General features: G+C 45.1%; 1 protein-coding gene and 6 long non-coding RNA genes across 29 annotated transcripts; 6 read left to right on the plus strand and 1 right to left on the minus strand.

Annotated features, from left to right (window-relative positions):
• The first annotated feature begins 162,236 nt into the window (after positions 1-162,236).
• Positions 162,237-176,002, plus strand: LOC308184872. 2 transcript variants are annotated; one of them, XR_013942980.1, is made up of 2 exons: positions 162,237-169,203; positions 173,405-176,002. It is a non-coding gene; the product is annotated as an uncharacterized lncRNA (long non-coding RNA). The 2 variants fall into 2 exon arrangements; XR_013942981.1 differs by lacking the exon at positions 162,237-169,203 and adding an exon at positions 169,210-169,973.
• A 21,406-nt stretch (positions 176,003-197,408) lies between these two features.
• LOC308184728 (transcription factor RFX3-like) lies at positions 197,409-446,029 on the minus strand. 19 transcript variants are annotated; one of them, XM_080572126.1, is made up of 19 exons: positions 442,706-442,957; positions 374,289-374,503; positions 341,219-341,316; positions 330,234-330,443; positions 329,679-329,833; positions 287,403-287,658; positions 275,117-275,191; positions 268,210-268,391; positions 267,316-267,435; positions 253,504-253,625; positions 244,070-244,182; positions 243,157-243,272; positions 242,177-242,331; positions 222,578-222,675; positions 222,180-222,329; positions 208,903-209,111; positions 206,541-206,694; positions 202,886-202,928; positions 197,409-202,120 (listed from the first exon to the last, which is right to left on the minus strand). In XM_080572126.1, exons 4-19 carry the CDS (start codon positions 330,234-330,236, stop codon positions 201,891-201,893), a joined length of 2,181 nt encoding a protein of 726 aa, XP_080428252.1. In that variant the 5' UTR covers positions 330,237-330,443; positions 341,219-341,316; positions 374,289-374,503; positions 442,706-442,957; the 3' UTR covers positions 197,409-201,890. The 19 variants fall into 19 exon arrangements, with proteins under 19 accessions (XP_080428252.1, XP_080428255.1, XP_080428253.1 ...); XM_080572129.1 differs by lacking the exon at positions 330,234-330,443 and adding an exon at positions 330,637-334,286; XM_080572127.1 differs by lacking the exon at positions 374,289-374,503.
• LOC308184869 lies at positions 275,801-287,658 on the plus strand. Of its 2 annotated transcripts, XR_013942977.1 has the most exons (3): positions 275,801-280,541; positions 281,359-282,908; positions 287,125-287,658. It is a non-coding gene; the product is annotated as an uncharacterized lncRNA (long non-coding RNA). The 2 variants fall into 2 exon arrangements; XR_013942976.1 differs by having other exon boundaries at positions 275,801-282,908.
• LOC308184860 lies at positions 293,245-310,131 on the plus strand. 2 transcript variants are annotated; one of them, XR_013942964.1, is made up of 5 exons: positions 293,245-295,934; positions 305,255-305,367; positions 306,165-306,280; positions 306,910-306,993; positions 307,121-310,131. It is a non-coding gene; the product is annotated as an uncharacterized lncRNA (long non-coding RNA). The 2 variants fall into 2 exon arrangements; XR_013942965.1 differs by lacking the exon at positions 306,910-306,993 and having other exon boundaries at positions 293,264-295,934.
• LOC308184895 lies at positions 379,500-392,464 on the plus strand. 2 transcript variants are annotated; one of them, XR_013943013.1, is made up of 2 exons: positions 379,500-382,723; positions 386,566-392,464. It is a non-coding gene; the product is annotated as an uncharacterized lncRNA (long non-coding RNA). The 2 variants fall into 2 exon arrangements; XR_013943014.1 differs by having other exon boundaries at positions 386,868-392,464.
• On the plus strand, positions 411,761-418,160 carry LOC308184916. Its single transcript, XR_013943035.1, has 2 exons — positions 411,761-412,771; positions 417,763-418,160. It is a non-coding gene; the product is annotated as an uncharacterized lncRNA (long non-coding RNA).
• LOC308184870 lies at positions 419,688-426,020 on the plus strand. Its single transcript, XR_013942978.1, has 2 exons — positions 419,688-423,917; positions 424,754-426,020. It is a non-coding gene; the product is annotated as an uncharacterized lncRNA (long non-coding RNA).
• Positions 446,030-576,716: the final 130,687 nt, after the last annotated feature.

The following is a 576,716-nucleotide window of genomic DNA, read 5'->3' on the forward strand; positions in this document are numbered from 1 at the left end:
ACCACCAGCCTTGCAGGATTTCAATTAGCTTTTTTACTTTTATTAACAAGCATATAATATCATTTGGCAAAACACTGAATACAAGCATCACTATCATAAAATCAAAACATTAAGCAATAATCCCAAAAGACTTCTACAAGAAGGGCCAGAGGGTAGACCTGGGGAACTATAGCCCTGTTAGTTTGACCTCAGTGCCAGGGAAGCTCATGGAGCAGATTATCTTGAGTGTCATCACGCGGCACTTGCAGGGCAACCAGGCGATCAGGCCCAGTCAGCATGGGTTTATGAAAGGCAGGTCCTGCTTGACGAACCTGATCTCCTTTTATGACAAATTGACACGCTTAGTGGATGAGGGAAAGGCTGTGGATGTGGTCCACCTTGAGTTCAGTAAGGCTTTTGACACCGTTTCCCACAACATTCTCCTGAAGAAACTGGCTGCTCATGGCTTGGACTGGTGTACGCTTTGTTGGGTTAAAAACTGGCTGGATGGCCAGGCCCAGAGAGTTGTGGTGAATGGAGCCAAATCCAGTTGGAGGTCGGTTACTAGTGGAGTCCCCCAGGGCTCAGTACTAGGGCCAGTTCTCTTCAATATCTTTATCGATGATCTGGATGAGGGGATCGAGTGCACCCTCAGTAAGTTTGCAGATGACACCAAGTTAGGTGCATGTGTCGATCTGCTCAAGGGCAGGAAGGCTCTGCAGGAGGATCTGGATAGGCTGGACCGATGGGCTGAGGCCAACTGTATGAAGTTCAACAAGGCCAAGTGCCGGGTCCTGCATCTGGGGCGTAACAACCCCAAGCAGCGCTACAGGCTGGGAGATGAGTGGTTGGAAAGCTGCCTGGCAGAGAAGGACCTGGGAGTACTGGTTGATAGTCGGCTGAATATGAGCCAGCAGTGTGCTCAGGTGGCCAAGAAGGCCAACAGCATCCTGGCTTGTATCAGAAGCAGTGTGGCCAGCAGGTCTAGGGAAGTGATTGTCCCCCTGTACTCGGCTCTGGTGAGGCCACACCTCGAGTATTGTGTTCATTTTTGGGCCCCTCGCTACAGGAAGGACATGGAGGTGCTTGAGAGAGTCCAGAGAAGGGCGACGAAGCTGGTGAGGGGTCTGGAGAACAAGTCTTACGAGGAGCGGCTGAGGGAGCTGGGGTTGTTTAGCCTGGAGAAGAGGAGGCTCAGGGGAGACCTCATCGCTCTCTATAGGTACCTTAAAGGAGGCTGTAGCGAGGTGGGGGTTGGTCTATTCTCCCACGTGCCTGGTGACAGGACGAGGGGGAATGGGCTAAAGTTGTGCCAGGGGAGGTTTAGGTTGGATGTTAGGAAGAACTTCTTTACTGAAAGGGTTGTTAGGCATTGGAATGGACTGCCCAGGGAGGTGGTTGAGTCGCCATCCCTGGAGGTCTTTAAAAGACGTTTAGATGTAGCCCTTAGTGATATGGTTTAGTGGAGGACTTGTTAGTGTTAGGTCAGAGGTTGGACTAGATGATCTTGGAGGTCTCTTCCAACCTAGACGATTCTGTGATTCTGTGATTCTGTGACTTCTTCAGACCCAAACTATACACCAACAGTACAAAAATGACAGAGGAAACAGTATAAAAAGTAAACTCTCAAGTGAAACCAAGTAAAAAATATGGTCTTACGCTGTGATAGTTTTAGTATTTCTATTATGCCTCATATTGAGGATAAAGATTTAGTGATTGCACTAGCTTATTGTACTTTAACCTTAATTTAATACTTTTGCAGAAAGAACAAACTCTTTTTGTCCAATTAAATTACTTAGATAAAAACTCTATTAAACCAATGCTTTAAGTTAAATGTTACAGAAACATCAATCCATCCTTCAAAAATTAGGACTCCATCTTGCATACACACATTTAAGCAATTCCACTGCCTTCAGTGGAATCATCCAGGTTAGTAATAAAGTTACCCGTGTAAGAATTTGCAGAATTGGATTTTTAACCTCTGTCCTGTAATCTGACCTCAGCAGATCATGGCAGCTTCAAAAGGTTTCCAAGAAGCCTTGAGGATCCGCTCAAGTGGCTGAATGAGCAGAAGTGGAGTTTTAGATTTGTATATAGGCATGTCAAACTCTGTTGTAGAAATATAACTGTTGGCTTTCCACAAAAGGCGGGTACCTAGAGTGTCTGTACCTGATTACAGATTTTGAGGAAAGCAGACATTAAATTATTTTTCTATGCTAATGTTATGCACCGTAATGCTCTCTCTGCACCTTTAAAAGAGACAGAAGTCAATACCTCTCAGTTGTAGCTAAGTGAATCTTATGCAATGATTCCAGTGTGTATGACATTTTTTCTTGTTATTAACTATTAACTTCTGGCAGAAGAACTAAAGCATACATTGTATTAATATCTCTGGGTGAAATGTCCAAACTGAATCAATTACCATAGGAAATACGTAAACTAGATTTCTCTATACAATTCAGCCTTATGTACTAAATACATTTAAGTACTGCTGAGAAAACACATTTATTAAGTTTAATGTGTTGATGTACAGACTAGTTGGCTCTTTCCTATTATACTTAACTACGATTCATATAATTGGAAAATAGGCTAGCTGTATAGTCACTTCTACCATCCAGTAGGAACAACAACAACAAAAAAGTGAATCTCTTAAGACTAATTATACTGTTATAACAATAGAGCCAGAAAAGCTTTCAAAGGTTCATAGCCTATTGAAAAAAAATAGTACCATCGTAGCTGTAGTATTATTTTGGCAGTTGCATGTTATCAGAGGTTACAAGTGCTGTGTACATTATTGCGCAACCAGTAAAAATAAATATTCCCATTTTAGATGATACACAAAGATACCAAACATAACAATGGCAAAATACAGTTTTAGATAGGCTGCATCTTTTGCAGATTACTTCCACAATTCTTGCTAGATAATTCATTTTAAAATATTGCTGATGGGTAGTTCTTGCACTTACACATTTTACAACCAAAATTCCAAACTTTGTTCTTAAACACAAAACGACAAAAGCCACAAATGAAAATCCAAAGCAAAAACCGACTGAATATATATATGAAAATTACCTCCTACATTCCTTTTCAGTTTAGGAGTAGATGCTAAATTTACAATTTAAACACATGCCTTATAAATGCATGTTTCTGACCCACTAGACAAAAGAATAATCAATGCTCTTTAGCCATACATCGCAAAGACATACAAATAAAAGGCATTCAAACTTCATATAAAAAGAATCTGTAAAACCTTTTTTGTTCTTATATGCAAATAAAGCGGGACCTTTGAAACCAAAAATACTCAGATGACAAAATAAAACAGAATGCTTAATATAATAAATAATTTTTATAAAGTTAACTTTTTCAAGTTCACAAATCTTATTTAAATACAATATTATATATATTTCTGTGAATTACTTATTTTTAATGAAAACTATATCTACAGAAGCTCTGAACCTGGGATAATTCAGTGTCATTGCTGCTGAGGATAATGATATAAGATACCTTTTATCTCAATTATTTACCAGCATAAATGGATGTAAAAATTACTTCACAGTAATGCTATCTTCATTAAGATCAAAATAAATTAATCATGACCTCAGCGAGTTTCAAGAAATATCTATACTGAACCCAACTTTAAGATTTTAAAGTTTAAAAAGTCAGTATTGTTTTACCCAATATAATTTTGACATTAAACCAACTGTTTCTTAAGCTTCAAAGAAATAAAACTGAATTTTGACCCCAAGGCTTGCCTCTGACTTTAATTGACAGTTGTAGTGTAGTCTTTCTATAAAGCTAGAAAGCAAACAAATTGTGTAGACACCATCCCATCCCTCCCCATGGGAAATAAGTTTTTGGAATGAATATATTGTGACATGATGAGAAAAAATAGGGCTGTGAGGTGTGGGTTGTTTGTTTGTTTTATTTTGTGTGTTGTTTTTTTTTTTAACATTGCTGAGGTTTTATCAGATTAAACACAGATAGAATTACGAGTAATCACCAGATATAAGTGTTAACACTGGCTACAGATGCATACCTATATAAACAGATTTAAATATATTGATATAGCACCATAACAAATTCAAGTGATTCCAAATGTAGTTACATATTCTGTACTATAGACTGTTAGAGCAAGAGTTAGAACTGAATGGCTGAGTGCTTTCTGAAATTACATTTGTAACTGCTAACCTCTTTCAGTTGTAGAACTAACACTAAAATCTCAATAAACTTCAACAACACTGCATCAACATCTGATCTTGCAATAAGTTTCCATGGTGTACATATACTGAGGTAGACCAATCACAAATGTATTTATTAAACCCTTAGATTGCACCTGAAGAATTAGGCATTTACATGGTCTATGGGTTTGAGCTCCATCAGGTACATTTAGGGTACATGGAGGATGGGTATTTAGAACCATATTTGCACTCTCTGGGGGCTTCAACAACTGGAACCAGACCCTGATTTACACTGGGAAGTATACAATGATAGTGACATGAACAGCTCCAGAAAGGCCTATTATGTCAACTTGCATGCACATCCATGTCACCTGCATCCACTGTTCTGTGGAAAAACTACCAAAAATATAGATTAATTAGATCTCACTTGTCCTCTTCTGCCACTTCTATTAATGCTAAAATGAGCTAAAAGCTAAGTAAGCAAGTACAGAAATAATACAGCAAAACTGGACCAAACTTCTAATTCCATCACGCACATTCTCTAAACTTTGACGTAAAGAAGTCCTGTCTAACCCAGGTGTTCAAAATTAGTGGTCTCACATCATCGTTTGCAGAGATGGCAGTGTTCCACTGGCCTTACTGTGTCTTTCTTGACCACCCCCATAGTTCAGTAGACTTTTTTTTCTTCTTTGCATTTCTTTCAACTTCCTTACCATTCACATATGGGTACTGAAATGAAAACAAGGGCCCCATTCCCAAAGAAAAACAAGCAAACTTAACACTTCACTCTAGCAACAGCAAAACAAGGAAAGAACTGAAAAGCCCAATTAAGAAAAGCGTGGAAGATGCACAGAACAACATGATGTTTGAAAAATTCAGGAAGAGACAATAGGATTTAGAATACTTGAATAAGCCTCTTGTGGGATCAACCTCCCATTATCAAGTAACATTAAGCAATGCTTTCTTGCAAAGTAGGGGAACACATCTGGAAGAAACAGGACAGTGCTAACTGGCATACTGATTTTCTGAGTCATTGACATTTTATGAAAGAATAAAGTGTTTGATATAACTGCCATTTTCAGCTGACAGGAAAACTCATCCAAGAGTTAAAAATTATTGGCAGCCACCAGCTGCCAATAATACTACTTATCTTCTTTTCAGTGACTTAAGACCCCATGTCAAACACACACACCCATGCTATATATAATGCTATGCAGCATAAAGCTTGCAGAAATCACTTTCAACTACTACCACAATTTTATGAAGCTGACTATTTTAAAAAGCCTTTCAAGCAGTGTAATCAATACTCTGCTAAGTACTACTGAAGGTGGATTCTCTAAGGTGCATGCACATCTGTACATAGACACACATACACATATTGTATCTCTCAGGGATTGACACAATCAAAATTATCAAATAAGGTCAGAAGGTACCCCTGTAATCTAATCTGACCTCAAAGATAACTATCAGTTGCGCTTAAAATAGTTATGGTTTCATATAGAAAACAAGGAAAGAAATACAGAACTGGTTTGCAGTTAACTGAAGAATTTTTATCTAGTGAATTGGAAGCTTCTGCAGCGTCAATAAAAGGTGCCTAACAACCATAGTTTTTACAGCTATGAAAAAGCAAATACTCCCTAAAGTACAATTTGATTTTTGCAATCTCTGATTACATGACATATTTGTTTTAAAACAATTTCACAAGTTCAGTACTTCTGAGTATTTTTTACAATCAGACCTAATGTATTCCATGGCAAAAATATTAAGGCTTATTAAAAAAAAAAAGATTAAAAAAAAAGTCAAGTGAACTCATTTCTATTAAACCCAAATCAACACAAATGTGGGGATATTAAAACATTACTGAAATACAAAATAAAGATCAAACATTGCATAAAACTAATGAACTAATTGGATCTCCAGGCTTTTTGGAAGTTTATAATGCAGCATAATAAATATTACCAGTCACTGTATCATTAATTCAATGATACACTATGATTCACTACATTCAATGTTCTATAGAATGGCTTGATTAAAGGTGACAAAACTGGACATATTATATAAAACAAGAACAACTCAGAAAGACATACTGAAATAAGTTGTAAAGTTTCAAGAAAAAAAAAACAAGCAAATGTAGTAATTTGGTGTTAAAAGCAACATTTTAAATCATTCCCACAACATTCTAACTTATTTTTGTATGGCTACAAATAGATGAATCAGGCTGAGCTCCATGGAACTGTGAAGTGTTTTCACTACCTGTAAACTCAGAGCTGGTAGAGTACTGTTGAGTTGTGATTTATTTCATTTTGTACAAAAATATATATATAATTGTCCAAAAATCCATGCAGCAAATCACTAGAAATATTCAGAAGGACAGTCTGCTATAAAAGCACTACAGACTTCCAAAATGATTCTGTTGGTTCACAACACATAAGAGTTAAATGCTGCACTAAGGTGTCAGATGATAGTCTCTGCAAAAAAAAAAACTGTCCAGAAGGACAATAAAGATCTCTTACAGCAATTCCATTTTGGGTCTGTAATGTAGCAGTAGAGGTGCTTTCTGCAAGACAGAATCATCAGACAGGTTAAGGGGTAAAATGAAAATGAATTAATCTGCTTTGTAAATAAAACATCTATTTCATAAATTAAAGCTTAGAGGGACTATCAGAGCAGCTATATTCCAAAATGCAACCAAAATATCCCACCTATTGAGCCTCCCCCAAAGAATCCTTCTATTTTTGTTTGCAATCTGTTCCCAGCAGGGGCCAACTGCAGATCCTTGGGGAAAGGCATAAGGATGGCAAATAAATAACAATAGCCTCCAGAATGCTCCCCAATTACAAACAATTCAGGACTTTCCTAAACCAGATGTGGGGCCTTGTATTAATAATCCTCAGCCAATAATTCTTCTGAGAATTTACCAATTGCTTTTTAAAAGCTATGTAAACGTCTAACACCCACATCATCCTGCAGTACAGAGTTCTATAGTGTAAGTATACACAACATAAAGAACTGTCATAAAAGCCTCTTCTGTACAAATTTCTGTGAATTGGCTCTATAGGTACATATGTGTGTGGATGGAGCAATAGTTACCAGAAAAGAGCAGGCCAAAGAAGAAAAACCCATGCTGAGAAGATAATATGTGAAAGTCTCCCAAGGACTGATAAGCTCCTAAAACTAGCAATCCTGTTGAATCCACAAGAACTGATAAACTCAGAACACCAAAGGTCTGCTGAATGTCATGGCCATGAGCACACACTGGCATCAATAATAGGTTGCATACTTGGACGACATTCCAGACAGTGGTGGCTACTATAAGCAGATGAAAACTAAGAGGATTATATACCATAGAATAATAGAATGGTTTGGGTTGGAAAGGACCTTAAAGACCATCTATTTTCAACCCCCCCCTGCCATGGGCAGGGACAACTACCACTAGATCAGGTTGCTCAAAGTCCCATACAACCTGACCTTGAACACCTCCAAGGATGGGGCCACAACTTCTCTGGGCAACCTGTTCCAGTGCCTCGCCACCCTCATAGTAAAGAATTTCTTCATTATATGTAATCTAAATCTACCATTTTTTAGTTTAAAACTTTTACCCCTTCTCCTATCACTACATAACCTGGTAAAAATTCCCTCATCTTTTCTGTAGGCCTTCTTTAAGTGCTGAAAGGCTGCTATAAGGTCTCTCCAGAGCCTTCTCTTCTCTAGGCTATAAGCCCAACTCTCTCAACCTACTTTCTGAGGGCGCACTCAATCCCACTGTCCATTTCACCAACAAAAATGCTACATAACACCAGTCCTAAAAAAGACCACTGAGGGACAACACTAGTCACTGGTCTCTACCTGGACAATGAGCTGCTGACTGCAACTCTCTGAGTGTGACCATACAGCCTACTCACTGGCGAGGCAGAATGAGAAGCAGTATGTAAGCACTGCTCAGCAAAAACTAAAACATCAGTGTGTTATCAGCACTACTGTCATTACAAATCCATAACATAGCACCATACCAGCCACTATGAAGAAAATTAACTCTATCCCTGTGGGAGTATTGCCATGGGGGTCGACAAGCTCCATGGCTGGTGATAACATCGGACTCCTGATGATGAAGCCATGAGGAATGTAAACAAGTTAGAAGGAACAAAGAAGGGTGATTCAGGAGACACCTTGCTGTCTCAAACTGCTTATTCTCAAATGTTAAGACATGGAAGTTGCTAAATATTTGCTGTTGTCGGGCAAATATTTAACCAATGAATAGTTAGTGGAAAATTACTGCTGGTAGAGCTAATGGTATAAGAAGGGAGCCTGTCCTCAATAAAGTAGTTGAAGTTATCGATCCTAAAAGAAACCCTGGTGTCTGTGTGGTCATTACGCCACATGTCCCAACCAAAGACCAGATCAATATCTATTCCTTATTCTATACCATTTACATCATGATCACGTCTCACACTTTCCTATATATCTTCATTAATCACCACCACCCTTCCTGTTCTTTGATATATACACACAGATATCATTCTCTTAGGCTATGGACCATCCCTCTAAAGTGTCTGTTGAGTTCATTTAGTCCACGACTTTGGGCCCCATCTGTCATAATGCTCCATCAGGGCAGGAGGGATGGTGTACGGTGTTCAATTGCTGCAAGTTGAAGGCAGCTCAATTTGCATCACCACAGCCAATTCCTTATCCACCAAGTGGTCCATCCATCAAATCCATGTCTCTCCAATTTTAAGACAAGGATATAGTGCAGGACACTGTCAAATCCTTTGCACAAGTCCAGGTAGATGATGTCAGTTGCTCTTCCCCTATCCACCAATGCTATAACCCTGTTGTAGAAGGCCACCAAATTTGTCAGGCATGATTTGCCCTTAGCGAAGCCATGCTGGCTGCCACCAATCACGCCCTTATTTTCCATGTGCCTTAGCATAGTTTGCAGGAAGATCTGCTCCGTGATCTTGCTGGGCACAGAGGTGAGACTGACCAACCTGTAGTTCCCTGGGTGTTTCTTTTTTCCCTTTTTAAAAATAGGGGTTATGTTTCCCCTTTTCCAGTTACTGGGAACTTCACCGGACTTCCATGACTTCTCAAATATGATGGATAATGGCTGGTCTGGAGTTTATTGGACTGTGTGGATTCGACGGCCTGGCATATCAGACGCACAGAAGTATAAGGATTTAGGAGACACCTGTGCCCAGTGTAGTGTAGTGCCATGTCCTGGTTTCAGCTAGGATAGAGTTAATTTTCTTCCTAGTAGCTAGTAGGGTGCTGTGTTTGGGATTTAGGATGAGAAGAATGTTGATAACATGCTGATGCTTTAATTGTTGCAGAGCAGTGCTTACACTAAGTCAAGGACTTTTCAGCTTCTCACTCTGTCCTGCCAGCGGGCAGGATGGGGGTGCAGCAGGAGTTGGGAGGGGACAGAACCAGGACAGCTGACCCAAACTGGCCAAAGGGGTATTCCATACCATCTGACGTCATGCTGAACAATTAATATGGGGGGGCTGGCCAGGGTGGGGGGGCCGGCTGCTCGGGGATAGGCTGGGCATCGGTCAGCGGGTGGTGAGCAATTGCATTGTGCATCACTTGTTTCGTACACATTAGTGGTAGTAGTACTATTATCATCATTATTATTATTTTCCTTTCTTTTCTGTCCCATTAAACTGTCTTTATCTCAACCCACAAGCTTTCATGTTTGGTTTTGATTCTCTCCCCCATCCCAGAAAGGGAGGTGGGAGGGTGAGCGAACGGCTGTGTGGTGCTTAGCTGCCGGCCGGGTTAAACCACAACAGTCCTTTTGGCGCCCAACGTGGGGCACGAAGAGTTGAGATAACGACAGATGTGACCAGAGTGTGTTAAACCAAAATTGGTATAAGTATTAGACCTGCTTAATCATTGTGAGTCACAATATTGATTGCTTTGATCTAAGGTCTGCTGTGCATGTTTTCCAAATTGACTTATATAGCATATTACTTACTGTATGCGTTCCCTGTCGTGCTGCTTATCCTTTCCAGGGGCTGGTTTAAGATTATTATTTTACTGTATGGTGTAACACTGGCTTATGATATGATAAAATTGCTGGTCATGAGACTAATCTGGTATTTGTACTCAGCACTGTCATCGACTCTGTGCTTTGGAAACCATATCTCGGAAACTATTAACAATTACACCTATTACCTTTTTTCTTCAGGGAGCCAATCTGTGGAGGGGACAGGGGGAGATATTTTTTCCTACTTGTTCACTCTCCCTTTCTCCTTCACCACCCTCTTATCCTCCGGGCTAGTTATGATAGTTCTTCAAGATGTTGAATATCCTTGGGATGTTCAGGCCAGCATGTTCTTATTGTTATGTCTCCTGAATGCGCTTCAGAGTTTAAGGTTAAACAAGTACTTAGGAAGGCCATCCAAAGATCTGTCCTGAGGCAGGATAGCTGTGAGTGGCAGGGAGTGTGGGAGGATATGGGCAGGCATCTAGAGCAGTGGGCACCTCCAGTGTCTTGGAAATTCACCCCTGAACAACTGCAAAATCCTAAAAAACTGGTAGAATGCTTGAAAAAGGGGCGTCATCACTCTGGCAATTCCAGAGACACAAATCACTGCAATGTGCTGGGGTCTGGCCTACACCTATCGAGCTGCAATCGATGCTACTATAACCCTAGCGACAGACCCTGCGGCCACTCCAAGTCCTGTGACAGGCCCAACGGCCACTCCAACCCCTGCAGCCACTCCAAGCCCTATAACAGGCCCAGCGGCCACTCCAAGCCCAGCAGCCACTACAACCCCTGTGATGGGCCCAGCAGTTGTTCCAAACCCTGTTACGGGCCCAGCGGCCACTCCAACCCCTGTGACGGGCCCTGCGGCTGTTCCAACCCCTGTGACTGGCCCTGTGGCTGGGTCAATTAAACAGACGGTAGCAGTGCAAGTTGCCCCTGTAACCAAGATGAAACAATGGATGAGAAAGTCAGGTCGTTTAGAATGTGGAGGAACTCCTACTCAGACTGGAGAGGAAGAAGACAATGAGATAGGCCACTTTGCAGAGGCTGGGCGATCACATTGTGAGAAACTAAGTTGTGTTTTTGCAGTAGAGAACTAATTTTCTGTATTCAAAAGTAGCTGTGTAGTCATAACAAGGAGAAATGCTAAGTAGATAAGTGGACAGTAGAAGGCCTCACTGTTCCTAAATAAGGTAGAAGCTTGAGAAAAACAGGATGAGCAGTGTGAGAACAGTAAAACAAAGGTCACAAGTTCTTCCAGAATATGTGGATGATCTTTTATTTTCAGGACAGGAGAAAACAGTTGTGAAGGAAGCCACTAACAAGCTATTCAACTTTCTGGGAAAACAGGGCTTTAAAGTATTGGAAAATAAATTGCAATATGTAGAAAGAGAAATCAAGTATTTAGGGCATCTAGTGTCTGAGGGAGAACAAAGGATAAATTCAGAGGGGATTCAGGGAATTGTTGAGCTACCCTTACCCAAAACTAATAAGAACTAAAAAGTTTTAATAGAAAGAGGTTTTTAAGGAATTAGGAGTCACAAAGTGCAAAGGAAAATAGATACTCCCTGAGGGGAGAGAAATGCTGAATAAAGTGCTAATGAGGCAAATATTAACTGTTTTGCATCAAGAGGGTCATTGGGGAATTCAAGCAAGGTGTGATGCTGTCCTATGGAAATATGTATGCGTAGGAATATATATATATATATATATATATACTCTGCCTGAACAAGTATGCAGGAGTTGTGTAGTATGTCAAAAGGTAAATAGGAAAACTATCTGCAGTCAGACCAAAGAGGGGCGAGAACCAGGAATTCAAAGCTTCCAAAATGTACAGGTAGATTTTACAGAACTCCTTAGAGTAGGTAGATTTAAGTACTTATTAGTCTTGGTCGATCATTTGTCAGGGTGGGTGGAAGCTTTCCCTTCAGTATCTGCTACTGTGAACACAGTAACTAAAGTAATTGTAGAACAAATAACTCCCGAGTATGGAATTGTTGAAAATATTGACTCTGATCAAGGAAATCACTTCATGTCAGAAATATTGCAAGGGCTAATGTGGACTCTAGGAATCAAGTGGAAATTTCACACTCCTTGGCATCCTTCCTCTTCTGGAAGGGTGGAGCGGATCAGACAGTAAAGAAGCAATTGACTAAGTTCTGGAAACTTTGCTTCCCCAAAGTGCTTACCTTTGGCACTTCTGTGAATTCAAACTGCACCAAGAAAAGATGTGGGAGTTTCACCATATGAAATATTATTTGGATTGCTGTACATGGACAAAGGGAATGAATTACCTCAGTTTGAGACAAAAGATGCTTTTCTTAAGAACTATATACTCGGGCTGTCGTCCTCTTTGTCATCTCCCAGGATCTGTGGACAGTTAGCTCAAACCCCACCCTTGGAAGCCCTGATCCATCCATTCCGAGAAGGAGATTGGGATCTGATGCGAACATGGAGAGAACTGAAACTGCAACCTGAGTGGGACGGACTGTTCCAAGTGCTCCTGACTACTGAGACGACAGGAAGAACGGCTGAGAAAGGGTGGACTCATACCTGGATAAAAGCATCAGTTAATCCTGATACCTGAGAGACTGCATTAACAAAGACTTTTAAGGTTAAAACTGTTAAAACTATCTATTGTAAACCTTTAACTTCTCCTTAGAAGAATTCTTAATGAATTAATGAGTAAAAGGTATTGGATTACACAGAATTGGAGTGTTTCCAGGGAACACTCCCTGGAAGTGGGAGAAGGGGGGGTATTTAATCCCCACCAGAAGAACCCTTATTAGTTTGTGATTTTTATTTTTTTTTCTTTATTATTATTTTTAATTATTATAGGGGTGTATATATATATATATAAATGATGTATTTTAAGTTTATCTTAGTAATTCCTTTTCTCAATGGATTAGTGATAGGATGGAGGGAAAAATCAGCATTTCCAATTAATCCAGAACATCTCTCGAGTTCTGTCTCGAAATAATTGTTGGATTTGCACCCAGATGCCTAGAAAGACTGAAAAGGCCTTGTCCTTGATCGCTATTTCCAGCAGCAACTGTGTCTGGATTCTCTAGATTTCTAAAAATGACAGATCATACTCAGTCCCAGGAAGGAATAGATTTTGAAGTTGAGCTCCCTATACGTAATCCTGGCTACAATATACTGTGTTATCAAAGGTGCCTTTTAAACAACATTGATAGAAACTCAGGGGGCAATAGTACTGACCCGGGGTGTGGAAATATCCATGAAGTAGGGAATAATCCATACTGTACCGAATATGGTAGCCACGGGAATGCTAGTGTACATTATGCACACCATATACAACATGAGAATCCTGTAACCGGATGGCCTGTCCCAAATGGCAAGGGGTGGTACTGGCTATGTGGCCAGGAAGGTGTTGCCCCTAGGATGGAAGGGAGCTTGCACCCTGGGGGGAATAATTCCAAATGTAACTATTACTGAAGACCCACAAAGCCAAAGCCCCCTTGAGACCACACGCAGAATTAAGCAGACTCCAGATAATCCTCTAGTAAAATTCTCTAGCATTTCACAGTTTTGCAAGGCGGTTTTTACTTTCGTTAGGGGTGAGTGAAAAAGCTATTGTAAATATCTCAGCTATAATTGAAGAACTAGCAAATAACACTCTGGATGCAAGAAAAAAGGAGATAAGTTTGCAAAAATAGTACTCCTGAATCGAATGGTATTAGACTTATTAATAACCTCACAAGGAGGAGCGTGCACTGTAATTAATGCTAGTTGCTGTATATATGTAGATCAAATGGCACAAATTTGACTGATCTCAAAAATATTTGGGAAAAAAAAACCCACAAACAAACAAGATCCTAAATAGAGTAGCTCAAGATGACACTTCCTGGGGATTTAGAAACGTTTGGGAGAAACTAACTTCCTGGTTACCTGAATAGAATTGGCTCAAACAACTATTTGCTGGCATTGTAATAATAATGGCATTGTATATCTGTCATCCCCCGTGACGTCCGAAGAAGAATATTGTGCCTTAATTTTGGAAAAACTCAAGAGTGCAGTACGTGAAGAGGTGCAAAAACAACAATAGGAGTAAGAAAAGAAGAGGAGGGAGTTATGAGAAACTAAGTTGTGTTTTTGCAGTAGAGAACTAATTTTCTGTGTTCAAAGGTAGCTGTGTAGTCATAACAAGGAGAAATGCTAAGTAGATAAGTGGACAGTAGAAGGCCTCACTGTTCCAAAATAAGGTAGAAGACTGAGAAAAACAATGTGAGAACAGTAAAAGAAAGGTCACAAGTTCTCAGAACATAAGAAAGGAGAAAAAAAAAGGGAAAAAGGAGAAATTAAAGGCGTGAAGAAAAAAATATGTTCATATATGGTATAGAGGAGCGTTGAGTAGCTTGTGAACCTGTAGTACTCAGACAATGAGGAAACGGGAGGAGATCAGGTGTCGGGTAATAGGGAATAAAAGGTTATGATATGTTTACTAAAATGCACTCCTAATTGGCAGGACGCCCGCCATTGCAATCACGAATAAAATAGCTTCACAGAAGATCCTGTCTGAAGAAAATGGAGATTTTTCTCACAGCATGAACGGGAAGATGAAGAGGAAGATACCATAAAAGCATCAAAAACTACCCAAGGCCTATCCCAGTGTGAGCTACAAGATATGCGAAAAGATTTTGGTCGTCATCCAGGTGAGCACCTTGTCACCTGGCTGCTCTGGTGCTGTGACAGCAGAGCCAAAGTCTGGAATTTGAGGACAGGGAAGCCAGGCAGCTGGGACCCGTTGCTAGGGATGCAGGCATTGACAAAGCAATTGGAGATGGAGCACAAATCTGCACCCTCTGGAGGCATCTCCTGTCAGCTGTGGAGGAAAGGTATCCCTTCAAGGAAGATCTTGTATGTCAACCAGGCAAATGGACCACCATGGAGAAGGGAATCCAGTACCTGAGGGAATTAGCCGTACGGGAGGTGAATTATGATGACCTAGGCAATGAACAGCTATTCAAAGATCCGGATGAAGTCAAGTGTACATGATCCATGTGGCAGAAGTTTGTATGGAGTGCACCATCATCATATGCCAGCTCATTGGCACTAATGACCTGGAAAGACTATGAGGAACCCACAGTGGATGAATTCACTAAACAACTCCGGCAGTACAAAGAAAGTCTCTCCTATTCACAACGGGCATGCATCTCAGCTGTGGAAAAACTTTCTCTAGAGGTCGACCAATTCAAAGAGAATACTTTGGAGAAACTTTCTGAAGTTTCCAACCAGCATAGAGAGAGAATTCATCTTCCTCCCCACCTGTACAAACCAGTGTCTCAGCTATTAGGGGTAAACGTTCATCTATGCAAGGAAGACAATATGGTGGGCACACACACCGCGCCACCCTGTGGTTTTACCTACGTGACCATGGAGAGGACATGAGAAAATGGGATGGAAAATCTACTGCGACCCTAGAGGCACGGGTACGTGAGTTGCAAGGAAAAACAATTGGAAAAAGGGGATTCTCTGAGAAACTTGCTGCTCCAATTTCCAGGGGGCGGTCCTTTAAACACAGAAATGAAGATTCTGACCAGGACTAGAGGGGCCTTACCTCCAGCCAGGGGGAGAAAAGGGACAATCGAGTTTATTGGACTGTGTGGATTCCATGGCCTGGCACGTCAGACGCACAGAAGTATAAGGCTTTAGTAGACACCGGTGCACAATGTACTTTAATGCCATCAAGCTATAAAGGGCCAGAACCCATCTGTATTTCTGGAGTGACAGGGGGATCCCAGCAGTTAACTGTATTGGAGGCTGAAGTGAGTCTAACCGGTAATGAGTGGCAAAAGCACCATATTGTGACTGGCCCGGATGCTCCGTGCATCCTTGGCATAGACTTAGATCTTAGAAGAGGATATTTCAAGGACCCAGAAGTGTTCCGGTGGGATTTTGGCATATAGCTGCCTTAGAGACAGAGGACATTAAACAGTTGTCTACCTTGCCCGGTCTCTCAGAGGACCCTTCTGTTGTGGGGTTGCTGAGGGTTGAAGAACAGCAGGTGCCAATCGCTACCACAACTTTGCACCAGCAGCAATATCGCACAAACCGAGACTCCCTGATTCCCATCCATAAGCTAATTCAACAACTGGAGAGCCAAGGTGTCCTGGTTCCAGTTAGGACAGAGTTAAGTAGCTCATAGTAGCTGGTAGGGTGCTATGTTTTGGATTAGGATGAGAAGAGCGCTGATAACATGCTGATGTTTTAATTGTTGCAGAGCAGTGTTTACACCAGGCCAAGGACTTTTCAGCTTCTCGCTCTGTCCTGCCAGCGAGCAGGCTGGGGGTGCAGCAGGAGCTGGGAGGGGACAGACCCAGGACAGCTGACCCAAACTGGCCAAAGGGGTATTCCATACCATCTGACGTCATGCTAAACAATATATAGGGGTGGCTGGCCGGGGTGGGGGGGCCGGCTGCTCGGGAATAGGCTGGGCATCGGTCAGTGGGTGGTGAGCAATTGCATTGTGCATCACTTGTTTTCTTACACATTATTATTGTTAATACTATTATCATTATCACTATTATTATTATTATTGTTATTATTATATTCCTTATATTCCTTATATTCCTGTCTTAATAAACTGTCTTTATCTCAACTCACCGGCTTCACTTTCCCGTTTCTCTCCCCCATCCCAGAGAGGGAGGGGGGAGGGTGAGCGAACGGCTGTGTGGTGTTTAGCTGCCAGCTGGGTTAAACCACAACACAAGGAGTGATCAGCAAGACTCATTCACCCTTTAATAGTCCCATATGTCCAGTGCGAAAATCTAATGGCAAGTGGAGACTAACAGTGGACTATCGTGGCCTGAATGAAGTCACGCCACTGCTGAGCGCTGCAGTGCAGGACATGCTATAATTCCAATATGAACTGGAATCAAAGACAGACAAGTGGTATGCTACAACTGATATTGCTAATGCATTTTTCTCCATCCCTTTAGCAGCAGAGTGCAGGCCACAGTTTGCTTTTACTTGGAGGGGTGTCCAATACACCTGGAATCGGCTGCCCCAGGGGTGGGAACACAGCCCTACCATTTGCCATGGACTGATCCAGTCTGCGCTGGAGCAGGGGGAAGCTCCTGAACACCTGCAGTATGTCGATGACATCACTGTGTGGGGTGACACTGCAGAAGAAGTTTTCGAGAAAGGGAAGAAAATAGTCCAAATCCTTCTCAAGGCTGGTTTTGCCATAAAACAGAATAAAGTCAAAGGACCTGCACGAGAGATCCAGTTTTTAGGAACAAAATGGCAAGATGGGCATCGTCAAATCCCAATGGATGCGATCAACAAAATAACAGCTATGTCTCCACCAACTAGCAAAAAAGAAACACGAGCTTTCTTAGGTGTTGTGGGGTTTTGGAGAATGCACATCCCAAATTACAGTCTGATTGTACACCTGCTCTACCAAGTAACCCCTAAGAAGAAAGATTTCAAATGGGGCCCTGAGCAACGACAATCCTTTGAACAAATTAAACGGGGGATAGTTCATGCAGTAGCCTTTGGGCTATATACCATAACATAAATGGTATTGAATAAGGGGTGGATATTGTCCTGGTTTCAGCTAGGACAAAGTTAATTTTCCCTCATAGTAGCTGGTATGGTGCTGTGTTTTAGACTTAGGATGAGGATAATGTTGATAACACACTGATGTTTTAATTGCTGCAGAGCAGTGCTTACACCAAGCCAAGGACTTTTCAGCTTCTCGCTCTGTCCTGCCAGCGGGCAGGATGGGGGTGCAGCAAGAGCTGGGAGGGGACAGACCCAGGACAGCTGACCCAAACTGGCCAAAGGGGTATTCCATACCATCTGACGTCATGCTGAACAATTAATATGGGGGGGCTGGCCGGGGTGGGGAGACCAGCTGCTCGAGGATAGGCTGGGCATCGGTCAGCGGGTGGTGAGCAATTGCATTGTGCATCACTTGTTTTGTACACGCTATTATTAGTAATACTATTATCATTATTATTATTTTCCTTTTTTTTTTCTGTCCTAATAAACTGTCTTTATCTCAACCCACAGGCTTCATTTTTCTGATACTATCCCCCATCCCAAAGAGGGAGGGGGGGAGGGTGAGTGAATGGCTGTGTGGTGCTTAGCTGTCAACTGGTTTAAACCACAACAGCTGGGAACTTCACCGGACTGCCATGACTTCTCAAATATGATCGATAGTAGCTTACCAACTTCATCCACCAGTTACTTCAGGACCCTTGGATTCATCTCATCAGGTCACCCCTCCCCTGTCCTTCCTTTTTTCCACATTTTATTGCTGAGTGTGACATCATATGGTATGGAATATCCCTTTGGATGGTTTAGGTCAGCTGCCCTGCTGATGCCCCCTCCCCACCTCTTGCCCACCCCCAGCCTGCTGGCTCTTGGGGTTGTTAGGGGGAGTCCTGATGCTTTGCCACTATTGCTCAGATGTAGACAGAACACTGGTGTGATACCAGTGCTGTTCTAGCTACAAGTGCGGAGCACAGCATTGTATGGGCTGCTGCAGGGAAAGTTAACTCTATCCCAGCCAGACCCAGTATAGCGGTATAGTTTCTCCTCAAGGGGAGTAGGAGGTCTCTGAATCTGATGACCAAATAACACACGCTGTGGCTAAACCAGAGGGCCAACCACTGATGGTACCAGTCGCCCCCACAGTCAAGACAAAGCAATGGAAGTGGAAGTCAGCTTGTTTAGTAAGAGAAGAAGCTCCTAGGAAGTTTGAGGAGGGAGAAGTGGAAGAAGGAGGCAGCTCTAAAGCAGAGCCATCACAAAGACAGCAGGAAGAAGAGACAGAAATCATAAATGAGTCAGAAACCACACGATCCCTATCCCTGAGTGAGTTGGGAGATATACGAAGGGATTTCAGCTGTCATCCAGGTGAGCACATTCTCACCTGGCTGCTTCAATGCTGGGACACTGGGGCCGGTGGCCAGGAACTAGAAGGCAAGGAATCCAAGTAGCTGGGATCCCTCTCTAGAGAAAGGGTCGCTGACGGAGAAATTGGGAGAGAGGCACAGGTTCTCTGCCTCTGGAGGCGACTCCTGTCAGGCATGAAAGAAAGGTATCCCTACAAGGAAGATATTGTATATCAACTAGGCAAGCAGACCACCATGGAGAAAGGTCTCCAGCAACTAAGGGAATTAGCTGTGCTGAAGATGGTTTATAGTGATTTGGACAATGACCAGACACCCAAAGATACCAATGAAGTCCAGCGCACATCATCCATGTGGCTGAAGTTTGTACGGAGTGTATTATCATCACACACCAGCATTCTGGCAGAGATGAATTGGAGAGATGGGCTGGGACCAACAGTGGATGTTGGATCCAGCCAGCTTCAGCAATATGAAGAAAATATCTCTGCCCCACTACAGGTCTGTATCTCGGCTATGGAGAAATTGTCCCAACAGGTCCACCACCTTGAAGAACATATATCTTCCTCCTTACCCAGATGGAGCAGTATCTGAGCCATTAAGAGTCAGCATTTTCCTGCTCGAGAGAGAGTACCTGGGATGCACAGCACATGGCACCCTGTGGTTTTATCTGTGTGACCACAGGGAACACATGGGGAAGCGAGATGGTGAACCAACCTCAACCCTAGCAGCTCGGGTACATGAACTGCAAGGAACTGCAGTCACTTGATGAGGTGATTGGCTCCGGGGGCAGACGTATTCTGCAGTGGAGCGGGGGATTGCAGTGTGCAGGGGGTTTTCTGCTTCGAGGCCACTCGAGGCAGCCGAGGGAGCCACCAGGACACAGCAGCCCTCACGAGGGCGGCTGATGAGGCTTGGGTGGAGCCAGGAGCGCCCATCCTCTGTTGTACAAAGGCAGCCCCTGGGGAGAGTGAGTGACCAGAGCAAGCAAACAGGGCGTGGCATGTCAGTAAGGACATGGCACGGCAGTGCACACAAACAGTGCGAGCAGGGAGGGTGGAGGATCCCTCCCCACTCAGGAGAGCAGCTCACCTATCGACTGCCTCCCTGACGGCATACCTAGCCATGGTCTCCACCAGGCACAAAGCACTCACCAAAAAGGCTGTGGCAACCCAGACCGACTGCTTGCCCCAAAATGTGGCTGTTCATGTACCCAGATACAGGGAATGCCTGAGCCTGTTGCTACCAATGGAGTGTGGCAGAGATACTGCCTGTGTGAGGTGAAAGCAGGTGGAGGATCTGATAAGCTTGTTGGCAGAGCTCAAGGAGGAGGTGGAGGGATTAAGGACTATCAGGGAGTGTGAGCAGGAGATAGACTAGTGGAACAAATCCCTGCCATGCCTGAGAGAAAGGCACTTGGGCGATACACCCCAAATAGTGGTGGACCCCCTTCCCCGTCACTGTCATGCAGAGGGAGGGGACCTAAGAGATGGGGAGGAATGGAAATAGGTCCCTGCTTGGTGTCACAGACAAGCCCCTTCCCTACCTGCCTCGCCTTCCCAGGTACCCTTACACAATAGGTTTAAGGCTCTGGAGCCTGAGGGACAGGTTGGTGAGGATGTGGGGGTGTTAGTGTTGGGGAGAATCGAATGGATGTTTTATTAATGTCTCTTAGGTGATGGGTCATACAGTATAATTAAGCATTGCCAAATGTACTTACATTATCAATTAATTTATGTATACTGGGAAGTTTAGGGAGTATATTATCAAATAATCTATGTATACTGGGAAACTTAGGGAGTATACTGAACAGTCAAATGAATCTTTGAAGGGGAACCCTGGGAGGGAACAGGTACAACCTGACCTTGGATAAGGGCCTGGAAGTGCTGAAATGAGTTGAAGCAGAACCAAGGAGCGGAGGGAGCATGCGTCGAGTGAGAAAGGTGAAAAGTTTAGCAGAGAGGAAGACTCCTTACTTCATCTGGACGACCACCTGGACGACCACCAGAGAGCACCACGCATGTGCAAATGGGAGGAGAGCTAATTAGAATGGAATGCGAGGCTGATGTTGCAACCTGTAATGAATATGTATGCCTTACGTAATGTTGAATGTATAAATAATGGCTGGGAAGTAACGGGACTTGAAGCCAGATTTGGGCACCTGCCCCGGCTTCCAGCGCTGAATAAAGCACCATCATATAATCACTTGGTGGTTATGTGGTTGCTACGCTAACATTTTGGCGACCCAGATGGGATGGCGTGGGCACTGCTGAGGCGGATCGTGTCTCGGTTTCGCTCCAGCCGGCACCGAGGGATTCTCGGGGAGCAGTCGACCACGACCGACCTCCGCTGCTCACGACGTACCACTGGAGCGGTAAGCAAAGGTGCTTTCAACTTTGGGTATTCGGTACCGATTTGGTTGGGAAAGCCTGCCGGTCAGACGCGGCGAAAGCCACGCTCGGTTGGGCAGGGAGCTCCCGGGGTAAGCCTAGGCGCCGTCCGTTAGACAGAGCGAAAGCTCTGCAGGTTCGGCATTGGTGGTTTGGTATTGGTAATTGTATTGGTTTGTGCTGAAGGGTCAGCACCTGGTATTATTGGTATGTGGTAAGCACGCTGCTGCTCCGGCAGCTTCTGGGAGAGCGTGCTGCTGCTCCGGCAGCTTTTGGGTTTGTATCATAAGCTCAAAATGAAAAAGATTAAAGGAATTCTGGGAAAAGATGTACCTATCCCGCGAACATCCCCACTGGGGTGTTTGCTAGCACATTGGAAAGAGGGAGGTTTTGGTCAAGAAATGCGGAAAGGAAAGCTGATTGATTATTGTAATATTTGGTGGCCACAGTATAAACTAGAGGACCAAGAAACTTGGCCTGAGAATGGAACATTGCAATATAATACAATTTTACAATTAATGCTATTTTGCAAGCGGGAAGGAAAATATGATGAACTGCCATATGTGGAATTATTCTTTTATTTGCGCCGAAAGCCTGAATGGCAGCATGCTTGTGGAATAATGGTGCTTGAAGTTTCAACTGAGGAACGTTGTTGTGCATGTACTAAGGAGGGACGCTGTATACAGCATCAGGCAATAGAGAATAATAAGTATTATGGGAAATGAATAATGGAAATATTGATTTGGAAGTTGCGCCGTCGGCTCCGCCGGAAGAGCCAGGACAGGGAGGGAAAAGGGAGAATGAAGATAGCAGTAGTGATGGAGAATCCCTGACTTTAGTCTCCCCTGTGTCACATAGGACTCGGCAACAGCGAAGGGCAGGAGAAACTATAAATGAACAGAGAGGGAAAATAATCGCTCCCCTCAGGCAAGGAGTGGGGACAGAAGGACCGGTATATGTTAAGGTGCCTTTTTCAGCTGGGGACTTAATGATATGGAAACAAGCAGCCGGCACCTACAGGGAAAACCCAGATAAAGTAGCCAGGGTAATGAAAATGATAATTAAAACCCAAAATCCCAATTGGGATGATCTCCAGGTGATCCTGGATACTTTGATGGACTCGACAGAAAAAGACATGGTATTGCGGGCAGCCAGAGAGAGAGCCCGAGAAGATATACGAAATGGATTAGTGCTTGGAAATCTAGATCAAAACTTCCCCACTGAGGATCCCCAATGGGATTATAACACAGGGGATGGAATAAGGAGGCTGAAGAGATATCAAGATTGGGTACAAGTCGGGGTACAGAATGCCATGCCCCGGACCATAAATTGGTCAAAATTGTATAATGTCAGGCAAGAAAAAGCGGAATCACCTTCCGCCTTTTTAGAGAGATTGAAAGAAACTGCTAAGAAATATACAGATTTAGACGTAGAGACTGAGCAAGCTAAAGCTCAATTGGCACTCATTTTCCTGGGACAAGCCCAAGAGGATATTAGGAAGAAATTGCAAAAGTTGGAAGGTGCAGATTTGAGAAATTTGGATAGGCTGTTGGAAATAGCCTGGAAAGTGTATAATAACAGAGAAAAGGAAACGACAAAAAGGCAACAACAGAACTTATTAGCAGTAATTCAAGGGAGAGAACATGCAGGATTAAGGGGCAGGGGAAGAGGAAATATTAATGGTCGAGGTAGAGGAACAGGGAGAGGCTACCCGAGCTCAGGGGGAAACCGGCTGGGTCTTAACCAATGTGCCCATTGTAAGGGGGAGGGTCATTGGAAAAACGAATGCCCTCTCCGTGGACAGCTGATCGTTGGTGGGGGAAATTCGTTCCGAAACCAAGAAGCAGCCAAGGCGATGGTTCTGGGGGAATATAGTAGCTGACTAGGAGATCCGGTAGCAGAAACTAAAGAGCCCTTAGTAAAAATTCAAACAGGAAATAAGGAAGTAAAATTTTTAATTGATACAGGGGCCACATATTCAGTACTCAATAGATTAAGTGGTAAGATAGGGGAAAGGAAAACTACTATTGTAGGTGCCACCGGGAAGGAGGAAATACGGCCGTTCTTACAACCCCTTGATTTACGGTTTGGAGGTAAAGAAATTACGCATGAATTTTTATATGTACCAGAATGCCCTATTCCTCTTTTGGGGCGGGATTTGTTAACTAAACTAAACGCTACCATAACGTTTGAAGATGGAGAATTGATTATGAGAATCCCGGAATCAAAAGTGGGACAAATATTAATGATTAAAGAGAAGGCTGTTCCTCATATACCAAAAGAGGTAGAAAATGCAGTAATGCCTACGATTTGGGAAATGGACGTGCCCGGAAAATCAAAAGTAGCCCAGCCAGTAAAAATTGAACTTAAGGAAGGGGCCCGACCGGTACAGATTAAACAGTACCCATTGAAGCTAGAAGCTAGGCTAGGAATAGTAAAGATTATAGATAAATTTCTTAGCTACCACATTCTGGAGGAATGCAAATCCGAATATAATACCCCAGTTTTCCCAGTAAAGAAACCTAATGGGGAATACAGGCTAGTGCAGGACCTTAGGGCAATAAACGAAATAACAAAAGATATTCACCCAGTGGTGGCTAATCCTTATACATTGTTAACATCTGTAAAAGAGAAATATAAGTGGTTTACGGTAATTGATTTAAAAGATGCCTTCTTCTGCATACCCATTGACAAGGATAGTAGAAAACTCTTTGCTTTTGAATGGGAAAATCCACGGAACGGACGAAAGATGCAACTGACCTGGACAAGATTGCCTCAAGGATTCAAGAATAGCCCGACCCTCTTCGGCGGTCAACTAGCTAAAGAAATAGAAGATTGGATTAACCAAGGACAGATTCAGGTACCAAAGGATCGATACCTGCTGTTACAATATGCGGACGATATATTAATAGCTACCGAAGGAGAGTCAGAATGTATTCAGGTAACTATTGATATTTTGAATCAATTGGGACTAAATGGGTACAAGGTTTCTAAACAAAAGGCACAAATCGCGTGCACAACAGTAATTTATTTGGGATGTGAAATTTCTCAAGGACAAAGAAAATTGGGAGTTAACCGAATACAAGCTATTTGTGAAATCCCCGAGCCGCGAAATTTGCATGAACTACGGGCTTTCCTAGGTATGTCCGGGTGGTGCAGACTGTGGGTAATGGACTATGGACTCATAGCAAAGCCCCTCTATGAAACCCAAAAGGCCTGTACATTTACCTGGGGAAAGCCACAACAAGAGGCCTTTAAGAAATTAAAGGAAGCCCTGATAAAGGCGCCTGCCTTGGGCTTGCCGGACTTATCAAAGGACTTCCAGCTGTTTGTGCATGAGAGACAACGATTGGCATTAGGAGTACTGACCCAGCGACTTGGGAGCTGGAAAAGACCTGTGGGGTATTTTTCTAAACAACTGGATGCGGTAAGCGCCGGATGGCCCTCGTGTTTAAGGGCCGTGGCAGCCACAGTCCTTTTAATACAGGAAGCCAGGAAGCTCACATTAGGGAAACGAATTGAGGTGTTCGTGCCACATATGGTGACTACGGTATTGGAGCAAAAGGGGGGCCATTGGCTATCGCCCAGCCGAATGATGAAATATCAAGCTATACTAACTGAGCAAGATGATGTAATCTTAAGAACTACTAACTTATTGAACCCAGCAGTGTTTCTAGGAACAACTACGGAGGAAGGAGACCTCAGTCATGATTGCGTGGAGATCATCGAACATACCTATGCCAGCAGAACAGACTTAAAGGATCAGCCTCTGGGGAGACCGGATTGGGAACTTTTCACGGATGGAAGCAGCTTTGTGGAAAATGGGACTCGTTACGCAGGATACGCGGTAACTACATCAAAGGTAGTGATTGAGGCAAATTCCCTACCTCCGGGAACTTCAGCCCAACGAGCAGAAATAGTTGCCCTGACACGAGCCCTGGAACTAAGCGAGGGTAAGAACGTGAATATTTGGACAGATTCAAAATATGCATTCGGGGTAGTTCATGTACATGGGGCATTATGGAAAGAAAGGGGAATGCTATCCTCACAAGGGACTAATATAAAATACCAGGAAGAAATATTGAAATTAATAACAGCTGTACAGAAACCCCAACAGGTGGCCATAATGCATTGTAAAGCCCATCAAGGAGGGGTGTCAGAGATTGCAGAAGGTAACAGACTGGCAGATTTGACGGCCCGGAAGGTTGCGCGTGAAGTATGGAAAGTAATGGCTCTAATTCCATCAAAGGTAGGCCTCTCTTGTTTTAAATTACCTAAAGACCCAAAGTATTCAGCAGAAGACGAGAGACTTGCAAATTTGATGAAGGCCCAGAAGAATCCTGACGGATGGTATGTGACTACGACAGGACAACTCATAGTGCCTCCTATAGTAATGCGAGAAAACTTACAAATAAAACATAATGAATGTCACTGGGGTGCAGGAGCAATGGTGACCTATTTGAAACAAGGTGTCATCTCAGTACACATGTTAACAATGGCAAAGTCAGTAACGTCAAAGTGCGAGCTTTGTTTAAAGAATAATCCGGTAGCAAGGAAACATGCTGAGATGGGAAGAACTAGGGCTGGGATAGAGCCTGGAGATTACTGGCAAATAGACTTTGTGGAACTGCCTAAAGCAAGAGGTTATAAATACCTATTGGTAGGGGTTGATACTTTTTCAGGATGGCCGGAGGCCCTTCCCTGTCGCACCAACCAAGCAAAGGAAACGGTAAAATGGTTACTACAGGAAATAATCCCTAGATTTGGTGTACCATTGGGTATTTCTTCAGACAGGGGACCACATTTCATTGCCAATGTGGTTAAGGAGGTTAGTAGGTTACTGGGAGTTCCCTGGAACTTGCATACCCCATGGAGGCCTCAATCTAGTGGTCAGGTAGAGAGGATGAACCAAACTTTAAAAGGACGATTAAGCAAAATTTGTCAGGAAGCTAAGATACAGTGGCCACAGGCCTTACCAATAGCTTTGCTAAGAATTAGAATAAAGCCAGGAAGTGGGATGTCAGTAAGTCCCTATGAAATCATGTATGGAAAACCTTATGAGTCTCCTGAACTGAACCTGAATATACATGTTACTGGTAAACAGGTTGGCAAAGGTAACCAAGAAGGGGTTCAAAGATTTAAACTTACAATTACAGGCTACAACCAAAAAGACCCTGCAAAACAGAATGGCTCTGGACATGCTTGTGTTAAAAGAGCATGGGGTGTGTGGATATTTGAAAGTCAGAATTTATCGTTGCTGTGTACATATTCCAAACGTAACTGCAGATGTAGAAAATGACATATCCCAACTAGTTCGTGTGGAACATAAGCTAGAGGAAGAAAAGCAAGAAGCTGAGCAAAATTGGTTGGGAGCAACTTTTGAGGGACTAGGCCTTCATCTGGAAGGATGGCTCAAGTCACTCCTACAAAGCATTGTGCTGCTGCTAATTGTATTCGCTGCAATGGGAGTAATGTTCTCGTGTGTGAAAGGAGAAATAGTTAGGAGTAGTGCATGGAATCGCCGAATAATGAGAGTCCTTACTGGGAATCACCCAGAACACCCTATCCCACTTACTCCACCCCCATCCTATAGTACTAGCGTTAACAAGCAGGCATAGAGGAATCAATAAGATAGTAGACTAACGAAGATGCGTTAAGATTATACTTACTAATCTGTCCTGGTTCCAGTTAGGACAGAGTTAATTTTCCCTCATAGTAGCTGGTAGGGTGCTATGTTTTGGATTAGGATGAGAAGAGCGCTGATAACATGCTGATGTTTTAATTGTTGCAGAGCAGTGTTTACACCAGGCCAAGGACTTTTCGGCTTCTCGCTCTGTCCCGCCAGCGAGCAGGCTGGGGGTGCAGCAGGAGCTGGGAGGGGACAGACCCAGGACAGCTGACCCAAACTGGCCAAAGGGGTATTCCATACCATCTGACGTCATGCTAAACAATATATAGGGGTGGCTGGCCGGGGTGGGGGGCCGGCTGCTGCTCGGGGATAGGCTGGGCATCGGTCAGCAGGTGGTGAGCAATTGCATTGTGCATCACTTGTTTTCTTACACATTATTATTATTAATACTATTATCATTATCACTATTATTATTATTATTGTTATTATTATATTCCTGTCTTAATAAACTGTCTTTATCTCAACTCACCGGCTTCACTTTCCCGTTTCTCTCCCCCATCCCAGAGAGGGAGGGGGGAGGGTGAGCGAACGGCTGTGTGGTGTTTAGCTGCCAGCCGGGTTAAACCACAACATAATCTCTATATCAAGTTATACTTACTAACCTCTACTAACCTGATTCAACCTAACAGTAATGAAAATACTTGCTCTTGGTATGAGTGAAGTATTTTCAAAGGGGGGGAAATGTTAGTGTTGGGGAGAATCGAATGGATGTTTTATTAATGTCTCTTAGGTGATGGGTCATACAGTATAATTAAGCATTGCCAAATGTACTTACATTATCAATTAATTTATGTATACTGGGAAGTTTAGGGAGTATATTATCAAATAATCTATGTATACTGGGAAACTTAGGGAGTATACTGAACAGTCAAATGAATCTTTGAAGGGGAACCCTGGGAGGGAACAGGTACAACCTGACCTTGGATAAGGGCCTGGAAGTGCTGAAATGAGTTGAAGCAGAACCAAGGAGCGGAGGGAGCATGCGTCGAGTGAGAAAGGTGAAAAGTTTAGCAGAGAGGAAGACTCCTTACTTCATCTGGACGACCACCTGGACGACCACCAGAGAGCACCACGCATGTGCAAATGGGAGGAGAGCTAATTAGAATGGAATGCGAGGCTGATGTTGCAACCTGTAATGAATATGTATGCCTTACGTAATGTTGAATGTATAAATAATGGCTGGGAAGTAACGGGACTTGAAGCCAGATTTGGGCACCTGCCCCGGCTTCCAGCGCTGAATAAAGCACCTTCATATAATCACTTGGTGGTTATGTGGTTGCTACGCTAACAGGGGAAGGTCCACCCAGGAGGTTGTCTAGGGCAAGGAAGGTCGCTCCACACCTCAAGACTACCTCCACTAAGAAGGAAAGAAGGGTAATTGTCATAGGCGACTCCCTTCTGAGGGGAACAGAGAGCCCAATATGTAAGGACCCTATACATAGGGAAATCTGCTGCCTACCTCGGGCCTGGGTCAGGGACATCACCAGGAAACTTCCTGGCCTGGTTCACCCCTCCAGTTATTATCCCTTAGTGATAATTCAGGCCGGCAGTGAAAAAATCACTGAGAGAAGCCTGAGGGCTATCAAAAGGGACTTCAGGGGATTGGGGTGGTTAGCAGATGCAGTAGGAGTACAGTTGGTGTTTTCCTCTATCCCTTCAGTGGCAGGGAAGGATACTGACAGGACCCAGAAAGCCCAGCTGATAAATACATAGCTGAGAGGCTGGTGCCATTGCAGGATTTATTTATATATATATTTTTTGATTATGGGGAGGATTACTAGGCACCTGGGACTGATGACTGCTGATGGGTCCCACCTGTCTCAAAGGGGGAAAGGGATTCTAGCCCAGGAGCTGGCAGGGCTCATTGAGAGGGTTTTAACTAATTATGAAGGAGGATGGGGATGAAATGAGGCTTGTTAGAGATGAGCCTGGGAGTGCAATACTAGGGTTGGGGGTGAGGGCAATGGCGCAACTGAAGTACATCTACACCAATGCATGCAGCATGGGCAACAAACAGGAGGAGGTGGAAGCCACTATGGGGCAGGCAAACTATGACCTAGTTGCCATCACTGAAATGTGGTGGGACCACTCCCACGACTGGAATGCTGCAATGGATGGCTATAAGCACTTCAGAAGCGATAGGCAACAAAGGAGGGGCAGTGGCGTGGCTGTCTATATTAAAGAGTGTTTTCATGTTGTTGAGCTCAGGGTTGGGACTGATAAGGTTGAGTCCCTGTGGATGAGGATCAGGGGGATGGCCAACAAGGCACACATCCTGGTGGGGGTCTGTTATAAACCGCTAACCCAGGATGAAGAGACAGATAAGGCTTTCTACAAGCACTTGGCAGAAGTCACACAATTGCCAGTACTTGCTCTCATGGGGGACTTGAACTTCCTGGACGTATGTGGGAAATACAAAACATCCCCGAGGAAGCATTCTAGGAGGTTACTGGAGTGTGTGGAAGATAGCTCCCTGACTCAGCTGTTTCTTGCATCTAGCAGGGGGGATGCCCCACTAGACCTACTGTTCATGAACAGAGAAGGACTGGTGGGAGATGTGGTGGTCAGGAGCTGTCTTGGGCAGAGTGACCACGAAATGGTAGAGTTATCTCTTCTTGGTGAACTCAGGAGGGGGGTCAGTAAAACTGCTACCTTGGACTTCCAGAGGGCAGACTTTGAATTGTTCAGAACACTGGTAGGGAGGGTCCCTTGGGAGTCAGTCCTGAAGGGCAGAGGGGTCCCAGAAGGCTGGATGCTCCTCAGGAAGGAAGTCGTAAAGGTGCAGGAGCAGATGATGAGCCGTTAGATGAGCCGGCAGGGAAGAAGACTGGTGTGGCTGAACAGGGAACTTTTGCTGAGTGTCTGGAAGAAAAAGGGAGTTTATGTCCAGTGGAAGAAGGGACAGGGAACTCGAGGAGAGCACACGGAAGTTGTCAGCATAGGCCGAGAGAAAATCAGGAAGGCCAAAGCCCAGTACGAGCTTAACCTGGCCACTATGGTTAAGGATAAGAAAAAAATATTTTTATAAGTATATTAACAGCAAGAGGAGGACCAAGGAGAATCTCCATCCTTTACTGGATGCAGGGGGGAACATGACTACTGAGGATAGGGAAAAGGCTGAGGTTCTCAATGCCTTCTTTACATCTGTCTTTACTAGTCAGACCACTTATCCTCGGGGTACTCAGCCTCCCAACCTGGAAGTCTGGGACGGGGAGCAGAAAAAACACCCCACAGTTCAGGTGGAAACAATTAGAGATCTTCTGCTCCACCTGGGTTGTCACAAGTCCATGGGGCAAGATGGGATCCACCCGAGGGTGCTGAGGGAACTGGCGGATGTGATTGCTGGGTCACTTTCCATCATCTATCAGAGGTGAGGCTTTTAGTTCCCTGGGTGTTCCTTTTTTACCTTTTTAAAGATAGGGGTTATGTTATCTATTCCGTATTCTATACCGGATATATGTGATACTTTTCCAGGCTTTGGGCATCTATTACTGGCACTGGCATCAAACTGGTAGGAGCTGGATGGATTGAGGTTCCCCTACACCAGCAACTTTAGTTTAAAGCCCTCTTCACTAGCTTGGCAAGCCTATGACCGAAGATGCTCTTCCCCTTCTCTGACAGATGGATGCCATCAGCCCCAAGTAGACCAGGTTTCTCAAAGCAAGTCCCATGGTCTAAGTAGCTAAACCCTTGGTTGTCACACCAGTCCTGCAACCATCTGTTAATTTGCCAGCTTTGACTGGCTCTTTCAATCTTCTCCCCTTTGACCAGCAGGACTGATGATAAAACTACCTGCACTCCTGAGTCCTTTACTACTGCTCCCAGGGCTCTGTAATCCCTCTTGACACTCCTCAGACCGCTCCTGGCTGCATCACTGGTGCCCATGTGAAAAAGCAGCAGCGGATAATTGTCCTTAGGCTGTACAAGGCTTGGCAGTCTCTTGGTAACATCCCGGATACGAGCCCCTGGTAAGCAGCAGCCTTACTTCAAGAGCAGATTGGGTCAACAGATGGGTGCCTCTGTACCTCTCAGAAGAGAATCTCCTACTAGAATCATAGAATCATTAAGGTTGGAAAAGACCTCCAAGATCATCTGGTCCAACCCCTACCACCAGTATCACCCACTAAACCATGTCCTTAAGCACCACATCCAACCTTTCCTTAAACACCCCAAGGGACGATGTAGTGGGTTTACGAGGCAAGGTTTTGGTAGCAGGGGGCCATAGGGGTGGCTTCTGTGAGAAGAATCTAGAAGCTGCCCCATGTTTGGTAAGGGCCCCACTGCTGACCAGAGCTGAGCCAATAAGTGATGTTGTTTTGCGCCTCTATGAGAGCATATTTAAGACAGGGGAAAAAAAAGCAACAAACAAACAGCTGCTGGGGAACAGCAGCAGAGAAAGGAATGAGAAACAGCTTTGCAGGCACCAAGGTCAGTGAAGGAAGGGGAGAGGGGGGAGAGGCGCTCCAGGTGCTGGAGCAGAAGTCCCCTGTGGCCTGTGGTGAGGACCATGGTGAAGCAGGTTGTCCCCCTGCAGCCCATGGTGTGCCACGGTGGAGCAGGGTTCCACACTGCAGCCTGTGGAGGAGACCACAGTGGATCAGGTGGACCTGCACTGATGGAGGCTGCGGCCTGTGTAGGACCCCCGCCGGAGCAGATTCCGGGCCAAACCTGTAGCCCGTGGAGAGGAGCCCACACAAGAGCAGGTGACCTGGCAGGAGCTGCTGCCCATGGGGGACCCAGGATGGAGCAGTGTGCTCTTGAGGGATGGACCCCATGGTACGGACCCATATCTGGAGCAGTTCTTGAAGAGCTGCTGCCTGTGTGAAGCCCACGCAGGATCAGTTTGTATCAGACCTCCCTGGTCCTGCTGGCTACACTATTCCTGATACAAGCCAGGATGCCGGTGGCCTTCTTGGGCACCTGGGCATACTGCCAGCTCATGTTCAGGTGACCAACACCCCCAGATCCCTTTCCTCTGCACAGCTTTCCAGCCACTCTGCCCCAAGCCTGTAGCGCTGCATGGGGTTGTTGTGGCCGAAGTGCAGGACCTGGCACTTGGCCATGTTGAACCTCATCCCATTTTTAACCTCTGCCCATTTATCCAACGTGTCCAGGTCCCTTTGCAGGGCCCTTCCAACCCTCCAGCAGATCAACTCTTCCCCCCAGCTTGGTGTCGTCTGCAAACTTACTGAGGGTGCACTCTATTCCCTCATCCAAATCAATAAAGATATTAAAGAGGGTGGGCCGCAACAAGGCCCACTAAGGGCTTGTTGAAGCACCAGATATGAGAGACTGAATGTTGGGATCACTGAGGCTGGAGGAAAAAGCTGTATGGGATCTCATCAATGTATATATACTCCTGATTAGGAATGAATGGGGTAAGCAGGGAGTAAAGAAGATGGAGCTAGACTCTCAGAGGTATCTAGTGACATGACAAACAGCAGCATACAGAAGTTGAGATACAGCATATTCCATTTAAACATCAGAGTAAACTTCTTTGCTATGAGAATGGTCAAATAACGAAACAGCTTACCCAGAAGTGTTGTGGAGTCTCTATCCTTGGAGATATTCAAAATCCAACTAGATGTGGCCCTGGAGAACCTGCTGTAGTTGAGCCTACTCTGAGCAGTGCAGGGCAAGGGGGAGGAGGAGATGGACATTCACACAACTAGCTGATTTCCAGAGTTTTCATCTAACCTCAACAGTTTTGTAATTGTGTGAAATATTTTGATAAGTGTCCTTCTAACACCACAGGTACATCAAAACATCCTTCTGCAAAAGGGGCAGGTGTTCCTGGTGCACCAAGAATCAGGTTCTTAACTCAAAACTGCACTATTACCAAAAGTCAAAACTATGAAATGCTAGAGTACACTAACAACTGTTTATCTTAAACTTTTCAGCTTACTATATTATTCAGCCAAGTTTGACCAAGTGGGAAGGTTACATAATTAGTTAGCTATCAGATAAGGAGGAAGTCAGACAACTACTCAAACCTCGTTATGCAAACCTATACGTTTTTGTAGATGTCTGGGAGAAGCAGATTGCTTGCAAAGAGCAAAAAAAGGAAATTGTTTCTGTCAGTTGCCATTGCAACTGTAATAATTTAAAAATTAAGTGCAGGAAGTTTGGTTCACTGCAATGGTACAGAACAACGTAATAAATTAAGCAAAATATTTTCTAGATGAGACTACTCTGGGCAGAAGCACATGAAAAGCATTTGCATATACTGAACAGTTAGTTTTCAATCCAAACATACTATTCTTGGAAAATTTCTGTGCGACTATACTGAGGTACACAAAGATCAATCGTAGATGATTTAGAGATTTTTAGCGATAATTCATTTTTCGCTTGTCATGCGTTGTTAGAATCTTCAGAGGCAAACTGCTAACCAGGCAGAGTCATAAGGGAAGTGCAAACTCAGCTATTAAGTGTTCCAGACTGCTTAAAGAACTAACACTATGCAACAAACACTACTATCACCCATTACCTTTTCTTAGTTGGACTACTTGTTACACGGGGGGCAGATCGGGCTGTCTTTCTCAGCTCCACCCTCCCTGCAATGGGTCTTTCCTTTTCAGTCTGCAGAGAGGGGTGAAGCAGTTCTGTAAGGGTACCTCAGGCTTTGGGGGAAGGCCGCCCCCCCGTGAGTGTCAGTGAGGGAGTTTGGGGCTGTTTGGCTGTGGGCTGTTGGTCCCCTGCAGACTGTCCTAGGATCCAGTTAACTCTGTTTTGTGTGAAAGAGATAAAATATGTACTTTGAGGAAAGGGCAAGATGACGCAGGCCTTGGAGATGTCTAAAGGATGATGAACTGAAGAACTGCTAATCAGGAAGACCATTATGTTGCCATTCTTGAGGGAAATAGGTCGCCAATCAATGTAATGTGAATAGTTCCCTGAAAAACAAAGATCAGGAGTATTCTAATATAATCTATCTGTGAACTATCCTCATTATAATAGTAAAAATCATGCCCCTAGGGTGGAAGACCCTGGCCCAACAAGGGACCCTTCCTCTCTGAGGATGCACAGAATGATTATGTCATGTCAGCAGTATGCTAATTATGTAACCAATCAGAGGCTAGAGGATTGTAAAAACATGTAAATGTATTGATAAGTGATTGTATAAAGAGTGGCACGGAAAATCCTTAGGTGTGCCAGCTTAGTGGTAATCCACCTGGTATCCAGACTTGCACAATTCTGAAATAAACAGTATCTTGACCTAGTGTGTGGATTGTCTCATTGCACACCAGGTAACAAATCTGAACTTCTTATCAGACAACAACGTGGCCCTCCATGGGCTGCATGGGGACAACCTGCTTCAGGTTCATCGTCTTCTCCTAGGGCTTGTGGGGAATCTTTGCTCTAGTGCCTGGAGCACCTCCTCCCCCTCCTTCTTCACTGACCTTGGTGTCTGCAGTGTTGTTCCTCTCACATTTTCCTCACCCATCTCACCAAGGTGCTGCTGTGCAGTGTTTTTTTATCCTTTCTTAAATATGCTCTCACAGAGGTACATCCAGCATCACTCATTGGCTCAGCTTTGGCCAGCGGTGGGTCCCTTTTGGAGTCAGCTGGAACTGGCTCAGTCTGACACGGGGCCAGCTTCTGGCCTCTTTTCACAGAGGCCACCCCTGCAGCGCCCCCCCCCCCTCCAAAAAAAAAAAGTTCCATGTCAAACCAATACAGTATACCCCCCTCCCTTAACTTATTAATCTGTCTTTATCTGGATTCCTGAGTTTTCTTGCTTTTACTCTTCTTATTCTCTTCCCTGTCCCTTTGATGGGGAATAAGTGAGTGACTGTGCGGGTGTTTAGTTGCTGGTCGGGGTCAACCCACAACAAAGGATTATCCCAAACAGCAGAAGTATAGGCTACCATAGAAGTTATTAAAAGGCAAACCCTCTAAACAGAACCCATTAAATCTCTTTATGTACACTGATTATGTTAATAGAGTAAAATAGTAGACTAATGACTAGGTGAAAGGGGGATGGAAAGCAGAGAATGGAAGACCAGAATGGAAGAAAAGCAGAGGTTCGTTTTACAAGCTCAGAGAGACAGTGGGAAAAATATATAAGCATGTTAAAGCACATGAGAAGACTGAAAACAATACTGAGAAACTGTTTAATGATCAAATAGATCAGTCAACAATTGCCACAGTTTAAACCAGGAAACAGGTAATGATAAGAGGAAATGGATAGCAGTGTTTCTTAAAGAAAACAAATCATCTTAGATTGTCATAATAAGTTACATGAAGGAGTACAAGGCACTCTAAAAAGAGTTCAAGGAATTTATACTTGGCCACAAATGAAGCAAGAAATTGAGCACATAATTAAAAATTGTATGAGATATGCAATGATACAAAAGTAAACTAGTAAAACTAAGGTGCCACCTCTATTGCATCAGAAAAGCATTGGATCCTAGCAAATACTTCAAATGGATTATACAGATAAGTTTCCATGAACTAAAGGAGGATATAAGTATTTCCTTGTCATCATAGATATATTATCAGGATGGGTTGAAGTTTTTTCCACTAAAAGGAACACAGCCACTGTAACTGTAAAAAATCTGTTTAAGGAAATTATGTGTAGGTATGGAACACCAGCAGACAGAGGATCAGAAAACAAAAGGACTTTTGTAAATGAAAGAACTCAAGCCTGAATGAGTGACCGGGGGATTAAACAAAGACTGCATATATCCTACCACCCACAATCATCCAGAATGGTAGAAAGAATGAATCAGACTATAAAAAAATAGTCTAACGAAAATTGTAGGACAATATCCAAAACAACGGGCTGGAAAAATACCCTTTATATTAGCAGCTTTAAGGAATGGTGACAGATTAAGTAGTGGTTTAAAACTGTACCATATAACATTTGCACAGCCCATACCTTGGTGACCCCTAGGGCTCCTGAAAAGAGATCAATGGGAAAAAGTGAAAACATTACAACAGGATGAAGAAGAAATCAAGTCTCACTTGGAAGTAATACAAGAAAAATATGGAAAATGAGAAAGGAAGAATTGAATTCATGTATATCCTATAGAAAAGGGGACCAAGTGATGTATTTGAAACTGGATAAAAAGGAACATGCTTTAGAGCTGAAATAGAAGGGGTCCAATTATATAATAGATAGGATGAGTCCTGTAACATATCAAATAGATGAAGGCAATGGCAAATATGTCAGGACTCTCAGGGCACTAATAGGCCTTAATGGACCTGAACAACATCACCTGGGGGCCTCCCCTCATCTGTCCATCTCAGACTTGAGCCTTCACTTCTTGTCTGAGCTGTGTTGTGGGAGTATTGATCTCCACAGCTGTTGCTGATCACATGCCCTCATAGATCCTGACCTGTGGCCTAACTTTCTGGCTTGATCTTGGACCTGACCTGTTTTGGACGTTACTTATATCTAATAATCAGAACTTAACCACTAAACCTAGCATTTCTGTAAGAGCAAAAGAAGAAAGAGAATGGTAGAAGTCTATACATGAATGTAATGAATGTGAACAGCTCTGTGTAATTCCCCCTTGCTATTTCTCCTTCTCCCCCCCAACTGTTTAGTCGCCTTTGTCCCAAGGATCCAAAGCCCAGCTCTGATACTACACAGCTGCCTAGCCTGGGGACACATTTCTGAGAAAATCACTAAGTTATGAGAGAGACTGCAAGAAGATAAGAAGGGCAAAATTAGAGCAAGGCTAGCTGAGAACTTTGGATCAGATCAAGCCACTAATATCAACAGTGAAAGCTAGATGAAACTGGTTTGATCATTACAATCATGTTCACTTTTTCAGTAGTGACCAGGAATATCACTATTTGTGTACCAGGGCTACATTATGTGACAATTATATTAGGATACCTAACAAGATATTGTAAAATGTGCATGTATAATAGAATTGGGAAAGATCTACTGTAAATGTAATCTTACTCATGATAAAAGAGAACATATTGGCTAACTAAACAATTATATGAGGAATGAGAAACATTTCAACATTACCAATATGTTATGGGGAGATATCGGGGAAAACAGTTTAAGGGATAAGGCTAAAGGAAATATTTGTATATCTCTTAAGACCCCCCCATTGTATGATTAATCACATTTGAATGTAGTTTTATTAATTGTGATAGTCATAAAATACTATAGAATCAAAATGTTTATGCTTATAATTATTATACAGTTAATGAAACATTCTGTGATTATGTAAACTATGAATGAAAATTGACAATACTGTTTAACTTAGGTATGAACGTGGAGAGTTGTGTCATAAAGGACTGTTTGAACACCTACTTAGAAGCCACTGGCATGTCAGTATGACCCTCTGCTTCTGAATACACAGCTGGAGTTGGTCTCCCTGCTGGTTTTCCAACTGGGTAACTACGAACGTGTGAGGGAATAAATGAGTTATCTGCTATTAATAATAGTTTGATTCTATTAATAACAGCTTTATAAATTCTGTTATTAATGAATATTGGTTGTGATCTTTGTTTCCCCCGACTCAATCCCCCATCAGGGTAAATAGAATTTACAACAAAATTGCTTCTCTTTGTTCATTCTAAACTTCATACCTACTAGTTTCACTTGCCACCCTTCATCTCTTTCACAGAATAAGACAGTTTATAGTTGTTCCTTTTTCCATGCCACTCACGACTGTACATAATACAGGTAAATAGTGGATTTATACAGAGGCACAGCAGTGCTCTTGTTTAACTCTCTATTCTTTTTCTAATAATTTCTAACATTTCTTCTGTGTTTTTCTTGGACCATTACTGAGCCAATATCTTTGTCTAACCCCAAAGCCTGATTACTGTTTGATGTCAGTCAATTCAGAGCCCACCATTTTTATGTATAAAGTTCAGATACATGTTTTGCCCAGCATGCATCTCTATATTTACCCTTACTGAACTTCAGGAGCCATTTTATCACCTGGTCATCCAGTACTATAAAGGTCTCCTGCAACCTTTCATCACTAACATTTATCTTTACTGTCTTGAATAACTTTATTGGTGCCAGTGTCACCTCACTATTTCACCTCTTTTCCAGGTCATTCACGAATATGTCATAACTGACCTAAGTCTCATATCCTCTATTTCCTAATCTGAAATCAATTATTTCCTCATACATGGATAAAAATTGCCTACCTATTCTCAGTCATCCCTTCTATTTATGCATCCAAAAATATTAGGAAGCTTGTGTTGCATATTCATTATGAACACTAACCCCTCTTCAAAGTTCAAACTCATGAGGTATGAACCTCAAGAAGTTCAACTAGGCCAAGTACAAGGTCCTGCACCTGTGTTGGGGCAATCCCAAGCATAAATACAGGATGGGCAGAGAATGGACTGAGAGCAGCCATGAGGAGAAGTACCAGGGGGTGTTGGTTGATGAGAAGCTCAACGTGAGCCAGCACATTGCTAACCATATTCTGGGCTGCATCAAAAATAGTGTGGACAGCAGGTTGAGGGAGGTTATTCTCCCCCTCTACTCTGATCTTGTGAGACCCCACCCAGAGTACTGCATTCAGCTCTGGAGCCCCCAACATAAGAAGGACATGGGCCTGTTGGAGCATGTCCAGAGGAGGGCCATGAGGATGCTCAGAGGGCTGGAACACCTCTCCTACAAAGACAGGCTGAGAGATTTGGGGTTCTTCAGCCTAGAGAAGAGAAGGCTCCAGGGAGACCTCATAGAAGCCTTCCAGTACCTAAAGGGGACCTACAAGAAAGCTGGGGAGGGACTCTTTATCAGGGAGTGTAGTGATAGGACAAGGGGGAATGACTTTAAACTACAAGAGGGTAGATTTAGATTAGATATTAGGATGAAAGTCTTTACTCTGAGGGAGGTGAGGCACTGGAACAGGTTGCCCACAGAAGCTGCAGATTCCCCATTCCTGGAAGTGGTTGGATGGGGCTTTGAGCAACCTTGTCTAGTAGGTGTCCCTGCCCATGGCAGGGGGGTTAGAACTAGATGATTTTTAAGGTCCCTTCCAACCCAAACTATTCTATGAACCTATTATTCTATATAGGTTCTCTCCCAAACCACACACACTTCTGGGTGTGACTTGTAGCCTAGATATTCAACCTGACATTTCATGATACTTAAACCCATTTTATTTGTGTGGGTATAAATCACATGAATGCACAGTATGAATCCTCATGAATATGTATGTATGAATATGAATGCACAGTATGAATCCAGTATAAATCCCTCAGTATGAATGCCCCATCATTGCTATTCAGTTCTGTTTCATTGTGCAGGGTTTTGGTTTTATTTTGTTTAAAGATACTAACATCGGTAACGCAGAGACCCACCCAACTGCCTTCCCCAGCCTACTAAATGTTGATACAAGTCTCCTGAACTTAAAGCGGGGAGTAAATTTAATTCATCCTCATCCTTTAATGAGTATATTCAGCCTCTCTGTACCAAACTACAGAGTACAAATATACTAAATATTTGTCTCTTCTGCACTGTAACCAGTTTCACAACCTACACAAATATTAGTTGTATATGATTTACGTGGCTGAGAAAAATGCCCTTCTCAATGGCTTCAGCCTCCTTTACCTTATAATTTTTTAATTACTATCAACTTGACATCTGCCATTAACTTCCCCTTTTCCTTAGTGGCATATTTTAAAATTTTCCTCCTTTTTCTCTTTCAAACCAAGAAAAATACCTACTTTTAAAGGTAGTTTATTAGACATTTTTAAAAATATGTTTTAACCATTTTGAGATTATTGCAATATAGACCTGTGTGATATGTTTTATTAACTTTGTTCTTTAGTCAGCTAACAATTTATATGGAACATGAAAATTTTGCTGAAAAGCAGTTGTGTCATACCTTAAACCGCCATCTAGTAACAACTACAAACTTGAGTGTGTGGTCCTTGCCAAGAATCTCTTCATTGCATAATATATCCAGCTGACAAAAAAAGAAGAAATAATTAATTCACTGATACACAGAACATGGCCTTGAAACAATACACTTCATACAAGGCCCAATAAAAAGATCAAAGAAACAGAACTCAATTCTCATGTAAAGACAGCTTTGTCCTTTGACATGCTATGAAAACTGCTTACACAGTGCCCAGGAAGTGACTTTCTACTTTGAAGATATATTTTTAAAAAGGCTATTCCCCCTTACACATCAGTGGGGTTTTTGTTTGTTTGTTTTACGGAGACTTTATAGTTGTTTTTACTTTTCTATGTCAGCTTTGAAAGATCTTGATATTGGAAACAGCGAGGGTATGGATACATGAGCAAATGTGAGATCATGTGACCAGCCATCAGCTGAATTTCAATAGATGATCATGCACATGATCTTATCTTACTTGAACTGCAAGGTGACATACTGAAAGGGTAAGTCACCATGAAAGTGACATATGCTAATGGCACTTTACCACAACCTGAGAAAGCTAAGAATGTGCATGCAGTCCATTAACATGGCTTAGCTGACAGACTCAAATCAGGATTTGTCTATAGCATTCAACCAAGTGTCCACATACTTATAGCTTTCCTCCTCAAAACATATTTTTCACTGGACATACCAATACACTGTTTCCACAAAAATGCTGTGTGCCCTTTAAGGGGGAAAGACTCCTGAAACTCAAATACATGAGCATTCTTGCATTTCAATAAGAGCCAGGTAGGTTGTAAAAATAGAGATTGCTGCAGTGGAATAGTAAGCTTAAACACAAAAGCAATGGTGTAATTGGTAAGAAAGCAATCCAGGTTTCTGAAAAGTACTGGAGGCTAACACAGATGCTAGATGGGCCAACCAGGGGTGACATGCAGCTGGATCTACTACTCACCAAAAAGGAAGAACTTTCTGGGGACATGATAATCAATGGCAGTCTTGGCTGTAGCAACTATGAAATAGTGAAATTCAAGATTCTGAAGGGAGTGAGGAAATCAAGTAGCAGAGTGTAGATCCCAGGCTTCAGGAGAGCAGATTTTTGCTTTTCAGGGAGCTGGTGGGTGGGATCCCATGGGAGACAGCTCTGAAGTGCAAAGAAGCTCAAGAGAAGACAGGTCTTTAAAGACAACCTCCTCCAACCACAAGAAATGTTCATCCCAATACTCAGCAAAATGAGTAGATGTGTCAGGAGATCAGTTTGACTCAACAGGAAGCTCATGACTGAACTCCAATGCAAAAAGAACATATACAGGAGGTGGAAATGAGAACAGGCTACATAGGAGGAATATAGAAACATTGCCTGGATATACAGAGATGGTTTGGGGAAAGCTCATCTGGAATTGAAACTGGCAAGGGACATTAAACGCAACAAGAACTTCTACTGCTATGCTACCAATAAAAGAATAAACAAGGAAAAAGTGGGCCCATTGCTGCATGGGCTAGACAATTTAGTGACAGTGTACTCAGTTCCTTCTTTGCCTTGGTTTTCACCAACAAGGTCTCCCATGTCTTTGTGCCTAGAGACAGGTTTCAAGGAGGAGAGGAACTACCAGTAGTAGAGGAGGACTGAGCCAGGGATCTGTTGAGAAATCTCAACCCACAGTAGTCCAGATGGGATGCATCCAAGGGTTCCGCAAGAGTTGGCTGATGTAATTGCAAGGCCACACTATCATCACTGAAAGGTCATGGAGATCAGGGAAGGTATCCAATGACTTGAGAAATGTTGCACCCATCTTTAAAAATGGCATTAAGGACTAGGGAACTAGAGACCAGTCAGCCTCACTTTGGTGATCTCTGAGAGAGTCATCTTGGAAGCCATTTCTGGGCACATAAAGGTGAAGGTGCTGGCTATTTCCAATCACCAAGGGAAAAATCATGCTTGACCAACCTGATTGTCTTCTTTAATGAAATAACTAGATCCATGGATCAGTAGAGAACGGTGGATGTTGTCCACCTTGATAGAAGCAAGGCTTTCAGCGCCATCTTGCACAGCATCCTTGGATCCAAATTGGGACATGATCTGGATGGGTGGACTTCCTGATAGGTGAAAAAATGGGTGGATTGTTGGGCTCAGAGGGCAGTGGTTAATGGGTTGTACTCTACACAGAGAACAGTGACATGCAGAGTATTGCAGGGGTCTATCCTGGGACCTGTCCTGTTGAATGTCTTTATCAGTGATCTGGAAGAGGAGACAGAATCCATCTCATCAAGCTTGTGGATGACACCATACTGGGGGAGAGCAGCTGACAACTGAGGAAGCTGCTGCCGTTCAGGGAGACCTAAACAGACTAGAGGGATGTGCTGACAAGAACCTCATGAAAATCAACAAGAACACTAGCAAAGTCATGAGATGGTACAAGCTGGGCAGCAGCTCTGCTGAAAATGACCTGGGGGTTCTGGCTGACAGCAAGCTGAACATGAGTCAGCAGTATGTTCTTGCAGTGATGAAGACTAACAGCATCCTGGGCTGTATCAACAGAAGCCGAGCCAGCAGATTGAGGGAGGTGATTATTCCCCTTTACTCAGCACTTATTAGACCACATATGGAATGTTGCATCCAGTTTTGGCCCCTCCAGTACAAGAAAAATGTTGATAAACTTTAGCAAGTTCAGCGGAGGGCCACCAAGATGGTCAGGGTGCTTGAACACAGGTCCTATGAGGAGAGGTTGAGGGAACTGGGCTTGTTTAGCTTGGAAAAGAGAAAGCTTAAAGGGAACCTAGTTACAGACTTCCAAAAGAGAAGCCTATAGAGAAGATAGAGCTAGGGTCTTTGCTGAGGTACATGGTGGGAGAATGAGAGACAATGGTCATCAATGGAAAAAAAAGTTCTGACTGGATATAAGAAAAAAAATCAATACGAGGATAATTAATCACCAGAACAAGTTGTCCAAAGAGGTCATGGCATCACCATCTTTAGAAGTTTTCAAGACTGAGAGATGGAAGTTTGAGAGCCAAACTGAATGGAAGGGACTATGACTAATACCAACAAAGGGAGGAACAGAGGCTGAGTTTTCACATGCCTGCCATTATGTGTTCTAGTTTTAGACCCTGAAATGGCAGAACTTGCAGAGGATAGAAATGCCTCTTTCTTCCCTTACCAAGATTTCTTTGAGGAACAGTCTGATTATGTACTTCCTGCAGGGAAAAGGTTGTCCTGGTTTTGGCTAGAACAGAGTTAATTTTCCTCCTAGTAGCTGGTAGGGTGCTATGTTTTGGATTAGGATGAGAAGAGCGCTGATAACATGCTGATGTTTTAATTGTTGCAGAGCAGTGCTTACACCAGGCCAAGGACTTTTCGGCTTCTCGCTCTGTCCTGCCAGCGAGCAGGCTGGGGGTGCAGCAGGAGCTGGGAGGGGACAGACCCAGGACAGCTGACCCAAACTGGCCAAAGGGGTATTCCATACCATCTGACGTCATGCTACACAATATATAGGGGTGGCTGGCCGGGGTGGGGGGCTGGCTGCTCGGGGATAGGCTGGGCATCGGTCAGCAGGTGGTGAGCAATTGCATTGTGCATCACTTGTTCCGTATACATTATTAGTAGTAGTACTATTATAATTATAATTATTATTATTATTATTTTCCTGTCTTAATAAACTGTCTTTATCTCAACTCACAGGCTTCACTTTCCTGTTTCTCTCCCCCATCCCAGAGAGGGAGGGGGGAGGGTGAGCGAACGGCTGTGTGGTGCTTAGCTGCCAGCCAGGTTAAATCACAACAATTAACTCTATCCTAACTGAAACCAGGACAAGGTAAAATAGTTATCTACTGCCCTTCTGCTCAGAGTAGGCAACACTCAGAGCAGAAAAGCAGATGAAAGTATATATGCTGCTTTCCATTAAATCAGTCTTTCAGTAGTCCCCAAGTGTTATCATCTATTCTCTGCACTGAGTGAAAATTCTCAGGTGAAGCAGCGTTTCCCTTCATTTAAGGCCACCAAAGCATCTTGCAGAACACAGGTGGAAACACATAACCAAGCCATTTGGTACATTTTAAAACTGGTCATGGAACAACACATGGAGCTGCACTGCCAACTCTGTATAAAGCCAACAATCAGTAAGAGCTACATTTTCATTGTATTGGGGGAGAGGAATAAAAGGGAAGATGACCAGCATTCCTAAATTAAAGGGTGTGTGTGTGTGAAAAAAACTATTTCTCTGCATTAAGCTCATCAATTTAAATAGCCATTTTCTGTTCCTTTATATCAGGAAATACAGTATGCTTTTGTTTTTTGAAAATCTAATTAGAAAGAAATACACTGTTTTGAAAATAATCCATAAGATTTTCATTTACAAAATCATGTTTAAACATTAAAACATTAAAATAATTACCTCATTAAAAGAAGAAAGGTTAAGTTTTTTAGCAATGAACTTCTTTAGATGCAAGACTGTTGCTTGGGCTGAGCAGCGGATCCATTTTCGTTTCAATCCACGTAATTTGCTGCTATTGCATTCCAAGCAGATGCTCACCTTTGGGGAAAAGCAAACAGTCAGGGCTGGTTGACAGGATTTTCAGCAATCCCCATTAAGCATTGCACATCCAGCCTTCATGAGTCCAACAAAAAGGTGAAAATGTAGAATAACAGTATTGTTTAAACTGAAAAGCATGCAGTCTCACTAAAGAAAAGGTTGTCTAGTATTTTGTCAGCTTATTATTAAGCACCATTCAACTCAAAATCACAGAATCACAGAATAGCCGAGGTTGGAAGGGACCTCTGAAGATCATCTAGTCCAACTCCCCTGCCAAGCAGGATCATTTAGAGAATACTGCGCAGGATAGCATCAAGGTGGGTTTTGAATATTTCCAGAGAAGACGACTCCACAACCTCTCTGGGGAACCAGTTCCAGTTCTCTGTCACCCTCACAGTAAAGAAGTGCCTCCTCATATTCAGCCAGAACCTCCTGTGCTTCAGTTTGTGGCCATTGCCTCTCGTCCTCTCACTGGGCACAACTGAAAAGAGACCGGCTCCATCCTCTCGACACCCTCCCCTCAGCTATTTATACACGTTGATGAGGTCTCCCCTCAGTCTTCTCTTTTCAAGGCTAAACAGGTGCAGTTCTTTCAGCCTGTCCTCGTATGGCAGGTGCTCCAGTCCTCTAATCATCTTCGTAGCCCTCCCCTGGACTCACTCCAGTAGTTCCATATTCCTCTTGTACTGGGGAGCCCAGAATTGGACACAGTACTCCAGGTGTGGCCTCACCAGGGCTGAGTAGAGGGGGAGAATCACCTTCCTTGATCTCCTGGCAACACTCTTCCAAATGCAGCCCAGGATACCATTGGCCTTCTTGGCCACAAGGGCACATTGCTGGCTCATGGTCAGCCTGCTGTCCACCAGGACTCCCAGGTCTCTCTCTGCAGAGCTGCTCTCCAGCAGGTCACCCCCCAGCCTGTACTGGTGCTTGGGGTTATTCCTCCCTAGGTGCAGGACCCTGCACTTGCCCTTGTTGAACTTCATGAGGTTCCTCTCGGCCCAACCCTCCAGCCTGTCGAGGTCCCTCTGAATGGCAGCACAGCCCTCTGGGGTATCAGCCACTCCTCCCAGCTTTGTCATCAGCAAACTTGCTGAGGGTGCACTCCGTTCCATCGTCCAGGTTGTTGATGAGTTGAACAAGACTGGACCCAGTACTGACCCCTGGGGGACACCGCTAGCTACAGGCCTCCAACTAGATTCTGCACCACTAAGCACAACCCTTTGAGCTCTGTCGTCCAGCCAATTGCCAATCCACCTCACCGTCCACTCATCTAGGCTGCATTTCCTGAGCTTGTCTATGAGGATGTTGTGGGAGACAGTGTCAAAAGCCTTGCTGAAATCAAGGTAGACCACATCCACCGCTCTCCCCTCATCTACCCAACCAGTCATCTCATCATAGAAGGATATCAGATTGGTCAAACATGACTTCCCCTTGGTGAATCCATGATGACTATTCCTGATCACCTTCTTTTCCTCCACATGCTTGGAGATGCCATCCAGGATGAGCTGTTCCATCACCTTTCCAGGGATGGACGTGAGGCTGACTGGCCTGTAGTTGTTGCCTGGGTCCTCCTTCTTACTCTTTTTGAAGACTGGCATGACATTGGCTCTCTTCCAGTCCTCAGGCACCTCTCCTATTCTCCACACCATATTCTGGCCTAGCAGTAACATTGGCCAGCTCCCTCAGCATCTGTGGGTGCATTCCATCAGGGCCCATGGATTTGTGGATGTCAAGTTTGCTTAGCTGATCTCTGAACTGATCCTCTTCGACCAAGTTAAAGTCCTCCTTTCTCCAGACTTCCTCTCTTGTCTCCAGGGTCTGAGATTCCTGAGGGCTGAAGCAAAAAAGGCATTCAGCAACTCTGCCTTCTCCATATTGTTTTTCACCAAGGCACCCGCCCCATTCAGCAGAGGGCCAACATTTTCCCCAGTCTTCCTTTTTCTACTGATGTATTTGAAGAAGCCCTTCCTGTTGTCCTTGACATCCCTTGCCAGATTTAATTCCAAATGGGCTGTGGCCTTCCTTGTTGTATCCCTGCATACTCTGACAGTGTCCCTATATTCCTCCCAAGTAGTCTGTCCCTTTTTCCACATGCCGTAAACTTCCTTCTTCTGTATGAGCTTTGCCAGGAGCTCCCTGCTCATCCATGCAGGTCTCCTGCCTCCTTTGCTTGCCTTCTTGCTCATAGGGATGCACTGATCTTGAGCTTGGAGGAAGTGATACTTGAATACCAACCAGCTGTCTTGGATCCCCTTTCCTTCCAGGTCCCTAACCCATGGAATTCTTCCAAGCAGATACCTGAAGAGGACAAAACGGATCTGGACAAAAGTTCAAGGCAGAACTTGAGGGCTGCCTTGTTCCAGAGCTTTACTCCAACTGAAAAGGTTACAAGTAGTTCAGAAAGAGACTAGGTCAAAGCCAAAGTGAGAGATCTAATATGAAAACCTATAATAATAAGATAAAATGAAGTGTTAAAAGGGTTGTTGAAGGTGTGGCATGTAGTATTTGACAGAGATGTCTGCAGTTGAATAAGCAGGGAATGAGGATGTATTCCAGGGTTGAGGCAGAGACCTCAAAATCACGGGTGTGAGCCCTCTGGGGCAGAGGGATCATGATGAGCCCGAGAGAGTTGTCATGGAAACAGCAAAGCAGCTAATTCTTAAAACAGCCTGAGTTCATGTGTGAGCTCAGATTGCCAATGGGACCACCGCTCAGGGAACTGAACTGCAGACGACTGCGTTCCTCTGACCAACCCCCACTGAGATCCTAATCAGGCCGGAAATTGTGAACAGTTATGTAAATACCAAAATCTGGTTAAATTGGGAATTAAGAATCTGTTCTAACAAGGTACAAAAGAAACCCCTATGGAATTTTTGGACCAACTTTGAAATGCAATGAATATATATATATATATATATATACACCAATTTGGACCTGGTTTCAGAAGACAAACAGAGGCAATTGGCTAGCCTCTTTCTCGGGCAATCGGCTCCTGATATCAGAAAGAAATTACAGAAATTGGAGGGACAAGACTTGGGAGACCCAGAAAGGTTACTGAATGCAGCGTGGAAAGTATTTAGGAATAGGGAAGACACGAAGGACAGAAGTTATCTAAGGTGATAGCCACGGCAAACTGGCTGCACTACAGCAGAAAGAGAGAAGGAGGGGGGCAAAGGGGGAATTGAGAAAGGTAAAGAAAGGACTTTAGGAGGGTGTAGAGGAATATTAGGACAGAACCAGTGTGCATACTGCAAGAAGGAAGGACACTGAAGAGAAAAAAAATAAATAAAAGAAAAAAAATGATTGCCTTTGCGACTGAAAGCCAGAAACTCTTTGCCTTTGAATGGGAAAATCCCAATAGAGGATGAAAAACTCAGCTTACTTGGACTGTGTTACCACAGGGGTTCAAGAATAGCCCCACCATATTGGGGAAACAACTAGCCTGTGATCTTGAAGCTTGGAAAACCCCTTCAGGAAAAGGGGACACTGCTGCAATATGTAGATGACCTGTTGATAGCTACCGAATAAGAAAAGGAATGTGTAGAATGGACTATTAGTTTCAGAGTTTATTGCATCAAGACCATGTACATGGTATACTCCAGCCGACCAGACTTAAAGGAAACACCCCTAGAAGATGCGGAGGATTGGTATATAGATGGCAGCAGCTTCGTCCGCCAGGGAGTTCGCCTCACAGGATATGCGGTAACAAACATCAGCCCAAAAGGCTGAAATCATCGCCTTGGTAAGAGCTCTTGAGCTGGCAAAAGGGAAAAGAATTAACATCTGGACAGATTCGAAGTATGCCTTTGGTGTGGTGCATGCACACGGGGCAATTTGGAAGGAGAGAGGACTCTTATCATCCTCAATTAAACATGCAGAAGAGATACTGAAGTTACTCCAAGCGGTATGCCTGCCTATTAAAGTTGCCATTATGTGCTGTAAAGGACATCAAACAGGGGATACTGATATTGGAAGGGGAAATAGATTGGCTGATGCAGAAGCCAAAGGGACAGCAGAACGGGCATCTGAGAGTCAAATTTTGGCACTAGTACCAGGAACAGAAAAACAGGCATTAACAAAAGCCTTAGAAGATGAAGTAGAATATTCTCAGATCGATAAGCAATTAATTGAAGATGTAAATGGAAAGTGTTAACTACAGGTTTAACACAAATAAATGATGGGAGAATCGCGATACCATATTATATTAGATGGTAATTGGAGAACATAATAAAGCATGCTGGGGAGCTGAAATATTACAACAGTTTTTAAGTAGAAAGACACCATTGTCAGACAGGCATTGAAACATTACGTCATATGTCTTAAAAATAACCCACAGACAGGAATCAAACCCCAAATGGGAACAATAGGGAAGGGAAATGTTCCTAGGAAACAGTGGCAAATTGTTTTTTTCAAACTCCCAAGAAAAGGGGTGTTTAGATGCCTATTGGTACTAACAGACACCTTTTCCAGATGGCCAGGAGCATTCCCATGTCAGAACTGACCCAACAAGTCAGCAAAGTTCTGGGGATTGATTGACAACTTTGTAGGCCACAGGCAAATTTCCAAGTGGAAAAATGAATCACTTGATAAAAATTTGAATCATTTGATTTGATTTGATTTGATTGCCAAAATCTGTCAAGAAACCAATATGTATTGGTAAAACTAAGCCCCTTTGAGATATTGTGTGGCAGGCCTTACTAAATGCCATACAAAGGAGAAGATCTAACACAAGTAGGAAACCAATATTTGCAACAACATATTATAGTTTTGTGCAAGCAACTAGAACAAATCAATATGAACATTTTAGGCACTAGACCTTTTATTAGCCTCCCAAGGGGGAGTATGCACTTTAATAAATAATAGTTGCTGTATGTATGTAAATGAGTGCGGGAACAAAAATGTTGTTTTTGCACAGCATTACATTGTTTAAAGGGAAGGAATGTGGTATTGAGATATGCTTGCAGTGATAAGAAAGCATAACAGATGGCCTTGTAAAATGCAGACAAGCAGAATCCTTAGAGCAATTAGGCGGAAATCATGGTGTAAGAAACATTACCATCTCAAAGAGTAAAAAAGTCAAAAGAAATTTGACTTATAACAGGCCGGCAGCTGAAAGCTGTGTATTGCCTGTGAAGCACCGGATAGATTGTGGACCTGGATTACCCAGTCAATGGGGAAACAGGGGAGGGTCCTGGTCGTGGAGAAAAAAAAAGTATATAAACAGTGTTATGGAACTAGCAGACATGCTCCTGCTTGCAGGACACCCACCATTGTGATCGTGAATAAAATTGCTACTTCACTGAGATCCTCGCCTGAGCCTATGTTATTGGCTACAGAGTGTTTCTCACATGAAGCAGGACGAATTGAGACTGATCCCAAAAATATTTGGGAAAAGACCAAGATCTTACATAAGGTAGTTCAAGATGACACCTTGTGGGTTCGAGAATTATGGAACAAACTGACCTCTTGGTCACCCAACTTTTCTTGGCTTAAGCAATTGTTTATAGGAATATTGATCTTGCTTTTACTAGTATTCTTAACCTGTGTATTAGTACAGTGTGCATTTTGGTGCTGTATGAAAGGATCATGAAACCTGGAAATGTAACTGAATCAAGCAACAAGTAGAAACTGGTAAGAATTTTATGCAAAAATTTTGAATCAAGAAGAAGTGTTATAAGAAAAAGAAATTGTTTAGGATAAAGAAAAGCGGGGACTTGAGAAAGGGAACAAGATAAAGGATGTTGATTCCTAGGTCTTAGCTAGCACAATTGTATGTTAACGACCCAAAGATAAGGGAATAAAAGACTGTATGCATAGATAATGGAACCTGCAAGAACTGGCTTGACTGCTGAAGTCTGTCAAAGACAGGAAAGGCCAGAAGATAAGCAGGGAGGAAGACTTCTGGCCTTCAACAAAAGACCACCAGAGTACGCCTGAAGACCACCCAAGGACTCCAGTATGCATATGAATAGAGGCAGGAACCTACATTAAAGATTCTTCGGAGACCTGATGAATATACAAGACTTATAAGAAATGAAATGAATATGTATTTGTCCCACTAATATAACCACACTGCCAGTAACCGCTGGTGTGCAAGTTAGGTGGAGCTATCCCCCTTATGCCCGGCATGTGTGCGCAGCGCCGAATAAACATACCTGCTTTATAGCTATTCTGAGGTTATGGAGTCTGATTTCTGCAAGTCACTAGAACGGCATTGGTATCACACCAATGTTTTGTCTATTGCTGAGCAATGCTAGCACAGAATCAAGGCTCCTTCCCCCCCTCCCCCCCTCTTCTTCTGAGGAAGGGGAGTGAGAGAGCAGTTGTGGTGGAGTTTAGCTGTCCAGCAAGGTAAAACCACAGTACTACAGTACAAACCATCCCATGGTCTCTGACTGAGTTAGCAAAGATGCAGGAAAAGTATACTAGGCACCTAGAGGAATCCAAAACACAATACATGTGGTGAGTCTCCCTCAAGGGCGGCAACCAAATTCTACTGAGCGAGGAACAGGCAGGAGGCTATTGGGGTCCTGGAGTGTTTTTAAGCACTCTACCAGATGATCATAATTACTCACTGACTACACAAGCTGCCTATTGGGCTGGTGGCATAGACCCACAAGAAAAAGGAGATCCCCTTGTTTTTAAGACCTCAGGGTTCTCTGATTTGGCTGCGTCTGTGCAAAAAGCAGCCTGCATGCAAGTGATGTATGAGAGGGATGTGTTAAGGAGCTCCCCAATGCTAGCTCTTATCGATCCAGTAAGGTTAACTCCCCTTATCCGGGACCTCCCAGACAGCCTAAAGACATATGTAGCTAATGCTCAGGACCGCATACAAACTGCTTGCACCATGAATGCTGCCACAGCTGCCATGCAACCCCCAGCGGAGCAAGTCCATGTAAACACCTGGACTGGGTTTGTGCAAGTGATAGTGAATTATGGGTGCCACATGGATTGGGTTGGATCGACCACCGGGAGACTGCCAGAACCCATCCCATGGGTTTGACAGGTCCACACCACTAAGCCTAAGCCAGGGTTCAAACCAAAGTTTGATAAGGAACATAATGACCTTTGGCAGAGCGCTTTGACAAACAGAGTACCATGACAGCTACCATATGGTAAATCCACCACTGACCTCCGAGCTCTGCTACAATTGTTGAGCCAAAGGATAGATTCATCAGGGAGAAGTCAACTGCCAGGAAATAAATCAGTTCCTGCTAGATCCATGCCCTCAGCCCTGCAACAGAATCTAATTAATTTAGCAGACACTCCAACAAAAATATTGCATCCTCGGGGAGGGCAGTGAGCCACCCTGTCCGGTGGTTGTTAGCTATACAATGCCTCTTTGATAAACACTACAAACTTGTCATTTTTATCCTGACAAGACTGATATCAGTAATTACTAATGAAACAGCAGAGGATTAAATATAAAGCCCAGTCACCGTAAGGTAAAATTTACAGGGATTGATGGAGTCATAGTGGAATGCCTTACAGCAAAAAGCAATTCCAAAATACTGGAAGTCAAGCAGGTGGGGCAGAAGGCCGGCTTGGCTGACAAAGGATCTTCTTCTGGAGCTTAGGCACAAAATGAAAGTATATGGCTGCTGGAAGCTGGGTCAGGTAACGTGGAAGGACTACAGGGACACTGTTTGCCTTTGTAGGGAGAAAATTCATGCGGCCAAAGCCCTTTTATAGTTGAAGCTGGCCAGGACTGTGGGAGACAATAAAAAAGTGCTTTTTAACATATGTGAACAGAAAAAGGAGGACCAGAGAAAACATAGATCCGCTGCTTGATGGGGATGGTCACCTCACAGACAAGGACATAGGCAAAGCAGAGACATTTAATGCCTTCTTTGCCTCTGTCTTCAGCGCCGATGATGGGCTTTGGGACCCTAAGTGCCCTGAGCTGGAGGACCATGATGGTAGAAATGACAAACTCTCAACAGACACTGAACGTGTGCGGGATTTGCTGCTCCGCCTGATTCCATATAAGTCCATGGGTCTGGATGGGATTCATCCCAGGGTGCTCAGAGAGCTGGCTGGTGTCATCACGGGACCTCTCTCAATTATTTTTAAACGATCTTGGGAATCTGGAGAGGTCCCAGTTGACTGGAAGCTGGCAAATGTTGTGCGAATTTTCAAGAAGGGCGAGAAAGAAGACCCTGGTAACTACAGTCCTGTCAGTCTCAAGTCAGTGACTGGTAAAATTATGGAGAATACTGTCCTGGCAGTTACTGAAGCGCACCTGGGGGACAATGCAGTCATTGGTCCCAGCCAACATGGGTTCACGAGGGGTAGGTCCTGCCTAACAAATTTGATTTCCTTTTAGGATAAGATCACCCATCTAGTCGATCAAGGGAAGCCAGCTGATGTGACCTTTTTGGATTTCAGTAAAGCTTTCAACACAGTTTCCCATAGGATCCTACTGGACAAAATGTCCAGCATATACCTAGATAAAAACATCATACAATGGGTGAGCAATTGGCTGATGGGCAGGGCTCAAAGGGTTGTGGTAAATGGGACCGCATCAGGCTGGCGGCCAGTCACCAGCGGAGTCCCCCAATGCTCCATTTTAGGGCCAGTTCTTTTCAGTGTTTTCATAAACGATTTGGATGTAGGACTAGAAGGTGTTTTGAGCAAATTTGCTGATGATACTAAACTGGGAGGAGTTGTTGACTCTGCTGAGGGTGAAAAGGCCTTGCAGAGAGATCTGGACAGATTGGAGAGAATCACCAACACATTGGTTGATTGATTGGGCAATCACCAACCACATGAAGTTTAACAAAAGCAAGTGCCGGGTCCTGCACCTGGGACGGGGCAACCCTGGCTATACATACAGACTGGGCGACGAGACGCTGGAGAACAGCCCTGCAGAGAGGGATCTGGGGGTTGTGGTTGACAGCAAGTTGAATATGAGCCAGCAGTGTGTCCTGGCAGCCAGGAGGGCCAACCGTATCCTGGGATGCATCAAGCACGGCATTGCTAGTCGGTCAAGGGGAGTGATTGTCCCGCTCTACTCTGCGCTGGTGAGGCCTCACCTCGAGTACTGTGTGCAGTTCTGGGCACCACATTACAAAAAGGACGTGAAACTGTTGGAGAGTGTCCAGAGGAGGGCGACGAAGATGGTGAAGGGCCTAGAGGGCCATATGAGAGACATATGAGGAGCGGCTGAGGTCACTGGGCCTGGTCAGCCTGGAGAAGAGGAGGCTGAGGGGAGACCTCATCGCGATCTACAGCTTCCTCACAAGGGGGAGTGGAGGGGCAGGTGCTGATCTATTCTCTTTAATCACCAGTGATAGGACCCAAGGGAATGGTGTCAATCTGTGACGGGGAGGTTCAGGCTGGATATCAGGAAGAGGTTCTTCACGGAGAGGGTGGTCACACACTGGAACAGGCTCCCCAGGGAAGTAGTCACGGCACCAAGCCTGTCAGAGTTTAATAAGCGTTTGGACTGTGCTCTTAGTCATATGGTCTGAATTTTTGGGTAGACCTGTGTGGTGCCAGGAGTTGGACTCAATGATCCATATGGGTCCCTTCCAACTCGGGATATTCTATGATTCTATGAAAAATGACCTTGTGGCACCCAGGTGAAAAAAAAATTGACCTGCACTGAAGTATTGGTTGGTGCTGCTAATACCAGTATTTTAGGGTTTGATTTTTTGTGTGGCAGAACAATGGGTTAGTCTGGAGTTTTGTAGGATGAGGTGATGGGGAAATAGCATGGTTTGAAAAGGAACCTAATTTATAAATTTGTTAGAGATGTCTATATATCTACCTGCATCAAAAATTACCAATGTAAGGCAATACCCTCTGCCAGCAGCTGTGCATTTAGGCATTGATGGGGTGGTAACATTTGGAGAAAAGAAGCATCATTACTCGCAGTCATTCCCCTTAAAATTCTCCTGTCTGGCCACTGAAAAAGACAAATGGACCGTGGCATCTTACAATTGATTATAGGCGACTGAATGCTAATACTGCCCCTTTAACTTCAGCCGTACCAAATATTACAGAGATGGTAACAAATTCAGGGAGCATCACACCTGTGGATGGCAACTTTGGATGTTAAGGATATGCTTTTCATGATGCAGCTGTAATGGAAGAAACTCTGCCTTGGAATAGAAGTATTACCTATGTTTAATTGAGCATCTCTATAATCAGGTATCACTTATGCAGTAGAGGACAAAAAAACTTTGCTTAACATTTACCTAGGACACATTACCATATATGGATAAAAGGGTACTTCATCAGAAAAGACCACCAAGGACCCCCAAAGAAAAGAAGGCGTGCACAGAAGTGCCTGAAAAGAAGCCAAGAAGAATGGTGCAACACAATTATGCAACACATGTAGATTAGCATGAATATGTATTAGATTCATAGAGTATGCATGATTACAGTGTATAAATGTATTACGCTGGCATTAGGTGTGCTTGATTTTTGGAGAATCCACTGAGCATCCAGGCCTGAATAAAAGTAATATCTCTCCTGAGTGTATGAATTGGCTTATTGCATATCGAGTGAAAGAATCCACTTTTTTGGACAGCAGTTTTTGGTGACACAGATTGGACTGCCGTAAGGCCGTAAGGCCTTGCTTGGATCAACTTACTGGCTGCCAACGGGGAGACACTGCTCTCTGGACTCCAGTGTGCACTGAGCTTTTCAATGGGGCCTCTGCAAGTATTCTCCCTGAGCCACAGTGGGTAAGTGACACAGTGGTGCAACGCTTGCAGGAGATATTGCTTATCTTAGTTAATCGGTAATTGTATGCGCTTGAGAGTGTGTAGTGGGTTTACATGGCAAGGTATTGGTAGCAGGGGGCCATAGGGGTGGCTTCTGTGAGAAGAATCTAGAAGCTGCCCCATGTTAGGTAAGGGCCCCACTGCTGACCAGAGCTGAGCCAATAAGCGATGTTGTTTTGCACCTCTGTGAGAGCATATTTAAGACGGGGGAAAAAAAAACACTGTGCCACACAGCAGCTGGGAGAGTGAGAAGAGTGAGAAACAGCCTTGCAGGCGCCAAGGTCAGTGAAGAAGGAGGGGGAGAGGTGCTCCAGGCACCGGAGCAGAAGTCCCCTGAGGCCTGTGGTGAGGACCATGGTGAAGCAGGATGTCCCCCTGCAGCCCATGGAGTACCACGGTGGAGCAGGTGGACCTGCACCGACGGAGGCTGCGGCCTGTGGAAGACCCCTGCCGGAGCAGATTCCGGGCCGGACCTGTAGCCCGTGGAGAGGAGACCACACAGGAGCAGGTGACCTGGCAGGAGCTGCTGCCCATGGGGGATCCAGGTTGGAGCAGTTTGCCCCTGAGGGATGGACCCCGTGGTACGGACCCATATCTGGAGCAGTTCTTGAAGAGCTGCTGCCTGTGGGAAGCCCACGCCGGATCAGTTCAGCAAGGACTGCATCCCGTGGGAGGGACCCCACAGCACAGGGGACAAGAGTGACCGAGAAGGAGCGGCGGAGAAGAAGCACTATAGACTGACCATAACCCCCATTCCCCTGTTCCCCTGCGCCGCTCGGGGGGAGGAGGTGGAAGAGGGTGGATGGGGGGGAAGGTGCTTTTGGTTTCTTTCCTTTGTTTCTCACTTCTCTAGCTTGTTAGTAATAGGTAATAAATCTTACTATCTCCCTATGCTGAGTCGGTTTTGCCCGTCATGATAATTACTGTGCGATGTCCTCGTCCTTATCTCAACCCTTGAGCCCTTTGCATCATATTTTCTCCCCATTCCTCTTTGAGGAGGGGGAGTGAGAGAGCGGTTGTGGTGGAGCTCGGTCGCCCACCCAAGTAAAACCACCACACAGTGACAACTGGAATCTACGATATTCAGGTAAAGCACGCTCTGGTATATTTCGGTTAATCTGTAATCGTATGCACTCGACAGTTATGACTGGAGTATACGGTATCTGGATATATGCATAGGTATATTTTGGGAATAGGCATTCTGATGATATGAGATTTTGGTTAAAAAGATTCTTTTTGCATAAAGATATGGGCAAAAGGATCTACAGTAACCCCTTGCTCCCCTTTTGGTTGTGTTTTAAAACATTGGAAGTTGTTTCGAGGGGATCCCCTGATGAAAAGAAAAATGAATGAATATTGTAATAATTTGTGGCTGATGTACAAACTGGACAGCGAAGAAAAAATGGCCTGAAAATGGGACTTTGAATTATAATACTGTTTTGCAGCTGATGTTTTGTCGAAGATTAGATAAATGGGATGAGGTACCTTACGTGGATGTATTCTTTACTTTGAGGAGTGATCATGAGACTCGAAATAAATGTAGATTATTGACTTCAGATTCTAATGTAATGATGATGATGGATGATATGAAGAAGCCTTTGCAGTGTTGCTCCGCTTGTAACACAGGAAAGATATTTAAAGCTAGAGAATGAAGAGGAGGGTATCCAGATGCTAGTAGCTCCAGGGGGGAAAGTGTTATGATTGGAATGGAGGGTGGAGATCAGGGCAGCGAAACCTTTAGCCCGGTGGCAGGAAGAACTCAAGCACAACAGCATCCTGTGATCCAAGCCCCCCCCCCCCCCCCCCCCCCCGCCTTTACCAGGCAGTGGGCCCAGACAGATCACCAGTATATGTAAAAGTACCATTTACAACATCAGACATAACGAACTGGAGGGAATCTGCTGAGTCCTATCGAGATAATCCTGATAAGATGCTTTGATCCTTTAGGATGATTGTTGAAAATAATAATCCAGATTGGCAGGGTATTCAAGTATTGTTGAATAATTTATTCACTCCAGAAGAAAACAGAATGGTTATGGAAAAGGCAAGGGAAGAGAATGAGAGGCAGAAAGATAGAGATGGTCCCGGTCAATTTATGCCAACCCAGGAACCCAACTGGAACCTGAATATGAGTGCAGGGAGATTACTGATTAAGCAATGTCAACAGCTAATCTTGCATGGAATTAAGAACAGAATATCTCGACCAAAGAACCTTACCAAGTTTTACCAAGTGGTAAGTGGTAAGATGGAGGATCTGTCTGCTTTCTCTGAAAGATTGTGTGAGGTGACTAGAAAATGGACGGATCTGGATCCAGAGGATGAGGCTAATAGAATGACCTTTACTACTCTATTTGTGAGGCAATCAGCACCTGATATTAGAAGAAAGTTGCAGAAGGTAGATGGGATGTCAGGAATGACCATATCTGAAGTGAATGAGATTGCATAGAAATTATATAATAGGGAGGAGGCCGAAAAAAAGGAAAATGAAAAGGAAAAATTGAGGGTCAGAAAACAAAATGCAGCAATATTGGCAGCCACTTTTGCAAGGGCTCAAGCTCCATCTAGGGACTGGGATTTGAAGGAAAAACATGGACAGGGGAGAGGTAGAAGAATAGGGAAAGACTAGATGTGAGGACTTCCTTGGCAAAAGATCAGGATGCCTATTGTAAGGAGAAGGGACATTGGAAAAATGAATGTCCAAAAAGGCAGTCCAATTGGGTTCCCATTCCAACTACAACCCCAGTACCTGGAGAAATGACTGGAGTAGTGAAAGGGGACTCAGACTGATGGGGACAGGGGGTTGAGGAAATGACATCCACAGCTGACCCCTTGGTTGACATTAAGCTAGGGAACGATGTAGTTAAATTTCTAGTTGATATAGGAACAAGTTACTCCACGTTAAATAGCTGTAAATGACCTATGAGTAAATATTCTGCAATATTGGTGCGACGGGAAGGCAGGAGGTAAGACCTTTTTTCCAACCCATTACGTGCAGAACTGGCAACAAAATGTGCATGAATTTCTATATATGCCCCTACCATACCACACCCCTAATGGGAAGGGACCTGTTGAGACAGGCAGGTGGGAATGATGATATGATTGTGGTGAAAAGTGCCTTTTTCAATCACAGATTAAATAACTGGAAAATAGCTGCCAGAAGCTGCAGGGATGACTCGGATAGGGTGGCTAGTGCTTTTGAAACAATGAAATTTGGAGGAAGTTACTTAAGCTGCAGGGGGCAGATGCTAGAGATTTCACAAAATTGTTGGATGCGGCTTGGGTGGTTTATAGAAATAGGGAATTATTATTTTCCTGTCTTAATAAACTGTCTTTATCTCAACTCACAGGCTTTACTTTCCCGTTTCTCTCCCCCATCCCAGAGAGGGAGGGGGGAGGGGGAGCGAACGGCTGTGTGGTGTTTAGCTGCCAGCCGTGTTAAACCACAACAGTAGTCACTACTGTTGAGATGGTAGTGGAAGCTCAAACATTACCTCCCAGCACATCAGCCCAGAAGGTTGAATTAATTGCCCTCTCTTGAGCTTTGCAGTTAAGCAAAGGCAAACGCATAAACATTTGGACTGATTCAAAATATGCCTTCAGAGTAGTCCATGCGCATGGAGCCATTTGGAAAGAGAGAGCACTGCTATGCACAGTGGACAGAGATAAAGCATAAGGAAGAAATTTTGAGTTTACTTGAAAGTATACAAGTCCCTGTTGCTGTAGTTGATATGCATTGTAAACCTCACCTGTCGGGGCGAACCACCCAAGAAAGAGGAAATAAGCTGTCTAATTTAACTGTGAAACAGTCTGCAGAAAAAGGCAAGGAAAAAGAAGTATTAGCTATAGTGCCACAGAAACGAGTTTCTCTTCAAAAAAACATGGATCAAAAATAAGGAGGAGTACTCATCAATTATCCAGTGAATGCAATTGAAATGATGCAAATATGAGAAGCTACTTTAGAGAATCGGGCAGTTATTGATTACTTATTATTAAGACATAATCATGGTTGTGAAGAGTTCAAAGGAATGTGTTGTTTTAATCTCTCTGATAATTCACAGCTATTAGAGGAGAATATTCAACAGTTAGAGAAATTGGCTTTGGAAGTTTATGAAAGGGAAGGATGGGATCTCTCTTGGTTAACCTCGTGGCTCCCTAATCTAGGATGGCTTAAGCACTTATTTGTAATTATTTTGTTGACTGCTTTAATGAGTATAGTCGCTTGCTGCTTAATTCAATGTATACTTTTCTGTATCCCAAGAAAACGAAATAAATATGTTGAGACTTAAGGATGTTATATCACCTTAAGTCTCAAAAGGGGGGAGATAGTTCTAATTAGGCATGCACAGAAGAGCCTGAAAAGGAGCCAAGAAGAATGGCGCAGCACAATTACACAGCCTATATAGATTATCATGAATATTCATTAGATAGATAGAATATGCATGCATACAATGTATAAATGTAATGAAGAAGCTGGCATTGGGTGTGCTTGATTTGTGGAGAATCCACTGAGCACTCAGGCCTGAATAAAAGCAATATCTCTCCTGAGTATTTGAATTGGCTTATTGCACACAGGGTAAAAGGATCCACTTTTTCAGACAACACCCCTCCAGGGCCACGATAAGACCCAATTTGCATTTACTTGGAAAGGGATACGGTATACCTTTAATAGACTGCCTCAGGGATATTAACACTCCTCTACCATTGCTCATAATGCCTTGTCAAAGGTTTTAATATAAGTCCCCAGTCTGCCAGGTGTTACAGTATACCAATATGTCAGTGACATCTTGATAGGAGAAGAAAACTCGAAGGAAATCGGACATACCACGGAAGGTGTACGAGAAAAAATGTTAAATTTAGTATTAGAAATTCCTCTGTCCAAATATCAGGGACCCGCACAAGAGCTAAAGTTCCTGGAGATCTGGTGGATTAAAGGAGCTGCTTCTATTCCCCCAGACACCTTGGAGAAAATAGAGCATGGGCAAAATCCATCTAGCATGAAGGAGTTAGAGCAAGTCCTGGGAATTTTAGGTTATTATTGCTCATCCCTTATACAATTTGCTCAGAAAGGGAAAATCATGGGAATGGACTGAACAACACGAGAACACATTAGAATTATTAATAAAAGAACTGAGGCTATTCCAGCAGCTAGGTCCTTTACACCTAACCCTATGCGTGTAGAATGGGGATTCAGTGAGCATGGTTCCCATTGTAATTCTGGCAGAAGGGACCAGAAGCACCAGAGAGACCACTAGAGTTTAGCTCCCGCTCTTTGAATGACACCAAAATGACATATTCTGATTGTGAGAAACAAAGTTGTGTTTTTGCAGTAGAATGTGTTTTTGCAGTGGAAAATTCCACTAACCTTGCATATACAATCCCCTTGGGCAGCCTGTTCCAGTGTTCCACCACCCTCACTGTAAAAAAGTTTTGTCTCATATTTAAGCAGAACCTCCTATGTTCCAGCTTGCGCCCATTGCCCCTTGTCCTATCATTGGATGTCACCAAGAAGAGCCTGGCTCCATCCTCCTGACACTCACCCTTTACATACTGATAAACATTAATAAGGTCACCCCTCAGTCTCCTCCAAGCTAAAGAGACCCAGCTCCCTCAGCCTTTCCTCGTAAAGGAGATGCTCCACTCCCTTAATCATCCTTCTTGCTCTGTGCTGGACTCTCTCAAGCAGTTCCCTGTCCTTCTTGAACTGAGGGGCCCAGAACTGGATGCAATATTCTAGATGTGGTCTCACTAGGGCAGAGTAGAGGGGGAGGAGAACCTCTCTCCTCAGTAAGGGGAAGGTCCCACTGTCCCAAAATAAGGAGGATAGCTAAGAAAAACAGGACGAGCAGTGTGAAATCAGTAAAAACAAAAATCACGGGCCCTCTAGTCACAAGAGAAGAAGGAAAAACAAGAAAAAGGAGAAATTAATGGTTGGTCAAATTAAATTGTACATATATGGTATAGTAAAAAGTGTCGAGTAGTTTGTGAACCTGTAGTACTCAGCCAATGAGGAAACAGGGAAGGAATCAAGTGTCAGGTAATAGGGAATATAAGGTTATGATATACTTTTACTGTGTGCTTCTGCTTACAGGATGCCCACCACTGCAATTGCAAATAAAAATGCTACTTCACTGAGATCCTTGCCTGAGCCTATGTTATTGGCTACAGAGTGTTTCTCACAAGATCTTGAAAAAGGCTTGCTGTCCCTAGTGCGAGCAGTGAAAAGGGTGGAACAGAGAAGAAAAGGACAGGTGCTGCTGTCTTCTCTCTGGTAACCCGCAATAAGACCCAAGAGAACGGCTTGAAGCTGCGACAGGGGAGGTTCAGGCTGGATATCGGGAAAAAGTTCTTCACCAAGAGGGTGGTTGGGCACTGGAACAGGCTCCCCAGGGAAGTGGTCACGGCACCAAGCCTGACAGAGTTCAGGAAGCATTTGGACAATGCTCTCAGACACATGATCTGATTTTTTAAATATTTTTTGGGTGTTCCTTTGGGAACCCAGGAGTTGGACTCGATGATCCTTATGGGTCCCTCCTGTACTGGGTCTGGCTGGGATGTTAACTTTCCCTGCAGCAGCCCATACAGTGCTGTGCTCTCCACTTGTAGCTAGAACAGCAGTGGTATCACACCAGTGTTGTGTCTGCTGCTGAGCAATACTGGCACAGCATCAGGACTCTCTCTAACCCTCCTAGGGGGTGGGCAAAACAGTGAGCAAGAAACATCAGCCGGGCAGCTGACCTAAACCAACCAAAGGGATATTCCATACCCTATGATGTCACACTCAGCAATAAAAGGTGGAAAAAGGAAGAAGAGGGGAGGGGTGGGCTCTCGTTGCGAAAACGTCTATTCTCCCGAACACCGGCTACGTGCGTTGAGGCCCTGCTTCAAGGACGTGGTCAAGCATCGCTCATTTGTGGGAAGTAGAGAGTAATTTCTTTCCTCTGCACTTCCACATAGCCTTTACTTGTCTTGTTTTTGTTTTTTTTTTTCCCTTTCCCCCTCCCTTTTCCCTTTTCCCCTTTTTCCCTTTAGTTAAATTGTCTGATTAATAATAATCTTTCCTTAATAATTATTTTTCCCTTTAATTAAATCATCCTTATCTCAACCCGTGAGTTGGTCTTTCCTTTATTTCTTCCCCTCCTCATCTAAGGAGGGAGAGGGAGAGAGCGGTTGTGGTGTTCAGCTGCCTAGCACGGTAAAACCACTACAGTCCTTTTTGGCGCCCAACGTGGGGCTCGAAGGGTTGAGATAACAGTAGAATTGATTAAAACTCTTACAACTAACACACTTACTTGCTAGTCACCATGTTCAGTGTCCTGTTAATATTGGCATGTTTGATCATGTGTCATGCAATCCCTGTCATGTTCTCCTTTCTCCTCTATATCCGATCCGAGAATGTGCTACAATCTGTGTTCGTTTTTTTTAATCCACTGTGCTGCAAAGCACTGGCCTTGAGTTTAATCTGGCATTCAGGCTCTGCACTGCTATCATTTGGGTCTCATGGAAACTATCTTTTAGAGAATGTTCAGAATTACACTGCCTTCCTTTCCTCATCTGGAAGTCAGTTTATGAATAATATCAGGAATGGTACCTCCTCCTTCTTTCACAGTGGGCTAATTACAACAGTTTCTGAGTATTTTGAATATCCATGTGTAACCCATATATTGCTATTTCTAATTCTGAATAACGGGTTTCCTCTTCCCTCTAAGATTAGCCGATTGTTTAGAAAGCTTACCCGGAAATCTGTCCTGAAACAGTCTTGTGGCAGGTGGCAAGGTGTGTGGGAGGATATCGGCAGGTACCTGTCACGGGTGTCTCCTCCAACAGTTTTGAACTTCACCCCTGAACAAGTGCAAAATCCTAAAAACCTGATAGAATGTTTGAGAGTCGTATGCCCTGACCCTGACAATGCCGGAGAACGGCAGCTTGCAGCATTGTGCTGGGTCTTGGCTTACTCCTACCAAACACTGTTTAACATCATCCAGCACCTTGAAGAGAGGGAGGAAGTCTCTGAATCTGATGACCAGATAACACATTCTGTGACTGACCCGGAGGATCAACCAACTATGGTATCAGTCGCCCCCATAGTCAAGTCAAAACAATGGAAATGGAAGTCAGCTCGTTTAGTAAGGGAGGAAGCCTCTCCTAAGAAGGAGGGAGAAGGGGAAAAGGCAGGCACCTCTAAAGCAGAGCCATCACAAAAACAGCAGGAAGAAGAGATGGAAATCATAAAGGAATCAGAAACCACTCGATCCCTATCCCTGAGTTGCTAGAAATACAAAAGGATTATGGTCGACACCCAGGTGAACACATCCTCACCTGGCTGCTTTGATGCTGGGACACTGGGGCCAATAGCCAACAATTAGAAGGCAATGAAGCCAAGCAGCTGGGATCCCTCTCTAAAGAAAGGGTCATTGACAAAGTAATTGGGAGAGGGACACAGGTTCTCAGCCTCTGGAGGCGACTCCTGGCAGCTGTGAAAGAAAGGTATCCCCATAAGGAAGATATTGTATATCAAGTTGGCAAGTGGGCCACTATGGATGAAGGTCTCCAGCATCTGCGGGAATAAGCTGTGCTGGAGATGATTTACGGGGATTGGGACAATGCCCAGACACCTCAAGATCCCGATGAAGTCCAGTGCACAACATCCATGTGGCGTAAATTTGTGCGGAACGCACCATCATCACATGCCAGTACGGTGGCAATATTTAATTGGGATGAGGGAATGGGACCAACAGTGTATGCTGTATCCCGCATGCTTCAAAAATATGAAGACAACCTCTCTGCTCTGCTACGGGCCTGTGTCTCAGCTGTGGAGAAACTGTCCGAAAGACTTGACCACCTCGTAGAACGATCATATCCCTCCTCATCCAGACGGAGTGATATTTCAGCCACTAAGAATCAGTATTTTCCTGCTTGAGAGAGAGAATACCCAAGACGCACACCACGTGGCACCTTGTGGTTTTATCTGCGTGACCACGGGGAAGATATGAGGAAATGGGATGGTGTACCTACTTCAACCCTAGCTGCTCGGGTACGTGAACTGAAAGGAAATACAGCAGCAAGAAGAGGGGCTCCTAAGAAAAATGCTGCTCCAGTTTCTGTTGGGCAGTTCCCCAGAGGCAGTAGAAGAGCTGATGTTATTCTTGACCCCGATGAAGGGACCTCTGCTTCTCATTTGCAAGAATTAAGTGGCAGACACTCCAACCAGGACTAGAGGGGCCCTGCCTCTGGCCAGGTAGAGGAGAGGGATAACCGAATTTATTGGACTGTGTGGATCCGATGGCCTGGCGCATTGCAACCATAAGAAGACAAAGCTCTAGTGGACACTGGCGCACAATGTACCTTAATGCCATCAGGCTACCAAGGGACAGAACCCATCTGTATCTCTGGAGTGAGAGGGGGATCCCAACAATTAACTGTTTTGGAAGCTGAAGTGTGCCTAACTGGGAATGAGTGGCAAAAGCATCCCATTGTGACTGGCCCAGAGGCTCCAGGCATCCTTGGCATAGACTACCTCAAGAGAGGGTACTTCAAGGATCCAAAAGGGTACCGGTGGGCTTTTGGCATAGCTGCTCTGAGCACAGAGAAGAGCATCTGTCTACCCTGCCTGGCCTTTCAGAAGACCCTTCCGTTGTAGGATTGCTGAAGGTTGAAGAACAGCAGGTACCAGTCACTACCACAACGGTGCACTGACAGCAATATCGCACCAACCGAGACTCCCTGATTCCCATCCATGAGCTGGTTCATCGGCTGGAGAGTCAAGGAGTGATCAGCAAGACTCATTCACCCTTTAATAGTCCTATATGGCCAGTGCGAAAGTCTAATGGCGAGTGGAGGCTAACAGTGGACTATCGCGGCCTGAACGAAGTCACGCCACCACCGAGTGCTGCAGTGCCGGACATGCTAGAACTCCAGTACGAACTAGAATCAAAGGCAGCCAAGTGGTATGCCACAATTGATATTGCTAATGCATTTTTCTCCATCCATTTGGCAGCAGCATGTAGGCCATAGTTTGCTTTCACTTGGAGGGGCATTCAGTACACTTGGAATCGACTGCCCCAGGGGTGGAAACACAGCTCTACCACTTGCCACGGTCTGATCTAGTCTGCCCTGGAACAGGGGGAAGCCTCTGAACACCTTCAGTACATCGATGACGTCATTGTGTGGGGTGACACAGCAGAAGAAATTTTTGAGGAAGGGAAGAAAGTAATCCAAATTCTCCTGAAAGCTGGTTTTGCCATTAAACAGAGTAAGGTCAAGAGACTTGCACAGGAAATCCGGGTCTTGGGGGTAAAGTGGCAGGATGGGCGTTGCCACAATGGATGTGATCAACACAATAACAGCTATGTCTCTGCCAACGAGAAAAAAGCAAACACAAGCTTTCCTAGGCCTTGTGAGATTCTGGAGAATGCATGTTCCAGGCTATAGTCAGCTTGGGAGTCCTCTATATAGAGTGACTCGAAAGAGAAACTATTTCGAGTGGGGCCCCAAGTAACAACAGGCCTTTGAACAAATCAAACAAGAAATAGCTCATGCAGTAGCCCTTGGCCTTGTCTGTAATGGACCAGCTGTGCAAAGCATACTTTACACTGCAGCTGGGGAGCATGGCCTCACCTGGAGCCTCTGGCAGAAGACCCCAGAAGAAACTCGAGGTCAACCTCTGGGGTTCTGGAGCCGGGGCTATCGAGGATCAGAAGCCAATTACACCCCAACTGAAAAAGAGATACTCACGGCATATGAGGGTGTTCGAGCTGCTTCAGAAGTTGTGGGTACAGAAGCACAGCTCCTCTTGGCACCACGGCTACCTGTGTTACGTTGGATGTTCAAAGGGAAAATTCCCACTACACACCATGCAACTGATGCTATGTGGAGTAAGTGGATAGCGTTAATTACACAGCGGGCTCGAATGGGAAAACCTAATCGCCCAGGAATCCTGGAAGAGATCATGGACTGGCCGGAAGGCAGAGATTTCGGAGTGCCGACAGAAGAGGTAACCCGTGCTGAAGAGGCACCAGCATATAATGAGTTGCCAGAAGACAGAAAGCAGTATGTGTTGTTCACTGATGGATCCTGCCGTGTGGTAGGGAGCCATCGGAAATGGAAAGCTGCTGTGTGGAGTCCCACACGGCAAGTTGTGGAGGCCATGGAAGGGGAAGGCGAGTCGAGTCAGTATGCAGAAGTAAAAGCCATACAACTGGCCCTAGAGATTGCCAAAAGAGAAAAACGGCCAGTACTGTATCTCTACACTGATTCATGGATGGTGGCAAATGCTCTGTGGGGGTGGCTGCAGCAATGGAAACAGAGCAACTGGCAGCGCAGAGGTAAACCTATCTGGGCTGCTACCCTGTGGCAAGATATAGCTGCCCGGGTAGAAAACCTGGATGTAAAAGTAAGTCATGTAGATGCCCACGTGCCCAAGAGCCGCGCAACTGAAGAACACCAGAACAACGAAGAAGTGGATCGAGCTGCGAAAATTGAAGTGGCTCAGGTGGACCTGGACTGGGGACGTAAGGGTGATCAGTCTGTAGCTCGATGGGCCCATGAAACAGCAGGACATCTGGGGAGGGATGCCACATACAGATGGGCTCGTGATCGAGGGGTGGACCTAACCATTGAGGCCATCACACAGGTTACCCATGAGTGTGAGACCTGTGCTGCAATCAAGAGAGCCATGAAGGTAAAATCTCCCTGGAACAGGGGGAGGTGGCTAGGGTTTCAATATGGTGAGGCCTGGCAAATTGACTATATCGGACCACTCCCACAAACCCTCCAAGGCAAACGGTACATACTCACCATGGTAGAAGCAACTACTGGGTGGCTGGAAACACCCCGTAAACCATTCCACGGCCCGAAACACTATCTTGGGCCTAGAAAGGCAAGTGCTGTGGCGTCATGGTACACCAGAAAAAAAACGGGAAAGGTTAAGTGAAACAGGTGGAGGAAGTGTGCAAATAGGAGAGCTTAGGTCATGCTATTATCTGCACAACATGGTGCCAGCCATATCTACATAGACTCATACACTGCTTTCAAGGGAGCCACAGAGTGGATAGGCCACTGGGCAGCCAATGACTGGCAAGTAAATAGAGTCCCAGTCTGGCAAACTGACAGCTGGAAGCAATTGCTAGACATAAGAGAACAAAGGGTGCTGCACATTGGTTGGGTAAAAGGGCATGATTGGTCAGCTTCCACTACTGCCAATTTAACCAACAAGCGGATAGCTTTACACGACTATGGAAAATTGATGTCATGAGTGATGACCACTAATGGGAACGCTTACTCGAATGGTTGCATGTAAAATGAGGCCACACCGGACAAACCGACTTGTATCGAGAAGGCATAGGCCGAGGATGGCCTGTATCAGTGAAGTTGTGCAAACAAGTGGCCATTGCCTGTTCACAATATCTTTTGAGACTGAAAAAAAAAACATTTGAGTAAAGTGCCTCCCCTGCAAATCCAGGACAGGAAAACACTGTGGCACACCTGGCAGATCGACTCTGTAGGTCCACTGTGACCCTCAGGGGGTAAAAAATGCATATTGGTGGGGGTGGATGTCATCTCACGAATTACCATAGCCACAGCAGTTGCAGCTTCCACTGGAGAAAGTACAGTCCATAGCTTAAAGGAATGGTTTACTACAATCCCCCTTCCAGAGGAGATTCAGAGTGATAATGGATCAGTTTTTACAGCTGTAGTTATACAAGACTGGGCCAAGGAGGAGGTGATCTGGTGGGTATTCCATACTCCATTCTATCCCCAGGCCAATAGTATTGTTGAACGGACTAATGGGTTAGTCAAGCGATTTGCTAAAACCCATGAATCTGGATGGCATCTGCGACTGTCCAATGTCATCTATCAATTAAACAATAGATGGAGTGGAGATAGTTGTCCAAAGATGAAAGCTTTTTGTGCTTCTGCTACAATTTTGGTACCAAAGGCAGACGTAAAAATGAGGAAATACCCTACTGGATTTTATGCAGGTCAGCCTGTGCTGGTTAAAATGCCTCAGACTGAGACAGTGTTAATGGTATTAACAAACCCAAAGAACCTTTACACTTGGGAAGTGAAAGATAGTTCCAGGAAACTCCATCGAATCAGCACTAGATGATAGTACCCACCTTTTAACCTAAAATCTGCTGGTTGGATAACAACCGAGCACCTTTTCTTTTGTCTGTTCCCAGTTACTCTGAATGCTGTTTTCTACATCTGGGATCACGGACTCCCCTATACCAATCTAGAGCATTCCCAAGCAGAGTTGATTTTATTTGTTGGGTGTTTCTGGTTTTTGTCTTATCTGTAAACCAAAACTGTAATATCAGCCATCATTAGGGAAGGGGAAGGAGGAACCTTACCCACTGAAATTCGCAAAGTAATCTGGGACAATGCATCAGAGTTTGAAAACGAGTTTCAATCCTGGTGGCAATTAATCAACTTCACTTATCATTCAGAGTACAAAAAAAAATTGTTGGCTTTGTCTTTACTATATGCAATGCTTCAATATATACCATATACCAATTACTGTACTAGGATTAGAACCCAGAGTGTGTGCCCAACGAAACGTAAATAAATGGCAAACTGTTGATGTTAATACATGTGTTGTTCGAGAACAACAAGGTTTCATTTGTGAGAGTAACACACTTAAAGCTCAAGATACCTGTCTAGATACAGAACAGAATATCCACCACTTTGAAATACATCCCGATGAGATGCCTGAAACGGCAGTTCTATACATTGGGAAAGGGTGTGTATGTATGCAAACATTATGTAAATCCTTGTTAATAGATGATATTGTTTATAGTGTTACTAATCACTCTAATTGATGTTTGTAACTTTTCCATAATCGTAGGTTGTGATTTTAATTTCTCTGCACCCATAATTACTCATGAAGATTTGTCTTTTGACTATATGCTATATCGTGAACTGCAACCAGCACCTATTGGAATGAATTTGACTCTAGTCAAGCGACTCCTCCACCATCCTGACCTGGCAAGCCTCCTACAACAGGCACAGAGAACAGGACAAAAGACTCTTATCACAGTCCATCAATGACAGTGAAGAAATACATCAAGTGTTGGAGAGAGTTAGGAAGGATAGAGAGTATCAGTGGTGGGAAGTCCACGTATACCCTTAACACGATAAGGATTAAAATAAATACTAAATAAAAAAAGACTTTTCATTCTAATTATTGAAACATATTCAGTCCTGATGCATCAGAGTGGCATGAGAGTAGACCCTTTCAGAAAAAAGGCCCAAATGACTTGAAATCTAGTTGAGATGAAAACCAGCACAGAATTTAGCTGATAGTCCAGAAACTCAGAACTAGTTATAAACTATCAAACCTCAATTAAAATCTCAGAACCAAATTTCCCCACAGCTACCTAAAAAAAGACAAAGTTCAAGTTTACACAAAAGCATGGGAGAACACTGTATCTTGTCTCTGTCAGAGGGAAAAAAATAATAATTTAAAGTAGAACAGGACTGAAGCTGAAATACAAAATAAAACTAAGAAATGCCCTATATCAGAAGTAAGCCCACCTGTTCATCACTTCGATGATAGTCATTATCTTCTTTTTCTTCAGAAGTTTCTTTGTTTGAATTTTCATCTGTTTTAGTTTCACCTTCGAGAATAAAGCAGAGCATTACAATAATTAAATTAGACATCTCAGATGACAATTAATCCTGAAACAAAGTCAAGACTATAAGAGCAACTAGTTTTTGGTGGTTTTTGTTTGTTTGTTTGTTTGTTTTTCAAAGTAATTAGGTTTGTCAGACCATGATCAGCTTCTCTTCTAACCAGGAAAAAGGTTGGAAAGCAGCTTTATTCTTGGTAGCAGAAATGTGTGTGATGCATCTACCCTTCCTGGACATTAATCCAAAGCTTCCCAAAAAAAGCTTCTTGTCAATTCAAGACACCTTGCTATAAATTTATCAGGGATCATTCACTGTTGTGTACAACTGGTATGCTCTCCTGACAGTCATAAATTTCAGAATTCTTTTGCCCTAGAATAAATACACACACACCTTAATATAACCACCACACCATTTCTATCACAAAATTATACTTAACATCAGCAGTTTCTGAAATTAATGTCAGTACAGTTCAGTACTGGAATAAAAAATAACTTAATAAAAAATAACCCTGCCTCCAAGTCATGGCCATCTACTTAAGCAACATCAGCTGCCAATAGGCCCACACAGTCAAAATGGGAACAAGTATATAGTGCAGCCCTCAATATAACCAGCTCTGCTAGCAGCCCAGAAGCAGAGTATCATCATAGAGTTCCCACATAGATACTAATGAAGATCTTCACCAGGAACACATTACAGCCAGCTAAAAGAACATATTCTATAAACAAGTCTGATGCAAAACAACAATACTGGACTCAAATGGTGAGTTCAAAGATGGTGAGCACATATATAGTCCAATATACATGCACAAACAAGCATTGTACAATATTATACAACAATTACGTGTTAACAAATATTAGCTAGACACCTAGCTATGACAGATCCTTTCAGCAGTTTAATGGCAGTCTGTTTCCCACCCCCCCACCCCAAGACAGAATAAACATAAGACCATTTACCATTGCGATATGAATCTAGATGTTGCTTTGAAGAGCATATCTCCCCTTTGATGTCCCCTGGTACTTCCATACCCAGTTTGTGATAGAATTCCTTCTGCTTTTTCATTTCCGCTGTTTACAATTGTACATATTAGTTATGTAATAAAGTTATAGCCCAATATTTATGAAGGTATTCTAAAATGCTCCTCTGACCTGTAAAAGAAGCTTGTCAGGCAGAAAGTAGTATTAGCACTTTTTGCTACTTCTCTGCTCTTGCTGCCATAATCGCGTTACCCTAGATCTTATTCTTGAGATGCATAATATTACCAAATCATTTGCAGAGCTATTATTACACCATTATGCTATTATAAATAAAATAGATTTTAAATACTATACCATACTTTGTATTTCCCCCTTCAGTATTTCTGTCAAAACACTGGTTTTGAATTTTTATTTTTTTATTTCAATAAGGCCAAGTGCAAGGCGCTGCATCTCAGTTGGGGCAACTGCCAGTATCAGTACAGACTAGGGGATGAATGGATTGAGAGCAGCCCTGCAGAGAAGGAATTGGGGGTACTAGTGGATGAAAAATTGAATATAAGCCAGCAATGTGCACTTGCAGCTCAGAAAGTTAATCATATTCTGGGCTGTATCATAAGAAGTATGGCCAGCAGTTTGAGGGAGGTGATTCTCCCCCTCTACTCCGCTCTCTTGATACTCCACCTGGAGTACTGCATACAGGTCTGGGGCCCTCAGCACAAGAAAGACTTGGACCTGTTCTGTTAGAGTGGGTCCAGAGGAGGACCACGAAGATGATCAGAGGGCTGGAACACCTCTCTTATGAAGACAGGCTGAGAGAGTTGGGGTTGTTCAGTCTGGAGAAGAGAAGGCTCTGGGGAGACCTTCCAGTACCTAAAGGGGACCTACAGAAAAGCTGTGGAGGGACTCTATCAGGGAATGTAGCAATAGGACAAGGGGTAAAGGTTTTAAACTGAAAGAGTGTAGATTTAAATTAAATATTGGGAAGAAATTCTTTACTATGAAGATGATGAGGCACTGGAACAGGTTACCCAGAGAAGCTGTGGATGCCCCATCCCTGGAAGTGTTCAAGGCCAAGTTGGACAGGGCTTTGGGCAACCTGATCTAGTGGTTGGCATCCCTGCCCATGGCAGAGGGGTTGGAACTAGATGATCTTTAAAGGTCCTTTCCAACCCAAATCATTCTATGATTCTATGATTTCTGATTTTTCAGTATCTTGAAAACAATTTAAAAATAATCCCTTTACCTAAACTTGCTTATAAATGTCTGATATTGTCCTCATTTGACAGCTTGATTGGATTCTACTTAAATAAAAGTAGCAACACACCACTGAAAAATAATACTGAATAATTAATATAAAGCATTCCTTTAGTTCAACAGATGCATGGTCAAAATAGATTATGAGAGGACAAATGTTTTGCTAGCAAGTACCTTGGTATTTAAGTATGTTTTAGGAGAAGAAAACTTAACTGAAAATAAAAGTTATGCTAGATTAATATTCTGTCTCTTAGAACTCTGCAAACCTGGCAGAAAAGACATGAATACATACACAGTTTAATAAAGAAGAATGTATGCAATATATAGAATGCCAACATGAAAAAGTTGTAGTGCTATTTAGGTTTACAAAATGTTACTTTTCACTGAAGCAACACTAGTATTTTCATTACTGACTTTTTTCAGTAATGCTGCTAGTACAAGTCTAAAATTGAAAAAAGCACTGAAGTATAGAGAAGTAGTGCTAGAACTGGAACAAGTGCAGATGGTATTTTTCATCTTTCCATGAATACTTTCCTCACTTCCTCCTTTCATTAAATGAAAAGGAACTATGTGTAAATCTAACATTCAGTAAAAACAGGTCATACAGAAAACTTACCTTCTTGGAGGCCTGGCACAAGTTTGTAAACAATATCTTGCATTGTTCTATCATGACTAGCAGGGAAAAAAATGAAGGTTTAAATTAGCCATCTTGATTCAAAACATTTCTCTTTAAGAGATTCCATATTAAATTGACTCTACAAACCTCTGAAGTCTTGTAAGAAACATACTGATTTTGGATAACTGAAATGTCAAACAGGAGATGACAGTAACAGGAAAGGAATGCAGACAAGGTTCAGGCTAAGACAAGAACTGAAAAAAAATTAAACTGACAGAAGTTTAACAGAAATGCTAGGAAGGATGGTCTTTATATTGCAAAGGAAGGAATCCTGTAAGAAACATTTCTACCAGCATGTATATCAGTAACATACTCTCAAAATTCTTTGACAATTTTGACAAAAGTATGTTTAGCTTTTCTGTTTCTAGACACTAGACACTTGTCCTGGTTTCAGCTATGATACAGTTAATTTTCCTCCTAGTAGCTGGTATGGTGCTGTGTTTGGGATTTAGGATGAGAATAATGTTGATAGCACACTGATGTTTTAATTGTTGCAGAGCAGTGCTTACACTAAGCCAAGGACTTTTCAGCTTCTCGCTCTGTCCTGCCAGCGAGCAGGCTGGGGGTGCAGCAGGAGCTGGGAGGGGACAGACCCAGGACGGCTGACCCAAACTGGCCAAAGGGGTATTCCATACCATCTGATGTCATGCTGAGCAATTATATGGGGGGCTGGCCGGGGTGGGGGGACTGGCTGCTTGGGCATCAGTCAGTGGGTGGTGAGCAATTGCATTGTGCATCACTTGTTTTGTACACATTATTATTATTAGTACTATTATTATTATTATTTTCTGTCCTAATAAACTGTCTCTGTCTCAACCCACAGGCTTCATTTTTCTGATTCTCTGCCCCATCCAAGAGAGGGAGGGGGGAGGGTGAGCGAGTGGCTGTGTGGTGCTTGGCCGCCGGCTGGGTTAAACCACAACACTTTTCTGTTTCTAGAAATTAGACTGCTGCTTATCCCTTTTAATTAATCTCTCATGTTGCTAGGTTTTTAGTTATCCATACTGGGATTTTTAAAAAACATGAGGAAAGGAGACTATAGGGGAAAAAAGGAAGGGAGCAAAGAAAAAAAAGTGTTTGCTCTTAATCAAAATTTTACTCAAGAGCACCATCATGTAGCACAGAATTCCATCCAGCTAAAAAGGGTGTAACAAAAAGGACAGACTGATCCAACACATAAGACAGGAACTGGGAGAGCAGGACTAGTTAAGATTCTAAACTTCCATTCTCCAACTCACCTAGGTAGCACTCTGATGTTTTCAACCGAAGTGTTAATACAAGCTGCCCTTTTCTGGATTACTCTAAAACAAGTCATTGCCTGAAAGGACCGGAACATTACACTGACTTCCAAACTATAAATAAAATTCAATACAAGGTAAAATTTCAGCCTCAGCTGCTACCAGGGCATTAGCTCCAGAAGAGTTTACAGTACCAATCTCCAGCTTTGACTCTCAGGTTAGGATTTTTAAGTGTCATTTACAGTTTGCAGGTACATCTCCCAAAACATTTCAAAGTAAATGAATGATATTAGCCACCAGCATGAGAGAAAAGATAAGAATTTAACAGTATTCTTAGTCATGACTCCTGTGTTTGTTCAACGTATTCCCCAGATGGCTGGGTGTTATGGTTTAAACACCGGTAGGTAGCCAAGCACCATGCAGCCACTGTCTCACTCCTCCTCCTCAGCAGAACAGAGGGAGAAAATATGATGAAAAAAATCGTGGGTTGAGATAAGGACAGGGAGATTGCTCATCAGTTACCATCACGGGCAAAACAGACTCAGCATAGGGAGATTAGAGAAATTTTTTACCTATTACTAGCAAGCTAGAGAAGTAAGAAACAAAGAAAACAAACTGAAAACACCTTCCCCTCATCCACCCTCTTCCACCTCCTTCCCTCGAGCGGTGCAGGGGAACAGGGAAATGGGGGTTGCAGTCAGTCTTCTCCTTCGCCGCTCCTTCATGGTCAGTCTCTTCCCCTGATCCAATGTGGGGTCCCTCCCATGGGATGCAGTCCTTCCCGAACTGATCCTGCATGGGCTTCCCACAGGCAACAGCTCTTCAAGAACTGCTCCAAATATAGGTCCGTACCTCGGGGTCCATCCATCAGGAGCAAACTGCTCTAACATGGGCCCCCCATGGGCGGCAGCTCCTGCCAGATCACCTGCTCTTGTGTGGGCTCCTCTCCATGGGCTACAGGTCTGATCCAGAATCTGATCCTGTGGGAATTCTCCACAGGCTGCAGCCTCCTTCAGGTCAGATCCATCTGCTCCACCGTGGTCTCCTCCACAGGCTGCAGTATGGAAATCTGCTCCGCTGTGGTACACCATGGGCTGCAGGGGGACAATCTGCTCCACCATAGTCCTCTCCACAGGCCCCAGGGGAAATTCAGCTCTGGTGCCTGGAACACCTCCTCCCCCTCCTTCTTCACTGAACTTGGTGTCTGCAGGGCTGTTTCTCACTCCTCACTCTCCCAGCTGCTGTTGTGCAGCATTTTTTTCCCCTTTCTTAAATCTGCTCTCACAGAAGCACACCCAATATCGCTTATTGTCTTGGCTTTAGCAAGTGGTGGGTCCCTTTGGAGATGGCTGAAACTGGCTCTTATCTAACATGGAGCAGCTTCTGGATTCTTCTCACAGAGGCCACCCCTGCAGCCCCCTGCTACCAAAATCTTGCCACATAAACCCACTACACACTCCTTCATTGTCATGCTCTTCCCCTGTTCCAGCATGGGGTCCCTCCCATTGGATGCAGTCCTTCCTGAACTGATCCTACGTGGGCTTCCCACAGACTGCAGTTCTTCAAGAACTTCTCCAGCATGGGTCCGTACCATGGGGTGCAGTCCTTCAGGAACGGACTGCTCCAGCTGGGATACCCCAGGGGCCACAGTTCCTGCTAGACAACCTGCTCGTCCATGGGCTCCTCTCCACAGGCTGCAGTTGCACAGGCCCAAATTGCTCCTGCATGGACTGTCTATGGGCTGCATCTTCCTTCAGGCAATATCCACCTGCTCCAATGTGGGGTCCTCCATGGGCTGCAGTGTGGATATCTTCTGTGACATGGTACCCCATGGGCAGCAGGGGGACAACCTGCATCACCTTGTTCCAGCAATCTCAGCTCTGGTGCCTGGAGCACCTCTTCCCCTTCCGTCTTCACTGACCTCATTGTCTGCAGGATTGTTCCTCTCACAGCTGCTGTGCACTGTTTCTTAGCCTTTCTTAAATATGCTATCACAGAGGCACAACCAGCATTGCTCAGTGTCAGGTCCCTTTTTGAGCTGGCTGGAACGGGTTCTTATCTAACACAGGGCAGTTTCTGGTCTCTTCTCACAGAGGCCACCCCTGTAGCCCCCCCGCTACCAAAATCTTGCCATTTAAACATAATACAATGGGGATGAATTAGATCACAGATTTTTGTAACTACAACATAATACAAAGTTCCTCCCTATTAATTCTCTACTGAAAAAACACAGACTTCCAAAAGAGGTTGGACAAAGGCTATCTGTTTTCATCTTTAAGGGGCAGTGTTTTGTAACTGCCTCAGGAAAATACTTCCCCTAGGAGGACATCCTTATTTTTCGAAGCAATAGAGCAAAAAAAATAGAATAAAGAATGGGATCAATTTTTAAACAGACAATACTGTACATTCAGTGTCCATAAACAACTGTCAAATCCACTTCTAACTATTCAATTAGAGTTCAAGCTCTCAGGCCTCTCTTAGCATTGAAAACAGCCTTCTGAATCAATACACGGATGCATTCCTGTAGCTTTACAGAGGACAACCACACTGTGGTTTTCATGCCATTTTTTTCTTCTTGCCTACTGGCATGGATTTGTCATCACTGTTTTGTCGTACTTCAGAATACACTTTAGTATAGTCTCTATGTCATTCTCGAAAGGTATAAGGAAAATCTTATTTCAGACTCCTGAAGGGGACTTAGTTTTGAGCAATTCAGAAAGTTTTTATAGGACATCCAGAATTGTCAGTGAAAGTGGAGAGAATCAAATTAATTTTCTGCAACCACTCCTTCAAAAGCTGCGCTAGAACCAAGACAGGCACATTTAAAGCAGTGTCACAAACAAAAAGAAACTGCATGGAGGTAGACAAGTCTATTCAACATGCAGCAGCTATTATGAACACACTATCTCAATACATTTATATCAGTGGAAGTTGAAATGGTACAAATCTCTAGTGCAGATCCAGCCAAGTCAGGTGGTATAAACATTTGACCGATATCTTTGAAATATTTAATAACAAGATGATAATTTATAATAATAAAAATGATAATTTTTTAAAAATTAAAAATTGATATTTTATTATAATAATAATTTATTAAAATAATTTATTTTAAAATGATAATTTATAATAATAAAAATTTATAATAATAAAAATAAAAATATGATTATTTATAATAATAAAAATGATAAGAGGAAATCATTGAAGAAAAAGAAAGGTAACGTACAAATAAACGCAAAATACACTGAAAAAGAAGGAAATTAAGATATAACACCCCAATCATGTTAGGTCACACGGTAAGGGAGTTCCATGTGGGAATGAAAAGAAGTAGGCACAAACCTTACATTCAGAGATTGTTCCATTTAAGAGGTTGAAGCCACTAGTCTAACTTTTCTGCTGCCATATTTCTCATCTACACCTATGAACTAAACAGTTCTTTGAAAGACTAAATCAACAATAATGCTATGTATTTACGGTCTTTGAACATACCCTCTATGTCACTGAAAACCACTGTCCAACTGCTAGTCATTGTTCTAAAGATTTTGTAAAAGTGTAATTCAAGTATATGTTCCATATTTGTAACTTCTATGATCCAGGCATACAAAACTAAAAGTCACTAAAAGTGACTAAATCTCATTAAACTTCTCTCAGGAATTAAACAATAAAGTCTACTGTGTTTGTCTGATTTGCCTTAGAAGAATTGCAAATTCACAGAAGAATTCAATACCTTACCTCCTTTATATAAATCTTTTATCTTCTAATCAAACTTCTTTATATATATTTAAAATATTGATAAGCAAATTTAAAAAAATCTAAAGAGAAACTTTGCTGTATTTGAGAGGTCTATACAGTCCAGAAAGTAACTGGTTCTGCTTTACACTTTCATACTGCACACTTACCCGATATACTGTAATGGATGGCTCTGGTGTATAACTATCCTACATGTTGGACAGGTGTTGTTTTCCTCCAAATACTTCACCAAGCAGCTTCTACAGACTAATAACAAGAACATTAATAAACAGGAAAAAATAAAAGATGTAGTTCGAAGAAAAAGAAGCTTGCTATATACAGTTTAAGAACTACATGGTACTGTAATCATAAAGTTAATTTGTAATATCATTTTTGTATGTATAATCATTTAGCACAAAATTTCCACTATTTTTCATGAATATTTTCAATATAGAAAAATGATGCATTGTAATTTTAGTAAGAAATTATATATAGTTGGAGTCTTCCTAAGAAACATACTTAAATTTAGAACACAGTCCCATTCCAAAAGTTACAAGAACAGCATTTCAAAAAGGTCAACAGTATATTTATTTGCACTGTTCATCTTTTACAAAGGATGTTATGGACACTGCATGGTGACGGGAGCAGCCGTAAAGGTGACCTGGCTCCAATGGAAAAATACTAACAGAAAATGTCTGCTAAAATATTTGCTAAAACACTGACAGAAGAAAAGGCCTGTCAGCCTGAGAATTGCTAGCCTAGGAACTAGGTCTGGGAACTAACAGCATCCTTGAAAAGGCAAAGCTGGCCTCTTTGAAGTGCAGCTGTGTACCTAAGAATCAGAGACATCCTGAAGATACCATTGATAAGGGCAAAAACAAGAAAATGTAACAGCAACTTATCATCTGGAAAAGTGAAAACAGTCTGGAAAAAGGGGAAAACATCCTGAGAAAGTAGGAATCAGCAACTGCTTTTGGCTGTTTTAGCTGAAAGAACAGAAAAATAGTCTGGGAAAGTAAACTTTCCTAAACAAATTGGCCTTTCTCTGGGGACACCTAGCTGACTACAAAGTTTCTGACGTGGATCATTTTCAAAGCAAGACTCTGTCCATTATTTCCTTTTGTCCCACTCCTGAGCCACTTTTAATTGGCCCCAGTTCTGAGGTTGGTTTGACCCCACCTCCAGGACTGGTTTGATAGTGCTTGGTACCAGTAACATTTTGAATATATATGCATTTGTGTGTATATATATGCGCACATATATGTAACAAATCATAAGTATATTTGCAAATTTACTAGTGATAAGTTCATAGTAGCCTGTAATATTACTATATCATAGAATCATAGAATCATAGAATATCCTGAGTTGGAAGGGACCCTTAAGGATCATCAAGTCCAACTCTTGATACTGCACAGGTCTACCCAATAGTTCAGACCATGTGACTAAGTGCACAGTCCAATCTCTTCTTAAATTCAGACAGGCTCGGTGCAGTGACCACTTCCCTGGGGAGCCTGTTCCAGTGTGCAACCACCCTCTCTGTGAAGAACCCCCTCCTGAGGTCGAGCCTAAATTTCCCCTGCCTCAGCTTAACACCGTTCCCACGGGTCCTGTCACTGGTGTTAATGGAGAAAAGGTCTCCTGCCTCTCGACACCCCCTTACGAGGAAGTTGTAGACTGCGATGAGGTCTCCCCTCAGCCTCCTCTTCTCCAGGCTGAACAGGCCCAGTGACCTCAGCCGTTCCTCATATGTCTTCCCCTCCAGGCCTTTCACCATCTTCGTAGCCCTCCTCTGTACACTCTCCAACAGTTTCATGTCCTTTTTGTACTGTGGTGCCCAGAACTGCACACAGTACTCGAGGTGAGGCCGCACCAGCGCAGAGTAGAGCGGGACAATCACCTCCCTTGACCTACTAGCGATGCCGTGCTTGATGCACCCCAGGACACGGTTGGCCCTCCTGGCCGCCAGGGCACACTGCTGGCTCATATTCAACTTGCTGTCTACCACGACCCCCAGATCCCTCTCTTCTAGGCTGCTCTCTAGCGTCTCATCGCCCAGTCTGTATGTGCAGCCAGGGTTTCCCCGTCCCAGGTGCAGGACCCAGCACTTGCTCTTATTGAACTTCATGCGGTTGGTGATCGCCCAGCTCTCCAACCTATCCAGATCCCTCTGCAAGGCCTTTCCACCCTCATTCAAGTCCACAACTCCTCCAAGTTTGGTGTCGTCAGCAAACTTGCTCAAAATACCTTCTATTCCTACATCCAGATCGTTTATAAAAATATTGAAAAGTACCGGCCCTAAAATGGAGCCTTGAGGGACCCCACTGGTGACCGCCCGCCAGCCTGACGCAGCCCCATTTACCATAACCCTTTGGGCCCTGCCCGTTAGCCAATTGCTCACCCATCGTGTGATGTTTTTATTTAGCTGTATGGTGGACATTTTGTCCAGTAGAATCCTATGGGAAACCGTGTCAAAAGCCTTGCTGAAGTCCAGAAAAATTACATCAGCTGGTTTCCCTTGGTCCATCATACGGGTGATCTTATCATAAAAGGAAATCAGGTTAGTTAGGCAGGACCTGCCCTTCACAAACCTATGCTGGCTGGGACCAATGACTGCTTTGTCCCCCAGGTGAGCCTCAATAAGTTCGAGAACCATCTTCTCCATGATTTTACCAGGCACTGACGTGAGACTGACAGGCCTGTAATTGCTAGGGTCTTCTTTCTGACCCTTCTTGTAAATCGGCACAACATTTGCCAGCTTCCAGTCTACCGGGACCTCTCCAAATTCCCAGGATCGTTGAAAAATAATTGAGAGAGGTTCCGCGATGACGTCCGCCAGCTCTTTCAGCACCCGGGGATGAATCCCATCCGGACCCATGGACTTGTAGGGATCCAGGTGGAGTAGCAAATCCCGCACAGGTTCAGGGTTGGTTGGGAGTTTGTCATCCCCACCGTCCCGGTCCTCTAGCTCAGGGCACCCTGGGTCCCGAAGCCCATCATCGGCATTGAAGACAGAGGCAAAGAAGGCGTTAAGCGTCTCTGCTTTGCCTATGTCATTGTCTGTGAGGAGACCTTCCCTATCAAGGAGCGGCCCTATGTATTCTTTAGTTCTCCTTTTTCCATTCACATATCTGAAAAAGCCCTTTTTATTTTCTCTCACAGACACAGCCAGCTTCAACTCTAGGTGTGCTTTGGCCACACGAATTTTCTGCCTACAAACATGAACAGCATCCCTGTATTCTTTCCATGACACCTGGCCCTCCTTCCAGTAGCGAAACACTCTCTGTTTCCGCCTAATCTCCATTAGAATGTTCCTGGTCAGCCACGCCGGCCTCCTGCCCCGCCTGCCTGACTTGCGATATTTAGGAATTGCTTGATCTTGTGCTTCTAGGAGGCATCGTTTAAAGAATGACCAGCACTGGTGGACATCGAGGCCTTCAAGAGCAGTTTCCCAGGGGACCTTGCTGACTAGTTCCCTGAGCAGCCTGAAGTCCGCTTTCCCCATATCTAGGGATGAGGTTTTGGTGGCACTTTTCCTTCTGTCACCGTAAATTTTGAACTCAACCACTTCATGGTCGCTTTGACCAAGGCGGCCACCAATCACCACATCTCCCACCAGACCCTCTCTGTTTTCTAGCAACAGGTCTAGGAGGGCACCTTTCCTAGTTGGCTCCGTTAGCACCTGCACCAAGAAGTTATCATCTAGGTGCTTCATGAACCTCCTGGACTTGCTCGTGTCAGCCGTGTGGCACTCCCAGTTAACGTCTGGCAAGTTGAAGTCCCCCATAAGGACAAGGGGAGTTAATCTCGAGGCCTCTCTTAGTTCTGTAAAGAATAATTTATCGGCGCTATCGTCCTGGCCAGGCGGTCTGTAATAGACTCCCACAACGACATCCCCTTTATTCGTTCGTCCCTTGATCCTTACCCAGAGGCTCTCAACTTTGCCATCGCCGACCTGGAGTTCCACACAGTCCAGCCCCTGCTTCACATACATCGCCACCCCACCACCTCGCCTACCCTGCCTGTCCCTCCTGAAGAGCCTGTAACCATCTATCGCAACACCCCAGTCACAGGACTCATCCCACCAGGTTTCGCTTATGCCGATGATGTCGTAGTTGCAGGACTGGGCCAGGACTTCTAGCTCATCCATTTTATTCCTCATACTGCGTGCGTTCGTGTAGAAGCACTTCAGGTGCGTCTCCTTACACTCAGCACCTTGTGGATCTGCCCGAAGGACCTCACTGGCACCCAGCCCCTCTGATTCTAGCGTACCTTCCCTTGGGTCTTCACCGGCGTGCCTGGTTTTAGCCCCTTCCCCCTTCGACTCTAGTTTAAAGCCCTATCTATCAGCCCTGCCAACTCCTGACCAAAGATCCTTACCCCTCTCCGAGAGAGGCACATCCCATCAGGTGCCATCAGGCCCTGTGTAGCATAGACCTTCCCGTGATCAAAGAACCCAAAGTTCTGCCGGTCACACCAGTCTCGAAGCCACGAGTTTATGTGAACAGCACGCCTTTCAGCTTCGATCCCCCCTATCGGAAGGACAGAGGCAAACACAACCTGCGCCCCTGATCCTCTAAGTAGTCGCCCCAAATCCCTAAAGTCTCTTTTGATCGCCTTCGGACTTCTCGTTGCTACTTCATCGCTACCAGCCTGAAAGACCAGTAGCGGGTAGTAGTCAGTGGGCCGTACCAGGCGCTGGACTTTCTTGGCGAAGTCTCTCACCCGAGCCCCAGGGAGGCAACAGACTTCTCTGCGGGTTGGGTCCGGTCGGCATATCGGTCCCTCTGTCCCTTTCAGAAGGGAGCCCCCCATAACAATAGCCCTTCTTTCTTTTTTGAAGGATGATGTGGCAATGCGGTGTGTAGGTCGCCTTGTCTTAGGCGCCCCCTCCAGCTGGGACGGGTTTTTATCTACTTTGTCATCCGGATTGTCTTGTTCTAGTCCTTCATATCGATTATTTAAGGGTAGATGAGAAGGTGAGGTGGGCAGAGAGAGGGCTCGCCTACCACCCCGAATAGGCACCTGCCTCCATTCCTCCCCTTGATCTAGGTCTCCTCCCGCTGCCTGGCAGGAGGAGGGAACCTCCGTTTTCTGTATAACAGGAGATGCCTGTGCTGTGGCAGGCTCATGAGCCTGCCTCAGAGAGGGTAGAGTGCACCTCCACCAGTCAATTTCCATCTCCGATTCCCTGATGCTTCTGAGCCTGTTCACCTCCTCCCGGAGCACCGCTACCTGGCTGAGCAGTTCTTCAACCTGGGCACACCTCCCACAGGCATACCCACCACTGCTGTCGGAGACCGACAGAAGGCTGGGGCACACTCTGCAGCCCAGGACCTGGACGGCTGCGTGTTTCCCGGATCCCTCCGTCTGAGTAGCCACCGTGGTGACCGTGGCCGGAGATGCCGCACGAGATGCGGAGGCCACGGTTTTCTGCCTGGTTGATACCATGGTCAGGTTCTACGCAAGCAGGTTACAAGCACGGAAGGGAGAGGTAGCTGCAACAGAGCGACGATGGGTCCCCGCCCTTCCTGCCCGCGCTAACTGCCTCGCTAACTGCCGCGTCTCTCCCCCGCGTCACTCCCTGTTTGCCGGCCCTGGTCGCCGCGCTCCTGGTCGCTCGCGCTCCCTAAGGGCTGCCTTTGAACGGCCGGGGGGAGGAGCTGTCGCTGACGCTGCTGGCTCCGCCTACGCCTCGTCAGCCTCCCTCACGAGGGCTGCCGGTGCCTGGCGGCTCCCTCACGTAGGCTCGATGCCCGAAAAATAGCCCTGCCTGTCCCGATCCCGCGCTCCGCTGCAGCACGCGTCTGCCCCGGAGCCGGTCGCCTCGGCAAGTCAATATATATATATATATATATATATATATATATACTTGCTGCTATATTATTGATTGCTGCTACTATTAATTGCTACCATTGATTGCTGCTACTATTGATAATATATATACGTATACTTGCTTTCCTGGTAATAATTTTTAATAGCTTGATATATTCTTGCTTTATTAATCATAGGTATACTTGCTAGTGATGACTTGCGGCAATTTGCAATAAAATAGAGAAATTTAGGAAATAAAACGTCCTTGTGTATTACAGAAACCTGTGAACCCACTGTCATGGCCTCTGTACACCTGCAGGCCAGGTAACCCTTTACAACATGGCACATGCCATTAAGATACTTAGTCAATTTGCTGTGAATCATAGATACATGCAGAAGAAAGATGGGCTATGATAATAAATTTGTGGCAAAAGAATCATTTATTTTTCCTCAAGTCAGATGCTTTGAATCATTTTATTCAGATGAAATTTTACTTTTAACTTTTACAAAATAAAATACAATTAGACTTCAATCAGAAAATTAAATGAGGAAAGGTCTTTAATATGTAGGTTAAAACTGTTAAAACAGATAACATAGAGCAGCATGCTTTTGGAGCTAAGTCTATTCCCCACCATGTGTTTGATTAAAAAAAACACAATTCACTCATTTTAACCGGTAGTACTGTTTATCCACAAGTAATAATACATTACAGTAAAATGTGTTTTCCTGACCTGAAGTTATAAACAAACTCCAGCTTTAAAAAAAAAAAAGCTCAAGTTACCTAAGTTATATTGTTGTTTTGTTTTTTTCTATTAAAAAAGGTTAAACATCTTTTCCTTAAACAGCGATTCCTTTAATCTTAGGTAGCCTTACAACAATATAAGGCAAGAGAACTCTAGCTGTAGTGCCATCTCTCTCTCAGACAAAATTATGGTATAGAATCATAGAATCATAGAATATCCCAAGCTGGCAGGGACCCATAAGGCTCATCGAGCCCAACTCCTGGCACCACACTGATCCACACAAAAATTCAGACCATATGACTAAGAGCACAGTCCAAACGCTTCTTAAACTCCGGCAGACTTGGTGTTGTGACTACTTCCCTGGGGAGCCTGTTCCAGTGTGTGACCACCCTCTCCGTGAAGAACCTCTTCCTGATGTCCAGCCTGAACCTCCCCTGTCACAGCTTGACATCATTCCCTAGGGTCCTATCACTGGTCACTAAAGAGAATAGATTGGCGCCTGCCCCTCCACTCCCCCTCGTGAGGAAGCTGTAGATCGCGATGAGGTCTCCCCTCAGCCTCCTCTTTTCCAGGCTGAACAGGCCAAGTGACCTCAACCACTCCTCCTCCTCCTATGTCTTCCCCTCTAGGCCCTTCACCATCTTAGTAGCCCTTCTCTGGACACTCTCCATTGGACCAACCCTAGCAGCTTTACTCACTAAGCCCATATCTTGCACTGAAATCTACTCCAGTGGAATATTCTAGCAGATCCAGTTGCAAGGGTGAGGCCCAAACCTGTCTGAACCAAATAAACAAAAGAACCAAACTCATCTTGTAAAAAACACAATCACTTGCCATCAGCAGATCCTCCAGTTCAGAATAAGCAGATACCAACCCCTCCTAAACTCAGCTCAGCACACGTCAGCTCAGTTTGTCACAAAGTAAAAAGATACAAATGGGGAAACTCACTTTTCCAACAGCTGTTTTTGAAAAAGCTGTCCCCTACCCTTCCACTCATAACATGAGGCTATGTGTCCCCTCAGAATTAATACCATAAGTCTAAGGATGAAACCAAAAGCAATAAAACTTTCTGAAAACATAAATTCATAAGACATAATCCACAAGGAAAAGAAAAAAAAAAAAAGAAAAAAGAGGGCAGTAAAATCTCCTTGGCTTCTCAAGCAAGCCCTGTAGGTTTGCTCTAAAAATTTATTGCTATATACAAACCTGAGAAATGGCATGGCCTATGAAACATGCTTGCAGTGCATGTTTTAGGGTTGCAAATAAATAAATAAGTACATTTTAGAACAATGAAAAAGTGACCCTCTAGCAAGACCAAATTTAATACTTAACGGCAGCCTTACAGGATTTGGGACATAACAGAGCAACTCCTAGATTAGGATTCTAAATGCTTTACTCCAAACAGAACACTGAGGAACTTCAGATTTGGAGCACATGGAGAAGGGGCTCAAGAATGAGCTAAAAAAGAAAAGCAAATACATTAAAGCTGATGAACAGCATCTAGAAATCAAATGCAGTGGAAAAAGTGATCTCTGGCAAATCTGAAACGCCATATAATCTCTGTAGAGCATGCCACATTTCTTCTAGTATTCAACAGAAAAACTACATTCCTGAATATACATTGCTGTTGGTTATATATATGTTTTCAAGTTTCCTCTCCCTATTTGTCTCATGAGACAATATATATTGCTTTATTGAAAAATTGTAAGTGCATAGCAAAGCTTGCATTATTCTGACTGAAAAACAGTAAATTTTGAAACTTCAACTACAAACTGGTAAAACATCTAGTATATCAAGTACAAAAACAATTTTAGCTTATTCACAGAATTATAATCCTACTTACAAGTATGTAAGCATTCTGTTACAGTGGTGGCATCAATCAGGTATCCATTGCACAAATGACAGGTTATGTGGGCATTAATGTCCCAAAGCTTAATCTTTCTAGTCATCATCTTTGGTATCTGTAAAAAAAAAATAAATCACCCACACATTAGATAGTAACTCAGATGTACTGATGACGTAAAAGTAGTTTTGGAATGAATTATTAACTATAATTCACATTAATTATATGCTTATGCAGAGAGCTTCAGGTTCTTGTATACTCATGCACATATTTTGAAAGAGTACTAAACTTTTAAAGGCTGATAAAAATGAATGGTGAAATAATTGAAATCTACACTATTTTACATGTCAAGATTTCAGAATGGAAGACTCCTAGTGCATTACTAATACTGCTCTCCTACTTACCAAATGTGGTGGGTTAGTCTTGACTAACAGCCAAACTCCCACACAGCTGCTCATTCATTCCCCCTCCTCAACAGGATGGGTGGGGAAATAGGAAGAATGGGAACAAGAAAGCTTGTGGTTTGAATAAAGACAAGGAGATTGCTTACCAATTACCACTGCAGGCAAAACAGACTCAACTTGTGGAAACTTAACTTTATAGCCAACTAAAATAAAATTGTAATTACTAAGTCAGGTAGTGGGAAACAAGAAGACAAACATTAAAACAACACCTTTCCTCACCCCCCTTTCCTTTGTCTAACTTCACTCCTTCACTCCAGACTCTTCTACCCTCCTGAGCGGCACATGGAAAATGGAGTGGGGAGTTACAACCAGTAATGGTTTCTCTCTGCTGTTCCTTCTTCCTCATGCTTTTCCTCTACTCTGGTATGAGTTCTCCACAGGCAGCAGTTCCTTCAGGAATATCCATCTGTTCTGGCATGGGTTATCCACAAACTGCAGGGAATATCTGCTCCAGTGCCATGGAGCAAGCAACTCCTCCTCCTCCTCTGATTTTGGTGTTGCCTCCGTTTTCTTACTCTTTGTTCCCAACTCCTCTCTCTGTAGTGCTTTCTGCCCCTTCTTAAAGATATTTTCACAGAGGTGCCACAAACCTTGCTGATGGACTCATCTTTGACATGTGCTGGGTCTGTTGCAGAGATGGTTATGTCCAGCACATGGCAGTCCCTGACCTCTTCCCACAGAGGTCTAACCACACTAAGTTTTGGCCTCGAATCTCTATATGGTTAGAGCATGATTTTTAATTCATATCTGAAAAAGGGTGCTGAAAAGTAAAATTAAAGTAAAATTAAATATTTTTTTAAAAGTAAAGTAAAATTAAAATTTCTGAAAAGTTAAAAATCAAATTAAAGAAAAAATGACAAACTAAAACTTTTGTCCCACCAGTAGAGCTACACCATTTTATTAAAAAATGTGAAGTACAGAGCTTTTTTTCCCTCCCTTACAGATTAAAGGGTGCTACAACCACCATTAAGAGGAAGGCATTTCGAATTTAAAAATGAAATAGATTTTTAAAAATATTTTTTGACAACATTGCTTATCACTGGTACTGAAAACAGGCTACAAAATGCATGCTTTAATGAAACAAAGAAATGCTTTAAAATGCTGTTTCAGAAGAAGCAATGCCAGATATATTTGTAACTGTTTAGAAAGACAAGAAGAAACTTGCAGCAAAATGGTACATTATAAAGATGTAAGTTTGATTAGATTAGAGATACTAACCAACTGATGTGCTTCGCAAATTTTTTTTTGTTTTTAATCTGCAAAGTGAACATTGATTTAACATTCAAAGTACTATTAAGTTGCCTTTATCCTTTCTCTTTAAAGTAACATCTGAAATCAGAGGTTTTGAGCCAACCATGAGGTTATTCCCATTTGAGCTGTTTTGTTTAAAGAGGAAAAGAGAAAATAATTCTAAAAAAAACCACCCCACAAACTACTGAGACATATAAAGAAGAAATGAGAGGACTCAAATTACCACCTTAAATGAGACATTAAAATTAGGAACAACGATTAAAAACACTTCAGAAAAATGTATTTAGGAATTTATCAGGTTTATATCACATAAGAGGAAAGTGCACATTGCAAAATGAATTAAATAATCATCCATTAACTAATTTTTCATCCTAATTGTACTGGATCTACCTGGGATGGAGTTAACTTTCTTCATAGCAGCGTACATGGTGTATTGCATCTGTCACTAAAACAGTGTTGATAACAGACCAATGTTTTGGATACTGCTGAACAGTGCTTGCACAGCCTCAAAACTTTCTTCCCCTCCCCGCCTCCGTCTCACACACACACAGAGGGTAGGCTGGGGGTGAGCATGGGGTTGGGAGGGGAAACAGCTGGGATAGCTAACCCAAATTGACCAAAGGAATTCAAGTTTACGGGACTTGATGGCATGCATCCCAGCATCCTCAAGGAATTGGCTGATGCAGTTGCCAAGCCTCTCTCCATCAAATTTGAAAAGTCCTGCCAGTCAGGCGAAGTTCCTGGTGACTGGAAAAATGGAAACATCACTCCCATTTTTAGAAAGGGTAGAAAGGAGGACCCGGGGAACTACAGACAGGTGAGCCTCACCTTTGTGAGGATCACTTTCCACTTATGCTGCAGCCTCGAGGGTCTCTCCAGCCCATTGTTGACTGTGCAAACCTACTGAGCAGCTCAAGGCTTCCATGGAATTATCAGGGCTGATTAGATCCCTGATCCTCAGAGATCTTTGGAAGAATAGTGGTTGAGACTATGCAAATGCTGTGCTCTGCAGCAGCCAGGAACCATCTCCTTAGCCAGGCCAGCCTGGGATGAGTGGAGGTAGCCATCCAGATAGAGCTTCCTCTCAGGGCAGCTGGTGTCCAGGTGGAGGGCTGCAAAATCTACAGCCCACGCTCCTGGGCAAAGGAGGGTGAGAACTCCACCGGTGCAAGTTGTGCGCTGGTGGAGTCACTCGGGCAGCAGGTGCAAGAACTGCAGGAAGAAGTCAGCAGGTTATGCTGCATTAGGGAAGGGGAACAAGAAATGATGGAGTATTACTTGAGGCATTGCACAGAGAATTATTAGGGCCCTGTTACACTGACCTCTAAGGACTAGAAAACAAAGGAAGTCAAGACATAGATAGCACCTTGGAAAAGGAGGCGTCATGGTGTCTCATAACTTGTGGCAACAGGATGATGATTCCCCCTGTTTCCTCACAAGTACCAACCAGCAACAAATATGAAATTTTGGCAGTGGATAAAATCAAAGAGCGAGACTCACAGGGCGAAACAGCACCAGCTACACATGCTAAAAGTTTCAGAAGGAAATGGCAAGTGCTGGTAGTGGGTGACTCCCTACTGAGGGGCACCGAGGCGTCCATTTTCCAGCCTGATATGCAGTGAAGGGAAGTCTGCTGCTTGCCAGGAACCAAGGTCTGGGATGTTGCAGAGACACTGCCACAACTGGTAAAAAGTGCAGACTACTAATTCCTACTTCTTTTCCATATGGACACCAATGATATGGTACAGCATAGCCTGGGAAAGATCAAGCAGGACTTCAGGGTCCTGGGGGCACAAGTGAAGGGGATGGGGGCCCAGGTGGTCTTCTCCTCTGTCTTACCAGTCAGAGACAGGGGTTTGGGCAGAAGTCAGTGCATCATGGAGATTAACACCTGGCTACGTGGTGTCACAGAATTAGATTTTACACAACACTAATCTAGCAGCAATTAAGGATTTATTATATACCTTTATAGCAAACAGCAAAGTTAGATTACATGATTTTTAACAGCACTTAATCAGTATCTAAGCATTAGTTAATTAACACAATGATCTAAAGAACTTACTACAATAAAAACAGCCACTTAGTTAAAGATTCGAGAATGGCAAGGTTCACCTGAGAGTTACTGCAGGGTCCTGGTGTGTTTCCAAATCCAGTTGCATGCAATAGATAGAAGTAAATCTGACCAAGGATGTCAAAGGCAACAAGAAAAGCTTCTATAATTATGTCAGTGATAAAACTCGATGTGATTGACTCGCTGAGGCAATTGGCTCCAGGGCAGATGTGTTCTGCAGCGGAGCAGGGGATCTCGGCACGCAGGGGGTACTCCTACATCGAGGCCCCTTTGAGGCAGCCAAGGGAGGCTTGGGCTGAGCCAGGAGCAGTGGCAGGCCATTTAAATCGGGCGTAACCGCCATTTTACAGTCACTCACCAAGGCTCCGGGGCAGATGCGTCCTGCAGCAGAGCAGGGGATTGCAGCGTGCAGAGGGTTTCCTACGCTGAGGCCCCTTTGAGGCAGCCAAGGGAGCCATCAGGACCCAGCAGCCCTCGCGAGAGCAGCTGATGAGGCTTGGGTGGAGACAGGAGTGCCCCCCCCCCCCCCCCCCCCCCCCCCCCCCCCGCCCCTGATGTACAAAGGCAGCCCCTAGGGAATGCAGGCAAACAGGGCATGGTGTGCCAGTCAGGGTATGGCGTGGCAGCACGCGCAGTCAGGGTTCAAGGCGGGTCATTTTGTATTCTGGGAGAGGCAGAGGAAGGGCATTCTACTTTAACAGAAATGGTGTTCACCCACCGAGTCTGCCGGTCTGAGGCTGAAACACAGATGGGAGGGCTGCAACCTCCCCGGGCAGATGTCTACACCCAAACAGACCTCCCGAGTATCGAAAGAGCTGCCCTGATCCTCAGTTCCAGGGAACTCCAGTCTCTGGAAGTCCCCCTAGGCCCTGAAGGTAGAGATGGGTGTCATGGGTGCAAGTGTGTCCGGCTGGATGAGGTCTTCAAACAGGTGGTTCTGTTGCAAGAAGGAGCTTACCAGGCAACGTAGCATCCAGGAATCTGAGCGGGAGATTGACAAATGGTATTATGCACTGACACGGTCCGAGCAACAGCCCTGCCTTAAGCCCTGGCAAGGGGAAGGTAAACAACCTTGCAGCCCTGAACGAGCACATGTGAAGGACTCACAGGACAAGGGAGAGGGGACCCTTGTCTCTGATTGGAGCCAGAGGAGGAGTCTCCCCCTTGCCCCTGAAGTGCCCTTGCACAACAGAGTTGATGTCCTAGGGCAGGAGAGAGGAGACTCCAAGAGAACTAGTAAAGACCTCAGAAAGGCCAACCACGCAAAGTTGGCTCAGTCTCCCACCTGCATCAGAACCAGTGCCACAAAAAGGGGACGAAGGGCGTTCGTCATTGGAGACTCCTCTCTGAGAGGCACTGAGGCTCCCATTTGCCGTCCGGACAATCTCTCCAGAGAGGTTTGCTGCCTGCCTAGAGTCCATATTTCATAGAATCATAGAATATCCCGAGTTGGAAGGGACCCATAAGGACCATCAAGTCCAACTCCTGGCACCGCACAGGTCTGCCCAAAAGTTTAGACCACGTGACTAAGTGCACAGTCCAATCTCTTCTTAAATTCAGACAGGCTTGGTGCAGTGACTACTTCACTGGGGAGCCTGTTCCAGTGTGCGACCACCCTTTTGGTGAAGAACCTCTTCCTGATGTCTAGCCTAAACTTCCCGTGCCTCAGCTTAACACCGTTCCCACGGGTCCTGTCACTGGTGATAATGGAGAATAGGTCACCTGCCTCTCCGCTCCCCCTCGCGAGGAAGTTGTAGACTGCGATGAGGTCCCCCCTCAGCCTCCTCTTCTCCAGGCTGAACAGGCCCAGTGCCCTCAGCCGCTCCTCATATGTCTTCCCCTCTAGGCCCTTCACCATCTTCGTCGCCCTCCTCTGGACACTCTCCAGCAGTTTAATGTCCTTTTTGTACTGTGGTGCCCAGAACTGCACACAGTACTCGAGGTGAGGCCGCACCAGCGCAGAGTAGAGCGGGACAATCACTTCCCTTGACCGTATATTTGTGATATTATGACCGTAATATTTGTGATATTATGAAGAGGCTACCAAGTCTGGTGGGTCCCAAAGCCTACCACTCCTTTCTACTTTTTCACGTAGGATCAAATGATGCTGCAACAAGGAAACTCCAAAATACAAAAAGGATTTTATGTCCCTTGGAAAGATGTTGAAGGGATCGGGAATGCAAGTAGTGTTCTCCTCTGTCCTCAAGAGGACCCAGGAAGAAGGAGACGAATGGACCAAGTGATGGCATGCTGACACAGGATGGGGCGCAGCTGACCAAGTGGGGTAAGAGTGTTCTGAGCAGTAAGCTGGCTGGGCTTATCACAAGGGCTTTAAACTACATGTGGTGGGGGAAGAAGATGCACCTCTGAGTGAAGGAGGCATACCTGAGAACATTGTCACTCTAAGAAACAACAGGGAAATACTTGTGAACTGTCCCAAAGCAATAAGGAAGTGTTCTTCTGGAAAAGTGATGTGACCGATAGCCCAGCTGAAGTGCCTCTACACCAATGCACGCAGCATGGGGCATAAGCAGGAGGAGTTGGAAGCCATGGTGCAATTAGAAAACTATGATCTAATTGCTATCACGGAAACATGGTAGGACGGATCACATAACTGGAACGCTGGAATAGAGGGCTACAAGCTCTTCAGAAGAGAGAGACAGGGAAGGAGGGGAGGGGGTGTTGCCCTTACATTAGGGAAGGGATTGATTGTGAAGAGATGCTTCTGAGAAGCAGCCACAGACAGACTGAGAGCTTGTGAGTGAAAGTTAAGGACCACACCAATAAAAGACATCTTGTGGTCGGAGTCTACTACAGGCCGCCTGATCAAAGGGAGCCTGTGGATGAGGCCTTTGTGCTTTAACTACAAGAAGCGTCACGCTCACACGCTCTCATCCTGATGGGGGACTTCAACCACCTTGAGGTCTGCCGGGAAAGCTACACAGCAGGCTATAAGCAATCCAGGAGATTCCTACAGTGTGCTGAGGATAACATCCTGGTCCAGGTATTAGACAAACCAACCAGGGGAGAAGCATTACTTGACCTGGTGCTCACCAACATGGACGAGCTCATTAAAGAGGTCAAGATTGGAGGCAGTCTGGGCTGCAGTGAACACACCCTGGTTGAGTTTGTGATCTCGAGGAATATGGGCCTGATGAAGAGCAAAGTCAGGACCCTGAACTTCCAAAGAGCGAACTTCCAGAAGTTTAAAGACCTAGTGGATGAGATCCCCTGGAACACTGTCCTCAGAGACAGGGGAGCTGAGCAGAGCTGGCAACTCTTTAAGGATGTTTTCCTTGGAGCACAAGAACTCTCCATCCCCCTGTGTAAGAAAGCGGGCAGGGAGGGTAGACAACCGGGATGGCTGAGCAAAAACTTGCTGGTCAAACTGAGGCTTAAGAAGGAAATGCACAGGCAGTGGAAGCAGGGACATGTGGCCTGGGAAGAGTACAAGGATGTTGTCCAGATGTGCAGGGATGGGAAAGCTAAGGCACAGATGGAACTGAGCTTGCCAAGGGATGCAAAGAATAACAAGGGATTCTATAGGTACATTGCACAGAAAAGAAAGGCCAAGGAGAGTGTACCTCCTCTGATGGGTGAGAAGGGTGAACTGGTAACGACAGACATGGAGAAGGCTGAGATACTCAGCAACTTCTTTGCCTCCGTCTTCACTGACAGACAGGCTTCCCATGTCTCTCGTTTCCCTGAACCCATAGATTGGGGCTGGAGGAGCAAAGTCCCTCCCACTGTAAGCGAAGAGCAGGTTCGAGACCGCCTGATGCAACAAGTACAAGTCTGGGGCTTGATGATATGCATCCCAGCATCCTGAAGGAATTGGCTAACGTAGTTGCCAAGCCTCTCTCCATCATATTTGAAAAGTCCTGGCAGTCAGGCGAAGTCCCTGGTGACTGGAAAAAGGGAAACATCACTCCCATTTTTAGAAAGGGTAGAAAGGAGGACCCGGGGAACTACAGACCCGTGAGCCTCACCTCTGTGCCTGGAAAAGATCATGGAACAGATCCTCCTGGAAGCAATGTCAAGGCACATGCAAGACAAGGAGGCGATCCGAGACAGCCAGCATGGCTTCACCATCATGCAAATCATGCCTGACCAATCTGGTGGCCTTCTATGATGGAGTGACTGCATCAGTTGACAAGGGAAGACCGACTAATGTCATCTATCTGGACTTCTGTAAGGCCTTTGACACGGTCCCACCTGACATCCTGGTCTCCAAATTGGAGAGAGATGGATTTGAAGGGTGGACCATTCAGTGGATAAGGAGTCGTCTTGAAGGTCGCACCCAGAGAGTGGTGGTCAATGGCTCTATGTCCAGGTGGAGGCCAGTGATGAGCGGTGTCCCTCAAGGGTCTGTCCTGGTGCCAGTACTGTTTAATATCTTTATCAATAACATAGTGGGATCAAGTGCACCCTCAGCAAGTTTGCAGATGACACCAAGCTGAGTGGTGCAGTTGATACAACAGAAGGAGGGGATGCCATCCAAAGGGACCTGGACAAGCTTGAGAATTGGGCCCGTGTGAACCTAATCAACAGTTATCGTCTCGGGCAAAACAGACTCAGCATAAGGAGTATAAGGCATAAGCCCTACCATTTGCCATGGACTGATCCAGAATGTCCTGGAACAAGGGGAATCATAGAATCATTAAGGTTGGAAAAAACCTCCACAGAATCTGGGCCAGACCTGTAGCTTATGGAAAGCAGCTAGAGATAGGAAATAAATTACATTAATCTCCTTATGCTGAGTCTGTTTTGCCCGAGACGATAACTGTTGAGTCATCTCCCTGTCCTTATCTCAACCCTTGAGCCCTTTCCATCTCTAGCAGACTAGAACAGTGAGAAACTAAAAGCATACTAAAAACACCTTCCCCCCATCCACCCTCTTCTACGTCCTTCCCCCAAGTGGTGCAGGAGAACAGGGAAATGGAGGTTGCGATCAGTCCATACAACTTCATCTCCACCACTTCTTCGTGGTCAGTCTCTCTCAGTCTCCCATGCTCCAGCATGGGTCCCTCACGGGCAGCAGCTCCCGCCAGATCACCTGCTCCACCATGAGCTGCTTTCCATAAGCTACAGGCCAGGACTTGGGCTGCAAAGCTAGAGCACTTGCCAGTGAAGACCGATCAGCTTCATGGCCCCCCTCTGGACCCGTTCTAACAGGTCACAAGGGCAGAGTAGAGGGGCAAAATCACCTCCCTCGACCTGCTGGCCACGCCTCTTTTGATGCAGCCCAGGATGCAGTTCGCCTTCTGGGCTGCAAGCGCACACTGGTGGCTCATGTCAAGCTTTTCATCCACCAGAACCCCCAAGTCCTTCTCTGCAGGACTGCTCTCAATGAGTTCTGCTCCAAGTCCGTACTCATATCTGAAATTGCCCTGACCCAGGTGCAGCACCTTGCAGTTGGACTTGTTGAACCTCATTAGGTTCACACGGGCCCAATTCTCAAGCTTGTCCAGGTCCCTTTGGATGGCATCCCCTCCTTCTGTTGTATCAACTGCACCACTCAGCTTGGTGTCATCTGCAAACTTGCTGAGGGTGCACTTGATCCCACTATGTTATTGATAAAGATATTAAACAGTACTGGCACCAGGACAGACCCTTGAGGGACACCGCTCATCACTGGCCTCCACCTGGACATAGAGCCATTGACCACCACTCTCTGGGTGCGACCTTCAAGACGACTCCTTATCCACTGAATGGTCCACCCTTCAAATCCATCTCTCTCCAATTTGGAGACCAGGATGTCAGGTGGGACCGTGTCAAAGGCCTTACAGAAGTCCAGATAGATGACATTAGTCGGTCTTCCCTTGTCAACTGATGCAGTCACTCCATCATAGAAGGCCACCAGATTGGTCAGGCATGATTTGCATGATGGTGAAGCCATGCTGGCTGTCTCGGATCGCCTCCTTGTCTTGCATGTGCCTTGACATTGCTTCCAGGAGGATCTGTTCCATGATCTTTTCCAGGCACAGAGGTGAGGCTCACGGGTCTGTAGTTCCCCGGGTCCTCCTTTCTACCCTTTCTAAAAATGGGAGTGATGTTTCCCTTTTTCCAGTCACCAGGGACTTCGCCTGACTGCCAGGACTTTTCAAATATGATGGAGAGAGGCTTGGCAACTACGTTAGCCAATTCCTTCAGGATGCTGGGATGCATATCATCAAGCCCCAGACTTGTACTTGTTGCATCAGGCGGTCTCGAACCTGCTCTTCGCTTACAGTGGGAGGGACTTTGCTCCTCCAGCCCCAATCTATGGGTTCAGGGAAACGAGAGACATGGGAAGCCTGTCTGTCAGTGAAGACGGAGGCAAAGAAGTTGCTGAGTATCTCAGCCTTCTCCATGTCTGTCGTTACCAGTTCACCCTTCTCACCCATCAGAGGAGGTACACTCTCCTTGGCCTTTCTTTTCTGTGCAATGTACCTATAGAATCCCTTGTTATTCTTTGCATCCCTTGGCAAGCTCAGTTCCATCTGTGCCTTAGCTTTCCCATCCCTGCACATCTGGACAACATCCTTGTACTCTTCCCAGGCCACATGTCCCTGCTTCCACTGCCTGTGCATTTCCTTCTTAAGCCTCAGTTTGACCAGCAAGTTTTTGCTCAGCCATCCCGGTTGTCTACCCTCCCTGCCCGCTTTCTTACACAGGGGGATGGAGAGTTCTTGTGCTCCAAGGAAAACATCCTTAAAGAGTTGCCAGCTCTGCTCAGCTCCCCTGTCTCTGAGGACAGTGTTCCAGGGGATCTCATCCACTAGGTCTTTAAACTTCTGGAAGTTCGCTCTTTGGAAGTTCAGGGTCCTGACTTTGCTCTTCATCAGGCCCATATTCCTCGAGATCACAAACTCAACCAGGGTGTGTTCACTGCAGCCCAGACTGCCTCCAATCTTGACCTCTTTAATGAGCTCGTCCATGTTGGTGAGCACCAGGTCAAGTAATGCTTCTCCCCTGGTTGGTTTGTCTAATACCTGGACCAGGATGTTATCCTCAGCACACTGTAGGAATCTCCTGGATTGCTTATAGCCTGCTGTGTAGCTTTCCCGGCAGACCTCAAGGTGGTTGAAGTCCCCCATCAGGATGAGAGCGTGTGAGCGTGACGCTTCTTGTAGTTAAAGCACAAAGGCCTCATCCACAGGCTCCCTTTGATCAGGCGGCCTGTAGTAGACTCCGACCACAAGATGTCTTTTATTGGTGTGGTCCTTAACTTTCACTCACAAGCTCTCAGTCTGTCTGTGGCTGCTTCTCAGAAGCATCTCTTCACAATCAATCCCTTCCCTAATGTAAGGGCAACACCCCCTCCCCTCCTTCCCTGTCTCTCTCTTCTGAAGAGCTTGTAGCCCTCTATTCCAGCGTTCCAGTTATGTGATCCGTCCTACCATGTTTCCGTGATAGCAATTAGATCATAGTTTTCTAATTGCACCATGGCTTCCAACTCCTCCTGCTTATGCCCCATGCTGCGTGCATTGGTGTAGAGGCACTTCAGCTGGGCTATCGGTCACATCACTTTTCCAGAAGAACACTTCCTTATTGCTTTGGGACAGTTCACAAGTATTTCCCTGTTGTTTCTTAGAGTGACAATGTTCTCAGGTATGCCTCCTTCACTCAGAGGTGCATCTTCTTCCCCCACCACATGTAGTTTAAAGCCCTTGTGATAAGCCCAGCCAGCTTACTGCTCAGAACACTCTTACCCCACTTGGTCAGCTGCGCCCCATCCTGTGTCAGCATGCCATCACTTGGTCCATTCGTCTCCTTCTTCCTGGGTCCTCTTGAGGACAGAGGAGAACACTACTTGCATTCCCGATCCCTTCAACATCTTTCCAAGGGACATAAAATCCTTTTTGTATTTTGGAGTTTCCTTGTTGCAGCATCATTTGATCCTACGTGAAAAAGTAGAAAGGAGTGGTAGGCTTTGGGACCCACCAGACTTGGTAGCCTCTTCATAATATCACAAATATTACGGTCATAATATCACAAATATACGGTCAAGGGAAGTGATTGTCCCGCTCTACTCTGCGCTGGTGCGGCCTCACCTCGAGTACTGTGTGCAGTTCTGGGCACCACAGTACAAAAAGGACATTAAACTGCTGGAGAGTGTCCAGAGGAGGGCGACGAAGATGGTGAAGGGCCTAGAGGGGAAGACATATGAGGAGCGGCTGAGGGCACTGGGCCTGTTCAGCCTGGAGAAGAGGAGGCTGAGGGGGGACCTCATCGCAGTCTACAACTTCCTCGTGAGGGGGAGCGGAGAGGCAGGTGACCTATTCTCCATTATCACCAGTGACAGGACCCGTGGGAACGGTGTTAAGCTGAGGCACGGGAAGTTTAGGCTAGACATCAGGAAGAGGTTCTTCACCAAAAGGGTGGTCGCACACTGGAACAGGCTCCCCAGTGAAGTAGTCACTGCACCAAGCCTGTCTGAATTTAAGAAGAGATTGGACTGTGCACTTAGTCACGTGGTCTAAACTTTTGGGCAGACCTGTGCGGTGCCAGGAGTTGGACTTGATGGTCCTTATGGGTCCCTTCCAACTCGGGATATTCTATGATTCTATGAAATATGGACTCTAGGCAGGCAGCAAACCTCTCTGGAGAGATTGTCCGGACGGCAAATGGGAGCCTCAGTGCCTCTCAGAGAGGAGTCTCCAATGACGAACGCCCTTCGTCCCCTTTTTGTGGCACTGGTTCTGATGCAGGTGGGAGACTGAGCCAACTTTGCGTGGTTGGCCTTTCTGAGGTCTTTACTAGTTCTCTTGGAGTCTCCTCTCTCCTGCCCTAGGACATCAACTCTGTTGTGCAAGGGCACTTCAGGGGCAAGGGGGAGACTCCTCCTCTGGCTCCAATCAGAGACAAGGGTCCCCTCTCCCTTGTCCTGTGAGTCCTTCACATGTGCTCGTTCAGGGCTGCAAGGTTGTTTACCTTCCCCTTGCCAGGGCTTAAGGCAGGGCTGTTGCTCGGACCGTGTCAGTGCATAATACCATTTGTCAATCTCCCGCTCAGATTCCTGGATGCTACGTTGCCTGGTAAGCTCCTTCTTGCAACAGAACCACCTGTTTGAAGACCTCATCCAGCCGGACACACTTGCACCCATGACACCCATCTCTACCTTCAGGGCCTAGGGGGACTTCCAGAGACTGGAGTTCCCTGGAACTGAGGATCAGGGCAGCTCTTTCGATACTCGGGAGGTCTGTTTGGGTGTAGACATCTGCCCGGGGAGGTTGCAGCCCTCCCATCTGTGTTTCAGCCTCAGACCGGCAGACTCGGTGGGTGAACACCATTTCTGTTAAAGTAGAATGCCCTTCCTCTGCCTCTCCCAGAATACAAAATGACCCGCCTTGAACCCTGACTGCGCGTGCTGCCACGCCATACCCTGACTGGCACACCATGCCCTGTTTGCCTGCATTCCCTAGGGGCTGCCTTTGTACATCGGGGGGGGGGGGGGGCACTCCTGTCTCCACCCAAGCCTCATCAGCTGCTCTCGCGAGGGCTGCTGGGTCCTGATGGCTCCCTTGGCTGCCTCAAAGGGGCCTCAGCGTAGGAAACCCTCTGCACGCTGCAATCCCCTGCTCTGCTGCAGGACGCATCTGCCCCGGAGCCTTGGTGAGTGACTGTAAAATGGCGGTTACGCCCGATTTAAATGGCCTGCCACTGCTCCTGGCTCAGCCCAAGCCTCCCTTGGCTGCCTCAAAGGGGCCTCGATGTAGGAGTACCCCCTGCGTGCCGAGATCCCCTGCTCCGCTGCAGAACACATCTGCCCTGGAGCCAATTGCCTCAGCGAGTCAATCACATCGAGTTTTATCACTGACATAATTATAGAAGCTTTTCTTGTTGCCTTTGACATCCTTGGTCAGATTTACTTCTATCTATTGCATGCAACTGGATTTGGAAACACACCAGGACCCTGCAGTAACTCTCAGGTGAACCTTGCCATTCTCGAATCTTTAACTAAGTGGCTGTTTTTATTGTAGTAAGTTCTTTAGATCATTGTGTTAATTAACTAATGCTTAGATACTGATTAAGTGCTGTTAAAAATCATGTAATCTAACTTTGCTGTTTGCTATAAAGGTATATAATAAATCCTTAATTGCTGCTAGATTAGTGTTGTGTAAAATCTAATTCTGTGACACCACGTAGCCAGGTGTTAATCTCCATGATGCACTGACTTCTGCCCAAACCCCTGTCTCTGACTGGTAAGACAGAGGAGAAGACCACCTGGGCCCCCATCCCCTTCACTTGTGCCCCCAGGACCCTGAAGTCCTGCTTGATCTTTCCCAGGCTATGCTGTACCATATCATTGGTGTCCATATGGAAAAGAAGTAGGAATTAGTAGTCTGCACTTTTTACCAGTTGTGGCAGTGTCTCTGCAACATCCCAGACCTTGGTTCCTGGCAAGCAGCAGACTTCCCTTCACTGCATATCAGGCTGGAAAATGGACGCCTCGGTGCCCCTCAGTAGGGAGTCACCCACTACCAGCACTTGCCATTTCCTTCTGAAACTTTTAGCATGTGTAGCTGGTGCTGTTTCGCCCTGTGAGTCTCGCTCTTTGATTTTATCCACTGCCAAAATTTCATATTTGTTGCTGGTTGGTACTTGTGAGGAAACAGGGGGAATCATCATCCTGTTGCCACAAGTTATGAGACACCATGACGCCTCCTTTTCCAAGGTGCTATCTATGTCTTGACTTCCTTTGTTTTCTAGTCCTTAGAGGTCAGTGTAACAGGGCCCTAATAATTCTCTGTGCAATGCCTCAAGTAATACTCCATCATTTCTTGTTCCCCTTCCCTAATGCAGCATAACCTGCTGACTTCTTCCTGCAGTTCTTGCACCTGCTGCCCGAGTGACTCCACCAGCGCACAACTTGCACCGGTGGAGTTCTCACCCTCCTTTGCCCAGGAGCGTGGGCTGTAGATTTTGCAGCCCTCCACCTGGACACCAGCTGCCCTGAGAGGAAGCTCTATCTGGATGGCTACCTCCACTCATCCCAGGCTGGCCTGGCTAAGGAGATGGTTCCTGGCTGCTGCAGAGCACAGCATTTGCATAGTCTCAACCACTATTCTTCCAAAGATCTCTGAGGATCAGGGATCTAATCAGCCCTGATAATTCCATGGAAGCCTTGAGCTGCTCAGTAGGTTTGCACAGTCAACAATGGGCTGGAGAGACCCTCGAGGCTGCAGTGTAAGTCTGCTGGTGAGAGGAGATGGCAGCCCACCTAGTGGCAGAATGCACGTGCCCTGCCTCACAACTGCTGCACCACTTCCTGTTTGCACACCCTGGTCGCTGGCACTCCCTAAGGGTGGTTTCATGTGGCTTCCTGACATTTGAACTGGCCACGTCATCAGCCAGCACTGCCTAACTCTCACCTGCCCCTCTCACAGAACCGATCGCTTGCCAGTCATTTCCTCCATACACACAACCTGAGAGTGTCAGGACTCAGAAACCTTCTCAGAGATCCTCACAAGCCTCACGTTCCTCTCAGCAAGTGGCAACGGCTGCTGCTGCTGCAGTTTTACTGGTGATGGATAATGTTACAATACACTGAGGCTTGGAACAGTGTTGGTGCCTGATAGCCCAAGGGAGGAAGGGAGTAGGGGAAACTACAGAAGTCTTTGGAGTATACTCCCAAACTTAAAGAAAATCCACAGGAGGAGTGGGTGGAAGGGGGTAGGTATGTGTCAGATAAAGTATCGCCATTTATGCTGTACTTTCTCTACCAAGGTAATGTCGTATTAAAGTTATCAACCAGAAAGGTAAGCAGTATATTACAGACATCTTCAGTAAAGTTGTGTCACTGACAAGGCAGCTTTGAAGAAGCAGCTTTCATAGATTCCAGCACTGAAAACTTTTTATGGAGTAGACTCACAGAAACAGAAGAGAAGCAAAAGAGACCCCCCACACACAAGCTTTATCATTAGTATATATTCTAGTCAGGAATATTTTGGGCTACAAGGCATACCTCTTAAAACTGCATTTCTTTTCAGAGTCTGCCATCCAGAGACCTAAAAAAATAGAAAAATATTCTGAAAGATAACATCCCAAACTCCTTAGAATCCAAATACCACATGGAAATCTTAACTTAGTAAGCTCACTTAACACAACCTACATGTATTAACCCAAGACAGCTCAAAGGAAAAATAAACATTACTTTCTGATTAAAATTAAAAAAAAAAAAGGAAAGCCAGCCAAAATTTGAAGAAAAAAGGAACTTCAGGAAATACCCACGTAACATCCTTCTGTGAATGGACAAACTTACCACAGAAAAATAAAAAAGAGTAAAAATTCAAGCAGTCCTTGAATTTTTGTCCTCCTCACTCGGAGGAGTGTCCAGTACACCTGGAATCGACTGACCCGGGGTGGAAACACAGCCCTACCATTTGCCATGGACTGATCCAGAATGTCCTGGAACAAGGGGAATCATAGAATCATTAAGGTGGGAAAAAACCTCCAAGATTATCTGGCCCAACCATCCCCCTACCACCAATATCACCCACTAAACCATGTCCCTAAGCACCACGTCCAACATAACCTTAAACACACCCAGGGATGGTGACTCCACCACCTCCCTGGGCCACCCATTTCTGAAATAATTGCCTGAGGGAACTTGGAAATTAAGCTGATATTCACATTTTATAGAAAAGGTACAGCACTGAAGAAGCTTCCAGGGTGGAGTATAGCTGCACTACATAAAAGCTCCCTAGGCCTCCAACCTTAGACATTAATCACACCAGGGGAACTCAGTGTGCTGACTGTAAGAGGAACAGTACGGAGCGTGGAGGGGAGACAGTGTGGCTAGGCTCTGTCATAAGATGGGAACTTGATTGTTCTTGTGCACACCAAGACCGATAAGCTGCACATTTGCTGCCCTGAGCTAATGACCTGACATGTTTTTGACAAAATGCTGTACTTTAGTGAACTTTTTCACTATAATCTCATTATAATACCAAAACACACCTCCATCCCAAAAGCTTCCCGCCTCCAAGGTGCAACCACCCCTCACTGAGCATGCGCTCTGAATTTCTCGGAGCCTATACCTTTAAACGAAAGCAAGAAAACTTTTCACCAATCATAACCAAGATATGCATGGCTAGAGTCACTCAAGCTCCACCTAAAAGACAGAAAATAATATAAATTGGTTTAAGAGAGAGGGGATGTTAGGGAAGATATCATTCTGGCTTCTGGAATCAGTTGACAGGCTGAGCCTCTCTTCCTACGCATTGGGACACCTCTGGGTAAGATCTGAACACCTGATTATACCAAGTGCCTCCCCAGGAAACTTAGAAATCTCTATGAGTCGCTTTATACCTTTTGATGTGTTTATAGCTAGGCTGTATTACTTATACTTTTGGTATTTTTATGTGCTTCGCAGACAGTGAATGTATCGCCGGTAGTCCAAAGAACCTGTGTACCTGTTGCTTTAATAAATTGCACTAGATTGCATTGTTACTAGCCGTGATAGATCTCACTAAATGCAACCAAACTCTTTAAGTGTGGCCATGGTAGTTCATAGAATGCGACTAGAGTGAGAGTGTACTACGTTACTTATGATTCCATAATCGTGATAGTTCAGTATCCTCAGTGCGACCAGACTTATAACAGCTAATTGGGTATACCCTTAATGCAACAGGAAAATTGGCCTACTTGGCAGGGTTGTCATGGATAAACTGCTGCAAAAATACAAACATGCCCCTTCCCAGGCTGGGAAGAAGTGGCCTCAAAAATTTTGGAAAAATGAAAAAGTGGTAGAAAGCATTAAGCAGTGTCAGGCTGTACAAAAGACTGGAGTGATAAAAGGTAAAGGTGCAGTCTGTGCAGTATTAGGATCCTGTTTGTCTTGCGCTCAGCAAGAAGCTAAGGAAATTCCTGCTCCCAAACTAATCTCTGATGTGGAATATACAGCTTTAAAATCAGAAGTTGAGGTGTTGAAATCATCATTGACCTTTGAAAAGGAGACAGGAAAAACACTAGGAATCAGAGTTGCTAAACTTTTGAATGAGAATAATCATCTTAAACAGTTGCTGGAAAGGGTTAATCGTCTGTTAGATAAAATGCAACTTTCTGCTCCAGTTAAGCAGGTTCACAGATTAAGACGTAATGCAGACCCTGAAAGCTGGGATGCTGATATTTGGTATGACAGTAATGATGAGGTTAAAGGAACTGCCGATTCCAAACCCCAATTGATTTCCTTACGACCTTTGGTTAAAACTGAGACCACTGTTGATGATGAAGATGAAATCCACGCTACTGTGCGAACGATTCCATGGTCACCAGCAGAGCTGATAAAAATACAGGAGAAATTCTCAAGGCGGTCAGGAGAATTGGAAGTCAAGTATGTGTGGCAAGTTTCTCTTGAAGGAGGAGACCGAATTATGTTGAGTGAGGAAGAAGCAGGAGGCTATTGGAGACCAGGAGTATTTTTAACTACCACACCGGGAGAGCATAATTAGTCCTTAACCACAAGAGCTGCATACTGGGCAGGTGGTATAGATCCTCAAGAGAGAGGGGAACCACTGGAAATTAAAGCCACAAGCTATTCCGACCTGGCAGTAGCAGTACAGAAAGCAGCCTGTATACAGGCAATATATGAAAGAGATGAATTCAGGAAATCCCTGATGTTAGCTCCTATTGACCCAGCTTGATTAACCCCTCTTATCCGTGGCCTCCCTAATTGTCTTAAAATGTCTGTAGCAAATACCCAGGATCGCATACAAGTTGCTCGTAGGGATGGTGATCGTAGTCGTAGAAAAAATCTGCACTCCCCCATTCCCACTTGTAGTGATTTCGTAGAAAACACAGATAAGTAGGGACACCAAATGGGCTGGATTAGTTTGTCCAGTACTAAGCCCCCAGATCACTCCCGCAGTGTGTGCCAAATCTATACTCAAAAACCCAGATACCCCAAATTCAAAGAAAGGTTCAAACCTAATAAGGAACAGGGTGAGTTGTGGTGTAAGGCCCTAGATTTTGGTGTACCCCGACCAGTTTTGTGTGGCATCTCTACAGAGGATCTCTGTACATTAGTCCGATCTCTGGGTAAGAAAAATATCCCAGCTGAGGAGAATTGCCTAGCTGGAGAACCCCCAATCCACAAGGAAAGTGCACCTTCTGCATCAAGCCCGATTGACAAGGCAGAATCTCAGACAAAAAAAAAAAACTCCTGTTCCCCAGGAGGGCAGTAAGCCACACTGCTCAGTGGGTATTAGCAATTCAATGGCTCTCTGATGAATACACTGGCCCTACCAGTGCCCTTCCCCTTGGACCCCGCAAAATACTGGTAAACTTTCTCACTGACACCATAATCGCAATACTTCACTACACTGAACACGACTGGCCTTATAATGGCTAATTAGGTATACCCTTAACGCAACACCGTTCCAATGTCTCAGTACTTTTTCTGAGAAATGTCTCCTGATTTCCAACCTCAGCCTCCCCTGGCGCAACTTAAGGCCATTCCCTCTAGTCCTATCACTGGTTATCTGAGAGAAGAGGCCGACCCCCAGCTCCTCACAACTTCCTTTCAGGTAGTTGTAGAGAGCAATAAGGTCTCCCCTGAGCCTCCTCTTCTCCAGACTAAACAACCCTAGCTCCCTCAGCCGCTCCTCATAGGACTTGTGGTCCAGGCACTTCACCAGCTTCATAGCCCTTCTCTAGACATGATCCAGGGCCTCAATGTCTTCCTTGAAGTGAGGGCCCCAAAACTGAACACAGTACTCGAGATAATGATGAGATGTGGCTTCACCAGAGCAGAGCACAGGGGGGCAATCACCTCCCTGGTCCTGCTGGCTACACTATTCCTGATACAAGCCAGGATGCCATTGGCCTTCTTGGGCACCTGGGAACACTGCCGGCTCATGTTCAGGTGAGTGTCGACCAACACCCCCAGACCCTTTTCCTCTGCACAGCTTTCGAGCCACTCTGCCCCAAGCCTGTAGTGTTGCATGGGGTTGTTGTGGCCAAAGTGCAGGACCTGGCACTTGGCCATGTTGAACATCATCTCATTGGCCTCCACCCATGGATCCAACCTGTCCAGGTTCCTCTGCAGGGCCTTCCTACCCTCCGGCAGATCAACACTTCCCCCCAACTTGGTGTCATCTGCAGACTTACTGAGGGTGCACTCAATTCCCTCATCCAAGTCATCAATAAAGATATTAAAGAGGATGGGCTCCAACACTGACCCTGTGGAACACCACTTGTGACCGGTCGCTATGTGGATTTCACTCCATTCACCACCACTCTCTGGGCCTGGCTGTCCAGCCAGTTTTTAACCCAGCAAAGAGTGTACCTGTCCAAGTCTTGGGCTGCCAGCTTCTCCAGGAGAATACTGTGGGAGACGGTGTTAAAGGCCTTACTGAAGTCTGGGTAGACTACGTCAACAGCCTTTCCCTCATCCACCAGGCGGGTCACCTGGTCATAGGGAAATCTTCCCCAAAAGTCACACTGTAGGTGGTTAAGTGGTAAACTGGGAAGGTGTAGGTGTTAAACTGGAAAAACTCTGTCGGACCCCATAGGGAGAATCCGACAGAAATGCATCAGTTGTTAGAAACTATTACGATTTCTCATAACCCTAACTGGGCGGATATGCAAGCCCTGTTAAATACACTGTTGACTGTAGAAGAAAAGAGAATGGTTGTAGAAAAAGCTCAGGCAGAAACGAGGAACTTGTACCAGAGAGAGGATGTAGAAGAAGTACCTGTTAAGAAAGATCCTAAGTGGGACCCTGTCCTGGTTCCAGTTAGGACAGAGTTAATTTTCCTCCTAGTAGCTGGTAGGGTGCTATGTTTTGGATTAGGATGAGAAGAGCGCTAATAACATGCTGATGTTTTAATTGTTGCAGAGCAGTGCTTACACCAGGGCAAGGACTTTTCAACCCTACTATCAACCTAGCTCCAGCTCCTGCAGCCGCTCCAGCTCCTGCAGCCGCTCCAGTTCCAGCTCCTGCAGCTGCTTCAGCTCCAGCTCCTGCAGCCGCTCCAGTTCCAGCTCCTGTAGCCGCTCCAGCTCCTGTAGCCGCTCCAGCCCCTGCAGCCGCTCCAGTTCCAGCTCCTGCAGCCGCTCCAGCTCCAGCTCCTGCAGCTGCTCCAGCTCCGGCAGCCACTCCAGCTCCTGCAGCAGCTCCAGCTCCTGCAGCTGCTCCCACTCCTGTGGCTGGGTCAGAGAAACGAGCTGTAGCAGTGCAAGTTGACCCCGCAGAGGGTATTCCAACCCCTGTGGCAGACCCTGTGGCTGGGTCAGAGAAACAAGCTGTAGCAGTGCAAGTTGCCCCTGTAGACAAGGTGAAAAAATGGTATAGAGACTCAGGTCGTTTAGAACGCAGACAGTCTTCTGCGAAGTCTGGGTATAGAGAAGACGAGGCTGGGCCATCAAATGTGCAGGAGGATGAAGATGAGGATGAGGATGTCGAAAAATCAACAGTAACTACCCGGACTCTATACCAGCGTGAGCTACGAGATGTGCGAAAAGATTTTGGTCGCTGCATAGGTGAGCAGCTTGTCACCTGGCTGCTCCGGTGCTGGGACACCGGAGCCAATTGTGTGGAATTAGAGGGCACGGAAGCCAGGCGGCTGGGATCCCTTGCTAGAGACGCATGTATTGACAAAGCAATTGGAGATGGAGCACAATCTCGCAGCCTCTGGAGGCATCTCCTGTCAGCTGTGCAGGAAAGGTATCCCTTCAAGGAAGAACTTGTATGTCTACCAGGCAAATGGACCACCATGGAGAAGGGAATTCAGTACCTGAGGGAATTGGCCGTACGGGAAGTAATTTATAAGGACCTAGACGACGCACAAACATCCACAGATCCAGATGAAATCCATTGTACACGACCCATGTGGCGGAAGTTTGTACGGAGTGCACCATCATCATATGCCAGCTCATTGGCAATACTAACCTGGAAAGAGGATGAGGAACCCACAGTGGATGAAGTGGCTAAAATACTCCGGCAGTACGAAGGAAACCTCTCCTCTTCCCTACAGGCCTGTGTCTCGGCTGTGGAGAAACTCTCTGAAGAGGTCCACCAACTTAAAGAGAATTTATCTTCCCCTCCACCGGAACGAACCAGTGTCCACCAGCTAAAAGAGAATACTTTGGAGAAACTTTCTGAAAAGATCCACCAACTTGAAGAGAGATTATTTTCCTCCCCACCTGTACAAACCAGTGTCTCAGCTATTAGGGGTAAACGTTCATCTATGCAAGGAAGACAATATGGTGGGCACACATACCGCGCCACCCTGTGGTTTTATCTACGTGACCATGGAGAGGACATGAGAAAATGGGATGGAAAATCTACTGCGACCCTAGAGGCACGGGTACGTGAATTGCAAAAGAAGACAATCGGGAAAAAGGAGTTCTCTGAAAAGTTTGCTGCTCCAACTTCCAGCAGGCAGTCCTTTAAACACAGAAACGAAGATTCTGACCAGTACTAGAGGGTCCCTGCCTTCAGCCAGGGGGAGGAAAGGGACAATCGAGTTTATTGGACTGTGTGGATTCGATGGCCTGGCACGTCAGACGCACAGAAGTATAAGGCTTTAGTAGACACCGGTGCACAATGTACTTTAATGCCATCAAGCTATAAAGGGCCAGAGCCCATCTGTATTTATGGTGTGACGGGGGGATCCCAGCAGTTAACTGTATTGGAGGCTGAAGTGAGTCTAACTGGGAATGAGTGGCAAAAGCACCGTATTGTGACTGGCCAGGATGATCCTTGCATCCTTGGCATAGATTATCATAGGAGAGGATATTTCAAGGACCCAGAAGTGTTCCGGTGGGATTTTGGCATATAGCTGCCTTAGAGACAGAGGACATTAAACAGTTGTCTACCTTGCCCGGTCTCTCAGAGGACCCTTCTGTTGTGGGGTTGCTGAGGGTTGAAGAACAGCAGGTGCCAATCGCTACCACAACTTTGCACCAGCAGCAATATCGCACAAACCGAGACTCCCTGATTCCCATCCATAAGCTAATTCAACAACTGGAGAGCCAAGGTGTCCTGGTTCCAGTTAGGACAGAGTTAAGTAGCTCATAGTAGCTGGTAGGGTGCTATGTTTTGGATTAGGATGAGAAGAGCGCTGATAACATGCTGATGTTTTAATTGTTGCAGAGCAGTGTTTACACCAGGCCAAGGACTTTTCAGCTTCTCGCTCTGTCCTGCCAGCGAGCAGGCTGGGGGTGCAGCAGGAGCTGGGAGGGGACAGACCCAGGACAGCTGACCCAAACTGGCCAAAGGGGTATTCCATACCATCTGACGTCATGCTAAACAATATATAGGGGTGGCTGGCCGGGGTGGGGGGGCCGGCTGCTCGGGAATAGGCTGGGCATCGGTCAGTGGGTGGTGAGCAATTGCATTGTGCATCACTTGTTTTCTTACACATTATTATTGTTAATACTATTATCATTATCACTATTATTATTATTATTGTTATTATTATATTCCTTATATTCCTTATATTCCTGTCTTAATAAACTGTCTTTATCTCAACTCACCGGCTTCACTTTCCCGTTTCTCTCCCCCATCCCAGAGAGGGAGGGGGGAGGGTGAGCGAACGGCTGTGTGGTGTTTAGCTGCCAGCTGGGTTAAACCACAACACAAGGAGTGATCAGCAAGACTCATTCACCCTTTAATAGTCCCATATGTCCAGTGCGAAAATCTAATGGCAAGTGGAGACTAACAGTGGACTATCGTGGCCTGAATGAAGTCACGCCACTGCTGAGCGCTGCAGTGCAGGACATGCTATAATTCCAATATGAACTGGAATCAAAGACAGACAAGTGGTATGCTACAACTGATATTGCTAATGCATTTTTCTCCATCCCTTTAGCAGCAGAGTGCAGGCCACAGTTTGCTTTTACTTGGAGGGGTGTCCAATACACCTGGAATCGGCTGCCCCAGGGGTGGGAACACAGCCCTACCATTTGCCATGGACTGATCCAGTCTGCGCTGGAGCAGGGGGAAGCTCCTGAACACCTGCAGTATGTCGATGACATCACTGTGTGGGGTGACACTGCAGAAGAAGTTTTCGAGAAAGGGAAGAAAATAGTCCAAATCCTTCTCAAGGCTGGTTTTGCCATAAAACAGAATAAAGTCAAAGGACCTGCACGAGAGATCCAGTTTTTAGGAACAAAATGGCAAGATGGGCATCGTCAAATCCCAATGGATGCGATCAACAAAATAACAGCTATGTCTCCACCAACTAGCAAAAAAGAAACACGAGCTTTCTTAGGTGTTGTGGGGTTTTGGAGAATGCACATCCCAAATTACAGTCTGATTGTACACCTGCTCTACCAAGTAACCCCTAAGAAGAAAGATTTCAAATGGGGCCCTGAGCAACGACAATCCTTTGAACAAATTAAACGGGGGATAGTTCATGCAGTAGCCTTTGGGCTATATACCATAACATAAATGGTATTGAATAAGGGGTGGATATTGTCCTGGTTTCAGCTAGGACAAAGTTAATTTTCCCTCATAGTAGCTGGTATGGTGCTGTGTTTTAGACTTAGGATGAGGATAATGTTGATAACACACTGATGTTTTAATTGCTGCAGAGCAGTGCTTACACCAAGCCAAGGACTTTTCAGCTTCTCGCTCTATCCTGCCAGCGGGCAGGATGGGGGTGCAGCAAGAGCTGGGAGGGGACAGACCCAGGACAGCTGACCCAAACTGGCCAAAGGGGTATTCCATACCATCTGACGTCATGCTGAACAATTAATATGGGGGGGCTGGCCGGGGTGGGGAGACCAGCTGCTCGAGGATAGGCTGGGCATCGGTCAGCGGGTGGTGAGCAATTGCATTGTGCATCACTTGTTTTGTACACGCTATTATTAGTAATACTATTATCATTATTATTATTTTCCTTTTTTTTTTCTGTCCTAATAAACTGTCTTTATCTCAACCCACAGGCTTCATTTTTCTGATACTATCCCCCATCCCAAAGAGGGAGGGGGGGAGGGTGAGTGAATGGCTGTGTGGTGCTTAGCTGTCAACTGGTTTAAACCACAACAGCTGGGAACTTCACCGGACTGCCATGACTTCTCAAATATGATCGATAGTAGCTTACCAACTTCATCCACCAGTTACTTCAGGACCCTTGGATTCATCTCATCAGGTCACCCCTCCCCTGTCCTTCCTTTTTTCCACATTTTATTGCTGAGTGTGACATCATATGGTATGGAATATCCCTTTGGCTGGTTTAGGTCAGCTGCCCTGCTGATGCCCCCTCCCCACCTCTTGCCCACCCCCAGCCTGCTGGCTCTTGGGGTTGTTAGGGGGAGTCCTGATGCTTTGCCACTATTGCTCAGATGTAGACAGAACACTGGTGTGATACCAGTGCTGTTCTAGCTACAAGTGCGGAGCACAGCATTGTATGGGCTGCTGCAGGGAAAGTTAACTCTATCCCAGCCAGACCCAGTATAGCGGTATAGTTTCTCCTCAAGGGGAGTAGGAGGTCTCTGAATCTGATGACCAAATAACACACGCTGTGGCTAAACCAGAGGGCCAACCACTGATGGTACCAGTCGCCCCCACAGTCAAGACAAAGCAATGGAAGTGGAAGTCAGCTTGTTTAGTAAGAGAAGAAGCTCCTAGGAAGTTTGAGGAGGGAGAAGTGGAAGAAGGAGGCAGCTCTAAAGCAGAGCCATCACAAAGACAGCAGGAAGAAGAGACAGAAATCATAAATGAGTCAGAAACCACACGATCCCTATCCCTGAGTGAGTTGGGAGATATACGAAGGGATTTCAGCTGTCATCCAGGTGAGCACATTCTCACCTGGCTGCTTCGATGCTGGGACACTGGGGCCGGTGGCCAGGAACTAGAAGGCAAGGAATCCAAGTAGCTGGGATCCCTCTCTAGAGAAAGGGTCGCTGACGGAGAAATTGGGAGAGAGGCACAGGTTCTCTGCCTCTGGAGGCGACTCCTGTCAGGCATGAAAGAAAGGTATCCCTACAAGGAAGATATTGTATATCAACTAGGCAAGCAGACCACCATGGAGAAAGGTCTCCAGCAACTAAGGGAATTAGCTGTGCTGAAGATGGTTTATAGTGATTTGGACAATGACCAGACACCCAAAGATACCAATGAAGTCCAGCGCACATCATCCATGTGGCTGAAGTTTGTACGGAGTGTATTATCATCACACACCAGCATTCTGGCAGAGATGAATTGGAGAGATGGGCTGGGACCAACAGTGGATGTTGGATCCAGCCAGCTTCAGCAATATGAAGAAAATATCTCTGCCCCACTACAGGTCTGTATCTCGGCTATGGAGAAATTGTCCCAACAGGTCCACCACCTTGAAGAACATATATCTTCCTCCTTACCCAGATGGAGCAGTATCTGAGCCATTAAGAGTCAGCATTTTCCTGCTCGAGAGAGAGTACCTGGGATGCACAGCACATGGCACCCTGTGGTTTTATCTGTGTGACCACAGGGAACACATGGGGAAGCGAGATGGTGAACCAACCTCAACCCTAGCAGCTCGGGTACATGAACTGCAAGGAACTGCAGTCACTTGATGAGGTGATTGGCTCCGGGGGCAGACGTATTCTGCAGTGGAGCGGGGGATTGCAGTGTGCAGGGGGTTTTCTGCTTCGAGGCCACTCGAGGCAGCCGAGGGAGCCACCAGGACACAGCAGCCCTCACGAGGGCGGCTGATGAGGCTTGGGTGGAGCCAGGAGCGCCCATCCTCTGTTGTACAAAGGCAGCCCCTGGGGAGAGTGAGTGACCAGAGCAAGCAAACAGGGCGTGGCATGTCAGTAAGGACATGGCAAGAGCGCCCATCCTCTGTTGTACAAAGGCAGCCCCTGGGGAGAGTGAGTGACCAGAGCAAGCAAACAGGGCGTGGCATGTCAGTAAGGACATGGCACGGCAGTGCACACAAACAGTGCGAGCAGGGAGGGTGGAGGATCCCTCCCCACTCAGGAGAGCAGCTCACCTATCGACTGCCTCCCTGACGGCATACCTAGCCATGGTCTCCACCAGGCACAAAGCACTCACCAAAAAGGCTGTGGCAACCCAGACCGACTGCTTGCCCCAAAATGTGGCTGTTCATGTATCCAGATACAGGGAATGCCTGAGCCTTAGAAGAGAATATTTCAAGGACCCAAAAGGGTTCCGCTGGGCTTTTGGCATAGTTGCCTTGGAGACAGAGGACATTAAACAGTTGTCTACCTTGCCCGGTCTCTCAGAGGACCCTTCTGTTGTGGGGTTGCTGAGGGTCGAAGAACAGCAAGTGCCGATCGCTACCACAACGGTGCACCGGCGGCAATATCGCACAAACCGAGACTCCCTGATTCCCATCCATAAGCTAATTCGTCAACTGGAGAGCCAAGGAGTGATCAGCAAGACATTCACCTTTTAATAGTCCCCTATGGCCAGTGCGAAAGTCTAATGGTGAGTGGAGACTAACAGTGGACTATCGTGGCCTGAATGAAGTCACGCCACCACTGAGTGCTGCAGTGCCGGACATGCTATAATTCCAATATGAACTGGAATCAAAGGCAGCCAAGTGGTATGCCACAATTGATATCACTAATGCATTTTTTTCCATCCCTTCAGCAGCAGAGTGCAGTCCACAGTTTGCTTTTACTTGGAGGGGTGTCCAGTACACCTGGAATCGGCTGCCCCAGGGGTGGAAACATAGCCCTACCATTTGCCATGGACTGATCCACTCTGCGCTAGAGCAGGGGGAAGCTCCTGAACACCTGCAGTACATCGATGACATTATTGTGTGGAGTGGCACAGCACAGGAAGTTTTCGAGAAAGGGAAGAAAATAGTCCAAACCCTTCTGAAGGCCGGTTTTGCCATAAAACAGAATAAAGTTAAAGGACCTGCACGAGAGATCCAGTTTTTAGGAATAAAATGGCAAGATGGACGCCGTCAAATCCCAATGGACGTGATCAACAAAATAACAGCTATGTCTCCACCAACTAGCAAAAAAGAAACACAAATTTTCCTAGGTGTCGTGGGGTTTTGGAGAATGCATATTCCGAATTACAGTCTGATTGTAAACCCGCTCTACCAAGTAACCCGTAAGAAGAATGCTTTTGAATGGGGCCCTGAGCAACGACAAGCCTTTGAACAAATTAAGCAGGAAATAGTTCATGCAGTAGCCCTAGGGCCAGTCCGAACAGGACCAGATGTAAAGAATGTGCTCTACACCGCAGCCGGGGAGAATGGTCCCACCTGGAGCCTCTGGCAGAAAGAACCTGGGGAAACTCGAGGTCGACCCCTGGGGTTTTGGAGTCGGGGATACAGAGGATCTGAGGCCCGCTATACTCCAACGGAAAAGGTGATATTGGCAGCATATGAAGGAGTTCGATCTGCTTCGGAAGTGGTCGGTACTGAAGCGCAGCTCCTCCTGGCACCCCGACTGCCGGTACTAGGCTGGATGTTCAAAGGAAGGGTCCCCTCTACACATCATGCAGCTGATGCTACATGGAGCAAGTGGGTTGCACTGATTACTCAGCGGGCTCAAATAGGAAACCCCAGTCGCCCAGGAATCTTGGAAGTGATTATGGACTGGCCAGAAAGCAAATACTTTGGGATATCATCAGAGGAGGAGGTGGTCCATGCTGAAGAAGCCCCACTGTACAACAAGCTACCAGAAAATGAGAAGAAATATGCCTTGTTCACTGACGGGTCCTGTCGTATTGTGGGAAAGCATCGGAGATGGAAACCTGCTGTATGGAGTCCTACACGACGAGTTGCAGAAGCTGCTGAGGGAGAAGGTGAATCGAGTCAGTTTGCAGAAGTGAAAGCCATTCAGCTGGCTTTAGATATTGCTGAACGAGAAAAGTGGCCAGTTCTCTATCTCTATACTGATTCATGGATGGTAGCAAATGCCCTGTGGGGGTGGTTACAGCAATGGAAGCAGAACAACTGGCAGCACAGGGGCAAGCCCATCTGGGCTGCGGCATTGTGGCAACATATTGCTGCCCGGGTAGAGAACCTGGTTGTAAAGGTACGCCATGTAGATGCTCATGTGCCCAAGAATCGGGCTACTGAAGAACATCAAAACAACCAGCAGGTGGATCAGGCTGCTAAGATTGAAATGGCCCAGGTGGAGCTGGACTGGCAACATAAGGGTGAAATATTTATAGCCCGATGGGCCCATGACACCTCAGGCCATCAAGGTAGAGATGCAACATACAGATGGGCTCGTGATCGAGGGGTGGACCTGACCATGGACACTATAGCACAGGTTATTCATGATTGTGAAACATGTGCTGCAATCAAGCAAGCCAAGCGGTCAAAGCCTCTTTGGTATGGAGGACGATGGCTGAAATATAAATATGGGGAGGCCTGGCAGATTGATTACATCACACTCCCTCAAACCCGCAACAGCAAGCGCCACGTACTTACAATGGTGGAAGCAACCACCGGATGGCTGGAAACATATCCTGTGCCCCATGCCACCGCCCGGAACACTATCCTGGGCCTTGTAAAGCAAGTCCTATGGCGACATGGCACCCCAGAGAGAATTGAGTCAGACAACGGGACTCATTTCCGAAACAACCTTAAAGACACTTGGGCCAAAGAACATGGTATTGAGTGGGTGTATCACATCCCCTATCATGCACCAGCCTCTGGAAAAGTTGAACGATACAATGGACTGTTGAAGACTACACTGAAAGCAGTGGGTGCTGGGACATTCAAAAATTGGGATACACATTTGGCAAAGGCCACCTGGTTAGTCAATACTAGGGGATCTGCCAGCCGAGCTGGACCTGCCCAATCAAACCTGTTACGCACTGTAGAAGGGGATAAAGTTCCTGTAGTGCACGTAAGAAACATGCTGGGTAAAACAGTCTGGGCTACTCCTGCCTCAGGAAAAGGCAAACCCATTCATGGAATTGCTTTTGCTCAGGGACCTGGATGCACTTGGTGGGTAATGACAAAAGAATGGGGAGGTCCGGTGTGTACCTCAAGGGGATTTAATACTGGGTGAGAATAGCCCATGAGTTGAATTGTAGTATGTTAATTATTATATAATACTGTATGTCATCACTACCATGATTGCTATATATCATAGATGAAAATGGTGATTAATTAGAATGTATTGGAAAGAGTGTAACCTGAGCATGACATAAATGGTATGGAATAAGGGGTGGATATCTGTCCTGGTTCCAGTTAGGACAGAGTTAATTTTCCTCCTAGTAGCTGGTAGGGTGCTATGTTTTGGATTAGGATGAGAAGAGCTCTGATAACATGCTGATGTTTTAATTGTTGCAGAGCAGTGCTTACACCAGGCCAAGGACTTTTCAGCTTCTCGCTCTGTCCTGCCAGCGAGCAGGCTAGGGGTGCAGCAGGAGCTGGGAGGGGACAGACCCAGGACAGCTGACCCAAACTGGCCAAAGGGGTATTCCATACCATCTGACGTCATGCTAAACAATATATAGGGGTGGCTGGCCGGGGTGGGGGGCCGGCTGCTCGGGGATAGGCTGGGCATCGGTCAGCGGGTGGTGAGCAATTGCATTGTGCATCACTTGTTTTGTACACGCTATTATTAGTAATACTATTATAATTATCACTATTATTATTATTGTTATTATTATATTCCTGTCTTAATAAACTGTCTTTATCTCAACTCACAGGCTTCACTTTCCCGTTTCTCTCCCCCACCCCAGAGAGGGAGCGGGGAGGGTGAGCGAACGGCTGTGTGGTGTTTAGCTGCCAGCCGGGTTAAACCACAAGAGACCCAAATACTGGCAGGGGTCAGCGATCAATAGAACAATATCGGCAATTAATCCTATATGGGATTCAACACGGAGTACCAAAGACAAGAGACCTCTCTAAATTATATGAGGTCCGACAGGGCCAAGATAAGAATCCATCTGCTTTTTATGAACACCTCTGTAAAACAGCTAGAAAGTGGACAGATTTAGACCCAGATGAGCAGGTGAGTGATCGACTGTTTTCCATGCTGTTCATAGGGCAATCAGCTCCAGACATTAGGAAAAAGCTGCAAAAGATAGAGGAGGTGGATGGAAGAATGTCAATATCATAACTGATCGACAAAGCCTATAAGGTTTATAACAACCGGGAAGCAAAGAAAGATAAGGATAGGATGAAAGTACAGGCGTCACTGATAGCAGTGGCTATGTGAGAAGGAGGTAGGAGTAGGGGTGAACGAGAGGAATTTTCAGGGAGGCAAGGGCAAGAGAAGGCAAGGGAGGCACAGCAAAAAACTCACTTGGGCCCCAATCAGTGTGCTATCTGCAAGAAGGAGGGGCACTGGAGGAAAGACTGTCCACTGAGGAAGAAAAAGAAAACAGCAGACAGTGAAAAACAAGAGCAGGCTTTGATTACGCTAGAGGACTCAGACTGAAGGAGACTGGGGGATGAATTTCCGATTTCCCCAGCAGATCCCCTGATCCCCTGGTTCCAGTGAAGCTGGGGGGGGGAAATAATTGATTTTCTTTTAGATAGTGGAGCAACTCATTCAGTAATAATAGATTGCAAAAGACCCTTAAGATAAAAGTTCCAGTTATAGGAGCAACTGGGAAACGTACTTGAAGACCCTTTTTACAGCCTATGGATTGTGAGAGCAGAGGGAAGGTTTTGACACACCAGTTCTTATATATGCGTGAATGTCCTCTCCCTTTGTTGGAAAGAGATCTGCTGTGAAAACTGCATGCACAGGTAACCTTCTCCACAAACGGGATAACAGTTAAAATTCCATCTGAGAATGCATGGAAGGCACAAATTGGTTTACTGACAGAACCAAAGGCAGAGGAAAGGCTACAGATCCCTGAAGAGGTGTTGAATGCAGTGACTCCTTTCGTATGGGCAGGAAAACAGCCTGGGAGAGCGAAAAACTCACTTCCCATTCGTATTGAGCTTAAACCAGGAGCTGTACCGGTACGGGTGCCACAATATCCAATTAGCCTTACAGCAAGGAAGGGACTGGAGCATCCGATAAACAATTTCTTATTTTATGGACTAATCTGTGAATGCCAATCTATCTTCAACACCCCAATACTGCCAGTAAAAAAAAAGCAGTGAATACAGGTTTGTGCAAGATTTGTGAGCCATAAACAAAATAACCGAGGACATCCACCCTGTAGTGCCAAACCCGTATACCCTTCTAACAACACTATCTGAAAAAGATTCTTATTTCACAATACTGGATCTTAAAGATGCCTTCTTTTGTATACCTCTGGAGCCTGATAGCCAGACTATTTGCTTTTGAATGGGAAAGTCCCACAGCAGGGAAAAGGACTCAAATGTACTGGACACTACTACCACAAGGATTCAAGAATAGCCCCACATTATTCGGGACTGCCTTAGGGGCAGATTTAAACAATTGGCAAAGCAAGAATGAAGGAATCTTATTACAGTATGTTGATGACTTACTGCTAGGAGCCCCAACCAAAGAAAAATGTTTACAGTTAGCTTGTTCAATCACCTGGGAACAGCTGGATACCGGGTGTCCCAGAAAAAAGCCCAGATAGCCCATCAGAATGTACGGTACCTGGGCTTTGATGTTTCTCAGGGACAACGAGTACATGTGGAAGTGCAGAGGAAAGAAATTACTCTCTACTTCCCACAAATGAGCGATGCTTGACCATGTCCTTGAAGCAGGGTCTCAACGCATGTAGCCGGTGTTCGGGAGGAGGACAGACGCTTTCACGAGAGCCTACCCCTCCCCTCTTCCTCCTTTTTCCACCTTTTATTGCTGAGTGTGACATCATATGGTATGGAATATCCCTTTGGTTGGTTTAGGTCAGCTGCCCTGGTGATGTTCCTTTCTCATTTTTACCCACCCCCAGCCTGCTGACTCTGAGAGAGTTAGAGAGAGTCCTGATGATGTGGCAGCACTGTTCAGCAGCAGACACAATGCTGGTGTGATACCAGGGCTGTTTTAGCTACAAGTGCAGAGCACAGAACTCTATGGGCTGCTGCAGGGAAAGTCAACATCCCAGCCAGACCCAGTACAGAATTAGATCTGTTTAATAATTGCTAGTCACAATGTTGATTTTTTTGATCTCAGGTCTGATGGGCCTGTTTTCCGAACTGAGTTATATAGCACATTACTTACTGTATGTGTTCCCTGTCGTGCTGTTTATGCTTTCCAGGACCTGGTTTAAGATTATTACTTTACTGTATGGTGTAACACTGGCTAATGATATGATGAAATTATTGGTCATGAGACTAATCTGGTATTTGCACTCAGCATTGCCATCAACTCCATACTTTGGAAAACATATCTCAGAAACTATTAGTAATTACCCCTTTTACCTTTTTTTCTTCAGAGAGCCAGTCTATGGAGGGAACAGGGGGAGATGTTTTTTCCTACTTGTTCACTCTCCCTTTCTCCTTCACCTGCCCTGTTCTCCTCCAGGCTAGTTACAACAGCTCTTCAAGACTTTGAATATCCCTGGGATGTTCAGACCAGCATGTTCTTATTGTAATGCCTCCTCAATGCGCTTCAGGCTTTGTTTAAGGTTAAACAAGTACTTAGGAATGCCATCCAGAGATCTGTCCTGAGGCAGGACAGTTATGAGTGGCAGGGAGTGTGGGAGAATATGGACAGGCAACTAGAGCAGTGGGCACCTCCAGTGCTTTGGAAATTCACCCCTGAACAACTGCAAAACCCTAAAAAACTGGTAGAATGGTTGAAAAAGGTGTGTCACCACCCTGGCAATTCCAAAGAGACACAAATCACTGCAACGTGCTGGGGTCTGGCCTATGATTACTGAGCTGAAATCGATGCAGCTATAACCCTAGTGACAGACCCTGTGGCCACTCCAAGTCCTCTGACAGGCCCAATGGCCTCTCCAACCCCTGCAGCCACTCCAACACCTGTGACAGGCCCAGCAGCCGCTCTAACCCCTGTGATGGGCCCAGTGGTAATTCCAATCCCTGTGACAGGTGCAGCGGTCGTTCCAACCCCTGAGATGGGTGCAACAGTTGTTCCAACCCCTGTGACAGGCCCTGCGGTCATTTCAACCCCTGTGATGGGCCCTGCAGCTGTTCCAACTCATATGACAGGCCCCAAGGCAAGGTCAGAGAAACACACTGTACAAGTGCAAGTTGCCCCTGTATCCAAGATGAAACAATAGATGAGAAAGTCAGGTCAATTAGGAAGCAGAGGAACTCCTACTCAGACTGGAGAGAAAGAAGACAACGAGATCGTCTACTCTGCAGAGGCTGGGCCATCAGACGAACAGGAAGATGAAGAAGATGATATCATAAAAGCATCAATAACTACCCGAGGCCTATACCAGCGTGAGCTACAAGATGTGCGAAAAGATTTCGGTCATTGTCCAGGTGAGCACCTTGTCACCTGGCTGCTCTGGTGCTGGGACACCAGAGCCAATAGTCTGGAATTAGAGGGCAGGGAAGCCAGGCGGCTGGGATCCCTCACTAGGGAAGGGGGCATTGACAAAACAATTGGAAACGGAGCACAAAACTTCACCCTCTGGAGGCATCTCCTGTCAGCTGTGAAGGAAAGTTATCCCTTCAAGGGAAAACTTGTACGTCTACCAGGCAAGTGGAACACTATGGAGAAGGGAATCAAGTACCTGAGGGAATTAGCCGTACGGGAGGTGATTTATAGGGACCTAGACAAGAAAAAGCAATCCACAGATCCAGATGAAGTCAAGCGTACACTACCCATGTGGCGGAAGTTTGTACGGAGTGCACCATCATCATATGCCAGCTCATTGGCAGTAATGACCTGGAAAGACCATGAGGAACCCACAGTGAATGAACTGACTAAACAACTATGGCAGTACGAAAAAATTCTCTCCCCTTCCCTACAGGCTTGCCTCTCGGCTGTGGAAAAACGTTCTCAAGAGGTCCACCAACTTAGAGAGAATTTATCTTCTTCCCCACCTTTACAAACTAGTGTCTCAGCTATCAGGAGTAAGCATCCTTCCGTTTAAAGAAAGAAGATATAGTGGGTACACACCCTATGCCACCGTGTGGTTTTACCTATGTGACCATGGACAGGCCATGAGAAAATGAGATAGAAAAATCTACCTCGACCCTAGCGGCACAGGTACATGAGTTGAAAGGAAATACAATTGGAAAAAGGGGGGTTCTCTGAGAAACTTGCTGCTCCAATTTCCAGAGGGCAGTCCCCCAGAAACAGTAATGAATATTATGACCAGTATTAGACATGACCTGCCTCCAGCCAGGGGGAGGAAAGTGATATTGAGGTTTATTGGACTGTGTGGATTCGATGGCTCCTCCTTGGCAACTCAGACCCACAGAAGTATAAGGCTTTAGTAGACGCCTGTGCCCAGTTGTACTGGGTCTGGCTGGGATGTTAACTTTCCCTGCAGCAGCCCATACAGTGTTGTACTCTGCACTTTTAGCTAGAACAGCCCTGGTATCACACCAGCGTTGTGTCTACTGCTGAGCAGTGTTGGCACAGCATCCGGATTCCCTCTAACCCCCGCAGAGCCAACAGGCTGGGGGTAGGAAAGAGATGGGGAGGGGTCATCACCAGGGCAGCTGACCTAAACCAACTAAAGGGATATTCCATACCATATGATGTCACACTCAGCAACAAAAAGTGGGAAAAGGAAGGAGATGGGAGGGGAGGCCTCTCGTGAAAACGTCTGTCCTCCCGAACAACGGCTACATGCGTTGAGGCCCTGCTTCAAGGACGTGGTGAAGCATTGCTCATTTGTGGGAAGGAGAGAGCAATTTCTTTCCTCTGCACTTCTACACAGCCTTTGCTTGTTGTTTTTTTTCCCCCTTTTCCCCTTTCCCTTTTTTCCCTTTACTTGAATTGTTTGATTAATAACAATTTTTCCTTAATAATTATTTTTCCTTTAATTAAATTATCCTTATAAGTTAAGAAACAACTCAACCCGTGAGTCGTTTCTTTCCTTTTCTTCTTCCCCTCCTCTTCTGAGGAGGGGGAGTGAGAGAGCGGTTCTGTAGGAGTTCAGCTGCCTAGCAAGGTAAAACCACCACACAAGTGTACTGTAATCCCATCAAGCTATAAATGGCCAGAACCCACCTGTATTTATGGGGTGACATGGGGATCCCAGCAGCTAACTGTATTGGAGGCTGAAGTGAGTCTAACTGGGAATGAGTGGTAAAAACACCGTATTGTGACTGGCCAGGATGCTCTGTGAATCCTCGGCATAGACTACCTCAGAAAAGATATTTCAAGGACTCGAAAGGGTACCTGCTGGGCTTTCGGCATAGCTGCTGTAGAGACAGAGGACATTAAACAGTTGTCTACCTTGCCCAGTCTCTCGGAAGACCCTTCTGTTGTGGGGTTGCTGAGGGTTGAAGAACAGCAAGTGCCGATCGCTACCACAACGGTGCACCGGCGGCAATATCGCACAAACCGAGACTCCCTGATTCCCATCCATAAGCTAATTCAACAACTGGAGATCCAAGGAGTGATCAGCAAGACTCATTCACCTTTTAATAGTCCCCTATGGCCAGTGCGAAAGTCTAATGGTGAGTGGAGACTAACAGTGGACTATCGTGGCCTGAACGAAGTCACGCCACCACTGAGTGCTGCAGTGCCGGACATGCTATAATTCCAATATGAACTGGAATCAAAGGCAGCCAAGTGGTATGCCACAATTGATATCACTAATGCATTTTTTTCCATCCCTTTAGCAGCAGAGTACAGTCCACGGTTTGCTTTTACTTGGAGGGGTGTCCAGTACACCTGGAATCGGCTGCCCCAGGGGTGGGAACACAGCCCTACCATTTGCCATGGACTGATCCAGTCTGCGCTGGAGCAGGGGGAAGCTCCTGAACACCTGCAGTACATCGATGACATCATTGTGTGGGGTGACACAGCAAAGGAAGTTTTCGAGAAGGGGAAGAAAATGGTCCAAATCCTTCTGCAGGCCGGTTTTGCCATAAAACAAAATAAAGTTAAAGGACCTGCACGAGAGATCCAGTTTTTAGGAACAAAATGGCAAGATGGACATAGTCAAATCCCAATGGATACGATCAACAAAATAACAGCTATGTCTCCACCAACTAGCAAAAAAGAAACACGAGCTTTCTTAGGTGTTATGGGTTTTGGACAATGCACATTCCAAATTACAGTCTGATTGTAAACCCGCTCTACCAAGTAACCCCTAAGAAGAATGATTTCAAATGGGGCCCCAAGCAACAGCAACCCTTTGAACAAATTAAACGGGAGCTCTTGGGCCAGTCCGAGCAGGCAAGATGTAAAGAATGTGCTCTACAGTGCACACAGGGAGAATGCCCCCACTTGGAGCCTCTGGGGGAAAGAGGATGACCCATTGGATTTTGTAATCGGGGATACAGAGGATCTGAGGACTGCTACACTCCAGTCGAAAAGGAGATATTGGCAGCATATGAGGGAGTTTGATTTGCTTCGGAAGTGGTTGGTACTGAAGCACCCCGATTGCCAGTACTGGGCTGGATGTTCAAAGGAAGGGCCCCCTCTACACATCATGCAAATAAAGCTACATGGAGCAAGTGGGTTGCACTGATTACTCAGCGGGCTCGAATAGGAAACCCCAGTCGCCCAGGAATCTTGGAGGTGATTATGGACTGGCCAGAAAGCAAATATTTTGGGAAATCACCAGAGAAGGAGGTGGTCCATGCTGAAGAAGCCCCACTGTACAACAAGCTACCAGAAAATGAGAAGAAATATGCCCTGTTCACTGATGGGTCCTGTCGTATTGTGGGAAAGCATCGGAGATGGAAAGCTGCTGTATGGAGTCCTACACGACGAGTTGCAGAAGCTGCTGAGGGAGAAGGTGAATCGAGTCAGTTTGCAGAAGTGAAAGCCATTCAGCTGGCTTTAGATATTGCTGAACGAGAAAAGTGGCCAGTTCTCTATCTCTATACTGATTCATGGATGGTAGCAAATGCCCTGTGGGGGTGGTTACAGCAATGGAAGCAGAACAACTGGCAGCACAGGGGCAAGCCCATCTGGGCTGCGGCATTGTGGCAAGATATTGCTGCCCGGGTAGAGAACCTGGTTGTAAAGGTACGCCATGTAGATGCTCATGTGCCCAAGAATCGGGCTACTGAAGAACATCAAAACAACCAGCAGGTGGATCAGGCTGCTAAGATTGAAATGGCCCAGGTGGAGCTGGACTGGCAACATAAGGGTGAAATATTTATAGCCCGATGGGCCCATGACACCTCAGGCCATCAAGGTAGAGATGCAACATACAGATGGGCTCGTGATCGAGGGGTGGACCTGACCATGGACACTATAGCACAGGTTATTCATGACTGTGAAACATGTGCTGCAATCAAGCAAGCCAAACGGTCAAAGTCTCTTTGGTATGGAGGACGATGGCTGAAATATAAATATGGGGAGGCCTGGCAGATTGATTACATCACACTCCCTCAAACCCGCAACGGCAAGCGCCACGTACTTACAATGGTGGAAGCAACCACTGGATGGCTGGAAACATATCCTGTGCCCCATGCCACCGCCCGGAACACTCTCCTGGGCCTTGAAAAGCAAGTCCTATGGTGACATGGCACCCCAGAGAGAACTGAGTCAGACAATGGGACTCATTTCCGAAACAACCTTATAGACACTTGGGCCAAAGAACATGGTATTGAGTGGGTGTATCATATCCCCTCTCATACACCAGCCTTCGGGAAAGTTGAGCAATGCAATGGATTTTTAAAGACTACACTGAAGGCAATGGTTGCTGCAACATTCATAGACTGGGATACACATTTGGCAAAGGCCACCTGGTTAGTCAATACTAGGAGATCTGCCAACCGAGCTGGACCTGCCCAATCAAACCTGTTACGTACTGTAGAAGGGGACATAGTCCCTGTAGTGCACATGAGAAACATGCTAGGGAAGGCAGTCTGGGCTATTCCTGCCTCAGGAAAAGGCAAACCCATCCATAGGATTGCTGTTGCCCAGGGACCTGGATGCACTTGATGGGTAATGCAAAAGAATGGGGAGGTCCAGTGTGTACCTCAAGGGGATTTAATACTGGGTGAGAATAGCCCATGAGTTGAATTGTATTATGTTAATTATTATATAATACTGTATGTCATCACTACTATGATTGCTTATGTCATTGTCACAACATCACAGTAGCAAGTCTCCAGTCACCCGGGACCTCTCCAGATGACCGTGACCACTGATAGATGATGGAAACAGCTCAGCAATCACATCCAACTCCCTCAGCACCCTCAGGTGCATCCCATCAGTGCCCATAGATTTGTGGGTGTCTAGCTTGCCTAAATAACCTCTAACCCAATCCTCTTCATCCAGGGGAAAGTTTTCTTCTCTCCAGTTTTCCTCTCTTGTTTCCGGGCTCGGTAGTGCTTGGGGGCTAGCCTTAGCAGTGAAGACTGAAGCAAAGAAGGCATTCAGTAACTCTGCCTTCTCTGTATCTGCCGTCACCAAGGCACCCACCTCATTTAGCAGTGCACCCACATTTTCCTTAGTCTTCCTTTTGCTGCTGATGTATTTGAAGAAGCCCTTCTTGTTGTCCTTGATGTCTCTTGCTAAATTTAATTCTAACCGGGCCTTGGTCTTCCTCATTGCATCCCTGCATTCTCTGAAAATGGTCTGTCCCTTCTTCCACATCATGTATGCTTTATTCTTCTGTTTAAGTTTTCCCAAGAACTCCTTGCCCATCCACGCAGGTCTCCTGCCCCCCTTGTTAGATTTCTTTCTCATAGGGATGCACTGATCCTGAGCTTGGAGGAAGTGATGCTTGAATATTAGCCAACTCTCCTGGGCTCCCTTTCCCTCTAGGGCCCTAGCCCAGGAGATTCCTCCAATTAGGTCCCTGAAGAGGTCAAAGTTAGCTCTCTTGAAATCCAGGGTTGTGGTCTACTTTTTGCCCTGCTTCCTCCTCGCAGGATCTTCATTTCTAACATCTTGTGGTCACTGAAGCCGAGTCTGCCCTCAACTTTCACGTTTCCAGCTAGACCATCTCTGTTTATTAGTATCATGTCCAGCAGCATCCCTCTCCTTGTTGGCTCACCTACCACTTGCGTCAAGAATTTATCTGCAACATTCTGCAGTAACCTCCTGGACTGTTTGTTCCAAGCTGTATTGTCTTTCCAGCAAATATCAGGGTGGTTAAAGTCCCCCATAAGAACCAGGGCCTGTGAACGTGAGGCAACTTGCAGCTGCCTGTAGAAGGCCTCATCCACTTCCTCTTCCTGATCGGGTGGCCTGTAGTAAACACCCTCCACAATGTCACCCCTGTTGGCCTGCCCTTTAATCCTCACCCATAGGCTCTTGACTCGCACTTCGTCCACCCCTAGACAGAGCTCCATGCATTCCAGTTGCTCACTCACGTAAAGAGCAACTCCACCACCTCACCTTCCTGAGCTGTCCTTCCTAAAAAGCACAAAGCCATCCATGGCCACATTCCAGTCACGGGAGCTGTCTCACCATGTCTCAGTACTTGCGACGAGATCATAGCCCTACAACCGCATGCACACCTCCGGTTCCCCTTGTTTATTCCCCATGCTGTGTGCATTCACATAGAGGCATTTGAGTTGGTCTCCCAAAGCGTCTACCTTTCTGGATGGGGAGACAATAGCTCATCCATGTGGGCCTACAGTAACTCTCCTGTTAAGCTCTGTTGCCTCTCTAGACTCTGGGCATCCTTTGCCGGCTCTGGTGTTCAGCTGGCATGAGTGGGATGGCATGTCATCCCGTACCTTATCACCAGCATCCCTAATGATTTCCCCTTTCCCCATCAAATCTAGTTTAAAGCCTGATCAATGAGCCCCACCAGCTCATGATCAAGGACCCTCTTCCCCCTTTGGGAAAGATGAATCCCGTCCAATGCCAGCAAGCCTGGTGCCATGTAAGGGTTCCTGTTGTCAAAGAACCCAAAATTTTGGCGATGACACCAGCCACGGAGCCACATGTTAATGGATGCTATCCTTCTGTTCCTGTCGTTGTCAGTACTGGGGAGAATAGAGGAGAAGATGACTTGCGCACCCGAGTTCCTGATCATCCATCCCAGTTTCTTGAAGTCCCTTTTGATTGTTGTCAGGCTACACGTTGCCACTTCTCTTCCTAGATGTAGGACCAGCAATGGGTAATAGTCTGAGGGTTGAATCAAGCTGGGAAGTCTCCTGGTGACATCCTTAACCTGGGCCCCAGGAAGACAGCAGACTTCCCTTAGAGGGGGATCCCTTCTACATACTGGACCCTCTGTTCCCCCTATTGTGGAATCACCCACAACTAAAACCCACCTTTTCTTCCTCCTGCCAGTGGTCACGATACAGGGGGTTGGCCTTTCCGACCCTGGCAATATCTCTGGTGGAGAGGGATCATCACTTTCTCCATCCATCGATTACCTTTCAGCCTCCAGGGCCTCATACCTATTGCTCAGGGATACCTGAGAGGGTGAGATGGGTGAAGGCAGATTTCTCCTGCCATCTCAAGCCTGGTTTGTTTCCATTCATTCACATCTTTGCAGCTTACGCCTTGTATCTGCTGGGGGATGGATACCGCATTCCCTTCTTGTTGGAGAATTCCTGGTGCGTGTTCTTGTTCGACAGAGTCCAGAGCTTGGCACCACCAGTCTATCTCCGTCTCTGCATCTCAAATGCCCCTCAGTTTTTCCACCTCTTCTCATAGCTCAGCTACCATGCTGAGCACATCTTCCACCTGCTCACATCTCATGCAGTTGCTATCTCTGCAGCTGCCCAAAGGTGGTGTGAAGCTTTATCCTCTGCACAGCTTTCCAGCCACTCTGCCCCAAGCCTGGAGCATTTCATGGGATTGTTGTGACCAAATTGCAGGACCCAGCCCTTAGCTATGTTGAACCTCATCCCACTGGCCTCTGCAAATCAATCCAACTGTTCAAGAAACCTCCTGAACACCTGCAGTACATTGATTACATCATTGTGTGGGGCAATACAGCAGAAGAAGTTTTTGAGAAAGGGAACAAAATAATCCAAATTCTCCTGAAAGGTGGTTTTGCCATTAAACAGAGTAAGGTCAAGAGACCTGCACAGGAAATTCAATTCATGCGCTAAAATGGCAGGATGGATGTTACCACATCCCAAAGCATGTGATTAACAAAATAACTGCTATGTGTCCACGAATTAGCAAAAAGGAATCACAAGCTTTCCTAGGCCTTGTGAGATTCTGGAGAATGCATGTTCCAGGCTATAGTGAGCTTGTGAGTCCTCTATATCGAGTGACTCAAAAGAGGAACTATTTTGAGTGGGGTCCCGAGCAACAACAGGCCTTTGAACAAATCAAACAAGAAATAGCTCGTGCAGTAGCCCTTGGGCCTGTCGGTACCAGACCAGCTGTGCAAAACGTCCCGAGCACTGTCGGAACCCGGGCCCTGAGAAGCATGTCAAGAATGAGGGAAGTACCAAGCATAGGAAGCGGGGCTGGACAGGGCACTGCATCAAAACCAGCACCACAAAAAAAGGGCGGAGAGTCTTAGTGATTGGAGACTCCTTGTTGGGAGGCACTGAAGCTCCCGTTTGCTGCCCGGATAACCTCTCCAGAGAGGTGTTCTGTCTTCCTGGAGCACGTGTCGGAGACATTAGGAAAGCTTTGCCACAGCTCGTTAAACCGGAGGACTATTATCCTCTTGTCATTCAGGCTGGGTCCTGGGAAGCTGCAACAAGAAAAATGAGTAATATTAAAAAGGACTTTGCATCCCTGGGAAGGATGTTGAAGGGATCAGGGGTGCAGGTAGTGTTCTCATCTATCCTCCCGATGGGTGACCGGGACCCAGAAAGAAGGAGGAGAATGGGACAGGAAAATGACTGGCTGAGGGGATGGTGTCTGGACCAAGGCTTTGGGTATTTTGGTCTTGGGCAGGCCTTTGAGAAGCCGGGTATGTGGGCTGCTGACAGACTCCGGCTCAGCAAGTGGGGCACAATCATATTGGGGAGCAAGCTCTCTAGACTTACTACTAGAGCTTTAAACTACGTTTGACGGAGGAAGGGAGGGGATTTAGAAGTGACAGAGAAGGGCTGGGGGATGTTGTCACTGCTGTCACTGTTGAAGATAGTAGGGAAAAACCTCTGAGCTGTCCCATAGGATGATCTGAGGGCTCCTCAGAGAAGGTAATATTCCCGATACTCTGTCCGGAATCATCTTCTTGCATCCCTCTAGGGGTAACTGAGACTGCTGCTTCCCTAAAGTGCCTGTATACCAATGTGCGTAGCATGGGAAATAAACAGGATGAGCTGGAGAACTGTGTACGGTCACAGGGCCACGATCTCATTGCAATCACTGAAACTTGGTGGGACAGCTCACATGACTGGAACGCTGTCATGGAGGACTATGTCCTTTTTAGGAAAGACAGGCTGGGGAAGCGAGGGGGAGGAGTTGCCCTTTATGTGAGAGAGCAATTAGAGTGTACCCAGCTCCACCTGGGGGAGGGTGAAGAACCAGCAGAGAGCTTGTGGGTGAGAATTAAGGGGCGGGCTGGTATGGGGGACACTGTTGTGGGGGTGTACTACAGGTCACCAGATCAGGAGGAGGAGGTCAATGAGGCCTTCTACAAGCAGCTGGTAGTAGCCTCACGATCCCGGGCGCTGCTTCTCATTGGGGACTTCAATTATCCAGACATCTATTGCGTAAGCAACTCGGCCAGACATGCTCAGTCCAAACGGTTCCTACAATGTGTTGAAGATAATTTTCTGACACAGGTGGTGGAGGAGCCGATGAGGTGGGGGGTGCTTCTGGACCTTGTTCTTACCAACAGGGATAGGCTTGTTAGGGATGTGAAGGCTGGGGGCAGCTTGGGATGCAGCGACCATGAGATGGTGGAGTTCAAGATGGAACTTGATGGAAGACGTAAGGCAAAAAGTAGGATTGCTACCCTGGATTTTTGGAGAGCCAACTTCGACCTCTTCCGGGACCTACTTGGGGGTATCTCATGGGGTAGATTGCTAGAAGGCAAGGGTGCTTGTGAGAGCTGGGCAACATTTAAACAGCTCTTCTTCCAAGCTCAGGATCGGTGCATCCCTAAGAGTAGGAAATTGGGGAAGGGGGGCAGGAAACCTGCGTGGATGAGCAAGGAGCTCATCGACAAGATCAAAAGGAAGAGGAAGGTCTATGAAATATGGAAAAAGGGCCTGTCCCCTTGGGAGGAGTGTAGGAGTGTTGTCAGGGCCTGAAGGGATGCAACGAGGAAGGCTAAAGCCCACCTGGAGATGAAGCTTGCAAAGGAAATAATAGATAATAAGAAGTTTTTTTTTTTTTAAGTACGTAAACAGTAAAAGGAAGACTAGGGATAATGTGGATCCCCTGCTGAACGAGGGGGGTGTCCTGGTCACGGGGGACACTGAGAAGACGGAGATACTGAATGCCTTCTTTGCTTCGTTCTTTGTTTCAAAGACTTCCCCCTGGGACTCCTGGACACTGGAGGAATAAAGAGTCTGGGAAAGGAAGACCTCCCCTCTGGTTGAGGAGGGAGTGGTTCGGGAGCGTCTGAGTGGGATCAACGCACACAAATCCATGGGCCCCGATGGGATGCATCCACGTGTGCTGAGGGAGTTAGCAGAGGTGATCGCCAAACCGCTCTCTATCATCTTTGAAAGGCCTCGGAGAACAGGAGAGGTGCCTGAAGACTGGAGGATAGCCAATGTCACTCTGGTCTTCAAGAAGGGCAAGAAGGAGGATCTGGGAAACTACAGGCCAGTCAGTCTCACCTCTGTCCCTGGAAAGGTGATGGAACAGCTTGATCTGGATGCCATCTCCAAGCCATTGGAAGAGAAGAAGGTTATGAGGAGTAGTCAGCATGGATTCACCAAGGGGAATTCATGCTCGACCAACATCGTTGCCTTCTATGATGGCATCACCAGCTGGGTGGACAGGGGGAGAGCAGTGGATATCATCTACCTTGACTTCAGCAAGGCTTCTGATACTGTCAGCAGTGTGCCCTGGTGGCCAAGAAGGCCAATGGGATCCTGGTGTGCATTAAAAGGAGCATGGCCAGCAGGTCAAGGGAGGTGATCCTCCCCCTCTACTCTGCCCTGGTCAGGCCTCACCTGGAGTACTGTGTCCAGTTCTGGGCTCCCTGGTACAAAAAAGATAGGGATCTCCTGGAAAGAGTCCAGTGGAGGGCTACAAAGATGATACAGGGCCTGGAGCATCTTCCCTATGAGGAAAGGCTGAGAGACCTGGGTCTGTTCAGCCTTGAGAAGAGAAGACTGAGAGGGGATCTTACCAATATTTATAAATACCTTAAGTTTGGGAGACAGAGCGATATGACCAACCTCTTTTCAGTGGTCTGTGGGGACAGGACAAGGGGCAATGGTCAAAAAATGGATCACAGGAAGTCCCGCACCAACATGCGAAAGAACTTCTTCACGGTGAGGGTGACGGAGCACTGCAACAAGCTGCCCAGGGAGGTTGTGGAGTCTCCTCTGGAGATATTCAAGACTCGTCTGGATGCCTACCTGGGCAACCTGCTCTAGGGAACCCGCTTTAGCAGTGGGGTTGGACCCGATGACCTCTTGAGGTCCCTTCCAACCCCTACAATTCTGTGATTCTGTGAAAGCATTGTAGATGGACAACAATCCCCATTCCCCTTCACCACCAGGGGAATGTACTGGATCTGGCTGGGATGGAGGTAACTTTCCCTGCAGCAGCCCATATAGTGTTGTGCTGTGCACTTGTAACTGGAACAGCATTGGTATCACACCAGTGTTTTATCTATTGCTGAGCAATGGCTCAGGAGCAGTCTGTCCCCACGTGCCCAAAGACAAGCCGGCGCGGAAGAAGACCGGCCTGGCTGAACAGAGAGTTGTGGCTTGAGCTTAGGAGAAAGAAGAGGGTTTATAATCTTGGAAAAGAGGGCAGGCCACTCAGGAGGACTATAAGGATGTTGCAAGGCTGTGCAGGGACAAAATTAGAAAGGCCAAAGCTCATCTGGAGCTCAATCTGGCTACTGCTGTTAAAGATAACAAAAAACGTTTTTACAAATACATCAACATGAAAAGGAGGACTAAGGAGAATCTCCATCCTATACTGGATGCGGGGGGAAACAGTGACAAGAGATGAGGAAAAGGCTGTGGTGCTTAATGCCTTCTTTGCCTCAGTCTTTAGCGACAAAACCAGTTGTTCTCTGGATAGCCAGTACCTTGAGCTGGTGGAAGGGGATGGGGAGTAGGATGTGGCCCTCACTATCCACGAGGAAATGGTTGGCGACCTGCTACGGCACTTGGATGTACGCAAGTCGATGGGTCCGGTAGGGATCCACCCGAGGGTACTGAGAGAATTCGCTGAAGCGCTCACCAAGCCACTTTCCATCATTTATCAGCAGTCCTGGCTATCAGGGGAGGTCCCAGTCGACTGGCAGCTAGCAAACATGATGCCCATCTACAAGAAGGGCCAGAGGGTAGACCCAGGAAACTATAGCCCTGTTAGTTTGACCTCAGTGTCAGGGAAGCTCATGGAGCAGCTTATCTTGAGTGTCATCACACGGCGCTTACAGGGGAACCAGACAATCAGGCCCAGTCAGCATGGGTTTATGAAAGGCAGGTCCTGCTTGATGAACCTGATCTCCTTCTATGACAAAGTGATGCGCTTAGTGGATGAGGGAAAGGCTGTGGATGTGGTCTACCTTGACTTCAGTAAGGCTTTTGACACCATTTCCCAGAACATTCTCCTGAACAAACTGGCTGCTCATGGCTTGGACTGGTGTACGCTTCACTGGGTTAAAAACTGGCTGGATAGCCGAGCCCAAAGAGTAATGGTGAATGGAGTTAAATCCAGTTGGAGACCAGTCGCTAGTGGAGTCCCCCAGGGCTCAGTACTGGGGCCAGTCCTCTTCAATATCTTTATCGATGACCTGGATGAGGGCGTCCAGTGCACCCTCAGTAAGTTTGCAGATGACACCAAGTTAGGTGCATGTGTCGATCTGCTCGAGGGTAGGAAGGCTCTGCAGGAGGATCTGGATAGGCTGGACCGATGGGCTGAGGTCAACTGTATGAAGTTCAACAAGGCCAAGTGCCGGGTCCTGCACCTGGGGCACAACAACCCCAAGCAGCGCTACAGGCTGGGAGATGAGTGGTTGGAAAGCTGCCTGGCAGAGAAGGACCTGGGAGTATTGGTTGGTAGTCTGTTGAATATGAGCCAGCAGTGTGCTCAGGTGGCCAAGAAGGCCAACAGCATCCTGGCTTGTATCAGAAGCAGTGTGGCCAGCAGGTCTAGGGAAGTGATTGTCCCCCTGTACTGGGCTCTGGTGAGGCCACACCTCAAGTACTGTGTTCAGTTTTGGGCCCCTCACTACAAGAAGGACATGGAGGTGCTCGAGAGAGTCCAGAGAAGGGCAATGAAGCTGGTGAGGGGTCTGGAGAACAAGTCTTACAAGGAGCAGCTGAGGGAGCTGGGAATGTTCAGCCTGGAGAAGAGGAGGCTCAGGGGAGACCTCATCGCTCTCTATAGGTACCTTAAAGGAGGCTGTAGCGAGGTGGGGGTTGGTCTATTCTCCCACGTGCCCGGTGACAGGACAAGGGGGAATGGGCTAAAGTTGTGCCAGGGGAGGTTTAGGTTGGATATTAGGAAGAACTTCTTTACTGAAAGGGTTGTTAGGCATTGGAATGGGCTGCCCAGGGAAGTGGTTGAGTCACCATCCCTGACCTTTAAGAGACGTTCAGATGTAGCCCTTAGTGATATGGTTTAGTGGAGGACTTGTTAGTGTTAGGTCAGAGGTTGGACTGGGTGATCTTGGAGGTCTCTTCCAACCTAGACGATTCTGTGATTCTGTGTTTTTCTGGCCTCCCTTCAAACTTGACCGAGTACCTACCACATCACAAAGGGGTAGAGTTTGAACTGTTACTCGGCCTTTTACTAGTAATTTCAGAAAGGAAACAGTTTAGACCACAGGACATTCAAGAACATCAACATTCTTGTATGTGTTGCATTACCAAATACTGCTGAACTACTGATAAAGGCTGTTGTTTAGTATCTGTTTCAAGCTACATACCAGTCAGACCACTATCCCGATATAAAAGGATGAAGGGAGATATACACAAACAGGAATATTATACACTCACATTATTACAATTTTTTTTTTTTTTAAGTCAGCCCACATCACCTATTAAAAACAGTAGCTGAAAGGGTAAAACACTGCACACATGCAGTGTTTTTCCCAAAACATACATTCACTTTACAGACATATCTAGCTTAAAGTTTGCATGCATTTTTAATATATTTATGAAGTAGCTTCCTGGAGAGACCAAAATTTTGATCTAAAATTACTTTAGTCCAGAGAAGGATCATTATGCATGTGAAATTTGTAAGTTAGAATGAACACTGTGTTTAGATAGCATCTTTGTTTTTTTGTTTGTTTTTTTAAATGTCAATCTTCTTGTCCACAACCTTAATTTTAAGAAATATATGCAGACAGTTATGCAGGACTCCTGAAAAATACCAAAGCAAAACACTTTTAAAGGAACATTCCAGAGCACACATGGGTTATCAAACAGAATTTCTAGATCTAGGTTTCTCAGTCACCCATATTTGATATGCACAGGGGAAGGAAGAAAAAAAAAAAAGCTAAACTGATTTGAGACTAATCATACACAAAATTATGGAGTACACAACATTTCCCCAAACAAAATATACATGAACTAGTAAAGAGCATCTAAATATTATATAACTATAGTATTAAAATATTAAGTGTCCTGTAGTTTCTTCACAGGACACTCTGAAGTGGAATCAGCTACTTTTCGACAAGAGACCAATTGCCACATTATTCCATAGCACCACAACTCACTGGCAAACTCAACCTTTGTAGAAAATAACTAGAAACACTCGGGGCTGGGGGGGGGGATTTTTTAAATCTAATCTTTTAGATCTAATCTATAAATCTATAAAATCTAATCTTAATTTTTTTAATCTATAATTTTAAAATCTATAATTTTAAATCTAATCTATCTAACCTAAAGATCTAATCTTTTAAATCTACTTCAAGTCCTACTTCTCATAGAACTTGAAAGCTACACGCAGCATTGCAACCTCACATTTGCATAAATGAGGTCATTTAGCAAGGAATATGCCCACTCCATTCTGACTAGAGACAGATTTCTTCCCCTCCTCCCGAAAAAGACAGTGGGGTTTTAATCCATGCAAAGCCATTAACGAAGGAGCGGGAAAGGAGGAAAAGCGCTCTGAACATGACTCAGCTCCCATCTGAACTCTACCATCGCCTCTTTACAAACACAAAAGCATTCCTTATCACCCTGCTGAGGTACATGCCTAAGCCAATCCACAGCAATGCAAGGTCTCCATGCGAACTTGAGAACAAGAGCCTATTGGCAGGATGCAGAGGCACACTGACCATGCACACATAATGAAGGAAGTGCTCGCACTCCTCCGCAAGCCAGGAAGCTTAACAGTTACAAAAGGAAAGGGAGGGGTGAAAATTGAAAGGAGGGTGGGGGAAGAAGAAGGTATTCTTATGCACTGAAAAATGCCCTCTTATTAACGTACACAGAAGTGCACACATACAGTCACACACATAACTCCGACAGCCAACAGAAGACTCGCACGTCCTAGGGGAACGGGGTGGGGGGGGCGGGGGAGAGCGGCAGCAGGGGGAGGAGGTTAAGAACAAAAACCCACACTACCTATTAAAATACCATCGAACCCACCGAGACAAAAACGTACATTTTCTGCATCATAGAAAGTTCAAGCAGAGCCTTTCCCTCGTATGCCCTCACCCGACCCGGTGTCGTCCCCGTCCAGCACCGTAGGGCGGCAGACTAACCTGTCAGCAAACGGCAGCGACAGTGGCAGGAGAGGAGAGGAGAGGAGCAACGCTATATCCGGCTACTGGGAAAAATGGGAGGAGCAGGAATCTTTTATCTCCGGGTGTGATTCCCCCCTCCGTTTTCCTTCCAGTTCTGCTTTTATTTTTCCCTTCCCCCGCAGAAAGAGGAGGGGGAGGGGGAAGAAAAAACAAAACAAACAAAAAACCAAACCACTTTGTATTTCCTCCTCCGACCCCAACTCGGAGTTTAAAACAAAAGAAACGGAAATAGCCGAGCGCGGTTCGAATGAAGCCGAGTGAGTGTCATGCGTACAGCGCATGCGTACTATGTGTACACACGCGCAGGTCTACTTTTGTCTCCCTCGAGATACAGGGTTAGTTTCGCACTAGCCATTCCTCATATCCCACTCCATTATGCGTGTGAAAAGAGGGGTCCCGTTTTCTCATCCCCCCCCCTAAGCTCAGGGTGGAGGATACCTCTATTGCACTGTGCATTTCTCACTAGGGTGGCCCCTTAAGGACTCCCTGCCTGGTATCGCTCCCTCATGAATGCACAGGGTAGCATACCTGTATACTCTTTTTGTTAAGAGGGTTGTGATTGGGTGAGGGGTGAACGTACCCAGAAATAGCCCTTTTGCCATGCAGGCTTTTCCACTGCCTCATTTATCCTTACTGACACACGGGGATAGGCACCCCTGGCACTGCTCCTCCAAACCTGTGCCTTCTCCACATGCAAAGACAAGCACCCCAGAACAATTCTCCCCAAGCCTGCACCTTTCCACATACAGTGATACTCATTATTGTCACAAATCCATCCCCATAAACAGGGACAGACGTTCTCTCAATGCCCTTTTAACATATAGCCCTCGCATATAGGGAGGACAAACACTTGCAACATAAAAGATCTCCCTACCAAACTCACTGTTATAAATGACTGAGTCCCAAATAGGATTACAATCAGAGTTTACAATTTATTAAACGAATAGAGGCAAGCAAACAGCGCTGGGTGCGCCGGGAGTCTCTGCTCCACCAGGATGCACACCCGTTACGTAAGGCATCTAATTTTTTATACTCCTAGGCTAATACATATTTATTACTACTTCTAAAAGAGGCAAGGTTATTATAATTGGTTTCCCGAATCCGACGTCCTTCCAGGTGCACCTGCTTATCAGTCTCTGTTACTTTCTCGGGGGCTGCTCGGACAGGGAGGCTCATATTCTTCCTCCTTATCTAGTGGTCTCTTGGCCGGCTGTCAGAAGTTACTGCACATTCGTGCAAAGTCAGCAGTTTTTCTCCGAAGAAATCCCTTTGTTCTCTTCTCGCCTAAACCCAGGCCTCAATGTTAACCCTTCAAAACCCCTTAGTGGCACGAATTGCTGGACCATTTCTTACAATTCCTCCCTTTTTTTTTTTTTTTAATCATCAATTCGTGTCTCTCCTTCAACCTTTGTCAGTAACAATTGGATTTCATCAGTCAGTTCTCGGGGTGTCCACTTCTTAAGCATCATTATCGACACGTCACCTTTTCTCTCCACTGAAGTCATCACAAATTGGGTGCTATTTATTACTCGCCGTATCAACAACGTAAAGCAAGGTATCATACAAGGTATAAACAATAATGTCACTATACCACATAAAAATAAAAACAGCATCCTTTTAACCCATGGTTCACCAGGCAACCATGAAAAGAAATCCCAATCCATACCCTTCCAAGTTTGTACTGGGACGTGGGCTAACTTTCTAATTTCCTTTGTTATCTGCTTGACCACTTTTCCATTATCATCAATCTGTAGACAACAATTAGAATCGTTCAGTTTTCCACATACTCCCCCTTCTTCTGCTAGTAAATAGTCTAAGACCATTCTATGTTGGAATATAGCATTTCTCATTTGAGTGGATTGGTCAGCCAAAAGATCCAAGGCTGTCGCTGTTTGATTTGTTACAACCTCGAGGATAGCTTGCAACCTAATTATTCGGTTCAAATTATAAATAGGTTCTCGGGCTCCTGATATCAACTCATTCGGGTTCCAGGTGGCTGGCCCATAATGCTGTATGATTCTTTCAGGAGGCCATTCATCCTTTCCCCATTCTTGGGCACTACCCCCGGTTAAGGAAGTATCTATAGATCGTTTCACTCTGTTCAGGTCATCATATAATCTTATTCCTAAATGATCTCCTTGTGTTTGTGACAATAAAAAGAACAAGGGTCTTATGTACCCCACATAGCATATTCCCGACCAATTTTCAGGTAGCCTCTTGTAAGCATGTTTGCCACACACCCAATAATGTCCCTTTAGGGCCCATGTCCCATTTGGAAAAGGACCATTCCATCCCTTTTTAGCCCTTGGGGCGTGATAATACAGAGTGTCCTTGTTACCGAGTGGTCCTGTTACAATGTCTGCCCCGTTCGTACTCGTATATGCGCACTTCCAAGCTCCCGCATCGGGTTTCCACTTACAGTCACAATTCAGTTCTCCTTGGTGGCCAGTTATATTATAAGCTGACCAGAAATGCTTAAAGAACACTCGCCTCCCATTCTCATTCTGCCATCTCCAGCGATAGACCCGCACCACATGCTGTTCCTTAGTTGTGTTATCATGTTGACAGTCTAAGATTCGACTATCGAATTGTCCCCCCGCTTGGGCTCTTGCCACAGTTTTACATCCGGATCCAAAAAATTCTCTGTATGAGCATTTCAGCCAAGTCCCATTTCTCAGCTGAACATGTGTGGTGTTCCATTTCCCACTACGTGCTGTACAGTTTATAGGACTACATCCAGGATCGGTACAATCATATCCAGGAGACAGAGTCCAATTGCAAATGCTTTTTCCCACCGCCACTGTTCCTGTTCTGTTCAAGCAGTATACACCCCGAGCTGACGAGTGTAACTGCCATGGGCCTCCTTCCTCTTTCCAAAATTGCGTCCCATTATGAACTTCGCTCAGATTACTGACCCACCACTTGGGTTCAACTGGGCCTGCTACCCAGGGCCAACTTTCAGTTCCCCCCGGTCCTCCACAAATCCAGCAGTTACTAAGGTTAAAGGCCCTAGCCACTTCCTCCCCCAAAGTGAAAAAGTTATTCCTCCATTCTTGCCCATGGCCCAATTGCCCCTGTAAAAACAATACCAGAAAGTATAGCATTTCTTATCCTTTTTCGTCGTCCAATCTTGAGAGTGTGGGAAACGCCTTCAATCATGAGGTTGGGCCCGCTTTCAGAGCTTGTGTTACCATTCAGCCCTTCGGGGTGATCCAGCTCCTGGAAAAACTAATCACAATTTCATTATGGGTTTAAGAGATTCTCATGTTACTTTTCTCAGGACAACCTGATCTTAGCGCGGGAGAAGTCCGGTCGAGGCCCTCTCACTCGGCAGTCAATACCCATAGGGGTTGCCTCCCTCGGTAGACCATACACACCGCAGTGGAGGGTCCTACCCCGGTCTTGCCTTCTCCCTTTCCTCCCTTCAGACTTGTCCTCTTTATCCAGTGCCCTTAATTCATGCAGAACCTCATTGCTGGGATATCAGTTCCTCTTTAGTCTCAGTTTCAGTTCCCCAGGAGTGGACTCAACCCTCCAGGCTTCGGTAGTTATTGGTCCTTTTATTCTGGATGCGTGGGTCCAACCCCTTTCTGCTGTTCTCACAGCTGTTTCAGTAGTAAGTAAAACAAGGTACAGTCCCTCCCATCGGGGGTTCAATGATTCTTCTCTCCAGGTTTTTATTAAGACCTTGTCTCCTGGTTGTATCTTATGAATAGCAAATCCTAAAGGTGGTGTCTGAGTCATCATCCCAATTTCTCTTAGCTCCTGTAATCTCCTTCCAATGGTAATTATGTATTTCTGGATACTATGATCCTCAACTACATTGTTCCCTAGGGGCATCCCTTGAGAATAAGGCATACCATATAACATTTCATATGATGATAATCCAGTCTCACTGTGTGGTTTAGTTCTTATGTTTAAAAGTGCCAATGGTAAGCATTTCGTCCAGGGCAGCTGTGTCTCGATCATTAACTTAGCCAATTGTTGTTTTATTGTTTGATTCATCCTTTCTAGTTTCCCTGAGCTTTGTGGGTGCCACGGAGTGTGGTATTCCCACTGAATACCTTTCAAGGGGTACATCCTTCAAATCTTTGTGGCTGGCGTATGTTCAATTATTTGCACACAACTGTGTTCCAACGGTCCTTCTTCTGGAACAGTTCCTAGAAATACTGCTGGATATAACAGGTTAGTCGTTTTCAAGGTTATGTCATCTTGTTCAGTTAGTATTGCCTGATATTTCACCATCCAGCTGGGTGATAACCAGTGCCCCCCCCCCCCTTTGTTCCAAAACGGTTGTTACCATATGTGGTCCAAAAACTTCAATACGTTTTCCCATTTGAAGGCAAATAATTTTCTACTATCTTTATCAAGAGGTATGCAAAAGAAGGCATCCTTTAAATCTATCACGGTAAACCATTTATATTTCCCTTTCACAGATGTTAACAATGTGTAAGGATTAGCTACTACCGGGTGAATATCCTTTGTTATTTCATTTATTGCTCTAAGATCTTGTACAAATCTATACTCGCCATTCGGCTTCTTTACTGGAAAAATTGGAGTATTGTATTCCGATTTACATTCTTCCAGAATCTGATATTTGAGAAATTTGTCAATAATTTTCACCATTCCCGTGCCTAACTTCTATCTTAAGTGGATATTGTTTGATTCAAACAGGTTTGGCTCCTTCCTTTAATTCCACCTTTACCAGTTGTGCCAGTTTCGACTTCCCTGGTACATCTGTTTCCCGTACTGTTGCTATAACTGCATTTTCTACTTCTCTTGGAATATTAACAAAGGGTTTATCTTTGATCATTAGGATTTGGCCTACTTTGGACTCAGGTACCTTCATTATTAATTCTCCATCCTCAAAGGTTATTGTTGCATCTAATTTGGCTAATAGATCCCGTCCCAAGAGTGGCATCGGGCATTCTGGTACATACTGTAATGGGTAAGATGTATTTGTTCATTGTATAAAGAAATAAAAAAAAAAAAAAAAAAGAAAAGGGATAAGATGGTTATAAAATAGATAGTATTTTACACGAGGTTGGGACAGAGCTTCCTGATCATAATAGAACCTTGATATATGATGACAAAGTTGGGGAGGGGGGGGATTTGCTAACTATCTGTAAGGAATTTGGGAATCTGCGAGGGAGATAAGGTTGCACAATGTTGCCTCAATGAAGGGGAGGCTTATTAGGCAGATAACAAGAAGGGGGGGTGTTGGGTAAACATCCTTGAACAGGTACAAAGACTCTGTGAAATACCCCATCGCAAGACATCCTGTCTGCTACTTCACTCCCCCCACCCAAACATTAGCACAACGCGTGAGCACCAAAGAGAGGAAGCAGCCCCCCCCCCCTTTGGACTGCATAGCCGCAGCTGGTTCAACAAGCCCGGACAAGCTGGAACTCGGATACTATAAAACAGCACCCCCGGAGAAGGAAAATTGTGCGCCGCTGCGGAGTCGGAACTCCCCGGCCGCCCAGCGCTGTTTTGCTTCTGCTTGCTTAATTAATTAATTAATAAATTCTGTGATTAATAACATTTATTAACAGACCGACTTCGTATGCGAGTCTGTTCATAACAATTTGGTGCCGTGACTCGGATAGGCAATTTGATTGAGGACTCCCCTTTGGGGGTGGCGCCCCGCCGATTTTGGCGGCCCTCGAAGCAGGAAGTCTCATTCAGGCCTTCACCGACGAACGTCAAAAATTAAGCAGAAGCAAATAAAGCCGGCAAACCCTTAGCAATCTTTGTGCACGAAGACCGAACGAAGACCCACGGGGTGGGTAAGTATCGGCCGGTGATCCGTTCGGTAAGGGTGGGGAATCCCGGAGTACGGCTTCTGAGACGGCCAATCGCGGCCGAAGCGAGTGCGGACCCCTCGGTAGTGCGGTTCCCACATCCCGCGAGGGACTGGGCCACGAAAAGGGGGAAGTGTGTGTGTGTGTGAGTGAAGGTACTCCGGAAGATGGGACAGAAGAAAAGTAAGCCTTCTGGTCCCATGGGTGGGGGAAATAGCGGTAGGAATATTCCTCCTATTCCCCCGGATAGCCCGCTGGGGCTAATGATTAAGAATTGGAGTAATTCCCCTTCTAGGCGGGGAAAGGATAAAGTAAAAATGATTCATTATTGTGTAGGGATCTGGGGTAATAAGCCCATAAAGGGGGACAGTGTGTTTTGGCCCCTTTTCGGTTCCTTTGAGGATTGGATATGTCAGGCTCTAAATATTTATGTTAATTCAAAGGAACCATTTAGTTTAGAGGAAAGCGAATACGCACATTTATGGATAAATTTTGAAACTGGGACCCAGTTATACCCTCTAAAAGAAAAAGGAGGGAAGGGAAAGAAGAGAGATTTGGAAGTCCCAGTTGCGCCACCTCCCTACGTGCCCTCTTTGCCAACAGCACCCTCTGCTGCCGAATCTGAGGATTCGGATGACAGTGCCTCGGTCCAAGGGAGACGAGGGCCAGTAACTAGAAGCCAGACTCGTCGCGCTAAAGAAGGGTTGTACCCCTTGCGGGAGATTGCAATGGGGGGACCTCAACCAGGGATGGGATATGTAGCCGTCCCCATTAATTCAGGGGACGTTAGAGACTTTAAAAAGGAGATGAGAAGTCTCTTAGAAGACCCGTTAGGAGTAGCCGAACAGGTAGATCAGTTTTTAGGGCCAAACATTTATACTTGGGAAGAATTACAATCTATTTTGGGAATATTATTTACATCAGAAGAGAGAGGAATGATAAGGAGAGCAGGTATGCGAATTTGGGACCAGCAACATCAGCAAGGTCCTGCTGCTGATATTAAGTGGCCAATGCAGACACCTAACTGGAATAACCAGGATCCAATACACAGGGGCCACATGCAGGATCTAAGAACAATCATAATACAAGGAATCAGAGAATCTGTGCCCAGAGGACAGAATATAAATAAAGCATTCAGTGAACAACAGAAAAAGGATGAAACTCCAACAGAATGGTTGGAGAGGCTTCGTAAAAGTCTGCAATTATACAGTGGGTTAGACCCAGGTTCCCCGTTAGGGGAAGCATTACTTAAGACACAGTTTGTGGCTAAGTCTTGGATAGATATCAGAAAGAAATTGGAAAAAATAGAGGATTGGCAAGATAGAGGTCTGGACGAATTATTAAGGGAAGCACAAAAGGTGTATGTTCGTAGGGAAGATGAGAAGGAAAAGAAGCAAGTGCGAATGATGGTGGCAGCGGTGCAAGAAGGATCCAGAAGGGCTGGCAATGAACAAAGATGGAGGAATGAAGGGTTTACTAGAAGGAATAGGAAAGAGAAAAAGGGTGCCCAGGAAAGAAGAGATGTGACCTGTTTTTACTGTAATAAGAAGGGTCACATGAAAAGGGAGTGCCGACAGAGGAAAGAGGATGAGAAAATGTTTAGAAATGAATATGGGTGTCAGGGGCTCTATTTGCTGGGGACCCAAAGGAACAGTGAGCCCTTGATAAAGTTACGAGTGGGCCCCCAGTGCGAGGAAATCGAATTCCTCATAGACATGGGAGCTGAAAGATCAACTGTCCAGACATTACCTTTAGGATGTAGAACTTCAAAGGATAGAATACAGGTAATAGGAGCAAAAGGGGAGCCTTTTGGGGTCCCCGTTATAAAAGAGGTACCGATTGAATTGGGATCAAAAAAGGGTACGGGGCATCTGCTTCTTGTGCCAGAAGCCGAATATAACTTATTAGGTAGAGATTTGATAATAGAATTAGGCATAGGACTAGAGGTAGTAGAAAAGAAACTGGAAATAAAGCTGTGTCTTCTTCGGGTAGAGGATGAGAAAGAGATAGACCCCGAGGTTTGGTATACCTCGGAGAGCGTTGGAAGGTTAAACATTAAACCATTTAAGGTAACTATCAAAGAGCCAGAAGTACCAATCAGGATAAAACAATACCCCTTGTCTGAAGAGGGTAGAAAGGGTCTGAAGGAAGACATACAACGATTATTACAACAGGGGTTGTTAGAACCCTGTATGTCTCCTTTCAACACCCCTATATTACCAGTTAAAAGAAAGGATGGTAAATACCGATTGGTACATGATTTGAGAGAAATTAATAAGAGAACTATAACCAGATTCCCCGTGGTAGCAAACCCACATACCTTATTGAGCCAATTAAGCCCAGAGGACAAGTGGTACAGTGTAATAGATTTAAAGGATGCTTTCTGGGCCTGTCCTCTTGATGAGGACAGTAGGAATTATTTTGCCTTTGAATGGGAGGATCCCGACACTCACAGGAAACAGCAACTAAGGTGGACAGTGCTACCTCAGGGGTTTACAGAATCTCCAAACTTGTTTGGCCAGGCCCTGGAGCAAATTCTAGAGGATTACGATAGAATGCCAGGGACCAAAATGATCCAATATGTAGATGACTTATTAATAGCGGGGAAAGATGAGAAAATCGTACGACAGGCAAGTATAAACTTGCTGAATTTTTTGGGCTCACGGGGACTAAAGGTTTCAAAAGCAAAATTACAATTCGTGGAGGAAGAAGTAAAGTATTTAGGCCATTTATTAAGCAAAGGAACAAAGAAATTAGACCCTGAAAGAGTTAGAGGTATTTTAGAACTCAGGGCACCAAAGACGAAAAAACAAATCAGGCAGTTGCTAGGATTGACAGGGTACTGCAGACAGTGGATAGAGGATTACAGCAGGAAGGTAAAATTTTTATACAACAAATTGAGTAACGAGGGCCATCTTAAATGGACAAAAGAGGATGAGGAACGACTGATGCTCCTAAAAGAACTCGTGAATCCACCGGTTTTAAGCTTTCCCGAATTAAAGAAGCCCTTTTTTCCTGTTTGTTAATACTACAGAAGGAACTGCGTATGGAGTACTGGCACAAGAATGGGCAGGATGTAAAAAGCCTGTGGCCTATTTGTCAAAATTGCTAGATCCAGTCACTAGAGGCTGGCCAAACTGTTTACAAGCAATTGCAGCAGCGGCCTTATTGGTTGAGGAGGCACAAAAGATTACCTTTGGAGGAGAAATTAGAGTAATATCTCCCCACAACATTCGCGGAGTGTTGCAGCAAAAAGCAGACAAATGGATCACCGACGCAAGGCTGTTGAGATACGAGGGGATATTGATCTCTTCCCCAAGATTGACTCTAGAAACTGCGCCAGTACAAAACCCTGCGCAATTTCTCTACGGAGAAACAAATGGCCATCTAGAACATGATTGTCTCAGCAACATCGAAGAACATACGAGATTAAGACCGGACTTAGAAGATACCGAATTGACTCATGGGGAACAGATATATGTGGATGGATCCTCTAGGGTAATAGAAGGGAAAAGAAAATCGGGGTATGCCCTGATAAATGGGAAAACATTTAGAGTCATAGAATCAGGACCCCTCAGTCCGAGTTGGTCAGCTCAGGCTTGTGAATTATATGCAATGTTAAGGGCTTTGAAATTATTGAAAGATAGAAGCGGAACCATCTATACGGATTCAAAATATGTTTATGGGGTAATACACACCTTTGGAAAAATTTGGGAAGAGAGGGGACTTATAAACTCCCAGGGGAAAGGACTAGTTCATCAAGAATTGATTGTTAGGGTTTTACAAGCGATTAGGGAGCCAAAAGAGATAGCGGTGGTACATGTAAAAGGCCACCAGCGTGGACTGACCCCGCAAATAAGGGGAAACAATCTTGCTGATCAAGAGGCAAAGCGGGTAGCCCTCATGACTAACTATGTAATAACAAAAAGGGCGGATTGCCCAACTTGTGGAGAGGATTTAAAGAGGGAACCTTGTTATGGGTGTTGGAAGAATTGGGGGATGGATGGAGTAGAATGTAATTGTTCAAAGGAAGAGAGCCCTCCTTACAAAAATTGTTTCAAACATGGCTTGCAAATGTCTTTGATAGGAGGGACTTTCTTCTCCCCCTTGTTGTGTTTTACTGTGCAAGAAAAAGGGAAAATGATACAAATGGGAATTAAGGAAAATAAGGAAGGGAGATGGTTGCTACCTGATGGGAGAGAGGTATTGCCTAAATCAGTAGCTGTGAGGGTGCTACGGAGATACCATGATCAATCCCACTGGGGAGTACAGGCCCTAGTGGACCAATTTGCATACAAGTATATGTGTATTGGAATATATGATATAGCAAAGACAATAGTTAATGGATGCATAACTTGCCGAAGGGTAAATGCCAAAAACATAAGGAAAAGGATTATGGGAGGAAGGGAATTGGCCCATCGACCCTTCGCAAAAATTCAATTGGACTTTACGGAACTCCCCAGAGTAGGGAGATATAAATATTTGCTCGTGATAGTAGATCATTTGACTAACTTTGTCGAGGCATTCCCTACGGCAAGGGCAACGGCACAAACAGTAGTAAAAATTTTACTGGAGAACATAATCCCTCGATACGGAGTTATTGAAATGATAGATTCTGATAGAGGGCCTCACTTTGTGTCAAAGGTTATACAAGAAATTATGAGAAACTTAGGAATCAAGTGGGAATACCACACTCCTTGGCACCCTGAGAGCTCGGGAAAAGTAGAACGAATGAATGGGGAAATTAAGAAACAACTTACTAAATTGATGATAGAAACTAAAACCTCATGGATAAAATGCTTACCTCTTGCTTTGCTAAACCTGCGTACGAAACCCCGAACTGATCTGGGGTTGTCACCATTTGAAATGCTATATGGGATGCCCTATGACTTAGAGATACCCGTCGATCACCCCCACATTCAAGATGAGAGTTTGAAGTCTTATTTAGTACAGTTAGGGAACAGAAGGAGGGAATTGCACAAAAGGGGTCTGGTTATACAACGCCCTCCTCTGGATATGGCAATACACAATATACAGCCTGGGGACCAGGTCTTGATTAAAACTTGGAAAGAAACTGCATTGACCCCACGTTGGGAAGGTCCCTATATTGTTTTGCTAACTACAGAGACTGCTGTCCGGACTGCTGAACGGGGATGGACGCACGCCAGCCGAGTTAAAGGGCCAATACAGAACGACAGGTGGGAAGTGACTTCCGGCTCTGAGGACTTAAAGCTGACTCTGCGACGAACTCGGTAGGCATTACTGGGAAGGGGTGGAGGCTCCATGGTCCCTGAAGAATACTACTGCTGCCGAGAAGAATCATAACCCCGTAGGTGGTAGCACCCCATCTGACGGGCAAGGCAGAGTGGTAAAACAAGTGGGAATGGACCTTCACTACCCCCTGTGGTGCTTGGGGTTATTCGCGATGGTCATGCCACCCACCGCTGGTCAACACCACCCGCATCAGCCTTTCTTGTGGAGCTTGATAAGACTTTTCGATACTACGGTCGTACAGCAGATTGTTACGCCAGGGGCTCCCAGCTTTAAGACTGATCTCTGCAACCTCACAACAACTTTGGAGCTATGTAACAATCAGTCAGATTTCTACTTATGCCCAGCTTCTAACCCAGGGAAAAGCTACTGTAATTCCCCAGCACAGTATTACTGCGCTTATTGGGGTTGCGAAACTATAGCCACAGCATGGAATCCAGGCGGGGGAAAAGATACATATTTAACTGTCCCAATTTGGGCCTCAGGGTTGCAGTAATCGGAACACGGTTGAGGCAGTCTATCACCGTGGAACAGGGACCGTACAAAAAGGGAATTGCGCGTTTTTGTGGGTTAACGTAACTAATCCGATGGATCCGGGGTGGATCCTTGGAAGGACTTGGGGAATAAGGTATTATGAGAAAGGAGCTGATAGAGGGGAAATAATTTTAATAAATAAGGAAGAACCGCCTAAAACACCTCGAAAGGTAGGCCCCCTCTCACATTTGGAAAACAAAGGGACGTCTCGCCCCACGACAACTAAATTGACCCCCACGCGGCCTGGTAATAATAAAATGACGTCCATTCCCACTCCTACTCCCACTGCGATAGGAAGAAATAGGGATGATTCTTCCTTAAGTAGAATGTGGAAAATTATTGAAGCCAGCTATCAACTCCTTAATCAAACAAACCCGGAAATTACAAAAAAATGCTGGTTATGTGTCAGTGCCCAGCCTCCATATTACGAGGCAATAGGGGATATGGGTGCACTCGAATACTCGAATGAATCAAACCCCAGCAAATGTAACTGGGGGCAGGAAATCGGGATCACTCTAACACAGGTGACAGGGAAAGGTAGGTGTATAGGAACAGTCCCAAGAGGGAAAAGAGATTTATGCAGTATTACAGAAGATAGAAAACAACCCTCTAATTGGTTGATTCCGGCTAATAATACTCGATGGGTATGTTCGTCTTTAGGGGTAACTCCGTGTCTGTCTTTAAAATTGTTTAATTCGTCCCGCGACTTCTGTGTACAGGTAGTAATTATACCAAGAATTCTGTACCATTCTGAAGAGTATATATATACATGCAACACACAATACCACAATTTAATCTAAAAAGGAGGGAACCGGTAACAGCTGTTACTCTAGCCACTTTAATGATTTTAGGGGCCGCGGGAGCTGGAACGGGGATTGCATCCCTAGTTAAACAAAGTCAAGAATTTACCTCTTTACGAGTTGCTGTGGATGAGGACTTGGCTCGCATAGAGCAATCGATAACGGCCCTAGAAAAGTCAGTCAGGTCATTATCTGAAGTAGTGCTCCAAAATCGCAGAGGACTGGACTTGATATTCTTACAACAAGGAGGACTTTGCGCAGCCCTGCGAGAAGAGTGTTGCGTATATGCTGACCATACAGGAGTAGTAAGGGACACTATGACAAAACTCCGAGAAGGATTAGAGAAACGAAAAAGGGAACACGAAGCTCGCCAGAGTTGGTATGAATCTTGGTTTAATTACTCACCTTGGCTTACAACATTGTTATTTACTATTGCTGGACCATTATTGTTGCTAATATTTGTGTTGACTTTTGGCCCATGTATCTTTAACCGGGTAATTGCTATTGTAAAAAGTCGACCCGAGGCTGCACATTTGATGCTTATACGTGCTAAGTATGAAACTGTAGATCAGGAAGAAGATACTGAAACCTTGATGATGTGTAAAAAAGCTTTGGAAGAATTTAATGAACAAAATAAGTAGCCTAAAAGAAAAAGGAGGGATTGTAATGGGTAAGATGTATTTGTTCATTGTATAAAGAAATAAAAAAAAAAAAAAAAAAGAGAAAAGGGATAAGATGGTTATAAAATAGATAGTATTTTACACGAGGTTGGGACAGAGCTTCCCGATCATAATAGAACCTTGATATATGATGACAAAGTTGGGGAGGGGGGGGATTTGCTAACTATCTGTAAGGAATTTGGGAATCTGCGAGGGAGATAAGGTTGCACAATGTTGCCTCAATGAAGGGGAGGCTTATTAGGCAGATAACAAGAAGGGGGGGTGTTGGGTAAACATCCTTGAACAGGTACGAAGACTCTGTGAAATACCCCATCGCAAGACATCCTGTCTGCTACTTCACTCCCCCCACCCAAACATTAGCACAACGCGTGAGCACCAAAGAGAGGAAGCAGCCCCCCCCCCCCTTTGGACTGCATAGCCGCAGCTGGTTCAACAAGCCCGGACAAGCTGGAACTCGGATACTATAAAACAGCACCCCCGGAGAAGGAAAATTGTGCGCCGCTGCGGAGTCGGAACTCCCCGGCCGCCCAGCGCTGTTTTGCTTCTGCTTGCTTACTTAATTAATTAATAAATTCTGTGATTAATAACATTTATTAACAGACCGACTTCGTATGCGAGTCTGTTCATAACACTACTTGCCACAAAGTCTCTTTTGCTACTTTTGATGGTAGGTCTTGCTTCTCCTCTTCTGGTGGTTGTGCTACCTTCACACAAGTGTAGCGAATCCACGATTTGATCCCTTCCACCTTGACTGCAGTGTAGGTGTGGAGCAAGACAGTGTAGGGTCCTTTCCACTTTTCCTTTAGAGGCTCGTCTTTCCAGATTCGAATCAGTACCTGATGATCCAGGTCAGAATGGGTGTACCGGAACATCCAGTGGAATTGGTAATCGCCCGTACATATCTATGGAGAGAGGACAACACAGCAGACAAAGACATCAAATACTGTCTTACCCAACCCTCCCCCCTGACATGCATTTGACTCCCTTCTGTCACCAATTCATTTACTGGATGTGGTTTGCCATATAATAATTCAAATGGGCTAACTTTTTCTTTAGCTCTGGGGGCTATCCTAACTCTCATCAGAGCTATCGGTAGGGCTTCCAGCCACTTTAGCTGAGCTTCCTGGCAAATTTTAGTTAACTGTCTTTTTAGTATTTGATTCATTCTTTCTACCTGCCCACTCGATTATGGTCTCCAAGCAGTATGCAAATCCCACTTAATCTGTAATGCCCTCGATATTTCTTGAACTACTTGTGATATAAAATGAGGTCTGTTGTCTGAGGAAAGTCCCTCTGGTACTCCAAAGCATGGGGTTATTTCTTTCAATAAAGCCTTTATGACTTCCCTAGCTTTATTAGTTCAGCAGGGGAAGGCCGCTGGCCATCCAGTGAATGTGTCCACCAGTACTAGAAGATATCAGTATAGTACTAGTCTAGGCAATTCAGAAAAGTCCACTTGCCAATATTCTCCTGGCTTCATTCCTTTTCTTGTCTCCCCTGGTGGTGGTTTTGGCTGGATCTTAGGGTTGTTAGCATAGCATACAGGACATTTTCGCACTATTTGGTTTGCTACAGTTGTACAGTTATACAGTTTGCATCTTTGGTCCAATTGATAAATGCTTCAGGCTATCTACCATAGCATCAGCATCAAAGCGTGTTCCTTCATGTAAGTCTTTCATTAGTTTTTCAGTCATAGTCTCTGTTATTAGTATCTGTTCGTTGGAGGTCTCCCACCATCCATCCTTTTGCTTCGTACATTTTAGTTTTTCTGCTAACTGGATCTCTTTGACAGAATATTGTGGTGGATTAAGTGAAGTCTTTGCACAAGGGACTAACATGCCTTGTAGGTCTCCTGGTGCCCTTCTACCTGCTTCCTTGGCTGCTAAATCAGTTTTCCTGTTATTTTTTTGTTATTTCCTGTTATTATTCCCTATTATTATATCATGATCATCCTTTTGGTGGGCCTTACAGTGCATTCCTGCTACAGCTTTGGGCTGTTGCACTGCCTCCAACAACTGTAAAATTTCTGGACCATGCTTGACTGTTTCTCCAGATGTTGTCAATAATCCTCGCTCTTTCCAGATAGCTCCATGGGCATGCAAAACCCCAAAGGCATATTAACAATCTGTATACACATTCATCTGCTAATTCCAAGGCCCTAGTCAAAGCAATTAATTCAGCTTTCTGTGCTGAGGTGTTATAGAATCATAGAATATCCCGAGTTGGAAGGGACCCATAAGGATCATCAAGTCCAACTCCTGGCACCACACAGGTCTACCCAAAAATTCAGACCATATGACTAAGTGCACAGTCCAAAGGCTTCTTAAACTCTGACAGGCTTGGTGCAGGGACTACTTCCCTGGGGAGCCTGTTCCAGTGTGCGACAACCCCCTCATTGAAGAACTCTTCCTGATGTCCAGCCTGAACCTCCCCTGCCTCAGCTTGACACCATTCCCTCAGGTCCTATCACTGGTAACTAAAGATAATCGGCGCCTGCCCCTCCACTCCCCATCGCGAGGAAGTTGTAGACTGCAATGAGGTCTCCCCTCAGCCTCCTCTTTTCCAAGCTGAACAGGCCAAGTGACCTCAGCCACTCCTCATACATCTTCCCCTCTAGGCCATTCACCATCTTCGTCGCCCTTCTCTGGACACTCTCCAACAGTTTAATGTCCTTTTTGTACTGTGGTGCCCAGAACTGCACACAGTACTCGAGGTGAGGTTGCACCAGCGCAGAGTAGAGTGGGACAATCACTTCCCTCGACCGATTAGCGATGCCGTGCTTGATGCATCCCAGGATACGGTTGGCCCTCCTGGCTGCCAGGGCACACTGCTGGCTCATATTCAACTTGCTATCCACCACAACCCCCAGATCCCGCTCTGCGGGGCTGCTGTCCATCATCTCGTCACCCAGTCTGTACGTATAGCCAGGGTTGCCCCTTCCCATGTGCAGGACCTGGCACTTGCTCTTGTTAAACTTCATGTGGTTGGTGATCGCCCAGCTCTCCAATCTGTCCAGATCTCTCTGCAACGCCTTTCCACCCTCATCAGAGTCCACAACTCCTCCAAGTTTGGTGTCATTGGCAAATTTGCTCAAATCACCTTCTAGTCCTACATCCAAATCGTTTATAAAAACATTGAAGAGGACTGGCCTTAAAATGGAGCCTTGAGGGACCCCACTAGTGACCAGCTGCCAGCCAGATGTGGCCCCATTTACCACAACCCTTTGAGCCCTGCCCGTCAGCCAATTGCTCACCCATCGTATGATGGTTTTGTCTAGCTGTATGCTGGACATTTTGTCCAGTAGGATCCTATGGGAAACCATGTCAAAAGCTTTGCTGAAATCCAAAAAGATCACATCAGCTCATTTGCTTTGATCGACTAGATGGGTGATCTTATCATAAAAGGAAATCAAATTTGTTAGGCAGGACCTACCCCTCATGAACCCATGTTGGCTGGGACCAGTGACTGCATTGTCCCCTAGGTGTGCTTCAATAACTTCAAGGATCATCTTCTCCATAATTTTACCAGGCACTGACGTGAGACTGACAGGCCTGTAATTGCTGGGGTCTTCTTTCTTACCCTTCTTGAAAACTGGCACAACATTTGCCAGCTTCCAGTCTACTGGGACCTCTCCAGATTCCCAAGACCATTGAAAAATAATTGAGAGAGGTCCCGCGATGACGTCAGCCAGCTTTCTGAGCACCCTGGGATGAATCCCATCTGGACCCATGGACTTGTATGGATCCAGGTGGAGCAGCAAATCCCGCACACGTTCAGGGTCTGTAGGGAGTTTGTCATTCCCACCGTCATGGTCCTCCAGCTCAGGGCACCGGGGGTCCCGAAGCCCATCATCCGTGTTGTGATATGGTAGCGGTTTTGCTTCTACAGTGTCCCAAAGGGTCATGACTGCATATCCCACTTTACTCTGTCCCTTTTCCATGAAGTTGCTGCCATCTGTAAAATACTCAAGATCTACATTAGTGATCAGTTCATCTTTAAGGTCAGCTCGACTGGCATATGTGTGCTCAGTAATACTCACACAGTCATGATGGATTTCTCCTGCCTCCTCGGTTGGAAGGAGTGTAGCAGGGTTCAAGGTGCTGACTACAGACAGCTTTATGTCTCCTTGGTCTACTAATACAGCTTCATATTGAGCCATATGACTTGGAGATAGCCAGCAGTTTCCTTTGGCTTCCATCACAGCTAGGACTGCATGTGGCACAAATACTGTCAAAGGTTGTCCCAGAGTCAGTTTTCTTGCTTCCTGAACTAGGAGTGCAGTTGCTGCTACTGCTCTCAAACAAGATGGCCATCCTTTACTCGTTTCATCTAGGTATTTGGAAAAGTAGGCCATAGGATTCCTCCAGCTACCCAGCATTTGGTTTAACCCGCTCGGCAGCTAAACACCACACAACTGTTCGTTCACCCTCCCCCCCTCCCTCTCTGGGATGGGGGAGAGAAATGGGAAAGTAAAGCCTGTGAGTTGAGATAAAGACAGTTTATTAAGACAGGAAAAAAAATAATACTGATAATAGTACTACTACTAATAATGTGTACAAAACAAGTGATGCACAGTGCAATTGCTCACCACCCGCTGACCGATGCCCAGCCTATCCCCGAGCAGCTGGCCCCCCACCCCGGGCTAGCCGCCCCTATATATTGTCTAGCATGACATCAGATGGTATGGAATACCCCTTTGGCCAGTTTGGGTCAGCTGTCCTGGGTCTGTCCCCTCCCAGCTCCTGCTGCACCCCCAGCCTGCTCGCTGGCAGGACATTGTGAGAAGCTGAAAAGTCCTTGGCTTGGTGTAAGCACTGCTCTGCAACAATTAAAACATCAGCATGTTATCAGCACTCTTCTCACCCTAATCCAAAACATAGCACCCTACCAGCTACTAGGAGGAAAATTAACTCTATTCTAACTGAAACCAGGACAGGGTCATTACCCCGGCTGCCATCCCCCTTTGTTCATGAACAAACAATTGGAAGGGTTTTTCCATGTTTGTAAGCCCCAGGGCTGGTGCTGACATTAGAATCCTTTTTATATCATCAAATCATTTCCGTCAGTCAACAGTCCACTCCAACACATTTTCTGGCTCCTTTGTGGCTTCATACAATGGCTTTGGTATTAGTCCAAAATCTGAAATCCAGATTCAACAGAAGCCTGCCATCCCCAGGAATCCTTGCAATTGCTTTTTCGTTTTGGGGGCAGCAATTCAGCATATAGCTTCTTTTTGCTCTGGACCTAATGCTCGCTGTCCCTGAGAAACATCGAATCCCAGGTACTGTACTTTCTGATGGGCTATCTGGGCTTTTTTTCTGGGATACCTAGTATTCGGCCATTCACAGGTAATTTAACAAGCTGATAGTCAACTGTAAACATTTTTCTTTGCTTGAGGCTCCAAGCAGCAAGTCATCAATATACTGTAATAAGGTCCCTTCATTCTTGCTTTGCCAATTGTTTAAATCTGCCCCTAAGGCAGTCCTGAATAATGTGGGGCTATTCTTGAATCCTTGTGGTAGTAGAGTCCAGCACATTTGAGTCTTTTTCCTGCTGTGGGATTTTCCCATTCAAAAGCAAATATAGTCTGGTTCTCTGGTTATCAGGCTCCAGGGGTATACAAAAGAAGGCAGCTTTAAGATCCAATACTGTGAAGTAAGAATCTCTTTTGGATAGTGTTGTTAGAAGGGTATACAGGTTTGGCACTACAGGGTGGATGTCCTCGGTTATTTTGTTTATGGCTCACAAATCTTGCACAAACCTGTATTCACTGCTATTTTTGTTTATTATTATTACTGGCAGTATTGGGGTGTTGAAGATAGATTGGCATTCACAGATTAGTCCATAAAATAAGAAATTGTCTATCAGAGTCTCCAGCCCCTTCCTTGCTGTAAGGCTAATTGGATATTATGGCACTCATACAGGTACAGCTCCTGGTTTTAGCTCAATACGAATTGGAAGTGAGTTTTTCGCTCTCCCAGGCTGTTTTCCTGCCCATACGAAAGGAGTCACTGCATTCAACACCTCTTCAGGGATCTGTAGCCTTTCCTCTGCCTTTGGTTCTGACAGTAAACAAATTTGTGCCTTCCATGCATTCTCAGATGGAATTTTAACTGTTATCCCGTTTGTGGAGAAGGTTACCTGTGCATGCAGTTTTCACAGCAGATCTCTTTCCAACAAAGGGAGAGGACATTCAGGCATATATAAGAACTGGTGTGTCAAAACTTTCCCTCTGCTCTCACAATCCATAGGCTGTAAAAAGGGTCTTCAAGTACGTTTCCCAGTCACTCCTATAATTGGAACTTTTGTCTTACTTAAGGGTCTTTTGCAATCTATTATTACTGAATGAGTTGCTCCACTATCTAAAAGAAAAAACAATTATTTTCCCCCCCAGCTTCACTGGAACCAGGGGATCTGCTGGGGAAATCGGGAATTCACCCCCCGGTCTCCTTCAGTCTGAGTCCTCTAGCGTAATCAAAGCCTGCTCTCATTTCTCACTGTCTGCTGTTTTCTTTTTCTTCCTCGGCGGACAGTCTTTCTTCCAGTGCCCCTCCTTCTTGCAGATAGCACACTGATTGGGGCCCAAGTGATTTGTTCGCTGTGCCTTCCTTGCCTTCTCTTGCCCTTGCCTCCCTGAAAATTCCTCTCGTTCGCCCCCTACTCCTACCTCCTTCTCTCACAGCCGCTGCTATCAGTGACGCCTGTACTTTCATCCTATCCCTATCTTTCTTTGCTTCCCGGTTGTTATAAACCTTATAGGCTTTGTCGATCAGTTATGATATTGACATTCTTCCATCCACCTCCTCTATCTTTTGCAGCTTTTTCCTAATGTCTGGGGCTGATTGCCCTATGAACAGCATGGAAAACAGTCGATCATTCACCTGCTCATCTGGGTCTAAATCTGTCCACTTTCTGTCTGTTTTACAGAGGTGTTCATAAAAAGCAGATGGATTCTCATCCAGGCTCTCTCGGACCTCATATAATTTAGAGAGGTCTTTTGGTTTTGATACTCCGTGTTGAATCCCATATAGGATTAATTGCTGATATTGTTCTATTGATTGCTAACCCCTGCCAGTATTTGGGTCCCACTTAGGATCTTTCTCAACAGGTAACAGTCCTCTACGTCCTCCCTCGGGTACATCTTCTTTGTTTCTGCCTGATCTTTCTCTAAGACCATTCTCTTTTCCTCTGCAGTTAAAAAGGTATTTAATAGGGCTTGCATATCCTCCTAGTTAAGGTTAGGGGAAATCATAATAGTTTCTAACAGCTGATGCATTTCTGTCAGATTCTCCCTATAAGGTCCAACAGAGTGTTTCCAGTTTAACAAATCCGACGTTGCAAATGGAACATGAACAAAAAGAGAATCTCCTCCTGGTCCCACTGCCTGTCTTAACGGAGCCTGGATAACTGGCCCTACACTTTGTTGGGTTCAAAGTGTTATTGGGCTATAATTAGAATCACCCTGGGCCTCAGGAGTGGCCTTTGATGTTCCTGCAGAAACATCTGCAGGTCAAGCCTCAGGGGAGGACTCCGATGTTTCCATGGGAACCTCTGCAGTCCGAGTCCCAGGAGTGATCTCTGTCCCTGTAGGGACCTCTACTGTCCGAGCCGCAGGAATGATTCCTGATGTCCCTGCCAAAACGCCCACCAAAATACCCACCGCAGAAATACCCACAGACATGCCCGTAGAGATACTCAGAGCCTGAGCTTCAGGAGAAACCTCTGTCCGTGCAGAAACCTCGCAGAACCACCTGCAGTCTGAGCTTTGGGGAAGATTTCCAATGTCCTAGTAGAGACCTCAGAAATCCATCTCCCAAGGGAAGTCTCTGGTGTTCCCAGAGAAGTCCCAGAGATAGGCGAAGCCTCTAGTCCATACTACGGTGGTGGTTCTGAGGGTACCAAAAAACAAACTTCTTCTTGTTCTAGACTCGGATAGATTTTAGGGGGTTTATCATTTTCTTTTTTTCCCTTTCTTTTTGGCACAGAGCATAACATGATCTTCCCACAATCCACGCTCCGTCTGATTTTGCAAGTCCCGATACAGCAACATGAAAGCACTAACATACATTACTTCATCCCATTTTCCTTCCCACCAGCAAAATAACAGCAATTGCCATATGGTATCATACTTAAAGAATCCGTTTTCTGGCCATCGTTCTCCGCCATCTGATTTGTACTGAGTCCGCTCCTGATAACAATAGTGCATCATTTTATCCTTTATTAAATAATCACCACCAAATTTAGACCAATTTCTGAAGATGCATCCCAGGGGGTAGAAGGGTGTGGCGGTTCTGGACTGACTGCTTCCCATTTCCTCTAGCGGCTGCTCACACTCGGCTTTATGCCGGTAGCTCACAGGGCAGTTTCCCGTTCTTGCTAAATCACAGTGTCTACATGTGAGGCTGACAATCCACTCTCCAAATACCCATAGGAAGATAAAAATCGTACTCACCAGTCCAGTGACTTCCCCTTTGTTATGGTTTAACCCAGCCAGCAGCTAAGCACCACACAGCCGCTTGCTCACCATTCCCCCTCCCTCACTGGGATGGGGAGAGAGAATTAGAAAGAAATGAAAGCCTGTGGGTTGAAATAAAGACGGTTTATTAGGACAGAAAAGAAAGGAAAATAATAATAAGGATAATAAACATAATACAATTAAACTCATGGGCTATTCTCACCCAATATTAAATCCCCTTGAGGTACACACCGGACCTCCCCATTCTTTTGTCATTACCCACCAAGTGCATCCAGGTCCCTGAGCAAAAGCAATCCCATGAATGGGTTTGCCTTTTCCTGAGGCAGGAGTAGCCCAGACTGTTTTACCCAGCATGTTTCTTACGTGCACTACAGGAACTTTATCCCCTTCTACAGTGCGTAACAGGTTTGATTGGGCAGGTCCAGCTCGGTTGGCAGATCCCCTGGTATTGACTAACCAGGTGGCCTTTGCCAAATGCGTATCCCAATTTTTGAATGTCCCAGCACCCATTGCTTTCAGTGTAGTCTTCAACAGTCCATTGTATCGTTCAACTTTTCCAGAGGCTGGTGCATGATAGGGGATGTGATACACCCACTCAATACCATGTTCTTTGGCCCAAGTGTCTATAAGGTTGTTTCGGAAATGGGTCTCATTGTCTGACTCAATTCTTTCTGGGGTGCTATGTCACCATAGGACTTGCTTTTCAAGGCCCAGGATAGTGTTCCGGGCGGTGGCATGGGGCACAGGATACGTTTCCAGCCATCCGGTGGTTGCTTCCACCATTGTAAGTACGTGGCGCTTGCCGTTGCGGGTTTGAGGGAGTGTGATGTAATCAATCTGCCAGGCCTCTCCATATTTATATTTCAGCCATCGTCCTCCATACCAAAGAGGCTTTAACCGCTTGGGTTGCTTGATTGAAGCACGTTACACAATCATGAATAACCTTCAGAATGATTTACACTATTTTCATCCCTTTCTCATAAACTTCCTCTACTGTGTCACCCCACACAATGATGTCATCAACGTACTGCAGGTGTTCAGGAGCTTCCCCCTGCTCCAGCGCAGACTGCATCAGTCCATGGCAAATGGTAGGGCTGTGTTTCCACCCCTGGGGCAGCCGATTCCAGGTGTATTGGACACCCCTCCAAGGGAAAGCATACTGTGGCCTGCACTCTGCTGCTAGAGGGATGGAGAAAAATGCATTAGCGATATCAATTGTGGCATACCACTTGGCTGCCTTTGATTCCAGTTCATACTGGAGTTCTAGCATGTCCGGCACTGCAGCACTCAGTGGTGGCGTGACTTCGTTCAGGCCACGATAGTCCACTGTTAGTCTCCACTCACCATTAGACTTTTGCACTGGCCATATGGGACTATTAAAAGGTGAATGAGTCTTGCTGATCACTCCTTGGTTCTCTAGTAGACGACTTAGCTTATGGATGGGATTCAGGGAGTCTTGGTTGGTGTGATATTGCTGCCGGTGCACTGTTGTAGTAGTGATTGGCACCTGCTGTTCTTCTTTGGAAGCAGATCAAACCCCTTCATACGCTGCCAATATCTCCTTTTTGGTTGGGGTGTAGCGGGCCTTGGATCCTCTGTATCCCCGACTCCAAAACCCTAGGGGTCGACCTTGAGTTTCCCCAGGCTTTTTCTGCCAGAGTCTCTGTTGTGGTTTAACCCGGCAGACAGCTAAGCACCACACAGCCATTCGCGCATCCTCCCCGCTCCCTCTCTGGGATGGGGGAAAGAAAGAGAAAAATGATTTTTAACAATTAAAACATCAGTGTGTTATCAACATTATTTTTTAGGTCTTATTCACACACTCAGCGGTGGCGTGACTTCCTTCAGGCCACGATAGTCTCCACTCACCATTAGACTTTCGCACTGGCCATAGGGGACTATTAACAAGTGAGTCTTGCTGATCAATCCCTGGCTCTCCAGTTGACGCCTTAACTTATGGATGGGAATCAGGGAGTCTCGGTTGGTGCGATATTGCCGCCGGTGCACAGTTGTGGTAGCGATTGGCACCTGCTGTTCTTTGACCCTCAGCAACCCTACAATGGGAGTGTCCTCTGAGAGACCGGACAAGGTAGACAACTGTTTAATGTCCTCTGTCTCTAAGGCAGCTATGCCAAAAGCCCACTGGAACCCTTTTGGGTCCTTGAAATATCCTCTCCTGAGATAATCTACACCAAGGATGCACGGAGCATCCGGGCCAGTCACAATATGGTGCTTTTGCCACTCATTACCAGTTAAACTCCCTTCAGCCTCCAATACAGTTAACTGCTGGGATCCCCTTGTTGAGAGATGGAGTTAAGAGAATCTTAGTAGATGGGATGCTGATTAATGAATACATAGATTGTTGTATTGAACTAGTAGATGTTGCTGCAAACTACTGTGCAAATTAACCGAAGCAAGGAATTTGTATGCTGCTGTCACACAAGTAACCCGACAATGTGACCTCTGCCTCCAGACCAACCCCCACAATACCCCCAAACTGAAATTGGGCCAAATTGGGAAAGGCCATGGGCCTGGACAACAATGGCAGATTGACTTTTCTGAACTTCCAAGAAAAGGGGGCGGGTATCGATATTTGTTGGTATTAACGAATACCTTTTCAGGTTGGCCAGAGGCGGTACCCACTAGAACTGCCAAAGCCCGAGAAGTAACCAAGGTATTGCTACAAGAAATAATACCATGCTTCGGAGTTCCAGCCACCATGTTCTCAGACCGGGGACCACACTTTATTTCAAAAATAGTGCAGCAAATTAGTCGGCATTTGGGCATAGATTGGGAACTCCACACTCCATACCACCCTCAGTCAAGTGGCCAAGTGGAAAAAATGAACCATTTGACCAAACAACAAATAGTAAGGTTAGGGCAAGAAGCTACCTTGCCCTGGCCCCAAGCTCACCTGCTAGCATTGCTGCGGATTAGGACTAAGCCCCGAACTAAAGAAAAATTAAGTCCTTTTGAAAGGTTTTAAGGGAAATCATGCGAAAGAACTTCACGGTGAGGACATCAGGACAGATCTCTGGCTGGCCTTCCTAAGTAGTTGTTTAACCTTAAACAAAATCTAAAGCGCATTCAGGAGACATAACAATAAGAACATGCTGGTCTGAACATCCCAGGGATACTCAAAATCTTGAAGAACTGTCATAACTAGCCCAGAGGATAAGAGGGTGGTGAAGGAGAAACGGAGAACAAGTAGGAAAAAAATATCTCCCCCTGCCCCCTCCACAGATTGGCTCCCTGAAGAAAAAAGGTAATAGGTGTAATTGTTAATAGTTTCCGAGGTATGGTTTCCAAAGTATAGACTCGACGACAGTGCTGAATACAAATACCAGGTTAGTGTCATGACCAGCAATTTCATCATATCATAAGCCAGTGTTACACCGCACAGTAAAATAATGATTTAAACCAGCCTCCGGAAAGGATAAACAGCAGGACAGGGAGCACATACAGTAAGTAATGTGCTATATAACTCAATTTGGAAAACAGGTGTGAGAAAAATCTCAATAATTTTCTTCAGACAGGATCTTCTGTGAAGCTATTTTATTCGCGATTGCAATGGCAGGCATCCTGTCAATTACGAGCACATTTTAGTAAACAAATCATAACCTTTTATTCCCTATTACCCGACACCTGATCACCTCCCCTGTTTCCTCATTGCCTGATGTTGTGGTTTAACCCGGCTGGCAGCTGGACCGTGTGGAGCTTGCAGTTGGCAATGACAAAGTTGAGAGCCTCTGGGTAAGGATTAAGGGACAAACATATAAAGGGGATGTTGTCATGGGAGTCTATTACAGACCACCCTGCCAGGATGACGACACCAATGAATTATTCTTTGAGGAACTAAGAGATACCTCAAGATCAACTGCTCTTGTCCTTATGAGGGACTTCAACTTGCCAGACGTCAACTGGGAATATCACATGGCCGACACAAGCAGGTGCAGGAGATTCTTAAAGCACCTCGTTGATAACTTCTTGGTCCAGGTGCTAAGGGAGCTAACTAGGAAAGGTGCCCTCCTGGATCTGTTGCTGGAGAACAGAGAGGATTTTGTGGGGGATGTGGCAATTGGAGGCCGTCTCAGTCACAGTGACCATGAAGCGGTTGAGTTTAAAGTTTTTGGTGGCAGGAGGAAAACTGCCACCAAAACTTCAGCCCTGGATATGGGGAGAGCAGACCAGGCTGCTAAGGGAACTAGTTAGCAAGGTCCCCTGGGAAGCTGCTTTTGAAGGTGTCGGCGTCCATCAGTGCTGGTCAATCTTTAAGCACTGCCTCCTAAAAGCACAGGATCAGGCAATTCCAAAATATCGGAAGTCAAGTAGGTGGGGCAGAAGGCCGGCTTGGCTGACCAGGGTTCTTCTGGAGCTTAGGCATAAAAAGAAAGTGTATGGCTGCTGGAAGCAGGGTCAGGCAATGTGGAAGGACTACAGGGACGTTGTTTGCCTTTGTAGGGAGAAAATTACTGCGGCCAAAACCCAATTAGAGTTGAAGCTGGCCAGGTCTGTGGGAGACAATAAAAAGGGCTTTTTTAAATATGTGAACAGAAAAAGGAGGACCAGAGAAAACATAGCTCCACTACTTGATGGGGATGGTCACCTCACAAACAAGGACATAGGCAAAGCAGAGACGCTTAATGCCTTCTTCGCCTCTGTCTTCAACACTGATGATAGACTTTGGGACCTCAGGTGCTCTGAGATGGAGGACCGTGACAGTGGGAATGATAAACTCCCAGCCAACCCTGAATGTGTGTGGGATTTGCTGCTCCACCTGCATCCATACAAGTCCATGGGTCTGGATGGGATTCATCCCAGGGTTCTCAGAGAGCTGGCTGACGTCTAACCAGGTGCCGGGTCCTGCACCACGGAAGGGGCAACCCTGGCTATATGTACAGACTGGGCGAAGAGACTGTGGTGGTTTTACCATGCTGGGCAGCTGAACACCACAACCGCTCTCTCACTCCCCCTCCTTAGATGGAAGGGGAAGAAGTAAAGGAAAGAACAACTCATGGGTTGAGATAAGGATGATTTAATTAGAGGAAAAAAGAAATAATTATTAAGGAAAGATTATTATTAATTAAATGATTTAACTAAACAATTTAACTGAACAATTAACCATTTAACTAAAGGGAAAGGGGAAAAGGGAGGGGGAAAGGGAAAACTAAACAAAACAAGTAAAGGCTATGTGGAAGTGCAGAGGAAAGAAATTACTCTCTACTTCCCACAAATGAGCGATGCTTGACCACCTCCTTGAAGCAGGGCCTCAACGCACGTAGCCGGTGTTCGGGAGGAGGACAGACGTTTTCACAACGAGAGCCCACCCCTCCCCTCTTCCTCCTTTTTCCACCTTTTATTGCTGAGTGTGACATCATATGGTATGGAATATCCCTTTGGTTGGTTTAGGTCAGCTGCCCTGGTGATGTTTCTTTCTCACTTTTTTGCCCACCCCCTAGGAGGGTTAGAGAGAGTCCTGATGCTGTGCCAGCACTGCTCAGCAGCAGACACAACACTGGTGTGATACCACTGCTTTTTTAGCTACAAGTGCACAGCACAGCACTGTATGGGCTGCTGCAGGGAAAGTTAACATCCCGGCCAGACCAAGTACAGAGATGCTGGACAGCAGCACCACAGAGAGGGACCTGAGGGTTTTAGTTGAAAGCAAGGTGAATATGAGCCAGAAGTGTGTTCTAGCAGCCCAGTGGGCCAACCATATCCTGGGGTGCATCAAGCACGGCCTTGCTAGTCAGTCGAGGGAAGTACTGTAGACCTCATCACAGTCTACAGCTTCCTCAGAAAGGTGAGAGGAGGGCCAGGCGCCGATCTATTATTTCTGGTCACCAGCTATAGGACCTGAGGGAATATAGTCAAGCTGCAACAGAGGAGGTTCAGGTTGGATATCAGGAAAAGGTTCTTCACCGGGAGTGTGGTCGCTCACTGGAACAGGCTCCCCAGGGACATAGTCACAGCATGAAGCCTGTCGGAGTTGCTCTCAGTTGCCTGTTGGACTATGCTCTCAGCCATATGGTCTAAATTTTGTGTGTATACCTGTGTGGAGCCAGGAGTTAGACTCGATGACCCTTATGGGTCCCTTCCAACTTGGGATATTCAATGGCTAAGTACTCGTCCTGCACTTTGGTCAGAACAACCCCATGCAGCCCTCCAGGTTTGGGGCAGAGTGGCTGGAAAGCTGTGCAGAGGATAAGGACCTGGGGTGTTAGTCGATGCTCACCTGAACATGAGCCGGCAGTGTGCCCAGGTGGCCAAGAAGGCCAATGGCATCCTGGCTAGTATCAGGAATAGTGTAGCCAGCAGGACCAGGGAAGTGATTGTCCCCCTGTACTCAGCTCTGGTGAGGCCGCACCTTTTGTACTGTGTTCTGTTTTGGGCCCCTCACTACAAGAAAGACATCGAGGCCCTGGAGCGTGTCCAGAGAAGGGCTGTGAAGCTGGTGAAAGGTCTAGAGAACAAGTCTTATGAGGTGCGGCTGAGGGAGCTAGGGTTGTTTATACGGGAGAAGAGGAGGCTCAGGGGAGACCTTATTGCTCTCTACAGCTGCCTGAAAGAAAGTTGTGGGGAGCTGGGGGTCGGCCTCTTCTCGCAGATAACTAGCGATAGAACAAGAAGGAACAGCCTCAAGTTGCTCCAGGCTAGGTTCATATTGGAAATGAGGAGAAATTTCTTCTGAGGAAGAGTAGTCAGGCATTGGAATGGGTTGCCCAGGAAGGTGGTGGAGTCACCATCCCTGGGGGTGTTTAAGGAAAGGTTGGTCTTGGTGCTTAGGGACATGGTTTAGTGGGTGATATTGGTGGTAGGGGGATGGTTGGACCAGATGATCTTGGAGGTCTTTTCCAACCTTAATGATTCTATGATTCTATCATCCTATGATCTTGCCTGCACACACGTTTTTGTAGTGATAAAAGATAGCTTGATTCTAGGTCTGGAAAGAAGGAGTATACAGGTTCTCGAGAATTTCTCCCCACGCCCTTTTTTTTCAATTTGTTTTCAGTAGATTTGACTGCAGTCCCTTTAGATGAACTGTGAATTTCTCACAGATGCTCTTAAAGCTTTTGAAATACCAAGAATAAAAGACAAATTTTAAAATTAGCTTAAGTAGCTGTGAAAGTAAGGAATATAGTACTGTTGTGGTTTAACCCGGCTGGCAGCTAAACACCACACAGCCGTTCGCTCCCCCTCCCCCCTCCCTCTCTGGGATGGGGGAGAGAAACGGGAAAGTGAAGCCTGTGAGTTGAGATAAAGACAGTTTATTAAGACAGGAATATAATAATAACAACAATAATAATAGTGATAATGATAATAGTATTAATAATAATAATGTGTAAGAAACAAGTGATGCACAATGCAATTGCTCACCACCCGCTGACCGATGCCCAGCCTATCCCCGAGCAGCTGGCCCCCCACCCCGGCCAGCCACCCCTATATATTGTTTAGCATGACGTCAGATGGTATGGAATACCCCTTTGGCCAGTTTGGGTCAGCTGTCCTGGGTCTGTCCCCTCCCAGTTCCTGCTGCACCCCTAGCCTGCTCGCTGGCAGGACAGAGCAAGAAGCCGAAAAGTCCTTGGCTTAGTGTAAGCACTGTTCTGCAACAATTAAAACATCAGCATGTTATCAGCGCTCTTCTCATCCTAATCCAAAACATAGCACCCTACCAGCTACTATGAGGAAAAATTAACTCTGTCCTAACTGGAACCAGGACAGCTGAGTACTACAGGTTCACAGGCTACTCGATGCTCCTCTATACCATATATGTACATTTTTTTTCAACCGTTTAATTTCTCCTTTCTTATGTTTTGAGAACTTGTGATCTTTGTCTTACTGTTCCCACACTGCTCATCCTGTTTTTCTCGAGCTTCTACCTTATTTTGGAACAGTGAGGCCTTCTACTGTCCACTTATCTACTTAGCATTTCTCCTTGTTATGACTACACAACTACCTTGGAATACAGAAAATTAGTTCTCTACTGCAAAAACACAACTTAGTTTCTCACAGTTCCCCCCTCTTCTTTTCTTACTCCTACTGTTGTTTTTGCACCTCTTCACATACCGCACTCTTTAGTTTTTCCAACATTAAGGCGGAATATTCTTCTTCAGATGTCACGGGGGATGACAGATATACAATGCCATTATTATTATAATACCAACAAAAAGTTGTTTGAGCCAATTCTATTCAGGTAACCACAAAGTTAGTTTCTCCCAAATGTTTCTAAATCCCCAGGAAGTGTCATCTTGAGCTACTCTGTGTAGGATCTTTTTTTTTTTTCCCAAATATTTTTGAGATCAGTCAAATTCGTCCCATTTGATCTACATATATACAGCAACTAGTATTAATTACAGTGCACGCTCCTCCTTGTGAGGTTATTAATAAGTCTAATACCATTCAATTCTGCAGTACTATTTTTGCAAACATCTTTTTCTTGCATCTAGACTATTATTTTCTAGTTCTTCATTTATAGCTGAGATATTTACAATAGCTTTCCCTAATTCACTCATCCCTAACCAAGGTAAAAATCACCCTGAAAAACTGTGAAATGCTAGAGAATTTTACTAGAGGATTACCTGGAGTCTCCTTAATTCTGCATGTAGTCTCAAGGGACTTTGGCTTTGTGGGTCTTCAGTAATAGTTATATTTGGAATTATTGCCCCCCAGAGTGCAAGCTCCCTTCCATCCTAGGGGCAACACCTTCCTGGCCACATAGCCAGTACCACCCCTTGCCATTTGGGACAGGCCATCCGGTTACAGGATTCTCATGTTGTATCTGGTGTGCATTATATATATTAGCATTCCCATAGCTACCATATTCGGTACAGTATGGATTATTCCCTACTTCATGGATATTTCGACACCCAGGGTCAGTACTATTGCCCCCTGAGTTTCTATCGTTGTTTACAAAGCAGCTTTGATAACACAGTATATTGTAGCCAGGATTACGTATAGGGAGCTCAACTTCAAAATCTGTTCCTTCCCGGGACTGAGTATGATTCATCGTTTTTAGAAATACAGAGAATCTAGAACAGTTGCTGCTGGAAATAGCAATCAGGGACAAGGCCTTTTCAGTCTTTCTAGGCATCTGGGTGCAAATCCAACAATTATTTCGAGCTAGAACTCGAGAGATGTTCTGGATTAATTGGAAATGCTGATTTTTCCCTCCATCCTATCACTAATCCATTGAGAATAGGAATTACTAAGATAAAGTTAAAATACATCATTTCTATATATATATACACCTCTATAATAATTAAGAAATAATAATTAAGAAAAACAATAAAAATCACAAATTAATAAGGATTCTTCTGGTGGGGATTAAATACCCCCCCTTCTCCCACTTCCAGGGAGTGCTCCCTGGAAACACTCCAGTTCTGTGTAATTCAATCCCTTTTACTCATTAATTCATTAAGAATTCTTCTAAGGAGAAGTTAAAGCTTTACAATAGATAGTTTTAACAGTTTTAACCTTAAAAGTCTTTGTTAATGCAGTCTCTCAGGTATCAGGGTTAACCGATGCTTTTACCCAGGTATGAGTCCACCCTTCCTCAGCCATTCTTCCTGTCGTCTCAGTAGTCAGGAGCACTTGGAACAGTCCGTCCCACTCAGGTTGCAGTTTCAGTTCTCTCCATGTTCGCATCAAAACACAATCTCCTGCTCGGAGTGGATGGATCAGGGCTTCCAAGGCTGGGGTTTGAGCTAACTGTCCATGGGTCCTGAGAGATGACAGAGAGGACGACAGCCCGAGTATATAGTTCTTAAGAAAAGCATCTTTTGTCTCAAATTGAGGTAATTCATTCCCTTTGTCCAGGTACAGCAATCCAAATAATATTTCATATGGTGAAACTCCCACATCTTTTCTTGGTGCAGTTTGAATTCACAGAAGTGCCAAAGGTAAGCACTTCGTTTGGGGAAGCCGAGTTTCCAGAACTTAGTCAATTGCTTCTTTACTGTCTGAACCTCTCCACCCTTCCAGAAGGGGGAGGATGCCAAGGAGTGTGAAATTTCCACTTGATTCCTAGAGTCCACATTAGCCCTTGTAATATTTCTGACATAAAGTGATTTCCTTGATCAGAGTCAATATTTTCAACAATTCCATACTCGGGAGTTATTTGTTCTAGAATTACTTTAGTGACTATGTTCGCAGTAGCAGATACTGAAGGGAAAGCTTCCACCCACCCTGACAAATGATCGACCAAGACTAATAAGTATTTAAATCTACCTACTCCAAGGAGTTCTGTAAAATCTACCTGTACATTTTGGAAGCGTTGAATTCCTGGTTCTCGCCCCCCTTGGTCTGACTGCAGATAATTTTCCTGTTTACCTTTTGACATACTACACAACTCCTGCAAACTTGTTCAGCCAGATTATATATATATTCCTACACATATATATTTCCATAGCACAGCATCACACATTGGTTGAATTCCCCAATGACCCTCTTGATGCAAAACAGTTAATATTTGCCTCATCACTTTACTCAGCATTTCATCAGGGAGTATCTATTTTCCTTTGAACTTCGTGACTCCTAATTCCTTAAAACCCACTTTCTCTTAAAACTTTTTACTTCTTTTTAGTTTTGGGTAGGGGTAGCTCAACAATTCCCTGAATCCTCTCTGGATTTATTCTTCATTCCCCCTCAGACACTAGATGCCCTAAATACGTGACTTTTCTTTCTACATATTGCAATTTATTTTCCAGTACTTTCAAGCCCTGTTTTCCCAGAAAGTTGAATAGCTTGTTAGTGGCTTCCTTCACAGCTGCTTTCTCCTGTCCTGACAATAAAAGATCATCCACATATTGTAACAGTAACACCTCCTCCGGAGGTTGGAATTGCTCCAAAATTTGTTCTAGAACTTGCCCAAATAAATCGGTGGCCCTGTAAACCCTTGAGGTAAAATTGTCCATCTGTATTGTTGCTTCTGCTCCATTTCAGGGTCTTTCCAGTCAAAGGTGAATATATCTTTGCTCCCAGGGTCTGAGAGCACCCCATTAATAACACCGTTATTCCAGTCTAACAATTTACTATTTGAATGCCCAATTTCATCATGAAATCCTTTCCCAACAAGTTAGTCCCTGCCTTGGGTACATACAATAATTGCCCAGTGATCATTCTATCCCTAGTCTCAGCTTGGTATCCCCCAAAGTTGGCACTGTTATCCCAGTCCCTTCTACCCCCATCACATTTAGGGTTTCATTAGTTAATTTAATCCCTGATACTTTACAGGCCAGCAGTGATCTAGCTGCCCCAGTGTATTGGGTTCACATGGCAAGGTTCTGGTAGCAGGGGGGCTGCAGTGGCAGCCCCTGTGAGAAGAATCCAGCAGCTGCCCCGTGTTAGATAAGGGCAGTTTCAGCTGGCTCCAAAGGGGCCCACCCCTGCCCAGAGCCAAGCCGTGATCAATGCAGTTTGTGCCTCTGTGAGAGCACATCCAATAAAAGGAAAAGAAAAGTGCTGCGCAACAGCAGCTGGGAGAGTGAGGAGTGAGAAACCTCCCTGCAGACACCAAGGTCAGTGCAGATGAGGGGGAGGAGGCGCTCCAGGTGCTAGAGCTGAAGCCCCCATGTGGCCCAGAGAGAGGCCCCTGGTGGAGCAGGATGACTCCCCCTCCCTGCAGCCCATGGTGTCCCAAGGCAGAGCACATCTCCCCGCTGCAGCCCGCGGAGAGGAGCCCATTCAGGAGCAGGTGATTGGTGGGGGAGTGGACCCCAGGGGGTCACAAGCTGGACAAACCTGCTCTTGACGAATAGACCCCACGGCACAGACCCACACCTGGAGCAGCTCCCAAAGAGCCTGTTTTTTGCTGCCCGTGGAGAAACCCACACAGGACCAGTCCAGGAAGGTCGGCACCGTGCAGGACGGACCCCACAACAGAGCAGGGGGGAGAGTGACCATGAAGGAACGGTGGAAACGAAGCACCATGGACTGACGGCAGCCCCCACAGCCGGCCCCTCCGCGCCACTCAGGGCAGGGAAGAGGTGGAAGAGAGTGGACGGGGAAAGGTGCCCCCAGCTTGTTTCTCTGTTTCTCTCAGCTTCAACCCATCAGCAATAGGTAATACATTTTATTAATCTTCCTATGCTAAGTCTGTTTTGCCTGCAACGATAATTGTAGTGATCCCCAGTGTAAGGAATAGTCCAGCAATTCGTGCCACTAAGGGGTGTGAAGGGTTAACATTGAGGCCTGGGTTTAGGCGAGAAGAGAACAAAGGGATTTCTTCAGAGAAAAACTGCTGACTCTGCACGGACGTGCAGTAACTTCTGACAGCCGGCCAAGAGACCACTAGATAAGGAGGAAGAATATGAGCCTCCCCGTCCAAGCGGCCCCCGAGAAACTAACAGAGACTGATAAGCAGGCGCACCTGGGAGGACTTCGGATTCGGGAAACCAATTATAATAACCCTGCCTCTTCTAGAAGTAGTAATGAATATGTATTAGCCTAGGAGCATAAAAACCAGCCGCCTTACGTAACAGGTGTGCGTCCTGGTGGAGCAGAGACTCCCGGCACACCCAGCGCTGTTTGCTTGCCTCTATTCATTTAATAAATTGTAAACTTTGATTGTAATCCTATTTGGGACTCAGTCATTTATAACAATTGGGGGCTCGTCCGGGATGGTCTTGGTTCCTGAATTCTGACTTGATCTAGGAGGGGCGCCCCCACCATTTGGTGGCTCCTGTTCGAGTCAGGTCGGGGCTAATGCCATCTTGAACCTGAATAAGGGCAAGCAAAGATTTAGATTTTTTTATGAGCTCCCTTTGCCGGCTGCAGCACTATATTTTGCCCGTAATTCTGCGCGCGAAGATCCGAACGAAGACGACGGAGTCGTAAGTATTTAAGGTGTATACCGTTCGGTTGGGTGGGATTCGGTTGCCTGTGTGTGTGAGAGTGTGACTGAGACGGAACGTAGTTCCGAAGCGATTGTGGAGGTCTTCTAACCGCGGTTCCAATCTCCCGCGAGGGACTTGGCCGGTGAAGGACCGAAGCGATTCCTATAGGATTCGTGGGTGGGTGAGAGGTCCTAAACCCCCTGCAAGACACTCTCACTAAGGCAACCAAGGGCTGTAGGAATTGCCACAGTAAAATTCCTAGATGGGTCAGACAAAATTGAAGACCCGGGACCAGAGAAAAGGGAGCAAATTACCAGACATACCACCAGAAAGTCCATTAGGGATAATGATTAGAAATTGGAACGATAGGGGCCCCAGAAAAGGAAAAAGTAAATTAAAAATGATTCAGTATTGTATGACAGAATGGCCGAAGGAGCCTTTAAGACCACATGTCTTTTGGCCCGTTTTCGGATCCTTTGAAGACTGGGTTTGCCAGGCCTTAAATATACATGTTAACTCAAAGCAACCTTTTAGCCAGGAGGAAAGTGATTATGCAGGATTATGGATCAGGATCTCACATCCTTTTCCAGCCTCAATATTTACACTAAAAGCAGATGAGAAGTTTGACGAAGAAGAGAACAAAAAAATAAAAAATAAAAAAAAAAGGAAAAAGAAAAAGATGATGAATGGGAGTCATTGGATAACCTACCACCTCTATATCCTAACAATCCACCCCCGGTGGTGCATCTTGTAATCCTATTCTGTTCTTAAGTGTTTTGACTGTGTCAAGGAGGAAGGTGGGAGCATTATCTAAGTAACAGTTTAGAAGTTTGGGTATATTCGCGGTGGTGTTCGGTCAGTTTCCTAAGTATCGGGGGAGAAGGGGCTGACTGATTATCAAAGTGGTAGAACGGAGAGTCACTTCTTTGGTGGTTCGGGCCTGAGCCCTGGGAATTTGGTAAGAAGGGGGAGAGCGAATTTATTTAGGCCTCAATACCTTTTTAAACCCCCATCTTGACAGATACACAGGAGTGATTCCTTGTTTTGTGTAGGCTTACTAACAAAGTGCATGAGAAAAATTAGCATTTGGCTTGAAATTCGGTCTTATTGAAATGTAAATTTTGTGGAAAAGGTGTTATTGTTTGTCTAGAAGACAGAAGGCTGAGTGCTTCAGGTGTTTTTCCGAAGTCCTGCGGATTTATGATTGGAATGGGGCTCATTAATAATCTGAAATAGTAAAGTTTGTATGTGGAAAGAAGAGTTTAATCCCAGAGAATTGGGACATTTGGGAAGAAGATTAGGAAAAGATAGTAAAAACCTGCAATAAAAAGGTTTGCGTGGAAATTGAAACAAGGGACAGTAACTAATATAAATAAATAAAAGGGAATGGGAAATCAAGGAAAAGGGGAAAATCCAAAAAAAAAAAAAAGTCCTAAAAAAAAAAAAAAGCCTCCTTGGGTGCATATTGGCACATTGGAAGGATATTGTTAGAAATGGGGGCACAGAAAGCAAGAGGACTTCCACTAAGTATTGCAATCAATGGTGGCCACTATATAAACTAAATGGCCACTTTATGGATCAATCGACTATAACAGTGTCTTGCAATTAATGTTTTTGAGGAGAGAAGGAAAATAGGATGAAATGTTGTATAGTGATATGTTGTTTCAGCATGTTGGAGGGAAAAGGTTTGGAATTTAGTTGGCCCCTGACTGAGCCTTTGGTGTTGGCATTAGAAAAGTACGGGCTGGAGAAAGATAAAGGAAGTGTTAAAAGGATTGTTGGAGGTGTTAAAGGTTGTGTGGCATGTAGTATTTAACAGAGCTGTTTGAAGTTGAATGAGCAGGGAAAGAGGATGTAGGAATGTTAATAGTTCCGTCTCAACCCGAGGCTGAGATCTCTAAATCGCGGGTGTGAGCCCTCTGGGGCAGGGGGACCGTGATCGGTCCGAGAGAGTTGTCGTGGAAACAGAAAAGCAGCTAACTCTTGAAACAACCTGAGTTCCTGTGTGAGCTCAGGTTGCCAATGGGACCGCTCAGGGAACTTTCAACGATTGCATTCCCCTGACCGACCCCCTCACTGAGACCCTAATCACCCCGGAAATTATGTAAATACTAAAATCTGGGTAAATTGGCTATTGGGAATTGAGAATCTGTTCCAACAAGGTCCAAAAGAAACCCCTATGGAATTTATGGAATTTTTGAATTTCTGGACCAACTTTGAAATGCAATGAAAAAAAAAAATGGACCTGGCTTAAAAAAAAAAAAAAAAGAGAGAGAGAGAGAGGCAACTGGCTAGCCTCTTTCCAGGGCAATCAGCCCCTGATATCAGAAAGAAATTGTCTTAGGCTGCAGGACAAACTTACAACAGTCAGGAATGATGGGGACCTGGGGCATCTACCCTAGCAGGTCCACTAGTTGAAATAAAGCTAGGAAACGAAGACAGAGGCTTGAATTTTTTGTTGGTTATGGGAGCTTCTTTCTCTGTGTTAATTAGGCTGTAAATGTAATAGGAGCAACATATTCAGTGTTAAATAGTTTAAAAGGACGATTAGGAACTAAGACAACTACAATAATTGGAGCCACAGGGAAAGAGGAGGAATGGTCATTCTTACAACCCCTTGATTTGCGTTTTGGGGGTAAGGAACTAACCCATGAATTTTAGTATGTACCAGAATGCCCGATTCCACTCTTGGGACGGGATCTATTAGCCAAATTAGATGCAACAATAACCTTTGAGGATGGAGAATTAATAATGAAGGTACCTGAGTCCAAAGTAGGCCAAATCCTAATGATCAAAGATAAACCCTTTGTTAATATTCCAAGAGAAGTAGAAAATGCAGTTATAGCAACAGTACGGGAAACAGATGTACCAGGGAAGTCGAAACTGGCACAACTGGTAAAGGTGGAATTAAAGGAAGGAGCCAAACCTGTTTGAATCAAACAATATCCACTTAAGATAGAAGCTAGGCACGGGAATGGTGAAAATTATTGACAAATTTCTCAAATATCAGATTCTGGAAGAATGTAAATCGGAATACAATACTCCAGTTTTTCCAGTAAAGAAGCCGAATGGCGAGTATAGATTTGTACAAGATCTTAGAGCAAAAAATGAAATAACAAAGGATATTCACCCGGTAGTAGCTAATCCTTACACATTGTTAACATCTGTGAAAGGGAAATATAAATGGTTTACCGTGATAGATTTAAAGGATGCCTTCTTTTGCATACCTCTTGATAAAGATAGTAGAAAATTATTTGCCTTCAAATGGGAAAACATATTGAAGTTTTTGGACCACATATGGTAACAACCGTTTTGGAACAAAGGGGGGGGGGGGCACTGGTTATCACCCAGCCGGATGATGAAATATCAGACAATCCTAACTGAACAAGATGACATAACCTTGAAAACGACTAACCTGTTATATCCAGCAGTATTTCTAGGAACCGTTCCAGAAGAAGGACCGTTGGAACACAATTGTGTGGAAATAATCGAACATACGCCAGCCACAAAGATTTGAAGGATGTACCCCTTGAAAGGTATTCAGTGGGAATACCACACTCCGTGGCACCCACAGAGCTCAGGGAAAGTAGAAAGGATGAATCAAACAATAAAACAACAATTGGCTAAGTTAATGATCGAGACACAGCTGCCCTGGACGAAATGCTTACCATTGGCACTTTTAAACATAAGAACTAAACCACACAGTGAGACTGGATTATCATCATATGAAATGTTATATGGTATGCCTTATTCTCAAGGGATGCCCCTAGGGAACAATGCAGTTGAGGATCATAGTATCCAGAAATATATAATTACCATTGGAAGGAGATTACAGGAGATAAGAGAAATTGGGATGATGACTCAGACACCACCTTTAGGATTTGCTATTCATAAGATACAACCAGGAGACAAGGTCTTAATAAAAACCTGGAGAGAAGAATCATTGAACCCCCGATGGGAGGGACCGTACCTTGTTTTACTTACTACTGAAACAGCTGTGAGAACAGCAGAAAGGGGTTGGACCCACGCATCCAGAATAAAAGGACCAATAACTACCGAAGCCTGGAGGGTTGAGTCCACTCCTGGGGAACTGAAACTGAGACTAAAGAGGAACTGATATCCCAGCAATGAGGTTCTGCATGAATTAAGGGCACTGGATAAAGAGGACAAGGCTGAAGGGAGGAAAGGGAGAAGGCAAGACCGGGGTAGGACCCTCCACTGCGGCGTGTATGGTCTACCGAGGGAGGCAACCCCTATGGGTATTGACCGCCGAGTGAGAGTGCCTCGACCGGACTTCTCCCACACCAAGATCAGTTTGTCCTGAGAAAAATAACATGAGAACCTCTTAAACCCATAATGAAATTGTGATTAGTTTTTCCAGGAGCTGGATCACCCTGAAGGGCTGAATGGTAACACAAGCTCTGAAAGCGGGCCCAACCCCATGATTGAAGGCGCTTCCCACACTCTCAAGATTGGACGGCGAAAAAGGCTTATAATATGACAGGTCGCCAAAGAGAACTGAATTGTGACTGTAAGTGGAAACCCAACGTGGGAGCTTGGAAGCGTGCATATACGAGTACAAAGGGGCAGACATTGTAACAGGACCACTCGGTAACAAGGACACTCTGTATTATCACGCCCCAAAGGGTAAAGATGGATGGGATGGTCATTTTCCAAACGGGACGTGGGCCCTAAAGGGACATTATTGGGTGTGTGGCAAACATGCTTACAAGAGGCTACCCGGAAACTGGTCGGGAATATGCTATGTGGGGTACATAAGACCCTTGTTCTTTTTATTGTCACAAACACAAGGAAATCATTTAGGAATAAGACTATATGATGACCTGAACAGAGTAAAACGATCTTCCTTAACCGGGGATAGTGCCCAAAAATGGGGAAAGGATGAATGGCCTCCTGAAAGAATCATACAGCATTATGGGCCAGCTACCTGGAACCCGAATGAGTTGGTATCAGGAGCCCGAGAACCTATTTATAATTTGAACCGAATAATTAGGTCGCAAGCTATCCTCGAAGTTGTAACCAATCAAACAGCGACAACCTTGGATCTTCTGGCTGATCAATCCACTCAGATGAGGAATGCTATCTTTCAACATAGAATGGTCTTAGACTATTTACTAGCAGAAGAAGGGGGAGTGTGTGGAAAACTGAACGATTCTAATTGTTGTTTACAAATTGATGATAATGGAAAAGTGGTTAAGCAGATAACAAAAGAAATTAAAAAGCTAGCCCACGTCCCAGTACAAACTTGGAAGGGTATGGATTGGGATTTCTTTTCATGGTTGCCTGGTGGACCATGGGTTAAAAGAATGCTATTTTTATGTGGTGTAATGACATTATTGTTTATACCTTGTATGATACCTTGCTTTACGTTGTTGATACGGCGGATAATAAATAGCACCCAATTTGTGATGACTTTGGGAGAGAAAAGGTGATGTGTCGATAATGATGCTTAAGAAATGGACACCCCGAGAACTGACTGATGAAATCCAACTGCTACTAACAAAAGTTGAAGAAGAGACACGAATTGATGATATTAAAAAAAAAAAAAAAAAAAAAGGGAGGAATTGTAAGGAATAGTCCAGCAATTCGTGCCACTAAGGGGTGTGAAGGGTTAACATTGGGGCCTGGGTTTAGGCGAGAAGAGAACAAAGGGATTTCTTCAGAGAAAAACTGCTGACTCTGCACGGACGTGCAGTAACTTCTGACAGCCGGCCAAGAGACCACTAGATAAGGAGGAAGAATATGAGCCTCCCTGTCCGAGCGGCCCCCGAGAAACTAACAGAGACTGATAAGCAGGCGCACCTGGGAGGACTTCGGATTCGGGAAACCAATTATAATAACCCTGCCTCTTCTAGAAGTAGTAATGAATATGTATTAGCCTAGGAGCATAAAAACCAGCCGCCTTACGTAACAGGTGTGCGTCCTGGTGGAGCAGAGACTCCCGGCGCACCCAGCGCTGTTTGCTTGCCTCTATTCATTTAATAAATTGTAAACTTTGATTGTAATCCTATTTGGGACTCAGTCATTTATAACACCCAGTGAGGTACATTTTTTCATTTATCAGGGAACTAGCTTTCTGAGAAGCCCCGACTCCCCTATTCTGAATTTATAACAGCAATCTCTCCTCCTTCCACTCCAGATATTCCTGTTTGAAGTGGCTGGCCTAGCCACACTTAAAACATCTCAAAGCCTGTCCCTGCTAGGATTTAGGCTGCAACACAGGTAGCTTTCCTTGCCTGCTATTCCTCCGTCTCTCTTCCTCTCCTTTCCATCCTGGGCCCTCTATCTCCCCCTCTGCCTCACTACCCAGTACGCTGTGAATACCATTTGTTTCACTCTCTACTTTTCCTTCTCATCTCCCCTCCTGGCATACACCTTCATATTACCCACACTGTTCACTCCATCCTCCCACCTTCTGGAGCTTTTTCTGTGTATCTGGCCAGGCTTTAATCACAAAACGAACTTTCAAGAGCCCTTGGGCTACCGGGTCCTCAGGATTCATCCCCGAGTACTTTCTAATTCTGACCCTGAGTCTCTCATATGATTTCTATGTTGTGGGTTGTTATTATCGCAGTTAGATAAGCGGATATTTCTGCTATATTGGAATTACTGTTGATATGGGGGGGGCGGGGTTAGTTCTTTCCCATTCTTGCATAGCTCCCTCCTCTATTCCCCTCCTAAACATTCTTCTCCAGGGAATAACTTACTCAAGATTGACGTTTCCCCCCTGGAATACAAATTAGGCCTTAGAAACGGATTTGACTGTTCTGCTAGGCCCTCAATTAAAGACTTCATTTCCTTCTTAAAACTCCTAAACTCTCTGCTGGTAAGGGGGGGAGTGGCATCAGCCCCGCGGCACCCCTGCATGGCCCCGAGGCCCCACCGGACCCCCCCCCCCCCCCCCGCCTCCACTCCCGCTGCTCCACGGCACGACTTCTCCAGGAACAGTGTCAATTGCAGTCCCTGTCTCCCCTCCGGGAGCAGCTGCCGCTGCCTCCGGAGCAATATTAGGATTATAGGGAGCATAACTTGATTCCTCCTCCGAAAAAGGAGTCTTATTGTTTACATAGAAATTTCAAGCCTGAATTTTCATCAGACCCATATTTTGGCCAAAATACTGAAGTTCCTTTTATTGGCTTTTTAGGCCAGACAAGTACACAATACCTAACCATTTTTAATTATTTATTTATTTTTTTAAAATCTTTTTCCCTAGTTTTTGGGTTGTTTTTCCAAATCCTTATCATTCTCTCCAAAGGACTATCTTTAGGCACAATCCCGGGGTCTCCACCCCCACCCTGCTGACTCTTGGAACCCTTAATCCCCGTCTCTTCCTGACGTGCTGCTGTGGACTTTACCACCCACAGGGTACCACACGCCTTCACCTAGGATTAGGACAGAGGTGGGTGTACTGCTGAGCACCTCACCTCACCGTGCTCGGGGTACCGTACACCTAAGGGCCCAAACCCCCTGAGACTCTCTTTTGCTTGTCTATCTTTTGCTTCGTCCCTCTCTGGCCGAGGGGACTTGGTTCGTCCCCTCGCGGGACTACAGAACCTCGCAGATTGGGACTCCACACTTGCTTTGCACTAAAAGTGTGTCTCATTCACACTCCACACAAGAGTCTCCCCAAACCCAACCCGAGGCAATATACGGTAAAGTTTCCCTTGCCTTGGTCCGTGCACGGCTTCCCGGTCCGGGTTATCAGAAGTAATCCCTGTGTCTGTGCTGTGCCTGTGCTGTGTCTGTGCTGTGTCTGTGCTGGCCTTCCTTCTCCCCAATGCTTCGCGGAGCCTGTCTTCAGATTAACGGTCTCGGTCCTTTGCTGGCCATCCCAAGACAACCCACCACCATCGACGGGACCGCTGAAATCAGCGGGGTGCACCTTCCTGTCTGTGGTGGCAAGAACTCTTCGGTAGGCGACAAGATCCCGGACGAGCCCCCAAATTGTGAGAAAACTCTCAGTAATTTTCTTCCGACAGGATCTTCTGTGAAGCTATTTTATTCGCGATTGCAATGGCAGGCATCCTGCCAATAGGAGCGCATTATAGTAAACATATCATAACCTTTTATTCCCTGTTACCCGACACCTCATTACCTCCCCTGTTTCCTCATTGGCTGAGTACTACAGGTTCACAAGCTACTCAACGCTCCTCTATACCATATATGTGAACATTTTTTTTGATCGACCCTTTAATTTCTCCTTTTTCCTTTTTTTTTTCTCCTTTCTTATGTTTTGAGAACTTGTGATCTTTGTTTATTTACTGTTCACACACTGTTCATCCTGTTTTTCTCAAGCTTCTGTTTTGGAACAGTGAGGCCTTCTACTGTCCACTTATCTACTTAGCATTTCTCTTTGTTATGACTACACAACTACCTTTGAATACAGAAGGTTAGTTTTCTACCGCAAAAACACACTCTACTTCGAAAACACGTTCGACTGCAAAAACACAACTTAGTTTCTCACGCTTCCTGGCAGTGTTTTTTCTAATCAGCAACATAGCAAATCTGTAATAGCGGCTAACGGAAATAGTAAATAAATTAGTTTCTGTTTAAAATGTTTATTCAAAACACATAGCTCCTCTCACTGTAGAGAAAATCTGTAGCTTTTTACATGTAGCTCTTTTTCTACGTGAATTGTGTTCTAGGATTTTGCTTTTAGGCCTGTTGATAATATCAACATTGAAAACAGTTCTGTAATAAAGTTCCCTGTGCAGTTTTAATATTCTTAATAAAATTTAATATTCTTAATAAAATACCTTATTATTTATTTTTACCTTATTATTTATTTTTACCTTATTATTTATTTTTACCTTATTATTCATGTAAGCATCCTAGTAGACATTGACCATGCCTGACAACTAGGGCAAGGGACATCTCCATCTCCAGAATGGCAAGTGTGGATTGTTTGGTAACTGCAGGGAAAAAAAATGGCATCTTAATCAAAAAGGGTGTTTATCCCTGAACAGAAATAGCAAGGTACTATGATCCTTAATTTTATGTCCACCTTCTGCCTAAGTCTGCTGTGCCTAAGGTTCTGACACTGGCAATCTGTGAAACTCTTCTTCCTAAGGAACATCCTTGTGTCTATTTTGACATGTTGCCCTTTGACCTGGATTAACTGTCAGCCTTGGCTGAAGAGCAGGTGGTCAGTTGGTAGCATCTTGTCTTATCATCAATGATTCTTTTAAAGGGGAATTAATAAGAGCAGCTAGCTGTATCCATGGGTGTGTTTCAGGCTTGGCATTAGCATCGTGTGTACTCCATGCCTCCTCTTAAGCCTGCATGACTTCCTAATTGAACTGTAAATGCAAGTTTGAGTCTAGAAGGTGAGTTTTGGGGTGTGTTGGTTGTTTTTCTTTTTCTTGTTGGCGGTGGTGGGTTTTGTTTGTTTCAGTTTCGTTTGCATTTATGTCATTAGCTTTTGTCTGAAATGAAAGCTGAGGAATTCTGAGAGCTCTGATATAATGTGTTGCTACCAGTAATGTATTTATTGTCTGTCTTCCTAATCCATTATTGTTGGGCTCTGCTGCTTTTTTAGCTAACATTGCATTCACTGTGCTCATAACAATAGATCTTTTATTCCTGAGCATGTCCTTGGAAACATAAATAGAAAAATATACTAATATATCTCTGTTGAAAACTTTGTCTGAATATCAGAAGAGGTTGAATAGAGATGCACAGAGCAGAGAGAGCACAGAACTTCAGACTTGCAGTGCAGGCTCTGGCTTAGCTTGAAAAATGTCCTGCAAAGACAACGTTGGTCACAGTCTAGCAAGAATTTTTAATATCAATTGGAAGCGGTCAATCTAGTTGTGCCAAACATCGACGTTGCCACACTTACAAACTGAATCTGAGGCTGTTAGGCTGGTAGCTGAGTCTTTTGGCACAACCTTGAGGAAAGCAGGCAATGACTTTATTTTTCTTTCATATTTGGGAGTGATCTGAAGTATCCTTTCGGGCAGTACGTAATTCAGTTGTGAACACAGAACCTTTTTTATTATTTTGATACAGACCTCTGAGGCTCTTAAAGGAGGTACAAAACCAAGGACAGCATACATAAGTCAAGAGGGGGCATTGCATCTTTTGATGCTTAGATGAATTTTGAAAACACTGCTTATATGCTTGCTGGGCTTGAAAACATCTTTTCCTTTTAAAGCTCTGTGTCAGAAATGAACTCTTCAGTGTTTGAGAAATGTGAAGATGGCCTACATGCTCCTCGTTGTGAGATGGGGAGCCCAGGTAGATGGCAAGTGCAACTGTTTTTTTTGTGGGATGTTTCCAGCGCTGCTTATGTTCTGGAATAAGAAAGCAGAGCATAGGGAAAGGGAGAATATTGTTCTAAAGAAACACAGGAGTGGAAAAAGCCCAGATTTCCTTGGCTAAGCTACTGTAGTATAACTGAATGCAGTTTTCCTTTAATGTGGCTGGCTCATGATACAGAGCCTTTGTTCTAACTCCAGCCTGTGGGTTGTCACTTAATACGTGTTGACTGAATTCTGTAGGATCCCTTCCCTTTGAGCCAAAGTATATCTCTGAAAAGGTTATCTCTGTGTGGAAAACAAACACTTCGTAACGCTGAGATCTCCCACATAGCAAGAATGGCTAGACCTTGTTTTCCCCATATGTAACGGAGCCTTTGTGCAACAGTAAATACTGTATTAGTTACATTTTTCTTCTGAGTAACTGAGCTAACAATGTGTTTTAGGGTTTTGCACTGTATTAAGTTATTAAAAACTAATTTTGTGAGTAAGCAGCCATTGTTTTGGCTCGGTTTTACCTCAGAATAATCTATTTGAATGCATTTGTTTATACTGACATTTAAGTGTTGCATTTCAGCAGTGTTTTACAGTACAGCCAAAAAGTCCTATAACCTTTGAAGGAAGTAAAAGGCTATTGTAATTTAAAAATCCAGAGGCTTATGTTAAGCCCCAGGGGAAAAAAAAAATCTAGTGCTGCTCAGTTACAATATATTTTGTTTAATCTTAATGGGGCCTGAGTGCCAGTCAGGAACCATTTCTGCTTACTTATGTGTCATATCAAGTGCCTTAATTGTTTCTCTTTTTATCTCCTGGGGATAAAGCTTAGCAAAATATCTTCTGGTTTATTTTTATCACATATCTAGCAATTGGATTTGAATCTAGGTTTTAAAAGAAGCCTTGAATTTTCTTTCTTATATTCAGAGTGAGATGAATTAATACAACTTCTTTGTGGCTTTCAAAGGCAATAAGAAATCTGAGAGCTATTGTGTTCATTGCAGGATCAGTTTAATGGTTTGCTTTGACACTGTGAAGTTCCTCAAGATATTCTTGAAGGTATCGTGCAGTTGCCTTGCTTGTGTTCTTCAGAGGCCAAGTAAATTCCTCTTTTGCCTTTCATTAGCAAGAACAGAAGTAATTTTTGCTGGGGGAGGTGTTAATACCCTGGGGAGCAGCATCCTCTGCACACGAGGCTTTTGTCACCCCTTGACCTATTTGATGTCCGTAGCTGAAGTGCCATTTATTTTTAGGCACGGTACACTTAAGAAGCGACATCTTTGGGCTGGCTGATGCATGCTGCCCTCCGAGGTGACTGTTGTCCCCACCAGAGAGGTAACAGGCTACAGGGTGTGGGCAATGCCAAGATAAAACTGCTCCTGCCTCTCCACACATCTCTTCTGCCCTGAAAGGTTGTAATGACAGATGGAGCCCTAAGTCATGAACTAAAGAAACTCAATGGACATTTTAGACAGATGGCCCAAGGTTGCCAATGACACCAAGCTGTGTGGTGCACTTGACACACTGGAAGGAAGGGATGCCATCTAGAGGGACCTGGACAGGCTTGAGAGGTGGGCCTGTGCAAACCTCGTGAAGTTCAACAAGGCCAAGTGCACGGTCCTGTATCTGGGCTGGGGCAATCCCAAGCACAAATACAGGCTGGGCAGAGAATGGACTGAAAGCAGCCCTGAAGAGAAGGACCTGGGGGTGTTGGTGGATGAGAAGCTCAACATGAGCCGGCAGTGTGTGCTTGCAGCCCAGAAAGCCAATTGTATCCTGGGCTGCATCAAAAGAAGCGTGGCCAGCAGGTCGAGGGAGGTGATTCTCCCCCTCTACTCTGCTCTCGTAAGACCCCACCTGGAGTACCGTGTCCAGCTCTGGGGCCCCCAATATAAGAAGTACGTGGACCTGTTAAAATGAGTCCAGAGGAGGGCCACGAAGATGACCAAGGGGCTGGAGCACCTCTCCTATGAAGACAGGCTGAAGGAGTTGGGGTTGTTCAGCCTGGAGAAGAGAAGGCTCCGGGGAGACCTTATAGCGACATTCCTGTACCCAAGGGGAGGCCTACAGGAAAGCTGGGGAGGGACTCTTTGTCAGGGAGTGGAGTGATAGGACAAGGGGGAATGGCTCTAAACTAAAAAAGGGTAGATTTAGATTAGACATTAGGAAGAAGTTCTTTACTCTGAGGGTGGTGAGGCACTGGAAGAGGTTGCCCAGAGAGGTTGTGGATGCCCCATCCCTGGAAGAGTTCAAGGCCAGGTTGGATGGGGCTTTGTGCAACCTGGTCTAGTGGGTGGCATCCCTGCCCATGGCGGGGGGGGGGGGGTTGGAACTACATGATCTTTAAGGTCCCTTCCAATTCAAACCATTCTACGATTCTGTGATTCTTTCAGGCTTCCAGTACTTAAAGTGTGGCTACAAAGAAGACAGAGGCTCTGTCTTCAGGAGTCACATGGAAAGGAGAACGGACAAGAGGTACAAGTTGCACAAGGAGATCTTTCATCTTCATATAAGAAAGAAATTTTTTACAGTGAGATCAGTGACAGGAACAACCTCCCCAGGGACATGGTGGAGTCCCCAACACTGGAGGTTTTGAAGATGTGATGAGACATTGTGCTAGATAATCTCATCTAAGCATCCTTTTCCCACAGAAGTTTGGACCAGACGACCTTTCGAGGTCCCTTCCAACCTGGACTGTTCTATGTTTCTAAATTAAACACATTTAAAATAACTTGATATAGAATGTAAGTTACTTGATAATATCAACATTGTCATAAAAAATGACTGTTTGAGTAACCCATCTTATTCTGCTGTCTTAAAATACCTTGCATTTCCCTGAATTTCCACTATTTCTGCTGGATTGTGTGCTATGGGATCTATATTACAGCACTGTGGGGAGGTGGAATTAAACTTTTAAAACTAATACCAACAATAACAGGCTGAATCGCACATGTTCTTTCTGGTAACCCTGTTGCTGAAAAAGAAGCTAATAACATGACCAAATGCTGTTGGTTCTTGTTGTATTGGGTTTAAATGGCAAGGGCTTGGTAGCAGGGGGGCTGCAGGGGTGGCCTCTGTGAGAAGAGTCAAGAAGCTGCCCCATGTCTGATAAGAGCTAGTTTCAGACAGCTCCAAAAGGGAACCACCGCTGTCCAGAGCCAAGTCAATAAGTGATATTGTTTGCGCCTCTGTGAAAGCATATTTAAGAAAGGGAAAAAACGCTGTGCAAGAGCAGCTGGGAGAGCAAGGAGTGAGAAACAGCCCTGCAGACACCAAGGTCAGCAAGGAAGGAGGGGGAGGAGGTGCTCCAGGTGCCGGAGCAGAAGTTCCTCTGCAGCCTGTGGAGAGGACCATGGTGAAGCAGGTTGTTCCCCTGTGGCTTATGGTGAACCATGGTGGAGCAGATCCCCACACTGCAGTGCGTGGAGAAGCCCATGGTGGAGCAGGTGGATCTGATCTGAAGGAGGCTGCAGCCCATGGAGAGCCCCTGCTGGAGCAGGCTCCGGGCCAGACCTGTAGCCCGTAGAGAGGAGCCCACACAGGAGCAGGTGATCTGGCAGGAGCTGCTGTCCGTAGGGGACCCATGTTGGAGCAATTTGCTCCTGACGGATGGACCCCCCTGGTATGGACCCATATTTGGAGCAGTTCTTGAAAAGCTGCTCTTTGTGGGAAGCCCACACAGGATTAGATCGGGAAGGACTGGATCCTGTGGGAGGGACCCCATGTTGGAGCAGGGAAGAAAGTGACCGTGAAGGAGCAGCAGAGACTAAGTATTACAGACTGACCACAACCCCTACTCCCCTCTTCCACTGCACTGCTTGTGGGGGGACACCTAGAATAGGGTGGATGGGAGGAAGGTGTTTTTAGTTTGCTTTTACTTTCTCACTGTTCTAGTCTGCTAGTGACAGGCAATAAATTATTTTAGTCTCCATATGCTGAGTCTGTTTTGCCCATAATTGTGGAGTGATCTCCCTGTTCTTATCTCAACCCTTGAGCCCTTTGCATCATATTTTCTCCCCCTTTTTCTTTGAGGAGGGGGAGTGAGAGAGCAGTTGTGGTGGAGCTCAGCTGCCCAGCAGGGTAAAACCACAACACTTGTGAAACAAGATTTCTTTTACAGCTCCTTTTCTACCGGATGTGTGCTAGAACTAAACTCAGTCTAAACCAAAGTACCAGCTAGGCCAGGAAGTCCCAGTCTTCAAACCGGTTAGGAGGATTTTGTAAATATAAATCTGGCTCATTACTGAGTTAGAAAAATTTATAGTCTTGGCTGGTAGGATTCATTGCAGGAGGCAGTATTGTATTTGTACTAAACATTTGGACCTTGGTTGAAATAAGTTAGATAGACGCAGTCATGGACCATAATGCTGTCACAAGACAAGGAAGGTTGTTCTGGTATCCTACTGACAACACCAAAAAATCCCACAAATGTGACAGGACAAACAGGTTCTTTGGATATCAGATGATAAAATGGCAACAAATCACCAACTAAGTTTGATGGTTTTTATTATAACTACACACACTGATTACCAGTATAATTAACTCTGAGTGGAAAGTGAGCAATCTAAGCATATGGAGAAATGAAAGGGAAAAGCCACTTTCCATGTAGGTAAAGCACAATAACATTAATGATTAGTTTTACCCACCAATAAGCAACAGTCGGGAAAGTTGTCAGCCTCTCATGTTCTCCATCACAAAGTCACAGCTGTCTCCCTCACAGGGTAGAACCCCTGGACCAGCCAGCAAGAGCTACTCTGAGCTCGAGTTGGGGAGCTACTCTTATAGGGCTGTGACTTTTGGTCATCTGACCAATAGGATAATACAAGAGTGCCAGGTGTGTTTCTAGAAGGTTGCTGGTCCGTGAACAGCAAGCTATCGTTTGGTGAATAGTCAATCCATATCCCTGAGGAGGACATTGTCTAGACCATTGTTGTGGTTTAACCCGGCTGGCAGCTAAACACCACACAGCCGTTCGCTCACCCTCCCCCCTCCCTCTCTGGGATGGGGGAGAGAAACGGGAAAGTGAAGCCGGTGAGTTGAGATAAAGACAGTTTATTAAGACAGGAATATAATAATAACAATAATAATAATAATAGTGATAATGATAATAGTATTAATAATAATAATGTGTAAGAAACAAGTGATGCACAATGCAATTGCTCACCACCCGCTGACCGATGCCCAGCCTATCCCCGAGCAGCCGGCCTCCCCACCCCGGCCCCGGCCAGCCACCCCTATATATTGTTTAGCATGACGTCAGATGGTATGGAATACCCCTTTGGCCAGTTTGGGTCAGCTGTCCTGGGTCTGTCCCCTCCCAGCTCCTGCTGCACCCCCAGCCTGCTCGCTGGCAGGACAGAGCGAGAAGCCGAAAAGTCCTTGGCCTGGTGTAAGCACTGCTCTGCAACAATTAAAACATCAGCATGTTATCAGAGCTCTTCTCATCCTAATCCAAAACACAGCACCCTACCAGCTACTATGAGGAAAAATTAACTCTGTCCTAACTGGAACCAGGACAGATATCCAGCCCTTATTCCATACCATTTATGTCATGCTCAGGTTACACTCTTTCCAATACCTTGTAATTAATCACCATTTTCATCTATGATATATAGCAATCATGGTAGTGATGACATACAGTATTATATAATAATTAACATACTACAATTCAACTCATGGGCTATTCTCACCCAGTATCAAATCCCCTTGAGGTACACACCGGACCTCCCCATTCTTTTGCATTACCCACCAAGTGCATCCAGGTCCCTGAGCAAAAGCAATTCCACGAATGGGTTTGCCTTTTCCTGAGGCAGGAGTAGCCCAGACTGTTTTACCCAGCATGTTTCTTACGTGCACTACAGGAACTTTATCCCCTTCTACAGTGCGTAACAGGTTTGATTGGGCAGGTTCAGCTCGGTTGGCAGATCCCCTAGTATTGACTAACCAGGTGGCCTTTGCCAAATGTGTATCCCAATTTTTGAATGTCCCAGCACCCATTGCTTTCAGTGTAGTCTTCAACAGTCCATTGTATCGTTCAACTTTTCCAGAGGCTGGTGCATGATAGGGGATGTGATACACCCACTCAATACCATGTTCTTTGGCCCAAGTGTCTATAAGGTTGTTTCGGAAATGAGTCCTGTTGTCTGACTCAATTCTCTCTGGGGTGCCATGTCGCCATAGGACTTGCTTTTCAAGGCCCAGGATAGTGTTCCGGGCGGTGGCATGGGGCACAGGATATGTTTCCAGCCATCCGGTGGTTGCTTCCACCATTGTAAGTACGTGGCGCTTGCCGTTGCGGGTTTGAGGGAGTGTGATGTAATCAATCTGCCAGGCCTCTCCATATTTATATTTCAGCCATCGTCCTCCATACCAAAGAGGCTTTGACCGCTTGGCTTGCTTGATTGCAGCACATGTTTCACAATCATGAATAACCTGTGCTATAGTGTCCATGGTCAGGTCCACCCCTCGATCACGAGCCCATCTGTAGGTTGCATCTCTACCTTGATGGCCTGAGGTGTCATGGGCCCATCGGGCTATAAATAATTCACCTTTATGTTGCCAGTCCAGGTCCACCTGAGCCACTTCAATCTTAGCAGCCTGATCCACCTGCTGGTTGTTTTGATGTTCTTCAGTAGCCCGATTCTTGGGCACATGAGCATCTACATGGCGTACCTTTACAGCCAGGTTCTCTACCCGGGCAGCAATATCTTGCCACAATGCAGCAGCCCAGATGGGCTTGCCCCTGCGCTGCCAGTTGTTCTGCTTCCATTGCTGTAACCACCCCCACAGGGCATTTGCTACCATCCATGAATCAGTATAGAGATAGAGAACTGGCCACTTTTCTCGTTCAGCAATATCTAAAGACAGCTGAATGGCTTTCACTTCTGCAAACTGACTCGATTCACCTTCTCCCTCAGCAGCTTCTGCAACTCATCGTGTAGGACTCCATACAGCAGCTTTCCATCTCCGATGCTTTCCCACAATACGACAGGACCCATCAGTGAACAAGGCATATTTCTTCTCATTTTCTGGTAGCTTGTTGTACAGTGGGGCTTCTTCAGCACGGACCACCTCCTCCTCTGATGATATCCCAAAGTATTTGCCTTCTGGCCAGTCCATAATCACCTCCAAGATTCCTGGGCGACTGGGGTTTCCTATTCGAGCCCGCTGAGTAATCAGTGCAACCCACTTGCTCCATGTAGCATCAGTTGCATGATGTGTAGAGGGGACCCTTCCTTTGAACATCCAGCCTAGTACCGGCAGTCGGGGTGCCAGGAGGAGCTGTGCTTCAGTACTGACCACTTCCGAAGCAGATCGAACTCCTTCATATGCTGCCAATATCTCCTTTTCAGTTGGAGTATGGCAGGCCTCAGATCCTCTGTATCCCCGACTCCAAAACCCCAGGGGTCGACCTCGAGTTTCCCCAGGTTCTTTCTGCCAGAGGCTCCAGGTGGGACCATTCTCCCCGGCTGCGGTGTAGAGCACATTCTTTACATCTGGTCCTGTTCGGACTGGCCCGAGGGCTACTGCATGAACTATTTCCTGCTTAATTTGTTCAAAGGCTTGTCGTTGCTCAGGGCCCCATTCAAAAGCATTCTTCTTACGGGTTACTTGGTAGAGCGGGTTTACAATCAGACTGTAATTTGGAATATGCATTCTCCAAAACCCCACGACACCTAGGAAAGTTTGTGTTTCTTTTTTGCTAGTTGGTGGAGACATAGCTGTTATTTTGTTGATCACATCCATTGGGATTTGACGACGTCCATCTTGCCATTTTATTCCTAAAAACTGGATCTCTCGTGCAGGTCCTTTAACTTTATTCTGTTTTATGGCAAAACCGGCCTTCAGAAGGATTTGGACTATTTTCTTCCCTTTCTCGAAAACTTCTTCTGCAGTGTCACCCCACACAATGATGTCATTGATGTACTGCAGGTGTTCAGGAGCTTCCCCCTGCTCCAGCGCAGACTGGATCAGTCCATGGCAAATGGTAGGGCTGTGTTTCCACCCCTGGGGCAGCCGATTCCAAGTATATTGGACTCCCCTCCAAGTGAAAGCAAACTGTGGCCTGCACTGTGCTGCTAGAGGGATGGAGAAAAATGCATTAGCGATATCAATTGTGGCATACCACTTGGCTGCCTTTGATTCCAGTTCATACTGGAGTTCTAGCATGTCCGGCACTGCAGCACTCAGTGGTGGCGTGACTTCGTTCAGGCCACGATAGTCCACTGTTAGTCTCCACTCACCATTAGACTTTCGCACTGGCCATATGGGACTATTAAAAGGTGAATGAGTCTTGCTGATCACTCCTTGGCTCTCCAGTTGACGAATTAGCTTATGGATGGGACTCAGGGAGTCTCGGTTGGTGCGATATTGCCGCCGGTGCACAGTTGTGGTAGCGATCGGCACTTGCTGTTCTTCAACCCTCAGCAACCCCACAACAGAAGGGTCCTCTGAGAGACCAGGCAAGGTAGACAACTGTTTAATGTCCTCTGTCTCCAAGGCAGCTATGCCAAAAGCCCAGCGGAACCCTTTTGGGTCCTTGAAATATCCTCTTCTAAGATAGTCTATGCCAAGGATGCACGGAAAATCTGGGCCAGTCACAATACGGTGCTTTTGCCACTCATTACCGGTTAGACTCACTTCAGCCTCCAATACAGTTAACTGCTGGGATCCCCCCGTCACACCATAAATACAGATGGGCTCTGGCCCTTTATAGCTTGATGGCATTAGAGTACATTGTGCACCGGTGTCTACCAAAGCCTTATACTTCTGTGCGTCTGACGTGCCAGGCCATCGAATCCACACAGTCCAATAAACTCGATTGTCCCTTTCCTCCCCCTGGCTGGAGGCAGGGCCCCTCTAGTCCTGGTCAGAATCTTCGTTTCTGTGTTTAAAGGACTGCCTGCTGGAAGTTGGAGCAGCAAACTTTTCAGAGAAACCCTTTTTCCCAATTGTTTTCTTTTGCAATTCACGTACCCGTGCCTCTAGGGTCGCAGTAGATTTTCAATCCCATTTTCTCATGTCCTCTCCATGGTCACGTAGGTAAAGCCACAGGGTGGCGCGGTGTGTGTGCCCACCATATTGTCTTCCTTGCATAGATGAACGTTTACCCCTAATAGCTGAGACACTGCTTTGTACAGGTGGGGAGGAAAATAATCTTTCTTCAAGTTGGTGGATCTTTTCAGAAAGTTTCTCCAAAGTATTCTCTTTTAGCTGGTGGACACTGGTTCGTTCAGGTGGAGGGGAAGATAATCTTTCTTCAAGTTGGTGGATCTTTTCAGAAAGTTTCTCCAAAGCATTCTCTTTTAGCTGGTGGACACTGGTTCGTTCAGGTGGAGGGGAAGATAAATTCTCTTTAAGTTGGTGGACCTCTTCAGAGAGTTTCTCCACAGCCGAGACACAGGCCTGTAGGGAAGAGGAGAGGTTTCCTTCGTACTGCCGGAGTAATTTAGCCACTTCATTCACTGGGGGATTCTCCTCCTCTTTCCAGGTTAGTATTGCCAATGAGCTGGCATATGATGATGGTGCACTCCGTACAAACTTCCGCCACATGGGTTGTGTACAATGGACTTCATCTGTATCTGTGGATGTTTTGGATGTTTGTGCGTCATCTAGGTCCTTATAAATTACTTCCCGTACGGCCAATTCCCTCAGGTACTGAATTCCCTTCTCCATGGTGGTCCATTTGCCTGGTAGACATACAAGTTCTTCCTTGAAGGGATACCTTTCCTGCACAGCTGACAGGAGACGCCTCCAGAGGCTGCGAGATCGTGCTCCATCTCCAATTGCTTTGTCAATGCCTGCGTCCCTAGCAAGGGATCCCAGCCGCCTGGCTTCCTTGCCCTCTAATTCCACATAATTGGCTCCGGTGTCCCAGCACCGGAGCAGCCAGGTGACAAGCTGCTCACCTATACAGCGACCAAAATCTTTTCGCACATCTCGTAGCTCACGCTGGTGTAGGGTTCGGGTAGTTACTGTTGATTTTTCAACATCCTCATCCTCATCTTCATCCTCCTGCACCTTTGAAGGCCCAGCCTCGTCTTCACTATGCCCAGACCTAGCAGAAGACTGTCTGCGTTCTAAACGACCTGAGTCTCTATACCATTTTTTCACCTTGTCTACAGGGGCAACTTGCACTGCTACAGCTCGTTTCTCTGACCCAGACACAGGGTCTGCCAAAGGGTTGGAATACCCTCTGCGGGGTCAACTTGCACTGCTACAGCTCGTTTCTCTAACCCAGACACAGGGTCTGCCACAGGGGTTGGAATACCCTCTGCGGGGTCAACTTGCACTGCTACAGCTCGTTTCTCTGACCCAGACACAGGAGTGGGAGCAGCTGCAGGAGCTGGAGCTGCTGCAGGGGCTGGAGTGGCTGCGGGAGCTGGAGCTGGAGCTGGAGCAGCTGCAGGGGCTGGAGCGGCTGCAGGAGCTGGAGCTGGAGCGGCTGCAGGAGCTGGAGCGGCTGCAGGAGCTGGAGTGGCTGCAGGAGCTGGAACTGGAGCGGCTGCAGGAGCTGGAGTGGCTGCAGGAGCTGGAACTGGAGTGGCTGCAGGAGCTGGAGTGGCTGCAGGAGCTGTCGCTAGGTTGCTAGTAGCATCAATTGCAGCTCGATAGGCACAAGCCAGACCCCAGCACGCTACAGTGATTTGTGTCACTTTGGAACTGCCAGAGTCATGACACCTTTTTTTCAAGCATTCTGCCAGCTTTTTAGGATTTTGCAGTTGTTCAGGGGTGAATGTCCAAAACACTGGAGGTGACCACTGCTCTAGAAACCTGCCCATATCCTCCCACACTCCCTGCCACTCGCAACTATCCCGCCTCAAGACAGATCTCCGGATGAGATTCCTAAGTAGTTGTTTAACCCTCAACAAAACCTGAAGCGCATTCAGGAGACATAAAAACAAGAGCAGGCTGGTCTGAGTATCCCAAGGATATTCAACATCTTGGAGAACCACTGTAACTAGCTCGGGGGATAAGAGGGTGGTGAAGGAGAAAGGGAGAGTGAACAGGTAGGGAAACACGTCTTCCCCTGGCCCCTTCACAGATTGGCTCCCTGACGAAAACAGGCAATAGGTGTAATTGCTAATAGTTTCCGAGATATGGTTTCCAAAGTATAGAGTCGACGTCAGTGCTGAGTACAAATACCAGGTTAGAGTCGTGACCAGAAATCTCATCATTTCATAAGCCATTGTTACACCGCACAGTACCATAACAATCTTAAACCAGGGCCCAGAAAGGATAAACAGTGCAACAGGGAGCACATACAGAAAGTAACGCGCTATAAAACTCAATTTGGAAAACAGGCACAGCAGACTGGAGATTAAGGCAATCAACATCGTGACTAGGAACTATTAAGCAGGTCCAATACTTATACCAATTTTGGTTTAACACACTCAGGTCAAATCTGTCGATATCTCAACCCTTCGAGCCCCACGTTGGGCGCCAAAAGGACTGTTGTGGTTTAACCCGGCTGGCAGCTAAACACCACACAGCTGTTCGCTCACCCTCCCCCCTCCCTCTCTGGGATGGGGGAGAGAAACGGGAAAGTGAAGCCGGTGAGTTGAGATAAAGACAGTTTATTAAGACAGGAATATAATAATAACAATAATAATAATAATAGTGATAATGATAATAGTATTAATAATAATAATGTGTAAGAAACAAGTGATGCACAATGCAAATGCTCACCACCCGCTGACCGATGCCCAGCCTATCCCCGAGCAGCCGGCCTCCCCACCCCGACCAGCCACCCCTATATATTGTTTAGCATGACGTCAGATGGTATGGAATACCCCTTTGGCCAGTTTGGGTCAGCTGTCCTGGGTCTGTCCCCTCCCAGCTCCTGCTGCACCCCTAGCCTGCTCGCTGGCAGGACAGAGCGAGAAGCCGAAAAGTCCTTGGCCTGGTGTAAGCACTGCTCTGCAACAATTAAAACATCAGCATGTTATCAGAGCTCTTCTCATCCTAATCCAAAACACAGCACCCTACCAGCTACTATGAGGAAAAATTAACTCTGTCCTAACTGGAACCAGGACAACCATTCACAAGCAACTGAGTGGGTCAGCACAGCTATGTATCATCTGTGAATAGTCCATTGCTATCTTTAAGAACCACCATGCTATAATATCACAGATTTCTTTGTATAAGTTGGTCATGCAGACATGTTATGTAAACCGAGGCAATCAGCTCTGGGTCAGATGCGTTCTGCAGTGCAGCAGGAAATTGCTGCGTGCAGGGGGGTTCCCTGCATCGAGGCCGCTTGAGCAAGCTGACAAGAGCCGGCAGCCCTCACGAGAGCCGCTGTTGAGGCTTGGGCAGAGCCAAGCAACCAGGAGTGTGGTGAACAGAGTGTAGTGTGGCTGTTTACTCAGGGAGGGCACTGAAGTTTGGCCAGCTCACTCAGGGAGTAATGGTATCCACCTGACAGAAGGCCATGGTCTCACGGAGCTCGGCACCCACAACAACCAATGCAGTCTCCCAGACAGAGCTCAGGGGGAACATGCTGCCACCCAAGTAACAGGCTGTTGGGTGTGCCCTTCTCTTAGGCCACTACAGGATGGCAGTAGCAAGCACAGCTGTGAGAGGTGTGCTCAGGTTGAATAACTGCTTCACCTGGTGGCAGAGCTTTGGGAGGAGGTGGGCAGGCTGAGGAGCATCAGGGAGTCAGAGAAGGAGATTGACTGGTGGGGTAGTACTTTGCCATCCCTGACTCCTGTAGTGGGTTTATGTGGCAAGGTTTTGGTAGCAGGGGGTCATAGGGGTGGCTTTTGTGAGGAGGACCTAGAAGCTGCCCCATGTTTGGTAAGGGCCCCACTGCTGACCAGAGCTGAGCCCATAAGTGATGTTGTTTTGCGCCTCTGTGAGAGCATATTTAAGAAAGGGGGAAAAAAAAATGCTGCGCCACACAGCAGCTGGTAGAGTGAGAGGAGTGAGGAACAGCCTTGCAGGTGCCAAGGTCAGTGAAGAAGGAGGGGGAAAGGTGCTCCAGGCATCAGAGCAGAAGTCCCCTGCAGCCTGTGGTGAGGACCATGGTGAAGCAGGCTGTCCCCCTGCAGCCCATGGAGTACCACGGTGGAGCAGGGTTCCACACTGCAGCCTGTGGAGGAGACCATGGTGGAGCAGGTGGACCTGCACCGACGGAGACTGCGGCCTGTGGAAGACCCCTGCTGGAGCAGATTCTGGGTCGGACCTGTAGCCCGTGGAGGGGAGACCACGCAGGAGCAGGTGACCTGGCAGGAGCTGCTGCCCATGGGGGATCCAGGTTGGAGCAGTTTGCTCCTGAGGGATGGACCCCGTGGTACGGACCCATATCTGGAGCAGTTCTTGAAGAGCTGCTGCCTGTGGGCAGCCCACGCCGGATCAGTTCAGCAAGGACTGTATTCCGTGGGAGGGACCCCACAGCACAGGGGACAAGAGTGACCAAGAAGGAGCGGTGGCAAAGAAGCGCTATAGACTGACCGTAACCCCCATTCCCCCGTTTCCCTGCGCTGCTCGGGGGAGGAGGTGGAAGAGGGTGGATGGGGGGAAAGGTGCTTTTGGTTTCTTTCCTTTTTTTCTCACTTCTCTAGCTTGTTAGTAATAGGTAATAAATCTTACTATCTCCGTATGCTGAGTCGGTTTTGCCCGTCACGATAATTACTGCGCAATCTCCTCGTCCTTATCTCAACCCTTGAGCCCTTTTCATCGTATTTTCTCCCCATTCCTGTTTGAGGAGGGGGAGCGAGAGAGCGGTTATGGTGGAGCTCGGCCGCCCACCCGAGTAAAACCACTACGCACGGCATTGCTAGCCAGTTGAGAGAAGTTATTGTCCCATGCCACTCTGCGCTGGTGCGGCCTCACCTTGAGTACTGCATACAGTTTTGGGTGCCACAATATAAGAAGGACATAAAACCATTAGAGAGTGTCCAAAGGAGTTCTATGAAGATGGTGCAGAGTCTAGAGGGCAAGACGTATGAGGAGCAGGTGAAGTCACTTGGACTGAAGTCACAGCCTGGAGAAGAGGAGATTGAGGGGGACCTCATGGCACCAAGCCTGCTGGAGTTCTAGAAGCATTTGAATAATGCTCTCAGACACATGGTCTGATTTTTTGGGTGGTCCTTTGGGGACCCAGGAGTTGGACTCGATGATCCTTGTGGGTCCCTTCCAACTCAGGATATTCTATGATTCTATGCATTCTATTGTCTTATTGTTCCATGCCATACTTGAGGAAAGGATCATCTCACCACAAATGCTCATAAGCTGAACTTTCCAAACAAAATAAATTCAAGCTCTAGGAGGCAGCTTTGATCTATTTTTTCGAAGCTTTGTATGAAATACCTGTTTTGAGCCTAGTATTCCAAGCTCATTTTGATGTTCCAGCATTCTGTTACTTCGTGGGTCTTCCCCAGTTAAAGTAACTTTTTCCGTTTTTAGATGCAAAACACACTGGAAACTTATTAGAGATCCATGATAAACATGGCTCCGTCCAATACAGACTTTATTCTTTACTCTCTATTTCAGCGTTTGTCCTGGTTTCGGCTAGGATAGAGTTAGTTTTCCTCCTAGTAGCTGGTAGGGTGCTATGTTTTGGATTAGGATGAGAAGAGTGCTGATAACATGCTGCTGTTTTAATTATTGCAGAGCAGTGCTTACACCAAGCCAAGGACTTTTCAGCTTCTCACAATGTCCTGCCAGCGAGCAGGCTGGGGGTGCAGCAGGAGCTGGGAGGGGACAGACCCAGGACAGCCGACCCAAACTGGCCAAAGAGGTATTCCATACCATCTGATGTCATGCTGAACAATATATAGGGGTGGCTGGCCAGGGTGGGGGGGCCAGCTGCTCGGGGATAGGCTGGGCATCGGTCAGCGGGTGGTGAGCAATTGCATTGTGCATCACTTGTTTGTACACATTGTTATTAGTAGTACTGTTATCATTATTATTATTATTTTCCTTTCTTTCCTGTCCTAATAAACTGTCTTTATCTCAACCCACAGGCTTTCATTTCTTTCTAATTCTCTCCCCCATCCCAGAGAGGGAGGGGGGAGGGTGAGTGAACGCCTGTGTGGTGCTTAGCTGCCGGCCGGGTTAAACCACAACAGCGTTCATAATCTGAAAACAAGTTAATGCATCTAATGTTTTCACAATTTTACTAAAACAAAACTTGCAATAGTAGGCTTTGGTGATATTGTACATCTGAGAAACTCAATGTTAGTTTTTGACTCCTAATACTGCTTCATAAATATATACTGTCATTTAAAAGGCAGAAGTTGAAATCATTTTTCTTTTGAAATCAATAGTATTTACAGTCTAAAATATTTAATTATATTGAACCAAAACCAATTCAAATATTTGTAACAGGAAAACAGATTTATTTATATCAGAAGACAAGACAATTTTTTTTGAAAAACACAAGAAAACTAGCCTGAGTTCATCTGAAATATTCAGAAAAATCCTATTGATTTTAGTATGCTTCGGTCATTATTTTTTAAACAACACCCTAAAAGTTAATATATATTTTTATAATTATAAAAGTTTCCTAGTTCGTGTACAGTACACAATACAAATTGCGTACAAACTATTATTTCTCTCTTTCCAATTTTGAGAGAACATGAGATACTAAAAGATTTAGCATTTCTCACAAAAAAAATCACATAAGGGAATACATATTTGCAAAATCAAATACATTTTACAAAGACAACTATCAAATTATCCTGTAAAGATGTTTTCCTTAAATAATTAAAAACTATGTTCAACTAATTCCAAAACTGCAAAACAACATTACATTATATCACATGTACAGTCTACAAAAAAGTTGGTTTCTTCATTTACATAATGTATGCAGTAAATTGGAAAACAAAAGTTCAGTTTCTCCTAGTGTTATTACATTTTTGTGCTTGTGGGACTCAATAATGTAATCTGCCACTTACTAAGTGAAATTTAAATAATGGCACTTACAAAAAATACAGTAGAATATAAATGGTACCAAGTAAGTTTCCTAGAAGGTAAGAAAGTCCTGAGTGATGACAGAATTATTGATTGGCAAGCTCTAGAATTACCCTAATTACAGTTTACCATCTCAGGCACAATTTCCCAAGTGTTTGAAAGGCACTCAAAGTTTATTCAATAGCCTCATTGCTTATTACTGTAAATCCAAATTTCCTGTGAAGATGAGCAATTTTCTGTGAAGCTGAGCAATTTGCTTTGGTACCAAAAATGATATTTTAAATTGCTTTATTGGATTACTTTAATATGATATTTAATCTTTAAATACAAAACAATCATTTTAACAATGTATTTTGGAACCCTTTAGTATTCTTTGTGTAAAAAACAAACAACAAACCAAAACGTACCCAAACCCCCTCTTGTTGCAAGTCAAAAGATACTGGATTAGCTCCCTGGTAAACACTAGTCAAGGTGAGGTTGTACCTCCACAGTTTTAATTCTTTAAAAGTATTTATAATTTTGGAGTGCTGAAAACTCTTGCACCACATTCAAAGAAGAACTTAAGAGCATTTCCCTTATTTGGATTTAAGTGTGGGTCATTTTGATGTTCATAGTCTTGTTATGGACCTTCTTCTCTATGATGAATTTCAGCCCTAATTGATACCAGTAGATAGTTAACTCTGTTTTGTGTGAAAGAGATAAAATATGTTCTTTGAGGAAAGGGTAAGATGACCCAGGCCTTGGAGATGTCTAAAGGATGATTAACTGAGGAACTACTAATCAGGAAGACCATTCTGTTGACATTCTTGAGGGAAACATCCTGACTATGCCTTTGAATATGTCACCAATAAACGTAACATGAATAATTGGCTGAAAAACAAAGAATAGGAGTATTCTAACGTGAACTATCCTCATTACAATAGTAAAAATCATGCCCCTAGGCTGGGAGACACTTCCTCTCTGAGGACGGGCAGAATGATTCTGTCATGTCAGCAGTATGCTAATTATGTAACCAGTCGGAGGCTAGGGGATTGTACAAATATGTAAATGTATTGATAAGGGATTGTATTAAGAGTGGCATGGAAAGTCCTAAGATGTGCCAGCACAGTGGGAAACCACCTAGTACCCAGACTTGATCAGTTCTGAAATAAACAATATTTCAACCTAGTGTGTGGATGTGTTTATTGCACACCGGGTAAGGAATCCAAACTTTTTATTGGACAACATCATGATCAAATTTTTACCAAATATTTAGTTACTTTGAGCTTTCAGTCCCAACATTTTATTGCTGGACTGCTTTTTTTTTTTTTTTTTCCCCCCAAAGAAAACAGTCAGAATAAAACAAGAGAGTTTAAATGATCAAACTAAGGCATATTTTCCTCAAACAAAAACTAGGTAGTTACTTTGTAAGTAGCTTTTACTATTTCCTAATTAAAATTGGTAAATTAAACTCAGGTCTGCTGGCACATAAAATCACTAGCAGCAATGATCAAGGCAAACTGGTAATCATTCACAATAAATTACAAATAAAATGTTAAATTAAAACCCTTTGAGTACTGTATTTTAATTATGCATGAATTTGCATTAACTGACTAAAAGTTTATAACTTGCACTATACCGACGTAATTCCACTAAACGAGGTAATGAGGCTTTTTTTTTATTCCACTCAGCTAGGTTTGAATAAATACATCTGCACCTAGGATTGCTAATTTCTACTGCAAAGGATCAGTAAAAAAGCTCAGTAAGGTAGCATTTCTATACATAATTTCAGAAACTCTCTACTCACTTCTGAACTTGTTCCCTTGCTCTAGTGAGTACTACTTGCAATAAAAAAAAAAAAAAAGTTTTTCAACACAGCAGAAGGCAGGTCCAATTTCAAGGTGTTTTTTTTTTGTTTTGTTTTGTTTTGTTTTTTGTTTGTTTTTAATTCTGACATTCATCCAAACTGCTGCATCCCTGTAGAGGAAACTGAATATAGTACCTCTGTCTTTCTATTAGTCAATAGCACAGTGACCGAAAGTTAAAAGTAATATGAATACAACACTCTCCTTTTTGTATCTATCAGATAGACTGCAGAAAATTTGACTGCAAACATACCAACAGTTCTGTAAAATTTATTCTTTTAATTAAGCAGTTTTGTTTTTATTTCTAAAGATTTTCATCGACAGTATTAGAGTATTTTAATACTACCCTGAAGTGATTTTCAAAATAGTATACATATTTCTTTCTAAACCTCCATCTTGTAAAGGACTCTTAAAGTAGACAACTTATGTCTGTAGAGCTACATATTTGATTTCTTGAGATATTAATGCAATTATGAAAACAAAAGAGCAGAAGTAGTGTTTTGCACCAGACAGCACAAGTTGATAGCAGTGAATAATTTAGCCTATTGAGCCTTCTATAACAAAACCACTTCTGTCTAATATGCAAGTATTTAATTTAGAAAATAAAAAATATTTTCTGCAGCATGATCAGCTACTTAGATGTATAGAGTATTTTCAGTGATCTAATTAACCTATCTAAAAAATTTTGTTCTTATCCTTACAATACTCAAAGGGTTAATGCAAAGCATTACATTAAATTAATTTTCTAATGCTAAAACTAAGTATTTTGTTTATGCTTCTATTACATTTTTTTCTTTTAATCACCAAATTAGCAAATATACTAGAATACCATTCACTGACCTGTTTTTAAACCATAGACATGATATTTTCCTGTTCTACAGACAAGAATGCAATTTTCAGAAGTTTACACTGATCTCTCAAATTAATGTTTTAAACTCTGAAATCACTGTCATATGAATTACCAAAAATACCTACGTTATTAAAAAAGTTAAATTTTCACAATTTTTTTCATTACTATAAAAGGTTATTTTGTTTTGTAAATCCACTCTATAAATTACATTAAATTGCAATGTAGCTCTAGCTAATATACATGTTTTTCTAAACAATGCTGATGTCAGTTGGTGATAACCACAAATATATCAGATTAGGTCTTCTGTTGAAAATATTTTGAACCAAAACAGTATTTCATACATTTAAAAATGCTTTGGTTTAAATTGAAACGTTTTATAGACCCATGCATTCTTCAGTGACAGTACACCAGCACATTTTACACATTTGTGAGCTAAAGACAGAAACGCTGTACATCATGACTTTGTAAGTAAACAATTTAAAGAATATACTCCGTTTTTTAATGAAACATTAAAAGAGGGTGCACAAAGCATATTACACTATAATAATAAAATACAGAAATAGATAACTGAAAAGAGGGATTTTAAAAACTGGTTTATGATGGGAAATATGAAAATGTACCAACAACTTTTCATAAATATGAAACTTGTGAAAATTGGGCCCTGTGATTTAAAAAGTAATTTAACAACACCCATTCCCAACAGTATTCACTAAGTTATATGGGAGAAATGTCACTAAAATAATTATTTTGAATTCCACATCAAGATCAGGTAAAACCCCAAAATCATATGAGTTCTTATGATGTCTAACCTGCGGATACTTGCTACAGCTTTTTAGAGCTCTAAAAGAGTTAAGCAGACTTCATAGTTGATGTGGTAATTCAGCCACGTGCTGCATGCTACATAATTTGGATTGAGGTATCCATATCTCTGGTCTTAAATCATTAACAGTACCTATCTATTAAAAAATAGCAAAGGTGTGCAAATTGATTCATATGAGTACATTTGATTAAAATTTCAGTAAACATAAAAGCAAAGCAGAAAATTCTCAAACCTTTAAGTATACACATCAGCTTAAAGCAACTGAATTCCTTTAAATATTTGTTAAAGTGGGGATAATATTATTTCATTTGAGAGAATGGTCAACTGATAAACATAGAAATAAAAACTTCATTCAGTTATTTGAATCAGGGATAGTTCCATTTTTTTGATAATTGCTATTAGAATACATGAAATACATTATTTGTGTGAATATATTATTTTCTTTTTGCACTATATGAACAGTGAACAACTATTCAAAATGTCAGTCCGGAGATATTCAGGTCCAACCTCTTCTTAGCAATCTAGATTTACATACTTCTCTCACCAACAACAAATCCAACATTCTACCAATAAAGGACTATGATAAGTAAACATTTAAGTTTTGTCAATACAAAATTTGAAATACACATCATACTACAATACTATAGCATAAAAAACTTATGTTAAAAATGGAAAATGGTGAATAGTTCATTCTTTTTTACATATTAAAATCATATAATGAAAGGGAGTAAATATTTATCATGGGTTACTTTTAGGATTTTTGGTGAAGGGTGCTGATTTCTAAGGAAAAAATGACAGTGATATTTGGGGGAACAAAAACTATGAGGATTCAGTGCACAGATGAATTTAGAGATAAATGACCATAAACCTCATTTGAAATTTTCACGAAAAAAATAACATTTTCATGAAAAAAAAAACATTTAATGAAAAAAATTAACAGTTATTAAGAATAACAAAAAAATACTAATCTTAGCTTCAGTTCTGTTTAAGGCACCATGTAATAGCCGAGGTACAATGATCCCTGATGTACATTCTTAAATGGCAGTGGTCCATCTAGCCACCTATTCAAATTCTATGCAATTGGAAATAAGTACAAGTGAGGTGTGCTAGTTATAGTACTTTATTAAAGTTTTGTAAAAATTTAAATTTACTTTAAGAATCAGGAAATATATTTTGAAAAGAAAATTATGTGGGTTGCTACATTCCTTACATTCCATAAATTATCTTTTATGAGAGCAGCAGATTGAATTAGTAGGAAAATACTTGGAATAGAAGAAAGTCATCCAAATTGAATGTTTTCTTGTATGTCCAGTTCAGCATAAGTAGCATATACACTTAAAAAAAAATAAAAAATAAAGTCACTTCTTTTCAGGTTCAGTTTCTACAATACCACTCAACCACCAAAAGCATCTGTGCAGTGGTCCCAAATATAGAACCAGTAGTCTCCAAAACCAGAGGAACTGGCACGCAAATAAAATCTGGAGCTGTGGATTTTAAAGGAAGCTTGTATTGTTTACATGGTGATCAGATAATTTGGTATGCCTACAGTGTACACGTTACCGCATTTTTACAATTCTATCATTCTGCATTTGTAAATGCAGTGAAAACACTTCTTCCTTACAGAAAGAAAATGGTAAATCTTCCCAATCCTCCAGCATTATCATAATAATACCCCCTGAATGATTGCAATTTCATCAAAATAGTGTCTTCTAGTTCTGTTCAATGAAAAGCACCTTTTATGACAAATTTTATGCATAAGCAATCAAATGAGTATGCCTCCAGTAAAAATACAATAAAGTATTTATTTTGATATTTTACAGAAGTGCACCTAATTAAAAATCCATGTATATGAAATAATAATGACAATTAACATTAACATAATTTTTAAAACTATGAAAAAAATTAAGTTACTTTAATTATAAGAGGACAAAAGCATTAACATTCAAAGCTTGGCAAAAATCTTCCTTGACACTTGAAATGAGGAAAACTCATTGAGTATCCAATGTAAAATGATTTTGCTTACATTTTTTTTTAAATACCTGGCAACATACATACACCCATTTCTTTTCACAACTGTAATAAAAGGTAATGTTCAGCATAGCTAAAAATGTGATGTCAACTTTCAGACCGATTTTCTCCACGCCCCACATTTAGTCCAGCGTCAACAGGGCTAATGTAGTTGTGTGTAAGTGTGGTGCTTCAGTATTAGACTGCAGTATATGTATTTCCAGTAGCAGTGCATTGTCTGACAGTCTGAGTATTTGCAACAATGTGCTCATTATGAAGTGGGTTTAGGAGGTTCTGCTCTACTCCACTCTCAAGCGCTGGCTGCTGCACACAGCCCACCTGGTTCAGTTCTGTTTTCTCCCTCTTGTCTTGTGGCTCTCCATTTTCATCCATGTCTTCTATTTCACTTTCAACTTCACTGCCCTCATCTACACAAAAAAACAACCAAGAAAAAATAGCACAAAAGGGAAAAATCTAAATACAAGGGCCTTTATTTTGCAAATAACATGAAATACGAAAACACAGGGAAGTGTAGAAACCTGATAAAGTAGAAATTGAAAGCTTAAGATTTTACTGGGAAAAGTCAATAAATTCTACAGATAAATAGGTTAATGAACTCTCTCTAATGCTATCTCATTTTATAGATAAGGAAACTGAACTGAAGAGAGGTTGTGACTTGCCCCAAATCATACAACCAGTGTAAGAACTGAGAACAAACTAAGCCTACAGTTTACCAAGAGGACATAAACTCACGTCTTACTAGATTCTTCAGTAACAATTAGCAAGTTATTTGGCAAGTGCTTGGACCCAATTCTGCCATCTTCACTTATCAAAATCATCATTCACTACAAATGTAGGTATATGTGCATGCTCATCATATCTTAATTTTTCCAACTGTCCATCTCCTTCAGCTCTCTCACAAGGATATACAGCTAAATTCTGGGCGAAATTTTGAAAATTTCTTACGTAAATAATAAATATTAAAAAAATATTTTCTTGTTAAGAACCTTATCTACAGCATTCTAGTTATTATTATATACTGTTTATCATGTATAGCATATTGTACACATATAATAGTAATATACACATTAGATTCTGCTTTACTGTATTTTCAAAAAATAAGGACTTGTTTTCCTCCAAGACACACATTAGTTCTGTATAAAATTAAACATTTTAGAGAGTTGACTGCTTACCTTTATTCATATTTCCAGGGAATGTATCATTTAAATCACCAAACTGCAAAATAAACAATAAAAAGCATAGATGCAGTCCTACACAAACATGACCTTAGATTATCTACGATGAAGCCAATATTATGCTCCAATAGCTTGTGGCTAGTATGAAAATGCATGCATGTGGCTGCAGTCATGTCCATAGTATACCAGTTCATTTTCCATTCCATTCCAGGTGAATCATTTATTATATGTCCACATCTGTCCATTTTGTAACACTTTAAAAGTACAATTCCTTGGTGATAACTCCTGAGATAATGTGGATTCTTAAGCAACTCTCACAAAAGGGGATGTACCTCTGAGTGATGAAAGCAAACCTGGGAACATTGTCACTTTAGGAAACAACAGGGAAATACTTGTGAGCTGTTCCAAAGCAATTAGGAAGGGTTCCTCTGAAAAGGTGCTGCAACCGATAGCCCAGCTGAAGTGCCTCTACACCAATGCACAAAGCATGGGAAACAAGCAGGAGTTGGAAACAATGGTGCAATTAGAAAGTATGACCTGATTGCTATCATGGAAACGTGGTGGGATGGATCACATAACTGGAAAAAGTTCTTCAGAAGAGATAGACAGGGAAGGAGGGGTGGGGATGTTGCCCTCTATGTTACGGAAGGAATTGATTGTGAAGAGATGCCTCTGAGAAACAGCCACAGACAGGTTGAGAGCTTGTGGGTAAAAGTTAAGGACCAGACCAATAAAGGACAACTTGTGGTTGGGGTCTACTACAGGCCGCCTGATCAAGGGGAGCCAGTGGATGAGGCATTCTTGCTTCAACTACACGAAGCGTGTCACACTCACATACTCTCATCCTGATGGGGGGCTTCAACCACCCAGATGTCTGCTGGGAAAACTACACTGCAGGCTGTAAGCAATCCAGGAGATTACTAGAGTGTGTTGAGGATAACTTCCTGGTCCAGGTATTAGATAAACCAACCAGGGGAGAAGCATTACTGGACCTGGTGCTTAATAATGCAAACGAGCTCATTAAAGAGGTCAAGATTGGAGGCAGTCTGGGCTGCAGTGACCATGCCCTGGTTGAGTTTGTGATCTCGAGGAATATGGGCCTGGCAAAGAACAAGGTCAGCATCCTGAACTTCTGAAGGGCAAACTTAAAGCTATTTAAAGACCTAGTGGACAAAACTGGAACACTGTCCTTACGGACAAAGGAGATGAACGGAGTTGGCAACTCTTTAAGGATTTTTTCCTTAGAGCACAAGAACTCTTCATCCCCCTGTGTAAGGAAGTGAGTGGGGAGGGCAGGAAACCGGGGTGGCTGTGCAAAAATCTGAAGTGGAAGAAGGAAATGAACAGGCAGTGAAAGCAAGGACATGCGGCCTGGGAAGAGTACAGGGGTGCAGTCCGGATGTACAGGGATGGGATCAGGAAAGCCAAGGCACAGATGGAACTGAGCTTGGCAAGGGATGCAAAGAATAACAAGAAGGAATTCTATAGGTACATTGCTTCCCATATGGCTTCTCATATCTCTCGTTTCCCTGAAGCTGTAGATGAGGGCTGGGGAAGCAAAGTCCCACCCACTGTAAGTGAAGAGCAGGTTCGAGACTACCTGATGAAATTGAACAGGTACATGGCTATGGCTCCCGATGACTGCATCCAGGTTTGGGGTCCCCGGCACAAGAAGGATGTTCATTTGTTCGAGTGGGTCCAGAGGAGGGCCACAAAGATGATCAGAAGGATGGAGCACCTCTCCTATGAAGAAAAGCTGAGAGAGCTGTGGCTGTTCAGCCTACAGAAGAGACGGCTCTGGGGTGACCTCATTGCATCCTTTCAGTACTTAAAGGGGCTTATAAAAAAGATGGAGAGCGACTCTTTGCTCAGTCAGATGACAGGACAAGGGAGAATGGTTTTAAACTAAAAGATGGGAGATTTAGATGATATGTTCGGAGAAAATTCTTCACTCAGAGGGTAGTGAGGCACTGGAACAGGTTGCCCAGAGAGATTGTGGATGCCCCATCCCTGGAGGTGTTCAAGGCCAGGCTGGACAAGGCCCTGGGCAACCCGATCTAGTGGGTGGCATCCCTGCCCATGGCGGGGGGGGGGTTGGAACTAGATGATCTTTAAGGTCTCTTCCAACCCAAGCTGTTCTATGATTCTATGATATGAAAATTAAAGGTTAGGTGATCTACTGAAGAGAAGATGTCTGAGGTAAACTTCAGTTTGCAAATACCACGGACACATGTAAGACAATGGTTCTAAGTTGAGACCACTCACCCATCTGCTTGCTTACTTCCCCACCCCCCCCACTGTGGGATGGGAGAGAAAATAGGAAGAATGGGACTGAGAAAGCTCATGGGTGGAGATAAAAACAGGGAGACCACTTACTAATTACTGGAAAATAATTTATTACTGATTAAAATAAATATTTAATTACTGATTTGTGTAGTGGGAAACAAAAAAAAAATTACATGCTTAGGGAAAACATCTTTCCTCCCCATTTCCCCAGCTCAACTTCACTCCAAGCACTTCGCTTCTCCCTGTGTTCTTGCTGCATGTTACATTCAGTCCCTTCACTGAGGCAATAGCCGGTGCAGGGAGGGTTGTGGTCATTACATAGCAGTTTCTCTCTGACACGCCTTCCTTCTCATGTTTTTTCTTTGTTCCAGCATGGGTTCTCCACAAGCTGAAATCCTATCATGCAAATCTGCTTCAGCATGGGTTCTCCACAGGTTGAAGTTCCTTTGGGAATTCCTCCATCTGCTCTGAAGGTTCTCTATGGGCTGCAGGGAATATCTGCTCTGGGGTGGATCCTCCACAGGTTGCAGGGAATATTTGCTCCACCATGGAGCATCTCCTACTGCTCTGTTGTTTCTCACTCTTATTCCCTCCTCCTGTGCCTGTCCAGTTGATATTTACTGCCCTTTCTTAAATATGTTTTCACAGAGGCACCCCAAACTTTACTGATTGGATCAGCCTGTGATAGGTCCACTGCTGAGTGGACCTCCTGGACCTCAGTGTTTCCACTTCAGTGGAACCAGCTGTGTCCAGCCCAGGGCAGCCCTTTACCTCTTCTCAGAGGCCACTCCTGCAGCCCAATTCCAACCCCCACCCCCCCACTACCAGAACCTTGCCACAAAGAAACAATACACGTGAACAGTACCATTTAAGCAAAACTAACTTCTGCACATGAGCTACCCTTCTGAAGTTAGTACTCAGTTGTGTAAATATTTGTACTGGAATTAAGTGTGTGTAAATACATGTAAAAACATATCCTTAAAAACAAGTTTCCTATTAATCTCTTACTTTATTATTTTCATATAAACTATTTACTTTTCCAGAACTCAAGAATGTAGGTATCTACCTAGTAGCTTGATCTGCTTTTTTTTATGAACAAGCTCACTTGCAGAAAATTAGTGTTAGAAGTCATTGTGATTTTTAGTATTGTGAAAAAAAATCAGCCAAGGAAACATGGTTTAAGGTATATAACTTTAGGAACCCAAATTTGAAGATGCCAAATATATTTGAGATTCAATCTGCAACAGTTATATTAAGTTATATTACAAAATATCCCATAGTTCCACTTAAACATTAAAAAAAATGTAGATGCATATCCAAATCGATCACTAAATCCACCAATCCATTATCTTGTATGGTATCTTACCTCTCCCATAACTGCAATAGGTGTCTCTCCTGTTGCCTGAGCAACACGATGTTCTACTAAGTAAAACATGTACTCATCATAAAGCAAGCGGATCAGATGAAAAGAGCCAAAGCTAGCAGCACTGCGTAAGGTTAAATCTCGAATCACCATTGAGCTATTTAAATATGAAAAGAAATATTTATGAAATAAATATAACAATTCTTTCATAATTTATTAATATGCAGTGGAATATGCACTTCAAAAATACTATTTTTAAAATTAATGCTAACCACAAACATCTGATTTATGATGTCTTCAGAAAGACATGTCCAGGAAAGCCAATTATTTGCTTCTCCCCTTTCTCCGAAAGCATTGTTGGACACCACATTACACAACTAGAAGCTAAATTTTTAAAAAGACAGGAAGGGTTTTGTTTTGTTATATGCACAATTACCAATACGTGAGCACATGTAAAACCTGACCACAGTGGAAGAAAGTTCTTTGTTAAAATTTAAAAAAATACAACTGTATTAAGATTATTTATTTTTAAACTAAGTAGTCATTTAAAATATTATGCCTGGTGAGCTCATATTCCTAGTACTAAGGTGTTAATTGGTATTGCTTTTAAACTTGTAGAACATAAATAATGCAAAAATAAGTTTGTTTATATCTTAAAATAGACAAATACAGATTGTGGACAAAAACATCCATATGATACTTTCATAAAGTAGATGCTACAGTGTATCATTTTGGAATCAAAAAAAGCTAGCTTTACTATGATAACTGCTACAGTAGTAGCTGACATGGGATTTTTTTTTTAACGGGTTTTTAAACACTAAAAAAGATTTTGTCTTCCCTACATAATAAAAACCGAAATCATGGTATTTTAATTAATATTATTAAGGATATTGTCTTTAAAATTATATAGCTATTCAACGCAAAGTGTTTCATAGCATGTTTCTAACTCAGGATAAAATTCTGTCCTGGTTTCAGTTCGGATAGAGTTAATTTTCTTCCTAGTAGCTGGTAGGGTTCTATGTTTTGGATTAGGAGGAGAAGAGTGCTGATAACATGCTGATGTTTTAATTGTTGCAGAGCAGTGCTTACACTAAGCCAAGGACTTTCCAGCTTCTCGCTCTGTCCTGCCAGCGAGCCGGCTGGGGGTGCAGCAGGAGCTGGGAGGGGACAGACCCAGGACAGCTGACCCAAACTGGCCAAAGGGGTATTCCATACCATCTGACGTCATGCTAAACAATATATAGGGGTGGCTGGCCGGGGTGGGGGGGCCGGCTGCTCGGGGATAGGCTGGGCATCGGTCAGCGGGTGGTGAGCAATTGCACTGTGCATCACTTGTTTCGTACACATTATTAGTACTAGTACTATTATCATTATAATTATTATTATTATTATTATTTTCCTGTCTTAATAAACTGTCTTTATCTCAACTCACAGGCTTCACTTTCCCGTTTCTCTCCCCCATCCCAGAGAGGGAGGGGGGAGGGTGAGCGAACGGCTGTGTGGTGTTTAGCTGCCAGCCGGGTTAAACCACAACAGTCCTTTTTGGCGCCCAACGTGGGGCACGAAGGGTTGAGATATCGACAGATTTGACCTGAGTGTGTTAAACTGAAATTGGTATAAGTATTGGACCTGCTTAATAGTTGCTAGTCACAATGTTGATTGCTTTAATCTCCAGTCTGCTGTGCCTGTTTCCAAATTGAGTTTTATAGCGCGTTACTTTCTGTATGTGCTCCCTGTCATGCTGTTTATCCTTTCCGGGCCCTGGTTTAAGATTGTTATGGTACTGTGCGGTGTAACAATGGCTTATGATATGATGAAATTTCTGGTCATGACACTAACCTGGTATTTGTACTCAGCAATGTCATTGACTCCATACTTTGGAAACCATATCTCAGAAACTATCAACTATTACACCTATTGCCTTTTTTCGTCAGGGAGCCAATCTATGGAAGGGACAGGGGGAGACATTTTTTCCTACTTGTTCACTCCCCCTTTCTCCTTCACCGCCCTCTTATCGTCTGAGCTAGCTACCACAGTTCTTCAAGATTTTGAATATCCTTGGGATGCTCAGACCAGCATGTTCTTATTGTTATGTCTCCTGAATGCGCTTCAGATTTTGTGATTTCTAACCTCATTACATTTGCACAAGACTTAAAATAATATACAAGGATTATTTCATCCACTGCTGAGTTACATAGTCTCAAGTTTAATATTAACAACACTAATTTTCCTGGAAAAATGTAACAGCTTTTCAGACTATTGCCTGAAGTTTTTTTTTTTTTTTAATTTTGTCAACGTTATTACAGTATACATTTCAGAAAATAATAAAATAGTTAAAATAATTTAGAAGACTAGTAAAAGCTACCTGTAGAAAGACCATTTTAAAAGAAATTGTCGTGCTGCTTTAGGAAAGCTGGGTCTTCCTTCATATGGTTTCAATGCTTGCATCATTACATGATCAAGCCAGGCAGCCCACTGCTCCAGAGTGCTCTGCTGCTGTAGAATCATCTTGAAATCTGTTTCTAGTGTTTGAACTATACTGTCATCACACTGACACACCCAGGAAGCCTGCTCCTGTTACAACACATGGTAAACATGAAAACAAAAGACAAATTATTCTTAAAGACTGAACAATTAAATGAAAAGGATTATATACACTTCTTAGCCAAACTAATGAGTATTTTTATTTTCATGTCTTTCAACTTAGTTGAAAGAAAATAAGAGCAAGCAACCCGAAGTATGAAAATGGGCATCAAATAAAGCACACACAAAAGTACAACGGAAAAAATGCAAATACATTGCAATGGTTCATATTGGTTTTCATAGAAGAATTTTCAACTTCTTTCATTCATAGTTTTTCTAGTAAAAAATTCAGAAATTGTCAGGCTTGGGACTACAAGAATAAGTAGTGGAAAGGGCAGTCAAATGGAAGCTGAGAGAGTAAGAAACAAAGAGGAAACGAAACCAAAGTACCATGTTTTCTATTGCTTTGAAGCAGTTATTATTCGATCTTAAAATATTATTTTTTTTAGATTTTTAAGCACCTCACTTGAAAAGAGATTTGTTTATTAGGCAAAAAATGGGGTTGTTGTGTTTATCCATAGGCTGTAATACGTAGAATAGAATAGAATAGAATAGAATAGAATAGAATAGAATAGAATAGAATAGAATAGAATAGAATAGAATAGAATAGAATAGAATAGAATAGAATAGAATAGAATAGAATATTTCAGTTGGAAGGGACCTACAAAGACCATCTAGTCTAACTGCCCGACCTCTTCAGGGCTAACCAAAAGCTAAAGCGTATATGTGAGGGGATTGTCAAAATGCCTCTTGAACACCGACAGGCATGGGGCATCAACCACCTCTCTAGGAAGCCTGTTCCAGTGTTTGACCACTTTCACAGTAAAGCATTTTTTTCCTAATATCCAGTCTGAATATCCCCTGGCACAACTTTGTGCCATTCCTGCGTGTCCTGTCATCTGTCATCAGTTACCAGGGAGAAGAGACAGGCACCTCCCTCTCAATTTCCCCTCCTCAGGAACTTATACAGAGCAATGAGGTCACCTCTTAGCCTTCTTTTCTCCAGACTAGATAACCTAAGTGACCTCAGCCTTACTTAGCCCACATTACTTAATATGTAATACAAATAGCCTACAAATGGACAAACACAGCCCATGTACATTAATGAGCAATTCACAGTATTATCATGTAATGTGATTGTATTACATTTTTTAGTTTAAATAAGACCAATAAGACACTTCTGCTGGACCTGTAGCCCATGGAGAGGAACCCACGCAGGAGCAGCTGATCTGGTGGGAGCTGCCACCCATGGGGGACCCATGTTGGAGCAGTTTGCTCCTGAAGGATGGACCCTGTGGTACAGACCAATATTGGAGCAGTTCTTGAAGAGCTGTTGTCTGTGGGAAGCCCATATAGGATCAGTTTGGGAAGGACTGCATCCCATGGGAGGGATCCCACGTTGGAGCAGGTGTAGCGAATGACCATGAAGGAGCAATGGAGACAAAGAGCTATGGACTCACTGCAACCCCCATTCCCCGTTCCACTGAGCCGCTCGGGGGGAGGATCTAGAAGGATGGGGGGGGGGGGGGGGGAATGTTTTTAGTTTCCTTTTACTTTCTCACTTTTCTAGTCTGCTAGTGGTAGGCAATAAATTATATTAATCTCCCTATAAATATGTATTATCTATTATATATATATTATATATTATAGTCTGTTTTGCCTGTGAGCAGTTGTGATGGAATTCAGCTGCGTAGCAGGGAAAAACCACCACACTGGACCATGTCAATTAGTTGAACAACAGGAGAAAAAGCTGTTGTTTCTTCTAAGGAAAATCATAGAATCATTTAGGTTGGAAAAAACCTCTAAGATCATTGAGTCCAACCACTGGATAGCACTGCAAAGTCTACCTCTAAACCATGTCCCTAAGTACCACATCTACACGTCTTTTAAATACCTCCAGGGATGGTAACTCAACCACTTCCCTGGGCAAATTTTACCAATGCCTTACAACCCTTTCAATGAAGAAATTTTTCCTAATATCCAACCCAAACATCCCCTGGCACAACTTAAGGCCATTTCCTCTTGTCTTATCACTTGGTGCTTGGGAGAAGAGACCAATCCCCCACCTCACTATAGCCTCCTTAAAGGTAACTGTAGAGCACAATAAGGTCTCCCCTGAGCCTCCTCTTCTCCAGTATAAACAACCCTAGCTCCCTCAGCCGCTCCTCTTAAGACTTGTTCTCTAGACCTTTCACCAGCTTCACAGCCCTTCTCTGGACACGCTCCAGGGCCTCGATGCCTTTCTTGTAGTGAGGGGCCCAAAACAGAACACAGTACAAAAGGTGCAGCCTCACCAGAGCAGAGTACAGGGGGGCAATCACCTCCCTGGTCCTGCTGGCTACACTATTCCTGATACAAGCCAGGATGCCATTGGCCTTCTTGGCCACCTGGGCACACTGCCGGCTCATGTTCAGGTGAGCATCGACCAACACCCCCAGATTCTTTTCCTCTGCACAGCTTTCCAGCCACTCTGCCCCAAGCCTGTAGTGTTGCATGGGGTTGTTGTGGCCAAAGTGCAGGACCCTGCACTTAACCATGTTGAACCTCATCCCATTGGCCTCTGCCCATCGACCCAACCTGTCCAGGTCCCTCTGCAGGGCCTTCCTACCCTCTGGCAGATCAACACTCCCCCCCCCCCCCCCAACTTGGTGTCGTCTGCAAACTTACTGAGGGTGCACTCAATTCCTTCATCCAAATCATCAATAAAGATATTAAAGCGGATGGGCCCCAACACCGACCCCTGGGGAACACCACTCGTGACCGGTCGCCAGCTGGATTTCACTCCATTCACCACCACTCTCTGGTCCCGGCCATCCAGCCTGTTTTTAACCCAGCAAAGAGTGTACCTGTCCAAGCCATGGGCTTCCAGCTTCTCCAGGAGAGTATTGTGGGAGACCGTGTCAAAGGCTTTGATGAAGTCTAGGTAGACTACGTCAACAGCCTTTCCCTCATCCACCAGGCAGGTTACCTGGTCATAGAAGGAGATGAGGTTGGTCAGGCAGGACTTGCATTTCATAAACTCATGCTGACTGATCCCCAGGTTGTTCTGCACATGCTGTGTGATTGCATTCAAGATGACCTGTTCCATCACCTTTCCTGGCACCGAGGACAGGCCTGTAGTTCCCAGGGCCCTCCTTACGATCCTTCTTATAGACAGGTATCACATTAGCAAGTCTCCAGTCATCCAGTCATTCTCCATTTCATATTCCAGAAACCTTCTAGACTGTTTCCTCTCTGCTGTATTGTATTTCCATCAGACATCTGGTAAGTTGAAGTCCCCCACGAGAACAAGGACTATTGATTGCTAGACTTCTCCTAGCTGCTTATAGAATACTTCATCTGCCTCTTCAGCCTGTTTGGATGGTCTATAACAGACTCCCACCATGACATCGGCCTCATTGGCCTTCCCCCTGATTCTTACCCGTAAACACTCAACCCTACTGTCACCATCATTAAGCTCAAAGACTATCAGAACACTCCCTAGCATACAGGGCATGAGTCTTCTCACATTATTTCTGTTATTTCCCCATCCCGCAGGAGAGGGGAGTGAGCAAAAGGCAGGATGGGTGTTTGGCTGCTGGTCAGGGTCAACCCACCACAACCTTTCAACTATATTTGAAAGACTTCTGTCCTGGGCTGTCCTGATGGGGGTGAACCTGGTAAAAATCAAAATGGTGCTGAGGACCCCTCTGCAAGACTTCTTGTTGGAACTTTGTCACTGCCTATTTAATAAGCAATAATGGATAATAATTTGAGGGCTTCAGCAGGGTAGGAAGCTTTCTCTTCACATCTTTAACCCAGGGAGGCAGCAGACTTCCCTAAGAAGTCGGTCAAGTTGGCATATTGGGCCTTCTGTTTCCTTCAGAAGGGAGTCTCCTATGACAATGATCCGTCTTTTTTTCTTTGTGGAAGTAGTTTTGACGCAGGCTGTAGGCTGACTTAACTTTGGTAACACCTCCAAGATAGGTGAATGATTGTCCTCATTATTGTTCAGTTCCACTTGCAGAGCCTCATACCTATTACACAAGGGCACCTGGGAAGGTGGGATAGTCACTGAGGAGATGTACCTGCTGTGCCAGGCAGGAATCTGTCACCATTGCCCCTTATCCTTTAAGTCACTGTGTTCAGCCAGGTAAAGAGAGGTTAGGGAATCCTCCATATCATGCATCCTATCTGTCTGTCTCAGGAAAGGTAGGGAGTGATTCCAGTAGTCTATCTCCCCCTCACACTCCCTGATACTCTTCAATCTACTCACATCTTCCATGAGCTCTTTCACTAAGCAGAGGAATTCCTCTACCTGGGCACACCTCCCGCAGGTGTGCTCACCTTTGCCGTCCTGTACTGGTGTAAGAGTAGGGCACACCCCGCAGCCTGACGCTTGGGTAGCAGTGTGTTCCCACTGAGGGGAAGGAATTTGCAAGTAGCCTTGCGCTGTTTGACACGTCCCCGAACTAAAGATAATGAGGAAGTAAGTGGTAGAAACAAAAACTTGAGCAAGGTCGAGATAAATAACTTGGCTGCAGTGTTAAAGATGAGCTTTGCGCAGTGGCCAGTTGCTGGCTGGCTTGAGGCATGTCTGAGTGTCTCTGACCAATTGTATGACAGATTCAGGCATGTGAACAGCGTTTGGGGCTACGGGGAAAGTATATGTAGTGGAGAAAAATTGTAATAAACGTCTCCTGTTCAACAGCCATTGGGAGTCCGTGTCTTTCATCCCTTCAAATGGTGACCCCGACGTGATCGGGAAGAGAGCAACGCTGAGAGAAGCGTCCGGAGGGACCCCAGCCAAACGACTCAAGCTGGCAGCGGGACCGTGGCTTTCATAACGGGACATCACCTCAAGAAGCAGGTCAGCGGCTGGGGCATTAACTATGGGAGCTAATGTATCGGCCGATGAGGAGGTGATAGTTAAGTTATTGACTCAACTCCTGGTAAAAAGAGGAGTGAAATTTGACCTGCATAAAGTGAAACGATTGCTAAAGTTCTTATGAAAGAATGGGGCCCCGGCAATAGCTTCGGCGACATTTGATGTAAAAACTTGGGAAAACGCAGGGACAGCTATATGGGATGCTGCCTCGTGGGGAGATACAAGAGTTGCTGAGGTGATGACGACCTGGCGCTTAGTAACTGAGACATTGAGATCACGGCAAGCGGAAAAAAGGGCGCAGACAGTGACCGCTCAGGCTACGCAGGTGGGTGAAATAAAAAGCGGTGACTGCGTACCGCCAGAGAAAGTAAACCTGACAGACTTGGGAACAGAGGCGGAGACAATATCTCAGTGGCCGTCAGTGCCGCCATCGCCGCCGCCCACAAGGCCAGCGGCACTGCCCGCGGGGGATCCCTTTGACCCCCAAGATTGTTGGAAACAACTTCAGAGAGAAGCAGTAAAGGAAGGGGGGGGGGGGAGGGGGGCGCAGGGCTTGTTTTTCCAGTCCAAGTTTGGGATCGCGGGCAAAATGACTGGAACCTCTTCCAGTGGGATCTTATTAAAGAACTGCATAAGATGGTGACCACTTATGGGTTATTGGCCCGGTATACGCAGTCCCTGCTGGAGAATGTCATGACAGGACAGCTTTTAACCCCCTTTGACATACGACAAATATTAAAAATATCATCACAAAAAAAAAATTTAAATATTTTATATAAAAATATTAAATATTAATATAAAAATATTAAAATTAAAATAAAAGAATATCATCACAAAAATATTATGGGAACATAAATGGAGAGATTTGTGTGAACATGCAGTGCTCCAAAATTTAAAAGGCAGCTGGGGGATCCACTTCTCGGAGCCGGTATACCTCAACTGATGGGTACAGACTCGATAGGGGATCCACGCCTTCAGGCACATCTAGATCCAGACATCCTCCGGCTGACTGTGACCCTAGCTCTCCAGACAATGTTAAGAATTCCAGAGACTGGAAAGCCCGCACTGTCCTTTACAAAGGTCCAGCAAGGGGTGTCTGAACCGTACATGCAGTTTATAGATCGGCTTCGCGATGCACTAGATAAGCAGATTGACAATCAGGAAGCAAAAGATGCCTTGCTACAAAAGCTAGTGGTGGAAAATGCAAATACCAACTGTAAAAAGGTGCTACAGGCTCTGCCCGTGAATACAACACTAGTTCAGATGACAGAGGTGTGTAACCGAGTGGGTTCTATTGAACATCATACCGAATCGCTGGCATCTGCTTTTGCAACAGCACTAACCATCAGTCAGGACCCCAAGGGTCAGAAAAAATGTTATTGGTGTGGAGACCCAAGCCACCTAGTCTTCGCATGCCCCTGGCAGGGGCAAGGGGGCAACTCACCGGCAGTTCCGCCCGCTTTATGTCCCAGATGTGGGACGAGCCAGTGCCGCTCTCGATACAACGCGGAAGGACAGCCTTCGCTGCCGCGGCAGGGAAACGGGAAGAGGAGCGCGGGCTGGGGCCGCGCGACGACACAAGCATCCCCCTTCCCGGTCAAAGGAGGAACCTTCCACAAGGGAGGGCTCCAAATGTAATGCTGACGCAGGGTCCAGCGCCACCTGCAGCCCCGCTGCCACGGTTACCACCGTGGACACCCTCTCTGCCAGAACCAGAGGGAGTGCCGGAGTGGATGTCTCCACAGTACCAGACGCCACCTTGTGGGGTACTCACGTTCATAAAATTCCATTGAACGTCAAAGGGCCAATTGGGAATGGCTGTAGTGCATTGCTGCTAGGACGATCAAGTACAACTTTGACCGGATTGTTTGTTTTGCCGGGGATAATTGATGACGACTATAATGGACAAATCCAAGCTATGGCTTGGACACCATCTCCACCATTGTCAATGCCAAAGGGAACCAGAATTGCTAAATTGATTCTTTTCCGAGCAGTAGTACCAAGGGCTGTGGACGCTATCAGGGGAGCAGCAGGATTCGGGTCAACCGGATTCCCTGAGGTGTTTTGGGCCACTGACATAGCTCAGCATCGGCCAACGCTTACTGTTACCCTTTGGAATAACTCTGAGCACCCACCCTCCAGTCAATGCAAGATGCTGGTGGACACTGGAGCGGACATTACCATCATTGCCATTAAAGACTGGCCCTCTGCTTGGCCCATGACAACTCCCACAGGCAGATTGGTTGGAGTGGGAGGAATGTCAAACACCTTTCAGAGTGCCACGATGCTTACTATAAAAACCCAAGAAGGTACAACGTGCGCAGTATGCCCTTACATTGCTAATATCCCCATCAGCCTGATGGGGTGAAATGTGATGGGACGATGTAAGTTCACCATCTCCTCCTCTGAAAATGTTCGGTAGCGGCCACTGATGAGCGACTGACACTCCGTCTCACATGGAAAAGGGAATCACCGGTATGGGTGGATCAATGGCTGCTCACAAGAGATAAGGTCGTGGCGCTGCAGGAGTTGGTTCAAGAACAACTCCAACAAGGACATATTGTTCCGACAAACAGCCCATGGAATTTACCAATGTTTGTCATCAAGAAGAAGAGTGGGAAATGGAGATTACTGCATGATTTGCGACGAATCAACGCAGTGATCGAGGACATGGGCTTCTTGCAGCCAGGATTACCCTCACCTACAATGATACCCCGTAATTGGGACATCGTTGTTATGGACTTGAAAGATTGTTTTTTCACAATTCCTTTGCATCCTGACGACGCTCCTTGTTTTGCCTTCTCGGTACCAAAGATCAATAGGAAGGAGCCTATGGACCAATATCATTGGACTGTACTACCACAGGGCATGAAAAACTCCCCAACTATGTGTCAAACCTCTGTTGCAAAAGCTATCCAACCAGTATGCCAATGCTTCCCAGAGATATATATATATACCACTACATGGATGATATCCTACTAGCTGGACCATCTGGTGATAAGGTCCAAGAGGCACTGCCTGCCTTAAAACAAGTGTTACAGACAACAGGACTCCAAATTGCACCTGAAAAGGTGCAGACCCAAGCACCTTGGAAGTATCTGGGGTGGAAGATTTTACAGCAAACCATTCAACCACAGCAGATATCCAGTAATGCAGATGTTAAGATACTGAACGATGTACAGAAATTACTAGGGAATATAAACTGGATTAGAGTACAGTGTGGGATAGTCAATTCGATATTGGCGCCTCTATTTGAATTATTAAAGGGAGACACTGATATTAATGCCCCAAGGCAATGGAATGAGGAGGCTCATAAAGCATTGCAAATGGTTAACGAAAGAATCTCGGCACAGCAATGCCACCGCCATACTGAGAACCTCTCCCTTCAATTATATATTTGTAATCAAGAACAACCACCAGTGGCTATTATTGGGCAATGGGACCCCTCCTGTAAGGACCCCTTAGTGGTTCTGGAATGGGTCTTTTTACCCCATCAACCCTCAAAAACTATTGCAACGCGAGTGGAAATGTTCACCGTCCTAATAAAGAAAGGACGTGAGAGATTAGTTGAATTAGCGGGAGAAGAGCCCAATCTGATTATAATTCCCGTAGTAAAAGACTATTTCACCTGGTGCTTGCAGAATAGTTTAGAGCTCCAAATAGCGTTGACGGGATTCGACGGACAGGTTGATACCCACCATCCACCTCATAAAATGTTGTCCTTTTATAATAATATAAAAATTGAAGAGCGGCCGTTGTGCCAACGGCAACCAATGAATGGGCGGACAGTCTTTACAGATGGGGCCGGAAAACAGGCAAAGCTGTAGTAACTTGGGAAGAAGGTGGAAAGTGGCAACACCAAGTTGAGCGGATCCAAGGTTCCCCACAGATAGTTGAATTACATGCTATTATAATGGCTTTCAAGCGCTGGCCAACAGTACCTTTGAATATTGTATCGGACTCGCAATATGCTGTAGGTGTCGCTCAGCACATTGAGAGGGCACATTTGAGACATATCCCAAAGGAAAACTTGTTTCTAAAATTTAAGGAGCTGTTATTTTTGGTAGAGCAGCAAGTGTACCTGTATTGTATTATTCACATGCGGAGCCACACTATGTTACCCAGTATTTTTGCAGAGGGTAACGCACGCGCTGACCAGCTAACTAATATGACCCTGACTGCCCCGGTACCTAAGGTGCTGGAGCAAGCTCGGTTATCCCATGCCTTTTTCCATCAATCCGCCAAAGTCTTGGTGAAACAATTCGCTATATCGATCACTGATGCCAAATTGATTGTCCAAACATGTCCTGACTGTCAACAACATGTTTCGACCCCGTCTTTAATGGTAAACCATAGAGGTCTACGGTCCTTACACTTATGGCAGACCGACGTAACGCATATTCCAGAATTTGGTCGCTTGAAATATGTTCACGTATCGGTAGATACTTTCTCTCATGCTATTTGGGCGGCAGTTGCGGTGGGTGAAACTAGTCGCCATGTCCAGGCTCACTTCTGTGTTGCTTTCGTGGCGCTAGGCATCCCAAAGGAAATAAAAACCGACAGTGGCCCTGCCTACACTAGTCACTCCCTTCAAACCTTTTTTCGAACTTGGGGTATCCGACACATCACAGGCATTCCTCATTCCCCCACGGGTCAAGCCATTGTTGAGCGCACACATCGCACCTTGAAAACACTGCCAAATAAACAAAAAGGGGGAGACACCCAGGAAACAGCAGAGAACAGGTTGGGAAAGGCACTTTACGTAATGAATCACCTATCATTACCCTTTCCTCACAAAGAGGTACCGCCCATAGTAAAACATTACAAAAATATGAAATCCGTGCTGTCACAGGTGCCACAATCAGAGCAGGCTTTAGTAATGGTAAAAAAAATTAAATACAGGTCTTTGGGAGGGACCCCAGCCTCTAATAACTTGGGGTCGAGGGTATGCTTGTGGCTCCACAGGTCACGGACCAAGATGGGTACCAGCAAGGGGGGTAAGGCCATGGTTGGCCTCCTCCTCACATTCGCCGCTGTCATCGGTTATTGCAGGCCCTGGGTCTCCATCCAACTATGCTGCAACATCCAGGTCACCCTTGCCTACATGACAGGACAAGAAGCGATGTGCCTGTCCCTGGCTACTGCTAATGACCCGTTTACGACATGTCTGTTGGGGATCCCGGGAGATAACAATGATTGGACTGAAATAAGCAGCCAGACGGGCAGTGGAGAACAATTGGCAATAAAGAATGCGAGTGCCGCGGTAGACAACTAGGATGGGTGGACTGTCTACTTACCGCAAGCGCCCCTAGAGCCACAGGAATTAGATATCCTGGGAAGTGTAACAGCAACAGCATGTGTAAGGTTCAATTACACAGGCAAAAACGAAACCATGAAACAAATCGTCAACACCACACCTGCTCTTTATCGTAATGCATCTCTTTGGTGTAATTATACATCCAACAACAAATCACGTTCCACAAATGCCCCGTTGGCATTGCCCTCAGGATTTTTTTTTGATTTGTGGTGATCGGGCACGGCAGGGCATTCCATCTCATATAACGGGAGGTCCATGTACCATTGGACATCTCACCTTATTAACAGTCAATATACTGATGATTGTAAACATTACCAGAATTTACAAGAGGCGGAAACATAGCATAGAGGCCTATGCAGAAGGCTGCAATGATGAGCTTGATTTCTGGCAAGCTGACAAATCTATAATAGCATCATTCCTTGCACCAGGAGTCCCTCTGCTTGGCTGTGGGATCGACTGTGGAGCGGATGCCCCTAGGTGCACCCTGAGTATTTTCCTTGGAGGAGCCTCCACTCTCAGCTGCTCACCGCGGGAGTAGGCAAGGACCTCCTGAAGCCGCAGATAAACAGTATGTTTTACAGTACAGGAAGGGCCTGTAAGTTGTATGCGTGGCCGGGGCAGCTGGTAAATCGCACAGAGACGTCTGGCATGCAGCACAGTCCCCGTAAGGGAGGAGGATACCCTACAGGCTGACCGACAGAGTGGCCAAGGGGATTTGCTGACTGATAGAGCAGCTGCTAGTGATCCTGGGAGTAGATTGAGCAAATCCGAGGTTATCGCTGCATCCCAGTTTTGGGAGACAGGACGGACCTGCTAATGACTGTATAAGAAGCAGGAGAAGGGTAAGCAGGCCTCTCACAATTGTGACAAGGTTACCTGGGTAATATTTGCAGCTGCTGGAGGGATATTAATTGGAGTGTTAATAATTGCATGTCTTATTTGTGGATGTCTGGGTATCTCATGTTGAAAGCATTTGTGTAAGTGTATGTGTTTGAGACAAAGTATTGTTGTGAAGCGAGTTACTCCACGAGGAACACGGCCGGAGATGATACAAACAAGTTTGGTTATTGTTTTAAGTGATATATTCTTGTGGTATGAATGAGAAGTGCAAGGGGCCTCTTTGCGTGATTGCGTGATTGTGCTGTGTGAGTGAGACACAGCATTCCTGCGAAGCAACATCCCTAGCGCTTAGTGGCTTGTTGACTGATGTAGATTCTATTAGGCATGCTACTTTACAAAATCAAGCTGCTATTGATTTTTTGCTTCTAACACAAGGGCATGGTTGTGAAGAATTTGAAGGTATGCGTTGCATAAATCTTTCTGATAATCCTCAGACGGTTTACCGACAAATTAAGCAACTCAAGGAACTAACAGGGAAGTTAAAAACAAGCTCGTTAGGACTTGATATGTGGCTAAGCGACCTAGGTATCGTGGGTTGGTTAAGGGAATTAGTCAAGATGGCAATCGTAATTCTGCTTGTGATTTTCACTCTGTTCCTTATTGTACCTTGCTTATTGCAATGTCTGTTCTTTGATAGAAAAATCTATAAAAAGCGTTTGGTTGGCTGAAAATAAAAAAGGGGGAATTGAGGGGAAGGAATTTGCAAGTAGCCTTGCGCTGTTTGACACGTCCCTGAACTAAAGATAATGAGGAAGTAAGTGGTAAAAACAAAAACTTGAGCAAGGTTGAGATAAATAACTTGGCTGCAGTGTTAAAGATGAGCTTTGCGCAGTGGCCAGTTGCTGGCTGGCTTGAGGTGCGTGTCTGAGGGTCTCTGACCAATTGTATGATAGATTCAGGCGCGTGAACAGCGTTTGGGACTAGGGGGAAAGTATATGTAGTGGAGAAAAATTGTAATAAACGTCTCCTGTTCAAGAGCCATTGGGAGTCCGTGTCTTTCATCCCTTCATCCCACCAAAGCTCTGTCTGGGAAGCTGCGTCAGTTGTGGTGAGTGCAGAGCTTAGAGAGGCCGTGTGCTGGGTGGATACCATCACTCCCTGATGGAGCTGGCAAAGCTCCCGCACAAACTGCCATGCAAACTGTGGTGCCACACCACACCGTGGCTGACACACCACACCTTGATTGCCGCACTCCTGGTCACTCATGCTCCCTAGGGGTTGCCTTTGTACTTGTGGGGGGGTGGGGGTGGGGTGGCCACCGCTGCTCCTGGCCCTGCCCAAGCCTCGCCAGCTGCTCTTGTGAGGGCTGCCAGCTCCTGGCAGCTCTCTCCATTCCCATGGCTCTCTCCACTCCCTGGGGTTTCCTCGATGCAGGAACCCCACTGCATGGAGGAAGAAAGAGGTAAAAGGGAAACCTTTTTTTAAACCTAATGAAAAATAATAAGTTCATCTTTTACAGATTACTGGAAACTAGTACTAACCAGTTACTTAGGAAAGGTGGGAAATTTAAACACAAAGAATTGAAGAAAGTATATTAATGACATCGCCTTTGAAATAAAAATTAATTTAATGAAACAATCTCTACTAGAAATAGTGCTGCTCAATTAATATTTTTTTATGGAAGATCAGAAGCTATGCTATTGTCCAAGTTTTCATATTTATGCATCATTCATGATGTCCATTCTAAGAGCACATATACTCTATACTTTCATTTGCACCAAATGAAAATTGGCAGAATGTATGGTCTGAAAGCTAAGAAGTCTTCAGAGACAATGGAAACAGATAATGGCTCTGAGCTTCTATTTAAGGCTAAAGTGTAAGTTGGTAAGTTTCAACTGAATCACTGCATATACAAAAATCAGGAAAATGTTCTCACTTTGCTTTATTGATGGAATAATAAGAAATAGAAAAAACAAAAAAAAAATTGGGGGAAATACATTTTTTAAAAAGTCTGTTGTTTAAAGCCAGAGTTTACCTGGACATTGGCAAAATCAACACGGTTGAGATCACTGAGCATCTGGTTGATCTGAGAAGTGTTCTGAAGCACAGCCCGAGCTGCCTGAGCCAGGTGATTAAGAGATGTGTATCTTCGCAGAGTCTGGGCAAAGGCACTTACAGTGGCAACCTATGAAAAAAATCCATTTATCTCAGATCAGCTCTCAGATGTTGCAATTCACATATAATACAACGAATACAGTTTTTCCTATTCTTTTTTTTTTATGCGAAAGAAAATGATTTCAAATCCTGTGTTTTATGTTTGAAATTCAACTTAAATGACACTTAGCATAGAAGTTAAAATGTTGCTACTTTTAGATTTTAAATGACAGTGTACATTTGCATAAAGTAATGAAAAGTGCAGTAAGCTTTGTTTACCTTGGTTTCTATCATTCTCTGTGGAATATTGTTCATGGCACTGGAAAGCCAACCTTCAAGGCTTTTTGCAAAATTGCGAATGGCTTGGGTCAAGGCACCTAAACATTAAAGAACAAAAATACAGTGAAAAAGGTAGCAAGTTAACTCTCTTGAAACTGCTTGTATCCTCAGTATTTAAATATTCCATACTGAGATCTGCTGCATTTATTGGCTCAGAGACTTATCCAATCTAGGTTTGGATCCCTCCCAATACAAAGAAGGATGTTGATAAACTGGAGCAAGTTCAGCAGAGGGCCATCGACATGATCAGGTAGCTGGAGCACACCCCCTATGAGGAGAGGCTGAGAGAACTAGGCTTGTTCAGCCTGAGCGTGAGAAAGTTTTGTGGAGCCTAATAGCAGCCTTTCAATACCTACAAGGTCATCAAGAAGATGAAATAAGACTCTTCACAACGATACATGGCAGGAGGGGTGATACACACCAGGCATAAATTGAAACAAGAGAGGTACTGACTTGAAAGAAGAATTTTTTTCATGGTGAGGACAGTTAAGCAGTGCAACAGGTTGTCCAGAGAGTTTTGTGTAGTCTCTGTCCCTGGACATTTACAAGACCCAAATGGATAAAGTTCTGAGCAATCTGGTCTGAATTCAGCATTGACCATCTTTGAGCAGAAGGTTGGACTGGAGACCTCCTGAGGTCCCTTCCAACCTGAATTATTATTTAGGTTTTGATTTAACAAGCACAATTGACCATTTCAACTAAGACCCTTTCAAGAAATCTATAACTATTAGTGAAAATTGTTTTGGGCATTCCTACAGATATATTGGCAATTGCAACAATTGTTTCCTATCCACTGAAAACTTCTATCATGAATTTTCACCCTTCAATTTTGCCTAAATGCTTTTTCTTTCAAAGAGCAAAACCAGGTAGGAAACAGCAATTACTGAAATACTGCTGTTTCCTTAAGTAAGCACGAAGTACCCTGAACCATTGCCATTATGCTGTTTACCTCAGTTTTGAAGAACAAAATGCAATGTGCCGTGTTCAAAGATAGTATCAATAATCAATATATAAGAACGTGTTTAGCTAAAAGAAAGTAGGATTGTTCTTACTGCTGTGAAATCTTGGTGGAGAATGAATGTTGCTACAATAATGAAGAAGAAAAAACAAGACAAGGGAAATCACATATTATCTTTAAGTGATTTTTCACTGTATCTAAGAAGAAATAGTCCAAGTAAAGAGACTAAGGAGACTAAGGAGTAAAGAGACTAAGGAGCATCAGGGTGTGTGAGCAGGAGACTGACTGGTGGAGTAACTCCCTGGTGTGCCAGAGGGAAGGGCGCTGGGGGGATGCCCCCCAGAGTGAGGTGGAGCCCCTGCCCCGTTGCTATTGGGCAGAGGGAGGGGATCAAAAAGACGAGGAGGTTTAGAAGCAAGTCCCAGTTCAGGGTCGCAGGCAACCACCCTCCCTACCTACCTCGCTTCCCCAGGTGCCCCTCTGTAATAGGTTTGAGGCCCTGGATCTCGAAGGAGAGGTAGGTGAGGATGTGGTGGAAGGCCCGCCTATGAGGTCACATCAGAAGAGGCAGTCGACACCACGCCTCAAGACTGCCTCCGAAAAGAAAGAAGGGTAATTGTAGTAGAGAGGAACAGAGGGCCCAGGCGGAGGATTTCAGGTACAGTCTTACCAGTGATAAACAAAGGGGAAGGATCACTCCCCCCCCTTTTTTTTTTTTTTCCTGGAAGGACCAGTGGGTGGAAAGAAGAATGTATGGTGGCAGACACACAAATCTAAAAAAGAGACAAACTTCATTTTTCTGTCCAGCAGGACCCCCAGGTCCTTCTCTGCAAAGTTGCTTTATAGACAGTTAGCCTCCCAGCCTGTAGTGTTGCATGGGGTTATTTCATTGCAACTGCAAGACTTGGCATTTATCATTGTTAAACTTCATGAGGATCCCATCAGCTCATTTCTCCATCCTTTCCAGGTCCGTCTAACCTCCAGCATACTGAGCACTCTCCGCCAATAAGGTGTCATCTGCAAACTTCCTGAGAGTGCACTCTGATCCACCATCCAGGTCAATGATGAAGACCTTAAACAATACTGGTCCCAGTACTAATCCCTGAAGGACCCCATTAGTTACTGGAACCCAGCTGGACTTTGCAACACTGATCACAGAATTGTTTAGGTTGGAAGGGACCTCTTGAGATCATCTACTCCAACCCCTCTGCTCAAATCAGGGTCACCTAGAATAGGTTGCTCAGGGCCTCCATTAAGAAAGAAAAGATGGGTTATTGTCATAGGTGACAGCCTTCTGAGGGGAACAGACGGCCCAATGTGCCAACCAAACTCACCTCTTATAGAAGTTCGCTGCCTCTCTGGTGCCCGTGTTAAAAGTGTTACAAGAAAACTTCCTAGCCTGGTACAGCCCTCGGATTATTATCCATTATTGTTTTTTCATGTAGGCAGCAATGAAGTTGAGACAAGAAGTCCAAGGGCCATCAAAAGAGACTTCAGGGCCTGGGGATGATCGTTTAAGGGATCAGGAGCACAGGTAGTGTTTTCTTCTATCCTTCTAGTTGCAGGGAACGATACTAGAAGAAACATGCAGACCCACCTTATCAAAACCTGTCTCCAAGGCTGGTGTCACAGGCAGAATTTGTTTTTTTTTTTTGATCATGGGATGGTCTACACGACACCAGACCTGCTGGCATGTGATGGGATGCACCTTTCTCAAAAAGGGAAAAGGATTTTTACTCAAGAGTTAGCAGGGCTGATTGAAAGAGCTTTACACTAGAGTTGAAGGGTATAATGGATAAAAACAGGCTCGCTGGTGATAAGCTACGGGATGGCATGCCAGAATTTGAGGAACTGCATGCTAGCAAGATCCTTTAGTCTGCTCCACAAGGTGCTGGGTATGCTGAAGCACATTTGAAATGTCTCTACACTAATGCACACAGCATGAGGAACAAGCAAGAGGAGCTAGAAGCCTTGGCTCAGTCCCAGAGCTATGACATCATTGGCATAAGAGAAACCTGGTGGGAAGAGTCCTGTGACTGGTATGTTACGATGGATGGTTATAGGCTCTTCAGAAAGGATAGGCAGAACAGATGAGGCAGGGGGGTGGCACTGTATGTAATGCAGGGGCGGGACTATACAGAGCTTACAGTTGGCGATGATGAGGATGAGAGCCTCTAGGTAAGGATTAAAAACAAGCAAATAAAGTGGATGTTGCTGTGGGAGTATACTATAGACCACCTGGACAGGATGATGACACTGATGAATTATTCATTAAGGAACTGAGAACTACTTCTAGATCAGCTGTCCTTGTCCTTATGGGGGACTTCAATCTGCCAGATGTCAACTGGGAATATACTTGATACCAACAGGTCCAGGAGATTCCTAAAACACGTTGATGATAACTTCTTGGTACTGGTACTGAACGAGCCGACTAGGAAAGGAGCCCTCCTAGACTTGTTGCTTGTAAACAGGGAGGGTCTCGTGGGTGAAGTGGTGATTGGTGGCTGTCTTGGCCATAGTAAGCATGAAGAGGTCGAGTTGAAAATCTTTAGTCATAGGAGGAAAACTGCACCAAAACTTCAACCCTGGATATGGGGAGAGCAGACTTCACAGCGCTCGGGGAACTAGTTAGTAAGGTCCCCTGGGAAACTGCTTTTGAAGACATCGAGCTCCATCAGTACTGGTCAGTCTTTAAGCACTGCCTCCTAAAAGCACAGGAACAGGCAATTCCAAAATGTCGGAAGTCAAGCAGGTGGGGCAGAAGGTCATCTTGGCTGAGCAGGGATCTTCTTCTAGAACTTAGGTGGAAAAAGAAAGCGTATGGCCACCGGAAGTGAGGTCAGGCAACATGGGAGAACTACAGACATGCTGTTTGCCATTGTAGGGAGAAAATTTGTGTGGCCGAAGCTCAATTAGAGTTGAAGCTAGCCAGTGCTGTGGGGAGAATAATTTTTTTTTAAATACTGTTAACAGGAAAAGGAGGACCAGAGAAAACATCGTTCCGTTACTTGATGAGGATGGTCGCCTCACAAATAGGGACGTAGGCAAAGCAGAGACATTTAATGCCTTCTTCGTCTCTGTCTTCAATGCTGATGATGGGCCCTGGGACCCCAGTTACCCTGAGTTGGAGGACCGTGACTATGGGAACGATAAAATCCCAGCCAACCCTGAACCTGTGCGGGATTTACTGCTCCAGCTGGATGTATACAAGTCTCTGGGGCCCAATGGGATTCATCCCAGGGTACTCAAAGAGCTGGCTGATGTCATCGCAAAACCTCTCTCAATTATTTTTCAACAGTCTTGGGAATCTGGAGAGGCCCCAGTTGAATGGAAGCTGGCAAACGTTGTTCTGATTTTCAAGAAGGGCAAGAAAGAAGACCCTGGTAATTACAGGCCTGTCAGTCTCACTTCCGTACCTGGAAAATTATGGAGAAGATTATTCTGGGAGTTACTGAAAAAACAGGGCAACCCTGGCTATGCATACAAACTGGGGGATGAAAGGCTGGAGAACAGCCCCATAGAAAGAGATCTGGGGTTTCTGATTGATGGTGAGTTGAATATGAGTCAACAGTGTGCCCTGGCAGCCAAAAGGGCCAACCATATCCTGGGGTGCATCAAGCACAGCCTTGCTAGCCAGTTGAGAGAAGTGATTGTCCCATCCTACTCTGTGCTGGTGCGGCCTCACCTTGAGTACTGCATACAGTTTTGGGCGCCACAATATAAGAAGGACATAAAACCATTAGAGAGTGTCCAAAGGAGTTCTATGAAGATGGTGCAGAGTCTAGAGGGCAAGACGTATGAGGAGAGGCTGAGGTCACTTAGATTGTTCAGCCTGGAGAAGAGGAGACTGAGGGGAAAACTCATGGTGGTCTACAGCTTCTTCACAAGGGGGAGCGGAGGGGCAGGTGCTGATCTCTTCTCTCTGGTGACCAGGGATAGGACCTGAGGAAACGGCTTGAAGCTGTGTCAGGGCTGGTTGTATATTAGGAAAAGGTTCTTCACTGAGAGGGTAGTCGGGCATTGGAACAGGCTCCCCAGGGAAGTGGTCATGGCACTGAGCCTGCCAGAGTTCAAGAAGTGTTTGGATAATGCTCTCGGACATACTGTCTGATATTTGGGTGGTCCTTTGGGGACCCAGGGGTTGGACTCAATGATCCTTTTGGGTCCCTTCCAACTCAAGATATTCTATCATTCTATGATTATTCGCATCCTCCCTTCAGGTATTTATACACATTGATAAGATCCTCCCTGAGCCTTCTCTTCTCTAGGCTGAACAGTCCCAACTCTCTCAGACTCCCCTCATAGGATAGGTGCTCCAGTCCCTTAATCATCGTCATTAATCATCTTTGCTGGAGTCTTTCTGGTATGTCCATGCCTCTCTTGCACTGAGGAGCCCAGAACTGGATACAGGACTCCAGGTGTGGGCACACCAGCACTAAGTAGAGGGGAAGGATCACCTCCTGTGACTTGCTGGCAATACTTTGCCTAATGCAGCGCAGGATACCATTAGCCTTTTTAGTGTCAAGGGCACATTGCTGGTTCACATTCAACTTGGTGTCCAACAGGACTCCCTGGGCCTTTTCTTCCGAGCTGCCTTCCAGCTGGGTGACCCCCAGCGTGTACTGGTGCATGGGGTCATTCCTCCCCAGGTGCAGGACTTGGCACTTCTTGTCGAAGTGCATGAGTTCCTGTCAGCCCATTTCTCCAGCCTGTCCAGGTCCCTCTGGATGGCAGCATGATCCTCAGCCACTCTCATAGTGTTGTGTTGTCTGCAAAAATGCTGATGGTGCACTCTGTCCAATCGTCCAGATCATTAATGAAGAAGTTGAAACAGGATTGGACCCGGTGTGTACTCCTGGCCCTGGACTGGCCTCCAAATAGACTTCGTGTCACTCCGTGCTACTGTGACCTCCTCTTTGAGGATGGAGGACTGCTTAGGAAGCAGTATCCACCTGACCAAGTAGAGCAAAAGCATCTTTGCCAACAGGCTGGCCAACCTGGTAAGAACTTTATAATAGGAATGATGGGGGAGGGATGGCCATCAGTCAAGTGAGGAAGTCACAGAATGGGTAGGAAAGCAAAGAATGTTAGGTAAACAGGAGAGAACTCATAATCAACAAAATGAGGCTAAAAGGGGCCCACTTCCAGCATATGCACATAAGGAAATGTCAGGATAACAGCATTATGGAAAAGCTTTCATGCCCTTTTGGGGAAATAAGTACGAGTGGGTGCCTCTTTGAAGTGCCTATATAATAAAACTTGCAGCATGGGGCAAAACAGGAGGAATTAGAGGTCTGCGAGCAGTTGCAAGTCTATGATCTCAGGGATCAAAAATATTGTGCAGCACTGGAGTGTTGCAATGGATCGATTTAGGAAGCCTCTTTAGGAAGGACAAGCCAGGAAGACTCTTTGTGAGAGAGGAACTGGAAAGCATGGACCTTCTCCTCAGGACGGATGATGAGCAAGATGAGAGCTTAGGGGTTAGGGTTAGACAGCAGACGAATGTGGGTTATCTTGTGCGTGTCTGATACAGACTGCCTGATCAGAAAGAAGTCGATGAGTCCTTCTTCAGGTATCTGCAATAAGCCATGTGTTCGCAGCCTCTGGTTCTCAGGGGAGACTCGAACCACCCCAATATCCGCCAAAAGTCAAAGTACAGGGAATACTGTAAATAATGGGTTAAATATATACAGTTCGTTAAGGAAAATATCTTTTTTTTTTCTTTTTTTTTCTAGAAAAATACTATGTAAAACATATAATGTGATCTTTTTCACATTATCATATAACAGGATGACCTGTTTTAAAAATAAATATGGAAAGAAGCACCTCAGTGGCAACTTGATTTCAGAAAAAAAAAGTCTTGAGCAATGAAGAAAGAGGAACTATAGCTATAAATGAAGAGGAGTTCTAAATTCTAAAGAAATAGTATTCCCTCTTTTTAGCTAAACTATGTTGTTAGAGGACAGTAAAGTATAGAGCGATCATGAAATTCTGATGAATTCTGAAAACCTTTTGGTACTTTTTCCAATTATCCAGAAAAAAAAAAAAAAGAGGCCTGCCTATGATGGGGGATTTCTACAAAGTAATGCTTGCAAATATTTTCCTGAGTTGCTTCTTAAAACATAGCTCTCTGACATATGGTCTGATTTTTGGGTGGTCCTATGCAGACCCAGGATTTGGACTCGGTGATCCTGGTGGGTCCTTTCCAACTCAGGATATTCTCTGATTCTGGGTTTCATCTTGATATTAGAAAGGAATTTTTAACAGTGAGAACAATTAATCACTGAAACAGTCTCCCCAGGGATGTGGTAAATTCTCCATCACTGAAGTTTGTCAAGATGCAACTGGACAGTGTGATAGATCATAGAATCATAGAATAGATCATAGAATCATAGAATCATAGAATGGTCTGGGTTGGAAGGGACCTTAAAGATCATCTAATTCCACCCCCCCGCCGTGGGCAGGGACACCTCCCGCTAGACCAGGTTGCTCAAAGCCCCATCCAACCTGGCCTTGAACACTTCCAGGGATGTGGCATCCACAACTTCTCAGGGCAACCTCTTCCAGTGCCTCACCACCCTCACAGTAAAGAATTTCATCGTAGAATCATACAATATCCCGAGTTGGAAGGGACTCACAAGGATCATCGAGTCCAACTCCTGGGTCCCCAAAGGACCACCCAAAAAATCAGACCATGGGTCTGAGAGCATTGTCCAAACGCTTCTTGAACTCTGGCAGGCTCGGTGCCATGACCACTTCACTGGGGAGCCTGTTCCAGTGCCCAACCACCCTGTTGGTGAAAAACCTTTTCCCCGCATCCAGCCTGAACCACCCCTGTCACAGCTTCAAGCCGTTTCCTCAGGTCCTATCTCTGGTCACCAGTGAGAAGAGATCAGTGCCTGCCCTTCCGCTCCCCCTTGTGAGGAAGCTGTAGACCACCATGAGTTTTCCCCTCAGTCTCCTCTTCTCCAGGCTGAACAAACCAAGTGACTTCAGCCGCTCCTCATACATCTTCCCCTCCAGACCCTTGATCATTTTGTAGCCCTCCTTTGGACATTCTCTAACAGTTTTATATCTTTGCTATACTGTGGCGCCCAAAACTGCACACAGTACACAAGATGAGGCCACACCTGTGCAGAGCAGAGTGGGACAATCACTTCCCTTGACCAGCTAAGCCATTACTTCTTGTCCTATCTCTACAGTCCCTGATAAATATGATCTCATCTAGGATCCCTTTTCCCACAAAAAGGTTAGCACTGATGACCTTTGAGGTCCCTTCCAACCTGGACTGCTTTATAATTCTTTGCAATGCTGTTTAACTGCATCATACATTTCACTAATAATTTTTCCTGATAAACAGACCCAATTCCGAGACCATCTAAGGAACCGGAAGGTTCTCAAGTCCATGGGACCTGATGTGATGCATCCAGAGATCCTAAGGGAACTGGCGGATGTAGTTGCTAAGCCACTGTCGATCATATTTGAGAAGTTGTGGCAGTCCACTGACTAGGAGAGGGGAAACATAACCCCCACTTTTAAAAAGGGAGAAAAGGAAGACCTGTGGAACTACAGGCTGGTCAGTCTCACCTCTGTGCCTGGCAAGGTCATGGAACAGATCCTCCTGGAAACAATGCTAAGGCACATAGATTCATAGAATCATTAAGGTTGGAAAAGACCTCCAAGATCATCTGGTCCAACCATCCCCCTACCACCAATATCACCCACTAAACCATGTCCCTAAGCACCAAGTCCAGCCTTTCCTTAAACACCCCCACGGATGGTGACTCCACCACCTTCCTGGGCAACCCATTCCAATGCCTGACTACTCTTCCTCAGAAGAAATTTCTCCTCATTTCCAATATGAACCTCCCTTGGTGCAACCTGAGGCCATTCCCTCTTGTCCTATCACTAGTGTCCTGGTTCCAGTTAGGACAGAGTTAAGTAGCTCATAGTAGCTGGTAGGGTGCTATGTTTTGGATTAGGATGAGAAGAGCGCTGATAACATGCTGATGTTTTAATTGTTGCAGAGCAGTGCTTACACCAGGCCAAGGACTTTTCAGCTTCTCGCTCTGTCCTGCCAGCGAGCAGGCTGGGGGTGCAGCAGGAGCTGGGAGGGGACAGACCCAGGACAGCTGACCCAAACTGGCCAAAGGGGTATTCCATACCATCTGACGTCATGCTAAACAATATATAGGGGTGGCTGGCCGGGGTGGGGGGGCCGGCTGCTCGGGAATAGGCTGGGCATCGGTCAGCGGGTGGTGAGCAATTGCATTGTGCATCACGTGTTTTCTTACACATTGTTAATACTATTATCATTATCACTATTATTATTATTATTGTTATTATTATATTCCTGTCTTAATAAACTGTCTTTATCTCAACTCACCGGCTTCACTTTCCCGTTTCTCTCCCCCATCCCAGAGAGGGAGGGGGGAGGGTGAGCGAACGGCTGTGTGGTGTTTAGCTGCCAGCCGGGTTAAACCACAACAGTCCTTTTGGCGCCCAACGTGGGGCACGAAGGGTTGAGATATCGACAAATCTGACCAGAGTGTGTTAAACTAAAATTGGTATAAGTATTGGACCTGCTTAATAGTTGCTAGTCACGATGTTGATTGCCTTAATCTCCAGTCTGCTGTACCTGTATTCCAAATTGAGTTTTATGGTGCGTTACTTTCTGTATGTGCTCCCTGTTGCACTGTTTATCCTTTCCGGGCCCTGGTTTAAGATTGTTATGGTACTGTGCGGTGTAACAATGGCTTATGAAATGATGAAATATCTGGTCACGACTTTAACCTGGTATTTGTACTCAGCACTGACGTCGACTCTATACTTTGGAAACCATATCTCGGAAACTATTAGCAATTACACCTATTGCCTGTTTTCGTTAGGGAGCCAATCTGTGAAGGGGACAGGGGAAGACATGTTTCCCTACCTGTTCACTCTCCCTTTCTCCTTCACCACCACCCTCTTATCCCCTGAGCTAGTTACGGTGGTTCTCCGAGATGTTGAATATCCTTGGGATACTCAGACCAGCCTGCTCTTGTTGTTATGTCTCCTGAATGCGCTTCAGATTTTGTGAAGGGTTAAACAACTACTTAGGAATCTCATCCGGAGATCTGTCTTGAGGCGGGATAGTTGGGAGTGGCAGGGAGTGTGGGAGGATATGGGCAGGTTTCTAGAGCAGTGGTCACCTCCAGTGTTTTGGACATTCACCCCTGAACAACTGCAAAATCCTAAAAAGCTGGCAGAATGCTTGAAAAAAAGGTGTCATGACTCTGGCAGTTCCAAAGTGACACAAATCACTGTAGCGTGCTGGGGTCTGGCTTGTGCCTATCGAGCTGCAATTGATGCTACTATCAACCTAGCGACAGCTCCTGCAGCCGCTCCAGCTCCTGCAGCCGCTCCAGCTCCAGCTCCTGCAGCCGCTCCAGTTCCAGTTCCTGCAGCCGCTCCAGCTCCTGCAGCCGCTCCAGCTCCTGCAGCCGCTCCCGCTCCTGCAGCCGTTCCAGCTCCAGCTCCTGCAGCCGCTCCAGTTCCAGCACCTGCAGCCGCTCCAGCTCCTGCAGCCGCTCCAGCTCCTGCAGCCGCTCCCGCTCCTGCAGCCGTTCCAGCTCCAGCTCCTGCAGCCGCTCCAGTTCCAGCTCCTGCAGCCGCTCCAGCTCCTGCAGCCGCTCCAGCTCCTGCAGCCGCTCCAGTTCCAGCCCCTGCAGCCGCTCCAGCTCCAGCTCCAGCTCCTGCAGCTGCTCCAGCCCCTGCAGCTGCTCCAGCTCCAGCTCCTGCAGCCGCTCCAGCTCCAGCTCCTGCAGCTACTCCAGTTCCAGCTCCTGCAGCCGCTCCAGCTCCTGCAGCCGCTCCAGCTCCAGGTCCCGCAGCCGCTCCAGCTCCTGCAGCCGCTCCAGCCCCTGCAGCCGCTCCAGCTCCAGCTCCCGCAGCCACTCCAGCCCCTGCAGCAGCTCCAGCTCCTGCAGCTGCTCCCACTCCTGTGTCTGGGTCAGAGAAACGAGCTGTAGCAGTGCAAGTTGACCCCGCAGAGGGTATTCCAACCCCTGTGGCAGACCCTGTGTCTGGGTTAGAGAAACGAGCTGTAGCAGTGCAAGTTGACCCCGCAGAGGGTATTCCAACCCTTTGGCAGACCCTGTGTCTGGGTCAGAGAAACGAGCTGTAGCAGTGCAAGTTGACCCCGCAGAGGGTATTCCAACCCCTGTGGCAGACCCTGTGTCTGGATTAGAGAAACGAGCTGTAGCAGTGCAAGTTGCCCCTGTAGACAAGGTGAAGAAATGGTATAGAGGCTCAGGTCGTTTACAACGCAGACAGTCTTCTGCTAAGTCTGGGCATAGTGAAGACAAGGCTGGGCCATCAAAGGTGCAGGAGGATGAAGATGAGGATGAGGATGTCGAAAAATCAACAGTAACTACCCGGACTCTACACCAGCCATCAAAGGTGCAAGAAACTGAAGATGAGGATGAGGGTGTCGAAAAATCAACAGTAACTACCCAGACTCTATACCAGCGTGAGCTACGAGATGTGCGAAAAGATTTTGGTCGCTGTATAGGTGAGTAGCTTGTCACCTGGCTGCTCCGGTGCTGGGACACTGGAGCCAATTATGTGGAATTAGAGGGCAAGGAAGCCAGGCGGCTGGGATCCCTTGCTAGGGACGCAGGCATTGACAAAGCAATTGGAGATGGAGCACGACCTCGCAGCCTCTGGAGGCGTCTCCTGTCAGCTGTGCAGGAAAGGTATCCCTTCAAGGAAGAACTTGTATGTCTACCAGGCAAATGGACCACCATGGAGAAGGGAATTCAGTACCTGAGGGAATTGGCCGTACGGGAAGTAATTTATAAGGACCTAGACGACGCACAAACATCCGCAGATCCAGATGCAGTCCAGTGTATACCACCTATGTGGCGGAAGTTTGTACGGAGTGCACCATCATCATATGCCAGCTCATTGGCAATAATAGCCTGGAAAGCGGAGGAGAATCCCCCAGTGAATGAAGTGGCTCAGGTGGACCTGGACTGGCAACATAAAGGTGAATTATTTATAGCCCGATGGGCCCATGACACCTCAGGCCATCAAGGTAGAGATGCAACCTACAGATGGGCTCGTGATCGAGGGGTGGACCTGACCATGGACACTATAGCACAGGTTATTCATGACTGTGAAACATGTGCTGCAATCAAGCAAGCCAAACGGTCAAAACCTCTTTGGTATGGAGGACGATGGCTGAAATATAAATATGGAGAGGCCTGGCAGATTGATTACATCACACTCCCTCAAACCCGCAACGGCAAGCGCCACGTACTTACAATGGTGGAAGCAACCACCGGATGGCTGGAAACATATCCGGTGCCCCATGCCACCGCCCGGAACACTATCCTGGGCCTTGAAAAGCAAGTCCTATGGCGACATGGCACCCCAGAGAGAATTGAGTCAGACAACGGGACTCATTTCCGAAACAACCTTATAGACACTTGGGCCAAAGAACATGGTATTGAGTGGGTGTATCACATCCCCTATCATGCACCAGCCTCTGGAAAAGTTGAACGATACAATGGACTGTTGAAGACTACACTGAAAGCAATGGGTGCTGGGACATTCAAAAATTGGGATACACATTTGGCAAAGGCCACCTGGTTAGTCAATACCAGGGGATCTGCCAACCGAGCTGGACCTGCCCAATCAAACCTGTTACGCACTGTAGAAGGGGATAAAGTTCCTGTAGTGCACGTAAGAAACATGCTGGGTAAAACAGTCTGGGCTACTCCTGCCTCAGGAAAAGGCAAACCCATTCATGGGATTGCTTTTGCTCAGGGACCTGGATGCACTTGGTGGGTAATGCAAAAGAATGGGGAAGTCCGGTGTGTACCTCAAGGGGATTTGATACTGGGTGAGAATAGCCCATGAGTTGAATTGTAGTATGTTAATTATTATATAATACTGTATGTCATCACTACCATGATTGCTATATATCATAGATGAAAATGGTGATTAATTAGAATGTATTGGACAGAGTGTAACCTGAGCATGACATAAATGGTATGGAATAAGGGGTGGATATCTGTCCTGGTTCCAGTTAGGACAGAGTTAAGTAGCTCATAGTAGCTGGTAGGGTGCTATGTTTTGGATTAGGATGAGAAGAGCGCTGATAACATGCTGATGTTTTAATTGTTGCAGAGCAGTGTTTACACCAGGCCAAGGACTTTTCGGCTTCTCGCTCTGTCCTGCCAGAGAGCGGGCTGGGGGTGCAGCAGGAGCTGGGAGGGGACAGACCCAGGACAGCTGACCCAAACTGGCCAAAGGGGTATTCCATACCATCTGACGTCATGCTAAGCAATATATAGGGGTGGCTGGCCGGGGTGGGGGGGCCGGCTGCTCGGGAATAGGCTGGGCATCGGTCAGCGGGTGGTGAGCAATTGCATTGTGCATCACTTGTTTTCTTACACATTATTATTGTTAATACTATTATCATTATCACTATTATTATTATTATTGTTATTATTATATTCCTGTCTTAATAAACTGTCTTTATCTCAACTCACCGGCTTCACTTTCCCGTTTTTCTCCCCCATCCCAGAGAGGGAGGGGGGAGGGTGAGCGAACGGCTGTGTGGTGTTTAGCTGCCAGCCGGGTTAAACCACAACAACTAGTTATCTGCGAGAAGAGGCCGACCCCCAGCTCCCCACAACTTTCTTTCAGGTAGTTGTAGAGAGCGATAACGTCTCCCCTGAGCCTCCTCTTCTCCAGTATAAACAACCCTAGCTCCCTGTACTGGGTCGGGCTGGGATGTTAACTTTCCCTGCAGCAGCCCATACAGTGCTGTGCTCTGCACTCGTAGCTAGAACAGCAATGGTATCACACCAGTGTTGTGTCTGCTGCTGAGCAGTGCTGGCACAGCATCAGGACTCTCCCTAATTCCCCTAGGGGTGGGGAAAGATGTGAGAAAAGAAACATCACCAGGGCAGCTGACCTAAACCAACCAAAGGGATATTCCATACCATACGATGTCACACTCAGCAATAAAAGGTGGAAAAAGGAGGAAGAGGGGAGGGGTGGGCTCTCGTTGTGAAAACGTCTGTCCTCCTCCCGAACACCGGCTACGTGCGTTGAGACCCTGCTTCAAGGACATGGTCAAGCATCGCTCATTTGTGGGAAGTAGAGAGTAATTTCTTTCCTCTGCACTTCCACATAGCCTTTGCTTGTTTCACTTAGTTTTCCCTTTCCCCCTCCCTTTTCCCCTTTCCTTTTTCCCCTTTAGTTAAATTGTTAATTGTTTAGTTAAATTGTTTAGTTAATAATAATCTTTCCTTAATAATTATTTTTTTCCCTTTAATTAAATCATCCTTATCTCAACCCATGAGTTGTTCTTTCCTTTACTTCTTCCCCTCCTCATCTAAGGAGGGGGAGTGAGAGAGCGGTTGTGGTGTTCAGCTGCCCAGCACGGTAAAACCACCACGGTCCTTTTTGGCGCCCAACGTGGGGCTCGAAGGGTTGAGATAACAGTAGAATTGATTAAAACACTTCAAGGAGGTGGTCAAGCATCGCTCATTTGTGGGAAGTAGAGAGTAATTTCTTTCCTCTGCACTTCCACATAGCCTTTGCTTGTTTCGCTTAGTTTTCCCTTTCCCCCTCCCTTTTCCCCTTTCCTTTTTCCCCTTTAGTTAAATTGTTAATTGTTAATTGTTTAGTTAAATTGTTTAGTTAAATTGTTTAATTAATAATACTCTTTCCTTAATAATTATTTTTTTCCCTTTAATTAAATCATCCTTGTCTCAACCCGTGAGTTGTTCTTTCCTTTACTTCTTCCCCTCCTCATCTAAGGAGGGGGAATGAGAGAGCGGTTGTTTTTGACGGATTGGACCATTCGGTGGGTAAGGAATTGGCTGGATGGTCAACGACTCAGTGTCCAGGTGGAGATCAGTTGGAGGGAAGGGATGCCATCCAGAGGGACCTGGACAGGCTTGAGAGGTGGGCCTGTGCAAACCTCATGAAGTTCAACAAGGCCAAGTGCAAGGTACTGCATCTGGGCCGGGGCAATCCCAAGCACAAATACAGGCTGGGCAGAGAATGGACTGAAAGCAGCCCTGAAGAGAAGGACCTGGGGGTGTTGGTGGATGAGAAGCTCAACATGAGCCGGCAGTGTGTGCTTGCAGCCCAGAAAGCCAATTGTATCCTGGGCTGCATCAAAAGAAGCGTGGCCAGCAGGTCGAGGGAGGTGATTCTCCCCCTCTACTCTGCTCTCGTAAGACCCCACCTGGAGTACCGTGTCCAGCTCTGGGGCCCCCAATATAAGAAGTACGTGGACCTGTTAAAATGAGTCCAGAGGAGGGCCACGAAGATGACCAAGGGGCTGGAGCACCTCTCCTATGAAGACAGGCTGAAGGAGTTGGGGTTGTTCAGCCTGGAGAAGAGAAGGCTCCGGGGAGACCTTATAGCGACATTCCTGTACCCAAGGGGAGGCCTACAGGAAAGCTGGGGAGGGACTCTTTGTCAGGGAGTGGAGCGATAGGACAAGGGGGAATGGCTCTAAACTAAAAAAGGGTAGATTTAGATTAGACATTAGGAAGAAGTTCTTTACTCTGAGGGTGGTGAGGCACTGGAAGAGGTTGCCCAGAGAGGTTGTGGATGCCCCATCCCTGGAAGAGTTCAAGGCCAGGTTGGATGGGGCTTTGTGCAACCTGGTCTAGTGGGAGTTTCCCTGCCCAGGGCGGGGTGTGTGTGTGGGGGGGGGGCTGGAATTAGATGATCTTTAAGGTCCCTTCCGACCCAAATCATTTTGTGATTCTATGATTCATAATTTTTCATAACTGCATTACTATTACTTCTACTTATATTCTAATATACCTCTTGGAGTACATTTGCTTTTTCTTTTTTTTTCTTAAGCACCTCCCCTCAAAACCCCCAACAACAACAACAACAACAAAAAAACTGATTCAGCAAAATATTTAAGCATTGGGCTCTTAAAATACATTTAACTGCTTGTCTTTGAGTACTTGCTCAAAGTTCATCCCTACTAAATTAAGAATTGGCTGATATGATTTTGCTGAATTAGGACTTTTATACACATCTCTCTCTATAACTTGAATCTTTATTACAGAATCACATAATCACAGAAGGGTTGAGGTTTGAAGGGACCTCTGGAGATCATCTCGTTCAACCCCCCTGTTCAAGCAGGGCCACCTAGGGCAGCTTGCCCAGGACCATGTCTAGACGGCTTTTGAAGATCTTCAAGGAGGGAGACTCCACAACTTCTCTGGGCAACCTGTTCCGGTCATCCTCACAGTAAAGAAGTGTTTCCTAATGTTCAGACAGAACCTCCTTTGTTTCAGTTTGTGCTTATTGCTTCTTGATATTTCACTGGACAAAAGAGCCTGGTTCTGTCTTTATACCCTGAGATATTTTTTACGTATGAGACTTCTCCCGAGCCTTCTTTTCTCTGTGCTACACAGTCCCAACTCCCTCAGCCAACTAGACTTCATGCCACTGACCACCACCCTCTGGGCCTGGCAGTTCAGCCAGTTTTCAGTCCACCTCACTGTCTGCTCATCCAGCCCATACTTTTAACAGCTTCTCTATGAGGATCTACTGGAAGACAGAAGTCATTCTTTATAGAAAGCAATTATGTAATTTCTTTACTGTTTTTAGTGAAATGAGATACATATTTAATTTTGATGCTAGATAGAAGCTAGATAGAGTTTATATGACTTTTACTTTGCTATTTTTAACCAGTTAGTGGCACAAAGCATATGTTATGTTATTTTGATTCTAATCATGTTATGATATTTCAATTCTAATCACTAAATTCAGTGACCTGCAAGGGTGAGGTCTTCTACATTTTAATTTCTACTGCAAACATAAATAATCAAGAAGGTTTTAGTGTTGATACACAAGCAAGAGTCTGCAGTTATTACTTTTTTCTGCAAACTTACATATAAGCAATAAACGTAGATGTTTTATTTACTGTGCATCTTTTCTGTAGTTATTTCAGTCTTCATCATGTGGTAACACTAGCCTTTATTTCCTTGCTTGATAATACCTTCTACAAAGTAATGCTTGCAAATATTTTCCTGAGTTGCTTCTTACAACATTGCTAGCGGAGGCAGCCAACAGATGCAGCACTTTGCTCAGCAGGTTACACAGAAGGGGGCCAGAAACTTTGCAGAGAATTGCATCCATGTCCTAAGCAATGCTGTTAATGCATTGCAGGGCACCACCTCCAGCTGTTGGAGCAACTATCCCTACAATATCAGAGGCCTCAATCCAGACCAAACTCCCAAGGGAGGATGCAGCTCTCAGGGTACAAGGAGTGCCTGGGGTCTCTCACTGAGGCTGGGGCAGAGGGAGACAGTCTCCTTCCCTGCAGAAGGTGTGCAGCAGTACAGGATCTGTGCTGCCGAGGAGGTGCGGGAGGAGGTCAGCAGATTGTGTAGTGCCAGAGGTGATAAGAAAGAGATTGAACGGTTCATCTCCAAGACCCCGCAGCCTGAACCCCCAGCTGTATTGAAGGAGGATTGGGTGGTCTGTGCTTATTGAGTTAGAATCATAGAATCATTAAGGGGACTAACTACTATTAACTACTCTTTCTGAGAAGAAATTTCTCCTAATTTCCAACCTAAAGGGTTGGAAATGGCGAAGACTGGAAGCTTGTGACTTCTGACAACAGGAAGAAGGCTCCCGCTCCACCTGCATATCTCCAACTAAAGAACAGGTTTGGCACCTTCAGAGCAGATGAGGGTCTGGGAACTCTGTCCAGTGAAGCATCCAAGCTAACTAAGCCTGAGCCATGCAGCAGTACCAGAAGGAAGTGGCAAGTGATAACAACGGGAAACTCTGTGCTGTAGGGGATGGGGGACCACATGTGCTGACCTGACCTGCTGTGTTGAGAGGTTTACTATTTTCTGGGGGCTTGGATCTGGGATGTTGTAGAGATATTGCAGAGGTTTGTCCGGCCCTCGGACTATTACCCCTTATGAATCGTCACCGACAATACTGCCAGGGGAGACCTGGAGTCATAGCCAGTGTGACTACATGCACCTGGAGGCAATGGAACAAGGTCATGGGGGGCTCAGGCAATATCCTCCTTGATCCTTCCAGTGAGAAGGAAGGGTTTGAGGAGGAATGGGAGGATCCTGTGGGTCAACAGTTGGTTGCCCAGCTGGTGATGACAATAGGGATTTGTTTTTTATGACCGTGGGGATGTCTCTTTAAGAATCAAAGACTGCTAAAGAGATGGGATCCACCTGACCAAGTGGGGCAAAAGCATCTTTACCAGCAGGCTGGCCAACCTGGTGAGGAGAGCTTTAAACTAGAAATGACAAGGAAGGCCCACAATCAAATGAGGAAGTGGTGGAATGGGTTGACAAGGAACGGGTGCAGGGTGTTATGGAAAAGAGAGAGCTTGTAATCAGAAAAACAGGGCTGAAGGGGAGACACTCTGCTGGATGCAATTCTTACAAACAAGGAAGAACTGTGGTTGGAGCATCCTGGAAGGTTGTGAGCAGCCTGGGCTGCATTGACCGTGAGATGGTGGAGCTGAGAATCCTGAGAGGAGGGAGCAATGCAAATGGAGGATCACAACTCTAAATTTCAGGAGAGCAGACTTTGGCCTGTGCAGGGACCTGTTTGGAAGAATCCCACGGGGGAGAGTCCTGGAGAGCAGAGGAGGGTCCAGGGATATTCAAGAATCACCTCCTCCATGCTCAAGAATGGTCCATCCCAGTGAGCAGGAAATCGAGCAAAGGTGGCAGGAAGCCTGTGTGGATGAACAAGGAGCTCCTGACTAAACTCAAACATAAAAAGGAAGCATATGGGAGCCGGAAAAAGGGGCAAGCGACCCAGGAGGAATACAGAGACACTGTCTGAGAGTACAGAGATGGGGTTAGGAAAACCAAAGCCCACCTGGAGTTGAAACTGGCGAGGGATATGAAGGGCAACATTAAGAGCTTCTACGGGTACATCAGCAGCAAAATGAAGACCAGGGAAAATGTGGGCCTGCTGCTGAATGGAGCAGGGATCCTGAAGACCAAGGACATGGGAAAGGATGAGGTACTGAATGCCTTCTTCACCTCAGTCTTTACTGGTAAGGACTGCTTTCAGGAACCCCAGGACCCTGAGGCCAGAGGGAAAGTCTGGTCTGGGAAAGTTTTTTTATATGTAATGCTAAGGTCTACTGAAGTCAGTGGAAAGACTGTCTGACATTAGTGGACTCAGACTCAGGACCATAGTGCATTCTCATCTGTCAGGTAGACTAGTGCCAGTGTGTAAAGGAACCCATTTTTATCTTAAAATTAATAAAAACTTAGACTTTGCAGTGACAAAAGCATCTTTCATAGGGAAATATATTCCAAAAACTTCTGGAGAGTTCCCTAAATGCAGTGAAATATCCAGTCTCCTTTTCTTTAAATACAGTGCTTACATCAACTCCAGTACACCTTCCTACTCAACAGAATTAAGGAAAGATGACACATGCTACATTTATATCCTTCGAAATCATTCCCAAAAGTTTCACGTGATGCACAAAAACACCACCACATAAAACAAACCAAACCAAAATTCTTATGAGGTGTTATCTGTGTTTAACTTACTAGGAATAGGTCTAAGGACATCAGGAATGAGAATCTCCACCAAAGCCTGGTACATCACATGGTCACAATTACAAATCCATTTCAGAATAGACTCATTTTTGCACAGAGCAATCAGTTTTCCTTTTGGAAGTCGACTTTCTATTTCAGTCAGGTTGCTGGCGTGAATAAAAGTAACAAATTAATAAGTGAAAATGCATTTACATACAGATAAGTACAATGGACTTTGCTTATTTAATAAAAACTTTATAAAAGTCTCAGTTACATCCAATTGAACCTCTTTACCTTGTTCATATGAAACTGGGGAAAAATGGCCTCCAAAGTTCAGCTCCAGCCCATAAATTATGCAGAGGTAGCATAAAAATGGTCCTTGGAATTTAAAAGAACGGGACAGTATACTGTGTAAAGATACTTTGACTATAGTCATCCAAACAAAGGAAAAAATGGAAGATGTATACAGTCATTTCAAGGCTTTGATTTGACACCTGCTGTTATATTATGATGATAGAGTAAAGAGAGACATTTACTGGCCTTGGTTAGTAAATCATGAGATCTGGAAACATGAATAAAACAACTAGTTTTGGAAGAGTCAGGAAGCTAAGTGAGGTTTGTCTTGCTGACATCATTTAGAATAGAATAGAATAGTTTAGTTTCTTCTGATCAGGGGTATTTTTACTGTCAACGATGGCCTCATGTCTTTGTTCTTTTCCTTATCTTACTAACATCTACTTTTTCCTGTCCATTATTTTTTTTTTGGGGGGGGGGGGGGGGGGCGGCGGTGGCGGCGGCGGTGGCGGTGGTTTCAGTGTTCCAACCCCCCCCAGCCAACACTTGCTGAAATGTATCCTCTAACATCATCCACGTTTCCATCATCATGTTCTCCTAAAGTACCCTCTATTAAACAGGGCTGTTTATTAAATTATAAATAATAGTAAACAATATAATAATAAATTATTATTTATTTAAGAGAGACATATACTGACCTTGCTTCAATAATACCAGTGCCATCAGCTGGAGCAGAAGGAGAATAGCGCCAGAAAGTTTGCCACAATTTTTCTATCAGGCTAAACTGAAGATTCACAACAACATCCACTATTGCCTAAAACAATATAAAACAAGTGCAGATAGTCTTCTGCCATTTTTCTCCTCCAGCTCCTTCCAGTGGTATAGCTCTCCCCTCCCCTTAGTCATTTTTCAGAAAAAGTGATAAAAAATTAGATTTATAAATAAACAATGTATTTTAATAGCTTTTTAGCGATGAATTTTACTAGTGTGCACAGACTCAGATCAGTCCAAGTGAAAATAGAAAGAATTCTCCAGAAAAGAGCTTAAGGAAACATATCAGGTGACTTCACCTAAACAGAACTTTTAACACTATTAAAAACACGTAGGAAAATTGCTATTTCATTAATTTTTTTACTTCATTAAATTTTTTCAGGCACCTTCAACAATAATTTTAAGACATTATTTAATATGAAATGTTAACAACCTTAAACAACTTGTTTCTTTAAAACTTGAAGAAAATAGCGAGCTTGTTTTTAACATAAATGCTAGAAACAATAATTTAATCTGATTTCAACCCCTATAAACAAAAGCAAAGCTCTGCATATATCTAAAGTGTAATTTATCTAAAAATCTCCAAATATATGCATTATTATATTCCAGTCTCAGTATTCTATTACACATTTTTTTCTTTCCTGGTAAAGAGAAATTTCAGAGAAATCGTTTTTCCAATTTCATTTTTAATGAAATAAGCAAACTATTTGGTTAGCACATCAGATATCAATAGCCTGCCTGTAGTATGTTTTGTGTCAGTCATCCAGTTGTACTGATTCTCACTAGAAGACATGAATTTTCAATGAAGAATGATTTATGTGAATGCCTTTTTTCCCTTACCTCACAGTGCTCTCGATAAAGACTTTGCAATGATTTTATGTCTTCAAGAGCAGTACCATCTGGTAGAGAAGATATTTCAACTTCTCCAAACTCTGGAAGTATTCGAGATGTATCTGTTTCCATGACAACATAACAGAAGAAAACCATTGTGAATGGTGCCAACTACAGCTCAATTAGAAAAGATTTAAGAATGATGTAAATATATAAAGTCTAGAAGGTCATAATGCCCAAAGAGGAATGTCTTTCATATTTAATATATTTTAATGTTGCAAAAAAAAATTGTTAACAAACCAGCTAGCTATTTTTTTTTAAACAAAAGGAGATATTAAGTTATTCTTGGCAGGTAGCAGATTAAAATGATTTCACACATATATTGTATCTGTATATAAAAAAAAAGCTAAGATATCAAAGAATATGACAGGATAAAGCAGAATATAAGAGGTTAATACTATTAAATGTTTTTTTGTTTTTATCAGTTGAATAGTTTTTGTATTGTCATGAATGTAAGGGTTTCCTAGACTCAGCAGCATATATTTATTTGAAATTTACAAGACTTTCAACTATAGCCAACATGTACGTTTACTATTGCTCACAAATGTTTCTAAGAGATACACTAGTATGGGGCCAAGTGGGGGAATATATTGTCAACCAGGGAGAACGTGGAAGGAAAAATTCAAAAACGTGAACTATAGCCTAAGGTTCCCAATGATTTCAGTAACAGCAAGGCTAGGCCAAAGAATGTGGATCTTCAAAATATCAATGTATGAACTCAAAACTAAGTGTACAATTATTGCAATAAGATATTTAATAGGCTTTTTTACTTTAGCAAATTACTAAATTACCATTTGTTTCCACAGATGGGAAATCAATAAGATCAGTTACATCAACAAATGCAATATATATATAATATAATCCCATTTTATGTGCAGGTGGCAGAACACTGGAACAGGTTACACAGAGAGGTTGTGGAGTCTCTCTCCTTGAGGATATTCAAAAGCCTCCTAGACATGGGAAGGCTGGACACCCCACCCCCCCCACCCCCCCCCACCCCCCCCCCGCCCCACCATGGGCAGGGACACCTCCCACACTAGGCTAGGTTGCTCAAAGCCCCATCCAACCTGGCCTTGAACACTTCCAGGGATGTGGCATCCACAACTTCTCTGGGCAGCCTGTTCCAGTGCCTCACCACCCTCATAGTAAAGAATTTCATCCTTATATCTAATCTAAATCTACCCTTTTTTAGTTTAAAACCTGTTGTGGTTTAACCTGGCAGGCAGCTAAGCACCAAACAGCCATACACTCACTCCCCCCCCCCCTCCCCCCCCCCCCCCCCCCACTGGGATAGGGGAGAGAATTGAAAATAAAAATCACAAAACTTGTGGGTTGAGATAAAGACAGTTACATAGAACAGAAAAGGAAGAGAAAATAATCCTGAGACTACTACTACTACTACACATAAATGTATATACAACAGGTGATGCAAAATGTAATTGCTCACCACCTGCCGACCAATGCCCAGTAACTCCCCGAGCAGAGATCTCCCCCCCACCCAACCTTCCCAGTTTTTATCGTTCAGTATGACACCATATGGTATGGAATATCCCTTTTGGCCAGTTTGGGTCAGCTGTCCTGGCTCTGTCCCCACCCAGCTTCTTGTGCACCCCCAGCCTTCTCGCTGGCATAAGAAGCTGAAAAGCCCTTGCCTCTGTGTAAGCACTGCTCTTCAACAACTAAAACATCGGTGTGTTATCAACATTATTTTTCTCCTAAATCCAAAACATGGCACATACCAGTGGCTATGAAGAAAATGAATTCTATCCCAACCGAAACCAGGACAAGATCCACCCCTTATTCCATACCCTTTACATCATGCTCGGGTCCCACTTTCCAATGCATCCCAATTAATCACCACTTTTCTGTCTTTTGATATATGCACACACAGATATCATTCCCTTAGTATATGGGCCGTCACTCTAAAATGTCTATGGAGTTCGTTTAGTCCATGACTCCGGGTTCCATCTGTCATAACAATCCTTCAGGGCAAGAGAGATGGGGTGTGGTGTTGAATTGTTGCATGCTGAGGCCAGCTCTGGCTCCATCACCGCTGCGCTTGTCTGGTTCTATCACTGCTGCACTTCGCTCAGTTCCATCAAAATACATTCTTCATTAATCTGGGTGACTCTTACTGTAATACTGCTGATGGGACATATAGCAACCATAGTAGTGATTACATGCAGTATTATACAGCAATTAACATAATACAATTCAAATCGTGGGCTATTCTTTCTCAACATCAAATCCCCTTGAGGTACACACCGGACCTCCCCATCCTTCTGCATTACCCACCAAGTGCACCCAGGTCCATGAGCAAAAGCAATCCCACAGACAGGTTTGCCTTTGCTCGAGGCAGGAATAACCCAGACTGTCTTCCACAGCATGTTCTTTATGTGCACTACAGGGATTTTATCCCCTTCTACAGTACGTATGAGATTTGATTGGGCAGGTCCGGCTCAGTTGGCAGATCCTCTAGTGTTGACTAACCAGGTGGCCTTTGCTAAATGCGCATCCCAATGTTTGAATGTCTCAGCCCATTGCATCTTTTGATTTTCCCGGAGGCTGGTGCATGATAGGGGATGTGACATACCTATTCAGTGTCATGCTCTTTGGCCCAGGTATCTATAAGGTTGTTTCGGAAATAAGTCCCATTGTCTGACTCAATTCTTTCTGGGGTGCCATGATGCCATAGGACTTGCTTCTCAAGGCCCAGGATAGTGTTCTGGGTGGTGGCATGGGGCGCGGGATATGTTTCCAGCCATCCGGTGGTTGCTTCCACCACTGTAAGCACATGGTGCTTGCCTTGGCAGGTTTGTGGGAGTATGATATAATCAGTCTGCCAGGCCTCCCCGTATTTATATTTCAGCCATCATCTTCCATACCAGGGAGGCTTTAAACGCTTGGCTTGTCTGTTTGCAGCACATGTTTCGCATTCATAGATAACCTGTGCAATGGTGCCCATGGCCAGGTCCACCCATCGATCATGAGCCCATCTGTATGTTGCATCTCTGCCTTGATGGCCTGAGGTGTCATGGGCTCACCAAGCCATAAATAATTCACCCTTATGTTGCCAGTCCAGATCCACCTCAGCCATTTCAATCTTAGCAGCCTGATCCACCTGCTGGTTGTTTTGATGTTCTCCAGTGGCCTGACTCTCAGGTACATGAGCATCTACATAGAATACTTTTACAACTAGGTTTTCTACCCGGGCGGCAATTTCTTGCCACAGTGCAGCAGCCCGGATGGGCTTGCCCCTGCGCTGCCAGTTGCTCTGCTTCCATTGCTGTAACCACCCCCACAGGGCATTTGCTACCATCCATGAATCACTACAGAGATAGAGCACTGGCCACTTTTCCCATTCAGCAACTTCTAAAGCCAGCAGGATGGCCTTCACTTCTGCAAATTGGCTCGATTCACCTTCTCCTTCAGCAGTTTCCGCAACTTGTCATGTAGGACTCCATACAGCAGCCTTCCACTTCCAATGCTTTCCCACAATACGGCAGGACCCATCAGTGAAGAGGGCACATTGCTTCTCATTTTCTGGTATCTTGTTATACAGCGGGGCCTCTTCAGCACGTGTCACCTCCTCCTCTGGTGATATTCCAAAATCTTTGCCTTCTGGCCAGTCCGTGATCACTTCCAAAATTCCTGGGCGACTGGAGTTTCCTATTCGAGCTTCTTGTGTGATCAGTGCAACCTACTTCCTCCACGTAGCATCAGTTGAACATCCAGCCCAGCACCGGCAGTCGAGGTGCCAAGAGGAGCTATGCTTCAGTACCAGCCACTTCTGAAGCAGCTCGAACCCCTTCATATGCTGCCAATATCTCTTTTTCAGTTGGAGTATAGCAGGTCTCAGATCCTCTGTATCCCTGACTCCAAAACCCTGGGGGTTGACCTTGACTCTCCCCTGATGTTTTCTGCCAGAGGCTCCAGGTGGGGCCATTCTCCCCAGCTGTGGTGTAGAGCACATTTTTTACCTCGTCCTGCATGGACTGCCTAAGGGCTACTGCATGAACTATCTCCCATTTAATTAGTTCAAAGGCATATCATTGCTTAGGGCCCCATTTGATATCATTCTTCTTACGGGTCACTTGATAGAGTGGGCTTACAATCAGACTGTAATTTGGAATGTGCATTCTCCAAAAACCCACAATGCCTAAGAAAGCTTGTGTTTCTTTTTGCTAGTTAGTGGAGACATAAATGTTATTTCGTTGATCACATCCACTGGGATCTGACGATGACCATCTATCTTGCCATTTTATTCCTGAAAAATGTATCTCATGTGCGGGTCCTTTGACCTTACTTTGTTTTATGGCAAAACTGGCTTTCAGAAGGATTTGGACTATTTTCTTCCCTTTCTCAAAAACTTCTTCTGCTGTGTTGCCCCACACGAGGACGTCATCAATGTACTGCAGGCGTTCAGGAGCTTCCCCCTGTTCCAGTGCACACTGGATCAGTCCATGGCAAACGGTAGGGATGTGTTTCCACCCCAAGGCAGTTGATTCCACATGTACTGGATGCCCCTCCAAGTAAAAGCAAACTGTGGCCTCCACTCTGCTGCTAAAGGGATGGAGAAAAATGCATTAGCGATATCAGTTGTGGCGTACCACTTGGCTGCCTTTGATTCCAGTTTTATTGAAGTTCCAGCATGTCTGGCACTGCAGCACTCAGCAGTGGTGTGACTTCATTTAGGCCACAATAATCCACTGTTAGCCTCCACTCTCCAATAGACTTCTGCTCTGGCCATATGGGACTATGAAAGGGTAAGCGAGTTTTGGTGGTCACTCCTTGGCTCTCCAGTCAACGAATCAGCTTATGGATGGGAATCAGGGAGTCTCGGTTGGTGCGATGTTGCTGCTGGTACACCGTTGTGGTAACGGATTGGCACCTGTTTTTCTTTAACCCTGAGCAAGCCCTCAACAGAAGGGTCCTCTGAGAGACTGGGCAAGTTAGACACCTTTTTAATTTCTTCCGTCTCCAAGGCAACTATACCAAAAGCCCACCTGTACCCTTTTGGGTCCTCAAAGTACCCTCTCCTTAGGTGGTCTATGCCTAGGATGCACAGAGCCTCTGGGCCAGTCACAATGGGATGCTTTTGCCACTCATTCCCAGTTAGACTCACTTCGGCCTCCAATACAGTTAGCTGTTGGGATCCCCCTGTCACTCCAGAGATACAGATGAGTTCTGTCCCTTTATAGCTTGATGTCATTAGGGTATACTGTGCACCTGTGTCCCCTAGAGCCTTATACTTCTGTGGGTCTGACGTGCCAGGCCATCAAATCCACAGAGTCCAATAAAGTCCTTTTCCTCTACCTGTCTGGAGGCAGGGCCCCTCCAGTCCTGGTCATAGCATTCATTACTCTGTCTGGGGGACTGCTCACTGGAAACTGGATCAGTAGTTTTCCCAGAAGAACCCCCTTTTGCAATTCTTTTTCCTTACAACTCATGTGCCCGTGCCTCTATGGTCAAGGTAGATTTTCCATCCTGCTTCCTCATGTCCTCTCCATGGTCACGTAGGTAAAACCACAGGGTGGCACGGGGTGTGTACCCACTATATCCCATTTCTTGAGCAGAGGGACTCTCATTTCTAATAGCTGAGATACTGTTTCGTACATGTGGGGAGGAAGATATATTCTCTTTAAGTTGGTGGACCTCTTGGGAAAGTTTCTCCAAAGCATTCTTTGAGTTGATGAACTGCTTGAGAAAGTTTCTCCACAGCAGAGATGCAGTTCCATAGGGAAGAAGAGACTTTCTTCGTACTGCCAGTATTGTCCAGCCAATTCATTCACTGTGTGGTCCTTTCCATCTTTCCATGTCATTACTGCCAATGAGCTAGGGTACAACGATGGTGCACTCCATACAAATTTCCTCCACGTGGGTCGCGTGCACTGGACTTCATCTGGATCTTTGGATAGCTGTTCGTTGTCCAGGTCATCATAAATCACCTCCAGCACAAGTAATTCCCGCAGGTACTAGATACCTCTCTCCATAGTGTTCCACTTGCCTGGGTGACATATTACATCTTCCTTGAAGGGACACCTGTTCTTCGCGCCTGACTGGAGTCACTTACAGAGGCTGAGGACTTGTGCCCCCTTTCCAATCTCTTTATCAGTGCCCCCTTCCCTAGCGAGAGATCCCAGTTGCTCATCTTCTCTGTCCTCTAATTCCAGGCTACTGGCCCCATTATCTCAGCATCAGAGCAGCCAGGTGACAATGTGCTCAGTGGATGATGGATGAAATCTTTTTGCACATCTCACAGCTCACCCAGGAATAGGGATCAGGTGGTTAGTGCCACGTTTATGAGATCTGCCTCTTTCTCTTCCTGTTCCCGTGATGGCCCTGCTTCTGAATAGCCTGCCTCATCCTCTTCTTCCTCTGTCCCCTTCTTAGTAGGAGTTTCTTCCCTTGCTAAATGAGCTGACTTTCGCATCCTTTGTTTCGCCTTGTGTATAGGGGTGGCAGATACCAGCACGGGTTGGTTCTCTGGTTCAGCCACAGGACCTGTCACAGGGGTTGGAGTGGCCTGTTGCGAGGCTTGGAACAGATCCAGAGGCATATTCTTCCTCTTGAAGGTGCTGAATAGCATTGAAGAGTGTTTGATAGGCACAGGCAAAGACCCCAGCACAGTGCGGCAAGCTGTAAATCTCCGGCATTGCCAGGATATGAGCATACATTTTTAAAACATTCTATGAGTTTTTCAGGATTCTGTACTTGTTCAGGGGTGAATTCCAAAACCATTGGAAGTGGCAATCATGATAGATACCTGCCTATATCCTCCCACACACCTTGCCACCCATAACCATCCTGCCTCAGGGAAAATCTCTGGTTGGTATTTTTAAATAGATATACCATAACCATAGACAAAAGTTGAAACACGTAGGAAACATAGATCATGCTAGTTTCAACATCTCCAGAATATTCAAAGTTTTCCAAAGCTATTTTAACTTGTCTGGAGTAAAGGGTGTGCTTGTTAATAGCTTCCATAGTAAGGTTCCTGAAGTGCAAAAATGATGGCTATACTGAGTACAAATACCGTTTTACGTTCATTGTCGGTGTAATATGAGCACATACTATATACAAAGTGGCAAAACCTGGCTTTAGATATTGCTCACCATCTGCCGACCAATGCTCAGTCCCTCCCTGAGCAGAGGTCCCTCCCCCGCCCAACCTTCCCCATTTTTATTGTTCAGCATGATGTCATATGGCATGGAATATCCCTTTGTCCAGTTTGGGTCAGCTGTCCTGGCTCTGTCCCCACCCAGCTTCTTGTGCACCCCCAGCCTTCTCGCTGGCATAAGAAGCTGAAAAGCCCTTGCCTCTGTGTAAGCACTGCTCTTCAACAACTAAAACATCAGTGTGTTATCAACATTATTTTTCTCCTAAATCCAAAACATGGCACATACCAGCCACCGTGACGAAAATTAACTCTATCCTAGCTGAAACCAGAGCAAGACCATTATGCCTTGTCCTACCACTATACGCCTTTGTAAAAAGTCTCTCTCCATCTTTCTTATAGGCCCACTTTAAATATTGAAAGGCTGTAATAAGGTATCCCCGGAGCCTTCTCTTCTCTAGGCTAAACAACCCCAGGTCTCTCAGCCTGTCTTCATAGAAGAGGTGTTTCATCCCTCTGATCATTTTTGTAGCCCTCCTCTGGACCCACTCCAACAAGTCCATGTCTCTCTTGTGCTGGGGGCCTCAGAGCTGGATACAGTACTCCAGGTGGGGTCTCACAAGGGCAGAGGAGAGGGGGAGAATCCCCTCCCTCAACCTGCTGGCCACTCTTCTTTTTATGCAGCCAAGGATCCTGGGCAACCTGCTGTATGTGTCCCTGCTTGAGCAGTGGAGTTGGACCAGATAATCTCCAGAGCTCCCTTCCAACCTAAACCATTCTCTGTGATTTTGTGTGATTCTGTGTGAATTGGGAAGCCAGTGAAAATTACTAAGCTTTTAGGGTAGGATTTTCAGCCTGCATTTTTTTGTATAAAATGCTTCATGGAAATTGCATGGTAGATTTAAAATATATTGCAATGCTAATAGTCTTTTCACATTTTTCATTTTATGTCTGTATGATGCATATTAAATATTGCATGTCTTACAATATAGAATATTAAGCTCCTTTCAGTAACTTTTTTGTTCTGTTATCAGTGAGTGTTTTAAACAGGGCAACATAACTAAAAATAATTACTGTATTTGCATGACGATGTTCATGGCTGTATTGGGCTTATGTGGCAAGGTTTTGCCAGCAGGGGGCTGCAGGGTGGCCTCTGTGAGAAGAGACCAGGAGCTGCCCCCATGTTGAACACAGCCTGTTCCAGCTGGCTCCAAAAGGGACCCGCTGCAAGCCATACAGCAAAGCTGGTGGCACCTTTGTGAAAGCATAGTTAAGAAAGGTTTAAAAAAAAAAAAAAAAAAAAAAAAACAGAAAAACACTGCATGGCAGCTGTGTAAGAGAGGAGTGGAGTGAGAGAAACAACCCTGAAGACACCAATGTCAGTGAAGAAGAAGACGGAGGAGGTGCTCCAGGCGCTGAAGCAGAGGCTCCCCTGCAGCCCATGGAGAAGATCATGGTGAAACAGGCTGTCCTCTACAGCCCATGGAGGAACACATTGGAGCAGATATCCACCCTGCAGCCCGAGGAGGACCCCACACTGGAGCAGGTGGATATGGCCTGAAGGAGGCTGTAGCCTGTGGAGAGCCCATGCTGGAGCAGACCCCTGGCAGGAACTGCATCCTATGGATAAGAGCCCATGCAGGAGTAGGTTTTCTGGCAAGAACTGCAACCCATAGTGGACCCAGGCTAGAGCAGTCTGTTCCTGAATAACTGCGGCCCATGGGAAGGAACCATGTAGAAGCAGTTTGTGAAGGACTGCACCCCGTGGGAGGGACCTCTTGCTTGAGCAGGGGAAGAGTGTGAGGAGGAAGGAGCAGAAGAGATGAAGTGTTATGGACTGACCACAACCCCTATTCCCCCCCCCCCCCCCGCCCCGCCCCGCCCCGCCCCCGCACTGCTCAGGGGATGGAAGGCAGAAGAATCGGGAGTGAAGCTGAGCCTGGGAAGAATGGGGGGTAGGGGGAAGGTCGTTTTAGTTTTGGTTTTAGTTCTCACAATCATACTTTGTAATTAATTGGCAATAAATTAAATTAATCTTCCCCAAGCTGAGTCTGTTTTCCCCATGATGGCAGTTGGTAAGCAATCTCCCTGTCCTTTATCTTGACCCTCAAGCTTTTTCATTGCATTTTCTTCCACTGTTCTGCTGAGTAGGGGGAGTGAGAGAACAGCTTGATGGCACCTGGCGGCCAGACAAGGGTTAACCCGCCACAGTGGCGATAATGGATTTTATTTTATTTATACAACAGTATAACACATCTTTTCATACCTAAAAACTGTCGATGATGTTGACTTTGGGCAATTATAGTTTGTTCAGCAGATGTGCCTGTCTGTTGACCACTTCCTGTGAAGCCATCTGCAACTCCATCCACTTTTTGCACAGGCTTGTACCTACAAAAATATCAAATACAAAATTATCCGTTATGTTTACTTTTTCATGTGTGATATTACACTCTGTTCTGCCTTATTTCTCAGTCTCAAAATGCAGTTTTGCTAGTTTAGATACAAGTAAAAAATAACATCAGAAAAATTGTAGTAAGGAAAGCCAGAACATTGGCGATGCATTATAAAATTCATAAAGCTGATAGCACAGCACAACTACCAATTTCTAGTGGAATTTAGTTTAAAAACTAAGACCTAAAGCTCATTTATACTAAACAGAATCAAAATCTTTCCTTTTCCAAAGAACTTGCAGTCCCAGGAATCAAGTAGCTCAAAAATAAGTTTTCATCACCTTAAAAGGGGCCATACTACTCTTTGGAGACAAAGGAAATGAAATAATTTTTAAATGCAACAAACTTCTCATGAGCTCAGAAGGTCTGAGAAGACTACTCAGACTTAAACTCTTCATATGTTAACTCACAAAAGCTTTTATAAAGGATAAAAGGAACAAAAAGACTAGTAGGAATGCTGGCTTGGATGGTCAGATGCTAAGATCATCACACTGACAGGCTGAAGATCCAGCCTGCAATTCCCCACACATCTAAAAATTAATTCTGTCCCATTGCACTGTGCAGATTATAAAGCTTTGTACTAACTTTAGGATTGTCAACACATTCCACTCTGGAAACTCTCCTCTCAAGAAGCAGTTGAGTCAGCTCTGAGCATGTTCTCATTTTGATCTTACTAAACAGAGACTAGTAATGCTCCGTGTGACTACTTAGATTTTAGCTTATGAGAAAGCTCCCATAAGAATCAGGCATCCAAAATTCTGGGCATTCCTGACATTTTTAACTATACAATAACATAGGACGTGATATTATGACGGTGTGCTCCCCCCCCGCCCCATACTTCTCGTTGCCCAGAGAAGTAGTGGATGCCACATCCCTGGAGGTGTTCAAGACCAGGTTGGATGAGGCCCTAGGCAACCTGATCTAGTGGGTGGCATCCCTGCCCAAGACAGCAGGTTTGTAATTAGATGATCTTTAAGGTCCCTTCCAACCCAAAGCATTCTATGATTCTACGAGACTGAATGATTGTTGTGAGTATGCTTCACTGGTGGAGACCAGATAATGCTAAGTGAGGATGAAGCAAAGAGCTGTTGGTGTCCATGAGTTTTCTCAAATTCAGGACCTGACCCAGCAGAAAAGCCCCATTCTCTCACCAGCTGAGTAGCTTATTGGGCTGGGGGAATAGACAGACACCATGGAGCAGGGTGAACCTTCCACAGTCCCTATTAAATCTCTACGTGAGGTCTTTATAGCCATCACAAAAGCCGCTTGCATACAAGCCATGCACAAACGAGACCCATAATGTCCCACTACCTGCTACAGGAGATTTTGCAACGGTAAAGTCACTGATTAGAGAAGCCCTGGAAATTCTTAAACCATACTTAGTTGCAAAATGAGATGAGATCAAAAGAGACACAGAACATAATGCAACACAAGGTGACAATGTGCAGAATGTCCTTAAGCAACTCCCTACATGGGCAGAATTAATGCACTGCATTGTTAACCATGAAAAATGTGCTGGGAGGATGCACCAGCTGAAAAAAAAAAACAGAACTGAACACCTGCGGAAGAGATCATAAGGTGAGGAGACCTGTAAAAATGGGAACAGAAACTGAACTAAAGGAAAATAATTCTAGAAACCTACAAGTGCAATCTTGAGAACAGAGAACTGAGTTATGGAAAAAAGCATTAGCTCTACGCTTTCCCAGAACTGCAATGCAAGGTCAGCCTACTGCCATTATCTTGAGTGATCAAAGCATTCCACACAGGAGATACCAGCGAAAGGAGGTATCATATTCCAGAGAACCATAGAATCATTAAGGTTGGAAAAGACCTCCAAGATCATCTGGTCCAACCATCCCCCTACCACCAATATCACCCACTAAACCATGTCCCTCAACATCAAGTCCAGCCTTTCCTTAAACACCCCCAGGGACGGTGACTCCACCACCTTCCTGGGCAACCCATTCCAATGCCTGACTACTCTTCCTCAGAAGAAATTTCTCCTCATTTCCAATATGAACCTAGCCTGGAGCAACTTGAGGCTGTTCCTTCTTGTTCTATCGCTAGCTATCTGCGAGAAGAGGCTGACCCCCAGCTCCCCACAAGTTCCTTTCAGGTAGTTGTAGAGAGCGATAACGTCTCCCCTGAGCCTCCTCTTCTCCAGTATAAACAACTGTAGCTCCCTCAGCAGTGTGAGAAACAAAGTTGTGTTCTTTCAGTAGAGAATTACTTTTCTGTATTCCAGGGTAGTTGTGTAGTCATAATAAGGAGAAATGCTAAGTAGATAAATGGACAGTAGAAGGCCTCACTGTTCCAAAATAAGGTAGAAGCTTGAGAAAAACAGGATGAGCAGTGTGAGAACAGTAAAACAAAGATCACAAGTTCTCAAAACATAAGAAAGGAGAAATTAAAGGGTTGAAAAAAGGAAAAATTGTACATATATGGTATAGAGGAGCGTCGAGTAGCTTGTGAACCTGTAGTACTCAGCCAATGAGGAAACAGGGGAGGTGATCAGGCGTCGGGTAATAGGGAATAAAAGGTTATGATTTGTTTACTAAAATGTGCTCCTGATTGACAGGACACCCACCACTGCAATCGCGAATAAAATAGCTTCACAGAAGATCCTGTCTGAAGAAAATTATTTGAGATTTTTCTCACAGCTGCTCCTCATAAGACTTGTTCTCTAGACCTTTCACCAGCTTTGTTGCCTTTTTCTGGACACACTCCGGGGCCTCGATGTCTTTCTTGTAGTGAGGGGCCCAAAACAGAACACAGTACAAAAGGTGCAGCCTCACCAGAGCAGAGTACAGGGGGGCAATCACCTCCCTGGTCCTGCTGGCTACACTATTCCTGATACAAGCCAGGATGCCATTGGCCTTCTTGGCCACCTGGGCACACTGCCGGCTCATGTTCAGGTGAGCATCGACCAACACCCCAGGTCCTTATCCTCTGCACAGCTTTCCAGCCACTCTGCCCCAAGCCCGTAGTGCTGCATGGGGTTGTTCTGACCAAAGTGCAGGACCCAGTGCTCAGCCATGTTGAACCTCATCCCATTGGCCTCTGCCCATCGACCCATCCTGTCCAGGTCCCTCTGCAGGGCCTTCCTACTGTCCGGCAGATCAACACTCCCCCACCACAACTTGGTGTCATCCGCAAACTTACTGAGAGTGCACTCAATGAGGGTGCACACATGGAAAATAAGGAGGGGATTGGTGACAGTCAACATGGCTTCACTAAGGGCAGATTGTGCCTGACAAATCTGGTGGCCTTCTACGATGGGGTTACAGCCCAACTTCCCCCCCCAACTTGGTATCGTCTGCAAACTTACTGAGGGTGCACTCAATTCCTTCATCCAAATCATCAATAAAGATATTAAAGTGGATGGGCCCCAACACCGACCCCTGGGGAACACCACTCGTGACCGGTCGCCAGCTGGATTTCACTCCATTCACCACCACTCTCTGGTCCCGGCCGTCCAGCCAGTTTTTAACCCAGCAAAGAGTGTACCTGTCCAAGCCATGGGCTTCCAGCTTCTCCAGGAGAGTATTGTGGGAGACCGTGTCAAAGGCTTTGATGAAGTCTAGGTAGACTACGTCAACAGCCTTTCCCTCATCCACCAAGCAGGTTACCTGGTCATAGAAGGAGATGAGGTTGGTCAGGCAGGACTTGCATTTCATAAACTCATGCTGACTGATCCCCAGGTTGTTCTGCACATGCTGTGTGATTGCCTTCAAGATGACCTGTTCCATCACCTTTCCTGGCACCGAGGTCAGGCTGACAGGCCTGTAGTTCCCCGGCTCCTCCTTACAATCCTTCTTATAGATGGGTGTCACATTAGCAAGTCTCCAATCATCCGTGACCTCTCTGGATGACCATGACTGCTGATAGATGATGGAAAGCAGCTCGGCAATTACGTGCGCCAACTCCCTCAGCACCCTTGGGTGGATCCCATCTGGCCCCATGGAATGGTCACAGTCCAGGTGTTGCAGCTGGTCTCTAACTGCTTCCACCTGAACTGTGGGGGGTTTCTTCGGCTCCTCGTCCCTGACTTCCAGTTCGGGAAGCTGCGTACCCTGAGGATAAGTGGTCTGACTGTTAAAGACAGATGTAAAGAAGGCATTAAGAACCTCAGCTTTTTCCTTATCCTCAGTAGTCATGTTCCCCCCTGCATCCAGTAAAGGATGGAGATACTTCTTGGACCTCCTCTTACCATTACTATATTTGTGAAAACATTTTTTGTTATCCTTTACCATAGCGGCCAGGTTGCACTCGTGCTGGGTTTTAACCTTTCTGATTTTCTCTCTGCATATGCTGGCAACTTCTTTGTACTCTCCCTGACTTGTCTGTCCCTTCCTCCACCGGACATAAACTCTCTTTTTCTCCCAGACACTCAGCAAAAGTTCACTGTTCAGCCATGTCGGTCTTCTTCCCTGCCAGCTCATCTTACAGCATACGGGGACAGCCTGCTCCTATGTCTTTAAGACTTCCTTCTTGAGGAGCGTCCAGCCTTCCTGGACCCCTCTTCCCTTCAGGACTGACTCCCAAGGGACCCTCCTTACCAGCGACCTGAACAATTCAAAGTCTGCCCTCGGGAAGTCCAAGGAAGCAGCTTTACTGACCCCCCGTCCTGACTTCACCAAGAATAGAGAACGCTGCCATTTTGCAGTCACTCTGCCCGAGACAGCTCCTGACCACCACATCACCCACCAGTCCTTCTCTGTTCGTGAACAGCAGGTCTAGCGGGGCACTTCCCCCCTGGTAGGCTCACTAACCAGCTGAGTCAGGAAGCTATCTTCCACCCACTCCAGGAACCTCCTAGACTGCTTCCTCAGGGCTGTATTGTATTTCCAGCATATGTCTGGGAAGTTGAAGTCCCCCACAAGAACAAGCACTGGTGATTGCACGACTTCACCAGCTGCTTGTAGAATGCTTCATCCATCTCTTCATCCTGATTTGGCAGTCTATAACATAACAGACACCCACCAGGATGTCCGCCTTGTTGGCCATCCCCCTGATCCTTATCCATAGGGACTCGACCTTATCATTCCCAGCCCCAAGCTCAATATCGGAACACTCTCTAATACCTCTCTGAAGATCTTATAGACATCCATTGCAGCACTCCAGTCATGGGAGTCATCCCACCACGTTTCAGTGATGGCAACTAGGTCATAGTTTGCCTGCCACACAATGTCTTCCATTTTGACTCTGCTGGCACCAGTTCCCAGAAAGGGAGATAACCCTCTTCCTCCTCCCTAGGAAGGTATTGCAGGACATGAAGCAAAAAAAAATTAGCGAAGTCCGGATGGCAATTGGGCCTGCCTGTCTGGAAGTTGGAGGCTTATCAGTGGGTAAGTGTTGATGGCCCATACATTTTGATTCCAGCTGGTCCTCAAGGGCAATTTGTGAAGTTTTTAATTGATACAGGAGCACATATTTCAATACTAACACAAGATGCCAAGAAGCTGGGTGTGCAATCCAGACGGCAGAGTTAAGATTACCGGTGTGAACAGAATGGAGCAAACATTTTTTGCCAAACTGCCAAGGTCAATTTATGGCTCCTGTGTGAGAAGCACATGCTGGCTGCTCTCTTTGCAATTAAAGGCCATCATGAAAGTATTTCAGGTTTTGATGTTTTAAATGGACAAACTGATGAATGGCAGTATGTGGTCTTTTGACTCTAACCTCAATCCCAGCCCCAATAGAAATAGGGAGTCTATAGTGTATGTACTTTGCACAGCCCCTGCACTCCCTGATTCAAAAATTACTAATGTACCACAATATCTGATTTCTTCTGTGGCATGAAATGGAATTTCTGAAGTCATAGCTGATCTGGAAAAATGACAAGTTTTCTCTAGAACCCACTTTCTGTATAACTCATCTGTCTGGACAGTTCAGAAAACAGACAGGAGGTGGCGGTTAACAATTGATTATTGGTGCCTGAATGTTAATATGCCCCCCCCCAGCTGCTGTACCAAACATTGCAAACATAACAGCTATTTTGCAGGCAGCTGCATACCCATGGATGGTGACAGTAGATGTAAAAGCTCATGCAAAAGATAATCAGCTAGCCAGGAAGTGGAAGGGTAGATGAGCTAACTAAAATTAGAAAAATCACTCTAAATCCTGAGTGGCATCAGTTGGGAGAATGGCTACATCAAAACCTAGGTCATACCAGTAAGGAAGCACTTTACTTCTCTGCATAGAGTAAGTGCTGGCCCATAAACAGAAAAACTTGTCAAACTATTCTTACAGAATGTCCCCGGTGCAGATTGAAATTACAAGCAGATGATCCTGCTAAAGCACCACCTCCACATATGAATGAAGGGAAAACTTTATGGTCTACCTGGCAAATTGTTTATATTGGACCATTCCTGTGGGATATCGATACATCCTCACAGGAGTGGAAGTAGTCTCCGACTTGATTATGGCAATTAAATGTCGGAAGGTTGATTGCCAAAATGCACTGTTAAAGGATATAATTCCAAGATATGGAATCCCACAAGCAATCAAAACAGATAGGAAGACTCATTTGATATCATTGGGTGATAGGGAGACCTACACACTCCCTATCACCCACAAGCCTTGTGATGGGTGGAGTGAATGAATCGGACATTAAAAGAAAGAATAGCAAAAATATGCACCCGTACTGGATTAAAGCATCCATATGCCCTGAACTTAGCCCTATGGGATGTCCGGAATGCATCAAGGCAACCCCTAGGGCTAACACCAGCCAAAATTCTCTTTGGTAGACATTTAGCTATACCAGGAACCTTTATCCAAGCGAAGACCAGCCTGTTGGATGGAGATGAACAAGTAACTCAGTACATAATGTACTTACAAAAACAAATTGAGAGCAGTCATAAATATGCACAATGGTATCATCCGGTACCACCCAAATTACAGGTGCATGATATACAACTAGGGGATGAAGTGCTGATTAAAGTGTTTTCAAGGAAAACCAAGGAAGACTCCAAATGTGAAGGACCGTATATGGTATTATTGTGTTCTTATTTCATTGTTAAATTTTAGGTAAAGAGAATTGGATACACCATTCTCACATCAAATGAATAATGAGTAGCCAATCAACTGAGAGATAATAAAGCCTGGCCTGTGATCTGAAGAATCCTTACACTGGGAAGAAATGAACTGGGACATTTCACTATTTTTTGTACTATCAACCCTGATGACTACTATGGCATAGCTAAGTATAACAATGACAAAAGTTCCAGGTGATCTAGATAGTAGTCTGTACACATCCAACAACTCTGTAGGGAGAATGGTATACTTAGACTATACAGGGCCACAATGTGGCTGTCTGCATCCAGAAAAGAAAAAGGCAAGTTTCACCTTCTGTTGCAAGATGAATAGGAAAAAGACTTTAACTATGTCACAGGTAGGGGATGGCAACTCCCAATGTCCCAGTAGTGACAAATGTTGATGAATAGTGCATTTCAGTGGCTACACTACTACCACCTTTAGGAGAGCAATCAATGTGACATGAGGAAATTAGACCAATGACACTACCTACCTCTCAACCCACCACAATTAGCTTAACTCCAACCTCATCAGTAAAAGACGAATTGATCCCACAAATTTCTGAAATTGGGCCATATGTAATCAAAGACACAGGCCAACAAAAAGTGTTATTTAATCCATCATGGATACTTAAATGAGTAGAACCAATGATGCAAATTAATATTTCCACAATCAAGCCAATTTGTTCACCATTTCTAAGTACATCTTATGCAGGGTGGCTGGCATGGTAACATGGACAGACCTTTGCCTCTCCTGGCGGACAAGGACAGATATGACTGGTATCGTAGGAACAGGATTGGGAGTTTTGAATACAATAGATACAGAAATGCTCATAAATAAACTGAGCACAACAAAAAGTGATCTAAGCAAGTTAGAGCATCCATTGTGATATTCCCTATTAGCAGTAGGAACCAACCAGTGGTTAATATCTGTTGCCTCAGTGGGAAAGAATTAATGAAAGAGACCATGATTTGATTGTGGATACGCTTGGTACAACTCAGACCAATGTGTCACTACCTCTAGGTTGTATCCAAGGTCAACTATGGATGCAGACTGCCATAGCAGTAATTATAAGGGAAGGTGAGGAAGGCACTTTACCCACGGCAGTTCAAAAAGTTATTTGGGATAATGCAACCACATTTGAGAAAGAATTCCAGTCCTGGTGGTATTTAGTCAGTTTCACTTATGACCCTATCAACAATAAGGCTATGGCTTTTGTCTTAACAATATGCAATGCATCAGAATATACTATATATCCAATCGTTGCATTGGGCTTACATCATAATGGGACTATACCCATTAGAACATAGAGTATGAGCTTAATGAAATGGGGACAAATGGCAAACTGTTGATGTAGATGCATGCATTGTGCAGGAACAACAAGGATTTATTTGTGAGAACAACACCATCAAAGCCCAGGACATCTGTCTAAACACAGAACAAAATGTTTGTCACTTTGAAATACACCTTAATGAGACTCCTGTAACTGTGCTTATATATATTGGCAAGGGGTGTGTTTGTATGAGAACCCTCTGTGAATTTATATTCGTAGGGAGTATTGTTGTAAATACAAGTAATCATCCAAATATCTGTATTTGCAATTTTACTATGATTATGGGATGTGACTTTAATTACTCAGCTCCTGTTACGTCTCATCAATTGTTAAAATCAAATTACAAATTATATGAGAGTCTACTGCCTATTCCTATTGGAATGAACCTCACATTAGTGAAGAAGCTACTGCAACATGATGCTTTGCACAAATTATATATGAAGTAATGGACAGAAAACCTTTATTACCATCCATCATGATGGTTGGTAAATTCAGGCTCTGCATCACCTGAACCTGGTATGTAGAGCTGATTGAGTAACAGTGAGCAGCATTGTGTGGGGGCCTGGATAACACTGATGGGGAAGAGGGGATGTGTTGACCAAGGATGGCACCTGATCAGAGCCTACCCCAATAACAGAAGCCACCCTGGCTTGGGAAATAACAGAAGACATCCTGTCCTGAGAGATAACAGAAGCCATCCCGCCCTGCAATAAAGAACTGCCAATCTGAAGAAACATAATGTATATGTGTTGAGAACTGATTGGACTATAGCAGATGAAACAAAGATTGTATGCGTATAAGAAAATGGGAAATTTTGAGTGGGTTCCCTCCTCTGAGGCACCCAGCTCGAGCTGATATATGGGTACCATTACATTCTTTCTGTTTTAATTAAGAGTCGACTCTGAGTGAATTCTGGATACCTGGGAAGACCCATTCTACTACGGGAAACAACGTGATCCCCTAACAATTCAAATATTTACTGAGTCTCGATTTTTTGTATTATCTCAAAAATCCAATTAATGCACTTATACAATTTATTGGTAGTCTCTATTTTCATTAAAAAGAAAGCCTTATACTCTTTTGGCTTGCTGATAAACAAACTCTAAGGGTTTTAGAAAAAGAAGCCAAACTAAGCTCTAAAAATTTCAGGGAACTACAGGCTAGTCAGCCTCACCCCAATCCCTTGGAAGGTGATGGTGCAGCTAATCCTGGAAACCACTTCCAGGCACATGGATGAGAAAATCATCAGTAGTCAGCATGGATTCACAAAGGGGAAGCCATGCTTAACCAACTTGATAAGTTTCTATAATGAAATAAGTGGCCTGGTAGACAGGGAGAAAGCAGTGGACATTGTCTTACCTGAATTTAGGAAGGGATTCTAACAGAAAGGGATTCTATAGGTACATTGCTCAGAAAAGAAAGGCCAAGGAGAGTGTACCTCCTCTGATGGGTGAGAAGGATGAACTGATAACAACAGACATGGAGAAGGCTGAGGTACTCAACAACTTCTTCGCCTCAGCCTTCACTGCCAGTCAGGCTTCCCAAGGATTTCGTTTCCCTGAACCTGTAGATGGAGGCTGGGGGAGCAAGGTCCCACCCACTGTAAGCGAAGAGCAGGTTCGAGACCACCTGATGAAACTAAACAAGTACAAGTCTATGGGGCCTGATGACATGCATCCCAGGGTCCTGAGGGAACTGTCTGATGTAGTTGCCAAGCCTCTCTCCATCATATTTGATGGCTGGCAGTCAGGCAAAGTCCCTGGTGACTGGAAAAAGGGAAACATCACTCCCATTTTTAGAAAGGGTAGAAAGGAGACCTGGGGAACTACAGACCCGTGAGCCTCACCTCTGTTCCTGGAAAAGATCATGGAACAGATCCTCCTGGAAGCAATGTCAAGGCACATGCAAGACAAAGAGCTGATCCAAGACAGCCATCATGGCTTCACCAAGGGTAAATCATGCCTGACCAATCTGGTGGCTTTCTATGATGGAGTGACTACATCAGTTGACAAAGGAAGACCAACTGATGTCATCTGCCTGGACTTTTGTAAAGGCCTTTGACAGGGTCCCACATGACATCCTGGTCTCCAAATTGGAGAGAGATGGATTTGATGGGTGGATCATTCAGTGGATAAGGAGTTGGCTTGAAGGTCACACCCAGAGAGTGGTGGTCAATGGCTCTATGTCCAGGTGGAGGCTGGTGATGAGTGGCGTCCCTCAGGGGTCTTTCCTGGGACCCCTGGTACTGTTTAATATCTTCATCAATGACATAGACAGTGCAATGGAGTGCACCCTGAGCAAGTTTGCAGATGACACCAAGCTGAGTGGTGCAGTCAGTACAACAGAAGGAAGGGATGCCATCCAAAGGGACCTGGACAGGCTTGAGAAGTGGGCTTACATGAACCTAATGAGGTTCAAGAAGTCTAAGTGTAGGGTGTTGCACCTGGGCCAGGGCAATCCCAGACATGAGTACAGACTGGAAGAAGAACTCACTGAGAGCAGCCCTGCAGAGAAGGACTTGAGGGGTTCTGTTGGATGTAAAGCTCTACATGAGCCAGCAGTGTGTGATTGCAGCCCAGAAGGTCAACTGCATCCTGGGCTGCATCAAAAGAGGTGTGGCCAGCAGGTCAAGGGAAGTGACTGTCCCCCTCTACTCTGCCCTTGTGAGGCCCCACTTGATGTACTGCATCTGAGTCTGGAGCCCCCAGCACAAGAAGGATGTTGATCTGTTAGAACGGGTCCAGGTCCAAAGGAGGGCCACAAAGATGATCAGAGGGCTGGAGCATCTCTCCTATGAAGAAAGGCTGAGAGACCTGTGGCTGTTCAGCCTACTGAAGGCTCTGGGGTGACCTCATTGCATCCTTTCAGTACTTAAAGGGGCTTATAAAAAAGATGGAGAGCAACTCTTTGCTCAATCAGATACTGACAGGACAAGGGGGAATGGTTTTAAACTAAAAGAAGGGAGATTTAGATGAGAGGTTAGGAGGAAATTCTTCACTCAGAGGGTGGTGAGGCACTGGAACAGGTTGCCCAGAGAGGTTGTGGATGCCCCATCCCTGGAGGTGTTCAAGACCAGGTTAGATGAGGCCCTGAGCAACCTGATCTAGTGGGTGGTGTCCCTGCCTACGGCAGGGGGGTTGGAACTAGATGATCTTTGAGGTCCCTTCCAACCCAAGTCATTCTATGATTCTTTGATTCTATGACTTTAGGAAGAGCTTTGACACTGTCTCCCATGAAATCCTCACAGAGAAGCTGCTGATGTACGGGCTGGATGGGCAGACAGAGAGGGGAATTGAAAGCTGGTTGAACGACTGGGCCCAGAGGGTGGTGATCAGTGGCACAAAGTCTAGCTGAAAGCCAGTCACTAGCAGTATACCCTATGGGTCAACACTGGGTCCAGTCCAGTTCAACTTCATTAATGATTTGGATGATGGGGCAGAGTGCACCCTCAGCAAGTTTGCAGACAACACAAAACTGAGAAGAGTGGCTGATAGCCTTGGCTACCCCCCCCCTCCCCCCCTGCAGGACAGGTGTAGAAAAGGAGCAAGAAAGCTCGTGGGTCAAGATATATATAGGGAAATTGCTTACTAATTACCATTGTGGGAAAAAACAGACTCAACCTGGGGAAAATTAAGTTAATTTATCACCAAATAAAGTAAAAAAAAGTGAAATTATTAATTCAGGTAGCAGGAAACAAAAAGACAAATATTAACATACCCTTCTTCCCCATTTTCCCAGGCTGATCTTCATACCTTCATTCCAGACTCCTCTTTTCCCCACTTTGTTATTACTGCAGGTTACACATAGTCCCTTCAATAAGGCAATGAGCAGTGTAAGGAGGCAGGCAGGTAGCTGTCATGATCAGTACATAACAGTATCTCTCTTCTGCTCCTTCCTTCTCACACTTTTCCTGTGCTCCAGATTGGATTCTCCATGGGCTGCCGTTCCTTCATGAAAGAACAAACTGCTCCAGTGTGGTCTCTTCCACAGGCTGCTCTGTAAATACCTGCTCCGGTGCTATGGAGTACCTCCTTCTCCTCCTTTTTCTCTGACCTTGGTGTTTGTACTGCTTTCTCACACACTCCCCTCTCCCCCCCCCCCCCCCCCCCCACCTGTGTGGTGTATTTTTGCCCTGTCTTAAAAATGTTTTCACAGAAGTACCACCAAATTCGCTGACTGGCTCAGCTTTGGCCTGCAACGGGTCTGTTGGTGAGCCAGCTGAAACTAGCTGAGTGTGGCACAGAGAAGCCCATTAACCACTAGCAAATCCTTGCCCCACATACCCAATAACATGAATGTGACATATGTAGGAAAGTTGCATGACCTTCAAATCAAGAAAGAATGAAGAAAAGTGAGCTGTAGCATAAATTCAGTCTACACCATTTGTCAAGAAGTAAAGAACTAAAGGTGCCTACCCAATGAGATGGAATTGATGGAAGGGGGTTAAAATTGATAAAACTGAACAGAAAAAGCTGACATAACTGACAGCTGATTCAAAAGGACAGAAGATAAATAAAATTTTCCAAGAATTTTCCAGAAGGGAAAAGGAAACATTTGTGATTCTTAGATTCTCTTCACTCTGAATGTCTTCTTATAAGAGAATTATTGCACAGATGTTAAAATGATTTTTTTTAGTTCTTAAATAAGATTAGAAACATTAATAAAAACAGAAAATGAAGATTAATACTATAATTTGCTTTGTTAGGACTAAGTCCTTTAACTCACATGAAAACATGCTGGAGTTCTGAATAATGAAAGATAAATTTTATATAAGTTACAGATATACATCAAACTTCTCAAATATATACTAAGCATGTTTCATAACTATAGCAAAGTCTTAGTTCAGAAATACAGTTGTTGTTTTTTTAAATGCAATGCAGCTTAAGAAATCATGGTTTGCTATTTTTGCTTTTATTGTTTGGATGTGGCTCTTTTTCCCCCCTTCTCCAAACCCTAGCTTCTGAGGTCTAGTAAATACATGAGAATCTTGATTTTCATTAAAATAAATAACAAAATACATGGATGTTTCCAAAATGTTCAGAAGAACTGTATCATATTTTAATGTTAGTATCACTTTTTATGAGTTTTCAGGTATGTGCTCTCTCATGTCTGCTGGTATCAGACTCCAGTAATATCTGACAAACTGACAAACCTTTATTTTTCACAGAAGTTAAGCAGTTCATCTTTGCCACATAGATAAGGACAGGTAAGTCTTGAAGAACTAGAAATATGAAAAAAATACGTTCATCTAACACCGTACCTCTGTTTCTGCTGCATGGGTTGTTGTCTCATAGCCATATATTGCATATCCTCTTGTAACCGATTAAGGGGAGAATCTGGTTTGACACGAATCCCATAATAATGATATTTGGAATTTCCCCTTTATGAAAGAACAAAAATAGCATTTTTATGCTTATACAACATACTTTACATTTTGCCTTGAATGGAAAACAGTACATACAAGTTAGGCTTGACTTTCCTCTCACACTAGTATAAAACTTATATAACTACACCAGCTTCTGGAAATCATTTCACTTTAACTATATTTTCCAGCATTTGACCATTACATTTCATTTAAATAGAATAAAGAAAGTAAACCATATAAATGACTTATGCAGTCATGGGGAATAAAACAATTCTATAAATGGGGTATGCTTGTGAGTGAGTGAGGGTGTATGTATATTTCACTAGTCAACTTCAAACCTGATCAGCTGGAAAGCATGAATAGAATTGGGCTATCTGTATTCATGCTTATGTGAGCGCTGTTGGTGTCTACGTGGATGCTGGTAGAGACATTACTCTGTTAGCTTGTGTGGTTGACTGTGATGGTGTCATGTCTGCATTTGCATCTTTGGAACACATTCAGTCTCATGACTATCTGGACATCCAAATGGGAACAACAGAAGCTGCATCCATTGGACTGAGATAGGAGATATCTCCTGCGTCTTAAGAGTACACAGAATTTGGCAATACCAGACTGGGAAGTAGTAATCCCCTAGGTCCTGAAGTCCACTGGATTTGGCAACTCCTTTAACATAAGGTTTTAAACATTTTCTGTTTGCTTGTTTTTGTTTTTTTGTTTAATATACAAGCTTCATGTTCACAATTATTATTGATATTTTCTATTATACTTTAAGATTTCATTAATGCAAACCTGGTTCCCAGTCTTCTGGTCCGTAATCCCATGAAGATTGACCGTATGAGTTTCCCAAAGGAAGCAGCATTGACTGGATCTAACTTGTGCTCCTGACAATGACGTAAGTAATGACTGTAAAGGGTACTTCTGGGGAGGCTCACTCCTTCTGCAGTTTCATAGTTGTCTAAAAGCCATTGGAGCTATATCAAATATGAAAGATTGAACATATGTAAATTCAGTGTTACTCTACTAAAATAATCTTAACTGCACAAAACAAACCTTAGATATTTTTAAGATCACTCCAAAGGCATATTAAAGTGACTTTGTTCTTCAAGCTAATATAATCTCTTTAATTCTCTTTAAATGCTAGATATGCAATGATGCCTTAGTATCTTTTAGAATTACAAGGAAATAAAACTCACTGCACTTGTGACCTCAGATAGCTTCACTTCTAAAAATATTTCAGATTCAGTACCATACATTAACATTTTATAAAGTTATTTTTGCTTTGATGACAAATTGTTCTTGCTCCAAGGAAATAAAATAGTGTAATTTGTATAAATTGCAGAAAACAAACTGCTTGGATTAAACAGAGCAACTTAACACTTCTGTAGTTTTGGAATTTTATACTGCTTCTCTTCACCTGAAATTAACAAAAGACAAAAAAATAGTTTCTTCTTTGTATTTGGAAGAAAATAAACCCTACTCATTTAAATGAAGTACTATTAAATATAAGGTAAAAGCAATCTAGATAACACTAAAACCTGGTACATCTGTAAAATATTATGGGCCCAGTTCCTTTCTGTTGTAAGCTGTTTGGCTTTGACTTTGAAGAGGAACAGAATGAGTTTTTTTTTCCTCCATGTAATTAGTATCTAATAGTAAAACAGTATCTAATACATCATTGTAACTTAAACATAGTATACATTCAAAAATATAGAACAAATAGTAACTAACATACACACAAAACCCAAATAAAACAGTCACTTTAATGACATTGAATGGTAGAGGAGGATGACAGAACAAAATGGAAATATTTTTAGACTGTTCATATGTAAATTCTGTGGTTTCAGTTTTTTGCGATGCTAAAATTTTACATAGTGTACAACCCCCTCCCCCATGGTTTCATATCCTTGGAATTTCCCTTCAATTTCAGCTTGAGCAATTCCTAAATTTTGTTTTCTCCTTGCATTTACTTTGCGTATTTTCTTAATTATGTCAAAACAAATCAGCATGATCATCCAAATTTTACAGGTTCACAAATCTTACTAAAATTCTGGGCTTAGTTTGAGCATCCAAGCCATGGATTTGTTTTTGGCATTTGGAACAAAATTTTATTCCAGTGTGCTGGAGCCTCACACAAGCATATAATTCATTTCAATTCAGTCCACCAAAGCAATTAATATGACAAAAATATAAGTGTATGAACTACAGTAAAAGATATAGAATGTTTATGGGACATTCAGTATGTTACTCTGCAGGGTTATTTACTAATAGAGCACTGAAAAAATTCTGTTCCACTAATGTTTGGTATAATTTGTAATTTAAAGAACACAAATATCAATATTTTAATGTCCATTACTCATGAAATATGTTTCTACTGACCCTCCTTTATTGCAGAATTACTAAGATTTAGATTACAATGAATATATTGGATGTACAGTTCTGTTTTAGTCAGTTGTGGGCAATTTACCAAGCACAATAAATAAAAAATGCAAAAAATTTTTACTGTAGACCTTTGAAAGCCCATCTTTATGTTTACTTTCTTACAGAAAAGATCACCAGCACTCTCATGGTTAGGTTTCTAAACAAGAGCTCTATGCAAAGATACAGGAGAAGCAAGATTCAATTACCCGGACATTTGTTGGGAAAACAACACAGTGGTGCCCACGTTGTCTATCAGGTTCCTGGAGTGCACTGAGGGCTGCTTCCTGCTACAGCCATGCTGACTGGGAACAGCACATTGCTAGATTTACTGCTCGTAAACCGAGAAGACTTACTTGCCAACATAACTACCAATGGTAGTCTCAGATACAGAGATCATAATATTGTGGAGTTCAAGATCTAGCTGAGCACACTGAAGACCAGTAATAGGACAAGGACCCTGGATTTTGGAAGAGCCAGATTCAATATGCTCAGTCCATCTGCAAGGGATTCCATGGGAAGCGTCTGTCGAGAGCAAAGGAGCTTGCAAGTGCTGGGAGTTATTCAAGAACAACTTCTAGTAAGCACAAGAACAGTCCATTCCCTACAATGGGAAAGGAGGAAGGCAGAGACCACAAGAGACCACCCTGGCTTAACAATGAGCTTTTGGATGTGCTTAAAAGTAAAAAAGAAGCATACTGGCTATGGAAATCCTGTCAAATACCCATTGAGGATTACAAGAACCTTGCTAGGGCATGCAGAGAGGAGGCAGTCAGGAAGGTTAAGGCTCAGCTAGAACTGAACTTGGCTAAAGATGTCAAGAACAGCAAGAAAAGGTTCTTCAGATACATGAACATTAAGCAGAAGTACAGGGAAGATATAGTCCCATTGCTAAATGGGGCAGGGAAATTAGTTACTAATAATGCTGACAAGGCAGAAGTTCTCAATACATTCTCTACCTCTGTCTTTACTGGTGTAGCTGAACCCCAGATCACAGGATCAAGTTGCTACAACACCACATGTTTTGGCCCACCAGTAGTAGATGAAAGGCTGGTCTGTAGCCTCTTGCAAGGGCTCAACCCACAGAAATTTAGGGGCCCAGACAGAATCCACTCCAGGGTGTTAAGAGAAGTGGCTGACTATTGCAAGGCCACTGTCTAGAGGGATCAGGGTATAACCCTGATGACTGGAAGAGAGAAAGTGTCACACCCCTTGACAAGAAGGGCCCAAAAGAGACCCAAGGAAACTAGACACACATTAGTCTTACTTCAGTCCCTGGTAAAATAATGTGATGAGTCCTTCTCTTATAAATGAAATGAAGCAGGTGACTGGGGAAAAACCAACATGGATTTAACAAAGGCAAATCATGCCTGACTAAACTGATACCCTTCTACAACAAAGTAACACTTTCTGTTGACATGAGGAGAGCAATGGATATTGTTTACCTGGACTTCAGCAAAGTGTTTGATACCGTTTTCCCATAGTCTCCTCTTAGACAAACTGGCAAGATGGGTAGGAAATCAGCTAACAGGCCACAATCAGAGGGTAGTGATCAATGTGTTTTACTCAGGCTGGCAGCCTGTCACAAGTGGGGTCCCCCAAAGATTGATACAGGGCCCCATGCTGTTTAACATCTTATAAGTGATCTGGATTATGATATTGAAAGTGCCTTCACCAAGTTTGCTGATGACACTAAACTGGGTGGTGAGGTAGACACGTCAGAAGGGAGAGCCATCTTCTAGAGAGACATGGACAGGCTGGAAGAATGGACAAGCAAAAACATAACCAAATGGGATGACATAACCAAAGAGCCCAGTACAGGCTAGGATCTGTGTGGCTGGAGAGTAGCCTTGCTGAAAGGGACCAGAGGGTTCTGATGGACAACAAGCCAAACGTGAATCAGCAGTGTGCCACTGCAACAACAAAAGTAAATCCTGGGCTGCATCTGCAGGGACATTACTAGCATAGATGGAGATGTGATCATGCCTCTCTACTCAGCACTTGTCAGGCCTCGCCTGAAGTACTGTGTCCACTTCTGGTCTCCATAATTCAAAAAAGATGTCAATAGACTAGAGAGGGTCCAAAGAAGGACCATGAAGGTGATCAAAGGGTTGGAGAACCTGCCCTATGAGGAAAGACTGAAGGAGTTAGGTCTTTTAACCCTGGAGAAGAGAAGGCTCAGGGGGAACTAACCATAGGTTTCCAGTATTTAAAGGGCAGATACAAAGAAGATGGAGGCTCTCTCTTCACAAAGAGCCACATGGAGAGGACAAGGAGCAGTGGGTACAAGCTGCATCAAGAGAGGTTTCATCTTGATATAAGAATGATTGTTCTCAGTGAAAAAAAAATCTATCACTGAAACAGCCTCCCCAAGGATGTGGTAAATTCCCCATCACTACAGGATTTAAAGATCATAGAATGGCTTGGGTTGGAAGGAGCCTTAAAGATCATCTAGTTCCAAACCCCTTGCCATGGGCAGGGATGCCACCCACTAGATCAGGTTGGTTCCAGACCTGGACGCAATACTCCAAGTGGAACCTCACAAGGGCAGAGTAGAGGGGGACAATCCCCTCCCTCGACCTGCTGGCCACTCCCCTGTTGATGCAGCCCAGGATGCAGTTGGCCTTCTGGACTGCAATCACACACTGCTGGCTCATGTCGAGCTTTTCATCCAACAGAACCCCTCAAGTCCTTCTCTGCAGGGCTGCTCTCAGTGAGTTCTTCTTCCAGTCTGTACTCATGTCTGGGATTGCCCTGGCCCAGATGCAGCACCTTGCACTTAGACTTGTTGAACACCTCATTAGGTTCACGTGGGCCCACTTCTCAAGCCTGTCCAGGTCCCTTTGGATGGCATCCCTTCCTTCTGTTGTACTGACTGCACCACTCAGCTTGGTGTCATCTGCAAACTTGCTCAGGGTGCACTCCATTGCACTGTCTATGTCACTGATAAAGACATTAAACAGCACTGGTCTCAAGACAGACCCCTGAGGGACGCCACTCATCACCAGCCTCCACCTGGACATAGAGCCATTGACCACCACTCTCTGGGTGTGACCTTCAAGCCAACTCCTTATCCATTGAATGATCCACCCATCAAATCCATCTCTCTCCAATTTGGAGACCAGGATGTCATGTGGGACTGTGTTAAAGGCCCTACAGAATCCAGGCAGATGACATAGGTCAGTCTTCCCTTGTTGACTGATGCAGTCACTCCATCATAGAAGGCCACCAGATTGTGCCTGACCAATTTGCCCTTGTTGAATTCTAAAATTGGCACATCCAGACTTTGATTTCTGACTTGTTGCTTTATAATATTAATAACATTGGAATGGTATGAAATATTTTACACAGGATGAGTAAATTGACTTCAACTTCAGCAATTATAAAACATTGTTTTAACTAATTTGTAATCTAATCTCATGCAGAAAGAAATAAGTAAAGGAAATAAAAGAGGCAGAATGAAAAAAAAAATCATTAAAATAAACAGGTAGTAACTTAGGCAACAAAACTCCAGAGAGTCTAAGAGAGGTACAGTACAAAAAGCTAAAGCTTTGGACCAATATTTTCTAGCACTAAAGATTTTGTCACAAGTTAACATACCATGTGTAGCGTGAAAGGTAATACTAATTAATTATGAAAGAATTCTACTCTAATACATAAAAAACAGTTTTAAAATAAATATCAAATTAGAGCCATGTAAAACAAAATGAAGAGCAAGTTGAAGAAAAGACTAAAATCATACTGAGGTCTTTTTTTCACAGAATCAACAATAGATCCCTCTATTTGTCTTTCAGTAGTTTTGAAAATACCTCAAAACAGTTAAGGAAGAAGCATCAGGATAAGACTACCATTAGAGACACATGCAAATCTCATTATTAGGAAGATATTTTAACCAGTGCATGACAGAGTATATAGGAGGATACAGCTTTCTTATGTAGAGAAACTTGTCGTTTAATTTTTATCATTTTCAGTGTCAAGATTCTGGACTTCCTTGTCATATTCAAGAAAAACTTATCAATTCTTTATGTATCTAAGACAAATTTTTTGCAAAATGCCAGACATCTATCATCCATTTATGATATTAAATTAATCTTAGCATATTTCTAGGTTGTCTTAACATTGAAACGATTATTTTTTAAACATCTAAGATTATCTAAAAAGTCCTTCTTCACATTGTATAGAATTTAATTTCCCTCACCCAATTTTAGCATTTTCTAAGAAAATTAATTTCTCTTCCAAGAAATTTCATTGACTCCTGCTGCCTTTTTCTACTATGATGGGAAACTTTGGCAGAACAATTTTGTTTTTCACCTCCAGATTATCGCATTCTTAGAAAAGGATGGGGGGAGGGGTGTCAACAAATCAAAACAAGTGTATATATTCATTTTTGAATGATAGTCTCTACCTAATATGCTCATATATTCATGTCTCAATATTTGCATTTCTGTAGTAAAGGTAAACATATTTTTCAGATTCTTGTATATGTTAGTTAGTAAGGCTGAGAAGAAAAAAGGAAGTAGGTATAGAAACTTAGCACCATTAAAAATACAAACTTATTTATACCAACTAAAGAAAAAACATTCTGTTTGCATGAAATTTCATAAAAGACTAGCACTGTTTAAAAACAAATTGAAGATTAAACTTTGAGCCTCTCCTTTACCTAAAAGGTTATATTTAAAGGCTTTACCACTATATCTGTAGCCACCTTTTTATGCAAACATTTTTATCTTTCTCATGGAAAATTCCTACAGGATTTGCAAAGCCAGAACAAAGCAAGAGGAAGAAGAATAAAACATATTTCAGACTAACAGATTGTTTTCTTTTTTTAGCCCATCAAAACTTATAATAAACTTATTCAGAATGATGGAAGGATTAAAAAAGAAACCTAAAGAACATTATTTATTCAAAGTGTGCTCTGCTTCTTTCCCCCCTTTACCTGCTCCTAAATTATTATATAGGGCACACAAATTATAGAAAACTATTTTATTATAATGTCAAACACAAACCACTTTAAAATTAATTGAATATTACTTCTACATTTACATGCATAACAGGCAAATATGTTGTGTTAACATAATACAGAACCTGAAAAACAGATGCACTCAGGTTAACGTGTCATGACACTTAACCTGACAAAATATAGCAACAGAAGATGTAGATTACAAGCAACTAAAATGGAAAGATTAAAAGCAAAAAGTAGCAATAAATTAGGACAAACTTGACGTGGGCTAAGCATACAGAACAAACAAGAGTAGCTTACATGAAAGAAGAGACAACTTACATGGCTGTTCAGAAGAGAACTTCTGTGAGTCGAAAGACCATCAGACTTTTGCAGTGTCTCAATCGCCATTTCAATCTGATAATAAATGTCATTATAAAAAAGAACTAAAAACAAGATAGTAATAAAGGCTGATCAGAAAAAATCTGATAGATTGCCTTAAATTCAATAGAACTATCTAGTACAGTCCTGGCTAAGGGATACATTCTACTTAAAGGCCTCATCCTGAAGTTCCCATGAAGGCAGGCCTCCCCAGCGAAGTCAGGGAAGAAGTTTTCTTGCATACGTATTGCAGGATTCTACTTTCGAAGTCAATTTACCTTCCTCCCTGCTCAGGAAATGAGAAGTGGATTTACCAGTAAGCTACATTGCAAACAGAATCAAAAATAAAATAAAAAAAATCCCAAACAAAAAACTAAGGAAGGCCTCAACATTTCTTTCTTCGAGTATTTGAGAAAGACTTGTGCACAGTTTGAACCCAGGAATGTGAATTAGAAATAAAATTTCTGTTCTCTACAATTATAGGTTAGATCCCAACAGTTCAGTTTTTCTGCCATTAGGATGTTTTTCCTGCCGTTGGACAGGATATCACCCCTACAGCCTGTTAGAGCATTATTTGAATATCCACACCTCTTAAAGTACATGAAAATTGAAGGTTTACACAGACTGCAAGATCCACCCTTAAAAAAAAGAAGAAAAAAATAATCAGACGTGTTCAGAATAATTATTTTAAAAGAAAAAATATATACCACTAATTATACAGTAGTGTTACTCCTAATACAAATGCATAGGGACAACATATCTATGCCCATTCCCATTCTTTTCCCTAATTAATACATCTTTTGATTAATTCTACAATGACAGCATTAAAAATAAAACTACAATCTAACTGTAGTTTAGCTGCAGAGCTAGAATAGCAAAGACACTGAAAGTGATAGAGACAATGGGATGTACAGTAAAATGATGTTATTAGCTACATTAAATGGAAAAAACAAACAAACAAAAAACAGAAAATTAAAAGCAATGGAAAAACTATCTGTACATTTAAAACCACTTATTCTACCAGTAGACAGCTTTTAAAGAAGCCCCCTCTACCCTACTTTAATTCTTACAGTACTATTCAAAGAGTTTATGCTGGGAAAGTACACTACTAAAATTAAATCACTCTATATACAGCATAAACTGGAAAATATTTTAGATTTTTAGTGCATATATACGATTTCTTTCCTCCTTTTTATAAGCTAATGAAATAGTACTTTTACTGTAATAACTGTTAATGAAAAAGAAAGTCTCTTACAACTGTCTAATATTAGAAAAATAATCCTGTTTACAAAGGCATACGACTATCTGACTAGTATGTAAGAAAATATACTTCATTATTATAGAAATAATGTTTAAGTCCTGATTTTCTTCTTGCTTCTGTGGAAAATACTATTAGGTCAAACTATTCAATCAGACAGAAAAGGTCAAATTAAAAAAGGATACTATATGGTAAAAATTTAAAGGCTAAGATTTCATTATGCTAAGATCAACTAACTATATACTGCAACCACAGAGTCACCCATCTTAACATGATATTATAACACGATACATATTTTGAATCATAATTCTGAATCTTACTCCACTGTTTGAAAATATCTTCTTTACAGTAGTACTATAGGACTACAGTCCTGCCTCCTGCTGCTCGTTCCAGGTACTACACTACCCTCTCACTTCACTGAGACAAGTTTTTGTGGCCTGTTCAAAGAACCAATCCTTGAAAACTGTAAATTAAGAAGTACTATATTTATCTATCTACTTAAAAAGAAACACTTCCCTGTATTGGGTTAACATGGCAAGGGTTTGGTAGCAGGGGGACTGCAGGGGTGGCCTCTGTGAGAAGAGCCCAGAAGCTGCCTCATGTTAGATAACAGCCAACTTCAGCCAGCTCCAAAAGGGACCTGCCACTAGCCAGAGCTGAACCAATAAATACCTCTGGTTGTGCCTCTGTGAGAACATGTTTAAGAAAGGGTAAAAAATTTCCATGCAACAGTGGCTGGGAGAGGAGTGAGAAATGGCCTTGCAGGCACCACAGTCAGTGAAGAAGGAAGGGGAGAAGGTGCTCCAGGCACTAGAGCAGACGTTCCCCTATGGCCTGTGGAAAGGACCATGGTGGAGCAGGTTGTCCCCCTGCCACCCATGGCATGCCAAGGCAGAGTAGATTTCCACGCTGCAGCCCATGGAGAAGAGCCCACGGTGGAGCAGGTGGGTCTGGCCTGAAAGAGGCTGCAGTCTATGAAGAGCCTCTGCCAGAGGAGACTCCGGGCCAGATCTGCAGCCCGTGGAGAGGAGCCCACACAGGAGCAGGTGATCTGGCAGGAGCTGCCACCCATGGGGGACCCATGTTGGAGCAGTTTGCTCCTGAAGGATGTGAAGCCAGGGACAGAAGAATGGGGGATTGCTTAATCGCTTTAAAATAGATATTGCTGAGTGTCTTTGCTTACTACTGTGCAAATTAGCCGAAACAAGGAGTCTTGGGGCCCCTCACAGAAGATGTTTCCTGACAAAAATGGGGAACCTGTCTCAAAAACCAGCTGAGACCGACCTTGTGGTTTGGACAAGAGCCAAGGAGCAGCTGAGTCTGTACAAAGGCAGGGGGTCAACTAGTGGTGATGAAGAGGAGTTATCGGACTTCATCCCCACGACCCCCCGACGACCACCACCAGAAGGCACTGTGCAGACGCAGATGGGAGGAGTATATGGAAATGACTTCTTGGAGCTAATTTTAATACAAAGCGGGGATAGGTTATGAATACGTATAGGCGTATTGGGAAACTTCATGCATATGTAACTTTTTACCGCATATAACCAAAGCAAGTTGCTGTGTTAAGGTGCGCATGCCTTTGGGAGCTATCCTGCATGTGCCCGGCACTGAAATAAACCACATACCTACTTTATAACTTATTTGCTTTGAGTTATAGAGTTCTTCCATAAATCATTTTGGCAAGCCAGCTAGGAAGCTCTCTGCCTGCCACAGGAGTGGCCGCGCTGTGGACGTCCTAGCGTGCTCCTGGCACAGTTCCCTGGAGGAACACTGCTCCTTGGCTGCTCACTGTGGGGGCAGAAAACGACCTGCTGGACCGTGGACAAATGGTATGTGTAACAGTACAGGAAGGGCCTATAAATCATACGTGTGGCTGGGGTAGCTGGTAAATCGTGCAGAGATGTCTGGTGTGCACCATAGTCCCCGTAAGGGAGGAGGGTACCCTACAGGCTGACCGATAGAGTGGTCAAGGGGGATTTGCTGACCGATGGAACAGCCGCTAGCAATCTTGGGAGCAGATTGAGTAAATCCGAGGTTACTGCTGCATCCCAGTTTTGGGAGACAGGACGGACCTGCTAATGACTGTATAAGAAGCAGAAAGGTAAGCGGCTCTCTCACAATTGTGACAAGGTTATCTGGGTAATATTTGTGGGTATATCTCTGCGAGGGGAACGGCCGGAGGCGAACGAAGCGCATGACAGACCGAAAAGAAGTGCTGTTTTATGCAAGTGTTGATTGGTGGTGCCCAATATACAGGCCCAGCAGTGCATCTTGTAATCCTGTTTTTTGTACATAAATATTTTGAGTGTGACAAGGAGGAAGGTGGGAGCATTATCTAAGTAACAGTTTAGAAGTTTTGGTATATTCGCGGTGGTGTTTGGTCAGCTTCCCAAGTATCGGGGGGGGAGGGGTCGGACTGATTATCAAAGTGGTAGAACGGAGAGTCACTTCTTTGGTGGTTCGGGCTTGAGTCCTGGGAATTTGGTAAGAAGGGGGAGAGCGAATTTATTTAGGCCTCACTACCTTTTTAAACCTCCATATTGATGGATATGTAGGAGTGATTCCTTGTTTTGTGGGGGCTTATTAACAAAATGCGTGAGAAAAATTGGCATTCGGCTTGAAATTCAGTCCTGCTGAAATGTAAAGTTTGTGAAAAAGGTAGTATTGTTTGTCTGGAAGACGGAGGGCTGAGTGCTTCAGGTGTTTTCCCGAAGCCCTGTGGATTTATGATTGGAACGGGGCTCATTAATAATCTGAAATAGTAAAGTTTGTATGCAGAAAAAAGAGTTTAATCCCAGGGAACTGGGACGTTTGGGAAGAAGATTAGGAAAAGATAGTAAAAACCTGCAATAAAAAGGTTTGCGTGGAAATTGGAACAAGGGACAGTAACTAATAAGGAATAGTAATAAATAAATAAAAGGGAATGGGAAATCAAGGAAATGGGTAATATCCAAAACAAAGACGTCCAAAAGAAAGCCTCCTTGGGTGCATATTGGCACATTGGAAGGATATTGTTAGAAATGAGGGGCACAGAAAGCAAGAGGACTTTCATTAAGTATTGCAATGAATGGTGGCCACTATATGAGCTAAATGGCCACTTTATGGATCAATCGACTATAACAGTGTCTTGCAATTAATGTTGTTTTTGAGGAGAGAAGGGAAATAGGATGAAATGTTGTATACTGATAAGTTGTTTCAGCATCTTAGAGGGAAAAGGTATGGAATTAAGTTGGCCCCTGACTGAGCCTTTGGTGTTGGCATTAGAAAAGTACAGGCTGGAGAAAGATAAAGGAAGTGTTAAAAGGGTTGTTGAAGGTGTTAAAGGTGTGGCATGTAGTATTTGACAGAGCTGTTTGAAGTTGAATGAGCAGGGAAAGAGGATGTAGGAATGTTAGTAGTTCTGCCTCAACCTGAGGCTGAGATCTCAAAATCATGGGTGTGACCCCTCTGGCGCAGAAGGATCATGATGGGTCCCAGAGATGTCATGGAAACAGGAAAAGGCATTTTTATTTGCAGTGCTTTAAATTTAAATTGAGAAAAATGATTGGAATTCATCAATTTTTACACTTACCCAATTTGCCAAGGTCCTTCTTAGGAAGGGACTCGCTGTAAAAAATGGATGCAAAAATTTCTTTTGAACAAGGACAGTCAAGTTTGGTTCATGGTACTAGATTAAAAGGATGCCTTTTTCTGCCTGCCCGTGGCAACTGAAAGCCAGAAACTCTTTGCCTTTGAATGGGAAAATCCTAATAGAGGACGAAAAAAATCAGCTTACTTGGACTGTGTTACCACAGGGGTTCAAGAATAGCCCCACCATATTCAGGAAACAACTAGCCTGTGATCTTGAAGCTTGAAAGACCCCTTCGGGAAAAGGGGACACGGTTGCAATACACAAATGATAGCTACTGAAGAAGAAAAGGAATGGGTATAATGGACTTACTAAAGTTTTTCAGCACTAATTCTGTGAACCCAGCCTCTTTCCTTAGTCATGTTTGCATCAAGACCACGGACACGGTATACTCCAGCTGACCAGACTTAAAGGATACATCCCTAGAAGATGCGGAGGATTGGTATACAGATGGCAGCAGCTTCGTCCACCAGGGATTTTGCCTCACAGGATATGCGGTAACAAACATCAGCCCAAAAGGTGGAAATCGTCGCCTTGATAAGACCTTTTGAGCTGGCAAACATTTGGATAGATTTGAAATATGCCTTTGGTGTGGTGCATGCACACGGGGCAATTTGGAAGGAGAGAGGACTTTTATCTTCCTCAATTAAAGATGCAGAAGAGGCTGATAGCAATTATTTGGGAAGAAGGAAAAAGGAGGCCTAGACAGAAACAGCCCCGGCTAGGCAAGGATCAATGTGCCCTATGTAAGAAATTTGGGCGTTGGAAAAACGAATGCCCGGAATAGAAAAGAAATGGAAAAGGGAACCAGGGAAGGGAGGTGGTGTTTGCGCGTGCAAAAGATGACTGGGGAAGACCGGGGAAATCTACCCCAGCAGATCCACTGGTTATAAAAATGAAGGAGGGAAAGGAGGTGGAACTTATGGTAGATACAGGGGCAACTTATTCGGTTTTAAATAAAGCACTAGTACCTGTAGGAAATGATTATGTCATAGTAAAAGGAGCAACTGGCCAATCAGAAATGGCATACTTTCATAAACTTTTAAATTACAAACTTGGGAAACAGTGGGGCATTCATAAATTTTTATATATGCCCAATTCTCCGGAATCGCTCCTGGGAAGGGACCAATTGGAAAAATTACAAGCGACCATATCATTTAAAAATGGGGAGATTGTTCTGGAGGTAGATGACCAGAAGTATGTGAAGGTACTAAGCCTAATGATATCAACAAACCCTAAAACGAAAGAAGAGGTTAATGAAGGTATCTTGACTAACATGCTTAACACCAGAGCTAACTTGGTTTATCGTTTTAGATCTGAAGGATGCCTTCTTTTGCCTCCCTCTCCATGAAGCCAGACAGAAAATCTTTGCATTTGAGTGGGAAAGCCCTAAGAGTGGGCGCAAAACACAGCTCACATGGACAAGGTTGCCTCAGGGCTTTAAGAACTCACCCACCTTGTTCGGAGAACAACTTGCAAAGGACTTGGAGACCTGAGAAGCTCCACCAGGAGAAGGAAGGCTGTTGCAGTACGAAGATGACCTCCTAATAGCCACCCAGACAGAAGAAGCATGTGTGGCCTGGACAGTAAGCCTCCTAAACTTTCTGGGACTCCAGGGGTACAGGGTATCGAAGAAGAAGGCTCAGGTGGTAAAGCAGAAGGTGATCTACCTGGGTTATGAGGTTAGTGCCGGACAACAGACCTTGGGGCAAGATCGTAAAGAAGCGATATGTCAAACCCCGAAACCTGAGACAATAAAAGAACTGCGAACCTTTTTGGGAATGGCGGGGTGGTGCAGATTGTGGATCTATAATTATGGTCTGCTTGTAAAACTGCTGTATGTGCTCATTGCAAATGGGAACAGGGACCTCCAATGGACAAAGGAGGCCACGCGAGCCTTGGACCAACTAAAGAAGGCTCTCATGTCAGCTCCAGCTCTGGGACTTCCAGATGTGAATAAGCCATTCTTCCTCTTCTCCCATGACAAACAGGGGATTGCCCTGGGAATACTAGCACAGGACCTGGGCCCATATCTAAGGGCAGTTGCTTATTTTTCTAAGCAGCTGGATGCTGCTGCCAAGGGATGGCCGGGATGCCTCAGAGCCGTTGCAGCAGCGGTGCTAAATATCCAGGAAGCATGCAAGTTCACCTTGGGCCAGAAAATGACTGTGCTAATGTCTCACACAGTGTCTGCAGTGCTGGAAGTGAAAGGTGGTCACTGGCTTTCCCCACAAAGGTTCCTAGCAGGCTATCACGGTAGATGATGTAGAAATAGTGGTAATTAACATTGTCAACCCAGCTTCTTTCCTCAGCGGAAACCAAAGGGGAGCCAGTACACCACGACTGCATGGAGACCATCGACCTACTCCAGCCGTATGTGGAAATCTGGTTTACGGATGGGAGCAGCTACGTCATCAGCGGAAAACGACATGCTGGGTATGCAGTTACCACTTGCAAAGAGGTAATAGAATCTGGACCTTTGCCAACAGATACCTCTGCACAAAAAGCCGAGATAATTGCTCCGACCCGTGCCTTAGAAATAGCAAAAGGAAAGAAAATAAACATCTATATGGACTCAAGGTATGCATTTGGAGTTGTACATGCACATGGAGCCATCTGGAAAGAAAGAGGACTGTTGAACTCGCAAGGGAAAAACATCAAACATGCAAAAGAAATAATGTGATTATTGGAAGCAGTTCAGCTGCCTGAAAAGGTAGCAGTCATGCACATTAAGGCACACCAGAAGGTGAGCTCAGAATTGGAGGAAGGAAACGATCTGGCCAACAGAGAGGCAAAAGAAGCAGCAAAAGGTGAGGTAGCAACGGAGGGAGCCCTGATTCCAGACGGGCAGATTCCCCTTGAAGGTAAGCCAGTATATAACAAAAAGGACAGAAAATTAATTGAAAGTCAAAAGGGAGAGTACAACCAAGAGGGATGGGCTATTACCGAAAAAGGGAAAGGGAAATTAGTCATCCCCTCTAATTTGCTATGGTCACTAGTAAGGGAAGAACACCGGAAAACTCATTGGGGAATAAATCCCCTATATAACGATCTGATTGGGAAAATTACGGCTAGGAATTTGTATGCTACTGTCACACAAGTAACCCGACAACGTGACCTCTGCCTCCAGACCAACTCCCAAAATACCCCCAAACTGAAATTGGGCCAAATTGGGAAAGGCCATGGGCCTGGACAACAATGGCAGATTGACTTTTCTGAACTTCCAAGAAAAGGGGGGTATCAATATTTGTCGGTATTAACGAATACCTTTTCAGGTTGGCCAGAGGCAGTACCCACTAGAACTGCCAAAGCCCGAGAAGTAACCAAGGTATTGCTACAAGAAATAATACCGCGCTTCGGAGTTCCAGCCACCATATCCTCAGACCGGGGACCACACTTTATTTCAAAAATAGTGCAGCAAATTAGTCGGCATTTGGGCATAGATTGGGAACGCCACACTCCATACCACCCTCAATCAAGTGGCCAAGTGGAGAAAATGAACCATTTGACCAAACAACAAATTGTAAGGTTAGGGCAAGAAGCTACCTTGCCCTGGCCCCAAGCTCTCCCTAATGCTTGTCAGAAAAAACAGGACTAATGAATAGAAGCTCCTCCCTGGCTGACAAGCATAATCTGTTATTTGTAACTACATACAAGTTTTGAAAGTTTTGATATTAGAAAAAATTGATAATATTATTCTAATTTTATCAGAACAGTCCTTAGACATTCACATATGGTGAAAAATGTAAGGTGATATAAATTCTATTATTTAGAGGGCAGATAATTTTCTAATTAGTCTTCTTGCTGTAGTTGCCCCTCCTTTGATAGCAACTGTCAGTAACCCACCCAGACTCATCTTTCAATTAGGATACAACATGTAATATAGTTTCAAATAGCCAACCAACTGGGGCAAATTGCTCTTCCTACAATGTGACCACAATCTATTCTTGACCCATCCAGAACAAGATGGTCATTTTACAGAGTTGTTTGTCTAAGTGATACGTGGTAGAGAAGGTCTTCTAATTTAGGTACCATCTTGTTTTAGTGCTACTCTTTTCTTAAGAGGCAGGAAAGTAATTTAGTGGAACTAAATAGGCCATCTAAGCAATTGATGTAAAGAAGGGAGATAATAGTATACAACTAAACAACTTTCCTTCATATGTACTAACGAACACTTTTACTAGAATATTATCTGAAAATGCACAATTTCTAGGATTTTGTGCACAAAAATACTAATAGTTCTTGCTGTGGCTTAAAAAGGACAGCTTCGTTTGGGCTCAAAAATCCTGTTTTTATAAAAGTTTCAGAGAAGCTAATATGAATGGAATATTACAAGCAAAACCATCAGATTTAAGGCCCCTAATAAATCTTGAAATTTTGTTAAATTATTAAAAAAAAAAAAAGAAAAAGTGAAGATTAATTCTAGGACCTTTTCAATTTTATTTTTTTTAAATGTACAAAAAAAGAAATTACATAATTTAAAAAAAAAAGTGATTTTTAAGTTTCATTATCTAAAACCCAGTAACACAGACTTTAATCTGTTACCATTCCTTTAACCGAAGTAGAATTATTTGGAATACCTAAAATCTTATCAATATCATGACTAATTTACTAGTTACAAAAATTTAATCATTTGCTTAGTGAGGGTGAATAAAAAAAAATAATTAAATCCTCTGTTGTAAACAGTGAAACAGAAATAAATCTTGATATGGCAAAAGTGTCAGAGGTTATAATAAGCCCGTGCCTGGTTCATGTGTCTCCATGTGAAAATTATCCAAAATTAATTCAAAAGATTTGAATATATTTGCTGAGTATTACATTAGCAAGCCTGCCTGGTTACATATTATTTTGATCTCTTAAATTCTCTGTACAAGTATGAAAAATATTATGATGGTGCAGGCAGGATGAAGATTACAAGTGAAATGAGCTCTAGGTGTCTCGGGTACAATACAAAGTAAAACAGAAGTACTGTGTTGCTCTAGTTTGCCTGGTTTATTTATACGTTCTAGTAAATTTAAAACTGTGTGTTTGACATTACAGGTTAAGTTGAACCTTTTATATTTCACTTGACTCTCAATTGCACCAGTTCAACCCTATATATCAAGAGACTAAAATTATAATAATGAATGTCATTTTGTAGTTTCCCACTTAATATTTTATCAACAAGAAATGCAACAATGTATTTTAATTCCTCCTTTATGTTACTATACACTTGTCCTGGTTTCAGCCAGGATAATTTTCCTCCTAGTAGCTGGTAGGGTGCTATGTTTTGGATTTAGGATGAGAAGAATGTTGATAACACACTGATGTTTTAATTGTTGCAGAGCAGTGCTTACACTAAGCCAAGGACTTTTGAGCTTCTCGCTGTGTCCTGCCAGCGAGCAGGCTAGGGGTGCAGCAGGAGCTAGGAGGGGACAGACCCAGGACAGCTGACCCAAACTGGCCAAAGGGGTATTCCATACCATCTGACGTCATGCTAAACAATATATAGGGGTGGCTAGCCAGAGTGGGAGGACCAGCTCTTCGGGGATAGGCTGGGCATCGGTCAGCGGGTGGTGAGCAATTGCATTGTGCATCACTTGTTTTGTACACATTAGTAGTAGTAGCACTATCATCATCATCATCATCATCATCATCATTATTATTATTATTATTATTATTTTATTTTCTGTCTTAATAAACTGTCTCTGTCTCAACCCACAGGCTTCATTTTCCTGTTTCTCTCCCCCATCCCAGAGAGGGAGGGGGGAGGGTGAGCAAATGGCTGTGTGGTGCTTAGCTGCTGGCTGGGTTAAACCACAACAACACTATATATAATACCTTAAAAATGAGAGGAAAACTATTTTAATGGTAAAAACACAATTTTGGAATTCAAATTTAATTTTTATCTGCATTCTTTAAAAAATGATATAGCAAAATAAAAATAACTTAGAGCATCCTAATTAACAGTTTTTCTTGAACAGATGAAGCAAGAGCATAACAGTCAAAGATATGTAATTTAAATTTTGTTTGCATAACACATTATATTTAGAATGAGCACAGCACAAACTTTACTCATGTCTGAGGTAAAAGTTATCAACTACTCTGTTGAATTTCAGAGTATGTATTAGGATACGATTCCTTGTGAACATCAAAATATTTAATGTAGGAAAATTCACTTATAGCTTTTTATTTTGGCCAAAATTTCATTTTATTTCATTTGCAAAAATTGTTATGGAATTTTGATAACATTCAAATGTTTCTAGGATATCAAACTTCAGTCTACTGCTTTTCCTGGATTGACTGAAATTTTCTCATGTTTGCTGACTGCATGTCATCACATTTTTGTAAAGATTATAAAAACTGCAATAATAGAATAGGTGAGTTGGAAGGAACCTACAAAGATCAAGTCTAACTGCAATTACAAAATGATTACAATTGTAATGATTACTGATAACACTGGTTTCCAAAAGTAAAATTATTTAATTTTAGTAGAATTTTGATGAAAACAACCCTACTAAAAATTATTTTAAAATAAATGCTACTTAATTGTGCTATACCTCACTATCAGTCCCTTCATTTTTCAACTTGTTACATTTTTCATCTCATTACTGCAAGTTTCAGAAGTTCTCTTGCACATTATTTACAAATCTCTACAATCAGGTCAGAATGTCATCAAAGGTTTGGTAAGTGTTCCTTAAAGCTATCCAGCAAATCTAGAATAAGCATAAAACCATTTACTTCCCTGGAATTCCTTAAGGGAAAGAAACGTGTTTGTCTTCATGGTTAGGTTTTTATAGTATTAACTATCCTAATTGGAAAGATGCCTTCTGTTACATCCCTTAAGACATTTCCACAATGAGCTTCTGATCTTGAAATAGAACTGAGAACTACCTTAAATAAGTAATGACAGTGAACTAAGATAATATATTCTTAGTATTCTGAAAAAGTATCAAATAGCTTGAAATAAGATACAAACACAACAATAATATGGAGTCAAAAACATAACAAATGAAGTCAAACATCTCTATGAAGAGCTATTTTATTTAAAGTTTATATTAGGTATAAATTGTTTTAATAATATATTTTTTTCTTTTTCAGAAAGAAAAAGTGTCCAAAGAAGCTATTTCAGGCCCTAATCCTAGAAATTTTCAGTCTCATCCACAGTCTTATGCACACAAACATCTCCAATGCACTCACTTGACATTATTCACAAGCACAAAGATAAACTAAATGTAAATATTTGCAAGACAAAGCCATGTATCAAAGATTCTGCCAACATAATATACTTCTGTCTACAGAAACATGTCAGCAAGCAAGACCATCATAGTGACTAAGAAACTAGCCCCAAAGTTTTCACATAGTTCTGGAATACTTACTGTAGCTGGGGATGTCCGCGTTGTATGAGTCACTGAATGACCAGAATTTTCCATTGAACTGCCAATGAGATAGGTCCCTCCTGAGCTGCTAATGAGCTGTCCTCCTTCAATGCCCATCTGAATCCCGCCAGTGCCCACCATACTGTGAGAAGATACCACTGTCGTCCCCTGCGCAGAACTTCCTTGAGTATCAAAGTAATTTCCCCCAGTGTTTTGACTATACATTTGGGTTTCCGTGTAAGGATAAGTTGTTTGACTTGAGGAAAAGAAAAAGAACAAGAACAAAAATAGTGGTTATTTCTATTGTTTAAGTGAGGGCAACATTATTATTGTAGAAAAGAGCGTACAATTGCTATAACCAAACTTAACAATATTGGCATACAACCCTTGCCTCCACAGAAAATAGCATTTCAGTATGTCAAAATGCCAAGTAATTAACTTGGACTCGGAGTTAAACTATTCATTAAACTTAATGGAAGGTTTTTTCAGTCCTATCCAAAGAGGGGTGGAGAAAAGTATGACAAGAATTGAAGAGATGAGTGGGAGATCTCATCCAAGTATTAATATGCTATATAGCAATCTATAAAGCAAACTGTTGTAACTTTTTCCATACTGTAGTTAAAGCTGGATTTTTATTTAAGATGTCAATTATTATGTATACTGTGTATGTTACAAAACTGTAAACAAGACATACAAAAGTTAGCCAAGACTGTCCTATACACAAGAGTCCTATAAATGTTTTGCATTGATTTTAAATTCAGTTAAACTCTCTGGCTGAAGCTCGAAATTTTGAGCTCATTGGTATTTTAGGACATGCTGTTAATTCAGCAGGGTGAAGTTTTAAACTGGACACCAATATGTACAGTGTTATGATGAAAAACTAATAAAACCAAAAGGGACTTACAATTTGTGAAGGGATGAAGAAAGTCAAAAGAAGAAAACAGGAGTAATTTAAGTCAATTTTTTCCAACTATTAAGCATTTGGGCCTCATTAACCACTTAACCTTAAACTTTTCACTTTACTCATGAACCTTATGTCATTCTTCAATTTATAATGACATGCATCATTACCCATTAATGGTTTTTAATTTTTAACTAGCTATTGAACATAGCAAATATTGGGTCCTCTGTACTAACCTAGATTTTCAAACTGATATAGCTCAAAATAAACAAGTAAATAAAACTCGTTAGCTTTTCTAAAATTAAGACCCTAGATTTTTAAATAATTCAAACAGTTCAGCCAAGGTTTCATGATCAAGGAACTTTATACCATGATCTGTGTCACAATAACAGTCAAATGATAAAAATTATTTATTTACCCAACTGATGCTTTTGTCATTTAATCATAAAATCCTATAATTCTGCCTAAAATTAACTGCAACGACCATTTTGAAACCATAACAAAAATCAAGTCTGAACTTCTATGGTATTAACTATGGCCATCATGGATTCTCCCTTGTTCTTCAGAGACAGCAAAAAACTCTAAAATTGAATTTTAATGTCCTAAAAGCTTTTCAGGCTGTGTACTTGTCCTGGTTTCAGTTAGGACAGAGTTAATTTTTCCTCATAGTATCTGGTAGGGTGCGATGTTTTGGATTAGGATGAGAAGAGCGCTGATAACATGCTGATGTTTTAATTGTTGCAGAGCAGTGTTTACACCAGGCCAAGGACTTTTCAGCTTCTCGCTCTGTCCTGCCAGTGAGCAGGCTGGGGGTGCAGCAGGAGCTGGGAGGGGACAGACCCAGGACAGCTGACCCAAACTGGCCAAAGGGGTATTCCATACCATCTGACGTCATGCTAAACAATATATAGGGGTGGCTGGCCGGGGTGGGGGGGCCGGCTGCTCAGGGATAGGCTGGGCATCGGTCAGCAGGTGGTGAGCAATTGCATTGTGCATCACTTGTTTCTTACACATTATTATTATTAATACTATTATCATTATCACTATTATTATTATTGTTATTATTATATTCCTGTCTTAATAAACTGTCTTTATCTCAACTCACCGGCTTCACTTTCCCGTTTTTCTCCCCCATCCCAGAGAGGGAGGGGGGAGGGTGAGCGAACGGCTGTGTGGTGTTTAGCTGCCAGCCGGGTTAAACCACAACAGTACTATATTCCTTACTTTCACAGCTACTTAAGCTAATTTTAAAATTTGTCTTTTATTCTTGGTATTTCAAAAGCTTTAAGAGTATCTGTGAGAAATTCACAGTTCATCTAAAGGGACTGCAGTCAAGTCTACTGAAAACAAATTGAAAAAAAAGGGTGTGGGGAGAAATTCTCGAGAACCTGTATACTCCTTCTTTCCAGACCTAGAATCAAGCTATCTTTTATCACTACAAAAATGTGTGTGCAGGCAAGATCATAGGATGATAGAATCATAGAATCATTAAGGTTGGAAAAGACCTCCAAGATCATCTGGTCCAACCATCCCCCTACCACCAATATCACCCACTAAACCATGTCCCTAAGCACCAAGACCAACCTTTCCTTAAACACCCCCACGGATGGTGACTCCACCACCTTCCTGGGCAACCCATTCCAATGCCTGACTACTCTTCCTCAGAAGAAATTTCTCCTCATTTCCAATATGAACCTAGCCTGGAGCAACTTGAGGCTGTTCCTTCTTGTTCTATCGCTAGTTATCTGCGAGAAGAGGCCGACCCCCAGCTCCCCACAACTTTCTTTCAGGTAGTTGTAGAGAGCAATAAGGTCTCCCCTGAGCCTCCTCTTCTCCCGTATAAACAACCCTAGCTCCCTCAGCCGCACCTCATAAGACTTGTTCTCTAGACCTTTCACCAGCTTCACAGCCCTTCTCTGGACACGCTCCAGGGCCTCGATGTCTTTCTTGTAGTGAGGGGCCCAAAACAGAACACAGTACAAAAGGTGCGGCCTCACCAGAGCTGAGTACAGGGGGACAATCACTTCCCTGGTCCTGCTGGCTACACTATTCCTGATACTAGCCAGGATGCCATTGGCCTTCTTGGCCACCTGGGCACACTGCCGGCTCATGTTCAGGTGAGCATCGACCAACACCCCAGGTCCTTATCCTCTGCACAGCTTTCCAGCCACTCTGCCCCAAACCTGGAGGGCTGCATGGGGTTGTTCTGACCAAAGTGCAGGACGAGTACTTAGCCATTGAATATCCCAAGTTGGAAGGGACCCATAAGGGTCATCGAGTCTAACTCCTGGCTCCACACAGGTATACACACAAAATTTAGACCATATGGCTGAGAGCATAGTCCAACAGGCAACTGAGAGCAACTCCAACAGGCTTCATGCTGTGACTATGTCCCTGGGGAGCCTGTTCCAGTGAGCGACCACACTCCCAGTGAAGAACCTTTTCCTGATATCCAACCTGAACCTCCTCTGTTGCAGCTTGACTATATTCCCTCAGGTCCTATAGCTGGTGACCAGAAATAATAGATCGGCGCCTGGCCCTCCTCTCACCTTTCTGAGGAAGCTGTAGACTGTGATGAGGTCTACAGTACTTCCCTCGACTGACTAGCAAGGCCGTGCTTGATGCACCCCAGGATATGGTTGGCCCACTGGGCTGCTAGAACACACTTCTGGCTCATATTCACCTTGCTTTCAACTAAAACCCTCAGGTCCCTCTCTGTGGTGCTGCTGTCCAGCATCTCTGTACTTGGTCTGGCCGGGATGTTAACTTTCCCTGCAGCAGCCCATACAGTGCTGTGCTGTGCACTTGTAGCTAAAAAAGCAGTGGTATCACACCAGTGTTGTGTCTGCTGCTGAGCAGTGCTGGCACAGCATCAGGACTCTCTCTAACCCTCCTAGGGGGTGGGCAAAAAAGTGAGAAAGAAACATCACCAGGGCAGCTGACCTAAACCAACCAAAGGGATATTCCATACCATATGATGTCACACTCAGCAATAAAAGGTGGAAAAAGGAGGAAGAGGGGAGGGGTGGGCTCTCGTTGTGAAAACGTCTGTCCTCCTCCCGAACACCGGCTACGTGCGTTGAGGCCCTGCTTCAAGGAGGTGGTCAAGCATCGCTCATTTGTGGGAAGTAGAGAGTAATTTCTTTCCTCTGCACTTCCACATAGCCTTTACTTGTTTTGTTTAGTTTTCCCTTTCCCCCTCCCTTTTCCCCTTTCCCTTTAGTTAAATGGTTAATTGTTCAGTTAAATTGTTTAGTTAAATCGTTTAATTAATAATAATCTTTCCTTAATAATTATTTCTTTTTTCCTCTAATTAAATCATCCTTATCTCAACCCATGAGTTGTTCTTTCCTTTACTTCTTCCCCTTCCATCTAAGGAGGGGGAGCGGTTGTGGTGTTCAGCTGCCCAGCATGGTAAAACCACCACAGTCTCTTCGCCCAGTCTGTACATATAGCCAGGGTTGCCCCTTCCATGGTGCAGGACCCGGCACGAGGTTAGACGTCAGCCAGCTCTCTGAGAACCCTGGGATGAATCCCATCCAGACCCATGGACTTGTATGGATGCAGGTGGAGCAGCAAATCCCACACACGTTCAGGGTTGGCTGGGAGTTTATCATTCCCACTGTCACGGTCCTCCATCTCAGAGCACCTGAGGTCCCAAAGTCTATCATCAGTGTTGAAGACAGAGGCGAAGAAGGCATTAAGCGTCTCTGCTTTGCCTATGTCCTTGTTTGTGAGGTGACCATCCCCATCAAGTAGTGGAGCTATGTTTTCTCTGGTCCTCCTTTTTCTGTTCACATATTTAAAAAAGCCCTTTTTATTGTCTCCCACAGACCTGGCCAGCTTCAACTCTAATTGGGTTTTGGCCGCAGTAATTTTCTCCCTACAAAGGCAAACAACGTCCCTGTAGTCCTTCCACATTGCCTGACCCTGCTTCCAGCAGCCATACACTTTCTTTTTATGCCTAAGCTCCAGAAGAACCCTGGTCAGCCAAGCCGGCCTTCTGCCCCACCTACTTGACTTCCGATATTTTGGAATTGCCTGATCCTGTGCTTTTAGGAGGCAGTGCTTAAAGATTGACCAGCACTGATGGACGCCGACACCTTCAAAAGCAGCTTCCCAGGGGACCTTGCTAACTAGTTCCCTTAGCAGCCTGGTCTGCTCTCCCCATATCCAGGGCTGAAGTTTTGGTGGCAGTTTTCCTCCTGCCACCAAAAACTTTAAACTCAACCGCTTCATGGTCACTGTGACTGAGACGGCCTCCAATTGCCACATCCCCCACAAAATCCTCTCTGTTCTCCAGCAACAGATCCAGGAGGGCACCTTTCCTAGTTAGCTCCCTTAGCACTTGGACCAAGAAGTTATCAAAGAGGTGCTTTAAGAATCTCCTGCACCTGCTTGTGTCGGCCATGTGATATTCCCAGTTGACGTCTGGCAAGTTGAAGTCCCTCATAAGGACAAGAGCAGTTGATCTTGAGGTATCTCTTAGTTCCTCAAAGAATAATTCATTGGTGTCGTCATCCTGGCAGGGTGGTCTGTAATAGACTCCCATGACAACATCCCCTTTTTATATGTTTGTCCCTTAATCCTTACCCAGAGGCTCTCAACTTTGTCATTGCCAACTGCAAGCTCCACACGGTCCAGCCCCTCCTTTATGTACAGCACCACCCCACTGCCTCGCCTGCCCTGCCTGTCCCTCCTGAGGAGCCTGCAACCATCTACTGCAACACACCAGCCACAGGACTCATCCCACCGGGTTTCACTTACGCCGATGATATTGTAGCTCTGGGACTGGGCCAAGACTTCTAGGTCCTCTAGCTTATTCCTCATACTGCGTGCATTGGTGTAGAAACACTTCAAGTGCGCCTCATTGTACGCAGCACCTTGTGGAGCAGACCAAAGGAACTCACTAGCACACAGTCCCTTGTTTTGTCATGCCCTCCCATAGCTTATCACCAGCAGGCCTGGTTTTATCCCTTTCCCCCTTCAACTCTAGTTTAAAGCCCAATCAATCAGCCCTGCTAACTCCTGTGCAAAAATCCTTTCCCCCCTCTGAGAGAGGTATGTCCCATCTGGTGTCAGCAGGCCTGGTGTCACGTAGACCTTCCCGTGACCCAAAGTTCTGCCAGTGGCACCAGTCTTGGAGCCACATATTTATGAACTGAGTCTGCCTGTCAAGGCATGTTGAACATCATCCCATTGGCCTCTGCCCATTGATCCAACTTGTCCAGGTCCCTCTGCAGGGCCTTCCTACCCTCCGGCAGATCGACACTTGCCCCCCCCTTCCCCCTCGACTTGTTGTCATCTGCAAAGTTACTAAGGGTGCAGGGGTGATTTTCTCTCTGCATATGCTGGCAACTTCCTTGTACTCTCCCTGACTTGTGTCCTTTCTTCCACTGGACATAAACTCTCTTTTTCTCCCAGACACTCAGCAGAATTTCCCTGTTCAGCCATGTCGGTCTTCTTCCCTGCCGGCTCATCTTACAGCATACGGGGACAGCCTGCTCCTATGTCTTTAAGACTTCCTTCTTGAGGAGCGTCCAGCCTTCCTGGACCCCTCTTCCCTTCAGGACTGACTCCCAAGGGACCCTCCTTACCAGCGACCTGAACAATTCAAAGTCTGCCCTCGGGAAGTCCAAGGAAGCAGCTTTACTGACCCCCCGTCCTGACTTCACCAAGAATAGAGAACGCTGCCATTTTGCAGTCACTCTGCCCGAGACAGCTCCTGACCACCACATCACCCACCAGTCCTTCTCTGTTCGTGAACAGCAGGTCTAGCGGGGCACTTCCCCCCTGGTAGGCTCACTAACCAGCTGAGTCAGGAAGCTATCTTCCACCCACTCCAGGAACCTCCTAGACTGCTTCCTCAGGGCTGTATTGTATTTCCAGCATATGTCTGGGAAGTTGAAGTCCCCCACAAGAACAAGCACTGGTGATTGCACGACTTCACCAGCTGCTTGTAGAATGCTTCATCCATCTCTTCATCCTGATTTGGCAGTCTATAACATAACAGACACCCACCAGGATGTCCACCTTGTTGGCCATCCCCCTGATCCTTATCCATAGGGACTCAACCTTATCATTCCCAGCCCTGAGCTAAAAACATCTAAGATGGTTTGAAGAAATCTCCTTAGGAATACCTGATTTATTTTGTTAAGCTGAGGCATCAGTGAATGTCTCCAATGGATGACAAGTCAAACATCTGCTACCAGACATGGTGCTATATGTTTCTTAGAAACAGGTGATTTAATAAACAGCCTTATTTAATAGGGGGTACTTTAGGAGAACATGATGATGGAAGCATGGATGATGTTAGAGGAAATATTTCAACAAGCGTCTGCTGGCCTGATACTAGTGTACTGCTTAGAAACATTTGTAAGCAATAGTAAAAATACATGTTGGCTATAGTTGAAGAGATCTCTGCTCGGGGAGTATCTGGGCATTGGTTGGCAGGTGGTGAGCAATTACATTTAGTAGTAGTAGTAGCAGTAGTCTTAGGATGCGGGGGGGGGGGGGGGGGCGGGATGGGGGATTGGGGTTGCGGTCAGTCCATAACACTTCATCTCTTCTGCTCCTTCCTCCTCACACTCTTCCCCTGCTCAAGCAAGAGGTCCCTCCCACAGGGTGCAGTCCTTCACAAACTGCTACTACATGGTTCCTTCCAATGGGCCGCAGTTATCCAGGAACAGAATTTTGGATGCCTGATTCTTATGGGAGCTTTCTCATAAGCTAAAATCTAAGTAGTCACACGGAGCATTACTAGTCTCTGTTTAGTAAGATCAAAATGAGAACATGCTCAGAGCTGACTCAACTGCTTCTTGAGAGGAGAGTTTCCAGAGTGGAATGTGTTGACAATCCTAAAGTTAGTACAAAGCTTTATAATCTGCACAGTGCAATGGGACAGAATTAATTTTTAGATGTGTGGGGAATTGCAGGCTGGATCTTCAGCCTGTCAGTGTGATGATCTTAGCATCTGACCATCCAAGCCAGCATTCCTACTAGTCTTTTTGTTCCTTTTATCCTTTATAAAAGCTTTTGTGAGTTAACATATGAAGAGTTTAAGTCTGAGTAGTCTTCTCAGACCTTCTGAGCTCATGAGAAGTTTGTTGCATTTAAAAATTATTTCATTTCCTTTGTCTCCAAAGAGTAGTATGGCCCCTTTTAAGGTGATGAAAACTTATTTTTGAGCTACTTGATTCCTGGGACTGCAAGTTCTTTGGAAAAGGAAAGATTTTGATTCTGTTTAGTATAAATGAGCTTTAGGTCTTAGTTTTTAAACTAAATTCCACTAGAAATTGGTAGTTGTGCTGTGCTATCAGCTTTATGAATTTTATAATGCATCGCCAATGTTCTGGCTTTCCTTACTACAATTTTTCTGATGTTATTTTTTACTTGTATCTAAACTAGCAAAACTGCATTTTGAGACTGAGAAATAAGGCAGAACAGAGTGTAATATCACACATGAAAAAGTAAACATAACGGATAATTTTGTATTTGATATTTTTGTAGGTACAAGCCTGTGCAAAAAGTGGATGGAGTTGCAGATGGCTTCACAGGAAGTGGTCAACAGACAGGCACATCTGCTGAACAAACTATAATTGCCCAAAGTCAACATCATCGACAGTTTTTAGGTATGAAAAGATGTGTTATACTGTTGTATAAATAAAATAAAATCCATTATCGCCACTGTGGCGGGTTAACCCTTGTCTGGCCGCCAGGTGCCATCAAGCTGTTCTCTCACTCCCCCTACTCAGCAGAACAGTGGAAGAAAATGCAATGAAAAAGCTTGAGGGTCAAGATAAAGGACAGGGAGATTGCTTACCAACTGCCATCATGGGGAAAACAGACTCAGCTTGGGGAAGATTAATTTAATTTATTGCCAATTAATTACAAAGTATGATTGTGAGAACTAAAACCAAAACTAAAACGACCTTCCCCCTACCCCCCATTCTTCCCAGGCTCAGCTTCACTCCCGATTCTTCTGCCTTCCATCCCCTGAGCGGTGCGGGGGCGGGGCGGGGCGGGGCGGGGGGGGGGGGGGGAATAGGGGTTGTGGTCAGTCCATAACACTTCATCTCTTCTGCTCCTTCCTCCTCACACTCTTCCCCTGCTCAAGCAAGAGGTCCCTCCCACGGGGTGCAGTCCTTCACAAACTGCTTCTACATGGTTCCTTCCCATGGGCCGCAGTTATTCAGGAACAGACTGCTCTAGCCTGGGTCCACTATGGGTTGCAGTTCTTGCCAGAAAACCTACTCCTGCATGGGCTCTTATCCATAGGATGCAGTTCCTGCCAGGGGTCTGCTCCAGCATGGGCTCTCCACAGGCTACAGCCTCCTTCAGGCCATATCCACCTGCTCCAGTGTGGGGTCCTCCTCGGGCTGCAGGGTGGATATCTGCTCCAATGTGTTCCTCCATGGGCTGTAGAGGACAGCCTGTTTCACCATGATCTTCTCCATGGGCTGCAGGGGAGCCTCTGCTTCAGCGCCTGGAGCACCTCCTCCGTCTTCTTCTTCACTGACATTGGTGTCTTCAGGGTTGTTTCTCTCACTCCACTCCTCTCTTACACAGCTGCCATGCAGTGTTTTTCTCTTTTTTTTTTTTTTTTTTTTTTAAACCTTTCTTAACTATGCTTTCACAAAGGTGCCACCAGCTTTGCTGTATGGCTTGCAGCGGGTCCCTTTTGGAGCCAGCTGGAACAGGCTGTGTTCAACATGGGGGCAGCTCCTGGTCTCTTCTCACAGAGGCCACCCTGCAGCCCCCTGCTGGCAAAACCTTGCCACATAAGCCCAATACAGCCATGAACATCGTCATGCAAATACAGTAATTATTTTTAGTTATGTTGCCCTGTTTAAAACACTCACTGATAACAGAACAAAAAAGTTACTGAAAGGAGCTTAATATTCTATATTGTAAGACATGCAATATTTAATATGCATCATACAGACATAAAATGAAAAATGTGAAAAGACTATTAGCATTGCAATATATTTTAAATCTACCATGCAATTTCCATGAAGCATTTTATACAAAAAAATGCAGGCTGAAAATCCTACCCTAAAAGCTTAGTAATTTTCACTGGCTTCCCAATTCACACAGAATCACACAAAATCACAGAGAATGGTTTAGGTTGGAAGGGAGCTCTGGAGATTATCTGGTCCAACTCCACTGCTCAAGCAGGGACACATACAGCAGGTTGCCCAGGATCCTTGGCTGCATAAAAAGAAGAGTGGCCAGCAGGTTGAGGGAGGGGATTCTCCCCCTCTCCTCTGCCCTTGTGAGACCCCACCTGGAGTACTGTATCCAGCTCTGAGGCCCCCAGCACAAGAGAGACATGGACTTGTTGGAGTGGGTCCAGAGGAGGGCTACAAAAATGATCAGAGGGATGAAACACCTCTTCTATGAAGACAGGCTGAGAGACCTGGGGTTGTTTAGCCTAGAGAAGAGAAGGCTCCGGGGATACCTTATTACAGCCTTTCAATATTTAAAGTGGGCCTATAAGAAAGATGGAGAGAGACTTTTTACAAAGGCGTATAGTGGTAGGACAAGGCATAATGGTCTTGCTCTGGTTTCAGCTAGGATAGAGTTAATTTTCGTCACGGTGGCTGGTATGTGCCATGTTTTGGATTTAGGAGAAAAATAATGTTGATAACACACTGATGTTTTAGTTGTTGAAGAGCAGTGCTTACACAGAGGCAAGGGCTTTTCAGCTTCTTATGCCAGCGAGAAGGCTGGGGGTGCACAAGAAGCTGGGTGGGGACAGAGCCAGGACAGCTGACCCAAACTGGACAAAGGGATATTCCATGCCATATGACATCATGCTGAACAATAAAAATGGGGAAGGTTGGGCGGGGGAGGGACCTCTGCTCAGGGAGGGACTGAGCATTGGTCGGCAGATGGTGAGCAATATCTAAAGCCAGGTTTTGCCACTTTGTATATAGTATGTGCTCATATTACACCGACAATGAACGTAAAACGGTATTTGTACTCAGTATAGCCATCATTTTTGCACTTCAGGAACCTTACTATGGAAGCTATTAACAAGCACACCCTTTACTCCAGACAAGTTAAAATAGCTTTGGAAAACTTTGAATATTCTGGAGATGTTGAAACTAGCATGATCTATGTTTCCTACGTGTTTCAACTTTTGTCTATGGTTATGGTATATCTATTTAAAAATACCAACCAGAGATTTTCCCTGAGGCAGGATGGTTATGGGTGGCAAGGTGTGTGGGAGGATATAGGCAGGTATCTATCATGATTGCCACTTCCAATGGTTTTGGAATTCACCCCTGAACAAGTACAGAATCCTGAAAAACTCATAGAATGTTTTAAAAATGTATGCTCATATCCTGGCAATGCCGGAGATTTACAGCTTGCCGCACTGTGCTGGGGTCTTTGCCTGTGCCTATCAAACACTCTTCAATGCTATTCAGCACCTTCAAGAGGAAGAATATGCCTCTGGATCTGTTCCAAGCCTCGCAACAGGCCACTCCAACCCCTGTGACAGGTCCTGTGGCTGAACCAGAGAACCAACCCGTGCTGGTATCTGCCACCCCTATACACAAGGCGAAACAAAGGATGCGAAAGTCAGCTCATTTAGCAAGGGAAGAAACTCCTACTAAGAAGGGGACAGAGGAAGAAGAGGATGAGGCAGGCTATTCAGAAGCAGGGCCATCACGGGAACAGGAAGAGAAAGAGGCAGATCTCATAAACGTGGCACTAACCACCTGATCCCTATTCCTGGGTGAGCTGTGAGATGTGCAAAAAGATTTCATCCATCATCCACTGAGCACATTGTCACCTGGCTGCTCTGATGCTGAGATAATGGGGCCAGTAGCCTGGAATTAGAGGACAGAGAAGATGAGCAACTGGGATCTCTCGCTAGGGAAGGGGGCACTGATAAAGAGATTGGAAAGGGGGCACAAGTCCTCAGCCTCTGTAAGTGACTCCAGTCAGGCGCGAAGAACAGGTGTCCCTTCAAGGAAGATGTAATATGTCACCCAGGCAAGTGGAACACTATGGAGAGAGGTATCTAGTACCTGCGGGAATTACTTGTGCTGGAGGTGATTTATGATGACCTGGACAACGAACAGCTATCCAAAGATCCAGATGAAGTCCAGTGCACGCGACCCACGTGGAGGAAATTTGTATGGAGTGCACCATCGTTGTACCCTAGCTCATTGGCAGTAATGACATGGAAAGATGGAAAGGACCACACAGTGAATGAATTGGCTGGACAATACTGGCAGTACGAAGAAAGTCTCTTCTTCCCTATGGAACTGCATCTCTGCTGTGGAGAAACTTTCTCAAGCAGTTCATCAACTCAAAGAATGCTTTGGAGAAACTTTCCCAAGAGGTCCACCAACTTAAAGAGAATATATCTTCCTCCCCACATGTACGAAACAGTATCTCAGCTATTAGAAATGAGAGTCCCTCTGCTCAAGAAATGGGATATAGTGGGTACACACCCCGTGCCACCCTGTGGTTTTACCTACGTGACCATGGAGAGGACATGAGGAAGCAGGATGGAAAATCTACCTTGACCATAGAGGCACGGGCACATGAGTTGTAAGGAAAAAGAATTGCAAAAGGGGGTTCTTCTGGGAAAACTACTGATCCAGTTTCCAGTGAGCAGTCCCCCAGACAGAGTAATGAATGCTATGACCAGGACTGGAGGGGCCCTGCCTCCAGACAGGTAGAGGAAAAGGACTTTATTGGACTCTGTGGATTTGATGGCCTGGCACGTCAGACCCACAGAAGTATAAGGCTCTAGGGGACACAGGTGCACAGTATACCCTAATGACATCAAGCTATAAAGGGACAGAACTCATCTGTATCTCTGGAGTGACAGGGGGATCCCAACAGCTAACTGTATTGGAGGCCGAAGTGAGTCTAACTGGGAATGAGTGGCAAAAGCATCCCATTGTGACTGGCCCAGAGGCTCTGTGCATCCTAGGCATAGACCACCTAAGGAGAGGGTACTTTGAGGACCCAAAAGGGTACAGGTGGGCTTTTGGTATAGTTGCCTTGGAGACGGAAGAAATTAAAAAGGTGTCTAACTTGCCCAGTCTCTCAGAGGACCCTTCTGTTGAGGGCTTGCTCAGGGTTAAAGAAAAACAGGTGCCAATCCGTTACCACAACGGTGTACCAGCAGCAACATCGCACCAACCGAGACTCCCTGATTCCCATCCATAAGCTGATTCGTTGACTGGAGAGCCAAGGAGTGACCACCAAAACTCGCTTACCCTTTCATAGTCCCATATGGCCAGAGCAGAAGTCTATTGGAGAGTGGAGGCTAACAGTGGATTATTGTGGCCTAAATGAAGTCACACCACTGCTGAGTGCTGCAGTGCCAGACATGCTGGAACTTCAATAAAACTGGAATCAAAGGCAGTCAAGTGGTACGCCACAACTGATATCGCTAATGCATTTTTCTCCATCCCTTTAGCAGCAGAGTGGAGGCCACAGTTTGCTTTTACTTGGAGGGGCATCCAGTACATGTGGAATCAACTGCCTTGGGGTGGAAACACATCCCTACCGTTTGCCATGGACTGATCCAGTGTGCACTGGAACAGGGGGAAGCTCCTGAACGCCTGCAGTACATTGATGACGTCCTCGTGTGGGGCAACACAGCAGAAGAAGTTTTTGAGAAAGGGAAGAAAATAGTCCAAATCCTTCTGAAAGCCAGTTTTGCCATAAAACAAAGTAAGGTCAAAGGACCCGCACATGAGATACATTTTTCAGGAATAAAATGGCAAGATAGATGGTCATCGTCAGATCCCAGTGGATGTGATCAACGAAATAACATTTATGTCTCCACTAACTAGCAAAAAGAAACACAAGCTTTCTTAGGCATTGTGGGTTTTTGGAGAATGCACATTCCAAATTACAGTCTGATTGTAAGCCCACTCTATCAAGTGACCCGTAAGAAGAATGATATCAAATGGGGCCCTAAGCAATGATATGCCTTTGAACTAATTAAATGGGAGATAGTTCATGCAGTAGCCCTTAGGCAGTCCATGCAGGACGAGGTAAAAAATGTGCTCTACACCACAGCTGGGGAGAATGGCCCCACCTGGAGCCTCTGGCAGAAAACATCAGGGGAGAGTCAAGGTCAACCCCCAGGGTTTTGGAGTCAGGGATACAGAGGATCTGAGACCTGCTATACTCCAACTGAAAAAGAGATATTGGCAGCATATGAAGGGGTTCGAGCTGCTTCAGAAGTGGCTGGTACTGAAGCATAGCTCCTCTTGGCACCTCGACTGCCGGTGCTGGGCTGGATGTTCAACTGATGCTACGTGGAGGAAGTAGGTTGCACTGATCACACAAGAAGCTCGAATAGGAAACTCCAGTCGCCCAGGAATTTTGGAAGTGATCACGGACTGGCCAGAAGGCAAAGATTTTGGAATATCACCAGAGGAGGAGGTGACACGTGCTGAAGAGGCCCCGCTGTATAACAAGATACCAGAAAATGAGAAGCAATGTGCCCTCTTCACTGATGGGTCCTGCCGTATTGTGGGAAAGCATTGGAAGTGGAAGGCTGCTGTATGGAGTCCTACATGACAAGTTGCGGAAACTGCTGAAGGAGAAGGTGAATCGAGCCAATTTGCAGAAGTGAAGGCCATCCTGCTGGCTTTAGAAGTTGCTGAATGGGAAAAGTGGCCAGTGCTCTATCTCTGTAGTGATTCATGGATGGTAGCAAATGCCCTGTGGGGGTGGTTACAGCAATGGAAGCAGAGCAACTGGCAGCGCAGGGGCAAGCCCATCCGGGCTGCTGCACTGTGGCAAGAAATTGCCGCCCGGGTAGAAAACCTAGTTGTAAAAGTATTCTATGTAGATGCTCATGTACCTGAGAGTCAGGCCACTGGAGAACATCAAAACAACCAGCAGGTGGATCAGGCTGCTAAGATTGAAATGGCTGAGGTGGATCTGGACTGGCAACATAAGGGTGAATTATTTATGGCTTGGTGAGCCCATGACACCTCAGGCCATCAAGGCAGAGATGCAACATACAGATGGGCTCATGATCGATGGGTGGACCTGGCCATGGGCACCATTGCACAGGTTATCTATGAATGCGAAACATGTGCTGCAAACAGACAAGCCAAGCGTTTAAAGCCTCCCTGGTATGGAAGATGATGGCTGAAATATAAATACGGGGAGGCCTGGCAGACTGATTATATCATACTCCCACAAACCTGCCAAGGCAAGCACCATGTGCTTACAGTGGTGGAAGCAACCACCGGATGGCTGGAAACATATCCCGCGCCCCATGCCACCACCCAGAACACTATCCTGGGCCTTGAGAAGCAAGTCCTATGGCATCATGGCACCCCAGAAAGAATTGAGTCAGACAATGGGACTTATTTCCGAAACAACCTTATAGATACCTGGGCCAAAGAGCATGACACTGAATAGGTATGTCACATCCCCTATCATGCACCAGCCTCCGGGAAAATCAAAAGATGCAATGGGCTGAGACATTCAAACATTGGGATGCGCATTTAGCAAAGGCCACCTGGTTAGTCAACACTAGAGGATCTGCCAACTGAGCCGGACCTGCCCAATCAAATCTCATACGTACTGTAGAAGGGGATAAAATCCCTGTAGTGCACATAAAGAACATGCTGTGGAAGACAGTCTGGGTTATTCCTGCCTCGAGCAAAGGCAAACCTGTCTGTGGGATTGCTTTTGCTCATGGACCTGGGTGCACTTGGTGGGTAATGCAGAAGGATGGGGAGGTCCGGTGTGTACCTCAAGGGGATTTGATGTTGAGAAAGAATAGCCCACGATTTGAATTGTATTATGTTAATTGCTGTATAATACTGCATGTAATCACTACTATGGTTGCTATATGTCCCATCAGCAGTATTACAGTAAGAGTCACCCAGATTAATGAAGAATGTATTTTGATGGAACTGAGCGAAGTGCAGCAGTGATAGAACCAGACAAGCGCAGCGGTGATGGAGCCAGAGCTGGCCTCAGCATGCAACAATTCAACACCACACCCCATCTCTCTTGCCCTGAAGGATTGTTATGACAGATGGAACCCGGAGTCATGGACTAAACGAACTCCATAGACATTTTAGAGTGACGGCCCATATACTAAGGGAATGATATCTGTGTGTGCATATATCAAAAGACAGAAAAGTGGTGATTAATTGGGATGCATTGGAAAGTGGGACCCGAGCATGATGTAAAGGGTATGGAATAAGGGGTGGATCTTGTCCTGGTTTCGGTTGGGATAGAATTCATTTTCTTCATAGCCACTGGTATGTGCCATGTTTTGGATTTAGGAGAAAAATAATGTTGATAACACACCGATGTTTTAGTTGTTGAAGAGCAGTGCTTACACAGAGGCAAGGGCTTTTCAGCTTCTTATGCCAGCGAGAAGGCTGGGGGTGCACAAGAAGCTGGGTGGGGACAGAGCCAGGACAGCTGACCCAAACTGGCCAAAAGGGATATTCCATACCATATGGTGTCATACTGAACGATAAAAACTGGGAAGGTTGGGTGGGGGGGAGATCTCTGCTCGGGGAGTTACTGGGCATTGGTCGGCAGGTGGTGAGCAATTACATTTTGCATCACCTGTTGTATATACATTTATGTATAGTAGTAGTAGTAGTCTCAGGATTATTTTCTCTTCCTTTTCTGTTCTATGTAACTGTCTTTATCTCAACCCACAAGTTTTGTGATTTTTATTTTCAATTCTCTCCCCTATCCCAGTGGGGGGGGGGGGGGGGGGGAGGGGGGGGGGGGAGTGAGTGTATGGCTGTTTGGTGCTTAGCTGCCTGCCAGGTTAAACCACAACAGGTTTTAAACTAAAAAAGGGTAGATTTAGATTAGATATAAGGATGAAATTCTTTACTATGAGGGTGGTGAGGCACTGGAACAGGCTGCCCAGAGAAGTTGTGGATGCCACATCCCTGGAAGTGTTCAAGGCCAGGTTGGATGGGGCTTTGAGCAACCTAGCCTAGTGTGGGAGGTGTCCCTGCCCATGGTGGGGCGGGGGGGGGGTGGGGGGGGGTGGGGGGGGTGGGGTGTCCAGCCTTCCCATGTCTAGGAGGCTTTTGAATATCCTCAAGGAGAGAGACTCCACAACCTCTCTGTGTAACCTGTTCCAGTGTTCTGCCACCTGCACATAAAATGGGATTATATTATATATATATTGCATTTGTTGATGTAACTGATCTTATTGATTTCCCATCTGTGGAAACAAATGGTAATTTAGTAATTTGCTAAAGTAAAAAAGCCTATTAAATATCTTATTGCAATAATTGTACACTTAGTTTTGAGTTCATACATTGATATTTTGAAGATCCACATTCTTTGGCCTAGCCTTGCTGTTACTGAAATCATTGGGAACCTTAGGCTATAGTTCACGTTTTTGAATTTTTCCTTCCACGTTCTCCCTGGTTGACAATATATTCCCCCACTTGGCCCCATACTAGTGTATCTCTTAGAAACATTTGTGAGCAATAGTAAACGTACATGTTGGCTATAGTTGAAAGTCTTGTAAATTTCAAATAAATATATGCTGCTGAGTCTAGGAAACCCTTACATTCATGACAATACAAAAACTATTCAACTGATAAAAACAAAAAAACATTTAATAGTATTAACCTCTTATATTCTGCTTTATCCTGTCATATTCTTTGATATCTTAGCTTTTTTTTTATATACAGATACAATATATGTGTGAAATCATTTTAATCTGCTACCTGCCAAGAATAACTTAATATCTCCTTTTGTTTAAAAAAAAATAGCTAGCTGGTTTGTTAACAATTTTTTTTTGCAACATTAAAATATATTAAATATGAAAGACATTCCTCTTTGGGCATTATGACCTTCTAGACTTTATATATTTACATCATTCTTAAATCTTTTCTAATTGAGCTGTAGTTGGCACCATTCACAATGGTTTTCTTCTGTTATGTTGTCATGGAAACAGATACATCTCGAATACTTCCAGAGTTTGGAGAAGTTGAAATATCTTCTCTACCAGATGGTACTGCTCTTGAAGACATAAAATCATTGCAAAGTCTTTATCGAGAGCACTGTGAGGTAAGGGAAAAAAGGCATTCACATAAATCATTCTTCATTGAAAATTCATGTCTTCTAGTGAGAATCAGTACAACTGGATGACTGACACAAAACATACTACAGGCAGGCTATTGATATCTGATGTGCTAACCAAATAGTTTGCTTATTTCATTAAAAATGAAATTGGAAAAACGATTTCTCTGAAATTTCTCTTTACCAGGAAAGAAAAAAATGTGTAATAGAATACTGAGACTGGAATATAATAATGCATATATTTGGAGATTTTTAGATAAATTACACTTTAGATATATGCAGAGCTTTGCTTTTGTTTATAGGGGTTGAAATCAGATTAAATTATTGTTTCTAGCATTTATGTTAAAAACAAGCTCGCTATTTTCTTCAAGTTTTAAAGAAACAAGTTGTTTAAGGTTGTTAACATTTCATATTAAATAATGTCTTAAAATTATTGTTGAAGGTGCCTGAAAAAATTTAATGAAGTAAAAAAATTAATGAAATAGCAATTTTCCTACGTGTTTTTAATAGTGTTAAAAGTTCTGTTTAGGTGAAGTCACCTGATATGTTTCCTTAAGCTCTTTTCTGGAGAATTCTTTCTATTTTCACTTGGACTGATCTGAGTCTGTGCACACTAGTAAAATTCATCGCTAAAAAGCTATTAAAATACATTGTTTATTTATAAATCTAATTTTTTATCACTTTTTCTGAAAAATGACTAAGGGGAGGGGAGAGCTATACCACTGGAAGGAGCTGGAGGAGAAAAATGGCAGAAGACTATCTGCACTTGTTTTATATTGTTTTAGGCAATAGTGGATGTTGTTGTGAATCTTCAGTTTAGCCTGATAGAAAAATTGTGGCAAACTTTCTGGCGCTATTCTCCTTCTGCTCCAGCTGATGGCACTGGTATTATTGAAGCAAGGTCAGTATATGTCTCTCTTAAATAAATAATAATTTATTATTATATTGTTTACTATTATTTATAATTTAATAAACAGCCCTGTTTAATAGAGGGTACTTTAGGAGAACATGATGATGGAAACGTGGATGATGTTAGAGGATACATTTCAGCAAGTGTTGGCTGGGGGGGGTTGGAACACTGAAACCACCGCCACCGCCGCCGCCACCGCCGCCGCTGCCGCCGCCCCCCCCCCCCCCCCCCCCAAAAAAAAAAATAATGGACAGGAAAAAGTAGATGTTAGTAAGATAAGGAAAAGAACAAAGACATGAGGCCATCGTTGACAGTAAAAATACCCCTGATCAGAAGAAACTAAACTATTCTATTCTATTCTAAATGATGTCAGCAAGACAAACCTCACTTAGCTTCCTGACTCTTCCAAAACTAGTTGTTTTATTCATGTTTCCAGATCTCATGATTTACTAACCAAGGCCAGTAAATGTCTCTCTTTACTCTATCATCATAATATAACAGCAGGTGTCAAATCAAAGCCTTGAAATGACTGTATACATCTTCCATTTTTTCCTTTGTTTGGATGACTATAGTCAAAGTATCTTTACACAGTATACTGTCCCGTTCTTTTAAATTCCAAGGACCATTTTTATGCTACCTCTGCATAATTTATGGGCTGGAGCTGAACTTTGGAGGCCATTTTTCCCCAGTTTCATATGAACAAGGTAAAGAGGTTCAATTGGATGTAACTGAGACTTTTATAAAGTTTTTATTAAATAAGCAAAGTCCATTGTACTTATCTGTATGTAAATGCATTTTCACTTATTAATTTGTTACTTTTATTCACGCCAGCAACCTGACTGAAATAGAAAGTCGACTTCCAAAAGGAAAACTGATTGCTCTGTGCAAAAATGAGTCTATTCTGAAATGGATTTGTAATTGTGACCATGTGATGTACCAGGCTTTGGTGGAGATTCTCATTCCTGATGTCCTTAGACCTATTCCTAGTAAGTTAAACACAGATAACACCTCATAAGAATTTTGGTTTGGTTTGTTTTATGTGGTGGTGTTTTTGTGCATCACGTGAAACTTTTGGGAATGATTTCGAAGGATATAAATGTAGCATGTGTCATCTTTCCTTAATTCTGTTGAGTAGGAAGGTGTACTGGAGTTGATGTAAGCACTGTATTTAAAGAAAAGGAGACTGGATATTTCACTGCATTTAGGGAACTCTCCAGAAGTTTTTGGAATATATTTCCCTATGAAAGATGCTTTTGTCACTGCAAAGTCTAAGTTTTTATTAATTTTAAGATAAAAATGGGTTCCTTTACACACTGGCACTAGTCTACCTGACAGATGAGAATGCACTATGGTCCTGAGTCTGAGTCCACTAATGTCAGACAGTCTTTCCACTGACTTCAGTAGACCTTAGCATTACATATAAAAAAACTTTCCCAGACCAGACTTTCCCTCTGGCCTCAGGGTCCTGGGGTTCCTGAAAGCAGTCCTTACCAGTAAAGACTGAGGTGAAGAAGGCATTCAGTACCTCATCCTTTCCCATGTCCTTGGTCTTCAGGATCCCTGCTCCATTCAGCAGCAGGCCCACATTTTCCCTGGTCTTCATTTTGCTGCTGATGTACCCGTAGAAGCTCTTAATGTTGCCCTTCATATCCCTCGCCAGTTTCAACTCCAGGTGGGCTTTGGTTTTCCTAACCCCATCTCTGTACTCTCAGACAGTGTCTCTGTATTCCTCCTGGGTCGCTTGCCCCTTTTTCCGGCTCCCATATGCTTCCTTTTTATGTTTGAGTTTAGTCAGGAGCTCCTTGTTCATCCACACAGGCTTCCTGCCACCTTTGCTCGATTTCCTGCTCACTGGGATGGACCATTCTTGAGCATGGAGGAGGTGATTCTTGAATATCCCTGGACCCTCCTCTGCTCTCCAGGACTCTCCCCCGTGGGATTCTTCCAAACAGGTCCCTGCACAGGCCAAAGTCTGCTCTCCTGAAATTTAGAGTTGTGATCCTCCATTTGCATTGCTCCCTCCTCTCAGGATTCTCAGCTCCACCATCTCACGGTCAATGCAGCCCAGGCTGCTCACAACCTTCCAGGATGCTCCAACCACAGTTCTTCCTTGTTTGTAAGAATTGCATCCAGCAGAGTGTCTCCCCTTCAGCCCTGTTTTTCTGATTACAAGCTCTCTCTTTTCCATAACACCCTGCACCCGTTCCTTGTCAACCCATTCCACCACTTCCTCATTTGATTGTGGGCCTTCCTTGTCATTTCTAGTTTAAAGCTCTCCTCACCAGGTTGGCCAGCCTGCTGGTAAAGATGCTTTTGCCCCACTTGGTCAGGTGGATCCCATCTCTTTAGCAGTCTTTGATTCTTAAAGAGACATCCCCACGGTCATAAAAAACAAATCCCTATTGTCATCACCAGCTGGGCAACCAACTGTTGACCCACAGGATCCTCCCATTCCTCCTCAAACCCTTCCTTCTCACTGGAAGGATCAAGGAGGATATTGCCTGAGCCCCCCATGACCTTGTTCCATTGCCTCCAGGTGCATGTAGTCACACTGGCTATGACTCCAGGTCTCCCCTGGCAGTATTGTCGGTGACGATTCATAAGGGGTAATAGTCCGAGGGCCGGACAAACCTCTGCAATATCTCTACAACATCCCAGATCCAAGCCCCCAGAAAATAGTAAACCTCTCAACACAGCAGGTCAGGTCAGCACATGTGGTCCCCCATCCCCTACAGCACAGAGTTTCCCGTTGTTATCACTTGCCACTTCCTTCTGGTACTGCTGCATGGCTCAGGCTTAGTTAGCTTGGATGCTTCACTGGACAGAGTTCCCAGACCCTCATCTGCTCTGAAGGTGCCAAACCTGTTCTTTAGTTGGAGATATGCAGGTGGAGCGGGAGCCTTCTTCCTGTTGTCAGAAGTCACAAGCTTCCAGTCTTCGCCATTTCCAACCCTTTAGGTTGGAAATTAGGAGAAATTTCTTCTCAGAAAGAGTAGTTAATAGTAGTTAGTCCCCTTAATGATTCTATGATTCTAACTCAATAAGCACAGACCACCCAATCCTCCTTCAATACAGCTGGGGGTTCAGGCTGCGGGGTCTTGGAGATGAACCGTTCAATCTCTTTCTTATCACCTCTGGCACTACACAATCTGCTGACCTCCTCCCGCACCTCCTCGGCAGCACAGATCCTGTACTGCTGCACACCTTCTGCAGGGAAGGAGACTGTCTCCCTCTGCCCCAGCCTCAGTGAGAGACCCCAGGCACTCCTTGTACCCTGAGAGCTGCATCCTCCCTTGGGAGTTTGGTCTGGATTGAGGCCTCTGATATTGTAGGGATAGTTGCTCCAACAGCTGGAGGTGGTGCCCTGCAATGCATTAACAGCATTGCTTAGGACATGGATGCAATTCTCTGCAAAGTTTCTGGCCCCCTTCTGTGTAACCTGCTGAGCAAAGTGCTGCATCTGTTGGCTGCCTCCGCTAGCAATGTTGTAAGAAGCAACTCAGGAAAATATTTGCAAGCATTACTTTGTAGAAGGTATTATCAAGCAAGGAAATAAAGGCTAGTGTTACCACATGATGAAGACTGAAATAACTACAGAAAAGATGCACAGTAAATAAAACATCTACGTTTATTGCTTATATGTAAGTTTGCAGAAAAAAGTAATAACTGCAGACTCTTGCTTGTGTATCAACACTAAAACCTTCTTGATTATTTATGTTTGCAGTAGAAATTAAAATGTAGAAGACCTCACCCTTGCAGGTCACTGAATTTAGTGATTAGAATCGAAATATCATAACATGATTAGAATCAAAATAACATAACATATGCTTTGTGCCACTAACTGGTTAAAAATCCTCATTCTGTCACAGTGCTCAGTAGTTCATATGAATCAAGTTCAATGCATATTAGACCACTATGTTTAGAACCTATTTGTTTAAAACAAACATCTGCATAGCACTAGCTAATCTCCATCTTTCATCTGAAAAGCTAAGAAATAGCAAAGTAAAAGTCATATAAACTCTATCTAGCTTTTAAAATTTTTAAGCAAAGCTTAGAAAGTTAACTAGACTAAGCCTCCTAGAAGGCTTAACTATATCCAAGCATCAAAATTAAATATGTATCTCATTTCACTAAAAACAGTAAAGAAATTACATAATTGCTTTCTATAAAGAATGACTTCTGTCTTCCAGTAGATCCTCATAGAGAAGCTGTTAAAAGTATGGGCTGGATGAGCAGACAGTGAGGTGGACTGAAAACTGGCTGAACTGCCAGGCCCAGAGGGTGGTGGTCAGTGGCATGAAGTCTAGTTGGCTGAGGGAGTTGGGACTGTGTAGCACAGAGAAAAGAAGGCTCGGGAGAAGTCTCATACGTAAAAAATATCTCAGGGTATAAAGACAGAACCAGGCTCTTTTGTCCAGTGAAATATCAAGAAGCAATAAGCACAAACTGAAACAAAGGAGGTTCTGTCTGAACATTAGGAAACACTTCTTTACTGTGAGGATGACCGGAACAGGTTGCCCAGAGAAGTTGTGGAGTCTCCCTCCTTGAAGATCTTCAAAAGCCGCCTAGACATGGTCCTGGGCAAGCTGCCCTAGGTGGCCCTGCTTGAACAGGGGGGTTGAACGAGATGATCTCCAGAGGTCCCTTCAAACCTCAACCCTTCTGTGATTATGTGATTCTGTAATAAAGATTCAAGTTATAGAGAGAGATGTGTATAAAAGTCCTAATTCAGCAAAATCATATCAGCCAATTCTTAATTTAGTAGGGATGAACTTTGAGCAAGTACTCAAAGACAAGCAGTTAAATGTATTTTAAGAGCCCAATGCTTAAATATTTTGCTGAATCAGTTTTTTTGTTGTTGTTGTTGTTGTTGGGGGTTTTGAGGGGAGGTGCTTAAGAAAAAAAAAGAAAAAGCAAATGTACTCCAAGAGGTATATTAGAATATAAGTAGAAGTAATAGTAATGCAGTTATGAAAAATTATGAATCATAGAATCACAAAATGATTTGGGTCGGAAGGGACCTTAAAGATCATCTAATTCCAGCCCCCCCTCCCCCACACACACCCCGCCCTGGGCAGGGAAACTCCCACTAGACCAGGTTGCACAAAGCCCCATCCAACCTGGCCTTGAACTCTTCCAGGGATGGGGCATCCACAACCTCTCTGGGCAACCTCTTCCAGTGCCTCACCACCCTCAGAGTAAAGAACTTCTTCCTAATGTCTAATCTAAATCTACCCTTTTTTAGTTTAGAGCCATTCCCCCTTGTCCTATCACTCCACTCCCTGACAAAGAGTCCCTCCCCAGCTTTCCTGTAGGCCTCCCCTTGGGTACAGGAATGTCGCTATAAGGTCTCCCCGGAGCCTTCTCTTCTCCAGGCTGAACAACCCCAACTCCTTCAGCCTGTCTTCATAGGAGAGGTGCTCCAGCCCCTTGGTCATCTTCGTGGCCCTCCTCTGGACTCATTTTAACAGGTCCACGTACTTCTTATATTGGGGGCCCCAGAGCTGGACACGGTACTCCAGGTGGGGTCTTACGAGAGCAGAGTAGAGGGGGAGAATCACCTCCCTCGACCTGCTGGCCACGCTTCTTTTGATGCAGCCCAGGATACAATTGGCTTTCTGGGCTGCAAGCACACACTGCCGGCTCATGTTGAGCTTCTCATCCACCAACACCCCCAGGTCCTTCTCTTCAGGGCTGCTTTCAGTCCATTCTCTGCCCAGCCTGTATTTGTGCTTGGGATTGCCCCGGCCCAGATGCAGTACCTTGCACTTGGCCTTGTTGAACTTCATGAGGTTCGCACAGGCCCACCTCTCAAGCCTGTCCAGGTCCCTCTGGATGGCATCCCTTCCCTCCAACTGATCTCCACCTGGACACTGAGTCGTTGACCATCCAGCCAATTCCTTACCCACTGTCCTGGTGCCAGTTAGGACAGAGTTAATTTTCCTCCTAGTAGCTGGTAGGGTGGTATGTTTTGGATTAGGATGAGAAGAGCGCTGATAACATGCTGATGTTTTAATTGTTGCAGAGCAGTGCTTACACCAGGCCAAGGACTTTTCAGCTTCTCGCTCTGTCCTGCCAGCGAGCAGGCTAGGGGTGCATCAGGATCTGGGAGGGGACAGGCCCAGGACAGCTGACCCAAACTGGCCAAAGGGGTATTCCATACCATCTGACGTCATGCTAAACAATATATAGGGGTGGCTGGCCGGGGTGGGGGGGCCGGCTGCTCGGGGATAGGCTGGGCATCGGTCAGCGGGTGGTGAGCAATTGCATTGTGCATCACTTGTTTTCTTACACATTGTTAATACTATTATCATTATCACTATCATTATTATTATTGTTATTATTATATTCCTGTCTTAATAAACTGTCTTTATCTCAACTCACCGGCTTCACTTTCCCGTTTCTCTCCCCCATCCCAGAGAGGGAGGGGGGAGGGTGAGCGAACGGCTGTGTGGTGTTTAGCTGCCAGCCGGGTTAAACCACAACAGTCCTTTTGGCGCCCAACGTGGGGCTCGAAGGGTTGAGATATCGACAGATTTGACCTGAGTGTGTTAAACTAAAATTGGTATAAGTATTGGACCTGCTTAATAGTTGCTAGTCACCATGTTGATTGCCTTAATCTCCAGTCTGCTGTGCCTGTTTTCCAAATTGAGTTTTATAGCACGTTACTTTCTGTATGTGCTCCCTGTTGCACTGTTTATCCTTTCTGGGCCCTGGTTTAAGATTGTTATGGTACTGTGCGGTGTAACAATGGCTTATGAAATGATGAGATTTCTGGTCATGACTCTAACCTGGTATTTGTACTCAGCACTGACGTCGACTCTATACTTTGGAACCCATATCTCGGAAATTATTAGCAATTACACCTATTGCCTTTTTTCGTTAGGGAGCCAATCTGTGAAGGGGACAGGGGAAGACGTGTTTCCCTACCTGTTCACTCTCCCTTTCTCCTTCACCACCACCCTCTTATCCCCCGAGCTAGTTACGGTGGTTCTCCGAGATGTTGAATATCCTTGGGATACTCAGACCAGCCTGCTCTTGTTGTTATGTCTCCTGAATGCGCTTCAGGTTTTGTGGAGGGTTAAACAACTACTTAGGAATCTCATCCGGAGATCTGTCTTGAGGCGGGATAGTTGCGAGTGGCAGGGAGTGTGGGAGGATATGGGCAGGTTTCTAGAGCAGTGGTCACCTCCAGTGTTTTGGACATTCACCCCTGAACAACTGCAAAATCCTAAAAAGCTGGCAGAATGCTTGAAAAAAAGGTGTCATGACTCTGGCAGTTCCAAAGTGACACAAATCACTGTAGCGTGCTGGGGTCTGGCTTGTGCCTATCGAGCTGCAATTGATGCTACTAGCAACCTAGCAACAGCTCCTGCAGCCGCTCCAGTTCCAGCTCCTGCAGCTGCTCCAGCTCCTGCAGCCGCTCCAGTTCCAGATCCTGCAGCCGTTCCAGTTCCAGCTCCCGTAGCTGCTCCAGTTCCAGCTCCTGCAGCCGCTCCAGCTCCAGCTCCTGCAGCCGCTCCAGTTCCAGTTCCTGCAGCCACTCCAGTTCCAGCTCCTGCAGCCGCTCCAGCTCCTGCAGCTGCTCCAGCTCCAGCTCCCGCAGCCACTCCAGCCCCTGCAGCAGCTCCAGCTCCTGCAGCTGCTCCCACTCCTGTGGCTGGGTCAGAGAAACAAGCTGTAGCAGTGCAAGTTGACCCCGCAGAGGGTATTCCAACCCCTGTGGCAGACCCTGTGTCTGGGTTAGAGAAACGAGCTGTAGCAGTGCAAGTTGCCCCCGCAGAGGGTATTCCAACCCCTGTGGCAGACCCTGTGGCTGGGTCAGAGAAACGAGCTGTAGCAGTGCAAGTTGACCCTGTAGACAAGGTGAAAAAATGGTATAGAGACTCAGGTCGTTTAGAACGCAGACAGTCTTCTGCTAGGTCTGGGCATAGTGAAGACGAGGCTGGGCCATCAAAGGTGCAGGAGACTGAAGATGAGGATGGGGATGTCGAAAAATCAACAGTAACTACCCGGACTCTATACCAGCGTGAGCTACGAGATGTGCGAAAAGATTTTGGTTGCTGTATAGGTGAGCAGCTTGTCACCTGGCTGCTCCGGTGCTGGGACACCGTAGCCAATTGTGTGGAATTAGAAGACAAGGAAGCCAGGCGGCTGGGATCCCTTGCTAGGGACGCATGCATTGACAAAGCAATTGGAGATGGAGCACGATCTCGCAGCCTCTGGAGGCGTCTCCTGTCAGCTGTGCAGGAAAGGTATCCCTTCAAGGAAGAACTTGTATGTCTACCAGGCAAATGGACCACCATGGAGAAGGGAATTCAGTACCTGAGGGAATTGGCCGTACGGGAAGTAATTTATAAGGACCTAGACGACGCACAAACATCCACAGATCCAGATGAAGTCCAGTGTACACAACCCATGTGGCGGAAGTTTGTACGGAGTGCACCATCATCATATGCCAGCTCATTGGCAATAATAACCTGGAAAGAGGATGAGGAACCCACAGTGGATGAAGTGGCTAAACAACTCCGGCAGTATGAAGTAAATCTCTCCTCTTCCCTACAGGCCTGTGTCTCGGCTGTGGAGAAACTCTCTGAAGAGGTCCACCAATTTAAAGAGAATTTATCTTCCCCTCCACCTGAACGAACCAGTGTCCACCAGCTAAAAGAGAATACTTTGGAGAAACTTTCTGAAAAGATCCACCAACTTGAAGAGAGATTATTTTCCTCCCCACCTGTACAAACCAGTGTCTCAGCTATTAGGGGTAAACGTTCATCTATGCAAGGAAGACAATATGGTGGGCACACACACTGCGCCACCCTGTGGTTTTACCTACGTGACCATGGAGAGGACATGAGAAAATGGGATGGAAAATCTGCTGCGACCCTAGAGGCACGGGTACGTGAATTGCAAAAGAAAACAATTGGGAAAAAGGGGTTCTCTGAGAAGCTTGCTGCTCCAACTTCCAGCAGGCAGTCCTTTAAACACAGAAACGAAGATTCTGACCAGGACTAGAGGGGCCCTGCCTCCAGCCAGGGGGAGGAAAGGGACAATCGAGTTTATTGGACTGTGTGGATTCGATGGCCTGGCACGTCAGACGCACAGAAGTATAAGGCTTTAGTAGACACCGGTGCACAATGTACTCTAATGCCATCAAGCTATAAAGGGCCAGAGCCCATCTGTATTTATGGTGTGACGGGGGGATCCCAGCAGTTAACTGTATTGGAGGCTGAAGTGAGTCTAACCGGTAATGAGTGGCAAAAGCACCGTATTGTGACTGACCCCGATGCTCCATTGTCCTGGTTCCAGTTAGGACAGAATTAATTTTCCCTCATAGTAGCTGGTAGGGTGCTATGTTTTGGATTAGGATGAGAAGAGCGCTGATAACATGCTGATGTTTTAATTGTTGCAGAGCAGTGCTTACACCAGGCCAAGGACTTTTCGGCTTCTCGCTCTGTCCTGCCAGCGAGCAGGCTGGGGGTGCAGCAGGAGCTGGGAGGGGACAGAGCCAGGACAGCTGACCCAAACTGGCCAAAGGGGTATTCCATACCATCTGACGTCATGCTAAACAATATATAGGGGTGGCTGGCCGGGGTGGGGGGCCGGCTGCTCGGGAATAGGCTGGGCATCGGTCAGCGGGTGGTGAGCAATTGCATTGTGCATCACTTGTTTTCTTACACATTATTATTGTTAATACTATTATCATTATCACTATTATTATTATTATTGTTATTATTATATTCCTGTCTTAATAAACTGTCTTTATCTCAACTCACAGGCTTCACTTTCCCGTTTCTCTCCCCCATCCCAGAGAGGGAGGGGGGAGGGTGAGCGAATGGCTGTGTGGTGTTTAGCTGCCAGCCAGGTTAAACCACAACATCCATGCATCCTTGGCATAGACAACCTTAGAAGAGGATATTTCAAGGACCCAAAAGGGTTCCGCTGGGCTTTTGGCATAGCTGCCTTGGAGACAGAGGACATTAAACAGTTGTCTACCTTGCCCGGTCTCTCAGAGGACCCTTCTGTTGTGGGGTTGCTGAGGGTCGAAGAACAGCAAGTGCCGATCGCTACCACAACTGTGCACCGGCGGCAATATCGCACCAACCGAGACTCCCTGAGTCCCATCCATAAGCTAATTCGTCAACTGGAGAGCCAAGGAGTGATCAGCAAGACTCATTCACCTTTTAATAGTCCCATAAGGCCAGTGCGAAAGTCTAATGGTGAGTGGAGACTAACAGTGGACTATCGTGGCCTGAACGAAGTCACGCCACCACTGAGTGCTGCAGTGCCGGACATGCTAGAACTCCAGTATGAACTGGAATCAAAGGCAGCCAAGTGGTATGCCACAATTGATATCGCTAATGCATTTTTCTCCATCCCTCTAGCAGCACAGTGCAGGCCACAGTTTGCTTTCACTTGGAGGGGAGTCCAATATACTTGGAATCGGCTGCCCCAGGGGTGGAAACACAGCCCTACCATTTGCCATGGACTGATCCAGTCTGCTCTGGAGCAGGGGGAAGCTCCTGAACACCTGCAGTACATCGATGACATCATTGTGTGGGGTGACACTGCAGAGGAAGTTTTCGAGAAAGAGAAGAAAATAGTCCAAATCCTTCTGAAGGCCGGTTTTGCCATAAAACAAAATAAAGTTAAAGGACCTGCACGAGAGATCCAGTTTTTAGGAATAAAATGGCAAGATGGACGTCGTCAAATCCCAATGGATGTGATCAACAAAATAACAGCTATGTCTCCACCAACTAGCAAAAAAGAAACACAAACTTTCCTAGGTGTCGTGGGGTTTTGGAGAATGCATATTCCAAATTACAGTCTGATTGTAAACCCGCTCTACCAAGTAACCCATAAGAAGAATGCTTTTGAATGGGGCCCTGAGCAACGACAAGCCTTTGAACAAATTAAGCAGGAAATAGTTCATGCAGTAGCCCTCGGGCCAGTCCGAACAGGACCAGATGTAAAGAATGTGCTCTACACCGCAGCCGGGGAGAATGGTCCCACCTGGAGCCTCTGGCAGAAAGAACCTGGGGAAACTCGAGGTCGACCCCTGGGGTTTTGGAGTCGGGGATACAGAGGATCTGAGGCCCGCTATACTCCAACTGAAAAGGAGATATTGGCAGCATATGAAGGAGTTCGATCTGCTTCGGAAGTGGTCGGTACTGAAGCGCAGCTCCTCCTGGCACCCCGACTGCCGGTACTAGGCTGGATGTTCAAAGGAAGGGTCCTCTCTACACATCATGCAACTGATGCTACATGGAGCAAGTCAGTTGCACTGATTACTCAGCGGGCTCGAATAGGAAACTCCAGTCGCCCAGGAATCTTGGAAGTGATTCTGGACTGGCCAGAAGGCAAAGATTTTGGGATATCACCGGAGGAGGAGGTGGTCCGTGCTGAAGAAGCCCCGCTGTACAACAAGCTACCGGAAAATGAGAAGAAATATGCCTTGTTCACTGATGGGTCCTGTCGTATTGTGGGAAAGCATCGGAGATGGAAAGCTGCTGTATGGAGTCCTACACGACGAGTTGCAGAAGCTGCTGAGGGAGAAGGTGAATCGAGTCAGTTTGCAGAAGTGAAAGCCATTCGGCTGGCTTTAGATATTGCTGAACGAGAAAAGTGGCCAGTTCTCTGTCTCTGTACTGATTCATGGATGGTAGCAAATGCCCTGTGGGGGTGGTTACAGCAATGGAAGCAGAACAACTGGCAGCGCAGGGGCAAGCCCATCTGGGCTGCTGCATTGTGGCAAGATATTGCTGCCCGGGTAGAGAACCTGGTTGTAAAGGTACGCCATGTAGATGCTCATGTGCCCAAGAATCGGGCTTCTGAAGAACATCAAAACAAACAGCAGGTGGATCAGGCTGCTAAGATTGAAGTGGCTCAGGTGGACCTGGACTGGCAACATAAAGGTGAATTATTTATAGCCCGATGGGCCCATGACGCCTCAGGCCATCAAGGTAGAGATGCAACATACAGATGGGCTCGTGATCGAGGGGTGGACCTGACCATGGACACTATAGCACAGGTTATTCATGACTGTGAAACATGTGCTGCAATCAAGCAAGCCAAACGGTCAAAGCCTCTTTGGTATGGAGGACGATGGCTGAAATATAAATATGGAGAGGCCTGGCAGATTGATTACATCACACTCCCTCAAACCCGCAACGGCAAACGCCACGTACTTACAATGGTGGAAGCAACCACCGGATGGCTGGAAACATATCCTGTGCCCCATGCCACCGCCCGGAACACTATCCTGGGCCTTGAAAAACAAGTCCTATGGCGACATGGCACCCCAGAGAGAATTGAGTCAGACAACGGGACTCATTTCTGAAACAACTTCATAGACACTTGGGCCAAAGAACACGGTATTGAGTGGGTGTATCACATCCCCTATCATGCACCAGCATCTGGAAAAATTGAACGATACAATGGACTGTTGAAGACTACACTGAAAGCAATGGGTGCTGGGACATTCAAAAATTGGGATACACATTTGGCAAAGGCCACCTGGTTAGTCAATACTAGGGGATCTGCCAACCGAGCTGGACCTGCCCAATCAAACCTGTTACGCACTGTAGAAGAGGATAAAGTTCCTGTAGTGCACGTAAGAAACATGCTGGGTAAAACAGTCTGGGCTACTCCTGCCTCAGGAAAAGGCAAACCCATTCGTGGAATTGCTTTTGCTCAGGGACCTGGATGCACTTGGTGGGTAATGCAAAAGAATGGGGAGGTCCGGTGTGTACCTCAAGGGGATTTGATACTGGGTGAGAATAGCCCATGAGTTGAATTGTATTATGTTAATTATTATATAATACTGTATGTCATCACTACCATGATTGCTATATATCATAGATGAAAATGGTGATTAATTACAAGGTATTGGAAAGAGTGTAACCTGAGCATGACATAAATGGTATGGAATAAGGGCTGGATATCTGTCCGGGTTCCAGTTAGGACAGAGTTAATTTTTCCTCGTAGTAGCTGGTAGGGTGCTATGTTTTGGATTAGGATGAGAAGAGCGCTGATAACATGCTGATGTTTTAATTGTTGCAGAGCAGTGTTTACACCAGGCCAAGGACTTTTCGGCTTCTTGCTCTGTCCTGCCAGCGAGCAGGCTGGGGGTGCAGCAGGAGCTGGGAGGGGACAGAGCCAGGACAGCTGACCCAAACTGGCCAAAGGGGTATTCCATACCATCTGACGTCATGCTAAACAATATATAGGGGTGGCTGGCCGGGGTGGGGGGCCGGCTGCTCGGGGATAGGCTGGGCATCGGTCAGCGGGTGGTGAGCAATTGCATTGTGCATCACTTGTTTTCTTACACATTATTATTATTAATACTATTATCATTATCACTATTATTATTATTATTGTTATTATTATATTCCTGTCTTAATAAACTGTCTTTATCTCAACTCACCGGCTTCACTTTCCCGTTTCTCTCCCCCATCCCAGAGAGGGAGGGGGGAGGGTGAGCGAACGGCTGTGCTCCGTGCATCCTTGGCATAGACTATCTTAGAAGAGGATATTTCAAGGACCCAAAAGGGTTCCGCTGGGCTTTTGGCATAGCTGCCTTGGAGACAGAGGACATTAAACAGTTGTCTACCTTGCCTGGTCTCTCAGAGGACCCTTCTGTTGTGGGGTTGCTGAGGGTTGAAGAACAGCAAGTGCCGATCGCTACCACAACTGTGCACCGGCGGCAATATCGCACCAACCGAGACTCCCTGAGTCCCATCCATAAGCTAATTCGTCAACTGGAGAGCCAAGGAGTGATCAGCAAGACTCATTCACCTTTTAATAGTCCCATATGGCCAGTGCGAAAGTCTAATGGTGAGTGGAGACTAACAGTGGACTATCGTGGCCTGAACGAAGTCACGCCACCACTGAGTGCTGCAGTGCCGGACATGCTAGAACTCCAGTATGAACTGGAATCAAAGGCAGCCAAGTGGTATGCCACAATTGATATCGCTAATGCATTTTTCTCCATCCCTCTAGCAGCACAGTGCAGGCCACTGTTTGCTTTCACTTGGAGGGGAGTCCAATATACTTGGAATCGGCTGCCCCAGGGGTGGAAACACAGCCCTACCATTTGCCATGGACTGATCCAGTCTGCGCTGGAGCAGGGGGAAGCTCCTGAACACCTGCAGTACATCGATGACATCATTGTGTGGGGTGACACTGCAGAGGAAGTTTTCGAGAAAGGGAAGAAAATAGTCCAAATCCTTCTGAAGGCCGGTTTTGCCATAAAACAAAATAAAGTTAAAGGACCTGCACGAGAGATCCAGTTTTTAGGAATAAAATGGCAAGATGGACGTCGTCAAATCCCAATGGATGTGATCAACAAAATAACAGCTATGTCTCCACCAACTAGCAAAAAAGAAACACAAACTTTCCTAGGTGTCGTGGGGTTTTGGAGAATGCATATTCCAAATTACAGTCTGATTGTAAACCCGCTCGACCAAGTAACCCGTAAGAAGAATGCTTTTGAATGGGGCCCTGAGCAACGACAAGCCTTTGAACAAATTAAGCAGGAAATAGTTCATGCAGTAGCCCTCGGGCCAGTCCGAACAGGACCAGATGTAAAGAATGTGCTCTACACCGCAGCCGGGGAGAATGGTCCCACCTGGAGCCTCTGGCAGAAAGAACCTGGGGAAACTCGAGGTCGACCCCTGGGGTTTTGGAGTCGGGGATACAGAGGATCTGAGGCCCGCTACAATCCAACCAAAAAGGAGATATTGGCAGCATATGAGGGAGTTCAATCTGCTTCAGAAGTGGTCGGTACTGAAGCGCAGCTCATCCTGGCACCCTGACTGATGGTACTAGGCTGGATGTTCAAAGGAAGGGTCCCCTCTACACATCATGCAACTGATGCTACATGGAGCAAGTCAGTTGCAGTGATTACTCAGCGGGCTCGAATAGGAAACCCCAGTAGCCCAGGAATCTTGGAGGTGATTATGGACTGGCCAGAAGGCAAATACTTTGGGATATCATCAGAGGAGGAGGTGGTCGGTGCTGAAGAAGCCCCACTGTACAACAAGCTACCGGAAAATGAGAAGAAATATGCCTTGTTCACTGATGGGTCCTGTCGTATCGTGGGAAAGCATCGGAGATGGAAAGCTGCTGTATGGAGTCCTACACGACGAGTTGCAGAAGCTGCTGAGGGAGAAGGTGAATCGAGTCAGTTTGCAGAAGTGAAAGCCATTCAGCCGGCTTTAGATATTGCTGAACGAGAAAAGTGGCCAGTTGTCTATCTCTATACTGATTCATGGATGGTAGCAAATGCCCTGTGGGGGTGGTTACAGCAATGGAAGCAGAACAACTGGCAGCGCAGGGGCAAGCCCATCTGGGCTGCGGCATTGTGGCAAGATATTGCTGCCCGGGTAGAGAACCTGGTTGTAAAGGTACGCCATGTAGATGCTCATGTGCCCAAGAATCGGGCTTCTGAAGAACATCAAAACAAACAGCAGGTGGATCAGGCTGCTAAGATTGAAGTGGCTCAGGTGGACCTGGACTGGCAACATAAAGGTGAATTATTTATAGCCCGATGGGCCCATGACACCTCAGGCCATCAAGGTAGAGATGCAACATACAGATGGGCTCGTGATCGAGGGGTGGACCTGACCATGGACACTATAGCACAGGTTATTCATGACTGTGAAACATGTGCTGCAATCAAGCAAGCCAAACGGTCAAAACCTCTTTGGTATGGAGGACGATGGCTGAAATATAAATATGGAGAGGCCTGGCAGATTGATTACATCACACTCCCTCAAACCCGCAACGGCAAGCGCCATGTACTTACAATGGTGGAAGCAACCACTGGATGGCTGGAAACATATCCTGTGCCCCATGCCACCGCCCGGAACACTATCCTGGGCCTTGAAAAGCAAGTCCTATGGCGACATGGCACCCCAGAGAGAATTGAGTCAGACAACGGGACTCATTTCCGAAACAACCTTATAGACACTTGGGCCAAAGAACATGGTATTGAGTGGGTGTATCACATCCCCTATCATGCACCAGCCTCCAGGAAAATTGAACGATACAATGGACTGTTGAAGACTACACTGAAAGCAATGGGTGCTGGGACATTCAAAACATTAGGATACACATTTACCAAAAGCTGCCTGGTTAGTCAATACTAGGGGATCTGCCAACCGAGCTGAACCTGCCCAATCAAACCTGTTACGCACTGTAGAAGGGGATAAAGTTCCTGTAGTGCACGTAAGAAACATGCTGGGTAAAACAGTCTGGGCTACTCCTGCCTCAGGAAAAGGCAAACCCATTCGTGGAATTGCTTTTGCTCAGGGACCTGGATGCACTTGGTGGGTAATGCAAAAGAATGGGGAGGTCCGGTGTGTACCTCAAGGGGATTTGATACTGGGTGAGAATAGCCCATGAGTTGAATTGTAGTATGTTAATTATTATATAATACTGTATGTCATCACTACCATGATTGCTATATATCATAGATGAAAATGGTGATTAATTACAAGGTATTGGAAAGAGTGTAACCTGAGCATGACATAAATGGTATGGAATAAGGGCTGGATATCTGTCCTGGTTCCAGTTAGGACAGAGTTAATTTTTCCTCGTAGTAGCTGGTAGCGTGGTATGCTTTGGATTAGGATGAGAAGAGCGCTGATAACATGCTGATGTTTTAATTGTTGCAGAGCAGTGCTTACACCAGGCCAAGGACTTTTCGGCTTCTCGCTCTGTCCTGCCAGCGAGCAGGCTAGGGGTGCAGCAGGAGCTGGGAGGGGACAGACCCAGGACAGCTGACCCAAACTGGCCAAAGGGGTATTCCATACCATCTGACGTCATGCTAAACAATATATAGGGGTGGCTGGCCGGGGTGGGGGGGCCGGCTGCTCGGGGATAGGCTGGGCATCGGTCAGCGGGTGGTGAGCAATTGCATTGTGCATCACTTGTTTTCTTACACATTATTATTATTAATACTATTATCATTATCACTATTATTATTATTATTGTTATTATTATATTCCTGTCTTAATAAACTGTCTTTATCTCAACTCACCGGCTTCACTTTCCTGTTTCTCTCCCCCATCCCAGAGAGGGAGGGGGGAGGGTGAGCGAACGGCTGTGTGGTGTTTAGCTGCCAGCCGGGTTAAACCACAACAGGCATCCACAGCTTCTTTGGGCAATCTGTTCCAGCGCCTCACCACCCTCACAGTAGACTTTCCTCCTTATATCTAATCTAAACCTACCCTCTTTTAGTTTAAAGCCATTACTCCTTGTCCTATCACTACACTCTCTGACAAAATGTCGCTCCCCAGCTTTTCTGTATGCCCCATTTTGGTACAGGAAGACTGCTGTAAGGTTTTTGTGTTTTACATCATAAAACATACTGTACAATACCCGACAGTTTAGTCATCTTCAGTACCTTTAACCCCAATAGACAGGAAGTGTATATATCGGATTCCTGAGTCCCTGGCTGCTAGCCTAGTGAACCTTCCCTTATGTCAAATGCCATTTTGATACCAAAGAATGGTAATGCATTCTGTCAGAGGATCAGCTATATGCAGTAACAAGATGCTGTGGCAGTGCTTCGTTGCTGGAATTAAGAGGAGCTTTATTAATATCTTGCAAAGCTCTACTGAACGAACCAGATAGCAACTTTCAATATCTGGTAACAAACTTCCAAGGAAACAGCAAAAAGCATCTTATCAACCTCAGGTCAACAAACCAACCTTCAGCTCCCAATTGCAAACCTTCAAGTTATATGGCCTTTAAAGTAATTCCCCTTTCCCAATTTCTTCCCACTCCTACCAAAATGTGTGTTCCCTACACCACCCCCACCCCATATTATGTACTGGAAAATACTAGGCAACTTGAACAGGAGGTCACCAGCTACAGTAACTTATAGACAGCATCAGGAAAGGCATTTATAGCCTGTAAGTTATTTGCGTTTTTCCCCACTGTAGGATGTTGCACTGTAGTTTCCAATCTAGGACATAGCCCCAAGAGATCAGTTCCTTTTTCTTTATATCAGTGATTAGCCCTTGGGCTAATCAGTAGAGTAAATCCAGAAACACTTTTCTTATATATTTCCCCAGTAATTTGAACCTTACGGCTATTGTTTTATAGAAGACATACATTAAATGTTTAAGTTATAAACAATTTCATGGCTTTTTATGAAAGCACTTCAAAATTTATTTTTTTTTAAATGTTTATTTTCCACAAGGAAAAACAAGAAAATAAGTTGCTTTCCACATAGTTCTCATTAAAAAAAAAGTCTGTAAGGACAATCATCACCAAAACGTAGAGTACAAACATCCATAGAACATAATCAATAAAGCAAACATTTAATATTGCACTTTTTCCTCTAATTCTTAGATTTCACTTTTTTTCATCTTAATTCAGATCAAGTTTCTATATCAAATATTGGGCTATGAACCTGTTACGCCTCTGAACAAGTAACAAAATAGCTTAATAGTTTTTTTTTTTAAACTCTGATCACAGACTGTGATGCAGTGTCACTTACTAGAACATCAGTCAATTCCAATTCACATGCAATTTCCCATTAGAATGTAATAAGTCCTTCAACGCTAGGCATATTAGGAACTGTTCACTAGTCTGTTAAAACAAAGAAAAAAAGTTAAGCCACCTAACATTCTATGCCCTTTCTTGCTAACAATCTAATCAGCCTTTAAAATTTTGTCTGGTTGGAGAGGGTACAGGAAATGGAGATTCACAAGGTCAGACAAAGAGTATGTTACCCAACTTCCTTATTGCCCCTTATTCTCATTTATCAAAGCCCAAACCTTTGAACTGAATCACTGAAAAGGTGACTTTTTAATCACCCTGTTGTCATTCTTGACTCTTTCATATTTTCATAAAGGCCACTTATGGAAAAGCCCATTATGTCATATTTATTTGAAGCTTTAAGAACAAGGCAGAGCACAATACAGAAATACCAGCTTTCCCTTTCCCCCTCCCTTCTAAGCTGTTTTACTGCACAAGGAGAAGCATGATTGACTAATTTTTAAGTAGCCAGTATCAGAAGAATATCTTTTTGGCAATAGTTACATGATTTATGAAAAGATAACTTTTTACACATCTCTAGCATAAGTGCTGGCAAATATGTTATCACATGGAATGGCTTCATCATTTTTCATCTTCATCAAAGATTATCAAGGGGCTGGAGCACCTCTCCTACGAGGACAGGCTGAGGGAGTTGGGGTTGTTCAGCCTGGAGAAGCGAAGGCTCTGGGAAGCCCTCACTAGGGCCTTTCAGTACTTAAAGGGGTCCTATAAAAAGGATAGAGAGGGACTATTTACTCGGGTAGATAATGATAGGACAAGGGGGAATGGTTTTTAACTACAAGAGGGGAGATGTAGATCAGATGTTAGGAGGAAATTCTTGACTGTGAGGGTAGTGAGGCACTGAAACACGTTGCCCAGAGAAGTTGTGGATGCCCCATCCCTGGAGGCATTCAAGGCCAGGTTGGATGGGGCTTTGGCCAACCTGATCTAGTGGGTGGCATCCCTGCCTATGGCAGGTGGGGTTGGAACTACATGATCTTTAAGGTCCCTTCCAACCCAAACCATTCATTCGTGTTTGTAGGGAGAAAATTCGCGGGGCCAAAGCCCAACTAGAGTTGAAGCTGGCCATGTCTGTGGGAGACAATAAAAAAGGTTTTTTTTGATATGTGAACAGAAAAAGGAGAACCAAAGAAAACATAGGTCCGCTACTTGACGGGGAAGGTCTCCTCACAGACAGTGACATAGGCAAAGCAGAGACGTTTAATGCTTTCTTCACCTCTGTCTTCAATGCTGATGATGGGCTTCGGGACCCTGGGTGCCCTGAGCGGGAGGACCATGACGGTGGGAATGACAAACTCCCAACCAACCCTGAACGTGTGCGGGATTTGCTGCTCCACCTGGATCCATACAAGTCCATGGGTCCAGATGGGATTCATCCCAGGGTGCTCAGAAAGCTGGCTGACGTCATCGCGGGACCTCTCTCAATTATTTTTCAATGGTCTTGGGAATCTGGAGAGGTCCCAGTAGACTGGAAGCTGGCAAATGTTGTGCCAGTTTTCAAGAAGGGTAAGAAAGAAGACCCCAGCAATTACAGGCCTGTCAGTCTCACGTCAGTGCCTGGTAAAATTATGGAGAAGATGATCCTTGAAGTTATTGAAGCACACCTAGGGGACAATGCAGTCACTGGTCCCAGCCAACATGGGTTCACGAGGGGTAGGTCCTGCCTAACAAATTTGATTTCCTTTTATGATAAGATCACCCATCTAGTCGATCAAGGGAAACCAGCTGATGTGATCTTTTTGGATTTCAGCAAAGCTTTTGACACGGTTTCCCATAGGATCCTACTGGACAAAATGTCCAGCATACAGCTGAACAAAACCATCATACGATGAGTGAGCAATTGGTTGACGGGCAGGGCTCAAAGGGTTGTGGTAAATGGGGCCACATCTGGCTGGCGGCTGGTCACTAGTGGGGTCCCTCAAGGCTCCATTTTAAGGCCAGTCCTCTTCAATGTTTTTATAAATGATTTGGATGTAGGACTAGAAGGTGTTTTGAGCAAATTTGCCAACGACACCAAACTTGGAGGAGTTGTGGACTCGGCTGAGGGTGGAAAGGCCTTGCAGAGAGGTCTGGACAGACTGGAGCGCTGGGCGATCACCAACCGCATGAAGTTTAACAAAAGCAAGTGCCGGGTCTTGCACCTGGGACGGGGCAACCCTGGCTATACGTACAGACTGGGTGACGAGATGATGCACAGCAGCCCCACAGAGAAGGATCTGGGGGTTGTGGTTGACAGCAAGTTGAATATGAGCCAGCAGTGCGCCCCGGCAGCCAGGAGGGCCAACCGTATCCTGGGATGCATCAAGCACGGCATCGCTAATCGGTCGAGGGAAGTGATTATCCCGCTCTACTCTGCGCTGGTGCGGCCTCACCTCGAGTACTGCGTGCAGTTCTGGGCACCACAGTACAAAAAGGACATTAAACTGTTGGAGAGTGTCCAGAGGAGGGCGACGAAGATGGTGAAGGGCCTAGAGGGGAAGACATATGAGGAGCGGCTGAGGTCACTGGGCCTGTTCAGCCTGGAGAAGAGGAGGCTGAGGGGGGACCTCATTGCAGTCTACAACTTCCTCGCGAGGGGGAGCGGAGAGGCAGGTGACCTATTCACTGTAAACACCAGTGATAGGACCCGCGGGAATGGTGTTAAGCTGAGGCGGGGGAAGTTTAGGCTGGACATGAGGAAGAGGTTCTTCACCGAGAGGGTGGTTGCACACTGGAACAGGCTCCCCAGGGACGTAGTCACTGCACCAAGCCTGTCTGAATTTAAAAAGCAATTGGACTGTGCACTTAGTCACATGGTCTAAACTTTGGGCAGACCTGTGTGGTGCCAGGAGTTGGACTAGATGATCCTTATGGGTCCCTTCCAACTCGGGATATTCTATGATTCTATTCTATGATTTTATGATTTTATACTGTAAATTTTGAGCACATCCCTATCCAAAGTCCCTCCTCTCAAACAGGAGCAAAACAGCAACATAAAACAATAGAATCAGTCCAGCAGTGCAATGTAACAAAAATAGCATTCCAACAGTTTGGCAAGCAATAAGTTCACCTGAGATTAAGTGATCTTCAGGCAATCTGTAAGAAAATGTTGCTTTCCAACAGTAGTACAAAGGCAACAAGTTCTTAAAAGAAATCAAGAAGGTATGCATACAGTCTTGTCAAACTCTTATTTTCCTTCTGTTATCTCTTCCTCCACTCCCACATATCTGTTGCTCATCTACTACAGTGGGCTGCAAAACATACATCAAGGATTGACTTGATAGCATGTGATGTTTGTAAATAAATCTCCAATAGGATCCAAGCTGAAGAGGTGATACATGATCAGCCTACTAGGACAACTCTGACCAGGTGCATGCTCAGAAAAAGAATCAGTCAATTTGTCAGTCTTCATTGCCTTTTTTTTTTTTTTTGGTCAAAGCTTTCTTTTGCTCTGTTGTGCAGATCACAAACCAGTAAGGTGAGGTAATAACAGCAGTACATCATAAATGATAAAAAGCTGTAGTGACACTTAACCACATAACACAAGCAGTAATCCTGTGCAAATTTTCAAATGTTAAGAGGAAGCCATCCTTCTCTTACAAGATCGTTTAAGTGTTTTGACACACAACTGTAGGCTAGTAAGGCTGCTCCTAGTACGTGCTGATATTGATGGGGGGGGCATGCACAGCATGAAAGCACTCATGCATTCAAATATGTGGAGCAGTCCTATGATGCGCTGTAGGTGTCAAAGCATGACCATAGCTTGTTTTCATTTATTCATCATATAGGCAAGAATAATACATCTTATTCTGAAAGCACATCTCCACTATGACACCTTGATCTTCAACACAAGTTTGATTCAAAACCCAAGTCAAATCAGCTTTTTATGGGTTCCTTTAATGAGAGAGGCAAGATAGTCTTTCAGCTGTAGGCAGATCTGGATCAATCTAACCAAAAGGAAAAGAGGAGAGAAGGAAAAAAGAAACCACAACAATCCAGAGCGTTTTAGAATCAACTGCAAGAAATAAAATCAAAATTCACAAGATTAAGATAATATGGACTAGATGATCTTTCAAGGTCCCTTCCAATCCCCAACATTCTGTGATTCCCAGTCTAAAATTTACCAGGGGACAGTATTTCTGTGAATACTGTGTCCTATAACACTGCTTTTTCTTGAAAAAATAAAGGTGAAAAGCTTTGAAAGTTGTATCTCATTCCAGATTATTCAGTGATGCATTTTTAGCTCTGTAAAGGTCAAAAGCATTGAAGAACTCTGTATTTCAGCAAACTCCAGGTCAGAAATAAATGCCAATATGTTACTTTCATACATGAAGCTTCTGAAAGCTCTACATCCACAGTACTTAAACACACACTCAGGCTAAATATTTTAGTGCTTGCTATAAAATGTTAGGAAGCAGTAGAAGTGAAAGAGCTAAAAGCCTTATTTATTACAGAAATAAGAAACAAGTTACTGCTGAAATGGTAAACAACACTTTGAAAAATTCCAGAAAGTACTGACTAGAAAGAGTGCTGTCAAGGAAAGGTGGCTTCCCTATCCACAGCTCCAGAAAATAGCATAGAAGAACCAAGGCACTTTACAGAGCACCTTTTAAATGTAAGGTTGCAGAGGTCACATTTACAAAAAAGCGAGGGTTACCCATGCTGTAAAACAGGCATGGAAAAAAATCTTGATGTAATTCACATGCATCTTGCAAACCACCACCACCACCCGCCAAAAAAAAAAAAAGAAAAAACAGAACAGATTATTCTCTGTTCATCATTTAAATGGTTTCTCTTGATCTACAGAAGGAGAAACAGTTTTGCCAGATGTACCTACTTCTGAATATAAGGGTGGAGGCAGAAAATGGAACTCCTGGACATACGCAAATAAAGGTCCCTGAAGCACTCTCTCAAAATCATCACAAGAAGATATAGGTGCAAGGCTAGACCGTCTGTGTTCCTCTGTGACCACTTCTGCATAGCTAGGAGGTGCTGAAGGGAGACGTTCAAACAAGTTCTTGTGCATGTTAAAATATATAACGTGACATATGCTAAACTTTAAACCACCATCAGGTAGGTAACTTAAAAATTGTTTAAAAAGGGGAGATTAGGCTATTTCCTTTTATTCCAAGATAAGCTTATGTTCAAAAAACCAGAATGACCACTGTTTATTGTGGCTTAATCATCCCCTTAAAATTTAAAGCATACCAAAGACAATGTATTTCTGTAAAGGTAGTAATGACAGAACACTGCAGTCCTCTGGACTCCAGAAATCCGACTCTGGGATTTATACTTAATTTTTTATTATTATTATTTTTTATTTTTTAAAGATATATGAAAACAGAGGGAAGGAGATAATGCATAGTTCCTTCTTTAGCCATAAGAGATTTACCATAGAAAAGAATATTAACTTTTCACAAAGTCTTGGCTACTAAGTTTGGTGAGCAATCACAGAAACTTCTATTATTGGTTGCAATTCCTTATAACCAAGGATGTGATCAGGATACTGAAGGTGAAAGCAATGAAGCTGTGCTCAGATAAAGTGGCATCCTGCACTTTTACTTCTGCCAGCTTCCAAGGCATCTGATTTTCACTGCCTTTCCTAGAGAGAGAAAGGCAGGGAGGGAAGAAACTTTGTTCTTTTACACAGGACAAACAGGAGACAAGAAAACATCCACAACAGATTTTGTGTGGGCTTTATTATGAAAGGATGTAATTCAAGTCTGTTCACAAGATGGCAGTGATTAAATAAGAATAGACTAGCAAATTGACTGGGATTTGTATTGTTAAGTTACCTTCCGGTCTTTCAGGCAGTATCAGACTAAGCCAACTCATGTTCATGCTACCCTGGCTGCTCACACTTGATGTTCTGCTACCAAATGGATGCAGAGGAATGGTACCAATGACCAGTGGTAAGTTGTATTGGAAAGAGTGTAACCTGAGCATGACATAAATGGTATGGAATAAGGGGTGGATATCTGTCCTGGTTCCAGTTAGGACAGAATTAATTTTTCCTCATAGTAGCTGGTAGCGTGGTATGTTTTGGATTAGGATGAGAAGAGCGCTGATAACATGCTGATGTTTTAATTGTTGCAGAGCAGTGTTTACACCAGGCCAAGGACTTTTCAGCTTCTCGCTCTGTCCTGCCAGCGAGCAGGCTAGGGGTGCAGCAGGAGCTGGGAGGGGACAGACCCAGGACAGCTGACCCAAACTGGCCAAAGGGGTATTCCATACCATCTGACGTCATGCTAAACAATATATAGGGGTGGCTGGCCGGGGTGGGGGGGCCGGCTGCTCGGGGATAGGCTGGGCATCGGTCAGCGGGTGGTGAGCAATTGCATTGTGCATCACTTGTTTCTTACACATTATTATTATTAATACTATTATCATTATCACTATTATTATTATTGTTATTATTATATTCCTGTCTTAATAAACTGTCTTTATCTCAACTCACAGGCTTCACTTTCCCGTTTCTCTCCCCCATCCCAGAGAGGGAGGGGGGAGGGTGAGCGAACGGCTGTGTGGTGTTTAGCTGCCAGCCGGGTTAAACCACAACACCCACCGAATGGTCCATCCGTCAAATCCATGTCTCTCCATTTTAGAGATAAGGATATCATGTGGAATAGTGTCAAAATCACAGAATCACAGAATCACAGAAGCACAGAATGGTTGAGATTGGAAGGGACCTCCAGAGATCATCTAGTCCAACCCCCCTGCTCAGACAGGGTCACCTAGAGCATGTTACACAGGATTCCATCCAGGCAGGTTTTGAATATCTCCAAAGAAGGAGACTCCACAAACTCTCCGTGCAGCCTGTTCCAGTGCTCTGTCACCCGAACCATAAAGAAGTTCTTCCTCATATGGCAATGAAACCTCCTGTGGTTCAATTTATACCCGTTACCCCATGTCCAATCACTGGCCACCACTGAGAAGTGTTTGGCCCCATCCTCTTTACATTGTCCCCTCAAGTATTTGTAGAGGTTGATAACCCTCTCAATCTCCTCTTCTCTAGGCTAAACAGGCCCAGCTCACTTAGTCTTTCCTCATAGGACAGATGCTCCAATCCCTTAATCAACTTCGTGGCTCTATGCTGAACCCTCTCTAGAAGTTCTATGTCCCTCTTGTACTGGGGAGCCCAGAAGTGCACACAATATTACAGGTGTGGCCTCACCAGAACTGAGTAGAGGGGGAGGATTACCTCTCTTGACCTGCTGTCCACACTCCTCCTGATGCAGGCTAGGATCCCATTGGCCTTCTTGGCCACAAGGGCACATTGCTGGCTCATGGTTAACTTGTTGTCCACCATGATCCCCAGGTCCCTCTCCGCAGAGCTGCTCTCCAGCAGGTCAGCCCCCAACCTGTACAGGTGCCTGGGGTTGTTCCTCCCCAGGTGCAGGACCCTGAACTTGCCCTTGTTGAACCTCGGGAGGTTCCTCTCCATCCAACTCTCCAGCCTGTCCAGGTCCCTCTGAATGGCCGCACAGGCCTCTGGTGTGTCAGCCACTCTGCCAAGCTTTGTATTGTTCGCAAACTTGCTGAAGGTGCACTCTGTCCCTTCATCCAGGTCACTGATGAATAAGTTGAATAGCACTGGACCCAGTACCGACCCCTGGGGGGCACCACTAGCCACAGGCCTCCAACTAGACTCAGCACCGTTGAGCACAACCATCTGAGCTCTGCCATCCAGCCAGTTCTCAATCCAACCCACTGTCCACTCATGGATTCCACCCTTCCAGAGCTTGTCTATGAAGATGTTATGGGAGACAGTGTCAAAAGCCTTGCTGAAGTCAAGGTAGTTAACATCCCCTGCTCTCCCCTCGTCCATCCAGCCAGTAGAAGGCTATCAGGTTGGTTAAACATGACTTCCCCTTGATGAATCCATGCTGACTATTCCTGATCACCTTCTTTTCCTCCACGTGCTTAGAGATGGTCTCCAGGATGAGCTGCTCCATCACCTTTCCAAGGATGGAGGTGAGGTTGACTGGCCTGTACTTTCCTGGGTCTTCCTTCTTGCCCTTCTTGAAGACTGGAGTAATGCTGGCTTTCTTACAGTCCTCAGGCACCTCTCCTGTTCTCCAAGACCTTTCAAAATACTTTGCACAAGTCCAGGTAGATGATGTCAGTTGCTCTTCCCCTATCCACAAATGCTGTAACCCCGTTGTAGAAGGCCACCAGATTTGTCAGGCACAATCTGCCTTTAGTGAAGCCATGTTGACTGTCACCAATCCCCTCCTTATTTTCCATGTGTGCACCCTCATTGAGTGCACTCTCAGTAAGTTTGCGGATGACACCAGGTTGGGGGGGAGGGGGGAGTGTTGATCTGACGGACAGTAGGAAGGCCCTGCAGAGGGACCTGGACAGGATGGGTCGATGGGCAGAGGCCAATGGGATGAGGTTCAACATGGCTGAGCACTGAGTCCTGCACTTTGGTCAGAACAACCCCATGCAGCGCTACGGGCTTGGGGCAGAGTGGCTGGAAAGCTGTGCAGAGGATAAGGACCTGGGGTGTTGGTCGATGCTCACCTGAACATGAGCCGGCAGTGTGCTCAGGTGGCCAATGGCATCCTGGCTTGTATCAGGAATAGTGTAGCCAGCAGGACCAGGGAGGTGATTGCCCCCCTGTACTCTGCTCTGGTGAGGCTGCACCTTTTGTACTGTGTTCTGTTTTGGGCCCCTCACTACAAGAAAGGCATCGAGGCCCTGGAGCGTGTCCAGAGAAGGGCTGTGAAGCTGGTGAAAGGTCTAGAGAACAAGTCTTATGAGGTGCGGCTGAGGGAGCTAGGGTTGTTTATACGGGAGAAGAGGAGGCTCAGGGGAGACGTTATCGCTCTCTACAACTACCTGAAAGAAAGTTGTGGGGAGCTGGGGGTCGACCTCTTCTCGCAGATAACTAGTGATAGGACAAGAGGGAATGGCCTCAGGTTGCACCAAGGGAGGTTCATATTGGAAATGAGGAGAAATTTCTTCTGAGGAAGAGTAGTCAGGCATTGGAATGGGTTGCCCAGGAAGGTGGTGGAGTCACCATCCGTGGGGGTGTTTAAGGAAAGGCTGGACTTGGTGCTTAGGGACATGGTTTAGTGGGTGATATTGGTGGTAGGGGGATGGTTGGACCAGATGATCTTGGAGGTCTTTTCCAACCTTAATGATTCTATGAATCTATGTGCCTTAGCATTGTTTCCAGGAGGATCTGTTCCATGACCTTGCCAGGCACAGAGGTGAGACTGACCAGCCTGTAGTTCCACAGGTCTTCCTTTTCTCCCTTTTTAAAAGTGGGGGTTATGTTTCCCCTCTCCTAGTCAGTGGACTGCCACAACTTCTCAAATATGATCGACAGTGGCTTAGCAACTACATCCGCCAGTTCCCTTAGGATCTCTGGATGCATCACATCAGGTCCCATGGACTTGAGAACCTTCCGGTTCCTTAGATGGTCTCGGAATTGGGTCTGTTTATCAGGAAAAATTATTAGTGAAATGTATGATGCAGTTAAACAGCATTGCAAAGAATTATAAAGCAGTCCAGGTTGGAAGGGACCTCAAAGGTCATCAGTGCTAACCTTTTTGTGGGAAAAGGGATCCTAGATGAGATCATATTTATCAGGGACTGTAGAGATAGGACAAGAAGTAATGGCTTAGCTGGTCAAGGGAAGTGATTGTCCCACTCTGCTCTGCACAGGTGTGGCCTCATCTTGTGTACTGTGTGCAGTTTTGGGCGCCACAGTATAGCAAAGATATAAAACTGTTAGAGAATGTCCAAAGGAGGGCTACAAAATGATCAAGGGTCTGGAGGGGAAGATGTATGAGGAGCGGCTGAAGTCACTTGGTTTGTTCAGCCTGGAGAAGAGGAGACTGAGGGGAAAACTCATGGTGGTCTACAGCTTCCTCACAAGGGGGAGCGGAAGGGCAGGCACTGATCTCTTCTCACTGGTGACCAGAGATAGGACCTGAGGAAACGGCTTGAAGCTGTGACAGGGGTGGTTCAGGCTGGATGCGGGGAAAAGGTTTTTCACCAACAGGGTGGTTGGGCACTGGAACAGGCTCCCCAGTGAAGTGGTCATGGCACCGAGCCTGCCAGAGTTCAAGAAGCGTTTGGACAATGCTCTCAGACCCATGGTCTGATTTTTTGGGTGGTCCTTTGGGGACCCAGGAGTTGGACTCGATGATCCTTGTGAGTCCCTTCCAACTCGGGATATTGTATGATTCTACGATGAAATTCTTTACTGTGAGGGTGGTGAGGCACTGGAAGAGGTTGCCCTGAGAAGTTGTGGATGCCACATCCCTGGAAGTGTTCAAGGCCAGGTTGGATGGGGCTTTGAGCAACCTGGTCTAGCGGGAGGTGTCCCTGCCCACGGCGGGGGGGTGGAATTAGATGATCTTTAAGGTCCCTTCCAACCCAGACCATTCTATGATTCTATGATCTATCACACTGTCCAGTTGCATCTTGACAAACTTCAGTGATGGAGAATTTACCACATCCCTGGGGAGACTGTTTCAGTGATTAATTGTTCTCACTGTTAAAAATTCCTTTCTAATATCAAGATGAAACCCAGAATCAGAGAATATCCTGAGTTGGAAAGGACCCACCAGGATCACCGAGTCCAAATCCTGGGTCTGCATAGGACCACCCAAAAATCAGACCATATGTCAGAGAGCTATGTTTTAAGAAGCAACTCAGGAAAATATTTGCAAGCATTACTTTGTAGAAATCCCCCATCATAGGCAGGCCTCTTTTTTTTTTCTGGATAATTGGAAAAAGTACCAACTGCGGCTGGCCAAAAATGGGAAAATTTGTTTAATTTAGTAAAGACGTAAACTAATAATTCTATTTTTGTTTCACCTTTTTTTCCTTTTCCTGATTTTAAGTATTTTTATTTTGAAAAAAAAAATCCCCAAAATTTACTCTGTCACACAACTTCCTAGTAAATATTACCATAAAATAAATTAGCAATGAGGAAAAACTTTTTTTAAAAAAAGAATCTCTAAGTTTTTCTAAGTCAAAATGTTTGTGAAAACTTTTTAGTACCCCTATAATGAATAAAAAAATACTGTATAGGAAAAAAGCCACATTTCTTTGTTTAAAAACAATTCAAACACACTGTACTTGAGTCAGGAGTAAAGCTGATTATTATATGATGATTCTAGCATAAGACCCGAGCCACTGTGTATTACTGGCAATAGAATCTTTTCCCGGAGAATGGCCTTTTTATCTCTTCACAAGTGTCGGGATGGACAGTAACGAACTTGTTTAGGAGTTCATATCCCAGACAGAGAAGTTATGTTCAACATATTTTCACATTGTATTTCTTGCTTTCAGCAAATACAAGTACAGGAGAGTATACAAAATGCTCTGTGCATCCTTGGCATAGACATATCTCAGGAGAGGACATTTCAAGGACCCAAAAGGGTTCCGCTGGGCTTTTGGCATAGCTGCCTTAGAGACAGAGGACATTAAACAGTTGTCTACCTTGCCTGGTCTCTCAGAGGACCCTTCTGTTGTGGGGTTGCTGAGGGTCGAAGAACAGCAGGTGCCAATCGCTACCACAACTGTGCACCGGCGGCAATATCGCACCAACCGAGACTCCCTGATTCCCATCCATAAGCTAATTCGACAACTGGAGAGCCAAGGAGTGATCAGCAAGACTCATTCACCTTTTAATAGTCCCATACGGCCAGTGCGAAAGTCTAATGGTGAGTGGAGACTAACAGTGGACTATCGTGGCCTGAACGAAGTCACGCCACCACTGAGTGCTGCAGTGCTGGACATGCTAGAACTCCAGTATGAACTAGAATCAAAGGCAGCCAAGTGGTATGCCACAATTGATATCGCTAATGCATTTTTCTCCATCCCTCTAGCAGCAGAGTGCAGGCCACAGTTTGCTTTCACTTGGAGGGGTGTCCAATACACCTGGAATCGGCTGCCCCAGGGGTGGAAACATAGCCCTACCATTTGCCATGGACTGATCCAGTCTGCGCTGGAGCAGGGGGAAGCTCCTGAACACCTGCAGTACATCGATGACATCATTGTGTGGGGTGACACTGCAGAGGAATTTTCTGAGAAAGGGAAGAAAATAATCCAAATCCTTCTGAAGGCCAGTTTTGCCATAAAACAAAATAAAGTCAAAGGACCTGCACAGGAGATCCCGTTCTTAGGAATAAAATGGCAAGATGGACGTCGTCAAATCCCAATGGATGCGATCAACAAAATAACAGCTACGTCTCCACCAGTTAGGAAAAAAGAAACAAGCTTTCCTAGGTGTCATGGGTTTTTGGAGAATGCACATTCCAAATTACAGTCTGATTGTAAACCCGCTCTACCAAGTAACCCGTAAGAAGAATGATTTCGAATGGGGCCCCGAGCAATGACAATCCTTTGAACAAATTAAGCAGGAAATAGTTCATGCAGTAGCCCTCGGGCCAGTCCGAACAGGACCAGATGTAAAGAATGTGCTCTACACCGCAGCCGGGGAGAATGGTCCCACCTGGAGCTTCTGGCAGAACAAGCCTGGGGAAACTTGAGGTCAACCCCTGGGGTTTTGGAGTCGGGGATACAGAGGATCTGAGGCCCGCTACAATCCAACCAAAAAGGAGATATTGGCAGCATATGAGGGAGTTCAATCTGCTTCAGAAGTGGTCGGTACTGAAGCGCAGCTCATCCTGGCACCCTGACTGATGGTACTAGGCTGGATGTTCAAAGGAAGGGTCCCCTCTACACATCATGCAACTGATGCTACATGTAGGAAGTGGGTTGCACTGATTATTCAGTGGGCTCAAATAGGAAACCCCAGTCGCTCAGGAATTTTGGAAGTGATCACGGACTGGCCAGAAGGCAAAGATTTTGGAATATCACCAGAGGAGGAGGTGACACGTGCTGAAGAGGCCCTGCTACAAAACAAGATACCAGAAAGTGAGAAGAAATATGCCGTCTTCACTGGTGGGTCCTGCCGTATTGTGGGAAAGCATCGGAGGTGGAAGGCTGCTGTGTGGAGTCCTACACGATGAGTTGCAGGAGCTGATGAGGGAGAAGGTGAATCGAGTCAGTTTGCAGAAGTGAAGGCCATTCAGCCGGCTTTAGATATTGCTGAACGAGAAAAGTCGCCAGTTCTCTATCTCTATACTGATTCATGGATGGTAGCAAATGCCCTGTGGGGGTGGTTACAGCAATGGAAGCAGAACAACTGGCAGCGCAGGGGCAAACCCATCTGGGCTGCTGCATTGTGGCAAGATATTGCTGCCCGGGTAGAGAACCTGGTTGTAAAGGTATGCCACGTACATGCTCACATACCCAAGAACTGGGCCACGGAAAACATTAAAACAACCAGCAGGTGGATCAGGCTGCTAAGATTGAAGTGGCTCAGGTAGATCTGGACTGGCAACATGAGGGTGAATTATTTATGGCTTGGTGAGCCCATGACACCTCAGGCAATCAAGGCAGGGATGCAACATAGAGATGGGCTCGTGGACCCATTCTAATTCTAAAGGCAGGTGGACCTGACCATGGACACTATTGCACAGGTTATTCATGATTGTGAAACATGTGCTGCAATCAAGCAAGCCAAACAGTCAAAGCCTCTTTGGTATGGAGGACGATGGCTGAAATATAATATGGAGAGGCCTGGCAGACTGATTACATCACACTCCCTCAAACCCGCAACGGTAAGCGCCACGTGCTTACAATGCAGGAAGCAACCACCGGATGGCTGGAAACATATCCTGTGCCCTATTCCACCGCCTGGAACACTATCCTGGGCCTTGAGAAGCAAGTCCTATGGCATCATGGCACCCCAGAAAGAATTGAGTCAGACAATGGGACTCATTTCTGAAACAACTTCATAGACACTTGGGCCAAAGAACATGGTATTGAGTGGGTGTATCACATCCCCTATCATGCACCAGCCTCTGGAAAAGTTGAACGATACAATGGACTGTTGAAGACTACACTGAAAGCAGTGGGTGCTGGGACATTCAAATATTGGGATACACATTTGGCAAAGGCCACCTGGTTAGTCAATACTAGGGGATCTGCCAACTGAAACGGACTTGCCCAATCAAACCTGTTACGTACTGTAGAAAGGGTAAAGTCGCTATAGTACATGTAAGAAACATGCTGGGTAAGACAGTCTGGGTTACTCCTGCCTCAGGAAAAGGCAAACCCATTCGTGGAATTGCTTTTGCTCAGGGACCTGGATGCACTTGGTGGGTAATGAAAAGGAATGGGGAGGTCCGATGTGTACCTCAAGGGGATTTAATATTGGGTGAGAATAGCCCATGAGTTGAATTGTATTATGTTAATTATTATATAATACTGTACGTCATCACTACCATGATTGCTATATATCAGTGGCCTATTAATGGTATTACAGTAACAGGCACACAGATAATGATGAATGAATTTTGATAGAATTGTACAAGCACAGAGATGTGATGGAACGAGAACAGGCTTCAACATGTGACGATCCAATATCACACACCATCTCTTCTGCCCTGAAAGACTGCTGGGACAGATGGAGCCCAAAGTCAGTCATGGACTACACACACTCAGTGGACATTTTATATACATATATGAAAAGTGGTGATTAATTGTAATGTATTGGAAAGTGTGTAACCATGACATAAATGGTATGGAATAAGGGGTGGATATATTGTCCTGGTTTCAACTAGGATAGAGTTAATTTTCCTCCTAGTAGCTGGTAGGGTGCTATGTTTTGGATTAGGATGAGAAGAGCGCTGATAACATGCTGATGTTTTAATTGTTGCAGAGCAGTGTTTACACCAGGCCAAGGACTTTTCGGCTTCTTGCTCTGTCCTGCCAGCGAGCAGGCTGGGGGTGCAGCAGGAGCTGGGAGGGGACAGACCCAGGACAGCTGACCCAAACTGGCCAAAGGGGTATTCCATACCATCTGACGTCATGCTAAACAACATATAGGGGTGGCTAGCTGGGGTAGGGGGACTGGCTGCTCAGGGATAGGCTGGGCATCGGTCAGTGGGTGGTGAGCAATTGCACTGTGTATCACTTGTTTTGTACACATTATTAGTAGTAGTACTATTATCATTATCGTTATTATTTTCCTTTCTTTTCTGTCCTAATAAACTGTCTTTCTCTCAGCCCACGAGCTTTCAGATTTTTTTCTGATTCCCTCCCCTATCCCAGAGAGGGAGGGGGGAGGGTGAGCAAATAGCTGTGTGGTGCTTAGCTGCCAGCTAGGTTAAACCACAACAGTCAACTTGCTACCTTTTTCATTGTATTTTTGTTCTTTCATTTTTAGGTGCCTTGACCTAAGCCATTTGCAATTTTACAAAAAGCCTTATAAGTTGGCTTTCCAGTGCCATGAACAATATTGGAGACTGTCCAGAGAAGGGCTACAAAGATGGTGAAGGGCCTAGAGGGGAAGACATATGAGGAGTGGCTGAGGTCACTTGGTTTGTTCAGCCTCGAAAAGAGGAGGCTGAGGGGAGACCTCATCGCGGGCTACAACTTCCTCATGGGGGGGAGCGGAGGGGCAGGCACAGATCTATTCTCTCTGGTGACCAGCGATAGGACCCAAGGGAATGTAGTCAAGCTGTGACAAGGGAGGTTCAGGTTGGATATCAGGAAAAGGTTCTTCACCGAGAGGGTGGTCGCCCATTGGAACAGGCTCCCCAGGGAAGTAGTCACAGCACCAAGCCTGTCTGAGTTTAAGAAGCGTTTGGACTATGCTCTCAGTCATGTGGCCTGAATTTTTGGATAGACCTGTGTGGTGCCAGGAGTTGGACTTGATCATCCTTATGGGTCCCTTCCAACTCGGGATATAGTATTGTATTGTGTTCTGTTCTGTTCTGTTCTGTTCTATTCTATTCTATTCTATTCTATTCTATTCTATTCTATTCTATTCTATTCTATTCTATTCTATTCTATTCTATTCTATTCTATTCTATTCTATTCTATTCTATTCTATTCTTTTCTATTCTTTTCTATGCTATGCTATGCTATGCTATTCCATTCCATTCCATTCCATTCCATTCCATTCCATTCCATTCCATTCCATTCCACAGAGAATGATACAATCCAAGGTAAAGAAAGCTTACTACACTTTTCATTACTTTATGCAAATATACACTGAATGTCATTTAAGATCTACAAGTAGCAACATTTTTACTTCTATGCTATGTCACATTTAGGTTGAAGTTCAAACATGAAACACAGGACTGGAAATAATTTTCTTTCGCAAAAAAAAAAAGGAAAAACTAAATTTGTTCTATTACATGTGAATTGCAACATCTGAAGGCTCATAATTTGACTTTGCTACCTAAAATACAGTAGTCCATATGATGTCATTAAAAGAATGTGCATTTAAATTCATATTTTAGTAAAAATTATAAATTTGATCAATAACCAACTTACATAGCTCCATTTGTATAGACTGTGTCACTTCCCTCCACGTACTGAACCTGGGGTGGGTAGACATGCTGTACTGGTTGCACAGTCTGTACTTGCTGTACCTGTAAACGCAAACACCAGAAATATGGGTTAGTTTACCTTATAAAAAAGAGTGACTAGTGCTTCAGTGCATCTAATAGCTTCTAAACAATCCTGAGTCATGGGATATACCTGTTCTCACAATTCCTAAATAACACAGAATGCAGTATTGTGCTGCAATTCTGTAATACGGAAAGTGGAGTACTAACACTGGAGACACATGCCCTTGTCAGAACAGGTCCTAAAAAAATTCAGTGTAATCCTAGAAGAGTCTATTAAATTCTGTCCAAGAGCAATTTTTCCTACTTGTTCTTCTCCACTATTAACTCATATACTTCAAAAGGAAAATCTAAACTTCACTGTTAACCTAATTAATTAATTAATTAACCAGATTAATATGAAAACCTGAATTCTGAAGAAAACACAACACTTTGAATAAGACTTTTCAAGTGTGTGTATTCGGCTTACATGGCAAAGACTTGGTAGCAGGGGGCTGCAGGGATGGCCTCTGTGAGAAGAGCCCAGGAGCTGCCCCATGTTAGATAAGAGCCAGTTTCAGCCAGCTCCAAAAGGGACCTGCTGCTGGCCAGAGGTGAGACACGAACAACTCTGGTTGCGCCTCTGTGAGAGCAGATTTAAGAAAAGGAAAAAACAGCTGTGCAACAGCAGTTGGGAGAGAGGAGCAAAAAAAATGGGAGAGAAACAATGAGGCAGACACCAAGGTCAGTGAAGAAGGAGGGGGAGGAGGTGATCCAGGTTCAGAAGCAGAAGTTCCCCTATGGCCTGTGGAGAGGACCATGGTGAAGCAGGTTGTCCCCCTGCAGCCCATGGTGTACTATGGCGGAGCAGATCTACGCACTGCAGCCCATGGAGTAGCCGACAGTGGAGCAGGTGGATGTGGCCTGAAGGAGGCTGCCACCCATGGAGAGCCCCCACAGGAGCAGACTCAAGGCCAGACCTGCAGCCGGTGGAGAGGAGCCCATGGTGGAGCACGTGATCTGGCAGAGGCCACTGCTTGTGGGGGACCAGTTCAGGGCTCCCCAGTACAAGAGGAACATAGAGCTACTAGAGCTACTAGAGCTACATATAACTACTAGAGTGAGTTCAGAGGAGGGCTGCGAAGATGATTAGAGGACTGGAGCACCTCTCGTACGAGGACAGGCTGAAAGAACTGGGCCTGTTTAGCCTGGAAAAGAGAAGAATGAGGGGAGACCTCATCAATGTATATAAATATCTGAAGGGAGGGTGTCAAGAGGATGGAGCCAGTCTCTTTTCGGTGGTGCCTAGCAACAGGATGAGAGGCAAGGGGCACAAACTGAAGCACAGGTGGTTCTGGCTGAATATGAAGGGGCACTTCATTACTGTGAGGGTGACAGAGCACTAAATAGAATACAGCCTTCTGCTCCGGTTAAGCAGGTTCATGGATTGATGCATAGTGCAGACCCTGAAAGCTGGAATGGTGATTTTTTGGTTTGACAGTGATGATGATGTCAAAGAGATTGCTGATTCTGAACCTCAATCGATTTCCTTGAGACCTTTGGTTAAGACTGAGACTACTGTTGATGATGATGATGAAATCTGCACTACTGTGCAAACGATTCCATGGTCACCGGCAGAGTTGGTTAAAATACAGGAGAAGTTCTCAAGGCGGTCAGGGGAATCGGAAGAAGTTGAGTATGTGTGGTGAGTTTCTCTTGAAGGAGGAGATCAAATTATGTTGAGTGAGGAAGAGGCAGGAGGCTTTTGGGGACCTGGAGTATTTTTAACCACCACACCAGGAGACCCTAATTACTCTATAACAGCACGGGCTGCATACTGGGCAGGTGGTGTAGATCCCCAGGAGAGAGGGGAACCCCTGGAAATTAGAGCCACAAGCGATTCTGACCTGGCTGTAGCAGTACAGAAAGCAGCCTGCGTTCAGGCGATATATGAAAGAGATGAATTCGGGAAATCCCCGATGTTAGCTCCTATTGACCCAGCTCGATTAATCCCTCTCATCCGTGGACTCCCTGATTGTCTTAAAATGTTCATAGCAAATACCCAGGATCGCATACTAGCTGCTCATAGGGATGATGATAGTGGTTGTAGGCGAAATCCTAACTCCCCCATTCCCACCTGGAGTGAATTTGTACAAGACATAGATAAGTATGGATGCTGAATGGGCTGGATTAGTTCATCCAGTATTAAGTCCCAAGACGACGCTCAGCGAGTCCACCAAATCCACACTCAAAATCCCAGATACCCCAAATTCAAAAAGAGGTTCAAACCTAATAAGGAACAGGGTGAGTTGTGGTGTAAGGCCCTAGCTTTGGGTGGACCCCGACCATTCTTGTGTGGTGCCTCTATGGAGGACCTCCGTACATTAGTCCAATTTCTGGGTAAGAAAAATATTCCGGCTGGGGAGAATTGCCTAACTGGAAAACCCCCAACCCATAAGGAAACTGCAACTTCTGCACTGAGCCCAATTGAGGAGGCAGAAGCTCAGCAAAAAACCTCCTATCCCCGGGGAGGGCAGTGAGCCACCCTGCTCGGCAGGTATTAGCAATTCAATGGCTCTCTAATGAACACTCTGACCCTATCATTGCCATTCCCTTTGGACCCCGAAAGATATTGGTAAATTTTCTTATTGACACCGGGACCCAAATGTCCGTAATTACACACGAGACAGCACAAACCCTGAGCATAACACCTGGTCAATGCAGGGTTAAATTCACGGGAATCGATGGTGTGGAAAAACAATGCCCCACTGCAAGAATTTCACTCTGGCTGCCAGAGGAACAAAATTAGCCAGGGTCGAAGTATTAGTCAGTGCTGCATATACTATTTTAGGATTTGACATACTGCGTGGCCATATGTGGAAACTCCCTGATGGAACTGTGTGGAGTTTCACGACACATCAAAGGGATTCAGGCACAGTGAGACTGAGTCTGTTACAAACATCCATACCCTTACCCCCCGCTAAAATCACTGATGTTCGGCAATATTTGTTGCCAGCAGCAGCACTTATGGGGATTGACGGGGTGGTAACAGAATTGGAAGAAAGAGGCATTATTAAAAGGACTCATTCACCTTACAATTCATTGGTGTGGCCGGTAAAGAAACCAACCAGGAAATGGCATTTTACAGTGGACTACAGACAGTTAAATGCTAACACCACACCTTTGACTGCCACAGTTCCAAACATGGCAGAGATAGTGAAAGCCTTCTGTGCATCTAACAGTAGCAATGGTGCTAACTACTCCCAAATATCTCTACACATGGGAAATCAAAGATTGCTATTTCACCCTCTTTCTAACCCTGCCGGTTGAATACAACCGAGCATATTTTATTTTCTTTTGTGTTCACAGGAATCCTGAGTGAACTTCATGTGGACAGCTGGAGAATCGCAAACCAACAGTTTGGATTAATAATGCTATGCTTTACCCTGACCTTGATGCAATTACAGGCCTTAAAGGAAACTTAGCTACTGTGGTTATACACGGAGCTGAGGTGTTTCATCATGACATCTAACCATGCATTGTCACGGTATAGCGCAATCACTGGAACATCTCAAAACAAAAAGGACCTAAGTCTCTCTACTTTGGTTTTACATGGGAGTAAAATATTTTCAAAAGATGAATGGAGTTGGAATGATTCTCTAAGAATGGCTGAACTTCAAGCCACGTCTGGCCAGACAATACAAATGAGTTGCCGAATAACTAATGGATCTACTTACAATAGGCCGACTGAAATTAAGACAGTTTATGCTGATTCTACCAGACCACAAAATTATAGTACTGATTGTAACAAAATAACTGAACCAAATTTTGATTGCTGGTACAATTTTACTTTCACCAAATCTATAACTGTGTACTGTCTTTGGGGTTACAGAGCCACAGAATTACTATTCGAATTTATGATCAATACAGAAACATCTTCATCGACTGCAAAGGATAAGAAGCCTCTGCCCCCGCAGATATTTGAAAATGAACCAACTCAGCCTCCCATTGGTCTAACTTCTTTCATCTTCAACACAGGTCCTTACATAATTAAAAATGTGGGACAACAAGAAGTTCTTTTTAACCCTAGCTGGTCTCTAAAAAGGGTAGATGCAACTGGGTTATTGGGAACAGGATTAGGTATATTAAATAGCATTGATGCTGAGGTCCTAATGAGTAGAATAACTGCTACTACAGATGACCTAAGGAAACTGGAACGACCAATAAAATCATCCTTATTGGCCTTAGGAGCAAGTCAATGGCTTCTATCAGACATTTTACCCCACTGAAAACAAATTGAAGAAAACGATCATCAATTAATGCCCTTGGAAAAACTCAGGGCAATACCTCCCTTGCCTTGAGCTGCATCCAAGCGCAGTTATGGATACAATCTGTAGCAGCAGCTATTATTAGAGAGGGAGAAGGAGGAACTTTGCCCACTGAAATTCGAAAATTGATTTGGGATAATGCTTCCGAATTTGAAAAGGAGTTTCAAGCATGGTGGCAATTCGTCAACTTTACCTATTATGCAGAAAATGATAAAGTTGTTGCCTTTATACTTACCATAAGTAATGCCACCATATACAATGTATATCCAATCATTGCATTAGGACTCAGTCATAATGGAACTATACTTTATCCTAAGGAGCATAAAGTATGGGCCCATCAAAAGGGAGGAAAGTGGCAAACAATTGATGTGAATGCATGCATTGTGCGTGAACAAAAAGGCTTCATCTGTGAGAGTAACACACTCGAAGCCCAAGACATTTGTCTTGACACTGAACAAAATATTTGCCACTTTGAGATACATCCTAATGAAACCCTTGAAACTGTACTTGTATATATTGGGAAAGGCTGTGTTTGCATGAGAACCCATTGTGATTCTATAGCCATAGATAACACAATTGTAGATACCAGTAATCACACTAATGTTTGTGTTTGTAATTTTATGCTTTATACTGACAATTAGTTTGTACGTTAAACTCTGGATTATGGTGAAACGTTTAGCATCCCTACACAATGTACATACACTCGATAAATCTCGTCCCGAGAATGTATGTGATATCCCCAAAATATTCCAAATGTCGTGAAGCTTGAGTGACTATAGTCACGGGGTGGATGTGGTGCAATTGCCTAAAGTAACTAGGAAAATAAAACTAACATTCACATTTTAAAGAAAATGTACAGCACTGAAGAGGCTTTCAGGGTAGGGTGTAGCTGCATTACCTGAGCATTCCCTAGGCTTCCAACCTTAGATGCTATCACAGTGGGGAAACCTGGTGTTCTGGCTCTAAAGAACAGTACGGAGCGTAGAGTGGATATGGAATATCCCTTTGGTTGGTTTAGGTCAGCTGCCCTGGTGATGTTTCTTTTCTCACATCTTTACCCAACCCTAGGGGAGTTAGAGAGAGTCCTGATGCTGTGCCAGCACTGCTCAGCAGCAGACACAACATTGGTGTGATACCATTGCTGTTCTAGCTACGAGTGCAGAGCACAGCACTGTATGGGCTGCTGCAGGGAAAGTTAACATCCCAGCCTGACCCAGTACAGAGGGTGTCAAGAGGACGGAGCCAGTCTCTTTTCAGTGGTGCCTAGCAACAGGATGAGAGGCAAGGGGCACAAACTGAAGCACAGGTGGTTCTGGCTGAATATGAAGGGGCACTTCATTACTGTGAGGGTGACAGAGCACTGGAACAGGTTGCCCAGAGAGGTTGTGGAGTCTCCTTCTCTGGAGATATTCAAAACCTGCCTGGATGCCATCCTGCGCAATGTGCTCTGGATGATCTGGCTCAGCAGGGGGGTTGGACTAGATGATCTTCAGAGGTCCCTTCCAACCTCGGCCATTCTGTGATTCTGTGCACACCTACACCTGGGGAACACCACTCGCAACTGGTCACCAGCTGGATTTCACTCCATTCACCACCAATATTTGGGTCCGGCCATCCAGCCAGTTGTTAGCTATAGAATAGAATATAGAACCATAGAATATCCCGAGATGGAAGGGACCCACAAGGATCATCGAGTCCAACTACTGGCTCCACACTAGTCTACCCAAAAATTCAGTCGATATGACTGAGAGCATAGTCCAAACACTTCTTAAACTCCGACAGGCTTGGTGCCATGACTACGTCCCTGGGGAGCCTGTTCCAATGCGCTTCCCTCGACCAACTAGCAAAGCTGTGCTTGATGCACCCCAGGATACGGTTGGCCCTCCTGGCTGCCAGGGCACACTGCTGGCTCATATTCAACTTGCTGTCAACCACAACCCCCAGATCCCTCTCTGCGGGGCTGCTCTCCAGCATCTCTTCGCCCAGTCTGTTTGTATAGCCAGGGTTGCCCCGTTCCAGATGCAGGACCCGGCACTTGCTCTTGTTAAACTTCATGCGGTTGGTGATTGCCCAGCTCTCCAATCTGTCCAGATCTCTCTGCAAGGCCTTTCCACCCTCAACAGAGTCAGCAACTCTTCCCAGTTTAGTATCATCAGAAAATTTACTGAAAACACCGCCAGACTGATGTAGCCTCATTTACCATAACCCTTTGAGCCCTACCTGTCAGCCAATTGCTCACCCATCGTATGATGTTTATATCTAGTTGTATGCTGGACATTTTGTCCAGTAGGATCCTATGGGAAACTGTGTCAAAAGCTTTGCTGAAGTCCAGAAAGATCACATCAGCTGGTTTCCCTTGATCGACTAGATGGGTGATCTTATCATAAAAGGAAATCAAATTTGTTAAACAGGACCTACCCCTTGTGAACCCATTCTGGCTGTGACCTATGACTGCGCTGTCCCCCCGGTGTGCTTCAATAACTCCCAGGATAATCTTCTCCATAATTTTACCAGGCACTGACGTGAGACTGACAGGCCTGTAGTTGCCAGGGTCTTCTTTCTTGCCCTTCTTGAAAATTGGCACAACACTTGTCAGCTTCCAGTCAACTGGGACCTCTCCAGATTCCCAAGACTGTTGAAAAGTAATTGAGAGAGATCTTGCGATGACGTCAGTCAGCTCTTTGAATACCATGGGATGAATCCCATCCGGACCCATGGACTTGTATGGATCCAGGTGGAGTAGCAAATCCCGCACACGTTCAGGGTTGGCTGGGAGTTTATCATTCCCACCGTCACGGTCCTCCAACTCAGGGCACCCGGGGTCCCGAAGCCCGTTGAAAGTCGTTCACTGCCGTTGAAGACAGAGGCAAAGAAGGCATTAAACGTCTCTGCTTTGCCTATGTCCTTGTTTGTGAGGTGACCATCCCCATCAAGTAGCGGACCTATGTTTTCTCTGGTCCTCCTTTTTGTATTCACATATTTAACTGGCCCTAAAATGGAGCCCTGGGGGACCCCACTGGGGACCGGCTGCCAGCCTGATGTAACCCCATTTACCTTAACCCTTTGAGACCTACCCGTCAGCCAATTATTCACCCAACTTATTATGTTTTTATCTAGCCATATGCTGGACATTTTGTTCAGTAGGATAAAAACTAGTAAGGAGTTTAAGAGGAAAAAAAAAAAATTAAGAGAAAGTTATTTTATGAAATTTTTATTTTTTTAATTTAATACATTGTTTTTTAATTTTTTTAATTTAATAAATTAAATTTTAAAATTAACTTTAAGAGAATTAAAATTAATTCTCTTTAATTTTTTTAATAAATGATCTGGAGGAAGGACTTAAAGTTAATTTTAATTAACTGTAATTAAAAATAAAGAGAATTGTTGACACATCATATTGTTTTTACCAAGCTGTATGCTGGACATTTTGTCCAGAAGGATACTGTGAGAAACAGTATTGAAAGCTTTGCTGAAATCCAAAAAGATTACATCAACTGGCTTCCCTCAGCTAGGTGGGTGACCTTGTCATAAAAGGAAATTAAGTTAGATAAGTAGGACCTTCTCCCCCTGAACCCGTGTTGGCTGTGACCAATGACTGCATTGTCTTTCAGGTGTTTTTCAGTAACTCCCAGAATAATCTTCTCCATAATTTTCCAGGTACGGAAGTGAGACTGACAGGCCTGTAATTACCAGGGTCTTCTTTCTTGCCCTTGAAAATTGGAACAACGTTTGCCAGCTTCCATTCAACTGGGGCCTTTCCAGATTCCCAAGACTGTTGAAAAGTAATTGAGAAAGGTTTTGTGATGACATCAGCCAGCTCTTTGAGTACCCTGGGATGAATCCCATTGGGCCCCAGAGACTTGTATACATCCAGCTGGAACAGCAAATCCCACATAGGTTTGGGGTTTGCTGGGAATTTATTGTTCCCATAATCATGGTCCTGCAACTCAGGGCACCTGGGGTCCCAGGGCCATCATCAATGGTCAGGTCCACCCCTCGATCACGAGCACATCTGTATGTGGCATCCCTCCCCAGATGTCCTGATGTTTCACGGGCCCATTGAACTACAGACAGCTCACCCTTACATCCCCCGTCCAGGTCCACCTGAGCCACTTCAATTTTCGAAGCTCGATCCACCTCTTCATTGTTCTGATGTTCTTCAGTGGCACGACTCTTGGGCATGCGGGCATCTACATGACGTACCTTTACAGCCAGGTTTTCTATGCAGGCAGCAATATCTTACCACAGGGTAGCAGCCCAGATAGGTTTACCTCCGTGCTGCCAGTTGCTCTGTTTCCATTGCTGTAACCACCCACACAGGGCATTTGCCACCATCCATGAGTCAGCGTAGAGATACGGTACTGGCCACTTTTCTCTTTCAGCAATTTCTAGGGCCAGTTGTATGGATTTCACTTCTGCATACTTACTCGACTCATCTTCCCCTTCCATGGCCTCCACAACTCGTCGTGTGGGACTCCACACAGCAGCTTTCCATTTCTGATGGCTCCCTACCACGCGACAGGATCCGTCAGTGAGCAACACATACTGCTTTCTGTCTTCTGAGAACTCATTACATGGTGGTGCCTCTTTGGCATGAGTTACATCTTCGATCAATACTCCAAAATCTCTGCCTTCCGGCCAGTCCATGAGCTCTTCCAGGATTCCTGGGTGGTTGCGTTTCCCCATTTGAGCCCACTGCATAATTAAAGCTACCCACTTACTCCGCGTAGCATCAGTTGCATGGTGTTTAGTGGGGATTTTCCCTTTGAACATCCAATTTAACAGAGGTAGCCGTGGTGCCAAGAGGAGCTGTGCTTCTGTACCCACAACTTCTGAAGCAGCTCAAACCCCCCTCATATGCTGTTAATATCTCCTTTTCAGTTGGGGTGTATTTGGCTTCTGATCCTTGATAGCCCTGGCTCCAGAACCCCAGAGGTCGACCTCGAGTTTCTCCTGGGGTCTTCTGCCAGAGGCTCCAGGTGAGGCCATGTTCCCCAGCTGCAGTGTAAAGTATGTTTTGCACAGCTGGTCCTGTACAAACAGGCCCAAGGGCTACTGCACGAGCTATTTCTTGTTTGATTTCTTCAAAAGCCTGTTGTTGCTCAGGGCCCCACTCGAAATAGTTTCTCTTTTGAGTCACTCGATATAGAGGACTCCCAAGCTGACTATAACCTGGAACATGCATTCTCCAGAATGCCACAAGGCCTAGGAAAGCTTGTGTTTCCTTTTTGCTAGTTGGTGGAGACATAGCAGTTATTTTGTTGATCACATCCATTGAAATGTGGCGATATCCATCCTGCCATTTTACCCCCAAGAACTGGATTTCCTGTGCAGGTCCCTTGACCTTACTCTGTTTAATGGCAAAACCAGCTTTCAGGAGAATTTGGATTGTTTTATTCTCTTTCTCAATAACTTTTTCTGCTGTGTTGCCCCACACAATGATATCATTGATGTATTGCAGGTGTTCAGGAACTTCCCCCTGTTCCAGTGCAATCTGGATTAGTCCATGGCAAATGAGAAGCAGAGGTCCCTTCATCAGGGTCAAGACTAACATCAGCCATTCTACTGCCTCTGGGGAACTGCCCAACAGAAAACGGAGCAGCATTTTTCCTAGGAGACCCCCTTTTTGCTGCTGTGTTTCCTTGTAGTTCATGTACACAAGCGGCTAGGATTGAGGTAGGTTCACCATCCCACTTCCTCATATCTTCCCTGTGGTCACGCAGATAAGACCACAAGGTGCCACATGGTGTGTGTCCCTGCTACTCTCTCCCTCGAACAGGAAAATACCGATTCGTAATGGCTGAAATATTACTCCATGTGGGTGAGGAGGGAGATGATTGTTCTACGAGGTGGTGGAGCCTTTGGAACAGTTTCTCCATAGCCAAGATGCAGGCCCGTAGTGGAACAGAGAGATTGTCTTCATATTTTTGAAGCTGGCAGGACATAGTATACACTGTTGGTGCCATCCCCTCATCCCAATGAATTCCTGCCAGCGTACTGGCATGTGATGATGGTGCACTCCGCACAAATTTACGCCACATGGATGTTGTGCACTGGACTTCATCGGGATCTTGAGGTGTCTGGGCATTGTCCAAATCGCTATAAACCATCTCCAGCACAGCTAATTCCCGCAGATGCTGGAGACCTTTATCCATAGTGGCCCACTTGCCTACTTGATATACAATATCTTCCTTATGGGGATACCTTTCTTTCACAGCTGCCAGGAGTCGCCTCCAGAGGCTGAGAACCTGTGTCCCTCTCCCAATTACTTTGTCAATGACCCTTTCTCTAGAGAGGGATCCCAGCTGTTTGGCTTCATTGCCTTCTAATTGTTGGCTATTGGCCCCAGTGTCCCAGCATCAAAGCAGCCAGGTGAGGATGTGTTCACCTGGGTGTCGACTGTAATCCTTTCGTATTTCTCGCAACTCACTCAGGGATAGGGATCGAGTGGTTTCTGATTCCTTTATGATTTCCATCTCTTCTTCCTGCTGTTTTTGTGATGGCTCTGCTTTAGAGGTGCCTGCCTTTTCCCCTTCTCCCTCCTTCTTAGGAGAGGCTTCTTCCCTTACCAAACGAGCTGGCTTCCATTTCCATTGTTTTGACTTGACTATGGGGGCGACTGATACCATCCATAGTTGGTTGATCCTCCGGGTCAGTCACAGCATGTGTTATCTGGTCATCAGATTCAGAGACTTCCTCCCTCTCTTCAAGGTGCTGGATGATGTTAAACAGTGTTTGGTAGGAGTAAGCTAGAACCCAGCACAATGCTGCAAGCTGCCGTTCTCCGGCATTATCAGGGTCAGGGCATACGACTCTCAAACATTCTATCAGGTTTTTAGGATTTTGCACTTGTTCAGGGGTGAAGTTCAAAACTATTGGAGGAGGCACCCGTGACAGGTACCTGCCGATATCCTCCCACACACCTTGCCACCTGCCACAAGACTGTTTTGGGACAGATTCCCAGATAAGCTTTCTAAACAATCGGCTAATCTTAGAGGGAAGAGGAAACCCGTTATTCAGAATTAGAAATATCACAGTATCACAGTATCACAGATTTCTAGGTTGGAAGAGACCTCAAGATAATCGAGTCCAACCTCCGACCTAACACTAAGTACTCCACTAAACCATATCGCTAAGCTCTACATCTAAACGTCTTTTAAAGACCTCCAGGGATGGTGACTCCACCACCTCCCTGGGCAGCCCATTCCAATGCTTAATAACCCTTTCGGTAAAGAAGTACTTCCTAACATCCAACCTAAAACTCCCCTGTCGCAACTTTCGCCCATTCCCCCTCGTCCTGTCACCAGGCACGTAGGAGAACAGACCAACCCCCACCTCTCTACAGCCTCCTTTAAGGTAACTGTAGAGAGCGATAAGGTCGCCCCTGAGCCTCCTCTTCTCCAGGCTGAACAAGCCCAGCTCCCTCAGCCGCTCCTCGTAAGACTTGTTCTCCAGACCCCTCACCAGCTTGGTCGCCCTTCTCTGGACTCGCTCGAGCACGTCCATGTCCTTCCTGTAGCGAGGGGCCCAAAACTGAACACAGTACTCAAGGTGCGGCCTCACCAGAGCCGAGTACAGGGGCACAATCACTTCCCTAGACCTGCTGGCCACACTGCTTCTTATGCAGGCCAGGATGCTGTTGGTCTTCTTGGCCACCTGGGCACACTGCTGGCTCATATTCAGCTGACTATCAACCAATACTCCCAGGTCCCTCTCAGCCAGGCAGCTTTCCAGCCACTCATCTCCCAGCCTGTAGCTCTGCTTGGGGTTGTTGCGCCCCAGGTGCAGGACCCGGCACTTGGCCTTGTTGAACTTCATACAGTTGACCTCAGCCCATCGCTCCAGCCTATCCAGATCCTCCTGCAGAGCCTTCCTGCCCTCGAGCAGATCGACACACGCACTTAGCTTGGTGTCATCTGCAAACTTACTGAGGGTGCACTGGACGCCCTCATCCAGATCATCGATAAAGATATTAAAGAGGACCGGCCCCAGTACCGAGCCCTGGGGGACACCACTAGTGACCGGCCTCCAACCAGATTTGACTCCATTCACCACAACTCTTTGGGCCTGGCTATCCAGCCAGTTTCTAACCCAGCGAAGCAATATATGGGTTACACATGGATATTCAAAATACTCAGAAACTGCTGTAATTAGCCCACTGTGAAAGAAGGAGGAGGTACCATTCCTGATATTATTCATAAACTGACTTCCAGATGAGGAAAGGAAGGCAGTGTAATTCTGAATATTCTCTAAAAGAGACCAAAATTATAACAACGCAGGGTCTAAATGCCAGATTAAACTCAAGGCCGGTCTTGGCAGCACAGCGGATTTAAAAAAACGAACACAGATTGTAGCACAGTCTCGGATTGGATATAGAGGAGAAAGGAGAACATGACACGGATTGCATGACACATGATCAAACAAGCCACTATTAACAGGACACTGAACATGGTGACTGGCAAGTAAGTGTGTTAGTTGTAAGCGTTTTAATCAATTCTACTGTTATCTCAACCCTTCGAGCCCCACGTTGGGCGCCAAAAAGGACTGTGGTGGTTTTACCATGCTAGGCAGCTGAACACCACAACTGCTCTCTCCCTCCCCCTCCTTAGAAGAGGAGGGGAAGAAGTAAAGGAAAGAACAACTCACGGGTTGAGATAAGGATGATTTAATTAAAGGGAAAAAAATAATTATTAAGGAAAGATTATTATTAATTAAACAATTTAACTAAACAATTTAACTAAACAATTAACAATTTAACTAAAGGGGAAAAAGGAAAGGGGAAAAGGGAGGGGGAAAGGGAAAAAGAAACAAAACAAGTAAAGGCTATGTAGAAGTGCAGAGGAAAGAAATTACTCTCTACTTCCCACAAATGAGCGATGCTTGACCACATCCTTGAAGCAGGGCCTCAACGCACATAGCCGGTGTTCGGGAGGAGGACATACGTTTTCACGACAGCCCACCCCTCCCCTCTTCTTCCCTTTTCCACCTTTTATTGCTGAGTGTGACATCATATGGTATGGAATATCCCTTTGGTTGGTTTAGGTCAGCTGCCCTGGTGATATTCCTTTCTCACTTTTTTGCCCACCCCCTAGGGGGTTAGAGAGAGTCCTGATGCTGTGCCAGCACTGCTCAGCAGCAGACACAACACTGGTGTGATACCACTGCTGTTCTAGCTACAAGTGCAGAGCACAGCACTGTATGGACTGCTGCAGGGAAAGGGCACCATCATCAGTGCTGAAGACAGAGGTGAGGAAGGCATTAAATGTCTCTGCTTTGTATACACCCCTATTTGTGAGGTGACTGTTGTGGTTTAACCCGGCTGGTCAGCCAAGCCGGCCTCCTGCCCCACCTGCTTGACTTCCGATATTTTGGAATTGCCTGATCCTGTGCTTTTAGGAGGCAGTGCTTAAAGATTGACCAGCACTGATGGACGCCGACACCTTCAAAAGCAGCTTCCCAGGGGACCTTGCTAACTAGTTCCCTTAGCAGCCTGAAGTCTGCTCTCCCCATATCCAGGGCTGAAGTTTTGGTGGCAGTTTTCTTCCTGCCACCAAAAATTTTAAACTCAACCGCTTCATGGTCACTGTGACTGAGACGGCCTCCAATTGCCACATCCCCCACAAAATCCTCTCTGTTCTCCAGCAACAGATCCAGGAGGGCACCTTTCCTAGTTAGCTCCCTTAGCACTTGGACCAAGAAGTTATCAACGAGGTGCTTTAAGAATCTCCTGCACCTGCTTGTGTCGGCCATGTGATATTCCCAGTTGACGTCTGGCAAGTTGAAGTCCCTCATAAGGACAAGAGCAGTTGATCTTGAGGTATCTCTTAGTTCCTCAAAGAATAATTCATTGGTGTCGTCATCCTGGCAGGGTGGTCTGTAATAGACTCCCATGACAACATCCCCTTTTTATATGTTTGTCCCTTAATCCTTACCCAGAGGCTCTCAACTTTGTCATTGCCAACTGCAAGCTCCACACGGTCCAGCCCCTCCTTTATGTACAGCACCACCCCACTGCCTCGCCTGCCCTGCCTGTCCCTCCTGAGGAGCCTGCAACCATCTACTGCAACACACCAGCCACAGGACTCATCCCACCGGGTTTCACTTACGCCGATGATATTGTAGCTCTGGGACTGGGCCAAGACTTCTAGGTCCTCTAGCTTATTCCTCATACTGCGTGCATTGGTGTAGAAACACTTCAAGTGCGCCTCATTGTACGCAGCACCTTGTGGAGCAGACCAAAGGAACTCACTAGCACACAGTCCCTTGTTTTGTCATGCCCTCCCATAGCTTATCACCAGCAGGCCTAGTTTTATCCCTTTCCCCCTTCGACTCTAGTTTAAAGCCCTATCGATCAGTCCCGCTAACTCCTGTGCAAAAATCCTTTCCCCCCTCTGAGAGAGGTGCATCGCATCTGGTGTCAGCAGGCCTGGTATCACATATACCTTCCCGTGATCAAGAAACCAAAGTTCTGCCAGTGGCACCAGTCTCGGAGCCACATATTGATGAGCTGAGCCTGCCTGTCAATGTTGATCCCTGCTACCCGAAGGAGAGGCAAACACAACCTGTGCCCCTGATCCTTTAACCATTTGCCCCAAAGCCCTAAAGTCCCTCTTGATTGCCCTTGGACTTCTCCTTACTACCTCGTCATTACCAGCTTGAAAAACCAGTAACGGGTAGTAGTAAGAGGGAGGGCCATACCAGGCAAGTGACTTTTCTAGCAACGTCTCTTACCCAAGCCCCAGGGAGGCAGCAGACTTCCCTGTGGGCTGGGTCCGGATGGCAAATTGGGCCCTCTGTCCCTTTCAGAAGGGAGTCCCCTATGACAATAACCCTTCTTTCTTTCTTAATAGAAAATGTAGTGATGCAGGACGTAGGCTGCCTTGCCTTAGGCACCCCTTCCAACCAGGATGGGCTTTCGTCTACATCATCATTTGCTTGACTGTCAAGTTTTAGAGCCTCATACCTGTTGCATAAGCGTAGCCAGGAAGGTGAGGTAGGCAGGGAGAGGGCTCGCCTACCACCCTGAGCAGAAACCTGCTTCCATATTCCCCCTTGTCCTAGGTCCCCTCCTACTGCGTGGTGGGATAGGGGAACCTTTGTTTCAGGTGTGGTAGCTGGCTCATGAGTCTGTCTCAGGGAGGGTAGAGTATGCTTCCACCAGTCAATTTCCCTCTCTGACTACCTTATGCTCCTCAGCCTAATCACCTCCTCCCGAAGCTCTGCCAGCAGGCTGAGCAATTCTTCAACCTGGGCACACCTCCCACAGGCATACCCACTGCTGCTGCTATCAGACACTGACAGAAGACTTGGGCACACCCTGCAGCCCAAGACCTGGATGGCCGCGTATTTCCCCGAGACCTCTGTCTAGGTAGCCACATTGGTAGCTGTGGCTCAAGAGGCCGCAAGAGATGCAGAGGCCATGGCTTTCTGCCAGGTGGATACCATGGCTGGGCTCTTCGCGAGCAGGTTACAACCACCATTGGAAAACAGCGGTAAGAGTGTCCTCCCTGCATGAACTGCCATTCAAACTGGCGTGCCATGCCCTGACTGATGCGCCACACCCTGTTTGCCCATCCTGGTCACTCACACTCCCTAGGGGCTGCCTTTGTACAACAGGGGAGGGGGAGGGTTGTTGCTGGCTCCGCCCACGCCTCATCAGCCTCCCTTGTGAGGGCTGCTGGGTCCTGGCAGCTCCCTTGGCTGCCTCAAGTGGCCTCGATGCAGGAAAAAAGCCCTGCCCACCTCGATCCTCCACTCCGCTGCAGAGCTCGTCTGCCCCAGAGCTGATCGCCTTGAACCTGATCTTCTCCTACAGTGGGTGGTTCTTCATTCTTCCAGGCCCTGACTTTGCCTTTTGGGGCCTAGGCTATGTGGCTGGAGTTCTTGCCAGTGAAGACTGAGGCAAAAAATTCATTAACTACCTCAGCCTTCTCCTTATCCCAGGTGACCAGGTCTCCCGTTTCCTTCTGGATAGGGACCACAATTTCCCTAGTCTTTCTTTTATCAGCAATGTACCTATAGAAGCCCTTCTTGTTGCTCTTGATGTCCCTGGTCAAATTTAGTTCTCATAGGGCTTTGGCTTTCCTAACCTTTCCTGGCTGCTCCAACAACGTCTCTATATCCCTCCTGGGCTATCTGTCCTTGCTTCCACTCTCTGTAGGTCTCCTTTTTCTGCTTGAGTTTGTCCAGGAGCTCCTTGTTCATCCCTGTGGGCCTCCTGGCATTTTTGCTTGACTTCCTCTTTATTGGGATGCATTGCTCCTGAGCTTGGAGGAGGTGGTCCTTGAATATTAACCTGCTTTCTTGCGCCCTTCTTCCCTCCAGGGCTTTGTGCCATGGTACTCTACCAAGCAGATCCCTGAAGAGGGTATAGTCTGCTTTCCCAAAGCAGAGATAGCATCTCTGGATAGCATCTAGATAGCATCCAGGGTAGAGAGCTTGCTGTGATCCTTCCTCACTACCATCTGAATCTAAAACTGCACCATTTCATGGTCACTGCAGCTAAGGCTGTCCTTGAATTTCATATTCCCCACCAGCCCCTCCTTGTTGATGAGAATGCGGACCAGCATAGCATTTCTACTCATTGGCTCCTCTATCACTTGTATAAGGAAGTTATCATCAACACATTCTGGGAACCTCCTGGATTGCCTGTGCCCTGCTGTGCTGTCTGTCCCTCCAACAGATACCAGGGTGGTTGAAGTCCCTCATGAGGGCCAGGGCTTGTGAATGTGAGGCTGCTTTTATCTGTCTATAGAGGGCCTCATCTGCTTGGTCTTCCTGATCAGGTGGCCTATAGCAGACCCCCCCCATAATGTCCCCTGTCCCTGCCCTCCCTTTAATCCTGACCCATATATTCTCAGTCAGCTCCTCATCCATCCCCAGGCAGAACTCCATGCACTCCAGCTGCTCATTGACTTAGAGGGCGATGCCCCCTCCTCATCTCCCCTGCCTGTCCTTCCTAAAGAGTCTGTATCCTTCCATTCCAACACTCCAGTCCTGGGAGCCATTCTTCCACCATGTCTCTGTAATGCCAATGAGGTCATAGCCCTGCCGCTGTGCATACATCTCTAACTCCTCTTGTTTATTCCCCATGCTATGTCTTAGCATAGAGACATTTAAGTTGGGTCCCTGATGAAGCAGACTTACTGGCTGGAGTAGTTGGAATTCCTTCGTGGTGCTCTTCAGGTTCTCTTCTGATGATCTGTGACCCTCTTCCAGGTTCTGGGCATCTATCACTGACACTGGCATCAAACTGGGAGGAGCAGGATGGACTGAGGTTCCCCTCCCCCAGCAGCTCTAGTTTAAAACCTTCACCAACTCAGCAAGCCTATGATCAAAAGATGTTCTTCCCCTTCTCTGATAAGTAGACCCCATCAGCTCCCAGCAGACCAGGTTTCTCAAAGAGAGTCCCATGGTCTAAGCAGCTGAACCTCTGTCTGTGGCACCAGTCCTGCAACCATCTGTTGATTTGCTAGATTCAACTGGCCCTTTCAAACCCCTTCCCTTTGACCAGCAGGACTGATCAAAAAACTACTTGCGCTCCTGAGTCCTTTACTGCTGCCCCCAGGGCTCTGCAATCCCTCTTGACACTCCTCAGACTATTACTGGCTGCATCATTGATGCCCACGTTAAACAGTAGCAGCGGATATTAGTCCTTAGGCTGTACAAGGCCTGGCAATCTCCTGGTAACATCCCTGATACAAGCCCCCAGTAAGCAGCAGACTTCCCTCAAGGGAGGATCGGGTCAGCAGATGGGCTCCTCTGTACCTCTCAGAAGAGAGTCTCCTACTACTATCGTCTATCATCTTTTCTTAGTTGGACTAGTTGTTATGCGGGGAGAAGACCAGGTGTCTTACTCAGCTCCACCCTCTCTGCAATGGGTCTTTCCTTTTCAGTCTGCAAAGGGGTGAAGCGGTTCTGTAAGGGCACCTCAGTATTCGGGGGAAGACTCTTCCTCCTGCTGGTCCTTGTTGTTGCCAGCTTCCACTCTCCAGTGTTACTGGCCTCCCTCCCTTCTCTGAGTGTCAGTGGGGGAGTTTCAGGCTGTTTGGCCATGGGCTGTGGGTCCCCTGCAGACTGTGCTAGGATCCAGCTGTCTAACTCCTCCTCAGCCTCCCTGATGCTACTCAGCCTTCTCACTGCCTCCTGCAGCTCAGCCACCTGGTGCAGGAGGTCCTCCATCTGGGCACACCTTTTGCAGGCAGGTCTGCTACCTGTCCCTGCCCCTGCCCCAGGGGAAAGATCTAGGCATTTCCAGCAGTCAGAAATCTGCACTGTAGCCTCAGTAGCTGTCTGGGTGGAGGCATCAGCCACCGCTGGGGTAGATGATGCACACCACACCGCCAGAGCCACAGCCTTTGCCCTGAGACAAGTGTGCCCACCATTCTGCCTTGAGGATCAGGTAAGGTGCATGTCCTTGGCCTGTGGAGATCTGGGTGAGAGGTGTATTTGGCATCTCCTGCTCAGCCAGTGGAACACCCCTACCTCACAGGGCACCCTCCGGTCAGTCACCCTCTTCACAAACTGACACACCACACCTTGTTTGCCCAATCACCATGCTCCTAGCCGCCCTCGCTCCCTAGGGGCTACTTATGGGGGAGTGGGGGGTGGACGCAGTTACTGCTGGCCCCGCCCACGCCTTGACAGCCGCTCTCGCGTGAGCTCCCAACCCTCGGCAGGTCTCTGCGCTCCCCCGGGGCTTCCCCGTCTCAGGAAAAAACCCTTTACGCCGCCACCCCCCACTCCGCTGCGGAATGCACTCGTTCGGAGCTGATCGCCTCGGCAAGTAATTACTGGTGGCGGTTAGACTGCGTTTAAATCTGCCGCCGTTATTGCTGGCCACGCCCACTCCTCGTCAGCCTCTGACGATCCTTTTCCCTTGTTGTGAGGTTTTCACGGGGTCGTGCTGCCATCCAGAGGGCCCTGGACGGGCTGGAGAAATGGGCTGACAGGAACCTCATGCAGTTCGACAAGAAGTGCCAAGTCCTGCATCTGGAAGGAACGACCCCATGCATCAGTACATGCTGGGGGCCACCCAGCTGGAAAGCAGCTCGGCAGAAAAGGCCCTGGGGGTCCTGCTGGACAACAAGTTGAATTGGTGCTCACCAGCAATGCGCCCTTGCCACTAAAAAAGGCTGTCCTGGTTTCTGCTAGGATAGAGTTAATTTTCCTTCTAGTAGCTCGTATTGGTGCTGTCTTTTGGATTTAGGATGAGAATAATGTTGATATCACGCTGATGTTTTAATTGTTGCAGAGCAGTGCTTACACTAAGACAAGGACTTTTCAGCTTCTCACTTTGTCCTGCCAGTGGGCAGGCTGGGGGTTCAGCAGGAGCTGGGAGGGGACAGACCCAGGAGAGCTGACCCAAACTGGCCAAAGGGGTATTCCAAACCCCTATGATATGACATCATGCTGAACAATTAATATGTGTGTGTGGGGGGGGAATCACTGTTTGGGGACAGGCTGGGCATCGGTCAGCGGGTGCTAAGCAATTGCATTGTATATCACTTGCTTTGAACTTATTATTATCATCATCATAATTATTTCTCCTTTTATGGCCTATTAAACTGTCTTTACCTCAACCCATGAGCTTTTACTTTTTTTTTCCCGCCGATTCTCTCCTCCATCCCACTGGGAGCAGATGGGTGAGCGAACGGCTGTGTTGTGCTTAGATGCATGACGTGTTAAATCACAACAGCCCTTCTGGTGCCCAGTGTAGGGCATGAAGAGTTGAGATAACGACAGATCTGACAAAAGCATGTTAAAACAAAATTGTTATAAGTATTAAATAAGTTTAATAGTTACTAATCCCAATGTTGATTGTGATTTACTTGTTTTGTAAACATTATTATTATTGTTGTTATTATTATTTCTTTTCTGTCCTAAGCAACTGTCTTTATCTCAACCCACAATCTTTTACTTTTTTCTTTCTCTTCCCCATCCTACTGAGGGGGGGACGGTAAATGAACGGCTGTGTGATGTTTAGCTGTCCAGCTTAAACCACAATGGTAATGGTATCCTGGGCTGCATAAGGCAAAGTATTTCCAGCTGGTCACAGGAGGTGATCCTTCCCCTCTACTCAGTGCAGGTGTGCCCACACTTGGAATACTGTCTCCAGTTCTGGGTGCCTCAGTACCAGAGAGGCATGGACATACTGGAGAGAGTTCAGCAAAGATGATTAATGATGATGATTAAGGGACTGGAGCACCTATCCTACAAGGGGAGTCTGAGAGAGTTGGGACCATTCAGCCTGGAGAAGAGGAGGCCCAGGGGGTATCTCATCAATGTGTATAAATACCTGAAGGGAGGATGCAATGAATCATAGAATCTCCTGAGGTGGAAGGGACCCTCAAGGGTCATTGAGTCCAGCTCCTGGCTCCACACAGTACCACCCAAATATCAGACAGTATGTCTGAGAGCATTGTCCAAACACTTCTTGAACTCTGGCAGGCTCAGTGCCATGACCACTTCCCTGGGGAGCCTGTTCCAGTGCCTGACCACCCTCTCGGTGAAGAACCTTTTCCTAATATCCAACCTGAACCTCCCCTGACTCAGCTTCATGCTGTTCCCTCAGGTCCTATCACTGGTCACCAGAGAGAAGAGATCAGCACCCTCTGCTCCCTGAGTGGAGTGACTCCAGGGTCTGAGGAAGCTGCAGAACACCATGAGGTCTCCTCTCAGTCTCCTCTTCTCCAGGCTGAACAATCTAAGTGACCTCAGCCGCTCCTCATACGTCTTGCCCTCTAGACTCTGCACCATCTTCATAGAACTCCTTTGGACACTCTCTAATGGTTTTATGTCCTTCTTATATTGTGGCGCCCAAAACTGTATGCAGTACTCAAGGTGAGGCCGCACCAGCACAGAGTAGGATGGGACAATCACTTCTCTCAACTGGCTAGCAAGGCTGTGCTTGATGCACCCCAGGATATGGTTGGCCCTTTTGGCTGCCAGGGCACACTGTTGACTCATATTCAACTCACCATCAATCAGAAACCCCAGATCTCTTTCTATGGGGCTGTTCTCCAGCCTTTCATCCCCCAGTTTGTATGCATAGCCAGGGTTGCCCTGTTTTTTCAGTAACTCCCAGAATAATCTTCTCCATAATTTTCCATGTACGGAAGTGAGACTGACAGGCCTGTAATTACCAGGGTCTTCTTTCTTGCCCTTCTTGAAAATCAGAACAACGTTTGCCAGCTTCCATTCAACTGGGGCCTCTCCAGATTCCCAAGACTGTTGAAAAATAATTGAGAGAGGTTTTGCGATGACATCAGCCAGCTCTTTGAGTACCCTGGGATGAATCCCATTGGGCCCCAGAGACTTGTATACATCCAGCTGGAGCAGTAAATCCCGCACAGGTTCAGGGTTGGCTGGGATTTTATCGTTCCCATAGTCACGGTCCTCCAACTCAGGGTAACTGGGGTCCCAGGGCCCATCATCAGCATTGAAGACAGAGACGAAGAAGGCATTAAATGTCTCTGCTTTGCCTACGTCCCTATTTGTGAGGCGACCATCCTCATCAAGTAACGGAACGATGTTTTCTCTGGTCCTCCTTTTCCTGTTAACAGTATTTAAAAAAAAATTATTCTCCCCACAGCACTGGCTAGCTTCAACTCTAATTGAGCTTCGGCCACACAAATTTTCTCCCTACAATGGCAAACAGCATGTCTGTAGTTCTCCCATGTTGCCTGACCTCACTTCCGGTGGCCATACGCTTTCTTTTTCTACCTAAGTTCTAGAAGAAGATCCCTGCTCAGCCAAGATGACCTTCTGCCCCACCTGCTTGACTTCCGACATTTTGGAATTGCCTGTTCCTGTGCTTTTAGGAGGCAGTGCTTAAAGACTGACCAGTACTGATGGAGCTCGATGTCTTCAAAAGCAGTTTCCCAGGGGACCTTACTAACTAGTTCCCCGAGCGCTGTGAAGTCTGCTCTCCCCATATCCAGGGTTGAAGTTTTGGTGCAGTTTTCCTCCTATGACTAAAGATTTTCAACTCGACCTCTTCATGCTTACTATGGCCAAGACAGCCACCAATCACCACTTCACCCACGAGACCCTCCCTGTTTACAAGCAACAAGTCTAGGAGGGCTCCTTTCCTAGTCGGCTCGTTCAGTACCAGTACCAAGAAGTTATCATCAACGTGTTTTAGGAATCTCCTGGACCTGTTGGTATCAAGTATATTCCCAGTTGACATCTGGCAGATTGAAGTCCCCCATAAGGACAAGGGCAGCTGATCTAGAAGTAGTTCTCAGTTCCTTAATGAATAATTCATCAGTGTCATCATCCTGTCCAGGTGGTCTATAGTATACTCCCACAGCAACATCCACTTTATTTGCTTGTTTTTAATCCTTACCTAGAGGCTCTCATCCTCATCATCGCCAACTGTAAGCTCTGTATAGTCCCGCCCCTGCATTACATACAGTGCCACCCCCCTGCCTCATCTGTTCTGCCTATCCTTTCTGAAGAGCCTATAACCATCCATCGTAACATACCAGTCACAGGACTCTTCCCACCAGGTTTCTCTTATGCCAATGATGTCATAGCTCTGGGACTGAGCCAAGGCTTCTAGCTCCTCTTGCTTGTTCCTCATGCTGTGTGCATTAGTGTAGAGACATTTCAAATGTGCTTCAGCATACCCAGCACCTTGTGGAGCAGACTAAAGGATCTTGCTAGCATGCAGTTCCTCAAATTCTGGCATGCCATCCCGTAGCTTATCACCAGCGAGCCTGTTTTTATCCATTATACCCTTCAACTCTAGTGTAAAGCTCTTTCAATCAGCCCTGCTAACTCTTGAGTAAAAATCCTTTTCCCTTTTTGAGAAAGGTGCATCCCATCACATGCCAGCAGGTCTGGTGTCGTGTAGACCATCCCATGATCAAAAAAAAAAAACAAATTCTGCCTGTGACACCAGCCTTGGAGACAGGTTTTGATAAGGTGGGTCTGCATGTTTCTTCTAGTATCGTTCCCTGCAACTAGAAGGATAGAAGAAAACACTACCTGTGCTCCTGATCCCTTAAACGATCATCCCCAGGCCCTGAAGTCTCTTTTGATGGCCCTTGGACTTCTTGTCTCAACTTCATTGCTGCCTACATGAAAAAACAATAATGGATAATAATCCGAGGGCTGTACCAGGCTAGGAAGTTTTCTTGTAACACTTTTAACACGGGCTCCAGAGAGGCAGCAAACTTCTATAAGAGGTGAGTTTGGTTGGCACATTGGGCCGTCTGTTCCCCTCAGAAGGCTGTCACCTATGACAATAACCCATCTTTTCTTTCTTAATGGAGGCCCTGAGCAACCTATTCTAGGTGACCCTGATTTGAGCAGAGGGGTTGGAGTAGATGATCTCAAGAGGTCCCTTCCAACCTAAACAATTCTGTGATTCTGTGCAAAAATGAGGAATTCTCTAATTGCTTGTATGTGTAAGTCATCTTCAGTCTTTCTGAATACAGCAGTCACAGGACTCTTCCCTCCAAGTCTCACTTATGCCAGTGATGTCATAGTTCTGAGACTGAGCCAAAGCTTCTAGTTCCTCTTGCTTATTCTCAAGCTGCGTGCATTAGTGTAGAAACATTTTGAATGTGCTTCAACATACCCAGTACCTTGTGGAGTAGACTGAAGGATCTCACTAGTGTGCATTCCCTCAAATTTTGGCATGCATTTCCATAGCTTATCACCAGTGAGTCTGTTTTAATCCTTTAACACATTCAAATCTAATTTAAAGCTCTACTGATCAATCCTGCTAACACCTGCGCAAAAATCTGTTTCCCCCTCTGAGAATTCTTGAGCATGTCCTATGGTATAGACTATCACTTTGGTCAGTCTGGGCCAGCTGTCCTGGTTCTGTCCCCTCCTAGCTTCTTGTACACCCCCAGCCTATTTGCTGGCAAGGCAATATGAGAAGTAGAAACGTCCTTGACTTAGTGCAAGCACTGCTCAGTAACAACTAAAACATCAGTGTGTTTAAAACATTTATGTGTATAAATATCTGAAGGGAGGGTGTCAAGAGGATGGAGCCAGTCTCTTTTCAGTTGTGCCCAGCAACAGGATGAGAGGCAACAGGTAAAAACTGAAGCACAGGAAGTTCCGGCTGAATATGAGAGGGCATTTCTTTACTGTGAAGGTGACAGACCATACCAGCTACTATGAAGAACATTAATTCTATACCAGCTGAAACCAGGACAACAGTGATGCATTAGCACAGAGACTTACATGATTTAAGAAGTTATTCCCAATTTAAATTCTGTTGATTTTGAAACTGTGAAGCCAATTTATGTTGAAAAAAAAATCATCAGATATCACCCAAAGAACCTAAAACAGTGAAAGCTAAATTGCACATACTACAGGAAAATTCTTAGACAAAAGTCATAGTTTTTCACATTTCTTTCCTGTTTTTTCACCTTTTTTTCTCCTCAGTCTCTCCATGCACCACTCCCTCTAACAGTGGAGGGGCTTTATAGGTGACTAATCATGTCAAAGAAGTGTGTGCTGAGCTGGCTGCTTCAGAAGCCTGTTTGTCCCCATCTTGGATAGAGCCAGTTCCAGCCAGCTCCAAAAGGGACTCACTGCTGGCCAAAGCTGAGCCAATGAGCAAAGCTGGTTGCACCTCTGCGATGGCATAGTTGAGGGAGAGGAATAAGAAAAATGTGAGAGAAACAACTCTGCAGACACCAAGGTCAGTGAAGAAGGAGGAGGTGCTCCAGTTGCTGGAGCAGAGTCCCCTGCAGCCTGTGGAAAGGACCATGGTAGGGCAGGTTGTCCCCCTGCAGCCCATGGAGGACCACGTTGGAAGAGAGATCCATGCTGCAGCCCATGGAGGACCCCAGACCAAAGCAGGTGGATCTGGCCTGAAGGAAGCTGCATCCCATGGAGAGGATCCCATACAGGAGCAGGTTTTCTGGCAGTAACTGCAGCCCCTTGGGAACCCACACTGGAGCCATCCATTCCTGAAGGACTGTGGCCCGTAGAACAGACCCATGCTGGAGCAGTTCTTGAAGAAGTGCAGCCCCTGGGAAGGACCCATGCTGGATCAGTTTGCGAAGGACTGCATCCCATGGGAGAGACCCCTTGCTGGAGTAAGGGAAGAGAGTGAGGAGGAAGGAGCGGCAGACACAAAGCATTATGAATTGACCGCAACTCCCATTCCCCATCCCTCCTGCTCCACTCTGGGTGGGAGGAAGTAGATGAATCAGGAGTGAAGTTGAGCCTGGGAAGAAGTGCGGGGTGGAGGGATGGTGTTTTTATATATGTATATATTTGTTTTGTTTTGTTTTGTTTTTAGTTTCTCACTATCCTACTCTGTTATTAATGGGCAATAACTTAATCTTCCCCAAGTTGAATCTGTTTTGACCATGACAGTAATTGTTGAGTGACCTCCCTGTCTTTATCTTGACCAATGAGCTTTTCCATCTAATTTTCTTCCCCTGTCCTGCTGAGGAGGGGGAGTGAGAGAGTGGCTTGGTGGATACCTGGTGGCCATCCAAGGTTAACCCACCACAATGTGAATATTCAATAACTTGAATTAATATAAATTTATATGAGCTATTACACAGATTTCATAGTAATCCACTTTTAGAATTGTGCATATATATTTCTGGTGGTTTGCAAATATTCTAGTTCAAGAAATAAACCCTGAAAACTACGTCTTTTTATGTAGCTATTTTAGTTGCAGAAAAATAAAATTGATAAAAACAGGGGAAAAGAGTTTCTTTAGCAGCCTTGTACAAAATCAGTTCTTCACTACACCTATTGAAATGCATCCTTCTGTCTTGCTGTGATTTTTTATTTTCCCAAAATTAACAGGCACCTACCTGTTGCTGAACTGGTACCTGCTGTACTACCTGTGTTGGCACTGCTGCCTGGCCAGCCACAGATGTCTGTAAAGTCACAGTAGAACCTGTGTCTGACCCAGTCTCTGATGTCTGCATCGTGGTCTCTGAATAAAATTAAAATGTAAAATTAGAAGTTCAGCACAAATTTTTTTGCTTTTTGTCACTTATCCTTATTCAGATTTAAGAGAAGAATATTTACCCCAAACCAATCTGGGGATTAGCTAAAGATTGTTTCCTGTACTATTTCTTACATGAGTACATGGATATACTTCATTTAATTTATTTTCTTAAAATGCTTTTTGGCCTAAAATATTAGAAATTTCACATTATGTATTATTGCTTTGTCTAATCTAAGGTCTGCTTAGAGCTTGCAGCACATCAAGAAGAGAGAATACTATAAGCTTTGGACTTCAAGATTTTTTTTAAACAATTTACAGTCTGCTTTGTAACAGCAAATACATTTATATAGTTGCAAACAAGGTACATACAGAACTACTTACTGCTTTGAGTAAAATAACTTCTAGAAAAAAATGCATTCACAGACCTGATTCTTTTCTAACTACACTTGTATACATTAGGTGCAACTATTGTCAAATTTTGAAAGGAGACTCAAAACCTTATACCATATTAAGACAACACACTTTAAGCTGCCTATATGTACAAACATAATTCTAGAAGCTGCCCATATAAACATTTACTTCTTAATTAAGCATGCCTTCACACAAAGACTTGCAAAAATCAATGCATTAAACTGAACACTGGAGACATTTCGTATCAACTCATCACAGTTCTGAAGAACTAGAAGAATAATTTCTATAAAAATCACAATAAAAGTAAATTATAGTACCTCCAGTATTGTCAGCTTTCAGAAAGAACTACTATACACCAAATAAAGTGTACTGTAAGAGCACAATGGGTAAAATATGCAATACCAGAAATAAATTTCTGTTTATTTTCTTCCCTGAACCTGAAAATGAAGGTTCAAATCTTTATATACTGAAATAATTAGTTTCCTCTTACCTTACTTACACTCAAAATATCTTATTTAATAATGTAAATTTACAGAAACTTTTCTCACTTATTTATGTGGCTTCAGGAACAATTCAGAAAAATCAAAAAGTCCTCCCATCAGCTTGTAAATGACTATCCATCTTTCAAAGCTATTCTTCCTCTGGTTTATTGAGTTGCACTATAAGTTCCTTATCTTCAAATGCAAAGTTAAATCTCTACCAGGTGATAGAATGAAGGGCTGCAACCTGAAAAGAAGACCTTGAAAAGCATTGTAACAGACATAATGAAAAAGTGGCTCAAGTAAGCTTGCTTTAGCAGGAAGTGTTAATGTAATCATTGGAGTTATAAACAGGAAACAGAAACTGGAAAGTGATTTTACTCCTATTAAAATACTTAGGCACACACCAGAAATGTGCAAGATGGTGTGGCACTGACATTTTTAAGGAGTATTCAAAATCTGGATAGAGCACAGAAATGGTCAAAAAAGAACCCCAAATAAAATGCCTTATAAAGTATTTAGAGTACTGTATAAGATACACTTTTAGTGTATCAGAAAGAAGACTGAAGATGACTTATACATACAAGTAATTACAGAATTCCTCAATTTTTCATGGAATCAAAGAATTGTTAAGGTTGGAAGGGACCTCTTGAGATCATCTACTCCAACCTCTCTGCTCAAATCAGGGTACAGGTACTAAGAGAAACAAATAGGAAAGGTGCCCTCCTAGATCTCTTGCTTGTAAACAGGGAGGGTCACGTGGGTGAAGTGTTGATTGGTGGCTGTCTTAGCCACAGTGACCAGGAAGTAGTTGAATTTAAAGCCTTTAGTGACAAGAGAAAAAATGGCAGCAAAAATTCGACCCTTGATATGGAGAGAGCAGAAATGAGGCTTCTCAGGGAACTAATTAGTAAGTTCCCCTGGGAAACGGCTTTTGAAGACATCGAGTTCCATCGGTGCTGGTCACTTTTCCAAAATGTTGGAAATCAAGCAGGTGGGGCAGAAGGAAGCTTAGGTGGAAAAAGGACCTTAGCTGGTGAAGGGCCTGGAACACAAGTCCTATGAGGAACGGCTGAGGGAACTAGGGTTGTTTATACTGGAGAAGAGGAGGCTCAGGGGAGACCTTATTGCTCTCTACAACTACCTGAAAGAAAGTTGTGGGGAGCTGGGGGTCGGCCTCTTCACGAGCGATAGGACAAGAAGGAATGGCCTCAAGGTGCACCAGGGGAGGTTCATATTGGAAATGAGGAGAAATTTCTTCTCAGAAAGAGTAGTCAGGCATTGGAACAGGTTGCCCAGGGAAGTGGTAGACTCACCGTCCCTGGGGGTGTTTAAGGAAAGGCTGGAAAAGGTGCGTAGGGACATGGTTTAGTGGGTGATATTGGTGCTAGGGGGATGGTTGGACCAGATGATCTTGGAGGTCTTTTCCAACCTTAATGATTCTATGATTCTATGAAAAATAAAGTGTGTGGTCACCAGAAGCGAGGTCGTGTGACATGGGAGGAAAATAGAGATGCTGTTACCATTTTAGAGAGAAAATTTGGGTGGTGAAAGGTGAATTTTAGTTGAAGTTGGCCAGTACTGTGGGGGACAATAAAAAGGGCTTTTCTAAATATGTTAACAGCAAAAGGAGGACCAGAGAAAACATTGGTCCGTTACTTGATGAGGATGGTCCTGGTTTCAGCTAGGATAGAGTTAATTTTCCTCCTTGTAGCTGGTAGGGTGCTATGTTTTAGCATTTAGGATGAGAATAATAGTGATAACACTGATGTTTTAGTTGTTGCAGAGCAGTGCTTACACTAAGACAAGGACTTTTCAGCTTCTCGCTCTGTCCTGCCAGCGAGCAGGCTAGGGGTGCAGCAGGAGCTGGGAGGGGACAGACCCAGGACAGCTGACCCAAACTGGCCAAAGGGGTATTCCAAACCATATGACATCATGCTGAACAATTAATATGTGTGTGTGTGGGGAATCACTGTTTGGGGACAGGCTGGGCATCGGTCAGCAGGTGCTAAGCAATTGCATTGTATATCACTTGCTTTGAACATATTATTATTATTAATATTATCATCATTATTATTATTTCTCTTTCTTTTCTGTCCTAATAAACTGTCTTTATCTCAACCCACCAGCTTTTACTTTGTTTCCCGATTCTCTCCCCCATCCCACTCGTAGCAGGGGGGTGAACAAATGGCTGTCTGGTGCTTAGCTGCCAGCCGGGTTAAACCACAACAGTCACCTCACAAATAGGGGTGTATACAAAGCAGAGACATTTAATGCCTTCCTCACCTCTGTCTTCAGCACTGATGATGGTGCCCTTTCCCTGCAGCAGTCCATACAGTGCTGTGCTCTGCACTTGTAGCTAGAACAGCAGTGGTATCACACCAGTGTTGTGTCTGCTGCTGAGCAGTGCTGGCACAGCATCAGGACTCTCTCTAACCCCCTAGGGGGTGGGCAAAAAAGTGAGAAAGGAATATCACCAGGGCAGCTGACCTAAACCAACCAAAGGGATATTCCATACCATATGATGTCACACTCAGCAATAAAAGGTGGAAAAGGGAAGAAGAGGGGAGGGGTGGGCTGTCGTGAAAACGTATGTCCTCCTCCCGAACACCGGCTATGTGCGTTGAGGCCCTGCTTCAAGGATGTGGTCAAGCATCGCTCATTTGTGGGAAGTAGAGAGTAATTTCTTTCCTCTGCACTTCCACATAGCCTTTACTTGTTTTGTTTCTTTTTCCCTTTCCCCCTCCCTTTTCCCCTTTCCTTTTTCCCCTTTAGTTAAATTGTTAATTGTTTAGTTAAATTGTTTAGTTAAATTGTTTAATTAATAATAATCTTTCCTTAATAATTATTTTTTTCCCTTTAATTAAATCATCCTTATCTCAACCCGTGAGTTGTTCTTTCCTTTACTTCTTCCCCTCCTCTTCTAAGGAGGGGGAGGGAGAGAGCAGTTGTGGTGTTCAGCTGCCTAGCATGGTAAAACCACCACAGTCCTTTTTGGCGCCCAACGTGGGGCTCGAAGGGTTGAGATAACAGTAGAATTGATTAAAACGCTTACAACTAACACACTTACTTGCCAGTCACCATGTTCAGTGTCCTGTTAATAGTGGCTTGTTTGATCATGTGTCATGCAATCCGTGTCATGTTCTCCTTTCTCCTCTATATCCAATCCGAGACTGTGCTACAATCTGTGTTCGTTTTTTTAAATCCGCTGTGCTGCCAAGACCGGCCTTGAGTTTAATCTGGCATTTAGACCCTGCGTTGTTATAATTTTGGTCTCTTTTAGAGAATATTCAGAATTACACTGCCTTCCTTTCCTCATCTGGAAGTCAGTTTATGAATAATATCAGGAATGGTACCTCCTCCTTCTTTCACAGTGGGCTAATTACAGCAGTTTCTGAGTATTTTGAATATCCATGTGTAACCCATATATTGCTTCGCTGGGTTAGAAACTGGCTGGATAGCCAGGCCCAAAGAGTTGTGGTGAATGGAGTCAAATCTGGTTGGAGGCCGGTCACTAGTGGTGTCCCCCAGGGCTCGGTACTGGGGCCGGTCCTCTTTAATATCTTTATCGATGATCTGGATGAGGGCGTCCAGTGCACCCTCAGTAAGTTTGCAGATGACACCAAGCTAAGTGCGTGTGTCGATCTGCTCGAGGGCAGGAAGGCTCTGCAGGAGGATCTGGATAGGCTGGAGCGATGGGCTGAGGTCAACTGTATGAAGTTCAACAAGGCCAAGTGCCGGGTCCTGCACCTGGGGCGCAACAACCCCAAGCAGAGCTACAGGCTGGGAGATGAGTGGCTGGAAAGCTGCCTGGCTGAGAGGGACCTGGGAGTATTGGTTGATAGTCAGCTGAATATGAGCCAGCAGTGTGCCCAGGTGGCCAAGAAGACCAACAGCATCCTGGCCTGCATAAGAAGCAGTGTGGCCAGCAGGTCTAGGGAAGTGATTGTGCCCCTGTACTCGGCTCTGGTGAGGCCGCACCTTGAGTACTGTGTTCAGTTTTGGGCCCCTCGCTACAGGAAGGACATGGACGTGCTCGAGCGAGTCCAGAGAAGGGCGACCAAGCTGGTGAGGGGTCTGGAGAACAAGTCTTACGAGGAGCGGCTGAGGGAGCTGGGCTTGTTCAGCCTGGAGAAGAGGAGGCTCAGGGGCGACCTTATCGCTCTCTACAGTTACCTTAAAGGAGGCTGTAGAGAGGTGGGGGTTGGTCTGTTCTCCTACGTGCCTGGTGACAGGACGAGGGGGAATGGGCGAAAGTTGCGACAGGGGAGTTTTAGGTTGGATGTTAGGAAGTACTTCTTTACCGAAAGGGTTATTAAGCATTGGAATGGGCTGCCCAGGGAGGTGGTGGAGTCACCATCCCTGGAGGTCTTTAAAAGACGTTTAGATGTAGAGCTTAGCGATATGGTTTAGTGGAGTACTTAGTGTTAGGTCGGAGGTTGGACTCGATTATCTTGAGGTCTCTTCCAACCTAGAAATCTGTGATACTGTGATACTGTGATATTTCTAATTCTGAATAACGGGTTTCCTCTTCCCTCTAAGATTAGCCGATTGTTTAGAAAGCTTATCTGGGAATCTGTCCCAAAACAGTCTTGTGGCAGGTGGCAAGGTGTGTGGGAGGATATCGGCAGGTACCTGTCACGGGTGCCTCCTCCAATAGTTTTGAACTTCACCCCTGAACAAGTGCAAAATCCTAAAAACCTGATAGAATGTTTGAGAGTCGTATGCCCTGACCCTGATAATGCCGGAGAACGGCAGCTTGCAGCATTGTGCTGGGTTCTAGCTTACTCCTACCAAACACTGTTTAACATCATCCAGCACCTTGAAGAGAGGGAGGAAGTCTCTGAATCTGATGACCAGATAACACATGCTGTGACTGACCCGGAGGATCAACCAACTATGGATGGTATCAGTCGCCCCCATAGTCAAGTCAAAACAATGGAAATGGAAGCCAGCTCGTTTGGTAAGGGAAGAAGCCTCTCCTAAGAAGGAGGGAGAAGGGGAAAAGGCAGGCACCTCTAAAGCAGAGCCATCACAAAAACAGCAGGAAGAAGAGATGGAAATCATAAAGGAATCAGAAACCACTCGATCCCTATCCCTGAGTGAGTTGCGAGAAATACGAAAGGATTACAGTCGACACCCAGGTGAACACATCCTCACCTGGCTGCTTTGATGCTGGGACACTGGGGCCAATAGCCAACAATTAGAAGGCAATGAAGCCAAACAGCTGGGATCCCTCTCTAGAGAAAGGGTCATTGACAAAGTAATTGGGAGAGGGACACAGGTTCTCAGCCTCTGGAGGCGACTCCTGGCAGCTGTGAAAGAAAGGTATCCCCATAAGGAAGATATTGTATATCAAGTAGGCAAGTGGGCCACTATGGATAAAGGTCTCCAGCATCTGCGGGAATTAGCTGTGCTGGAGATGGTTTATAGCGATTTGGACAATGCCCAGACACCTCAAGATCCCGATGAAGTCCAGTGCACAACATCCATGTGGCGTAAATTTGTGCGGAGTGCACCATCATCACATGCCAGTACGCTGGCAGGAATTCATTGGGATGAGGGGATGGCACCAACAGTGTATACTATGTCCTGCCAGCTTCAAAAATATGAAGACAATCTCTCTGTTCCACTACGGGCCTGCATCTTGGCTATGGAGAAACTGTTCCAAAGGCTCCACCACCTCGTAGAACAATCATCTCCCTCCTCACCCACATGGAGTAATATTTCAGCCATTACGAATCGGTATTTTCCTGTTCGAGGGAGAGAGTAGCAGGGACACACACCATGTGGCACCTTGTGGTCTTATCTGCGTGACCACAGGGAAGATATGAGGAAGTGGGATGGTGAACCTACCTCAATCCTAGCCGCTTGTGTACATGAACTACAAGGAAACACAGCAGCAAAAAGGGGGTCTCCTAGGAAAAATGCTGCTCCGTTTTCTGTTGGGCAGTTCCCCAGAGGCAGTAGAATGGCTGATGTTAGTCTTGACCCTGATGAAGGGACCTCTGCTTCTCATTTGCCATGGACTAATCCAGATTGCACTGGAACAGGGGGAAGTTCCTGAACACCTGCAATACATCAATGATATCATTGTGTGGGGCAACACAGCAGAAAAAGTTATTGAGAAAGAGAATAAAACAATCCAAATTCTCCTGAAAGCTGGTTTTGCCATTAAACAGAGTAAGGTCAAGGGACCTGCACAGGAAATCCAGTTCTTGGGGGTAAAATGGCAGGATGGATATCGCCACATTTCAATGGATGTGATCAACAAAATAACTGCTATGTCTCCACCAACTAGCAAAAAGGAAACACAAGCTTTCCTAGGCCTTGTGGCATTCTGGAGAATGCATGTTCCAGGATATAGTCAGCTTGGGAGTCCTCTATATCGAGTGACTCAAAAGAGAAACTATTTCGAGTGGGGCCCTGAGCAACAACAGGCTTTTGAAGAAATCAAACAAGAAATAGCTCGTGCAGTAGCCCTTGGGCCTGTTTGTACAGGACCAGCTGTGCAAAACATACTTTACACTGCAGCTGGGGAACATGGCCTCACCTGGAGCCTCTGGCAGAAGACCCCAGGAGAAACTCGAGGTCGACCTCTGGGGTTCTGGAGCCAGGGCTATCAAGGATCAGAAGCCAAATACACCCCAACTGAAAAGGAGATATTAACAGCATATGAGGGGGGTTTGAGCTGCTTCAGAAGTTGTGGGTACAGAAGCACAGCTCCTCTTGGCACCACGGCTACCTCTGTTAAATTGGATGTTCAAAGGGAAAATCCCCACTAAACACCATGCAACTGATGCTACGCGGAGTAAGTGGGTAGCTTTAATTATGCAGTGGGCTCAAATGGGGAAACGCAACCACCCAGGAATCCTGGAAGAGCTCATGGACTGGCCGGAAGGCAGAGATTTTGGAGTATTGATCGAAGATGTAACTCATGCCAAAGAGGCACCACCATGTAATGAGTTCTCAGAAGACAGAAAGCAGTATGTGTTGCTCACTGACGGATCCTGTCGCGTGGTAGGGAGCCATCAGAAATGGAAAGCTGCTGTGTGGAGTCCCACACGACGAGTTGTGGAGGCCATGGAAGGGGAAGATGAGTCGAGTAAGTATGCAGAAGTGAAATCCATACAACTGGCCCTAGAAATTGCTGAAAGAGAAAAGTGGCCAGTACCGTATCTCTACGCTGACTCATGGATGGTGGCAAATGCCCTGTGTGGGTGGTTACAGCAATGGAAACAGAGCAACTGGCAGCACGGAGGTAAACCTATCTGGGCTGCTACCCTGTGGTAAGATATTGCTGCCTGCATAGAAAACCTGGCTGTAAAGGTACGTCATGTAGATGCCCGCATGCCCAAGAGTCGTGCCACTGAAGAACATCAGAACAATGAAGAGGTGGATCGAGCTTCGAAAATTGAAGTGGCTCAGGTGGACCTGGACGGGGGATGTAAGGGTGAGCTGTCTGTAGTTCAATGGGCCCATGAAACATCAGGACATCTGGGGAGGGATGCCACATACAGATGTGCTCGTGATCGAGGGGTGGACCTGACCATTGATGATGGCCCTGGGACCCCAGGTGCCCTGAGTTGCAGGACCATGATTATGGGAACAATAAATTCCCAGCAAACCCCAAACCTATGTGGGATTTGCTGTTCCAGCTGGATGTATACAAGTCTCTGGGGCCCAATGGGATTCATCCCAGGGTACTCAAAGAGCTGGCTGATGTCATCACAAAACCTCTCTCAATTACTTTTCAACAGTCTTGGGAATCTGGAAAGGCCCCAGTTGAATGGAAGCTGGCAAACGTTGTTCCAATTTTCAAGGGCAAGAAAGAAGACCCTGGTAATTACAGGCCTGTCAGTCTCACTTCCGTACCTGGAAAATTATGGAGAAGATTATTCTGGGAGTTACTGAAAAACACCTGAAAGACAATGCAGTCATTGGTCACAGCCAACACGGGTTCAGGGGGAGAAGGTCCTACTTATCTAACTTAATTTCCTTTTATGACAAGGTCACCCACCTAGCTGAGGGAAGCCAGTTGATGTAATCTTTTTGGATTTCAGCAAAGCTTTCAATACTGTTTCTCACAGTATCCTTCTGGACAAAATGTCCAGCATACAGCTTGGTAAAAACAATATGATGTGTCAACAATTCTCTTTATTTTTAATTACAGTTAATTAAAATTAACTTTAAGTCCTTCCTCCAGATCATTTATTAAAAAAAATAAAGAGAATTAATTTTAATTCTCTTAAAGTTAATTTTAAAATTTAATTTATTAAATTAAAAAAATTAAAAAACAATGTATTAAATTAAAAAAATAAAAATTTCATAAAATAACTTTCTCTTAAATTTTTTTTTTCCACTTAAACTCCTTACTAGTTTTTATCCTACTGAACAAAATGTCCAGCATATGGCTAGATAAAAACATAATAAGTTGGGTGAATAATTGGCTGACGGGTAGGTCTCAAAGGGTTAAGGTAAATGGGGTTACATCAGGCTGGCAGCCGGTCCCCAGTGGGGTCCCCCAGGGCTCCATTTTAGGGCCAGTTAAATATGTGAATACAAAAAGGAGGACCAGAGAAAACATAGGTCCGCTACTTGATGGGGATGGTCACCTCACAAACAAGGACATAGGCAAAGCAGAGACGTTTAATGCCTTCTTTGCCTCTGTCTTCAACGGCAGTGAACGACTTTCAACGGGCTTCGGGACCCCGGGTGCCCTGAGTTGGAGGACCGTGACGGTGGGAATGATAAACTCCCAGCCAACCCTGAACGTGTGCGGGATTTGCTACTCCACCTGGATCCATACAAGTCCATGGGTCCGGATGGGATTCATCCCATGGTATTCAAAGAGCTGACTGACGTCATCGCAAGATCTCTCTCAATTACTTTTCAACAGTCTTGGGAATCTGGAGAGGTCCCAGTAGACTGGAAGCTGGCAAATGTTGTGCCAATTTTCAAGAAGGGCAAGAAAGAAGACCCTGGCAACTACAGGCCTGTCAGTCTCACGTCAGTGCCTGGTAAAATTATGGAGAAGATTATCCTGGGAGTTATTGAAGCACACCGGGGGGACAGCGCAGTCATAGGTCACAGCCAGAATGGGTTCACAAGGGGTAGGTCCTGTTTAACAAATTTGATTTCCTTTTATGATAAGATCACCCATCTAGTCGATCAAGGGAAACCAGCTGATGTGATCTTTCTGGACTTCAGCAAAGCTTTTGACACAGTTTCCCATAGGATCCTACTGGACAAAATGTCCAGCATACAGCTAGATAAAAACATCATACGATGGGTGAGCAATTGGCTGACGGGTAGGGCTCAAAGGGTTATGGTAAATGAGGCTACATCAGTCTGGCGGTGTTTTCAGTAAATTTTCTGATGATACTAAACTGGGAAGAGTTGCTGACTCTGTTGAGGGTGGAAAGGCCTTGCAGAGAGATCTGGACAGATTGGAGAGCTGGGCAATCACCAACCACATGAAGTTTAACAAGAGCAAGTGCCGGGTCCTGCATCTGGAACGGGGCAACCCTGGCTATACATACAGACTGGGCGACGAGACGCTGGAGAGCAGCCCCGCAGAGAGGGATCTGGGGGTTGTGGTTGACAGCAAGCTGAATATGAGCCAGCAGTATGCCCTGGCAGCCAGGAGGGCCAACCGTATCCTGGGGTGCATCAAGCACGGCTTTGCTAGTTGGTCGAGGGAAGCGCATTGGAACAGGCTCCCCAGGGACGTAGTCACAGCACCAAGCCTGTCGGAGTTTAAGAAGTGTTTGGACTATGCTCTCAGTCATATCGACTGAATTTTTGGGTAGACTAGTGTGGAGCCAGTAGTTGGACTCGATGATCCTTGTGGGTCCCTTCCATCTCGGGATATTCTATGGTTCTATATTCTATTCTATAGTTAACAACTGGCTGGATGGCCGGACCCAAATATTGGTGGTGAATGGAGTGAAATCCAGCTGGTGACCAGTTGCGAGTGGTGTTCCCCAGGTGTCGGTGTGCACAGAATCACAGAATGGCCGAGGTTGGAAGGGACCTCTGAAGATCATCTAGTCCAAACCCCCTGCTGAGCCAGATCATTTAGCGGCTTTAGCGGATCATTTAGGGTCTTTAGCGGCAAAACCAGTTGTTCTCTGGATACCCAGTACCCTGAGCTGGTGGAAGGGGATGGGGAGCAGGATGTGGCCCTCACTATCCACAAGGAAATTGTTGGCGACCTGCTACAGCACTTGGATGTATGCAAGTCGATGGGGCCGGATGGGATCCACCCGAGGGTACTGAGAGAACTGGCGGAGGAGCTGGCCAAGCCGCTTTCCATCATTTATCGGCACTCCTGGCTATCAGGGGAGGTCCCAGTCGACTGGCGGCTAGCAAATGTGACGCCCATCTACAAGAAGGGCCGGAGGGTAGACCCGGGGAACTATAGGCCTGTTAGTTTGACCTCAGTGCCAGGGAAGCTCATGGAGCAGATTATCTTGAGTGTCATCATGCGGCACTTGCAGGGCAACCAGGCGATCAGGCCCAGTAAGCATGGGTTTATGAAGGGCAGGTCCTGCTTGACAAACCTGATCTCTTTCTATGACAAAGTGACACGCTTAGTGGATGTCAGAAAGTCTGTGGATGTGGTCTACCTTGATTTCAGTAAGGCTTTTGACACCGTTTCCCACAACATTCTCCTCAAAAAACTGGCTGCTCGTGGCTTGGACTGGTGTACGCTTCACTGGGTTAAAAACTGGCTGGATAGCCAGGCCCAAAGAGTTGTGGTGAATGGAGTCAAATCCAGTTGGAGGCCGGTCACTAGTGGAGTCCCCCAGGGCTCAGTACAGGGGCCAGTCCTCTTCAATATCTTTATCGATGATCTGGATGAGGGGATTGAGTGCACCCTCAGTAAGCTGGCAGACAACACCAAGTTAGGTGCATGTGTCGATCTGCTCGAGGGTAGGAAGGCTCTGCAGGAGGATCTGGATAGGCTGGACCAATGGGCTGACGTCAGCTGTATGAAGTTCAACAAGGCCAAGTGCCGGGTCCTGCATCTGGGGCGTAACAACCCCAAGCAGTGCTACAGGCTGGGAGATGAGTGGTTGGAAAGCTGCCTGGCAGAGAAGGACCTGGGAGTACTGGTTGATAGTCGGCTGAATATGAGCCAGCAGTGTGCTCACGTGGCCAAGAAGGCCAACAGCATCCTGGCTTGTATCAGAAGCAGTGTGGCCAGCAGGTCTAGGGAAGTGATTGTCCCCCTGTACTGGGCTCTGGTGAGGCCACACCTCGAGTACTGTGTTCATTTTTGGGCCCCTCACTATAAGAAGGACGTCGAGGTGCTCGAGAGAGTCCAGAGAAGGGCGACGAGGCTGGTGAGGGGTAGGGAGAACAAGTCTTACGAGGAGCGGCTGAGGGAGCTGGGACTGTTCATCCTGGAGAAGAGGAGGCTCAGGGGCGACCTTATCGCTCTCTACAGGTACCTTAAAGGACGCTGTAGCAAGGTGGGGGTTGGTCTATTCTCCCACGTGCCTGGTGACAGGACGAGGGGGAATGGGCTAAAGTTGCGCCAGGCGAGGTTTAGGTTGGATATTAGGAAGAACTTCTTTACTGAAAGGGTTGTTAGGCATTGGAATGGGATGCCCAGGGAAGTGGTTGAGTCACCATCCCTGGAGGTCTTTAAGAGACGTTCAGATGTTGAGCTTAGTGATATGGTTTAGTGGAGGACTTGTTAGCGTTAGCTCAGAGGTTGGACTGGGTGATCTTGGAGGTCTCTTCCAACCTAGACGATTCTGTGATCATCCAGAGCACATTGCGCAGGATGGCATCCAGGCAGGTTTTGAATATCTCCAGAGAAGGAGACTCCACAACCTCTCTGGGCAACTTGTTCCAGTGCTCTGTCACCCTCACAGTAATGAAGTGCCCCTTCATATTCAGCCAGAACCACCTGTGCTTCAGTTTGTGCCCCTTGCCTCTCATCCTGTTGCTAGGCACCACTGAAAAGAGACTGGCTCCATCCTCTTGACACCCTCCCTTCAGATATTTATATACATTGATGAGGTCTCCCCTCATTCTTCTCTTTTCCAGGCTAAACAGGCCCAGTTCTTTCAGCCTGTCCTCGTACGAGAGGTGCTCCAGTCCTCTAATCATCTTCGCAGCCCTCCTCTGAACTCACTCTAGTAGTTATATGTAGCTCTAGTAGCTCTATGTTCCTCTTGTACTGGGGAGCCCTGAACTGGTCCCCCACAAGCAGTGGCCTCTGCCAGATCACGTGCTCCACCATGGGCTCCTCTCCACCGGCTGCAGGTCTGGCCTTGAGTCTGCTCCTGTGGGGGCTCTCCATGGGTGGCAGCCTCCTTCAGGCCACATCCACCTGCTCCACTGTCGGCTACTCCATGGGCTGCAGTGCGTAGATCTGCTCCGCCATAGTACACCATGGGCTGCAGGGGGACAACCTGCTTCACCATGGTCCTCTCCACAGGCCATAGGGGAACTTCTGCTTCCGAACCTGGAGCACCTCCTCCCCCTCCTTCTTCACTGACCTTGGTGTCTGCCTCATTGTTTCTCTCCCATTTTTTTTGCTCCTCTCTCCCAACTGCTGTTGCACAGCTGTTTTTTCCTTTTCTTAAATCTGCTCTCACAGAGGCGCAACCAGAGTTGTTCGTGTCTCACCTCTGGCCAGCAGCAGGTCCCTTTTGGAGCTGGCTGAAACTGGCTCTTATCTAACATGGGGCAGCTCCTGGGCTCTTCTCACAGAGGCCATCCCTGCAGCCCCCTGCTACCAAGTCTTTGCCATGTAAGCCAAATACACACACTTGAAAAGTCTTATTCAAAGTGCTGTGTTTTCTTCAGAATTCAGATTTTCATATTAATTCTTCCTTAGGTTAACAATGAAGTTAAGATTTTCCTTTTGAAGTATATGAGTTAATAGTGGAGAAGAACAAGTAGGAAAAATTGCTCTTGGACAGAATTTAATAGACTCCTCTAGGATTACACTGAATTTTGTTAGGACCTATTCTGACAAGGGCATTGTGAGAAACTAAGTTGTGTTTTTGCAGTTGAACATGTTTTCAAAGTAAGTGTATTTTTGCAGTAGAACATGTTTTCGAAGTAGAGCGTGTTTTTGCAGTAGAAAACTAACCTTCTGTATTCCAAGGTAGTTGTGTAGTCATAACAAAGAGAAATGCTAAGTAGATAAGTGGACAGTAGAAGGCCTCACTGTTCCAAAATAAGGTAGAAGCTCGAGAAAAACAGGATGAGCAGTGTGAGAACAGTAAAAAAACCAAAGATTACAAGTTCTGTAAACATAAGAAAGGAGAAAAAAAAAAAAGGAAAAAGGAGAAATTAAAGGGTCGAACAAAAAAAATGTTCACATATATGGTATAGAGGAGCGTTGAGTAGCTTGTGAACCTGTAGTACTCAGCCAATGAGGAAACAGGGGAGGTAATGAGGTGTCGGGTAACAGGGAATAAAAGGTTATGATATGTTTACTATAAAGCGCTCCTATTGGCAGGACGCCCGCCATTGCAATCACAAATAAAATAGCTTCACAGAAGATCCTGTCTGAAGAAAATTATTGAGATTTTTCTCACAGCATGTGTCTCCAATGTTAGTAGGACTAACATTTTCCAGGAGTTGGACTCAATGATCCTTGAGGGTCCCTTCCAACTCGGGCTATTTTATAATTCTATGACCACCCAAAACCCTAATAATTTCATGGAAGCTCTGATGTGCTTATCTTCTGCTTTATACTGCCAGCTCTGTAAACACCACATGGGATGCATAGTACCAAGTATCAGTAAGTTTAACTAACCCAGAAAAAACACTTTGTTGCTCTAAAAATCAGAGGGCTAAAAGTAAAACGGAAAGTAAGTTGCTGTTTAAAACTCTCTCTCACCCATCCCCCAACCCAGAATGTGATAAACCCCATTTACCCTTCTATGATTATATCTTAGTCTTGGATATTGACCCTCTGGCCTTGAAGCTTTGTTTTCTTTTTGGAATAAAATAGCTTCACAGAAGATCCCGTCTGAAGAAAATTATTGAGATTTTTCTCACAATTTGGGGGCTCGTCCGGGATCTTGTTGCCTACCGAAGAGTTCTTGCCGCCACAGACAGGAAGGTGCACCCCGCTGATTTCAGCGGTCCCGTCGATGGTGGTGGGTTGTCTCGGGATGGCCGGCAAAGGACCGAGACTGTTAATCTGAAGACAGGCTCTGCGAAGCACTGGGGAGAAGGAAGGCCAGCACAGACACAGCACAGACACAGGGATAACTGCTGATAACCCGGACTGGGAAGTCCGTGCACGGACCGAGGTAAGGCAAACTTTACCGTATATTGCCCCGGGGTGGGTTTGGGGAGACTCTTGTGTGGAGTGTGAATGAGACGCACTTTTAGTGCAAAGCAAGTGTGGAGTCCCAGTCCATGAGATTCTGTAGTCCCGTGAGGGGACGAACCAAGTCCCCTTGGCCGGAGAAGGACGAAGCAAAAGACAGACGAGCGAAAGAGAGTCTCAGGGGTTTGGGCCCTTAGGTGTACGGTACCCCGAGCACGGTGAGGTGAAGTGCTCGGCAGTACAACCCACCTCTGTCCTAATCCTAGGTGAAGGCGTGTGGTACCCTGTGGGTGGTAAAGTCCACAGCAGCACGTCAGGAAGAGATGGGGATTAAGGGTTCCAAGAGTCAGCAGGGTGGGGGTGGAGACCCCGGGATTGTGCCTAAAGATAGCCCTTTGGAGAGAATGATAAGGATTTGGAAAAACAACCCAAAAACTAGGGAAAAAGATTTTAAAAAATAAATAAATATTTTAAAATGGTTAGGTATTGTGTAATTGTCTGGCCTAAAAAGCCAATAAAAGGAACTTCAGTATTTTGGCCAAAATACGGGTCTGATGAAAATTCAGGCTTGAAATTTATATGTAAACAATAAGGTTCAGTTTTTGGGAGGAGGAATCAAGTTATGCTTCCTATAATCCTAATATTGCTCCGGAGGCAGCGGCAGCTGCTCCATGAGGGAAGACAGGGACTACAATTGACACTGTCCCTGGAGAAGTTGCGCCGGGGAGGCGGGGCGGGTCCTGGTGGGGCCTCGGGGTCGTGCGGGGGCTGATGCCACTCCCCCCTTACCAGCAGAGAGGTTAGGAGTTTTAAGAAGGAAATGAAGTCTTTAATTGAGGGCCTAGCAGAACAGTCAAATCCGTTTCTAAGGCCTAATTTGTATTCCTGGGGGGGAAATGTCAATCTTGAGTATGTTATTCCCTGGAGAAGAATGTTTAGGAGGGGAATGATTCGGCAGGCAGCTATGCAAGAATGGGAAAGAACTAACACTCTCCCCCCCAAAACCGAGAGTAATTCCGATAGAGCGGAAATATCCGCTTATCTAACTGGGATAATAACAACCCACAACATAGAAACCATATGAGAGACTCAGGGTCAGAATTAGAAAGTACTCGGGGATGAATCCTGAGGACCCGGTAGCCCAAGGGCTCTTGAAAGTTCGTTTTGTGATTAAAACATATCTGGCCAGATACGCAGAAAAAGCTCCAGAAGGTGGGAGGGTGGAGTGAACAGTGTAGGTAGTATGAAGGTGTATGCCAGGAGGGGAGATGAGAAGGAAAAGTAGAGCGCGAAACAAATGGCAAAAATGAAACAAACACAGCGTACTGGGTAGTGAAGCAGAGGGCTGGAGATAGAGGGACTTCAGGGAGGAATCAGGCCCAGGATGGAAAGGAGAGGAAGAGAGATGAAGGAATGGCGGGCAAGGAAAGCTACCTGTGTTGTAGTCTAAATCCTAGCAGGGACAGGCTTTGAGAAGATGTTTTAAGTGTGGCCGGGCCAGCCACTTCAAATAGGAATATCCGGAGTGGAAGAAGGAGGAGAGATTGCTGTTATAAATTCAGAATAAGGGAGTTGGGACTTTTCAGAAAGCTAGTTCCCTGATAAATGAAAAAGTGTACCTCAAGGGCTCCTCAAGTGTACCTCAATGGGGATCACTCTACAATTATCGTTGCGGGCAAAACAGACTTAGCATAGGAAGATTAATAAAATTAATAAAAAATAATAACGTCAATAAAAAATTAATAAAATTTATTACCTATTGCTGATGAGCTGGAGCGGAGAGAAACAGAGAAACAAGCTGGGGGCACCTTTCCCCGTCCACTCTCTTCCACCTCTTCCCTGCCCTGAGTGGCGTGGGGCGGGGCCGGCAGCAGGGGCTGCAGTCGGCCCATGGTGCTTCGTTTCCACTGCTCCCTCACGGTCACCCTCTCCCCTGCTCTGGTGTGGGGTCCCTCTCGTGGGGTGCCAACCTTCCTGGGCTGGTCCTGTGTGGGTTTCTCCACAGGCAGCGAAAAACAGGCTCTTTGGGAGCTGCTCCAGGTGTGGGTCTGCGCTGTGGGATCTATGCATCAGTAGCGGGTTGGTCCGGCTTGTGACCCCCTGGGGGCCACCTCCCCCATCCCCCCCCCCAATCACCTGCTCCTGCATATGCTCCTCTCCACAGGCTGCAGCATGGAGACGTGCTCTGCTGTGGTACACCATGGGCTGTGGGGGTTCTGCCTTCCCCACCAGGGCCCTCTCTGTGGGCCGAGGGGGGGCTTCAGCTCCGGCACCTGGAGCACCTCTGCACTGCACTCCCCCTCCTCTGCACTGACTTTGATGTCTGCAGGGAGGTTTCTCACTCCTCACTCTCCCTGCTGCTGTTGTGCAGCAGTTTTTTTTTTTTTCCTTTTCTTGGATGTGCTCTCACAGACGCACAAACTGCATTGATCATGGCTTGGCTCTGGGCAGGGGTGGGCCCCTTTGGAGCCAGCTGAAACTGCCCTTATCTAACACGGGGCAGCTGCTGGATTCTTCTCACAGGGGCTACCACTGCAGCCCCCCTGCTACCAGAACCTTGCCATGTGAACCCAATACACTGGGGCAGCTAGGTCATTACTGGCCTGTGAAGTATCAGGGATTAAATTAACTAACGAAACCCTAAATGTGATGGGGGTAGAAGGGACTGGGATAACAGTGCTACTTTTTGGGGACACCAAGCTGAGACTAGGGATAGAATGATCACTGGGCAATTATTGTATGTACCCGAGGCAGGGACTAACTTGTTGGGAAAGGATTTCATGATGAAATTGGGCATTCAAATAGTAAATTGTTAGACTGGAATAACAGTGTTATTAAGTGAGTGCTCTCAGGCCCTGGGAGCAAAGATATATTCACCTTTGACTGGAAAGACCCTGAAATGGAGCAGAAGCAACAATACAGATGGACAATTTTACCTCAGGGGTTTACAGGGCCACCGATTTATTTGGGCAAGTTCTAGAACAAATTTTGGAGCAATTCCAACCTCCCTAGGAGGTGTTACTGTTACAATATGTGGATGATCTTTTATTGTCAGGACAGGAGAAAACAGTTGTGAAGGAAGCCACTAACAAGCTATTCAACTTTCTGGGAAAGCAGGGCTTGAAAGTACTGGAAAATAAATTGCAATATGTAGAAAGAGAAGTCAAGTATTTAGGGCATCTAGTGTCTGAGGGAGAACAAAGAATAAATCCAGAGAGGATTCAGGGAATTGTTGAGCTACCCCTACCCAAAACTAAAAAGAAGTAAAAAGTTTTTAAGACAAAGAGGTTTTTAAGGAATTAGGAGTCACAAAGTCCAAAGGAAAATAGATACTCCCTGAGGGGAGAGAAATGCTGAATAAAGTGATAATGAGGCAAATATTAACTGTTTTGCATCAAGAGGGTCATTGGGGAATTCAAGCAATGTGTGATGCTGTGCTATGGAAATATATATGTGTAGGAATATATATATAATCTGGCTGAACAAGTTTGCAGGAGTTGTGTAGTATGTCAAAAGGTAAACAGGAAAATTATCTGCAGTCAGACCAAGGGGGGCGAGAACCAGGAATTCAACGCTTCCAAAATGTACAGGTAGATTTTACAGAACTCCTTGGAGTAGGTAGATTTAAATACTTATTAGTCTTGGTCGATCATTTGTCAGGGTGGGTGGAAGCTTTCCCTTCAGTATCTGCTACTGCGAACATAGTCACTAAAGTAATTCTAGAACAAATAACTCCCGAGTATGGAATTGTTGAAAATATTGACTCTGATCAAGGAAGTCACTTTATGTCAGAAATATTACAAGGGCTAATGTGGACTCTAGGAATCAAGTGGAAATTTCACACTCCTTGGCATCCTCCCCCTTCTGGAAGGGTGGAGAGGTTCAGACAGTAAAGAAGCAATTGACTAAGTTCTGGAAACTCGGCTTCCCCAAACGAAGTGCTTACCTTTGGCACTTCTGTGAATTCAAACTGCACCAAGAAAAGATGTGGGAGTTTCACCATATGAAATATTATTTGGATTGCTGTACCTGGACAAAGGGAATGAATTACCTCAATTTGAGACAAAAGATGCTTTTCTTAAGAACTATATACTCGGGCTGTCGTCCTCTTTGTCATCTCTCAGGACCCATGGACAGTTAGCTCAAACCCCAGCCTTGGAAGCCCTGATCCATCCACTCCGAGCAGGAGATTGTGTTTTGATGCGAACATGGAGAGAACTGAAACTGCAACCTGAGTGGGACGGACTGTTCCAAGTGCTCCTGACTACTGAGACGACAGGAAGAATGGCTGAGGAAGGGTGGACTCATACCTGGGTAAAAGCATCGGTTAACCCTGATACCTGAGAGACTGCATTAACAAAGACTTTTAAGGTTAAAACTGTTAAAACTATCTATTGTAAAGCTTTAACTTCTCCTTAGAAGAATTCTTAATGAATTAATGAGTAAAAGGGATTGAATTACACAGAACTGGAGTGTTTCCAGGGAGCACTCCCTGGAAGTGGGAGAAGGGGGGGTATTTAATCCCCACCAGAAGAATCCTTATTATTTTGTGATTTTTATTGTTTTTCTTAATTATTAAAGGGGTGCATATATAAATGGAAATGATGTAGAGTCATAGAATCATAGAACCATAGAATATCCCGAGTTGGAAGGGACCCATAAGGATCATCAAGTCCAACTCCTGGCACCACACAGGTCTACCCAAAATTTTAGACCATATAACTAAGTGCACAGTCCAAACACCTCTTAAATTCAGACAGGCTTGGTGCAGTGACTGGGGAGCCTGTTCCAGTGTGCAACCAACCTCGCAGTGAAGAACCTCTTCCTGATGTCTAGCCTAAACCTCCCCTGCCTCAGCTTGACACTATTACCTTGGGTCCTATCACTGGTGATTAAGGAGAATAGGTCGGCACCTGCCCCTCCACTCCCGCTCACGAGGAAGCTGGAGACTGCGATGAGGTCTCCCCTCAGCCTCCTCTTTTTCAGCCTGAACGGGCCAAATGACCTCAGCCGCTCCTCATACGTCTTCCCCTCTAGGCCCTTCACCATCTTCGTCGCCCTCCTCTGGACACTCTCCAGCAGTTTAATGTCCTTTTTGTACTGTGGTGCCCAGAACTGCACACAGTACTCGAGGTGAGGCCGCACCAGCGCAGAGTAGAGCGGGACAATCACTTCCCTCGACCGACTAGCGATGCCGTGCTTGATGCACCCCAGGATACGGTTGGCCCTCCTGGCTGCCAGGGCACACTGCTGGCTCATATTCAACTTGCTGTCAACCACAACCCCCAGATCCCTCTCTGCGGGGCTGCTCTCCAGCGTCTCGTCGCCCAGTCTGTATGTATAGCCAGGGTTGCCCCGTCCCAGATGCAGGACCCGGCACTTGCTCTTGTTAAACTTCATGCGGTTGGTGATCGCCCAGCTCTCCAATCTGTCCAGATCTCTCTGCAAGGTCTTTCCACCCTCAGCCGAGTCTACAACTCCTCCAAGTTTGGTGTCGCTGGCAAATTTTAAGTTTATCTTAGTAATACCTATTCTCAATGGAGTAGTGATAGGATGGAGGGAAAAATTAGCATTTCCAATTAATCCAGAACATCTCTCGAGTTCTATCTCAAAATAATTGTTGGATTTGCACCCAGATGCCTAGAAAGACTGAAAAGGCCTTGCTATTTCCAGCAGCAACTGTGTCTGGATTCTCTAGATTTCTAAAAACGACAGATCATACTCAGTCCCGGGAAGGAACAGATTTTGAGGTTGAGCTCCCTATACATAATCCTGGCTACAATACACCGTGTTATCAAAGGTGACTTTTAAAAAACATTGATAGAAAACTCAGGGGGCAATATTACTGACCCTGGGTGTGGAAATATTATCCGTGAAGTAGGGAATAATCCATACTGTACCGAATATGGTAGCTATGGGAATGCTAATATACATAATGCACACCAGATACAAATGAGAATCCTGTAACCGGATGGCCTGTCCCGAATGGCAAGGGGTGGTACTGGCTATGTGGCAATAAAGCCAGGAAGGTGTTGCCCCTAGGATGGAAGGGAGCTTGTACCCTGGAGGCAATAATTCCAAATGTAACTATTGTTGAAGACACACAAAGCCAAAGCCCCCTTGAGACCACACGCAGAATTAAGCGGACTCCAGATAATCCTCTAGTAAAATTCTCTAGCATTTCACAGTTTTTCAAGGTGGTTTTTACCTCGGTTAGGGGTGAGTGAATTAGAAAAAGCTATTGTAAATATCTCAGCTATAACTGAAGAAATAGAAAATAACAGTCTGGATGCAAGAAAAAGGAGATAGCAAGTTTGCAAAAATAGTACTCTAGAATCGAATGGTATTAGATTTATTAATAACCTCATAAGGAGGAGCGTGCACTGTAATTATTACTAGTTGCTGTATATATGTAGATCAAATGGGACGAATTTTACTGATCTCAAAAATATTTGGGAAAAAAAAAACACAAACAAACAAGATCCTAAATAGAGTAGCTCATGATGACACTTCCTGGGGATTTAGAAACGTTTGGGAGAAACTAACTTCGTGGTTACCTGAATAGAATTGGCTCAAACAACTATTTGTTGGCATTGTAATAATACTGGCATTGTATATCTGTCATCCCCCGTGACATCCGAAGAAGAGTATTGCACCTTAATTTTGGATAAACTCAAGAGTGCGGTATGTGAAGAGGTGCAAAAACAACAGTAGGAGTAAGAAAAGAAGAGGGGGGGAATTGTGAGAAACTAAGTTGTGTTTTTGCAGTAGAGAATTACTTTTCTGTATTCAAAGGTAACTGTGTAGTCATAACAAGGAGAAATGCTAAGTAGATAAGTGGACAGTAGAAGGCCTCACTGTTCCAAAATAAGGTAGAAGCTCGAGAAAAACAGGATGAGCAGTGTGCGAACAGTAAAACAAAGATCACAAGTTTTCAAAACATAAGAAAGGGACTAAAAAAAGGAAAAAGGAGAAGTTAAAGGGCTGATCAAAAAAAGTGTTCATATATGGTATAGAGGAGCGTTGAGTAGCTTGTGAACCTGTAGTACTCAGCCAATGAGGAAACGGGAGGTAATCGGGTATCGGGTAATAGGGAATAAAAGGTTATGATATGTTTACTATAATGCGCTCCTAATTGGCAGGACGCCCGCCATTGCAATCACAAATAAAATAGCTTCACAGAAGATCCTGTCTGAAGAAAATTATTGAGATTTTTCTCACAGCATGTGTCTCCAATGTTAGTAGGACTAACATTTTCCAGGAGTTGGACTCAATGATCCTTGAGGGTCCCTTCCAACTCGGGCTATTTTATAATTCTATGACCAACCAAAACCCTAATAATTTCATGATCCATACAAGTCCATGGGTCCGGATGGGATTCATCCCAGGGTGCTTAAAGAGGTGGCTGATGTCATCGCGGGACCTCTCTCAATTATTTTTCAACGATCTTGGGAATCTGGAGAGGTCCCAGTAGATTGGAAGCTGGCAAATGTTGTGCCAATTTTCAAGAAGGGCAAGAAAGAAGACCCTGGCAACTACAGGCCTGTCAGTCTCACGTCAGTGCCTGGTAAAATTATGGAGAAGATTATCCTGGGAGTTATTGAAGCACACCGGGGGGACAGCGCAGTCATAGGTCACAGCCAACATGGGTTCACGAGGGGTAGTCCTGGTTAACAAATTTGATTTCCTTTTATGATAAGATCACCCATCTAGTCAATCAAGGGAAACCAGCTGATGTGATCTTTTTGGATTTCAGCAAAGCTTTTGACACGGTTTCCCATAGGATCCTACTGGACAAAATGTCCAGCATGCAGCTAGATAAAAACATCATACGATGGGTGAGCAATTGGCTGACGGGCAGGGCTCAAAGGGTTGTGGTAAATGGTGCTACATCAGGCTGGCGGATGGTCACTAGTGGGGTCCACCAGGGCTCCATTTTAGGGTCAGTCCTCTTCAATGTTTTTATAAATGATTTGGATGTAGGACTAGAAGGTGTTTTGAGCAAATTTGCCGACGACACCAAACTTGGAGGAGTTGTGGACTCGGCTGAGGGTGGAAAGGCGTTGCAGAGAGATCTGGACAGATTGGAGAGCTGGGCAATCACCAACCACATGAAGTTTAACAAAAGCAAGTGCCGGGTCCTGCATCTGGGACGGGGCATCCCTGGCTATACATACAGACTGGGCGACGAGACGCTGGAGAGCAGCCCCGCAGAGAGGGATCTGGGGGTTGTGGTTGACAGCAAGTTGAATATGAGCCAGCAGTGTGCCCTGGCAGCCAGGAGGGCCAACCGTATCCTGGGGTGCATCAAGCACGGCATCGCTAGTCAGTCGAGGGAAGTGATTGTCCCGCTCTACTCTGCGCTGGTGCGGCCTCACCTCGAGTACTGTGTGCAGTTCTGGGCACCACAGTACAAAAAGGACATTAAACTGCTGGAGAGTGTCCAGAGGAGGGCGACGAAGATGGTGAAGGGCCTAGAGGGGAAGACATATGAGGAGCGGCTGAGGTCACTGGGCCAGGTCAGCCTGGAGAAGAGGAGGCTGAGGGGGGAGCTCATCGCAGCCTACAATTTCCTTGGAAGGGGAAGTTGGGAGGCAGGCGCTGATCTCTTCTCCTTAATCACCAGTGATAGGACCCGTGGGAATGGGGTCAAGCTGTGATAGGGGAGGTTTAGGCTAGACATCAGGAAGAGGTTCTTCACCGAGAGGGTGGTCGCACACTGGAACAGGCTCCCCAGTGAAGTAGTCACTGCACCAAGCCTGTCAGAGTTTAAGAAGCGTTTGGACTGTGCACTTAGTTATATGGTCTCAAATTTTGGGTAGACCTGTGTGGTGCCAGGAGTTGGACTTGATGATCCTTATGGGTCCCTTCCAACTCGGGATATTCTATGATTCTATGATTCTGTTTTTATAAATACCTTCCCCTTGGTGAACCCATGCTGACTATTCCTGATCACCTTCTTATCCTGCACATGCTTGGAGATGACCTCCAGGATGAGCTGCTCCAACACCTTTCCAGGGATGGAGGTGAGGCTGACTGGCCTCTAGTTGCCCGGGTCCTCCTTCTTGCCCTTTTTGAAGACTGGCGTGACATAGCCTTTCTTCCAGTCCTCAGGCACCTCTCCTGTTCTGCACGACCTTTCAAAGATGATGGAGAGTGGCCTAGTAATATCGGCCAGCGCCCTCAGCACCTGTGGGTGCATTCCATCGGGTCCCATGGATTTGTGGTCCCAAAATGAGGGAGGGATATGGATAGAAGAATAAAGTTAAAATACACCAAATAATCTTCTTGTACTATCTTTAGGATTTGCCTTTCCATGGTGATACAATTCCATCCATTAAATAGAGGGATATAATCTCCAAAATTAAAAAAGCTGAATTGTACTAAAAATGTAATACATCACAGCAAATCTAGACCCCAGTGCTAAAAATAATGGTACAGTCAACCTGTTTTCACAATGAATTTTAAAATTTCTTTTATTGCACTCTTTGATAATGTTAAGGATCACCGTGAACTGAAGATAAAGACATAAACATCAGAGTTCCAAAACTTTTCTTGGAGATTGATCCACTCTGAAGGACTTCGGTCATAAATTCATTAGCCTTCATTTACTGACTTCATGACTAGAACATAGAATCATTCAGGTTGGAAAAGACCTCTAAGATCATCTAGCCCAACCTTTAACATAGTACTGACAAGTCCACCATACCATGCTACTAAGTTCTACATCTACACATTTCTTGAAGACCTCCAAGGATGCTGACTCAACCACTTCCCTGGGCTGCCTATTCCAGTGCCGTACAACCCCTTCAGTAAAGAAATTTCTCCTAATATCCAACCTAAACGTCCCCTGGCGCAACTTGAGGACATTTCCCCTTGTCTTATCACCTGGTGATACGTTCACTTGGTAACATGGTCAATTTAGCATGAACAAATTATTTTCTTCAAATGGAAGATTCCCAGCAAAACTCCAAACTCGTCCCCCATCACCGCTGTCACAATTGTTGGAGGCAGTAGAGATGATGGGAAAAAAGGCATATAAATCCTAGTCGCTTTCTTTTTAAATTGACCAACATATATACAAGAGAATGAACCAGAAAATAAAATTATATAAAGGTGTCATGGTTTTGGCTGGGATAGAGTTAATTTTCTCCGTATGATGCTGTTTTGGATTTTTGATGAAAATAGTGGTTATAACACACCGGTGTTTTTATTTGTTGCAGAGTAGTGCTTACACAGAGCCAAGGCCTTTTAAACTTCTCATGCTGCACTGCCAGCGAGGAGGCTAGGGGTGCAGAAGTTGAGAGGGGACACAGCTAGGACAGCTGACGCAGACTGACCAAAGGGATATTCCATACCATATGACGTCATGATCAGCAATAAAAGCTGGAGGAAAGGGGGGATGCTTGGAGTAATGGCATTTGTCTTCCCAAGAAACTGTTAGGTGTGATGAGCCCTGCTTTCCTGGAAATGGCTGAACATCTACCTGCCAATGTGAAGTAGTGACTGAATTCCTTGTTTTGTTTTGCTTGCATGTGCAGCTTTTCCTTTACCTATTAAACTGTCTTTATCTCAACTCACGAGTTCTCGCACTTTTACCTTTCCGATTCTCTCTCCCATCCCACCTGGAGAATGTGAGCGAGCAGTGGCTGTGTGGTACTTAGCTGTCTGAAGGAGTTAAACCACAACAAAAGGGTATTAACAAATTAAAACAAACAAACAAACAAAAAAACACATGCTTTCATATACTTAAAAACTGTAACCAAAGAATAGCTAAGAGGAATTATGTCCTGTTGTGGTTTAACCCGGTTGGCAGCTAAACACCACACAGCCGTTCGCTCACCCTCCCCCCTCCCTCTCTGGGATGGGGGAGAGAAACAGGAAAATGAAGACCGTGGGTTGAGATAAAGACAGTTTATTAAGACAGAAATAATAACAGTAATGATAATAATGCTACTACTAATAATGTGTACGAAACAAGTGATGCACAATGCAATTGCTCACCACCCGCTGACCGATGCCCAGCCTATCCCCGAGCAGCCGGCCCCCCCACCCCGGCCAGCCACCCCTATATATTGTTTAGCATGACGTCAGATGGTATGGAATACCCCTTTGGCCAGTTTGGGTCAGCTGTCCTGGGTCTGTCCCCTCCCAGCTCCTGCTGCACCCCTAGCCTGCCCGCTGGCAGGACAGAGCGAGAAGCTGGAAAGTCCTTGGCCTGGTGTAAGCACTGCTCTGCAACAATTAAAACATCAGCATGTTATCAGCGCTCTTCTCATCCTAATCCAAAACATACCACGCTACCAGCTACTAGGAGGAAACTTAACTCTGTCCTAACTGGAACCAGGACAGGTCCCTACAAATTTTGATTGAAAATTTAAAATACTAATTTTTATTTTGTCTCTGTTTGCTACAGAGTTAGCCAAAGAGAACTTAGAATGCTTGAATCCTTTGAAATTTCAACCCTTTGGAATCATTAATACTATTTCAGATGCAGGTATATGATGCACAGGTGGGAAAAAATACAGTGAAAGTCAAGAACTCCATTTTTAAAATTATCCCTTTTGGCACCCACTATGTCTTAACTCAGTCAAAGATTTTTGACTAAAGGTCTTTTACTAGAAGCATAGCTACCAAAATTCTCATTGACTCGTTTTCTTCAGCCACCTCATTATCAACACAGTCCAGAAACTTCACAGTGGGAGCACAGTGAATTGTTTCTATTGCTGTGCACATTCTGACACCAAATTCAAAGCTTTTTTCCATGACAAGTATACAAAAACTTCTAAAAAAAATTAAAAACTAGTACACAGAATTCCAAAAACAGAGAAAGGTAATTAAAATCTTGAGGCATCCACAGAGAAAATACAATAAAATAGTCATAAAAATAACAACTGGATAACTATTAAGCATACATTATATTAGTTTATATCTATAGATTTAAGTTCAAGTTAACTTGCAACAAATGAATATGAACAGTTTGGAGTCCAACTAAATTATATATTGAAATGGAACTTCGATGCTTTTGCAGGACATTATACTGATTCCAAAATAGATAACTGGAGATGCACACTCATGCTTTTTCTCCTCCTAAATAGATCGATTCCTGTTGGAAATTAATTAAACTAGATTTTGTTATTTTGATATGTATATCACAAGAATAACAATTAAGAATCATATCTTTTCCTCTTGCTGACCTTTATATGACAATTCAGGCAAAGAAGTAAGAGATGAGGTCAACAAATGCCTACAAAAACTTAATCAGCTATCTATTAAAGATATCACAATATTTAAAACATTAGGAATAGTTTAACTACAGTTCAGATCTGAAAATAGAAGGGAGTAGAAAACCACTGCAGAACATGGCAAATAAGAAGAAAGCAACAAGAAAAAAACAGTCTTTCATAATACAGGAAGAACCTACTGTAGAATTATTGCAGAATCACAGAATCTCCTGAGTTGGAAGGGACCCATGAGGATCATTGAGTCCAACTCCTGACTCCACACAGGGCAACCTAAGAGTTAAACCATATAACTAAGAGCACTGTCCAAATGCTTCCTGAACATCAACAGGCTTGAGGCCGTGACAACTTCCCTGGAGAGCCTGTTCCAGTGCCTGATCACCCTCTCAGTGAAGAACTTTTTCCTAATATCCAGTCTGAACTTCCCCTGATGCAGCTTTAAGCCAGTCCCTCACATCCTATCACCAGTCACCAAAGAGATCAACACCTCATTCTGTTCCCCATCAGGAGGAAGTTGTTGAAAGAAATGAGGTCACTACTCAGTCTCCTCTTGCTCTTTGTACTGCTCACTGAGAACTGGCACAGGTTGCCCAGAGAGGTTGTGGAGTCTCCCTTCTTGGAGATCTTCAAAAGCCATCTGGACATGGTCCTGGGCAACCTGCTCTAGGTGTCCCTGCTTGAGCAGGCGGATAGGACCAGAAGACCTCCAGAGGTCCCTTCCAACCTTAACTATTCTATGATTGTGTGATTTTTTTCTCTAAGCTGAACAAACCAAGTATTCTCAAACACTCCTCATAAGTCACGCCATCTAGTCCTTTCACTATCTTTGATGCCCTCCTTTGGACATATTCAAATATTTTATAAACTTCTTATATTAATATAATTAAAATAAGTAAGTCCACAAGGTGGCAAAAAGAGAAGAAAAAGCCAACAAATTTTCTTTAGTTGTATTAAGAAAAAAGGTCTAGCTTTAATAACATTTCACCTAGCAACATGACAAATTATCAGAAATAAAACTTGAAACACAGTAATTGTGTTTCAACACAACAATACAGGTTGACTGTACCATTATTTTTAGCACTGGGGTCTAGATTTGCTGTGATGTATTACATTTTTAGTACAATTCAGCTTTTTTAATTTTGGAGATTATATCCCTCTATTTAATGGATGGAATTGTATCACCATGGAAAGGCAAATCCTAAAGATAGTACAAGAAGATTATTTGGTGTATTTTAACTTTATTCTTCTATCCATATCCCTCCCTCATTTTGGGACCACAAATCCATGGGACCCGATGGAATGCACCCACAGGTGCTGAGGGCGCTGGCCGATATTACTAGGCCACTCTCCATCATCTTTGAAAGGTCGTGCAGAACAGGAGAGGTGCCTGAGGACTGGAAGAAAGGCTATGTCACGCCAGTCTTCAAAAAGGGCAAGAAGGAGGACCCGGGCAACTAGAGGCCAGTCAGCCTCACCTCCATCCCTGGAAAGGTGTTGGAGCAGCTCATCCTGGAGGTCATCTCCAAGCATGTGCAGGATAAGAAGGTGATCAGGAATAGTCAGCATGGGTTCACCAAGGGGAAGGTATTTATAAAAACAGAATCATAGAATCATAGAATATCCCGAGTTGGAAGGGACCCATAAGGATCATCAAGTCCAACTCCTGGCACCACACAGGTCTACCCAAAATTTGAGACCATATAACTAAGTGCACAGTCCAAACGCTTCTTAAACTCTGACAGGCTTGGTGCAGTGACTACTTCACTGGGGAGCCTGTTCCAGTGTGCGACCACCCTCTCGGTGAAGAACCTCTTCCTGATGTCTAGCCTAAACCTCCCCTATCACAGCTTGACCCCATTCCCACGGGTCCTATCACTGGTGATTAAGGAGAAGAGATCAGCGCCTGCCTCCCAACTTCCCCTTCCAAGGAAATTGTAGGCTGCGATGAGCTCCCCCCTCAGCCTCCTCTTCTCCAGGCTGACCTGGCCCAGTGACCTCAGCCGCTCCTCATATGTCTTCCCCTCTAGGCCCTTCACCATCTTCGTCGCCCTCCTCTGGACACTCTCCAGCAGTTTAATGTCCTTTTTGTACTGTGGTGCCCAGAACTGCACACAGTACTCGAGGTGAGGCCGCACCAGCGCAGAGTAGAGCGGGACAATCACTTCCCTCGACCGACTAGCGATGCCGTGCTTGATGCACCCCAGGATACGGTTGGCCCTCCTGGCTGCCAGGGCACACTGCTGGCTCATATTCAACTTGCTGTCAACCACAACCCCCAGATCCCTCTCTGCGGGGCTGCTCTCCAGCGTCTCGTCGCCCAGTCTGTATGTATAGCCAGGGATGCCCCGTCCCAGATGCAGGACCCGGCACTTGCTTTTGTTAAACTTCATGTGGTTGGTGATTGCCCAGCTCTCCAATCTGTCCAGATCTCTCTGCAACGCCTTTCCACCCTCAGCCGAGTCCACAACTCCTCCAAGTTTGGTGTCGTCGGCAAATTTGCTCAAAACACCTTCTAGTCCTACATCCAAATCATTTATAAAAACATTGAAGAGGACTGACCCTAAAATGGAGCCCTGGTGGACCCCACTAGTGACCATCCGCCAGCCTGATGTAGCACCATTTACCACAACCCTTTGAGCCCTGCCCGTCAGCCAATTGCTCACCCATCGTATGATGTTTTTATCTAGCTGCATGCTGGACATTTTGTCCAGTAGGATCCTATGGGAAACCGTGTCAAAAGCTTTGCTGAAATCCAAAAAGATCACATCAGCTGGTTTCCCTTGATTGACTAGATGGGTGATCTTATCATAAAAGGAAATCAAATTTGTTAACCAGGACTACCCCTCGTGAACCCATGTTGGCTGTGACCTATGACTGCGCTGTCCCCCCGGTGTGCTTCAATAACTCCCAGGATAATCTTCTCCATAATTTTACCAGGCACTGACGTGAGACTGACAGGCCTGTAGTTGCCAGGGTCTTCTTTCTTGCCCTTCTTGAAAATTGGCACAACATTTGCCAGCTTCCAATCTACTGGGACCTCTCCAGATTCCCAAGATCGTTGAAAAATAATTGAGAGAGGTCCCGCGATGACATCAGCCACCTCTTTAAGCACCCTGGGATGAATCCCATCCGGACCCATGGACTTGTATGGATCATGAAATTATTAGGGTTTTGGTTGGTCATAGAATTATAAAATAGCCCGAGTTGGAAGGGACCCTCAAGGATCATTGAGTCCAACTCCTGGAAAATGTTAGTCCTACTAACATTGGAGACACATGCTGTGAGAAAAATCTCAATAATTTTCTTCAGACAGGATCTTCTGTGAAGCTATTTTATTTGTGATTGCAATGGCGGGCGTCCTGCCAATTAGGAGCGCATTATAGTAAACATATCATAACCTTTTATTCCCTATTACCCGATACCCGATTACCTCCCGTTTCCTCATTGGCTGAGTACTACAGGTTCACAAGCTACTCAACGCTCCTCTATACCATATATGAACACTTTTTTTGATCAGCCCTTTAACTTCTCCTTTTTCCTTTTTTTAGTCCCTTTCTTATGTTTTGAAAACTTGTGATCTTTGTTTTACTGTTCGCACACTGCTCATCCTGTTTTTCTCGAGCTTCTACCTTATTTTGGAACAGTGAGGCCTTCTACTGTCCACTTATCTACTTAGCATTTCTCCTTGTTATGACTACACAGTTACCTTTGAATACAGAAAAGTAATTCTCTACTGCAAAAACACAACTTAGTTTCTCACAATTCCCCCCCTCTTCTTTTCTTACTCCTACTGTTGTTTTTGCACCTCTTCACATACCGCACTCTTGAGTTTATCCAAAATTAAGGTGCAATACTCTTCTTCGGATGTCACGGGGGATGACAGATATACAATGCCAGTATTATTACAATGCCAACAAATAGTTGTTTGAGCCAATTCTATTCAGGTAACCACGAAGTTAGTTTCTCCCAAACGTTTCTAAATCCCCAGGAAGTGTCATCATGAGCTACTCTATTTAGGATCTTGTTTGTTTGTGGTTTTTTTTTCCCAAATATTTTTGAGATCAGTAAAATTCGTCCCATTTGATCTACATATATACAGCAACTAGTAATAATTACAGTGCACGCTCCTCCTTATGAGGTTATTAATAAATCTAATACCATTCGATTCTAGAGTACTATTTTTGCAAACTTGCTATCTCCTTTTTCTTGCATCCAGACTGTTATTTTCTATTTCTTCAGTTATAGCTGAGATATTTACAATAGCTTTTTCTAATTCACTCACCCCTAACCGAGGTAAAAACCACCTTGAAAAACTGTGAAATGCTAGAGAATTTTACTAGAGGATTATCTGGAGTCCGCTTAATTCTGCGTGTGGTCTCAAGGGGGCTTTGGCTTTGTGTGTCTTCAACAATAGTTACATTTGGAATTATTGCCTCCAGGGTACAAGCTCCCTTCCATCCTAGGGGCAACACCTTCCTGGCTTTATTGCCACATAGCCAGTACCACCCCTTGCCATTCGGGACAGGCCATCCGGTTACAGGATTCTCATTTGTATCTGGTGTGCATTATGTATATTAGCATTCCCATAGCTACCATATTCGGTACAGTATGGATTATTCCCTACTTCACGGATAATATTTCCACACCCAGGGTCAGTAATATTGCCCCCTGAGTTTTCTATCAATGTTTTTTAAAAGTCACCTTTGATAACACGGTGTATTGTAGCCAGGATTATGTATAGGGAGCTCAACCTCAAAATCTGTTCCTTCCCGGGACTGAGTATGATCTGTCGTTTTTAGAAATCTAGAGAATCCAGACACAGTTGCTGCTGGAAATAGCAAGGCCTTTTCAGTCTTTCTAGGCATCTGGGTGCAAATCCAACAATTATTTTGAGATAGAACTCGAGAGATGTTCTGGATTAATTGGAAATGCTAATTTTTCCCTCCATCCTATCACTACTCCATTGAGAATAGGTATTACTAAGATAAACTTAAAATTTGCCAGCGACACCAAACTTGGAGGAGTTGTAGACTCGGCTGAGGGTGGAAAGACCTTGCAGAGAGATCTGGACAGATTGGAGAGCTGGGCGATCACCAACCGCATGAAGTTTAACAAGAGCAAGTGCCGGGTCCTGCATCTGGGACGGGGCAACCCTGGCTATACATACAGACTGGGCGACGAGACGCTGGAGAGCAGCCCCGCAGAGAGGGATCTGGGGGTTGTGGTTGACAGCAAGTTGAATATGAGCCAGCAGTGTGCCCTGGCAGCCAGGAGGGCCAACCGTATCCTGGGGTGCATCAAGCACGGCATCGCTAGTCGGTCGAGGGAAGTGATTGTCCCGCTCTACTCTGCGCTGGTGCGGCCTCACCTCGAGTACTGTGTGCAGTTCTGGGCACCACAGTACAAAAAGGACATTAAACTGCTGGAGAGTGTCCAGAGGAGGGCGACGAAGATGGTGAAGGGCCTAGAGGGGAAGACGTATGAGGAGCGGCTGAGGTCATTTGGCCCGTTCAGGCTGAAAAAGAGGAGGCTGAGGGGAGACCTCATCGCAGTCTCCAGCTTCCTCGTGAGCGGGAGTGGAGGGGCAGGTGCCGACCTATTCTCCTTAATCACCAGTGATAGGACCCAAGGTAATAGTGTCAAGCTGAGGCAGGGGAGGTTTAGGCTAGACATCAGGAAGAGGTTCTTCACTGCGAGGTTGGTTGCACACTGGAACAGGCTCCCCAGTCACTGCACCAAGCCTGTCTGAATTTAAGAGGTGTTTGGACTGTGCACTTAGTTATATGGTCTAAAATTTTGGGTAGACCTGTGTGGTGCCAGGAGTTGGACTTGATGATCCTTATGGGTCCCTTCCAACTCGGGATATTCTATGGTTCTATGATTCTATGACTCTACATCATTTCCATTTATATATGCACCCCTTTAATAATTAAGAAAAACAATAAAAATCACAAAATAATAAGGATTCTTCTGGTGGGGATTAAATACCCCCCCTTCTCCCACTTCCAGGGAGTGCTCCCTGGAAACACTCCAGTTCTGTGTAATTCAATCCCTTTTACTCATTAATTCATTAAGAATTCTTCTAAGGAGAAGTTAAAGCTTTACAATAGATAGTTTTAACAGTTTTAACCTTAAAAGTCTTTGTTAATGCAGTCTCTCAGGTATCAGGGTTAACCGATGCTTTTACCCAGGTATGAGTCCACCCTTCCTCAGCCATTCTTCCTGTCGTCTCAGTAGTCAGGAGCACTTGGAACAGTCCGTCCCACTCAGGTTGCAGTTTCAGTTCTCTCCATGTTCGCATCAAAACACAATCTCCTGCTCGGAGTGGATGGATCAGGGCTTCCAAGGCTGGGGTTTGAGCTAACTGTCCATGGGTCCTGAGAGATGACAAAGAGGACGACAGCCCGAGTATATAGTTCTTAAGAAAAGCATCTTTTGTCTCAAATTGAGGTAATTCATTCCCTTTGTCCAGGTACAGCAATCCAAATAATATTTCATATGGTGAAACTCCCACATCTTTTCTTGGTGCAGTTTGAATTCACAGAAGTGCCAAAGGTAAGCACTTCGTTTGGGGAAGCCGAGTTTCCAGAACTTAGTCAATTGCTTCTTTACTGTCTGAACCTCTCCACCCTTCCAGAAGGGGGAGGATGCCAAGGAGTGTGAAATTTCCACTTGATTCCTAGAGTCCACATTAGCCCTTGTAATATTTCTGACATAAAGTGACTTCCTTGATCAGAGTCAATATTTTCAACAATTCCATACTCGGGAGTTATTTGTTCTAGAATTACTTTAGTGACTATGTTCGCAGTAGCAGATACTGAAGGGAAAGCTTCCACCCACCCTGACAAATGATCGACCAAGACTAATAAGTATTTAAATCTACCTACTCCAAGGAGTTCTGTAAAATCTACCTGTACATTTTGGAAGCGTTGAATTCCTGGTTCTCGCCCCCCTTGGTCTGACTGCAGATAATTTTCCTGTTTACCTTTTGACATACTACACAACTCCTGCAAACTTGTTCAGCCAGATTATATATATATTCCTACACATATATATTTCCATAGCACAGCATCACACATTGCTTGAATTCCCCAATGACCCTCTTGATGCAAAACAGTTAATATTTGCCTCATTATCACTTTATTCAGCATTTCTCTCCCCTCAGGGAGTATCTATTTTCCTTTGGACTTTGTGACTCCTAATTCCTTAAAAACCTCTTTGTCTTAAAAACTTTTTACTTCTTTTTAGTTTTGGGTAGGGGTAGCTCAACAATTCCCTGAATCCTCTCTGGATTTATTCTTTGTTCTCCCTCAGACACTAGATGCCCTAAATACTTGACTTCTCTTTCTACATATTGCAATTTATTTTCCAGTACTTTCAAGCCCTGCTTTCCCAGAAAGTTGAATAGCTTGTTAGTGGCTTCCTTCACAACTGTTTTCTCCTGTCCTGACAATAAAAGATCATCCACATATTGTAACAGTAACACCTCCTAGGGAGGTTGGAATTGCTCCAAAATTTGTTCTAGAACTTGCCCAAATAAATCGGTGGCCCTGTAAACCCCTGAGGTAAAATTGTCCATCTGTATTGTTGCTTCTGCTCCATTTCAGGGTCTTTCCAGTCAAAGGTGAATATATCTTTGCTCCCAGGGCCTGAGAGCACTCACTTAATAACACTGTTATTCCAGTCTAACAATTTACTATTTGAATGCCCAATTTCATCATGAAATCCTTTCCCAACAAGTTAGTCCCTGCCTCGGGTACATACAATAATTGCCCAGTGATCATTCTATCCCTAGTCTCAGCTTGGTGTCCCCAAAAAGTAGCACTGTTATCCCAGTCCCTTCTACCCCCATCACATTTAGGGTTTCGTTAGTTAATTTAATCCCTGATACTTCACAGGCCAGTAATGACCTAGCTGCCCCAGTGTATTGGGTTCACATGGCAAGGTTCTGGTAGCAGGGGGGCTGCAGTGGTAGCCCCTGTGAGAAGAATCCAGCAGCTGCCCCGTGTTAGATAAGGGCAGTTTCAGCTGGCTCCAAAGGGGCCCACCCCTGCCCAGAGCCAAGCCATGATCAATGCAGTTTGTGCGTCTGTGAGAGCACATCCAAGAAAAGGAAAAAAAAAAAAACTGCTGCACAACAGCAGCAGGGAGAGTGAGGAGTGAGAAACCTCCCTGCAGACATCAAAGTCAGTGCAGAGGAGGGGGAGTGCAGTGCAGAGGTGCTCCAGGTGCCGGAGCTGAAGCCCCCCCTCGGCCCACAGAGAGGGCCCTGGTGGGGAAGGCAGAACCCCCACAGCCCATGGTGTACCACAGCAGAGCACGTCTCCATGCTGCAGCCTGTGGAGAGGAGCATATGCAGGAGCAGGTGATTGGGGGGGGGGATGGGGGAGGTGGCCCCCAGGGGGTCACAAGCCGGACCAACCCGCTACTGATGCATAGATCCCACAGCGCAGACCCACACCTGGAGCAGCTCCCAAAGAGCCTGTTTTTCGCTGCCTGTGGAGAAACCCACACAGGACCAGCCCAGGAAGGTTGGCACCCCACGAGAGGGACCCCACACCAGAGCAGGGGAGAGGGTGACCGTGAGGGAGCAGTGGAAACGAAGCACCATGGGCCGACTGCAGCCCCTGCTGCCGGCCCCGCCCCACGCCACTCAGGGCAGGGAAGAGGTGGAAGAGAGTGGACGGGGAAAGGTGCCCCCAGCTTGTTTCTCTGTTTCTCTCCGCTCCAGCTCATCAGCAATAGGTAATAAATTTTATTAATTTTTTATTGACGTTATTATTTTTTATTAATTTTATTAATCTTCCTATGCTAAGTCTGTTTTGCCCGCAACGATAATTGTAGAGTGATCCCCATTGAGGTACACTTGAGGAGCCCTTGAGGTACACTTTTTCATTTATCAGGGAACTAGCTTTCTGAAAAGTCCCAACTCCCTTATTCTGAATTTATAACAGCAATCTCTCCTCCTTCTTCCACTCCGGATATTCCTATTTGAAGTGGCTGGCCCGGCCACACTTAAAACATCTTCTCAAAGCCTGTCCCTGCTAGGATTTAGACTACAACACAGGTAGCTTTCCTTGCCCGCCATTCCTTCATCTCTCTTCCTCTCCTTTCCATCCTGGGCCTGATTCCTCCCTGAAGTCCCTCTATCTCCAGCCCTCTGCTTCACTACCCAGTACGCTGTGTTTGTTTCATTTTTGCCATTTGTTTCGCGCTCTACTTTTCCTTCTCATCTCCCCTCCTGGCATACACCTTCATACTACCTACACTGTTCACTCCACCCTCCCACCTTCTGGAGCTTTTTCTGCGTATCTGGCCAGATATGTTTTAATCACAAAACGAACTTTCAAGAGCCCTTGGGCTACCGGGTCCTCAGGATTCATCCCCGAGTACTTTCTAATTCTGACCCTGAGTCTCTCATATGGTTTCTATGTTGTGGGTTGTTATTATCCCAGTTAGATAAGCGGATATTTCCGCTCTATCGGAATTACTCTCGGTTTTGGGGGGGAGAGTGTTAGTTCTTTCCCATTCTTGCATAGCTGCCTGCCGAATCATTCCCCTCCTAAACATTCTTCTCCAGGGAATAACATACTCAAGATTGACATTTCCCCCCCAGGAATACAAATTAGGCCTTAGAAACGGATTTGACTGTTCTGCTAGGCCCTCAATTAAAGACTTCATTTCCTTCTTAAAACTCCTAACCTCTCTGCTGGTAAGGGGGGAGTGGCATCAGCCCCCGCACGACCCCGAGGCCCCACCAGGACCCGCCCCGCCTCCCCGGCGCAACTTCTCCAGGGACAGTGTCAATTGTAGTCCCTGTCTTCCCTCATGGAGCAGCTGCCGCTGCCTCCGGAGCAATATTAGGATTATAGGAAGCATAACTTGATTCCTCCTCCCAAAAACTGAACCTTATTGTTTACATATAAATTTCAAGCCTGAATTTTCATCAGACCCGTATTTTGGCCAAAATACTGAAGTTCCTTTTATTGGCTTTTTAGGCCAGACAATTACACAATACCTAACCATTTTAAAATATTTATTTATTTTTTAAAATCTTTTTCCCTAGTTTTTGGGTTGTTTTTCCAAATCCTTATCATTCTCTCCAAAGGGCTATCTTTAGGCACAATCCCGGGGTCTCCACCCCCACCCTGCTGACTCTTGGAACCCTTAATCCCCATCTCTTCCTGACGTGCTGCTGTGGACTTTACCACCCACAGGGTACCACACGCCTTCACCTAGGATTAGGACAGAGGTGGGTTGTACTGCCGAGCACTTCACCTCACCGTGCTCGGGGTACCGTACACCTAAGGGCCCAAACCCCTGAGACTCTCTTTCGCTCGTCTGTCTTTTGCTTCGTCCTTCTCCGGCCAAGGGGACTTGGTTCGTCCCCTCACGGGACTACAGAATCTCATGGACTGGGACTCCACACTTGCTTTGCACTAAAAGTGCGTCTCATTCACACTCCACACAAGAGTCTCCCCAAACCCACCCCGGGGCAATATACGGTAAAGTTTGCCTTACCTCGGTCCGTGCACGGACTTCCCAGTCCGGGTTATCAGCAGTTATCCCTGTGTCTGTGCTGTGTCTGTGCTGGCCTTCCTTCTCCCCAGTGCTTCGCAGAGCCTGTCTTCAGATTAACAGTCTCGGTCCTTTGCCGGCCATCCCGAGACAACCCACCACCATCGACGGGACCGCTGAAATCAGCGGGGTGCACCTTCCTGTCTGTGGCGGCAAGAACTCTTCGGTAGGCAACAAGATCCCGGACGAGCCCCCAAATTGTGAGAAAAATCTCAATAATTTTCTTCAGACGGGATCTTCTGTGAAGCTATTTTATTCCAAAAAGAAAACAAAGCTTCAAGGCCAGAGGGTCAATATCCAAGACTAAGATATAATCATAGAAGGGTAAATGGGGTTTATCACATTCTGGGTTGGGGGATGGGTGAGAGAGAGTTTTAAACAGCAACTTACTTTCCGTTTTACTTTTAGCCCTCTGATTTTTAGAGCAACAAAGTGTTTTTTCTGGGTTAGTTAAACTTACTGATACTTGGTACTATGCATCCCATGTGGTGTTTACAGAGCTGGCAGTATAAAGCAGAAGATAAGCACATCAGAGCTTCCATGAAATTATTAGGGTTTTGGGTGGTCATAGAATTATAAAATAGCCCGAGTTGGAAGGGACCCTCAAGGATCATTGAGTCCAACTCCTGGAAAATGTTAGTCCTACTAACATTGGAGACACATGCTGTGAGAAAAATCTCAATAATTTTCTTCAGACAGGATCTTCTGTGAAGCTATTTTATTTGTGATTGCAATGGCGGGCGTCCTGCCAATAGGAGCGCTTTATAGTAAACATATCATAACCTTTTATTCCCTGTTACCCGACACCTCATTACCTCCCCTGTTTCCTCATTGGCTGAGTACTACAGGTTCACAAGCTACTCAACGCTCCTCTATACCATATATGTGAACATTTTTTTTGTTCGACCCTTTAATTTCTCCTTTTTCCTTTTTTTTTTTTCTCCTTTCTTATGTTTACAGAACTTGTAATCTTTGGTTTTTTTACTGTTCTCACACTGCTCATCCTGTTTTTCTCGAGCTTCTACCTTATTTTGGAACAGTGAGGCCTTCTACTGTCCACTTATCTACTTAGCATTTCTCTTTGTTATGACTACACAACTACCTTGGAATACAGAAGGTTAGTTTTCTACTGCAAAAACACGCTCTACTTCGAAAACATGTTCTACTGCAAAAATACACTTACTTTGAAAACATGTTCAACTGCAAAAACACAACTTAGTTTCTCACAATGCCCTTGTCAGAATAGGTCCTAACAAAATTCAGTGTAATCCTAGAGGAGTCTATTAAATTCTGTCCAAGAGCAATTTTTCCTACTTGTTCTTCTCCACTATTAACTCATATACTTCAAAAGGAAAATCTTAACTTCATTGTTAACCTAAGGAAGAATTAATATGAAAATCTGAATTCTGAAGAAAACACAGCACTTTGAATAAGACTTTTCAAGTGTGTGTATTTGGCTTACATGGCAAAGACTTGGTAGCAGGGGGCTGCAGGGATGGCCTCTGTGAGAAGAGCCCAGGAGCTGCCCCATGTTAGATAAGAGCCAGTTTCAGCCAGCTCCAAAAGGGACCTGCTGCTGGCCAGAGGTGAGACACGAACAACTCTGGTTGCGCCTCTGTGAGAGCAGATTTAAGAAAAGGAAAAAACAGCTGTGCAACAGCAGTTGGGAGAGAGGAGCAAAAAAAATGGGAGAGAAACAATGAGGCAGACACCAAGGTCAGTGAAGAAGGAGGGGGAGGAGGTGCTCCAGGTTCGGAAGCAGAAGTTCCCCTATGGCCTGTGGAGAGGACCATGGTGAAGCAGGTTGTCCCCCTGCAGCCCATGGTGTACTATGGCGGAGCAGATCTACGCACTGCAGCCCATGGAGTAGCCGACAGTGGAGCAGGTGGATGTGGCCTGAAGGAGGCTGCCACCCATGGAGAGCCCCCACAGGAGCAGACTCAAGGCCAGACCTGCAGCCGGTGGAGAGGAGCCCATGGTGGAGCACGTGATCTGGCAGAGGCCACTGCTTGTGGGGGACCAGTTCAGGGCTCCCCAGTACAAGAGGAACATAGAGCTACATATAACTACTAGAGTGAGTTCAGAGGAGGGCTGCGAAGATGATTAGAGGACTGGAGCACCTCTCGTACGAGGACAGGCTGAAAGAACTGGGCCTGTTTAGCCTGGAAAAGAGAAGAATGAGGGGAGACCTCATCAATGTATATAAATATCTGAAGGGAGGGTGTCAAGAGGATGGAGCCAGTCTCTTTTCAGTGGTGCCTAGCAACAGGATGAGAGGCAAGGGGCACAAACTGAAGCACAGGTGGTTCTGGCTGAATATGAAGGGGCACTTCATTACTGTGAGGGTGACAGAGCACTGGAACAAGTTGCCCAGAGAGGTTGTGGAGTCTCCTTCTCTGGAGATATTCAAAACCTGCCTGGATGCCATCCTGCGCAATGTGCTCTGGATGATCACAGAATCGTCTAGGTTGGAAGAGACCTCCAAGATCACCCAGTCCAACCTCTGAGCTAACGCTAACAAGTCCTCCACTAAACCATATCACTAAGCTCAACATCTGAACGTCTCTTAAAGACCTCCAGGGATGGTGACTCAACCACTTCCCTGGGCATCCCATTCCAATGCCTAACAACCCTTTCAGTAAAGAAGTTCTTCCTAATATCCAACCTAAACCTCGCCTGGCGCAACTTTAGCCCATTCCCCCTCGTCCTGTCACCAGGCACGTGGGAGAATAGACCAACCCCCACCTCGCTACAGCCTCCTTTAAGGTACCTGTAGAGAGCGATAAGGTCGCCCCTGAGCCTCCTCTTCTCCAGGATGAACAGTCCCAGCTCCCTCAGCCGCTCCTCGTAAGACTTGTTCTCCCTACCCCTCACCAGCCTCGTCGCCCTTCTCTGGACTCTCTCGAGCACCTCGACGTCCTTCTTATAGTGAGGGGCCCAAAAATGAACACAGTACTCGAGGTGTGGCCTCACCAGAGCCCAGTACAGGGGGACAATCACTTCCCTAGACCTGCTGGCCACACTGCTTCTGATACAAGCCAGGATGCTGTTGGCCTTCTTGGCCACGTGAGCACACTGCTGGCTCATATTCAGCCGACTATCAACCAGTACTCCCAGGTCCTTCTCTGCCAGGCAGCTTTCCAACCACTCATCTCCCAGCCTGTAGCACTGCTTGGGGTTGTTACGCCCCAGATGCAGGACCCGGCACTTGGCCTTGTTGAACTTCATACAGCTGACGTCAGCCCATCGGTCCAGCCTATCCAGATCCTCCTGCAGAGCCTTCCTACCCTCGAGCAGATCGACACATGCACCTAACTTGGTGTTGTCTGCCAGCTTACTGAGGGTGCACTCAATCCCCTCATCCAGATCATCGATAAAGATATTGAAGAGGACTGGCCCCTGTACTGAGCCCTGGGGGACTCCACTAGTGACCGGCCTCCAACTGGATTTGACTCCATTCACCACAACTCTTTGGGCCTGGCTATCCAGCCAGTTTTTAACCCAGTGAAGCGTACACCAGTCCAAGCCACGAGCAGCCAGTTTTTTGAGGAGAATGTTGTGGGAAACGGTGTCAAAAGCCTTACTGAAATCAAGGTAGACCACATCCACAGACTTTCTGACATCCACTAAGCGTGTCACTTTGTCATAGAAAGAGATCAGGTTTGTCAAGCAGGACCTGCCCTTCATAAACCCATGCTTACTGGGCCTGATCGCCTGGTTGCCCTGCAAGTGCCGCATGATGACACTCAAGATAATCTGCTCCATGAGCTTCCCTGGCACTGAGGTCAAACTAACAGGCCTATAGTTCCCCGGGTCTACCCTCCGGCCCTTCTTGTAGATGGGCGTCACATTTGCTAGCCGCCAGTCGACTGGGACCTCCCCTGATAGCCAGGAGTGCCGATAAATGATGGAAAGCGGCTTGGCCAGCTCCTCCGCCAGTTCTCTCAGTACCCTCGGGTGGATCCCATCCGGCCCCATCGACTTGCATACATCCAAGTGCTGTAGCAGGTCGCCAACAATTTCCTTGTGGATAGTGAGGGCCACATCCTGCTCCCCATCCCCTTCCACCAGCTCAGGGTACTGGGTATCCAGAGAACAACTGGTTTTGCCGCTAAAGACCCTAAATGATCCGCTAAAGCCGCTAAATGATCTGGCTCAGCAGGGGGTTTGGACTAGATGATCTTCAGAGGTCCCTTCCAACCTCGGCCATTCTGTGATTCTGTGCACACCGACACCTGGGGAACACCACTCGCAACTGGTCACCAGCTGGATTTCACTCCATTCACCACCAATATTTGGGTCCGGCCATCCAGCCAGTTGTTAACTATAGAATAGAATATAGAACCATAGAATATCCCGAGATGGAAGGGACCCACAAGGATCATCGAGTCCAACTCCTGGCTCCACACTAGTCTACCCAAAGTTTTGCCGGTTGCACCAGTCCCGGAGCCACGTATTGATGTGATGAGTCTGCTTGTCAGCATCGATCCCCCCCTATCGGAAGGTCAGAGGCAAACACAACCTGTGCCCCTGATCCTTTAAGTAGTCGCCCCAAAGCCCGAAAGTCCCTTTTGATCGCAATTCATCCACTGTATCTCATTCTATATGGTTATAAACTTGTATAAACAGATGTATTCATATATTTAAAATAGAAAACATGCAATTTAAAATATTTCCTATGTTCTTTCGACAGTTACTATCTGAGTATTTAGCAAATAATTAAATTCATATTAATTTGTAGAAGTCCGTACTAATTTCCCTTTACCAATAAAAACAACCATTCCTAAACTCCACTAGTTTCTGTTTTTTTTAACAATGATACAAATGAATAACTTAGAAGTATTTTACTAATACCTAAAATCACTGGGATCTGTTTAACCAGAATTAAATAAGAAATGTATATATGTATGTGTATATATATATATATAAAAAACACTTATCATAGTACCTAAGAGTTACAACTATAGTAGAAGCACACAGAAAGAAAAGCTGAAATTTAAATAAGTAATCCCTAAATTATATATGATGTAAAAGCTCAAAAATAAGTCTTAAATTCTCTGAAACCCACCTTGATATCTATATCTTGAGTGTAGAAAAGGGACATAATAGGCTAACAGAGATATATTTTGCTCAAGAAAAGGCTGCTACGTCAAGCTTCCTTTCTCTTTGGTTTTAACATTATCTCCTGTGTAGAATATTTCATTAGCCTAGCAGTTTACAATTTCAAATATATGCCTACAGGAAACCTGTTGAATATCTCATACCTAATTACTGTCAAAGACAGAACAATATCTATACAATAAAATACCCATGCAAGACTTGAAGCCATATGAAAAATGCTTATTTAATTTGGATCATATCTCTCATTTTGGCTGGATGGTTGCAGTCAAAGAGCTGTGGTCAACAGCTTAATGTCTAAGTGGAGATCAGTAATGAGTAGTGTTCCTCAGGGACCAGTGTTGTTTAACATCTTTATCGGTGGCATGGAGAGTGGGATTCAGTGCACCGTCAGGAAGGCTGACAATGACACCAAGCTGTGTGGTGCAGCTGACAGTTGATAGCTGGAGGGAAGGGATGCCATCCAGAGGGACCTGGACAGGCTTGAGAGGTGGGCCTGTGCGAACCTCATGAAGTTCAACAAGGCCAAGTGCAAGGTCCTGCATCTGGGCCGGGGCAATCCCAAGCACAAATACAGGCTGGGTGGAGAATGGACTGAAAGCAGCCCTGAGGAGAAGGACCTGTGGATGTTGGTGGATGAGAAGCTCAACATGTCCTGGTTTCGGCTAGAACAGAGTTAATTTTCCTCCTAGTAACTGGTAGGGTGCTATGTTTTGGATTAGGATGAGAAGAGTGCTGATAACGTGCTGATGTTTTAATTGTTGCAGAGCAGTGCTTACACCAAGCCAAGGACTTTTCAGCTTCTCGCTCTGTCCTGCCAGCAGGCAGGCTGGGGGTGCAGCAGGAGCTGGGAGGGGACAGACCCAGGACAGCTGACCCAAACTGGCCAAAGGGGTATTCCATACCATCTGACGTCATGCTAAACAATATATAGGGGTGGCTAGCTGGGGTGGGGGGGCCGGCTGCTCGGGGATAGGCTGGGCATCGGTCAGCGGGTGGTGAGCAATTGCATTGTGCATCACTTGTTTTCTTACACATTATTAGTAGTAGCATTATTATCATTACTGTTATTATTTCTGTCTTAATAAACTGTCTTTAGCTCAACCCACAGGCTTTTATTTTCTTCTGATTCCCTCCCCCATCCCAGAGAGGTTGGAGTGGGGGAGGGTGAGCGAACGGCTGTGTGGTGCTTAGCTGCTGGCCGGGTTAAACCACAACAGTCCTTTTTGGCGCCCAGTGTGGGGCGTGAAGTGTTGAGATAACGACAGATCTGACCAGAGTGTGTTAAACCACAACTGGTATAAGTATTAGATCTGATTAATAGTTGCTAGTCACAATGTTGATTTTTTTGATCTCAGGTCTGCTGTGCCTATTTTCCAAATTGAGTAATATAGCACATAACTTTCTGTATGTGCTCCCTGTCCTGCTGTGATAAATTAGCGGGTGTTTGTTCATTGTCTTTAAAAGGAATTCAGAGGATCTGCTGAGAAGATAAGGTTTTGCAATTTACGACCTTGTTAAGGGGGAAGACTAAGCAAGTAGATAGTGGGGAGGGGGTGTTGGATAAACATCCTTGGTAAAACAAAGACTCTGTGAAATACTGTTTCCCGCTTCACTACCCTCCCCCTTGAACACGAGCACAACGCATGATCATTGAAAGAAAAACAACGACCCCCAACAACGAACTGCGCAGCTTCAGAAGGTCCAACAAGTCCTGACAAACCGAAACTTGGATGCTATAAAACGGCGACACTGAAAAGGGAAAGTTGCGTGCTGTGGTGGAGCGGAGACTCCCCAGCCGCCCAGCGCTGTTTTGCTTGTGCCTGCTTACTTAATTAATAAAATATTTCTGATAGACCAAGAAATTTGTATGGTCTCACTTATAACAAATTTGGTGCCGTGACTCGGATGAAGGCGGATTGACTGGGAATCCCTCTAGGGGAGGCGCCCCGCCGATTCTGGAGGCCCCGGGAACGGGAAATCCCGCTCGAGCCCTTCACCGACGAACCCAAAATTAGGCACAAGCAAATAAAACCGGTAACCCCAAGCAATCTTTGTGCACGAAGACCGAACGAAGACCCACGGGGTGGGTAAGTATAGGCCGGTGATCCGTTCGGTTGGGGTTGGTGATCCCGGAGTGCGTCTGTGTGAGACGTCCAATTGCGGACGAAGTGAGTGCGGACCCCTCAGTAGTGCGGTTCCCACATCCCGCGAGGGACTGGGCCACGACCAGGGGGAAGCGGCTGTGTGTGTGTGTGAAGGCACTCCGGAAGATGGGACAGAAGAAGAGTAAGCCTTCTGGTCCCATGGGTGGGGTAATGCCTAGTACTAGGTTGCCCCCTATTCCCCCAGATAGTCCACTGGGGTTAATGATTAAGAATTGGAGTGATTCCCCTTTTAGGCGGGGAAAGGATAAAGTAAAAATGATTCATTATTGTGTTGAAGTTTGGGGAGGTAGGCAAATTATTGGCCCATATTCGGGTCGTTTGAAGACTGGGTTTGCCAAGCCTTAAACATTTATGTAAGTGCAAAGGAACCTTTTTGTTTAGAGGAGAGCGAATATGCGAGCCTTTGGATTGGCTCAGAGAATCGAGTTAATCTGTACCCTCTGTACCCTTTAAAAGAAAAAGGAGGGGCAAAATTACAAATTGTGGAGCAAGAGATAAAGTACCTGGGTCACCAGTTAAGTAAGGGGACTAAGAAGTTAGACCCAGGCAGAATCAGTGGAATATTGGCTTTAGCATCCCCGCGAACTAAAAAGCAGGTACGGCAACTGTTAGGGTTGACCGGATACTGTAGACAATGGATAAGAAGATTATAGTGGAAAGGTTAAATTTTTATATAACAAGCTGAATAAGGATGGATTACTCAAATGGACAAAAGAAGATGAGGAACGACTGAACAAGTTAAAGGAGGAACTAGTACGCCCCCCCCAGTGTTAAGCTTACCAGATTTAAGGAGGCTGTTTTGTGGTTTTTTTTTGTGAACAGCGCAGAAGGCACAGCATATGGAGTGCTGGCCCAAGAATGGGCAGGGAGTAAAAAAAAAAAAAAAAAAAACCTGTGGCCTATTTGTCTAAATTATTGGATCCGGTTAGCCGGGGTTGGCCAAACTGTTTGCAGGTAGTGGTAGCTGCTGCCTTGTTAGCGGAAGAAGCACAGAAGATCACTTTTGGGGGGGAAATGAAAGTAATATCTCTACACAATATATGCGGGGTACTGCAACAGAAGGCAGAGAAATGGATCACTGACGCCAGATTATTAAAATATGAAGGAATTTTGATTTCCTCTCCAAAATTAACCTTAGGAACAACCTCCCTACAGAACCCTGCTCAATTTCTTTATGGGGAACCAAATGAGTCCTTAGGACATGATTGCCTCCGAAATATAGAAGAGCAAACGAAATTGAGACCTGATCTAGAGGAGGTGGAATTACCCATCGGTGAACAGATATATGTGGATGGTTCCTCGAGAGTAGTCGAGGGAAAGCAAAAATCAGGATACGCGTTAGTAAACGAGAAAACATTTGAGATAGTGGAATCTGGACCTTTGAGCCCTAGCTGGTCTGCCCAAGCTTGCGAGCTATATGCCATATTGCAGGCCCTAAAATTGTTGAAAAATAAAAGCGGTACAATATATACAGATTCAAAATATGCTTATGGGGTAGTACATACATTTGGTAAAATATGGAAAGAAAGGGGGCTCATCAATTCACAAGGAAAGGGTTTAATACATCAGGAATTGATTACCCAGGTTTTACAAGCTATCAGAGAGCCCAAAGAAATTGCCGTAGTACATATAAAAGGGCATCAAAAAGGCCTCACCCCTCAGGTTAGGGGTAATAATCTAGCAGATCAGGAGGCAAAAAGGGCGGCATTAATGAGTATAAGAATTAGAAGAACGAGGGAAGATTGCCCAGACTGTGGGAAATACTTAATACTTATACTTAATATATAATAATTAATATAATAATTAATAATATAATAATATATAATAATGCTTAATATAATACTTAATACTGTGGGAAAGGCTTAAAGGAATTTCCATGTTATGATTGCTGGAGTGAATGGGGAGTTGATGGGATTGAATGCAATTGTTCAGAGGAAGAAAGCCCGCCTTATAAAAACTGCTACAAGTGCGGGCCGACTAACTCCCTGTGGTCGAATGGACCCATTCCCCTCCCCTTACTCTGTTTCACTAATACAGAAGAAGACAAGATGACACAAATGGGGGTTCAAAAAAAAAAAAAACCGATAAAGGGAAATGGGTACTGCCTGATGGACGGGAAGTGTTACCAAAATCAGTAGCTATGAGGGTGCTACGGAGATTTCATGAACAGACGCACTGGGGTACTCAGGCGTTGGTGGATCAATTTGCCACATATTATATGTGTATAGGGATTTATAATATAGCAAAGAGGATCGTAAATGATTGCATAACTTGTCGGAGGGTAAATGCTCAACACATGAGAAAAAGGGTCCCGGGAGGAGGACGAGAATTGGCACATCGACCTTTTGCAAAGATTCAATTAGATTTTACTGAACTTCCAAAAACGGGGCGATATAGATACTTATTAGTTATTGTAGACCACCTCACAAACTTTGTTGAAGCATTCCCTACGGCAAGGGCCACAGCTCAAACCGTGGTAAAGATATTATTAGAAAGCATCATACCCAGATACGGGGTAATAGAAGCAATTGACTCTGATCGAGGCCCACACTTTGTGTCAAAGGTATCCCGAGACACGATGAAGGCTCTGGGAATTAAATGGGAATATCACACTCCCTGGCATCCTCAGAGTTCGGGAAAGGTAGAACGAATGAATGGTGAAATTAAAAGCAACTAACAAAGCTTATGATAGAGACTAAAACCTCCTGGGTGAAATGTTTACCGCTTGCACTATTGAATATCTGGACATAGCCCCGAGCCGATGTCGGAATCTCACCTTTTGAAAGGCTGTATGGTATGCCTTATGATTTAGAGATGCCATCTGATCACCCCCAGGTACAGGATATCCAATTAAAACCTTATTTAATACAGCTTATGAACCAACGGAGGGAGTTGCAAGCGAAAGGCTTGGTGGCTAGATATAGCAATCCATAGGATACAACCTGGAGATAGGGTTCTAATTAAGACATGGAAAGAAACGTCTTTAACACCACGGTGGGGAGGCCCCTATGTTGTTTTACTTATCACAGAGACGGCTATCCGGACGGCTGAGAAGGGGTGAACGCATGCCAGTCGCGTGAAAGGATCGATCCAGAAAAGCAAATGGGAAGCGGTGGAAGGCCCTGATGACTTAAAGCTCACGTTGAAACGAACTCGATAAGTATGGTCTAACTGTCTATGTATCGTAAAAAAAAAAAAGGAGGAAAGGGGACCCTGTTTGATCAGAAAAAGGTCGCGGTTACCTGAGAAACTCCCCTGAAGAACACTGCTGCTGCCAAGAAGAACTTGCACCTTGTAGTTCGCTGCAACCGAACTGACAAGCGAGGCAGAGAGTGAAACGGTGGGGAATTACGTGGCCAGGTAAAGAACTCTGGAAAATGGGCCCTAGCCATTTTTTTTTGCGATACATAGTAATGGGTACGATTGTTTACACTGTTCCTGGGTCTGCGCACCCTCACAAACCTTTTAAATGGAGCCTGATTAGATGGGAAGATCACCATGTTGTTCAGCAGATAACTACTGCTGGGGGACTGATAGGGAAGGCATCATCTATATAAAGAAGGAAGAGACTAAGAGTCCCCAACGGGTGGGACCAAATCAGGAACTGTCGGGGAGTGTTTTGAGGATTCAGCCTACACAAGCTTTTAGAATGCTAACTCCTAATAGCCCTAAACCACTGGAGGTTGCTAATAAATCAGTAAACCCGGAGTATGGGATTAGAAATGAAGGGGTGACCGGGAATAACATATGGAGAATCATGAATGCTAGTTATCAGTTGTTGAATCAACCAAATCCAGACGTGCCTAGACCTTGCTGGTTATGTCTTGATATAAGGCCCTCATATTACGACGCCATTGGGGATCTGGGAGAAACCACCCGTTCAAACGAAACCGATCCCCCACAATGCCATTGGGGAAGGGATGTAGGAATAACATTAACGGAAGTAACTGGGAATGGCAGGTGTGTAGGCACGGTCCCTAGTGAGAAGTTCCATCTATGCAATATTACAGAAAATGTTACACAATTAGACAAAGAAAAATGGTTAATACCAGCAGATAACACCAGATGGGTATGTTCGTCTCTGGGGGTAACTCCATGCTTATCTTTGAAATTGTTCAACTCGTCTCATGATTTTTGTGTACAGGTAGTAATTATACCTAGGATTCTTTACCATTCTGAGGAGTATATGTACATCCAACATGCTATGGCAAAAAAAAACACTTAAGGAAGAGAGAGCCTATTACGGCTGTCACTTTAGCCACTCTGATGATTCTGGGGGCTGCAGGAGCCGGAACTGAAATTACCTCTCTGGTAAAACAAAGCCAAGAATTTACCTCTCTACGCATTGCTGTAGATGAGGATTTGGCCCGTATCGAGCAATCTATATCAGCTTTAGAGAAATCTGTATGACAAAATCGTAGGGGATTAGATCTGATTTTTCTACAACAAGGAGGATTGTGTGCAGCCCTACGAGAGGAGTGTTGCGTATATGCAGATCATACTGGAGTAGTAAGGGATACAATGACTAAATTGAGAGAAGGGCTAGAAAAACGAAAAATAGAAAATGAAGCCCACCAGAATTGGTATGAATCCTGGTTTAATTACTCACTTTGGCTCACTACACTGCTATCAACTATAGCAGGACCTTTGTTGCTGCTCATATTAACACTAACTTTTGTACCATGTATATTCAATCGAATAATCGCGATTGTAAAAAAAACCGATTAGAGGCAGCTCACCTTATGCTTGTGCGTGCGAAATATGAATCTCTTGAACAGGAGGAGGATGACGCAGAAACTTTAATATTGAGCAAACAAGTGCTTCAAAAATTCATCAATGAACAAAATATGTTAGAAAAAGAAAAAGGAGGGATTGTGATAAATTAGCGGGTGTTTGTTCATTGTCTTTAAAAGGAATTCAGAGGATCTGCTGAGAAGATAAGGTTTTGCAATTTACGACCTTGTTAAGGGGGAAGACTAAGCAAGTAGATAGTGGGGAGGGGGTGTTGGATAAACATCCTTGGTAAAACAAAGACTCTGTGAAATACTGTTTCCCGCTTCACTACCCTCCCCCTTGAACACGAGCACAACGCATGATCATTGAAAGAAAAACAACGACCCCCAACAACGAACTGCGCAGCTTCAGAAGGTCCAACAAGTCCTGACAAACCGAAACTTGGATGCTATAAAACGGCGACACTGAAAAGGGAAAGTTGCGTGCTGTGGTGGAGCGGAGACTCCCCAGCCGCCCAGCGCTGTTTTGCTTGTGCCTGCTTACTTAATTAATAAAATATTTCTGATAGACCAAGAAATTTGTATGGTCTCACTTATAACAGAGAGATTTAGAAATCCCACCACCACCCCCACTCTATGTACCACCGCCTGCACCAACGGCCCCTGTCCCTAACGGACTTTGCGAGCCAATAATATCAGACTAATCAGAGGAATCAGAGTCAGATCATGAGATACAAGGGCCAATAACTAGAAGTAGGGCAAGAAATCAAAAGATTGATCTAGGAGGAGGATTGTATCCGTTGCGAGAAATAGCAATGGGAGGACCCCAGCCGGGGATGGGATATGTAGCAGTCCCCCTTAACTCAGGGGATGTTAGAGATTTTAAAAAAGAAATGGGAAGCCTGTTGGAGGACCCACTGGGGGTAGCAGATCGAGTAGATCAATTCCTGGGTCCCAATATATATACCTGGGAGGAATTACAGTCCATCCTGGGAATTCTCTTTACATTAGAGGAAAGAGGAATGATTAGGCGTGCTGGTATGCGAATTTGGGATCAGCAGCACCAGCAGGGGCCAGCTGCAGACGTAAAGTGGCCAATGCAGCAGCCCAATTGGAACAACCAAGACCCTATACACCAAGGGCATATGCAAGACTTAAGAACAATCATAATTCAGGGAATACGAGAATCTGTCCCTAGGGGACAGAACATAAAGCTTTCAATGAACAACAAAAAAAGGATGAAACCCCAACAGAATGGTTAGAAAGACTGCGAAAGAACTTGCAGTTATATAGTGGTCTGGATCCTGGAACCCCGGTCGGGGAGGCATTACTCAAAGCTCAGTTTGTAGCAAAATCATGGATAGATATTAGAAAAAAAATAGAGAAGATAGAAGGTTGGCAGGACAGAGGGTTAGATGAACTCCTGAGGGAAGCACAGAAGGTGTATGTTCGTAGAGAAAATGAAAAGGAACGGAAGCAAGTGCGTATGATGGTGGCAGCGGTACGGGAGGGACAGAGAGGAGTTGGGTTGAATCGGAGGTTTGGCCTCATGCATGGGAAATTCAGAAAGGAGAAAAAGAGTGGCCAGGGACAAAGAAATGTGACCTGTTTCTATTGCAACACAAAGGGTCACATGAAAAGAGAGTGCAGACAGAAGAAGGAAGATGAGAAGATGTTCAAAACTGAATAGGGGTGTCAGGGGCTCTATCTGCTGGGGATCCGAAATAAAAATGAGCCCTTGATAAAACTAAAAGTGGGTCCCCAGCGTGAGGAGGTGGAATTCCTCGTAGATACAAGGGCTGAAAGATCAACAGTTCAAACCTTACCCACTGGATGTAGGGCCTCTACAGAAAAAGTGCAGGTGATCGGAGCAAAGGGGGAGCCCTTTGGGGTCCCTGTTATAAAGGAAGTAACCATTGAATCTGATTCTAAAGAGGGTAAGGGATCTTTGCTCCTAGTACCGGAGGCCGAATATAATCTGTTAGATAGGGATTTAATAATAGAGTTAGGAATAGGGTTAGAAGTGATAGGTAAAAGGTTAGAAATTAAGTTGTGCCCGCTTCGAGTAGAAGACGAAGCGAATATTAATCCTGAAGTCTGGTGTAAGAAATGGTCCAGCAATTCGTGCCACTAAGGGGTTTTGAAGGGTTAACATTGAGGCCTGGGTTTAGGCGAGAAGAGAACAAAGGGATTTCTTCGGAGAAAAACTGCTGACTTTGCACGAATGTGCAGTAACTTCTGACAGCCGGCCAAGAGACCACTAGATAAGGAGGAAGAATATGAGCCTCCCTGTCCGAGCGGCCCCCGAGAAACTAACAGAGACTGATAAGCAGGCGCACCTGGGAGGACTTCGGATTCGGGAAACCAATTATAATAACCCTGCCTCTTCTAGAAGTAGTAATGAATATGTATTAGCCTAGGAGCATAAAAACCAACTGCCTTACGTAACAGGTGTGCGTCCCGGTGGAGCAGAGACTCCCGGCGCACCCAGCGCTGTTTGCTTGCCTCTATTCGTTTAATAAATTGTAAACTCTGATTGTAATCCTATTTGGGACTCAGTCATTTATAACAATTGGGGGCTCGTCCGGGATGGTCTTGGTTCCTGAATTCTGACTTGATCTAGGAGGGGCGCCCCCACCATTTGGTGGCTCCTGTTCGAGTCAGGTCAGGGCTAATGCCATCCTGAACCTGAATAAGGGCAAGCAAAGATTTAGATTTTTTTATGAGCTCCCTTTTGCCGGCTGCAGCACTATATTTTGCCCGTAATTCTGCGCGCGAAGATCCGAACGAAGACGACGGAGTCGTAAGTATTTAAGGCGTATACCGTTCGGTTGGGTGGGTTTCGGTTGCCTGTGTGTGTGAGAGTGTGACTGAGACGGAACGTAGTTCCGAAGCGATTGTGGAGGTCTTCTAACCGCGGTTCCAATCTCCCGCGAGGGACTTGGCCGGTGAAGGACCAAAGCGATTCCTATAGGATTCGTGGGTGGGTGATAGGTCCTAAACCCCCTGCAAGACACTCTCACTAAGGCAACCAAGGGCTGTAGGAATTGCCACAGTAAAATTCCTAGATGGGTCAGACAAAATTGAAGACCCGGGACCAGAGAAAAGGGAGCAAATTACCAGACATACCACCAGAAAGTCCATTAGGGATAATGATTAGAAATTGGAACGATAGGGGCCCCAGAAAAGGAAAAAAGTAAATTAAAAATGGTTCAGTATTGTATGACAGAATGGCCGAAGGAGCCTTTAAGACCACATGTCTTTTGGCCCGTTTTCGGATCCTTTGAAGACTGGGTTTGCCAGGCCTTAAATATACATGTTAATTCAAAGGAACCTTTTAGCCAGGAGGAAAGTGATTATGCAGGATTATGGATCAGGATCTCACGTCCTTTTCCAGCCTCAATATTTACACTAAAAGCAGACGAGAAGTTTGACGAAGAAGAGAACAAAAAAATAAAAAATAAAAAAAAAAGGAAAAAGAAAAAGATGATGAATGGGAGTCATTGGATAACCTACCACCTCTATATCCTAACAATCCACCCCCGGTGGTGCATCTTGTAATCCTGTTTTGTTCTTAAATGTTTTGACTGTGTCAAGGAGGAAGGTGGGAGCATTATCTAAGTAACAGTTTAGAAGTTTGGGTATATTCGCGGTGGTGTTCGGTCAGTTTCCCAAGTATCGGGGGAGCGGGGCTGACTGATTATCAAAGTGGTAGAACGGAGAGTCACTTCTTTGGTGGTTCGGGCCTGAGCCCTGGGAATTTGGTAAGAAGGGGGAGAGCGAATTTATTTAGGCCTCAGTACCTTTTTAAACCCCCATCTTGACGGATACACAGGAGTGATTCCTTGTTTTGTGTAGGCTTACTAACAAAGTGCATGAGAAAAATTAGCATTTGGCTTGAAATTCGGTCTTATTGAAATGTAAATTTTGTGGAAAAGGTGTTATTGTTTGTCTAGAAGACAGAAGGCTGAGTGCTTCAGGTGTTTTTCCGAAGTCCTGCGGATTTATGATTGGAATGGGGCTCATTAATAATCTGAAATAGTAAAGTTTGTATGTGGAAAGAAGAGTTTAATCCCAGAGAATTGGGACATTTGGGAAGAAGATTAGGAAAAGATAGTAAAAACCTGCAATAAAAAGGTTTGCGTGGAAATTGAAACAAGGGACAGTAACTAATATAAATAAATAAAAGGGAATGGGAAATCAAGGAAAAGGGGAAAATCCAAAAAAAAAAGACGTCCTAAAAAAGAAAAAGCCTCCTTGGGTGCATATTGGCACATTGGAAGGATATTGTTAGAAATGGGGGCACAGAAAGCAAGAGGACTTTCACTAAGTATTGCAATCAATGGTGGCCACTATATAAACTAAATGGCCACTTTATGGATCAATCGACTATAACAGTGTCTTGCAATTAATGTTTTTGAGGAGAGAAGGAAAATAGGATGAAATGTTGTATAGTGATATGTTGTTTCAGCATGTTGGAGGGAAAAGGTTTGGAATTAAGTTGGCCCCTGACTGAGCCTTTGGTGTTGGCATTAGAAAAGTACGGGCTGGAGAAAGATAAAGGAAGTGTTAAAAGGGTTGTTGAAGGTGTTAAAGGTTGTGTGGCATGTAGTATTTAACAGAGCTGTTTGAAGTTGAATGAGCAGGGAAAGAGGATGTAGGAATGTTAATAGTTCCGTCTCAACCCGAGGCTGAGATCTCTAAATCGCGGGTGTGAGCCCTCTGGGGCAGGGGGACCGTGATGGGTCCGAGAGAGTTGTCGTGGAAACAGAAAAGCAGCTAACTCTTGAAACAACCTGAGTTCCTGTGTGAGCTCAGATTGCCAATGGGACCGCTCAGGGAACTTTCAACGATTGCATTCCCCTGACCGACCCCCTCACTGAGACCCTAATCACCCCGGAAATTATGTAAATACTAAAATCTGGTTAAATTGGCTATTGGGAATTGAGAATCTGTTCCAACAAGGTCCAAAAGAAACCCCTATGGAATTTATGGAATTTTTGAATTTCTGGACCAACTTTGAAATGCAATGAAAAAAAAAAAATGGACCTGGCTTAAAAAAAAAAAAAAAAAAAGAGAGAGAGGCAACTGGCTAGCCTCTTTCCAGGGCAATCAGCCCCTGATATCAGAAAGAAATTGTCTTAGGCTGCAGGACAAACTTACAACAGTCAGGAATGATGGGGACCTGGGGCATCTACCCTAGCAGGTCCACTAGTTGAAATAAAGCTAGGAAACGAAGACAGAGGCTTGAATTTTTTGTTGGTTATGGGAGCTTCTTTCTCTGTGTTAATTAGGCTGTAAATGTAATAGGAGCAACATATTCAGTTAAATAGTTTAAAAGGACGATTAGGAACTAAGACAACTACAATAATTGGAGCCACAGGGAAAGAGGAGGAATGGTCATTCTTACAACCCCTTGATTTGCGTTTTGGGGGTAAGGAACTAACCCATGAATTTTAGTATGTACCAGAATGCCCGATGCCACTCTTGGGACGGGATCTATTAGCCAAATTAATTGCATCAATAACCTTTGAGGATGGAGAATTAATAATGAAGGTACCTGAGTCCAAAGTAGGCCAAATCCTAATGATCAAAGATAAACCCTTTGTTAATATTCCAAGAGAAGTAGAAAATGCAGTTATAGCAACAGTACGGGAAACAGATGTACCAGGGAAGTCGAAACTGGCACAACTGGTAAAGGTGGAATTAAAGGAAGGAGCCAAACCTGTTTGAATCAAACAATATCCACTTAAGATAGAAGCTAGGCACGGGAATGGTGAAAATTATTGACAAATTTCTCAAATATCAGATTCTGGAAGAATGTAAATCGGAATACAATACTCCAATTTTTCCAGTAAAGAAGCCGAATGGCGAGTATAGATCTGTACAAGATCTTAGAGCAAAAAATGAAATAACAAAGGATATTCACCCAGTAGTAGCTAATCCTTAAACATTGTTAACATCTGTGAAAGAGAAATATAAATGGTTTACCGTGATAGATTTAAAGGATGCCTTCTTTTGCATACCTCTTGATAAAGATAGTAGAAAATTATTTGCCTTCAAATGGGAAAACGTATTGAAGTTTTTGGACCACATATGGTAACAACCGTTTTGGAACAAAGGGGGGGGGGGGCACTGGTTATCACCCAGCCGGATGGTGAAATATCAGGCAATACTAACTGAACAAGATGACATAACCTTGAAAACGACTAACCTGTTATATCCAGCAGTATTTCTAGGAACCGTTCCAGAAGAAGGACCGTTGGAACACAATTGTGTGGAAATAATCGAACATACGCCAGCCACAAAGATTTGAAGGATGTACCCCTTGAAAGGTATTCAGTGGGAATACCACACTCCGTGGCACCCACAAAGCTTAGGGAAAGTAGAAAGGATGAATCAAACAATAAAACAACAATTGGCTAAGTTAATGATCGAGACACAGCTGCCCTGGACGAAATGCTTACCATTGGCACTTTTAAACATAAGAACTAAACCACACAGTGAGACTGGATTATCATCATATGAAATGTTATATGGTATGCCTTATTCTCAAGGGATGCCCCTAGGGAACAATGTAGTTGAGGATCATAGTATCCAGAAATACATAATTACCATTGGAAGGAGATTACAGGAGATAAGAGAAATTGGGATGATGACTCAGACACCACCTTTAGGATTTGCTATTCATAAAATACAACCAGGAGACAAGGTCTTAATAAAAACCTGGAGAGAAGAATCATTGAACCCCCGATGGGAGGGACTGTACCTTGTTTTACTTACTACTGAAACAGCTGTGAGAACAGCAGAAAGGGGTTGGACCCACGCATCCAGAATAAAAGGACCAATAACTACCGAAGCCTGGAGGGTTGAGTCCACTCCTGGGGAACTGAAACTGAGACTAAAGAGGAACTGATATCCCAGCAATGAGGTTCTGCATGAATTAAGGGCACTGGATAAAGAGGACAAGGCTGAAGGGAGGAAAGGGAGAAGGCAAGACCGGGGTAGGACCCTCCACTGCGGCGTGTATGGTCTACCGAGGGAGGCAACCCCTATGGGTATTGACCGCCGAGTGAGGGTGCCTCGACCGGACTTCTCCCACACCAAGATCAGTTTGTCCTGAGAAAAATAACATGAGAACCTTTTAAACCCATAATAAAATTGTGATTAGTTTTTCCAGGAGCTGGATCACCCTGAAGGGTTGAATGGTAACACAAGCTCTGAAAGCGGGCCCAACCCCATGATTGAAGGCGCTTCCCACACTCTCAAGATTGGACGGCGAAAAAGGCTTATAATATGACAGGTCGCCAAAGAGAACTGAATTGTGACTGTAAGTGGAAACCCAACGTGGGAGCTTGGAAGCGTGCATATACGAGTACAAACGGGGCAGACATTGTAACAGGACCACTCGGTAACAAGGACACTGTGTATTATCACGCCCCAAAGGGTAAAGATGGATGGGATGGTCATTTTCCAAACGGGACGTGGGCCCTAAAGGGACATTATTGGGTGTGTGGCAAACATGCTTACAAGAGGCTACCCGGAAACTGGTCGGGAATATGCTATGTGGGGTACATAAGACCCTTGTTCTTTTTATTGTCACAAACACAAGGAAATCATTTAGGAATAAGATTATATGATGACCTGAACAGAGTAAAACGATCTATTGATACTTCCTTAGCCGGGGATAGTGCCCAAAAATGGGGAAAGGATGAATGGCCTCCTGAAAGAATCATACAGCATTATGGGCCAGCTACCTGGAACCCGAATGAGTTGGTATCAGGAGCCCGAGAACCTATTTATAATTTGAACCGAATAATTAGGTCGCAAGCTATCCTCGAAGTTGTAACCAATCAAACAGTGACGACCTTGGATCTTCTGGATGACCAATCCACTCAGATGAGGAATGCTATCTTTCAACATAGAATGGTCTTAGACTATTTACTAGCAGAAGAAGGGGGAGTGTGTGGAAAACTGAACGATTCTAATTGTTGTTTACAAATTGATGATAATGGAAAAGTGGTTAAGCAGATAACAAAGGAAATTAAAAAGCTAGCCCACGTCCCAGTACAAACTTGGAAGGGTATGGATTGGGATTTCTTTTCATGGTTGCCTGGTGAACCATGGGTTAAAAGGATGCTGTTTTTATTTTTATGTGGTATAGTGACATTATTGTTTATACCTTGTATGATACCTTGCTTTACGTTGTTGATACGGCGAGTAATAAATAGCACCCAATTTGTGATGACTTCAGTGGAGAGAAAAGGTGACGTGTCGATAATGATGCTTAAGAAGTGGACACCCCGAGAACTGACTGATGAAATCCAATTGTTACTGACAAAGGTTGAAGGAGAGACACGAATTGATGATTAAAAAAAAAAAAAAGGGAGGAATTGTAAGAAATGGTCCAGCAATTCGTGCCACTAAGGGGTTTTGAAGGGTTAACATTGAGGCCTGGGTTTAGGCGAGAAGAGAACAAAGGGATTTCTTCGGAGAAAAACTGCTGACTTTGCACGAATGTGCAGTAACTTCTGACAGCCGGCCAAGAGACCACTAGATAAGGAGGAAGAATATGAGCCTCCCTGTCCGAGCGGCCCCCGAGAAACTAACAGAGACTGATAAGCAGGCGCACCTGGGAGGACTTCGGATTCGGGAAACCAATTATAATAACCCTGCCTCTTCTAGAAGTAGTAATGAATATGTATTAGCCTAGGAGCATAAAAACCAACTGCCTTACGTAACAGGTGTGCGTCCCGGTGGAGCAGAGACTCCCGGCGCACCCAGCGCTGTTTGCTTGCCTCTATTCGTTTAATAAATTGTAAACTCTGATTGTAATCCTATTTGGGACTCAGTCATTTATAACATCTGGTATACCTCAAAAAGCGTAGGGAAATTGAATATAAGACCTTTCAAAGTAACTGTAAAAAAAACAGAAATACCGATTAGGATAAAACAATACCCTCTTTCAGAAGAAGGAAGGAGAGGGCTGAAACCTGAGATCCAAAGATTATTGCAGCAAGGGCTGTTGGAGCCCTGTATGTCTCCTTTTAACACTCCTATCTTACCAGTAAAAAAGAAAGATGGTAATGTGGGAATAGAAATGTTGTTTTTGCAGTGTTACATTGTATAGAAGGAAGGAACGTGGTATTGAGATGTGCTTACAGTGATAAGAAAGCTCAGCAGGTGACCTCCTAAAATGCAGACAACCAGACTCCTTAGAGCAATCAGGTGAAAATCACTATGTGAAGTCAAGCCAGATAAGGGGAGAAAACATTACCATCTCAAAAACAGGCTGGCAACTGAAGGCCAGGCATTGTCTGTGAAGCATCAGATAGATTGTGAACCTGGATTACCCACTCCAGTGGGGAAACAGGGGAGGGTCCTGTCATCAAAAAGTATATAAACTGTGTTTTGGAACTAGGAGGTGCGCTCTCCTGCTTGTGGGGCGCCCGCCATTGCAATCGCGAATAAATTACTACTTCACTGAGATCCTCGCCTGAGCCTAAGTTATTGGCTATGGAGTGTTTCTCACAGTAAATACAGTCTAGTACATGATTTAAGGGAAATTAATAAAAAAACTGTTGCCAGGTTCCCTGTGGTGGCAAACCCACACACCCTGTTGAGCCACCTACATCCGGAGGATCAATGGTATAGTGCGATCGATCTGAAAGATGCATTTTGGGCATGCCCTCTGGACGAGAAATCTAGGGACTATTTTGCTTTCAAATGGGAGGACCCAGACACACATAGAAAACAACAGCTGAGGTGGACAGTTTTGCCTCAAGGTTTTACAGAATCCCCAAACTTGTTCGGGCAAGCCTTGGAGCAAATTTTACAAGAATATAATAGGATACCGGTGTAAGAAATGGTCCAGCAATTCGTGCCACTAAGGGGTTTTGAAGGGTTAACATTGAGGCCTGGGTTTAGGCGAGAAGAGAACAAAGGGATTTCTTCGGAGAAAAACTGCTGACTTTGCACGAATGTGCAGTAACTTCTGACAGCCGGCCAAGAGACCACTAGATAAGGAGGAAGAATATGAGCCTCCCTGTCTCCCTGTCCGAGCGGCCCCCGAGAAAGTAACAGAGACTGATAAGCAGGTGCACCTGGAAGGACGTCGGATTCGGGAAACCAATTATAATAACCTTGCCTCTTTTAGAAGTAGTAATAAATATGTATTAGCCTAGGAGTATAAAAAATTAGATGCCTTACGTAACGGGTGTGCGTCCCGGTGGAGCAGAGACTCCCGGCGCACCCAGCGCTGTTTGCTTGCCTCTATTCGTTTAATAAATTGTAAACTCTGATTGTAATCCTATTTGGGACTCAGTCATTTATAACAATTGGGGGCTCGTCCGGGATGGTCTTGGTTCCTGAATTCTGACTTGATCTAGGAGGGGCGCCCCCACCATTTGGTGGCTCCTGTTCGAGTCAGGTCGGGACTAATGCCATCTCGAACCTGAATAAGGGCAAGCAAAGATTTAGATTTTTATGAGCTCCCTTTTGCCGGCTGCAGCACTATATTTTGCCCGTAATTCTGCGCGCGAAGATCCGAACGAAGACGACGGAGTCGTAAGTATTTAATGTGTATACCGTTCGGTTGGGTGGGATTCGGTTGCCTGTGTGTGTGTGAGAGTGTGATTGAGACGGAACGTAGTTCCGAAGCGATTGTGGAGGTCTTCTAACCGCGGTTCCAATCTCCCGCGAGGGACTTGGCCGGTGAAGGACCGAAGCGATTCCTATAGGATTCGTGGGCGGGTGATAGGTCCTAAACCCCCTGCAAGACACTCTCACTAAGGCAACCAAGGGCTGTAGGAATTGCCACAGTAAAATTCCTAGATGGGTCAGATTAAATCGAAGACCCAGGACCAGAGAAAAGGGAGCAAATTACCAGACATACCACCAGAAAGTCCATTAGGGATAATGATTAGAAATTGGAACGATAGGGGCCCCAGAAAAGGAAAAAGCAAAGTAAAAATGATTCAGTATTGTATGATAGAATGGCCAAAGGAGCCTTTAAGACCACATGTCTTTTGGCCTATTTTCGGATCTTTTGAAGACTGGGTTTGCCAGGCTTTAAATCTACATGTTAACTCAAAGGAACCTTTTAGTCAGGAGGAAAGTGATTATGCAAGATTATGGATCAGGACTTCACGTCCTTTTCCAGCCTCAGTATTTACACTAAAAACAGAGGAGGAGTTTGAAGAAGGAGAAGAAAAACGGGAAAAAGAAAAAGAGGATAAATGGGAGCCATTAGATAATTTACCACCTCTATATTCTAACAATCCACCTCTGGCAGTGGCCCCACCTCCGGCAGCTGTGGTATCTCCACCGCCGACAGCACCGGAATCAGACCGACCCCCGGCTGCATGTACGAGAAGTAGGACTGCCACATATGAGGGAGCTTCTCTATATCCCTTAAGAGAGGTACCCCTGGGAGGCAATCAGGGAGGCATTGGGTTTGTGGCAGTCCCCTTAAATACCACAGATGTAAGGAATTTCAAGAAAGAAATGGGGGCCTTATTAGATGACCCCCTCGGAGTAGCTGAAAGACTGGACCAATTCCTAGGTCCCAATACTTATACCTGGGAAGAAATACAGTCCATTTTAGGGATCTTATTTACTGTCGAGGAAAAAGGAATGATTAGGCAAGCTGGAATGAGAATGTGGGAGAGACAGAATCAGGCAGGACCCCCAGGAGACCAAAAATGGCCAAACGTGGATCCCCACTGGGATCATCAACAACCCCAAGGAAGACAGAATATGAGGGATTTGAGAACATTAATCATACAGGGAATAAGGGAAGCTGTTCCCCGAGGGCAAAACATTAATAAAGCATTTAATGAACAACAAGGGAAAGACGAATCTCCAACAGAATGGTTGGAGAGATTAAGGAGAAGTTTACAAATGTATTCTGGAATTGACCCGAATACGGTGGCTGGAACTGCACTCCTTAGAACGCAATTTGTAGCTAAATCCTGGGGGGACATAAGGAGGAAATTAGAGAAGCTGGAAGATTGGCAAGAGAGGGGATTAGAAGAGTTACTTAGGGAAGCACAGAAAGTATATGTTAGGAGAGATGAGGAAAAACAAAAAGCAAAAGCTAAGATTTTTGTAGCAGCAGTAAGAGAAAGTCAGAGAAATAAGACTCTGTCCGGAGAAAGGAGGGAGAAGGGAATAGAGAAAGCCCCTAGGGGGCAGTCTTGTCGAGAGAAATACACCATTCCCGCTTGTTACTATTGCAACAAGAAGGGACACATTCAGAGGAACTGTCGTAAGCGGGAACAAGATGAGAAAACATTCAAAGAAGAATAGGGGTGTCAGGGGCTATATCTTCTGGGGACGTCAACATCAACGGAGCCCTTGATAAAACTACTAATTGGTCCCCATAAAGAGGAAGTTTTGTTTTTAGTGGACACAGGAGCTGAAAAATCTACTATTCAAAAACTTCCAAAAGGAGTAGAGGAAGGGAACAATTATATGTCAGTGATAGGGGCAAAAGGAGAGCCTTTTAGAGTGCCTGTCTTGAAAAATGTAAAAGTAGAAACTGGGAAGAAAACTTATGTTAATGATTTTCTTTTGCTCCCTGAAGCGGAGTACAATTTACTGGGGAGAGATTTGATTTTAAGATTGAATTTGAGCATTCAGAGTCAAGGGGACGAATTGCAGATTAAATTATACACTTTGACACAAAAAGATGAAGAAGTCATTAACCCTTTAGTATGGTATAAGGAGGGGGAGACTGGAAGGATAGAAATGGACCCCATAAATATTCAAATAATGGATCCCCATCATCCAATCCGAGTCAAACAATACCCTATACCAATGGAGGGTCGAAAGGGGTTAAAACCTGTGGTTGACAGACTTCTGGAAAAAGGAACTTTAGAACCGTGCATGTCGCCTCATAATACACCCATCCTCCCCGTAAAAAAATCGGATGGGTCATACAGGATGGTGCAAGACCTGAGAGCTGTAAATCAGCGAACACTCGCTAAATTCCCTGTGGTGGCAAATCCTTATACTTTATTGAGTCGCATATCTCCCAAACATACCTGGTATAGTGTAATAGATCTGAAAGATGCATTTTGGGCCTGCCCTCTGGATGAGAGATCCAGAGATTATTTTGCCTTCGAGTGGGAGGACCCCGAAACGGGACGAAAACAACAATTAAGATGGACTGTGCTACCACAGGGGTTTACAGAGTCACCAAATCTATTTGGACAAACTTTAGAAAAAATTTTACAAGATTTCACGTTACCTAGGGGGGTCAAATTATTGCAATATGTGGATGATCTATTAATAGCAGGAGAAACTGAAGAGGGAACCCGAGAAGCTACTATTAAATTGCTAAACTTTTTAGGGGAAAGGAGATTAAAGGTGTCTCGATCGAAATTACAGTTTGTGGAACAGGAAGTAAAATACTTGGGGCACTGGCTGAGTAAGGGGAAAAAGAAATTAGATCCTGACAGGGTATTAGGGATTCTATCTTTAAGACCCCCACAAACTAAAAAGGAAATTCGGCAAGTATTGGGATTATTAGGATATTGTAGACCGTGGCTTGAAGGCTACAGTGAAAAGGTCAAATTCTTATATGAGAAATTAACTAATAACCAGCTTAAGTGGTTCACAGAGGATGATCAGAAATTTGAGGAAATAAAAAGGGCTTTAATACAGGCACCTGTACTGAGCCTTCCAGATCTGGAAAAACCTTTCTATCTCTTTGTAAATACATCGAACCAAACAGCATATGGAGTTCTCACTCAAGATTGGGCAGGGATTAAGAAACCTGTAGGGTATTGCTCTAGGTTGCTTGATCCAGTAAGCAGAGGGTGGCCTGCTTGTCTTCAAGCTCTGGTCGCTACAGCATTACTAATAGAAGAAGTTAGGAAGATTACCTTTAGTGCTCCTTTAAAGGTGTATACTCCACACAATGTTAGAAGTGTCTTACAGCAAAAAGCAGAAAAATGGTTAACGGATAGTCGGATCCTAAAGTATGAAGCAATACTAATTGACTCACCTGACTTAGAACTGAGGGTAACCTCTGCTCAGAGCCCAGCACAATTTTTGTTCGGAGAACCACAGGAGGGAGTACAACATAACTGTTTAGAGGTAATTGAGACTCAGACAACAGTGAGGCCGGATTTAAAGGATGCTGAGTTGGAGAAAGGAGAGGCACTGTTTGTAGATGGCTCCTCCCGAGTAGTGGAAGGAAAAAGAAAATCAGGATATGCAATAATTAATAAGAACTTAGAACCTGTGGAATCCGGACCTTTGAGCCCATCATGGTCAGCTCAGGCTTGTGAGCTGTATGCCCTATGTAGGGCCCTGGAACTATTAAAAGGGAAAAGTGGGACGATATATACAGACTCTAAATATGCATATGGGGTGGTCCATACTTTTGGAAAAATTTGGGAAGAAAGAGGTCTAATTAATACTCAAGGGAGGAATCTTATACATCAAGAGTTAATAATAAAAATTTTAAGGGCATTAAGAGAACCAAAGGAGATAGCAGTGGTACATGTAAGAGGACACCAAAAGGGATTGGATTATCGAATCAGAGGAAATAATCTAGCAGATAAGGAGGCCCAGGAAGCAGCCCTGAGGACTCAGGTTGTTAAAATCAATGTGATACGAGAGGAAGAAAGGCGAGAAAGAGAAGAAAAGAAATTTACCCCTGAAGAACAAGCAAAATTGGAGAAAATAGGGGCTAAGTTAGAACAAGGAGAATGGACACTGCCTGACGGGCGAGAGATATTGCCAAAAGCCTATGCGAGGCAAATACTGGAACGTTTACATGCACAAACACATTGGGGTATGAAGGCATTAAGCGATCATTTCCTTAAACAATTTGGTTGCATTGGAATTTTTGAAATAGCGAAACAAATTACACAAGGTTGTTTAACTTGTCAGAAAATAAATAAGAAAGTGTTTCGACAAGCAGCTATGGGAGGGAGAAAAACAGCTTATAGGCCTTTCGAGAAAGTACAAGTTGATTTCACTGAATTGCCCAAGGTAGGGAGAATGAAATATCTATTGGTAATCGTAGATCATTTAACACAATGGGTAGAAGCTTATCCTGTAGCACGAGCTACTGCACAGACAGTGGTAAAAATTTTATTGGAACATTTAATACCAAGGTATGGGATAATCCAGTACATTGATTCTGATCAGGGCACACACTTTACTTCTAAAATAATAAAATTGTTGTGTCAATCATTAGGTATTCAGTGGGAATACCACACTCCCTGGCACCCACAGAGCTCAGGGAAAGTAGAAAGGATGAATCAAACAATAAAACAACAATTGACTAAGTTAATGATCGAGACACAGCTGCCCTGGACGAAATGCTTACCATTGGCACTTTTAAACATAAGAACTAAACCACACAGTGAGACTGGATTATCATCATATGAAATGTTATATGGTATGCCTTATTCTCAAGGGATGCCCCTAGGGAACAATGTAATTGAGGATCATAGTATCCAGAAATACATAATTACCATTGGAAGGAGATTACAGGAGCTAAGAGAAATTGGGATGACGACTCAGACACCACCTTTAGGATTTGCTATTCATAAGATACAACCAGGAGACAAGGTCTTAATAAAAACCTGGAGAGAAGAATCATTGAACCCCCGATGGGAGGGACCGTACCTTGTTTTACTTACTACTGAAACAGCTGTGAGAACAGCAGAAAGGGGTTGGACCCACGCATCCAGAATAAAAGGACCAATAACTACCAAAGCCTGGAGGGTTGAGTCCACTCCTGGGGAACTGAAACTGAGACTAAAGAGGAACTGATATCCCAGCAATGAGGTTCTGCATGAATTAAGGGCACTGGATAAAGAGGACAAGGCTGAAGGGAGGAAAGGGAGAAGGCAAGACCGGGGTAGGACCCTCCACTGCAGCGTGTATGGTCTACCGAGGGAGGCAACCCCTATGGGTATTGACCGCCGAGTGAGAGTGCCTCGACCGGACTTCTCCCACACCAAGATCAGTTTGTCCTGAGAAAAATAACATGAGAACCTTTTAAACCCATAATAAAATTGTGATTAGTTTTTCCAGGAGCTGGATCACCCTGAAGGGCTGAATGGTAACACAAGCTCTGAAAGCGGGCCCAACCCCATGATTGAAGGCGCTTCCCACACTCTCAAGATTGGACGGCGAAAAAGGCTTATAATATGACAGGTCGCCAAAGAGAACTGAATTGTGACTGTAAGTGGAAACCCAACGTGGGAGCTTGGAAGCGTGCATATACGAGTACAAAGGGGCAGACATTGTAACAGGACCACTCGGTAACAAGGACACTCTGTATTATCACGCCCCAAAGGGTAAAGATGGATGGGATGGTCATTTTCCAAACGGGACGTGGGCCCTAAAGGGACATTATTGGGTGTGTGGCAAACATGCTTACAAGAGGCTACCCGGAAACTGGTCGGGAATATGCTATGTGGGGTACATAAGACCCTTGTTCTTTTTATTGTCACAAACACAAGGAAATCATTTAGGAATAAGACTATATGATGACCTGAACAGAGTAAAACGATCTTCCTTAACCGGGGATAGTGCCCAAAAATGGGGAAAGGATGAATGGCCTCCTGAAAGAATCATACAGCATTATGGGCCAGCTACCTGGAACCCGAATGAGTTGGTATCAGGAGCCCGAGAACCTATTTATAATTTGAACCGAATAATTAGGTCGCAAGCTATCCTCGAAGTTGTAACCAATCAAACAGCGACAACCTTGGATCTTCTGGCTGATCAATCCACTCAGATGAGGAATGCTATCTTTCAACGTAGAATGGTCTTAGACTATTTACTAGCAGAAGAAGGGGGAGTGTGTGGAAAACTGAACGATTCTAATTGTTGTTTACAAATTGATGATAATGGAAAAGTGGTTAAGCAGATAACAAAAGAAATTAAAAAGCTAGCCCACGTCCCAGTACAAACTTGGAAGGGTATGGATTGGGATTTCTTTTCATGGTTGCCCGGTGGACCATGGGTTAAAAGGATGCTATTTTTGTGTGGTGTAATGACATTATTGTTTATACCTTGTATGATACCTTGCTTTACGTTGTTGATACGGCGGATAATAAATAGCACCCAATTTGTGATGACTTTGGGAGAGAAAAGGTGATGTGTCGATAATGATGCTTAAGAAATGGACACCCCGAGAACTGACTGATGAAATCCAACTGCTACTAACAAAAGTTGAAGAAGAGACACGAATTGATGATATTAAAAAAAAAAAGGGGAGGAATTGTAAGGAATAGTCCAGCAATTCGTGCCACTAAGGGGTGTGAAGGGTTAACATTGAGGCCTGGGTTTAGGCGAGAAGAGAACAAAGGGATTTCTTCAGAGAAAAACTGCTGACTCTGCACAGACGTGCAGTAACTTCTGACAGCCGGCCAAGAGACCACTAGATAAGGAGGAAGAATATGAGCCTCCCTGTCCGAGCGGCCCCCGAGAAACTAACAGAGACTGATAAGCAGGCGCACCTGGGAGGACTTCGGATTCAGGAAACCAATTATAATAACCCTGCCTCTTCTAGAAGTAGTAATGAATATGTATTAGCCTAGGAGCATAAAAACCAGCCGCCTTACGTAACAGGTGTGCGTCCTGGTGGAGCAGAGACTCCCGGCGCACCCAGCGCTGTTTGCTTGCCTCTATTCATTTAAGAAATTGTAAACTTTGATTGTAATCCTATTTGGGACTCAGTCATTTATAACATCAGCCAGGTGAGAAGTTATACAACTAAATTCAAGTTAAAAAAAGTAATGCATTTTACTGTTCTGTGAGAGAATGTCTGTGTCTCATTCCACACCCATACCACCTACCTGACCATATACTTTCTACCTTTTTCACACACCGGATTTGAAAAAACTGAAGCCAGGGATAGAAGACTGGGGGCTTGTTTAATCACATTAATGATTTCTAAATAAAACAATTGTAATTATTAAAGCCAGGAATGAAAGAATGGGGGCTTGCTTAATCGCATTAAAATAGATGTTGCTGAGTGTCTTTGCTTACTACTGTGCAAATTAACCAAAACAAGGAGTCTCGGGGCCCCTCACAGAAGATGTTTCCTGACAAAAATGGGGAACCTGTCTCAAAAACCAGCTGAGACCGACCTTGTGGTTTGGACAAGAGCCAAGGAGCAGCTGAGTCTGTACAAAGGCAGGGGGTCAACCAGTGGTGATGAAGAGGAGTTATCGGACTTCATCCCCACGACCCCCCGATGACCACCACCAGAAGGCACTGTGCAGACGCAGATGGGAGGAGTATATGGAAATGACTTCTTGGAGCTAATTTTAATACAAAGCGGGGATAGGTTATGCATATGTATAGGCATATTGGGAAACTTCATGCATATGTAACTCTACTGCATATAACCAAAGCAAGTTGCTGTGTTAAGGTGCGCATGCCTTTGGGAGCTATCCTGCATGTGCCCGGCACTGAAATAAACCACATACCTACTTTATAACTCATTTGCTTTGAGTTGTAGAGTTCTTCCACAAATCAAAACAGTCAGATTGATATCACAATGTAAATTTGTCCAGCAGTCAGTTTTATGCATCTTCACAAGAATTTCACAAACCTCTTTGGCTTGATCAGCTTGATTTAAAATAGCCAGTTTTCTTGTGTTTAGTAAATGAAACTTGAACAATATAGGATTTTATGTTAATTTCCAAAAGTTTTCAAAAAATGGTCTCAGAATATTTGTTAGCTAAACCAAGATGAGATGATGTGGTGGTTTTACTCAAGTGGGCAGCTGAGTTCCACCATGGCCGCTCTCTCACTCCCCCCTCCTCAAAGAGGAAGGGGGAGAAAATACAACACAAAGAGCTCGAGGTTTGAGATAAGGATGATTTAACTAAAGGGAAAAGGGAGAGGGGAAAAAAAAAAGCTGCGTGGAAGCACATAGAGAAAGGGAAAAAAAAAGGTTATTCTCTACTTCCCATCAACAAGCGATGTTCGGCCACATCCTGGGAAGCAGAGCCTCAAAACGCATAACAGTTGTTTGGGAGGACAGCCCCCTCCCCCATGAGAGCCCCCCTTTTTATTGCTGAGTGTGACATCATGTGGTATGGAATATCCCTTTGGTTGGTTTAGATCAGCTGCCCTGGTGATGTCCCCTCCCCATCACTTGCCCACCCCCAGCCTGCTGGCTCTTGGGGGCTTGGAGGTAGTCCTGATGCTGTGCCAGCATTATGCAGCAATAGACAACACTGGAGTGATACCAGTGCTGTTCTAGCTATGAGTGCATAGCACAGCACTGTATGGGCTGCTGCAGGGAAAGTTAACTCCATCCCAGACAGACTCATCACAGAAGACAACAGAAATAAATAGAACCAATGAAGCACTGACTACGCATTAAAGTCATCTAAATGATATTAGTCAATACTGCAAGCCTCACATAGACACAAGAATCCCTATAGTAGATACTTATGGAATAATCTCTTCAGGGGAGGTCTCTTTTTAACTCCTTTAGTTTGATTTATACCCCAAAGCAAAAAAAAAAAAATGATGCCTTCCAAAACATTTGTATGTTTACTTGTTCAGTTGGTGACTTTTATGAAGTGCTACAATGGATTAGTTTTCAACAGAAGTTGAAATTTGCAAACCACTTCTAGCAAGCATTAAATGCCTTCCTCACTTCATGCACCATTGAACACTTCTTTATTTTGTCTTCTCTCATAGTACACTAAAGCAAAATAAATAAAAGACACACACACACCAAAACATGACAGCCACTCTCATAAGTACCAGAAGCATTCTGAAGTAGCTTTGCAAGGGGTTTCCTGTTTAAGGAGCTTTCTGTCCCTCAAAATTCAAATTATCTTATTATGAAAAGAAAACCATGACAACTGTTTGTAACAATGAAGCAAGAGTACATCTGACATATACTGAACTTCTGAGAGTAACCATCACTGTTGCTAGGAGTCAGTTGCTGTGCAACTTAAAGGGTATGTGGTACTTTCAGACTAAGAAGCATTAATAAACCTGTAGTCCTCCTTATACATCTGACCAACTTGCTTAAAGAGCTTAGAACTCTTCACAAAGAGTCACACATACCTACAGACATATCTTTTTAAAAAGGGTTATACTAACAGATTTTAACACTATATTTTTTTCTGCTTTAATATTAACATAAAGCAGTAAATATCTGCACTGCATTCTAACTGAACGCAAACAAAAGTTTTCCTCTAATTCATCATTTAGAAGGACAATTAAAAATCTTAAACACCAAGAAATCTGAGTTAATCTTTCAACAGTTAAAACAACTGCACATGTTCCATAGAGATGTTTTATTGTACACTCTCAAAAACAATATATCAAACTCCATATTTTGGACCATAAATTAACAACCTAAAAAAAACACGCCATCATGATGTTTCATGTTTACTTTTTAATATCTAAACATGTCCAGAAGATCTTCAAGTTGACTACAATGTTTTTGTCAAACTGGGTTCTTCTATATTTATTAATCATTTTCAATCAAAAAATCTGCAGGCCAAATTAGGTATCTACAACTACCTCTACAGGATCAGTGTTTTCAATAAAGTTTTTAGCAAATCCACTGGAGAAGGGCTAAGAAATGGCACATAGAAGTGAACAACATGGCTTTTCTCCAAAAAGTTGTTGTATAGTAACACAATTAGTGACATCTATAGGAAATAGCAAGTCTGGCTTATGCCTTTTGCTCTTTAAACATATCCATATTACAATAGATAGAGTACATTTGGCAATTGTCCAGCTGTCTTTTGCCAAATGAAATACATAACACCTGAACACTGCCTTTCCTTTAACAGTAGGATAAATTTTCTTATCTTTCCCAGATAATTATTCAGATACCTCTACCTTTCTTTCAAATTAGATGGAGGGCAGTATCACAAACTATTTCCTCAGGAGAACAAAAATAAAAAGATGTCACAAAAGTTATCAAAAAGGCTAAGATTAACTATTCTATAAAACACCTCGTTTGTGCACCTCAAAACATTTCATATTGCTTTAATAGTACCTCTCAAAAAGAGGTAATAAAAATGAAGACTGCTCTGAAGGCAAAACGTCGGGGGGAGCAAATTTCTTCCTAAGAAAGCATTCACGAAGACAAACGGTTTTACAACTGGTATTTTGTTTCTTCAGAATTCATAAACTTGCAATGTCTTTTCTAAAGCAACACCAGACCTTTTCTTGCCTACATTAGGTTAATGGGTTTATAAGACAAACCATCATCTCTTGCCTCAACACTGTACTTTTAGGATTTAGCCTTGTAAAGAAAATAAATGCAGTGGCAACTAATGGATTCCAGAATCAAGCACCTATTTCCATCAACTAACTCATGCAAAAAAGAAACTAATAAGCACACAGTCTTTGCTACTTTAAATTACTTTCAAGGACAGATCACTGCAACGTTAAAAGCTACCCTACTGACCATGATCTCAAAAGCGATGGAAAAAAGCCTAGAATCATGATATCAACACAGCTACAGTTAAAAATATCTAGGTATGTTATGAACTAAAAACACTTACTGAATTGTACTTAAGAATTACTGGTTATCTGAACTACATTGTACTGTCATGAATTTGTTAGATCTAGTTTCCACTGAGGCAAATTCTTTTTTTCTGTGTTGCCCAACGAAATACTAGAGACAGGAGGTACTTCAGCAAATAACAGTTGCAAAATGCTCTAACTTGAGTTGTACCATAAGTAACCTTTTATTAGGTATTATAAGATACTCCCTTGAATGTAATTAAAGTAAATGAAACTTTTGCAGACAAACAGGTTTGTTTACATAAAACAAGACAGAGCCTCAATCCATTAAGTTTGGTGAGACAGCTTGGCTGAATACAGATTTTTCACAAAGAAATTCAACCAGAACCAGGCCCTACTGATATAAAACCCACACCTGGGCCAGGGCAATTCCAAGCACAAATACAGGCTGGGTGGAGAATGGATTGAAAGCAGTCCTGAAGAAATGAACCTGGGGGTGTTGGTGGATGAGAAGCTCAACACGAGCCTGCAACATGCACTTGCAGCCCAGAAAGCCAATTGTAACCTGGGCTACATCAAAAGAAGTGTGGCCAGCAGGTCTAGGGAGGTGATTCTCCCCCTCTACTCTGCTCTCATAAGACCCCACGTGGAGTACTGTGTTCAGCTCTGGGGCCCCCAGCACAAGAAGGACATGGAAATATTAGAATGAGCCCAGAGGAGGGCCACAAGGATGATCAGGGGCTGGAGAGAACTGGGGTTGTTCAGCCTGGAGAAGAGAAGGCTCCGGGGAGACCTTATAGCAGCCTCCCAGTACCTAAAGGGGGGCCTATAGGAAAGCTGGGGAAGGACTGGACTCTGTCAGTGAGTGGAGTGATAGGGCAAGGAGTAATGGTTTTAAAGTAAAAGAGGGTAGGTTTAGATTAGATATAAGGATGAAATTCTTTACTCAGTGGTGAGACACTGGAACAGGCTGCCCAGAGAAGTTGTGATGCCCTATCTCTGGAAGTGTTCAAGGCCAGGTTGGATGAGGCTTTGAGCAACCTGGTCTAGTGGGAGGTGCCCCTGCCCATGGCAAGGGGGTTGGAATTAGATGATCTTTAAAGTCCCTTCCGACCCAAGCCATTCTTTCTAGGATTCTATAAACCAGCACTCCCCTCTCCCCTCTTATGGAGGATCTACCTCATCTGTGAGGCTAGCATGCTTCTACCATACAACTTGTCCAAGTTGAATGCTCCCTTTAGTCTTTTCCACTCTAATTCTTTCTCCCTCACACCTCAGCATCAAACTTTAAGTAATTGATGCAAGTATGTAGATCAGGCCTTGACAAATACGCACATGCTTATTCTTTCTAAACAACTGTTTCACATGTACATGATAAAGATCTACCTGAAGTGAAAGAGATATTGCCATCTACACTTCGAAAATGTTTATGGCAAATTTAACATGGTAAAGGGTTATCGCACCAACAGAGGTGTTTAAATTAGCCTTCAGGTTGCTGGCGAGAAAATGAGAAAAACAGATCCTGAACTGCTAAATAAGCATTCTTTCTAGTCATTTACAGTTGACTAAAGAAGTCTTCCTCAAAATAGATTTTAAACATCAATTGTGTGTATGTTGAGATGAAGCCAGTAAAGTTCGCGCTCCAAAATAAAACAGGAGATTAACAAAAGAGTAACTGTAGGATATCCCTGCAGTTCAGTTGGATATACTTCAGATATGACTGACGTGCAATGCTTCCCAACCTTGCCACATCCCACTATCTCAAGTAAACTGTGAAATATTAAATCACGTGGAGGTGAAGCACCTAACAAGGAAAAGAAAAGAACAGTGAATAGGAAACAATTCAGCAAAAGGAAACTGAATTGAGGAGCTCAATCAAGATTGAAATTGAGTGCCAGCAAATACAGAAAACAGAATTATAAGATGTGTTTTAACAGACAAAACTATCAACAATAGGTGGTGGGAAGCAAAACAGGACAAAAACATAAATTGCAAAAACAAAGAAAAAGTTGATAAAAGATTTAAAGACCAATGTTTAGTTTAACTCCTTGTCTAGAAACAAAATCAACGAGATATTTAAAGGATGTTATCTTCCACCACTGTCTGAATACAAAAAAAAAAAACTTTAAAAATCTAGCATTTTGTCTTCCGTTTTCACAGACTTGTATCCGTTTGTTTAAAAAAGAAATCTAGAAAACAATTTTTTTCCTAATACAATATTACTTTATAGCTAGGTCAAAACTTCAGTCTTAGTTGAGAAAAGGTTTAATTCAAGAGGACTGATAACGTGATAAAAATATCCCTGTTTTGTGCCAGTTTGTAATAGGCAACTAATAATTAATGATGGAATTGAATATTAGAGAGATAAACTAGAGCAAATCCAAGGAAAGCAATTATACAGGAAATACCCATGGGATTTATGTTAAGAACCACTGAAAAAACATTGGTTAAGGGTCTGTGAAGGATTGGATACCCACACAGTACTAATGTTTTTCTTCTTTTAAGTTAATTTACAAATAGGTTAAAAGCCACAGTAGTTCTGTTGCTATGTAGAAAAGCAATGACACTTTCATTAGTTAACAGAAAGACACTATAATACGTACATTTGTTGTAAGAAGGGATGCACTTCCTAAGACAACATAAGCTAGGGTTAATCAACTATGAGACTGTTTAAGAACATCTACTGAGAGAATACAACCTGATACAGGAACTAAATGACAACAAGAAACCATGCATACCAACTAGCAAGTTTGGACCACCTTAATTAAGAAAATATATGCATGTAGATGGTTATTATTCCTATGTAACTTCTCATTAAAGACTTCTTTTGTTCTTCAGGAACAAATGTTTCTAAGAAAATAAGACAAATACACAGCATTGGGTACTCTAAATACACTTAATTCTTTTGATTTTACTGAAAACTTAGTGGTTTCTATACTATCAGATTAAATTTACAAGTAGTATGAACTGGAGAATTCAAGAAGGTTTGAATCAGTTCATGAAAGATAATGCAGTCAAGTATTCCATTTAGAACAATTATGTTTATAAATAAAGTGAAAATATCAATGAGAACAGAAAGTTGGGAACTCAGAAGCACAATGAGAGTTAAATTTTAAAGCTTGCAACCCAACAGCTTGATTTACAGAAACAACAGCTAATTACAGTGAAGAATTTCATATAGCACCCATTAGCCTCTCAACCTCCACTATTAACCGTTAATCACACACCGTCAAGCCAATTTTAAATGATCTCTAATCCCTTTGCTGTGTTACCCACTGGCCTTCCCTATCAATACACAAAATATTCTGGAACATTACAAGTACCACAGCATCTCAGATCACAACTTCCAATAAAACAGATAAATTCCCTTCATAATAAACAACCACAGGACAATTTGTATCATTTTTGGAAAAAATGGAAGTAATACTTATTCCCATATTATAAAATGGGTGAGAAGGACGGTGGAGGAGGGGAAAGGATTCGAGCTGTCTTCCCCCCCAATAGCAAAGCCCAAGGGAGCACTCCCTGCACAGATGCTGCATGGAGAGAGAAGATAAAGGTTAGAGTGAAAGGAAAGGAGAAGAAAGAGAGAAAAAGACTGGATTACAAATGTGTGCATAACAGTTACATTCACCTGAATTGTGGAAGGTTGTTCTTGTTGGTAGCAGCTGTTCTTGTAGGTGACGATTAAGAAGGAAATGGAAAACAGCAGAAAAGCAGCTGTTGTTGATGCGTAACAGTCACCAAGGCTACAGTGACTATGGCGCTTGATTCACAAGGCAACAGTTGCTATAACTCACAAAAGAGAGAGAGCAAGCAAGAGAGGAAGAAACAGTGACCCAGCCTAAGATATCCGGAAGAGGCAGAGCCTTTCTTATGACGGACAGCTTCTAGAACCGGAGGGGAGGGGGTGCGGTTTCCTTAACGGGGAAGGAAAATAAGGTTGGCAGGGACGTACTAACTCCTCCACCTCCCTAAAGGCATGAGATGGCACTTTCTATCCCCAACAAGTGAAATAGCAGTGGTATGACAATGGACAATCCCTGGATGTAAGTCACACTACATTGGAGAGGCTAGGGAAGGAACCTGGTGGCTGGTGGCAGTGGCTGATTGTTCAAAAAGATAGCAACCGCCAAGCTAAAACCCGAGTGGGAGGGGGAAGGAGAGAAGGGGGGTGTGGTCATATCTACATATCTGTCTCCCGAGTAGATCACTCTTACTGACATCCTGACGTCACATCCGATTAGCAACTAAGAGAAAGGGTTTTTTTTCGTTTGTGTTTTTGTTTGTTTGTTTGTTTTTGTGCAGGGATCTCTGTTCAGGGGATTACTTTGCTTTTCCACCATGCTTGTTTCCTGTCACTCAGACGCAATTGCAGAGTAAGCAGGAACTTGTTTTGTGCTCGCTGCTTGTCACCTTTCTACTAATTTTTCCATCAGAAAATGGCAGGGAAGAGCTGCTGATAGATGGGGTATTTGTTAACTGCTGCCATTTTAAAGTCAGTGAGACTATGACAGCAGCTTTACTATCCTCAGTGGCAAAGCTGAATATTTTCAGTAACTGCTGCATACCCTTGGCTTGCTGGACTCAGCACATAGACGACCAGTGTGCACATTACCAGCTGCCTTGGGCCAACCTTTCCCTGCAGTGATGTTCATCATAGATCCCTGCTCTTACCCACATATCACTCACCAAGGTGATCAGCTCCGGGACAGAGGCGTTCTGCAGTGAAGCAAGGAATCGCGACGTGCAAGGGATTTCCTGCATCAAGGCAGCTCAGGCAGCAAAGGGAGCCTCCAGGAGCCAGCAATTCTCATGAGAATGGCTGACAAGGATTGGGCGGAGCTTGTATCAAAAATAGTGTGGCCAGCAGGACTAGGGAAGTGATTGTCCCTCTCTACTCAGCTCTGGTGAGGCCGCACCTCGAATACCGGGGCCGCCCCAGCCCCCAGCCCCTCGTACAATGGCAGCCCCTAGGATGAGAGGTTAGGAGTGTGGCGTGTCAGTTTGTGTGGGAAGGTGCAGAAGCTTGGCCAGCTCGACCAAGGAGTGAGAGTATCCACCCAGCAGAAGGCCATGGCCTCTCGGAATTTGGCACCCACCATAACCCATACAGTCTCCCAGACAGAGCTCTGGGGGGAACATGCTGCTACCCAAGTGTCAGGTTGTAGGGTGTGCTCGACTCTTATGCCAGTTCAGGACCTCAGGAGTGAGCACATCTGGGGGAGGTGTGCCCAGGTGGAGGCACTCCTCCATTTAGTGACAGAGTTTCTGGAAGAGGTGAGTAGGTTGAGGAGTATCAGGGAGTCCAAGAGGGAGATAGACTACAGGAGTCGCTCCGTACCTTCCCTAAGACAGGCCCAACAGACAGAAGGGATGCACAATATGGAGGATTCCCTATCCTCTCTCTACCTGGCTGAATACACTGACCTAAAGGATAAGGAACAATGGCAAAAAGTCCCTGGTAAGCATGGCAGGTGTGTCCCCTCAGGGACTTTCCCACCTTCCCAGGTGCCTGTGCACAACAGGTATGAAGCTTTGCAGATTGATCTGAACAACGTTGATGAAAAGCTTGACGTGAGTCAGCAGTGTGTGATTGCAGCCCAGAAGGCCAAATGCATCAACAGGAGAGCAGCCAGCAGATCGAGGGAAGTGATTCTCCCCCTTTTCTCCCTCTACTCTACCCTTGTGAGGCCCCACCTAGAGTGCTGCATCCAGATCTAAGGCCCCCAGCACAAGAAGGAACTGAACCTGTTAGAGCAGGTCCAGAAGAGGGCCACAAAGATGATCAGATGGCTGGAACACCTCTCCTGTGAAGACAGGCTAAGAGATCTGGGCATGTTCAGCCTGGAGAAGAGAAGGCTCTGGAGTCACCTCATTATGGCCTTTCAGTACTTAAAGGGGGCTTATAAAAAAGATGGAGAGCAACTCTTTGCTCAGTCGGATAATGATAGGACAAGGGGGGATAGTTTTAAACTAAAAGAGGTGAGATTTAGATGAGAGGTTAGGAGGAAAGGGGAGACCTTATAGAGACTTTCCAGTACCTAAAGGGGGCCTAGAGGAAAGCTGGGGAGGAACTCTTTGTCAGGGAGTGGAGTGATAGGACAAGGGGGAATGGCTTTAAACTAAAAAAGGGTAGATCTAGATTAGACATTAGGAAGAAGTTCTTTACTCTGAGGGTGGTGAGGCACTGGAATGGGTTGCTGTCCTGGTTTCAGTTAGGACAGAGGTAATTTTCCTCATAGTAGCTGGTAGGATGCTATGTTTTGGATTAGGATGAGAAGAGCGCTGATAACATGCTGATGTTCTAATTCTTGCAGAGCAGTGCTTACACCAAGCCAAGGACTTTTCAGCTTCTCGCTCTGTCCTGCCAGCGAGCAGGCTAGGGGTGCAGCAGGAGCTGGGAGGGGACAGACCCAGGACAGCTGACCCAAACTGGCCAAAGGGGTATTCCATACCATCTGACGTCATGCTAAACAATATATAGGAGTGGCTGGCTGGGGTGGGGGGCCGGCTGCTCGGGGATAGGCTGGGCATCGGTCAGCGGGTGGTGAGCAATTGCATTGTGCATCACTTGTTTCTTACACATTATTATTATTAATACTATTATCATTATCACTATTATTATTATTATTATTATTATATTCCTGTCTTAAACTGTCTTTATCTCAACTCACAGGCTTCACTTTCCCGTTTCTCTCCCCCATCCCAGAGAGGGAGGGGGGAGGGTGAGCGAACGGCTGTGTGGTGTTTAGCTGCCAGCCGGGTTAAACCACAACAGTCCTTTTGGTGCCCAGCATGGGGCACGAAGGGTTGAGATATCGACAAATTTGACCAGAGTGTGTTAAACTAAAATTGGTATAAGTATTGGATCTGCTTAATAGTTGCTAGTCACGATGTTGATTGCCTTAATCTCCAGTCTGCTGTGCCTGTTTCCAAATTGAGTTTTATAGCACGTTACTTTCTGTATGTGCTCCCTGTTGCACTGTTTATCCTTTCCGGGCCCTGGTTTAAGATTGTTATGGTACTGTGCGGTGTAACAATGGCTTATGAAATGATGAGATTTCTGGTCATGACTCTAACCTGGTATTTGTACTCAGCACTGTCGTCGACTCTATACTTTGGAACCCATATCTCGGAAACTATTAGCAATTGCACCTATTGCCTGTTTTCGTCAGGGAGCCAATCTGTGGAGGGGACAGGGGAAGACATGTTTCCCTCCCTGTTCACTCTCCCTTTCTCCTTCACCACCCTCTTATCCCCCGAGCTAGTTACGGTGGTTCTCCGAGATGTTGAATATCCTTGGGATACTCAGACCAGCCTGCTCTTGTTGTTATGTCTCCTGAATGCGCTTCAGGTTTTGTGGAGGGTTAAACAACTACTTAGGAATCTCATCCGGAGATCTGTCTTGAGGCGGGATAGTTGCGAGTGGCAGGGAGTGTGGGAGGATATGGGCAGGTTTCTAGAGCAGTGGTCACCTCCAGTGTTTTGGACATTCACCCCTGAACAACTGCAAAATCCTAAAAAACTGGTAGAGTGCTTGAAAAAGGTGTCATGACTCTGGCAGTTCCAAAGTGACACAAATCACTGTAGCGTGCTGGGGTCTGGCTTGTGCCTATCGAGCTGCAATTGATGCTACTATCAACCTAGTGAGAAGATCCTGCAGCCGCTCCAGCTCCTGCAGCCGCTCCAGCTCCAGCTCCTGCAGCTGCTCCCACTCCTGTGGCTGGGTCAGAGAAACGAGCTGTAGCAGTGCAAGTTGCCCCTGCAGAGGGTATTCCAAGCCCTGTGGCAGACCCTGTGGCTGGGTCAGAGAAACGAGCTGTAGCAGTGCAAGTTGCCCCTGTAGACAAGGTGAAAAAATGGTATAGAGACTCAGGTCGTTTAGAACGCAGACAGTCTTCTGCTAGGTCTGGGTATAGAGAAGACGAGGCTGGGCCATCAAATGTGCAGGAGGATGAAGATGAGGATGAGGATGTCGAAAAATCAACAGTAACTACCCGAACCCTATACCAGCGTGAGCTACGAGATGTGCGAAAAGATTTTGGTCACTGTATAGGTGAGCAGCTTGTCACCTGGCTGCTCCGGTGCTGGGACACGGGAGCCAATTGTGTGGAATTAGAGGGCAGGGAAGCCAGGCGGCTGGGATCCCTTGCTAGAGACGCAGGTATTGACAAAGCAATTGGAGATGGAGCACGATCTCGCAGCCTCTGGAGGCGTCTCCTGTCAGCTGTGAAGGAAAGGTATCCCTTCAAGGAAGAACTTGTATGTCTACCAGGCAAGTGGACCACCATGGAGAAGGGAATTCAGTACCTGAGGGAATTAGCCATACAGGAGGTAATTTATAAGGACCTAGACGACTCACAAACATCCACAGATCCAGATGAAATCCATTGTACACGACCCATGTGGCGGAAGTTTGTACGGAGTGCACCATCATCATATGCCAGCTCATTGGCAATAATGGCCTGGAAAGAGGATGAGGAACCCACAGTGGATGAAGTGGCTAAACAACTCTGGCAGTACGAAAGAAAGTCTCTCCTCTTCCCTACAGGCCTGCGTCTCGGCTGTGGAGAAACTCTCTGAAGAGGTCCACCAACTTAAAGAGAGTTTATTTTCCTCCCCACCTGTACAAACCAGTGTCTCAGCTATTAAGGGTAAGCATTCATCCGTGCAAGGTAGACAATATGGTGGGTACACGCCCCGTGCCACCCTGTGGTTTTACCTACATGACCATGGAGAGGACATGAGAAAATGGGATGGAAAATCTGCTGCGACCCTAGAGGCACGGGTACGTGAATTGCAAAAGAAAACAATTGGGAAAAAGGGGTTCTCTGAGAAGCTTGCTGCTCCAACTTCCAGCAGGCAGTCCTCCAGACACAGAAATGAAGCTGCCGGCCAGGTTAAACCACAACACCCATGGACTTGTATGGATCCAGGTGGAGCAGCAAATCCGGCACACGTTCAGGGTCAGTTGGGAGTTTGTCATTCCCACCGTCATGGTCCTCCAGCTCAGGGTACCCTGGATCCCAAAGCCCATCATCAGTGTTGAAGACAGAGGCAAAGAAGGCGTTAAACGTCTCTGCTTTGCCTATGTCCTTGTCTGTGATGAGACCCTCCCCATCTAGTAGCGGACCTATGTTTTCTTTGGTTCTCCTTTTTCTGTTCACATATCTAAAAAAATCTTTTTTATTGTCTCCCCCAGACCTGGCCAGCTTCAACTCTAGTTGGGATTTGGCCACACGAATTTTCTCCCTACAAACATGAACAGCATCCCTGTATTCTTTCCTTGTTGCCTGACCCTCCTTCCAGCAGCCGTACACTTTCTTTTTTCACCTAAGCTCCAGTAGAAGATCCCTGGTCAGCCAGGCCGGCCTTCTGCCCCGCCTGCTTGACTTCCGATATTTTGGAATCGCCTGATCCTGTGCTTTTAGGAGGCAGTGCTTAAAGACTGAGCAGCACTGATGGACGCCAATGCCTTCAAAAGCAGTTTCCCAGGGGACCTTGCTGACTAGTTCCCTGAGCAGCCTGAAGTCTGCTTTCCCCATATCCAGGGCCGAAGTTTTGGTGGCAGTTTTCCTTCTGTCACCGTAAATTCTAAACTCAACCACTTCATGGTCACTATGACCGAGACGGCCGCCGGTTGCCACGTCTCCCACAAGACCCTCTCTGTTCTCCAGCAACAGATCTAGGAGGGCACCTTTCCTAGTTGGCTCCCTTAGCACCTGCACCAAGAAGTTATCATCTAGGTGCTTTATGAACCTCCTGGACTTGCTCGTGTCAGCCGTGTGGTGATCCCAGTAGTGATGTAGTGAAGTAGTGAAGTAGCTAGGAATAGCTAGGAAAATAGTGCTTAAGGCCAGGTTAGATGGGGCTTTGAGCAACCCAGTCTAGTGGGAGGTGTCCCTGCCAATGGTAGGAGGGTTGGAATTAGATGATCTTTAAGGTCCTTTCCAACCCAAACCATTCTATGATTCTATAAAAACATTTTGATAGGACAGAAAAGGAAGGGAAAATAATAAAAGAATATACAAAAGAAGTGAGGCACAACACGGTTGCTCGCAACCCACTGACCGATGCCTAGCCAGACCCCGAGCATCTGCTGCTCCCCCCAGCCAACTCCACACATATTAATTTTTCAGCTTGACATCATATGGTATAGAATATCCCTTTGGTCCATTTGGGTCAGCTGTCCTGGTTGTGTCACCTCCCAGCTTCTTGTGCACCACCAGCCTCCTTGCTGGCAGGGCAGCACAAGAAGCTGAAAAGTCCTTACCTCTGTGTAAGTACTGCTCTGCAACAACTAAAACATTGTTGTGTGTGTGTAGGAATGGGTTAAAAGTGGAAAATTGGCGAGGACAATAGGTTGAGAAGGGAAGCATGAATTGAGAAGGTGAGCATGATTATAAATACACTCAAGTGACATTGCAGCTGGGATGGACTAAAGCCTGGAGAGTAGTAATGCAGGAAAACGTATCTATTGCTTTTTATCCTCTGTGTGTTTGACAAGTAGAACATCTTTGTATAGGCTTGGAGTTGCCCTATTAGACATGCTTGAGCTCCCTGCCTTGGTATGAAGAAGATCAAAGCACAGTGAAGATCAAAGCATGGTGGTAAACTACGCCTGTGTGAACCCTTGATAAACAGGTGTAAACAATAGGTCAGCAATCCTCTAGCATGGACCGAGTTCAGCAGTGCCTGTGTCCCCATTTGTGTGCCTCTGCCTGAGTGTTGCTTGCTTCAGGGATCCCCCATTGGCAAGGTAATGAAAATAAATGTACCCTTTGTGTTTCAGTCATGGGTCTGTGGTTGTTCCTGCTGCCTGTGCTGACTCGCACATTTGGCATAGTCGGCAGCATCCAGGAACAGTTATGCCATGGCTAGCAAAAAAGTCGGAGACTGGGGAGGCTGTGGTGGTGACTCCCCACATTCTGGGATGGCCCAGTACTGAGTGCTGGACCCCTGTGTCTGCTTTCCTAGCTATGATGGCTCCGCTGGAAGCATGGCCTGAGCTAGTTGACGGGGCAGTGGTTACCCCCTAGACAATTGAGATGGTTATGTGCGGATTGCCATGGAAAGTGGCATCAGAGTCTTCTTGCAAGCTGGCAGCAAGATTGGGATGGCTATGAGCTACTGGTTTTAGAGCTCTTGACTGTGAATTTGTAACATTATGTAGTAAAGTGAGAGAGCTGGAAAAGGAGGTCGGGACTTTACAAGATGCAAAGGTGATTGTGCAAGAAGTACTGCTCAAGCAGAGCTGTGCTATGAGCAGCAGTGCACTGTAAAACAGCTGGTGGTGCATATTGCTAACGAACAAAGGCGCTGATATGGGAAAAGTGGGGTTTTGCCTTCCCAAGTTCATGCTCTTACTATGTAACCTTCATGGGATCCCAGGAAATGGGATGGAAATATCTGGAGTGAGTCTTCAGACTATGAGATTGAATTTGAGCCAGACTTAGAAGGTAGGGAGGTGGTAGAAGCACAACTCCTCATACAAATGAAGGGGCAGCAGGAGCTGGCAGATGAAGGGGTACTGATCACACACGCTTATACCCCAAAAGAGTTAAGGGAATTTTTAGAAATGTGTCAGCAAAGCAGTGGGGAAGGTGTATTGGCATGGGTTTTGTGAGCTTGGAATAGTGGTGCTGCATCTATCTGTTTATTAATGGATGAAAAAGATCTATTAAGCCCTATAGCTGGTGATGATCAGATACACAGAGGATATGCTCAATTACAAAATATCAGAGATCCCGATGGGCAGGTTATTATTGAACGTAAGCTATATCAATGGTTGTATGCAGCAATTTTAACAGCATATGCAGATCCTGTCGTATTAGCATCGTCCCTCAGAAATTGATATACAATGGAAGAAGTTATTAATTTAGTGCGGCAGATGGGGATGGCTCATGCGTTAAATTACAGGATCCAATCCAGATAGGGTAGCAGTAACAAGAAGTATCAAAATGCAGCTTTTGAGAGGGATGCTTGCTTCACTGAAACCTTTGATTATACCAACAGTCATGAGTGCTACTGGTAATGTAGGCACCCTAGCAAATACCTAGAGGGAAATTTGGGATCTAACTTTGGGAGGATCTGTGCAGGTGGTGAATAAAGGAAAGCCAGCAAAACCAAAAGGAGTTGCATCATGGGTAACAAGGAAACAGATGTGGAATGATCTTGTGCAAGCTGGTATCCCACAATCAGAAATAGATGGGATCACAACATGTTTCACCAATGGCAAAAGTTAGCACCCATGTGGAGGAAAAAAAAATCCCCCTCTGTGGGAAAGGAATTCGCAGGGAGCTTTGTGCTGTTTCACACGTCCCTGAGTTAGAGATAATGAGGAAAACAGCGGTAGAACCAAAAACTTGAGCAAGGTCGAGATAAAGTAAATTGGCTACAGTGTTAAAGATGAGCTTTGGGCAGTGGCCAATTGCTGGCTGGCTCAAGGCATGTGTCTGAGGGTCTCTAAATCAATTTTAAGACAGATTCGGGCACGTGGACAGTGCGTGGGGCTATGGGGAAAGTATATGTAGTGGTGAAAAATGGCAAAAAAGGTTCTCCTGTTCAAGAGCCATCAGGAGTCTGTGTTGTGCATCCCTTCAAATGGTGACCCTGACGTGATCAGGGAGGAGCAGCGCTGCACGAGAGTCTGAACAGAACCCAGCCGAACGAATCAAGCTCGCAGCTGGACTGCAGCTTCAACCCCGGGACATCACCTGAAGGACAGGTGAGCGGCTGGGCATTAATCATGGGAGCTAGCCTTTCGGCAGAAGAAGAGGCTATAGTGAAATTACTAAAGCAACTCCTAATAGCAAGGGGAGTAAAATATGATCCATTTAAGATAAAGCTATTATTGAAAATTTTGCGAAAACAAGGGTTCCCCTCAATGGCGTCTACAGCATTTGATGTAAAAACTTGGGACCAAGCGGGGGAAAAAATATGGGAAGCAGCGTCCAGTGGGGATACTAATGCTGCTGAGGTGATGACTACATGGTGGCTGGTGACTGAGACTTTAAGAGCGTGGCAGGCAGAAAAGGAAGTACAGAACGCCGCTGCCCAGGCAATAAAAGCAGCCAAACCGAGATCAGAGCCTGCAAGGTCACCACAGCGGTGCAATTTGATAGACCTGGGGGATGACAAGGAAGAGGGCCACGGACCACCGCCGCAGAGCCCCTTCCCGCTGACCCCCTCGGCTCCCGCCTTGCCTACCCCCGATAATGCCTCCCTGGGGGCCCGAGCTTTCGACCCGCGGGAACGATGGGAGCTAGTGCGCCGGGAAGCGCTAAAGGACGGGGACCCGGTAGAAATGGCTTTCCCGGTGCAGGTGCGACCCAACGGTCCAAATGAATATAATGCCTTCCACTGGGAACTAATTAAAGAATTAAGAAAGACTGTGACTACATATGGACTACATGCACCATTTACTCAGTCATTGTTAGTAAATGTTATGACTGGTCAATTGTTGGTGCTGTATGATTGCCATCAGGTAGCCGCGATGATTTTAACGCCAACACAAAAATTACTGTGGGAGCAAAAATGGAAAGAAGGGTGCGAATTAGCCGCCCTGGGTAACATAGAACGGCAGCCTGGCGACCCCCTCCGGGGATCCGGGATCCCACAGTTGGTGGGGACTGAGCCGTTACTTGATCCGAGGTTGCAGGCTAGGCTCGACGATGCCATCTTGCGGCAGTCCGCGTCTCTGGCCTTCCAGGCTATGTTGAAGTTGCCTGAAGTTGGAAAAGTCGAGCCGTCATTTACCAGCATTAGGCAACAAGTTACCGAGCCTTATATGCAATTCATTGATAGATTGCGAGACGCTTTGGACAAACAAATTGACAACCGTGAGGCCAAAGAGGCCCTTATACTAAAACTGGCAGTGGAAAATGCAAACACAGACTGTAAGAAAATTCTCCAAGCCCTGCCTGCTATTACTACATTAGTACAAATGATAGAGGCTTGCAATCGAGTTGGATCCATAGAACATCCCACTGCCGCTTTGGCCGGAGCTTTTGCTGCTGCGCTTAAAACCGGGGGTAAACGGTGTTTTCGCTGTCGAGCCGCGGGGCATTTTGCCACTGAATGCCCACAGCGAGGAGCCGGGGGGGGGGGGGGGGGAACGCGGTAACCCTGCTCCTCCCACTGTTTGCCCACGGTGCGGCAAGGGATGGCACTGGGCTAGCCAGTGCCGTTCGAAGCATAATGCAGAGGGACGAGCTTTACAACCGCGGCAGGGAAACGGGAAGCGGAGCGCGGGGCGGGGCCGCGCGATGACACAAGTGCCCCGGCCCTCCGCCGTGGGCGGGCCGTCCTCGCGGAAGTCACCGCCCCGGGCGATGATGACTACCGGGCTGCGACCGCAGCCGCCCACTGCTCCAGCGATCCCGCCCACTACGTCACCGTAGTTTCCCTCACAGCCAAAACCCGAGGAAGCGCCGGATTGGATGTCTCTACGGTAACGAGCTGCACCCTTTGGGACACTCGGGTCCGCAAAATACCTCTAAACGTAAAGGGACCAATAGGGAAGGGATGCAGTGCCCTCTTGCTAGGGCGGTCTGCCGCCACGCTAACAGGACTTTTTGTACTGCCTGAAGTCATTGACGCCGATTATGAAGGCATAATACAAGCAATGGCATGGACTCCCTTCCGATGCTCATACCCAAGGGGACTACAATTGCACAGTTAATACTATTTAAAGCCATAGTTCCACAAGCAGAGATGCACGACCGACACGATGCGAGGTTTGGATCAACGGGACCCCCATCAGCTTTTTGGGCCTCGGCCATCACCATCAGGAGGCCTACGCTGACCCTAACACTTCATCACCCAAAGGCTGACCCCTTGAGCACACAAATAACCATATTAATGGATACTGGGGCGGATGTTACAGTAATTACTCTTCACGATTGGCCCAAAGGTTGGCTGTTAGATTCCACCACAAAAGGCCTTATGGGAGTCGGTGGTGTCTCCAGTACTTTTCAGAGCCGGTATATGCTTACCATTAAGACTCATGAAGGCTCGCTGTATAACATCCAGCCATATGCTGCCCTCATACCTGTCAGTCTCCTGGGGAGGGACGTGATGGGACAGGGCGAGTTCACCCTGAGCTTTCCAGAAAATTTTCGATAGCGGTCATTGACGAATGACTGCACATGAGACTCACCTGGAGGACTGATAATCCTGTGTGGGTGAATCAATGGCCGCTTCCTGCAGAAAAGGTCGTTGCTCTCCATGAGCTTATCCAAGAACAGTTACAATTGGGACACATTACCCCCACAACCAGCCCCTGGAATTCACCCGTGTTTCTTATTAAAAAGAAAAGCGGAAAATGGCGATTACTTCACGATTTACGTCAAATAAACAATGCAATGGAAGACATGGGAGCTCCCAAGCCCGGATTACCTTCTCCTGCTATGATCCCTCGAAATTGGAATATAGTGATTGTAAGAAATGGTCCAGCAATTCGTGCCACTAAGGGGTTTTGAAGGGTTAACATTGAGGCCTGGGTTTAGGCGAGAAGAGAACAAAGGGATTTCTTCGGAGAAAAACTGCTGACTTTGCACGAATGTGCAGTAACTTCTGACAGCCGGCCAAGAGACCACTAGATAAGGAGGAAGAATATGAGCCTCCCTGTCTCCCTGTCCGAGCGGCCCCCGAGAAAGTAACAGAGACTGATAAGCAGGTGCACCTGGAAGGACGTCGGATTCGGGAAACCAATTATAATAACCTTGCCTCTTTTAGAAGTAGTAATAAATATGTATTAGCCTAGGAGTATAAAAAATTAGATGCCTTACGTAACGGGTGTGCGTCCCGGTGGAGCAGAGACTCCCGGCGCACCCAGCGCTGTTTGCTTGCCTCTATTCGTTTAATAAATTGTAAACTCTGATTGTAATCCTATTTGGGACTCAGTCATTTATAACAATTGGGGGCTCGTCCGGGATGGTCTTGGTTCCTGAATTCTGACTTGATCTAGGAGGGGCGCCCCCACCATTTGGTGGCTCCTGTTCGAGTCAGGTCGGGACTAATGCCATCTCGAACCTGAATAAGGGCAAGCAAAGATTTAGATTTTTATGAGCTCCCTTTTGCCGGCTGCAGCACTATATTTTGCCCGTAATTCTGCGCGCGAAGATCCGAACGAAGACGACGGAGTCGTAAGTATTTAATGTGTATACCGTTCGGTTGGGTGGGATTCGGTTGCCTGTGTGTGTGTGAGAGTGTGATTGAGACGGAACGTAGTTCCGAAGCGATTGTGGAGGTCTTCTAACCGCGGTTCCAATCTCCCGCGAGGGACTTGGCCGGTGAAGGACCAAAGCGATTCCTATAGGATTCGTGGGCGGGTGATAGGTCCTAAACCCCCTGCAAGACACTCTCACTAAGGCAACCAAGGGCTGTAGGAATTGCTACAGTAAAATTCCTAGATGGGTCAGATTAAATCGAAGACCCGGGACCAGAGAAAAGGGAGCAAATTACCAGACATACCACCAGAAAGTCCATTAGGGATAATGATTAGAAATTGGAACGATAGGGGCCCCAGAAAAGGAAAAAGCAAAGTAAAAATGATTCAGTATTGTATGATAGAATGGCCAAAGGAGCCTTTAAGACCACATGTCTTTTGGCCTATTTTCGGATCTTTTGAAGACTGGGTTTGCCAGGCTTTAAATCTACATGTTAACTCAAAGGAACCTTTTAGTCAGGAGGAAAGTGATTATGCAAGATTATGGATCAGGACTTCACGTCCTTTTCCAGCCTCAGTATTTACACTAAAAACAGAGGAGGAGTTTGAAGAAGGAGAAGAAAAACGGGAAAAAGAAAAAGAGGATAAATGGGAGCCATTAGATAATTTACCACCTCTATATTCTAACAATCCACCTCTGGCAGTGGCCCCACCTCCGGCAGCTGTGGTATCTCCACCGCCGACAGCACCGGAATCAGACCGACCCCCGGCTGCATGTACGAGAAGTAGGACTGCCACATATGAGGGAGCTTCTCTATATCCCTTAAGAGAGGTACCCCTGGGAGGCAATCAGGGAGGCATTGGGTTTGTGGCAGTCCCCTTAAATACCACAGATGTAAGGAATTTCAAGAAAGAAATGGGGGCCTTATTAGATGACCCCCTCGGAGTAGCTGAAAGACTGGACCAATTCCTAGGTCCCAATACTTATACCTGGGAAGAAATACAGTCCATTTTAGGGATCTTATTTACTGTCGAGGAAAAAGGAATGATTAGGCAAGCTGGAATGAGAATGTGGGAGAGACAGAATCAGGCAGGACCCCCAGGAGACCAAAAATGGCCAAACGTGGATCCCCACTGGGATCATCAACAACCCCAAGGAAGACAGAATATGAGGGATTTGAGAACATTAATCATACAGGGAATAAGGGAAGCTGTTCCCCGAGGGCAAAACATTAATAAAGCATTTAATGAACAACAAGGGAAAGACGAATCTCCAACAGAATGGTTGGAGAGATTAAGGAGAAGTTTACAAATGTATTCTGGAATTGACCCGAATACGGTGGCTGGAACTGCACTCCTTAGAACGCAATTTGTAGCTAAATCCTGGGGGGACATAAGGAGGAAATTAGAGAAGCTGGAAGATTGGCAAGAGAGGGGATTAGAAGAGTTACTTAGGGAAGCACAGAAAGTATATGTTAGGAGAGATGAGGAAAAACAAAAAGCAAAAGCTAAGATTTTTGTAGCAGCAGTAAGAGAAAGTCAGAGAAATAAGACTCTGTCCGGAGAAAGGAGGGAGAAGGGAATAGAGAAAGCCCCTAGGGGGCAGTCTTGTCGAGAGAAATACACCATTCCCGCTTGTTACTATTGCAACAAGAAGGGACACATTCAGAGGAACTGTCGTAAGCGGGAGCAAGATGAGAAAACATTCAAAGAAGAATAGGGGTGTCAGGGGCTATATCTTCTGGGGACGTCAACATCAACGGAGCCCTTGATAAAACTACTAATTGGTCCCCATAAAGAGGAAGTTTTGTTTTTAGTGGACACAGGAGCTGAAAAATCTACTATTCAAAAACTTCCAAAAGGAGTAGAGGAAGGGAACAATTATATGTCAGTGATAGGGGCAAAAGGAGAGCCTTTTAGAGTGCCTGTCTTGAAAAATGTAAAAGTAGAAACTGGGAAGAAAACTTATGTTAATGATTTTCTTTTGCTCCCTGAAGCGGAGTACAATTTACTGGGGAGAGATTTGATTTTAAGATTGAATTTGAGCATTCAGAGTCAAGGGGACGAATTGCAGATTAAATTATACACTTTGACACAAAAAGATGAAGAAGTCATTAACCCTTTAGTATGGTATAAGGAGGGGGAGACTGGAAGGATAGAAATGGACCCCATAAATATTCAAATAATGGATCCCCATCGTCCAATCCGAGTCAAACAATACCCTATACCAATGGAGGGTCGAAAGGGGTTAAAACCTGTGGTTGACAGACTTCTGGAAAAAGGAACTTTAGAACCGTGCATGTCGCCTCATAATACACCCATCCTCCCCGTAAAAAAATCGGATGGGTCATACAGGATGGTGCAAGACCTGAGAGCTGTAAATCAGCGAACACTCGCTAAATTCCCTGTGGTGGCAAATCCTTATACTTTATTGAGTCGCATATCTCCCAAACATACCTGGTATAGTGTAATAGATCTGAAAGATGCATTTTGGGCCTGCCCTCTGGATGAGAGATCCAGAGATTATTTTGCCTTCGAGTGGGAGGACCCCGAAACGGGACGAAAACAACAATTAAGATGGACTGTGCTACCACAGGGGTTTACAGAGTCACCAAATCTATTTGGACAAACTTTAGAAAAAATTTTACAAGATTTCACGTTACCTAGGGGGGTCAAATTATTGCAATATGTGGATGATCTATTAATAGCAGGAGAAACTGAAGAGGGAACCCGAGAAGCTACTATTAAATTGCTAAACTTTTTAGGGGAAAGGAGATTAAAGGTGTCTCGATCGAAATTACAGTTTGTGGAACAGGAAGTAAAATACTTGGGGCACTGGCTGAGTAAGGGGAAAAAGAAATTAGATCCTGACAGGGTATTAGGGATTCTATCTTTAAGACCCCCACAAACTAAAAAGGAAATTCGGCAAGTATTGGGATTATTAGGATATTGTAGACCGTGGCTTGAAGGCTACAGTGAAAAGGTCAAATTCTTATATGAGAAATTAACTAATAACCAGCTTAAGTGGTTCACAGAGGATGATCAGAAATTTGAGGAAATAAAAAGGGCTTTAATACAGGCACCTGTACTGAGCCTTCCAGATCTGGAAAAACCTTTCTATCTCTTTGTAAATACATCGAACCAAACAGCATATGGAGTTCTCACTCAAGATTGGGCAGGGATTAAGAAACCTGTAGGGTATTGCTCTAGGTTGCTTGATCCAGTAAGCAGAGGGTGGCCTGCTTGTCTTCAAGCTCTGGTCGCTACAGCATTACTAATAGAAGAAGTTAGGAAGATTACCTTTAGTGCTCCTTTAAAGGTGTATACTCCACACAATGTTAGAAGTGTCTTACAGCAAAAAGCAGAAAAATGGTTAACGGATAGTCGGATCCTAAAGTATGAAGCAATACTAATTGACTCACCTGACTTAGAACTGAGGGTAACCTCTGCTCAGAGCCCAGCACAATTTTTGTTCGGAGAACCACAGGAGGGAGTACAACATAACTGTTTAGAGGTAATTGAGACTCAGACAACAGTGAGGCCGGATTTAAAGGATGCTGAGTTGGAGAAAGGAGAGGCACTGTTTGTAGATGGCTCCTCCCGAGTAGTGGAAGGAAAAAGAAAATCAGGATATGCAATAATTAATAAGAACTTAGAACCTGTGGAATCCGGACCTTTGAGCCCATCATGGTCAGCTCAGGCTTGTGAGCTGTATGCCCTATGTAGGGCCCTGGAACTATTAAAAGGGAAAAGTGGGACGATATATACAGACTCTAAATATGCATATGGGGTGGTCCATACTTTTGGAAAAATTTGGGAAGAAAGAGGTCTAATTAATACTCAAGGGAGGAATCTTATACATCAAGAGTTAATAATAAAAATTTTAAGGGCATTAAGAGAACCAAAGGAGATAGCAGTGGTACATGTAAGAGGACACCAAAAGGGATTGGATTATCGAATCAGAGGAAATAATCTAGCAGATAAGGAGGCCCAGGAAGCAGCCCTGAGGACTCAGGTTGTTAAAATCAATGTGATACGAGAGGAAGAAAGGCGAGAAAGAGAAGAAAAGAAATTTACCCCTGAAGAACAAGCAAAATTGGAGAAAATAGGGGCTAAGTTAGAACAAGGAGAATGGACACTGCCTGACGGGCGAGAGATATTGCCAAAAGCCTATGCGAGGCAAATACTGGAACGTTTACATGCACAAACACATTGGGGTATGAAGGCATTAAGCGATCATTTCCTTAAACAATTTGGTTGCATTGGAATTTTTGAAATAGCGAAACAAATTACACAAGGTTGTTTAACTTGTCAGAAAATAAATAAGAAAGTGTTTCGACAAGCAGCTATGGGAGGGAGAAAAACAGCTTATAGGCCTTTCGAGAAAGTACAAGTTGATTTCACTGAATTGCCCAAGGTAGGGAGAATGAAATATCTATTGGTAATCGTAGATCATTTAACACAATGGGTAGAAGCTTATCCTGTAGCACGAGCTACTGCACAGACAGTGGTAAAAATTTTATTGGAACATTTAATACCAAGGTATGGGATAATCCAGTACATTGATTCTGATCAGGGCACACACTTTACTTCTAAAATAATAAAATTGTTGTGTCAATCATTAGGTATTCAGTGGGAATACCACACTCCCTGGCACCCACAGAGCTCAGGGAAAGTAGAAAGGATGAATCAAACAATAAAACAACAATTGACTAAGTTAATGATCGAGACACAGCTGCCCTGGACGAAATGCTTACCATTGGCACTTTTAAACATAAGAACTAAACCACACAGTGAGACTGGATTATCATCATATGAAATGTTATATGGTATGCCTTATTCTCAAGGGATGCCCCTAGGGAACAATGTAATTGAGGATCATAGTATCCAGAAATACATAATTACCATTGGAAGGAGATTACAGGAGCTAAGAGAAATTGGGATGATGACTCAGACACCACCTTTAGGATTTGCTATTCATAAGATACAACCAGGAGACAAGGTCTTAATAAAAACCTGGAGAGAAGAATCATTGAACCCCCGATGGGAGGGACCGTACCTTGTTTTACTTACTACTGAAACAGCTGTGAGAACAGCAGAAAGGGGTTGGACCCACGCATCCAGAATAAAAGGACCAATAACTACCGAAGCCTGGAGGGTTGAGTCCACTCCTGGGGAACTGAAACTGAGATTAAAGAGGAACTGATATCCCAGCAATAAGGTTCTGCATGAAGTAAGGGCACTGGATAAAGAGGACAAGTCTGAAGGGAGGAAAGGGAGAAGGCAAGACCGGGTAGGACCCTCCACTGCGGTGTGTATGGTCTACCGAGGGAGGCAACCCCTATGGGTATTGACTGCCGAGTGAGAGGGCCTCGACCGGACTTCTCCCGCGCTAAGATCAGGTTGTCCTGAGAAAAGTAACATGAGAACCTCTTAAACCCATAATGAAATTGTGATTAGTTTTTCCAGGAGCTGGATCACCCTGAAGGGCTGAATGGTAACACAAGCTCTGAAAGCGGGCCCAACCTCATGATTGAAGGCGTTTCCCACACTCTCAAGATTGGACGACGAAAAAGGATAAGAAATGCTATACTTTCTGGTATTGTTTTTACAGGGGCAATTGGGCCATGGGCAAGAATGGAGGAATAACTTTTTCACTTTGGGGGAGGAAGTGGCTAGGGCCTTTAACCTTAGTAACTGCTGGATTTGTGGAGGACCGGGGGGAACTGAAAGTTGGCCCTGGGTAGCAGGCCCAGTTGAACCCAAGTGGTGGGTCAGTAATCTGAGCGAAGTTCATAATGGGACGCAATTTTGGAAAGAGGAAGGAGGCCCATGGCAGTTACACTCATCAGCTCGGGGTGTATACTGCTTGAACAGAACAGGAACAGTGGCGGTGGGAAAAAGCATTTGCAATTGGACTCTGTCTCCTGGATATGATTGTACCGATCTTGGATGTAGTCCTATAAACTGTACAGCACGTAGTGGGAAATGGAACACCACACATGTTCAGCTGAGAAATGGGACTTGGCTGAAATGCTCATACAGAGAATTTTTTGGATCCGGATGTAAAACTGTGGCAAGAGCACAAGCGGGGGGACAATTCAATGGTCAAATCTTGAGCTGTCAGCGCGATAACACCACTAAGGAACAGCATGTGGTGCGGGTCTATCGCTGGAGATGGCAGAATGAGAATGGGAGGCGAGTGTTCTTTAAGCATTTCTGGTCAGCTTATAATATAACTGGCCACCAAGGAGAACTGAATTGTGACTGTAAGTGGAAACCCGATGCGGGAGCTTGGAAGTGCGCATATACGAGTACGAACGGGGCAGACATTGTAACAGGACCACTCGGTAACAAGGACACTCTGTATTATCACGCCCCAAGGGCTAAAAAGGGATGGAATGGTCCTTTTCCAAATGGGACATGGGCCCTAAAGGGACATTATTGGGTGTGTGGCAAACATGCTTACAAGAGGCTACCTGAAAATTGGTCGGGAATATGCTATGTGGGGTACATAAGACCCTTGTTCTTTTTATTGTCACAAACACAAGGAGATCATTTAGGAATAAGATTATATGATGACCTGAACAGAGTGAAACGATCTATAGATACTTCCTTAACCGGGGGTAGTGCCCAAGAATGGGGAAAGGATGAATGGCCTCCTGAAAGAATCATACAGCATTATGGGCCAGCCACCTGGAACCCGAATGAGTTGATATCAGGAGCCCGAGAACCTATTTATAATTTGAACCGAATAATTAGGTTGCAAGCTATCCTCGAAATTGTAACAAATCAAACAGCGACAGCCTTGGATCTTTTGGCTGACCAATCCACTCAAATGAGAAATGCTATATTCCAACATAGAATGGTCTTAGACTATTTACTAGCAGAAGAAGGGGGAGTATGTGGAAAACTGAACGATTCTAACTGTTGTCTACAGATTGATGATAATGGAAAAGTGGTCAAGCAGATAACAAAGGAAATTAGAAAGCTAGCCCACGTCCCAGTACAAACTTGGAAGGGTATGGATTGGGATTTCTTTTCATGGTTGCCTGGTGAACCATGGGTTAAAAGGATGCTGTTTTTATTTTTATGTGGTATAGTGACATTATTGTTTATACCTTGTATGATACCTTGCTTTACGTTGTTGATACGGCGAGTAATAAATAGCACCCAATTTGTGATGACTTCAGTGGAGAGAAAAGGTGACGTGTCGATAATGATGCTTAAGAAGTGGACACCCCGAGAACTGACTGATGAAATCCAATTGTTACTGACAAAGGTTGAAGGAGAGACACGAATTGATGATTAAAAAAAAAAAAAAAAAGGGAGGAATTGTAAGAAATGGTCCAGCAATTCGTGCCACTAAGGGGTTTTGAAGGGTTAACATTGAGGCCTGGGTTTAGGCGAGAAGAGAACAAAGGGATTTCTTCGGAGAAAAACTGCTGACTTTGCACGAATGTGCAGTAACTTCTGACAGCCGGCCAAGAGACCACTAGATAAGGAGGAAGAATATGAGCCTCCCTGTCTCCCTGTCCGAGCGGCCCCCGAGAAAGTAACAGAGACTGATAAGCAGGTGCACCTGGAAGGACGTCGGATTCGGGAAACCAATTATAATAACCTTGCCTCTTTTAGAAGTAGTAATAAATATGTATTAGCCTAGGAGTATAAAAAATTAGATGCCTTACGTAACGGGTGTGCGTCCCGGTGGAGCAGAGACTCCCGGCGCACCCAGCGCTGTTTGCTTGCCTCTATTCGTTTAATAAATTGTAAACTCTGATTGTAATCCTATTTGGGACTCAGTCATTTATAACATGATTATCGATTTAAAGGACTGCTTCTTTACTACTCCGCTTCACCCTGCTGATGCTCCTCGATTCGCGTTCTTGGTCCCAAAAATCAATAAGACCGAACCAATGGATAGGTATCATTGGACTGTGCTGCCCCAAGGGATGAAAAACTCCCCAACAATTTGCCAAACATGCATAGCAGGAGTGCTACGCCCCGTACGCAAACGATTCCCACACGTATACATCTATCATTATATGGACAACATATTGCTCTCCAGCCCGACAGACAACTTAACGCAAGAAGTACTGCCTGTTCTACGGCAGGAGTTACAGAAATGGGGATTACAAATCGCGCTGGAAAAAAATCAAATGGAGGCGCCTTGGAAATATTTAGGCTGGAAGATACTGCAGCAATGTATTCAACCCTAAAATGTAGCCATTACAACGGAAATTCGCATGCTCAATGATGTCCAGAAGCTTATAGGCAATATAAATTGGATAAGAACGCAATGCGGAATTGACAACCATACGCTAGCACCCCTGTTCGAGTTGTTAAAAGGGGACACTGATATTAATGCGCCCCGCCGGCTGACTAATGAAGCCAGGGCGGTGCTACATCGTATAGAGGAGAAGATCTCTGCCCAACAATGCCAGCGGCGAGCAGAAAACTTACCCATTCAGCTCTACATATGCAACCAGAATCCACAACCTTTAGCTATTATTGCGCAATGGGACTCCAATGCAACAGACCCGTTGCTGCTATTAGAATGGGTGTTTCTACCCCACCAACCGACAAAGGCACTTGCCACCCGCATTGAAATGTTTTCAGATTTGATTAGGAAGGGAAGAGAACGAATTATAGAAATGGCCGGAGAAGAACCAAAATCTATTATCATCCCGATAGTTAAAGACTATCTTGATTGGTGCCTCCAGAATAGCTTAGAGCTACAATCAGCCCTTTCGGGTTTCAATGGTCAACTTGATATACATCTCCCGTCTCATAAAATGCTTACCTTTTATAATAATGTAAAGGTTGAGGACAAACCGCTATATCGATGGCACCCAGTCCAAGGACAAACAGTATTTACAGACGGGTCAGGGAGAACGGGAAAAACTGTAGTCACGTGGGAACAAGGAGGCCACTGGCAACATGTGATAGAAACAATACAGGGCTCCCCTCAGACAGTAGAATTACATGCAGTAGTAATGGTGTTCAAGCAATGGGACCAGGCTCCACTAAATATTGTCTCTGATTCACATTATGCAGTAGGAGTAGCACAACGAATTGAAAGATCTCAGATCAAATGCATCCAGAACAAGGCACTATTCTTAAAATTTAAAGAGTTGTTATTTCTCGTAGAGCACCGTACCCACCCTTATTGCGTGATCCACATTAGAAGTCATACGACACTCCCAGGATTCTTTGCAGAAGGAAATGCCCGGGCCGATCAGTTGACTAACATTGCATTGCAAGTCCCAGTGCCAAATACATTGTCCCAGGCTCGTTTAGCACATCAATTCTTCCACCAGGCAGCAAAAGCATTGTCCAAACAGTTTGCCATCCCCATAGGAGATGCTAAGCTCATAGTACAGACCTGCCCAGATTGTCAACAACGACCAGGCCCACCGACTACAGTTAATCCTAGGGGCCTCTCTTCTCTTCAGAGTTGGCAAACTGACGTTACTCACATTCCCGAGTTCGGGAGGCTAAAATACGTTCACGTGTCCATAGATTTTTTTTCGCACGCGCTCTGGGCCTCTGCGATGATGGGCGAAACAAGCTGTCACGTACAGTCGCATTTCCGTGCGGCCTTTGCCGCCCTCGGAATCCCTAAAGAAATAAAAACTGATAATGGCCCAGCTTATGCGAGCTGCTCTACGCAACTTTTTTTCTATACCTGGGGCATCACTCACAAGACAGGCATCCCACACTCACCCATAGGACAAGCAATAGTAGAACGTGTTCACTGCACATTAAAGGACTTATTGGCAAAACAGAAAAAGGGGGAGACACAGGAGACCCCGCAGAATAGATTGAACAAAGTGGTATATGTCATGAATCATTTGACACTACCTTTTCAATACGAAGAAATACCACCTATAATTAAGCATTTTAAATCAATGGAATCAGGACTAACGGCCGTTCCAACAGGAAAAGCGATGGTTATGATGAGAAATCTGGATACTGGGGGGTGGGAAGGACCATATCCCTTAATAACCTGGGGGCGAGGGTACGCTTGTGTTTCCACAGGGCAAGGACCACGATGGGTGCCAGCTCGTGGCGTGCGACCATGGTTGGGACCATCATCCTCATCCGCCTCTGCAGCTTTGGCGCCTCCTGGGTCTCAATCCAGCCCAGACGAAACATCTGGGTCACCCTCGCCAACATGGCCGGACAAAACCATATGTGTCTGTCTATGGCCAGCGCGGGAAATCTGTTCACGACCTGCCTGGTCGGGATTCTGCTAGAAGACAAGGATCTGACAAATTTGGTTAGCAACACATTGACAGGGCCACACCTTGTGGGGGGGTGGAGCCTCTCAGGTACAGGAAATGCCTCCAGAGAGGCAATGAACAACTGGGATGGTTGGGTGGTCCAATTACCGATAGCCCCATTGGAGCCTCAGGAGCTAGATATCTTGGGAAGTGTTAATGCGCTTGCCTGCTTAAAGTTGAATTATACTGGGAAAAATATCACTGCGGTTAACATCACGGCCAGCCTATCTGTGTACCGGAATGAATCTAAATGGTGCAATTATACCACCCCTAACATATCTAGGTCCTCGAACGCACCACTGGCCTTGCCAGCCGGGGTGTTCCTTATTTGCAGCAACTGGGCCTGGCAGTGTGTCCCCTCGCATATTGCAGGAGGACCTTGCACCTTGGGGCGTTTAACTTTGTTGACACCTAATACGTCTATGATCTTGAATATCACGAAGCTCCATAGGTGGATGAGACGAGTGGTCAATCACTACCAGAAAGACTGCAAGGACAGTCTTGATTTCTGGGAGGCTGATAAAGTTATCATAGCCTCCTTCCTTACACCCGGTGTTGCTGCCACCCAGGCTCTGACAACACTCAGTAAATTAGGGTGCTGGCTTGCCAAACAAAACAATGCTACGTCTGCTGCGCTAAGTGCGCTCTTGGCAGATACTGATTCTATTCGACACGCTACTTTGCAAAACAGGGCCGCTATCGACTTTTTGCTATTAGCCCAGCCATGGGTGTGAGGAATTTGAGGGTATGTGTTGTATGAATCTGAGCAATAACTCCCAGACAGTGTTTCAACAGCTGAAAAAGCTGAATGAACTATCCGACAAGCTAACAACAAGCTCACTGGGATTAGATTCGTGGTTAAAGGGGCTAGGAATAACTGGGTGGTTGACGGAGCTGATAAAAGGAGCACTTATCCTGCTTATCGCATTTGTCGCAATCCTAGCAGTCATGCCATGCCTGTTGCAATGCCTGCAAAAAATGATTAGTCACTCAATACGCACAGTATGGCTAGTGGAAACAAAAAAAGGGGGAATTGTGGGTGACCCGTTCGGTGATAATCTGGAGCTGATTAATACAGCAGTGCACTAAAGGTCAGATGGGAGGAGGTTCCTGGATCTGGTGGAGCCAATGAAACGACCCATCTACAACATGTCTGGTGGGGAACCCGGCGGATAAAAAGACTGGACTGTCTACTTATCGCAAGCGCCCCTAGAGCCACAGGAATTAGATATCCTGAGATGTGTAACAGCAACAGCATGTGTAAGGTTTAATTGCTCGGACAAAAAACCAAATTGTCGAACAAATGGTCAATGCCACACTTGCTCCTTATTGCAATGCATCTCTTTGCTGTAATTATACAAAGCTATAATAGCATCCTTCCTTGCGCCAGGAGCCGCTCTGCTCGGCTGTGGGATCGACTGTGGAACGGACGCCCCTAGGTGCACCCCGAGCATTTTTCCTTGGAGGGGTCTCCACTCTCAGCCGCTCACCGCGGGAGTAGACAAGGACCTCCTGAAGCCGCGGACAAATTATTTTAAGTGATATTTTCTTGTGGTATGAATGAGAAGTGCAAGAGGCCTCTTTCCGTGATTGTGTGATTGTGCTGTGCAAGTGAGAATCAGCATCGCTGTGAAGCAACATCCCTAGCGCTTAGTGGCTTGTTGACTGATGTAGATTTGTCCTGGTTCCAGTTAGGACAGAGTTAAATTTTCCTCATAGTAGCTGGTAGGGTGCTATGTTTTGGATTAGGATGACCCTTCTGTTGTGGGGTTGCTGAGGGTTGAAGAACAGCAAGTGCCGATCGCTACCACAACTGCGCACCGGCGGCAATATCGCACCAACCGAGACTCCCTGAGTCCCATCCATAAGCTAATTCGTCAACTGGAGAGCCAAGGAGTGATCAGCAAGACTCATTCACCTTTTAATAGTCCCATATGGCCAGTGCGAAAGTCTAATGGTGAGTGGAGACTAACAGTGGACTATCGTGGCCTGAATGAAGTCACGCCACCACTGAGTGCTGCAGTGCCGGACATGCTAGAACTCCAGTATGAACTGGAATCAAAGGCAGCCAAGTGGTATGCCACAATTGATATCGCTAATGCATTTTTCTCCATCCCTCTAGCAGCACAGTGCAGGCCACAGTTTGCTTTCACTTGGAGGGGAGTCCAATATACTTGGGATCGGCTGCCCCAGGGGTGGAAACATAGCCCTACCATTTGCCATGGACTGATCCAGTCTGCGCTGGAGCAGGGGGAAGCTCCTGAACACCTGCAGTACATCGATGACATCATTGTGTGGGGTGACACTGCAGAAGAAGTTTTCGAGAAAGGGAAGAAAATAGTCCAAATCCTTCTGAAGGCCGGTTTTGCCATAAAACAGAATAAAGTTAAAGGACCTGCACGAGAGATCCAGTTTTTAGGAATAAAATGGCAAGATGGACGTCGTCAAATCCCAATGGATGTGATCAACAAAATAACAGCTATGTCTCCACCAACTAGCAAAAAAGAAACACAAACTTTCCTAGGTGTCGTGGGGTTTTGGAGAATGCATATTCCAAATTACAGTCTGATTGTAAACCCGCTCTACCAAGTAACCCGTAAGAAGAATGCTTTTGAATGGGGCCCTGAGCAACGACAAGCCTTTGAACAAATTAAGCAGGAAATAGTTCATGCAGTAGCCCTCGGGCCAGTCCGAACAGGACCAGATGTAAAGAATGTGCTCTACACCGCAGCCGGGGAGAATGGTCCCACCTGGAGCCTCTGGCAGAAAGAACCTGGGGAAACTCGAGGTCGACCCCTGGGGTTTTGGAGTCGGGGATACAGAGGATCTGAGGCCCGCTATACTCCAACCGAAAAGGAGATATTGGCAGCATATGAAGGAGTTCGATCTGCTTCGGAAGTGGTCGGTACTGAAGCGCAGCTCCTCCTGGCACCCCGACTGCCGGTACTAGGCTGGATGTTCAAAGGAAGGGTCCCCTCTACACATCATGCAACTGATGCTACATGGAGCAAGTGGGTTGCACTGCTTACTCAGCGGGCTCGAATAGGAAACCCCAGTCGCCCAGGAATCTTGGAAGTGATTATGGACTGGCCAGAAGGCAAATACTTTGGGATATCATCAGAGGAGGAGGTGGTCCGTGCTGAAGAAGCCCCACTGTACAACAAGCTACCGGAAAATGAGAAGAAATATGCCTTGTTCACTGACGGGTCCTGTCGTATTGTGGGAAAGCATCGGAGATGGAAAGCTGCTGTATGGAGTCCTACACGACGAGTTGCAGAAGCTGCTGAGGGAGAAGGTGAATCGAGTCAGTTTGCAGAAGTGAAAGCCATTCAGCTGGCTTTAGATATTGCTGAACGAGAAAAGTGGCCAGTTCTCTATCTCTATACTGATTCATGGATCGTAGCAAATGCCCTGTGGGGGTGGTTACAGCAATGGAAGCAGAACAACTGGCAGCGCAGGGGCAAGCCCATCTGGGCTGCGGCATTGTGGCAAGATATTGCTGCCCGGGTAGAGAACCTGGTTGTAAAGGTACGCCATGTAGATGCTCATGCGCCCAAGAATCGGGCTACTGAAGAACATCAAAACAACCAGCAGGTGGATCAGGCTGCTAAGATTGAAGTGGCTCAGGTGGACCTGGACTGGCAACATAAAGGTGAATTATTTATAGCCCGATGGGCCCATGACACCTCAGGCCATCAAGGTAGAGATGCAACATACAGATGGGCTCGTGATCGAGGGGTGGACCTGACCATGGACACTATAGCACAGGTTATTCATGACTGTGAAACATGTGCTGCAATCAAGCAAGCCAAACGGTCAAAACCTCTTTGGTATGGAGGACGATGGCTGAAATATAAATATGGAGAGGCCTGGCAGATTGATTACATCACACTCCCTCAAACCCGCAACGGCAAGCGCCACGTACTTACAATGGTGGAAGCAACCACCGGATGGCTGGAAACGTATCCTGTGCCCCATGCCACCGCCTGGAACACTATCCTGGGCCTTGAAAAGCAAGTCCTATGGCGACATGGCACCCCAGAGAGAATTGAGTCAGACAACGGGACTCATTTCCGAAACAACCTTATAGACACTTGGGCCAAAGAACATGGTATTGAGTGGGTGTATCACATCCCCTGTCATGCACCAGCCTCTGGAAAAGTTGAACGATACAATGGACTGTTGAAGACTACACTGAAAGCAATGGCTGCTGGGACATTCAAAAATTGGGATACACATTTGGCAAAGGCCACCTGGTTAGTCAATACTAGGTGATCTGCCAACCGAGCTGGACCTGCCCAATCAAACCTGTTACGCACTGTAGAAGGGGATAAAGTTCCTGTAGTGCACGTAAGAAACATGCTGGGTAAAACAGTCTGGGCTACTCCTGCCTCAGGAAAAGGCAAACCCATTCGTGGAATTGCTTTTGCTCAGGGACCTGGATGCACTTGGTGGGTAATGGAAAAGAATGGGGAGGTCCGGTGTGTACCTCAAGGGGATTTGATACTGGGTGAGAATAGCCCATGAGTTGAATTGTAGTATGTTAATTATTATATAATACTGTATGTCATCACTACCATGATTGCTATATATCACAGATGAAAATGGTGATTAATTAGAATGTATTGGAAAGAGTGTAACCTGAGCATGACATAAATGGTATGGAATAAGGGCTGGATATCTGTCCTGGTTCCAGTTAGGACAGAGTTAATTTTTCCTCATAGTAGCTGGTAGGGTGCTATGTTTTGGATTAGGATGAGAAGAGCGCTGATAACATGCTGATGTTTTAATTGTTGCAGAGCAGTGTTTACACCAGGCCAAGGACTTTTTGGCTTCTCGCTCTGTCCTGCCAGCGAGCAGGCTAGGGGTGCAGCAGGAGCTGGGAGGGGACAGACCCAGGACAGCTGACCCAAACTGGCCAAAGGGGTATTCCATACCATCTGACGTCATGCTAAACAATATATAGGGGTGGCTGGCCGGGGGGGGGGGGGGGGCGGCTGCTCGGGGATAGGCTGGGCATCGGTCAGCGGGTGGTGAGCAATTGCATTGTGCATCACTTGTTTCTTACACATTATTATTATTAATACTATTATCATTATCGCTATTATTATTATTATTGTTATTATTATATTCCGGTCTTAATAAACTGTCTTTATCTCAACTCACCGGCTTCACTTTCCCGTTTCTCTCCCCCATCCCAGAGAGGGAGGGGGGAGGGTGAGCGAACGGCTGTGTGGTGTTTAGCTGCCAGCCGGGTTAAACCACAACAAGATTCTAGTAGGCACGCTACTTTACAATCATAATTCTGCATGTGATTTTCACCCTGTTGCTTATTGTACCTTGCTTGTTGCAGTGTCTGCGGCGATTGATAGAAAAATCTATAGGAAGCATTTGGTTGATTGAAAATAAAAAAGGGGGAATTGTGGGAAAGGAATTCGCAGGGAGCTTTGTGCTGTTTCACACGTCCCTGAGTTAGAGATAATGAGGAAAACAGCGGTAGAACCAAAAACTTGAGCAAGGTCGAGATAAAGTAAATTGGCTACAGTGTTAAAGATGAGCTTTGGGCAGTGGCCAATTGCTGGCTGGCTCAAGGCATGTGTCTGAGGGTCTCTAAATCAATTTTAAGACAGATTCGGGCATGTGGAAAGCGCGTGGGGCTACGGGGAAAGTATATGTAGTGGTGAAAAATGGCAAAAAAGGTTCTCCTGTTCAAGAGCCATCAGGAGTCTGTGTCGTGCATCCCTTCACCCCTCCACCCTGCCTGCCACCTCAAGGCAAGGCCCTACCTGGCAAATGCCAGAACAGCAGAAATGAAGTCTTGGCATATCCCCCAAAACTGCTGCCATGGTAGCCTGTTATGGTGAGGGGGACCGACACCCCTACGTTCCTTTATAAAGTGTCAGTCTGGAGGGATTTTACATGTGTTAGCTCTGGTGGATACTGGAGCTGAAGTTACTGTATTACATAGTAATATTAATGATAAAGAAGTCACATCACAGATCTGTGGCTTGGGGGGAAATCCCACCCCCGTCCTCTGAGCCAAGGTTACTTTAACAATAGGAAATATCATCCCGTTTACCACAATGATGTTAGTTGACCCAATTAAAGAATATATTTTGGGTATTGATGTATTGGCAGGACAGACAGTTGAAACATTAAATGGTCAATTCTACTTCAGGACTTCGTAAGCGGGACTTGCTATTTATTCTATAACCATTTTGTGTGGATTCCTGAAGTGGGATCCTGTTGTGGTGCCCACACCTGCCAAGGTGGTGACTGTAAAACAGTACTGTATTTAAGAGGGGTAGAAGGAAACTACTGAAACCATTCAGGCACTTCAATAAGTAGGAATCCTTAAAGTAACCGTGACTGAATAATCTTATTGAATGAATAATCTTATTTGGCCTGTTCAAAAATTAGATGGCACTTGGAGAATGGCTGTAGATTATAGAGAACTGAATAAAGTCACCCCACCTCCCCAAGCCCACTGGCAGTTACGGTACCAGACATAGTTATTCTCACAGAAAAAAATAGCAAAAACTTACAACCATGGAAAGTGGTGATAGATCTTGATAATGTTTTCTTTTCAATAGCCATTGCTTCAGAAAGCCGAGACCAGTTTGCCTTTACATGACAACAAAAGCAATATATTTTTCAAGTATTGCCTCAGGAACATAAACACAGTCCCTCCATTTGCTATGGCAAGCACTATGGCTTGCACTTTTTCAGATCAAACTTCAATTCAATGTTGGGTTTGTGACACAAATAACATCATTCCAATGCTATCTCCCCAAGATAAGGCACAGTTATTTGTCAAATATAACTGAAATACAAGAACTCAAGAATCTGATATTAACAGAGGATGTAGAATAAGGGGAAAAGTTGGAGTACAGAACCATACTGCATTCTCAGGGGTTATTATATGAGTCTTCCTGTGTAGACTAATAGGTCACAGTCTATCTCAGATGAAATTATATACCTCACTTGTAAGCGAGAAGCATCAGTATATTTATTGATATAATCATAGAATCATTAAGGTTGGAAAAGACCTCCAAGATCATCTGGTCCAACTGTCTCCCTAACACCAATATTACCCACTAAACCATGTCCCTAAGTACCACATCCAACCTTTCCTTAAACACCCCCAGGGACGGTGACTCCACCACCTCCCTGGGCAACCCATTCCTATGCCTAACCACTCTTTTTGAGAAGAAACGTCTCCTAATTTCCACCCTAAACCTCCCCTGGCGCAACTTGAGGCCATTCCCTCTAGTCCTATCACTAGTTATCGGCAAGAAGAGGCCGACCCCCAGCTCCCCACACCTTCCTTTTAGGTAGCTGTAGAGAGCAATAAGGTCTCCCCTGAGCCTCTTCTTCCCCAGATTAAACAACCCCAGTTCCCTCAGCCACTCAGAATCACAGAATCGTCTAGGTTGGAAGAGACCTCCAAGATCACCTGGTCCAACCTATGACCTAACACTAACAAGTCCTCCACTAAACCGTATCACTAAGCTCTACATCTAAACGTCTCTTAAAGACCTCCAGGGATGGTGACTCAACCACTTCCCTGGGCAGCCCATTCCAATGCCTAACAACCCTTTCAGTAAAGAGGTTCTTCCTAATATCCAACCTAAACCTCGCCTGGCGCAACTTTAGCCCATTCCCCCTCGTCCTGTCACCAGGCACGTGGGAGAATAGACCAACCCCTACCTTGCTACAGCCTCCTTTAAGGTACCTGTAGAGAGCGATAAGGTCGCCCCTGAGCCTCCTCTTCTCCAGGCTGAACAGTCCCAGCTCCCTCAGCCGCTCCTCGTAAGACTTGTTCTCCCTACCCCTCACCAGCCTCGTCGCCCTTCTCTGGACTCTCTCGAGCACCTCGACGTCCTTCTTATAGTGAGGGGCCCAAAAATGAACACAGTACTCGAGGTGTGGCCTCACCAGAGCCGAGTACAGGGGGACAATCACTTCCCTAGACCTGCTGGCCACACTGCTTCTTATACAAGCCAGGATGCTGTTGGCCTTCTTGGCCACCTGGGCACACTGCTGGCTCATGTTCAGGTGAGCGTCAACCAACACCTCCAGATCCTTTTCCTCTGCACAGCTTTCTAACCTCTCTGCCCAAAGCCTGTAGCTTTGCGTGGCGTTGCTGTGGCCAAAGTGCAGCACCCGGCACTTAGCCATGTTGAACCTCATCTGCTCACTGATCCATCCTGTCCAGGTCCCTCTGTGCAGGGCCTTCCTACCCTCCAGCACATCGACACTTCTCCCCAAATTGGTGTCATCTGCAAACTTACTGAGGGTGCACTCAATTCCCTCATCCAAATCATCAACAGAAGGGAGTCGCCTACAACAGTTACCCTTCTTTCCTTCTTTGTGGAGGAAGTCTTGAGGCATGTACTTGACTTCCTTGCCCTAGACATCCTCCTGTGTGGACCTTCCTCCACATCCTCACCAACCCACCCCTCAAGCTCCAGGGCCTGTTGTGTAAAGGCACCTGGGAAGGCGAGGTGGGTAGGGAGGTGGCTCGCCTGCGATGCTGAGCAGGGACCTGTTTCCATTCCTCTCTGTGGGAACAAAAATGTTGTTTTTCCACAGAGTTACATTGTTTAAAGGGAAGGAATGTGGTATTGAGATATGCTTGCAGTGATAAGAAAGCTTAGCAGACAACCAGACTCCTTAGTGCAAATTAGGTGAAATTCACAGTATCAAGTCAAGTCAGATAAGTGAAGAAACATTACCACCTTACAGAGTAAAAAAGTCAAAAGAAATTTGAAAAATAACAGGCTGGCAACTGAAAGCCATGTATTGTCTGTGAAGCATCAGATAGGTTGTGAACCTGGATTACCCAGTCAATGGGGAAACAGGGGAGGGTCACGGTCACTGAGACATAAAGTATATAAACTGTACTATGTGACTAGTAGGTGCGCTCCTGCTTGTGGGACGCCTGCCATTGCAATTGCGAATAAAATTGCTACTTCATTGAGAGCCTCACCTGAGCCTATGTTATTGGCTACAGAGTGTTTCTCATAATTTGGGGGCTCTTCCAGGAGCCACTCACCTACCAGGGAGCCCCACTGCCGCAGCAGCAGGAAGACATGCCCCGCTGATTTCAGCGGTCTTGTGCATCGACGGTGGCGGTTCTTCGGAGAGCTGACAAAGGGCCTGAGACTGATTAAAAAGGCAGGATCCATGAAGTACTGGGGAAGGGAAGAAGGTAGGCACTCCGAGTTTAAGAATTGATCCAGTAACTCTGTGCACAGACTAAGGTAAGAAATATTAAGTATTGCCCTGGGGGTCGGGTGAGACTCTGTGTGACGTGTGATTGAGACGTACTTTTGTACGAAGCGAGTATGGAGTCTTGATCCGCGATTCTGTAGCTCCGCGAGGAGCACTGCCGGAGATGGACGAAGCGTGAGATAAGAGAGAGAAAGGAAGGGTCTCGGGAAATTTGGTGTACGGTAAACCCTTGCACAGTAAAGTGCTTGGCAGTACACCCCCATTTTCCAGAATCGGAACATCAGTGTATGGTACCCTGCAGGAGGTAAATTTCTGTAGCAGCACACTGACAAGGACTAGGAAAAATGGGAAAATATGGGTTCCAGGGGACAGGGAGATATCCCTGGGGGAGTGCCTACACAGTCCTTCCGGAAGAATGATAAGAAATTGGAAAAATAATCCCAAAATTAGAGGAAATGATAAAAGAAGAAAATGGTTAAATATTGTGTATCAGTCTGGACAAAAGAACCAATTAAGGAAACAGCAGTATTTTGGCCAAAATACGGGTCTGATGAAAATTCAGGCTTTAAGTTTATATGTAAACAATAAGATTCCTTTTTCAGAGAAGGAGCCAAGTTATGCTCCCTATAATCCTAATATTGCACCGGTGGCAGCAGGAGCCGCTCCAGGGAGACAGGGACTGCAATTAACACTGTCCCTAGAGAAGGAGCGTACTCTAGGCTCTGGCAAGAATTAGAACAAGGTAGAAGAGATATTGAGAATTTCGCATTCCCTGATACTAACACTAACTGTGTATCCTCTTAGGTGAACCCCTCCCACCCCTTCCTTACCAGCAGAGAGATTAGGAGTTTTAAGGAGACGAAGTCTTTAATTGAGGACCCCAACAGGCTAGCTGAACAATTAGACCAGTTCCTAGGGCCTAACTTATACTCTTGGGGGGGAAATGATGTCTGTACTAAGTATGTTGTTTACAGGGGAAGAAAGGGGAATGATCAGGAGGAGAGCTGCTATACAAAAATGGGAAAGAGCTCATCCTCCAGGACCAGGGGTAATACCGGCAGGGCAGAAATAACCACTTGCTGACCCTGGCTGGAATAATAATAACGCGCAAAACAGAAATCATATGAGAGACTTGGGGCTAGAACGAGAAAGTACTCGGGGATGAATCCTGAGGACCCGGTATCCCAAGGGCTCTTGAAAGTTCATTTTGTGATTGAAGCCTGGCCTACACAGAAAAAGCTCCAGAAGGTGGGAGGATGTAGTGAACAGTCACTGGGGGGCCCTCCTGAGGGAGGCCCTGAAGGTGTATGTCAGGAGGGGAGATGAGAAGGAAAAGCAGAGAGTGAAACTAATGGTATTGACAGTGTAGCAGGTAGTCAGGCAGAGGGTTGGAGAAAGAGGAAGAAAATCTTCAGGGGGAGTCAGGGCGAGGATGGAAAGGAGAGGAAGAGAGATGAAGGAATGGCAGGCAAGGAAAGCTACCTGTGTTGCAGCCTGAATCCTAGCAGGGACAGGCTTTGATAAGATGTTTTAAGTGTGGCCAGGCTGGCCACTTCAAATAGGAATATCCGGAGTGGAAGAAGGAGGAGAGAGAGCCGTTATACATTCAGAATAGGGGAGTCGGGGCTTCTCAGAAAGCTACTCCCACTGAAAGCCCCCGATAAATGAAAATGGGCTCAAGGGTTAAGATAAGGACATGGGGATCGCTCTAAAATTATCGTCGCGGGCAAAACAGACTTAGCATAGGAAGATTAATAAAATTTATTACCTATTGCTGACAGGCTGGAGCAATGAGAAATAAAGAAACAAGCTGGGGGCACCTTCCCCCATCCACTCTCTTCCACATCTTCCCTGCCCTGAGTGGTGAGGGGGGGTCAGGAGTGGGGGCTGCAGTCGGCCCATGGTGCTTCATTTCCATCGCTCCTTCACGGTCACTCTCTCCCCTGCTCTGGTGTGGGGTCCCTCCCGCACGGTGCCGACCTTCCTGGGCTGGTCCTGTGTGGGTTTCTCCACGGGCAGCGGCTCTTTGGGAGCTGCTCCAGGTGTGGGTGTGGGTCTGTGTCGTGACACGACATGACAGCCTGCTCCACCAGGGGCCTCTCCACAGGCCAGGCCACAGGGGGGCTTCGGCTCTGGCACCTGGAGCACCTCCTCCCCCTCCTTCTGCACTAACTTTGGTGTCTGCAGGGAGATTTCTCACTCTTCACACTACCAGCTGCTGTTGAGCAGCAGGTTTTGTTTGTTTGTTTCTTTGTTTCCTTTTCTTGGATGTGCTCTCACAGAGGCACAAATTGCATTGCATTGCTCATGGCTTGGCTCTGGGCAGTGGTGGGCCCCTTTGGAGCCAGCTGAAACTGCCCTTACCTAACACGGGGCAGCTGCTGGATTCTTCTCACAGGGGCTACCACTGCAGCCCCCCTGCTACCAGAACCTTGCCATGTGAACCCAATACACTAGGGCAGCTAGGTCATTACTGGCCTGTGAAGTATCAGGGATTAAATTAACTAATGAAACCCTAAATGTGATGGGGGTAGAAGAGGCTGGGATAATAGTGCCACTTTTTGGGGACACCAAGCTGAGACTAGGGATAGAATGATCACTGGGCAATTATTGTATGTACCCAAGGCAGGAATTAACTTGTTAGGGAGGGATTTGATGATGAAATTGGGCATTCAAATAGTAAATTTTTAGGCTGGAATAACAGTGTTATTAAGTGAGTGCTCTCAGGCCCTGGGAGCAAAGATATATTCACCTTTGACTGGAAAGACCTTGAAATGGGGCGAAAGCAACAATACAGATGGATAATTTTACCTCAGGGGTTTACAGGGCCACCAATTTATGTGGGCAAGTTCTAGAACAGATTTTGGAGCAATTCCAACCTCCCTAGGAGGTGTTACTGTTACAATATGTGGATGATCTTTTATTGTCAGGACAGGAGAAAACAGTTGTGAAGGAAGCTACTAACAAGCTATTCAACTTTCTGGGAAAGCAGGGCTTGGAAGTATTGGAAAATAAATTACAATATGTAGAAAGAGAAGTCAAGTATTTAAGGCATCTAATGTCTGAGGGAAAAGGAAGAATAAATCCAGAGAGTGAAGCCAGGGATAGAAGAATGGGGGCTTGTTTAATCACATTAATGATTTCTAAATAAAACAATCGTAATTATTAAAGCCAGGAATGAAAGGATGGGGGCTTGCTTAATCGCATTAAAATAGATGTTGCTGAGTGTCTTTGCTTACTACTGTGCAAATTAACCGAAACAAGGAGTCTCGGGCCCCTCACAGAAGATGTTTCCTGACAAAATGGGGAACCTGTCTCAAAAACTGCCATTAAAGACAACAAAAAATCCTTTTACAAATATATCAAATATATACAAATATATCAACGCGAAACAGAGGACTAAGGAGAATCTCCATCCTTTACTGGATGCGAGGGGAAACCTAGTTACTAAGGATGAGGAAAAGGCTGAGGTGCTTAATGCCACCTTTGCCTCAGTCTTTAGCGGCAATACCGGTTGTTCTCTGGATACCCAGTGCCTTGAGCTGGTGGAAGGGGATGGGGAGCAGGACGTGGCCTTCGCTATCCATGAGGAAATGGTTGGCGACCTGCTACGGAGCTTGGATGTGCGCAAGTCGATGGGGCCGGATGGGATGCACCCGAGGGTACTGAAAGAACTGGCGGAGGAGCTGGCCGAGCCGCTTTCCATCATTTATCGGCAGTCCTGGCTATCGGGGGAGGTCCCAGTTGACTGGCAGCTAGCCAATGTGACGCCCATCTATAAGAAGGGCCGCAGGGCAGACCTGGGGAACTACAGGCCTGTCAGTTTGACCTCAGTGCCAGGAAAGCTCATGGAGCAGATTATCTTGAGGGTCATCACGCGGCACTTGCAGGACAAGCAGGCGATCAGGCCCAGTCAGCATGGGTTTATGAAAGGCAGGTCCTGCTTGACGAACCTGATCTCCTTCTATGACCAAGTGACGCGCTTGGTGGATGAGGGAAAGGCTGTGGATGTGGTTTACCTTGACCTCAGTAAGGCTTTTGACACCGTTCCCCACAACATTCTCCTCAAGAAACTGGCTGCTCGGGGCTTGGACTGGCGTACGCTTCGCTGGGTTAGAAACTGGCTAGATGGCCGGGCCCAGAGAGTTGTGGTGAATGGAGTCAAATCCAGTTGGAGGCCGGTCACTAGTGGTGTCCCCCAGGGCTCAGTACGGGGGCCGGTCCTCTTTAATATCTTTATCGATGATCTGGATGAGGGCGTCCAGTGCACCCTCAGTAAGTTTGCAGATGACACCAAGCTAAGTGCGTGTGTCGATCTGCTCGAGGGCAGGAAGGCTCTGCAGGAGGATCTGGATAGGCTGGAGCGATGGGCTGAGGCCAACTGTATGAAGTTCAACAAGGCCAAGTGCCGGGTCCTGCACCTGGGGCGCAACAACCCCAAGCAGAGCTACAGGCTGGGAGGTGAGTGGCTGGAAAGCTGCCTGGCCGAGAGGGACCTGGGAGTATTGGTTGATAGTCGGCTGAATATGAGCCAGCAGTGTGCCCAGGTGGCCAAGAAGGCCAACAGCATCCTGGCCTGCATAAGAAGCAGTGTGGCCAGCAGGTCTAGGGAAGTGATTGTGCCCCTGTACTCGGCTCTGGTGAGGCCTTACCTCGAGTACTGTGTTCAGTTTTGGGCCCCTCGCTACAGGAAGGACATGGAGGTGCTCGAGCGAGTCCAGAGAAGGGCGACCAAGCTGGTGAGGGGTCTGGAGAACAAGTCTTCTGAGGAGCGGCTGAGGGAGCTGGGCTTGTTCAGCCTGGAGAAGAGGAGGCTCAGGGGCGACCTTATCGCTCTCTACAGTTACCTTAAAGGAGGCTGTAGAGAGGTGGGGGTTGGTCTGTTCTCCTACGTGCCTGGTGACAGGACGAGGGGGAATGGGCGAAAGTTGCGACAGGGGAGTTTTAGGTTGGATGTTAGGAAGTACTTCTTTACCGAAAGGGTTATTAAGCATTGGAATGGGCTGCCCAGGGAGGTGGTGGAGTCACCATCCCTGGAGGTCTTTAAAAGACGTTTAGATGTAGAGCTTAGCGATATGGTTTAGTGGAGTACTTAGTGTTAGGTCGGAGGTTGGACTCGATGATCTTGAGGTCTCTTCCAACCTAGAAATCTGAAAAACCAGCTGAGACCGACCTTGTGGTTTGGACAAGAGCCAAGGAGCAGCTGAGTCTGTACAAAGGCAGGGGGTCAACTAGTGGTGATGAAGAGGAGTTATCGGACTTCATCCCCACGACCCCCTGACGACCACCACCAGAAGGCACTGCGCAGGCGTCGATAGGAGGAGTATATGGAAATGACTTCTTGGAGCTAATTTTAATACAAAGCGGGGATAGGTTATGAATATTTATAGGCGTATTGGGAAACTTCATGCATATGTAACTCTTTACTGCATATAACCAAAGCAGGTTGCCATGTTAAGGTGCACATGCCTTTGGGAGCTATCCCGCATGCGCCCGGCGCCAAAATAAACCACATACCTACTTTATAACTCATTTGCTTTGAGTTGCAGAGTTCTTCCACAAGTCAAGAGGATTCAGGGAACTGTTGGGCTACCCCTACCCAAAACTAAGAAAGAACTAAAAAGTTTTAAGAGAAAGGTTTTTTTAAGGAATCCAGAGCCACAAAGTCTGAAGGAAAATGGGTACTCCCTGATGGGAGAGAAATGCTGAATAAAGCACCAATGAGGCAAATATTAACTGTTTTACATCAAGAGAGTCATTGGGAGGTGCAAGCAATGTGTGATGTTGTGCTAAGGAAGTATGTCTGTGTAGGAATATACACTTCACTGAAGCAAATATGCAGAGGATGTACCATATGTCAAAAGGCAAATAAAAAGTTCATCCGTAACCCACCTAGAGGGGGACGGGAGCCAGGGATTCGACCTTTCCAAAGTATACAGGTAGACTTTACTGAGTTACCTAAAGCAGGGAGACTTAAGTACTTGTTTGTCCTAATTGACCACGTGACTGGATGGGTGGAAGCTTTCCCCTCTGTATCTGCCACTGCAAACACGGTGGCTAAGGTATCACTGGAGCAAATAGTCCCTATATATGGGATAGCTGAAAACATTGATTCAGATCAAGGAAGTCATTTCACTTCACAAGTACTGCAAGGGTTAATGCAGGCCTTAGAGACTGAGCGGGATTTTCACACCCCCTGGCATCCCTCCTCTTCTGGGAAGGTGGAGCGAATGAACCAGACATTAAAGAAACATCTGTCAGAACTGGTTTTAGAGACTAAGCTTCCCTGGACAAAATGTTTACCTTTAACACTTCTCAGAATTCAAACTGCTTCTAGAAAAGATATAGGAATTTCACCATATGAGATGTTGTTTGGACTACCATACCTGGGTAGAAGTGGTGAGATACCTACTTTTGAAATTAAAGATATTTTTCTTAATAACTGTATACTTGGATTATCTTCTTCCTTGGCATCTCTCAGGGTTCATGGACTGTTGGCTCAAACCCCACCTTTGGAATTCCCAGTACATTCATTCCGTGCAGGAGACTGGGTCCTGATACGTACCTGGAGACCACTGTTCTGCTGACTGAGGGCATACGTATTCGCATACTTCAGTGGCCTCTAGTTCTTCTTTATGATCACAGAATCACAGAATTGTAGGGGTTGGAAGGGACCTCAAGAGATCATCGGGTCCAACCCCCCTGCCAAAGCAGGTTTCCTAGAGCAGGATGCCCAGGTAGGCATCCAGACAAGTCTTGAATATCTCCAGAGGAGACTCCACAACCTCCCTGGGCAGCCTGTTGCAGTGCTCCGTCACCCTCACCGTGAAGAAGGTCTTTCGCATATTGGTGCGGAACTTCCTGTGATCCATTTTTTGACCATTGCCCCTTGTCCTGTCCCCACAGACCACTGAAAAGAGGTTGGTCATATCGCTCTGTCTCCCAAACTTAAGGTATTTATAAATATTGGTAAGATCCCCTCTCAGTCTTCTCTTCTCAAGGCTGAACAGACCCAGGTCTCTCAGCCTTTCCTCATAGGGAAGATGCTCCAGGCCCTGTATCATCTTTGTAGCCCTCCACTGGACTCTTTCCAGGAGATCCCTATCTTTTTTGTACCAGGGAGCCCAGAACTGGACACAGTACTCCAGGTGAGGCCTGACCAGGGCAGAGTAGAGGGGGAGGATCACCTCCCTTGACCTGCTGGCCATGCTCCTTTTAATGCACACCAGGATCCCATTGGCCTTCTTGGCCACCAGGGCACACTGCTGACAGTATCAGAAGCCTTGCTGAAGTCAAGGTAGATGATATCCACTGCTCTCCCCCCGTCCACCCAGCTGGTGATGCCATCATAGAAGGCAACGATGTTGGTCGAGCATGATTTCCCCTTGGTGAATCCATGCTGACTACTCCTCATAACCTTCTTCTCTTCCGATTGCTTGGAGATGGCATCCAGATCAAGCTGTTCCATCACCTTTCCAGGGACAGAGGTGAGACTGACTGGCCTGTAGTTTCCCAGATCCTCCTTCTTGCCCTTCTTGAAGACCAGAGTGACATTGGCTATCCTCCAGTCTTCAGGCACCTCTCCTGTTCTCCGAGACCTTTCAAAGATGATAGAGAGCGGTTTGGCGATCACCTCTGCTAACTCCCTCAGCACACGTGGATGCATCCCATCGGGGCCCATGGATTTGTGTGCGTTGATCCCACTCAGACACTCCCAAACCACTCCCTCCTCAACCAGAGGGGAGGTCTTCCTTTCCCAGACTCTTTATTCCTCCAGTGTCCAGGAGTCCCAGGGGGAAGTCTTTGAAGCAAAGACCGAAGCAAAGAAGGCATTCAGTATCTCCGTCTTCTCAGTGTCCCCCGTTACCAGGACACCCCCCCTCGTTCAGCAGGGGATCCACATTATCCCTAGTCTTCCTTTTACTGTTTACGTACTTAAAAAAAAAAACTTCTTATTATCTATTATTTCCTTTGCAAGCTTCATCTCCAGGTGGGCTTTAGCCTTCCTCGTTGCATCCCTTCAGGCCCTGACAACACTCCTACACTCCTCCCAAGGGGACAGGCCCTTTTTCCATATTTCATAGACCTTCCTCTTCCTTTTGATCTTATCGATGAGCTCCTTGCTCATCCACGCAGGTTTCCTGCCCCCCTTCCCCAATTTCCTACTCTTAGGGATGCACCGATCCTGAGCTTGGAAGAAGAGCTGTTTAAATGTTGCCCAGCTCTCACAAGCACCCTTGCCTTCTAGCAATCTACCCCATGAGATACCCCCAAGTAGGTCCCGGAAGAGGTCGAAGTTGGCTCTCCAAAAATCCAGGGTAGCAATCCTACTTTTTGCCTTACGTCTTCCATCAAGTTCCATCTTGAACTCCACCATCTCGTGGTCGCTGCATCCCAAGCTGCCCCCAGCCTTCACATCCCTAACAAGCCTATCCCTGTTGGTAAGAACAAGGTCCAGAAGCACCCCCCACCTCATCGGCTCCTCCACCACCTGTGTCAGAAAATTATCTTCAACACATTGTAGGAACCGTTTGGACTGAGCATGTCTGGCCGAGTTGCTTACGCAATAGATGTCTGGATAATTGAAGTCCCCAATGAGAAGCAGCACCCGGGATCGTGAGGCTACTACCAGCTGCTTGTAGAAGGCCTCATTGACCTCCTCCTCCTGATCTGGTGACCTGTAGTACACCCCCACAACAGCATCACCCATACCAGCCCGCCCCTTAATTCTCACCCACAAGCTCTCTGCTGGTTCTTCACCCTCCCCCAGGTGGAGCTGGGTACACTCTAATTGCTCTCTCACATAAAGGGCAACTCCTCCCCCTCGCTTCCCCAGCCTGTCTTTCCTAAAAAGGACATAGCCCTCCATGACAGCGTTCCAGTCATGTGAGCTGTCCCACCAAGTTTCAGTGATTGCAATGAGATCGTGGCCCCGTGACCGTACACAGTTCTCCAGCTCATCCTGTTTATTTCCCATGCTACGCGCATTGGTATACAGGCACTTTAGGGAAGCAGCAGTCTCAGTTACCCCTAGAGGGATGCAAGAAGAAGATTCCGGACAGAGTATTGGGAATATTACCTTCTCTGAGGAGCCCTCAGATGATCCTATGGGACAGCTCAGAGGTTTTTCCCTACTATCTTCAACAGTGACAGCAGTGACAACATCCCCCAGCCCTTTTCTGTCACATCTATCAGTGACCTTAACAGCAAGACTCATCTGCCACAGTGTCCATTTGCTTTTTTCCTGTCTATACAAATCCAAATGCAAAGTCTGTATAAAGCCAATGCTATTATCTGCTAAGATGAACTCTATATTATTATTCATATTTCATTTAAACATTACTGACGATCTAAAATAGGGCCAGAAATAAGAAAATAAGGGGGAAGAAATTCAAGTGATGAGTTATCCTAACAAATTATTCAGTAAGTCACTAATTAGGAATTTATTTATTTTTTAGCAAGTTTGTAGTTGAAAGTGTGTGAGAAAGTGAGGGGGAAGCCAATGAAATGTCTGAAGAAAAGTTAGGAGGCAAGTTATAAAATTAATGTCCATGATATCCTTTTCAATGTCTAGTTAGCTACCATGTGGAAAAATGTTTACTTATTACCTTGTCATGGGCAAAACAGTTTTGACTTGGGGAACTTTTACTTAATATAAATTATTGCCAGTTTAAAAACTTCTGATCACTGATTCAGGTATTGAGAAAAAAAGAGAAAAGAATATAATCCAACAAACACTTAAACATTTACATTACATTAGCGGTTTGTTGGGTGTGATTTTTTAATATGTTATTGATCCTTAATGAGCAAAAGGTTGCCATAGGTCAGTCTGGAATCTTCCTGCAGCTGTTTTTCTCCTTCTTGTTTTTTTACCTTTCATCCCTTATCTCTGCTTCTGCTAGCTCAAGGCTACCAGTCTCTCTTTTTTCTTCAAGGTATCCTTTTTTCTCCAGCTTAACACTACATGCATACAGCTTTTTTGCATTCAAGCTTCATCACAAGCACCCTGCAAAGCCAAGACAGTTGTAAGAGATCTCTATTTGTTTTTCTGGCTATTGAGATAGACCACTCTTATGCTTGGAGGATGATGTCTTTAAAGACCTGACAGCTTTCCTCAGATCCTTTGCCCTTCAGAGCTGCCACCCATGGGATCCCACTTTCCAGTTTTCCTGAATAAGCCAAAATCAGTTCTCCTGAAGTTCAGGGTCTGTACTCTGCTGCTTGCTTTCTTTACTGCTAACAAGATCTTCAACTTCACTATTTCACGGTCACTACAGCTGAGGCTGCCACTGAGTATCACAACCCAAACCATTTCTTCCTTCTTCCAGAGAAGCAAATCCAGCTGTGCATCATCCCTGGTTGACTCAGTACCTGTATCAAGAAGGCATCCCTGACACCCTCCAGAAATCTTCTTGACTTCTTGCATCCCTTTGTGTTGCTCTTCCATCAGATATCAGAGAGGTTTAAGTCCCCATAAGAACCAGGATCTTTGATTCAGAGACTTCCTTGTGTTGTATAATGACAATTTCATCCACTTCCTCAGTCTGATCGTGTGGTCTGTAACAAAGACAGAAAAAGAAGAAACAAAAAAGAAACGAGCAGCAGTCACTCACCACCAGCAGACCAAAGCCCATCCAGTCTCTGAGGAACAGCTACCTTGGAAAAATGCCCCCCTCCCCCCACCCCACCCCCACCCCTCCGCAGTTTTATTGCTGAGCATGATGTTATATGGTATGTAATGTTCCTTTGGACAGTTTGGGTCAGCTGTCTTGGCTGTGCCTCCTCCCAGCCTCTTGCCCACTCCTAACCTACTCACTGCGGTGGGCAGAGTGAGAAACGGAGAACACCCTGATGCTGTGCAAGCACTTTTCAGCAATAGGTAAAATATTGGTGTGTTATCAACACTGTTTTGGTCAAAAATCCAAAACACATCACCATATGGGCTGCTATGAAGAAAATTAACTCCATCCCAATCAGACCCAGTACACCCAAGCTGCATGCATTTCTGTACCTACACCAGAAGTGAGCTCCCTTCCACCCTGTTTTAGTGTTCGGTCTTTCTCATACCCATCACTCTGCACCCTTCCCTTGTGTGGTGGTTTTACCTTGCGAGGAAGTTGAACTCCACCACAACCGCTCTCTCACTCCCCCTTCTTAGAAGAAGAGGGGAAGAAGAAAGTGTGCTTGAAAGAATAAAAAAAAGGGCTCACGGATTGAGATAAAGATAATTTAATTAAAGGGAAAAGGAAGAGGGGAAAAAAACAAACAAACAAAACCAAGCAAAGGCCGCGCAGAAGCACAGAGAGAGAGAAGAGAAATTACTCTCTACTTCCCATCAGTGAGCTATGTTCGGCCACGTCCCTGGAAGCAGGGCCTCAATATGAATAGTGATTGTTTGGGAAGATCCCATGACTGGGTTTGCTTTTCCCAAGGCAGGAGCAAACCACATCACCTTCCCCATCCACTTCCCTACATGTGCTACAGGGACTTTGACTCTTTCCACAGGGTGTAGGGGTTTTCTTTCAGCAGGACCAGGATGGTTGTCAGACCCTCTGGTGTTAACTACCCAAGTGACTTTTTGTAGATTTCTGTCCCAGTGTTTCCATTTCCCAGCACCCAACGCTTGCAACATGGTCTTTAACAGTCCATTGTACCTCTCAACCTTCCCAGAGGCTTGTGGGTGATAAGGGATGTGATACACCCACTCAATACCATGCCTCTTGGCCCAGGAAGTGACAAGATTGTTTCAGAAGTGACTCCCATTGTCTGACTCAATTCTCTCTGGTGTACCATGACGCCACAGCACTTGCCTTTCCAGGCCCAAGATTGTGTTTCGGGCCGTGGCATGTTTTATTATGTTTCCAGCCACCCAGAAGTTGCTCCTACCATGGTGAGTATGCAACGTTTGCGTTTTGTGGGAGTGGTCCAATATAGTCAATTTGCCAGGCCTCACCAGATCGAAACCCTAGACGACGCCCCCTGTTCCGGGGAGAATTTACACTCATGGCTTGCTTGATCACAGTGTTAGCGTAGCAACCACATAACCACCAAGTGATTATATGAAGGTGCTTTATTCAGCACTGGAAGCTGGGGCAGGTGCCCAAATCTGGCTTCAAGTCCCGTTACTTCCCAGCCATTATTTATACATTCAACATTACGTAAGGCATACATATTCATTACAGGTTGCAACATCAGCCTCGCATTCCATTCTAATTAGCTCTCCTCCCATTTGCACATGCGTGGTGCTCTCTGGTGGTCGTCCAGGTGGTCGTCCAGATGAAGTAAGGAGTCTTCCTCTCTGCTAAACTTTTCACCTTTCTCACTCGACGCATGCTCCCTCCGCTCCTTGGTTCTGCTTCAACTCATTTCAGCATTTCCAGGCCCTTATCCAAGGTCAGGTTGTACCTGTTCCCTCCCAGGGTTCCCCTTCAAAGATTCATTTGACTGTTCAGTATACTCCCTAAGTTTCCCAGTATACATAGATTATTTGATAATATACTCCCTAAACTTCCCAGTATACATAAATTAATTGATAATGTAAGTACATTTGGCAATGCTTAATTATACTGTATGACCCATCACCTAAGAGACATTAATAAAACATCCATTCGATTCTCCCCAACACTAACATTTCCCGCCTTTGAAAATACTTCACTCATACCAAGAGCAAGTATTTTATTACTATTAGGTTGAATCAGGTTAGTAGAGGTTAGTGAGTATAACTTGATATAGAGATTAGTAAGTATAATCTTAACGCATCTTCGTTAGTCTACTATCTTATTGATTCCTCTATGCCTGCTTGTTAACGCTAGTACTATAGGATGGGGGTGGAGTAAGTGGGATAGGGTGTTCTGGGTGATTCCCAGTAAGGACTCTCATTATTTGGCGATTCCATGCACTACTCCTAACTATTTCTCCTTTCACACACGAGAACATTACTCCCATTGCAGCGAATACAATTAGCAGCAGCACAATGCTTTGTAGGAGGGACTTGAGCCATCCTTCCAGATGAAGGCCTAGTCCCTCAAAAGTTGCTCCCAACCAATTTTGCTCAGCTTCTTGCTTTTCTTCCTCTAGCTCATGTTCCACATGAGGCACTGGCTCATGTTCCACATGAGCTAGTTGGGATATATCATTTTCCACATCTGTAGTTACATTTGGAATATGTACACAGCAATGATCAATTCTGCCTTTCAAATATTCACACACCCCATGCTCTTTTAACAAAAGCATGTCCAGAGCCATTCTGTTTTGCAGGGTCATTTTGGTTGTGGCCTGTAATTGTAAGTTTAAATCTTTGAACCCCTTCTTGGTTACCTTTGCCAATCTGTTTACTTGGCCCATTAAGCTATATATTATTTCCCTATTCTGGTATGTTGCTATTGGGGCAAATAGTGATTCTATCACCCATCCTATCCTGATTGCAGTTGAGGGGTCTTGCCAATCATCATCTTGGTCTGCCTCCCTTCTTATTCTAGTTCGCAAGTTTGTCGAACTCCCTTTAGAAGGAGATTTCTTCCAGAGCGGACACAAGGTGGGCAAGCCTAGTGTTATTTCTTTCGCTGGACCATCTAGTTCCAGGTGTGTTGTCCAAGTTCCATCATTAGCAGCCCATACGAAGTGTCCCATACTCCGTATTGTTGAATATTTGCAATTTACCTTGATTCTCTTGTTGCTTTTCTGACTGGTTATATTTCCGTTGACTCGCAGTCCCCTACATGCACATCCGGTCGCTAAAGCTATTTTTACTGGGAGTAAAGGTATGGTTTTCAGGTCCGTATCGCAATTCAGGATCTGGGTGCAGTTCCACCATGGGACTGCCTTCACTCGTTCTCGACTACTAGTTTCCCTCTGATCTGCCATATATTCTTGGTCCCTTTGGCTATCATTTGTCTTACCAGTCCACTGTATGCACCAGGGAGTATTTCCTCCATATTGATATCTCTGCAGTATGCTCATGGTCCATGCGCTATCCCAGCCTTCTAATTCTCCTGATTCACTTACTTCCTCGCATTCCCATTTAACTTTCTCCTGTGATTTTGTACGTTGCTCATCATACTCACACCATCCTAGTTGTCTGCTCATGGTGTCTAAATTCGTGAATTGATAGTTTCTTTTCTTTTCGCATTGTGAGTAGTAGGCAATTACCTTTTCCCTATAATATCCCTCGATCTTTTCCGTTTCCACAGTCTTTTCTGCTTTGCATTGAATTGTTTTATTCCGCTCAATTTGGGGCAATGAAGATGTTATTATGCCCCGTGGTGTAGGGTCCCCTGCTGGCTTGGGTATAGGTAAACAAGCAGTTACTTGACTCACATTCTGCATTTTTGCAAAATCCCTAATCAAACCTATCATCAGATTTTCTTCTCGATTCTTTACTACCCATTGCATTCCTGGTGTTGTAGGCTGAATTGATCTTTTCCTTCTGGTTTCGGAGACTATAATCTTACTAAATCCTCCAGCAGTTCCATTATTATACGAACATTGATATTCTTCTAAGTTCTCCCTGGTAACTCCTCTAATTGTTAGGGTCATCTGGCCTCCCAATCCTGTATCTGTCTTGTGTTTCTCATCCTCCTCAACTGGATCGTTGTTCCTTGTCCAGCTGGTATTGGCTCTACTGTTACCCTGTAACCTACAACAATGACCAGGCCTAATTCCATAGCCTTCTTTTCCTCTCAAATTCTCACCAGTTCTTACCAAGCACCTATACTTTCCTCGGTCTTCGAGAGTCAGGTTCCGGGGGTGCAGCTCTACACTTCCTTCTTTCCCTTGACATTTTTCATTTACCCACCCTTTCTTTTTCCAGCGTTCCCATAATCCCTCATGCCTGCACTTGTTGTCGTAAATTGTATCGGGGTCTTGCGGGGGGTCTCGAATCTTTTCCCACACAATCCGGGCTTTCGACAGATCTATCGGGGAATCACTTTTGACCCTGCAGATCAGAGTGGCATTATTTCCGACATATACGGTCTTATTCTCTTTCTTCTGAGGTATTTTCAGAGAAGCAGCATTTGTCTCACTATAATACGATAATACCCACCAACCCCAAAACACTCCCAAAATTTGATAAACAATCATATCAAATACTCTGGATCTTTAATTTTGTAGGGCCCAGTGGCTGTGCCTCCCAAAGTCTCGGTATTCGTTTCACCCGAGTATAATGTATCCAAGCATCTACCCCTTCTACCTTGACAGCGGTGAAGGTTACCAGTAGAACTTGGTAAGGTCCATCCCACCGTTCCTTCAAGGGTTCCTCGTTCCAATTTTTGATGTAGACTCTGTCTCCTGGCTGTATATCATGCACTGGATTCTCCAAGGCCAGGGGTCGGTTCCACACCAGAACGCTGCGTAGTTGAGCTAAAGTCTTACCAAGGGATAAAACATAATTATATACATCCTGTTTACCGGTAACATGCATATTCGGGTTCGGTTCAGGAGACTCATAAGGTTTTCCATACATGATTTCATAGGGACTTACTGACATCCCACTTCTTGGCTTTATTCTAATTCTTAGCAAGGCTATTGGTAAGGCCTGTGGCCACTGTATCTTAGCTTCCTGACAGATTTTGCTTAATTGTCCTTTTAAAGTTTGGTTCATCCTCTCTACCTGACCACTAGATTGAGGCCTCCATGGGGTATGTAAGTTCCAGGTAATTCCTAGTAACCTACTAACCTCCTTAACCACATTGGCAATGAAATGTGGTCCCCTGTCTGAAGAAATACCCAATGGTACACCAAATCTAGGGATTATTTCCCGTAGTAACCATTTTACCGTTTCCTTTGCTTGGTTGGTGCGACAGGGAAGGGCCTCCGGCCATCCTGAAAAAGTATCAACCCCTACCAATAGGTATTTATAACCTCTTGCTTTAGGCAGTTCCACGAAGTCTATTTGCCAGTAATCTCCAGGCTCTATCCCAGCCCTAGTTCTTCCCATCTCAGCATGTTTCCTTGCTACCGGATTATTCTTTAAGCAAAGCTCACATTTTGACATTACTGACTTTGCCATTGTTAACATGTGTACTGAGATGACACCTCGTTTCAAATAGGTTACCATTGCTCCTGCACCCCAGTGACATTCATTATGTTTTATTTGTAAGTTTTCTCGCATTACTATAGGAGGCACTATGAGTTGTCCTGTCGTAGTCACATACCACCCGTCAGGATTCTTCTGGGCCTTCATCAAATTTGCAAGTCTCTCATCTTCTGCTGAATACTTTGGGTCTTTAGGTAATTTAAAACAAGAGAGGCCTACCTTTGATGGAATTAGAGCCATTACTTTCCATACTTCACGCGCAACCTTCCGGGCCGTCAAATCTGCCAGTCTGTTACCTTCTGCAATCTCTGACACCCCTCCTTGATGAGCTTTACAATGCATTATGGCCACCTGTTGGGGTTTCTGTACAGCTGTTATTAATTTCAATATTTCTTCCTGGTATTTTATATTAGTCCCTTGTGAGGATAGCATTCCCCTTTCTTTCCATAATGCCCCATGTACATGAACTACCCCGAATGCATATTTTGAATCTGTCCAAATATTCACGTTCTTACCCTCGCTTAGTTCCAGGGCTCGTGTCAGGGCAATTATTTCTGCTCGTTGGGCTGAAGTCCCCGGAGGTAGGGAATTTGCCTCAATCACTACCTTTGATGTAGTTACCGCGTATCCTGCGTAACGAGTCCCATTTTCCACAAAGCTGCTTCCATCCGTGAAAAGTTCCCAATCCGGTCTCCCCAGAGGCTGATCCTTTAAGTCTGTTCTGCTGGCATAGGTATGTTCGATGATCTCCACGCAATCATGACTGAGGTCTCCTTCCTCCGCAGTTGTTCCTAGAAACACTGCTGGGTTCAATAAGTTAGTAGTTCTTAAGATTACATCATCTTGCTCAGTTAGTATAGCTTGATATTTCATCATTCGGCTGGGCGATAGCCAATGGCCCCCCTTTTGCTCCAATACCGTAGTCACCATATGTGGCACGAACACCTCAATTCGTTTCCCTAATGTGAGCTTCCTGGCTTCCTGTATTAAAAGGACTGTGGCTGCCACGGCCCTTAAACACGAGGGCCATCCAGCGCTTACCGCATCCAATTGTTTAGAAAAATACCCCACAGGTCTTTTCCAGCTCCCAAGTCGCTGGGTCAGTACTCCTAATGCCAATCGTTGTCTCTCATGCACAAACAGCTGGAAGTCCTTTGATAAGTCCGGCAAGCCCAAGGCAGGCGCCTTTATCAGGGCTTCCTTTAATTTCTTAAAGGCCTCTTGTTGTGGCTTTCCCCAGGTAAATCGTACAGGCCTTTTGGGTTTCATAGAGGGGCTTTGCTATGAGTCCATAGTCCATTACCCACAGTCTGCACCACCCGGACATACCTAGGAAAGCCCGTAGTTCATGCAAATTTCGCGGCTCGGGGATTTCACAAATAGCTTGTATTCGGTTAACTCCCAATTTTCTTTGTCCTTGAGAAATTTCACATCCCAAATAAATTACTGTTGTGCACACGATTTGTGCCTTTTGTTTAGAAACCTTGTACCCATTTAGTCCCAATTGATTCAAAATATCAATAGTTACCTGAATACATTCTGACTCTCCTTCAGTAGCTATTAATATATCGTCCACATATTGTAACAGCAGGTATCGATCCTTTGGTACCTGAATCTGCCCTTGGTTAATCCAATCTTCTATTTCTTTAGCTAGTTGACCGCCGAAGAGGGTCGGGCTATTCTTGAATCCTTGAGGCAATCTTGTCCAGGTCAGTTGCATCTTTCGTCCGTTCCGTGGATTTTCCCATTCAAAAGCAAAGAGTTTTCTACTATCCTTGTCAATGGGTATGCAGAAGAAGGCATCTTTTAAATCAATTACCGTAAATCACTTATATTTCTCTTTTACAGATGTTAACAATGTATAAGGATTAGCCACCACTGGGTGAATATCTTTTGTTATTTCGTTTATTGCCCTAAGGTCCTGCACTAGCCTGTATTCCCCATTAGGTTTCTTTACTGGGAAAACTGGGGTATTATATTCGGATTTGCATTCCTCCAGAATGTGGTAGCTAAGAAATTTATCTATAATCTTTACTATTCCTAGCCTAGCTTCTAGCTTCAATGGGTACTGTTTAATCCGTACCGGTCGGGCCCCTTCCTTAAGTTCAATTTTTACTGGCTGGGCTACTTTTGATTTTCCGGGCACGTCCGTTTCCCAAATCGTAGGCATTACTGCATTTTCTACCTCTTATGGTATATGAGGAACAGCCTTCTCTTTAATCATTAATATTTGTCCCACTTTTGATTCCGGGATTCTCATAATCAATTCTCCATCTTCAAACGTTATGGTAGCGTTTAGTTTAGTTAACAAATCCCGTCCCAAAAGAGGAATAGGGCATTCTGGTACATATAAAAATTCATGCGTAATTTCTTTACCTCCAAACCGTAAATCAAGGGGTTGTAAGAACGGCCGTATTTCCTCCTTCCCGGTGGCACCTACAATAGTAGTTTTCCTTTCCCCTATCTTACCACTTAATCTATTGAGTACTGAATATGTGGCCCCTGTATCAATTAAAAATTTTACTTCCTTATTTCCTATTTGAATTTTTACTAAGGGCTCTTTAGTTTCTGCTACCGGATCTCCTAGTCAGCTACTATATTCCCCCAGAACCATCGCCTTTGCTGCTTCTTGGTTTCGGAACGAATTTCCCCCACTAACGATCAGCTGTCCACGGAGAGGGCACTCGTTTTTCCAATGACCCTCCCCCTTACAATGGGCACATTGGTTAAGACCCAGCCGGTTTCCCCCTGAGCTCGGGTAGCCTCTCCCTGTTCCTCTACCTCGACCATTAATATTTCCTCTTCCCCTGCCCCTTAATCCTGCATGTTCTCTCCCTTGAATTACTGCTAATAAGTTCTGTTGTTGCCTTTTTGTCGTTTCCTTTTCTCTGTTATTATACACTTTCCAGGCTATTTCCAACAGCCTATCCAAATTTCTCAAATCTGCACCTTCCAACTTTTGCAATTTCTTCCTAATATCCTCTTGGGCTTGTCCCAGGAAAATGAGTGCTAATTGAGCTTTAGCTTGCTCGGTCTCTACGTCTAAATCTGTATATTTCTTAGCAGTTTCTTTCAATCTCTCTAAAAAGGCGGAAGGTGATTCCGCTTTTTCTTGCCTGACATTATACAATTTTGACCAATTTATGGTCCGGGGCATGGCATTCTGTACCCCGACTTGCACCCAATCTTGATATCTCTTCAGCCTCCTTATTCCATCCCCTGTGTTATAATCCCATTGGGGATCCTCAGTGGGGAAGTTTTGATCTAGATTTCCAAGCACTAATCCATTTCGTATATCTTCTCAGGCTCTCTCTCTGGCTGCCCGCAATACCATGTCTTTTTCTGTCGAGTCCATCAAAGTATCCAGGATCACCTGGAGATCATCCCAATTGGGATTTTGGGTTTTAATTATCATTTTCATTACCCTGGCTACTTTATCTGGGTTTTCCCTGTAGGTGCCGGCTGCTTGTTTCCATATCATTAAGTCCCCAGCTGAAAAAGGCACCTTGACATATACCGGTCCTTCTGTCCCCACTCCTTGCCTGAGGGGAGCGATTATTTTCCCTCTCTGTTCATTTATAGTTTCTCCTGCCCTTCGCTGTTGCCAAGTCCTATGTGACACGGGGGAGACTAAAGTCGGGGATTCTCCATCACTACTGCTATCTTCATTCTCCCTTTTCCCTCCCTGTCCTGGCTCTTCCGGCGGAGCCGACGGCGCAACTTCCAAATCAATATTTCCATTATTCATTTCCCCATGATACTTATTATTCTCTATTGCCTGATGCTGTATACAGCGTCCCTCCTTAGTACATGCACAACAACGTTCCTCAGTTGAAACTTCAAGCACCATTATTCCACAAGCATGCTGCCATTCAGGCTTTCGGCGCAAATAAAAGAATAATTCCACATACGGCAGTTCATCATATTTTCCTTCCCGCTTGCAAAATAGCATTAATTGTAAAATTGTATTATATTGAAATGTTCCATTCTCAGGCCAAGTTTCTTGGTCCTCTAGTTTATACTGTGGCCACCAAATATTACAATAATCAATCAGCTTTCCTTTCCGCATTTCTTGACCAAAACCTCCCTCTTTCCAATGTGCTAGCAAACACCCCAGTGGGGATGTTCGCGGGATAGGTACATCTTTTCCCAGAATTCCTTTAATCTTTTTCATTTTGAGCTTATGATACAAACCCAAAAGCTGCCGGAGCAGCAGCACACTCCCCCAGAAGCTGCCGGAGCAGCAGCACGCTCTCCCAGAAGCTGCCGGAGCAGCAGCGTGCTTACCACATACCAATAATACCAGGTGCTGACCCTTCAGCACAAACCAATACAATTACCAATACCAAACCACCAATGCCGAACCTGCAGAGCTTTCGCTCTGTCTAACGGACAGCGCCTGGGCTTACCCCGGGAGCTCCCTGCCCAACCGAGCGTGGCTTTCGCCGCGTCTGACTGGCAGGCTTTCCCAACACAATCGGTACCGAATACCCAAAGTTGAAAGCACCTTTGCTTACCGCTCCAGTGGTACGTCGTGAGCAGCAGAGGTCGGTCGCGGTCGACTGCTCCCCGAGAATCCCTCGGTGCCGGCTGGAGCGAAACCGAGACACGATCCGCCTCAGCAGTGCCCACGCCGTCCCATCTGGGTCGCCAAAATGTTAGCGTAGCAACCACATAACCACCAAGTGATTATATGAAGGTGCTTTATTCAGCGCTGGAAGCCGGGGCAGGTGCCCAAATCTGGCTTCAAGTCCCGTTACTTCCCAGCCATTATTTATACATTCAACATTACGTAAGGCATACATATTCATTACAGGTTGCAACATCAGCCTCGCATTCCATTCTAATTAGCTCTCCTCCCATTTGCACATGCGTGGTGCTCTCTGGTGGTCGTCCAGGTGGTCGTCCAGATGAAGTAAGGAGTCTTCCTCTCTGCTAAACTTTTCACCTTTCTCACTCGACGCATGCTCCCTCCGCTCCTTGGTTCTGCTTCAACTCATTTCAGCACTTCCAGGCCCTTATCCAAGGTCAGGTTGTACCTGTTCCCTCCCAGGGTTCCCCTTCAAAGATTCATTTGACTGTTCAGTATACTCCCTAAGTTTCCCAGTATACATAGATTATTTGATAATATACTCCCTAAACTTCCCAGTATACATAAATTAATTGATAATGTAAGTACATTTGGCAATGCTTAATTATACTGTATGACCCATCACCTAAGAGACATTAATAAAACATCCATTCGATTCTCCCCAGAGGACTCCCAAGCTGGCTATAGCCTGGAACATGCATTCTCCAGAATGCCACAAGGCCTAGGAAAGCTTGTGTTTCCTTTTTGCTAGTTGGTAGAGACATAGCAGTTATTTTGTTGATCACATCCATTGAAATATGGCGATATCCATCCTGCCATTTTACCCCCAAGAACTGGATTTCCTGTGCAGGTCGCTTGACCTTACTCTGTTTAATGGCAAAACCAGCTTTCAGGAGAATTTGGATTGTTTTATGTACTGCAGGTGTTCGGGAGCTTCCCCCTGTTCCAGTGCAATCTGGATTAGTCCATGGCAAATGGTAGGGCTGTATTTCCACCCCCTGGGGCAGTCGATTCCACACGTACTGGATGCCCCTCCAAGTGAAAGCAAACTGTGGCCTGCGTGCTGCTGCCAAATGGATGGAGAAAACTGCATTAGCGATATTAGTTGTGGTGTACCATTTGGCTGCCTTTGACTCCAGTTCATACTGGAGTTCTAGCATGTCCGGCAGTGCAGCACTCAATGGTGACATGACTTCAGTAAAACCACGATAATCCACTGTTAGCCTCCACTCTCCATTAGACTTTCGCACTGGCCATATAGGACTATTAAAGGGTGAGCAAGTCTCTCTGATCACTCCTTGGCTCTCCCACTGATGAACCATCTCATGCATGATAATCAGGCAATCTTGGCTGGTGCGATATTGCCGTCGGTGCATTGTTCTAGCAATTGGTACCTGCTGTCCTTCAACCCTCAGCAGTCCTACTACAGAAGGGTCTTCTGAGAGATCAGGCAGGGTAGACAGCTGCCTAATCTTCTCTGTGCTCAAAGCAGCTATGCCAAAAGCCCACCGGTACCCTTTTGGATCCTTGAAGTGCCCTCTCTTGAGGTAGTCTATGCCAAGGATGCATGGAGCCTCTGGGCCAGTCACAATGGGATGGTTTTGCCACTCATTCCCAGTTAGACTCACTTCAGCTTCCAATACAGTTAATTGTTGGGATCCCCCTGTCACTCCAGAGATACAGATGAGTTCTGTCCCTTGGTAGCCTGATGGCATTAAGGTACACTGTGCGCCAGTGTCCACTAGAGCTTTGTATTCTTGTGGTTCTAATGTGCCAGGCCATCGGATCCACACAGTCCAGTAAATCTGGTTGACCTTTTCCTCTGCCTGGCCAAAGGCAGGGCCCCTCTAGTCCTGGTTGGAGTATCTGCCACTTAATTTTTGCAAATGTGAAGCAGAGGTCCGTTCATCAGGGTCAAGAATAACATCAGCCGTTCTACTGCCTCTGGGGAACTGCCCAGCAGAAACCAGGAGCTCCTCTTCTTGCTGCTGTATTTCCTCGCAGTTCACGTACCTGAGCAGCTAGGGTTGAAGTAGGAACACCATCCCATTTCCTCATATCTTCCCCATGGTCAAGCAGACGAAACCACAGGGTGACACGTGGTGTGTGTCCCTGGTACTCTCTCCCTCGAGCAGGGAAATACCGATTCTTAATGGCTGAAATATTACTCCATCTGGATGTGGAGGGATATGCTCGTTCTACGAGGTCGTCAAGCCTTTGGGACAGTTTATCCATAGCCGAGACACAAGCCCGTAACGGAACAGAGAGGTTGTCTTCATATTTTTGAAGCTGGCAGGACAGGTTATACACTGTTGGTCCCATCCCCTCATCCCAATGAATTCCTGCCAGTGTACTGGCATGTGATGATGGTGCACTCCGCACAAATTTACGCCACATGGATGTTGTGCACTGGACTTCATCGGGATCTTGAGGTGTCTGGGCATTGTCCAAATCACTATAAATCATCTCCAGCACAGCTAATTCCCGCAGATGCTGGAGACCTTTATCCATAGTGGCCCACTTGCCTACTTGATATACAATATCTTCCTTATGGGGATACCTTTCTTTCACAGCTGCCAGGAGTCGCCTCCAGAGGCTGAGAACCTGTGTCCCTCTCCCAATTACTTTGTCAATGACCCTTTCTCTAGAGAGGGATCCCAGCTTTTTGGCTTCATTGCCTTCTAATTGTTGGCTACTGGTCCCAGTGTCCCAGCATCAAAGCAGCCAGGTGAGGATGTGTTCACCTGGGTGTCGACTGTAATCCTTTTGTATTTCTCGCAACTCACTCAGGGATAGGGATCGAGTGGTTTCTGACTCCTTTATGATTTCCATCTCTTCTTCCTGCTGTTTTTGTGATGGCTCTGTGTTGTGGTTTAACCCGGCTGGCAGCTAAACACCACACAGCCGTTCGCTCACCCTCCCCCCTCCCTCTCTGGGATGGGGGAGGGAAACGGGAAAGTGAAGCCGGTGAGTTGAGATAAAGACAGTTTATTAAGACAGGAATATAATAATAACAATAATAATAATAGTAGCGATAATGATAATAGTATTAATAATAATAATGTGTAAGAAACAAGTGATGCACAATGCAATTGCTCACCACCCGCTGACCGATGCCCAGCCTATCCCCGAGCAGCCGGCCCCCCACCCCGGCCAGCCACCCCTATATATTGTTTAGCATGACGTCAGATGGTATGGAATACCCCTTTGGCCAGTTTGGGTCAGCTGTCCTGGGTCTGTCCCCTCCCAGCTCCTGCTGCACCCCCAGCCTGCCCGCTGGCAGGACAGAGCGAGAAGCCGAAAAGTCCTTGGCCTGGTGTAAACACTGCTCTGCAACAATTAAAACATCAGCATGTTATCAGCGCTCTTCTCATCCTAATCCAAAACACAGCACCCTACCAGCTACTATGAGGAAAAATTAACTCTGTCCTAACTGGAACCAGGACACTCTGCTTTAGAGGTGCCTGCCTTTTCCCCTTCTCCCTCCTTCTTAGGAGAGGCTTCTTCCCTTACCAAACGAGCTGACTTCCATTTCCATTGTTTTGACTTGACTATGGGGGCGACTGATACCATAGTTGGTTGATCCTCCGGGTCAGCCACAGTGTGTGTTATCTGGTCATCAGATTCCGAGACTTCCTCCCTCTCTTCAAGGTGCTGGATGATGTTAAACAGTGTTTTATAGGAGTAAGGTAGAACCCAGCATAATGCTGCAAGCTGCCGTTCTCCGGCATTATCAGGGTCAGGGCATACGACTCTCAAACATTCTATCAGGTTTTTAGGATTTTGCACTTGTTCAGGGGTGAAGTTCAAAACTATTGGAGGAGACACCCGTGACAGGTACCTGCCGATATCCTCCCACACACCTTGCTACCTGCCACAAGACTGTTTCGGGACAGATTTCCGGGTAAGCTTTCTAAACAATCGGCTAATCTTAGAGAGAAGAGGAAACCCGTTATTCAGAATTAGAAATAGCAATATATGGGTTACACATGGATATTCAAAATACTCAGAAACTGTTGTAATTAGCCCACTGTGAAAGAAGGAGGAGGTACCATTCCTGATATTATTCATAAACTGACTTCCAGATGAGGAAAGGAAGGCAGTGTAATTCTGAATACTCTCTAAAAGACAGTTTCCATGAGACCCAAACGATAACAGTGCAGAGCCTGAATGCCAGATTAAACTCAAGGCCAGTCTTGGCAGCACAGCGGATTTAAAAAAACGAACACAGATTGTAGCACATTCTCGGATCGGATATAGAGGAGAAAGGAGAACATGACACGGATTGCATGACACATGATCAAACAAGCCACTATTAACAGGACACTGAACATGGTGACTGGCAAGTAAGTGTGTTAGTTGTAAACATTTTAATCAATTCTACTGTTATCTCAACCCTTCGAGCCCCACGTTGGGCGCCAAAAAGGACTGTGGTGGATTTACCGTGCTAGGCAGCTGAACACCACAACCGCTCTCTCACTCCCCCTCCTTAGAAGAGGAGGGGAAGAAGTAAAGGAAAGAACAACTCACGGGTTGAGATAAGGATGATTTAATTAAAGGGAAAAAATAATTATTAAGGAAAGGTTATTATTAATTAAACAATTTAACTGAACAATTTAACTAAACAATTAACAATTTAACTAAAGGGGAAAAAAGGAAAGGGGAAAAGGGAAGGGGAAAGGGAAAAAGAAACAAAACAAGTAAAGGCTATGTGGAAGTGCAGAGGAAAGAAATTACTCTCTACTTCCCACAAATGAGCGATGCTTGACCACCTCCTTGAAGCAGGGCCTCAACGCACGTAGCCGGTGTTCGGGAGGAGGACAGACATTTTCACAACGAGAGCCCACCCCTCCCCTCTTCCTCCTTTTTCCACCTTTTATTGCTGAGTGTGACATCATATGGTATGGAATATCCCTTTGGTTGGTTTAGGTCAGCTGCCCTGGTGATGTTTCTTTTCTCACCTCTTTGCCCACCCCTAGGGGAGTTAGAGAGAGTCCTGATGCTGTGCCAGCACTGCTCAGCAGCAGACACAACATTGGTGTGATACCATTGCTGTTCTAGCTACGAGTGCAGAGCACAGCACTGTATGGGCTGCTGCAGGGAAAGTTAAGATCCCAGCCTGACCCAGTACAGAGGGTGTCAAGAGGACGGAGCCAGTCTCTTTTCAGTGGTGCCTAGCAACAGGATGAGAGGCAAGGGGCACAAACTGAAGCACAGGTGGTTCTGGCTGAATATGAAGGGGCACTTCATTACTGTGAGGGTGACAGAGCACTGGAACAGGTTGCCCAGAGAGGTTGTGGAGTCTCCTTCTCTGGAGATATTCAAAACCTGCCTGGATGCCATCCTGCGCAATGTGCTCTGGATGATCTGGCTCAGCAGGGGGGTTGGACTAGATGATCTTCAGAGGTCCCTTCCAACCTCGGCCATTCTGTGATTCTGTGCACACCTACACCTGGGGAACACCACTCGCAACTGGTCACCAGCTGGATTTCACTCCATTCACCACCAATATTTGGGTCTGGCCATCCAGCCAGTTGTTAGCTATGGAATAGAATATAGAACCATAGAATATCCCGAGATGGAAGGGACCCACAAGGATCATCGAGTCCAACTACTGGCTCCACACTAGTCTACCCAAAAATTCAGTCGATATGACTGAGAGCATAGTCCAAACACTTCTTAAACTCCGACAGGCTTGGTGCCATGACTACGTCCCTGGGGAGCCTGTTCCAATGCGCTTCCCTCGACCAACTAGCAAAGCTGTGCTTGATGCACCCCAGGATACGGTTGGCCCTCCTGGCTGCCAGGGCACACTGCTGGCTCATATTCAACTTGCTGTCAACCACAACCCCCAGATCCCTCTCTGCGGGGCTGCTCTCCAGCATCTCTTCGCCCAGTCTGTTTGTATAGCCAGGGTTGCCCCGTTCCAGATGCAGGACCCGGCACTTGCTCTTGTTAAACTTCATGCAGTTGGTGATTGCCCAGCTCTCCAATCTGTCCAGATCTCTCTGCAAGGCCTTTCCACCCTCAACAGAGTCAGCAACTCTTCCCAGTTTAGTATCATCAGAAAATTTACTGAAAACACCGCCAGACTGATGTAGCCTCATTTACCATAACCCTTTGAGCCCTACCCGTCAGCCAATTGCTCACCCATCGTATGATGTTTTTATCTAGCTGTATGCTGGACATTTTGTCCAGTAGGATCCTATGGGAAACTGTGTCAAAAGCTTTGCTGAAGTCCAGAAAGATCACATCAGCTGGTTTCCCTTGATCGACTAGATGGGTGATCTTATCATAAAAGGAAATCAAATTTGTTAAACAGGACCTACCCCTTGTGAACCCATTCTGGCTGTGACCTATGACTGCGCTGTCCCCCCGGTGTGCTTCAATAACTCCCAGGATAATCTTCTCCATAATTTTACCAGGCACTGACGTGAGACTGACAGGCCTGTAGTTGCCAGGGTCTTCTTTCTTGCCCTTCTTGAAAATTGGCACAACATTTGTCAGCTTCCGGTCAACTGGGACCTCTCCAGATTCCCAACACTGTTGAAAAGTAATTGAGAGAGATCTTGCGATGACGTCAGTCAGCTCTTTGAATACCATGGGATGAATCCCATCCGGACCCATGGACTTGTATGGATCCAGGTGGAGTAGCAAATCCCGCACACGTTCAGGGTTGGCTGGGAGTTTATCATTCCCACCGTCACGGTCCTCCAACTCAGGGCACCCGGGGTCCCGAAGCCCGTTGAAAGTCGTTCACTGCCGTTGAAGACAGAGGCAAAGAAGGCATTAAACGTCTCTGCTTTGCCTATGTCCTTGTTTGTGAGGTGACCATCCCCATCAAGTAGCGGACCTATGTTTTCTCTGGTCCTCCTTTTTGTATTCACATATTTAACTGGCCCTAAAATGGAGCCCTGGGGGACCCCACTGGGGACCGGCTGCCAGCCTGATGTAACCCCATTTACCTTAACCCTTTGAGACCTACCCGTCAGCCAATTATTCACCCAACTTATTATGTTTTTATCTAGCCATATGCTGGACATTTTGTTCAGTAGGATAAAAACTAGTAAGGAGTTTAAGAGGAAAAAAAAAAATTTAAGAGAAAGTTATTTTCTGAAATTTTTATTTTTTTAATTTAATACATTGTTTTTTAATTTTTTAATTTAATAAATTAAATTTTAAAATTAACTTTAAGAGAATTAAAATTAATTCTCTTTAATTTTTTTAATAAATGATCTGGAGGAAGGACTTAAAGCTAATTTTAATTAACTGTAATTAAAAATAAAGAGAATTGTTGACACATCATATTGTTTTTATCAAGCTGTATGCTGGACATTTTGTCCAGAAGGATACTGTGAGAAACAGTATTGAAAGCTTTGCTGAAATCCAAAAAGATTACATCAACTGGCTTCCCTCAGCTAGGTGGGTGACCTTGTCATAAAAGGAAATTAAGTTAGATAAGTAGGACTTTCTCCCCCTGAACCCGTGTTGACTGTGACCAATGACTGCATTCTCTTTCAGGTGTTTTTCAATAACTCCCAGAATAATCTTCTCCATAATTTTCCAGGTATGGAAGTGAGACTGACAGGCCTGTAATTACCAGGGTCTTCTTTCTTGCCCTTCTTGAAAATTGGAACAACGTTTCCCAGCTTCCATTCAACTGGGGCCTCTCCAGATTCCCAAGACTGTTGAAAAGTAATTGAGAAAGGTTTTGTGATGACATCAGCCAGCTCTTTGAGTACCCTGGGATGAATCCCATTGGGCCCCAGAGACTTGTATACATCCAGCTGGAACAGCAAATCCCACATAGGTTTGGGGTTTGCTGGGAATTTATTGTTCCCATAATCATGGTCCTGCAACTCAGGGCACCTGGGGTCCCAGGGCCATCATCAATGGTCAGGTCCACCCCTCGATCACGAGCACATCTGTATGTGGCATCCCTCCCCAGATGTCCTGATGTTTCATGGGCCCATTGAACTACAGACAGCTCACCCTTACATCCCCCGTCCAGGTCCACCTGAGCCACTTCAATTTTCGAAGCTCGATCCACCTCTTCATTGTTCTGATGTTCTTCAGTGGCACGACTCTTGGGCATGCGGGCATCTACATGACGTACCTTTACAGCCAGGTTTTCTATGCAGGCAGCAATATCTTGCCACAGGGTAGCAGCCCAGATAGGTTTACCTCCGTGCTGCCAGTTGCTCTGTTTCCATTGCTGTAACCACCCCCACAGGGCATTTGCCACCATCCATGACTCAGTGTAGAGATACAGTACTGGCCATTTTTCTCTTTCGGCAATTTCTAGGGCCAGTTGTATGGCTTTCACTTCTGCACACTGACTCAACTCACCTTCCCCTTTCATGGCCTCCACAACTCGTCGTGTGGGACTCCACACAGCAGCTTTCCATTTCTGATGGCTCCCTACCACGTGACAGGATCCGTCAGTGAGCAACACATACTGCTTTCTGTCTTCTGAGAACTCATTACATGGTGGTGCCTCTTTGGCATGAGTTATATCTTCGATCAATACTCCAAAATCTCTGCCTTCCGGCCAGTCCATGATCTCTTCCAGGATTCCTGGGTGGTTGCGTTTCCCCTTTGAGCCCACTGCGTAACTAACACTACCCACTTACTCCGCGTAGCATCAGTTGCATGGTGTTTAGTGGGAATTTTCCCTTTGAACATCCAATTTAACAGAGGTAGCCGTGGTGCCAAGAGGAGCTGTGCTTCTGTACCCACAACTTCTGAAGTAGCTCAAACCCCCCTCATATGCTGTTAATATCTCCTTTTCCGTTCGGTTGTATTTGGCTTCTGATCCTCGATAGCCCTGGCTCCAGAACCCCAGAGGTCGACCTCGAGTTTCTCCTGGGGTCTTCTGCCAGAGGCTCCAGGTGAGGCCATGTTCCCCAGCTGCAGTGTAAAGTTTGTTTTGCACAGCTGGTCCTGTACGAACAGGCCCAAGGGCTACTGCACGAGCTATTTCTTGTTTGATTTGTTCAAAAGCCTGTTGTTGCTCGGGGCCCCACTCGAAATAGTTCCTCTTTCGAGTCTATCAATACAGAGGACTCCCAAGCTGGCTATAGCCTGGAACATGCATTCTCCAGAATGCCACAAGGCCTAGGAAAGCTTGTGTTTCCTTTTTGCTAGTTGGTAGAGACATAGCTGTTATTTTGTTGATCACATCCATTGAAATATGGCGATATCCATCCTGCCATTTTACCCCCAAGAACTGGATTTCCTGTGCAGGTCCCTTGACCTTACTGTAATGGCAAAACCAGCTTTCAGGACAATTTTGTAGTCCCAAAGCTGGGAGAAAATAAGAAAACCTTGAAGAAAAAAGAGAGGCCTGTATCTTGTGTAGTCTTTTAGCTGAGAAAATAAGGAAAGAGAGACAGATATACTTCAGCCAACAGAAGCAAGGAAGATAAGGGATAAAAGGTAAAAAAAACAAAGGAGAAAAACACCTCCAGACTGACCTATAGTAACCTTTTTCTCATTAAGGGTCATTAACATATTAAAATCACACCCATAAAAATGCTAATGTGGGATTTGTTGCCCCCCCCCCCAAGTCCTCTGTAATACGCAAACTCTGTAGAGATAAGTTACATGAGCTGTAATAACCAATCAAAAGTAGCCAAAGAGATAGCTTTCACAAGTTAGCTTTTCAATTCACAACGGTGAGGAAATGGGAAGTAGTCAGTCCAAAACCCCCCCCTTCTTCCCCCCTGTGGTGCTTTTACCTTGGTAGGCAGCTGAACTTCACCACAACCGCTCTCACTACCCCTCCTCAGAAGAGGAGGGGAAAAAGAAAAGGAAAGAAACAACTCATGGGTTGAGATAAGGATAACTTAATTAACAGAAAAATAATTATTAATAGGAATTATTAAGGGAAAATTATTATTAAATAATTATTATTATTAAATAATAATAATAAAGGGAAAAGGGAAAGGGGAAAAGGGGAAAAACAACAACAAAAACAACAAGCAAAGGCTATGTGGAAGTGCAGAGGAAAGAAATTACTCTCTACTTCCCACAAATGAGCGATGCTTGACCACATCCTTGAAGCAGGGCCTCAACGCATGTAGCCGGTGTTCGGGAGGAGGACAGACATTTTCACAACGAGAGCCCACCCCTCCTCGCTTCCTCCTTTTTCCACCTTTTATTGCTGAGTGTGACATCATATGGTATGGAATATCCCTTTGGTTGGTTTAGGTCAGCTGCCTTGGTGATCTTCCTTCCTCACCTTTTGCCCACCCCAGATTGCTGGATTTGGGGGGGTTAGAGAAGTCCTGATGCTGTGCCAGTATTGCTCAGCAGCAGACACAACACTGGTGTGATACCACTGCTGTTCTAGCTACAAGTGGAGAGCACAGCACTGTATGGGCTGCTGCAGGGAAAGTTAACATCCCAGCTAGACCCAATACACCCCCTTGGATGCCTCCTCAGAAATTCATCTAAATTTGGTGGTGATTATTTGATAAAGTATAAAATGAGGCGCTATTGTAACTAGGAGTGGAATCAGTACGAATTAGATGGTGGAGAATAATGGCCAGAAAACGGATCCTTTAAGTATGATACCATATGGCAATTGCTGTATTTTTGCCAGCGGGAAGGAAAATGGGATGAAGTAATGGATGTTAGTACTTTGTTGTGGTTTAACCCGGGGGGCAGATAAGCACGACACAGCCGTTCGCTCACCCTCCCCCCTCCCTCTCTGGGATGGGGGAGAGAAACGGGAAAGTGAAGCCGGTGAGTTGAGATAAAGACAGTTTATTAAGACAGGAATATAATAATAACAATAATAACGATAATAGTACTACTAGTAATAATGTGTATGAAACAAGTGATGCACAATGCAATTGCTCACCACCCGTTGACCGATGCCCAGCCTATCCCCGAGCAGCCGGCCCCCCACCCCGGCCAGCCACCCCTATATATTGTCTAGCATGACATCAGATGGTATGGAATACCCCTTTGGCCAGTTTGGGTCAGCTGTCCTGGGTCTGTCCCCTCCCAGCTCCTGCTGCACCCCCAGCCTGCTCGCTGGCAGGACAGAGCGAGAAGCTGGAAAGTCTTTGGCTTGGTGTAAGCACTGCTCTGCAACAATTGAAACATCGATGTGTTATCAACACTCTTCTCATCCTAATCCAAAACATAGCACCCTACCAGCTACTATGAGGAAAATTAACTCTATCCTAACTGAAACCAGGACATGCTTTCATGTCGCTGTATCGGGACTTGCAAAGTCAGACATAGTACGGATTCTGGGAAGATAGTGTTATGTTACGCGCTGAAAAGAAAGGGAAAAAAGAGAATGATAAACTCCCTAAAATTTATCCGAGTCCAGAACAAGAAGTTCAGTTTTTGGTACCCTCAGCACCACCACCGCAGTATGGACTAGAGGCCTCCCCTATCTCTGGGACTTCCGTGGGGATGCCAGAGACTTCCCCTGGGAGTTGGATTTCTGAGGTCTCTACTAGGACATTGGAAATCTTCCCCAATACTCAGACTGCAGATGGTTATACAGAGGTTTCTGCAGGGACAGAGGTTTCTTCTGAAGCTCGGGCTCTGAGTATCTCTGCAGGCATGTCTGTGGGTATTTCTGCAGCGGGTAATTTGGCAGACGTTTCGGCAGGGACATCAAGAATCATTCCTGGGGCTCAGACTGTAGAGGTCCCCACAGGGACAGAGATCACTCCTGTGACTCGAGCTACAGAGGTTCCCATGGAAACATCGGAGTCCTCCCCTGAGGCTCGACCTGCAGATGTTTCTGCAGGGACATCAAAGGCCACTGCTGAGGCCCAGGATGATTCTAATTATAGCCCAATAGAACTTTGAACCCAACAAAGTGTAGGGCCAGTTATCCAGGCTCTGTTAAGACAGGCAGTGGGACCAGGAGGAGATTCTCTTTTTGTTCATGTTCCATTTACAACATTGGATTTATTAAACTGGAAACACTCTGTTGGACCTTATAGGGAGAACCTGGCAGAAATGCATCAGTTGTTAGAAACTATTATGATTTTCCGTAACCCTAACTGGGGGGGGGGGATATGCAAGCCCTGTTAAACACATTGTTGACTGTAGAAGAAAAGAGAATGGTCTTAGAGAAAGCTCAGGCAGAAACGAAGAACTTGTACCCAAGAGAGGAGGTAGAGGAATTGTTACCTATTAAGAAAGATCCCAAGTGGGACCCATATACTGGCAGGGGTCAGTGATTAATAGAACAATATCGACAATTAATCCTATATGGGATTCAACATGGAGTACCAAAGACAAGAGACCTCTCTAAATTAAACGAGGTCTGTCAGGGCCTGGATGAGAATCCATCTGCTTTTTATGAACACCTTTGTAAAACAGACAGAAAGAGGACAGATTTAGACCCAGATGAGCAGGTGAATGACTGACTATTTGCCATGCTGTTCATAGGGTAAACAGCCCCAGATATCAGGAAAAAGCTGCAAAAGATAGAGGAGGTGGATGGAAGAATGTCAATATCACAGCTGATCAACAAAGCCTATAAGGATTATAACAAACGGGAAGCAAAGAAAGATAGGGATAGGATGAAAGTACAGGCATCACTGATAGCAGTGGCTATGTGAGAAGGAGGTAGGAGTAGGGGTGAACGAGAGGAATTTTCGGGGAGACAAGGGCGAGAAAAGGCAAGGGAAGCACAGCGAAAAACTCACTTGGGCCCCAACCAGTGTGCTATCTGCAAGAAGGAGGGACACTGGAAGAAAGACTGTCCGCCGAGGAAGAAAAAGAAAACAGCAGACAGTGAGAAACAAGAGCAGGCTTTGATTACGCTAGAGGACTCAGACTGAAGGAGACCGGGGGGTGAATTCCCGATTTCCCCAGCAGATCCCCTGGTTCCAGTGAAGCTGGGGGGGGGAAAATAACTGATTTTCTTTTAGACAGTGGAGCAACTCATTCAGTAGTAACAGATTGCAAAGGACTCTTAAGTAAAACAAAAGTTCCAATTATAGGAGTGACTGGGAAATGGACTTGAAGACCCTTTTTACAGCCTATGAATTGTGAGATCGGAGGGAAGGTTTTGACACACCAGTTCTTATAAATGCCTGAATGTCCTCTCCCTTTGTTGGAAAGAGATCTGCTGTGCAAACTGCATGCACAGGTAACCTTCTCCACAAATGGGATAACAGTTAAAATTCCATCTGAGAATGCATGGAAGGCACAAATTGGTTTACTGACAGAATCGAAGGCAGAAAAAAGGCCACACCTCGAGTACTGTGTGGCCGCACCTCGAGTACTGTGTTCAGTTTTGGGCCCCTCGCTACAGGAAGGACATGGACGTGCTCGAGCGAGTCCAGAGAAGGGCGACCAAGCTGGTGAGGGGTCTGGAGAACAAGTCTTCTGAGGAGCGGCTGAGGGAGCTGGGCTTGTTCATCCTGGAGAAGAGGAGGCTCAGGGGTGACCTTATCGCTCTCTACAGTTACCTTAAAGGAGGCTGTAAAGAGGTGGGGGTTGGTCTGTTCTCCTACGTGCCTGGTGACAGGACAAGGGGGAATGGGCGAAAGTTGCGACAGGGGAGTTTTACAGATTCACAGATTCACAGATTTCTCTAGGTTGGAAGAGACCTCAAGATCATCGAGTCCAACCTCCGACCTAACACTAAGTACTCCACTAAACCATATCCCTAAGCTCTACATCTAAACGTCTTTTAAAGACCTCCAGGGATGGTGACTCCACCACCTCCCTGGGCAGCCTGTTCCAATGCTTAATAACCCTTTCGGTAAAGAAGTACTTCCTAACATCCAACCTAAAACTCCCCTGTCGCAACTTTAGCCCATTCCCCCTCGTCCTGTCACTAGGCACGTGGGAGAATAGACCAACCCCCACCTCTCTACAGCCTCCTTTCAGGTAACTGTAGAGAGCGATGAGGTCGCCCCTGAGCCTCCTCTTCTCCAGGCTGAACAAGCCCAGCTCCCTCAGCCGCTCCTCAGAAGACTTGTTCTCCAGACCCCTCACCAGCTTGGTCGCCCTTCTCTGGACTCGCTCGAGCACGTCCATGTCCTTCCTGTAGCGAGGGGCCCAAAACTGAACACAGTACTCGAGGTGCGGCCTCACCAGAGCCGAGTACAGGGGGACAATCACTTCCCTCGACCTGCTGGCCACACTGCTTCTTATACAGGCCAGGATGCCGTTGGCCTTCTTGGCCACCTGAGCACACTGCTGGCTCATATTCAGCCGACTATCCACCAATACTCCCAGGTCCTTCTCGGCCAGGCAGCTTTCCAGCCACTCATCTCCCAGCCTGTAGCTCTGCTTGGGGTTGTTGCAGCCCAGGTGCAGGACCCGGCACTTGGCCTTGTTGAACTTCATGCAGTTGACCTCAGCCCATCGCTCCAGCCTATCCAGATCCTCCTGCAGAGCCTTCCTGCCCTCGAGCAGATCGACACACGTACTTAGCTTGGTGTCATCTGCAAACTTACTGAGGGTGCACTGGACGCCCTCATCCAGATCATCGATAAAGATATTAAAGAGGACCGGCCCCAGTACCGAGCCCTGGGGGACTCCACTAGTGACCGGCCTCCAACCAGATTTGACTCCATTCACCACAACTCTCTGGGCCCGGCCATCCAGCCAGTTTCTAACCCAGCGAAGCGTACGCCAGTCCAAGCCACGAGCAGCCAGTTTCTTGAGGAGAATGTTGTGGGGAACGGTGTCAAAAGCCTTACTTAGGTCAAGGTAGACCACGTCCACAGCCTTTCCCTCATCCACCAAGCGCGTCACTTGGTCATAGAAGGAGATCAGGTTCGTCAAGCAGGACCTGCCTTTCATAAACCCATGCTGACTGGGCCTGATCGCCTACTTGCCCTGCAAGTGCCGCGTGATGACCCTCAAGATAATCTGCTCCATGAGCTTCCCCGGCACTGAGGTCAAACTGACAGGCCTATAGTTCCCCGGGTCTGCCCTCCGGCCCTTCTTATAGATGGGCGTCACATTGGCTAGCCGCCAGTCAACCGGGACCTCCCCCGATAGCCAGGACTGCCGATAAATGATGGAAAGCGGCTCGGCCAGCTCCTCCGCCAGTTCTCGCAGTACCCTCGGGTGGATCCCATCAGGCCCCATCGACTTGCGCACATCCAAGCTCCGTAGCAGGTCGCCAACCATTTCCTCATGGATAGCGAAGGCCACATCCTGCTCCCCATCCCCTTCCACCAGCTCAGGGCACTGGGTGTCCGGAGAACAACCGGTATTGCCGCTAAAGACTGAGGCAAAGGCGGCATTAAGCACCTCAGCCTTTTCCTCATCCTTAGTAACTAGGTTTCCCCTCGCATCCAGTAGAGGATGGAGATTCTCCCTAGTCCTCCGTTTCGCGTTGATGTATTTGTAAAAGGATTTTTTGTTGTCTTTAACGGCAGTAGCCAGATTGAGCTCCAGATGAGCTTTGGCCTTTCTAATTTTCTCCCTGCACAGCCTCGCTACATCCTTGTAGTCCTCCTCAGTGGCCCGCCCTTTTTTCCAAAGATTATAAACCCTCTTTTTTCTGCTAAGCTCCAGCCGCAACTCTCTGTTGAGCCAGGCCGGTCTTCTTCCACGCCGGCTCATCTTTGGGCACGTGGGGACGGACCGCTCCTGTGCCATCACGATTTCCTTCTTGAGGAGCGCCCAGCCTTCCTGGACTCCTCTGCCCTTCAGAACCGCCTCCCAAGGGACTCGGCCAACCAGCGTCCTGAGCAGCTCAAAGTCAGCCCTCCGGAAGTCCAAGACAGCAGTTTTACTGGTCCCCTTCCTGGCCTCGCCAAGAATAGAGAACTCTACCATTTCGTGGTCACTCTGCCCCAGACAGCTTCCGACCACCACATCTCCCACCAGTCCTTCTCTGTTTGTGAAGAGAAGGTCTAGCGGGGCACCACCCCTGGTAGGTTCACTGACCAGCTGCGTCAGGAAGCTATCTCCCACGCTCTCCAGAAACCTCCTAGACTGCTTTCTCTGTGCCGTGTTGTGTTTCCAGGATATGTCCGGGAAGTTGAAGTCCCCCACGAGGACAAGCGCCGACGATTTTGCAACTTCTGTCAGTTGCCTATAAAACTCCTCATCCGTCTCCGCATCCTGGTTCGGCGGTCTATAGCAGACCCCCACCAGGATGCTAGCCTTGCCGGCCTTCCCACGGATCCTAACCCACAGGGATTCAACCTTATCATTCCCAGCCTGGAGTTCCACAACATCAAAAGATTCTCTAATGTAGAGAGCCACGCCACCACCCCTTTTGTGCTGCCTGTCCCTCCTGAAGAGCCGATAGCCAGGCATTGCAGCACTCCAGTCGTGGGAGCGGTCCCACCACGTCTCCGTGATGGCAACCAAGTCGTAGCCTGCCTGCTGCACAATGGCTTCCAGCTCCTCCTGTTTGTTACCCATGCTGCGTGCATTAGTGTAGATGCACTTCAGCTGGGCCATCGCCTTCTTCCCCGGCCTAGCCATTGTTTCCCCCGGCACAGCTCCAACAGGCCTTGTTTGAGCCCCGTCCCCCTTCTTACCTAGTTTAAAGCTCTCTCTATGAGCCCCGCCAGCTCCTGGCCTAGGATCCGTTTTCCCCTTGGAGATAGAGACCCGTCTGGGGCCATCAGGCCGGGTGCCGAGTAAAGCTCCCCATGGTGAAAAAACCCAATATTTCTATGCTGGCACCAGCCTCTGAGCCACCTATTAACCACATGAGCTTTCCGCGTCCTCTCCGTGCCTCTCCCTTCCCCCGTAGGGATAGACGAAAACACCACCTGCACTCCCGCTCCCTCCACCAATCGTCCCAGCCCCCTATAGTCCTGTTTGATGGCCCTGAGGCTTCTCTTTTCAACATCATCGCTGCCAGCCTGGACTATCAAAAGCGGGTAATAGTCAGAGGGGCGAACCAGGTTTGGAAGCTTCCTGGTAACGTCTCTGACCCTGGCCCCAGGGAGGCAGCAGACTTCCCTATGTGTGGGGTCAGGCCGACAAATAGGGCCCTCCGTTCCCCTGAGGAGGGAGCCGCCCACAACAATCACCCTTCTTTCTTTCTTGGTGGAGGCAGTCCTGAGGCGTGGAGTCAACTTCCTCACCTCAGGCATCCTCCTGGGTAGGCTTCCTACCTCATCCTCACCCACGGGTCTCTCGAGCCCCAGGGCCTCAAACCTATTGTTCAAGGGCACCTGGGAAGGCGGTGCCGGCAGGGGAGGGCATCTCCTGCGAGGTCGAGCAGGGACCTGTCTCCATTCCTCCTCAACTCGCAGGTCCCCTCCCTCTGCCCGATGGCAACAGGGCAGGGGGTCCACCCCCCTTTGGGGCGTCTCACCCTGGTCCCTCTCCCTCTGGTCCTGCAGGGAGTTGCTCCACCAGTCTATCTCCCGCTCGCACTCCCTGATATCCCTCAGTCTCTGCACCTCTTCCTTGAGTTCCGCCACCATGCGGACCAGGTCGTCCACCTGCTCGCACCTCACGCAAGCAGTCTCCCTGCCTCCCGCCGATGGCAGCAAGAGGCTCAGACACTCCCCGCATCCGGAGACCTGAACTGCCGCATGTTTGGACGGGCAGTTGGTCTGGGTGTGCACTGACTTCCTAGAGAAGGCACCGTGCCTGGTGGAGACCATTGTAGCCCAGCTGACAGGAGAGTGCCGTTAGAGGAATTGTCCCTAAGGGCGGGTGTGAGCGCCCGCTCACAGGTTGGATGTTAGGAAGTACTTCTTTACCGAAAGGGTTATTAAGCATTGGAATGGGCTGCCCAGGGAGGTGGTGGAGTCACCATCCCTGGAGGTCTTTAAAAGACGTTTAGATGTAGAGCTTAGCGATATGGTTTAGTGGAGTACTTAGTGTTAGGTCGGAGGTTGGACTCGATGATCTTGAGGTCTCTTCCAACCTAGAAATCTGTGATACTGTGATACTGTGATACTGCTACAGATCCCTGAAGAGGTGCTGAATGCAGTGACTCCTTTCGTATGGGCAGGAAAACAGCCTGGGAGAGCGAAAAACGCTCTTCCAGTTCGGATGGAGCTTAAACCAGGAGCTGTACCGGTACAGGTACCACAATATACAATTAGCCTTACAGCAAGGAAGGGGCTGGAGCCTCTGATAAACAATTTCTTATCTTATGGATTAATCTGTGAATGCCAGTCTAGCTTCAACACCCCAATACTGCCAGTAAATAAAACAAATAGCAATGAGTACAGATTTGTGCAAGATTTGCGAGCCATAAACAAAATAACCGAGGATATCCACCCTGTAGTGCCAAAACCATATACCCTTATCATAGAATATCCCGAGTTGGAAGGGACCCATAAGGACCATCAAGTCCAACTCCAAGTCCAAAGACCAAGGAGGAAAAGGGGAGGGGTGGGCTCTCGTTGTGAAAATGTCTGTCCTCCTCCCGAACACCGGCTACGTGCGTTGAGGCCCTGCTTCAAGGAGGTGGTCAAGCATCGCTCATTTGTGGGAAGTAGAGAGTAATTTCTTTCCTCTGCACTTCCACATAGCCTTTACTTGTTTTGTTTCTTTTTCCCTTTCCCCTTCCCTTTTCCCCTTTCCTTTTTTCCCCTTTAGTTAAATTGTTAATTGTTTAGTTAAATTGTTCAGTTAAATTGTTTAATTAATAATAACCTTTCCTTAATAATTATTTTTTTCCCTTTAATTAAATCATCCTTATCTCAACCCGTGAGTTGTTCTTTCCTTTACTTCTTCCCCTCCTCTTCTAAGGAGGGGGAGTGAGAGAGCGGTTGTGGTGTTCAGCTGCCTAGCACGGTAAAACCACCACAGTCCTTTTTGGCGCCCAACGTGGGGCTCGAAGGGTTGAGATAACAGTAGAATTGATTAAAATGTTTACAACTAACACACTTACTTGCCAGTCACCATGTTCAGTGTCCTGTTAATAGTGGCTTGTTTGATCATGTGTCATGCAATCCGTGTCATGTTCTCCTTTCTCCTCTATATCCGATCCGAGAATGTGCTACAATCTGTGTTCGTTTTTTTAAATCCGCTGTGCTGCCAAGACTGGCCTTGAGTTTAATCTGGCATTCAGGCTCTGCACTGTTATCGTTTGGGTCTCATGGAAACTGTCTTTTAGAGAGTATTCAGAATTACACTGCCTTCCTTTCCTCATCTGGAAGTCAGTTTATGAATAATATCAGGAATGGTACCTCCTCCTTCTTTCACAGTGGGCTAATTACAACAGTTTCTGAGTATTTTGAATATCCATGTGTAACCCATATATTGCTATTTCTAATTCTGAATAACGGGTTTCCTCTTCTCTCTAAGATTAGCCGATTGTTTAGAAAGCTTATCTGGGAATCTGTCCCGAAACAGTCTTGTGGCAGGTGGCAAGGTGTGTGGGAGGATATCGGCAGGTACCTGTCACGGGTGTCTCCTCCAATAGTTTTGAACTTCACCCCTGAACAAGTGCAAAATCCTAAAAACCTGATAGAATGTTTGAGAGTCGTATGCCCTGACCCTGATAATGCCGGAGAACGGCAGCTTGCAGCATTATGCTGGGTTCTACCTTACTCCTATAAAACACTGTTTAACATCATCCAGCACCTTGAAGAGAGGGAGGAAGTCTCGGAATCTGATGACCAGATAACACACACTGTGGCTGACCCGGAGGATCAACCAACTATGGTATCAGTCGCCCCCATAGTCAAGTCAAAACAATGGAAATGGAAGTCAGCTCGTTTGGTAAGGGAAGAAGCCTCTCCTAAGAAGGAGGGAGAAGGGGAAAAGGCAGGCACCTCTAAAGCAGAGTGTCCTGGTTCCAGTTAGGACAGAGTTAATTTTTCCTCATAGTAGCTGGTAGGGTGCTGTGTTTTGGATTAGGATGAGAAGAGCGCTGATAACATGCTGATGTTTTAATTGTTGCAGAGCAGTGTTTACACCAGGCCAAGGACTTTTCGGCTTCTCGCTCTGTCCTGCCAGCGGGCAGGCTGGGGGTGCAGCAGGAGCTGGGAGGGGACAGACCCAGGACAGCTGACCCAAACTGGCCAAAGGGGTATTCCATACCATCTGACGTCATGCTAAACAATATATAGGGGTGGCTGGCCGGGGTGGGGGGCCGGCTGCTCGGGGATAGGCTGGGCATCGGTCAGCGGGTGGTGAGCAATTGCATTGTGCATCACTTGTTTCTTACACATTATTATTATTAATACTATTATCATTATCGCTACTATTATTATTATTGTTATTATTATATTCCTGTCTTAATAAACTGTCTTTATCTCAACTCACCGGCTTCACTTTCCCGTTTCCCTCCCCCATCCCAGAGAGGGAGGGGGGAGGGTGAGCGAACGGCTGTGTGGTGTTTAGCTGCCAGCCGGGTTAAACCACAACACAGAGCCATCACAAAAACAGCAGGAAGAAGAGATGGAAATCATAAAGGAGTCAGAAACCACTCGATCCCTATCCCTGAGTGAGTTGCGAGAAATACAAAAGGATTACAGTCGACACCCAGGTGAACACATCCTCACCTGGCTGCTTTGATGCTGGGACACTGGGACCAGTAGCCAACAATTAGAAGGCAATGAAGCCAAAAAGCTGGGATCCCTCTCTAGAGAAAGGGTCATTGACAAAGTAATTGGGAGAGGGACACAGGTTCTCAGCCTCTGGAGGCGACTCCTGGCAGCTGTGAAAGAAAGGTATCCCCATAAGGAAGATATTGTATATCAAGTAGGCAAGTGGGCCACTATGGATAAAGGTCTCCAGCATCTGCGGGAATTAGCTGTGCTGGAGATGATTTATAGTGATTTGGACAATGCCCAGACACCTCAAGATCCCGATGAAGTCCAGTGCACAACATCCATGTGGCGTAAATTTGTGCGGAGTGCACCATCATCACATGCCAGTACACTGGCAGGAATTCATTGGGATGAGGGGATGGGACCAACAGTGTATAACCTGTCCTGCCAGCTTCAAAAATATGAAGACAACCTCTCTGTTCCGTTACGGGCTTGTGTCTCGGCTATGGATAAACTGTCCCAAAGGCTTGACGACCTCGTAGAACGAGCATATCCCTCCACATCCAGATGGAGTAATATTTCAGCCATTAAGAATCGGTATTTCCCTGCTCGAGGGAGAGAGTACCAGGGACACACACCACGTGTCACCCTGTGGTTTCGTCTGCTTGACCATGGGGAAGATATGAGGAAATGGGATGGTGTTCCTACTTCAACCCTAGCTGCTCAGGTACGTGAACTGCGAGGAAATACAGCAGCAAGAAGAGGAGCTCCTGGTTTCTGCTGGGCAGTTCCCCAGAGGCAGTAGAACGGCTGATGTTATTCTTGACCCTGATGAACGGACCTCTGCTTCACATTTGCAAAAATTAAGTGGCAGATACTCCAACCAGGACTAGAGGGGCCCTGCCTTTGGCCAGGCAGAGGAAAAGGTCAACCAGATTTACTGGACTGTGTGGATCTGATGGCCTGGCACATTAGAACCACAAGAATACAAAGCTCTAGTGGACACTGGCGCACAGTGTACCTTAATGCCATCAGGCTACCAAGGGACAGAACTCATCTGTATCTCTGGAGTGACAGGGGGATCCCAACAATTAACTGTATTGGAAGCTGAAGTGAGTCTAACTGGGAATGAGTGGCAAAACCATCCCATTGTGACTGGCCCAGAGGCTCCATGCATCCTTGGCATAGACTACCTCAAGAGAGGGCACTTCAAGGATCCAAAAGGGTACCGGTGGGCTTTTGGCATAGCTGCTTTGAGCACAGAGAAGATTAGGCAGCTGTCTACCCTGCCTGATCTCTCAGAAGACCCTTCTGTAGTAGGACTGCTGAGGGTTGAAGGACAGCAGGTACCAATTGCTAGAACAATGCACCGACGGCAATATCGCACCAGCCAAGATTGCCTGATTATCATGCATGAGATGGTTCATCAGTGGGAGAGCCAAGGAGTGATCAGAGAGACTTGCTCACCCTTTAATAGTCCTATATGGCCAGTGCAAAAGTCTAATGGAGAGTGGAGGCTAACAGTGGATTATCGTGGTTTTACTGAAGTCATGTCACCATTGAGTGCTGCACTGCCGGACATGCTAGAACTCCAGTATGAACTGGAGTCAAAGGCAGCCAAATGGTACACCACAACTAATATTGCTAATGCAGTTTTCTCCATCCATTTGGCAGCAGCACGCAGGCCACAGTTTGCTTTCACTTGGAGGGGCATCCAGTACGTGTGGAATTGACTGCCCCATGGGTGGAAACACAGCCCTACCATTTGCCATGGACTGATCCAGTCTGCACTGGAACAAGGGGGAGCTCCTGAACACCTGCAGTACATCGATGATATCATTGTGTGGGGCAAAACAGCAGAAAAAGTTATTGAGAAAGGGAAGAAAGTAATCCAAATTCTCCTGAAAGCTGGTTTTGCCATTAAACAGAGTAAGGTCAAGGGACCTGCACAGGAAATCCAGTTCTTGGGGGTAAAATGGCAGGATGGATATCGCCATATTTCAATGGATGTGATCAACAAAATAACTGCTATGTCTCTACCAACTAGCAAAAAGGAAACACAAGCTTTCCTAGGCCTTGTGGCATTCTGGAGAATGCATGTTCCAGGCTATAGTCAGCTTGGGAGTCCTCTGTATTGATAGACTCGAAAGAGGAACTATTTCGAGTGGGGCCCCAAGCAACAACAGGCTTTTGAACAAATCAAACAAGAAATAGCTCGTGCAGTAGCCCTTGGGCCTGTTTGTACAGGACCAGCTGTGCAAAACAAACTTTACACTGCAGCTGGGGATCATGGCCTCACCTGGAGCCTCTGGCAGAAAACCCCAGGAGAAACTCGAGGTTGACCTCTGGGGTTCTGGAGCCAGGGCTATCGAGGATCAGAAGCCAAATACAACCGAACTGAAAAGGAGATATTAACAGCATATGAGGGGGGTTTGAGCTGCTTCAGAAGTTGTGGGTACAGAAGCACAGCTCCTCTTGGCACCACAGCTACCTGTGTTAAATTGGATGTTCTAAGGGAAAATTCCCACTAAACACCATGCAACTGATGCTACGTGGAGTAAGTGGATAGCATTAATTACACAGAGGGCTCAAGTAGGAAAACCTAATCACCCAAGAATCCTGGAAGAGCTCATGGACTGGCCAGAAGGCAGAGATTTCGGAGTGCCGACAGAAGAGGTAACCCGTGCTGAAGAGGCACCACCATGTAATGAGTTCCCAGAAGACAGAAAGCAGTATGTGTTGTTCACTGATGGATCCTGTCACGTGGTAGGGAGCCATCAGAAATGGAAAGCTGCTGTGTGGAGTCCCACACGACGAGTTGTGGAGGCCATGGAAGGGGAAGATGAGTCGAGTAAGTATGCAGAAGTGAAAGCCATACAACTGGCCCTAGAAATTGCTGAAAGAGAAAAGTGGCCAGTACCGTATCTCTACACTGAGTCATGGATGGCGGCAAATGCTCTATGGGGGTGGATGCAGTAATGGAAACAGAGCAACTGGCAGCGCAGAGGTAAACCTATCTAGGCTACTACCCTGTGGCAAGATATTGCTGCTCGGGTAGAAAACCTGGATGTAAAAGTACATCATGTAGATGCCCACATGCCCAAGAGCCGCGCAACTGAAAAACAACATAGGAGTGGATCGAGCTTCGAAAATTGAAGTGGCTCAGGTGGACCTGGACGGGGGATGTAAGGGTGAGCTGTCTGTAGTTCAATGGGCCCATGAAACATCAGGACAGCTGGGGAGGGACGCCACATACAGATGGGCTCGTGATCGAGGGGTGGACCTGACCATTGAGGCCATCACTCAGGTTACCCCTGAGTGTGAGACCTGTGCTGTGATCAAGAGAGCCATGAGTTTAAATTCTCCCCGGAACAGGGGGCGTCGTCTAGGGTTTAGATCTGGTGAGGCCTGGCAAATTGACTATATCGGACCACTCCCACAAACCCGCCAAGGCAAACATTGCATACTCACCATGGTAGGAGCAACTTCTGGGTGGCTGGAAACATACCCCGTAAAACATGCCACGGCCCGAAACGCAATCTTGGGCCTGGAAAGGCAAGTGCTGTGGCATCATGGTACAGCAGAGAGAATTGAGTCTGACAATGGGAGTCATTTTCGAAGAAATTTGGTCACCTCCTGGGCCAAGAGGCATGGTATTGAGTGGGTGTATCACATCCCTTATCACCCACAAGCCTCTGGGAAGGTTGAGAGGTACAATGGACTGTTAAAGACTATGTTACGAGTGTTGGGTGATGGGACATGGAAACAATGGGACATAAACCTACCAGAAGCCACTTGGCTAGTTGACAACAGGGGGTCTGACAGCCGTGCTGTTCCTGCCGAAACAAAACCCCTACACACGGTGAAAGGAGCTAAAGTCCCGATAGTGCATGTAGGAAAGTGGATGGGGAAGGCGGTGTGGATTGCTCCTGCCTCGGGAGAAGGTAAACCCACTCGTGGGATTGTCTTCGCCCAAGGACCGGGGTACACCTGGTGGGTCATGCAAAGGAATGGGGATATCAAGTGCGTGCCTCAAGGAGATTTAACCTTGAGAGAAAACTAATCTGTAATCTAAGTTATATGTTGTAGGAAGACGCTGCAGGATCAACGACAGGTCAACTTCACAAAGAACCGGGCAAGTGCAGCAAGGACTTGAGCTAAGCTGGTGCTGGCGTCCAGACATCCAACTCCGCCTGCTGTGAGTGACCACTTTGGCAGATGAAGACCAAATCATCAACAGTTCTGATGAACATTTTCCAAGAAAGACCTATAGAATGAAAAGACATACCTACCCATCAATCTGTTAAAGGACAAGGGACAACGGTGATGAGAACACTTATATGCTAAAGTATGGGGGACCTGAGAGTGACACAAATGTTATGGAATAAGGGGTGGAGGTTGTACTGGGTCGGGCTGGGATGTTAACTTTCCCTGCAGCAGCCCATACAGTGCTGTGCTCTGCACTCGTAGCTAGAACAGCGATGGTATCACACCAGTGTTGTGTCTGCTGCTGAGCAGTGCTGGCACAGCATCAGGACTCTCTCTAACCCTCCTAGGGGGTGGGCAAAAAAGTGAAGAAAAGAAACATCACCAGGGCAGCTGACCTAAACCAACCAAAGGGATATTCCATACCATATGATGTCACACAGCAATAAAAGGTGGAAAAAGGAGGAAGAGGGGAGGGGTGGGCTCTCGTTGTGAAAACGTCTGTCCCCCTCCCGAACACTGGCTACGTGCGTTGAGGCTCTGCATCAGGGACGTGGTCAAGCATCGCTCATTTGTGGGAAGTAGAGAGTAATTTCTTTCCTCTGCACTTCCACATAGCCTTTACTTGTTTTGTTTAGTTTTCCCTTTCCCCCTTTAAATTGTTTAGTTAAATTGTTCAGTTAAATTGTTTAGTTAAATTGTTGACAAGGGTCATATTTCTGTTAGTCATTTTGTGAGGAAAATCAGTAGAGAGCCTGTTAAAATAAATAAATAAATAAATTTATAAATAAGTAGAAGAGATAAAAGAAAAAATAAAATGACCTTAAAGGCAAAATTGCTATCATAGATTTTCATCTATCTAGTCACGACAGATAAAAAATATAGCAATCAGAATTACTTTTCTTGACATTAATGTTATTCAAATTTGCTTTTCTGAGATCTCTTCTTTATGTAGTGATTCATGGAAGAACTCTATAACTCAAAGCAAATAAGTTATAAAGTAGGTATGTGGTTTATTTCGGCGCCGGGCACATGCGGGATAGCTCCCAAAGGCATGTGCACCTTAACATGGCAACCTGCTTTGGTTATATGCAGTAAAGAGTTACATATGCATGAAGTTTCCCAATACGCCTATAAATATTCATAACCTATCCCCGCTTTGTATTAAAATTAGCTCCAAGAAGTCATTTCCATATACTCCTCCTATCTACGCCTGCGCAGTGCCTTCTGGTGGTATTTGTCGGTGGGTCATGGGGATGAAGTCCGATAACTCCTCTTCATCACCACTGGTTGACCCCCTGCCTTTGTACAGACTCAGCTGCTCCTTGGCTCTTGTCCAAACCACAAGGTCGGTCTCAGCTGGTTTTTGAGACAGGTTCCCCATTTTTGTCAGGAAACATCTTCTGTGAGGGGCCCCGAGACTCCTTATTTTGGTTAGTAAGAAAAAACACTCAGCAGTACTGAGAGAGGGAGTTAGGAGAATCTTATCGAGTAGAGATAGAGCGCTGACGGCATTAAACTAGGATGCTACTTAGTGTCTTTGCTAACTATGGTGCATTGTGCAAATTAACTAAAGCAAGAAGCCTTGGGCCCCTTACCAAGGTCAGTCTCTTAATAAGAGTGTGAGGCTATATTAAGAAACTGGCAGAAACCGGTCCTGCGGATGGACAAGAGCCAAGGAGCAACTGAGTCTGCACAAAGACAAGAGGTCAACTAGCGGTGACGAGGAAGAGTCATCAATCTTCATCCCCACAACCCCCGACAACCACCACCAGGAGACACTGCGCAAGCGCAGATGGGAGGAGTTTATGGAAATGTCTGCTTGGAACTAATTTTAATATGAAGTGGGGACAAGTTATGAATAGGTGTATTGTGAAACATCATGCATATTTAACTATTTGCTGCATATAACCATGGCAAATTGCCGCGTCATGTGCGCATGACTTTGGCGGGACTACCCCTCGTGCTGTCCAGCGCTAAAAAAACATACCTACTTTACAATCTTACTGATTGTGGAGTTCATTTTCTGCAAGTCAATATCTATTTTAATGCGATTAAGCAAGCCCCCATTCTTTCATTCCTGGCTTTAATAATTACGATTGTTTTATTTAGAAATCATTAATACGATTAAGCAAGCCCCCATTCTTCTATCCCTGGCTTCAGTCCTGTTATAAGTGAGACCATACAAATTTCTTGGTCTATCAGAAATATTTTATTAATTAAGTAAGCAGGCACAAGCAAAACAGCGCTGGGCGGCTGGGGAGTCTCCGCTCCACCACAGCACGCAACTTTCCCTTTTCAGTGTCGCCGTTTTATAGCATCCAAGTTTCGGCTTGTCGGGACTTGTTGAACCTTCTGAAGCTGCGCAGTTCGTTGTTGGGGGTCGTTGTTTTTCTTTCGATGATCATGCGTTGTGCTCGTGTTCAAGGGGGAGGGTAGTGAAGCGGGAAACAGTATTTCACAGAGTCTTTGTTTTACCAAGGATGTTTATCCAACACCCCCTCCCCACTATCTACTTGCTTAGTCTTCCCCCTTAACAAGGTCATAAATTGCAAAACCTTATCTTCTCAGCAGATTCTCTGAATTCCTTTTAAAGACAATGAACAAACACCCGCTAATTTATCACAATCCCTCCTTTTTCTTTTTCTAACATATTTTGTTCATTGATGAATTTTTGAAGCACTTGTTTGCTCAATTTTAAAGTTTCTGCATCATCCTCCTCCTGTTCAAGAGATTCATATTTCGCACGCACAAGCATAAGGTGAGCTGCCTCTAATCGGTTTTTTACAATCGCGATTATTCGATTGAATATACATGGTCCAAAAGTTAGTGTTAATATGAGCAGCAACAAAAGGTCCTGCTATAGTTGATAGCAGTGTAGTGAGCCAAAGTGAGTAATTAAACCAGGATTCATACCAATTCTGGTGGGCTTCATTTTCTATTTTTCGTTTTTCTAGCCCTTCTCTCAATTTAGTCATTGTATCCCTTACTACTCCAGTATGATCTGCATATACGCAACACTCCTCTCGTAGGGCTGCACACAATCCTCCTTGTTGTAGAAAAATCAGATCTAATCCCCTACGATTTTGTCATACAGATTTCTCGAAAGCTGATATAGATTGCTCGATACGGGCCAAATCCTCATCTACAGCAATGCGTAGAGAGGTAAATTCTTGGCTTTGTTTTGCCAGAGAGGTAATTCCAGTTCCGGCTCCTGCAGCCCCCAGAATCATCAGAGTGGCTAAAGTAACAGCCGTAATAGGCTCTCTCTTCCTTAAGTGTTTTTTTTGCCATAGCATGTTGGATGTACATATACTCCTCAGAATGGTAAAGAATCCTAGGTATAATTACTACCTGTACACAAAAATCATGAGACGAGTTGAACAATTTCAAAGATAAGCATGGAGTTACCCCCAGAGATGAACATACCCATCTGGTGTTATCTGCTGGTATTAACCATTTTTCTTTGTCTAATTGTGTAACATTTTCTGTAATATTGCATAGATGGAACTTCTCACCAGGGACCGTGCCTACGCACCTGCCATTCCCAGTTACTTCCGTTAACGTTATTCCTACATCCCTTCCCCAATGGCATTGTGGGGGATCGGTTTCGTTTGAACGGGTGGTCTCTCCCAGATCCCCAATGGCGTCGTAATATGGGGGCCTTATATCAAGACATAACCAGCAAGGTCTAGGCACGTCTGGATTTGTTTGATTCAACAACTGATAACTAGCATTCATGATTCTCCATATGTTATTCCCGGTCACCCCTTCATTTCTAATCCCGTACTCCGGGTTTACTGATTTATTAGCAACCTCCAGTGGTTTAGGGCTATTAGGAGTTAGCATTCTAAAAGCTTGTGTAGGCTGAATCCTCAAAACACTCCCCGACAGTTCCTGATTTGGTCCCACCCGTTGGGGACTCTTAGTCTCTTCCTTCTTTATATAGATGATGCCTCCCCTATCAGTCCCCCAGCAGTAGTTATCTGCTGAACAACATGGTGATCTTCCCATCTAATCGGGCTCCATTTAAAAGGTTTGTGAGGGTGCGCAGACCCAGGAACAGTGTAAACAATCGTACCCATTACTATGTATCGCAAAAAAAAATGGCTAGGGCCCATTTTCCAGAGTTCTTTACCTGGCCACGTAATTCCCCACCGTTTCACTCTCTGCCCCGCTTGTCAGTTCGGTTGCAGCGAACTACAAGGTGCAGGTTCTTCTCGGCAGCAGCAGTGTTCTTCAGGGGAGTTTCTCAGGTAACCGCGACCTTTTTCTGATCAAACAGGGTCCCCTCTCCCCCTTTTTTACGATACATAGACAGTTAGACCATACTTATCGAGTTCGTTTCAACGTGAGCTTTAAGTCATCAGGGCCTGCGACCGCTTCCCATTCGCTTCTCTGGATCGGTCCTGTCACGCGACTGGCATGCGTTCACCCCTTCTCAGCCGTCCGGATAGCCGTCTCTGTGATAAGTAAAACAACATAGGGGCCTTCCCACCGTGGTGTTAAAGACGTTTCTTTCCATGTCTTAATTAGAACCCTATCTCCAGGTTGTATCCTATGGATTGCTATATCTAGCCACCAAGCCTTTCGCTTGCAACTCCCTCCGTCGGTTCATAAGCTGTATTAAATAAGGTTTTAATTGGATATCCTGTACCTGGGGGTGATCAGATGGCATCTCTAAATCATAAGGCATACCATACAGCCTTTCAAAAGGTGAGATTCCGACATCGGCTCGGGGCTGTGCCCGGATATTCAATAGTGCAAGCGGTAAACATTTCACCCAGGAGGTTTTTGTCTCTATCATAAGCTTTGTTAGTTGCTTTTTAATTTCACCATTCATTTGTTCTACCTTTCCCGAACTCTGAGGATGCCAGGGAGTGTGATATTTCCACTTAATTCCCAGAGCCTTCATCGTGTCTTGGGATACCTTTGACACAAAGTGTGGGCCTCGATCAGAGTCAATTGCTTCTATTACCCCGTATCTGGGTATGATGCTTTCTAATAATATCTTTACCAAGGTTTGAGCTGTGGCCCTTGCCGTAGGGAATGCTTCAACAAAGTTTGTGAGGTGGTCTACAACAACTAACAAGTATCTATATCGCCCCGTTTTTGGAAGTTCAGTAAAGTCCAATTGAATCTTTGCAAAAGGTCGATGTGCCAATTCTCGTCCTCCTCCCGGGACCCTTTTTCTCATATGTTGAGCATTTACCCTCCGACAAGTTATACAATCATTTACGATACTCTTTGCTATATTATAAATCCCTATACACATATAATTTGTGGCAAATTGATCCACCAATGCCTGGGTTCCCCAGTGCATCTGTTCATGAAATCTCCGTAGCACCCTCATAGCTACTGATTTTGGTAACACTTCCCGTCCATCAGGCAATACCCATTTCCCTTTATCGTTTTTTCGAACCCCCATTTGCGTCATCTTGTCTTCTTCTGTAATAGTGAAACAGAGTAAGGGGAGGGGAATGGGTCCATTCGACCACAGGGAGTTAGCCGGCCCGCACTTGTAGCAGTTTTTATAAGGCGGGCTTTCTTCCTCAGAACAATTGCATTCAATCCCATCAACTCCCCATTCACTCCAGTAATCATAACATGGAAATTCCTTTAAGTCTTTCCCACAGTATTAAGTATTAAATTAAGCATTATTATATACTATTTATATATTATTATATTACTAATTATATTAATTATTATATATTAAGTATTAAGTATAAGTATTAAGTATTTCCCACAGTCTGGGCAATCTTCCCTCGTTCTTATAATTCTTATACTCATTAATGCTGCCCTTTTTGCCTCCTGATCTGCTAGATTATTACCCCTAACCTGAGGGGTGAGGCCTTTTTGATGCCCTTTTATATGTACTACGGCAATTTCTTTGGGCTCTCTGATAGCTTGTAAAACCTGGGTAATCAATTCCTGATGTATTAAACCCTTTCCTTGTGAATTGATGAGCCCCCTTTCTTTCCATATTTTACCAAATGTATGTACTACCCCATAAGCATATTTTGAATCTGTATATATTGTACCGCTTTTATTTTTCAACAATTTTAGGGCCCGCAATATGGCATATAGCTCGCAAGCTTGGGCAGACCAGCTAGGACTCAAAGGTCCAGATTCCACTATCTCAAATGTTTTCCCATTTACTAACGCCTATCCTGATTTTTGCTTTCCCTCGACTACTCTCGAGGAACCATCCACATATATCTGTTCACCGATGGGTAATTCCACCTCCTCTAGATCAGGTCTCAATTTCGTTTGCTCTTCTATATTTCGGAGGCAATCATGTCCTAAGGACTCATTTGGGTCCCCATAAAGAAATTGAGCAGGGTTCTGTAGGGAGGTTGTTTCTAATGTTAATTTTGGAGAGGAAATCAAAATTCCTTCGTATTTTAATAATGTGGCGTCAGTGATCCATTTCTCTGCCTTCTGTTGCAGTACCCCGCATATATTGTGTAGAGATATTACTTTGATTTCCCCCCCCAAAAGTGATCTTCTGTGCTTCTTCCACTAACAAGGCAGCAGCTACCACTACCTGCAAACAGCTTGGCCAACCCCGGCTAACCGGATCCAAAAATTTAGACAAATAGGCCACAGATTTTTTTTTTTACTCCCTGCCCATTCTTGGGCCAGCACTCCGTATGCCGTGCCTTCTGCGCTGTTCACAAAAAAAAAAAAAACAAAACAAAACGGCCTCCTTAACACTGGGGGGGGCGTACTAGTTCCTCCTTTAACTTGTTCAGTCGTTCCTCATCTTCTTTTGTCCATTTGAGTAATCCATCCTTATTCAGCTTGTTATATAAAAATTTAACCTTTCCACGATAATCTTCTATCCATTGTCTACAGTATCCGGTCAACCCTAACAGTTGCCGTACCTGCCTTTTAGTTCGCGGGGACGCTAAAGCCAATATTCCACTGATTCTGCCTGGGTCTAACTTCTTAGTCCCCTTACTTAACTGGTGACCCAGGTACTTTATCTCTTGCTCCACAATTTGTAATTTTGCCCCTCCTTTTTCTTTTAAAGGGTACAGAGGGTACAGATTAACTCGATTCTCTGAGCCAATCCAAAGGCTCGCATATTCGCTCTCCTCTAAACAAAAAGGTTCCTTTGCATTTACATAAATGTTTAAGGCTTGGCAAACCCAGTCTTCAAACGACCCAAATATGGGCCAATAATTTGCCTACCTCCCCAAACTTCAACACAATAATGGATCATTTTTACTTTATCCTTTCCCCGCCTAAAAGGGGAATCACTCCAATTCTTAATCATTAACCCCAGTGGACTATCTGGGGGAATAGGGGGCAACCTAGCACTAGGCATTACCCCACCCATGGGACCAGAAGGCTTACTCTTCTTCTGTCCCATCTTCCGGAGTGCCTTCACACACACACAGAGCCGCTTCCCCCTGGTCGTGGCCCAGTCCCTCGCGGGATATGGGAACCGCACTACTGAGGGGTCCGCACTCACTTCGTCCGCAATTGGACGTCTCACACAGACGCACTCCGGGATCACCAACCCCAGTATGCATGAAACATCATGCATGTTTAACTATTTGCTGCATATAACCATGGCAAATTGCCGCGTCATGTGCGCATGACTTTGGTGGGACTACCCCTCGTGCTGTCCAGCGCTAAAAAAACATACCTACTTTACAATCTTACTGATTGTGGAGTTCATTTTCTGCAAGTCAATATCTATTTTAATGCGATTAAGCAAGCCCCCATTCTTTCATTCCTGGCTTTAATAATTACGATTGTTTTATTTAGAAATCATTAATACGATTAAGCAAGCCCCCATTCTTCTATCCCTGGCTTCAGTCCTGTTATAAGTGAGACCATACAAATTTCTTGGTCTATCAGAAATATTTTATTAATTAAGTAAGCAGGCACAAGCAAAACAGCGCTGGGCGGCTGGGGAGTCTCCGCTCCACCACAGCACGCAACTTTCCCTTTTCAGTGTCGCCGTTTTATAGCATCCAAGTTTCGGCTTGTCAGGACTTGTTGGACCTTCTGAAGCTGCGCAGTTCGTTGTTGGGGGTCGTTGTTTCTCTTTCGATGATCATGCGTTATGCTCGTGTTCAAGGGGGAGGGTAGTGAAGCGGGAAACAGTATTTCACAGAGTCTTTGTTTTACCAAGGATGTTTATCCAACACCCCCTCCCCACTATCTACTTGCTTAGTCTTCCCCTTAACAAGGTCGTAAATTGCAAAACCTTATCTTCTCAGCAGATTCTCTGAATTCCTTTTAAAGACAATGAACAAACACCCGCTAATTTATCACAAGTCCCCCCCTTTTCTAGAAGATTAGTAAATTCTTTTACTTGCGGCAAATATTCCCAACTTGGTACTGATCACTTAATGCCATACCGTGGACGTGCGACAAAGAAGTCAGTGTGGCTATCCGGTATAACATTCTCCAGTTCCAGATTAGTATAATTGCAGACAATACTAGACTCATACCAACTAAGATCAATATGACTATGATCGGGTGACACAGTGTATTGAGAATACCATTTGCTGTTGGTGACCACTCAAAGAATGTATCCCACCAGTGATGACTAGCATCTTGTTTCACCCTTTGTAGAACCTTACTTATTTCCTTGGTGTCGTGATGGACAGTAATTAACGTCTTTTCACCATTCTCCTGGATACTTCCCAGAATACTGGCCAAACCTTGTTGTTTGGTTAAATGTCTTACTAAGGTGAGGTTCATTTCAATTGGTGTAGGTAAAAGTCCACTATACAGCGTGATATTAGATTTAATCAGCTGGTGGGATAACGCTGGGGCTAGATACAAAAAGTCACATCCAACAGTTCTAACAAAGTTACAAATACAAAGGTTAGAATGATTTTTACTAGGGAGAGTTTTATTTTCTTTATCTACTTCTACAGATGTACATGCAGTCCTTAAACACACACAACCTTGACCAATATATATAAGCACAGTCTTTTGACTAGTATTTGGATGAATTTCAAAGTGGCAAACACCTTGCTCAGTGTCAACACACACATCCTGAGCGTCAGTTGTGTTGCTTTCACAGATAAATCCTTGTTGTTCCTGGGTAACACATGAATCCAGATTTACGGTCTGCCATTTCCCACTTACCATCCTTGCCCGCGTCCTATGTTCGGAGGGGTAAAGTACCATTCCTTCATGATTTAACCCTAGTGCGATAATGGGGTGAATAACATAAACCGTGGCATTACGTATGGTAAGTACAAAAGCAGTAGCCGTATGAGCGATAGGGTCATAAGAAAAGTTTACCAGCATCCACCAGGACTGAAATTTTCTTTCAAAATTGTTAGCATTGTCCCAAACAGTTTCCCGGACTTCTATTGGGAAAACACCCTTGCTCCCTTCTCTAATAATTATGGCAGCTGTTGCCTGCATCCATAGTTGTGCTTGTATACAGCTAAAAGCTAAAGACACATTATCCTGGGCCATGCCTAATGCGTCTATTAGTAACATATGGTCTTGTTCTTCAGTCTCCTCCTATTTCGGTAATATTTTAGAGACCTGCCATTGACTGGTTCCCAGTGCCAATAAAGACGACTGCAGGGGTTTCTCCAACTTAGTCAAATTGCCCGCTGTAATGGCTAGCTTATTTATCAGAATTTCTGAATCTATCCCATTCAGGACCCCAAGTCCTGTCCCCAGCATTCCCGTTAGATCTCGTTGGGTTCTACCTCTCAGATGTGTTTGCTTTTGTGGCCATTTTGTCCATCCCTCAAATGATGTCTTTAAGAACGGGGAACAGGCTGGTTGGACCTCTGAGATATTAATTTGTATTAGCAACTCAACTCGCTTTAGTGACCATTCTGGTCACTAAAAGCAAAAAGCACAAAAGCACAAAACTGCACAAAACTGCACAAAAGCAGTTGCTTTTGGCCTGTATTCCTAACTACATATGGGCCTATTTCCCCTATCTCATAGAATTTAGGTTTAGGCCCAGTAGGAGGTCCTATTGGAAGAGTGGCATGGACTGTAGCTGTTTCCATCGTACTCGGGGAGGGCCTTAGTGTGGACAGGAGTTTGATCGCATCGATTTTAAACCAAAATGACAGCCCCTGTCCCTCCTTCCTATCAGCCCAAAGACAACCCCCCCCCCATACCGGGCATTGCAGGGTAAAGTTTTGCCAACAGCTCAGTGTGTTCTGGGGGCATCTTGTTTGTGTCCGGTTTCCCTTTCCTGAGCCAGATGAGACTGATATCTGGGTTGCAGGTTAGTAAACAGAGCCATTAATCAGTGTACACCTTATCTTTATCTCTTGGCCTGCTTTTCCCCGCAGTCGTGGGAGGTTATTCTCTGAATCCCAGCTCCACTCATTCTCCAAATATACTTCTGTTTGATGCATAACCACAGTTAGGCTTAGACTTTTACCAAGGTTTGACCCTGAGGTTCCTGTAAAATCTACTCTGGCCTGGGTCCACGGCCATCCAATATTACTTCTAGGGATACTGTTACAATTCCAAACTTCCCAAACAATACTAACACCACCAAAGTTTTGCACATTATGTCGCGCCCTCTCCCCCTACTCCACCCGTAACGTCCTCACTGTGTTCGGGTTAACTTTAATTTCAAATCTCCATCTCCTGGTGTTATCTTCCACGGGGTGCCCGGAGCTTTCTTCACTCGGGAATGGTGTATCCAGGCACTTTGCTCCTTGATCTCAACTGCAGTAAAGGTGGTAAGAAGTATCTGGTATGGGCCTTCCCACTGTGGTTCCGAGGTCTTTTCTGCAAGAGACTTAACATATCTATAGTCCCCTCGTTGTATATTGTGTACTGGCCCATCCAATTCTTTACTCTGCATCCCAGCCACATATTTCTCATTTTTTCAGAGTTGTTTACTCAAAGCAACCAAATAGGTAGACAATGTCTCCTCCCCAACCTGGGTAGACATTCCTTTCTGATTTCTATATGGTCTCCCATAAAGCATTTCAAATGGACTTAATTTTTCTTTAGTTTGGGGCTTAGTCCGAATCTGCAGCAATGCTAGTGGGAGAGCTTGGGGCCAGGGCAAGGTAGCTTCTTGCCCTAACCTTACAATTTGTTGTTTGGTCAAATGGTTCATTTTCTCCACTTGACCACTTGATTGAGGGTGGTATGGAGTGTGGCGTTCCCAATCTATGCCCAAATGCCGACTAATTTGCTGCACTATTTTTGAAATAAAGTGTGGTCCCCGGTCTGAGGATATGGTGGCTGGAACTCCAAAGCGCGGTATTATTTCTTGTAGCAATACCTTGGTTACTTCTCGGGCTTTGGCAGTTCTAGTGGGTACTGCCTCTGGCCAACCTGAAAAGGTATCCGTTACTACTGACAAATATTGATACCCCCCTTTTCTTGGAAGTTCAGAAAAGTCAATCTGCCATTGTTGTCCAGGCCCATGGCCTTTCCCAATTTGGCCCAATTTCAGTTTGGGGGTATTTTGGGAGTTGGTCTGGAGGCAGAGGTCACGTTGTCGGGTTACTTGTGTGACAGTAGCATACAAATTCCTAGCCGTAATTTTCCCAATCAGATAGTTATATAGGGAATTTATTCCCCAATGAGTTTTCCGGTGTTCTTCCCTTACTAGTGACCATAGCAAATTAGAGGGGATGACTAATTTCCCTTTCCCTTTTTCGGTAATAGCCCATCCCTCTTGGTTATACTCTCCCTTTTGACTTTCAATTAATTTTCTGTCCTTTCTGTTATACACAGGCTTACCTTCAAGGGAAATCTGCCCGTCTGGGATTAGGGCTCCTTCTGTTGCTATCTCACCTTTTCCTGCTTCTTTGGCCTCTCTGTTGGCCAGATCGTTTCCTTCCTCCAATTCTGAGCTCACCTTTTGGTGTGCCTTAATGTGCATGACTGCTACCTTTTCAGGTAGCTGGACCACTTCCAATAAGCGCATTATCTCTTTTGCATGTTTGATGTTTTTCCCTTGCGAGTTCAACAGTCCTCTTTCTTTCCAGATGGCTCCATGTGCACGTACAACTCCAAATGCATACTTTGAGTCCGTATAGATGTTTATTTTCTTTTCTTTTGCTATTTCTAAGACACGGGTCGGAGCAATTATCTCGGCTTTTTGTGCAGAGGTATCTGTTGGCAAAGGTCCAGATTCTATTACCTCTTTGCAAGTGGTAACTGCATACCCAGCATGTCGTTTTCCGCTGATGACGTAGCTGCTCCCATCCGTGAACCAGATTTCCACATACGGCTGGAGTAGGTCGATGGTCTCCATGCAGTCGTGGTGTACTGGCTCCCCTTTGGTTTCCGCTGAGGAAAGAAGCTGGGTTGACAATGTTAGTTACCACTATTTCTACGTCATCTACTGTGATAGCTTGGTATTTCAGGAACCTTTGTGGGGAAAGCCAGTGACCACCTTTCACTTCCAGCACTGCAGACACTGTGTGAGACACTAGCACAGTCATTTTCTGGCCCAAGGTGAACTTGCGTGCTTCCTGGATATTTAGCACCACTGCTGCAACGACTCTGAGGCATCCCAGCCATCCCTTGATGCTAGCATCCAACTGCTTAGAAAAATAAGCAACTGCTCTTCGATATGGGCCCAGGTCCTGTGCTAGTATTCCCAGGGCAATCCCTTGTTTCTCATGGGAAAAGAGGAAGAATGGTTTACTTACATCTGGAAGTCCCAGAGCTGGAGCTGACATGAGAGCCTTCTTTAGTTGGTCCAAGGCTCGCGTGGCCTCCTTTGTCCATTGGAGGTCCCTGTTCCCATTTGCAATGAGTGCATATAGTGGTTTTACAAGCAGACCATAATTGTAGATCCATAGTCTGCACCACCTTGCCATTCCCAAAAAGGTTCGCAGTTCCTTTATTGTCTCAGGCTTTGGGGTTTGGCGTATCCCTTCTTTGTGGTCCTGCCCCAAGGTCCGTTGTCCGGCACTAACCTCATAACCCAGGTAGATCACCTTCTGCTTTACCACCTGAGCCTTCTTCTTCGATACCCGGTACCCCTGGAGTCCCAGAAAGTTTAAAAGACTCACTGTCCAGGCCACACAGGCTTCTTTTGTCTTGTTGCTATTAGGATGTCATCTATGTATTGCAACAGTCTTCCTTCCCCGGGTGGGGCTTCCCATGTGTTGTGGTTTAACCCGGCTGGCAGCTAAACACCACACAGCCGTTCACTCACCCTCCCCCCTCCCTCTCTGGGATGGGGGAGAGAAACGGGAAAGTGAAGCCGGTGAGTTGAGATAAAGACAGTTTATTAAGACAGGAATATAATAATAACAATAATAATAATAATAGTGATAATGATAATAGTATTAATAATAATAATGTGTAAGAAAACAAGTGATGCACAATGCAATTGCTCACCACCCGCTGACCGATGCCCAGCCTATCCCCGAGCAGCCGGCCCCCACCCTGGCCAGCCACCCCTATATATTGTTTAGCATGACGTCAGATGGTATGGAATACCCCTTTGGCCAGTTTGGGTCAGCTGTCCTGGGTCTGTCCCCTCCCAGCTCCTGCTGCACCCCCAGCCTGCTCGCTGGCAGGACAGAGCGAGAAGCCGAAAAGTCCTTGGCCTGGTGTAAACACTGCTCTGCAACAATAAAAACATCAGCATGTTATCAGCGCTCTTCTCATTCTAATCCAAAACATAGCACCCTACCAGCTACTATGAGGAAAAATTAACTCTGTCCTAACTGGAACCAGGACACCATGTCTCCAAGTCCTTTGCGAGTTGTTCTCCGAACAAGGTTGGTGAGTTCTTAAAGCCCTGAGGCAACCTTTTCCATGTGAGCTGTGTTTTGCATCTGCTTTTAGGGTTTTCCCATTCGAATGCAAAAATTTTCTGACTGGCTTCATGGAGAGGGAGGCAAAAGAAGGCATCCTTCAAGTCTAAAATGGTAAACCAGGTGAGCTCTGGTGTTAAGCATGCTAGTAAAGTATATGGGTTTGCCACCACAGGGTAAAGGTCCTCAGTTATCTTGTTAACAGCTCGTAAATCCTCTACGATCCGATATGATCCATCAGGTTTTCGTAGGGGCAAAATAGGAGTGTTAAAGTCAGATCGACACTCTTTTAATAAACCTAATTGCAGAAAATTTTCAATTATAGAGCTAATTCCCTCCCTATCCTCTCTTCTCAAGAGGTATTGTTTGATTCTGACTGGCTGTCTCCCCTCCTTAATTTTGATTTGTATTGGAGGAGCATTTTTTGCCTTCCTTGGTACTTCAGTGGCCCATATTCCTGGGAATACCTGACTCAAGATATCTTCATTAATCTCTTCCTTTCTTTTTAGGGTTTGTTGATATCATTAGGCTTAATACCTCCACATACCTTCGGTCGTCTACCTCCAGAACAATCTCCCCGTTTTTAAATGATATGGTCGCTTGTAATTTTTCCAGTAGGTCCCTTCCCAGGAGTGATTCTGGAGAATTGGGCATATATAAAAATTTATGAATGCCCCACTGTTTCCCAAGTTTGTACTTTAAAGGTTTACAAAAGTGTGCCATTTCTGATTGGCCAGTCGCTCCTTTAACCATGACATAATCATTTTCCACAGGTACTAGTGCTTTATTTAAAACCAAATAAGCTGCCCCTGTATCTACCATAAGTTCCACCTCCTTTCCCTTCTTCCCCAGCTTCATTTTTATAACCAGTGGATCTGCTGGGGTAGATTCCCCCAGTCTTCCCTAATCAACTTTAAAAGGTGCGACCACTGCCTCCCTTCTCCGACTCCCTTTTTTGTTTCTCCTTTGTTCCGGGCATTCATTTTTCCAGTGTCCAAATCTTTTGCATTTGGCACACTGATCCTTCCCTAGCCGGGATTGTTTCTGCCCCGACCTCCTCCTCCCCTCCTCCTTGATGACTGCAATCAACTTCTTTTGTCCCTGCCTATATTCCTCTTCCCTGTTGCTGAACACCCTTCAGGCTTCATCTTGTAACATTTCCAAATTCCTACTTTCAGTCTGGCATAGTTTCTGAAGCTTGCACTTGATATCTCCCGTTGATTGTCCCAAAAATAAAGAGACTAATTGTTGTATTCCTATGTCTGATCCAGGGTCCAATAGTGTATTTCAGCCCATTATGTCCCTTAACCGATCGAGAAATTCAGATGGGGATTCCGCAGGACCCTGCTTGACCGCATATAAAGCGGACCAATTTATGGCTTTAGGGATGGCCTTTTCCATTCCTTTTGATACCCACTCCTGATATGCTTGTAACCTATCCATTTCTGCTGTCCTATTAGGGTTCCACTTCGGATCTTGTAGTGGAAAATATTCCTTGACATCTTCCCCTATGACTTTATAATAGTCCTCTGCTAAACTCCTGGCAGCCTTTAGAATCAACTGTTTTTCAGTTTCAGTCATGTAATCTAATAGTAATTGTATGTCCTTCCAATCAGGATTATGTTGTTTTATAATAAATTGAAAATGTTTAGTCACACTTACGGAATCATTCCGATAATCTTTTGCCACCCTCTTCCATTCCCCCAAGTCTGTAGTGGAAAAGGGTACTTTAATTAACATTGTTCCACCCTCTGGTCCCACTGCTTCCCGAAGAGGGGCCTGTAATACTGCGGAAGCAGACTTTTTTCTGGTGCGGGAGGATACCGGGCTGTTGGGGGGGGGAGGCACAGGACTTCCTGGGGGTGTGGGTGGTTCCTCTGAATCTGTGTCCTGCTCCTGAGGTTTGGGAGGGGGTTTAAACAAGTCCACCAGATCCTGTTCTAATGGCTGGTGGACCTTCTCTGCCTTAGTGCATTGTTGCCCTATGCTACATGCTGAACAACATCTTTTCAGTTTTCCTTTCCTGTCCTCGCTATTGTCCCTTTCTAATGCAAGTACCATAGGGTCCTGTGGTGGTATCATTCCACAGTCCCTTTGCCATTCTGGATGGTTCTGGAGAGTAAAAAACATGTCTGCATAGGATACTTCATCCCACTTTCCTTCCCTTCTTAAGAACAGCATTAATTGTAAAAGAGTATTATAGTCTATCATCCCATTGAGAGGCCACTTAGCTCCATCCTCTAACTTATATAGTGGCCACCACTGATCACAATATTTGATAAGGGTCTTTTTACTTTCTGTACCTCCAGTCCCAACAATGTCTTTCCAATGAGTAAGTACACAGCCTAAAGGACTCTTTTTCAAAATACCTCCTTGAGTATTTCCCATTTTACAACTTCTTCTATTAATCTTGTATTTTGGCTTTTGCTTCCCTTTTGTTAAGTTTCTAGGCAAATCGTTTCCTACAAATCTCTATGATTCTCCCCAGTCTTTCTCCTTCACAAAATATTCATTCAATCTGTCACGCACTTCATTCGTCTCCGGCCGCTCCCCTCGCGGAGAATACGGAACCGCGGATCGGAACTCCGCACTAGCAGCGATACTGCGTCTCACTCACACAACTCAATCACGGAATCTCACAAAAAGGCCCCACAAGAATGACAATAACCAGCTGAACAAATATTGTTTCTGACTGTGCTCTTCGTGGAGTGACTCACCCCACAATGATACTTTTACACAAATGCTTTTAACATAAAATACCTGGACATTTAAGACGTAATTATTACTATTCCAGTTAGTATCCCTCCAGCAGCTGCAAATATTATCTTGATAACCTTGTCACAATTGTCAGAGGCCCTTTTACACTTCTCCCGCTTCTTATACAGTCCTTAGCAGGTCCATCCTGGCTCCCAATACTGAGATGCAACGGTAACCTCAGATTTACCTTATACACATTTAACCATAAAGGGTACCCTCCTCCCCTCTGGGTCTATGCTGTATGCCAGATGTCTCTGCGTGATTTACCAGCTGCCCAATACGGGGTCCCTTCTCTAAATGAAACACATACTGTTTCTCCGTAGTCCAGCAGGTCATTCTCTGCCCCCAGCGGCCAAGGAGCAGAGTTCCTCCAGGGAAGTGTGCCCGGTGCGTGCTGGGATATCCGCGGCGCGGCCACTCCTGTGGGGAGGCAGGGAGCCTCCTGGCTGGCTTAACAAAATGACTCGTGGAAGAACTCTATAACTCAAAGCAAATAAGTTATAAAGTAGGTATGTGGTTTATTTCGGCGCTGGGCACATGCGGGATAGCTCCCAAAGGCATGCGCACCTTAACACAGTAACTTGCTTTGGTTATATGCAGTAAAGAGTTACATATGCATGAAGTTTCCCAATATGCCTATACGTATTCATAACCTATCCCCGCTTTGTATTAAAATTAGCTCCAAGAAGTCATTTCCATATACTCCTCCCATCTGCGTCTGCACAGTGCCTTCTGGTGGTGGTTGTCGGTGGGTCGTGGGGATGAAGTCCGATAACTCCTCTTCATCACCACTGGTTGACCCCCTGCCTTTGTACAGACTCAGCTGCTCCTTGGCTCTTGTCCAAACCACAAGGTCGGTCTCAGCTGGTTTTTGAGACAGGTTCCCCATTTTTGTCAGGAAACATCTTCTGTGAGGGGCCCCGAGACTCCTTATTTTGGTTAGTAAGAAAAGACACTCAGCAATATCTACTTTAATGCAATTAAGCAAGCCCCCATGCTTTCATTCCTGGCTTTAATAATTATGATTGTTTTATTTAGAAATCATTAATAGGATTAAGCAAGCCCCCATTCTTTTATCCCTGGCTTCAGTAGGACTTTTCAAAATCTAGCCCCGTGACCTCTGACTACACTATTTACTTTGGCTGCGTTTAAACTATCACGTATAAATGCCAGGATCTGGATCCTCACTCACTATTCAGGTCAAGGACTGGGCTGAAGGTTTGGGCTTTAATTTGGTTACATGCCTACATTGCTGTTTCCTGGCAGGTCATGGGAAGAAGATTGGCTGGCTTGGGGGAGCTTATGTACACATGGCTTTTAGGTTGCAGCCAAAATGTTCCTCTAGATCTGGAAGTTTAAAGAGGGTTGCAGTCTCTAAGCTAAGATACAACCACATATTAGTCTGGCGCAACTGATCTTTGTGTTCCTTGCACTAGCTGTTCCTTCACCTCTTCAGAGACAAGGACACGCGTCTCTTTCATGCTCCTTCGTTAGTAAACAAACCAGGATAGATTAAAGCCTCTTTCTTCAAGTCAGTAAGATACTGGGCTACAAAGATGGTGAAGGGCCTAGAGGGGAAGACATATGAGGAGCGGCTGAGGTCACTTGGCCTGTTCAGCCTGGAAAAGAGGAGGCTGAGAGGAGAGCTCATCACTGTCTACAGCTTCCTCACGAGGGGGAGTGGAGGGGCAGGTGCCAATCTATTCTCTTTAGTCACCAGTGACAGGACCCAAGGGAATGGTGTCAAGCTGAGGCAGGGGTGGTTTAGGTTAGACATCAGGAAGATGTTCTTCACCGAGAGGGGGGTCGCCCACTGGAACAGGCTCCCCAGGGAAGTAGTCCCTGCACCAAGCCTGTCAGAGTTTAAGAAGCGTTTGGACTGTGCACTTAGTCACATGGTCTGAATTTTTGGGTAGACCTATGCGGTGCCAGGAGTTGGACTCAATGATCCTTACAGGACCATTCCAACTCAGGCTATTCTATGATTCTATACCCGCCTTTGGTTTCAGCGAGAATTCAGGCCCTCACAAATGAAGTTTCTTCTGGATGGTGTTTCTTCTGAATAGGATAATTTCATTTCCCTTTTGAAGACTTACAAGGATGTAGTAACAAAAGCAAAGGCCTAAAACAGTACCAGAGGCATAGGCTACTTTTCAGCCTGCAGCAGACTATAGGTATGATATTATCATTTCAGACAAATATGATCTACGTAATGCGAAGTGTTCTGGCATGCTCACAATCTGCCAAAGGCCAGAAAAGGGGACCTTCATTTTAAGACTGTATAGAAAAGAAAACAAAAGCAACAACAACAACAAAGAAGGAACTTTTCCTTCACCTAAATTTTATTATTATCTTGCAACTCCTTCAGGTGTCCACAAGGAATTCTGCCCCTCTCCCCCTGCTCCAAAAAAAAAAAAAAAAAGACACTGTGGCATAGAGGTATAATTTCAGTTCACACCAGAAGACATTCTTCTCACTGAAGTACAGTTAAGCCCCACAAAGTGCCAAAAAACCTGCCAAAAAGTAATGTATTTACAAGTTCGTTTTACATGTTGGCATTATTTTCTTGTCTGGTCTTGCATTCAGGGCTTGATCTATCTGGGGGGGGGACATGTAATGCCATGCAAGGTTGTTTGGTTGTATGACTGACAACATGACTTGAAAATTTTGAACTGTTTGTATAGAAGCAAAATACAGAAGAGTACACTGTCCCCAAGGGAAATGTAGAATCTACCTGTTGCTTCTCAGGTTTAAAGTTAAAAGGTGTAACCATCTGTTAAGGTGTAAGAAAAAGTGTAATCAGCTGTTTGAGCACAATTCTTACGTATATCTGAACATTTTCCTCTCCAATTTCCAACTTGGAGTGCAACATTTTTCATCATACTCTTAGATCAGGATTCTGATTCTAACACTGGTTCCTAGTGCAAATTTTCAGAGAAGAGAGAAGCAAACCAGTCCTGACTGCTTTGAAAGAGATGGAGATAGCAAACAAATGTAAATGAAGAAAATAAACCTGTAGGAATGTTTTCATATAATTGTCATTGTCCAAAAGCTTTAAATTGGTTGAATCCTTGAAAGTTAATTAATGTAAACTCAGGTTGCATCACTGAATTTGAAGTAGTAAGATAGACTTGCACCACTGCAGAGCCTCAGTCACAGTTTAAATCGGAACTGCCTCTAACTTCACAAGAATGAAAGAGAAAAGCACATCCTTCTACCTTGTCAGCTGCTGGCAGACCTAGAGAAAGAAAAAACAAAAGTTGCTAAAATTATGAAGTAATGTTTTTTTAGGACATTTCACAAAATTTGTAATATTGAGTAGTAACCAGACAACAAATGAAAAGGAAGATGAAACAGTAGAAGGTACTTGCATGGCCTTAATTTACATGGCAATTGACAACAACCACAATCTGCAATGATTTATAAGTGCCTTACACCATTCACCCTTGAGACAGAAAAATGGGATTCCCATATTACGTAAGGGGAGTGCAATCCCTCTCACAATACGAGAGTCTGGGGTACGCGACTGAGTACTGAAAATCTTAAGACTAGGCAGCACCGAAGTCAACTGAGAAGGGAGGATGAGTCTTTCTGGATGTTCATGTAACAGAAAGGAAACTCAGATTTTAGCCCTAAGCAACTATTTTTAGAGACAGGCTGGGAAGCAGTTCTTTTCAAGCCAGGGACCACTGCAGACCTCAGAGCTAAAGAAACAGTTGAGAGCTCTGTCGAATCGTGTTCCTGGGGACCAGATCCGGGGACCGAGGACTGCCCACTGCAATTTGGAGCAGCAAGTTTCTTGCAAAACCCCTTTTTTCCACCACTGTTTTTATCTGCAACTCATGTACCCGTGCCTCTAGTGTCAATGTAGATTTTCCATCCTTTTTTCTGATGTCCTCTCCATGGTCACATTGGTCAAACCACAGGGTGGCACGGGCTTTGTACCCACTCTGTCGTCTTCCTTGCACAGAAGGACATTTACCCCTGATACCTCAGACACTGTTTTGTACAGGTGGGGAGTGAAGGGATGAAAGACACAGACTCCTGATGGCTCTTGAACAGGAGATGTTTATTGCCCTTTTTCATTACTACATATACTTTCCCCGTAGCCCCACGTGCTGTCTGCGAGCCCGAATCTGTCATACAATTGGTTAGAGACCCTCAGACGTGCCTCGAGCCAGCCAGCAATTGGCCACTGCCCAAAGCTCATCTTTAACACTGTAGCCAATTTACTTTATCTCGACCTTGCTCACGTTTTTGTTTCTACCGCTTGTTTCCTCATTATCTCTATTTCAGGGACATGTGAAACAGCGCAAAGCCACCTGCAAATTCCTTTCCCACAATTCCCCCTTTTTATATTCAGCCAACCAAATGCTTTCTATAGATTTTTCTATCAATCACTGCAGACATTGCAATAAGCAAGGTACAATAAGCAACAGGGTGAAAATCACATGCAGAATTATGATTGTAAAGTAGCGTGCCTAATAGAATCTACATCAGTCAACAAGCCACTAAGCGCTAGGGATGTTGCTTCGCAGCGATGCTGCATCTCACTCGCATAGCACAATCACGTAATCACACAAAGAGGCCTCTTGCACTTCTCATTCATACCACAAGAAAAGATCGCTTAAAATAACTTGTCCGCGGCTTCAGGAGGTCCTTGTCTACTCCCGTGGTGAGCGGCTGAGAGTGGAGACCCCTCCAAAGAAAAACGCTTGGGGTGCACCTAGGGGCGTCCGCTCCACAGTCGATCCCACAGCCGAGCAGAGCGGCTCCTGGCGCAAGGAAGGATGCTGTTATAGTTGTGTATAATTACAGCAAAGAGATGCATTGCAATAAGGAGCAAGTGTGGCGTTGACCGCTTGTTTCATGGTTTGTTTTTTGTCCGAGCAATTGAATCTTACACATGCTGTTGCTGTTACACTTCCCAGGATATCTAATTCCTGCGGCTCTAGGGGCGCTTGCGATAAGTAGACAGTCCAGTCTTTGTTATCTGCCGGGTTCCCCACGAGACATGTCATAAACTGGTTGTTAGCACTAGCCAGGGACAGGCACATTGCTTCTTGTCCTGTCATGTTGATGAGGGTGATCCAGATGTTGTGGCGTGGTTGGATGGAGACCCAGGGCTGGCAATAACTGATGACAGCGGCGATTGTGAGGAGGAGGCCAATCATGGCGTTACCCCCCTTGCTGGTACCCATCTTGGTCCGTGACCTGTGGAGCCACAAGCATACCCTCGACCCCAAGTTATTAGCGGCTGGGGTCCCTCCCAAAGACCTGTATTTAATTTTTTTACCATCACTAAGGCCTGCTCTGATTGTGGCACCCATGATAGCACGGAATTCATATTTTTGTAATGTTTTATTTTGGGCGGTACCTCTTTGTGAGGAAAGGGTAATGATAGGTGATTCGTTACGTAAAGTGCCTTTCCCAACCTGTTCTCTGCTGTTTCCTGGGTGTCTCCCCCTTTTTGTTTATTTAGCAGTGCTTTCAAGGTGCGATGTGTGCGCTCAACAATGGCTTGACCCGTGGGGTAATGAGGAATGCCTGTGATGTGTCGGATACCCCAAATTTGAAAAAAGGTTTGAAGGGAGTGACTACCATAGGCAGGGCCATTGTCAGGTTTTATTTCCTTTGGGATGCCTAGCGCCACAAAAGCAACACAGAAGTGAGCCTGGACATGGCGACTAGTTTCACCCACCGCAACTGCCGCCCAAATAGCATGAGAGAAAGTATCTACCGATAAATGAACATATTTCAAGCGACCAAATTCTGGAATATGCGTTACGTCGGTCTGCCATAACTGTAAGGACCATAGACCTCTATGGTTCACCATTAAAGACGGGGTCGAAACGTTGTTGACAGTCAGGACATGTTTGGACAATCAATTTGGCATCAGTGACCGATATAGTGAATTGTTTCGCCAAGACTTTGGTGGATTGATGGAAAAAGGCATGGGATAACGGTGCTTGCTCCAGCACCTTAGGCACCAGGGCAGTCAGGGTCATATTAGTTAGCTGGTCAGCGCGTGCGTTACCCTCTGTAAAAATACCGTATAGCATGGTGTGCCTCCGGATGTGAATAATATAATACAGGTGCACTCGCTGCACTACCAAAAATAACAGCTCTATAAATTTTAGAAACAAGTTTTCCTTTGGGATGGGTCTCAAATAAGCCCTCTCAATGTGCTGAGCAACACTTACAGCATATTGCAAGTCCGATACAATATTCAAAGGTGCTAGTTTCTTTCTCCTCTTCTTCTTCTTCTCTTCTTTCTCCTCTAGTCCTTTTCTTTCATCTCTATTTCTTCTCCCTCCTCCTCTTTTACTTCTCCTGTTCTTCCTCCTCTTCTTCTTTTCTTTCTACTCTTCTCATTATTCCTTCTCTTCTTCTTCATCCCCTTCACCTCTTCCTTCTCCTGTTCTTCTTCCTTCTCCTCTTCTTCTTCTTCCCCTTCTCCTCTTCCTTCTCTTCTTCTTTCTTCTCATCTTCTTCTTCCTTCTTCTCTTCTTCCTTTTCTTCTTCTCCTTCCCCTTCTCCTCTTCCTTCTCCGCCTCTTCTTCTTTCTCCTCTTCTTCTTCTTCCCCTTCTCACTTCCTTCTCCTCTTCTTCTTCCTTCTCCTCTTCTTCATCCCCTTCACCTCTTCCTTCTCCTCTTCTTCTTCTTCCTTCTCCTCTTCTTCTTCTTCCCCTTCTCCTCTTCATTCTCTTCTTCTTTCTTCTCATCTTCTTCTTCCTTCTTCTCTTCTTCCTTTTCTTCTTCTCCTTCCCCTTCTCCTCTTCCTTCTCTGCCTCTTCTTCTTTCTCCTCTTCTTCTTCTTCCCCTTCTCACTTCCTTCTCTTCTTCTTCCTTCTCCTCTTCTTCTTCCCCTTCTCCTCTGCCTTCTCCTCTTCTTTTCCTTTCTCTTCTTCCTTTCTTCCTTCTCTTCTTCTACTTCCCCTTCTACTCTTCCTCTTCTTCCTTCTCCTCCTCTACTTCTTCCTTCTCCACTTCTTCTTCCTTCTCTACTTCTTCTCCCCCTCTCCTTTCTTCACTTCTTCTTTTCTTCCCATCTTCTTCTTCCTTTCTCCTCTTCTTCTTCCTTATCTTCTTCTTCTTCCCCTTCTCCTCTTCCTTTTCTTCTCCTTCCCATTCTCCTCTCAATTCTCTTCTTCTTCTTCTTCCTTCTACTCTTCTTCTTCCTTCTCCTCCTCTTCTTCTTCCTTCTAGTCCTATTCTTCTTCCATCTCTTCTTCTTCCTCCCGTTCCTCTTCCTTCTCCTCTACTTCTTTGCGCCCTTCTCCTCTTACTTCTCTTCTTCTTCTTCCTTCTCCTCTTCTTCTTCTTCCCCTTCTCCGCTACTTCATTCCTTTTACACCTGTCCTTCTTCCTTCTCCATTTCTTCTTCCTCCCCTTTTCCTCTTCTTTATCCTCTTCTTCTTCTTCCTTCTCCTCTTCTTCTTCTTCCTTTTCTTCTACTTCTTTCTTCTCCTCCTCTTCTTCTTCCACTTCTCCTCTTCCTTCTCCTCTTCTTCTTCCTTCTCTTCTTCTTCTTCTTCCCCTTCGACACTTCCTTCTCCTCCTCTTCTTCTTCCTTCTCCTCTTCTTCTTCTTCCCCTTTGCCTCTTCCTTCTCCTCTTTTTCTTCTTCCTTCTCCTCTACCTCTTCTTCCTTCTCCTCTTCCTTCTCATCTTCTTCTTCCTTCTCCTCTTCTTCTTCCTCCCCGGTTCCTCTTCCTTCTCGTCTTCGTCTTCCCCTTCTGCTCTTCCTCTTCTTCACCTTCTCCTCTTCTTCCTTCTACTCCTATTCTTCTTCCTTCTCCTCTTCTTTCTCCTCCTCTTCTTCTTCCCCTTCTCCTCTTCTTTTTCCTCGTTTTCTTCCTTCTCCTCTTCTTCTTCTTCCAATTCTTCTCTTCCCTCTCCACCTCTTCTTCTTCCTTTTCCTCCTCTTCTTCTTCCCCCTCACCTCTTCCCCCTCCTCTTCTTCTTCCCCTTCTCCTCTTCTTCTTTTTCCCCTTCTCCTCTTCTTCTTTTTCCTCCGCCTCTTCTTCTTCCTTCTCCTCTGCTTCTTCTTCCCCTTTTCCTCTTTTTTCTCCTCCTCTTCTTCTTCCCCTTCTCCTCTTCCTTCTCATCCTCTTCTTCTTTTGCCTTTTCTTCCTCTCTCCTTCCCCTTCTCCTCTTTCTTCTCCTCTTCTTCTTCTTCCTTCTCCTCTTCTTCTTCTCCTTCTCTTCTTCCTTCTCCTCTACTTCTTCCTTCTCCTCCTCTTCTTCTTCCCCTTCTCCTCTTCCTTCTCTTCTTGTTCCTTCTTCTCCTCCTCTTCTTCCTTCTCTTCTTCTTCCTTCTCTTTTTCATCTTTCTCCTCTTCTTCTTCTCCCCCTTCTCCACTTCCTTCTCCTCTACATCATTATTTTCCTCTTCTTCTTCTTCCCGTTCTTGTTTTCCTTCTCCTCTTCTTCTTCTTCCTTCTCCTCTTCCTTAACCTCTTCTTCTTCTTTATTCTCCTCTTCTTCTTCCCCTTATCCTCTTCCTTCTTGTCTTCTTCTTGGTCCTTCTCCTCTTCTTCTTCTTCCTTCTCTTCTTCCTTAACCTCTTCTTCTTCTTCCTTCTCCTCTTCTTCTTCCCCTTCTCCTCTTCCTTCTTGTCTTCTTCTTGGTCCTTCTCCTCTTCTTCTTCTTCCTTCTCCTCTTCTTCTTCCCCTTCTCTTCTTCCTTCTCCTCTACTTCTTCCTTCTCCTCCTCTTCTTCTTCCCCTTCTCCTCTTCCTTCTCTTCTTGTTCCTTCTTCTCCTCCTCTTCTTCCTTCTCTTCTTCCTTCTCTTCTTTTTCCTTCTCTTCTTCTTCCTTCTCTTTTTCTTCTTTCTCCTCTTCTTCTTCCTTCTCCTCTTCTTCTTCTTCCTTCTAATTTTTTACTTCTTCCATCTCCGCTTCTTCTTCTTATTCCTTCTACTACTATGCTTCTTCTTTCTCCTCTTCTTTTTCTTCCCCTGCTCCTCTTCCTTCTCATCTTCTTCTTCTTCCTTCGCCTCTTCTTCTTCTTCCCCAACTCCTTTTCCTTATCTTCTTCTTCTTCTTCCTTCTCCTCTTCCATCTCGTCATTTACTTCTCCTTTTCCTCTTCTTCTTCTTCCCGTTCTCCTCTTCCTTCTCCTCCTCTTCTTCTTCTTCGTCCTTCTCCTTTTCTTCTTCTTCCCCTTCTCCTCTTCCTTCTCCTCTTCTTCCTCCCGTGCTCATCTTCCTTCTCCTCTTCTTCTTCCCCTTCTCTTCTTCCTTCTCCTCTACTTCTTCCTTCTCCTCCTCTTCTTCTTCCCCTTCTCCTCTTCCTTCTCTTCTTGTTCCTTCTTCTCCTCCTCTTCTTCCTTCTCTTCTTCTTCCTTCTCTTTTTCTTCTTTCTCCTCTTCTTCTCTTCCCCCTTCTCCTCTTCCTTCTCCTCTTCTTCTTCTTTCTCCTCTTCTTCTTCCTTCTCCTCTTCTTCTTCTTCCTTCTAATTTTTTACTTCTTCCTTCTCCGCTTCTTCTTCTTATTCCTTCTACTACTATGCTTCTTCTTTCTCCTCTCCTTTTTCTTACCCTGCTCCTCTTCCTTCTCATCTTCTTCTTCTTCCTTCGCCTCTTCTTCTTCTTTCCCATCTCCTCTTCCTTATCTTCTTCTTCTTCTTCCTTCTCCTCTTCTTCTTCCTTCTCCTCTTCCATCTCGTCATTTACTTCTCCTTTTCCTGTTCTTCTTTTTCCCGTTCTCCTCTTCCTTCTCCTCCTCTTCTTCTTCTTCCTTCTCCTCTTCTTCTTTCCCTTCTCTTCTTCCTTCTCCTCTACTTCTTCCTTCTCTTCTTCTTCCTCTTCCCCTTCTCCTCTTCCTTCTCCTCTTCTTCCTCCCGTGCTCATCTTCCTTCTCCTCTTCTTCTTCTTCCTTCTCTTCTTTTCTACCTTTTCCTCTACTTCCTTCGCCTCTTCTTCTTCTTCCCCTTCTCCTCTTCCTTCTCCTCTTCTTCTGCTTCCTTCTCCTCTTCTTCCCCTTCTCCTCTTCCTTCTCTTCTTCTTCCTTCTCCTCTTCTTCTTCTTCCCCTTCTCCTCTTCCTTCTCCTCTTCTTCTTCCTTCTCCTCTTCCTTTTCTTTTTCTTCCTTCTCATCTTCTTCTACTTCCCCTGCTACTCTTTGTTAACCCCTTCTTCTTCTTCCTTTTCCTCCTCTTCTTCTTCCCCTTGCCCTCTTTCTTAATCCTTCTGCTCTACTTCTTCTTCCGCTTCTCCTCTTCCTTCTCCTCTTCTTCCTTCTCCCCTTCTCCTCTTCCTTCTTCTCTTCTTCTTCTTCCTTCTCTTCTTCCTTCTCCTCTTCTTCTTCCTTCTCTTCTTCCTCTTCTTCCTTCTCCTCTTCCTTCTCATTTTCTTCCTTCTCCTCTTCTTCTTCTTCCTCCCCTCCTCCTCTTCCTTCTCCTTTTCTTCTTCTTCCTTCTTTTCTACCTTTTCTACCTTCTTCCCCTTCTCCTCTTCCTTTTCCTTTTCTTCCTTCTGCTCTTCTTCTTCTTCCCCTTCTCATCTTCCTTATTCTCTTGTTCTTCTTCCTTCTTCTGCTCTTCTCCTTCCCCTTCTCCTCTTCCTTCTCCTCTTCTTCTTCTTCCAATTCTTCTTCTTCCATCTCCTCCTATTCTTCTTCCCATTCTCCTCTTCCTTCTCCTCTTCTTCTTCTTCCTTTTCTTCCTCTTCCTTCTCCTTTTCTTTTTCTTCTCTTTCTCCACTTCCTTCTCGGCTTCTTCTTCCTTCTCCTCTTCTTCTTCTTCCTCCCCTTCGCCTCTTCCTTCTCCTCTTCTTCCTTCTCCCCTTCTCCTCTTCCTTCTTCTCCTCTACATCTTTATTTTCCTCTTCTCTTTCCTTCTCCTCTTCTTCTTCTTTCCTGTCTCCTCTTCTCCTTCCTTCATTCTCCTCCTCTTCTTCTTCCTTCGCCTTTTCTTCTTCTTCCTTCTTCTCCTCTTCTTCTTCCCCTTCTCCTCTTCCTTCTCTTCTTATTCCTTCTCCTCTTCTTCTTCTTCCACTTCTCCTCTTCCTTCTCCTCTTCTTCTTCCCCTTCTCCTCTCCCTTCTCCTCCTCTACTTCTTCCTTTTCATGTTCTTCTTCTTCCCCTTCTCCTCTTCCTTCTCCTCTTCTTCTTCCTCCTCTTCTTCTTCTTCCTTCTCCACTTCTTCTTCTTCCCCTTCTCCTTTTCTTCTTCCTTCTTGTCTTATTCTTCCCCTTCTCCTCTTCCTTTTCCTTTTCCTCCTTCTGCTCTTCTTCTTCTTCCCCTTCTCATCTTCCTTATTCTCTTGTTCTTCTTCCTTCTTCTGCTCTTCTCCTTCCCATTCTCCTCTTCCTTCTCCTCTTCTTCTTCTTCCTTTTCTTCTTCTTCCTTCTCCTCCTCTTCTTCTTCCCATTCTCCTCTTCCTTCTCCTCTTCTTCTTCTTCCTTTTCTTCCTCTTCCTTCTCCTTTTCTTTTTCTTCTCTTTCTCCACTTCCTTCTCGGCTTCTTCTTCCTTCTCCTCTTCTTCTTCTTCCTCCCCTTCGCCTCTTCCTTCTCCTCTTCTTCCTTCTCCCCTTCTCCTCTTCCTTCTTCTCCTCTACATCTTTATTTTCCTCTTCTCTTTCCTTCTCCTCTTCTTCTTCTTTCCTGTCTCCTCTTCTCCTTCCTTCATTCTCCTCCTCTTCTTCTTCCTTCGCCTTTTCTTCTTCTTCCTTCTTCTCCTCTTCTTCCCCTTCTCCTCTTCCTTCTCTTCTTATTCCTTTTCCTCTTCTTCTTCTTCCACTTCTCCTATTCCTTCTCCTTTTCTTTTCTTCCTTCTCCTCCTCTTCGTCTTCCCCTTCTCATCTTCTTCTTTTTCCTTCGCCTCTTCTTCTTCCTTCGTCTCTGCTTCTTCTTCACATCCTCCTCTTCCTTCGTCTCTTATTCTTCCTTCTCCTCTTCTTCTTCTTCTTCTTCTTCTTCTTCTTCTTTGTCGTCGTCGTCTTCTTCTTCTTCTTTCTACTCTTCTTCTTATTCCCCTTCTCCTCTTCTTCTTATTCCCCTTCTCCTCTTCCTTTTCCTCTTTTTCTTCCTTCTCCTCGTTTTCTTCTTCCCCTTCGCCTCTTCCTTGTCCTCTTCTTCTTCCTTCTCCTCTTCTTCTTCTTCCCCTTCTCCGCTTCTTCTTTTCCTTCAACACCTGTCCTTCTTCTTTCTCTTCTTCTTCCTCCCCTGGTCCTCTTCTTTCTCCTCTTCTTCTTCTTCCTTCTCCTCTTCCTCTTTTTCCCCTTCTCCTCTTCTTCCTTCTACTCCTCTTCTTCTTCATTCTTTTCTTCTTCCCCTAATACACTTCTTTTTTCCTTCTACTCCTATTCTTCTTCCTTCTACTCCTCTTCATCTTCCCCTTCTGCTCTTCTTCTTCCTTCGCCTCTTCTTCCGTCCCCTTCTCGTCTTCCTTTTCTTCTTCTGCCTTCTCCTCGTCTTCTTCTTCCTCATCTCCTCTTCCTTCTCTTCTTCTACCTTCTCCTCTTTTTTTCTTCAACTTCTCCTCTTTCTTCTCCTGTTCTTCTTCCTTCTCCTCTTCTTCTTCTTCCCCTTCTCCTCTTCCTTCACTTCATCTTCCTTCTCCACTTCTCCTCCTCCTCCTCTTCTACTTCTCCTTTTCTCCTCTTCCTTCTCTTCTTTATCTTCATTCTCCTCCTAATTTTATTCCTGCCCCTTTTCTTCTTCGTCCTTCTCCTCCACTTCTACTTCCCCTTCTCATCTTCCTTCTCCTCCTCTTCTTCCTTTGCCTTTTATTCTTCTTCCCCTTCTCCTCTTCCTCGCCTTCCTTCTACACCTATACTTCTGCCTTCTCCACTACTACTTCTTCCCCTTCTCCTCTTCTTCTTCCTTCTCCTCTTCTTCGTTTTCCATCTCCTCTTTTTTCTCCTCTTCTTCTCCTTCCTTTTCCTCTTCTTCTTCTTCCCCTTCTCCTCTTCCTTCTCCTCTTCTTCTTCTTCTTTCACTTCTTGTTCTTCCCCTTCTCAACTTCCTTCTCTTCTTCTTTTTCCTTCTCCTCTTCTTCTTCTTCCCCTTCTCCTGTTTTTTCTCCTCCTCCTCTTCTTCCTTCTTCTCTTCTGCTTCTTCCCCTCTCTTCCTTCTCCTCTTCTTCTTCCTTCTCCTCTTCCTTCTCCTCCTCTTCTTCTCCTTTTCCCATTCTTCAACTCCCCTTCTCCTCTTCCATCTCATCCTCTTCTTCTTTCCATTCTCCTCTTCCTTCTCCTCTTCTTCTTCCTTCTCTCTTTTTCTTCTTCTCCCCCGCCTCTTCCTTCTCCACTTCTCCTTCTTCCTCTTCTCCACTATTTCTTCTTCCTTCTAATACTGTTCTTCTTCCTTCACCTCTCCTTCTTCTTCCCCTTGTCCTCTTCCTTATCCTCTTCTTTTTCCTTCTTCTCTTCTTCTTCTTCCCCTAGTCCTCTTCCTTATCCTCTTCTTCTACTTCCTTCTCCTCTTGTTCCCCGTCTCCTCTTCTTCTCTTCTTCATTTTCTTCCTTCTCCTTCTTCTTCTGTCTCCTCTTCCTTCTCCTCTTCCTTCTCCTCTTCTTCTCCTCCATTTTCCTCTTCTTCTTCTTCCCCTTCTCCTCTTCTTTCTCCTCTTCTTCTTCTTCTTTCACTTCTTCTTCCCCTTCTCCTCTTCCTTCTCTTCTTCTTTTTCCTTATCCTCTTCTTCTTCTTCCCCTTCTCCTCTTCCTTCTCCTCTTCTTCTTCTTCCGTCTCCTCTTCTACTTCTTCCCCTCTCTTCCTTCTCCTCTTCTTCTTCCTTCTCCTCTTCTTGTTCTTCTCTCTTCCCTTCTTCTTCTTCCCTCTCCTATTCGTCTCTTCCCCTTCTCCTCCTTCTCCTTCTTATTCCTTTTCCTTATCTTCCTATTACTTCTCCTCTTCCTTCTCATCTTCTTCCTTTACCTTTTCTTCTACCCCCTTCTCCTCTTCCTTCTCCTCTTCTTCATCTTCCCCTGCTCCTCTTCCTTCTCTTCCTTTTCTTCTTCCTTCCCCTCTTCTTCTTCTTCCTTCTCCTCTTCTTCTTCCTTCTCCCCTTATTCTTCCCCCTCCCTCTTCCTTATCCACTTCCTTTTCCTTCTCTTCTTCTTCCCCCTCTCCTCTTCCTTCTTCTCTTCTTCTTCCTTCTCTTCTTCTTCTTCCTTCTCCTCTTCTTCTTCTTCCCCTTCTCCTCTTCCTTCTCTTCTTCTTCCTTCTCCTCTTCTTCTTCCTTCTCCTCTTCTTTTTCCTTCTTCTCTTCTTCTTCTTCCCCTTCTCCTCTTCCTTCTTTTCTTCTTCTTCCAGCTCTTCTTCTCGTTCTACCTTCTAGTCCTATTCTCCTTCCTTCTACTCTTCTTCGTCTTCCCCTGCTCCTATTCATTCACCTCCTCTTCTTATTCTTCCATCTCCTCTTCTTCTTCTTCTCCTTCTCTTCTTCCTTCTGCTCTACTTCTTCCCCCTTCTCCTCCTCTTCTTCTTCCCCTTCTCCTCTTCCTTCTCCTCTTCTTCTCTTCCTTCCCCTCTTCTTCTTCCTTATCCTCTTCTTCTTCTTCCCCTGCTCCTTTTCCTTCTCCCCTTTTTCTTTTTCCACTTCTCCTCTTCCTTCTCCTCTTCTTCTTCTTCCTTCTCCTCTTCTCCTTCTGACCCTTCTCCTCTTCCTTCTCTTCTTCAACTTCTCCTTCTCCTCTTCTTCCTCTTCCTTCTTCTGCTCTTCTTCTTCCTTCTCCTCTTCTTCTTCTTCCCTTCTCCTCTTCCTTCTCCTCTTCTTCTTCCTTCTCCTCTTCCGTGTCCTCCTTTTCTTCTCCTTTTTTTCTTCTTCTTCTTCCCCTTATCCTCTTCCTTCTGCTCATCTTCTTCTTCCCCTTCTCATCCTTCTCCTCTTCTTCTTCTTTCTCCTCTTCTTCTTCTTCCTTTTCCTCTCTTCTTCTTCCCCTAGCCCTCTTCCTTAATCCTTCTAATCTACTTCTTCTTCCCCTTCGCCTCTTCCTTCTGCTCTTCTTCTTCCTTCAACTACTATTCTTCTCCGTTCTCATCTCCCTCTTCTTCCACTGCTCTTCTTCCATCTCCTCTTCTCCTTCTTCCTTCTTCTCCTCTTCTTCCCCTTCTCCTCTTCTTTTCTTCTGCTTCCTTCTCCTCTTCTTCTTCTTCCGTCTCCTCTTCCTTCTCTTCTTCTTCTCCTTCTTTTTCCTCTTCTTCTTCTTCCCTTATCCTCTTCTTTCTCTTCTTCTTCTCCTTCCTTTTCCTCTGCTTCTTCTTCCCTTTCTCCTCTTCTTTCTCTTCTTCTTATTCCTTCTCCTCTTCTTCTTCTTCCCCTTTTCCTCTTCCTTCTCCTCTTCTTCTTCTTCCCATTCTCCTCTTCCTTCTCCTCTTCTTCCTTCTTCTCCTCCTCTTTTTTCCTTCTATTCTTCTTTTTCTGTTCTTCTTCCTTCTCCTCTTCCTTCTCCTCCTCTTCATCTTTTTTCCTCTTCTTCTTCTTCCCCTTCTCCTCTGCCTTCTCCTCTTCTTCTTCTCCCTTCTCCTTTTCTCCTTCTGCCCCTTCTCCTCTTCCTTCTCTTCTTCTTCCTTCTCCTCATCTCCTTCTTCCCCTTCTCTTCCTTCTCCTCTTCTTCCTTCTCCTCTTCTTCTTCCTCCTCGTCTTCTTCTTCTTCCTTCTTCTACTATTCTTCCTCGTCTTCTCCTTTTTCCCTGCTCCTCCTCCTTCTCCTCTTCTTCTTCTTTCTCCTCTTCTTCTTCTTCCCCTTCTCCTCTTTCTTCTCCTCTTCTTCTTCCTTCTCCTCTTCTGTGTCCTCCTTCTCCATTTTTTCTTCTTCTTCTTCCCCTTCTCCTCTTCCTTCTCCTCTTCTTCCCCTTCTCCTCTTCTCCTCTTGTCCTTCTTCCTTCTCCTCTTCTTCTTCTGTCTCCTCTTCCTTCTCCTCTTCTTCTCCTTCCTTTTCCTCTTCTTCTTCTTCCCCTTCTCCTCTTCCTTCTTGTCCTGGTTCCACTTAGGACAGAGTTAATTTTTCCTCCTAGTAACTGGTAGGGTGCTATGTTTTGGATTAGGATGAGAAGAGCGCTGATAACATGCTGATGTTTTAATTGTTGCAGAGCAGTGCTTACACCAGGCCAAGGACTTTTCAGCTTCTCGCTCTGTCCTGCCAGCGAGCAGGCTAGGGGTGCAGCAGGAGCTGGGAGGGGACAGACCCAGGACAGCTGACCCAAACTGGCCAAAGGGGTATTCCATACCATCTGACGTCATGCTAAACAATATATAGGGGTGGCTGGCCGGGGTGGGGGGGCGGCTGCTCGGGGATAGGCTGGGCATCGGTCAGCGGGTGGTGAGCAATTGCATTGTGCATCACTTGTTTCTTACACATTATTATTATTAATACTATTACCATTATCACTATTATTATTATTGTTATTATAATGTTCCTGTCTTAATAAACTGTCTTTATCTCAACTCACCGGCTTCACTTTCCCGTTTCTCTCCCCCATCCCAGAGAGGGAGGGGGGAGGGTGAGCGAACGGCTGTGTGGTGTTTGGCTGCCAGCCGGGTTAAACCACAACAGTCCTTTTGGCACCCAACGTGGGGCTCGAAGGGTTGAGATATCGACAGATTTGACCTGAGTGTGTTAAACCAAAATTGGTATAAGTATTGGACCTGCTTAATAGTTCCTAGTCACGATGTTGATTGCCTTAATCTCCAGTCTGCTGTGCCTGTTTTCCAAATTTAGTTTTATAGCGCGTTACTTTCTGTATGTGCTCCCTGTTGCACTGTTTATCCTTTCCGGGCCCTGGTTTAAGATTGTTATGGTACTGTGCGGTGTAACAATGGCTTATGAAATGATGAAATATCTGGTCACGACTCTAACCTGGTATTTGTACTCAGCACTGACGTCGACTCTATACTTTGGAAACCATATCTCGGAAACTATTAGCAATTACACCTATTGCCTTTTTTCGTCAGGGAGCCAATCTGTGAAGGGGACAGGGGAAGACATGTTTCCCTCCCTGTTCACTCTCCCTTTCTCCTTCACCACCCTCTTATCCCCCGAGCTAGTTACGGTGGTTCTCCGAGATGTTGAATATCCTTGGGATACTCAGACCAGCCTGCTCTTGTTGTTATGTCTCCTGAATGCGCTTCAGGTTTTGTGGAGGGTTAAACAACTACTTAGGAATCTCATCCGGAGATCTGTCTTGAGGCGGGATAGTTGCGAGTGGCAGGGAGTGTGGGAGGATATGGGCAGGTTTCTAGAGCAGTGGTCACCTCCAGTGTTTTGGACATTCATCCCCGAACAACTGCAAAATCCTAAAAAGCTGGCAGAATGCTTGAAAAAAAGGTGTCATGTCTCTGGCAGTTCCAAAGTGACACAAATCACTGTAGCGTGCTGGGGTCTGGCTTGTGCCTATCGAGCTGCAATTGATGCTACTAGCAACCTAGTGACACACACTGCAGCCGCTCCAGCTCCTGCAGCCGCTCCAGCTCCTGCAGCCGCTCCAGCTCCAGCTCCCGCAGCCACTCCAGCCCCTGCAGCAGCTCCAGCTCCTGCAGCTGCTCCCACTCCTGTGGCTGGGTCAGAGAAACGAGCTGTGGCAGTGCAAGTTGACCCCGCAGAGGGTATTCCAACCACAACACTTCTGTTCTTCTTTTTCCTTCTCCTCTTCTTCTTCCCCTTCTCCTCTTCCTTCTCCTGTTAGTCTTCCCCTTCTCCTCTTCCTTCTCCTCTTCCTATTCCCTTCTCCTCTTCCTTCTCCTCTTCTTCTTCTTCCTTCTCCTCTTCCTTCTCTTCTTCTTCTTCCTTCTCCTCTTCTTCTTCCCCTTCTCCTCTTCCTTAACCTCTTCTTCTTCTTCCTTCTCCTCTTCTTCTTCCCCTTCTCCTCTTCCTTCTCCTCTTCTTCTTCTTCTTTCTCCTCTTCTACTTCCCCTTCTCCTCTTCCTACTCCTCTTATTTTTCTTCCTTCTCCTCTTATTATACTTCCCCTTCTTCTTCTTCCTTCCTCTCTTCTTCTTCCCCTTCTCCTCTTCCTTCTCCTCTTCTTATTCTCTTTTCTCCTCTTCCTTAACCTCTTCTTCTTCTTTCTCTTCTTCTTCTACTTCCCCTTTCTCCTCTTACTATTCCTTCCTCTCCTTAACCTCTTCCTTCTCCTCTACTTATTCTCCTCTTCCTTAAAATCTACTTCTTCTTCCTTCTCTTCTTCTTCGCCTTCTCCTTTCCTTCTCCTCTTCTGCTTCTTCCTTCTCCACTTCTTCCTTCTCCTCTTCCTCTATTTCCCCTTCTCCTCTTCCTTACCCTCTTCTTCTTCTTCCTTCTCCTCTTCTTCTTCCCCTTATCCTCTTCCTTCTCTTCTTCATCTTCCTTCTCCTCTTCTTCTTATTCCCTTCTCTTCCTTCTCGTCTTCTTCTTCTTTCTGTTCCTCTTCCTTATCATCTCCTTCTTCTTCCTTCTCCACTACTTCTTCCCCTTCTCCTCTTCCTTCCCCTCTTCTACTTCTTCCTTCCCTTCTTCTTCTTCCTCCTCTTCTTCCTCTTCTCCTCTTCGTCCTCCTCTTATTATTTTCTTCTCCTCTTCCTTAACCTTTTCTTCTTCTTTCTCGTCTTCTTCTACTTCCCCTTCTCGTCTTCCTACTCCTCTTTTTTCTTCCTTCTCCTCTTATTCTACTTCCCCTTCTTCTTCTTCCTTCCTTCTCTTCTTCTTCCCTTCTCCTCTTCCTTCTCCTCTTCATCTTCCTTCTCCTCTTCTTCTTCCCTTCTCCTCTTCCTTCTCCTCATCTTCTTCTTCTTCCCTCTTCTCTTCCTTCTCCTCTTCTTCTTCCCCTTCTCCTCTTCCTTTTTCCCTTTTGCTCTTGTTTCTCCGCTTCTTCTTTTCCTTCTCCTCTTCCTTAACCTCCTCTTCTTCTTCCTTCTCCTCGTCTTCCTCCCCTTCTCCTCTTCCTTCTCTCCTTCATCTTCCTTCTCCCCTTCTTCGTATTCCTTTCTCTTCCTTCTCCTCTTCTTCTTCTTACTCCTCCTCTTCCTTCTCCTCTTCTTCTTCTTCCTTCTTCTCTTCCTTAACCTCTTCTTCTTCTTCCGTCTCCTCTTCTGGCTCCCCTTCTCCTCTTCATTCTCCTCTTCTTCTTCTTTCTCCTCTTCCTTAACTTCTTCTTCTTCTTCCTTCCTCTCTTCTTCTTCCTTCTCCTCTTCCTTCCACTCTTCTTCTTCCTTCTCCTCTTCTTCTACTTCCCCTTCTTCTTCCTTCCTCTCTTCTTCTTCCCCTTCTCTTCTTCCTTCTCCTCTTCTTCTTCCTTCTCTTCTTCTTCCTCCTCTTCTTCTTCCTCTTCTCCTCTTCCTCCTTCCTCTTCTTATTTACTTCTCCTCTTCCTTAACCTCTTCTTCTTCTTCTCCTCTTCTTCGACTTCCCCTTTCTCCTCTTCCTACTCCTTTTCTTCTTCTTCCTTCTCCTCTTCTTCTGCTTCCCCTTTTCCTCTTCCATCTCCTCTTTATCTTCCATCTCCTCTTAATCTTCCATCTCCTCTTCTTCTTCCTCCCCTTCTCCTCTTCCTTCTCCTCTTCTTATTCTTCCTTCTCCTCTTCCTTAAACTTTTCTTCTTCTTCCTTTTCCTCTTCTTCTTACGCTCCTCCTCTTCCTTACCCACTTCTTCATCTTCATTCTCCTCTTCTTCTTCCCCTTATCCTCTTCCTTCTCTTCTTCATCTTCCTTCTACTCTTCTATTTATTCCCTACTCTTCATTCTCCACTTCTTCTTCCTTCCCTTCTCCTCTTCTTATATTTCCTTCTCCTCTTCCTTAACCGCTTCTTCTTCTTCCTTCTCCTCTTCTTCTTCCCCTTCTCCTCTTACTTCTCATCTTCTTATTCTTTCTTCTCCTCTTCCTTAACCTCTTCTTCTTCTTTCTCCTCTTCTTCTACTTCCCCTTTCTCCTCTTACTATTCCTTTTCTTCTTCTTCAGTCTCCTCTTGTTCTTATCCTTCTCCTCTTCTTCTGCTTCCCTATTCCTCTTCCATCTCCTCTTCATCTTCCATCTCCCCTTCTTCTTCTTCCCTTCTCCTCTTCCTTCTCCTCTTCTTCTTCTTCCTTCTCCTCTTCCTTAACCTCTTCTTCCTCTTCCTTCCCATCTTCTTCTTCCTTCTCCTCTTCCTTAAACTCTTCTTCTTCCTTCTCCTCTTCTTCTACTTCCCCTTCTTCTTCTTCCTTCCTCTCCTCTTCTTCCCCTTCTCCTCTTCAATCACCTCTTCTTCTTCTTCTTTCCCTTCTTCTTCTTCCTCCAATTCTTATCACACTTCTCCTCTTCCTTCTCCTCTACTTATTCTTTTTTTCTCCTCTTTCTTAACCTCTACTTCTTCTTCCTTCTCCTCTTCTTCTTCCCCTTCTCCTCTTCCTTCTACTCTTCTTTTTCTTCCTTCCCTTCTTCTTCTTCCTAGTCTTCTTATTACCCTTCTCCTCTTCCTTAACCTATTCTTCTTCTTCTCTCCTCTTCTTCTACTTCCCCTTCTCCTCTTCCTACTCCTCTTCTTTTTCTTCCTTCTCCTCCTATTCTACTTCCCCTTCTTCTTCTTCCTTCCTCTCTTCTTCTTCCCTTTCTCCTCTTCCTTCTCGTCTTGTTCACTCTCCACTTCTTCTTCCTCCTCCTCCTCTTCTTCTTCTTCCCCTTATTCTCTTCCTTGTCCTCTTCTTCTTTTCTCCTCTTCCTTAAACTCTTCTTCTTCTTCCTTCCCCTCTTCTTCTTCCTTCTTCTCTTCCTTAAATTCTTCTTCTTCCTTCTCCTCTTCTTCTACTTCCCCTTCTTCTTCTTCCTTCCTCTATTCTTCTTCCCCTTCTCCTCTTCCTTCTCCTCCTCTTCTTCATTCCCTTCTTCTTCTTCTTCCTCTTCTTCTTTCCCTTATCCTCTTATTTCTCTTCTTCTTATTCTTTCTTCTCCTCTTCCTACTCCTATTCTTCTTCTTCCTTCTCCTTTTCTTCATCCCCTTTCTCCTCTTCCTACTCCTTTTCTTCTTCTTCATTCTCTTCTTCTTCTTACCCTTCTCCTCTTCCTTCTCTTCTTCTCCTTCTTTCTCTTCTTCTTCTTCCTTCTCTTCTTCTTCTTCCTTCTTCTCTTCCCTAACCTCTTCTTCTTCTTCCGTCTCCTCTTCTCGTTCCCCTTCTCCTCTTCATTCTCTTCTTCTTCTTTCTCCTCTTCCTTAACCTCTTCTTCTTCTTCCTTCCCATCTTCTTCTTCCTTCTCCTCTTCCTTAAACTCTTGTTCTTCCTTCTCCTCTTCTTCTACTTCCCCTTCTTCTTCCTTCCTCTCTTCTTCTTCCCCTTCTATTCTTCCTTGTCCTCTTCTTCTTCCTCTTCTCCTCTTCCTCCTCCTCTTCTTATTTACTTCTCCTCTTCCTTAACCTCTTCTTCTTCTTTCTCCTCTTCTTCTACTTCCCCTTTCTCCTCTTCCTACTCCTTTTCTTCTTCTTCCTTCTCCTCTTCTTCTGCTTCCCCTTTTCCTCTTCCATCTCCTCTTCATCTTCCATCTCCTCTTAATCTTCCATCTCCTCTTCTTCTTCCTCCCCTTCTTCTCTTCCTTCTCCTCTTCATATTCTTCCTTCTCCTCTTCCTTAAACTTTTCTTCTTCTTCCTTCTCCTCTTCTTCTTCCCCTTATCCTCTTCCTTCTCTTCTTCATCTTCCTTCTACTCTTCTACTTATTCCCTACTCTTCCTTCTCTTCATCTTCCTCTTCTTGTTGCTCTTCCTTATCATCTACTTCTTCTTCCTTCTCCTCTTCTTCTTCCCCTTCTCCTCTTCCTTCTCCTCTTCTTCTTCTTCCTTCTTCTCTTCCTTGGCATCTTCTTCTTCCTTCTTTTCTTATTCTTCTTCCCTTCTCCCCTTCCTTCTCCTCCTCTTCTTCTTCCCTTCTGCTCTTCCTTCTCCTCTTCTTCATTCTCCACTTCTTCTTCCTTCCCTTCTCCTCTTCTTATATTTCCTTCTCCTCTTCCTTAACCGCTTCTTCTTCCCCTTCTCCTCTTCTTCTTCCCCTTCTCCTCTTACTTCTCACCTTCTTATTCTTTCTTCTCCTCTTCCTTAACCGCTTCTTCTTCCCCTTCTCCTCTTCTTCTTCCCCTTCTCCTCTTACTTCTCATCTTCTTATTCTTTCTTCTCCTCTTCCTTAACCTCTTCTTCTTCTTTCTCCTCTTCTTCTACTCCCCTTTCTCCTCTTACTATTCCTTTTCTTCTTCTTCAGTCTCCTCTTGTTCTTATCCTTCTCCTCTTCTTCTGCTTCCCCTTTTCCTCTTCCATCTCCTCTTCATCTTCCATCTCCTCTTCTTCTTCTTCTTCCCTTCTCCTCTTCCTTCTCCTCTTCTTATTCTTCCTTCTCCTCGTCCTTAACCTCCACTTCTTCTTCCTTCTCCTCTTCTTCTACTTCCCCTTCTTCTTCTTCCTTCCTCTCTTCTTCTTCCAATTCTCCTCTTCCTTCTCCTCTTCTTCTTCTTCTCCTCTTCCTTAACCTCTTCTTCTTCTTCCTTCCCCTCTTCTTCCCCTTCTCCTCTTCCTTCTCTTCTTCTTCATTCCCTTCTTCTTCTTCTTCCTCTTCTTCTTTCCCTTATCGTCTTATTTCTCTTCTTCTTATTTTCTTCTCCTCTTCCTACTCCTATTCTTCTTCTTCCTTCTCCTCTACTTCATCCCCTTTCTCCTCTTCCTACTCCTTTTCTTCTTCTTCATTCTCTTCTTCTTCTTACCCTTCTCCTCTTCCTTCTCCTCTTCTTCATTATCTTCTTCTTCTTCCTTCCTCTCTTATTCTTCTACCTATTCTCCTCTTCCTTCTCTTCTTCTCCTTCTTTCTCTTCTTCTTCTTCCTTCTCTTCTTCTTCTTCGTTCTCCTCTTCATATATTTCCCCTTCTCCTCTTCCTACTCCTCTTTTTCTTCTTTCTTCTCCTCTCCTTCTTCCGCTTCTCCTCTTCCTTCTCCTCTTCATCTTCCTTCTCCTCTTCTTCTTCACATCTCCTCTTCATTCTCCTCTTTTCTTCCCTTCTCATCTTCCTTCTCCTCTTCTCCTTCTCCTCTTCTACTTCCTCCCCTTCTCCTCTTCCTTCTCCTCTTCTTATTCTTCCTTCTCCTCTTCTTCTTCTTCCCCTTCTCCTCTTTCTTCTCCTCTTCTTCTTCTCTTCCTTAATCACTTCTTCTTCCTTAAACTCTTCTTCTTCCTTATCCTCTTCCTTAAACTCTTCTTCTTCCTTTTCTTCTTCTTCTTTTTTCACCTCTTCTTCATCGTCCTTCTCCTCTTCTTCTTCCCTTCTCTACTTCCTTCTCCTTTTCTTCTTCTTTCCTTCTCTCTCTTTTCTCCTCTTCTTCCTTCTCCTCTTCTTCTTCCTCCCTTTCTCCTGTTCCTTCTCTTCTTCTTCTTCTTCCTTTTCCTCTTCCTTAACCTCTTCTTATTCTTTCTCCTCTTCTTCTACTTCCCATTCTCCTCTTCCTACTGCTTTTCTCTTCTTCATTCTCCTCTTCTTCTACTTCCCCTTCTTCTTCTTCCTTCCCCTCTTCTTCTTCCTCTCCTGTTCTCCTTTTCCTTTTCCTCATCTTCTTCTTCCTTCTCCTCTTCATTCTCCTCTTCTTCTTCTTCTTCCTTCTTCTCTTCTTCTTTTTCTTCTTTTCCTCTTCCTTGTCTTCTCCTTCCTTCTCCTCTTCTTTTTCGTTGTCCTCTTCATATATTTCCCCTTCTCCTCTTCCTACTCCTTTTCTTCTTCTTCCTTCTCATCTTTTTCTTACCCTTCTGCTCCTCCTTCTCCTCTTCTTCCTTCTGTTCTTCTTCTTCCTTCTTCTCTTCTTCTCCTTCCTATTCTCCTCTTCCTTCTCTTCTCCTTCCTTCTCCTCTTCTTCTTAGTTCTCCTCTTCATATATTTCCCCTTCTCCTCTTCCTACTCCTCCTCTTCTTCTTCCCTTCTCATCTTCCTTCTCCTCTTCTCCTTCTCTTCTTCTTCTTCCTCCCCTTTTCCTCTTCTTTCTCCTCTTCTTATTCCTCCTTCTCCTCTTCTTTAACCTCTTCTTCTTCTTTCTTCTCTTCTGCTTCCCCTTCTCCTTTTCCTTCTTCTTTTCTTCTTCTTCCTTCTCATTTTCTTCTTCCCCTTTTCTTCCTTCTCCTCTTGTTCTTCCTTCTATTCTTCAAATTCCTCTTCAGATTATTCTTGTTCTTAATCATCATCCTCTTCCTCTTCCTCCTCCTCTTCTTCTTCTTCTTCTTCTTCTTCTTCTTCTTCTTCTTCTTCTTCTTCTTCTTCTTCTTCTTCTTCTCCTTCTCCTTCTTCTTCTTCTTCTTCTTCTTCTTCTTCTTCTTCTTCTTCTTCTTCTTCTTCTTCTTCTTCTTCTTCTTCTTCTTCTTCTTCTTCTTCTCCTTCTTCTTCTTCTCCTTCTTCTTCTTCTTCTTCTTCTTCTTCTTCTTCTTCTTCTTCTTCTTCTTCTTCTTCTTCTTCTTCTTCTTCTTCTTCTTCTTCTTCTTCTTCTTCTTCTTCTTCTTCTCCTTCTTCTTCTTCTTCTTCTTCTTCTTCTCCTTCTTCTTCTTCTTCTTCTTCTTCTTCTTCTTCTTCTTCCTCTTCATCTTCTTCCTATTCTTCTTCTTCTACTTTTTCTACTTCAAATTCTTCAAATTCTTCATCAAATTCTTCCACTCTTCAAATTCCTCATCAAATTGTTCTTCTTGTTCTTAATCATCATTTTCTTCTTCTTCTTCAAATTCTTCAAATTCTTCAAATTCTTTAAATTCTTCTTCAAAATCTACGTCTTCTTCAAAGTCTTTTTCAAATTCTTCAAATTCTTCTTCTTCAAAGTCGTCACATTCTTCATATTCTTCAAATTCTTAAATTCATCAAATTCATCAAATTCATAAAATTCTTCAAATTCACCAAATTCATCACATTCTTCAAATTCTTCAAATTAATCTTCCTGTTCCTCTTCATCTTCTTCCTCTTCTTCTTCTTTTACTTTTTCTTTTAGAAATTCTTCAAAATCTTCATCAAATTCTTCCATTCTTCAAATTCCTCCTCAAATTATTCTTCTTGTTCTTAATCATCATCCTCTTCTTCTTCTTCAAATTCTTCAAATTCTTCAAATTCTTTAAATTCTTCTTCAAAATCTACGTCTTCTTCAAATTCTTCTTGAAATTCTTCAAATTGTTCTTCTTCAAATTCTTCTTCAAATTCTTCTTCTTCTTCAAATTCGTCACATTCTTCATATTCTTCAAATTCTTAAATTCATCAAATTCATAAAATTCTTCAAATTCACCAAATTCATCACATTCTTCAAATTAATCTTCCTTTTCCTCTTCATCTTCTTCCTCTTCTTCTTCTTCTACTTTTTCTTCTTCAAATTCTTCAAATTCTTCATCAAATTCTTCCATTCTTCAAATTCCTCCTCAAATTATTCTTCTTGTTCTTAATCATCATCCTCTTTTTCTTCTTCAAATTCTTCAAATTCTTCAAATTCTTTAAATTCTTCTTCAAAATCTACGTCTTCTTCTTCAAATTCTTCTTCAAATTCTTCAAATTGTTCTTCTTCTTCTTCTTCTTCTTCTTCTTCTTCTTCTTCTTCTTCTAGTGAGGGGTGGTCGCACCTTGGAGGCGGGCTGCTTTTGGGATGGAGGTGTGTTTTGTTATTATAATGAAATTATAATGAGCAAAAGTGCACTAGAGTACAGCATTCGTCAAAACATGACAGGTCGTTGGCTCAGGGTAGCAAAAAGTGCAGCTTATCGGTCTCGGTGTGCACAAGAACAATCGAGTCCCCACCTGGTCACAGAGCCTAGCCGTGGTGTCTCCACTCCACTCTACCCTCCGTACTGTTCCTTAGAGTCAGCACACCAGGTCCCCCCAGTGTGATAGCATCTAAGGTTGGAAGCCTAGGGTATACTCAGGTAATGCAGCTACACCCTACCCTGAAAGCCTCTTCAGTGCTGTACATTTTCTTTAAAATGTGAATATTAGTTTTATTTTCCTAGTTACTTTAGGCAATTGCACCACATAATCCACCCCGTGACTATAGTCACTCAAGCTTCACGACATTTGGAATATGTCGGGAATATCACATACATTCTCGGGGCGAGGTTTATCAAGTGCATGTATGTTGTGTAGGGATGCTAAATGTTTCATCATGATCCAGAGTTTAACATACGAACTAAAAGCATAATACAGTGAGTATTAACAAAACAACAACAGGGTGAAGCACCTTGTTGAAGACTCCTGTGGCAGCTGGCGACCTTCCAAAGTGTCTTACCAACGGTATTTTTCATCTCTCTTTACTCTTTCCGTCACTCGATGTATTTCTTCTGCATCATGATGGACAGTAATCAGAGTCTTTTGTCCATTTTCTCAAACTTGTTTCATCAGTCACTTCAAGTCTTCATGTAACAGCAATTTCTTCACCAAGGTGAGGTTCATTCCAATAGGAGTAAGCAGCAGATCATGAAGTAGAGTATAATTGGCTGTAAGAAGTTGGTAAGAGGTGACAGGAGCTGAGTAACTAAAATCACATCCTAGAATTTTGGTAAAATTGCAAACACAAACATTAGAGTGATTACTGGTATCTACAACTGTATTATCTATGACTATAGAATCACAATGGGTTCTCATGCAAACACAGCCTTTCCCAATATATACAAGCATAGTTTCAAGGGTTTCATTAGGATGTATCTCAAAGTGGCAAATATTTGTTCAGTGTCAAGACAAATGTCTTGGGCTTCGAGTATGTTACTCTCACAGATGAAGCCTTTTTGTTCACGCACAATGCATGCATTCACATCAATTGTTTGCCACTTTCCTCCCTTTTGATGGGCCCATACTTTATGCTCCTTAGGATAAAGTATAGTTCCATTATGACTGAGTCCTAATGCAATGATTGGATATACATTGTATATGGTGGCATTACTTATGGTAAGTATAAAGGCAACAACTTTATCATTTTCTGCATAATAGGTAAAGTTGACGAATTGCCACCATGCTTGAAACTCCTTTTCAAATTCGGAAGCATTATCCCAAATCAATTTTCGAATTTCAGTGGGCAAAGTTCCTCCTTCTCCCTCTCTAATAATAGCTGCTGCTACAGATTGTATCCATAACTGCGCTTGGATGCAGCTCAAGGCAAGGGAGGTATTGCCCTGAGTTTTTCCAAGGGCATTTACAATTAATTGATGATCGTTTTCTTCAATTTGTTCCCAATGGGGTAAAATGTCTGACAGAAGCCATTGACTTGCTCCTAAGGCCAATAAGGATGGTTTTATTGGTCGTTCCAATTTCCTTAGGTCATCTGTAGTAGCAGTTATTCTACTCATTAGGACCTCAGCATCAGTGCTATTTAAGATACCTAATCCTGTTCCCAGTAACCCAGTTGCATCCCGTGGCATGCGCCGAGATTGTTTCAGAGAATGTGCAGTGCTAGCTCTACCCTTTTTAGGGACCAGCTAGGGTTAAAGAGAATTTGTTTTTGTCCCACATTTTTAATTATGTAAGGACCTGTGTTGAAGATGGAAGGAGTTAGACCAATGGGAGGCCGAGCTGGTTCATTTTCAAATATCTGCGGGGGCAGAGGCTTCTTATCCTTTGCAGTCAACGAAGACGTTTCTGTATTGATCATAAATTCAAATAGTAATTCTGTGCCTCTGTAATCCCAAAGACAGTACACAGTTATAGGTTTGGTGAAAGTAAAATTGTCCCAGCAATCAAAATTTGGTTCAGTTATTTTGCTACAATCAGTACTATAATTTTGTGGTCTGGTGGAATCAGCATAAATTGTCTTAATTTCAGTCAGCCTATTGTAAGTAGATCCATTAGTTATTCAGCAATTGATTTGTATTGTCTGGCCAGATGTGGCTTGAAGTTCAGCTATTCTTAGAGAATCGTTCCAACTCCATTCATCTTTTGAAAATATTTTACTCCCATGTAAAACTAAAGTAGAGAGACTTAGGTCCTTTTTGTTCTGAGATGTTCCAGTGATTGCGCTATACTGTGACAATGCATGGTTAGATGTCACGGTGAAACACCTCAGCTCCGTGCACAACCACAGTAGCTAAGTTTCCTTTAAGGCCTGTAATTGCATCAAGGTCAGGGTAAAGCATAGCATTATTAATCCAAACTGTTGGTTTGCGATTCTCCAGCTGTCCACATGAAGTTCACTCAGGATTCCTGTGAACACAAAAGAAAAGAAAATATGCTCGGTTATATTTAACCGGCAGGGTTAGAAAGAGGGTGAAATAGCAATCTTTAACTTCCCATGTGTAGAGATATTTGGGAGTAGTTAGCACCATTGCTATTGTTAGCTGCACAGAAGGCTTTCACTATCTCTGCCATGTTTGGAACTGTGGCAGTCAAAGGTGTGGTGTTAGCATTTAATTGTCTGTAATCCACTGCAAAATGCCATTGCCTGGTTGGTTTCTTTACCAGCCACACTGGTGAATTGTAAGGTGAATGAGTCCTTTTAATAATGCCTCTTTCTTCCAATTCTGTTACCACCCCGTCAATCCCCATAAGTGCTGCTGCTGGCAACAGATATTGCCGAACATTAGTGATTTTAGCGGGGGGTAAGGGTATGGATGTTTGGAACAGACTCAGTCTCACTGTGCCTGAATCCCTTTGATGTGTCGTGAAACTCCACACGGTTCCATCAGGGAGTTTCCACATACGGCCACGCAGTATGGCAAATCCTAAAATATTACTGTACGCAGCACTGACTAATACTTCTACCCTGGTTAATTTTTGTTCCTCTGGCAGCCAGAGTGAAATTTTTGCGGTGGGGCATTGTTTTTCCACACCATCGATTCCCATGAATTTAACCCTGCATTGACCAGGTGTTATGCTCAGGGTTTGTGCTGTCTCGTGTAATTACGGACATTTGGGTCCCGGTGTCAATAAGAAAATTTACCAATATTTTTCGGGGTCCAGCGGGAATGGCAATGATAGGGTCAGAGTGTTCATTAGAGAGCCATTGAATTGCTAATACCTGCCGAGCAGGGTGCCTCACTGCCCTCCCCGGGGATAGGAGTTTTTTTGCTGAGCTTCTGCCTCCTCAATTGGGCTCGGTGCAGAAGTTGCAGTTTCCTTATGGGTTGGGGGTTTTCCAGTTAGGCAATTCTCCCCAGCCGGAATATTTTTCTTACCCAGAAATTGGACTAATGTACGGAGGTCCTCCATAGAGGCACCACACAAGAATGGTCGGGGTCCACCCAAAGCTAGGGCCTTACACCACAACTCACCCTGTTCCTTATTAGGTTTGAACCTCTTTTTGAATTTGGGGTATCTGGGATTTTGAGTGTGGATTTGGTGGACTCGCTGAGCGTCGTCTTGGGACTTAATACTGGATGAACTAATCCAGCCCATTCAGCATCCATACTTATCTATGTCTTGTACAAATTCACTCCAGGTGGGAATGGGGGAGTTAGGATTTCGCCTACAACCACTATCATCATCCCTATGAGCAGCTAGTATGCGATCCTGGGTATTTGCTATGAACATTTTAAGACAATCAGGGAGTCCACGGATGAGAGGGATTAATCGAGCTGGGTCAATAGGAGCTAACATCGGGGATTTCCCGAATTCATCTCTTTCATATATCGCCTGAACGCAGGCTGCTTTCTGTACTGCTACAGCCAGGTCAGAATAGCTTGTGGCTCTAATTTCCAGGGGTTCCCCTCTCTCCTGGGGATCTACACCACCTGCCCAGTATGCAGCCCGTGCTGTTATAGAGTAATTAGGGTCTCCTGGTGTGGTGGTTAAAAATACTCCAGGTCCCCAAAAGCCTCCTGCCTCTTCCTCACTCAACATAATTTGATCTCCTCCTTCAAGAGAAACTCACCACACATACTCAACTTCTTCCGATTCCCCTGACCGCCTTGAGAACTTCTCCTGTATTTTAACCAACTCTGCCGGTGACCATGGAATCGTTTGCACAGTAGTGCAGATTTCATCATCATCATCAACAGTAGTCTCAGTCTTAACCAAAGGTCTCAAGGAAATCGATTGAGGTTCAGAATCAGCAATCTCTTTGACATCATCATCACTGTCAAACCAAAAAATCACCATTCCAGCTTTCAGGGTCTGCACTATGCATCAATCCATGAACCTGCTTAACCGGAGCAGAAGGCTGTATTCTATTTAGTGCTCTGTCACCCTCACAGTAATGAAGTGCCCCTTCATATTCAGCCAGAACCACCTGTGCTTCAGTTTGTGCCCCTTGCCTCTCATCCTGTTGCTAGGCACCACCGAAAAGAGACTGGCTCCATCCTCTTGACACCCTCCCTTCAGATATTTATATACATTGATGAGGTCTCCCCTCATTCTTCTCTTTTCCAGGCTAAACAGGCCCAGTTCTTTCAGCCTGTCCTCGTACGAGAGGTGCTCCAGTCCTCTAATCATCTTCGCAGCCCTCCTCTGAACTCACTCTAGTAGTTATATGTAGCTCTAGTAGCTCTAGTAGCTCTATGTTCCTCTTGTACTGGGGAGCCCTGAACTGGTCCCCCACAAGCAGTGGCCTCTGCCAGATCACGTGCTCCACCATGGGCTCCTCTCCACCGGCTGCAGGTCTGGCCTTGAGTCTGCTCCTGTGGGGGCTCTCCATGGGTGGCAGCCTCCTTCAGGCCACATCCACCTGCTCCACTGTCGGCTACTCCATGGGCTGCAGTGCGTAGATCTGCTCCGCCATAGTACACCATGGGCTGCAGGGGGACAACCTGCTTCACCATGGTCCTCTCCACAGGCCATAGGGGAACTTCTGCTTCCGAACCTGGATCACCTCCTCCCTCTCCTTCTTCACTGACCTTGGTGTCTGCCTCATTGTTTCTCTCCCATTTTTTTTGCTCCTCTCTCCCAACTGCTGTTGCACAGCTGTTTTTTCCTTTTCTTAAATCTGCTCTCACAGAGGCGCAACCAGAGTTGTTCGTGTCTCACCTCTGGCCAGCAGCAGGTCCCTTTTGGAGCTGGCTGAAACTGGCTCTTATCTAACATGGGGCAGCTCCTGGGCTCTTCTCACAGAGGCCATCCCTGCAGCCCCCTGCTACCAAGTCTTTGCCATGTAAGCCGAATACACACACTTGAAAAGTCTTATTCAAAGTGTTGTGTTTTCTTCAGAATTCAGGTTTTCATATTAATCTGGTTAATTAATTAATTAATTAGGTTAACAGTGAAGTTTAGATTTTCCTTTTGAAGTATATGAGTTAATAGTGGAGAAGAACAAGTAGGAAAAATTGCTCTTGGACAGAATTTAATAGACTCTTCTAGGATTACACTGAATTTTTTTAGGACCTGTTCTGACAAGGGCATGTGTCTCCAGTGTTAGTACTCCACTTTCCGTATTACAGAATTGCAGCACAATACTGCATTCTGTGTTATTTAGGAATTGTGAGAACAGGTATATCCCATGACTCAGGATTGTTTAGAAGCTATTAGATGCACTGAAGCACTAGTCACTCTTTTTTATAAGGTAAACTAACCCATATTTCTGGTGTTTGCGTTTACAGGTACAGCAAGTACAGACTGTGCAACCAGTACAGCATGTCTACCCACCCCAGGTTCAGTACGTGGAGGGAAGTGACACAGTCTATACAAATGGAGCTATGTAAGTTGGTTATTGATCAAATTTATAATTTTTACTAAAATATGAATTTAAATGCACATTCTTTTAATGACATCATATGGACTACTGTATTTTAGGTAGCAAAGTCAAATTATGAGCCTTCAGATGTTGCAATTCACATGTAATAGAACAAATTTAGTTTTTCCTTTTTTTTTTTGCGAAAGAAAATTATTTCCAGTCCTGTGTTTCATGTTTGAACTTCAACCTAAATGTGACATAGCATAGAAGTAAAAATGTTGCTACTTGTAGATCTTAAATGACATTCAGTGTATATTTGCATAAAGTAATGAAAAGTGTAGTAAGCTTTCTTTACCTTGGATTGTATCGTTCTCTGTGGAATGGAATGGAATGGAATGGAATGGAATGGAATGGAATGGAATGGAATGGAATGGAATAGCATAGCATAGCATAGCATAGCATAGCATAGCATAGCATAGAAAAGAATAGAAAAGAATAGAATAGAATAGAATAGAATAGAATAGAATAGAATAGAACAGAACAGAACAGAACAGAACAGAACAGAACACAATACAATACTATATCCCGAGTTGGAAGGGACCCATAAGGATGATCAAGTCCAACTCCTGGCACCACACAGGTCTATCCAAAAATTCAGGCCACATGACTGAGAGCATAGTCCAAACGCTTCTTAAACTCAGACAGGCTTGGTGCTGTGACTACTTCCCTGGGGAGCCTGTTCCAATGGGCGACCACCCTCTCGGTGAAGAACCTTTTCCTGATATCCAACCTGAACCTCCCTTGTCACAGCTTGACTACATTCCCTTGGGTCCTATCGCTGGTCACCAGAGAGAATAGATCTGTGCCTGCCCCTCCGCTCCCCCCCATGAGGAAGTTGTAGCCCGCGATGAGGTCTCCCCTCAGCCTCCTCTTTTCGAGGCTGAACAAACCAAGTGACCTCAGCCACTCCTCATATGTCTTCCCCTCTAGGCCCTTCACCATCTTTGTAGCCCTTCTCTGGACAGTCTCCAATATTGTTCATGGCACTGGAAAGCCAACTTATAAGGCTTTTTGTAAAATTGCAAATGGCTTAGGTCAAGGCACCTAAAAATGAAAGAACAAAAATACAATGAAAAAGGTAGCAAGTTGACTGTTGTGGTTTAACCTAGCTGGCAGCTAAGCACCACACAGCTATTTGCTCACCCTCCCCCCTCCCTCTCTGGGATAGGGGAGGGAATCAGAAAAAAATCTGAAAGCTCGTGGGCTGAGAGAAAGACAGTTTATTAGGACAGAAAAGAAAGGAAAATAATAACGATAATGATAATAGTACTACTACTAATAATGTGTACAAAACAAGTGATACACAGTGCAATTGCTTACCACCCACTGACCGATGCCCAGCCTATCCCTGAGCAGCCAGTCCCCCTACCCCAGCTAGCCACCCCTATATGTTGTTTAGCATGACGTCGGATGGTATGGAATACCCCTTTGGCCAGTTTGGGTCAGCTGTCCTGGGTCTGTCCCCTCCCAGCTCCTGCTGCACCCCCAGCCTGCTCGCTGGCAGGACAGAGCGAGAAGCCGAAAAGTCCTTGGCCTGGTGTAAACACTGCTCTGCAACAATTAAAACATCAGCATGTTATCAGCGCTCTTCTCATCCTAATCCAAAACATAGCACCCTACCAGCTACTAGGAGGAAAATTAACTCTATCCTAGTTGAAACCAGGACAATATATCCACCCCTTATTCCATACCATTTATGTCATGGTTACACACTTTCCAATACATTCCAATTAATCACCACTTTTCATATATGTATATAAAATGTCCACTGAGTGTGTGTAGTCCATGACTGACTTTGGGCTCTATCTGTCCCAGCAGTCTTTCAGGGCAGAAGAGATGGTGTGTGATATTGGATCGTCACATGTTGAAGCCTGTTCTCGTTCCATCACATCTCTGTGCTTGTACAATTCTATCAAAATTCATTCATCATTATCTGTGTGCCTGTTACTGTAATACCATTAATAGGCCACTGATATATAGCAATCATGGTAGTGATGACGTACAGTATTATATAATAATTAACATAATACAATTCAACTCATGGGCTATTCTCACCCAGTATCAAATCCCCTTGAGGTACATACCGGACTTCCCCATTCTTTTGCATTACCCACCAAGTGCATCCAGGTCCCTGAGCAAAAGCAATTCCACGAATGGGTTTGCCTTTTCCTGAGGCAGGAGTAGCCCAGACTGTCTTCCCCAGCATGTTTCTTATATGTACATCAGGAACTTTATCCCCTTCTACAGTGCGTAACAGGTTTGATTGGGCAGGTCCAGCTCGGTTGGCAGATCCCCTGGTATTGACTAACCAGGTGGCCTTTGCCAAATGTGTATCCCAATTTTTGAATGTCCCAGCACCCATTGCTTTCAGTGTAGTCTTCAACAGTCCATTGTATCGTTCAACTTTTCCAGAGGCTGGTGCATGATAGGGGATGTGATACACCCACTCAATACCATGTTCTTTGGCCCAAGTGTCTATAAGGTTGTTTCGGAAATGAGTCCCGTTGTCTGACTCAATTCTCTCTGGGGTGCCATGTCACCATAGGACTTGCTTTTCAAGGCCCAGGATAGTGTTCCGGGCGGTGGCATGGGGCACAGGATATGTTTCCAGCCATCCGGTGGTTGCTTCCACCATTGTAAGTACGTGGCGCTTGCCGTTGCGGGTTTGAGGGAGTGTGATGTAATCAATCTGCCAGGCCTCTCCATATTTATATTTCAACCATCGTCCTCCATACCAAAGAGGCTTTGACCTTTTGGCTTGCTTGATTGCAGCACATGTTTCACAATCATGAATAACCTGTGCTATAGTGTCCATGGTCAGGTCCACCCCTCGATCACGAGCCCATCTGTATGTTGCATCTCTACCTTGATGGTCTGAGGTGTCATGGGCCCATCGGGCTATAAATAATTCACCTTTATGTTGCCAGCCCAGGTCCACCTGAGCCACTTCAATCTTAGCAGCCCGATCCACCGGCTGGTTGTTTTGATGTTCTTCAGTAGCCCGATTCTTGGGCACATCAGCATCTACGTGGCCTACCTTTACAACCAGGTTCTCTGCCCGGGCAGCAATATCTTGCCACAATGCCGCAGCCCAGATGGGTTTGCCTCTGCACTCCCAGTTCTTCTGCTTCCATTGCTGTAACCACCCCCACGGGGCATTTGCTACCATCCGTGAATCAGTATAGAGATAGAGAACTGGCCACTTTTCTCGTTCAGCAATATCTAAAGCCAGCTGGAAGGCTTTCACTTCTGCAAACTGACTCGATTCACCTTCTCCCTCAGCAGCTTCTGCAACTCGTCCTGTAGGACTCCATACAGCAGCTTTCCATCTCCGATGCTTTCCCACAATACGACAGGACCCATCAGTGAACAAGGGCATATTGCTTCTCATTTTCCGGTAGCTTGTTGTACAGGGGGGCTTCTTCAGCACGGACCACCTCCTCCTCTGATGATATCCCAAAATATTTGCCTTCTGGCCAGTCCATAATCACTTCCAAGATTCCTGGGCGACTGGGGTTTCCTATTTGAGCCCGCTGAGTAATCAGTGCAACCCACTTGCTCCATGTAGCATCAGTTGCATGATGTGTAGAGGGGACCCTTCCTTTGAACATCCAGCCTAGTACCGGCAGTCGGGGTGCCAGGAGGAGCTGCGCTTCAGTACCGACCACTTCCGAAGCAGATCGAACTCCTTCATATGCTGCCAATATCTCCTTTTCAGTTGGAGTATAGCGGCCCTCAGATCCTCTGTATCCCCGACTCCAAAACCCCAGGGGTCGACCTCGAGTTTCCCCAGGTTCTTTCTGCCAGAGGCTCCAGGTGGGACCATTCTCCCCGGCTGCGGTGTAGAGCACATTCTTTACATCTGGTCCTGTTCGGACTGGCCCAAGGGCTACTGCATGGACTATTTCCTGCTTAATTTGTTCAAAGGCTTGTCGTTGCTCAGGGCCCCATTCAAAACCATTCTTCTTACGGGTTACTTGGTAGAGCGGGTTTACAATCAGACTGTAATTTGGAATATGCATTCTCCAAAACCCCACGACACCTAGGAAAGTTTGTGTTTCTTTTTTGCTAGTTGGTGGAGACATAGCTGTTATTTTGTTGATCACATCCATTGGGATTTGACGACGTCCATCTTGCCATTTTATTCCTAAAAACTGGATCTCTCGTGCAGGTCCTTTAACTTTATTCTGTTTTATGGCAAAACTGGCCTTCAGAAGGATTTGGACTATTTTCTTCCCTTTCTCGAAAACTTCTTCTGCAGTGTCACCCCACACAATGATGTCATCGATGTACTGCAGGTGTTCAGGAGCTTCCCCCTGCTCCAGCGCAGACTGGATCAGTCCATGGCAAATGGTAGGGCTGTGTTTCCCCCCCTGGGGCAGTTAATTCCAGGTATGTTGGACTCCCCTCCAAGTGAAAGCAAACTGTGGCCTTCACTCTGCTGCTAGAGGGATGGAGAAGAATGCATTAGCGATATCAATTGTGGCATACCACTTGGCTGCCTTTGATTCCAGTTCATACTGGAGTTCTAGCATGTCTGGCACTGCAGCACTCAGTGGTGGCGTGACTTCATTCAGGCCACGATAGTCCACTGTCTCCACTCTCCATTAGACTTTCGCACTGGCCATATGGGACTATTAAAAGGTGAATGAGTCTTGCTGATCACTCCTTGGCTCTCCAGTTGACGAATTAGCTTATGGATGGGAATCAGGGAGTCTCGGTTGGTGCGATATTGCCGCCGGTGCACAGCTGTGGTAGCGATTGACACTTGCTGTTCTTCGACCCTCAGCGACCCCACAACAGAAGGGTCCTCCGAGAGACCGGGCAAGGTAGACAACTGTTTAATGTCCTCTGTCTCTAAGGCAGCTACGCCAAAAGCCCAGCGGAACCCTTTTGGGTCCTTGAAATATCCTCTCTTGAGGTAGTCTATGCCAAGGATGCACGGAGCATCCAGGCCAGTCACAATACGGTGCTTTTGCCACTCATTTCCAGTTAGACTCACTTCAGCCTCCAATACAGTTAACTGCTGGGATCCCCCGGTCACCCCATAAATACAGATGGGCTCTGGCCCTTTATAGCTTGATGGCATTAGAGTACATTGTGCACCGGTGTCTACCAAAGCCTTATACTTCTGTGCGTCTGACGTGCCAGGCCATCGAATCCACATAGTCCAATAAACTTGATTGTCCCTTTCCTCCCCCTGGCTGGAGGCAGGGCCCCTCTAGTCCTGGTCAGAATCTTCGTTTCTGTGTTTAAAGGACTGCCTGCTGGAAGTTGGAGCAGCAAACTTTTCAGAGAACCCCTTTTTCCCAATTGTTTTCTTTTGCAACTCACGTACCCGTGCCTCTAGGGTCGAGGTAGATTTTCCATCCCATTTTCTCATGTCCTCTCCATGGTCACGTAGGTAAAACCACAGGGTGGCGCAGGGTGTGTGCCCACCATATTGTCTTCCTTGCATAGATGAACGTTTACCCCTAATAGCTGAGACACTGGTTTGTACAGGTGGGGAGGAAAATAAACTCTCTTTAAGTTGGTGGACCTCTTCAAAAAGTTTCTCCAAAGTATTCTCTTTTAGCTGGTGGACACTGGTTCGTTCAGGTGGAGGGGGAAGATAAATTCTCTTTAAGTTGGTGGAACTCTTCAGAGAGTTTCTCCGCAGCCGAGACACAGGCCTGTAGGGAAGAGGAGAGATTTCCTTCGTACTGCCGGAGTTGTTTAGCCACTTCATCCACTGTGGGTTCCTCATCCTCTTTCCAGGTTATTATTGCCAATGAGCTGGCATATGATGATGGTGCACTCCGTACAAACTTCCGCCACATGGGTCATGTACACTGGACTTCATCTGGATCTGTGGATGTTTGTGCGTCGTCTAGGTCCTTATAAATTACTTCCCGTACAGCTAATTCCCTCAGGTACTGAATTCCATTCTCCATGGTGGTCCATTTGCCTGGTAGACATACAAGTTCTTCCTTGAAGGGATACCTTTCCTGCACAGCTGACAGGAGATGCCTCCAGAGGCTGTGAGATCGTGCTCCATCTCCAATTGCTTTGTCAATGCCTGCGTCCCTAGCAAGGGATCCCAGCCGCCTGGCTTCCCTGCCCTCTAATTCCACAAAATTGGCTCCGGTGTCCCAGCACCGGAGCAGCCAGGTGACAAGCTGCTCACCTATACAGCGACCAAAATCTTTTCGCACATCTCGTAGCTCACGCTGGTATAGGGTTTGGGTAGTTACTGTTGATTTTTCGACATCCTCATCCTCATCTTCATCCTCCTGCACATTTGATGGCCCAGCCTCGTCTTCTCTATACCTAGACCTAGCAGAAGACTGTCTGCGTTCTAAACGACCTGAGTCTCTATACCATTTTTTCACCTTGTCTACAGGGGCAACTTGCACTGCTACAGCTCGTTTCTCTGACCCAGCCACAGGGTCTGCCACAGGGGTTGGAATACCCTCTGCAGGGTCAACTTGCACTGCTACAGCTCGTTTCTTTGACCCAGACACAGGGTCTGCCACAGGGGTTGGAATACCCTCTGCAGGGGCAACTTGCACTACTACAGCTCGTTTCTCTGACCCAGCCACAGGAGTGGGAGCAGCTGAAGGAGCTGGAGAGGCTGCAGGGGCTGGAGTGGCTGCAGGAGCTGGAACTGGAGCAGCTGCAGGAGCTGGAACTGGAGCGGCTGCAGGAGCTGGAGCGGCTGCAGTGTGTGTCGCTAGGTTGCTAGTAGCATCAATTGCAGCTCGATAGGCACAAGCCAGACCCCAGCACGCTACAGTGATTTGTGTCACTTTGGAACTGCCAGAGTCATGACACCTTTTTTTCAAGCATTCTGCCAGCTTTTTAGGATTTTGCAGTTGTTCAGGGGTGAATGTCCAAAACACTGGAGGTGCCCACTGCTCTAGAAACCTGCCCATATCCTCCCACACTCCCTGCCACTCCCAACTATCCCGCCTCAAGACAGATCTCCGGATGAGATTCCTAAGTAGTTGTTTAACCCTCAACAAAACCTGAAGCGCATTCAGGAGACATAACAACAAGAACATGCTGGTCTGAGTATCCCAAGGATATTCAACATCTTGGAGAACCACCGTAGCTAGCTCGGGGGATAAGAGGGTGGTGAAGGAGAAAGGGAGAGTGAACAGGTAGGGAAACATATCTTCCCCTGTCCCCTCCACAGATTGGCTCCCTGACGAAAAAAGGCAATAGGTGTAATTGCTAATAGTTTCCGAGATATGGTTTCCAAAGTATAGAGTCGACGACAGTGCTGAGTACAAATACCAGGTTAGAGTCGTGACCAGATATTTCATCATTTCATAAGCCATTGTTACACCGCACAGTACCATAACAATCTTAAACCAGGGCCCGGAAAGGATAAACAGTGCAACAGGGAGCACATACAGAAAGTAACGCGCTATAAAACTCAATTTGGAAAACAGGCACAGCAGACTTGAGATTAAGGCAATCAACATCGTGACTAGCAACTATTAAGCAGGTCCAATACTTATACCAATTTTAGTTTAACACACTCAGGTCAAATCTGTCGATATCTCAACCCTTCGAGCCCCACGTTGGACGCCAAAAGGACTGTTGTGGTTTAACCCGGCTGGCAGCTAAACACCACACAGCCGTTCGCTCACCCTCCCCCCTCCCTCTCTGGGATGGGGGAGAGAAACGGGAAAGTGAAGCCGGTGAGTTGAGATAAAGACAGTTTATTAAGACAGAAAAATAATAATAACAATAATAATAATAGTGATAATGATAATAGTATTAATAATAATAATGTGTATGAAACAAGTGATGCACAATGCAATTGCTCACCACCCGCTGACCGATGCCCAGCCTATCCCTGAGTAGCCGGCCCCCCCACCCCGGCCAGCCACCCCTATATATTGTTTAGCATGACGTCAGATGGTATGGAATACCACTTTGGCCAGTTTGGGTCAGCTGTCCTGGGTCTGTCCCCTCCCAGCTCCTGCTGCACCCCTAGCCTGCTCACTGGCAGGACAGAGTGAGAAGCTGAAAAGTCCTTGGCCTGGTGTAAACACTGCTCTGCAACAATTAAAACATCAGCATGCTATCAGCGCTCTTCTCATCCTAATCCAAAACATAGCACCCTACCAGGTACTAGGAGGAAAATTAACTCTGTCCTAACTGGAACCAGGACAGTGGATAATTACAATACGGCTTTCCCGGGTTAGAACTTGGGCACATATAGAAGCTCAATTGACCAGAACACGTTTGCTATATTTTTGCTCCATGTTACAAGGTCACACAGTGAGACCCTAAAGCTAGGTTCCCCAGCGGTGGTTATTTGCTGCACAACATGGTAATCTTCCCATCTAATTAGGCTCCAAGTAAAAGGTCTATGAGGGTGCGCAGACCCAGGAACAGTGAAAACAATTGCACCTAATACTATGTATCGCAAAAAGTGGCTAGGGCTCATTTTCCGGAGTTCTTTACCTGGCCACACAGTTCCCCACCATTTCACTCTCTGCCTCGCTTGTCAGTTCGGTTGCGGCGAACTACAAGGTGCAGGTTCTTCTCGGCAACAGTAGTGTTCTTCAGGGGAGTTTCTCGGTTAGCCGCGACCTCTCGACCTGTCACCGATCACACAGAGTCCCCCTCCTCCCCCTTTTTACGATACATAGACA

The sequence above is a fragment of the Anser brachyrhynchus genome (assembly GCF_964034855.1).
Source record: "Anser brachyrhynchus genome assembly, chromosome: W".
Lineage (NCBI taxonomy): Eukaryota > Metazoa > Chordata > Aves > Anseriformes > Anatidae > Anser > Anser brachyrhynchus.

What these genes read in the sequence shown, in the direction of transcription:
- LOC308184728 (XM_080572124.1), bottom strand. Translation starts at nt 367,519, where the DNA reads ATGCAGACATCAGAGACTGGGTCAGACACAGGTTCTACTGTGACTTTA. An exon ending in CGCGGACATCCCCAGCTACA is followed by an intron (nt 275,192 to 287,402) that starts GTAAGTATTCCA and finishes ATTTATTATCAG; the next exon opens with ATTGAAATGGCGATTGAGAC. An exon ending in CTATTGCAGTTATGGGAGAG is followed by an intron (nt 202,929 to 206,540) that starts GTAAGATACCAT and finishes TTTATTTTGCAG; the next exon opens with TTTGGTGATTTAAATGATAC.